At 46.3% G+C, this 576,716-nt stretch overlaps 1 protein-coding gene across 1 annotated transcript; it reads right to left on the reverse strand.

Annotated features, from left to right (window-relative positions):
• Positions 1-202: 202 nt before the first annotated feature.
• On the reverse strand, positions 203-256,279 carry UMOD (uromodulin). The gene is made up of 18 exons (XM_085629081.1): positions 256,162-256,279; positions 255,714-255,835; positions 228,483-228,533; positions 182,898-183,053; positions 181,414-181,652; positions 181,197-181,319; positions 151,460-151,640; positions 135,998-136,135; positions 135,888-135,902; positions 106,590-107,387; positions 106,401-106,505; positions 97,755-97,963; positions 71,004-71,161; positions 65,453-65,698; positions 48,449-48,611; positions 48,271-48,355; positions 19,887-19,913; positions 203-5,179 (listed from the first exon to the last, which is right to left on the reverse strand). The coding sequence occupies exons 2-18, from the start codon at positions 255,814-255,816 to the stop codon at positions 5,112-5,114; spliced, it is 2,865 nt and encodes a 954-aa protein (XP_085485207.1). The 5' UTR covers positions 255,817-255,835; positions 256,162-256,279; the 3' UTR covers positions 203-5,111.
• Between the last annotated feature and the right edge of the window lie 320,437 nt (positions 256,280-576,716).

A 576,716-nucleotide genomic window follows, 5' to 3' on the forward strand; every position in this document is an offset into this window, starting at 1 on the left:
CGATGACTCTCAGTCTATAATCGCTGAAGCAAAGTTATCTGTCTGAAAATGCTTTATTCCAATTTGTACACTCCATCTGCACAATGTTCAAAATCTTAGAACAAACAATTAACAACAAAGCCCCTTTAACCTTTCACCTACTTAAGTACTGTGAAAGATTACTTCTGTTTAAAGATAATAAGCAAGAAATCAAGATATCAAATTATATGAAATGTTGTTTATTGTTTAAAAAGAATAACTAGAAATGCAATGCATTATTGCAATACATGTTTTTCGAACGCCATAATAAGTCAAGCTGATTCGACTGGATACGACTCCATGCTGTAACTTCAATGGATGATCCAGTCCACCAGGCTAGCAGCTACTATTCGTGGCCACCTAAACATGAAAAGCAATTTTGACACATTGTACATTGATGTCATACATGTATATACCCATGAAAAGCACTTCCACAGCCCAGCATTTTGCAAAATGAAACATTGCTGAGAAGTATATTTTTTTAATTGTTTTTATTTGCCAATATAGATTGAGTCACGTCATTAAAGTACTATTTTCTATCCACAGAGTATGGGCACAAACCACCAGCTCCCTTAAGAAGTGAGACCTCATGGCACACCATCTGTTCCTAGTACCAAGAGAGAAAAGAGACTTGGGGCTAACCTTGTAAAAGCAGTGCCATAAAGAAAACAATCAACCAACACTGGCATTTAGTGTCGGATGAGTTGGGTAATATCCCACCGCCTCTACACGCCTTTAGAAAGGGCAAGAACGTTAGGGACCATGTTGTCAAATCATTACTCCCGATACAACGTCCACACGGCCAAACCACACTATGGGGTATTCCACCAATCACAGGGCACCGAAAATGTGGCCTCTGTAAAGCCTGTGCCATGACTGTGGACATCACTGAATTTTCACACAACGGTCAAAACTATACACTACAGGAGCATAGTAACTGCAACACCAGTGGGGTTATTTATGCTATCATTTGCCCTTGTGGCTTTATGTATATAGGACAGACCAGCCAGAAAGTCAAATGTCGAATCCTCCAACACTGTAGCCGTATACGCTGCATGGTACAAGGTGCACCACTAGTAGAACACTTCAAGAGGTTCGAACACACACCAGAAAGTCTCAAATGGTGGGTCATTGAAAAAGTGAAACCCAATCCAAGAGGAGGTGACTTTGCTAACATTCTTAGCAAAAGGGAATGTAGATGGATACATTCTCTTAATACGATCGCACATGGCCTTAACGAATTTGAGGAGATAGGGAGACAGGTCTCAATATTGGGTATTGCATAGAAACCTTCCCCTACTCTGCTGTACTATATGTGCCCAATTTGGCCTTTTCATTTCATCTCGTGTAAACACACTGTACACTACATCCTTACTTTGTATCCACCTATAACGTGACTCAATGGACCCCAGTATGAATATATCCTTGAAGTTGACAGGGACATCCATTTGGGTGGGAGCCTCTATCCATGCACAACGTGATTAATTTTTAATGTTTTTTGAATTAAACTGCATATACTGTTTATTCATCTCCTTTAATTAAATCTCGGATGAATAAGTTTTTTGTAAGTAATACAGTTATCATTATATGTTGGAGTTTCTATTAATGTGCAACGTGTTTTGAATCATGAATACATGGATGTACTGTTAATTCTCTGAATTATTAATTCAAACGTGGTTCTTACCATGCCTTGGCAAATTACTTTGTATCCACCTATAACGTGACTCAATGGACCCCAGTATGAATATATCCTTGAAGTTGACAGGGACATCCATTTGGGTGGGAGCCTCTATCCATGCACAACGTGATTAATTTTTAATGTTTTTTGAATTAAACTGCATATACTGTTTATTCATCTCCTTTAATTAAATCTCGGATGAATGAGTTTTTTGTAAGTAATACAGTTATCATTATATGTTGGAGTTTCTATTAATGTGCAACGTGTTTTGAATCATGAATACATGGATGTACTGTTAATTCTCTGAATTATTAATTCAAACGTGGTTCTTACCATGCCTTGGCAAATTCAACCAGGGACTCCCCCTCCTACACATCCAGCCTGACCGATCATACCCTATTCAATTAGGTAACCACCTCGCCAATTGTACCCTTCTTCACACTCCCGGTCGGGATAGTCTTTCATCCCTGTCCTTTCCGTACCGGCGGCGTCATCCCGGTGTGATTGACGTTGCGCACGGTTTATCCCTTGGAGTGGCGGCCGCTACCTCCCTTCGAGCCAACTCACTTTGGGAATTGCTCTCGGCCGGACCACAGGTAATGACACCTACTGGGAGCGCTCCTCTACCGCCTCCCCTTTTGAATTAATCTAATTTATTCACGTTTCGGCCTTAATTAATTCACGCTTCGACTCCTTTCAGATTGACTTGGCCTTGAATGCCCCGGACACGGTCCAAACCGAACAGGAGATTGGTTTCCCTTGTAACTACTACTAGGTAAATATTCACGCCAGTGGACAATAATTATTTGTCAATCCCACACTTATGAGAGGCCGGTTAACTAAGTGAATTATCGCCTTTAACCCTAGGCAACTTATTGACGCACATCATTGAGTGATTGCTGGGCCGACTAATCGACGGACCCTGACACACTAGGACCCTGGTCTAACTAACTTTGACGGGTAAGCCCTGCCCTGGGTTCCTGGTTTTAATTATTTTAATCCCCAATGCAGTACCTGACTTACCCCCCTCTTTTAATTCACTACTTAGATCCCTATAAGAGTTGGTTGCCCCTTTTCGTCCTGAGGAAGATCCGCACGGCCGAGGTTTAAATTACCCTCGCGGCCACAAGACGGATCGAAACGTCGACGCCCCTAGTACCTGGCCTGGACCACACATGCTGTTTCCTTGAAAAAACGTGCATCATAAGAAATTATATCTGTATGATATGAAATGTAAATTTGTATCCTGATTATACTTGTGGCCAGTCCCGAAGGAACGGTGAATCACAACCGTTTCCATTTCTGTTTAGAACATATCAACCTCTATCTCCTATGTCACTACTTTGAAGTCTTTTCACATCCCCTTTCCACTTGAGCACTTTTCTCCCCGCACGTTCCATCTGGAGCAACCTTCTACATTGAGTGCTTTATGATTGTACTACTTCGATTTATGAAAACGTTCACATTAGTATTGTATACCATTGGCATGAAGAATTAAATGCATGGTTGAGCAAAACATTGGGTACTGCATTTTTACTGTTCATAAATATTATTGTATTCATTGCTTTGAGCGGGTGCGGCTGCACGTGATCAACGCTCATGACTGATTGGTAATTCTATGAAATACAAGGAGTATTGACTGATCCTTTTCTAAAGTAGGTCTAGGACCATTGTTTTTTGTATTATATTATACCCAGGTCCAGTACCATATTAGGGTAACCCCATTTTGATAATGGCCCCCTTAAGAAGTGAGACCTCATGGCACACCATCTGTTCCTAGTACCAAGAGAGAAAAGAGACTTGGGGCTAACCTTGTATCAAGCGAGGTAGTGGCTTCACAGAAGATGCCACCTTGCATCATTTCAAGTTTTAACAGGTGCAGGAACACATCCAGTAAAACCAAATATTTTTATTTCGACATTTTCCTTTGCTAAAGTGGGTGTAAAATGTGCACAAAAAAAGGATCTGGAATCAGGAAATAGAATGTGGAAATAGACTTAGTAAACCAATGTACCACATGTTATTCCCCTTCCTGGGCCCAAATGCTCACCAAGGCCCAGTAACTGGGATGGAAGTATAAGCCGAAATCAATACCGCATGTCCAGTATTACCACCTCCAGTTAACAGCCATGTCATTATCAGGATCCTTTTATTATATAGCCTTCATCAAGCAACATTTAAAACATCTGAAAGCCAGGTAGAAATTTGGGGTAGGGTATAAACGTGGTTCTTATTGGTGCTTATTCTGGTCTAAATTTAAGAATTAACCTGAAGCATTGATTTCATGGTCCAATTATTTGTGGTTGAGATAAAATATTAGAAATGTAGGAGCTTAAAGAAATACACAGTCAATATACCAAGTAACTCAACAAAACATTTTTTAAAGGATTCAAGAGATGTTAAGCCAGTGCATGCTTTATAAAAAAAAATTGTGAATAACTGATATAGTGTGCATTTTCAATCCATACTAATATAAACCTGTTTAAGTATATAAAATATAGTTGTGTATTTGAACCATATGTTTATGATGAATCATATGAGTATGCATTCATTTGCAGGGAGGGGAGTTCTTTATCATTTAGGGCTGTTTTCCCCAAACTATATGTCAGCTGTTGGTGGGTCGTGAAAGTCCAAGCAATAAATAAAGAGAACTTTAAATTCTGTTTTTATCCTGTCACATTTGCTACACATCAAAGACAAAGGTCAAATGTAAGACTATGTCTTTTGACAAATTGCAGCTTATTTAAACATGGGGATTGGTGTTTACGAAGTCCTCTCACTTTGCAGTCATAGAAAGAAAAGTAAAGTGAATTATGTGACAATCTTGCAGCAGCATAGAATGTGTAAAAGGAAAGGCTGTAAGATGTAATTTTTTGTAAAACACATGGAATTGTAAATACCTATAAATGAACTGTATACATTTACCAGTTAGGAAATGAAGCACATTTTTGCAATCCTGAAGTGTGATGGAAACAAATATTTTAATAGGATCAGAACAAATCATGACAGTTTACTTAGTGAGCACAAATGATAAATATGCGCTGAAACCTGATTTCCACACTTTATTGTGTAAAATACAGTTTTACCAGTAAAACTGTATGTCTGTGCAAATTTAGTGCCCATTTCAATGGAAAATGTGCTGTTGATAATTCATAGTTCGCTGCTTGGGTTAACTCATGTCCATTGAAGCTCTGTGAGTTGCAAAATTTGACTGCTCTAAAATGTGGGCATGGTTCAAAAAAGTTTGTGAAGCACTGATCTAGAGAATAATATTGATGAAGGTGATCATGGGTTAATTAGATGATCCTTAAAGAAATGTCATAATGTTATCTAATTTGCACACAAAAAATCATTGTCATACAGGGTGGAAAATAAACGTTTTAGAATCCAGGTTTCTTCGATAAACCCTTGCACGTTACAAAAGTGTTTGAAGTCCCATCATCACCACTGCAAATAACAACAATGTCCAGCGAGCACTCATCCCTAAGAAAGAAAAGACAGTTAAATATAGGAAATTGTCCCCAAATAGTAACATTTGCATATTGTACTAAACAATCAATATATGGATGACGCTCTTTTACTTTTACAGAACACACAGATTTTGCTCCCGATAAATCTAATTAATATTAGTTATTAATTTTCTCCATCATAGTATTTATTTAATAATACCAAATAAGAAAACTTCTCTATGAAGTACTTTGCGCTGTATTGGCATTGAGATTTCCACCATTCAGTAATATCAACTTTGAATTAAAGATCTCAGCAATATTTGGGTAAAAAAGTCCCTTTAAAGCTGAAAATCAATACAAACATAATTGTTCCTAAACTCATGAAGCTCCTATCCTGTGGATAACATGGTGGTAAAAAGGGCACGAAATAAATGATGATTGTACATCATTCTTCTCAATTCTACTTACCTATCTACCAAACCCCTTGTGTAACAAACCTTGAGAAAATCACATTTGAACTCATTTATTAGATTGTGATGATAAAATATAAACAGAGGTAACTTGGAAATGGCCCATTTTGCTGGGTTTCCCCAAACCTTTTGCCTTCCTCCTCCTCTTTTTCTGACCCTGTTTTTGTTGGTTTTAGGACTCTGTGCACATTTTCACTGCTAACCAGTGCTAAAGTCCTTGCGCTTTCTACTTAAAATGGGGTAACATTGGCTTATCCACAGTTGACATATTTAGCTTACTTATAAGTCCCAAGTAAAGTTCACTTTCTGTGTCCAAGGCCTGTAAATTAAATGCTACTAGTGAGACTGCAGCACTGATTGTGCCACCACTTTAGTAGCCCTTCAAACATGTCTTAGGCCTGCCACTGCAGAGCCTGTGTGCAGTTTTAAACTGCCATTTTGATCCGGCAAGTTAACCTACTTGCCAGGTCCAAAACTTCCTTTTTATTACATATAGGTCACCGCTAAGGTAGGCCCTGGACAACCCATGGGGAGGGTGCCATGTATTTAAAAATTAAGGCATGTCCTTTTAAGTTTTACAAGTACTGGTAGTGAAATACTGTTAAATTTGTTTTTACTACTGCAAGGCCTATCTACCTCATAGGATAGCAATGGGACTAATTTATGCCATTTTATATGTGTAGTTTTCAATTGGGAAAGGATACGAAAACAAAAATTAGTGTCTCTGGACTAACAATATGAATAAACAACTTATGGTGAGGTTTGTTTTTAAATCGCCATTCTGAAAATGTCACTTTTAGAAAGTTGGTATTTTCTTACTTAAACCATTTGGTGCCTTCTTGCTGTCTCTGGAATACACGTCTGAAGTGGGTGACAGCTGGCTTCCGGCATTTCGTCTGGACAGCCACACACAAATGAAGAGTAGGTATGACTGAGCAGCCATCTGCATGTTGATAGCTCATTCTGAAGCAGGATGAGAGGGAGGAGCTGACACTCTTTACCTGAAAGGCCTAGGTCCTGTCCCCACACAAAGGGTTGCACCCCCTCCTGTAGTGAGTCTGGGGCCAGCAAAGGAAAGGCAGGGTATTGTGCACTTCAAAGCATCCTTTTGAAGTCTCCCTACTTCAAAGACGAGACTAAATATAAGTACTGGACCTTTGATACTTGAACTCAGAACACTGCTGGAACTGAAGACATACTGCCAGGAAGAAGGACTGCTGTGCTGTAGGAGGGACTGCCACTTTGCTGAACTGCTTTGCTGTGTTGGCTTGCTGTCTGCTGCTCCTTGCCTGGGAGTGAGAAGGACTGGACCTGCTCTCTACATCCTTGAATATAAATTACCCCAAGGGCTTGTTGGCTTGCCTCCTGTTGCTGAAGTCTCATGGATATCAAAGAATGTGCTTTTATCTTTAACTCAGCACCTGGACTTTACTTGCTATAAGTCCTGCTCTGCCAAGTGGTGCCAATCGAGCCAGGGCCCTTGGAAGTGAGTTTAAAGTGCTGCATCTGCCAGGAACCTGCACATCGATGCCGCTGCTGGACTGGGACCGGCGTATTGCACTCAGAAAAGCTTCATTACCTCTGAAATCACTGCACCGGAACAAACGCATCGCTGCCACTATGTGGAGAAGATTGAGATATCACCCTCCAGTATGGATTAACCTGATGCCCCGCATTCGTAACCGCCACACTCCGAATTCAACGCTTCATCCACAGAACTGAAGAATCGCCACTTCTGCATTCTGTGCTACAACATGGATTAAGGTACTTTCCTGTCCTAGAGAATCTATGAGGCAGAAGAACCCCTATATCATAAAGGGTGCAAAAGAGCCACATCATGGAGAAATGATAAAAATCTATAGGCAGAGTCGCTAAGAGTCTGGCAAAGCTGACCACCCAAGATGACATCTGTTGAAAGGTACTGATAACAATAGAGTAAAAAACTATGTTGAATCCCTTAATATCATGTACGAAAATTAAATAGACTAAAAGACTTAGAAAAAAGCTAAAAAGGAATTTGTTTGATGGAAAATGTTTGTTACATGCAGAGGGACCAGATGCACCCCTCTCAGTAAAGCCCACACTAGGATGCTGAGCAGGATCTCTGAAATAAGGAGTACAGAGATGTTTGTGTCTGGTACTTTAGCAACTATAAATGTTGAGCAAGTTATGCTTAGAACAGATTCCAATATGGCCAAATCTATTAACTCATAACCAAATGATCTGGTCAGCTGGGCCCCTGTGCTGTGTACATGTTTTCATAAGAAGGGTAAAGATCACACATAGACCAATACGCCAGATGTATTTACATATTTGTATAGCACAAACCTAGCTCTGGAACGCTGTACACTTGTACATTGCTTGGGGTTGGAAGGGGGTTGGTAGATGATCTACAAGATTCTGTACATCAAGTAGGATTATACAAATACATATTTCATTTTTAGGTACAAGGACACTAAGTGGCTTCCCCATAATCTCATTAAGGTAAGCCAAGCACTGAGGACAGGATTTGAACCTGGGTTCCCAGCTTCCAAAGGCTTCAGCTCTTGCCACTAAACCACATCTCCACACTGATATCCTTTCTGGCATTAGTGGAAAGAACTTCCCCTCTCAAAACCACAAACTCACAACCACCATTGATGATTTGCCTCTAAATATGGTCACTTAAATGCCAGAGATTCAAATTATTGATTTCTCTGAGCAAAAACATGTATCAGAAGTACCTGGCAACAAGAGAGCTGTTCACAAGGCAAAAGATGAAGGCTATATGGATAAGAAACTTTCTTTAATATTCAGGGTCTCTTTAATAGAGACTCATGAGAGAGACAGAAAGCAAATTGCACTACACCTGCAGGAGGTTTCCATTAAAAGATGACAGTTTGAGGTAGGGAGAAAAGATGAATGTCGCTATATTTCAGGAAGGGGCACATAAAAATGAGGTTTGCCCCTACTATCATGAACTAATTGTGGTCAGCACTATGCTGTGTCAAAAGATTTTGTGGTCTTTTCTCTGTAAATGATTTTAATACACAAGTCAAATAAAACTAAACAAGTTAAAAGATAGTAAGCAATGGTTCTGTGTTTCGACCCCTCCAGATGTTACCCTGGCAAACCACTTCACCTTTTTGCAGAGGAAGTGTATCCCTCGGAAAATGAAGGCTGAAAAAGGAAAAGGGTCTGAGATTACACCAAATTTGGACAAAACCTCCATTCTCAACATTAATTTCAAAAAGGTTTTTAAATCAGTTATAATCAGTAATTACTCTCCTGATTTTGCATCAGAGTCTGGTTTAGAAAGTAACTTTACGTTACTGACCACTGATGACAGTGCAATTCTCCTTGGAGAGGTAATAAGCAAGGCTTCTGTTGGGGCTGTTTTTCCACTTTTAAGTGTTTAGTGTATTAGAAATCGAGCTTACTTTAACATAAGCCAATGTCATGCTTCCTTCCATCTTGAAATGGCGTCTGAATATACCACATGATTATTATCGTTGTTGAATTATTTGCTGTAATAAAGAATTGTGAGTTTTGAATTGAAAGACTGAGGCTTTTCCAGTCACACATAACGCAATGTACCTAATCAAGGGCAACTGGGCTGTCACAGGCAGCATTACATACTATGCATCAACTCATGCTACCTGAATAGACTCTAAAAACATCTGAATCTAATGTAATAGTATTATGAGAGGATCTTTAAATGTATTCTGCAGTAAAATGCTTCTTCTTGGTCGTTCCCTACTGGTGCATATCCTGCGAATAAAGTACATGTGTAGTGAATTATGAAGTCCTATGAAGAGGCCTATAATTGGACCTGCTTTTTCACTGTTTTATGGCTTACCCATTCCCACTTTTAGAAAGCAAATCTGTGCTGTATTGTCCGCTGAACTTTATTGGGTTCTGTGTACTTATGATTTATATGTCATTATGCTAACCAATTGATGCTACAACTTCTGTACTTTTGCTCTTATATTCTTTAAGTAAACTTTTAAACCTCAACCCACTTCTGTCATTCTTATTGAGTATTTCACAGATTTATTTCAATGTGCTAGACTTAATAAAGTAGAGGCGGCCCAGTCGGAGAGCACAAAAGTCCGTACAGGGACTGCACCGCTCCCAGACCATGTAGTTGGCATACATTGGGTATGCAAATGAGAGACGGATTTGCAAACCAACACTATCAGCATGCTACATTTCGCGGATACAATCTGAGTTTAATAGTAGGAACTTTCTGCATCAAATACTCACTGCTGTGCAAAAATCTAATTCTAAGCAAGAAGCAATCATGAAGGAGATCATGAAGATCACAGGGTAACTGAATCAAATAGACAAAAACTAGAAAAGTTTGCTAAAAAAAAAACAGGAATATAGAGTAAAAGAGTGACACCTTGAAATATACCTGCACGGTGAGAAAACAGAAATTCAACACTGCCTCAGAGAAAGAATCAGGATTTGCATGTTGCACAAGGAGATTGACCATAAGATTTGTAGGGATACCAGAAAGGCTCAGTGAATGAGACATGCAAAAACAACAGTTGATGGACAGAATGCAGAACAATGTCAACATTCCCCCCAGTACAGTTTCAGTGAATGAGACACCTGTGAAAGCCTTCCTTAAGACGTTGCTCATAAATGTGATTTCAACCGACTCTCCTGATGCTGCAAGGGACCTACGCATAGCCAAGGCCCATCAAGTTCCCTTTCAGAAACCTAAAGCTGGCGCTTTCCTTTTACTATAATAACATAGCTCACTGACTACCATATCAAGGAGCAAATACAGGCTTCAGCCAGAGCCTTTAGATCCAGGCACCCAAAGGATCATCTTTTTGTATCTTTTTAGATTTAGCTTGAGAGACAGCTCAAAGGGGAAAAGCCCTGATCATGTTAATACCAAACTTGAAAATGGTGGTTACCAATCCAAACTTAGAGCTCTACGGAAAGGAGAATTTGACATATTTGATGAAGTTCCTAAAGTGTAGAATTTCTAGAACAGAAAAACAAACAGGATCCAAATAACAAAGTTTTATATACCACATGGGTACCTCTATATATTTTTTATTTTCAGGAGATGTGTCTGAAGGACCGTTCTTTTTCTTTACAATTGAGTTTAATTAAAGGTGCAGGGTACTCATAGGATGTTTCCAAGAGTTCAATATATTATAAATTATAACGTTCTTATATTAATGCATTTCAGAGTAGCTTAGACTCAATTACATGCCAAATGTACTTTTGAATATGTAAATGGCAATAATTTTCTTCTCAAAGTGTTTTGCAAGTTGCTTCACTTTCTCGAAGCTTCATTAATTCATCCTCTTCTATTCCGTGATAAAATCTAGATATAGACCCTAGATTTATCCAGTTATCAGATATTAACTGTATAATGATCCTTGATAAGGTCAGACTTCAATATTCAATATATTGTGTCTGGTCAAAATCCTGAAATCATGTGTGAAATTACAGGCAAAGTCATAAGCAGGGCGAGTAAGTACCTGTTTGGGGATGCACCGGGATTAGCACATACCTGATCCAGGAGAGGGTGGGCGGATGCACTCCACTAGATCTGCGGCCCTGGCATTATGCGTGGTGATATCGTGCTTCAAAGACTAGCTGGTTGTACAAGAGGGCTCTGTCACTCCCTTTCCTGATCATGTCATGAGGCTAGAATGTATATGCTGTGCACAGAAACTCAGCCCATGGTTATATATTACGATGCTCACTGATTGATTATGATGTAATGTGTGCTTTTACCTGCAAACTTAATAAACAGATTTATAAATAAAAAATAAGCAGGGCGAGTAAGCATGAATGAGCTGAGGAATTAACATTCAGGAAAACAAACAGGTCACAAAAAGGTCAACCTCCTCCTTTGTGCTTTCTAATTCAGGTTAATTATACAGTATAAGATCGAAGGCTTCAGGATGCATGGTAGTGACCCAGATTGGCTTGCAGTTATATGGGGCCTTGTTTCAATGAAGAACTATGGATGATGTATAAGCTCTTAAAAATTACATGTTTATCAAGGGGGAGGTAATGTGGCTGTTTCACAACCGGAGCACAGGGGTTTTGCTGGACAAGATCAGAATATTCCGTGCAATCAGATTTGTAGAAAATGTTATTTTGGTAGCAAAACCTTAGGCTGGCCAAGGAAAATGCACTGCAATAGCCCTGTATTGCAAGAACACTACCCTTGTTACCCTAGTTCTCTCTTTGGCTACCGTAAGAGTGTAGCCCACACATTTCTATGTAGCATGCTTCATTATTAAGTCCTCCCAGTGTACGTTTTTAAGGTACTGGGTGAGCTCAACCCCTCTTGTGCAGAGAGCACTTGTTGTTACCTGCAGATCCAGTCAAGGGGACCAGAAAAGGCAAATAAAAAATGCCTAAGTTTGCTCATTTTGGAAATCTTAACTTTAATATACTCTTGTCTCCAATATAAACAGGGACGAGGTGTATAAGGAGCGCTTAATGCTTTCCCGACCCCAGATCAACATGTTTCAGCTGGTTATGTAGTAGCCAATAAGGTCATCCAGGTTTCATTAGCAATAATTAATGGTATATACTGCATAGATTTGTGTCGCTCAAGACACATTCCATGCACTCACTTATACTGCATAATAATGCTGCAACCCTTGTTACAACTAACCCTGGGCGTAGTTCGCGAAGTAGCACTACGTGAAGCTACGCAAAGTGCACTTCGCACTACGCCAGCTATGCGTAGCACTTCGCGAACTGCGTAGTACCCTGTTCGCACTGTGCAAGATGCCGTTTTCAATGATTGCACAGTGCGGACAAGCATCCGACACTGTGCAATCATTGAAAACGGCATCTTGCACAGTGCGAGCTGTATTTTTCTGCCGCTCAAGTAGATTTTTACTCGAGCGGCAGCTTTCTCAACGCAGACTGGTAGTTTCTCATCGCGAGCGGTCGCGAGCATACGCGACCAATCGCAATGAGAAACCTGACCTCCTCGCGTTGAGAATCTCGCCAAGATGTTTATTTTCCAGGCTCGCGGCCGCCAACTTGAAGTTGAGGACCGCGAGCAAGCAAAAAATGACCGCTGCACTACGCAACGCTACGCTAAGCATGTTTGCACTGTGCTACGTGCAATTCGCGTAGTGCGAAGTAGCGCAAACTTCGCAAACTATGCGAGCGTAGCATAGTGCTTTGCCCAGGCTTAGTTACAACCCATCTATTTTAGGGCTTGCGGTTTTCTTCAGGTATTATTAGAGTGACCCTCATGGCCTTTTTAATTTAGAAATATGTGAGTGACAGTCTGCTAAAAAATAGGAATCCTGCCTTCCAGAAAGCGAGGCATTTTTGCATGTAGGTTAGATCTCTTTTGCCATTGAAGTGACCCGTTGGGGGAATCAAAGTAACTCCTCTTTCCCTTCCCTCTCTGCCCCTGTTGAGTTGTTTATACCAATAAGACTGGACTAATTACTTCAAATAGAAGAAGCAAGTGGAAGTGACTCTAATTGTAGTGAGATTTAAAAGAGAGTGAATTATCTGCACTAACCCACCAGATCCTTTGCCTCCATAGCTTGGATGGGTGATGCTACAAGTTCACAAAACTACCAGTCCTTAGTCAAGATATCAGAACATCCCCCTAAAATAAAGATTTCTGTTTAAACCAAGTTAGGCTTTATTGCATTATTGCTTCCGAGCCTCTGCATATTGAGTTCTTTTGCATCTTCCAAGTGAAATGCCAGCTTTGTGTTGTCAGCATAGGTCATAATGTTTAATCCAATTGGCCTAATTTTCTGAGCCGGAATATCAACATATATATGAAGTAGGGTGGGGCTTAGAGATGATCCCTGAGGCATATCCTGTTTCAATGACTTAAAGAGTAAATGGAAAGAGTGTCGACTGCTTGGCTTTTGCCATTGCGGTATCTAGATGAAAGCATTGCTCCGATAACTGCCTCATTGAGCCACAGAAGCAAGATGTCAAGAAACATTGCATCAAAGGTGGCAGAGAGGTCTAATAAAATCAGGGACACTCTGCTGCCATTACACAATCGAAGTTTCAGCAGCGTGTAATGATATGAATCCTCACTGAGCAGGATTGATACATTCGGACACAATCCCATTTAGGTGTTTTTCAAGAATTGTAATAGGAAGAAGGAGTAGTGAGACAGGGCGATAATTCCTCGAAACCTAAGGGTTTACAGATGTTTTTAATAAAGCAGAGATGACTGCTTGCTTCAAAGCCCTTAGCCACTGGTGCTACCTTGTATAGAGGGCTAGAAATTGAGGCAAACCTAGCTGGGGAAATATGTAAAACTTGCACAGAACACTTTTCCATTTGCGAACCAGATTTACTCAAAGTGAGGCATACTAAAGCTTGATCCTGGGGTCAGAAAATCAAATTTCAGTAAATACACATCTCTGAGGCTCCTTGAGGAAGAAACACCATCGTTATCAAAATCTGGATTGGGAGAACATTGATTAGGAGGACAGTTTAGAGTAAAGGTTTAACAGGGAGAAGAAACTTTGCTAACACAAAATCAGCTATGCAATCGCACTGCTCTTGTTACGCTGGATGAGGTATCGTTTTGCAGGTAGGACTGATCAGTGACATAGGAATTCTGAACAGTTGTTACGATGAATATGATGTATTGGTGATTTTAATTCCATAGTAATCTACTTTTCCTTTAGATTAGGAATCATGCAGTGTCAGAGGGCATCAAAGTAGTCTGTTTCCAATTTGGCTGCATAGGCTTTGCACCAGGTGGTGCTCTAGATTTTTTTTTACATGTGCAGATGGTGTTTTTTCCCCCACGAAGTGAACTGTTCAGAGTTGTGGTATCCAGTTTATTTACAAATCATGGTGTGACTATGGGGAATTAATATCAATGTCTTCATAAAAAAAAGGGAGGCGGTGGAGTCAGAGTCTGGTATAGCCTTCCAGAAGCAATCTTCCTCCAGACTTGTCCCTTGCTAGAATTGATGAATGTGGCCTTCCAGGACAGTACACCAATATTTTGAAATCTCTGAATATGTGGAAGATTGCTACCCCAAAAAGTTAGATGAAAGTAATTTTAGGAATTCTAAACTGAACTCCATGCTGGTCCCGTGGTCAAAACAGTAAAATTCCTTACTAAATAATTTAAGATTAGAGAATCAGTTTGAAACCCAATATCTCTGCCCACCGAACAGACTCGCAGCTGGGATATTGAGAAATATTTTTTAAAACTTAGCGCAAACCCTCCTCCTCTTGTGTGAGCTAATTCAGATGGCTAATTTGAGAACCATGTGAAACTAGAGCTGATGAATCAGTAGATGAAGTGTGAAGCCAGGTTTCCAAGATTGAGAATATCTATGTTGTGATTACGAAGAAGGTAATGAATCATTGTCCTGCATTTAGGTAAAAAATGTTATCTGAGCACGGAAATCTGCACAACTATCCCCTCTCTGGAAGCAAAAGGTGTGGACAAAGGCTTGCATATCTCTCTGGCAGAGGTAGTATTCAGATTTAGCAATCTCACAATGGCAGGATTATAATCCATCAGCTCCATCAGTGCATATAATCTACATGGTAGTTTATCCTTAAAACGAGCGGCATGATTTTCGCTGGGCATTGGTCAGGAGTGAATCACTGCAGATGAGTTTGCCACTGGCATGCCCACTGCACTTAATATAAAATGTGATGCTGTTGAACAATAAAATGAAGGAAAGATGAACAGCATCATAGAATAGTGTAGCTTCAGCAGAGCTATTAGGCTCCTCAGTTTTAACAACACCTTATCTGATATTTTACCCTAGTGGTTAAAGATATAGGGCCCGATTCACAGAACTAATTTAAGACAAAATCCTAAACTTACTACCATTTTCGTATTCACAGAAGGCACTTACTCATTTTGGTATTCACAGAAGACACTTACTCACTTCGGTATTCACAGAAGTTAGGAGTCCTAACTTTAGGACTCCTAAATGCCTTCTGTGAATACCGAAAGTCGTAAAGTTAGGATTTTTCTCAGTTTAGGAGTCCTAAAGTTAGGACTCCTAACTTTCCTACTACTAACCTGAGAAAAATCCTAATTTTAAGACTTTCGGTATTCAGAGAAGGAATTTAGGAGTCCTAAAGTTAGGACTCCTAACTTTACTACTACTAAATTGAGAAAAATCCTAATTTTAAGACTTTCGGTATTCACAGAAGGCATTTAGGAGTCCTAAAGTTAGGAGTCCTAACTATACTACTACTAAACTGAGAAACATCCTAATTTTAAGGCTTTCGGTATTCACAGAAGGCATTTAGGAGTTCTAAAGTTAGGAGTCCTAACTTTACTACTACTAAATTGAGAAAAATCCTAATTTTAAGACTTTCGGTATTCACAGAAGGCATTTAGAAGTCCTAAAGTTAGGAGTCCTAACTGTACTACTACTAAACTGAGAAAAATCCTAATTTTAAGACTTTCGGTATTCACAGAAGGCATTTAGGAGTCCTAAAGTTAGGACTCCTAACTTCTGTGAATACCGAAATGAGTAAGTGCCTTCTGTGAATACCAAAATGAGTAAGTGCCTTCTGTGAATACCAAAATGGTAGTAAGTTTAGCATTTTGTCTTAAGTTAGTTCTGTAAATCGGGCCCATATTGTATATATTTATTTTAGGCACCAAAGTTCCACTGTTAAGCAGAAAAACAAAAATTATTTATTTTTTAAGATGTTAAACCATAAAATACGGGTTGCCCTTTGTTGTTATCCTAATGTACAGTTGAAAGTAAATATAGGCTTTGGAGCAGACGAACCATGGGCAGATAGCCGGCTCCTGATTATTACAAGATAGATGTAAGAAAAGAAAATATTGAGTTGCTGATGTTATTTATGTGTAGAATTGTTGAATCATTTCCCTGTTTTCTTCCTTTCATTAAATCAAGGTAGCACCAATGGTGATTCCTCTGAACTGTTTTTATATTTTAAGGTATGATGAATAAGTGTGCTTGAGAGCTATCATGTTTCTAACACATAAGGAGGAGAATTAATGTGATCTGTATAATTGCTAAAGCAGAATCTCACTTTTATTTTCATTAGGCTTTTCTGAACTTTTTTAAGACAAATGGTTAAAACACCAGCAGAAGCAAGGGAAGCAGCCTTCAGACAGATAGTTGTGTGTCATCAGCACAAGAAAAAGCTTTGCAAAGAAAATATCAGAAAACTGGTGCTAATGTTGAAAAGCATTGGGAACAGCGAGAAGTCTTGGAGAACTCTGCATGAAATGGGTAGGGTGAGGAACACAATGTGGACATGACAACAGGCTGCATATCCTTGGTGAAGATTGAGACAAACCAACGTGAACCTGATACCACTCTTCCCATGGCACTCTAAAAGTATGTCATGGTCGACCATATCAAAGGGTGACAAGATGTCCAATAACACAAGCACAATGGAGTTATCTTGGTCACAAATTGTCCTCAATCAAGAGTAGTTTCAGTGCTCTGGTCAGGGTGGCAATCAGGTTGCCAGATATGCAAAAGATTGTGAGATTCTGCTTGGTTGGAAAGTTACATAGTTACCACATGTTTTGCGAACTTTCCTAAGTCCAGCAGTAAAGTAATAGGTCTGTAGTACTCTGATTTAAAACAGTCAAGATTATTTGTTTTTATAAAAGGAGTCAAAATTCCAGTTTTGCATTCATTGGGGTTCAAGTCTGAGGAGAGAGAACGATTTGCAGGGACCAATGGTCAAGAAAATCGAGTGGAAAATAGTAGCGAGCATAAATTATCAGGTGATCCTGATTTAACCAATTTGCCATGAGGAGATCTTGTTTAGCTATTTGGAAGTGAAACTAGTACTGGAGTAAGAAGATCATGAGCCTGGGTAATAACCCCAGTGTCAGGAGACTCACATTGCAAGTTCTTGATATTAGAGTAAATAAACGGTAGTTCTCCAGACAAAAAGAAAGGAAGCTTGTCACAAAGCTTTTTAGATGGTTGTAAGATTAGGATGGAGGAGGCAGGCCTTCAAAAAGTATTTAAGGTGTAAACAATTGCTTCAGTTGGATGTCAGCGTTTAGGATATATTTTCGAGGAATTCCAATTGATACTCAAGTTGTTGTCAAGTTATTGAAAAACTGTATGATTTCATTAAGAATATGCACTAATACATTTTATTCAACTAGCGTAGCTGCTTGCTCTGAAAGAACAGCCTTTTCCTTAGTGTGTAACAATATACCACAATCTAGAATATTTTGGAATGTATTAGGGTATAATGTTTGCTTTGGGTCTTTTGCATCTCCTTGCCAGTGCCTGCCTTTTAATTTTTATTTTGAATGGAGAACCCTCTTGAAAACCCACAGATGGCCATCACTAAACCCTGTCTTCCCTCATTTTTTCATAAGATGAGGGATACCTCAGAACACCCTTGTCTCAATTTTAACCTATGTAAACTCTCTCTCCTGTTTCTCTCATTGCCACAGCCCATCGCCTGTCACCTCCCTTTTCACTTAAGACCTATTTGTACATTTGTGTTCTGTGCTCACTGTCTCTTGTACTTTACCAAATCTGGCAATGAATAGGAACATATTAAATACCAATCATGCGAAGTTCATCAATATGTCCTTTAATAATGGCAAATGAACCAAATGGCTACTTGTCTACAGAGTGAGAGCGAGGGCATGTTATTGCTTTGCAAAGTACCTAAAGGTGTACATCCGGAATATCAAGTATGGAATTCCTTAATATTGTAGCAAAAATATCAACAGGTAAGAATAGATAGATTTTCTAAACCTAACCCCACATATATATATACCATGACAATATATGTCTTCAGGGTATGTAGATGTTCAGTAAAGAATAGTAAATCTATACTTCCCTACATGCACTTTCCATATTTTGGCTATGAAATTAAGGCATCACAATATTGCCTGCTTATTACTCCAGGCTACAAGCCCACCTTAATATTCACAATGCGACCATTAAATGTTCACATGGCATGCAAAATTGAGTGGGGCTTGTCCACCATTAACCATTCTAAAGGGGCAATGGCAATGTGAAGCTCAATGTGAAACCTATTCTTATTTCATTTTATTTTATAACAATTTTGCAAAACCTTTTTATTGAACTTGTTAAAAAATTATGACTATACAAACAAAGGAGATAAACAGATTAAATCGCACATTTGACCAAATTCTGCATATCAGCAATTTACAAATCATAAAATCATAAGTGAAAGAAAGAGTGAAATACTTGGGGAAGAAATTGTTGTTATGCATAATTGCCTCCTGTGCTAATGACAGGGTCCTGTAGTATCAGAAAGAACAAAAACTTGTTCTCAAGTGTTTTAGTATTCTGCAAAGTAAAGGAGAAGGCAAAAATAATATTGCATTGTCAAAAGGGAAAGAGGCAACAAGTGCTTCAGCTTTGTGGTGGAGGTAGTGCCAAGGTCATTGCCCTGTGAAGTTTCATGGTGAGTTGAAAGTACCATGCATTGTTTGAATAACTGTGTAAAATGCAAGTTTATGAAGATTTTTTTATACTTCACTTCTTGGTGAACTTTCCAAAGTTTGCAAAGCTACAACAAATGCTGTGAGAAAACGTCCACTGAACATCGGGTGGCAGGAGGAAAAACATTTCTCACGAAAACAAAAATTTGGGTATTAAACTTCTTCTGCTAGTGGAGTTGGGAAACTCAACAAACTGTAATCTGAACGAAGTTTGACATTCTGTCCATCTCCAATTACTGGTAGATATCAGTGAAGAGAAGCACAGTCAAAAGTAGGTCAGTGGGATGGACAAGGGCTGGGGTTGATTGGAGAACTTCTAATTTTTTTTTTTTTTTCAGAGTTAAATGGCACGAATTCAGCCATTAGAGCGCTTTGTAAGAGCACCAGATCACATTACAAATTTTTTGGGCAGTTGGAGACTAAGTGATTTTTCCAGAACCACAGGATGTTGAACAACGTGCCAAGATATTAACCAGGTCCTGCAGTTCCAAGGTCGGTACCTCTGGCCATTACACCACATCTCCTCCCCAGGGAAGTAGGGTCTGGCTTCACCTACTTACTCTAGATTCTCCCAAGTTTTCTTAATTCCTCCAGTGTCCGCAATACTTCATTATGTTTTGGTCACGTCAGCATTGCGTTAGCTTTTCATATGTGATTCTTTTTAAGAATGATATGTTTTACTTTTTAAGTTTCAATCATTCATCCTCAAAATGGGGTTGAAGAGTAACAGATACAAAATAGTGTTGCCAAACTGCATCTCAAACTGACACTCCCACACCATGACTAACGCATGTTCTTTATTAAAAGAGAAATAAAACTTCTCAAGAACTTACCTTCACTGCTGCTAGTGGGCGTTCCAACTACAATAGCATAAAAATATATTGTTTTAGATCAAATTATTCTAAACATCATACTTTACATTAGATCATACATGCAGTAAATACTTTCTTAAACCGTGGACCAACCAGATTTTGCTCCAATCCGTATTCCATGAAGAATTTTAGACTGGAGCAATATGCGGAAATTAATTGTAAACACACTGCCTAAAACCACGACACATATTTTGTATATTAATCATTTTACCAAGAGCAGTAAATCCTGATCCAATAATAAATCTTCTTTAAATGAAGCAAACATTTTATACACCAAATGTTCTGCATTTCTGTTAAAAAAAACACTGTTCGAAATGGTTTTGCCTGAAACTCATGTTTCACATTTTAAAAGTAATATGTTTGCGGTCGAAATTCTTGGATGCTGCAGACATCGAATTCTATCCAGAGTTAATCTTTGTGAATTGGACCAAAGAAGATTAAACCCGCCACCTCAAATTGATAGTTTTGGCAATGTTATTATCTTTGTCTAATAAGTGAAATATGAATACAGAATGATCATCATTTTCTTAGGATGATAAATTAACATTTTCATTTCTTCTGACAACTGCCTTAACTATGAACAGTCATGAGATTTCCTGATTACCAAGTAATCCTCTCCACTTCTTAGCCTTTACAGGATGTTGACATCTTTTTAGGTTGATTATCAAGAAAAGTGACACATTCTTATTCGATACTCTTTTATCCATCACTTAACATTCACTAAATAGATATTTACTAGAAAGAAAAAGTTGCATATTGCATTGTTATTTCAGTTTGATTTTTTCTGTTTTTAACAGTTCTAAAACGTTTTCAAGATTAATATGTCCTAAAGAAAGTGGGGTAGATCTGTGATCCCACCAAAATGACGCATCAACACTTTTTATTTTTAAAGTATATAAATGTAATTGTGTATTTTATTACATTTTATGTGTGTACAAATGTTATATCTTGCAAATGAACAGATTAGTTAGTTTTGATAAAGTATTAATAAAATCAATTTGTAAAAAGGAAACCTTTAATATACAGTCAAGTAAAATTGAAGATACAAATGTAATATTTAAATTTATGTGTAGTATACAGCATATCTATATTTCTTTCAGTGAGGCATAATAGATTATTGAATACAATACCTTTTTATATATACAGTTATGTGCACAGAGTGGATCTTGAATTAGTTACTTTGTTTGTAAACCCTGTCCCATGCATCAGCAAGGGGTTACTCACTTTTATAGCAGGGGTTACTTGCTTTTATAGCACATGACAATGAAGAGAATGTCACTTTGAAAGGCTGCAGGGGGACAGAGATTTCCCAAGTACTTCTACTGACTGCAATTTGTGCTCTGACATCAAACTGATACATGTGTCTCTTCTACCCAAATATTTGGTGACATTATTCATGATGAATATTGGCAGTGATGTGATGATAATTTTGTGTTTCTATGAGTGTTCACTCCTTTTCTCTTTCATCAAAGCACCACATGGTTACAAGGTCTCATTTCAATTTAATCTAAAAGCTCCTACATTAAACTGCCGTGCGACTGCATGTACCCACAGTTGTTTTAATAGTCAACAAGTAGTAAACGATAAACAGGATTTGGTTTTGCATGACTTTAGGAAAATCTTGCAGCAATAACTGAATTGCACAAAAACTACTGACAGGTTCTGCTTCTGGTCTTGTTGGTAGGACGTAAGACACCCCTCAACCAAGCTGTACTCATAATCCATGCCATGTTAACCGACAAGCTATTCTGAGATCAATTAACTCCACAAAACTACTTCACAGAGCCACATTTTGGTCATTGGAGAAAAGTGATTGAATTGAAGGGCGACCTGAAAAGGATTTAAGCCTTTCATAGTCAGTTGAATAAATAGTTTTTTTGTAAACTTTCTTGAAGGAATAAAAAGAAACCCGCTCTCTTCTACAGGCAAGGTGGTAATGCTATTTTAGCTTTGATACATATGTGAGGGGTGCACAAAATATCAGGTTTTCGCTCCTGAAAATGTCATTTAGCCCCCTTTAAAGCTTTGTAAATTGGGGGGCGTGGTGGAGAGGCAATGAAGTGAGATGCTCTTCTCTTGCTCTCAGTCCTCCCGGGACCCATCAACCACCTTCCTATTGCCAAGGGGCACCTGTAATTGCTCCTGGTGTCACCCTGCACCCAGTAGCAGAAATTGACACCTGCTGCAGCCTGAGCCATGGTGACCAGTGCTGCCGGAGCCCCAGGGATGACGCGCAGCGGCTGCCATTGTGTCTCAGGAGGCCGTCGCACCACTGCTGCACTACACCACAGAGAAAAGCCTATAGCGCCACATGTGGTGCATGGATACCTGAGCTGTTCCCCGGGGCCCTCAGCCTCAGTGATTGGGTGGGGCGGCCACTGCTGCCACTGCAACTTCCCAGAAGCAGTCCGACGTTGGAGGAGCCGGTGAGCCTGCAACACCACTGTACATCCCAGGGCTGCATCCCAGCTCCCCCGAGCACTGGCCATTGTAGCGGGGGGAAACTGCAAACTTCAAGTGACCCACTGGAGCTACCGTGCTGCCATTACTTTGGGGTCAGACTGAACGGGGGCCCCAGGAGAGTTTGCCCCTATCGACACAACCGGGATCAGAGGAGACAGCCCAGGACTGCACTGACGCAGAGGCCTGACCAGCGGCCCAGCTAAGTGGCATCAGCACCTTGGCTGTGAAAATGCAGCTCACCTTGCCACCCTCTGGAGTGGAGCTGCACGAATGTATAGCCAGTAAGCGTAGGACAGTTTCTTTGACAGGCATTGGCCTTAGTCCAGAAAATAGGGCAGGCCAGCCAAACAAGGGACTTTCCTACATAACAGTGACATACGGTGGGGGTACTGACAGGGGGGGGGCTCTGATACTGAGCCCCAAATCGCTATGGCACAGGGAGTACAAACAAGCGCAAAACAAGAGCCCAGAAGCTATAGTAGAGGGCTTCTGGTGGCGAGACCCAGAGGCAGATTATTGGGACCTGCACAGTGGAATGTCGTGAAACGCTGAGAGCAGTGGGCACACCCTCAATCGTGGACTCGGTCTATGGTGCCTACAGAGACAGGTCAGCAAAGCTAGAGCTGGAGTGCTGAGACAAGCGGGCGCTCCCCACTAGATGCACCGTGTGGAGAGAGCAAGTAGATGAGATCTCCACCAGAAGAGATCTTTGGAAACAAATCCCAATTGCTGGCAGGCCCCTTCACTGGCTGCCCCTGGGCCCCAAGCGAATGAAGCGCAACAGGCCTGTGGGCTCCTCTGGGGCTAATTGCGCTATCCCTCCCTCAAAACAACCAGAAGCTGGTGGTAGCCAGTGGTAGCATCCAAGGGAATGCACCACCCACATGCACCTGAACCCCTGAGCTGAACGCCAGAGACAGGGGTATTCCCACTGACTAGCTTACTGAAGGAGGCCCCCAACACCCTGTGCGGATGGAGACAATGTGGGGTGGGACCAGTGTTGGGGGTTTGTTAGAGGAGTGCCCCATGTGGCTGTCCCCCATTGGCAGGGACCTGCACATCGGGAGCTGCACCAGGAGATGGCACTCCTCGGTGGACTTGGTGGCTTTACCCCTTGCTATGCCACACTCTAAAGCAGCTAAAGATAATCCAGTGATGTCTCTCTGGCACAGGACCCCACAGCCAGAAGCGGCAACTCACCCCCCAACTCAATCAATCAATCAGTGACACTTATAAAGCGCGCTACATACCCATAGGGTCTCAAGGCGCTGGGGGGGGGGGGGGGTGCCGCTACTGCTCGAACAGCCAGGTCTTCAGCTTCTTCCTGAAGGAGAGGTGGTCTTGGGTCAGGCGCAGGTCGGACGGGAGGCAGTTCCAGGTCTTGGCGGCCAGGTAGGAGAAGGACCTTCCTCCTGTAGTCGCTCTTCGGATGCGGGGGACGGCGGCGAGGGCGTGGTTGGCTGATCGGAGGTGGCGTTTGGGAGCGTAGAAGTTGACTCGGCTGTTGAGGTAGCTCGGGCCTTGGTCGTGTAGGGCTTTGTGTGCGTGGGTGAGGAGGCGGAAGGTGATTCTCTTGTTGATGGGGAGCCAGTGAAGGTCTCTCAGATGTCCGGAGATGTGGCTGGATCGTGGGATGTCGAGGAGGAGTCTGGCTGAGGCGTTTTGGATCCGCTGGAGTCTCTTCTGGAGCTTGGCGGTGGTCCCGGCGTAGAGGGCGTTGCCGTAGTCCAGTCGGCTGGTGACGAGGGCCTGGGTGACGGTCTTCCTGGTCTCAGTGGGGATCCACCAGAAGATCTTCCGTAGCATGCGTAGGATGTTGAAGCACGCCGAGGAGACGCTGCTGACTTGCCTGGTCATGGAGAGGGAGGAGTCCAAGATGAAGCCCAGGTTTCGTGCATGGTCTGTCGGTTTGGGTGCGGTGCCCAGGGCGGGAGGCCACCAGGAGTCGTCCCATGCGGAGGGAGAGGAGCCCAGGATGAGGACCTCCGTCTTGTCCGAGTTCAGTTTCAGGCGGCTGGTCGTCATCCACTCGGCTACCTCTTTCATCCCTTCGTGTAGGTTGGCTCTGGCGGCGGCGGGGTTGTTGGTCAGGGAGAGGATCAGCTGGGTGTCGTCGGCGTAGGAGATGATGCTGAGGTGGTGTTTGCGTACGATGGCCGCGAGGGGGCTCATGTAGACGTTGAAGAGGGTGGGGCTCAGGGATGATCCTTGGGGGACGCCGCAGATGACTTCGGAGGCCTCTGACTTGTACGGTGGTAGGCGGACTCGCTGTGTTCTTCCGTCGAGGAAGGAGATGATCCACTCCAGCGCCTTGTCCTGGATTCCGATGTTGCTGAGGCGCCGTACCAGGGTGCGGTGGCAGACCGTGTCGAATGCCGCGGAGAGGTCTAGGAGGATGAGGGCCGCTGTTTCTCCATTGTCCATCAGGGCTCGGATGTCATCGGTGGCGGCGATGAGGGCGGTCTCGGTGCTGTGTTTGGCTCGGAAGCCGGACTGTGAGGGGTCGAGGGATCCGTTCGTCTCGAGGAAGGCGGCCATCTGCTTGTTGACGGTCTTCTCGATGACTTTGGCTGGAAACGGGAGAAGCGAGATGGGGCGGTAATTCTTGAGGTCGGTGGGGTCCGCTGTTGGTTTCTTGAGTAGAGCGCTGAGTTCGGCGTGTTTCCAGCTCTCGGGGAAGATGGCGGTGTCGAAGGAAGTGTTGATGATGTCTCGCAGGTGGGGTGCGATGACAGCGTCGGCCTTGTTGAAGATGTGGTGAGGGCAGGGGTCGGTTGGTGATCCGGAGTGGATTGAGTTCATCGTGCGGATGGTGTCTTCGGGGGTGATCGGGGTCCAGGCGTGGAGGGTGGTGGTGGGGGGGGGTGGCTGGTCGGTCGTGGTGTGCGTTGGCTGGTTGTTGAAGCTGCTGTGTATGTCTGTGATCTTGTTGTGGAAGTAGGAGGCGAGGGAGTTGCAGAGGTCTTGCGATGGGGTGATGTCGTTGTTTCCTGCGTTGGGGTTGGAAAGCTCTTTCACGATGTTGAAGAGTTCCTTGCTGTTGTGTGCGTTGTTGTCCAACCGGTCCTTGAATGCTGTTCTCTTGGCGGCGCGGATCAGCTGGTGGTGTTTCCGGGTGGCAAGTTTGTAGGAGGTCCTGTTGTCCGGTGTCGGATTCCTTTTCCAGACTTTCTCGAGGGCTCGGCAGTTCTTCTTGGAGCTCTTGAGTTCGTCGGTGAACCATGGGGCCTTCTTGCTGCCGGGTCTGCTAGGCGGGGTCCTCAGCGGGGCGAGTTCGTCCGCGCAGTTGCTGATCCACTTCGTGATGTTATCGGCGGCCTGGCTGGGGTTCGCTGAGCTGGCCGGAGGGTGTTGGCTCAGGGAGGTGGCGAGCTGGTCTGCTGTGATCTTGTTCCAGCTTCTGCGGGCGGTGTGTTGCTGGTGTTGGTGGGTCGTCGTTCTCTTGAAGGTGAAGTGGACGCAGCTGTGGTCCGTCCATTGAAGCTCTGTGGCGTGGCTGAAGTCGATGTCTGTGCTGGATGAGAAGACGGCGTCGAGTGTGTGTCCGGCGAGGTGGGTGGGGGTGGACACCAGTTGCTTGAGTCCCAGGTTGGCGAGGTTGTCGAGCAGGGTGCTGGTGTTGTGGTCGTTGTTGTTCTCCAGATGGAAGTTGAGGTCTCCGAGGAGGATGTAGTCAGCGGAGGGGAGGGCATGCGGGCTGACGAAGTCGGCGATGTCCTCGCTGAATTGCGTGCGTGGTCCAGGGGGTCGGTAGATCAGGGTGCCTCTGAGGGTGGTGTTCGGGTTGGTGTGGATCTGGAAATGCAGGTGTTCGGCGCTGGTCAGGGTGTTGTCGGTGCTGGTCGTGACACGGATGGTGTTCCTGTGGATGATGGCGATGCCTCCTCCCATCTGGTTGGCGTTTCGGTCCCTCCGGACGATCTTGTAGCCCTCTGGGATAGCGATGGCGATGTCGGGAGCTGAAGAGGCGTTCATCCAGGTCTCCGTGAGGAAGGCAACGTCAGGGGCTGTGGTGTCTAGAAGGTTCCAGAGTTCGATGGCGTGTCTGTGGACGGAGCGGGTGTTGAGCAGGATGCACTTGAGGTGGGTGCTGCTGGTGTTCGACTTGGCGGGTGCTGGTGCGGGGCTGGTCCGGATGCAGGTGAATTTGCAGGCGTGGCAGCTGAAAGGTCCGTGGGTATGTCTTGGAGTGGCTTGATGGCATTCCGGTAGTCGGCCGGTGTTGAGAGCGAAGAGGGTGGCGGCGGAGTACGTCTGGCGGGTCGGTCGGGGTCTTCGGGGGCCAGGGGTCCTGGCGCTGGTCGCGATCCGGTCGCGGACGGGCGCAGACGGGCTTACCTTTGGCGCGCCTTCGGCGCACAATCGGCGCGCCCGCTGCGCGTGACCGCTGCGCGTTCGCACGGTCGCCATTTAAAGGCGAAGTGCGCGGGTGGGCGGAGCAGCTGGGAGGCGGGAGCGGGGAGGGAACAGAAGAGAAAAGGGGCGGGGCTGATGGCGGTGGCGGGAAGCGGGAGCGGGGAGGGAGAGCGGAGGGCGGCGAGGTAGGCGGGCACACAGGAAGGAGACAGGCACAAATGAAAAAACACGAAGAAAACGGGGCACTGGGTACAGGCAACAATGCAGGTCAAAACAGAGGCAAAACAGTAGACAAACGCTCTTACGGCAACCAAAAAAACAAGCACAAATTTCCGACAGAAATCGGCAAAACCAAGGGGAGCGCTCAAGGCGGCAGCGAGGCCGGCGCTGGGGCAGAGGCAGGCACAGGGGCACACGCAGCAGCTGGTGGCCGTGCGGCGCGGGGGTGTCCCACAAGTGGGTCACACTCACCTGCGTCGCACGGTCGCCGTTTAAAGGCCAAGTGCGCGGGTGGGCGGAGCAGCTGGGAGGCGGGAGCGGGGAGGGAACAGAAGAGAAAAGGGGCGGGGCTGATGGCGGTGGCGGGAAGCGGGAGCGGGGAGGGAGAGCGGAGGGCGGCGAGGTAGGCGGGCACACAGGAAGGAGACAGGCACAAATGAAAAAACACGAAGAAAACGGGGCACTGGGTACAGGCAACAATGCAGGTCAAAAACAGAGGCAAAACAGTAGACAAACGCTCTTACGGCAACCAAAAAAACAAGCACAAATTTCCGACAGAAATCGGCAAAACCAAGGGGAGCGCTCAAGGCGGCAGCGAGGCCGGCGCTGGGGCAGAGGCAGGCACAGGGGCACACGCAGCAGCTGGTGGCCGTGCGGCGCGGGGGTGTCCCACAAGTGGGTCACACTCACCTGCGTCGCACGGTCGCCATTTAAAGGCCAAGTGCGCGGGTGGGCGGAGCAGCTGGGAGGCGGGAGCGGGGAGGGAACAGAAGAGAAAAGGGGCGGGGCTGATGGCGGTGGCGGGAAGCGGGAGCGGGGAGGGAGAGCGGAGGGCGGCGAGGTAGGCGGGCACACAGGAAGGAGACAGGCACAAATGAAAAAACACGAAGAAAACGGGGCACTGGGTACAGGCAACAATGCAGGTCAAAAACAGAGGCAAAACAGTAGACAAACGCTCTTACGGCAACCAAAAAAACAAGCACAAATTTCCGACAGAAATCGGCAAAACCAAGGGGAGCGCTCAAGGCGGCAGCGAGGCCGGCGCTGGGGCAGAGGCAGGCACAGGGGCACACGCAGCAGCTGGTGGCCGTGCGGCGCGGGGGTGTCCCACAAGTGGGTCACACTCACCTGCGTCGCACGGTCGCCATTTAAAGGCCAAGTGCGCGGGTGGGCGGAGCAGCTGGGAGGCGGGAGCGGGGAGGGAACAGAAGAGAAAAGGGGCGGGGCTGATGGCGGTGGCGGGAAGCGGGAGCGGGGAGGGAGAGCGGAGGGCAACTCAGTCATGCACAGCGGTGGGGGGTGAATCCTCGGCACCTATCACCCAAGGGTATATGGACCACTTTTTATAAGAGATATGAAAGCAGGATAACTTAGAAAATAGGAGCCGCTGCAACAACATCTATATACGAGGGGTGCCACCAGGCGCAGAAGGCACGGTCATCATGACCTTTACAGCAGAGCTTCTACTGGCGGTCTGAGGTGACGAGGACGCATCCCCACCTGCCCTGGATCGGGCCCACCGAGTTGCCACGAGGGCAGATCAAGCAGACTGCTGTCCAGACATCTTAACCAGAGTGCACTTTTTCACGGAAAAAGAAGCAATTATGCAAGCAGCTAGGGGCAGGGAAGAGCTTAAATTTCAAGGCCACATGATCCGACTCTGCCAGGATCTTTCCCCTGTCACCCTCTGAAAACGTCGCAACTTCAAAGCTATCACTGACAAGCTGCGTGACCAAGGTATCCACTATCAGTGGGGCCACCCTTTTGCACTTCTGTTCCAATGGGAGGGCAGGCGTTGCACACTACAGTCGCTGGCAGAAGCTAAAGCATTACTGGGGTTACTGGACGATCCTCTGACAAGGGATGAACCACCCCACCTTGGCTCCTCAGGGCGTGATCTTAAACCTAAATGGGCTATGGTCCCCCAGCATCAATCAAACAGACCACGCAGAACATCTTCCCAAGACTCAAAGAAAGACGTCATTAACCATCTATGCACCCTCAGCAGGGAAGCCTCCCCTGATCACTCGACTGCTGGCCCTGTCTGACTGCGCGGTGACCTAAGGTGGATACGATTGCAATGCACAGAATGTACTACCATGTGCCCCTCTACTTGAACTATCACTGAAGAAGATGCGCCTCAGGGGGAACGGGGGACCTTGGCGCTCCAGTTCCGCTGTCCCTACTGCGTTGCTGATGGCCACCCCCAACCGACTTTCTCTTCCAGAGGGTGACTCCTCCAGTGGGATTGGAGTGCCTTGGTGCCAATCTCCACATACAGAAGAAGTCCTAGTTGGACCCTCATGGTCCCCTGCTGTTACTTGTTGTATTTTGATGTATTTTGCTTTTTCTTGCAGGTCGCACACTAAGGGCCCGATTCCGATCTCGTTCGAAAAGCCTACAGACCGACTCGGTTCTGGAATGCTTTCTGTACGACTAAAATCGGGGGAGTAAAACCAAACCATTACGATGCATCTGTATGCATCCGTATCTGATTCGGTTGGACTCCCATTGGATTCAATGGGAGCCTGTGTTCCAAACGAGAACACAAGCTAACCAATGTAAAAAGGGGTGGCTGGGGAAATCCTTGCACCCTGTGACGGGCACCCCATGGTGCCTGCCACACAATGCATGGTTGGGAAGAGGGGACCCATGGGTACCCTCACTGGCACGATCTGGAGGGCCCCGGGTGAAGGGGGGCCTGCTATGGGCCCCCAAGGACCAATTCCGGCTGCGCTTTTGTTCCAGGCAGACTGAATTAGAAAGGCTGTCCGAATCGGTCATCGTACTCACTCACTCGGAAACTGAATCCATAGAGCTGTATGAATCGGCTCCGGAAAGGCTCGTCCTCTCCGAATGCCTTCTGTAACAAATTTGGTTAGCCCGGACGGTTTCCAGGCATTGTACTTGGTCATCCGGAACTGGGAACGAGTTGGTCAGAAACAAGGGTTCCGGATCGTTTTCAGCAAAGTCGAATCTGATTCGGAGCCCTTCCGACCGAGATCAGAATCGACACCTAAGTAACATAAGGCAAAGGCGAGGCAATACTTAGTGCTATAAGTGGTTAGGGAGAGATGAAGCTGGAAATGGCGGATAATTAAGCTGGGCAAATGTGCAAGGTTTAGCAACGACAGGGGGTGTAGGAAGCTGGGATGCCCTTTACCACCCTGGCCAACACATGTACCCCGTCCCACTGTCAGCCCATCCCCAAAAAAGACACCGCACTCGCTGACCACCCACTTACCATGGGTGATCTCAAGTCGCTCTCCCTAAATGTGCGGGGCCTAAACTCCCCGAACAAGTAGAAACAAATTTGGTGTTTTGTGTTACAACATGACCCAGATGTTCTAATGTTTCAAGAGGCCCATCTGGTAAAGGCCGACCTACACCGCATAACACACCCGAAGTATCCTAAGAGACACTGGGCATACACAACTTCTAAAACACTGGGAGTGGGCATCCTCTGCAAAGCTAGCTTTTATACCTCTGTAGTCAAAGAGACCCTGGATAGGTAGGGTCGTTACCTGTTCCTTCAACTATTCTGGGGGCAACGAAAACTGACACTGCTTAAGCTATACGCCCAAAGACTTCCCAAGACACATATATTAGACACATCCTGCTGGAGCAACTAGATGGGGTGGAAGACGATATTATAATCTGTAGGGACTTTAACTTGGTTTGGGACCCATCCCTAGATAGAAGTAGTGCAACATTCCAGAATACAGGGGCTATGCCTGCAAACCTAAAGCAGGAGATTGAGGACTGTGGGCTGATCGATGCATGATGTTTTAAACATCTTGGCATGAGGGACTGCTTACTCGCAAGTGTACCCTTCATACTCTCTCATAGAATATGCCTTTGTCATCCCCTCGGTCCCATGCTGCAATCACAGAGCGAAACTCTGAGACATCTCTATCTCTGACCACGCCCACCTAGCAATCACCTGGGATACTGGTCTGTCCCGCCCTGAGCACACCACGCGCTGGCACTTACCCTCACACCTTCTGTGCGTTCCAGTGACATAGAAAAGATACGCAAAGTAATCACTGACTATTTTTGCCTCAATGCACTACCTGAGTTTTCCCTGCATACACTTTGGTACGGGTTTAAAGCTACCATTAGGGGCACAATAATGGCAATCGCTATAGCACGTGGACAGGTGGCAAAACTGGTGGAATCTAAACTCACAGCTGAGATCTAGCAGCTGGAGCAGCTGGATAAGGCGGTCCCCACACGAAGGACCAAAAGGCAATTGGCCTTCCTATGTGGTCAGTTGCAAGGGCAAAGCAGAGTGTACCCTTCTGTCCCTACATCAGAGATACTATGAGGGTGGCGACAAAGTAGGCAAGCTCCTGGCCCACGAGCTGCGGCACCTGCGCGCTAGGTCACACATTGCTAAAATACAAATGGGGAGCACAGGATGGGCAATTGCATAGAAAGACAAACTAGAGGCTTTCCGAAACTGCTATGAGCAACTGTACTCTCATGAAGACCCTTCCCCCACAAGGCTTCACTCATTCCTCTCTGAATGTGACTTGGAGCCCTTACCTCCACACCATTCTGCCCTCCTAGGCAACCCCATCAAGGCTCAAGAACTGCGCGATGCCATTTGAGACCTCCCATTAAGCAAAGCTTCTGGACCAGATGGGCTTCAGGTACTATTTAACTACCTATTTCTTCCCCAGCTGCAAGACCACCTCCTAAGCCTGTTCAATTCCTTCTCAAAAGATACTGGTCTTACCCCCACAATGGCAATGGTGGCAATCTGTCTTATACATAAAGTGGGGAAGACCCGGCACAATGCTCCTCGTACCGCGCAATAGCCCTACTCAATACGGATGGCAAGCTCTTTACTAAAATACTAGCTACCCGCCTCGACCCGTATCTCCCTGGCCTCATTAATCCCGGCCAGGTGGGTTTTATTCGCCAACAACAAGGGGCTGATAACGTTCTGCATATAGCCCATTTAGTAGAAAAAACATGCCGACTCGATGCGGAGAAGGCATTTGACAGGGTAGACTGGACATATCTCCAAGCGGTATTACACAAAACAGGCCTTGGGCGGGCCTTCATCTCCAAAGTCATGACGTCATACATAGCGTCGATCACCTACAATCGAGTGAGCAGGAGGACCACGAGTCTGATTTCCCTGCACTGAGGCACGTGACAGGGATGCACACTCTGACCCTTACTCTTTGCGCTAGCAGTAGAACCCTTTGCTATTCACGTATGGCACTCGGGTTGGAGATTAAAGGTATACCCTTTTGTGGCCAAGTTCATACGATTAACCTCAAAATATTTACAAAAGAGGTCTGAGATATAATACAGCACTTATCCTTGTCTCAAGAACATTATCAATTCTATGGTGCGAAGATCAAGGAAACAAGACCCCTTTGCTTCCTAAACAAGTGAAAGAAACTTCCACTATGAACAATTACATAAAGAATTTGATCCGCACTCAATATAAAGAACAAGTCCATCCAATTATTGTATTTTGTATATTCCTTTATTCTTGTATCCTTTGAGTTCTAATTCCTCTCTTCCTAGTAGCCAACGCGTTTCGTCCTATTTAAGGACTTCTTCAGGGCTCATCTGTTGTCTTTCATGTTGTTTTTTGATCTCTTCTTGCTCTCATCCCCTCTCCCTTGTGTTATTCTATGGCCATTTGCTGGTGCCATACGATGATAGAGGGACGGTCTGCTGGCGATTGATTTTACGATTATTGAGTCAACTATAACCTGAAGTTATCGAGGGATTGTTTTTATATGCAATACAGACCCCTATCTGAATTTACATGGCTATGGAATTCAGAATGACAATAAAGAAAGAATAACACAAGGTAGAGGGGATGAGAGCAAGAAGAGATCAAAAAACAACATGAAAACTAAAACTGCTTTTGAGAACATACAAAGACCACTACTATGGAAGTCTTTACAGTGGAGGGAGGTTCCACATGGGTTATTGAAATGAATTATTCAATGACATGCTAACAGCGTTGCAAAAATGGCCTATATGGTGAGAGACAGTCGTATCTGTTGGTCACAACAATATTTGTTCTCCATATTACCAGTGTTATAACATACAAGGAGAATCAATGATGCTCCTACACTTGTCAGGTCAAAAATGAATTTAGATCTATATATTATTTGACAGGTAACATCTTAAAATCCACGTTTATGATGCACAATCAGCATGCATCATTTTAAAACAAATTATAACTGTAGTTTCAGCTGGTACTGTCTTCAGAGGGCAGGCCTTAGAATTTTGCACCCCAACTTCTCAGCATGGCAACGTCTTGCTTTCTGAGGTTTGAAGCAGCAGATCTGAGAGACTCTGCCCCTCTCAGATACTTATTCTAAGTTCTCTGGGTCAAGCAGGAGGTCTCTGCTGACCAATGGGAGCAGGGCAACTCCCCAAGAATAGGACCACATCCTGTAGAGTGTGTCATTATTTTGTCCCAGAGTGCACCAAATCCTCCAAATTCATAATGGCTTATTTTTCAGCAGGGAGGTAAGAGCTGGCTAAACCCACCCCTAGGATGGATACCTTTACATAGACTCTCCCCCTTGCATCTCTGCATTCCTTCCACAAGCCTAGCTCTGGCTGAGATGAAAAGTTTAGAGTTGTAAATGACACTGACTTCTTCTCTACTCTTTGAAGACCATGGTTTACGACTCCTCCCCCGGCCCTGGCATTCCTGTAGAACAGCTCACTGCCCTCCCAGAAGAGCTGGTTAACCCCAGGGGCTCTTCATCACCTCTTTAAAGCAGCCTGGCTAATCCACTTAACCCTGACCCCCCACCCACCCCCCACCCCTGGGACACCTAGGAGGACCCTGGGGGTTCCTAATATGCCAAAACATTGTAGGTTATCCATTTTGAGTGCCCCAAACACCAACATAGAGTTTGGGCACAATTTATTTTTTAAAAGCAGTCCTGCCACCCAGGGCTACTTTTAAACTGACCTCAGGCTTCAGCAGTGCACACATGCAAGTGCAGAAAAAGCTGCTGGCCTCTAAACTGCCATGCCCTATTGTTGGCTAGGGACTTCTAGGTAGTTTTAATCCCCCTGCCCTAATATTTAATTGGGTCTGATAGGGTAGGTCATGCCAACCACAGGGGTACCCCAACCCTTAGTGTACCCTAGTGTATTTAGGTGTTTTCACTGTATTCTAAATGTGTCTCTTTCAGCATAGCACTGGCCCTGGGCCTGGTTAGGCAGAGTCCAGGGTCAGTCATAGTCAGTTACCACCAATACCATTCAGCAAAAAATTGAGTGGTGCCCAGGGCACAGGATGACTTTGCAACATAGCCCCTCCCAAACGAAAGTTGATGGGTTACTAACCTACACCCTGGTAGTCCTCATCAGCTAAGAGGAAAAACCTGGATAGTCCATCTGCATTTGCATGATCTGTGGTCTACTGTGAAGTCCATTCCCTGTAGGGAAACGGACCACCTTAACAGCTTGGGATTCTCCCCTCTCATCAGCATGAGCCATCTGAGAGACCTGTGGTCAGTTTGAACACGAAAGTGAGTCCCAAACAAATATGGTCTCAACTTTTTCAGGGACCGGACAAGAGCAAAAGCCTCTGTCTTAATGGAACTCCACCTCTGTTCTTTGGGAAGAAGCCTCCTGCTAATAAAGGCAACTGGCTGATCAAGGCCCTCCTCATTTAGCTGTGACTACACTGCCCCAATCCCTTGCTCTGAAGCATCTGTCTGAACCACAAATTCCTTTGTGTAGTCAGGGGCCAGCAACACTGGGGTTGAACACATAGCAGCTTTCATAGTGTCAAAAGCCTTCTGACACTCCGGGGTCCAATCCACCTTCTTGGGCCTCTTTTTAGAAGTGAGTTGAGTTAGGGGCCCCACAATGGTCCCATAATGTTGAACAAACCCTCTTTAGTACCCTGTCAATCCAAGGAATGCCCTGACCTGAGTCTGGTTAACAGGAGCTGTTCAATCCAAAATAGTTTTGATTTTAGCTTGGAAAGGCTGTACATGACCCCCACCTACCAGGTGGCCCAGGTACATCACAAACTCTGCCCTATTTGGCACTTGCTTGCCTTAATAGTCAGGCCTGCCTGCTGCATGGCCTGAGCACTTCCCTTAGGTGGCTTAAGTGATCCCCCCAGGTAGAACTGTATACAGCTATATCATCCAGGTAAGCTGCACTGAACTGTTCCAACCCAGACACGACCTGGTTCACCAACCTTTGGAAGGTGGCAGGTGCATTTTTTAAACCAAAGGGCATTACCATGAACTGATAATGTCCCTCTGGTGTGGAGAATGCTGACATCTCCTTTGCTCCATCAGTACTTATCAGCCCCTAACCTGTCAATGAGCTCATCAGCTCTAGGTATAGGGTGAGCGTCAGTCTTTGTGACTGCATTCAATCCTCTGTAGTCCACACAGAACCATAACTCCGTGGGTCCCCCTGAGGATTAGGTTTGGGTACCAGCACCACTGGACTGGCCCATGGACTCTAAGACGGTTCAATTACCCCCAATTCTAGCATCTTAGCAACCTCAGCTTTAATGCTGGCTCTAACATGGTCAGACAACCTTTACAGTTTATTTTTGACAGGTAGGCTGTCACCAGTGTCAATGTGGTGCACACACCACTCAGTGATGCCTGGGGTCAAAGAGAACAGGCCAGCAAACTGCTCCAGCACTTGCTTACAGTCTCTGTGCTACTGGTCTGTCAACTTGCGAGAGAGCACAACTCCCTCCACTTACCCATTTTGCACATTAGTGGAGAGGAGTTCGGGCACAGGCTCAGTTTCCTTCTCCACACCCTCATCAGCGACCAGTGACATGGTCATGTCTGCCCTGTCATGGTAGGGTTTCAATCTATTAATCTATTCACATGCAGGACCCTATGAGGGTTCCTGGGGGTGCCAAGGTCAACCAAATAGGTGACCTCACCCTTCTTTTCTAAGATTGGATAGGGCCCACTCCACATGTCATGGAGGGCCCTGAGAGCCACAGGCTCCAACACCCACACCTATTGTCCTGGAGTATACTCAGGCATAGTAGCCTTCTGGTCATACCAGTGCTTCATGAGCTCCTGGCTGGCCTCCAGGTTTCCTGTTTGCCTTGTACATGTACTCTGCCAGTCTAGATCTCAGGCCTAGCACATAGTCAAGCACATTGTCCTTTGCTTCTTTAAGACTCAGAGTATTCTTTAAAGACTCTCTCAGCAGGCTCAATGGCCTTCTCACAGGGTGTCCAAACAACAACTCAAAGGGACTGAAACCAACCCCTTTCTGTGGCACCACCCTGTAGGCAAACAATAAGCATGGAAGGAGAACATCCCATCTCCTCCTGAGTTTCTCTGACAACCCATTTATTTGTTGAATCTCTCAACAAGACCATTTGCTTGTGGGTGATAGGGGGTGGTGAACTTGTAGTTGACACCGCACTCATCCCACATAGCAGTCAGATAGCTGGACAGGATGTTAATGCCCCTATCTGATACCACCTCTTTTGGAAAACTGACTCTGGGGAACATACCAAGCAGTGCTCTAGCCACTGCTTAAGCATCAATGGTTCTAAGAGGGATTGCTTCAGGGTACTTAGAGGCATGGTCCACTACCACTAAGATATACCTATTCCCCGATGCAGTAGGTGGGTCCAAGGGACCAACAATGTCCATCCACATCCTTTCAAAAGGAACCCCAACAACTGGCAATGGTATTAGGGGAGCCTTGGTCTTGCCCCCTGCCTTGCCACTGGCCTGACAGGTGACACAGGAGCTGCAAAACCCCTTTACCTTTTCAGACATATGGGGCCAGTAGAAATGGTTCACCAACCGGTTCCATGTCTTTGTCTGTCCCAAATGTCCTGCCAAGAGGATATCATGACCCAAAGTCAGGATGAACTCTCTGTACTTCTGGGGCACCACCAACCTCCTGGTGGCCCCCTCCTTGAGGTTTCTGGCCTCAGTATAAAGCAGTCCATCTTCCCAGTAGAGTTTGTGAAACGCACTGTCAACCCCCTCCTCTTGCTTAGAAGCAATCCGCCTCAAGCTCTCAAGGGTGGGACAGTCACGCTGTCCCTTACTGAACTCCTCTCTGGAGGGTCCACCTGCTCCTGTCAGCTCTGCCAAATCCGACAGCTCTGGCAGGGATGGAGTCCCTCCCTCAGAGGCCAGATCCTCCATGTTAGGGTTAGATTCTTCCTGCACTTCTGGAGTTCCCTGGGCTGGCTCAGCAGGCCTAGTGCCCTTGTCCTTGGATGCTTGGCCCTTTGTTCCAGGGTCCAAGTGTCCAGCCCCACCCTTCTGACTAGTCTGTAACCTAGTCACAGCACATACCCACTCAGGGAACTCCAATATTTTCATATGGAGTCCTCTTTCCACCTCTGACCACACAGAGGCTTCAAGATCATTGCCTTAATAAACAATGGACTGGGAGCACCTTAAAACACAGCTACCTTCATAGGGCCTGTCACACCTCCCCATTCCAAATCCACCACAGCCATAGGATGGAGTTTGGTAGTGCTGTCTGCATAAGTCACCTGCTGAAACTCACCAGATAGCAACCTTTCTGGAGGCACCAGCTCATCCAGGGCCATAGGTACACTAGCTCCAGTGCCTCGTATAGCCTTAACCTCAGTCCTATTCACTTTATGCCTCTGTCCATGTTTGGATGTAAGGCAGCAAGGGTTGCAATATTCAATCCACCAAGGGACACTAAGGTTGCTTCAACCACCTGACTACCCCTCACCAGGGCACCACTTTCCACCCCTACACTGACACTGGCAATCCCTAGGGATGGCCCCATAGGGGGAAACGTCTTGGCGCAGACAGCATCTCCCTGTGTGTGACCTGGCTGGTTACAGTCAAAGCACTTACCCACTTTTGAGGGATCACAGAACCTACCATTCTTTCCCTGATTCCACCTCCCTTTGAATTTGGGTGGGCTTGGGCCCCCCTCCTTGTGCAGGTTTTTGTGAGTCTTTGGAGGACTCCTTCTGGCTTTGACCTTCCTTCCTTTGGGCTTTGCCTTGGAGAGGGACCTGTCACCTTTTCTTCTGGTCACTCCCCTGGTGCTGAATGAAAACCTGGGTTCTCACCCACTCATCAGCTGCTTCCCCCAGCTCTCCGGGGTCTGTCAGCTTAGAGTCCACTAGATACTGGCATAACTTCTCTTCTGCACAAAGAGTCAAAATATGTTCTTTCAAAAGTAAATTATACAATCCCTCATGTGTCAACTTTGTTACCAACAATCCATCCTTCCAGTGCCTTCACTGAAATGTCCACAAAGTCTACCCAAAACTTGGAACTCAATTTCTGGGTGCCTCTAAACTTCACCCTGTACTGCTCTGGAGTCAGACCAAATCTCTTGACTAAGCATGCCTTCATCTGCTGGTATGATTCTGCATCTTCTCCCTTCAGGGTCAGGAGCCTCTCCCTCCCAGCTACTGGAATCAACTCCCACAGGAGTGCACCCCAATACCTAGAGTGGACCCTACTCATTCTAAGGGCCCTCTCAAAAACTGCAAGCCACCTATCAATGTCATCCCCCTCTGTGTACTTGGGCACTGTACACTTGGGAAGTTTAGGATCAAATGCACCACCCCAGGACATTTCACAATCTTCATCCTTTTCACTGCCACCATTTCTTTTGAATGCCTCCTCCCTCTCCCATCTCTTCTTAGCCAAATCCAATGTTTTCTTCTCCAAGGCAATCAAAGCTAATTGAGCCTCAAACTGTCTCTCTGCAAGGGGCCGTGGTGGATCCTGAGTAAGGGACCCTACCCCACTCCCCCATCTGGAATCATAGGGCTAACATTAGAGATAATGAAACAGGCACCATCCTTACCCTCCTCTTGGGGAAGGTTGGGGGGAACACCCTTTATCCCCCATTGAATCTCCTCAGCTACACTGGCCCAGGCCTGTAGGGACTTAAGCAACCCTGCCTTTCTAATCTTGTTGGAAGCAGGCAGCCCCCTAAGCATACACTGTACCCTAAGATCAGCCATCTTGAACTGGGACAGTTTAGCCAGGTCCAGCTCCATGGTTCCCTAGTTTTGGGTCACAACAACTAGGCACAACAGACTTAAAACAATTTGGAAAAACAATGGATTAAAAACAGTTTAGTCCAAATTCCAAAAATCAAACTCAAAAGTTTTGTTCTAAGGTAATTTAGAGTATTGTTATAATCTTAATTCACTTTACTGAAAGGTGTACTTTTAAACACAGTCCTCATCCGCACCACTGAGCATCAGATGTTGAAAGGTGGATTACTGGTAGGGGCCAATGTAGGTCTGCGACTGGCAATAAGGCCACTAACACAATATAGGGCTCAGAATAGGTTTTAGAAAATTATTCCTATGCTCAACTCTTGGTAACGTGGCTGCAAGCAGACAGGCTTAACTTCAAAGACAGGTATGTAAAGCATTTAAAAACACCAATTCAGTAAATAATTAAGACACAACACATAAGAAAAATCCAACACCAATTTATAAAAATAGGAAATATTTGTATCTTTAAAATGACATCAAAACAACAAAGATCCAATGTAGAAAACCAAAGGTATGAATTTTTAAAGTTTTATCACTTTATAGCACATAGAAACTTATAGCACCATAATGGGACATCTGGTCGCGATAGACCGGCTCAAAGTCAAAGTTTTAGGCCGACCGCGATGGAGCCCTGAGCAGCTTCCACTCGCGTTAAGTCCCAGCCACAGTTTTTACCTTCGGACTTAGAAACTTTTCTGGAGCTTTTTCTCGTGGGGTCCCTCGATGCTCTTCGCCAGGCAGGACTCGGTGAGGGTTCGCCAGCCTCTGATTTCTTCCACTCCCGGTCAAACTCTGGAAGTTGGACCTACGGAGCTTTTAGCTGGACAAACCTGGGAAGCCTGGCCGGCTCACGGTTGAAGGCACGCGGCTTGGCTGGCCAGGTTGAGTCGGGCCCCCTATATGGAGCTTTTTACCAAAGTTGCTCTAAAGTTCTCCAAACTCCTGGAACTTCTTCCTGAAGTTCCCCATGGGGTCCCAAAGTGTCTCAAAGTCCCTCCAAGGGTCTGGAAGCTCCAAGATGGTCCTTGAAAGTTGAGGACTTCAGTTCCCACAATCCACTTGGACAAAACCCTTACAAATCCACTGGTGGCTCTTCCAGTTGAGGATCCTTGGTGGTGATGTTCCAGGTGAGCTCTGTTAACCTGTAGCTTGCAGGGAGTCCACTATTGAGTTATTTTACAGCAAGGTAATCCACAGGGCTGTAGTTTCAGCTGGTGCAGTATTCAGAGGGCAGGCCTTAAAGTTTTGCACCCCAACTTCTCAGCATGGCAAGTTGGCAACGTCTTGCTTTCTGAAGTTTTAAGCAGCAGGTCTGAGAGACTCTGCCCCTCTTAGATTCTTATTCCAAGTTCTCTGGGTCAAGCAAGAGGTCACTGCCGACCAATGAGAGCAGGGCAACTCCCCAAGAATATGACCACATCCTGTAGAGTGTGGCATTATTTTGTCCCAGAGTGCACGAAATCCTCCAAATTCATAATGGCTTATTTTCCAGCAGGGAGGTAAGAGCTGGCTAAACACACCCCTAGGATGGCTACTTTTACATAGACTCTCCCTCTTGCATCTGTGCATTCCTTCCATAAGCCTAGCTCTGGTTGAGATGAAAAGTTTAGAGTTGTAAATTACACTTACTTATCTCCTCTTTGAAGACCATGGTTTGCGACTCCTCCCCGGCCCATGCATTCCGGTGGAACAGCACACTGCCCTCCCAGAAGAGCTGGTTAACCCCAAGAGCTCTTTATCACCTCTTCAAAGCAGCCTGGCTAATCCACTTAACTCTGACCAATCAGGACAGACCACTGGAAGGCTGAATATGTACTTACAAACAAGAAAGTCTTATAACTTCTTGTATGTACACTTTAGGAGAAATTCAACAATATCATATTCTTGAGTTTATTAATACCATTCTGGGAAGTCTTTGAATGGTACTTTTAGCCTTCACCTATCAAGAGTAATTAGTTAATAACTTCCTGCCATGTTAACCTATGTGGCAGGGGATTTGCAATGGGAAAAATGGCTTGGTACATTTTTCCAGCACCAGGACTTACAAAAAACATATTTTATAAGTACTTCGCTTATATCTACAGGACCCCCACCCTATGGGACAACTAGGGGAGACTTTAGGAGTTCTGAATCTATAGAAATATTGCACATCCTCCCTCCACAGTGCTCTTAGCATCAAATTCGAATTTGGACAGCACTTTATCACAATGTGGGGACTGAAATGTGAAATGTCACTTACCCAGGGCATATAAAACTAATTTTATAAGGGTCTACCATATAAATACCTGACCCCCCCCCCCACCCCTGGGACTCCTAGGAGAGACCCTGTGAGCTCCTTCCTAATATGCCAAAACATTGTAGGTTATGCATTTTAAGTGCCCCAAACACCAAAGTCGAGTTTGAGCACAATTTATTTTTTAAAAGCAGTCCTGCCAACCAGGGCTACTTTTTTAAACAGAAATCAGGCTTCAGCAGTGCACACATGCAAGTGCAGAAAAAGCTGCTGGCCTCTAAACTGCCATGCCCTATCATGGGCTAGGGACTTCTAGGTAGTTTTAATCCCCCTGCCCTAATATTTAATAGGGTCTGATAGGGTAGGTCATGCCAACCACAGGGGTAACCCAACCCTTAGTGTACCCTTGTGTATATAGGTGTTTTCACTGTATTCTAAATGTGTCTCTTTCAGCATAGCACTGGCCCTGGTTAGGCAGAGTCCAGGGTCAGTCAGAGTCAGTTACCACCAGTACCATTTAGCAAAAGGTTGGGGGTGTCTAGGGCACAGGATGACTTTGCAACAAATCTCAAAAAGAAATATAATGTTGACATGACATATAGTGGCTATATCACATTTTGTAAAGAGCCTAATGAGTAAAGACGTATTCAGCGCCCACGCACAAGCAGCGGCTGTTTATGCATTAGAAATATAGGGGCACACTGATGTCTCAGTGCTGAAGGGGACTGAAAAAAAGTTGATATAAGATTTACTGTGATTTCCTTTTATCAGCCCTAGCATACCACTTTGGCTAGCACTGGTTCTAAGAAACATAGAAACAGTTGTTAAAGTGAGACCTCTTATCCTGCTTGTAAGACGGCGGTGTGTAGAGGAATTTAGACCATATCAGGGAGCCCAGTAAGATGTACTTAGAATGACTCAGTTCTGATTCATGTCTGGTCATCTCCAGACTTCATATATAGACATACAAGAACTCCAGCTGACCTTTGGGAACTGGGCAATCACCTACAGGCATTTCTGCTATGAAAAGTTGTTTTATATCACAATAAGAATTGTTATCCTTCCTCTGGCTACAATTATCTAGTCCTGGCCATTACCCAGGACCCATTTATGATCATAATAGGCCATTTAAGAAAGTTTAGTTTTTGTCCAGGCTATCCAGGCTCAAGAACAAGGTGGCTAATTCAAAACTTGAGAAATGTCAACATCACCAGATATCAGAACAAGATATGAATATGTAAGTAAGAAGCCTCAATATCAATGGTATTTGCAAATTTAAAGTACTGACTTTCTGCATAATTAATCTTAGGAAAACCTTTAACTTTTTCACCAGATGAATTACCAGAGAGTTACAATTTTAAACTTTTATTTGTTTTTAACTTTTCAAGCCGTCATGTTCATGGTGCGTATTTACTATCCATAAATGTGTGATTTAAGAAAGTTGTTTTAGTCATATAATTTATAATGCATGTGGCTGAACATATCAGAAAGATTATCTGTGGATATTGGAGAGTATCTTTCAAAGTTTACATTTTTATGGACGTTTTTATTGGAAATGAAGATTGGTTAGAGAATGTATCACAATTCACATTTTAATTATCTATGTGTTCTTGTGAGATGTTTTATCTTGATGGTCATATATTGCAATGTGTATTTTTTATACAGTTTTATGTATTTAAATATCCAAAGTAAATATATCTGTCTGACTGACTGTACGCCCTATCTACTGCTCTGGTTATGTTGAAACTGGGAAACAGAAAGGTATGAGCATATTCAACTATACACAGCTGAGTGAGGCAGGACTCTTTCAAGTGATTCGCTAAAATAGATGGGACTGACTAATTTATGATTTTGTACATAAAGCACAATGATTTATAAGCTATTGGTTTTAAAACTGCACACTAATTAAGCTTAGTTAGCAGCACTAGTGTGATAGGCTGAAACATGCAAGGCTGAGATGAATTTTGGCATAGCATTTTTAGCTCATTGTAGGTGAGGTTTGAGACAGATATTCAGATATGGCTATCTAGTTATAGCCTATCAATATGTGCAATGGGTGGGCTCACTTAGATAAGAGCAAGGAATCCCTAGAGCAAGAAAATGACCTATTTTGAGTGAACAGAGTCAAATATGCCCCCGGCTAGCCCAGGGAGTAAGAGGAATCAAAGGCCCACTGGCAGTGCCACAGACTTTCCCATCAAAAGGAAATCAATTGAAAACATGTTTAAGTGTCAAGGCAGGATCCACCTCAGACACTCATGTCAATCTATCCATCATCATCTGCATATCAAACCCCTGCTCGGTTTAGTCTATAAATCCAGCAAGGTCACTGAACAGGGTACAAAAGAACAATCCAACTGATGTCATAATTCATATGAGAGGGAAGTATCTTAAGATTCCACAGTCAGAAATAACCATCATCCCATAAAAATCAAGTAGCTAACACAGCAGTCCTGTTTCTATATGCTTAGAAACATCACATTGTAGGACCTTTACAGGCTATGGCATTTAATTTTTCATTTCTACAATCAAATATTAAACACTGCCACATGTGTACAATAAGGCTTCAAACCAAAAGGAAGTGGCGCATGAAGTAGAATAGAAAGCTTCCAGCATGGTGCAATCTGCCCAAAAACAACCACAAAGGGTTGATATACACATCTGTGGTCACTCTTACCTTAAAAGACCAGCAGCAAGGTGTTAATGATGAAGCATAACAGTCTGCTCTTAGCAACAGACCAAGATGAGAATCATAGTTGAAACACTCTGAGACATTTACCTCTCTGTTGGAGTGGGCCAAAAAGCGTTCAGCCTTTCATAATGCCCTTCCTTCTAGCAACTGGATGCAGAAAGGGGATATAAGGAATTACACCCTGGTACAATACCCTGAAAAGGAAGGAAACTTGCAGAGCAAATTACCTATCATAATACAAACCCTGAGGGGTTTAACAGATGCACCCAAAGAAAAGGAGGAAGGAATACCTCAAGATGGTAGGAGGGGGAGAAACAATTTAACCTGAATGGTGGAATGTACAGAAAGCAGGGTTTCCATATTGTGAAAAGAACTTTGGCTTACCTCTCCCCATCAGCTTTCCTTTCTCCTGATCTAGAAAATGCACATTCAGTAATACAAAACTGGAAGGAAGGGGAGAAAACATCAAGCACCACCCACAACATGAACTTTACTGCCACAAATACCAGAAAAGTAGACCAATGGGGGATCTTATTGCTAGTGAACAACTTTAAACCAAAAGGAAATCAGAACTTTAAAAATAGCACTACAACTCCCTCAGTACACACTGCTCAATACTTCTTCTACGAAGACCATCAAAAAGAGATAGCTATGTCGTGCTAGTCAGGTCTGCGGACAAGAAGGCAAAGTCAGCCGACAGTTATGTTCGCTCATTAGTGTGGTGAGAAGATGCATCAGAGATGTCTTGGCTGCCATGGAATGCATGAAGGTCAAGTTAAGCAGCTTATAATTACCACTGAACTGTACCTATAGCCAGCCAACAAGGAGGTGAGATGATGATATGGAAGAATAAGGAGTGGCAACATTTGGGAAAAAAGAGTGTTGAAGGGGCATTCGCGAAAGTTCTTACAGTAGTCATGTTTGTTGTTGACTAGACAGTTAATAAGCGATTTTTCATTTTGGAACCAGAGATGGACATATTTTGAAGCTCTTCATTATCTAGTATCAAGTAGTCAAGGCAAACGCAATGATAAAAAGACCTCTATCTTATTCTAAAGTTGAACTGGACATCGAGGCTCGTGGATGATGAGGGGATGAGACTATCAGAGGGAACCAAGAAGGGGTAAAGTGGATAGATAAGGTAAAGGATGCTGTGAAATGTATGTTTTCAGGAGTGGTGGAATGTATTGTAATGCAATAAAGAACTATCTAGTGATGAATGGCCAATAGGCAAGCTAAAATGTGGATTTTGGTGTTGGAAGATGAGCTTTGTGTATCACCTGCATAAAGATGATGCCAGAATCTAAAAGATGGAATGATTATTTTCATGAAGGTGGTGTTGATGTGCAATAGCTATGGCTCAGGATAGAGCCTTGAAGGAAGCACACTGGAATGCTTGTTGATGAGGAGTGAGAGGAGCAGAATGAGAATGGAAAAGAGTGGAATAAGCTATAGGTGTAGAAAACATTTATTGTTGTGTTTTTGCAGGCAGTAGTATTAGTAGTAGCAAACTAGTGTGGTCGATTATGGTAGAAGCTCCTGAAAGGTCAAGGAACACAAACGCTGAGGTGGTGTGCTTGTATCAGACAGAAGTGACAGCATTAGCTACATAAGTGAGTGCAATTTCAGTGAACTTCCAGACAAGAACTCCAGACTGGAGGAAGTTGGCTGGGGTGTTGGAGCAAGCATAGATCCATATGTACAAAATTTTAAGAAAAGGAAAAGTTGATAGTTAGAGGGAGAAGATGTATCAGCAAATATCTTTTGAGTAGAGGTATTGTCATTTTGTCCTGGAATCATTGCAGGTATTTATGAAAAGAGACAAAGTGGTTGAACTAACTATAGTCTCTAGGTGACCAAGCCAAAGGTTTGGTGATTCACATTTTATTTCCATAGGGGGGACTAGTTAGTCGAAGGAGACTATTTGGTACTATATAGGTCAACATGTTAAATGGATGCATGGGGGGGGGTCTTGACAGTTTAGTCCCTTCAGGTTATATGGATGTGGTTTGGAGGGGGGCTACATACTCAGGAACTATGAAGGTTGAGAGAATATAGATTGCATGAGGTCTCAAATGTACACTGCACCTTCATGATAAAATCAGACTACCAAGTGGAATCGCTGTAGTTGTGTACCTTCTGAAGGCATCATCCCATGCTCCACCAATAAATGTTTTGGTCAGGCGAGTAATGTAGGGAAAGAGAACAGTTGAAAACTTGAGCACAGCATTGGACAGTCTGGAATAGATTACAACTCTGTAGCAAATTCCAAGAAGGTGATCAAGCTGTAGAATCCAACTTGTGTGAGCCTCCTATTCTCATCAAAGATGTCTTGGGGAATGTATGTATTTATTTCACGTATATTGTCCACTCGTTTCTCACTATAATCAACCTTGTGACCGACTGCTGCGACAGGTGGCCATGTAAGGATTTTCCAGTGTAGCAACAGATGTTATTGGGCTTTAGGGGTACCAGATATCTGAGCTGCCCCCTAAGTGACGCAATACATAGATAAAAGGAGTAGAAGCAACCTTCTTGCACAGACGTTCCCGACATGATTGTAATACAGCAGTCAGAAGAGCCAGCCATATTGATTTTTACAAGAGCTTTTAAAACCCAGGGATCCACAAACTCTACAACGGTATCAGCAACTTTCATGTATGTGTTCTTATATATATGTAGCCACTACTTACCTCAATGTTGGAGCAGTCAGAAATAATGGATGACATCTAGAATTATAGGGCCAAATGTACGAAATTCAGTTTTTGCATTTGCTAAATAGCAATTCTTAAGAAAACGCTATTTAGGAAATGCAAAATAGAATGTACAAAAATAGAGATTTCCTAATAGCGACTCCTACAGAGTAAAAATCTCTATTAGTAAATCGCTATTTAGGAAATGAAAAACCAAGGGTGCCTATGGGCCTAATGCCCCTCTTGATGCACCCCCCAAAAAAGTGGTGCACATGTAAAATGCACAAATATCCTAGGGGCAAGTGTGCGCTTTATGGCACTTTAAAAAAATGCATCTTGTGGTGCTATTTTATAATTGTTCATGGTTATCATCGACTTGAATTTGATTTTAAGAGCTTTTCCTAAATACCCACTTCGCATTTCAGAAATGCTTTGTATATGTGCCTAGGAAATCGCAAATAGGAAATCCCTATTTGCAATTTCCTATTTAGAGAATCGCAAAATGCGATTTCTACTGGGTAGAAATTGCTTTTTGCGATTCCCTATCTGCCCTTGTACATTAAGAAAGGCTGTTTTGCTTTTCTTAACGGGTCGAAATTGCAATTCGGCCCATTAAGAAATGCAAAAATTTTTGTACATATGGCCCATAATTACATTATTACAAAGTTTAAAAATAATGTATGACTACTGTACAAAATGTGTTCACTGTGATCTAGTTAGATATTGTTTTACCCAGTGCTTAATTTGTGCCGGTGTATGCTGATGGTGGGCACTGGAACGAATACTTTCATCCGACTTTGCTGCAGATCATGAGGGAGAAAGTCAAACAAACATTTTCAAAGCCAATAGGTCTGGCTTCTAAAAAGTCTGAGCAATTGGTTTTGCCAATGCTTTTTGCATGGGGATGGTCATGTGGAGGTGTAGCAGTTTACCTTCAAAGGTCCTTAAACATGCATAGGAGAGAGAGTACAGGAAAGCTGAGGTTAAACTGGTGACTGAGTATCAGGGAGCTGGGAAATGGAAATGAGTGACTAGCAGCACTTTGCAGCTGCCAGGCCCTCAAAATAAATTATAGAAAACGTTACACAAGGAGTGGATGGGGAGTAAAAAGAGAGCACACACAGACATGGTGGAGGAGGCAGAGGAAACACAAGTATTCCCATTGAGTGTTCAGTACAAAATAAAATAAAAAAACTCCCCTCACGTTTGTAGTGGAAGGATACAAAGCATCAGAAAACTGTGAGAAATACTCCTTGGCATGGAAAACACAACAATAGGGTGGAAAGCCATTGAATAAAAAGCAGACAACTGAGATAGATAACAGAGTCAAATCAAATGCCAACTAATCATGAACAATGGGTGACTTAAAGCCCAATCTAAGTATAGATTACTCATTGGAACCAAAGGTTTTGCCAACAAACAACTAAAGCTGTCTGTAGCCTAGTGCTAAAAACAGAGAATGAATGAGAAAGAAAAAGAGAAGAACACAGTGGCATGGGGATAGAAAAGGAGGGATCAGATTGAAACCAAAATGTGTGAAAAAGAGACAGAATTTATAGGAGTGGGGGTGGAACAAAAAGGTATGAGGCTGAAACAGGAATAGGTAGCCTTGGGATTTAGCAACTCCAGCATTAGACTCCTAAGAAAACCACAGTTTTTACCTGCACGTTGCATCATGGGCCCAAGCGTCAAATTGTAGCTTTGTTGGTCACCGTCATCACTTCTTGAGCGAACCCCAGAACAAGACTACACAAAACAAAAAAGAATGGATCAGTATCCAAATGCATTATCACCATTCTCTAGCAGGCTCTGGCTTAACATGGATATAACTTTACTTACAGGTGCACAAGGTGCTTTACTTGTATCACAGAGGCGTGTTTCGCAGTGCAGGTACACAAAATTGTAATCCCCCACAAACTTAAACATCTGGACTGAAAATCGACCTTGTATGGAACGGCCATTCTCTGGCACCGATATAGTTAGATCCTGCTTGTTGGGACAACTGTAAAAACAGTAGAAGAAAATTGTATCAGATGTGATAACAAATAAGCTAGAATTCAGAAGGACACAGAATCCAACCACCAAGTAAATTCCTACTGTGCCAACTCTTGACCGGCATGCAGCTTCAACGTGGGCTGACTCAAATGATTCTTAACAACACTTATATCTTTGACTCTTATGCTCTTTACAATTTTTATAGGAAACCTGTTTTTAAGGTCATATAGTATTATGCTACAGTTTGCAATCAAGTATGATGGAAAAGCTTAAGATGGAGTTACAAACTATTGTGGAACAAGGACATGCTATAGCTATTCTTATTGCCAGCTGCTAATCAAATTTTCAAGATCAAACCTCTACATGACCATGCCATCCCATGTGTTCTACATGTAACTCACTCTACGGTAGACTACCAAACACATCAGAAAACAAGACACCATGGGGCAGATGTATTAACACTTTGGTGCCGATTCCGATCCGGGTCGGAAAGCACTTCGACCGAGCCGGATCCAGAGTGTTTTCCGACCGAGCCGGAGTCCTGCAGTCCGACCGAGCGAGTACGATGCAGCCGTATGCTGCCGGACTCAGTTCGGTCGGACTCCCATAGAGGTCAATGGGAGCCGGTCGTACGACGCATACATGGGCTCCCATTGACTGAATGGGTACGTCTCGCACAATGGCGCCCCCTACAGTCGGTACGCGTCGGTGCCATCCGCACCGTACATGCCTGTGTTGGGGGGACCCTTGGGTCTCCCCCTGTGTCCGAGTCGTAGGGCTGCGGGTGACAGGGGGTCCGACGCAGACCCCCAAAGGCAACCACCCGGACGTTTTGTGAGCCGGACACTCCGGCTCGCACCGGCTGTCCGACGCATGCATCGTACTGGCTCGGTCGTAAATAGCATCCATTGCACGCCACGGTTAGCTTACGACCGAGTCGTACGGAGCGGTTCGGACCCGGAAACGACTCGGTCGGTGAATTTCACGTAGCTCGCATCGTACTTGTTCGCTCGTACAGCTGTACGAGTTGGGCGGAAAACACGCGTACGGCTCGCAGTTCTTCCTGCCGGATCGCGTTCGATGCCCTTCCGACCCGGATCGGAATCGGCCCCTTTGTGCCAGTGCAAACTCACAAAAGAGTGATGCACACTAGCACAGAGTGTTGGCAAAGTATTTATTTCCCTGCACAAAGCATTTTTGCCTTGGAAAGTAACCCTAAAATGATAGCAAATGGCTTTCTGAGCTACTTTGAGTTACTTTGTGCCATGGATGGTACATGGGTACTGCCACTCATGGCCTTTGGCCCAAAGGCCTATATCTACTAACAACGGTAGGATAACCTCTCTATAGTTCAAATGTGTGTGCATGATTCTAAGCAGCCTTAACGAGTGACAGATCTGGGGAACAGAGCAGCAGCGACATTTCTTAGTAGACATGGGGCTGAGCCGATTTCTCTTCCTATCACAAGGCAGTACAGCAACTTTGGTTGCTGCACTGCTTTGTGCTATAAATTATTAGATTTCCCCTGTCATATATTCCTTTCAAATGACTAAACAACACAACAGTACCAGAGATCATGATACCTAGCACAATACAAAAAATAAATATAAAACAGTAAATTATTTAAGATTCACAAATATGAAGAATCAAAACAAAAAATCCCAAAACAAAACAAATCCGCAGAGATCTGCAGATCTTGAAGAAAGTTTCCTCCTTTGGTTTGTTTAATCGATTTGCACTTAGGCCGTCTCTCAATGTATCACTGGCCACAACTTTACCCACAACATCTTCCCAACCTGAATCAACATCTCTTGATACTTTCGGATGGATCTCTTTCAAGCACAGTATTTCTGAATATTTTTCATTTCTCTTCTTGAACATATTTCCATATTCCGATTTTCCTCCATGACTTGTGAAAAACATGAAAACTACTATTAGGATGATATCCCCACCCCTTTGGGTACTTCCAAATCCTTCAAAATATCCAATCTTTCTACCTTGATAAGATTAAAAGGCACTGAATTGTTCTAACCAAATGGACAAACCACTTATCATACTGCTAGGCTTCTGAGTCACTTTCCTCTAATTCACTCTCTTGAAAGTCCTTTGCGCTGGCCCATGGACATGTATTCCTTTTTGAGGTTGAGCCTAGGCAGCGCGCATGCACTGTGTGGAAGACCTGTTATAGTCGATAAAGAACTTTGCTCCTGCTTGCTTCTTACCATTGGTTCACTGCAATGTCACTCTTGGTTGCAGCATCCTAAGTGGTTCACACAGCGATATGTCACTTCCGTTTTTGGCAGATGAGTACCGCCTAAATTCAGTTTCCTTCCCTTCAAATCTTTATCTGTTGTTTCAGAGAACAATTTTTTCTAATTTTTGCAGCATGGCATGAAAAGGTTTATCTTCAAAGATGGCAGCTGCGATTTTCTTTTGTTGTGCACGGCGCGGCTTGCCTTGAAAACAATCTTCAACTCACAGTACGGCACTCATGAAACGGGCGCCGTGCTTTATCTTTTACTTGCAGCTCATGGACACAGTGTGCTGCAGGCATTCCTGTATGTGCAGATTGGGAGGCTTAGAGCATGGCACCACTCGTCTTCAAACATACTTTAAGTGTGTGTGCTTTTCACATGCTCTTTTTTGGGCTTTCTGCCTTTGACTCTGCCCATGTGAACCCCATAGTTTAAAAGAGTACTGCATGGGGTTTAAAGGGATGCTTACTGCACATGCTGTGCCTTGAAGTTCTTCTCTGCGAGGGGCAGAGGGTCAGGCTTGGAATCAGTTTCATTCAAGTGGGTGGGGGTCACAGATGAGGGATCCTCTCTTATGTTTCCAGGCGCCTGATGTTAAATTCTGTGATGAAATGAACCCTTTTCTGGTTAGCCGGTAGCGACTTACCGAGCAAGTCATGTCCCTGGTGTGCGTCTGCCTGGCGTCGCTTGGGTCTGGTATAGGGGGGCTGTCGATGCCCCCCTCATCTTAGGTTAGGGTGCAGAACGGTTAAAGATTCCTAGCAGTTATAGAGCTTTAAGGTCGGCAGTGAGTGTCGGGTCTCAGCACGCATAAGGCAAATGCCTCCCAGTATCAGGCTCCTGTGCTTATAGTGCGGCCATAGAAGCAAGTGATGAGAGGCCTTCCAGGAGATATGTCGTTGTCAGAACACATGAGGCTGCCGGGCACCCCTTAGCTCCCTCTACAATCTTTGCCTGCACTTAAGACTTAGGCGGACAGTCCTGCACCCAGGTGAGTTAAATGGAGGCCCTTGATAATGGCTAGCTTGTGCCACTTGGGTGCATGAATTTGCTGTTATTTGGTTGTCTGGTGCTTAAAACAACCAACTGAAGCAGTTTCTCATATCCCACCCTTGATGTGAGAAGAAGCTGCACTAGGGCCATAGCTGCCGACTGCAAAACACGGGGAGCAGGGTTGAGTCTCTGCGTTGGCTTAGCATCCTGTGATTCTGGGCACCGCCGCTTAATCGCCCCTTGCCTGCAAATGAAGTGCTTTGTGTGTTGTAGTTATTGCTTATATAGGGCGCCCCGGCATTCTTGGGTTGAGTTTGCGCCATAAAAAAGACCAGATATATGCGCAATTGTCTGCACCGGCCGTTCACCCAGTTATTTTTATCATGCAGAGAAAACCGAGGTTAGTGGTGCTTTGCGTCAGCCGCTAGGCAAATCATTTTGCAGGTAGCTCTGGCAGCCAGCTTATTTATTTATTTATTTTATTTTGAAGGTTTTATATAGCGCGAACAAGACTCTTGCGAGTAACAGAGCACTTTACAAGTCATAAGAGGAAAACCAGAACTAAACATAACAAGATCTAAGTGAAAGAGTTATACAAATCTCAAAGTCGTAAAGATTAAGCTAACAGAAGGTCAACCAAGGAGCGTAAAAACAGCATACGAAAAACAAAATACAGTAAACAGTTATAGAGTTCACGTGAATTTAGCCATGAGGATCGCTTTCACTTCTTTTTTGAATGCGGCAGAGGAAGGGTTCATTCTTGTTTCACTGGGCAAGGCATTCCAGATCCTAGGAGCCATACCAGAAAAGGATCGGTTATAGGGTTTTTTTTGGGCAAATCGTTGTGGTTTCAGAAGAAGAGTCTTGGCACTCCTGGAGGCTCTGATGCCCGAAGAGAGCACCAGTTTCTGAGCTAGGTAGTGGGGGGCGTTGTGGTAGAGCGCCTTGTGTGTCATACAAGCATTTTCAAATGGATTCTGGCCTCAAACGGAAGCCAGTTGAGGGCTCTCAAGTCTGGGGAAATGTGTGAGTTTCTCTTTGAACCCGTGATGAGTCTCGCAGCTGAGTTGATCGTGGCTCTTAGCGGGGCTGTCGATGCCCTTGAGAGGCCGCATAGGGTTACCGCCCCATATTCCACGCGAGGGATTACTAGGGCTTGAACCGCTAGTTTGAAATCGTGGGAAGGCAGAAAGGGTTTCAGTTTTCGTAGAGTCTTCAGGTGGAAGTTAGCTCCTTTTGTGGAGACTCTGATATGTTTCTGCATCTTTAGGTTACTGTCAAGCGTAACCCCTAGCAATTTCGCTGAGTCCACGACAAGAGGTTGTCCATTAAGAGCTGTTAAGTGCTTCATTCAGTCCAGTATAATGGGAGTTTTGTTGGGAGGAGCGATTAAGAGGAATTCAGTTTTGAGGGAGTTTAGTTTCAGATGGTTTTCGGCCAGCCAAGTTTGGATTTTTTTGTAGCGTGGAGTTGAGCGATTTGATGTCATCAAGTGAGTGGATCTTGATGTAGATTTGGGTGTCGTCAGCGTACATGTGGATGTGAATTTTGGCGAGGCTGAGAAGATCGGTGAGTGGTTCCATAAAGAGGTTGAAAAGGGTGGGAGAGAGGGAGGAGCCTTGTGGAACTCCTAAAGTGACTGGCATGGGGTTGGACAGGGTTTGGTTGACCTTGAATCTTTGGGATCTATTTTGGAGGAAAGAAGTGAACCAGTTAAATACAGTTCCAGATATTCCCATTCTGTGTTTCAGGAGTTTGAGCAGGTTGCTGTGTTTGACAGTGTCAAAGGCTGAAGACAGGTCGAGTAGAATTAGTAGACAGGCTTCGTTTTGGTCTAGGATTTTTAGCGCGTCATCTAGTATATGTGTCATGACAGATTCAGTGCTATGATCTGCTCTGAAGCCTGATTGAAATTGGTTAAGTAGGTTGAATTGAACAATGTGACTGTTCAGCTGTGAGTTAACGCATTTTTCCAGGAGTTTGGCTAGCATTGGAATGTTAAAAATCGGGCGATAGTTATTTGGGTCCGAGGGGTCAGCTGTTGTTTCTTTAGGATAGGTGAGACCTGACCTGATTTCAGGCTGTCTGGGATGGATCCTTGAAGAAGGGACGTATTAATGATCTTGGTCCAGAGGGGTAGTACTAGAGGAATGAAGTCTTTTAGGTAATTAGCTGGGAGCGGGTCTATGAAATGATTGGAGGGTTGAGCGGTTAAAGTCTTTAATATGATATCTTCACTGTAGGTGTTGAAGTGGGACCAAGTTGCGTTGTTTTTTAGTTTAAATTTTGGGAGGTCATTATCTTGGGCATCAGCCAGCGGCAGTGATGGGTTCTTTTTCAAGTCTGAGATGGCTAGGAGGTCTTTGAGTAGATCTGATTTAATGGATTCCGTCTTAGAAGCGAAGAAGGAGGCAAATTCATCACAATTGGGAAGAGAAGGTGGGATAGCGTTAGGGAGACTAGGTAGGTTCTTGGTCTGAGCTTTGATAAGATCGAATAGCTTTTTGGGGTGGTTCTTGGCTAGGTCTTAGTTGAGACCTGAAGAAGACGGTTTTAGTTTTTCTGATCTTCCTAAAGTAAGCATTTCTGGAGATTCTGAGAAGCTTGAGGTGGTCAATTGAGGGGGCAGCTCTCCAGCCACGTTCCATTACTCTAAGAGAGCGTCTGTCTTCATTTAGTCTCCCATCATACCATGGTTTTGATTCTTTTGTAGAAGTTCTTTTCAGTTGAAGCGGGGCAATTTTGTCAAGTAGGTTGTTCATGGAGTGAAAGTAGTGAAAGTAGTGAAAGTAGTGACTGGTGAGCCCCTGTACATCAGCGAGGTCTTCGGGGGGACAAAGATGGTTTGAATTAGCTGATGCTATAAGGTCAGAGCCGATGTTTTTCAGGTTTCTCTTCCAGGTCTTAGTTCTCAGGGGTTGTGTTCGGAGTCGTTTAATCGTTTCCAAGACTTGGACTGTAATAACATGATGGTCAGACAAGTCGCAGGGGAGAATCGAGTCGAGCTGAGTGGCGTCAACTTTGGAGATTATTAGGTCGAGAGTTGCACCTTTGTCGTGTGTAGGGCTGTTACATATTTGGTTAAGATTAAGGTCAGCGAGGAAAACTTTGAGGCTGTTTACCCCTGGGTCGTTCTGGTCATCCCAGTGCAGATTGAAGTCCCCCAAGAAAATTTGCTTTTTTTGTTGGCTGTCATTTGACGCAAGAATGTCCATGAAGTGTTCTATGAATGTGAGGTTGTCTCCGGGAGGGTGGTAGAAAGTGTGTAGAGAGCATATTTGTTTGTTGTTGTTGGTGATGTTTAAGCATAGATATTCGCAAGAGGGTAAAGCGGGGGCATTGGAGTTGGATACTGTTAGGCTGATCTGGTGTATGCAGGCTATCCCACCGCCTGGCCTGTCCGTTCTGTCTAGTCTGGTGATGTCATAGTTAGGGGGTAGCAGGATGTCCATGATGGGGGAGATGTTTCCTTTAACCAGGTTTCCGTCAGGATCAGAATGTCTGGTTCTTTAGTAATAAGTAGGTCAGCTATATCAGCTGCATGTCTAGAAGCGGATCTGCAGTTCAGCAGGATACAGCTTAGACTCTGCTTGATGGATACTGTGGATGGTTCGGTTGTGAGGGGGATTCTAGAGAGGTTATTTTCAACAATACCTCTGGGGTTGTGTCTGGTGGGTCTGTATGTGTTGGTAGGGATAGATTGTATTCAGGAGTCTATATGTGCGAAAGCTGGAAGTCCAGCGCTATGTGGAGGGTAAGTTAGCTCATAAGAGCAAAGGAGGGCCTTTAATTCTAAATCAGATAAAGGGTTTAACAGCCTGATTGGGCGTGATATGTCATTCGGGTGCGGAACAGTGCTCCAACTTGGAGACCCCTACGCCTGGGAGCTTGCAAGACGATGATGGGTGCGGCTAAAGGTCTTGGGGAGTGTGGAAGAACTGAATTCCTGTGTATAGCGAGAGGGCCTGGATTGTTTTACAATAAGGTCGTGCAGTGTACGGATGTCCGAATTGATTTGTTGGAGGGCTGAAAATAACTTGTCAAGATTCAGGACAGGTGTAATAGTTTCCTTATTGGAAGGGTGGACCGTGGTGGTAGGCAGGGTAGTAGCCTCTTCAGTGTCCTTTGAGGGGGAGTCGAGGTTGGGGACAATGTATATAGCTCTATCTGAGTGGGTGTCAGTGGGGAGGGGGAGTGAAGAAGTCGGAAGAGGAGGGGAGTGAGAGACGGCTATGCCCGGATCAGTAGGGGTAAAGGTGGGGCTGACGTGCAAATGGAAGGTGCTGGGAGTAGAGGAGAGGGGGGAGGGTGGGAGAGGTAGAGCAAGGTGAGGGGTTTGAGAGATGGCAATGCCGGGATCTGTGAGGGTGTAGGTGGGGCTGACGGGCTGATGGAAGGTGTTGGGTGTGATGGTGAGGGGGGAGGTTGGGGGAGGTGTTGCAAGGTGAAGAGGGATAGTGAGAGGATTGGTAGAGATATGGTGTGAGGTGGTTAAAAGGTGGAGTGTGTTGATAGGTGGGGTGTTGTAGAGGTCTAGAGTTAAAGTAGGAACAGATGTAGGTGACACGGGGGAAAGACAGAAGGGGAGATGTCAGAGCAATATGTTGCCCTGAAGGGGAAGAGTGTAACAAGGTTGTGAGAGTTGCTGCCCAATAGGGGGAGAGAGAGACAATGTTGTGAGAAAGAGAAGTCAGACCAAGATTGCTGCTTTGTTAACTGACTGGTGTGGAGCTAGCAAGGAAGGCCTCTTTCTGTTTCACATTAAAGAATATCATGGGAGGAGTCCTTTTTCTTTGTTAACCTGTTGCTGCCATTTTGTGTTATCTGTAGCTTAAATCACAACGTAGAGGAAGGGCAGCAATGCATCTCTCTCTCTCCAAACAATGTGCGCAAACTCGCACTTCATCAGACTCGAATACGCACCAGCACACAAAGCTGTCGCAGAGATCAACACATATACCCAAACCCACACATACTCAGACTACACTGCTACTAGTCAGAAATAAAAAGATACAACAAATATCCTCAAAATGATACACACAAAACACACACTCAAAATACAGATGTGCACATACTGACACAAACAGTGAGTGTGCCTCTAGTTCGAAAAATCGAATGCCCTCAAAAGAAATATCTGTAAAATGCACTTCTTGGCGGCAAAGGCACATGTATGCTTTCAGCACCCGTTGCAACTTTTTTTTTCTTTTTGGTGTCTGCCTTTGACTCTGCCCGTGTGACACCCACAGTTTACAAGAGTAGTGCATAGGGTATTTACAACGCAATAGCTCCAACTCAAGCAAATGTGAGACCTATTGCATTTCCAATGCTTGTTTATCTTTGATGTTTATTCAAACTATGCCTAACCAGCTTCCACTGCTATGGCTCCTTCCTTTTCATTCTGCAACCACATATGTTACACCTCTGTTACCATTGGCCCCTCACTTAAGAATTCAAACAGGCTCCTTTAAGTCATCAAGTGTGGGGTAGTTCTGCATGAAATCATAGTGGTTTCCACTGAAACTCAGACAGCACATGCAGTGAGTTCCTTGACAAGTCAACTCGTGTTGGGCTTAGAAAATGGGTTCAGTATGTAACAATATCACCCTCACTCTGAATTCTACTCCTCTGCGTAAAATGGGTATCCCATCAGTTATGGATTAAACACTATTTTCTGACACCATCTCTCAAGGTGGCGACTTACCCATAAAAAAAAAAGTAATTCTATAAAAATGTATAGCCATAGATGTCATCAACCAAGCAACAAACCACACTTCTAGCCACATTTGGCCAAATGCTCCAATTCCAGTATTCACCCCTCCAAAAAGGATGACCTGGGAGACCAAGTTGATTGTGAGTAACAAGTGTACATGGATGGTTTTGAGAAAAGGCAATCGTGTTTCTAAAAATCGATGTTGTTCTCGCCAATGACAAGGGAGGATTTACTGCATCTGAAACTAGATTATGCAAAGCAGCATGAATTGTCAAAGCAAGTCAAGTATCACTTCCTACAAAATCTCTGAGGTGCATATTTTACATGCCCCTTGCACTGCCGGAGCATCACTTTTTGTGTTGCTCCGGTGGCGCAGATTAACAAAATCATATCTAAGAGGCCTTGCAAAGCCACTATGTGTGGTTTTAACTAGCCTCATAGATATGGAGTAAGGCTAGGCAGTGCAAATTTCTCTGTTGCCCTACTCTTCGTTCAGGAGGCGTACCATGGGCGTGGTGGTGGCTTTTCCCCACGCAACACCCATGGATTTTGACACTTCCTAAAATTTACAAGAGCATGTAAACCAGGGGAAGCACCAAAACCTTATTCCTCCTGAGGTGAGGCATAACAAGAAGAAATAACTTTCTTTCTCTTCTTTCTGCAGCACAGATAGAAAGAGGAAAACGCCTCTTAGAAATGTTTCTGTGGAGGAAGGTGCCCCTTCCTGCACAAAAACAATCCTGCTGACAACAAAGGCACCCGGTTGCCTGCATTGGCGATAGGCTGCCGAAATGGAGTCAGTGCCGAGGAGGGGGTAGGATAGGAATACACGTATTGCATAAATACAGTGCATCACAGCCTTCTTACTTTGGTGTAGGGAACTGCAGCAAGGTGCCTTTCTTCGCTGCCCTATGCTAAATCCTCATAAATGAGGGCCTGAGTGTTAGAGAAGGCAGGAATTTGGATACAAACTGTATATAGACTGCATGTAGACTTGAGGACAGTCATTGATTACTCTTGAGATGAGTAGAACTTTCCCGCCATGGACAAAGTTTTAAGTTTCATTGTTTAGACTACCTTTGATTTCCCTAGTCCTCGTTGCAGGCGCTAATTCATACTGGTTGCCGAGCCAGCTGTCTTCTGTGTTCTTGCAAACTAGAAGCTAATTTTTGGTTCCTGCTAACTGAGGAATAAAAGTTCACACACCTTCATCAAAAATCTTAGTCAGCATTCTGGGACGAGTTAAGGAAAACTTTGCGCCACATGCCCGGATAACCCAGCAGGTATCATTTTAGGTCTAAGACCACCAGGCCACAAATGAGTAGGAAGACACAGATTGTACTCAGCTTTCCAATGTTTGGGCCTGCAAAATGAATTCTTGATTTTAATTGGAAGAAGGAAGAGACTACCCCAATTACCCAATGGTACCACAGGCTGTGTTTATTGCTGGCCGTAGAATATTTGATGCATGCACTGGAAGAATCAGGAACTGACTTTGATGGCGAATGGAGACCAATGCTGGATGTATTGGGCAGTGGAATATCACTTACTTTGTGTCCACCACGATGGAGAGCTATCGGAATGTTTGGTCCTAATGTCTGAATGATGCATTTTTGGAAGGCGGGATGAGGGGATCATGTACTGTGAGATTATTATTATAGGTAAACCTACTTTGGCAGGTAGAGGGGCGATACTTACTTATAGTCTGTTATAGTCTGTTGTTTGTTGACCAATAAATAATGAAAACATCATGCATTTTTTTGTAGAAAACACTCATGGGCAGATTGCAACCTGTGCAGCTAAGCGCGGTGGAGCGGAGCGGGGAGGAAGTTGACAGACGACGGAATACGTTTTATTTATTTACTTAATTTGACCTATTCCGTCTTCTGTTGACTTCCCCCACCCACCCCGCCCCACCGCCTCAATACCCCAATGCCCCACCGCGCTTACCGCTGCCGACCGCTGCTGCTTGCAACACAGCACAGTATTTGTGTAATCTCTGTAGAGCTACAGAGTGTATGGATAATATGTGGATTTCCATCAACTGCAAAAATAACAAATGATGAACAGAATGCTGAACATTGTCAAACATTCACCCCCAGTACTTAGATCTGGGACTAAACCCATATTTTTTTTTTTTTGCTCAACACGTCATTCCAGTTTGAACCAGCCAGATGCAAATCAGTATTAAGCCTGCTCCCCATGGGAACAGTCCAACCCAAAATGTCAGGCCAGGTCTTCCCTGGACCGGAAAGAACCACACGAGGACATGTTGCAGAGTATCACCCCTCAGCAGCCAGGATATCTTGACTCCAGTGTCATGGTGAGCACAGGGCCCATGTCTGGGCCTACCCTTCTCACTTACGGTGAAAAATGCAAAAAAACAAATGATGGACAAAATGCTGAAAAATGTTAAACATTCACCCCCAGTACAGAGATCTAGCTCTAAATCCATCATTTTTTTGCCCACCACGCCATTCCAGTTTAGATCCAGCCTTATGCAAATCAGTCTTGACCCTGCCCATCATGGGAACATTCCAGCCTGAACTGCCAGGCCAGGTCCTCCCTGGACCAGTAACAAGCATCGTAGGACTGGTTTCGGGGTTTAGGATCAAGATTGATTTGCATATGGCCATGTCTGAAATGGGGTGGCATGGTGAGCAAAAAAACAATGGATTCAACCCAGATCTGTGACTGAGGGTGAATGTTTGATAATGTTCAGCATTCCGTCCATCATTATTTTGATTTGCTATAGTTGCCCTAAGTGGTAAGGGTAAGGGTATGCCCAGATGTACGTCCTGTACTCCCTTAGTCACTGGATACTGGAATCAAGCTAATCTGGTTGATGAGGGCTGATACCCCACACCAGACCCAGGATGCTTGTTTTCTGGTCCAGGGAGAACCTAGTCTGGCAGTTCCGACTGGACTGCTCCCAAGGGGAGGAGAGTCAAGACTGATTTTCATATGGTAGTGTCCAAACTGGGGTGGCATGGTAAGCAAAAAAACAATGGATTTTAACACAGATCTGTGACAGAGGATGAATGTTTGGCAACGTTCAGCATTATGTCCATCATCTTTTTGTTTAGCTATAGTTGTCCCAAGTGGGAAGGGTATGCTCAGACGTAGGTCCCGTGCTCACTTTGCACTAGTTTCAAGTTAGCTTGGCTGATGAGGGGTGATACCCAGAAACCAGTCCCTTGATGCTTGTTTTCCGGTCCGGGGAGGACCTGGCCTGGCAGTTCGGGCTGGACTGTTCCCATGGGGAGCAGGGTCAAGACTGATTTGCCCATGGCTGGGTCTAAACTGGGGTGGCATGGTTAGTGAAGCAAAAATTGATACATATCTGTGTCTAGGGGTGGGTTTTTGACAATGTTCAGCTTTCCGTCCACCATCTTTTTGTTTTGATTTATATCAACACCATACCCATGCAATACCAAGAACTTCATACGCTGATTTGAGACACAATGAACATGATAAATAGGGCTTTTATCTTTGGAAGCAGTACTGCTTGATCTAGCTTAAATGATGCTGAGTTGAAGGCTTTGGTCAAGTCTGACTAGACTGGTCCCACCTCAGTGTTTGCCTTTGAATGAACCATGCTGAGAAGGATGGCCACTTCCGCACAAGAAGTGGGGCATTTTTGTGTTGGAAGCATATTTTTCAGTGCATTTGAAATCATCAAAGAGGTGTCCGGCACTCGGTCTGAAGTGTTTTTTATTTCCTGATTCACTGGGAATGGGAAGTTAACAACAGTGAAAAGGCTCAGTGAGTTGTGATCCATGTTACAAGGATGGTGTAAGGTAGCTGGATGGAGAGGTCTCAAATAAGGATGAGGAATTTGTCATTTGTCTTTGATTTGCATGCGGTGCATCAAGGGAAAGAGAAGTAAATGACACACTTGAGTGCCCTGGATTATGTTTTTCAGAGAAGAATAAAAAGAAGTGATGGGGACTAGTGCACTGTTTTTACACAGAAGATAAGGCCCAGAGCAGTGATCATGCCAATACCTCAGCACTGAAGATTTGGGGAAGGCTTCTGGTACAGTGATGGAAGAGCTGTCAATGATAATGCAAGCAGTTTTTATGTATTCATATATTAAAAACAGTAGTCATATTGAGCATCGTGATGAGATCAAATCTGAAGAGCCAATAACATATGAGCGGACATACATTTCTGAGGGGGGATCTCAGGTTTATGGAAGGGCCAGATTTTAGGGTGGGTGATAGCAGATAGGGTGCAAATAGTGAACTGTCTTGGGTGGGGTCAGAAACCAGAGGTGATGGGATAGATTTGGACCAGGGAGTTATTTTGTTGTTCTTGTTCGTGAGTAAGAAATAAGCTATAGCAGGAGTTCAGTGGGATAGGAGTGATGCGGGGTAATGACTATGGATGTGTGCGTTGAGAGGTGTACTTTTTGAGTGGATTGAAGGGGCAATGGACAAACAGCATACATGGCACCTTTGGCGGAGACTTGGGCTGGAAGATGTTTGCTGCAAGGTAACGGCAGAACAGATTACACCAGGTACAAAAACAGATGTAGATAGTCTATTAACTGGTGAATTGTTCATAGACAATCTCAAAGCAACGTAGACCTGGCTCAACCTTGGCAGCAACATGCCCCTTGTCAAGATCTGGGATGTGGTCCTAGGTTTAGCTGAAAATGTTGCTAAACAGTGCCATAGCTGTCAATAGTATCATCCTTCAACACCATCTCCAGTCAATTCAACACATGGCCAAAGGCTCTCTAAAATAATTTCAATTCTTCCTCTCTGATTGCTTCCAAAAGGCCATCCTCAACAACCACAGAGTCACACCACATACCTCTCTTTAACATGTACCTGAAGCACCCTGTGGCCCTCCTAAAAACTCACAACTTGTACTTCTACACTGATGCCACTCAAATGTATTGATGTGCCACAGGAGACAAAAACAATTCAATAATGTGATGGAAGGCCTCAAAACAATAGATACCTGGAAGGAACAGAACAGTCTTGAATTCAATGGCTCCTAAGATTTACATAGTGGTAAAAAGATCACCCACCCCTTCAAACAAAATGACACAGTGCTCACCCAATCTCTTTTAGGGACAGTGTTAGGAGTAAAAGGAACTTAATGAGGAATAGGTCACACTTTCACACAGAAAAGCAAACTGTGTGACCCAGACCAATAATTAATGTGTACTCTCCTTCATCAACACCACTGCTGTACACACAACTTTGATATAATCATAACCCAAGGCTTATTAATAACATACTTTATTTGGGGTTTCTTACCGCATATGTGCCATTTCTTACCATTTAAATAACAGATGCTACTATTTCCCATTCATGGGACTCTATTTGCCGATCTTCTGGAAGATGGAAGGCTGAATTAGCCTTGCTGGGATTCAAACTCGCAACCTGCAGATCACTGCCTTGTTGCAGCAGAGAGCATTCCACTCATTGAGTGATCACTCTTGCGAATGAATACTGGGATCTTTATAAGAAAACTGATGAAGGTTGCTACTCATGATTTGGGCATTCATTAATTTACTATTATATCTGTGTTCTAACAATACTTATGTTTCCCATCAATTTATTCTTATCAACAAACTTTCATGATAGGTATTTCTAGAGTTCCACTCTAATATACTGTTATACTTGCATTTTTAAACAAGTATTATGTTATTTCCTGTGAGAGTCACATAAATATAGGACCAAAAGTGACCCTTTCTACAATTTTCATCATTTTACATAGAAAGTGCTTTGTTTTCGTCTTCCGGATCACTCATGTACATTGCGCCTTGTAGTCGATGATGTATATGTCTTCTGAAGCGCTAGAGTCCTCTATGCCAGTATGTTTTAGTATATTGTAGCTGGATGCCTTACTTATATTCTTGTTACTGCAACCTGTGAGTCCTAGTCAAGCCATAGCTCAAGACGCCTCCAAAACTCACTTTGTAAATATGGTGTCCAGCAGGGTGGTCCTTGCTGCGGCACACCATGCAATGTGCATCGAGGTATCCTGGTTTAAGAGCAGCACAATTGATTATGAGTTCCAATGGTGCCCACCATGGGCAGTGGCAGGTGCTGCTAGGTGTATCTGGACAGGTCTTGCACTGCAGGATCATGCCGTCCCTATATCAGCCTGCCTGCAGCCCCGGCATGGTATCGAGACATGCCTTTCTCTGTTTCATGGAGGTGGCATGCAGAGACAGGGAAAGAAACAGCCCACCGGGCAAGAACTATCATAAGTCAATGAAAGGAGGGTTTGGGGAGGCCAGGACAATGAGCCATCGAGGCGTGTCCCTTGTAGTCAATCACACATCACCAGACCTGGTCTGACAGATTTGCCTATGATCGGTCACATTCTACAATGGTTTAATTGGCAAAGAACATTGGAAGGAGATGCCTCCCAGAGGGATAGCCAGTGACTTGGATTAATTTAAGCATTCAATCCATCACTGGTCTTGTTTCATTAAGAGAGGCACTCATAAATTCACATCTTGATAACATCAATGCCCTATACATTCACCTAGTCTCCTACCAAACACAGATCACAAAACAAACAGAATTCAGACATTCTCCTCATTATTGGCCTGTAAACCACTAACCAGGGTCACTGGGTCCTTATAAACACCAGAATCATCTTCAAAACATTGTGCCTAAACTTCAAATTTCTATAAGGTTCAGCCCCTTTCTAACTTCAAAATAAAATTAAATGCAACAAACCAACTCGTCATGTAGACTCTGGCACAGCCAATCATCTAGGGTCCTTAAAACCTACTCTAAAAGCAGAGGTGTCAGACACTTTTAAGTTGCTAGCCCCACCACTGGCATGCCTCCTAGCCATTCATAGTGCCTATATTTCATTGCCTTCAGGTTTCAAGTAAAAACTCTGCAGTTCTGACCTATGCCTGCTTGTACAACAAAACCTAACACCAGATAACAGTGTGATCAAGTCTTACCAGGGCAGCATAGAAAATCCAGCGGAACAGCAAGCAATTTTATTCAACCCACATAGGGTCCTCATTTAACTGTCTAAAAGCCATTGAGCTATGCACTTAGAGCTAAAGAAAAGAAATAAAGATAAACACAGAAAGCATGGCAAATCTGTTCAGCCTGAAAGTGTCTAGAGCTGATCCATTTTCAGGTTTTCTGCTATGAAAGTCTTCATGCTCATTCAATCAGCAGGCCTCAGAGTTTTATGTAGGAATCTGGAGCCAGTAGCAGGAGTGATTGTTAAATTGTTGGAGGTTAACCCAAGAAGACTGCGTTGGCAACTAGGAGTATGGGAACAATTCCACATAGCCAAACATCCATTGATTTTGTGATTGTGGCGCCACCACCACCACACCTTTTTAGCAGTACAGTTCTTAAGATGGAAGGAGAGATACTGGATCTGAAGGTGAAACCATGTACTTGTGATTGCACATACTTTGGAGCAGAGTCAGTGACCAGTTCACTGCACATGATGTTCCAACCCGTATCATCTCTAATGATTATCACTTCGGAGAAGGCAGAGTACTGCTGATTGCCATTGCTCAACTAATGGTGGCAGCTTGGAGGACTGCAGGGGTATGAGATGGCCATGAGTAATAGTCGTCTATAGGATTCACATGGAAGAAGCTTTAATGTTACCAACATAACAAGCATGCAAACGATAATCATTGACCCATCACAATTTCAAAGAGCTTAGAGAATCGACCGCCCTTCTTGATGCAATAGCCCATCAATTTTCCCAAGGTACCAAACTATGCACTGGCAGAACTTGCAATTGGATTGATAAAGAAATATCAGCTGATGGACAAAAGAGCCACTGAAACTAAAAAGGATGGGAGGGAGGGATGGCTGGTGGAAGGAAGGAAGAAAGGAGAGAAGAGAGGAAGGAAGAGAAGGAAGGCTGGCTTACCTGTCTTTAATAATATAATATTTGATGGGATCTGAAGCATTGCTTGAGGGAGTTGCATAACAGTTCCTCATCACCAAGTTGAATTGAGATGGGTCTCCCCCGTCGAGCATCACTCCAACATACAAGTAGTCCTTTGTTGACAGAGAAACCTCTGAAGCATCATATGGTAAAACATAACTTGGGTCTCTGTAGATCGCCATTAATAACTTAAATTCCCCTGTGCCTCCAAAGCTGATACTCAGAGAACTATACAAGGATTAAACAATTACATTTATATTAGAAGGACATTATGTCATGTAAGTACTTTTTTCATGCCAAAACGTAACACACAAATCTTCGAAATACCAAAAATGTATCAAAGACTTTGAAATCCCAATCTTTGCTTAAAAATAAATAGCGATCAGCCGCGTTTTTTGCAATTAGCCGCGTTAATTTGCATATCATACTATTATACTACCACTGTATGTTTGTTTTCACGTTGAAAATGTAAGTCATTGGGATTTGTGTAATTTTATTTTTACAGAGCGATGTTGCCTGTAAAATACGAAAAATATATGCAAATGTTTTGGAGCAGCTTAATTTTGGCTCCACCCTAATACTTTATACGTTTTGCATAGTTACATAGTAGGCAGCAAGCACTCTGTATACTCAGTGTGGTTTAACGTTACTAAAATGAAGAATGGATTTTCAAATGTTTTACTGAAACGATCAATGACAGATAAATAAATGTATGCAATGCATGTATACTTATGTTTAGACCTTTATAAAACTGTAGTTTGCCCTTATACTCACATGTAAGCGTTAAGATGAAATAATGTATTAATATTCTGTATGTGTCTACGTATGCAAATATATACTGACACTGCTACAGTTGCAATGTAACCAGAAAGTGCACGCATCATCGAATTTCAGTTGCACCATTAACTGCATTAGTAAGTGTGATCAGATGCCTTAAGCTTTGAAATCACAGGCCCTGATTCTCAAAGGTAAACAGAGAGAAATGTCCAACTTCACCACTTTCGGTATTCTCAAAGGGCTGTTACGAGTAGTAAAGTTAGACCTTTGTCTCAGTTTAACTTAAGTTTTGGTCTTAAGTTTAACTGAAGCCAGACTTTTGGTCCCAATTAAACTTAAGAGAAGTTAAACTTAGAGGAGAGGAGTAGGCCTAACAGCCTAACGGCTAGGGGGGTGGACCTTGAACCTGGGGAACTGGGTTCAAGTCTCAGCAATGATGCTGAACATCCTGTGATTCTGGGCGAATAACTTAATCTCCCCGAGCCTAACAAAAATGAATGTGTCGTCATGTAATGCAACTGGTGCTATGTAAAGCGCTCTGATACCCGATTCGGGTCAAGTTTCACTATATAAAACTCTTAAAATAACAAAAACGAGACAAAGGTCTCACTTTACAACTCGTTAATGCCCTTTTTGAATACCGAAAGTCGTATGTTTTTCATCAACAATGCACACTTCCAAATGTTGGAAAATGATATGCAAATACGTATCTCTGTCTCATCTGAGTTTGGGTGTACCAGGTATAGATAGATGAATTGTGTGGAATCGTCTTGGCCACAAAGAATGAAACTGCAGAAATAAGTAGAAAAGCGGCGGAATCCTTTCCTGTGTGACAGATAGCAACCCAAGCATATCAACCATAGCAAACCAAGAAATATCTGCTGTGGTCTGTTTTAGGTCTCCTCTGTGGCACACTATTCCGTCCCTGATTGGCAAGTCAAGAGACCAATCTGAATAGGGGGCCCCTACATGTTTGCACTGAAATGTCAAAAGGCTCACAACTTTTTTTAGCCTTGTTAAGTAGAGATTAGATTTTAGCAGGAGAATCATTAGCTGCTGCCCTCTCCTCTATACGTTTTGCTTCAAATTCTGGATAAAGTTTTTTTTTTTACAGAGTTTTATATAGCGCAAACTTGACCCGGTTTCAGGTATCAGAGCGCTTTACATAGCACCAGTTGCGTTACATGAGGACACATTCATTTTTATTAGGCACAGGGAGATTAAGTGATTTGTCCCGAATCACAGGATGTTCAGCGTCATTGCCAAGACTCAAACCCGGTTCGCCAGATTCGTGGTCGACCACCCTAGCCATTAGGCCAACTCCTCTCCCCGATTTAGCTGTGGAACAAGGAAAGGGGGAAGGTAAAGCACTTGCGAGGAAGGGCAAAGCCTTCCTCATCTAGCCTTCAGGAGTCAAAGGCTTTCCAAAAGTGCCACCGCTGCTGTGAGAAAGGTGAAGGGCAACACAATAAACCATTGTGAGCTTGAGTATCAGTTCACACAGCAATAAATGGCCAACAAGGAGATCTGGTGCAAGGGCAGATTCGGAATCATGATCTCATTGGCGGGATCTCGCCCCTGGGTACAGCATCGATAAAGATTCTGTTGCTCTCACGAGGAATATAATGTGGGAACATTTCTTCGTGCAAGTTTCGGTAGATTTCCAATCCATTGTAAAAAGATATGAGGATCATGTCCTTAGTATTAGAAAGGAAATACTTAGGACATGGTGCTAGTGTCTTCAGAAGTAGAGGGGCTAGCGACCACGCTCAGCAAAATAAAAGAAGGCATTTAAACATGTTTTGATAAACAGTGGCTGAAAATATAAAATAAATCAGTTGGTGATTTGTGCATTTACCATATATACCTACCACTCGCAATTATTAGATATTTGTTTTTTTTTCCTAAGGAAACAAATTGCTTGACAGCATCATTATATATTGCAAAAGTGTGGCCTGATAGATAATGACTTAGGTGGTAATTACGATGGCGGGCGGACTCGAGTGCTTAGAGGTGCCTGGGACCGCCCGCCTGTAACGCCTGTGGCGGAAGTGTGGCAGGCGGTCTTCGTGACAGCCGCCGTCGCAAAGCGATTCTCCTCGCCATCATAATGTGGTGGGGGGAAAATTGCTGTCCGATGGCGGAGGGCCTGCCACCAGCTGGCGGTGGCGGGCCTTCCGCCATTGTAATGACCCCCTTAATTATTAGCAAGATACTTTATAGAAAACTGAATAACAACACGAGAACCAGAAATAAGGGGAACTAGACAAACTAATTGATATGAAATGCCAAATGCATCAGAACTTGGTCTTAAATTTGGGTCAGACTGTGTTTTTTTAGCTTATTGCCTTACACTAAGGAGACATTCTCAGTGCTGGTGGTGCTTACGTGTTGAAGTTCAAGTGAGAAATGTTACAATGTACACTGAACCGAAAATGTTGAAGCCTGTAGTCCTGGATTATAATTCTTTCTTCAGGACATTACTGTGTATTGTTTTATTCCGGGGAAATCGTGTAATCCCACTGTGTTTAAACATTGCAAATATGTGTGATGCAGTGGTAAACTTGTGAAACAAATTGTGTAATTCTAAATGTCTAAGAACCCATGGGGTAGGAGTGGGCTTTCTTGTTTTCAGTTTCTATTTGTTGCAAAAGCTGGTGAATATTTTTTATAAAATGTAAAAATCTGTGTTTAGCAGCATTTATTCTTTTGTGCTCTGTACATAATCATGGACATGGCGTTTTTCCAGTGCATGTAAAGAAATTAGGTTTAATGTCCTTCCTTCTCTCATTTATTTCTCCTGTCAATTATTCCTACATTCTTCATTAGCAACTTGGGCTGGCTTGCGTTACTCTAAGGTGGCTCTGGGCAGGGTCGGCTGTAGCGCTGGTGGCGCCTGGTGCGACAAACCTTTTTGGTGCCCCCACACCCCATGACCGCCTGCTCAGATTCTCTCGCTACCAGCAGGCAAAAGTGCCCCTCATCTCTCCAGTCATAAGTTATTGATAAAAACAGCGCCTCCCACTCCCCCCCAGGTCAGCGTCCCTTCCACAGGTCAGCACCCAGTGCGGCTGCACCTGTTGCTCTGCCTTAAAGCCAGCCCTGGCTCTGCGTGGCATAGTTAACCATACTTCAAGAGTTACGTTGCTCCTTGCGTCACCATGCATGACGCAGAGGAGACGCATAGGAAACGCACGCACTAGATAAATCTGGCCCCCAGTGTTTAAATAATTAAATGCACATTTTGGGGCATATCAACAACAACCGGCGATAATTTTCGCTAAGCGCACTAAGCGCTAGGATAATTATTGCAGGCTAGCATGGATTTTTATCGCTGAGATAGCGTGCTAATAGCAACGCTTATCTCAAAAGCGATAAAAATCCTAGCGCTAACTGCCTAACGTGAGATTATCGCTGGAAACCCAGCGATAATCTCACGAAATGAGGCGTTAGCTTGTTGATAGGGCCTCACAAACTTAGCCATGATATCCACCCTCCATAGGATATCATGGCTAAGTCAGTCCTGAACCAGGCGTAAGGAAAGTAGTGATAACAGGGGTTATCGCTACTTTTCTTGCCGCTATGCTTCATAGCGTGGGGCTTGATGATAGGAGAAATGTTGCTTAGCGACATTTCTCCTGTCATGTTAGGTCAGGAACGCCCACTTTGCATGGATGCAAAGCTGGGCGTTAAGATTTAGTGCGCTAAAGCAAGGTTTCACGCGTTAGCGTGACCTCGCTAATTAGGCGATAAAATTATCGCCGCTTTTTGGCAGAAAACGGCCGCAAAAGCGGCGATAATTTTCTAGCGCCTCGTTGCTGATGTGCCCCGTAGTTCGGCTGAATTGGTGCTCACGCTGTAATCAGCCGCGGCCGCTGCAGGTAAGAGCGGTGGGCCGGCTGAGGGGGATTTCGAGAGACGACCGCAAGGGAACATTAAATAAATAAATAATTTTCCCTCATGGTCGCCTCTCGAAATCCCCCCCCCCCCCCCCCCCCAGCCAGCCCCTCTGCCTTACCGCTCTTACCTGCCGCAGCCGCGGCTGGCTGTAGTGTTTAAATATGTCTTTTGGTATGATATTTTAGTAATCTTTGATGCATAAAACACTAAATGAAATATATTTTAAAAAAATCTATACACTAAAATTGGCCTCCATTTCTGCAGTGATTAAAGGCCAGATCATGACTGTCCCACATTTTCCAGGCTCAAATTGTGCGCCTGCCAGTTTGTGGCAGCATCGGGATCACAAATTAGCTCTGCGTCATTTGCCTGCATAATGTGGGACTAGAGGATGGCGAGCAAATAATGCATCTTATTCCTCATTCCTGCACGCGCAACAGCACGCTCGTGCTAGAAGCACCCTTGATTAGCGTCAGGTTTCTGCTTCCCCAATTCATAAGTGCAAACCACCTGATTTTTGTGTACAGCTAATAATTCGATTTTACACAGAAACTGGAATTTGCGGCCTAAAATTGTTCAGTTCTTAAAAGAGAATTTGATCGCGTTAAATTCTGCAAATTCTATGAGGCATATTTACACAATTTTTTAACCTGTAACCTAAGTCGTGACATAAATATGTGACAGAGCTCATTTCTGTGAGGGCAAATTTTTCTGTGTGAGCTTTTAGCTATAGAAGGAACGCTTAAATCAGTTTTTAATCCCTTGTTTTCATCAAAATAACTATCCAGTATTCCAGTCGCGATTGGCCTTAGGACGTTATCACAGGTTTGGAGAGTATTTAGGAATGACCACTTACCTTGACATGGGCTTCAGTGCTGTTTGAAGACTGAGCTTCATATCGAGCGGATAGGTGCAGGAGTAACTTATGTTGAGTTCCCTGTCTCTTGTTATTATCTGATCCGATCTCATCGCCAAAAATATCATGTTCGTGTAGGTGGCGTGGGTTTCGTTTGTCTGTGGATAAAGAGAATATTGGAAGTTTAATCATCCAAAATGCACTCCCCAAATCCCCATAACTCTAAAAAGACCCGGGCATAGCTATCAATGGTGCAGCTTGAGCAGTGGCACTGGGGCCCAGAGGTGTCCACTTGTGTTCTGCACTGAATTAAGTTTATTTAATAAGCTCCGTGCCCACTCTCTCTATTGATTCGTCAATGTGGTGGGAGCAGGGCTGGCCATTAACATATGCAAACTGGGCCCACGCCCAGGGCGCCGCCCTCCAGAGGGGCACTAAATCTCCCTTCAGCAGTATTCTAACTAGGTAGGTCCAAAGAAAAGTGTGTTTAAAAAATAAAAAAATGAATTCAACGCTAATGCAATTCCGCCACGCTCTTAAGCCAAACGCCCTTGACGTCAGTAATCTCTAAACATGGCTGTTCCCGGTAGGAATAAAGCAAGATCTATCCCCATGCCCTATGCGTTCACGTCATAGTGGGCCCAGCATGCACCTGTGCCCAGTGGACATTAAACATGGAGCAGCGTTTACACACATGTCCTGTGCTCTGTATTCCTCCATGGGGTATGCATCGGCCACTAGACATAGCAAATGGACCCAGTATTACTAAAAATGTTTCTTAGGCATATAAAAATTGTCAGGATCTAAAATAGCAGATCTTCAAAACGGCCCACTCCCCCATGCACCATCGTTGACCACCAGTGCTTCTTCAAGGCCCTCCCTTGCCCAGAATCCTGAAAGTGGACCTGTTTGAAAGCTGCATATTTCAACTGGAGTCTCTTTGCTAATATTGTGGGGGAGCTGGTAACTGCATCTGCAATAGATCAAGTGCACACTCAGTGAGGAACGTGTTTCAGTGTCAGGGTAATCATGGGGTGCTGCAGGAAAGGGGAGTGTGGAGTGCTCCTTAGAAATAAGGCATTGCACTGTGGGGCGGTAGCTTACTTGGGTGGAGGGCTCTGCCATCCCAATTTTCCTGCTCTATGTACTACCCTGCCAAGTGCCACGCATCTTGGGTTAGTCTAATACATAAAATCCTTTCTTCCTCCGCCACTAGCAAATGACAGGCCAAGGTCTTTCGATTACACCAGTGATAAATCAGACGGATTCTCTGTCCCACTGGAGAGCACTGTTTCCCCGGAAACTGGGCTAGTGACCCTCCCTTTGCTTGCAATAAAGTAATTTGTTATTTATTGCACCCACGTGTGCTGTGCAGCCTCCTTGTTTCCTATTCCCAGCAGTGGCCCTGATACCCCTGAAGCAAGAAAGCCCTGTGGAGAGCAAGAAGCTTTAATTCAGCAGTTACGCTCTTGAAAGCAAATCCATACAAAATGACAATGTTGTCACCAAAGAAAAAGCATGGTAGCTGGATGAAATTGTCCTAGCGTCTGCTTCAAAAAATATGTTTTTTAAGCAGACGCTAGGACGATTTTCATGCTTTCAAGAGCGTAACTGCTGAAATAAAGATCCTTAAAAGAATAAATACCTTGAACTAAATTTAGAGCCTTGAAGAAGTCCCTATGGGGACGAAACGCGTCGGCTAATGGTTTATGAATTTTGAATTTTATCAACGTAATGTATTTCGTCTTTCCCAATAAAAAATAAAGTTCATAAGAAAAAAGAATACGACTTGGAAATTTCTTCAGGACATCGCCATTAATCTGTGCTGAACTGATTTTGAATGGACTAATAATTCTGTGTGTGCGGAATCCATAACTTCTGTCAATTTAGTTTTGGGTTTCCCAAGTAGGGAGTGGAGAGGGGGGCACTCCTAAGTTTTCCTGCACCAAGCATAACTTTCCTGCCCTTTTTGACAGGTGCGGTTTCTCTGCCTTTGCCTCAGCCCTCTTTCTGTTTTCTTTATAAGGAGATTAAGGTGCACATGCATCAAAATAGGCAATTGCGATCCTTTAATTGCGATTTTTAAAGAATCGAAATTAAAGAATTGCAATTGTCTATGCATGTAGGAATCGCAACATTTTTTGCGATTCCTAAACATTCCTTAATTGCGACTCACAAATTGCGACTTAAGGAATTGCTACCCATTCATTCCTGTGGGCATAGAGGTCCATAAGAATCAATGAAAATTTCATGCGCAATTTGCGAGTACCAAATAGGTACTCGCAAATTGCGCATGCAATTTCAAGGGTGCATGGGTGCCAAATGGACACCCTGTTGCACCCCTGAAATTGCCATGTGACCACATGTTTCACACACACATGCCCCAAGCTCATGTGTGTGTGTAACATGTAACTTTGAAAAATGCACTTTAGCGCATTTTTCAAAGTTTTCGCAAATTACCGTCCAGTTTTATTTGACGGCAATTTGTGACCCCTAATAGCGAAATCGCTATTTCAACTTGCAACATGCAAATCACAATTTGCGATTCCTTAAATGCAATCACAATTTACGTAATTGCACATTTCGCGGTTACTTAATTTGTGATATTTGCATTTGGGATGATGCATCCCAAATGCAAAAATACTTGTCGCAAAGGGGCAGATTCTGCGAATCTGCCCCTTTGCGACCAGTTTTTGCCTTGATTCATCTGGTGATTTGCCCAGAATCACTCGATGTTGAGCTGGCACCACAACTCAAACGTACTTCCCCAGTTCCAACATCAGCAGCTCTGAGACCATAATGCTATATGCTTTGTTTTTTTTCCTCTGGGAAAGGTGACCTCACAGCGAGGCCTATGCAACCACTCCCCCACCACTCCACTAAGGCCTAAAAGACGCTGGGATGAGGTGACAACACCTGGCCCTAACAAGACCACTTCTCTTTCTAACCCCCTCCCCATTCCATTATACCCTTAGAGTATGACCTGGCAGTAGGTTGGGGTCAAGAAAAACACACAGCTCATGCTGCTAACTAAAGGGAGGCTTAGGTGACAATGCCCCCCGTGAGGCCCCTGAATACTCCCGCCCTCCCCATACCCACCATGGCCTGAAAGTGATGGATGGCCCAGTGGGAGAATGACACTGCTTCTGGGCCGGGCTTGACCCACAAGCGAAGTGGCGGAGATAAGAATGCCCTAAGGGCCAGAATAACACCTGGCCCCAGCCTCAGTTTGACAGCAAGGCATGTGAATGCCCATGCTACTGGCAACACTTTACAGTAGTCTGGCAGGGACCGGGGAACAGTGGCGGCTTATAGAGAATGGGGGTGACGAGGCAGGAGGGGGGACGATAGGAGGGGGTGGTTGAAAATATTTTTTTAAAGAGCAACTTACCTTTTCCGCCAGCCGCATTTCTTCCTGCTTCTCTGAACTTCCAGACACAAGTCTGGAAGAAGCTGCAGGAAGCACCCGGGCCCACAGGCCACCCTGGGACAATCACATTGCTGCAATGCAGTGTTGTGATTGGTCTGGGCACTATGGATTGGCGCTCAGATCGGGACAGGGAGCCTGTGCATATTCCCTAACAGGCTGTCCTTTACAGCTTGGTGGGGAATATGCAAAGTGCGCATGACTGCTTGGCCGGCCAAGTATTCATGGCACTTAGTGTGCCGAGTCCTCTCCTACACACTGAGCCAATATCCCTGCCTTGCCCTAACCCAGCCTCGCAGCAACCAAAAATATTGGTTCAGTTATTAGCATTTTATTTTCCCTGTTTGACTACTCTAAGAGCAGTGGGGCAATGCTCCTCCGCCTTATCAGAGGAGCTGCCACTGCCAGGTTAGACCATACGTTTCTGTAGGCCCCGTTTACGGAGGCATTAGAAAATCAGCCGACAGATTACCCTGAGGCACTAGCCCATCGCCCAACTGCCCGCCTTCCAAATCCGACCATGATACTAGCTTTTTTGCAGCAGGTCCGGGAGGCATGGGTATCAGTCCGTGGCGTGGCTGCATGCCAATTATTAATGCCTCCACACACCACCCTTAGCCAAGTCGTCATAGGGAGGGGTCAGTATGTATCAGGGTCACGGGCCCCACCCCACACAACGAAGAGTTGGGAAAGGGTGGGCTTACCTTACCACCCCAGCCTCCACAAGACCTCGTAGCCACTCCAGAACCAGGGACTTTCCGAAGCCCTCCTACCAGCTACCGTCAGCCACCACTGCCGGGTAAATCACAACATTTTCCTGTTATGCCTCTGATGAGGGCAATAATCGTAATTTGGAAAACATCCCTGCAGTTCACTATTCGATCTATATTGACATGATTCGAACATTTTGGCACAGACAGTGCTATTGAATGGCCACTAAAACCTGGTTGTTGGATACATTTGCGCTTCCACAACTGTGCCTACCTATAGGCAAGTTAAAATGGGTGCGGCCTATTCTATTGGCACAGGGTGTTCGGGTAAACATACTTTTAATCCTATTTTCTATGGTGCCTCAATGTGTTCCTGCGTTAAAACCTGCTTGCTCCCCAACGCATGTTATTTGAGCGCTCGCCGCTAACCCGAGAAGCACATTCCTTTGCCTTGCTCCTACACCCCAGGAGGGGTCAGAGGGGAACCTGCGGTTTACACAGATCCAGGTCTAGTTGCCGAAGGGGTGGGGGGCTGCAGTGCATTCAGATGCTCAGATTGTAACTTTATTGCATGGGACACAGTTTACACAGGGTCCAAGTTATTTTACGGCTGGGGAGGGGGCGGGTGTGCGAGTGCCAGTGACAGCAATCATATTTGTTTGAAATTGAGAAGGGGGGTCTAGTCACATTTGAGTTATTCCCAGGAAAAGGGGTGAGGGAGATGGCAGTTTGACTGCATCTTCATTCGACATGGAATGTAGACGTTGGTTGGTTTTTACGCGTTTTTAGTTTTCTTACTAGAAAGGATGGCTACATTTTACACCCGTTTTTATTTACAGCCCTTGCTGGGGATAGGTTTGCCTTTTACTGGCCAGTAGGTTCTTGCCATATCTGTGTATTTTGATCACTCAAGCACAACAAAAGAGCACATGGGGTTGGGGATGAAACTAGCTAGATGTAGAGGGCCACACGGCCTCTACGCGCAGTAACGTGAGCACGCACCCCTCGTGACCGGGCTCGGTCTGAGGGTATATAATAAACGGGCCAAGGTCGCACGTGACCTTACGGCCGGAGCATAGCTAAGAGTGGTCGCATACATTATTGCCCGGTCCCCAGTGTTACGCCGCATGCCCCGTCCCAGCACCTTTACACTGGCGACGAGGGTGCTTTGCGAACCCCGCTGCAGTGCCCCAACCCAACTGCCGGCGCTGTGAGGAAGGCGCGAGCACCCGCTCCACGCGGTGCGCATCGAGGAGCGTGGGCGATCCCGATCTGCGGAGGAGCTGTCCAGTCGATCCCTGTGGTGCGGCGTGACTCCGGTGAAAGTACGCGCGGAAGGAAGGAGCTGCGATATTCCCTGTCGGCGGCAACGTCCAGCGGTGAGGCAGCGCGCACGCGCAGTGCTGAGCGGCACCGGCCCAGCGCGTATCTGCGCGTAGGCCTCAACGCGGTGTCGGCTCCCTCGGACGGTGCCTGCACGATCACAGTGCCGCCTCTAGCGCTACTGCCGGTGCCTCCTATGAGGAGTCCTGTGGAGGCTGAGGACTGTAGGGGCTGAACTGTTCCCCAGGAGGGACTGTGGGGTCATTCCCTTCGCTGCAGGGGTGCCTCTTTCCCCACCAGTGGGTGTAACCTGCACTAGGCCCCGGCTGGAACAAAACAATGAAGGGGAGAAGAAGGAACAAACTGTTGTCAACAGGGGTGCAGTCCCAGCAATAAAGGGGGGCATAGCAGAGGGGCATATCAACCCCCTCAGACCAGGTCCGCAAGAAGAAGATTACCTGGCAAGGGTGCGAGGGTCAGCTCCTGCACATACCATAACGAGGTTCTCTGCACGCCACGTCCTGCTGGGCCTTACCTCACGTCGTCAGGTGTTGCCGGTCAGCGGTGCGTAGCGCGACAACATGGCGGATGACCCGGCAGCCCCGGCCCCACTCGCTCACTCACATGCCTCTGTGACGTCCCTACCGACCTTCAGCCAGTTGGCTGATCCTGCCACTGCGGTGCCTCGGTGGAAGCGATGGGTGGGCCGCCTCAACCATTATTTCACGGGGACGCGAGAGCACGATGGCAAGGTGAAGAGATCCCTCCTCATGCATTTTGGAGGCGATGAGCTCTACGAGCTATTCGAGTCGCTACCGAACACCGGACAGGAGGACGACTACGACGCCGCGATTGCAGCATTGAATAAGTACTTTGATCCCCAAATGAATCCAGATTATGAATGATTCAAGCTGCGACAGGCTCGTCAAGGGGAGACGGAGACCATGGACATGTACAACGCGAGGATCAGGAAGCTGGCGGCCACCTGCACAGGCATAGACCACAACAATGAGATCAGGGCACAGTTAATCGCAGGGTGCAAGGCAGTGTCCGTGCAGCACGCTGTACTGGGACAGCCAGGCATCTCCCTGGATGAGATTCTGATCCTAGCCCGCTCGCACGAGCTCTCGGACAAACGTGCGGAGGAAATGGAGACGGTGAGGCTGCGGAATGAGTCAGGGGCGGTGGCACCCAAACCAGTGCCGATCAAGGAAGAGGTAGTAGAGGTCGTCCAGAGATGCCCGGAGGTGCAGTACGACGGGGTACATGACCAAGGCCCAACAGTAGGTGCGGATACTGCGGTTTTGACCACGGGGACCAGGAGAGGTGTCCCGCGACAGGGCAGGCATGTGCGAAGTGCGGGAAGGCCAACCACTATGCCAGCGTACATCGGGGGCGAGGAGGTAGAGCACGTGGCGGTGCTCCCAGAGGACGCCCAGGAAGCCTGAAGCACCTCACGCTAGAGGACAGGGAGTCTGGAGTATCGTCAGACGCGGCTTCGGATGCGGCTTACTACGAAGACGATGATGACACGTTTGTCATCTCGTTCACAGGAAGTGCAGGCAAGAAGAGACGTCCACCGCCCATGTGCCAAATCCAGGTCAACGGATCGCCCATACAAGCCCTGATAGACATGGGAGTGTCTGTGAATCTCATGGACTCTCACCAGTTCGACCGGCTACAACCCAAGCCAAGGCTCATCCCGACCAGGACCAGGATCTTCGGGGGCACGGAGGCACTCCCTCTGCGGGTAATGATCGAAGTAGAAGTGTCCAGTGACTCCCACACACTGACTGCAACATTCCATGTCACGGAGGGTGGAACAGGCACGCTCATAGGATGCCATACGGCCGAAGACCTCGAACTGGTGTTCTTCGCAAGACAGGTGCACGACATCCACGCGGAGAACATTATGAAAGATTTCCCCCAACTCTTCACGGGGCTAGGCAAACTAAAGAACCTCCAGGTTAAGTTACATATAGATAGGAGTGTCCAACTAAGAGCACTCTGGCACCGAAGGATACCACTGCACATCCGCCCGCTGGTGGAGAAAGAACTGCAAGCACTGGAGGACTTGGGAGTCATAGAAAAGGTATCGGGCCCACGCCATGGGTGTCACCCCTGGTGGTGGCGCACAAACCCAAACAACCAGGCGCCATTCACCTGTGTGTGGACATGCGACTCCCTAACCAAGCCATCAGAAGGGAGCGGCACGTGACCCCGACGATGGATGACATCGTCGTGGACTTAAACGGAGCCCAGTGGTTTTTCAAACTGGACCTCAACTCAGGATACCGCCAACTAGAGTTAGCCCCGGAGAGCAGGTACATCACCACCTTCTCAACACAGGTGGGGTTGAGGAGGTACACCCGGCTCAGCTTTGGGGTGTCGTCGGCGGCAGAGGTTTTCCAAAACGTGGTCCAGTAAACCCTGTCTGGACTCGTTGGAGTGATCAATCTGAGCGACGACATTCTCATATACTCCAAAAGCCTGGAAGAGCATCACGCCAGACTACGGGCGACGCTGCAGCGGTTGGTGGACTGCGGCCTCACGCTACATCAGAAGAAGTGTGCGTTTTATCAAAACTCGATCGACTTCTTCGGGTACGTGTTCTCCAGGGATGGGCTCAGGGTGGACCCTCGAAACGCGGCGGCCATCCGGAATGCTCCAGTGCCGCAGAATCCCACTGCGGTTAGAAGTTTTCTTGGCATGGCGACGTACTGTGGCCGTTTTCTGCCGAATCTTGCCACGCTGTCAGAGCCCTTTCGACAGTTAACGAAGACCGGGACGCCATGGGCATGGACATCATGGGAGGAAGCTGTGTTCCAAGAGGTTAAGAAGGCGCTGTTGGACCAAACAACGATGGCGTATTTCCACCCGGGGCGAAGCACAGATTTGGTGGTGGACGCCAGCCCGGTGGGACTCGGCGCGGTACTGCTGCAGGAAGCAAGGCCAGGAGTCTACGCGCCAGTAGCATATGCCAGTTGGGCGTTATCACCAACGGAAATGCGATACACGCAGATTGAGCGCGAGGCCCTGGCTATCTGCTGGGCCTGCCAGCACTTTCACCTATACCTGTTTGGCCACCCATTCAAAGTCGTAACGGACCACAAGCCTCTGTTGCCGCTATTCAGAGGATCTAATAAGCTGGCACCACCAAGGATCGAACGGTGGGCGGTACAGTTGCAAGCGTACTCGTTCCAACTGATCTTTCGCCCAGGGGCCAACAACCCGGCGGACTTCCTATCAAGGCACCCACCACAAGGGGAATGTGCAAACCCCTTCCGAAGACAGCATACGAACGGAGGCGTTTGTGCAAATGATGGAGGAGGATGCTTGCCTGTTGGCAAACACCAAAGCGGAGATATGTGAAGCCACGGAGCGAGACGCCATGCTTCAGCGAGTCAAAGAAACTCTCGCCACAGGTCGCTGGCACAGGTTCCTGGACGGAGTAGCAGGCCTGATTGAAGAGGAGCAGAATGCGAGAAAGCAGCCATTGGAAAGTTCGGCACGAACTTAGCACGGGGGAGTCAGGCCTAGTGCTTAGGGGCCAGAACATCGTAGTCCCACAGGGCCTCCAGAGGCGTCTGGTGGCCATAGCACATCAGAGTCACCAGGGAGCTGGGAAGACGAAGGCGAGGCTCAGGTCCAAAGTATGGTTCCCGGGCATGGACCGGCTAGTCGAAGAGAGGTGCGGACCTGCCACTCGTGTGCAATAACCGGGGCGGACCCCGTTCCCTCACCGATAATTACGGAAGAGCCCTGCAACACGCCCTGGACTAAGGTGAGTATCGACTTCGGCAGCTTCCCGGACGGACGACACACGATGGTCATCATGGACTCGTGCACCAGGTTCCCTGTGATCGAATTGGTGTCATCCACGGCGTTCACGCAGGTACAACCAGCCCTTGAAAAAGTATTTGCAACTTTTGGTCTACCGGAGGAGATAAAGTCGGACAACGGCCCGCCCTTCCAAGGGCAGGAATTTCAGTACTTCCTACAGCGGAGAGGGGTCAGACACCAAAGAATCACACCCCAGTGGCCTCAGGCCAACGGAGAGGTAGAGCGATTTATGAGGACCCTCAACAGGGCAATGCGCATAGGGGTGGACCAACACCAAGACCCTGAAACCTGCCTCCATCAATTCCTGTTTGCATACAGACAAACGCCACACGCAACGACCGGGTGTGCCCCGGCTACACTCCTTCTGAAGTGCCATCCACGGGACCTCATTCCCGAGGCGACTGACTGGGCGCCGCTGGACCTAGACCCAATACGGGCCCAGCGAAGGCGCCAGCAAACCAACGACAAGGCCACCCTACGCCGAGGGGCCAGGGTCCCAAACATCCAGGTGCGGTCGAGAGTGATCCTGAAGGACAGACACCCCGGCTGGAAGTTCCGCACACCCTATGAGCCGGAAGGATGGGTCGTCACCCAGGTGAACGGGACAATGATCACCGCACAGAGGGGGTGACACACAGTCGTGAGGAACGTGTCGTGGTTCAGGGTGATACCAAGCAACCCGCCGAGGGAGCCAAGCGACCCGGAGGACGAGGAGGAAAATGAGGAACCTAATCTTCGGCACAGTCAGGAAGAGGGGATCACAGGCCCGGAGGCCCAGGCGGCGTCACAGCCAGGACGCGAGGACGACAATCCCAGGATCCCCAGCCATGGTGTGGCCGCGGAAGAGTCTGGCCCGGCCGGGCCTCACAACGGCGCCTCACCAGCTAGCCAGGAGCCACAGTCTCGAAGCCAAAGATACCAGCTAAGACCGAATCCGGCTCCCAGTCAAAAGCTGAAGGACTACGCCTGTCGAGTGGAAGGCAGTGTGGGGATGCCCACGAGGCATGGTCCGGAGGCGCCATGAGAACTTTGGACACTAGCGTTATCTTTACATGTATCTCTCTCTCTCTCTCTTTCTCGCTCTCTCTCTCCCTCTCTCTCTCTCTCTCTCTCTCTGAGTCTCTGTCTCAATTCTTCGCTGGTTGTTTGGCCAGCTAAAAGGTTTGGAGGGATGTAGAGGGCCACACGGCCTCTACGCGCAGTAACGTGAGCACGCACCCCTCGTAACTGGGCTTGGTCCGAGGGTATATAATAAACGGGCCAAGGTCGCACGTGACCTAACGGCCGGAGCATAGCTAAGAGTGGTCACATACATTATTGCCCGGTCCCCAGTGTTACGCCGCATGCCCCGTCCCAGCACCTTTACACTAGAGACCTAATATGGGCTCCAATCCAGATGCTACAATAGGTCGAAGCCCAAGGCCTGAGCCTGTCTTTTGTCCTTCCCATGTGTACTTACCTCATACTGCCCCCATTTCCTGTCCCCTCTTGATAGCGCTCAATTCGAGGTTTCTCTCCCTTGGCAAAGTCCCCTGAGATCTCTGCTCAAACCTGTGGTAATGAGTTTGCAGGTCTCATCGGTGCCTGCTTGCAGTGTGCAGCACACCCTCCGACATAACTAAACAAAGCGTTTTTTCCGTAACTGTTTATTACATCCTGAAAATGACTAGAAAGTCGCAGCTGAGTAAAACACAAATTCTTGTACGTAACTTGCCTTGAATCCCCTATAGAATTAAAAATAAACTCTGAGCTGAAATCGTTCTCTTCCCAGCACACCCACGCACCTCTCATTTAAACATCTGCATGTTTGTTTATTTAGTTTTCAAACTCAGTTGTTGGATATATGTTGAACTTGTGTTTTTATAGAGCGCTATCAAGATCCATCGTTGAGTGGCAGAGCTCTTGACACAGAAAATAGGTAGAAATAAGGCCTAGGTAAAGTAAGTAACAAATATAGGGGCATATTATCAAGCACTGCGTTAAAATTATCGCCGCAGAGAATTCCCATAGAAGCCCATGTTGACACCAGAACATGGGCTTCTATTGGAATTCTCTGCGGCATATGATCAAGCCCATTATCGCTGCTTTAGCGGCAGTTTTCTGCCGCTAAAGCGGCGATAATTTTAACGCCGTTTCTTGATAATATGCCCCATAGTGATGTATGATGTTACAACGCAAACTATTACAACGCATACCTCTACAACGCGGTTTTTACAATGCAACTTTCATTACAGTGCATGCCATTACACCACAAGCCTGTACCGGTGAACAACCATTACAACGCAACTTTTACAACGCACTGCCATTACAACGAAACTGTTACAACGCAAATGCTGTGACAACGCATTCCATTACAACGCAAGTCTTTACATCGACTTGCACTAGATGGCGTGCTAACATTAAAAATAGTGTAGTTTACTATCCAAACACCTTCCCTACTGCAACGTGGACTGGAGTTAGAATAGTAAATTACCCTTTTTTAATGTTAGCACGCCATCTACTGCAAGTCGATGTAAAGACTTGCGTTGTAAAGACTTGCGTTGTCACAGCATTTGCGTTGTAAAAAATTTGTTGTAACAGCATGCGTTGTAAAAGCATGCGTTGTAACATCATACATCCGCCTCTACCACGCATGTTCTATTACAACGATAATTACTATTCTAACATCACCGGGTGCTTACCTCAGGGAAGGTGCTGGTCAGTGAGGGATATGCGTTGTAATGAAATGCGTTGTAATGGCATGCACTGTAATGGAACTTGTGTTGTATTGACCACATTGTAAAGGCATTGCGTTGTAATGCTTGCGTTGTAATGGATGTTTCCCCAAATATAGTAATCAGAAGACTGGAAGATACTGTAGGGTTCGTATTTCTCAAATTATGAAGACTGACTGTGACAACGACGAGGACAAAGAGTAGTTCATCGATAAGGACTGGGATTCTTGGAGTTTATCTTTCTGTGGTCTATAATATGGTTATTATGCTTTTACTGCTTTTGATATGGCTTGTTCTCTTATTGTACGTATTATATCTGTAGCGTTTAGGCTTAAGGCGCATACAGTGCTCTTACCATCCCTCATAGTGGCCCTTCATTCTCACACTCTAAAAAATGTATCTTGGAGCTTCAGTTATTACTATGTACAATGGATGGACATACTATGATTCAAGACTTACGAATGATGAAAGGATAAGTCATCCCTACAGATATCTGGATTTGGGGCCTTCTGTTTGCAGTTAGATCTGTGAAGTTCAGTCAAAAGGCTATCTTAAAATGCTGGACTTTTTGCGCATTTGTTCTGTTTTTTAAGCACAAAAGGAACAGGGGGCACTAGCTCCTTACGTTAAGCAACTGTTACAGAGAGACTTTTGTACAGTGCATATCCTCAACCAGTCAATCACACCGGATTTGTATATCACTGCTAATCACCAGTGAGGGTATCCAGGCACTGAGGATCCTGCTCCGGAAACTCAGTTAAACAGCCAATTCTTGAGTCCTTCCCTGAATTCCAGCAGAGGGGGAGAGGTCCGTAGGTGAAGAGAGAGATTGTTCCAGGATCTGGCCGCCAGGTAGGAGAAGGAATGACCTCCGCTGAAGCTTTGGCGTATCCGAGTTTGGAGGGGTTATAGAGAGGTGGGGCACAGGTGTCTGTTGGGCTGGTGGAAGTTCAGACGTTGGTTGATGTATGCTGGTCCTTGGTTGTGCAGGGCCTTGTACGTGTGGATCCGCATCTTGAAATGACTTCTCTTCTGAATGGGAAGCCAGTGGAGTTTTCTGAGGTGGGTGGTTATGTAGGCTCATTTTGGGAGGTCGAGGATAAGTCTGGCTGTGGAATTCTGTATGATCTGTAGTCTCTTCAAGAGGTGTGAAGTGATTCCTGTGTAGAGTTTGTTGCCATAGTCCAGCCTAATAGTGATAAGAGCTTTTGTGATGGTTTGTCTGGTGTTGACCGGGAGACATTTGAAAATCTTGTAGAGCATGCAAAGGGTGAGGAAGCAGGCAGAGGAGACAGTGTTGATATGTTTTTTCATTGTGAGCTTGCTGTCCATGATGATGCCACGATTGTGGGCATGGTCTGTGGGAATGGGAGATGGTCCTCGTTCAGAGAGCCACCTGGAGTCGTACCATGCGGAAGTGCTGTTCCTGAAGAGTAGCTCAGTTTTGTCAGTGCTGAGTTTCAGGCAGCTGTCTTTCATCAAGTTGGAGATGCTCGTCCTGCACCTGTGGAAGTTATCCCTCATAGTGGTGGGCTCTTTGATAGTGAGATTGTGATTGGCACAGAATCCATACTAGGAGATGCCCAGGAGTTTGCTGTTTTCCAAGTGTTGCGTGAGATGGTGGTTGATGGCTTTTTCAAGGACTTAGCGGGAAAGAGCAGCAGAGAGTTGGGCCGGATATCCTTGAGTTTGCTGGGGTCAGCGGACGGTTTCTTGAGAAAAGGTTTGACTGAGCGTGTTTCCATTCATCAAGGACAATTCATTTATTTATATATGCAATTTATACAGTGCACAAATACCCTGGGGTGTCTCGACGCTGTGGAATGAAAGGAGAGCAGTTGAGATGGGTGACTACTGGTTGAAGAGCCAGGTTTTTACTAGCTTCCTAAAAGTCAGGAGGGTGGGACTGGTTTTAATGAAAAGGGGGAGGGTATTCCATAGCCTAGCTGTGGCAACTGTGAATCGTCTATCTCCCCAAGATGTTTTCTTTGTGCGAGGAATGGTAAAAAGGTGAGCTGAGGAGGATCGCAAGGGTCTGTTGGGGGTGTATGGGCAGAGTACTTTTTTTAGGAACTCAGGTCCAGAGTTGTTAATCGCTTTATATGAGATGCAAAGTGCTTTAAATTTGGTTCGACTTCTGATCGGCAGCCAGTGGAGTTGACGTATGACTGGAGAGATCGATTTGAACTTGGGAGTGCCGGACAGAACTCTGGCAGCTGAATTCTGAACTAGTTGCAATTTGTTCAAGACTTTCTCCTGGGCATTTAGGAGGAGTCCGTTGCAGTAGTCAACTTTCGACATAATATCCATGAAAATGGATGTGTGGAGAATGGTGGTGAGTTTGGTGCTGATCGATTTGTTTCCCAAGTTGAAAATGTCCTGGAGACAGGGGTCCATAGGTGCTCCTGAGTGGACGGAGTTCATGATGGCCGTTGTGTTTTGAGTGGTGAGCTGATCCCAGGTGGTTAGCAAATGGTCGGGGATTGCATCTGTAGGATGTCGGTGGCAGTGGGGGTGGGTTGGGGGCTCAAAGTTTTTGTAGATGTCAGTGATCTTGTTGCTGAAGAAGTCCGTAGGGTGTCAGAGAGTTCCTGGGAGGGGGAGATGATGTTTTTGGAGGCTGAGGGCCCTGAGTGCCCTGATGATGTTGTATTGCTCTTTGCTGCTGTTGGAGCTGGCCTCCATGTGGGTGACAAGTGTGTACAGTTTAGTCGATACACATCAGGAGTCGATGGTATTGGTTGAGCGAACTTTTGTAGGAGGCACAGTCAGCATTGTCCTTGGTGGTGTGCCATCTTCTTTCAAGTTGCTTGCAGTTGCGTTTTGTATCTCTTAGTTCCGTGGGGTGCCAGCTGGACTGTTTGGAGGGTCTCCTAGGTTTTATGGGATTGATGGGAGCGACTCTGTTGGAGCATTCACTGATCCAGGTAGAGAAGTTTTTGACAGCCTGTTCTAGGTTGGTAGAGGTGTTCAGCTAGGAGGAGTTGAGTGCATTGGCCCATTGACTCTCTCAACCTGTGCTGCAGCTTCCGGAAGGGATGCTGGGGGGTCTTTTAGTGGTGTTGGGGGGGGCCAGTGATGGTGAAGTAGACAATGGCTGTTCATGTAAGTTCAGTGATGTAACTGTACTTGGTTCTGTCGCTGGCCATGTTGGGGTCAAGTGTGTGTCCTGCGATGTGCATGGAATTAGTGACTAGTTGGGTGAGGCCAAGGGAGATCATGCTTTCAAGGAGGTTGGTGGTGTTGCACGGGTCATCAAGGGGGAAGTTGAGGTCTCCAAGAAAGATGTAGTGCTTGGAGTCAATGGCGAGTGGGGCGATGAATTCAGGAATAGGGTCACAGAAGCTGGGGTCTGTAGAAAAGGGTGCCATTGATGGTGGTTCTTCCATCACTGTGAAGTTGAAAGTTGAGATGTTCCTTGATCGGGGTGGTGTCGTGTGCAGGTGCAATGTTTGGTTTCCTTGTGGATGATTGCGATTCCACCTCCATGTTTTTTTATGCGGTCTCTGTGTGTTATCTTGTAGCTGTTGGGTGTTGCTGAGGCAATGTCGAGCGTAGACGAGGGTTGAGTCAGGTCTCGGAGAGGAAGATGGTGTTGGGGGTGAGGAAGGTGATGGAGTCCCAGATTTCAGTGGCATGTTTAAAGAGAGACCAAGAATTGAGCAGAAAGCAGTGGAGATGTTCTGGGGTGAATGTGGTAGGGTTGGCAGGAGTTGCTGTACGAGAGGGTGCTCCGGTGTTGCAGGTGAAATGGCAGTGCCGGCAGGCAAACGGTCCTACCACGGATCATGGCGAGGTGCAGCAGCAGATGTTGTTGCAGGTTCCAAAGTCCAGGGCTTGGAGTTCAGTGGCAGTGTAGCAATGGGAGGCGGGAGACTTAAGGTTCCTGGCACTGGGCAAGGTCCAGGAGCGGACAGGCGCAGATGGACTTGCCTTTGGCGCACTGGCAGTGCGGCTCCTCTGCGCCCTCAATTAAGTAGGTCCTGGCCAGTGGGTGGGGCTTAACTTGGTGCAGGAAGCACGGGAAAAAACAGCAGGAAGAGCAAGCAGCGAAGGGGAGCGGTGCGAGAAAATAATCAAGCTAGTGCATACAAAGAAAAACAAAAGCAGGTTTATTTACAGAGATACAATGAATGAGCAGTACAGTCTAGCAAAGAATAAACAAGTTACGTTTACAGCAGAAAACCCTGTTACAGTGAAAAGCGGTTGGACAAAGTTCAGTTACAGCAGATACACTGTTGCAGTGAAGAAAAGTGGCTAAACAAGTGAAGTAGTAACAGATACAATGCTGGAAACGAGGCACTCAGCAGCAAGGGAGAGCTGGCACTGGGACCTGCTCCCAGACTGAACTCACATATTTGAATGAGATTTCATATGTGATCATGAAAAAAACGAGGATCGGTAATTACGCATTTTGATCACGCATAATTCAGGATTTATCCAAGGTTTTCTGGTTTCACAATGTGCAAAACAGTCACTAGAGGGGTTTCTTTTTCTCTCATTTTACATCAAATGCTAATGCTCTTTCTTTAACTTTTGGCACTTGAAGTTCGAGAGTAGGTAGCAAGTGGAATCCTCATGAAGAGAGTCAAGACGAGAAAAGGACATGTAGAGACAAAAAAACGGCATGAGACAGAATGTGTAAAATATAGGGAGAGGCAGACAATGTTGGAGTAAGGCAAGGGAAAATAGGAACATGGCGTGGGAATACAAACATGATTTACATTTACATTTTAATTTTGCAATGACCACGCTTCCTATGAGATCATCAATCTAAATGGCATGAAGATCTTTTAAATTTGACCAACTAGATGCTCTGCAGAGACAGCCATGTGTGCAAGTAAGGTAAATAAAACCCTTACTTGACGCACTGTGGAATTTGCACACTACAGTAACATGTTGAACATACATAATGCAGTAAAATATGGGGTAGTTTTTCATGCCTTTAAATATTTCAAGACTACATATTCACATTTGCTTCATGAACCGTGCTTTATCACTATATTCTTTATTAAGAAGTGCCTTAAAATGCATCAATTTCCACTCCTTTTTTTAAACTTTTCTCGGGGGAGAACACAGCCTGAGCCATCGTATTGTCAGTCAGGCTTGCTTGCTGCACTCACTCGCTCACTACGTAAACCTCAGCCTACTGTTTACACCTCACCACTCTGAAATGTCACCAGCTACCACTGTTGCACGGTTTTTGTATGCAAATCACGATCCACTGCAACACTTGTTTACTAGGCCTGGGCAATGAACCCCGCTCCGCTGCCTTTCCTCCTCCACGTAGTCAGCTACAAAACTGCACCCACAAATGCTGTGTTAAAGCAACTTTACATGCTAAAAAGCATATAACCAATTCACAAAAGTGAACTTTGAAAATTTAAAATATTAGGCTATGAGAGAGGTGATGAAATTGGGGTCCCCCCTAACCTAGGGGGAGGACCAAGCAGATGCCTTGAACACAAAGAGCATATCATGCTGAACGATTCACTGGTGGTCCCAACCTCTTAGGACCACCCCAAACACAGTTATGGGCAAAAACTACAATCCCAACCAAAGGCCCTGCAAAGCATTATGGGACGAGATTAGCAGTGGGCAGTGGGATTGTATTTTTGCCCATAACTGTGCTTGGGGTGGTCCTAAGAGGATGGGACCACCACCGAATCGTTTAGCAAGATGTACTCTTTGTTTTGAAGGCATCTGCTTGGTTCTCCCCCTAGGTTAGGGAGGATCCCAAAATCATCACCTCTCTCACTGCTTGCTAAATTTTCATTTTCACTCTTGTGAAATGACTATATGCATTTAAGCATGTAAAGACAGAGATGCTTGTTATTTTACCAAAAGTATATGAGGTTTCTGTTTTTTAACCATTCTGATTTGTTTATTTGCATTCAAATAATTCCATGATCCACAATTGCATAGCCATTTGTGGCTTGGGCCCCAGCAGCATTCCTCCTGGCCTTTCCAGTGCCCCATTACCACCAGGGCTGAAATGGCCACATATGACAATGGGAAAATCCTTGGGGACTGGGGTTCAGTATCTGCAAAGTTTCACTACACTCAGTAGCCTCCAGTCAGACCTTGTGGGTTGCAGCAGGGCTGCGTGTCTGCATATGGCAGCTGTGGCGGTTCATATACTATGGACCCTAATACTTATTTTGGGTGGTGGCTGTGGATGAAGCCCACTGGCACTCTTTTTCAAAGACCTGCACTTCTTTTTCATCATCTGACTTTGATCCAGAGCAACAAAAGGAATAAAATGAATAAAACACAAGTAGGAAAGAAGGGGGAAGAGAAAAAGCTGTGTCAAAAGGAGAAAGCAAGAATTTACAGGAGTGAGATAAAAGGGAAGGGAGTGTCTGGTGGTGGATTAAAGAGGCATGAGGTGGATTTAAGTCTTCGGATCCTTGGTATTTGTAATGCTGATATGCAATTGCACTGGCTTCTCAGCAAAACATTGGTCCCCAGCACTTATTCAGTTACAAATGAAACAGTGATGGGCCATGCACAACCAGGAATGCAGCGGTGCAGTATGAGACAGTGTTTAGCGCCACAAACTTGCCAAATCTACCAATAGCGAAATGAACATATGAGTGTGTCCCCTGTTAGGTATGAAGGTTATGTTTACACATGTGCACACAGGCCTAGCACCTCATGCTTTAAGGATGACTTATTGTCTTAATGTTAAATGAAGGTGCTTCCATGTCACAGAGACACTGATTCCAGTCACGGACTCATATATATGAAATCACGTCATTCTAGTGCTATGGGGCCATATGTACGATCATTCCAAAGTGCGACTCACCATTTGCGCTCATTGCGAGTCGCAATTTGGAATGTACAACAGTGTCAGAGACACTGATTGCGATCCCCAATGGGGTTGCAAAATGCGAGGCTCATGGATATTAACGAGCCACTCGCAATTGCGACCCCATTGGGAATGGCTGGCCCTCCCAGGGATGGTGGCCTGCTGGGCTCAGCAGACCTCCATGTCTGGGACTTCTTGTCAATAAAGCAGTTGTTTTTTTAAACGCAGCCCGTTTTCCTTAAAGGAAAATAGGATGCATTTAAAAATAAAATATGAAATGTTTTCGTTTAATTTTTTAAGGGCAGGTAGTGGTCCCTGGGACCATGCCTGCCCCTAAAAAATATTTTTAGAGCCACTCAGAGGGGAAGGGGTCTCTTGGGGACCTCTTCCCATTTACGACTCCATAACCACCCTCTTGAAGTGGGCGATAAATTGCGAGTGTTTTGTAGTTTTGATCTTGTTTTATTTATGAAACCTGGTGTGAAGTCTTTTTGTGGTGTTTTCACTGTGTTATTGGTTTGAGTATTGCGCAAATACTTTACACATTGCATCTTAAGTTAAGCCTGCCCTGCTCTGTGCCATGCTACCAGGAGGTGTGTTGTTACTTACCCTGACTAGGATTGTGGTCCTTACTTGGACAGGGTGCATACATCTGCCAACTAAAGACCCAAGTTCTAACAATAGTGCAGAAGGCTAATATTCCTGCTGCAAAGCACATGTACCATGCAGGTCACAGAAATGTATTTTACTTAGTTAGCTCAGTGAGTTACTGCTTTTGTCGCAGAGATACTTTTGTTAATTATTGTTCTTAAGTTACAATCCTTCTAGCAAATACAGTGAGCTATGAACTGGCGTCAAAGCGATGCATGTAAACTAGAAGGCTTAGTTTTACAACCATACCATGTACCATTTACTATACATTGATTACACACTTAATTTGAACACTTGTATGTGTCATTGTCTCTGTATAATGTGTGTGTGATGTAAAGTGCTCTGACATCCTACATTGATATGACTCGTTTTTTAAAAGAAATTAAATGCATGTGAGAGGGAATATGGATGGATGAGGCACACCCTTGGAGGGTGTCAGTTCGATAATCTGGAGAGAACGAGGACATTGGGGGGTGCCAAGTAAGATTGTCGCACCCGGCGATACTGGTGCTAAAGCCAGACCTGATCAGGAATGCTGGCATTTATGAAGCTGGAGAGTCACAAATCGCAATCCTTGCTACCCTATGGCTTTCAAAAGGATTGCCATCAGCATGACATCCTCATTAATTATTTAAGGAACAGAGCAAAATGATGGTTAAGCTTCCACAATTGTAAGGAGACAATGAGGACAATGAGGTCCCCAGGACCAAAAACTTGGGGAGTGCAGAGTGTCCTAGTAGCATTTCCATACTCCTCGAAGGGTACAATAACTTGTGGGTGCAGCTCAGCAAGGTCAGAGCTAAAGGTAAAGAGAGGTGAAGGCAGAAGGAAGATGTAAGAAGATGGGAATGTCACCAGGTCACACATTTGCCCATGGGTCTGAGTTAATTCTTTAAAATCAAATTACTAATCTGCAGGCACAGCTATAAGATTTCCAAGGGTCATGAATGTGCACTTTTATAGGGGTTTCCAGAAATCTTTTAAAAAGCCCTTGCTTATAAAGACTTCCTTGCATCTACATAAAAGGGGCTAAGTTGACTTAGACCACATTGATTTGCATTTGCCCATTTAGTTATATTATGTACATTTGTATTTGATCACCTTGGTTTGTCACATCAGGAAAAACTAGCTCTTCCAACCCTCTCTTTAACCTTTAAGCATGAACAGGCAACCAGAGCCCTGGTTCTGCACAGTGCAATTTTAAAAACATGGCAGAGAGCTGGATGGTGCATACAACTTGTGCAGGAAGGAACAGAGGCATTTAACACATTTTGTCATTTGTAGTTTTGATAGTAAAGTACCCAGGATGCAGGCACTGCTCATGACAGTAGCCACAGGGTGCATAAGGACCAGTTGAACTGGTGTCTGAAGAATGTTTGGGGCTGGATGACAGGCTTTGAAGGGCAGCTGATTGACTCAAAAGGTGGGCTCCGAGCTCCATATGAGCGCCTTTGAGAGTGTTACAAGAGTCTTTTGAGTGCCTTCTGGTGGTAGAGCATACTGGGGTTCTATAGGCACTGGCTAAAGAAGTGTCTCAGCTACCTTGGACTGACTGAAGACAGGTTTGGGATCTTTCGGGGGATTGCTGGAGGTATCTGCGAGTATGGCATGCCAATGGTCTCTGGGGGCCAATTGGAAGCATTGAGGGGGCTAGCTGAAATTAGCGTTAGTAGAGAGCTTAGGGCCACCAAGCATTAGAGGACACACTTGGAGGGATATTTGTAGATAATGAAGGTCATCTGGGGTTCCCTGAACCTCTTTCAAGACAAACTTATGGCGTCTATGGTGTAGCAGCATCTCCTGAAGGCTAGCTAAGGTTTAATAACAGCCAGTGGGATGTGCCTGAAGGGAGCTTCGGTTTGCTGATAGTAAGCAAGGAGTATCTGAAGGACAACTCTGCTCAGGGTTTATGGAACATTCTAACAGTGGTTGAGAGTCTGTTTTAGGTACCTACAGGCCAACCGAGTATCACTAAGGATGTCAATAATGTCTGGTGTGAGGCTTTGTGTATGGAGAAGGCACCATGCAATGGTGTCCTGATTACGAACTAGTGACCAGATTAGCGAAACATACACAAGAGGTCAACAAACGAAAAATTCGCAAATTCCGCAGGGATACCATTGACTAAAAATTGGGGGAAGTCTATACGTGGGCAGACATATATGCCAAACGCAGGCAAACAAACCATACACCCAGAACACCGATACCTCTTCATCGGACAGTGATAGCACAAGTCTTCCAAAAAACGCAGAGACACCCTCCACATCGACAACTGGAACCACAGTGGCACCTTTTTTAGAATTAAGCCGCCCAGATCGGGACGACCCAGGAGGGGTAAACGAAAAAGACGAAGAACGTCCACAAACTCGTACGGTAACATCGAAGAAGGACAAGGGCAAGAAGGATCCACAGACAACCTAGTCATCAACATCTCTGACTATCATTTTAGTGAGATCGAACTAAAGTCATTACAAAAGGGAACTTCATTTGTGCCGACCACCAACACCAACAGTTTAGAATTAAACATCAGTTTTTTTAAGCTGATGAGAAAGCTCAGACTACGTAATTTCTTTGAGAACATTATAATTGAACCCACCGACAAACCAGAACACTTATTGAAAGGCTTAAAAGTGAAAAGCACATATATGGCCCCGCTGAGCCACAAGAGCGTGGACATTTTTGAGCTACTGGTCAAACAGGACATATCCAAACTAAATTTTCAAAAAGCACCCAAACACAAAAATCTTACGACCAAAGAATGGATATATTGAAATCCATGGCACAAAGGACCAAGACGATTTGCCAAAAAGCCGATAAAGGGGGAGCCCTAGTCATCATGAATACAAGTTTTTACAATAAACAGGTGGAAACTCACTTACAGCACACTGAGACCTATATGAAACTTGATTCGAATCCTACGGAACAATTTAAGGAAGTTCTTAAAAACATCGTGAACAAAGCCTACAGCGAAGGTACAATCAACGAAAAGGTCCCAAAATATCTCATACAAACAAACTCCAGGAGTCCGACCCTATACATGGTGCCTAAAATACACAGGCACCCAACTAAACCACCCTGCAGGCCAACCGTATCAACTCGAGGAAGTCTACATGAACCGGTGGGTAAATTCCTGGACCGGCACTTACAATCAAGTGTTACATCAATGAGGACCTTCATAAAAGACACCACAGACCTTTTGGAGAAGTTACATCAAGTTCTAAGCATAGACAATGAAGATATACTTCTATGTACTATAGACGTTAAATCTCTACATACGTCCATTCCACACCAACTTGGTATAGAGGCGGTGGAACACGCATTATTACATACAGAATATGAAGAGCGGTTGAAAGTATTTTTAATGGAACTTTTAGAGTTCACATTGTTTCATAGCTGCTTCAAATGGCAGGATTCTTGGTACCAACAAAAGAGCGGCACTTCTATGGGCAATTGTGTTGTGCCTTCGTATGCAAACATCTTTATGAACCGCTTTGAAGAAGACAACATTTTGGCTGAGCCCACATGGAAAACACATCTAGTATTGTTTCTAAGGTTTATTGATGATATATTCATACTATGGAAAGGTGCAAAAACCACATTGCAAGAACAAATCAATAGGCTCAACAGGGTTGATCAAAGAATCCAATTCACGTATGAGATACAACAACACACTATTACATTCTTGGATGTGAAAATCACTAAAACTCCTACTGTATTTGATACTGATTTACACAGAAAGGACACTGATAGAAATAACGTTCCCCTCTTCGGAAGCTTTCATCCTCAGCCCCTCAAACAACATCTTCCGTACTCACAACTGTTAAGAGTAAAGAGGATAGTAACTAACCCAGCGAGAGTAGAGGAACAAATCAACAACATGTTACTCAGATTTAAGGCACGTGGATATCCTGACCATTGTACTAATTGAAGCCAAAAACCGAAGTTCAAAAAACAGAGAAGAACCACTCGCACCCCGTCAGGAACAAACCAAAAAACACATTACAGTGGTTTCAAAATACTCCACGATGAGCGCTGCATACAAAAAAATTATTCAAAAACATTGGTCAATCTTGAGACTCGAACAAGATTTCAACCATATCTTTGATGAAGTACCCATTTTTGCGTACAGGAGGAGTAACAACGTGGGAGAAATAATAAAAAGCACTAATTATTCCCCAACGCAAACAACTTTTAAAGCCAATACTCCGTGTTGGGACTGTAACAACTGCAACAATCTGATTAGCGGATTATATATCACCCACCCAATGAAAGGTCATAAAATCAAACTAAGGGTGAATGGCACATGTGATACATCAAACGTGATATATATGTTAAAATGCCCGTGTCTTGGAAGTTATAGAAAAACAAGAAGGAAGAGATAACCACAACTTTTTGTTGCAGCGTGAAAACCGTTGGATTAGTCATTTGAATTCTTTGAAACCTTACGGTATGAACCTTACAGAATTTCAATGTTATTTATAAGCCTGAAACTTTAGTGTGTAGTTTGTACCTTTTGACTTTTCATGAGTGATGTCACACACAGCCAATTCATGGTTTATACCAAAAAACTCCTCTATTAAGTTTCACCGTCATTGTTTTCACTATCACGCTTAGCACTGTACACCAAGGGATCCTCAACTTGCTTTACATGATGGCGCATGTTATCATTGTTTTATATGATATGATTTATTATAAATATCGTGACACTAGTATAACATGAAAACATACTAGTTGACATTAGTATTTACCAGCATCCATTTGAATGCAAAATTGCTACATATCAATCGTTTGTTATTTCACTTCTACTTATTCAAATTCTAACTGTAGTGATACATCCTATAAAACCGTAATTCACCGCACCTTGTTTATAAATTGCAGTCCGCTTTCTATGCGTATTTTTATCGCAAGCCGAGTTAAATTGCACATCTAGGTCATAGGCACGCACTAACCAACTTCCCCGCGAGGAACGGCGTCTGAACTAACTCGTTTGAACTATCACATCGGTAAGAGAAATGCACGGTACCCCAAATGGGCGCTAGCGTATTAGAGTAGGAGCATAATGTAGAATCACGTTTAGTAATTGTCACCGAACACCAGCGCCTATTAAACAACAGCACGGGAGCATGTCACTCTTTATTAGACACGTACAAAACGCGCTTAGGAGGTATGAAGAACGTAGTTAACCTTGCTGCATAAAACTTCACAATAACATCGGTACGCGTTGCACCATAACATTGGGCACGATCATTAATGCTGACATTTTCCAGTTTTCTAATGCAATCTCTTCGCGCACCTTCCTATACATGGTCATTAATGCTGGTATTTCACTATTTCACAATTCTACAACGCAATAAACTTGTGCACCCTTGATGCATGGTAATGATCATTATTTACAATAGTCACATTTGTACACCCCGGGAGCACTCATAACTATTAGGCATTCTTCCAGTATGACATAGATTTAAAGTTGACCACATTTATTCACACACCATCCCCAGATGAAGGCTCATGGCCGAAATGCATTGGGTTTGAAATATGAATGACATAAAGCTGGATTCTACGAAACAAGTTTTCCAGAAACAATGCATTCTGGAACCTGAAGTTTGTTAACAATACTGTGATGGTACAACAATATTAAACAGCATCAATATCGATGGATTACATTTGATTTATTGAACTTAATATAAACTACTGAATCCTTTGGTAAGGATTACCCCTGTGCCCATGGATTTGGGGGTGAAACCATAGATTTAATAAAAATGTCACTCAGCGCAACACAGCAAGACAATTTGCTGCACTGTGTGAAAGGGAGAGGGCAGGAAAGTCCCATATCTATCAATATATGGTGTATTCCTGTCCTCTGCCTACGCTGGCTCACAGTCTGCAGCCCAGTGCCAACAAAGGTACCCTTGCACCATGGAGCAATGGTAGCTGTGTTAAAGGCAGCATTGTTTTTCCACAGGGAGGGACACTTTCCTGCACAAATACAATCTTTAGAGGCACTTTCCTGTTTGTATGTGTTGTTCAGAATGCAGCCCACCTAGAAAGAGGAAACAACAAGGAGAAATAACGATATTTCTGCTCTTTGTGCGCCTTGTGGGAAGGAGTACAACTCTGATACATTCCCAGATTTCCCAATGTTGGTAAATCTGAGAATGCTTCAGAATACATGGGTGAATGTGTGGGAAAACCCACGCTCCACCAATGTAATGCCCCTACCAAGCAGAGTAACTCAAGGCAGTGACTTGCGCTACCTAGCGTTACTCCAGCTTTACCAAGCCACACAGGCTCACACAAGATGGCCTTGCATGGCTTGGTAAATCTCATTCAAGGTTTTGCGCTACCATGTGTCCCCTTGCGTGGCGCAAGCTTGATGCAAAACCTTAACCAATCTGGGCCTGAATTTCCCAGCAGTCCCTGAACCCTCACATTCTTTTTTCACGCTGGGTATCTTGAAATATTGGGTATAACTTTCTTTGTTTTCACAGCATCCTTTCTATGCAATTGTTAATACCACTGCAGCAAGGAACTTGCTTTGTGGACTTTGAATTTACTTTTGCAAAGTACAGTTGCTTCATTTGTAATTGTTGGAGGACATTTAGCAAAAAAGAGAAGAGTACTGAAAGTCGAGCCATGTTATGAAAGTGAACTGGAACTGTTTTTTTGACACAGTATTTTTGGCCCTGAGAATTGTTTCTACTCCACCAAAGGAGCATTCCAAGTTCATAGTTAAAGGTTCAAGAAATACTTCTTTTTGCATAGTTGTGGCATTTCAGTTATTTATTGTATTAGTAGGGAGAAATGTTCATGAACATAAATATATATATATGATGGTGAACTCTTGTATATTTCAGTTTCAGGTGTCGCATCTGTGTACAAAGAGTTGGTTATGCACAGATACTGCTAAGGTAGATCGTTTCAGTGTTACAGTTAGATTCAGGACTGGCTCTTATTCCCTTGTAGATACCATTTTTACCCTGCAGATATCAGTGCCCAGAAGAAGTGATGAGTCAGAGAGGTGGTGTTCAGTGTCTCTCTTTTCTGTCATATCCCATTCCCTTTTCCACGTTTCTAAAGCAAGTCATCATATTCTTGTCCTGTGTAGTCATTTGTGGAGGCAGTGAGGGACAGGGGTGTGCATAGCTCCCTTTGGATCCAGTGTAAACATAGAGTCCATTCTGCCAGAATTCAAAAGACATTCTAACTACATGTGCAACTTCAAGCAGCAATGTTATTAACAGTGCATAAGGTAAGCATTGCTTTCATACTTACAAATAGCTGTGTTCCACATTGGCCAGCTCTTGTGGGGTGCATAAAGGTAACCATGTTTGTGACATTTCTGTCCAGAGAGCCAACACACCTGCTGTCTTTTATACGAATATTGGATGTATTGAAACCCATGTTTTCCAGCTGGCAGGACTGAAACGAAGCTCCAAATTCATTCCTGCTGCACTTTAATTGAGGCTTCAAATTTGCAGCATCTTCAAGGAAAAAAAGAAAAACAGTTTGAGAATAATTTTCATACTTGGCACACAATTTTGATGTCAATACAACTTTGCAGCAACATTAAATCACCTGGCCTGGGAGTAATTCTAATTCCGCCATTGTTATCAGAGTGATTGTGGTCATTCTGTGTTACTCTTTGACTGGGAATTACCAATAATTGTGTGATTATTCCTGCTTGTGTTATTAGGAGTAATTTGGGGGGAAATTGGCATAGAAACAACAAATTTAGTGAGTGCCTGCTGTTCCTGTGGTTTTGCATTCAGCATTATTTTTTGAGCGCCAAATGCATCCTCGCATCCATGTTGAATGCAAGGGTGCATTTTGCACTAAGAAACTAGTGCTAAATACTGGGGGTAAGATGGGAGAAATCACACCCAAGAGCAAATTTAGTGAATGTGAGCAGCCCCTCACTCTTCTATTCATGTTCTGTTGCAATTAGTGCATTTAGTACTATGTTTGGACACAAGGGGGCATTTTTGATCCACGAAAATAGCACTAACAGCATAATTATGCTTCTTGCTTCTTGCACAATCACGTATAATCTTAAATATTTCCGCGTGATTAACCTACACAGAATTACGCATGTTATACCCACCCCTAGAAATTACTTTGACAGGAGAAACCATCTCCACCAACCTGGGTCCTAGAACGACAATCAAGACTTTTGGGGCCTGTTTATCAATGAGTGAAATTGTGTCAGATTCAAGGAAACAACTGGCAAAATGACAAAATGTTTTTGTTTATGTCAATTGAGCTTAGATCCTAAATTCCCATGGTGTATGAAAGGTGTTTTCAAAGATATCACTTTGTAAAAATAAGGCCCAGAATTAGGGTTGAAACAATGCAGCATCAAATGCATGAAATTCCACACATCACCAGAGTCCTCGTTTAAAGGACCGGTGTAAAGTTTTGGGTACTACCACAAATTGATAATTGGATTCCTGAAGTAGGTAGATATGACATTACTGCAAATTTACCTGTAAATGTGCAATAACATTTCAGAATCACAGGGTGCAGATTTACTAACATTTCATGTAACTAAGCACAGAAAGGCAACTTGTTGCATTGTGTGGAAGTGAGACATCAGAAATGCACCATGTTAGAAATGGGATTCCAGGTTGGCTGAGGTTCGCAGTAAGGCCAGGCAGGAGCCATCACTCTAATCAGGGTAAGCTAGATGCACACTAAAAGATAACCTGTGCTTACCCTCTGGTAGCTTGGCACAAAGCAGTCAGGCTTATCTAAAGAGACACTGTATAAACTATTTGTGCAACATACACACCCACAGTAACACAATGAATACACCACAGAAAGACTCCATACAGGTTCAGAAAAACAGATTATTATATTCTGAACAAAACAAGAGCAAACGACAAATGTCCAATGTGTAGAAGTTGAGATATTGAATTTTAAATGAATAAATGTGGTAAAGTGCTTAGAAACAAGTAGTGCTAAAAAGGTTACTTTACATCGCACTGGACCGGGGCAAAGTCAAAATTCGAGCCGACCGCAATGGAGCACCAACTGGCTACAGGAACCACACAGGCCCCGGTGAACAAAGTATCTTTCCAGGTCGCAAACAGCCATATGAGTTGATCTTCTTTACGCAGTGATGTTAATGTGTCAGTTAGGAAGACGGGTGCTGGAGTCGAGAGGTGTTGAGCAATGCACCAGATTCTGCAACGCAGTCAAGGGGATGCGTCAATCTCACCAAGCGGCAGCAATTATCTGTGTGATGCGTTTATCTCTGGAGGCAAAGCGCTGGTTCGGATGCGATACACCGATTTCACCCCTGTAACCAGGTTGATGCACCTATCTGCTACATGCAGACAGGAGATGCGTTGAAATCCATGTTACAAGTATCTGGACCACTTCCAGTGAGCCAGGTACTGGAGCAGGGGTAGAGACTTTGATATCCCTGAGTCTCAAGGAACAGGAAGCAAGCGAACAAGCCCTTGGAGATCACTTGGAGTGAAGGCAGAATCGAGCTCTCCTTCTGCAGAGTCAGAGAGCAGTGGGCAGCAGGGCAAAAACAGAAAAGCACGCCTTCCAGATCAGCAGTCCATTTGAGTCTTTTAAGCAGCACAGCAGTTCTTCTGGCAGGGCTTCAGTTACAAGTCCAGTAGTGTCTGATTTTTAGGGTCAGAGATCCAGTACTTATACCCAAAAGTGCCTTTGATTTGGGGGGGAAGGGGGGGGGACTTGAAAGCAGTTCTCTGAAGTGCACAAGTCTCCCGTTCAACCCAGTCTTGTCTACCAGGCTATCTGGGGGGAGTAATCAGTCCTTTTTGTGGGGACAAGACACTGCCCATTCAAGTGAAGTGTTAGCCCCTCCCTTCCTGCCCAGGCAAGGCCATCCATATGCAGATGTATGTAGATTTCTTACTCAGACACACCTATCCTTCCTGTGTTGTGGCTGTCTAGAGGTAATGCACAGAGAAGAGCTGTCACCCACCCCAGACGTGTGTTGGAGATAGACTGTTAGGCACACAGAACAGTAAGTGCAAAGAAATGTCCACTTTCTAAAAGTGGCATTTCTAAAACAGTAATGTTATATCCAACTTCACTAGGAGGATTTATCACTACTATTTCAAACATATGAAACACGACAAAGCTATTCGTCTCTGCCCAGGAGTTAACGTGTCTTAAAGCATTCCCAATGCTAGCCCATGAGAGAAGTAGGCCTCACAGTACTGAAATAACGAAATAGGCTGTTTGTCACTACCAGGACATGCAAAACATAAAGATACTTTTCGATACAGTCGTTCCGGTGACAATGCTCAGCCCCAAGTGTGATGCGCCAATTCTGTTCCTGCAACAGTAGCAATGCGTCAGTTCTACTCATCACGACAGTTGCATTGTTTCTACTTGAGCAAGCACCTGGATTCACTTCCAATGACTCAGACACAGGAGTAGGATAGACTTTAATATCCCTGAGTCTTTGAGAACAGGAGGCTTGTACAGCAAGCCCTTGGAAAAACTCTGGGACAGTCAGAGGGAGCAGGCAGGAAGTAGGGAACACAGCAAGGAAGCAGTCTTCCAGAGCAGCAGTACAGCAAACAGCAATCTTTAGCACAGCAATCCTTCTTCTTGTCAAAGTGGTTTCAAGTCTAGAATTATACTGAGTTGGTAGGGTCAGCAGTCCAGTACATATACCCAGTTGTGCCTTTGAAGTGGGGGTGACTTCAAAGAAGGGTCTTTGAAGTACAAACAGGCCCTTTCATCCTGCCTGACTCAAGACTTGCTACAGGGGGTATGCAACCCTTTCTGTGTGTTCAGAGCACGGCCTATTCAGGTGTAAGTGTGAGGCTATGCTCAGCTTCTACCTCCCACCCAGGAAAATGCATTAAGTCACACTCAGCCTTCCTTTGCGTTGGACTGTCTAGAAGGAACACAAAAAGTGAACTGTCACCCAGCCCAGTCAGTGATCAGAGACAGGAAGCAGACATTGAATGGCTAATAGCAGGAAAATGTACATCTTTCTAAAAGTAGCATTCTCAAAATAGGTACTACAAATCCATGTTTACCATTAAAGAGGATTTGTCATTACCATGCTAGAGGTACTAAACATGACAACTCAACCTTCTCTCAATTAGAAATGTCAGCATATTAAATGTAATAAGGATTTCCCAGTGTTAACCTATGAGAGGGGTAGGCGGCTGAGTAGTGAAATACAAGTGTGGGAGTTTTTCACTACCAGGAAATGTAAAACTTTAAAGTAAATGTCCTGCCTTTTAGTTACATAGCACCCTGCCTTATGGGATACCTAGGGCCTACCTAAGCGGTGACTTATATGTAATGAAAGAGGAGTTTAAAGCTTTGAAAGGACTTTTAAATGCCAAGTCAAAGTGGCAGTGTAAACTGCACACTGGACTCTGCAGTACCAGCCCTGAGATATGTTAATGAGTGGCTCAAGCAGTGCTGCAGGCCAACTAGCAGAATGTAATTACATGCCCTGCCCACATGTAGTGCAGTGTACTAGGGACTTATAAGTAAATTAAATATGCCAGTTGGGTATGAACCAATGGTACCATGTTTAGAGGAGACAGCACATGCACTTTAGCACTGGTTAGCAGTGGTTAAGTACTCAGAGTCCTAAAGCCAACAAAAATAAGGTCCGAAAAAGGGGAGGAGGAAAGCAGAAATATGGGTGACCCTTCAGAGAGGGCAATTTTCTCTCCAAAAACTCAAGGCTGCTTACTAAAGGTAGTATCTACTACGTAGAATCTTTCCCCTTTTGAAAACTTTTCTGCAGAGCCAAAAAGTTGTGTGGAGGATAATCAACTGTCACTCGCATACAGAGTTATTCACGAATGCAAACATTAATAACGTGTTCAATATCTCTACACAGCTATGGTGCATTAGGAGCACTCTCCTGTTTTGTAAATACTTACACCAATTAGCTACACCCAAGCTATACAAAATTACATCCCCCATCCCAACCACACACCCAAGATAGACCTCTGGCTGAAGCATTTAACGACCTTTGACTGATCTCCTGTCAGGAAATTCATGGTTGCCACAACAATGAATCAGAGTTCATGAAATACGTTGAAAAAAGCAAGAGTCATTGTTAGACCTTGTTTGGTTAATTTCTGGTATGATCTAGAGTAGGCAAATTGAACATTACAAGATGGCCGCTGCATTAGTCGCTGTTATCCTCACACTTTGAAAACACCTGTACAGTCTATTGGTTAAGGGAAGTGCGCGCGGTCTCTGCTGCACACTTCAACTGAAGTTTGTTTTGAGTTTGCACGCTTCTGCCGTTTCTCCTCAGTTAATGTTGAGAAGGAGAGAACGGGTTTCATAGGTGAAATTCGGAGTTTGGGAATACGAAGATTCCCGCTTTCAGAAAGAACTTGGTGAAGATGTTGCGGGAGAGTTAGTCTCCCCTTTGGTTCCAGTGAGGTATTATCTCCTCAGAAATTCGTCAGAAGTTCCAGAGTTCTCAAGACCAGCAGAGAGAAATTCCGAGTATTAACTTGGCGTCATTCTAAATCGTCAAGTATCCTGAATTCAGCACTATCGCCCTCAGAGTCAGACTTACCAGTAAGAGAGCGTTACTTCACGTTCTGCAATGCTTCAACAAGGAGTGAACGGAGCGTTTGAACAGCTATCAGCAGCTCCTCTTTCAAGTAAGACTCACCCAAGAAAATAGCGCTTTTAAATAAAATACCTAATGCTAGTTAGCAGAAAGTTTCCTACCTGGCGCTAAGGTAGTTCTGCTGTTCCCTCTCTTGTGCTTTACCTTTCCTTTCCTCCCTCTTTTCCCTCCCTGGTACCTTTTTGTGCGCAATAGAACAGAGGATTGTAAGTACTGGCAAAAGACTAGAGTTTACCAAGAAGACACGACAACCAATCTGAAGATCCATATCGAAGTGTTAAATCTATCATTTATGCAATTTGAGATAGAAGGTATATTTAGAAATAGACTTTACCATAATTGACAAGAATGTTTTAAAGAACTCAACTCATGTAAACTTCTCTTGGTTATAGGAATTCTCCTCTATCACAGATTGAACATCATCACACCAGCAACACAGTAAATATAGAAGAGAGGCTTATACTCCTGCTACAGCTGGTAGGGAGATAGTTAATCTAAGAACCAATAGAGTGTTATGTGACTAGGTAGCAGATTGTTGTATTTATGTTCTCTTCCCCTCTGTGTATTAGGCACCCACTTGGCAGTCAGGAACATCTACATAGAAGATTCCTGGGAGCAGCACGAGGGTGGTAGCCGAACAAGGAGTATTCTTCTCTGTCCCATTCCCCTTTTCCCCCCTATTGGTGACGTTGCGCTGTGAGTAGCGCGGCGGCACCGGTGGGCGGGCATAGGGATCAGCATCCGTTCTGCTTCTGCAAAGACCACTGGGACCTTGACATCTCCCCACATCATTGACTCCGCTAAATCCTTGGGAATCACCTTAGACAAAACTTTAATATGCAGGTGCATATCAGTAATGCTACCAAAGGAGCTAATCATCATTTGAGTATACTAAGGAACTTAAACCCTTCCTCCCACAGGCCGATTTAAAAATGGCAGTACAAGCGCTAGTGTTGCCAAGATTGGACTACGGAAGCACCACTCTATGCGGACTTCCCAAATAAAAGTCAGCCAGGCTCGTCTCTGGAACAAAAAGAAATAACCACATTTCACCGACCTTAAAAGAACTAAATTGTCTACCATATGAGGCAAGAATACAACTAAAGATCGCCTGCATGACCCATAAAACCCTTCATCTGAAAACCCCCATTTACTTAGCACTAACCCTAGTGCCATTTGGAGGTTGCAGACACTCGCAAAGCGTAAGCTCACTACTACTGAAATCACAATCTTTCCACAAAAAGAGAACATGCTGCAGAGACTTCTCTTGTATTGCACCGAAGTTTTGGAACTCCTTACCTCCAGATGAATGCAGAATCCCTTCCTCCTTCTCTTTCAAAAAAGAAGTGAAAATGCTTCTAATGAACACATTCACTTCCTAAAACGTTAAATCATACGTCACTGTTAGCAACTTATGTTATCTTATCTACCACTGTCTACCTCTTTCTGTATTGAATGTTGATTACTGAATGTATGTATATCACCCCTCAACCATCTAATGTGTCTGAACGTTGTAATGTAAAGCACTCTGATACCCTCTGGGGTCATGTTTGTGCCATATAAAACCTTATAAATAAATACATAGAACATATGGTAATTACTTGCCACTATGTAAACTGCAAAAAAACTAGCACACGCATTGGATGATGTCTTGAGTGATGTCATCAATGATGTGATGACTGAAGTCATAATTATGTCATAGTACATGTTATGAGTGATGTCATATGTGAGGTAATTAGCAGTACATGGCTGGGGAGCAAGTTCTAGTTAGCGCTGCTAACTACAACTGGTGAATGTATGTGTTTTATTTAGTTCAAAACGCTAACAATGTCACTGAGAAATTCACCTGACTATAACATCACTTTAACCTTTAGGTTTTTCAGTGTGTATTTTGCTTAGTTTGTGCATGAACGTTTCAGGGTGATCTGTCAAGTAGGGGCCAAAAAACAAAGGGGGGTCTGAAAGCATAAAATCCCCATGTATTGTCCACAGACTTTTTAAAAAGCTTTACCACAAAAACGAGTGAATGGAATTACACCAAATTTGGCAGGAAGCCAGATCTTGGTCCAAAAATTGTGTTTTTTGTGATTTGCGGTAAATCCATTCAATAGTTTTTGGGAATCTAAGGTGCAAATATATTCGTCTATCTGGACGGTTGAGGGACTCTTGCAAGAGTCCCTCAAACCCAATTGAAAAAAGTAGAGAGTTCTGATTGGCCCAGGGAGGTTTTTACCCACACGGCCAATTCGCTGCCCTGGGAGACATAACAAGCTCCTGCGTAAGCGTGTATTCTGATTGGCTGCCAGCAACATAAGAAAAAATGTTGCAAGCAGCCATTACAGGAATTGGAAACTTAGTCCACTGTCCTGTGGTTTATTCTTTTTTTTAATATAAGGTGGCTCTGTAAGGATACCCTTTTCCCCTAGGCCATGTGGGGTGGTCCCAGAGAGACTCCACTGGGACCAAACTATTTTTGTTCTTTAAAGTCTTGTGATCCCCTGGGAGTCCCAGGGGATTGCATTTCTTTAAAAAAATATGCCCATCAGCGTTTTCTAGTCATATCTATTTGGGGAAGGGGTGTGGTCCCGCTCCTGAACCTGAAGCCCCATTTCCTGTAGCCAAACACATTGTTTTTTTTTTTGCATATTTATATAGCGCGAACTCGACCCGAAGGTATTGGAGCGCTTTACATGAGCACCGTATTTACATTACACATTCAGGCATGGGGAGATTAAGTGATTTGCCCAGAATCACAGGATGTGGACGCGACCTCGAGGCTCGAACTCTGGCTTCCAGCACCAAAGTCGGCAGTTTAGGCCCCCCTCCTGAGGTGACGGACCCCATCCCCAGGTGCAATCACTTAGCTCTAGAGGAGGGGGGCATGTGCCCCCCCAGAACAAATGTGTCCCAGGAACTCTATCACTAAGAGCCAAACACTTTATTATAGGGGAGGGGGCCTCTCAGTGATGTCATCTGATATGTCATCAGTGATGTCATAAATGATGTCATAGAACATGTCATGAGTGTTGTAATACGTGAGGTGATAAATAGTGCATGGAGGGGCCACAAGTTATGGTTAGCTCTGCTAAATACACCCGCTGAATTTCTGTGCTTTTGGAGTTCAAAACATTACACTGGCACTGAAATTTTATGTAAAATCACTTCAACATTTAGTTTGTTCATTGAATATATATATATATATATATATATATATATATATATATATATATATATATATACTTTTTTTCTTTATTCCATGCAATTTGAAACTTGTTGCGTCTATATAAACTTTTTAGTAATTTACATACCCGCGATTGACCCGTTTTTTTTGCAATAGCATCCCCGCACACCATTCACTTCTTTACATTCCTCTTCAGCTGTGCAGGAGCAGGGATTATCCACATAGGTAGGATCTGAGTGAGTGTATAAAAAGGTGATTATCATGATGCCATCTGTTGTAATTAAATAATGTTTTAAGATAATTCTGTTATACATACCTGTGCAATAAGTCAAATAGCAGACTGGAGTTCCAGTTATGTTATAGACGTAGTACCCACCGGGACACATCTTTATCTGCACAAATGTTGACCAAAGGCAGCAACTGTCGCCCCAGTTGGCACAAGCAGTACGGTTGACTATTCTGTCTGTGGTTGTTGGGTGGGATCCATTGATCCACATGGGGGCATGCGTATTGCATCGCAGTTGTGGTACACACACTTCTGACATACGTGTACCGCCGCTGCCAATGAAGCGATACCACCCATTTTTCATATTGTCACAATTGAGAGGAAGTGATCCAGAAGTATACAAGGTACTTCTCCAGGGTTCATTGAGAACAGTATGATTCGTGCAAGGGTCGACACAAGAATAGGACCCGTGGCCTCTAACACAGTCTTTTCCAATACCGCAAGAATTTGTATTGCATTCATTTGGTTCACAAGCATAGCCATCTCCATAGTAGCCAGGAGGACATGTACAAGCATAAGACCCAGGGTAATTAGTACACATTGCTACTGCATGACATCTATTTAAACTAGGTATCGAACACTCATTGATGTCCACACAGGCATTTCTGGCATCTAATGCGTATCCATAGTAACAGCTGCATGTGAAGGAGCCGAATGTGTTGATGCAGATGGCATTTGTACAGTTGTTCGACCAGGAGTTCAAACACTCGTCAATATCTGAACACTTGAAGCCATCGCCAATGAAGCCATCTTTGCAGGAACATTCTGGAACACCGAAGTATACTTCACAAGTTGCATTGCTGTGGCAATCTGAGCAGCGTGCTGGAGCTGGGAAAACACAAACATTGTCCAGTGAGCAGCTCAAGTATGTAAATCACATAATCAAAGTACCCTGTATGTAAATTGTTGTTCGAGCCATCACACTTATAGCACCCAATATATTACATGAAAGCAATATGGTTTATAGTCATAAAGAATCAAAATTAAAAATTCTGATTTTTTTTAAAGAGTTTTATATAGCGCGAACTTGACCCAAAGATATCAGAGCGCTTTACACGAGCACCAGTTTCGTTACAGATGGACACATTCATTTTTGTTAGGCAGGGGGAGGTAAAGTGATCTGCCCACAATCACAGGATGTTGAGCGTTGTTGCCAAGACTCGAACCCGGTTCCACAGCTCTAGCCGCCAGGCTACATCCTCTCCCTGGATCTTCAGACAAGACTACTAATTATGTGCTTACTGGGGTGTGGCCACAATATAACACATCATATCACAACAGAAAACTATTACACCTACTAAATTGACCTAACAACTACATTGCGGAATTAGTATAGGTGAGTATATTTGGGGGTAAGGATGACAAGCATTGGCATAACCAATAGGTCTCGCCTTTGGGACCTTATAAGAGTTTAGCCATGCAATAGTTGATGTTGTTGCACCAAGGATATTGTGCTGCATAACTAAATACTTATAAGGTCCCAAAAGCGAGACCTATTGGCTATGCCAATGCTTGTTTAATATGGGGTGAGTGCAGGTGGTGAGTAAACTTCAGGAAGGTATAGTATCCACCAGAAACAACATTAGACATTAATTAACTTTGCTTCTGATCGATGCATCTTCCCACAGATTCTTATGAACGATAATGTAATACGATCCTGGCAAACTTTCGTTAATGCAAGCCTGAGCAGTGAGACAATTTGCAAAGGTATGCAAATATTTCCAAAGTGGCTGAACAGCTCAGTCACTGAGACATTACTAGTAAGAGCAGCAGACACTGCCATAGATCTCTTACAGTGGACACAAATTTCAGCCGGAAGAACAGATCTTTGTGTAACAGTAACCTAACACAATACTGTGTTAATCAGCCTTCTTGGCTCCAGCAAGGCCTACCATGAGGGGATCTGCTCTCTTGCCTTTTACAGGTGCTGTAGTATGGCACCACATGCCTGGTTCCAGCCTATGTAGTATCTCCTTCTTGGTGGGATGAGGAGCAAGAAAAAAAATGCAAAATAACTTGGCCTATGAGGAAGACAGACAAAACCTTTGGACAGATTGAAGGATGAGCTCAAAGAACAATTTGGCACACTAGAACAAACTTGAAATGTGGTTAGTTTGAAAGTCCCTGAAGCTTGCCAAGTCTATAGGCCAATGTTTTCTCTACTGCTAAGAAACTTTGATGTCAGTAACAGTACAGGATAACTGTAAAGACACTTTGAAAGGTGAAGCCATGACTAAGGGGTAACAAGAAATTCAAATCCCGCCGTGGAACAATAAACTGTCAGACAACTGGTGTTGAGAAGCTTTGTCACCCCTATATCGAAGAACCCGCAGAATCAGTGGCATAACAGATTAATCTATCAAGACATGGGTACAGTGTTCACTGTGCCATAGAATCCAAGTTGCATTCCTCTGATGAGGCCCAAATAGGCCAAAACTAATCTGAGAATGCATGTATTCCCGTTCAAAGGGAGCGAGGCATGGCAGTTCAGGCTTGGCTTTTCTTACTGAAGCAGGACCATTGCTGATTTGCATAAGTCTGGCTCTGGTCTTAGGAGGCATGGCGAGAAAAATAAATAAAAAATGAAACCAAGTCAGGGGTTCAGCCCGGATTTTAGCCCAGCGCAATTTCCATTGGAGGGGGAAAAAGTCAATTAGTGGGAATAATTAAGGGCAGACCCTGCAGCTCGTCAATTCTAAAGGCATCCAAAGAGATGGAGTTATGGGTTGTTTCATAACCGCATTGGACACTTCCTATTCTGGGCTGTGGCAAACAGATACCCAAGTGGGCATCCCACTCCTGAGAATATTACAACCCTGTCCCTTTGGGTAGGCCTGCCCTCTCTGGGTCCTTGAGCTAGAGGCAACATGGTTCAAATGACCTCACATTTAGGCAGCCCAGAAGATGGGCTGCCACTGGGAAGATGCCCATTTTAGGAGCACAGTGCCACAAGCAAAGGGCTCTCAATACTGGGTCAGAACCCGACACCATGCCTATTGATATTGTGCAGAATTAGTGTGTTGTCTTGTAGTATATGGAAGGCCATCAGCACCATCTGAACTGCTCCAAATACAACATGTTTATATGAAGTCACTGTTTCAGCACCAAAGGCCCTGGGCAGTCATATGGCCTTGAGGGGTGTATGTGTGTGAGAGAGAGCACTGTGTTATACAAATGCTCAGAGTAGAAAGACAGCCGGCAGTAAACACAGTATAGGTAGCGGAAGGAACAACCAGGAACACCCTCTGAGCGTACCTACATGGCAGGTAAAGACTGAGAAAGGGGCTTTAGCAACAGAATAGCAAAGGAGTGAAAGGAATGTAAACTTCACACTGAGACTAAAGGCAATATGAGAGCAACAGGGCATAGACGGGCAATGAGCCATACCTTGTTGGATGCTGGAGGTGTAGGACTGCAGTAATGAATTGATAAGCCCAAGAAACAGATTGCAGGGTGGCAGCAGGGAGAAATTCAATAAACACCAATGCATGATTAAGCAGGAGGGGCTAGGATACAGAAGGAATCTGTTAGTGGGAGGTGCTGGTCATCAAACAGACCAATGAGGAATAAGGGATTAGTAGCCGCAGATAACCAGGACAAGGAAAGTACCAAAAAGAACAAGCATTGGCCGCGCAGGAAAACGAAAGTGATCGCGATCGCACGAAAAACATAAAAGCAGGGGTGCGCGCGCACGCCGGCAAACACGCGAGTGGTGCGCGCGCAGCACCACCAAAAGTGAAAGCAATCACGCTTCAGATGGCGCCTCGGGCGCTGAAAGCTGGAAGCTGTGCACGTTCACGCTCGCGTGAACGCAAGCTTTAGGCCAGCAAAAGCCGGTGGGTAGCACTTCGAAAACCCGTATACTAAATGTCTCGGCTGAGACAGCACATGTGCTGGCTCAGGCGAGACCTAAAAAAGGGCGACAAAAGTTTAGGACTTACAGCTTAGCTACTGATGGCAAGGCCATGAAACATAGTACACACACCTGAGAATTACTCACCTACAGACAAAGACAGGACTACTGTTTGGTTATGAAGTGGTCTTAGCTTATTTTAATTATATAAACATAAGTCTAAGTGATAGGACACCGCTGGCAAATGTATCTTGACCACTATAATACAGGTCCATAAAAAGGGCGTCATGTATAAAACGTGATATACTTCACTGCCATAACTTCTTTGAAAATCAATGACGAATGATAGACGTCATAAACAGCGTGATTAGTTCTTTACGCTGTGGCATATAAATGAATTTAAACACCTAATAACAAGAAAAATGACCTATTATCAAGTCCAAACACAACCCTCCCAGCAAATGAAGACACAGTGTTGGGCGCTTGTGAGAAAGTGCCATCTTTCTTGCATGGTATGCCCCCACTTTTTGCTAAATTGCTGTATGTACTTTGACTGAGTGTACCCTGGACTCCTGCCAATCAGGTGCCCAGGGCCTATGTTCCTTCCTTAAAACACACAAACTCCAAATTGGCAAACCCTGGCCACATGTCAGCCCCTAGTAAATGGTACCCTAGGTACCCAGGGCCTTGTGACCAGGGAAGGCCCCTAAGGGCTGCAGCACTCCTTGTGCCACCCTTAGGGGCCCTGTACCCTTACACACACACACTGCCTTTGCAGGCTGAGTGTCTGGGTGCAGGACAAAATGAAGAGTCGACATGGCACACATCTCTGTGTGCCATGCCCAACACCCACACTGCCAAGGCATATGTCAGTCACCCCTCTGGCTGGGTGCCTTATGCCCATGGTGTGGGCACAGGGGCAGGAGCCCTGTGCCCCTACAGTACCCAGGTCCATTCCCGGGCACTGTAAGTGCAGTGCTGCCATTTAAGAGTACATGGTGCTGAGAGCTCGTCAAACACGAGCTCCACAGCACCATAATGGCAACACTAAAGACTGGGAAGTTTGGTATCAAACTTCTCAGCACATTAAACCCACACTGATGCCAGTGTGAGATTTAATGTACCAAGCACCCCAGAGGGCATCTTAGAGATGCCCCCTTACAACTAACCTACAATCCACATCTGCTCTGAGGCTGCCCAGGCTGCCACACAGCAGACACGTTGCTGGACCCCTGGGTGGGAGAGCCCCTGCTCTCCCGGGCCTGCAACAATGCACATCCTGGGTGAGGTGATAAATCTCCTCCCCCAGGATGAGCAAAGGGAAGCTTCAAAGGCATGCCGCCTCTTGGAGTTTCCCCAGGCCACTGCAACCCCCCACTCTGGCGGGAAGCTTGGCCGGAAACCCCATACAAGGACAGGGGATGTGCCAGCCTGCCCACCCCACCCCTCAGGTGGGGGAGGCGAGGTGAAGCACATCTCCGGACTCTCGCCATCTTGAAGATGGGGGGCCCTACCCTATCAGGATTAGGCTACTGCCCCCCTCCCACAGGAGAGAGGCAGGATAGGAGGTGTACCCACCCCAGGACAAGGACCCATTGGTCCCTGGCCTTCACCTACCTGTAACGCCCCTAAATCTAGTATTTAGGGGCACCCTGAACCTTCCTTCCCCAGATTCCAGATAGACAACTACAAGAAGAGCAAGAAGAACAAGGACCTGCCCTGCAGCTGCTAAAAAGAGAAGGAGACACCAACTGCTTTGGCCCCAGCCCTACCGGCCTGTCGACTCTCGAACCTGCACCAGTGCGGCATCTCTCGTGGCCAGCAACCTCACCAACCCCGGAGGACCTGGCTACCTTTTGGCTCTAAGCCCCTGGGTCTCCCATGAGTAGAGGCTCTACTCAAGAAACCTATTTTTAACCCCTGGCAGCAGCCCGGAACCGCGGACCCAACACACTCTGCACCAGCCAAGCCTGGCCAGTGCCGGAGTGGACAAAGACCCTGAGGACGACCCCACGGCGACTGTGACCCCGAGTCCGGCACCCAAGGACCCCCCTCGACATTCCGGAAGAAGCCTGCAGCCTCAGAACCAAGTGCCACCCCAGCCGCGATCGACAAGAGGGTAAGATTTCCGACATCAAAAGGCACCCCTGCACCCGGCGCCCTACGGCCCCCTGTGCCCAATCCCGGGGTACCCACCTAACCTACAACTACCCAACTTACCTCTCGAAGTGTTGGTGGCACCTGGAACATCCTCGTCCCCGAGCCTGCAGCCTTTTTCCAAACCGGAAGATTCCCATTGATTTCCATTGAGCGCCCGACGGCTCAAAAGCACCCTGCACCCAGCCGCCCGAGTGGCCCTGGCAGTGCACTCTCTACACTAACTTACTTCCCCACTTGCCCTGAGTAAGTGACCAGGAGCCCAGCTCCCACAGCCGCGTGGCTTGCCAGACAGCAGCCACCAACCAAGGCCCCCCTATCCCTCATAGGATAACATTGGGCCTAACTCTCTCTGCACCCGGCCGTCCTGAAACCGCTGAGGGTGAACCAACTGTACCTACCTGACACTGGGGGACCCCTGAGTCTATGCCCGGAATTTCAACTCTGCCAGTCGAGTACTTACCCTTAAACCGCTAACTTCATTTTCCTCATAGGGTAACATTGACTGGCTTTTTCTTCAAAAATCTTCTAAGTGTGAACTTTTCAAAACTGCAAAAATTCACCAAAAATCAGCCAAGTGACAAAAACGAATTTACTCACCTGCTCCTAGGTGAGCTCCCAGTGCTGGATCTTGGTGCCCAGCCCTGACTCTGAAAAGTGTCCACAACTATACTTACCTCTAACTCATTTTTCTCCCATAGGAAACCATTGTCTGCTTTTCTGTGAAATTTCTTCTAAGTGTCTATTTTTGCAAATTTGAAATATTCTTGTAAAATCGTACCATTTCTGCAAACGAAATTACTTACCTGTTTTTGATAAGGATCCCAGTCCTGGGTCTAGGTACCCAGTCCTGGATTACTAAAGTAACGATAAAGTACTCTACCTGCAATTTGAATTTCTTGCCATAGAGATCCATTGAATGTTTTCTTTGAAATATTTTCTAAGTGCTAACTTTTGAAATAGCTAAATATTATTTAAAAATCAGTACAGTTATTAAGTCGTCTTTCATCACTTGATTCTGAATACTGACCCAAGGCTGGATCTAGGAGCCAGACCTGGAATTCCAAAAGTAATCTGAAAAGTAATTTATTACAAATAACCTGAATTTATCATTGAGCTCAATGCATTATGTTTAGGAAATAGGATTGTTTATTGCAACCAACTGTGACTGTTTATATAAATTTATTGCTTAAGGCAAAAGTGTTTATATTCAACCTCTCATTCTGAGAAAGTATATTTTTATCCCCTTTGTGGTTCTAAAAATAAAACAAGCATATATTTTATATATATAAACCATTGGCCTAGAGTTCAGTTATTGAGTGTGTGAAACCATTTGCTGACTGAGTGTGTACAATAAATGCTTTACACTGTCCTCTGGTACTGCCTTACTGCTCGACCAAGCTACCACTTTTGAGAGTAAGGTCATACCTAACTTTGACCTCTATCAGCCTCTGGGGGACTGTGGACTCTGTACACCCTGTACCTATTAGGGAGCAGTATATACAGAGGAAAGTACCAAAAAGAACAAGCATTGGCCGCGCAGGAAAACGAAAGTGATCGCGATCGCACGAAAAACATAAAAGCAGGGGTGCGCGCGCACGCCGGCAAACACGCGAGTGGTGCGCGCGCAGCACCACCAAAAGTGAAAGCAATCACGCTTCAGATGGCGCCTCGGGCGCTGAAAGCTGGAAGCTGTGCACGTTCACGCTCGCGTGAACGCAAGCTTTAGGCCAGCAAAAGCCGGTGGGTAGCACTTCGAAAACCCGTATACTAAATGTCTCGGCTGAGACAGCACATGTGCTGGCTCAGGCGAGACCTAAAAAAGGGCGACAAAAGTTTAGGACTTACAGCTTAGCTACTGATGGCAAGGCCATGAAACATAGTACACACACCTGAGAATTACTCACCTACAGACAAAGACAGGACTACTGTTTGGTTATGAAGTGGTCTTAGCTTATTTTAATTATATAAACATAAGTCTAAGTGATAGGACACCGCTGGCAAATGTATCTTGACCACTATAATATGGGTCCATAAAAAGGGCGTCATGTATAAAACGTGATATACTTCTCTGCCATAACTTCTTTGAAAATCAATGACGAATGATAGACGTCATAAACAGCGTGATTAGTTCTTTACGCTGTGGCATATAAATGAATTTAAACACCTAATAACAAGAAAAATGACCTATTATCAAGTCCAAACACAACCCTCCCAGCAAATGAAGACACAGTGTTGGGCGCTTCCCTGGATTGAATTAGAAAGCATAGCCCCCCAGCAGGCAACCTTTCTCTGCAAGCCAGCCCCAAGCTCATATTACAGCCCATTAGAAACAGTTTTAAAATGAAGGGAGGCGTCTTAAATCTGTTCATTATCTATGATTTTCAGTCTTTCCTGAAACACGGTACCAAGAAACCTTCTTTAGGATGAAAACCTCTTCTCCAACAAAGACAGCATATCTATTGCATGTTATACTGAGGTAAGTTAGTGAAATCAAGGGTACCCTGAAAAGTCACAAGGCTTTAATTAATGGAAATCCTCATTCAATACATGTATTTTCAAAATTTCTTTAGCATGTTTGCTGAAAGACAGACTGGATGATGTGGCATAATGACCACTCTACATCTTAGTATTCGTGAAAGATCTTGGTTTGCATCATGATTTGTATGCAACTACATACTGGTTTCAAATGCCTAGCAGGTTTAGTGTCATAGTGTACTTCAGGAAGTGACATTCCTTTACAATATGGCCGCTCATGTTCATTGGCATCTGAATTCTAAAGTCATATGTATGATGTAAGTCTTCTTCTTCAAAAAACGTTTGACCTGCGTTTGCCTATTTTCAATGTAGGAAAAGGATTCAGCAAATTGTTAATTGCCAAAGCGCAAAGAAAGCGCAAGCTTCAGGGTTCATTTACTAAATGGTATGTAATAGTGTTACCTGGATTTGCAATTGAAATCTATTTTGTATCATCATATTGTAACTTTTATTTAACTAAACATTTGTGCATATTTAGAGTCATTTAAATTAAACTTCCTAAGAATTAAACATAAAGTTTTTTTCTCAACATATGTTAATTTGATATTGTATTTAAGTTAAAGAATTTTATTTAGTGCATTGGGCAGTTGCCATTCTTACAATACAAATATAATCAATATGAAAGGAGAATTATTAATAATTAATGCAAGAAAATGTCAAGTCAGTTTAAAAGTGTTTTAGTGTAGGACTCATTTTTAAAGGGAGAGGAAGGGAAATATTGTAAAGAGAATACCAAAGAAAAAGTGACTAAAAACGTAGGGTCTAATTACGATGTTGGTCAGTAAGCCTCTGACCGCTCGTTGGAGGCTTACTGACCGACATGGTAGGTTTATATTCAGACCACCGAATTAAAAAATCTGTGGATGGAGTGTAAACCGGCCAGTCAATCCGACTCAGTTCCATTGGTCAAAGAGGCCTAATAATTCCCTGAGGCCAGCGTTTTCGCTGTCGGGGTTATGATGTTGGTTCCGACAAGCTTTCCATGTCGGCCTTTCCGACATGGAAAGGCTATCCGAAAGGGACTTTGGGGTCCTCTAGCAACAACCCCTTTTCTCCATGGCCTACGGTTGTGGTCTTGGGTGGGACCTATGGTACGGTTTCCGCCCACCGCACAACCTCCCATTGAAAAATTGATGTTTCAGACCGCAACATGTGCAGTCACATCCCAATATGGAGGTTGGAACCGCTGATCTGAGGTCAGTCAGTTCCCAATCCGCAACGGTGTAGGTCAGAGGCAACTTCAACCGACACTGCAATTAGGCCCATAGTAACTTAAGGATACACACATTCTATGCAATAAATATTGTGATACAAAATATCGGCAAAAAATATTGAGAACAAAAATTATTTAAACAAAAGAACCTTTTAAAATAAAATTACAAAAATATGTTACTAATTTTAAACAGATTCACACAAAAATTGGGAGAAGGTCAATGCGCTACTCTCACTACAGTCTAGGCAACAGTGAAGAACCTTTCAAATTTACTATTTGCACTCCCACCAGAGCAACAGTAGGAAAAGTGACTTTTAAGGAGGAACATTTATTATTTCTAGACTGGCTTAAGCAACAGTAGAGAAAGTGTTAGACTTTGGAGGGATTAAATTACTATCACTACTCCAACCTGATCAACAGTCGGGAAAGTGTTGTACTTTGGTGCGGCGGATTTACTATTCCCAATTCAACTTAAGAAACAGTAGACACAGTGGTGTAGCAAGGGTGGGACGGTTGCCCCGGGCGGCATGACTTTTGGGGGTGGCTGGGACCCCCCCCCGCACTTACCTGTAGCCCTGTGGCGGTAGCAGGGCGGCAGACGCAGGGACCGTCGCCACCTCCACCCCCTCTCACCTGCAGCTGTCACGGGGAGGCAAACATGCTGCAAAAGGTCTAGCTATGCCACTGAGTAGACAACATTATGGACTTTGGAGGGGTCAGTTTTACTATTCCCACTCCGTTATAATCAATAGTAAGAAACATGTTGAACATTGGAGGGGTCTGTTTTACTATTTTTACTCCATCATGAGCACCATTAGGGAATGTGTTGAACATTTGACGGGACACATCTATTATTCTCACTCCAACCTGAGCAACAGTCAGGAAAGTGTTTTACAATGGAAGGGCCATATTTACTATTGCCACTCCAGTGTAACCAACAGTAGGGACTCTGGAGGGGCTAGGTTTACTATTCATAATCCAGCGTGAGCAGACATAGGGAATGGATTCACACTCTTGAATTAATTAAAACACTAAATATACATAAAATAAATAAACAAATAATTATTGCAACAAATAAAGATGTCATTTATATAAATAACTAAAAGCTAAAATGACTAAATTAACATCTAAAATTATAAAAAGTATTCAAACATTCAACAAATTCAAAACATAAAAAAATTGATTTTAAAAATGTACTACCATTACCAAAATAATCGCAAAAGACAAATAAAAATAAAGCTAGAAAACTAATAACAGTACACATTATCTAAAAAGTATTAACACTGTAAACATGTATTACAGAAAAAACCTAAAACATGATAAAACAATTAAGTACATTTAGAGAATCAATTATCCAATTTATTAAAGAAATTAAAATTGATCAAGTAAGGAAACTATTTATAAACAATTAAAAAATAAATATTAAAAAACATTGGGGGGCGCTAGAGGGCGCACGGCAAGATGGCTGCGCCGTAGTGCTGCTCCGCCGGCTGAATTGCCAATCCACCCATTAACCTGCTCTTTTGGTGACATCCGATACCTGAAATCAGAGGAAATCACGGCTGGACTGCAGCGGATGGCGCTGAGGCGGTCAATTTACAGGAAGCTGACCGGATTGCTGCTCCCTTCTATCCGTTGCACTTGCGGCCCTGTGAGCAACATGGCGGCCCTGTGAGACAGCAGAGGCCTTTGCTGGAGTGACACGGCTACCTGGGGGACAACAAGCGCGCAGATCTGAGCTGCCAGTGCCCACATGAATTTTATGCCCTGATCGCCGATCCCGGTGCCCGCTGGTGCCTGTGTTGAATCGAATGGCGGCGAACCGGGTTGGGAAGCGACTCTCCAGTGCACTGTGTGCCCCTTCCTCTCCTGACAGATGCTGTGTGGTGGCCGCGGAGCCCCATAGGACACTTGCATGCTGCTGGAGGTGAGGCGGGTTGGCCTGAGTGAGCGGGAGGATCCTGCTGATACGCTGACGCTGCTACATGAGGCATGAGGTTCATGGCCCCCTGTGCACGGAGGGCCCAGGCTAGGAGTGCCCGTGTGCGTGACCTGCTCCTGGTGCCTCTGCGGGCGTGGCGCTGTGGCCGAGCCCGCCTTCAGGCACTGCGCTCTATGGCTGATTGGGCCGTGCTTACGAATTTACCGGATGGTGGAGGACATGATATTATAGACTGGACCCAGTCCTCGCTATGTGCCCGCAGCGTGACTTTAGTGCCTGAGTGTCCCCGCTGCCTATTGAAAAGTGCATAAATAAAGGCGTACACCTCGTAGCGCTGCATGCTTTGCTCTAACTCTCGTGCTTTGAATTTGTTGACAATTCGCAGAGGTGACGCTGTGTACTTTGCACTGGTGTGGGTTACGCCCTTCCCCCCTGCTGGGCATTTGAGTTGTGATTAGGAAGGACAGTTTTTCCAATCCTTGTGAGTACCTCGTTCAGGGGGGCAGGCTGACGCTCCTTGTTGGACAACGTAATCGCCGCTAGCAGGTAGGGAGCCCAACGAGGTGGAAGGCTATTTACTCAATATTACGCACAAGGCTGCTGAGCATAGCTGTGGTGCATAGGGAGGCAGACATGGGCAAAACAGACTGAAATCAAACACGCCTCACCTTTGAGCTGCGAAAACCCAGTAAATCACAGCAGATGGCTACCTTGGACTCCGAGCTGGATGCTCTTTCAGAGAACCCATCATCACTCGAGGCAACGCTCCTTTCCATGCAGAGCAGTCTGCAGTCCATAGATGGCAAAATTGATGCTCTCAATCTCAGGATGGATCACATGTCCCCAAAACTAGATAAACATGCCGCCAGGCTAGGAGAGGCTATAAAACGCATCTTGAATACAGAAGACAGCCTACAACACATGGTTTCCAAGACCCTTGACATGGAGAAGGTGCTCGCTGTCATTCAGGCTAAAAACGAGGACCTGGAGGCCAGGTCTCCATGAAAAAACCTACGGATTACTGGCCTGCTGAAATCGACTAATACTGGGAGAGGTCATGCTCCGGGAAATCTTTGGAGAGGAGCAGCTATCTCAGATGCTGATCGTTGAAAGAGCTCATCGTTCCCTGACGGCTCGTCCCCCTCCAGGTGCCCCGCCAAGACCGATATTGTCCGCCTGCTGAAGTACGGGGACTGTGACTCAGCACTGCGTATGTCCCGGGAGAAGGGTACCATAAAAGATCAGGGCAATAACTTGGCTTTCTACCCAGACTTCACTGCTGTGGTCCAGGTGGCGAGAAGGGAATATCAGCCTGTGAAGAAACTGCTGATGGCGGAAAATGTTCTGTATGACATGTTGTACCCGGCCTAGCTGGGCATTGGAGCTGAGGGCAATGAAAAGGTTTTCACCAATCCCAAGCTAGCTCTGGAGTATGCAAAAACCATCAAACGAAATGGGCAAGCTGCCTCTGGTGCACCGGATGAAGGGGACTGATTGCAGCTGGATCTTGTGCATTGATACGTCTGTTAGGTCCTATAGTATAACGGAGTGGGGTTGTTAGCCTCATGAAACCTGTATATTCCCACAGGTGTGTGGGAGGGTTGCCTGCTCAACGATTTGTCTTGCTGCCCCCCCCGGTCCGACTGTTCACCAACTGTGTTGTGAGTATTGTAAAATATCATTGCCAAAACGAATATGCAATTGTATTCTCCTCTGTTTAGAAATTTAAGTAGATGAGAGAGATTCCTCTAGGCTGTTCGGCTGGCTCCCTTTTCACCTGGGAGGTTGAATGTGCTCTGGTGTTCTCCCATGGGTATACCCCGCATTTAACTGTGACTGTGACTATGAGTGCTAAAGTGGGTGGGGGGAGGGATTGGGAGGCTGGGCATTGTGGGATTGTTTTATGTGGTTGTCTGGAATTCATGGACGCCATTGCTGTTTTTCATTTTGCCCTCTCTCATAAATGCAATGAGTATATCATTAGATAGCTTACATGACAGTGCTGGATAAGGAACCGATCTCGTGCATGACATGGAATGTCCGCGGCCTGAACTCCCCTAAACACTTCCGAAAAGTACTGGATAGGCATAGTGTTAAGGTTACTCTCCTCCAGGAGACGCATCTGACGAGGCAGACTGAGACCAGGGTTGGCTTGCATTGGGCTGGGTATCGCACTGCGTCATCAGGCTCACTTTACACATCCCGGTGTGCGTCCCTCGTCATTTCACATGGCGGTTGAGATCAGAAGCACTGCTTGATCCGCTGTACACCACTACGATCAGAGATGCCACAGTCCAATACTTCGACTTAAATAAGGGGTCTGTGAGTAGTGCCGCTATTCTCTGGGAGGCTTTTAAGGCTACTAACAGGTGGATATGCATTAGTACAACGGCAGGTATACTTAAAGATATCCGAGGTCAACTCACTGGAGTGGAGAAAGCGCTGACGCAGCTTGAGCGTGATTATGAGGTCCTCCCATGCACGCACACATTGTCTCAAATCATAGGCCTAATTTAAGAATACTACGAGCTGGCAGCGGGGGAGATGCACTATCTCTCTGAGAGACATGTGGCCGAAGCGTATGGCGAGGGAGGCAGACCAGGGCATAACCTAGCCTCTAAGATTAAATATAGAACTGAACATCATGTCATAACAAAAATTACAGATGACACAGGGAATGACCACTACTCTCTGCAGGCAATAGTTGTGCAGTTTCATAGCTGTTACGCTGAGTCGTATACCTCAAAAGGGGAATTAGCTGACTATCTGGTAGACATCGCTTGTGCTTGGCTATCTACTGGGCAACAGGAGTAGAGAGGCTGCTGACATCCGTAAGGCAATTAGTTTGTTGCCAAACAAAAAGGCACCGGGACCGGACAGCCTTTCGTCCGAATGTTACAAGGAGTTTGCAGATGAGCTGATATCGCACATACTAGACATGTATGAAGAGGCCTATGAGTCAGGTAGACTACCGCCAACGATTAGAGAAGCCCTGATAATCACACTTTAAAAAAAAGACAAGGCACCTTCCCTTTGTGAGTCGTACCACCCCTTGTCACTTATTAATACAGATGCGAAAATTCTGGCAAAAATTTTGGCCATAGACTTCAACCTTTAATGCCAATGCTGGTCTTGCCAGACCAATCTGGATTTATTCCAGACAGGTCCACATCACACAACTTGCGCACGATTTTTGCAATGTTTCATCTATTCGACCCTGATCTCCAGGCTGCTGCAGTTATGCTGGATGCCGCAAAAGCATTCAACTCTATTGAATGGAGCTACTTGTTTCAAATACTGTAGCGCATGGGGTTCCCTGACTTTTATAGAAGATGGGTGCGGTTGTTATATACTGATCCATCAGCACGTGTTCAGGTAGATGGACTCACATCTGGTCCAATTTGGACCGGAAGGGGGACCAGGCAGGGGTGTCCTCTCTCGCCACTTCTCTTTTTCCTAAAGTTGGAGCTGCGGGCTAGCCTTTTCAGGCAGCGCCACAGAGAGGCCGCCCTGCGCTTCGCACATCGTCCGGTAGGCATTTCGCTTTATGCCGATTACATGGTGCGTTTTGTCAGGGAACCGCAGAGATACTTAACACCAATCGTACGTGAGTACATTAGATTTGGGCGTTTCTCGGGATCAGCATTAACTGGAATAAATCATTGGTGGTGCCTCTAACAGTGAACACTGTTCTCATGCTCTGGAGTTTCCTCTTGTGTGGTCGACTGACCCTGTTAAATACATAGGTGTATGGGTTCACCGTAATCCGGAAACAGTTGTCAGGGAAAATTGCGGTACTGCATGCACCATGCTGGAACAACAGGTTGCAAGATGGACAGGGATGCCGCTACCACTAGCTGATCGCATAGCTCTCATTAAGATGATCGCTCTGCCTCAATTTTTGTACCTGTTTTGCAATATACCAAAAAAACTGACCCAGCAATTCTTTAAAACTGTATGCTTGTTGTTAGTGAAGTTGGTATGGGGAGAAAACAACCCTGTGAGTGCTGGGACACACTTACCCTTGATTATAATAGAGGTGGCTTTAGTGTACCGGATTTGCATTTGTACTATCTCTGTGTGCAGGTGCAATATGCATATTACTGGTACAGCCATCATGAATACATCCCTCATGTGGCTGATGAGGACAGTGATGCATACCCGATTCCATTAAAATATATATTGACGCACTCCCACAGAGGTACCCCCAAAAAGGAAATAAATACAATAGATACCACAATTGCAGCCTGGCAGTCTATAGGTCAACTGGCTGCTAAGCTTCCACTATATGCCCCTTCGCTTCCACTGACACACCATGCGGCGTTGTCGGTCACGCATGAGGTGGGTGCTATGCACACACTGAGATTAGCAAGTTTGGACAAAATGAAGGCCCCATACCCAAATGTAAGTTTTCTCATGGCAGAGGAGCTGCAATATGTACACAACAAGTCACCGCTATTCCTGTTTATATTTCACAGGCTTAAATTGGCGATGCAGGCACATTATCACACCTTTCCTGATGAGCCACCGGTATTGCTACCTTTACAGATGCTCTTGGTTAGTCCTACATGACACAAATTGATTACAAAGCTATATAGCGTGGCAAGGGACGAGAGGGTTGCTGTTGAGGATAGGAGCCTTGCTCGTTCGAATACTAGACTTCATTCTCAGCTCACACAGAAGGAATGGGACTACTGCTGTCAACTCACTAGTGCATTCACTTCGAATGGCAATTTGCGCATCATTCACTTCAAATATCTTCACCAAGTATACCATACACCACTTAGATTGCACAGATATGGCCTTCGGGATAGTAATGCATGCGAAAGATGTGGGGCTCAGGAAGCAGGTTTCTGGCACCTGGCCTGGGAAAAAAATTAAATAGGGTTTTTAAAGCGCGTGTATGCTGAGGCGTCTTAGCGCGAGAGCTGACAAATCCTAAAACAGGGGGACAACAGGAGATTAGGAGTTGGGTGCAAACAACCAAGTTTTGAGCAACTTTCTGAATATTTGTCGGTTGTTTGGCATCTTAGGTTCAAAGGCAGAGTGTTCCAAAGTTTAGGGGCCAGGTAGACGAAACTTCTACCACCCCACTTTACGGTCTTCACTGGGGATGACCAACAATGAGTCAGTCGATGATCTGAGACAGCGTTGAGGAACATGCAGTCTAATTCAATTGTTGAAATATACCGGTCCAGTCGCATGGAGGGTCTTATGGACGATACACATGGGCTTGAATTGTACCCTTGCCTGGACGGGCAGCCAGTGCAATTCTCGGATCACTTTGGACACTGAGCTAAATTTGGGTAGTTAAAGTAGCGATAATGCTGATGCAGTTTGTGATTGAAGTTTGCGTAAAGTAACTTTATTTGCACCTAAGTAAAGGGCATTGCAGTAGTATCCTGGATAATACTAGGGTCACGATCACTGTTTTCCTCAAATCCATCGGGATAAATGCAAAAAAATTCTTATAATCTTCAGGTTGTGATAACAAGATGATGTAATGCAATTGACCTGATTTGACAAGGATGGCTGATCATCAAGAAGGATGCCTAGACTTTTTACCTTCTTTACAGGGGATGGGCAGGATCCTGCCCCTTCCGGCCACCACACTATACTCCAGAGGTCTGTGTTCTTACCTAAGAGTAGTACCTCTGTTTTATCGGTGTTAAATTTTAAGCAGTTATAACGCATCCAACCTATTATATGAGCCATACAGTTGTTGAATCTTTTTGCAACGTCACCAGGGTTTGAAAGAGACACCACTATTTGTGTCATCAGCATAACAAATAGCAGTGAAACCGTGGGAGCGGATGAATTTTGCAAGAGGGACCACTTAGGCATTGAACAAGGTTGGTGACAGTGAAGATCCTTGGGGCACTCCACATGGCAGGGCATATGGATGTGATTTGTGGCCACCAATTGTGACTGTTTGTTCTCTGTTTGTTAGGAATGATTCAAGTATCTTAGAGGCTACACCAGTGATCCCCATTTCGACTAAGCGCCGAATGAGAACATGATGGTTTACCATGTTGAATGCCACTGAGAGGTCTAACAAAATAAGAATTGCCTTTCCTCCTCCATCTAACTGGCAGCGGATCTCTTCGATGGCTACAATATGAGTGCTGACTCTGGTCCATTTTATCGTTTGCTTCCAGGAAATCTTGCAGTTCTTCATTTAGCGCTTTTACAAGAATTTTGGAGGGAAATGGCAGGCAGGAAATTGGCAGATAATTCTTGATCTCAGTGGGGTCTAGAGAAGGTTTTTTTAAGATGGGATGTACTAAGGATTTTTTCCAAATATTTGGGAAAGATCCAGCGTTTAGTATGTTGTTTAAGAGAGGTGCTAAGTGGCATGCTATGGTGTTAGGTGCTAAGTGGAGGACCGTAGCCGGACAGAGGTCCAGTGGGCAGACTGATTTGGTAGTCATGATAAGTTTCTCCACTCGCTCGTGCTTTAGGCGGCTGAAACAGCTAAGCTGACCCTGCTCAGTCTCTTCCCTATTTTCTAGAACATCTGTTACGTCTAGACAATCTGCGAATCGATGGCTGGAGAATTCGTCAAAGACACTTTTTACTTTGCGGAAGAAGAAATCAGCAAATTTATTACAGAAATCAGTGTTGGGCGTATACTGTTTACACTCGTCTACTTTAGATAGAGTTGTGATTGTTTTGAACAGTTCTCTGGCAGAGTTCTTTGCGGAGTTAATTTTCTCTGTATAAAAGCATGATTTTGCTGTAATAACAGCTTTTTTGTAGTTTTCAATAGCTTTCCTGTAATAGTCTTTTTTTCTCTAGCGAGTAATCATTTCTCCAGATTCGTTCTTCGGCCCTACACTTTCTTTTTAATACTTTCAATTCCGACGTATACCACAGTGCAGATGGTTTCTCTCTAAGGTTGCATTTCTGTTTTTCTGGCATACGTTTGTTAACCTCTGACTCGATTCAGCTTTCAAAGTTGCGAGCTGCAGAATTCGGGTTAGTACTTAGGTCAGGTGTGGTTAGAGATAGAGCCTGGTCTAGCTCTAGATTGGTTAACTTATGCCAAGTTCGACTTGTAACTGTGTTGTTATTACGTATTTTAGAAACCTCTCCTGGGATAGTCAACTCAAAAATATAGCACTGTGGTCTGTCCAGGCCATAAACATAGCTTTGTGAAAGGAGATCAATGCATGATTAGTAAAGACACCATCAAGGGTATGGTTCCCAATCTGTGTTGGTTCGGTGACAATTTGGTGTAAATCAAAGCTCTTTAAACAGTCAATTAGGTTAATCGTGTCTCTACATACCAAAGATTCCAAATGGAAGTTAAAATCTCCTACTAATGTGAAGTTTGAACCGCTTGCCACTGAAGATATCCTGGGCATGCAAGATGAGGATACTAGATGGAGCATCCCCTCACTTTCTCTTAACCCCGTAAAAAGATGGTCCCCGGCTGTAATTCAAATGAATGCCCTAGTATTAGAATTTGGCTTAAGAGCTACCAATGGGCGCACACCCTCGGATCTAGTGGGCGCTAATACCTTTAATAGGGTTGGCAGCCAAAGCAGAATCGATTACATCTTGATCGATAGGAAAGGATGGAAATTTGTTGTTGATATGATCATAATACCATCAATCAACAGCGACCACAACCCTCTGTCCCTCAGCTTGCGGGAGATTTGGCATAGACAGGACACAACCTCTCATTCAGGATTGCAAATGATGTCCAAGATACTTCACCCCTCTAATTGCGGCAGATTCCTTAAATGGTCTAAAATTGTCCTCTGTGACACAAAACTTGCCACGTTGGAGACTATCCTTGTTGACAATACCTCTAGGCTTTCTTTAGTCCCTAAGGACAATTCCAGCCACACCGAAGTCTATGAGGAAACTATGAACGCAATTGGCACTTTATTCCTTGACCTTAGGAAAAAACCCAACCCCAGAGCCAAGTCGGAAAATGAGTGGTTTAACCAAGACTGCAGACTTAAGAAAAACAGCTTAATCTCTGCAATTAAATCCAACAACCCCGGTGAGGTTAGGCAAGCGAGGCTGCTTTATAGGCAAGCACTCGCTTCCGCTAAAAAAGACTGGGATGAGCAGCGCTGGGTTTCACTAAAATCAGCGAGCCAAGCAAAAAATGGCGAGCTATTTTGGTCTATCCTGAGAAGATCTGCTAACCATGCCCAGGCCCAAATCCCTAACCACATCATGGATAGGGATTGGTTTAATCACTTTAGGAACCTGTATGCGGGGGCGGACGTTGCGGATGATCCCCCCACCTGCCTAAGGTCCACAGCTGAACCTCCTGAGCCTACCCCATTCCCAAGGATTGAGGAGAAAGAGGTCCAAAATGCCATTGGCAGGATTGTATCCGCTAAGGCTCCAGGACCAGATGGCATTCCTGGAGACCTTTTCAAAGCCAACACCGAGGGTTGGGCCTCGTTTTTTACAATTTTTATTAACAGCTTATTGAATGGATCACCGGTGCCAGAGTCCTGGAAAGGTGCAGAAGTAATCCCCATCTTTAAGAAGGGCTCCAGGGGTGACCCGGCGAATTACCGCCCAATCAGCCTTATTGACTCTGGCCAGAAATTGGTCGGTAGGGTCCTCCTGGAGAGGATACATTCATGGGTGGATGAAAAAGGGATCTTAACAAAGTTCCAGGCAGGCTTTAGGGCCTGCACTAGCACTATTGATCAAGCATTTAGACTAATGCTTCTTCACTGGAAGACGGTAACCATCGGTAAGGGCGCTTTATACCTTGCGTTCATTGACCTCAAGACCGCCTTTGATCTGGTCCCTCGCGATCGCCTGTGGTTGATTCTGGAGGAGCTGGGTATCGCCTCTTACATTTTGAAACTTCTTATTCGAATGCACGAAGAGAACTTCGCTTGTATTCGATGGGGAGCCCAGGGTCAGAAAACTAATAAAATACCAGTCAATAGAGGGGTTCGCCAAGGATGCGTCTTGGCGCCAACACTTTTCACATTGTTTGTGAATGGTGTGGTTTCCTTTCTGCTCGAAGTTGACGCGGATGTCCCCGCTTTGGCGGCTGACAAAGTCCCCGCCCTTCTTTTTGCGGACGACACGCTTTTAATTTCAAAAACGCCGTCAGGACTACAGAAGCTTTTACAGCGCTTCTCTTCGTTCTGCGAGCGGAGAGGTCTTGTCATCAACACCACCAAAACCAAACTCCTCTATTTCAATCCCTCCAGATCCTCCAGCTCCACTCTGACCCTAGATGGGAAACCATTGGAGCGTGTCAGGGAGTTTGATTACTTGGGAATCAGAATCTCTGACAGGCTCAAATGGCAGCCCCACATAGATAAAATGGCACTTAATCATAAACGGGTAATTGGAGCTCTGGGGAAGGAATTCCGTGCCTCTATCACCAAACCCATTGCTCCTGTATTAAACATCTATGCCGCAAAGGCGGTGGGCAGCGCTCTTTATGGCGCGGAATTATGGGGCTTCAGCTGTGTAGACTCTCTTGTGACCAATGAAAACAAGTTCTTTAGAGAACTTGTAACTCTCCCTAGGGGTACCCCAACCAAACTACTCTTGAGCGACTTTGGTAGGCGCTCAATCAGAGATTTAGCCATCCTTCGCCCTTTGTTATACTGGGCGCGGTTGTGGCGCACCCCTGAGCTTTCAAATTATGCAGACGGGCTCAGGGAGGTTATGAATATGCAAGGAGCACATAAAATCGAGTGGCTCACAAATATTAAGAAACTTTTGGCTGCAAGCGGCCTTACCTCTGACCGGCCCCTGGGGGCGCCAATATCAAAGGAGGAAGCCAAACGAGCTTATTGGGCTTGGGTGGATGCTTCGGAACTAAGGGATCCTAACATTGGAAGGCTGACAGAGGCTTTTTACCACCATAAACTCACTCCTCTTTTTGAATCTTATCTTGATTTTATCACCAAGCCTAAGGATAGATCTGTTTTTATCCAGTTTAGATTCGGGACACTCCCATTACGTGATCGTACTAGCAGGTGGAAATCCCCCCACAAGACCCTTCCTGATTGCCCCTTCTGTACTGGCACTATTGAAAATACCTCCCATTTTTTTTTCGCCTGCCCAGCGTATTTATTACCTAGAATGAAATGGCTTAGGCCTGTTTGTTTATCACTAGGAACAAGGGTTCACACTGAAGCCATGAGAATCCTTAAGACCTCTACCAACACTACTATAGTTTGTGGGGTGGCCAAATTTCTAGGTTGGGCATGGCTACTGAGACAGAGATTTATTAATTCCAGCTAACCTTTTTATCCTTTTTAACTTTCAAAGCTGCAAAATTTAATAAGTTCTTAGATATTTATTGTATAGTATCCAACTGGATTTTCTTACGACATGCTTTTAAAATGAATTTGTAAATGTTTGTATGTACTTTGTGCTTTTATGACATCACATGTCGAAATAAAGCTTTATTGTTGTTGTTGTTGAATTCCCTACAGGAATCCATAAGACTCTGAATGGAAGATACAAAACTGTTCCTAGCACCAGGTGGCCGATAAACTAGGATTCCATTGAACTCTGTTTTATTATTTATTTTAAAGGAAAACATGATGGCTTCCTCCTCCAATTAGGGGATGCCTGTCAAAGATGCCTTGATCTTGTTACGGTGGGCAATAGCGACTACCCCTCCCCGTTGCTCTTTTCTGTCTATTCGGAAGAGCTCATAACCTTCAGGGATTGCCACCTTAAGGTCTGGATCAGAGAGGCTGTTTGTCCAGGTCTCTGTTTTCAAAGAGTATGTCAGGATTATGCTGCTCTAAAAAGTCTGCTAGTTCGTACTTATGTTTGGACAACGACCTGATGTTTTATAATACACATGTAAAAGTAGAGCCTTGTTGTTCATGAATGGGAGTAGGAGAATTAATATTGACCCTTTGTTATGTTCATATCGTCACTGCTACAAGTTACAAAACTGCAGGTGGGACGGGACCAAACAGAGGTACACCTAGAGACATTCATTCTGCATACATTTGGTTTGTTTACTGCAAGTTCCTATGTCCAGTAGAGCATCCCTTGAGTATGATCCGTTAAAATTTGGGGCAGGGGTTCTGGCGCATGGTGCATTCCGGCCACGGACAGGCGGAGACGGGCTTGCCTTTGGCGAACCTTCGGCACGCCTGCGGCTCGCCCGCTGCGCGATCGCGTCATCGCACTTGTTTTATGCATCTGGGCAGCAACAACTAGTCTGCCAACAAAGATGGCGGCCACACTCTAACTTGTGGGGACAGTCCATCGTGCAGATGCTATGTGTGGACTGTTGCAGTCAGTGAGCTAAGCAGTCACAGGTAGGCGCATTCAATTTCAACCACAGTTTTCCAATTCAATTAAAACAACAGTTAAAAAATGTTCAGTGCAAGCAAATTCGAACAGCGATGTGTGAGATTATTTTAAAAACTTAACGTTTCCCCGAAGAACCATAACCCGGCTCCAGTCTAGGAAAGGTCAGCGCTGTGTCCGAGTTCTGAGCGTAGGTGGTACACCGACTTCATGTTATGACTACTGTAACTTTACAATGTAACCCACAGGTTTGCCTATTGTGTTTTACACCACATCTGAATGGTGCAGTTGGTAAATTTGTCAGAATTGCACTGCTACTGACAAAATGGAGGGTGGCAATGAAATGGGAAAGTACGGCGGGTCCACTGCCAGAACACTGGATAGAAGACTTGGTGTACTGCAGCGAAAACCTCCAACTTTACGCAGAGGAGTTGCCGGCCCCTTCGCGACCCAAGGACATTTGGGAACCGCTAATGCACTATCTGCGGACAAGAGATCAATCAACACCAACAGATAGCGAAGATGGATAACACCTTACATGTATATTTATTAATCTGGCAAATGTAACAGACAGTATGATTGTATCCGAGGGCAAATGGGCAATAGGAATGGCTAGCCACATGCTGTTTGTTTTTCACTGTTCTTACTATGTATGCAAGTTTGTCTTTGTATACAGACTGAGAAACCAATAAAAAAATATATTAAAAAACACCCCACCCTATTCCCTTACAAACCCACCAACCTGCTAATAAAAAAGTAACTACAAGCAAAATAACATAAAAACTCTTTAAATATATTTCCAAAACAAAAAACAGGTTGTTTGAAAGTTCCCCTTTTGGTGTGACTAATGCTGCTGTTCATTTATTACTCTGTGCACTGGTAAACTTCTAATCAGGGACCAGTGCATGTGCTCTAACCCCTAAACTGTGGTCAAATTGCCTAACTACTATTTGGCATATATAACTTTCCCTTTAAGGCCGTAGTGTATATTGGGCAGTAATACACCCATGGCATGGAAATTTAAATGGCACCTATGGACTGCAGGACTTATTGTTCCATACACTAGTGAGACAGGGACAACATTTGTTCAAGCCTACTAGAGTAGCCTGACTGTTGCAGTTTGACTACTCAAAATAACCCCTTTTGACAGGCACAAACCACCCTTTTAAATATTAAAAAGTTACTCGTATGCAGGCCTAGAGGCCACAAGGGAGGGTGCATGGTATTTTAAAGTGGGATATGTAGAAATGTATTGTTACCATGTACCTACAGTGACAAGGCCCCCAAAGCAATTTTCACTGTTGAAGGCTCTTGCTGGCCTAAAAACAAAACTAGAGTGCAGATTAAAATATTAATTCTGCTATCTCAGGTTATGTACCAGCTAGAAAAATAGCTCAAACTCTGTTTTTAAAATATATTAAAGCCCAATTTAACGAATGGAGATGTTTGTATTTGAATTAAATATTTAGGAAACTTAGCTTTTAGAAAGTCACGTTTTCACTGCCTGTAGGTTCTGGGAGCTAATTCACGCCAGTTCTCCAGAGGCTGGCTAGCCACTTTTTTTACCTTAATGAGGTATGAAAACTATTCCGAAAGGAAAAGTAGCTTTTAGAAAGTTACCTTTATCCTGCCTGAAGCTCCTGGAGACCAATTTACATTAACTCCTTAGCAGCTGGCCAGCCAGTTATTGATGTTTTTGAGGTATGAAAACTGCTGCCCAAGTGCAAACAATTGCCTGGGTGTGGAAAGGTATTTTTTCCCCTTGAAGGAAGACTAGTCAGAGTGTACCCAGAAAGCTCTTTAACTTTTTGAGGGGCTTGTTCGTTCACAAGAAAATGTAAGGTGATACCTGGAGAAGGCAATCATTTGATCCACTAGCCAGACTGGCACCAATCCCAGTTGAAAGGGAGATACTCCCAGATCCTATTTTGAGTGATCACAAAGGACGAGGCTGCCTAATTTTCCTGGCAACACTTCTGGGTGGGCACGCAGGCTTTGCACAAAGGTGGAAGGGTTTCTCCAACTTTAATTTTATGAGTAAGGAACACTGTCATTGTTTGCAGTCAGACAAACAGGAAGTGTTGCAAAAGAGTGTAGGCTTGACCCAAGGAACCTTTATCCTATTCATTAGGAAGAGGTCACCACCATCCACTAGCTGGTGTCACTCATAAATGCGACACTCCAAGCACACTCCAAATAACACTCTCTTGACCTGTGGAAGAATAGAAGGACTGCACCTGGTGTTTGAGATCTGTCAGGTATTCTAAAGGGCTGGGCCTGTTGCCATAGGCATCCTTTGAGTCGAAGGGACCTACTGCGTGGCTATAGTCAGACAACAAGCTGAAAAAGGCATTTTCACCAAAGTTCCCAGCTGAACAGTAGCAACTGAGTTTCAACCATGCTGGTGGCCTCTGCTGGAATGAGTCTTCACCCCCAAGTGCTATTCCTGAAGTCCTGAGATCCTTGGCTGTAGCTATCTGAAATCTCCTAACACCCCTTAAAAGATGGAACTTTGATAAAAGGTTTGGACTTCCAGACATCCAAACAAGAGATTCTAATCACCAAGCCAATCCATCCAAGGCTTGACTTCAATGGGCTAAAAAAAGGTTTCACCAGCTTGGAGCTTCTTTGCAGCAGCAAATTCATTTAAGCAGGCCCTCAGTGAGTAGGTATCTGGCCTCCAGTAACTCATCATCAGTTGCAGTCTGAAACCTTGCCCTGCTGAAAGATGCTGAGCCCTGAAAAAGAAACTAAGTGCCAAACAGAAATAATGTCCAGGAGAAGGCACTTTTCCTGCAAAAACCAAAGACTTCAGCCAGACCTCATCCAACAGCTATCCAACTTAGCAAGGACTTCCTTTGATATAACCTACAACCTTATCATCGCTGGAGGATTTGGCCTAATTTCATGATTCGGTATTTACCGAATCGGTAAAATTACCGAATCGGTAATATTACCGATTCGGTAAATACCGAATCATGAAATGAGATGTAGGGGGAGTGTGTGGTGGGTGTGGGGATTCGTTATTTACCACCAACTAAAGGTTGGTGGTAAATGACGAATAGGTGAAAAAAGCATTTTTGTGCACGTTTAAGTGTGCAATGTGGCAGACATACATGCCCTTAGGGCATGTATGTGCGCCACATGTGCACACATGGCCGAATCAGGGGTGCAACAGGGTGTCAATGTGACACCCTGCCACCCTTGCATGTGCTCCCCCATTACCGAATCGGTATTTACCGATTCGGTAATGAGGCATACCTTCCCATCAATGGGAAGGTATGCCTCATTACCGAATCGGTAAATACCGATTCGGTAATTACCGAATTTTTTTGAATCGGTAATATTTACCGACTCATTACCTACATTGCATTTACCACTTCATAAATACCGAATCGGTATGATTCGGTATTTATGAAGTGGTAAATGCCAGCCCACCTACATAAGGCCCAAAGTCCCAAGGTAAAATCTCTACCTGGATGAGTCTGTTTGGTATATCCGACCCACGCTTCATTACGGTCAGCCTGAAATCTACGGTGAGTCCCAGGATACCGTGACAATAGACTATCATTTGTGGCTTGTGCTTTTTGGTGCTATTTTACTTTAAATGTTCCAAAATTCATAACTCTGGTTCCATTAATTAGAGTTTTGTGTTTGGTGTAATCCTGTTTGTTTAATTTCACTCTAGTTTTCTACATTGCAGTGGGCTTTTTATTGTGTTATGATTTGGATTTGTTAACTGTGTTGGTTCTTCTAAATGCTTTACACATTATCTTTAGGTTAAGTCTGTCTGCTTTGTGGCATAACTACCAGGGACTAAGCTCTGGTTTAAATTACTGAAACCTTTGATTGGACCTAACAAGTTAGTCATTTTATTACTTATGATGGAGTACCATTCACCTCAATAAATTATTCACATTAGACATATGTGGCATTAAAATAAGAACTTGAAACACAGAACTTGATAAAACACAATAAAATAATTAAATATCAATATTACAAACAACTATATTTAAAAATGTACATTAGAAAATATTCTTACCTTTAATATTCCTCCCAAGATATTCTTGATTTCAGAATATTTTTGGCAATATATTTTTGTCAATCGATATATATCATGATGAAACACTACTCTTTAAACTACTAATTCTTAGTAAAAATCTGTACATCATAAGGGGAAAGAGTGACATGGAAAGTCTCTGAATGAGTGGGTCATTCTCAACATTTGAAAATTGCGAATATTCAATTTGTCAGGGATGTATTACTTTGTTGTGCAATGAAAAGGCAAAACCAACAGGGTGAGTTCTGGTACTTTTATCCCTTTTTTAAACCTTAAAGCGGCAGACATCCTGCTTTAGGCCTCAGGCCTAGGATTGATGGCCCTGTTGAGTGGGCAGAGGAAACAGAGCTGTAGCTATTGTTGGTGCTGATGGTGCAGTGGCACTATGGCCCAGTGATCTGAGGGACCAACTAAACCCCAAGTACAGCTATGTTACTATGCTTTCCTCCATGCATTATGGTCCAGTGCACTCTTGCTGTGCTAGTATTGCTTTGGGCCTCAGAGCAATGACCCTTGGGAGGGGGAAACTGAAGCAGAGGAGACACCTTATCTTGGACCTTGAGAGATAGGGGGTAGCGGCTGAAGCAAGACGAGGACCCCTTTTTTTTAACAAAGGGCAGACACGACCCACTTCGCAAGGCAGGACCTATCATTAGTGCAGCAGGTACAGTGGCACTGGGGCTCAGGCAGGGGTGGGGTCCACTGCATCACCGTTATGACTGTGTTACTTTACAAATGGGGGCTCAATTTATATGCTACTATTATGGCTGTGGATACCCTTGCTATACATAAGGGGCAACACCTGGGACTTAATTATTTTTCTGAAAGTGACAAAGAGACAGTTTCTATATTGGAGTGATGCTCAGGCATGGTTCGGGTAACGGTAAAAGAGGTGCGGGAGACAGCCTTCTACTCAGAGCAGCTGCTATCATTAATTTCCAGGTGCAATTTCATTGGGACCCAGGAGTGTCAGGGGTTCACCACCCCGGTCATGAGGAGCAGTGTTTTAGTCAGTTTCTTTTATAAGTCTCATATTTATTATAAATGACTGACTCCATCCACGTCTACATTTAAAGTACATCCCATATAATGACCCACCTTCTGGCCATCTCTTTGACTGTATACATGGATCTGCTCCTTTTCTATTTCTCCTGGGTCCCATTACTTTGAGGTCCTAGGGGTCAGGACCATCCTGGCTCTGCAACGGAATGCAACCCTGCTGTTCTCCTCTCTGCCGCCCCATCAACTCATCTGAAAAGATGTCTGCATGTAAACAGTGGCTGGATTGGGAGGGATCTATGGGGACCCCCATGCTTCTTTAATTTTTCAATAACTGTTATCATACTTTTTGTTAAAAGACAATCGTACCAAGACGTTTAATGCAGACCTTGAGATGTTTCTGACTGAAAATTAAGAAAGTGTTGTGTCTCCTGTGCTGTGTCGCAGAGAAAGGGAGAGGGAGCTATGAAAACTGGTCATCTCACCAGTGTGCCTGCTACCTGAAAAAAATGTAAATATGTGTAATTGCTTAATCAGCAAATGCAAAGGCTGCTTGGAAGCCTTACATACTTTAATTGAACAAGTCACTGGACGCTTCAAGGTGACAAAGATATATTCATTTTGAGGGGTAATGTAAAGGGTGGTCAGCTGAGTTCTGCACTGCATTGGTTTAATTTATACTTTGAAAAATGTTTGCACTAGGTACAGTCTGATTGCATACTGCTAAAATATATACATTGAAAGCATTTATTTTACTGTAAACATTAAGGGGCATATTTATGAGCCTCTTGCTGTGCCATAGCGTCTCTTTGTGTGATGCTCAGATAGCGCAAATCACAAAATCATATCTATGAGGTCACGCAAAGCCACTTTAGCTGGCTTTGAATGGCCTCATATATATGGATTAAGGCAAGGCAGAGCAAAATGCTGCGTTGCCTTACTCTACAACACACATAGAAAGAGGAAAAAGTCGCCCAGAATAGTTTTTGTGCAGGAAGGTGCCACTTCCTGCACAGAAACAATCCTGCTGACAGCACAGGCACCCTTGCTATGCTGAAACGTGTTAAACCAAAGAACAGGCCAGAAAATGTACTGCTATTACACACCTGAAATTGGTTTCCTGAAATAGACTGAATAAGTCTAGGAGACATCATAGAGACACATAAAGATCTGCACATTGTTGTTGCTACCAACTCTCAGCATAGTTACCACCAAGGAGTATGTCATCTGGATGCCCTTCGACCAGTATCTAATAAATTCCTTCTTTACACAAAAAGTACACTTACTTGATATGTTTGTAGCTGTAAAACAATGAGAGAAAATTGAAATTAGAAAACCATTCCTAGTAGAAAGAGGCTGGTTTGACAAGTTGTCTGTTGGCTTGATCATGGTGTACCTGTGAACCCTTCAACTCGAATGCTATGAGCACTTGCAGCACTGATGTTCATCGACCAGATGCCAACTTGAGGGTTCTTCACTTGATACATTGATCCCCAACTTTCTGAGATGATTCTGGTTGGCTCCACTTCTCGAGCTAGATACATGAATAAAAACATTTGGTAAGAATTAGCTTTGAAACTGCTATGTGAATAAATTACCAGAACATTTTGAACTGGAGGTACAGAGCCTTCCTTGGAACTCGATTGCCAAGAAGATTTCCTTAAAGCCACTGTGAAAGAATACAAATGCGGCATCATTTGGAGTGAAATTAAAAGCCATGTTTTGATGAATCCAACAAGTTTAAATTAGTTTGACAGTGGTTGGACAAGACTGTATGAAAGAATGGTAATGTGCATGCATTTCGGGAAACTGAGTTCATTATTAATTAAAATCTCATGGATGGTATGGTCATCAGTGAGTAACTCTGGAGCAACTATAAACCTAGGGTTCGCTGTGGGAAGTGCCTGGTACTGATGGGTTGTGTTTTTATAGAGTTTCCAACCCAAGGGTGAAAATATACTGCATCCCTCTGAAAACTTTGCCATTTCACAGTCTAATTGTGACTAATAAAAGCTTGTAGAGAAAATACACATTTTCAGAAAGATGAGGATATTTAGAAGTTTGTAGCCCAGATTCAAAGTTACAATGATAGAGTTCGGTGTAGACTGAGACAACCATCTGCGTGAGCGTACTTCGACTACTCCAGGCTGTAGATGTAATAAAATCTAGCATTTAATGGCGTGAATGGATCAAGGTACTGAAGACATTCCTCGTTTGACCATCCCTGATTTTGCCCACAGGAATCCCTTGATGTACTGATTTCAATCTGTCTGTTGCTCTAAAGAAATTGATCTTTGCCAAGGGACAGATGCATGGACAACATAATCTGGTTCTTACCTTGCATTGGACTACAGTTCCAAAAGATATAATGACCAGTACCCTACGGTACTAGAAGGGTAACATCCTTCATAGACATCGTGGCAGAAAAAGAATTTCCCCTATAATAAAGGCAATAAGCACTTAGGGGCTAATTACGATTTGGTGGGTTTGACACCGACGTGCCATCAGTGTCAGACCCACCGACATCTGTACCTGCAGTCCGCCTGCCGCATTATGATGCAGCAGGCGAAGGCATCGGGCAGAGGGTCTGTCCCCTGTGCTACCAATTGGCTCAATGAGCCCGCTGATGTGTCGGAAAGATACCATAATCCCCTAATGATGGCGGCTCCTCCGTCGGGATTATTATGTCTTTTTCCTATGGCGTTTCTATGTCCCCCCCTAAACATCCCTGCACCGTGTGGCAGGCAGCATTAGGTACCTGTCACACGGCAGCTTGTGTTGCGGTCCTTTTCCGGCTGCCGCACAAGCTGCCATATTGAAATGGATTTTTCCGACCGCCCTATGGGTGGTCGCATCCAAATTGTGAGGTCGGAACTGCCGACCTATGGTCAGCGGTTCCAGACTGATACAATGTCGGGTGGATGCAAGTCTGCCCGACATCGTAATCATCCCCAAGTCCACAAGTCCAAAACTTGATGGAAAGAATAGAACATGAAGAAAGCAGAGAACCTACTCTCAGTGGTAATAACAGTGGAAATAGAGTTACTTTCAAGATACTCTGCATAACGCTAGATAATACAGAACTCATGGCACAAATTACCTGAACATGCTAATTCAACACTAACACCCAACACTACACTTGAATGCCAGATAGCAGTATCACCCCAGGTCCATTCAACAAAAAGCATTTTGATGGGAAAATACTGGCAGCTCAAGGGCCTGCAGCTTGAAGGCATTGAAATTGGTTGTAAGGTAATAGCACATTTACTACCAGTCAGAGGAGAACTAAACATTAATCTAGTCTGTCTGTTTTTTCATATCAAAATTCAACCTCAATGCTTGCCTTTCAGAAAGGACTCAAAATGTCTATATTACCAGGAAAGTGGAATTCATTTGTGCTCGCTTTACAGACTACCTACAGGCACTGCTGGAAAGTGAGCCTCAAATCAAATACCCCTGACCTTATGCTGTGGCACCAACAGTGTCTAGGTGAATTCTACTCCCTATCTCCTCCATCTGTGAGCAACAGGCAGATTCTGAACCAATCCCATGCCTGAACTCTCATCCTTACCTCTTCCTCCCATGGAAACTGTGTGGAGTTTGGAGTTAGATAGCAGTCATTCAAGATAATAATAACAATAAAAATAATAATCCACATTTGTAAAGCGCGAACAATCGCCCGTAAGGGTCTCTAGGCGCTGGGGGCCATCAGGAAGATTAAGCAAGCTATTGCCCAGAGTCACATGGTGCTGGGCTAATCTGCCGCCGGCGATCGAACCGTGATCCCCAGATTCCGGCGTCAGTCGCCCTGGCCGCGACGCCACACCTGAGCTGCCCATTAAAATAATGTGCTTTTGTTCATAAAAATTTGCCATCCTAGTATTAAATTTCTCGATTAGTCACCTTCTTCTCAGTCTTCGTGGTGGTACCCAGTTTCTGATCCTTAGGTAGGGTGCATATTCTGTTCTCCATATTTGGTATCAGTTACCAAAGAATGATGAATACCACTTCAGCAAACATGTAGAAAACCATTCCTTTATTTGACTGATTGTAGTGACAATTCAGTGGCTGAGCAAAAGAAATGGGTTACTTAGATTGGAGTTATTTAGCCTTGAATCGCTATTTTCCTATTTTTCTTTATGCGTAGGGTGGTCTGATAATGCTAGTGTATCAAATGGGTTGAGCTTGCCTTTGTGCATTTTGTATGATTTTCATGAACTAAATTGTCTCAAGATGCTGCTTGCTGGATTGTGGGTGTGCTAAGGGAATAAAGCACATGGCTGATTGCTCTCAAGTGTTTGCTTTGTGTACACCAGTAAGCAGGTTCGTCCCACAAAGCCGTCTCTAATAGTCAAAATGTTAACTGCAATATCTTTAACCATATGTATCTAAGAACATTTAATATCCTTCCAGATATCATTGAATTGTTCCTATTTTATAAAATATTGGACATTCTCAATTGATTCTTATTTCTTTAGCTGTCTTGCCAGTCTATGGTGATCCAGAACATTAATACACTGAGGAGCCTGATGTAAAAAGATTATTTATAAGAAGTTGTAAATTGCATCAAATAAAATGGTTATAGCAGAAGTAGGTGGAATTTTCAGACCTGACTGCTACAGAATGTTTTGCTATTTTGTGAACAAACTTATGTATTAATAGGTCGATTTTCAAAAGACAAATTCATAGCAGGTCACAATTCAATCTGTCTTATTCATAGGCATGAGGTAAGGGGAGTCACAGGCATGGTGGCCTGCCAGGGTAAGTAGATCACCATGTCTGTGATTGCTGTAAAATAAAGCAGTCTTTTTTTTTTACTTTAAGTGCAGCCGGATTTATCAAAAAAAGGAAAATGGGATGCATTTAAAAAAGAAATGTAAAAATGTACAAACCTTTTCTTAGGAATGGGCAGTGGCCACAGGACCAGTGCCTGCTTCTAAAAATGATTTTGTCAACATTCACAAAGGGGAAGGTGGCTATTGAGGACCCCTTCCAGTTTGGAAATGGTTACCAACAATTTGCATTTGGTCATAAAATGTTAATGTTTTGAGTCCAGATTGTGTATTTTATCTGGAATCCAAATTGTGATTCACTAATGTGTTACCGAATCACTCTTTGGGTTTTGTACATTTAAAAATGCCATGTTGCAGTTGCAAAGGTTCAAATTTGACCTTTGTGGCTGTGAAATTGCTTTGTACATCCAGGCCCATAATCTTAATAATACTACACACTGAAAGGCTTTGGAACAGCATCCTAAATAGAGTGAACTTTTGGAGTGTCATTCACACTTTAGTTCAGCCCTCTGGACAGCATTCATAGAGGGAGAAACTGAGTGAGCCCCCTTCAGTGTCCCTGGCTGATAGGCTATGTCAGTCATAATTTGCATCAGCCCATTAGACTGCTAATCACTGTTTGTCTTCTGAGACAGTGTGAAGGATGGTATCTACTGCCACATTCAAAAGGAAAAACCATTGCCATACCCTCCTTCACCCTCTAAATCACTGTTTCACTCCGGATCACAGCGATACCAGCTCCTCCATTGTGCTCACAACTCTTCCTCTGATGCTTGCTAGGCACTCATTTGTGCCTAGCAACTACCTGACAGTTCCTCTACTGTGCTTGTTGACCCCCTCATTTGGTGTAGAGCATTCCAAGATTCTGCTATTCCCCACTCTCCTTATCAACTCTGGCTCATAGTAGTCTCTGTGTCTGTTCTGCTTCTTCCCCCATGTAACTCCACTAACACTTTTGCCAGGCCGCTCATAATTTTGAGATCTTCACAAGGTAGTACCTCACCACCACCTTCACCATTATTACCACCACCACGACTACCCTACCACCACTGACACCCGACCATTACAATCACTGACACTACTACCATTATCATAGCGCTTACCTCTGCTACCACCATTATCACAACTGATACCACTGTTACCACCACAATACATTAACATCATTACCCCATCAACACTATCATTGCCCCCATTACTACCACCATTAGCATTAAACTCACTAGTACCACTATTACCACTGCTACTGCCAAACATTGTTGCCACCGTTTCCTTTAGAATCATCATTACAGTTGTAGATTGTCACTTGTGTTTGCCCCCATTTACAGCCACGTATGATCCTGGCATTATAGGCCATCCTTCCCCTTCCATTCCTTAGTCAGGGCATTACCACCCTGGATGTTATCTGAGATGGTGTGGGAGGCCATGGTGCTCAGTATTGCTGTTGTCACGTGTGCTGCCTCATCACCAGCACAGCCAATCCTGTCTCCATAAGGGCATCCAAAAAGCTGTGACAGTATGCCGTAATTGAGTGGCAAGCTACAGCAGGTTTCATGCATCCAAGGCACGTTTCAAGGATCCCGGGATTCAAGGATCTACTGCAAGATCCAAAGATCCCACACCCAAAGCATGGCCAGGTGCTTGACCTTTTTCCCTGGTGATGGAGAGGAAGCCTCTGCTTGGGTTCTGCTCTTGACCAGTATTCCTCTGCTTGACTTGTACTCTTCACATATATTCCAGCTGATACAATTTTCCTCAAATCAGAATCTGATTTCATCTTCTAAGAAGCTTTCTGCTTGTGACACATCATGGAATTCCTTCTGCAATGTCACTTCACAGGATTGTCTGAACACTTCAACCTCTTCCAGCATTGTCTTTAGAGACCTCAGGTTAGTGATTTGCTCAGTAGAGTTCAATTTATTTGTTTGGATCAAGAAACTGCCTTTGATTTGTGATCTGCCACTTGCAACTATATACTGAAACTCAGGGGCTGATTTAAATGTTGGCAGAAAGGGTACTGCATCACCACTGCTTACGACCTGAAGGTCCATCCACCTCATTTAGAGTAGGGTGGACCTTCAGTGTGTAAACAGCAGAGACTATCTCCACGGCCTACACACATCTCCGATGACCTAACTTAGTAAGGGTTGTCAGAGGTTAACCATGTGTCCACAACCCTCTTTGTTGTGGGCAGACACAGGGCCAGTTTTCACTGCCCATCACTGCCATGATAAGTTACCCCATACCATGGAAGATTGCTCCCATAGGAGGGGCCATTGTTTTTTTTTTTTTTTAAATCCCGTTTGGGGGAAAAAGTTAAAAGTTTAACGTATGGCTCTGTCATGCTGACAGACCATCCATTAAACTTACAATGTATTTGCAGACACCTCTGTGTCGGTGGTTTCTGGAAATGCTAAAGGTATCTGCAAGGGCAGCAAACATCTCTAAATCAAGCTGGCATAGTACCCTCACCTTGCCAACATTTTAATCATCCTCCCTGTCTTGCCTTCTGAATTGTGCTGCAAAAACTGTCTCTTGTCCTTCACTGAGTTTTTAAAATCTTGAGTGAACCTTTGCTTCTGTTTGATTCCTCAAGTTGTGAAGAGTTATCACCTTTGTTTAGGACTTCCAAACAGGACTAGTCTCAATACGATTACCATGGCTCTGTCAATATACTGGTACTGTGCTACAGATGCCCCTTTGAGCAAAGGATTTTGGGTGTTTTTTTCAGTTTCTGTAAAATGATGCCATTCATGTGAAATCCATGTGAAAGGAAAACTGCGTATAACTGAAACTGAAATATGAGCTGGAAGAACAGTAGTCTTGTATTCTACTTAATATATAAAAGCTGCCACATTTGGAGAGGCTGCAGTGCACCTAAGAGAGCGGCAATTTCATCTGCTGAGTTGTATGACGACAGAACAACATCTGATGTGTGCCTTAGCTCATATTCCTATCCTCATCCTGCCCTGACCACCATCAGTATAGAGCAAAATCTTGGAACCATTTTCCACTACTGACTGAGAAGGAGACTGATGGGTTCCAAGTTATTTCTGCAGCATTATTTGGATCTGCAGATTAATGGTAACTTGAGTCTGACAATTAATATCTCCAACAACATTGCCACTAAGATTACCACTACTATTACCATCACCATTTCTACCATTACCACCAATAGTATTACCCTTACCACCACCATTACTATTGCCTCTATTACTAACATTACTGCCACCATCACCAAAACCAAGATTTCCACTATTATTACCACCACCATTACCATCCCTATCACCTTTGCCACTGCCACCTTTACCATCATTATCACAAACAGATTTGTCACCACATTACCTACTATTAGACATCCTTGACAGTGCTACATTTGTATACTTCCGAACCCTCATCATGTCAGTACAGCCTCACCCTCAAGACTCAAACCCACAGTAAATAACTTACTCCCTTGTTCTCTTATGTAAGTCAAGAGATGTAAGTGGTTTCTGGTAAACAACCAACTCGGTCACAACCATATCTAATCCGACTTTGAGTCTGCCAGTGAGCATCTTGCTGAAGAGTAGGTCAATCATTTTAATAAAATATATGGCCCTCCGGATGACAATAATTTAAATCCTGAGGGCCAGATATATTTAAAAAACACTTTGCGATTCTCAAATAGCGATTTTTACTATTTGGTAACCGAAAAATGCTATGTATGCAGGAATCCCCAAAGATTTGGGGACTTCTTAGTATTACCTAATAGCGATTTAGTAAATAGCTAATCGCTATTAAGTAATATTACTCCATTTGTTCCTATGGCCCAAAAGGCCCATAAGGTAAATGGTTTTGCATTAGCTAATTTGCGATTACCTAATTGGTATTCGCAAATTAGCTAAGGCAAAGCCAAGGGTGCCCGGGAGCCTATGGCCCTCAAAAGCATCCTAAAAAAAGAAAGTGTGCACATGTAAAGCACACACATGCCCTAGGGGCATGTGTGCACTACATGGAACTTTGAAAAATGCTGCTTTGAGCATTTTTCAAAGTTTGTATATGGTTACCATCAGCTTGAAGTTGATTGCAATCAGCGTTTCATAAATGCAGTTTGCAATTAGGAAAGGCTTCTTACATGTGCATTATGTATTCTCAAATTGTGATTCCCTATTTGCGTTCGCAAATTTGGTAGCCGGAATTTTTTTGATTACCTAAATTACGAATACAAAGCCTTTCATACATAAGGAAAGGCAATTTTGCATTCGCAAACAGACAAATTTTCCAATTCACACCGATTGCGAATTCAAAATAGTTTCACACATCTGGCCCTGAGTCTTTTACCCCTGTCTTCCCTCTTTCAATTGAATTTATGCTCACTGAAGTCACATCTGCTATTATGATAGGCCCTTGTAACAAAGTTTTGGGCCCCAAAGGGATTCCCATGGACCTATATAAAGGGGAGGCTGAGTTGTGGGCACTCCTTCTTACCAACATAATTAATTCAGTCCGTAAAGTGGGGTTGCCCACATCCTGGCGATCCACCACAATAGTTCCTATTTTTAAAAAGTGTAATTGGGATGATCCTCGGTATTACCACCCAATTTCCTTGTTGGATTCAACTTTTAAAGTCCCAGGGTGTATTGTCTTGGACAGGATTATGGCTTGGCCTGCGTAATCCATCATTTTAACAGAGGCCAGTATGCGTCCTGGAAAGGCACTGGCACATTGGAACAATGTTTAAATTTACACCTAGTAATCAGTAAATATGCCTATGTGAAATCTAGCCCTATACATGGACCTGGTATATACGTTTGACAGCATAAACAGACCCAGATTGTGTTTTATTTAATTGAGTAAGGGACTGGATAAGGATTTGGTGATCTTCCTTATAGGGTCACACACAGACATATCAGCCTCTGTGAGGTTTGGTTCAACAAGAGTGTGTCTTAGCCCCCATACTGTTCCTTTTACATATAATTGATCTGTATTCCTGGCTTAATGAGAGGGGGACAGACATGCCCATGGTTGAGAACACACTTTTACCTGCACTCCTTTATGCTGACAATGCAGTACTAATTGCAAGAGCTCCCAGTGGCCTAAAATGCTGGCTTTTGTATATTTTATGGACAGGTTCAATCTTGATACTAATTTAAGTAAAGCTTTTTTTATGATCTGAGGTTGTAAACAAAATAGCACTTTTCCATCAAGAGGCATCACTTAGCAATGTTTCCCGCAGTCGTTGATTTTTTCCTTAACCTGGCAACTGATATGGGAGTAAACCGATTACAACCTTTACGGAAATTCTAACCATAAATGTCTCCATCTTATATGTTTTAGCTCCAATATTCTGGGGATATAGGGATGTTAGTAGCCGCCAGGTAAAAGAAAATCATTTATTTTAGCGTCTGCTTGGGCTAACCCCTAGGACTTCTAAGTTTGTGATCCACAAGGAGCTAGGAGCAGGTTATGTAGAGAATCCGTGCAAGCTATCACCACTTTTACTGTGGTGTTACTTATGTACTACCCAGTATGTATCATTAAATACGGATACTATTCAGAACTGCTGGTCCTGTGGGCATGGATTAAAGATCCATTACATTAAGTCTGGTGTTAAATCCTTGGAAAGGGGTGTGTATTTAAGTAAGTCTATAAATTCTGAGCTTGGATAAACTGTAGGTAAACAGAATGTCATTGATAACAAGAGGAGAGCAAGGTCCATGTTGTAGGTCCAAAAAGGGAAATAGAGAAAATGTGTGATTATGTCAACTTCCAGAATGGAACCAAACCTAACCCATCAGAGTTTTCTATTTTAACCAGGCTTAGAGCTGGTTCCATATGTTGGCATTTAAGTTTTCCTCGGGACCAATTTGATTCAGGCATATCAACTTTATGGCCATTGGATGAATCATCACAGTAATTTCTGTTGCATTTTATGGTTGTTTTGCTGTGTAACCTCTATGATGGGCATAGGCATGTTTTGGGTAAACTAATTTTGAAGGATACGGGCATTAGAAGGAGAAACCAGTCCTAATTTTTTCTTCAAACACCCTCATTCCCTATTGTATGTAGCATGGTGTCTTCCTTTCTAAAAGCAGATATTCGTTTCCAGAAGCCATTAATGTTTTTCATTTGCATCCTTTGTATTTTGAATATTTTTAAATGGAATCTTTTAAATGTCTTATATGACTCCCTATGGGGAGCTTGTTAAAACTCTTCCCTGCAATCTCTTGCCCGATGTCTGGGGGCCGCCTTCGCCAGTAATCACAGGAGCGGAAGAGAGAAATCGGACTCCACTTCCCTCACCCCCCGCGGCGCGCAGGCCGCCGACGCAAGTTTCCTGCGCCAGGAGGCGCATAAAGGGATTCCCGGGCTCCCGCGGCGTGGGAGCTCATTAAAACTCTTACCTGCAATCTCTTGCCCGTTGTCTGGGGGCCGCCTTTGCCAGTAATCACAGGAGCGGAGTGATCGGACTCCACATCTCTGCACCCCCGCGGCGCACACGCCGCCGACGCAAGTTTCCAGCGCCAGGAGGCGCATAAAGGTATTCCCGGGCTCCCGCGGCGCGGGACGCGCTCGGGCGTGCCCGGGTAAAGCCCGGGCCAAGTGCGGGCCCGTCTGCCCGTCACTGTCAGGAAGAGGCAGGGCAGGGCCACCCCCCTTTTCACCTATTATTAAGGTCCTCTATACAGGTACTGTTGTCCCTTTTTCTATGTGGTATTATTTGGCCGGTAGTTAAGGTGACGTTTTGACACCTGTATATCCCCAATGTTCTTTTCCTTGATGGACAAGGCGTGATTATTCCGTTACCCACTAAACCTATCCTTGCAAGATTGTTTGGACTAGAGACTCTGTCCCTTGTACCTGGATATTGCACTGCACTTTGCACTTTAGCGCCGTTTATTGATTAACCATTTTCATTGTTGCTGCTAATTTGCACCTTGCACTTTGTGAGGAGTATAACTAAGGCCCTGAGGAGCCTTGTTTTTGTCACTTTAGCAATCTGTGCTCTAACTTTGAACTGTATTTTGCACATCATATTTTGCACATCGTACCTTGTATTTTGTATTTTGTATATTGCACCTAGTAATCAGGCCAATATTATCAAATATTGCATTTTTTGGGGTCTGGTGTATCTCTCATAGTGTGCCCCAAGGCTGATAATAATGAGTAAGCAGAAAACAAACTCAGGGAAAAGTGTGGTTGGCACACTAGATGCCTTCATCTTGAGGGCTGAATCTGCCCTCATTCATGAAATTCAAATGACAGAACGAAGGTTATCCCTCGATCCGCACTCCCCCATAGGTAGACTTTCCCTAACCCCTGCATTTTCTGACTCTTTGCCGGCACTAAACTAGGATGCCTCTTCAGCTAGGCTGAGCCATTGCCCCCATCCGCACCCTCAGCCATAATGTTAAACCCCGGTTCTTGCTCTTCTCAGGAGCATGAACCTACTCCTATGAAAATTAAGGAAACTACTAGAGGGCAGAAGGCTGGGGAATGTACCCCCTCTGCCTATTGGGGTAAACTACGTGCAGCTGAGAAACAAATTAAATCACTGGTTTACCCACAATACCACCATGGGCCACTGTGTACCCAAAAATATCCTTATGGCACGTAGGGTTAGTTGGATAGGGACCTCACGTAAATTGGACCCTGGAGATTGCGTTATCGTAAACGATGACAACCCCTTTACTGCTGGGCGCATTTTATCCAGGGACATTAGCCTCACTCCGCTTACCAGATCTGTTATCAAGGCTTTACCCTTGGGTTATTTTTACAAGTCTGCCCTCCACAGGGAAATGTCACATAATGGCCATAGGGTACGTCAACGAGGAGGTTGGTTAAATAACCCAGCTCCCAGGCAACAGCCTTTCGCCCTAGCCCATTTAGCTCCCGTCTCAGATGGGCAGTTATGTAGTACCCACACATTGGTGACAGATAACAGATTTGCAGATTTGGAGAACTGCAATTGACTTAGGGGCCCTGTTTCTCCCGGATCATTACCAGTTACACCTCTTCAGGCTCTAGGGGCAGTAGCCACGAGCCATACAGCTGTGAGGCCTAATAAGTTTTTATCTTGGAACATTGCTGGGCTGGCTAACAAGTTTCCAGATCCTCGTGGGTATGTTACGTGAAGCAATACACCATAATCAGTCTCCAAGAAACGTGGTTGGTGGACTGTGACTTTTTGTTGGTAGGCTACAAGGCATTCTTTGTCCCAGCCACTCCATCGGCAAGTGGTAGACCTAGGGGGTCTAGTTACTTATATTTCGATGGCCGTTGACTGTAAGTTGCAGGTGACCCCATCCACATACTTGGAAATCCTGGCATTGTCAGCAAGTAGGGGGGACACTAGATGGGGAATCTTTAACTTTTATAACTCGGCGGTTCGCCCGCATGAGGCGTGTAATATCACTAATCTGGGTGCATTGATAAAACAAACCATGGGTCCTATATTTTGTAACCTTTTGATTTCTGGTGATTTTAATATACACCCTTGCGGTAACCCCTCATTATCTTGCATCTCGGAGTTGGGCTGTCCTCGCATGAGGGGCTTTCATTTTGAACATCATCCTCAAAGGGAACTGTTGAACAATATGTTAAATCAACTAGATCTAGTGGTCACGATGTCCTTAACTGACCCTCATACCAAGTTCCCTGTACCAACGTTTAAAGGAACTGGAAGAGGATCATTCATTGACTTTATTTTAATTTCTTTGTCGCTACAATCCCTCTTCAATGGTTTTAACATTGTAGATAGTGAATTCAGTGACCATAACCCTTTATCAGTCTATATGTCGGGCCCACTATTGACAAAAACTAGGGAGGTTTCAAATAGGGGTACCCTAAAACCAACTGATGGAAAGCGTAGATTAAAAAGATTAAAATGGCCCCAGGTGTCTCCTGTTTTTTAATAAGGTGAAAACATCCTGTGCCCAGGAACTGAAATTATGTACATCTGAGAGGTCCACTCCCAATGAGATCCTAGGCGCCTACGAGGCAATAGCGCAAACAGTGGGGGAATTGTTAAGTGCTCCGGCTAGGGGCACTGTGTCACATGGCCCCAGATGGTTTGACGCCCACTGCTCCAAATCAGCTAAACGGTTGAGGGAAGCTCTGGCAGCAAGACCGAGAATCCAATCTGAGGTCTGTGGCTGCCGTAGGGAATATAAGTTAGCCCTGGCCAAACGTAAGGGTGCTCTGCAGGAAGATGCCTGGAAGGAGTTGATTGACTCTAGCACTCTGAGGAACAGTGCCAGGTTTTGGAGTGTTGTGAACGGACCCCTGTTTGATAAGGAAGGAGGGGCGGGCCTTGTGGCTCATATCACAGAGGAGGAGTGGGTATGCCACTTTAAAACTATGTTTGAATGCCCGCTTGAGCCTACTTGCAGAGAACCCCAGAATAGGAAGGATGCTGTGATAAGTTTTGACAGGAGTGAGATCCTGGAAGCGATTCAAGGGCTAACCATAAATAAAGCCCCAGGCCCAGACGGGATCCCCCCGGGTTTATTCAAATCGGAGCCCTTGTTCTGGGCTCCGATTCTTGAGTCCCTATTTAATGCCGCGGCTAAGGATGGGTGTCCTCAGTCTTGGGCTTCTTCAACCACAGTCCCAGTTTTTAAAAAGGGCAATAGAAACAGTACTCACTGTTACAGACCAATCTTGCTTATTGATTCAGTGGTCAAAGTGGTGGGTCGTGTCCTTTTACAGAGACTAACAAGCTGGGCGGATGAGAACAATATAATGTCGGACGTCCAGTATGGCTTCTGACCGGGGCGCTCCACTGTTGCTCAGTGTCTTAATCTATTTATGATACTGAATAAATACACTGTAGCACATTCTGGAACCATCCACCTTGCCTTCATGGACTTGTCATCTGCTTTTGACTGTGTAAACAGGGCTAAGCTATGGCAGTCCATGAGGGCAATGGGGGTGGAAAACAGCATTGTCAACTTTCTTGAGGACCTGCATTCATCGACCATAGCTAACGTCAGGTACTCTCAAGATCTGCAGGTAACAAGGGACTTCGAGATTAAGAAGGGAGTCCGACAGGGTTGCATTCTGGCACCTTTTTTATTTAATTTTTATACTAACGAATTAGAAAATGTGTGGAGGGCAACTGGAGCTGATTTCCCCTATGTAGGATGGCGGGGTGTCCCCGTCTTGCTTTACGCGGATGACGCCGTCCTATTATCCAGAACTGAACTGGGTCTACAAGCTCTCCTGGCTGCGTTCTCGGGTTTTGTCTATTAATAACTCAAAGTCCTATGTCATGAAAGTGGGGAAGCACATGAAGAGGAGCTTCCAGTTCAGAACTGGTAACAATAAGATTCCCCGTACAAATGTTTTTTCTTACTTAGGGGTCTTATTTGATGATCAACTTAAATGGGACCCATTAATTCAGAAAAAAAGGGGATCTGGTTCGGGCCAATGCAGCAATTTTTAATTTTGCCTCAAAAGTGGGGAAGAAACCGACTGGAGCTATGTTGCAAGTGTATCAAGCAAAAAGTCTAGCCATAGCATCCTATGGCAGTGAGATTTGGGGATACACTGCAACAGAACCCCTCCAGGTAGTGGAAAATGGGTTTCTAAAAAGATTATTATGTGTCCCCCGAGGAACCTCGAATATGGCGGTACATGAGGAACTGGGTGTCCCCTACCTAAGCGATACTCTTGCCTTGCGTCCTCTGATTTTCTGGCTAAAGTGTTGGTTAAATGAAGACCTAATCCTCACTCACTCGATCTTAAAAGAATGCCTGTCCCTAGATAATATGGCTCGTATTCCCTGGCTTAACTATATTAAAAGAGTGTTCGAATGGATTGGGCAGGGCATCTTATTTCTTAAAAACCAGATGTTATCGTAAGAAAGGATGTGGAATTAACTAAGTCTGCCTTTCTGAGCCGAAGGCATGCAGATCGGGATACAATAGAGGTTCAGAAACCGAGTGTCCGATCATACCTACCGCTTAAATCGACACCATTGTCAGAACCATATCTTATGGGGTCCTTGACGACACATGAAAAATTTCTTTTAAACAGGTTTCGGATGAACCTTTTCCACCTCCTGTTAGCAAGACCTAAGGGGGCTTCCAGAGGTCAAGTGCTAGCGTCCTGTGGATGCGACGGCAAGTCTCCTCAGGATTTGCTGCACTTTATGTTTTTTTGTAACTTGTATGAAGTCCCCAGGAGGCATTTTTTAGTTCCTATTTTAAAGAAATTAAATTTTAACAAAGTCAGACCAGCTCTTATGTACCTCCAATAGTTGAAGGATGATTGTATCATTTTTATAGCAGGGTTTTTAAAAGTATCTTTGAAATCTAGGCACTTTATGGACATGTAGAGTCTACTCTTTTAGACATGTTTTTAGATTATGTACAGTGAGGTAACGGAGTTTGTTTTTTAAATAATGTTAATATTTTGTTGTCTCTATGTATTGTACTTGTATAACTTTTATGGTTTTTCAAACAAAAACCGAATAAAGTTTATTGACTGACTGATTCTATGGATGACATCAACAGTAGAAGGAAGCCAAAAATCTGCTTCAGTGGAACAAACACAAGGATGTGGAGGAAAGCCTCTGAACCATTGATAAGGAGCAGCCGCAAGGTCCTCTTAAAGTTTATATTGAATACAATAAATCTATTTGAAAAAAAAGACAGCTAAAGATGTTTGTAGGCGAAAACTAAAAAATACATCTGATGTACTGAAAAGTCAATAAGTGATGCCAAATGTAAATATGTGTATTACAAGAATGTATATTTGTTTAGCTAGTAATAAGGCATTGCTCTAAAAATGTGTATCTCACGAGTCATATCCATTCGAAACCCTCAATGGTGATCACTGCATTTAATGTCGACCACCACCATTTTCTGTCTACGTACTGCCATTGTACTGTGTAAAAGCATATTTGATTGTCGCTGATAAGTACATACATTTATTAAGTAATCTACAAAAATAAACCAGTTCAACCATTCTGTCATTGCACCCCATTTCAACACATATTAGATGCAGTGATTTGTGCTCTTGCAAGTAACACATGATATATTGTGTTTATATTTGTGATACTCATTCAGAACTGAATTACTTACCATTTGGCCCTGTAAGTCTTAAAGTTGTATTCAAACCATCTGTAGTCAGGATCAGTGCGGGGTATAGTTGTGACACTTGAAATGTTTTGGTGTAACTGCCATTGGTGTTATAATCTCCAGAGAACAGAGGCGTTGAACTGTTAACGGGCCTCGAAAGTGTGAGGTCTAAGTAAAAAAATACCTGAAACAAAAAGATTTGGATCCTGAAATTAATGTAAATGAACAAATGTAAGATTTGTTATCCCAAATCCTGGCATACAAATGCTACACAAAATAATAAAAGCAGTTGTGTGCAACATTGTGGACCAAATGTAGTACCCTTTCAAGCACTGCAGCGAAGGAAGGCAACTTGCTGTGCTGTGTTGCAGAAAAGGGAGAGAGCAGATATGTGCCATATCTACTAAACTATCGTGCACGTCCGCTCAATCCTTGCACTGGTGCACTTAAGAAGCCTAGCACCAACACAGGCATCCTTGACCCATGGTTCAAGGGTGTCTGGGTATTTGCAGGATTATTTGTGTCCAGGAGGGGTTTCCTTCCTACACAAAAAACTTTCTATGTGTGCTGCAGAATACCGCACACACAGAAAGAGGAAAAAACAAGGAGCAATTAAGATATTTCTTATCCTTACATCTCTCTCAGGTATTTGCACCATTTTAGGGCAAACCTTGACTTTCTGCCTTTAGTAAATCTGGGTTTACACAACAATACATGGGTGGATGCATGGGAACAGCGGTTGTCCACCCATGGAATGCCTACACAATTTAGTGTGACACATTGCACAAAGCACTGCATTGCCTTTGTTTTTTCACAAAGCCACACAAGGCAACGTGTGGCTTTGTAAATCTTGACTAGCATTGTGTGTCATGGCTGTGCCAAAAACGAGCACAAACATGATGCAAAATGTTAGCATGTCTAGGCTTGAGTTTCTTCAGATTCCTTTGAATCTTTTCTAACAACATCCTGATTCACATCTGAGGTTGAATTTACATAATATTTCTAACTTCTCAGAAGTGACTGGATGGGTGCAAAAGGTATTGGGTCAAAAGATCTAATGCAAAAATTTCAAGAGGTATCTCAAGCAAAGATTTCAAAAGGTATTTCAAGCAAAGATTTCAAGCGATATTAAAAGAGAATCAAAAATATAGAGCACCAAAACAAATAGTAAATGAAGTGCAGCAAAATAAAGACTTTATTGATATTTTCAATACTTTTTTACCATTAAATCGTTTAATATACGTTTGAAACCGAATTAAAGAAAGCATTCTTTTAACTCCCCAAAAAATTAAAGAAGTAGAAAAGCTAATAAAAGGAGGAAACAGATGGCAGCACAGTTCAGAAGAAGGGTTACGTTAAACTTGGAAAGAGGGGAGAAACAGATTTGGGCATTAACAGGGAACACCCCGTGTAATGGTAAGTTCAGTCAGTGAAACATACAGGACCACGTTAACAAAGGTATTTTTGGCCATAAAACTAGACATAAGCCCAAAAATGCCTTTATTTATGTCCACCATTCAAAAATGCCTGTTTATCATAAATGGTTTTATTACTGTGTAATTCTATGCCACGTGTGCATAGAATCACATAGTATTAATCTGCTGGCATGGGTTGAGGAGTAGTCAGAAGAAGGTGTGGTTAGCTTTTTAACTTTACAACCGCAAACTTGTACATTTACAGTCATTCTCAAACTCCAATCCAACTGTTTCCCACCCTGGAAATGGTTGAATATTTATTTCTACCAATATAGTCTTATAAAGCGCACTCAACCTGGGGGTGTCAGTGAGCTGAACAAGAAACATAATGAAGTAAATATGCACAATCCCAAAAAACGCAGTAGAACATAAAATGGCCAAACTGGAAATACGAAACATGATGCAAGATCAACTTAAAACACAGGGTTGAAAGGGAAGGCAAAGGCTAAAAAATGGTTGACACTGTAGTGTGTGAGGCAAGAGGTTAAATAGCACTAGAGAGGAGAAGCCAGATAAAAACAAGAGGCAGTAAGTTTACTATAGCTAACTAGGCATAGTAGCAAGAATAAGAGAGAGATACAAAAGAAGATTTATGAAAAGGTGAAAAAGAGGGGAGAAATGAGTTAGAGAGGGGAGAGAAGGAGGAAAATTGTGGGAATAGGAACCATTAGTTGAGGGAAAGAAAGAAAAAATGACAATTGTCCAGATCATAAGTAGTTATTCAAACAGTTTTAGTTCAGATGAAAGTCAAATTAGAGGGTTTCAATATTTTTCCGACAATAAGAAGGGATACAGGAAGCCTGATGTTTAAGAGCAAGTTCCATATCGAGTTAGCGCTCCAAAGAAAAATTATTGATGCTCTTTTTGTGTGGAAATATTTGAATGCAAGCATGAGGCACTGCGGGAATCTCAAGTATTTGTGCTGCTGGCTTTTTTATAGAGGAGATGAAATAATACAACTTCTTGAGATGTAAACATTTACATGATCTACATGATTTAGTGTCCAGGATCATGTAAACTAAAAAAGGAGATGTCCCACTTTCTATGCAAAGTCCAGTTAAAACTGCTCTTTGCAGAATTAGATCTGATAGATGGATAGATATTACGGATTTGAAATAAAAATCTGTTTTTTGTCCTCCCACAACATCTATGGGACCAAAAAAATAACTATCCTTGAAAATATGGTCCTCAAACAGATAGTTGGCCTGAATACCAATAGACTGTATTTCAACAATAAATTCCAGAAAAATGAATTTGTAGCTCTTCACCACCTACCAACAAATGAGTCCATAGTGATCAAACAGGCAGAAAAAGGAGGGGGAATTCTCATAGTTCATAGTGAGGCTTATGATCAAGATTTACTTCCCCAACTAAATAATTAAGAACACAATCAGGGAATTCCATCTGACCATACAAGAAAGCTATCTCATAAAATTTGAGATAACCACAAGGGTGATGGGAGAAGGATAGATATGTCCTAAAGAATTTGAATGCCTTAATAAAATGATCCCTGGATACCCACAATGTACATCCCTACAATGTACATCCTTTACGAAAGTCCAGAGGAACCCTGAGAAACCACCTGGAAAGTCAATTATCTCAGCATGTGGCGCTCTGTTGGAGCCTGTAGCTTATTATGTGGCTTTTTTTCTAAAACTATTCGTACATTTGACTACTGCTTATGTCAGAGATTCTATGGATTTTATCAATAAAATGGAAAGAAGGAGTTATGAACATGAAACAGACATTCTAGTGACCTCGGACATAGAAGCTTTACACACAAATATCCCCCAGGATGAAGTAATTGCATTCATCAAAGCAGTTTTTTACTCAAGGACACTTCACTATAAAGTTCCAACGGTATTCATTGTTCACCCTTCATCTCTCTGCCTCAAGAACGATTTCTGTATTTTTGGCAACAAGCCTTTTTTTAGAGATATGGACTTGCGATGGCCTTCAGCTTCGCCCACGGGGCAGCCAACTTCTTCCTGTCCTGTTTCGAGAATATATGGATGTATGCAGAAAAGAATAAACCCTTCAATGTGAAGATTAAGACAATCAGGATATAGACAATTTCTTCATCCTGTGGGCTGATACTGAGGAACAACTTCAAATATTCTTTCAATGGTTGAATCAATGTACCATTGAAGAAATTGCACTTTTAAGGAGGATTATTTTGAGAATGTGAACATACTCTGCATAAAGCTAACCAAGAGAGGTTACCCAACAAAATTAGTCAAATGTACCATGAAAAGAGAGTATGACAGACATTATTAGAGCCAAAAGCAGGGCACAATAATAGCCCATTGACACATGTTCTAAAATATAATCCCAAAGCAAAAAGAAACAAACAGATTATTAAGAAACACTGCAAAATTCTTTCAAACTTCGAGTTGCCCAAGCCTCTATTTTATTTTAAATTAGGAAAATGTAGTGAAAGCTGATAGACTACACCAGAAAATAAACATCTCCAAATGCCTGAAATGTCTGGTATGTAAATTCACAAATGACAAAAACATTTTCACCTAAATGTATTTTGATCACTCAAACAGAACTTTCTTACTGCAACAAATGTGGTCAAAAGTCCTTGTGAGAAGGTATACATAGGCTACACCACACAGCCAGTAGAGTCCTGGATATTACAACATAGGTCAAGAATCAAATGCTGAACTCCAAGGACTCCATTAGTTTAACATTTGCAAGAGATGAATCACTCAGAAAATGATCTTGTTTGGTCAGTACTATATGTTGTACAAAAAGATAGGAGAGGGGTTTTGTATCTTCCAAATTAAAAACCAAAAAGCAAGAATGATCGAAAAAATTCATACCTTGAATATAGGTCTTAATGGTTTTGATGAAATGTGGTCTTTGATCTGTTAAAACAGGCATGCTCCCTGCATAATCAGTGAAATATCATGAATCGGTTTGCCTTCACTGTATACACGGAGGGTTTTTGTATTCAATGTTGGTCATCATTGTTTCAGGTTCCTACACAGAATTTTTAGTAATGGATTTTCAAATATGTTCAGTCTTGTAGACAATTATATGAGTTCCCTCACTATAGAGTATCATTTTTAAAATTGTTGTATATACAACATGCACCATGGGGGTTATATCTGTGTACCTTATAGATTCAATTTGCAGCTATCAATGGAGAATGTTGTCTTCTTCCAAAAACAGTTTCTTAGAAAAAGAGGTTTAGCTCCTTGGAGACCGAAAACCTGCTGTAAATGCAGGTAAGGTGAACAATGATAAAACCATGAAAATGTCTTGTGCAATTGTAAAACGTTTTAGATATAGCTTGATAAGCTAAGAACAAAGAAGGAAGTATACATTTTATGATGGCCGTCAGTAGCACACACCCATTCATTTGTCCACGCACTTCTCTGCCTACCTAGCGAGGATGCTTATCTTTCCAGTTCGGTGTGTCTCGCTTGGAAAGTAATGCCAACAACATTCAGGAGGGCTAGGAGGAGCCCCTGCTCCTAAGTTTTTCAAAGGGCCCCATACGTGGATAAGACACTTGACACTGGTCGTAAGTAATCCTTTAAGACGTCTTGTGTTGCTTGTACAAGATGCGTCTTATGTGTTCAGGGAGGAGTTTAATCTTTTGCATGCCATGTATTTGTGCCTTGCAGGATTTAGCATTCAGGGACCGGTGTACACATTGATGATTCCTGTTTACGCCTTGACAATCCCAGCATTCTAGAAATATCTGTTGGGTGACCAGTTAGATGTGAAATCACTTGCAGCTTTGGTACACATACATGATGGACTGCATTTCGAATATATACTTCATTGGTTAAAAGGAGTGATTTGGGGGCACAACCGTAGATGCATGTCACACACAGACTAGGCTTAACTACAACCACTAATTGTGATTTTACGGATATAGTCTGCATAGAATAAGCCACTGAAAGAGACTAAACCCCCACACTCAATGTATTGATTAGACTTATTATCGGTTATGATGTTAGATACACAGTTATTATGAGGCACCATGTATAAGAAAGGACTCAGTATATTTTCCCTTCACTATGGTTAGTCTCAGTTTGTGCACTTTATGAAGCTTTAAAAGTGACTTCAGATATTACTTGTGATACTGATTTTGTTTGCACAGACAACTCTCTTCTGTTTCCTTGGTCCTAAGGAGGCCACAAATGACCTGGGCCGAAACGCTTCAATTTTATTTATAAGGAGGAGCCTATTAATCAAAAATGTAATTTGAACAGACTGTGAACAAGGCGCAAAAAACATTTGAGAGATTGTTCTTTACAAGATTGCCTTGCTCACTAATCGACTACCTCCCAGTGGTTTGGATTTTGAAATAACAAATGTATTATCATAGAACTTAAACTAAGAGACAAGAAAATCACAGTGTTGTTTCTCTGTAATAATTGTTATGTAAAGTGCATGTCTAACTTTATGTGTATGTAAGTGTATTTATATGCATCAAGAAGTGGAAATCAAAAAGCTATTGGAGTAGAAAGTGAAGATGCAATTTTCAAATAATAATTCCGGAATGCACTTTGATTTAATATAATACACAAGCATTGCTTGAATCTTCGATCGTGACGGTGGTCGAAGCGCCATCATTGATTTCTAGTGAATTAGACATGATCCAATAGAAAAGTGTAAATATATTGGGGCATTATTTTCTCACTTTTGTACCCATTTATGGCCATTGCATACTTGGTGGTGCTCAATTTACTGCAGCAAAGTGCTGGAGTAACTCCCCTTCCGGGTTAGAAAGGTAACACATTAGCTCTGTACTTGGGGGAGGTGTAGGGTGTGAGTTTCTCCATTAGAAGGATTTTTTCTCTCTGGATTAAAAAAGAAAAGAAAAGAATGTGCATTTGCACAGCAGGATTCAATTCTCTAGTGCTTAATTATCACTATGTGCAATTATCCCTTAGGAGAAATGGGAGTCCATGGGAAATGTCACATAACATTCCCAAGAGTCCACATGGAACTCTGCACCTGGTGCATCTTTCCTGTTCCTGTTGTCACTTCCAAATAAAAGAACAGTAGAGTAAAATAAATATTCATATGTATAATGGAAAAAAGCTTTTGCTGGGCACATGAAGAAGCATAGTGATATGAAACTGCACTGAGAAGAGCAAAAAATAAGAAATAATTGGAGGATTTAAGCAAAGGATGCTTATTTAAAAAAACGTTTTCTCAGAAATAGAAGTTTGTGACAGGATGTTATATTAAGGTAACTCAAAGCAGTATTTACAGATGGTGTAAAAAATTTTACGTAGATGATTGTGATGGTGAGGAAAATCTGTGTGGGTTAATCAAAACACATTACAGTTTAAATTGTTCACAAAAGACATTCACTATTCAGCTGAATACAATATTTAATAGCTACTTGAGGATTCTCTTTAGCAGAGGTTTGTGATCCCCCCGTTGCAGTGTGACGTAGAGATGCTTACCATACAGCAAAACAGATTCCTTCATTACCGCCAGGTCCCTTATCTCCTCGTCCCATTCATTTACATATTGGAGATGACCATCTCCATGACAGAAAAAAAGACAGAAGAATGCTGGTACACTAACCCCGCCCCTCCCACTGGGAGTATATATATCATCCTAACCCAGCATTCACCGTGTTCTTTTGTTCTGTCTTCTGACAGAAATGGATGTGAAGTTTGCTCTTACCTGCTGTTAGCTTCTGGGATGTCTCGTCGGGCTGCTGGGCTGTCCTCTACATCCCTGAAGTATTCTTTGCTGTCTCGTCGAGCTGCTGGGCTTCTCAACGTCCTGTTCTGCAGTCTCCTGGCCTGCCGGGCTTGTCGGGAGCCGCATTGTTGGGCGGCCGGTCCTTTGTGGCTGGGGTGCTGCTCATCCCGGGCTTTTCTGGGTTGAAGGCCACGTCTTCCTGTGGCTGGGCCGGTCCTGGAGACTCGCTGATGATGCTGTTTGCGACACCGCGGGCGTTCTTGGTGAGGCCCCTGGTGTTCCTGGATGCCGGTTGTAGCTGTAAGGTTCGGTTTTCCTCCATGGACGCTGCATGGAAGCCTGGGGGTGCCGTTGCTCCTGGTTTTGCCTCTGTTGACTCGGCTCTCATTGTTGGATGGCGTCTGGGCTGGTGGTTGGGGGTCAGTCTTTGTGTATTGGAGTTTGTCTGTCCCCGTGGTAAGTAGCGCATAACGGTTTATTTTTCCTATGCTGTGTCTGGTGGCAGTTTACCGCTAGCTCCTGGTAGCTACTTGTGTTTGTCTGCTTGCCTACGGCGGCCCACAGGGAGCCTGGGTCATATTCCCATATGGTCTTTCATTTCTCCCTCAGAGTCTGGTGGCGTGGTGGACTAATGCTTCCGCAGCATGGGCCTGTGTTTGGCCTCACGGTCGGGAGTTCGACTCCTGGTGGGTCCTCTCTGCCTTTCATCCTTCTGAGTTTGGTCTGATGAGTAACTCTGAGATGGATAAAGGTAGTACATTTGTTATTCAGTGCCAGGATACCTTTGGGTGACCTTGCGCTTTGCTGCTACATATGTTATACACGTGGGAGTCTCTGTGTGTGCCATTCGCCGTTGTGCTTGGATTCGTGGCCATGTCTTGCCTGATGTTTTTTTCTAGGTTGCAGGGGTTCTTCTACTTTTGGTGTCCTTCTCTTCCTACCTTGTGGAGTCACTGTGGCCTGGTGGTTGTGGTCATATAATCTTTTCCGTTGGTCTGTGTTTCACTCTCTTGTGTTTCACTGTCTGTGTTGGCTGTCTGCAGGGGGTTGGGTTGTGAATTCAGATTGCACCGTTTCCCCTCGTGCCAACTGCTGCTGTCCTGTATATTTCTATGTGTATGTGCCCATCTGTGCTGCTTGTTGTCTGCTGTTGCACTTTGAATGGTCTTGGTGCTGGGGCGGCTGTTGTTCGCGCCTCAGGGTCGCTGCCGGTTCCTAGGCTTCTGGTGTTCCCTGGGTTGCGTGTTTTCTGCTCTGGTACCCTGCTGTGCGTTTCTTCTGCCTTTGTCCCCTTTGCTTCTGCGTCTCTTTGTGACAAGGTGTCATGCGTTGGAGTCTGTCCTGGTCTTCGGGTGACACTGCCCTGTTGTTTTGGTGCTGGTTTGTTGCCTGCTGGCGGTCCCTGTCAGGGTGTTCCGCTGGGCGTGCCTTGGCTTGGCCGGTCTGGTCCTTGGGGTTCCTGGCTGTTCCTTCTTTGCCTCCCTGTTCCTGCGATGTGCTGTTGTCTTGTACTTCGCTCGGGCCCTGACGCCTGGTCCTGTGCGGTTTCACTCCGCGGCTTCTGTAGCTGCGTGCTTCCCCTGCTGCACCCTGTGTGTACTCCTGGTTTGGGTCCTGTACAGCCTGGGGAGGCTGGGTTTGGCCTAGTGTTGGTTCTGGCTTAGAGTGGCGTGGGTGGCTTGTCCTCTGCCATTGCGCTGCTTTGGTGGGCTTCTTGGCTTCGGTGGGTCATGCTCGCGCCCTTCGCCTCTGGTCTGGCTTTTCCTGGCTCCTGATTCTGTCAGTGGTGCTGCTCGTCTGTGGCTGCTCCTGCTGCGGCTCCCTGTCTGCTGGATACTCTGTCTGTTGCCTGTGTCCTCCTGTTTTACGGCTGGTTCTGGTGTTCGGCCCCTGCTCCCTTCCGGTCGCATTCCCGCTCTGTGCACTTCCTGCGGTGGTTGTGTCTTTGGGGCTGGGTGGGCCATGCTTGGTGCCTGCCTCGTTTCCCGGGTGCTGTTGGCCTCGGCTGTGCTTCCGCTGGCCTGCAGTGTTCATCTCCAGCTTGATTCTCCGGGGGGGGGGGGGCGTGTTCTTCTTCCTGCCTGGTCCTGTTTCTTTTAGCCAGAGTTGGGCCACGTTTTATTTTTCCCCGTGGTCGTGTTGTTCCAGGGACCATTTTCCGGTTGCTCCTGGTCTGCGGGCTTGCGGCTGCCTCTGCTTGGTCTCCGGCTGTGCCTCCTTGTGGTCTCCGGTAGCCTTTGGCCTTTCCTCCGTGTTGGCACTTGGGTGCCTGGTTGCATCCTGGTGGCATATCCTCCTGGATGTGCTGGTGCTGTCTGCTCGGGGTTGCCCGGTTGCTCGCTTGCACTGGTCCCTCTACGGTCGGGTTCTGGTTCTTGCATGTGTGGTGTGTTCCTGCCGTTGTGGACTCTTGGCTCCAGCTCAGCCTGTTTTGGTCTGTCTCCCACTTCTGTCTTCCCTGCTTGCCTGCTGCCTCTGGTAGTGTCGGTCAGGAGGCGTGCCTGGCTGCTGGTCCCCTGGTCCTCTGGGGGTCTGCAGCTTGTTTTGAGGAGGTCTGGTGGCTTGTTGCCTTGCTTCCTTGCCTGCGCCTTCTCTCCTCTGTTCTCGGTGGTTCGGCTGGGGTGGTCCTGGTTCATGCCTGATTGTGGTGTCCGCCCGGGTGTTGTGGGTGCTGGGGGCTTCCTTTGGGTAGCTGTCCTTTCCGGCTTCGCCTGTAGTGCTATCCCCGGGGCTTATTGTTCTCTGCCTTCTGGTTTTGTCCTTGTGGCTGCTCGTGGTTCTACCCTTTTGTGGACTCTTTGGGTCTCTTTTCCCATGTGGGATGCTGGGGCCTGGTGTCGTCCATGTTCTCGGCCCTTGCTGTTCCGGGTCTTTGTGCTGTTGCCTTGTTGGTTGTGGCCGTGCACGTTCCGCTGTTTTCTGTGCAGGGGCTCTCTGCGCCCTTCCGGCCTTTGCTTGCCTGTGCTCTGTTGGGGTCCTCCCCTCTTTGGCCTTCCACGTGTGTTTTGGGCCTTCGGGTCCTTCTGGTCGGGCTGTTTGCTTGGATTCGGCTCTGGGTTAACGGCTGCTTGTATTTTGTTGCGTTTTCTGCCATGGGGATTTCTCTCCTGCTTCTGCCTTCCCCTGCTGAGTGCTGGGCCTTGGGGTTTGGTTTGCCTGTTCTTCTTCTGCCCTGGCTTCTGTTGCCTCTGTGGCCGGACTGGTTTTGGGAGTCCTTCCCCTCGGGGTTGGTGTTTCCCGGCTGTGGTGTTTGGGCCTGTCCGATTCCTTCCGGGCCCCTGGGGGCTCCGGTTGTTGGGCTCAGGTCTTTGCTGGCCTTTGTGTTGTTGGTCCTGCCTTCTGCCTGGTCTGTTTGGGTTCCTCTCTGCCTGGCTTGTTCTTTCGGTGGTCTTTGGTTGGGTTTGTCCGCTGCTGCTGCAGTTGGCTCCCTTGTGGTTCCCTTGATCTGGTCATGGGTTCTCTGGATCGTTTGGTGGGCTACCTGTTCAGTTTGGGGCCTGTTGCGCCTCTTCTCGGGTGGTTGGTGTGTGCTTCTCCGGGCTGTGGCTTCCTGCTCCTGTCTCCCCGGGTTTGCTGTTGGGGTTTTCTGCTGGGGCTGTGTTCTTTGGGTCATGCGCACCCTCCTGTTCCCCTTTCTTCTTTCTTTTCCGGGTACCTTGGCTTTCCATCTTGGCGTGTCCCTGGGCTCTCTCACCTTCCGGGCTGTGTGCTGGTCGGCTGTCGTGGCTGGTGCTGGTCTCTTTTTTACCTGGGGCCTGGTGCTCTTCTGTGGGATTCCGGGGGCTGTTGTCCTCTGGGCTCTCTGGTGCCGGGTTGTGCTGGTTGCCTCCAGGGGGAGGGGTTGCTTGGGCCTGGCCGTTTGCTTCCCTCCTCTTCTGGTTTGGTCCTGCCCTTGGTGGGCTTCTTGGCCTTTTTTTGCCCTCTGCGCGCCCTTGGTCTTCTTTTGCCGGGGCTTCATTTTCTCGGGCCCCCTGTGGCCTTTTCTTGGGGTTCCCTTTCGATGCCTGTTTTCGGCTGGCGTGGGTTGTCTGTGCTTTGGTCTGGTTCCTGTTGCCCGGTTTTGGCTTGATGGCCCGTTGACTCTTTGGTCTTCTTTGGGTGGCCTCCTTGCTGTTTTTGTTCTTGGCTGCCTCGGTAGGTTGTGGTGTCCGTTCTCTCCACTTGCCTTGTTTGCTGTGGGGTGTTCCTGCTGTGGGCTGGTTTGGCCTCTGTGGTTATCAGCCTCCTCGTCTGGCTGGTCTCCCGTTGTTTTGTTGGGTGGCTGCCTTGGTGCGGTTTCCTGGGTTGGCTTCTGTTTTTTTGGGAAGGCCGGCTTTTCTCCTTTGGTATTCTCCAATATGTAAATGAATGGGACGAGGACATAAGGGACCTGGGGGTAATGCTCTATTACTTACGGTAATCTTCATTACTCCGGGTCCCATTGTCCTCGTCCCATTCATACGCCCGCCCTCCCTCCCGGATGGCCGGCCTTCCTGTCGGGGGCTTGGTGGTTCAGGGTGAATGCTGGGTTAGGACGAAATATATACTCCCAGTGGGAGGGACGGGTTGGTGTACCAGCATTCTTCTGTCTTTTTTTCTGTCATGGAGATGGTCATTTCCAACATGTAAATGAATGGGACGAGGACAACGGGACCCAGATTGATTAAGATTACCGGTAAGTAATAGAGCATTAACACATTAACAAATAAGAGAGGTTGGTTTGAGTGTGGTTTGTCCCAATGTTAAAGATGTATGTCATCAGAAATATAGAAAGAGATTATTTGTTCATGTAATAGGTCGCTGAGTATTTCAACATCAAGTTTGAAAAGACGAGGCCCAATTGACTACAGTAGGTGCTGAGGGAGTTTCCAATTTTGACCATTGTGTTCAAGATATTATTTGGGTCACTTTAGGACACTGCCGTCATAGACCATCCCGACTTTTAGCATGTGCACAAAGATGTTGAGATGCACAGTGTTAAAAGCTCACAAAAGGCTCCATAACATGAGTGGCCAGGAATCTCTATTATTGGAGATCTATAATATAACACTAACAAACCAAAGAATGGTAGATTATCTCCTATAGCCAGGTCTGATGCCTGATTGGAAGTCATCCAATAGTATGTGAATAGTAATGCAGCTATTTAATGGGTCATTCTCACACCCATCTAATATTTTTTATTTAAAAATGGATATCTATGAATATTTGATTAAGTCATGCATGGAGGGTGTGGTATAAAAGAATGTATAATCTGGAGCCAGTGAGCTATAGGGACATCTCAAAGTTCTTTTACCAATTTAGGCAGAACAGGATCAGAGGAGAATTGTGAAGCTTTGGATTCTTTAATTTCGTTCCTAATGTCTTTTTGAATGATTGTTAGCAAGCACTCTTGAAGACTGATAGGTGTTACTTTCAGTGATCTTTAGACTTTGCCTTTGAAACAGCTTGCAACAGGATTACATTTAGAGTAACGAAGCAGGTTGTTTTTCAGTTATGGAGAAATTATCATTTATAATATTAAAAAGCTCCTTTATGTGACTTTTGGCTTATGATATTTGGATTTCAGTGTGCAGATTTGACCTTTTAGAAACTCTTTTTGTCCCTATTTATTTCATTTCAGGGTTTAATCAGGTTATACGAGCTAGGACATTTCCTCCATCTGAATTCTGCAGGTCTAAATATTTTGTGTCTGATTACATTAATTTTGGAGGCAGTGTGCTGATTTTTTTGGACCAGACGTGCAAGATTGACAAGGATGGGGTAAATGTAATTATCATAATTCTCAACAAACATTATTGGATTGTAGTGCCCTGATGAATGTATTTTGATATAAGAGGTGAAGAAGGCCAGAAACTGGCATTTAAGTTTCTGTGTTCTCTTAATGATATTTCATATTTATTCAGTTGGATCTTAGCTGTTAATCAAAAAATATTTGTGGTGGTGATAAGCCCAGTTATAAGGTATAGGATCAGGTGAGTGAAATAATTCTTTCTTAGCAATATTAAGGCCCAGAATTAATCATTCTTGTGAATAGATATAGTGCAGTGTTGAGACAGATGAGTTTCAGAGACAAAAATTTCAAGGGAGGAAATTATATGGTTCTCTTTATCCCAGTGAAGGTAGATATATGCGACGAATATATTTCTCTGAGGCAAGTTTGTTATTTTTCAACATCAACATCTCATCCAAAAATGTGTTGGTATTCCCAGGAGGGTGACATTGTATGTTGATCTTAACTGGTCTTGCATTTTGGGAAAGCAACGCCAACAGAAAAGACTTCAAAGGCGTTCATCATATTTAACAATCTTACACCGCAAATAGTTTGTAAGTTTAAGGGCTACCCCTCCTCTTCTTTTCTGCTCTGGTCTGAATTTTTATCCGTTATAAGACAAACAGGTGGTTCTATGTCTCTTCTTTCTACCTTTCTTTTATACAAGTTGTTTCAGTCCTTGCTTTTGCAGCTATCAGATTTTCCCATTGTCAGGATTTTTAATTATTCTAAATGTACATACAATTCTTCGTCGATGTTAATCCCAAGCGGGGTCTTTGTTCTTAATCGAATAATATATCTTGACTCCATCTGACGAAGTTTCCGAATTCTGTCTCCACCTCGCTCGTTATTCAATATTGTGTGGATGCCAAAGAAACTCATTGATTTCCAATCACCGTTTTGGCATGCTATCATGTGTTTAGCCGTGGCATATGTTGTGACTTTATTCTTTACCGCTCTTACATGTTCAAGTATCCTCTTTTTCAACATTCAGATTGTACTTTCGACATGTTGCATGCCACATTTACACTTGATGACGTATATAACAAATTTGGTGGTGCAATTGATTTTTTGATTGATCTCTATTGTTTTTCCCTCAAAGTCTTGTACATTTTTCCGATTCTCTCGAATTTTGCACGCTTTGCAAGTATTGCATTTAACAAAGCGTTTTTGCTGTTCTTGGAGCCAATTTGTTGCAATCTCTTCCTGGAAGTGGCTCTTTACAACCAAATCTTTTATTGATTTTTCTCTCCTGTATATTACTAATGGTCTTGATCCTAAAAGCGAACCAATATCTGGGTCATTTGCAATTAGATGCCAGTATTTTTTAAGCTTATTGATGATAATCCCATTCTCTTTGCTATATGTGATGATACATATAGGTGCTTCTTGTTCTTTCAAACTTCCTGCTTGTTTTTCTTTTTTCGTAACCAAGGTTTCAGTTTGTGATTTCTTTCAAATTTTGTGTCTACCTCTCCTCAGTGTTGTTTCTTTGTAGCCCCTAGATCTCAATCTTATTGTTGTTTCCACAATATTCTCTTCCACATTATTTTCTTTGGTGTCCACATCATTTTCTAAGGTGTCCCTTTCTGCACCAAAACAATCCTGCCTGCAATGCCCGCACCCTTGCACCATAGTCCAAGGTACCTGTGTTGGGCTAGGCAGCAGTGGCGTAACAAAACTTGAGGGGGCCCGCTGCAAAGTTCTCAGAGGGGTGCTCTACATGCTCTGAACCCAGTCAGGAGCTTTAAGGTCAGGGACCGCACAGCCCATGCACTGTGCTGGAAGTGGCTCCTTGGAGCTCGGGGGCCCTCCACACCATGGGTGCTGAGGGGGCTATTGTTACACCACTGGCTAAACACCCAGGATTAAAGTGGTTTGTGGGATAGGTGATAGTGTGACCATGTATTACAAGGAATAAAGTACCCGCTGCTGTAGATGATAAAGATATTGTAAGTCACCTTCGGCCTTTTCTGCTATATGGTCATAGAACTCCTCCATGAGTTGCAATATACTTATAATGTAAGGCAGGGGCTACTTTATCCTATAAAGTACCTCCACCAGTTTAACTATTGCTTAATGTATGCCGCTCTGAGGAAATATGAATTTTATGATCAAATATGTCCCCTATCTTAGACCCCAACGGCTCCATGTACATGCTACAAGTACATGTATGTTCCCTCCAGTTCCAGCTATGAAGACGCAAATACATGTGCGTCCAACGTTAACATGTCCTCTTTCATATCTGCCATGAATGGGCCGGATATTCCATTCCTAAGTATGATTGGCCACCGACTTTATATGGCACACTTTTCACGTTTTACAGTTCAGGCGAGTAGGCCCTGAATGCTGCCATCGAGCTTTTTCTTGCTTCTGCCTCTGAATGCTCCAGCCTGGACCTGCATCTGTATCCATGAACTTTGTCTTACTCCCTGCGCGGCTAACGGTGCCTGACGCGGCCTGTTGCCTGCCAAAAACTGTATTCAGCCTTCAAGTTATCTGCTCCGTTCCTCAAGAAATGCATTCCTGTCTAAATAGCTTAGGTAAACATCCCTCTAGCTGCAGACCAAAGGGCCCGGCCTTACTGTCTCCGTGCAAGTAATTCATGACTCTCGTTACCATGGTAGGCCCATGCCCCCCTCGCATCTCATGTAGACACTTAGACGCTTGTACACGCACTAACAGTCAGTATAGAATAGGATTTGTCCCCGAAGTCCTTTCCTTCTAGATAATATAGTTCCTTAAAACACAAGATATTAGATATGATTTAGGACTAGGTTGTCCTGACACCCCAGACTTCTGTCTCCACATGTAGGGCTAAATGTCAAGTTCCCTTCACCCTCTAGTTACACGTCAATCACACGTCATGCGGCTGCGCGCGCATCTCTGCCATGTATTTTCTGCTGACTTTGCAGGATTCTCTTATGGATCCACCCATTTGTGTCACCATCATAATGACGTTTCTAGTATACGCCTATTATTACGCCTATTTTCATTACGTATGTGTATTCTTATCTGTATTATCAGCTGTTACGCCTCCTGCATCTGTCTTAACGTAATGCTTTTCATATATATATCATTACTTGACAATAATCTATTGCTGATCCCTTCCTGAACCTTCGTGGTGACGGAACTAGATTGCCTGGTTCGAACCATCATTCCTTTGTAAGGAATAAATACCCTATTATACCCTCGAATACCACGGATTCTGCCTCTTATTTTTACTGAGTTATTCATATTGTATTTTACCGCATAAAAATAGTACAGGTAATTTAAATATTTACCACATAATTGGCGCCCGAATAGGGACACTTTCTCATCTCACGCGCCGGAGGTGCGTTGCAGGCCCGGTCTCCTGCCACAGCTGGACGGACAAAAACGCGTACCCGCAGGATTTCCTGTATCTCCCTCCGGCCAAGCGGGGGTGACTGAGGCTGCGATCAACACCCAGACGAGGCGGTGAGAAGTGCGAAGTATCCCGACCAGAGCCTAGCTGAGAGAGCAAGATCCGAGGTATACAGAGGCCCACCAGGTTCCGAAGTTCCGAGTCGAGTCGAGTCCAGTCCGGTCCAGTTCAGTTCAGTTCCGAGGCCTTCCGTTCCGTGCTACCCGGTGAGTACCGTTGCTGGGGAGGCATTTAGACGTGCACATTAATTTGTGCCGGTCATGACGGGTTTGGGTACACAGACCTGGTCTGCACTGTTTTAGCAGTGTATCTGTACTGTTTAGCAGTACATACAGTATATTTAGTATTATGCAGTTAACTAGTTTTATTCTAATTATTATTGTTCATTCTAAAATGTTTTGATATGTTTTAAATGTCGTGGTATGAGTGATTGTCCGATTTTCATTGTTGTGTTTAGTGTAATTATTGTGTTCAAGAACCGAGTAAGAATTAAGTAACAAAGTTCAAGATGCCGTTATTTTCAAAATTAAGACAGATAAAAACTAGGAAAGGGATACTCGAGGAAGCTGTTCCTATCCCACCTAGGGACACTCCAGGGTACTTTATGTACCATAAACATGGCCTAGATGCCGTATTATATCTTGATCTATGGGTGGACTACACCAAGGATTTAGCAGAGAGTCAGAGATGGCCCGCTGCCGGAACATGGGATGCAGATTGCATCATGAGAATAGAAGAAGTATTATGGAAAAAGAAAGCCAGACAGTCACAGAAAGATGCCATTGAACTATGGCGTAAAGAATCACATAGGCGCACAGAGAAAGCGCTCAGAAAGGAAGAGAAAGGTAGGGAAGATTCAGAAAAAGCCCGAGAAAACATATTAATTGACGAAGGTACCCGAGTAAAATCAGAACAAGTAGACAGACAACGAAACACTCTTATGAATGGTATGTATCCTCTTCTGGCCGAGGGTTTGCCTAAAGCCACTAAGGAGGTACAAAAAGATCTGCCACCTCCGTTACTCCCGATTAAAGTACATCCCAAGACCGCAAAAGATATTTTCCTCTCTTCCTATTTAGACGATGTAGCTCCCGAATATGTTAATGTTCCCCCACACACACCACCTGTCGATGGTGCTCAACCCCAAGATCATCCGCCCTCAACTCCGCAACAACAAACTCCTCCTCACATTCCAACAGTTTCATCTGTTTCTACCACTCTTCCTACATCTACCGTCTCTACCTTACATTCAACGAATCCTTTCGCGCCAAGCACCTCAGAAGGTGCAACAGGAGGTGCGACAGCGATTTTTTCCACGCCACCGCAAGGAAATAAATTGTCCTTTAGAGATTTAGCATATCAACATACACCTCAAACAGTAAGATCCGGTATGTTTAAGGAACATCTTGTGGATTGTAGATATGATCCAGTGCCCGGTAAAAATGACAGAATGTTGCTGTCATCACTACGTATACGACGAGCGTCCACATATTTAATGACACTACCAGGAATGGTTGCTCATCTGGACAATATATATCACTTTGTCCAATCAGGGCAAGGCCCTGAAAGTATTGACAAAGCCATGGAATACCAGAAAGTAGATATACAGAAACTGCTGTTAAGTTTCCTCATAAACTGCTTGATCAGAAACAGAGATAGGCCTGAGGTAGATCAGGATGAAATGCAAGTGCTTACCAGATGGGGTCAGAATATATCAGAAGGGAAACATGATAAACAGAAGTGTATAGTAGCTATGTGCAGAAAGATTAGAAAAGAAATAGAACGAATACATGAAAACAGATTAGAGGCAGACAAAACTGAATCAGAGGGAGAGGAGGAGGAAGAATCAGAAATGCCCACGGGACAATTAGAAACGATAGCTTATGTAGGTAGGGGAAGATCTTGTAACAATACCAGACACTTCAATGATCCAATGCGTCCGATACGTCCAGAATGTAGCAGACATTTTCAAGCCCCTATGTTAAATGCAAGGTCCCCTGAACACCTATTCCAGGCTGCTGATAAATTACTCCGAGACCGAAGGGGGTATCATATGCTCGATTCTATGGATGAACAAGAATTAGCCAGGTCAGCCGTACAATGGGCTGACAGTTCTGAAAAATATAGTGATGATGCGCTAGCACACACGTTTCTGAATCTTACCCCAGACGAACAGCGTTTAGCTGGTATATACATGATACAACACCTCCTTATATTGTATAGAAGCCAACACTCCGATCCTGGTCCCCTACCTGATATACTGATAGAATTACTCACGAATAAATGGAGAGGTTCAGGTACTGATTTAATTAAAGAAATTCTAGAATATCGACATCAGTACATTGTCTTCGTATGCCCAGAACATGTTTCAGTTCCCACCGTGGAAAGAAAAACGTATCACATAGATAGACAGAACCCCTTACGCGAAGTACACCCAGTCAGAAATGATGACAATACCTTTAGACGCGTGTTTGTGTACACGCCCATAACCAAAATAGAACTATTGGAAATGAAAAAATTAGTGCCCTGCCATGACAAAGATCCAGCAGGTTTCCACCGTGAACTAAAGGACATGTTACTCATGGGTGATTACACCTATCCTGACATTATGAAAATATTGAAAGTATTATTGCCTACCGGTATTTATGAGAAACTCAAGGAAAAAGAATGGGAGGTGGGAGACCAAAAGATTGATTGGACCGCATTAGAAAATGAAGAAAATAACCGAACTGCAGGCGTAGGGCTTGGGGACAAAACAAAAGCATTGCCAGGTCTATTGGTACAAGTATTGCCACGTTTATTAACTACGAAAAAGGAAGATTGGGGAGCAATCTCAGCCTGTAAACAGAAACCCGAGGAAGACACCAGTGATTTTTATTCCCGATTTGAAAAATGTTTTGGTATTAATAGCGGCCTGAAAGCAAATAGTGAGTCATATCCACACCTTTTTGTAACAAAACTAGTCGAGAATTCACTGCCGCAGGTTAAAAACAGAGTATTGAAAGTTGAGAGCACTTGGCAAGCTAACACTCCTTCACAAATGTTGCAAATGTTACAGTATCACCAGAATAGAATTAGAGAAGAACAAGAACACGAAACAAGACGTATGAAAGACACGAAAATGAAAATGCTTGTCGCTCAGTCAGTTCCAGCTGACGGTCATAAAAAGGGTACGGCCAGTAATTCAGCGGTTCCCGTTAAAGGGACATGCAACTATTGTAAACAGCCAGGTCATTATATAAACGATTGTGCAGTTCTAAAACATAATATCTCCACGGGTAAAACTAAGGAGAGACCACGTCCGCCTAGACAGGATCAGATCCAACAACAAGTACCTCAGAATATACAGCCTATGCAAGCTGCACAACAGACCGTACCACAACAACAACAACAGCCACAGCCTATTGCTGCAACACAGAACACGACACAGCAGATGTACCAGTATGCACAAAATGACTATCCAGAGTATCAGCGCTACACATGAAATAGCCTAGAGAGGGAAGTTGGCTTACCCCTTATTGAGGTCCCTGTAGATCAAGAGGGTCCTTATGTACAGAGTCAAGTATTAGGGAAAGACAGAAAGTTTCTACTCGATACAGGGGCAAGCAGAACAACTATAAGTCATGATGAAGTTCCAGGGGCACCCCTCTCAGGCTCACACAATATTTCCCTTGGTTTTTCAGGAAAGCCCACTATTAACGAAGTATCGCAACCACTTGCATTTAAAGTCGGTCCATTGACACGGACTACAGATCTATTGCTTACGAAATCATGCCCCGAAAACTTGTTAGGTATTAAAACATTGAAAGCTCTAGGAGCTATAATATGCTGTTCTCCGGACGGAGTACGACTATTTTTGCGTGACTTTAAAGGACACTACGTGTCTAGAGACATGGATCACCGGTTACAGAATTTACCTGCACATTAATGGGCGCAAGGCCCCACTGATGTAGGTTGTATGCACATTACACCATATCGAGTCACACTCAAAACAGGAGTGGTACTACCACGAATGCGACAATACAAGTTACCGCCAGATGCTGTAGTGGCTTTACTGCAAATCATTGACGAGCTCATTGCACAAGGAGTGGTTGTAGAAACCGACTCCAATGTATGTAATTCTCCGGTTATTCCGATTCTTAAACGTACTGATCCAAAAGCACCCCCAGTATATCGATTAGTCATTGATCTGCGAGAATTAAACAAATGCATTGTACCGCAATACCCCGTGGTCCCAGATATCTCTTCATTACTGACAGCTATTGATTCAGAAGCAACGTTCTTTACTGTAATTGACCTCAAGAACGCCTTCTTCAGCGTCCCAATCGATCCGGAAAGCCAATATTTGTTCGGATTCAGTTTAAATGGACGAAGTTTTAAATTCGCACGCGCACCTCAAGGATTTACAGAAAGTCCTAGCATCTACAGCCAAGCACTGAAAAAACAACTCGACAGTATCCACATGCCTGCTAACACTGCACTGCTTCAGTATGTCGATGATCTGCTGATCATCGCCCGAAGCGAACGCGAATGTGAAAAAGCATCACTGACGGTTTTACATTTCTTAGCCGACAAGGGGCACAAGGTGTCCCCTTCAAAGCTGCAATTTTGTGCCCAGCAAGTTGTGTACCTAGGGCACTTGCTGTCCAAATGGGGGAGACAGCTCACACCTGATCGTATCCAGTTAATTGTAAACATGCCACCACCCAAGACACAAAAGGAGGTACGGGCCTTCATAGGCCTCACTTCGTACTGCAGGCAGTGGATCCCCCAATATGCATTTTTAGCTAAACCACTCATTCAGTTGACAACACAGGAGGCAGCGACATCGACTGTCCTCCCTTGGACTCCAGAACATACACAAGCTTTTGAAGACTTAAAGAAAGCTTTATGCCAAGCACCGGTTTTAGCGACACCATGTTACAGTAAGCCTTTTACACTCTTTGTTACAGAACGTGAAGGTACTGCTTTGTCAGTACTCACTCAGGAACAAGTAGGATCACACAAGCCATGTGCTTACTTTTCTAGCACATTAGATCCCGTAGCTCAGGCTCTTCCTGCGTGTCTGAAATCAGTTGCAGCAACAGCTCTAGCGATTAGAAAAAGTGATTCCATAGTATTAGGACATCAATTGACAGTACAGGTACCACACGCAGTAGAGGTTCTCTTGAACCGGACACAGACACAACACTTGACTATAGCACGACTGACTGGTTACGAATTGACATTGTTTCAGCCACACATAGAAATCAGACGTTGTAGTACATTAAATCCTGCCACACTTTTGCCATTAAGTGGAACAGACCCACTGACACATGATTGTATTGAAGTCATTACTATTACGACGAAACCTAGACAAGATTTGACAGATGTCCCATTACCAGATCCAGACCTGACACTTTATGTAGATGGTTCATGTATGAGAACAAGTACAGGAAAGTTAGTGGCCGCCTATGCAGTCACGACAGACACCGAAGTCATTGAAACAAATCGTATCGACACATTATCAGCTCAAGCAGCAGAGCTTATCGCTCTGACACAAGCCTGTATTCAAGCCAAAAATAAGAAAGTCAACATATACACAGATTCACGTTATGCATTCGGAGTCGTCCATGACTTCGGCGTGCTTTGGCGAGAGAGAGGTTATTTAACTTCTCACGGTGCCCACATCCAGCACGGTCCCCTTATTCAAGTTCTGTTAGATGCAATACATCTGCCTACTGCAATATCGATTATGAAATGCAAGGCCCATACGAAAGTAACTGACATTATTTCTCAGGGTAACGACCTAGCTGACAGAACAGCTAAACAGACTGCTCAGAATCAGACTCATACAACTGACACGACAAAGACAATAGTTCCGACGCCGACACACTGCATGACAGTTAAGGATCCCGCCCTTGATGTAATTGACATACAGACACATGCTACACCAGAGGAAATAAAGAAATGGGCTGAACTAGGAGGGATCCAGACAGATCAGGGATGGGTGACGAAGGGAAAATCTATATGGTTTCTCCCCGACTCAATGGTTCAAGTTATCAGTAACACAATACATAGTCCAGCACATCTAGGAGAAAAAGCCATGTTAGACAGTATTCAACACATTTGGTTCAACAAACACTTACGAGCTGCAGCCAAACAGAAAGTCCGAACCTGTATGATTTGTTGTCAGTTCAACCCAGGTAAAGGCGTACCTGTAGAGCAGGGTGGATTTCAACCTCCCGATCACCCTTTTGAAGTCCTCCAGATGGATTATATCCAGATGGAACGATGTCGAGGATTCAAATATGTCCTCGTAGTTGTATGCGCTCTTTCCCGTTGGACAGAGGCGTATCCCGTCTCAGATTACACTGCCCCGACTACTGCCAAACAATTAGTTCGTGAATTCTTCCCACGGTATGGTTTGCCCCGTATCGTGTACTCAGATAATGGCCAGCCGTTCTCATCCGAGTTAATGAAGCACATTTCACTCTTGTTAGGCTATCAATGGAAATTCCACTGTGTCCGACATCCCGAGGCAGCAGGTCTCGTGGAACGTCATAATCAGACCCTGAAAATACGGCTTGCAAAAATCTGTAGAGAGAAAGGTGTCGACTGGATAGTAGCCTTACCGGTTGCACTATTTTACATGAGAATGGTAGCACATTCTCGCACAGGGCTATCCCCGTACGAGGTGGTCTTCGGTAGGCCACCAAATATGTGGGGGACGCCTATACCTCGTAAAATAACTGATGTTGATTGTAATATGCTGACAGATTATCTGGCTTCCTTGATGTCTGCACTACAATCTTGTCGTTCACAGGTAGCTGCAGCTTTTCCCGATAACACTGAGGTGAAGCCTCATGAAGTGGTTCCTGGAGACCTAGTGCTTGTAAGAAATTTCGACAGGAGGAGTCCGTTGGAGCCTCGCTGGCAACAACCGAAACTCGTTTTACTGACCACGAGGACAGCCGTGAAGATTGAGGGTCGCAAAGGGTGGTTGCACTCGAGCCATATCAAGAAATTTCATGGACTACCATCGGATTTAAATGTCCAGCCCTGCATTCCCTCACCGACTGACTCAAAACTTCCCTTGGTTGAAAAGACAGAAAAAGAGAACTATAAACTGAAACTAAGGTCTAGCAAGTCAGACAATTCGATTGTTTAAGTCCTCTCCAAGGTGAATCGGTTGAATTTGTCTCTGACATGTATTCTCTAGACCGAAATAGAGAGAAAAATAGACAGAAACAGCTCAAGAAACATGCGTACTGTAAATCACTTCGTAGTCACTGTATAGTGACATTATTAATTATGTTTTTTCTAAATCTTATTATTATTACTGCAAGTATACTGTTACACATGTATTATCCTATTTTCAAGCGTGCTTACAATGTTACAGCCGAACATTCTTTTAGTGAACTACCTCCACATGAGTTGTCCTATAGATTTGCGCTGCGCAACAACACATTCATTAGTATGTTACACCATTCCCACCAGACCAGCAATGCTACAAATTGTTGGATATTTGGCCGACTCCCTCCCTATCAGAAGTACAAAGGAGTTCTGCCTCTCTTTCCATATCCGTTCACACACAATGGTTCCTGTGGAGCATGGTTTAGTTTGATTAACTCTTTAGATACAAACACTGTAGTTTACCAGAGCAACTGGGTATGGGGAAACCTGAACTTAGTTTTGCTTAAAGCCTGTTATCCTAACAAGGAGGGACTTCCCAAAAGAACAGGAACTGACCTAGAAAATGAAGTATATGGATTAGGTAATTTTACACTTAACCTCATGATTCTAAATGTTGAATCTGAAGCTACACTAGTCTTGCCTGCTATATCCGTATTACCAGTCAAAGGTGAATTCTGTGTAAGAAAGAATGGTTCAGTACACCTGGGTCATAGTAAATGTACTACTGTGATCGAATTCAGTGATAAAGGCAAGTCTACATTTAGAGCTTCCCGTCATTCCTACTTCATCTGTGGTCACACCGCATATATACGCCTACCCCTAGATTGGGATGGTACCTGTTACATTGCATTCCTTCTGCCACCTGTTTTCCTAGCCCCTCCTGATTATCATAGAAATACCAATCTAGTACACCATAGACCCCAAAGAGATATCCCGATTGTTGACTACACCGAAACAGCATGGGAACAATATACAGACTTCAATAAAGGTCTCTTTCCTTACATAGGTGTTGTCTCAAATAGTAAACTGATACGCAGATTAACTAGAACCCTTGAAGCAGTAGTGAATGAAACTACCTCTGCCCTAGGCAACTTAACAGAGGAGCAGTCTGCGATGCGGATTGTTGTTCTTCAAAATCGTCTTGTCCTTGACGTCATCCTAGCAGATAGGGGCGGAGCTTGTAGGGTCATCGGATCAAGTTGCTGTGTTTTCATCCCAGAAAACGCGCCATCCGTATATAAAGCCATAACTCGTCTTCACAAGATTGCAAACCAGATACATCAGAATGCAGGCACCTGGACATGGTCCGGTTGGTTCTGGAGCGTGTTGTCAGCCTGGGGATGGAAAGTCCTATCCTTCCTAGGTATTGGCCTTCTCATAGTATTCAGTTGCTGCCTATGTCTACAATGTGGACCAGTGATTTGTGGCCTGTGTGCCACATCGTGTATTTCACGTTCAAGTTTTCATTCAAGATCCCGGAAGAAGAAAGAAGAACAAATGATGTTACATGAACAGATTGATGGATTCCTGAAGATCGATATTTCATGAGGGTCCGTAGGGGACAAGGAGGGAATGAGGAAATATGAATTTTATGATCAAATATGTCCCCTATCTTAGACCCCAACGGCTCCATGTACATGCTACAAGTACATGTATGTTCCCTCCAGTTCCAGCTATGAAGACGCAAATACATGTGCGTCCAACGTTAACATGTCCTCTTTCATATCTGCCATGAATGGGCCGGATATTCCATTCCTAAGTATGATTGGCCACCGACTTTATATGGCACACTTTTCACGTTTTACAGTTCAGGCGAGTAGGCCCTGAATGCTGCCATCGAGCTTTTTCTTGCTTCTGCCTCTGAATGCTCCAGCCTGGACCTGCATCTGTATCCATGAACTTTGTCTTACTCCCTGCGCGGCTAACGGTGCCTGACGCGGCCTGTTGCCTGCCAAAAACTGTATTCAGCCTTCAAGTTATCTGCTCCGTTCCTCAAGAAATGCATTCCTGTCTAAATAGCTTAGGTAAACATCCCTCTAGCTGCAGACCAAAGGGCCCGGCCTTACTGTCTCCGTGCAAGTAATTCATGACTCTCGTTACCATGGTAGGCCCATGCCCCCCTCGCATCTCATGTAGACACTTAGACGCTTGTACACGCACTAACAGTCAGTATAGAATAGGATTTGTCCCCGAAGACCTTTCCTTCTAGATAATATAGTTCCTTAAAACACAAGATATTAGATATGATTTAGGACTAGGTTGTCCTGACACCCCAGACTTCTGTCTCCACATGTAGGGCTAAATGTCAAGTTCCCTTCACCCTCTAGTTACACGTCATGCGGCTGCGCGCGCATCTCTGCCATGTATTTTCTGCTGACTTTGCAGGATTCTCTTATGGATCCACCCATTTGTGTCACCATCATAATGACGTTTCTAGTATACGCCTATTATTACGCCTATTTTCATTACGTATGTGTATTCTTATCTGTATTATCAGCTGTTACGCCTCCTGCATCTGTCTTAACGTAATGCTTTTCATATATATATCATTACTTGTCAATAATCTATTGCTGATCCCTTCCTGAACCTTCGTGGTGACGGAACTAGATTGCCTGGTTCGAACCATCATTCCTTTGTAAGGAATAAATACCCTATTATACCCTCGAATACCACGGATTCTGCCTCTTATTTTTACTGAGTTATTCATATTGTATTTTACCGCATAAAAATAGTACAGGTAATTTAAATATTTACCACAGCTCTACAATTCGCTTCCAAGGACACTACAGATAGTTCCACTAATGATATTCTAGACAAGGTATACAATAAAAAACTCATAGAGGAAATAGTGCAGATGTCTGTGATAGTCCACACAGGCATTGGTAATTGCTGATTTGAGTAATACATTTAAAATACTTGAATTACCTTTTCAATTTACCCACATGGTTTGAAATATATCACGTCCCCACACAACCAGTGCTTAATTTGAGCATGTGGTTTCCTGTGCGGTGCACTTAGTTGGTTTCTGGTGCTCGACACCGGCGCTTAATTGTCAATACAACACTTAGGACAGTCTGCCACAAGGTGGCATTGCTCATCACATTGAGAGACGAGCAGAGCAACGGTTGTTTATTAATACAACACTAATTAAAAATTACAAGTACCTGCCTCCACAGTCTTTCCTTTAGCTTTGGGGACCTCGAATAATCTGAACTGTAGCACTTGCTGGAGAGAGATGGCTAGTAGTTGTTTTGGCTGCGATGACAGGAGCGATGAGTGGTGCAAGGTGCAGATGCCTCCTGGCCAGAGCCCTGGCACTTATTATTTTATAAATAAAGCACTGCACAAAACACCTCCTCTTGGTGTATTAACTATTTAACTATTTATAAAAATGCTATCCCTGTCCCCTTACAGCAGACCTTTAACAAAACAAGATCCCAGTGCAAGGCACAACTGTGCTTGTCATTAAGAAAAAAGGCTGGTGTTGTAGGAGAGCCTTTTGGGGAGGGGGTCCACTTCCTTAGCGCTCACCTACCACAATCACTCATATGCAATCACCCATTCACATATTTCACCACTCATTCAATATTCTAGCTATATTTTGTCCCTCCATTGCCCCTCAGCAGAGTCCTGGTTATATTTCTGAAGTTGCACACATTCTCTTCCTAGGATTGCCATCTAACTGGTTTTATAAGGGCATACGCTGTATTTAGAGTCCTGGCCGGTACAACAAATAGAAAAATCAGATTGGTATTTTTTCCCCTTATTAGTTCATACTTTAAACAGCTAATGTTAAATGATAGATGAATGAATGATAGAAAGCCCATATTAAAGAAGGATGATTTCTTATAAAGTTCTATTTCAGCACCATTTTGGGGGCTTTGCAGAGTGTTAAATTGTGATCAGATGGCTATATCTGTCTGTTGGAATTAAAGGCAGCAACCTTACCTCTGCCCCAATAATTTCTGTGCAGCCTCTTCCCCTCTCAGACAAGCAGTGCTCTATGGAAGATGTTTCCTGTGAGGGGCAGTGGGGGGGTATCTGCTCTTGTACGGGGCATGGCAGGTTCAGAGTGAAAGAGAAACAAAAGTTATTTTGTTTCTCTTCTCTTCTGAGTCAGCCTGTGTCAGTTCAGAGCAGCTCAAAGCTGGCTGCAAACTGCATCTGCTTTGCAAGAGACACGCACCCTGGACCAACACGCTGAGGGGGTCCACCCTTCATATATAGAAGAGCGGGGACCCGCTTCACTATGGGGACTGCGTGGATGTCCGTTACGCCACTGCGAGGCAGCCAAAAATGCACAAGGAGAGAGCACAAATGCGCCATATCTTGATAAATATGAAGCATTCCTGCCCTCTCCTTTTCACGCAGCACAGCAAGGTGTCTGCTGTATTGCGATGCCGGAAAAAATTATAAACATGGCCCTTACTTTATACCAGATCCTGCTCTGTGGCAGCCAATTTTGTGGCATTATCAATTAGCGGCTGTTGTGCAAAAATTGGCGATTTTAAGAATGTGAGTGAAAATTTGAGTTGAAGAACGAAATTCATACATCATTTTAAGCTGATATTTTTAGGTTATATTGGTGAACCAAAATGAGATTGTAGGTTGATATTAAGAAGCGCATAGTGCTTTCAAGAGCATTTTACATATTTGATAGAGTACTTTCTGCAAATGTTTCCTGTTTTTATTTTATAGCCAATTCGTGATGGGTTTGGTAGCACTGGATGGACTGTGAAGCCATAACACGTCATGTGGTGTTCACTTGTAAGCCTTACAAGGTTTCCAAGCATATGAAGCTACATCTAGGCATAAGCAGTCATACTTGGGCATATGCCATCTGACCTTTTAAGGTGGTGCATGTGCTTTAGAAAAGAAAGGGCATGGGAAGCTGAAATTCTTAATTGGATTTCTTTACTACTGCATGTGAAGGCGTTGCCCCATGGGGTGTGAGGCTCAACTCATGACCTTTCATGGTTTAATGGGTACGCTGGTTGTGATGCACACAGATAAACAAATTTGACCCGTTCATGTAAATGTATTCAAACTCAGCGTGCAGTGCTGAAGCAGGCCCTGCCCAAGCCCGTGAATTAACAAAAGTTCAAAACAATAACCAATGCTTTATGATGCACCATTGGATCACAAATCATTGCTAAAATGTGTGTACACGAGAGCCTTAGGGCACCGCTGTGCGTGCTGTATCTAGGACACTGTGGTGATCTAGTTTTCTCTCAAGACATTTCATTGTTTAACCATCTCATAGTATAAAACAAACTGGTTTTAAGTTGGCAGTAACTGAACTTCGATATTTCAGTTCCTTTTATTAATTTTCACTTATCATTTTTTCAAACACCAACTTTGTCACTTCCTGTGATGTCATCAGAGACAAAGGTCTCTTAACAACAAGAACCATGATTTAGTATTGGGAAGGGGCGTGTTTATGGCACGCCTACCAAATACCGAATCGCACCGGTATGTATGAATGTTTTGTGAACGTGAAGCCGGTCACAAAACATTCACATTTTACCACCAACTTCAAGTTGGTGATAACCCATTCTCAAATGGGAAGGGGTTCCCAGGAGACCTCTTCCTTTTTGGGAATGGTGGCGATTTTTTTTTTCGAGAGCAGGACCACTGTGTGCTCCTAAAAAATTCAAAGAAAACTTTGCATTTTTCTCTTTTAAAAATAAATCATGGACATGGTGGTCTGCTGACCCCAGCAGGCCACCATCCCTGTTATTATAGCATTCCTAGGGAGTTGCAAATTGCGACCTACCTCATTAATATTCTTAAGGTCGTCGATTTGCGACTCCCTAGAAATCGCTAAATGAAACTCTTTGAGTGTCATACATTAGGAATAGTGATTGCCTAATTGTGATTCGCAGGAAATCGTAATTTGGTAATCGCTATTCCTAATGTTTATATATGTCACCCCAAATCTTGTATCATTGGTACCCAAGGCCAACTGATGTCACGTGTTGTGATGACATTGTGGAAGAGCCTAAAGAGCATGTAATAACACTTCTGCCACCCCTGGAATTTCATGATTCAATATCCACGGATGAATCTTTTATGTTAGAAGACATCCATTCAGACAGTTTTATAGGAAGACAAATGATCAGAATACAATATTCAAATTTAGACTTTTTAGCTAATATTTTCTTCTCCCTTTCATGTTGTTCAGATGTATTGCATAGATACCTGAGTCTCTTACCTCTGTATTAAAATCATTAAACATTGAGAACATACCTTTCCCAAGTCTGCAAGGGTCACTTGAAAAACGTGGCCAAAACTTCTTGATGAAATGTTTCTGTATATCAGGAACTGGGGATCATTCAGCCCTGCGCAAAGACCTGTGATCAAAAAGGAGACCTAGACCCAGAGGATAACAGAAGCAAATCATTGAGTTGATATTGTTAGGTTGAATTCAGAAATGCTGTAATATTTATATTGAAATCACCCATACCTGGCTTTTTTTAGAATTTATCAAAGAGTATATGTCATTTAATAATACAGAGTCACTGTAGTCCTTCGCAGAAGCATCTGTCAGAACCAGGATGAATGAAGAGGGGGGTGAAGTCTCTAGTGCTAGCTTTAATCCACTCAATGCTAGTTCTGGACAATCACCTCCCCCGTTGGCTGTCAGGTTTTTGAAAAACAAGGAAAACTGTGTCTTTGAATCAGTGGCATAACTAGGCCCGACCCCTACGAGACAAAAAATATGAATCATGAAGTTGTCCATATCCTGGCTGTCAAGCACAGATGTAGAAAAGATAGAATAATGTTAGATTTTCTACATAATCACTGACTACTTAAACAATTTCCATTTAGATACATTTTGTGAAAATTTATCTGAAGTTATTATCTCAAAACATGAAATGGGTGTGGTGTCCATGGGCGTACATTGAACACAATAGATCAACATAATAAGGTTTTCGATTAGTGGGCTTGTAGAACCTTTCAAACAAGGGTTGTCCAAAACATGCCCAAGCGGGCCAATCGATGCCAAATTTTCAGGATATCTACCTAAGATGTATTACCATAGATTGAAACTCAGTACGACTCATTGTCTTAATCAGTAAATTATTGAAGACGTGATTGCATATTCACATGCAAGATTTTGTTTCAGATGACATATTTAGAGTATTATTTTTCAGTCTTATGAGGTATAAAATGTTAATTTTTCACTGTGATTTAGTACACTCTGGGGCATATTTACAAGGGGATATCGCCACCAGAACATCACGTTTAGGGGCGTTCTGGTGGGGATCTTCCCTTCTCCTTATTTACAAAACGGCGTGGCTTAAAGCCGCCTCATAAATAAGGCCCCTTTTCATGCTTCACTTAGCGTGAAAGGGGTGTACAATGGGTGCTGCAGCGGGCATTCCACCGCAACACCCATTGCTTTTTGACGCTGCCCCATATTTACATGGCTGGGGCAGCGCCAAAAACTAAGACCAGGATATTCCTGGTCTTAGACTGACGATACGAGGAGAAATTATTAATTTCGCCTCGTATTGTCCTTTTTCTATGTGTGCTGCTTCTGCAGCACACATAGAAACAGCAAATAGCCTGTAAAGATGTTTTATGTGCAGGAAGGTGCCCCTTCATGCACATAAAAAATCGCCCCTGCAGCGCAGGCTGCCTTGCAACTTGGAACAATGTTACTTGCGCTGGCACTAGGCAGCTTTTTTAAGCTCCAGCGAGGGGAAACGTAGGGGTTCACCGTATTGTTGTAAATATGGGACATTCTTGCATTTAAAAAATGCCGGAGCACAGCTCCATCAATTTTGGCATAACACCGCACTCTGACATTTTATTGTAAATATCCCCCTATATTTCTTACAACTATCCATATGTATGACATCTGCACACTATTCTCCTGATTACTGTGGAAACTTGTATTATTCTTGTGAAAAATCCCATTGATCAGCAATGAAGGGTAAATACCTGGGTCGTTGAATTCCACCATGGTGTACCTTCTTACACCGCAGGGAAATCGTGCTAGAACTCGGTCTAGCAGCCAATCATTTGCTAATTTGAGTTGCTGGAGGTCGTCAGCCATGGAGCCTGTTGTATCAACCAAGTATGTCAGAGAGGACGCCTCTGTGGAGTGAAACAAAACCTGTTTAAAACCATAGTTACCTTTCAGGGAAAACTGTTCTTATTCCTCTTTTGTTTAAAAAAAACATAGCTCATCCTTTTCATTTTTGTAAATTTTTTATCACACAGAGGTGTTGCATTTATAGGCTGCCATGTTTTTGCATGTTGCATTTCACAACTATGGCAAATGTTATTGAATGCATATGGAGGGTAGAAAATATGGCCTTTTCTGGGTAGCAGCAGTATTTTCTTTCCTGAACATATTAAGCAAATAGATTGTCTTGATACGGGGTAGGGGCAAGGCAACCCTCTGTGAGAGATCATGGTCATCGGCATAAGTGAATTCCACATTTAAGGGCAAAATCTCAAAAACCTCTTTGTAAGTGTGACTTACTGATGCAAAAAGTAGCAGAACTAACATCAATGTGGTTCGCAAATATCCATAAATATCTCGAACATGCATGCAGTGTTGTGATGTCTGAAGTTGTGATGTCTATAATGAGCTAGAAACTGCATTAACTGAACTTAGAGGAGCACAATCTCAACTTCACTGCGATGGGCATGTTAGAGGCAGGCAAAGTTGTTAGTATGTCTCAAGGCAGTAAAACCAATTGATATTGTATGACCGATGCTGTGAGGTAGTGGAGCAACATGCATTGTGCAGCCTAGTCTTTCAGAATGTGCACCACTTATGTACTGACAGCACACAAGTTGTATATGCTGTCTGGGCACAACAAAGTCCAAGTGTTTTGGTGGCAGGAGAGTGGTGTAGCAACCTGTCACTATCCCAAGGGAGCAATTGGTGTTCATATTCCCATGTTCTATGGAACGCTAACAGGTCTGCTTGCACTTCATGTTGTCAGGGACATGCAGACACCCAGTCAGTGCATAAGGATAGAGTACCGCTTTTCTACAGAAGCTACGACAGTCACATGATTCAGCCTTCACAGGTAGTATCTGCCATGGAATTGACGCACTTATCATGCCCCTAACTCCCTGTAGACTAACGGCAATAAGTGACGGAGTAGCACCAATCCAGGATTGGACAGACTTAGTCCTCACACTGGCACTATTCCTTTCATCACAGCAAAAGACATCCCACTCAAAGTGCTGTGGAGAAGGACGCAACAAAGTGTGTGTCATGCCCCAAGCTAAGCACAGCTCCAGCCTGTAGCAGCTATGCCTGATCGGGTCAAGTTGACTCATTGGCTTCTACAAGAGCCAAGTCAGTGCCTGTGATGGAGCGCAAAAGTTAAATAACGATTACCTCTATCAACTCTCACCATTAAAAGTGATTCATGAGAATTAATCCTTAATGAAGACATGTAAAATGGTTGAGATAAAAACATGAGATTTCATACTGAATCGCAAAAGCATGCAGAAGTGTTTGAAAACATGGAAATGGGAAAATGTAAACACAGAGAGAAACAGATATTATTTCCCTATGCATGTAATTATGTGGTTTGAGAAACTAAATTTATTTAAGAAAGAAAAAGTGATGACAATAACTTTTAAAACATGTCAAAATGAAACAATGTCTACATAATAAAGCACCTGAAATTATTAAAATGCTTAATTTAACAATGACTGATAGTATGGAAACTTCCAGCTTATTCTAGTATTGTGTGATAAAAACGTGTACTTTAGAATGGAATGTAAATATTTTGGTTTGAAAATGATAAACATGCAAAAGATTTTTTAAGTAATGCCTAATATTGACATGTAACCTTTAAAAGAAGAATATAGATTGAATTATTTAAGAAAACTTGAAATGCAATTATTAATATGTGATTTATAATAATCATAACGTGGCAATGATTCAGCGAATTTCATGTAGGCCTCAGACGCTTCTTTCCTTGCTCAAAAGGCAGAATCTAGCTGAAGTAGTAATTTTCAAACGGTGTAAAACGTTTTTATGAAGTTTCTTTCCTGTGCTCTAGGACAATGGATTTACTTTTGATTCAGCAACACTTTTGACAGAAATGTATCGATAAAATTACAAACGCCGAGAGAGAGTGTCTGGGAACGGACAGGCTGTGAGCAAGGTGAAGTTTCTTAGTTCTGAGAAAAGGATGGAAATAATAATATAAATGAATTTGCAAAAGGATTACTTAATGCTCCTGGGTTCTTCAGTGAGGTATTGATCACACCATAAGCAGCCCACTGTGGAAAACCAATGGAAACCATGAGATATGATGGAGAGGATACATTGTGGGCGTAAACCATGACATTTTAGAAGTATAATTCCATTGTGGAGGAGGAGTCGGGCTGGATGTCATTTTTGATTTCCGTGCCTGGCATGCTGTCAGACTGAACTTTGATTTCTCTCTAATGCTAAACCATTTGACTGACTCGAACCTGCACTTTGCTGGCTGGCTAAGTGAGCAGGAAACAACCGTTTGGCTTAAGAGTTAACTGATCCCTTTCTGTGGCATGCTGTGCTTCAGTTCTGCATACTTTGTTTGTATAATCTAAATGCTGAAAACTCGATTCTTCCATGTTTTCTCTCCCATCCTTTTTCTAGGCAACTAGCAAATGTTTTCTCTTACTGAATCTGTATGACATTGTGTGACAACATTTAATAATTGATTGTTCTTAAATCCGATTAAGAAATGCGTTGACATGTCTGATCATTCAAATTGAGGCATTAGATAAATGATTTTCATGAGCAAACTTGATCATATTTTAGTCATTCTTGGAGTAAACTGTTTTTGTCTTAAGGCTTTGTAGAAATTAGTGTCAACTATGAAATGGTGATAAAAGTGGTATGAATTTGGCATTTCTTTTATTCCAGGTCCTCATAAGAATTGCTTAAAGTTCTCTAAGTATCCAAGTCCCTGTTAGCTCACAAAAAGATCCATTGGAGGACCAATGCCTGTTGACTAGAAAGGTATGCTTCTTTTAAGAATATGTTAGTTATGTAATGGGCCCAGTGGTAATATTGAAGGCTGAAGTGAGATTACATTTTTTGCCCAGATTTCCGCTGCATCACCTGCATCAGCATCAACTGTGCAAGGTTGAACATATAGGTAACGAACTCAATGCTACCTCAAACGTCCCTCCCCCTTCTCCTGTGACCCATCCCACCTCTCGTCCCCTTCAAGCAACACCCAAAAACAAGGTTCACTGGTCCAACTTCGAACTTTATGGTGACCATTCCATCTCGATAATTCTATCCTCCTTAAAACCAAACACCCACTTCAATGACCCTCTCCCCGCCAACTGCTTGGCAGTGATCTCCCCACTCATCGTTCCCATCTGGACTACAATTATCAACAATTCCCTTCTTCAAGGGTCCATACCTGACTCCCTGAAAACCGGGCAAGTCATCCCCATCCTAACAAAACCACTCTGAATCCGGAAATTCCAGACAGCTTCAGACCAATTTCGAATATTCCTCTTCTTGTGAAACTGCTGGATAAATGTGTGCAGCTGCAACTAAGCCAACACATTGCTAATTTCAATTTACTGGATGATTTCCAATCTGGGTTCAGGCCTGGGCATAGCACTGAAACTACTATTCTTTACATCGTAGACGATGCTCTCCTAGCCCTTGACCAAGGCAAAACCTGTCTCTTGATCCTTCTGGATCTCTCCTCGGCATTCGACACAGTCAACCACGAGAAACTGCTTGAACACCTCGAATACAGGATGGGTCTAGGAGGCACCGTCATCAAATGTTTTTTTCCTCCAGAACCGCACCCAGAGATTCTTAGTCAACAACAACCTATCTGCTCCTTCCTCGATCTCATCGGTGTCCCTCAAGGCTCTACTCTGTCCCCCACCCTCTTCAATCTCTACCTTGAACCATTAGCTGAAATTCTTCACACGGCCAACATCCCCTTCCACATGTACGCCGATGAGACTCAGATATACATCAAAATCTCTTCTCTTGAGGAGATTACCTATCTGAATGATGCCCTGAAACTGATTGTTCAATGGCTCGCCAACAACCAGCTCAAACTGAATGCCCAATCCTTCTCATCTCCCCCCCAAAAAAATCCAATGACATCCTGGTATGGATTCATTCAATCACAGCACTCAACTGCACACCGACCATAGTGGATTCTGCCAAATCTCTTGGGATAACCTTGGACAGCAACCTGAATATGCGTGAACACATCAACTCGGTGGCCAAAATTGCCAGGTTCCATTTGTGCAACTTGAGAAAAGTAAAACCCATCCTTGAAACTGCTGACATAAAATCCGCAGTTCAGGCGTTAGTCATCTCCAGAATTGAATACGGCTGCTCTACCCTATCTGGCCTACCAAAGACCTCAACGGCCCCTCTAAAAGTTTGCCTCAACGCAGCAGCCAGACTCTTACCTGGTTCAAAAGAATATGACCACATTTCACCACATCTGAAGGCCTTGAACTGGCTTGCTCTTGAAGGCAGAATTCAGCTCAAGCTGGCCTGTATCACTCACAAAGCCTTGTACACGAACTCCCCGGCATATCTCGCCCAGAAAATTGTGATATTTGGGCGATCCAGAAACTCCTGGTCCGCAAGAGACCGTGTGCTCCAACCACCACGCTACCACAATAAAAAAACAATAAAACAATAAAAGAACGAGCGTTCTCTGGGGCTGAACCAAGAATCTGGAACTTGCTACCTACCTCCATCAGAAGAATACCTTCTCTGTCGCTCTTCAAACAGGAAGCAAAAACCTTCCTAATGAGCAAATTCATCCAATAACTCTCCTTTGCGTATGCCGCCTTTTTCTTGGCTTTGTTTCTGTGCATAATCTCCCGTATTGCTTGTCCCTCTCCGTGCAACAATTCTCACTCCTCCTAATGTTCTGCCGGTTCTCTTTGCCCTTTAATATCATTTGTATACATTTGCTGGTTTCCTCTTTTTATCAATGACATGTCGCTCGCTGATTTTGGTACTGTAATGTTTATTGTACATAACTCTGGCTTTGTCCTACTGTAGTCAATTCCCTAACCCCCTTCCTTGTTTTTTGCCTTTGCTTTTCCTGTAAGTAACGTGTTTATCCCTGTAAAGCGGTCTGATACCCTAACGGGTCATGTTTGCGCTAAATAAAACCTCAAATAAATAAATAAAATAGTGTAAAAGATGCAGCACTATGGCAAACATGTTAAAGTCAGGAAAACACTATAAAACCAATGATATCTGCCTGACTTTATATGACCACTACTGTTAGCATGTGCTATTATCCTTCCATGCATAGTCTGGTCTATGTGAATGTGTGCTGTTTGTCTAGCAGCCCCACAAATGTTATAAAAGGAGCCATGCAAAACAAAGTCCACATGTATTCACAGAGATAGCCCAAGGGAAGAAACAATACCCTACCCCCTCCAGGCATGAGACATTTTTGGGTCGGGTTAGAAATAATGTGGTCAGACACAGTGCAGAAGCCAAGGTGGTGTGAGAGCATGGAGCACTCCTGTGCTAAAGAATCCACCTTGGTTGCGTGAGTTGCCTTACCTGTCAATGTCAGTGGCTGCTATGGCAACGCGCGGCTTCCCTACAACCAGGGAAGAAGCTGGAAGAGCCCCAATTAAGCACTGGGTACTCAATGTGCAGTATCAATGGCAGCAAAGTCTACATTAACAGTTATGTAAATTAGGAGCTTCAAATACAGGTGGCAAGCACGGGTTAGCCACATTATCTGCAAACAGACATGCATTCAAGAACAGTGCATATCCACACAGTGCATACTTTCACACCAGTACTTGCACACATATGCACAAAGCTGCATGTCAACAGATGCCATTTCTTAAGAAACTCACTTTAGTATCATGACAGCCCTTAATGGGGAAGGAGATGACTCCATGCCAGGGGACATAATATTTTCAGGCCTGCGCTTTCTATTCACATTACATTCATTAGTAATGTTGTTGAGGTCTCAGCCTGCAAGGTTAATGTAAAGCGGATGAAGACATCCACCAACTATTCACTCACTAATGTATCCATCCCTTCAACCACATGCTCAGGTATTTAGCCATTCATCCATCCATGCATGAACTCAGTAACTCTCTCATTCATTCATGTACTTACTCCTCCATCCAACCAATGACTCATTCTCACATTCACATTGTCATCCATTCACACAACCACGAATACAAACATCAATGAAGGGGCAGAGAACTATTACAAAGTGCTCATTAACTCAAATAGATTACAGCGTATTCTCATGAAGCAAAACATGTGTACCCCTAGCTCTGAAAACATTCATCCTTTAATTGCAAAATTCAGAGAACAATCTGCTGAGATATTCTGGTAATGCTCTGACAATTAGCCACGGCTAAACTGCTGTACTGAAGATTAAACTACCCAAGCACCCAACCTTCCGATGAAAGGATGTGGGCGCTGGAAGAAGAAAGTCACACCATAATAACTGAGAGGTTAGAAAGTAATAACCATAACCTGTGTATGGGCAACTAAAATAAAGCACTGGAAATAAATTTGATTCAAGTGATCGAAGCTTGCAAATTGAAACTGTACAACACTCAAAAAAAGTACTTTTTACGGAACAATCTAAGCAAAATCAAATACATCCAAATACAGTGCACAACTGAATAAGCAAGCAAGAAAGAGACGGAAGCACAGTCTCGGAGGCAATATTTACCACGAAATTTAAATAAGCCAGCTAATAAAACACTATACAAAATAATATGTAACGCTCCTTCCAAAATCTAGTACTTTATTAATATTCGATTCTCTCCATTATCAAGAAAATGGATATGGAATGTAATCGATAGAGTTAGATGGAAGCTTCTTATCTCAAGGATAGCTGTAGGTGGTTTTGCATTAGTTGTCCATTAATAGGCTTTTTTTATTTCAAATTACAAATACTATTAATTCTGCACTTTAACATTTCGAAATCTTAAAAACAGCATTACAATAAAAATGTTGCACACTTTAAGTCTATCCTTGCTATTAAAACTTAGAACAAAGTCAGCTAAAGCAAGTAACCATTGATTTAAATTGAGCTGGTTTTTCTTTTTATCAGTGTCCACGTGGAGGTTACCTCAAATTTACCTACATTTAGGTACGGATTCTGATCTTGTTAGGAAAGCCCTCCAAACGACTCGGTTCCCGAGAGCTTTCCGAACAAATCGTGCCTGTGTACCAAATGCGTTTATAGCCTCCCGGTAAACGACCAAAATATAGAATTCACAATATAGACAGGACAGAATATCGAATTACCAAAATATAGATAGGACAGAATATCGAATTTGGGGTATGAAATATCGATTTCCATAATATCGAATTTAAAATATAGATTTCCATAATATTGAAAAAATGTTAGTGTTATGTATGGTAGTATATGTGTTAAAATTATGTATTATTTTTGTAATGTATGTTTCATTTTTTTAAAGTAATGAATGTTATGTAATTTAATTTTTGAGTAATTTAATTCCATAGCGGGTTGTGAGTTTATAGGGGAATAGGGTGGGAAGTAATTTAATTATAGTAAATTAAATATTAATTGTTATTTATATGTATTGATAATTCATTGATTGATAATTAATTATTAATTGGTAATTAATGTTTATTAATTGGTAATTAATTTCTATTAATTGGTAATTAATTGTTATTAATTGATTAATTGATAATTATGTTAATTGTATTTTTTATTATTAGGAGCGGGTTGTGGGTTTATAGGGGAATTGGGTGGGAAGTAATTTAATTGTAATAAAGTAAATATTAATTTGTATTTATATGTATTGATCATTAATTGATAATCAATTATTAATTGGTAATTAATTTTTATTAATTGGTAATTATTTTTTTTCAATGGTAATTAATTGGTAATTATGTTTAATTAATTTTTTATTGGTATTGATAATTAATGTAATCTTATTTTAATATTAAATCATTACTTTCCCTACTGTTGCACTCTCAGGAGTGGGAATAGTAATTTTTACCCTCCCGCTATCCAACGCTTTCCCTACTGTTGCACTCTCTGGAGTGGGAATAGTAATTTTTACCCTCCCGCTATCCAACGCTTTCCCTACTGTTGCACTCACTGGAGTGGGAATAGTAATTTTTACCCTCCCGCTATCCAACGCTTTCCCTACTGTTGCACTCTTTGGAGTGGGGATAGTAATTTTTACCCCTACGCTATCCAACGTTTTCCCTACTGTTGCTCTCACTGGAGTGGGAATAGTAATTTTTACGTTCTCACTATCCAACAAAATCTATTTTTTTTAGTATGTTGTATTTAATTGTTTTTAATATTTAATTACTTTTATATTATTTTTAATACATTTAAAAAATTGGATATTTTGGTTAACTATATTTTAACATTCTATATTTTGGAATCGATATTTTAGTACTTTCCTGTTTGTAGATAGGGATTCTATATTCTGTACTTCGGTATTTTGGAGTCGATATTTTGGACATTCTATATTATGTCCCTTCGATACTTAGTCACTGAATCTAGGCTCCCATCGCAAAAAGGGGTGGGTGGGAAAAGCGTGCACCCTGTGGCCGTCACCACATGGTGCCCGCCACACTGTGCATGCATAGAAAGGGGGAACCCATGGGTACCCCCCTGCGACTGATTCAGAGGGCCTCGGGTGACGGGGGCCTCCTACGGCCCCCCATAGTCCGATTCCCACAGCCGTTTTGGCTCATTAAAACCAAGTGGGTACAGCTGTCAGAATCGTGCATAGTACTCGTTCGTTCGGAAAGCCTGGCCCATTGAGCTGAATGAATTGGCTCTGAATGAGACGGATTGACTGATTTGGGTTCGGAACCGATTCGGTCGGCACGGATCGCATCGTACTTGGTCATTCGGAACGGGGGACGATTTGGTTGGAAACATACGCTCCGAATCAGATTTGCTTCTTCTGAATCCTGTTTGGAGCCCATCCGAACGACATTGGAATCGACCCCATAGGGTCTCCAGAAAGAACCACAGACAGGTTTTTTAGCTGTCACTCACTTCTGCTGCGTTTCAACAGGTTTAACCCTGTATTCACAGTGCTTGACTTTCTCTTGATAATCGCCCTTTTTGCTATGGGTTTTTAAAACATGTCTCATAGGATCTACTGCAATTCCTGGTTGGCCTCATCTTAGGACCCCTATCTTCCTTCCTGAGTGATGTTCCCAGCCTCCTTTGTTCTGTTGTCTCTTCTGATCCATGCCTCTTGCTCCGGCCTATTTGTAGTCCAGTTAAACTTCCTCACCACCTTTTCAGGCGATGTAATGGGATCAATCGCTTTTCCCCTCTGGGGCTGTAGGACTAGTTAATTCAAAGGATGATCAACAGTTTAAGCCCCTGGGGTGTCTCCTTCTTCAAAGCTTTGCAGACTAAATTTCTGCATTCACTCCTGGCGCAGGTGTAAGTGTGAGCAGTAATACTGTTTTCTGACCGTAGAGCTGCTGTCTTCAACGTTTATATGCCGAGCCCCATCCCAGTGTAAAAAATGGTGCCGGTTCCCCAAGTAGCCCAACCAGCTAAAGCGTGCACATTGAACACTGTCAGCATAAGGTGCATGCATGTGACCTACTTGTCAAAAGTTTGAATCCTTGCAATACAAAATCAAACTTAACGTCTTAAAATATTAATTCAATGAACGCCATTGAGTCTGATATTAAAATTCTTAAATGTGCAAAAGAAATGTGTTTTGTCTGCTGTGAAAAGTGCCAAATTTAGTTTAGTTTACTTTCACACCATTGAATTTTTGTGAAAAGCAGGTACTTATCCGTGCCTCAGACAATTTGCAGAAATGATATAACTAAGGGTCATATGTACAAAAAATAGGAGTTACGATTTCCTACAGGTGACCAGATTTTGATAAGTGAAAACCAGGAAAGGCCAGACATAAAAGTAGGACTTAAGCCTGTAGCCTTACTTTTATGCTTGGCCTGTTCCGATTGTGCTTAGCCTTGTAAATGTTTACACACACACATATACACCCACACACAAAGATGGTAAATGTTCCTGTGTGTAAATATATATATATATATGCCGCACATTTACAAGCTACGTATACATAACATTAGCTACGCCACGGCCTCTACTCTGAGCCTCCCTTCCTTCGATCCCCACTCTGTCTCCTCATCTGACGCAGCATTCATGCAGCCTACCTCCTACGCTGTATGAAAGGAACAAACAATTCGCTGAACAAGAGCGTACCTTTTAATTCTTCTTTCAGGATGACTTGACCTTTCGCCCAAAAACGTTTCTCCCAAAGACCAGACATATGTTTAAAATTAAGGAAAGCGTTCGGACAGTCCTTTGAAAACCGGGTCTGTCCAGGGAAATATGGGGCGCCTGGTCACTCTTTCCGTGGAACCACTGCTTGCTCTTAAAAAATATTTGTTTCAACATTCATAAAGGGACAGGGGTCCCCTGGGGATTCCCCCTCAATTTCGAATGGTTACCACCTCCTTTGAGGTGTCGGTAAAAAATTAATGTTTTGCGACCGTAATTCGGTTGCAAAACATTCATATTTACTACTGCGATTCTGTATTTGGAAGATCCGCTCATAACACACTCCTTCCAAACACCAACTCACAAACACAAATTTGCTATTCTGTAACATGTTACCAAATCACAATTTGTTATCTGTACATGTGTAAAAGCATTTTTGGGTTGGAAAACGACCCATTTCTGGCTGTAATATATAGGTGCCAATTCCGATCCGGTAAAAAAATTCCCCGTCCGACTCGTATCCGGATTTTTTTCCGTCCGAATCGTCAAAGTAGCGTACAAACTGCCAAGTACGATTCGAACGGAAAAAAGTCCATACGAATCGCATTGGGAAGATTTCCCCACACGTCCTCGGGTCGGGAAAAGTCACCGACACGTCCCCGGGCGAGAAACCCACCGTGCGGAAAAATAAAGTCCGACTGCGCAAGTACGATCCCTCCCGTCCTCCCCATTTCACAACCGTACGCAAAAAACACCGTCCGAACCGAACTCCCATAGCAACCATGGAGACATGTGCCCGCATACGCGCCGAACACCCCACCACCCCCCGCCCGCGTATGGACGCCCCGAACCCCCACCCGTGTATGTACGCACCAAACACCCACCCGTGTATGTACGCCCCCGAACCCCCCCCAGCCGTGTATGTACGCACCGAACCACCAGCCGTGTATGTACGCCCCCGAACCCCCCCCAGCCGTGTATGTACGCACCGAACCACCAGCCGTGTATGTACGCACCTAACACCCACCCCAGCCGTGTATGTACGCACCGAACCACCAGCCGTGTATGTACGCACCAAACACCCACCCGTGTATGTACGCCCCCGAACCCCCCCCCAGCCGTGTATGTACGCACCGAACCACCAGCCGTGTATGTACGCCCCCGAACCCCCCCCAGCCGTGTATGTACGGACCGAACCACCAGCCGTGTATGTACGCACCAAACACCCACCCGTGTATGTACGCCCCCGAACCCCCCCCAGCCGTGTATGTACGCACCGAACCACCAGCCGTGTATGTACGCACCAAACACCCACCCGTGTATGTACGCCCCCGAACCCCCCCCCCAGCCGTGTATGTACGCACCGAACCACCAGCCGTGTATGTACGCCCCCGAACCCCCCCCCAGCCGTGTATGTACGCACCGAACCACCAGCCGTGTATGTACGCACCAAACCCCCACCCCAGCCGTGTATGTACGCACCGAACCACCAGCCGTGTATGTACGCACCAAACACCCACCCGTGTATGTACGCCCCCGAATCCCCCCCCCAGCCGTGTATGTACGCACCGAACCACCAGCCGTGTATGTACGCACCAAACACCCACCCGTGTATGTACGCCCCCGAACCCCCCCCAGCCGTGTATGTACGCACCGAACCACCAGCCGTGTATGTACGCCCCCGAACCCCCCCCCAGCCGTGTATGTACGCACCGAACCACCAGCCGTGTATGTACGCACCAAACCCCCACCCCAGCCGTGTATGTACGCACCGAACCACCAGCCGTGTATGTACGCACCAAACACCCACCCGTGTATGTACGCCCCCGAATCCCCCCCCCAGCCGTGTATGTACGCACCGAACCACCAGCCGTGTATGTACGCCCCCGAACCCCCCCCCAGCCGTGTATGTACGCACCGAACCACCAGCCGTGTATGTACGCACCAAACACCCACCCGTGTATGTACGCCCCCGAATCCCCCCCCCAGCCGTGTATGTACGCACCGAACCACCAGCCGTGTATGTACGCCCCCGAACCCCCCCCAGCCGTGTATGTACGGACCGAACCACCAGCCGTGTATGTACGCACCAAACACCCACCCGTGTATGTACGCCCCCGAACCCCCCCCAGCCGTGTATGTACGCACCGAACCACCAGCCGTGTATGTACGCACCAAACACCCACCCGTGTATGTACGCCCCCGAACCCCCCCCCAGCCGTGTATGTACGCACCGAACCACCAGCCGTGTATGTACGCCCCCGAACCCCCCCCCAGCCGTGTATGTACGCACCGAACCACCAGCCGTGTATGTACGCACCAAACCCCCACCCCAGCCGTGTATGTACGCACCGAACCACCAGCCGTGTATGTACGCACCAAACACCCACCCGTGTATGTACGCCCCCGAATCCCCCCCCCAGCCGTGTATGTACGCACCGAACCACCAGCCGTGTATGTACGCACCAAACACCCACCCGTGTATGTACGCCCCCGAACCCCCCCCAGCCGTGTATGTACGCACCGAACCACCAGCCGTGTATGTACGCCCCCGAACCCCCCCCCAGCCGTGTATGTACGCACCGAACCACCAGCCGTGTATGTACGCACCAAACCCCCACCCCAGCCGTGTATGTACGCACCGAACCACCAGCCGTGTATGTACGCACCAAACACCCACCCGTGTATGTACGCCCCCGAATCCCCCCCCCAGCCGTGTATGTACGCACCGAACCACCAGCCGTGTATGTACGCCCCCGAACCCCCCCCCAGCCGTGTATGTACGCACCGAACCACCAGCCGTGTATGTACGCACCAAACCCCCACCCCAGCCGTGTATGTACGCACCGAACCACCAGCCGTGTATGTACGCACCAAACACCCACCCGTGTATGTACGCCCCCGAATCCCCCCCCCAGCCGTGTATGTACGCACCGAACCACCAGCCGTGTATGTACGCACCAAACACCCACCCGTGTATGTACGCCCCCGAACCCCCCCCAGCCGTGTATGTACGCACCGAACCACCAGCCGTGTATGTACGCCCCCGAACCCCCCCCCAGCCGTGTATGTACGCACCGAACCACCAGCCGTGTATGTACGCACCAAACCCCCACCCCAGCCGTGTATGTACGCACCGAACCACCAGCCGTGTATGTACGCACCAAACACCCACCCGTGTATGTACGCCCCCGAATCCCCCCCCAGCCGTGTATGTACGCACCGAACCACCAGCCGTGTATGTACGCACCAAACACCCACCCGTGTATGTACGCCCCCGAACCCCCCCCCAGCCGTGTATGTACGCACCGAACCACCAGCCGTGTATGTACGCACCAAACCCCCACCCCAGCCGTGTATGTACGCACCGAACCACCAGCCGTGTATGTACGCACCAAACACCCACCCGTGTATGTACGCCCCCGAACCCCCCCCAGCCGTGTATGTACGCACCGAACCACCAGCCGTGTATGTACGCACCAAACCCCCACCCCAGCCGTGTATGTACGCACCGAACCACCAGCCGTGTATGTACGCACCAAACACCCACCCGTGTATGTACGCCCCCGAACCCCCCCCCAGCCGTGTATGTACGCACCGAACCACCAGCCGTGTATGTACGCACCAAACCCCCACCCCAGCCGTGTATGTACGCACCGAACCACCAGCCGTGTATGTACGCACCAAACCCCCACCCCAGCCGTGTATTTACGCACCTAACCACCACCCCACCAGGGAATGTACGGACCGCACCCCCACCAGTGCATGTACGGACCGTACTGACGCCAAAAAAACACGTACTGAACCCGGACAAACCATATTTACACAAGGAGAGTCAAGTAGAGTTTCCCCACACCACCAAACAGGCCCAACAACCCCACAAACATCACATACACTCACCTGCAACTGCCAAACTGCCAAACAGAGGCCCAAAACTCAATCACTCCTCATAACACACCCACACAAATTTCAAACACAGCCACACCCACAAATGGACCAATAAAAATGGACCACACACACAAACCATGAGCCTTTGCAACAGACCCACTGCTGCCAGAGCCCACAGACGACCCACACCACCATACTTGAACCTCACACTTGCATACCTTCACACAACCACCTACACAAACACCCCCTCATCACATTCACACACACACCTCCACTACCACACCCACACACCCACAGCCATCCACACCCACACCCCCACAACCACACCCCACGCCATGTCCACCACCAAGAATCCAAAGTTCACAAAGGAGGAGCTGGAGATCCTTGTCGACGAAATCCTCAGAGTCGAGCCACAGCTCTTTGGGACATTGGTCAGACAGACCAGCATATCCGAAAAAACCGCCATGTGGCAGAGGATCGTCGATTCTGTGAATGCTGTTGGGACAACCAGAAGGACCAGGCACGAGTGCCAATCCAGGTGGTACGATCTGCGGAGGACGGTCAAGAGGAAGATGACTGACAATCACAACCAGGGGAACATCACTGGAGGAGGGCCGCCCCCCAGACCGGTACTATACCATCCCTGGGAGGAGAAGGTGATGTCCACGCTGGCGGTGGAGGGACTACACGGACTGCCAGGACTCCCAGACCCTGGTGAGTACACAAACAACTCACCTCACATGGGGGGGATGCCATACACAATCAATCATGCATGCCACCCCCCCCAAGCCACCACCGGACACAACAACACTCCACAAACACACACATGCCACTGGCACCTCCATGCCCCATGCATCAATCAGGGCCATGCCAAGTCACAGGCCACACAAAACACCAACACAACACAGGATGTGGTCGATGCTGGGAGTGGGGGCAGCAAAACTAACATTGAGCAACTCACAAGCACACAACAATGCCCTCAGCCCATATGGCCCAGGGCACAGCCATACAAACTGTGTGTACCCACACAGTACTGTCTTGCCTGCAAATGATGGCTGCCATGCAGGATGCCATGGGTCTGAAGGCACAATTTGCACATAACAGCAGACAATGAAGATGCATCGCTCTGATAGAGTCTCAGCACACACCGCCACAGCAGCAGCCTACACTCAGACACACTGCCCAATGGGTGCCCGGAGAACAGGGACTAACTCACATGAACAAGCCAATGGCCATTCAAAGACCGGCTAACTGTGTGTGCCCAGGAAGCTGGCCTGAGGTGACAGAGAGTGACAAAGAGAGGGAGGGAGAGGGGGAATGAGAGGGAAGGAGACAGAGGGGGGACACAGGGAGACAGACAGAGGGAGGGAGTAGGGTGACAGAGGGAGACCGACAGAGGGAGGGAGGAGGGTGACAGAGGGAGGGAGGAAGGGAGACACAGGGAGACTAAATCACCCTTGGGTGGTGTGGCCATGTCCACTCGTCAGCCGGTGGACTGTGTGCATGCAGACCAGGTCTGGCAGTGCCTCAACCCCCCCTTCCGTAGATGAAGACCGGTCCATGTGTCAATCTGTGCACGAGTCCATCCGTGCTGCAGGCACAGACCTAACCACACACCCAGTATACCCACCCACCGTGTCGGTAAGAACCCTGTCACAAATGCTTCAGTCCCCTACCTGCAACATCAAATTGCCTTGCCAAAACACCATTTGGCCACGTACAGTGCAACACGTAAGGCGCCTCTGCATGGCTCGCTACGCCCGCACACCACACTGCTGACTGTGTACCCAAATAGATGCATCAACTAAGATTGTGTCTCACACATGCGTAAAGCCCTGACAGCTGTGGCCAAGGGACATAGCCATGCACAAGTGCACTGTGAGAGGAATGCAGGACAGATCCAACTACCCAGAGGAAGAGTGCCAAATCAGAAATGCATGCAACATGGATGCCACATGTGACACTGTTAACATTGTCTCTCTCACACACAGGTCAACGTCGACGAACACCCCCCAACACTGGGGGGGAAGTCACACAGGACCAGGCTCCGCGGGATGATGACCCCACCGCCAGCGATGACTCTCACCACTCCGTGGATGACCCAGACCAACCTGGCCCCTCTGGTGTCCAACCACCTGCAGCACCTGCGTCAGGTACAACTGTGCCAACCACCACCCCCATTCCTGCCACATCCCAGGAGACGTCCAGGAGCCCTGCCCGCACACGACCACCCAGCCAGTCTGCCCAGGAGGGACACGGTCCTCCGGGCACCCAGGAGGAGGCAGGCGGCAACGCAGATGCCATCCCTCAGGGGTCCCGGAGACCCGATGCACCCACAACGGCAGGCCAGGTGCACGTGGGCAGGGGTGGCGGGAGTGGAGGACGGCGGAGGCGCGAACCTGACCAGGCAGCTCAGGACCCGGTAGTGTCCCAGGTCAGCAACATCCTGGATACATACCGGCGTGACACCAGGGGCATGGACCAGATTGCGTCCACCCTCAATGACATCAAGGGGACCCTCCAGGAGATGAAGACCCTGCAGTCCCAGCAACATGCCTGTCAACTGCAACACCAAGGAAGGATGGAGGATAGACAGGCTGAGCTCGTGGCGGTGCAAACCCAAATGACCGGTGTACTCCGTCGGATTGCCGACAACATGGGCAACCCTCCCTGTGGCACCAGGCGAAGGCCATTACCAGACACAGGGAGGGATCAGGAGGAGGAGGATTCATCCGACGGAGCGTCACAGACATCGTCACGGACTGCTTCCGAGGGTCCCCGCAGGAAGGTGGGTCGTCCACGAAAAAGACTGTGAGAGTCAGCAGAACATCACCATCTCCCAGGTCACCTGGCCTGGCACCTGGCCCTCTGGCCCAATAGCAGCACATGACATTCTCTGCCACATGGACTTGCTGGTCACTGTCTGACCTATGTTGACGAAGACTGTGGCATGGACTCTGACATTTTGCTACGACAAGGATACCAACTCCCCCAGTGAACTCTGGATTCTACACTCCCGCTGTGCACCTCTTGTCATCCCCACAAACCCGTACCCCACCACAAATAAATGAATCACACTTACAAGATGATGCCGTGATTCTACATTATTACAATACATGTGTGTGTCGTACAGTCAAAGCATGCCTGATCTCAGAATTAACTCCAACCATCCAAACCGTGGGGTCGCAGTCTTGCCCAGGACACACATGGGTCCCAATGTCTCATCTGATACAGACATGGAGTACCAAACTCACCTGTGCTGGGCCCAACCAGCTGAGTGGTTCCCGCACAACTGTGGCAACAGACACATTCAGGGGAGCAACAGTCATGCGCAGAGGTCAGGGATCATGTGGAGTGACCTGGCTTGCCGCTCCCAGGTATGTCTAGACATGTGTCCCTACAATGTGCAGCATGCTTGCGTCAGGCGGATGTTGAGAATGGTGGCTAGGCCAAGGTTGGATGCATGGAGATGCCAGAATGCAGTTTAGGATCACTGTGCCACATGGTTGTGTTGGGGTTGTGGGCTGCATCATGAGTGTGGGCGTGGATCTAGAAGGTCATCCTGCAGCTGGCTGTGAAACATTCCCCCCATCCCGTTAGGACGTTGATGTGGCCTGGTTGCCCGACGCAGTAGCAGAGCTGTGCAGATGCACTCCGGATATGGACAAGTACCATGGGAGTCGTGAGGCACATGTCCGTAGACTGCAGGGTAGGATTCTACACAGATGTTGTAGTTTCCCTGGGGGATGGTCTCTCTTGCCTTGAGGTGGATGGAACTGTGCATCTTGTGCATAATACAGTTCCCACTCCCTGACAAACCCCTAGCATCTTGTCACTCTACACATAGACACATATGCACCACCTATGAAAACTATGCCAGACCTGCGGCACGCACAGTGGCAACAGGGCACCATTGACAGGGAAGAGGCACCTTGGAGACAGAGGGACAAATTTATTAGTCATGTGTGTTGGAATGACAATGATACTCTGTCAACACATACACAGGTCATGTGGATGTACATGTGGGAGCAACACTGGCACCCCCCATTGCAACACAGATGCTGGCATCCCATTGACCTGGCACACAAGTGACGGATAACAGCTAAACACCCCCTGCTGCCACGGAGAGGCCGCTATACACCATTGAGGCCCTGATGGGGCAATCACACACCATGTCAACCCGGTGCAACCTGTATGTTTCCGAGGCCAGTGTTACACACAATGATGGCCTCATCACAATCCCCAATCCCCTGCCACATGACAGTCACCAAGTCTGAGCATGGCTCCAGGTGAAGCCTGCCCCATGTCATGTTCCCCATGTAGGATCACCATGTATGCAAATGGAACACACATGAACCGGAGAAGTGCACACAGACTACAAACAATTCACACACCCAAAACGACGTGAGGCATCCCTTACCCTGAGGAGATTTCAACACTTGCCCGTGCATGTGACGCTGAATCAGCACATGTCGCTGTGTTCATGAGGAGTAGCAGGAGCACAACAATGCCACCAGCAGACAGCATGCACATGGACCTGTGGAAGAGAGACACACAAGGATTCAGCACAAAGGAGCACATCCGCAAGCATGTACTTAACACGTATCATGTTGTTAACATGACAGGTGACAATGATGACCCTCAGACAACATCCTTCCATTGCGCCATCACTTGAGTGACACTTCAATACACACCACTGACTCACTTGGCAGACATGCAGATGGACACACACATTGCAACACATGCCACACACGGCCCAATGCGTGCACACTCAGACACTGGAACTCACCACTAAGCAAAGAAGTTGCGTATGAGCCGACTCCGCATGTCCTCCACAGCCTCCTCCTCCTCCACATCACTTGCCCCGTCACCAAGCCCTTCATCCTCCACGGGTGGATGGTCCTGGTCATCTTGATCCAGTATGAGTGGAACAGCTTCCTCCACTGCCATGTTGTGCAGCATGCAGCAGACGATGATGATCTTGCACACCTTCACCGGGGCATATGGGAGTGCTCCGCCGGTCTTGTGGAGGCACCGGAATCGGCTCTTCAGAAGTCCAAACGTCCTCTCAATGACTCTCCTGGTCCGCCCATGTGCGTTGTTGTAGAGGTGCTCGGCAGCCGTGCTGGGGTTGCGGACAGGCGTCATCAGCCATGGCATGTTGGGATAGCCAGCGTCCCCTACAAGGAAACATCATGGACAGAAGTGTGTCAGCACAGGCAGTGAGATTGGAAGATGACGCCAAACACTGAACTGCCAGAGTCTACCCACCAACAATACATGCTCGCTCGTTCCGCAGCTGCAGCATCATTTCTGGCACCCTGCTACGCCTCATGATGAAGGCATCGTGTGCTGATCCTGGAAAGCGAACACAGACATGTGAAATCACCATGTTGGACAGACACACCACAAGGGCATTAATGGAGTGATAATGTTTGCGATTCCTATACACCACCTCCTGTGCCTGTGGTGGTACCAACGCAACATGTGTCCCATCTATGGACCCAATGACATGGGGCATCCCTCCCAGGGCATAGAACTCACGCTTGACATCTGTCAACTGCTCACGATTTGGGAATTTAATGTACTCATCCAGGTGAACCAACATGGCCTCTAAGAAATCATGCAGAACACGGCTGAACATCGTCTGGGACATGCCCCCGACATCAGCAATGGTATGTTGGAACGTACCCGTGGCAAGGAAATGTAGGGCTGCCATCACCTTCAACTTGGGTGTCAGTGCACTTGGATACCTGTGGCGCGGGAGGAGTTGTGCTTCCAGCCGGCCAGTCAACTCATCAATCAACCGTTGGCTGAATCTGTAGCGGCGTATACAGTCCCGTTCATGCAGGGCAGCAATGTCTGGCATACGTCGAGGGAGAGGCGGAGCCCTGCAGTGAAATGGAAGGAACACCTAAGAGTGAGCACTGTACAACAACATCGTCAATGCACTGAGCACATGTTACACAGCCAATACACATATGCCACGTTGTGAGTCAGGTCTGTGCCACAGTTCCTGGACACGAACGCCAGTCAGGTTACACTCCTACCAAGGGACAGCCACTAACGGAGGGGGGCAAGATCACGATGACATGGCATGAGACTAGCTGTGGGCCAGTGTAAGTGAACATGCACACGCATCACAGGATTCACAGACATCCACACATGTGCAGAAGTAGTATGCGTATGGTACAGACAGGTAGTTGGATGCGATATGCACTGGTCACATGTCATAGGAATAGGACAGGCCACACACATTGCCTTTGAGGAGTACATGTCGAGACAGAACATACATAGGGAGCATGTGGATATGTACTTGTGTTGATACTCCGTGTAGTTGGATACATACACACCTCATGGCAAATCACATATGTGGGCTGGTGTGCGGAACAGTGTGCCATGCCCATCGACACACAGACACATGTTGGCAGCAGCAACTGCTGACACATTGAATCACACACCTACAGCAAAATCATGGAAAGACATGCCACACACATGACATGGTTGCAGCATGCAACGCAGCCATACACGTGTCATATGTAATATTCCGTGTACCTGGCATCAGGGGACAGGTGCGGGTGTCCGTGACTGGGACATGCAAGTGACTCATGGCTCCACTAGTGTGTACGACATGCACACATGTCAAAGGAGTGCAGGGGATGTGTGGTACAATGCGCACCATCACACACGACATGTGTACACAGCTCATCGTACATGTGCTTTGCCCACACCTCAGGGGTAAAGTGCCACATCACATCCTGACACACCTGTGTCACACACAGGTGGTATTGCACAGACAATGCATTGGTGTCCACCCTTGGCAATACCTGTCCGCTCCATTCCTGTCTGTGTGCCGCCTGTCACCACTGACAGTTGTAATACGCACCGTACATACGCTCGGAGCGCGTGTATAGGGTCCCTGGGCCAATATTGCCGCTGGCGTATGCGTACGCCACAGTAGTACGGACTGTACACGCGCTTGTACGGTCCGGATCACAATATGGGCGCTGGCGTATGCGTACGCCACAGTAGTACGGACTGTACACGCGCTTGTACGGTCCGGATCACAATATGGGCGCTGGCGTATGCGTACGCCACAGTAGTACGGACTGTACACGCGCTTGTACGGTCCGGATCACAATATGGGCGCTGGCGTATGCGTACGCCACAGTAGTACGGACTGTACACGCGCTTGTACGGTCCGTACTACTGTGGCGTACGCATACGCCAGCGCCCATATTGTGATCCGGACCGTACAAGCGCATGTACGGTCGGTATCACTGCTTGTGGGGTGCCCTAGGGCGTGGAACGCACCGTACCTGTGTGTAAATGTATGAAAACACATAGGGGACACATGAGGGACAAGTATAAGGGCCTAAATGCCTGATGGTTGCCATGGAGACTGAGTTAAATTTTTGATTTTGAGCACCAGGTGCACAGCAGAAGTCAGTTTGAAAGAATCTACATTGTTGCAATGTGGATGTTGACTTGACATCATTATCAAAACTGAAACCATGCAAAGCCACACACTGGGGTAGGTTTGAAGGGATTGGATGAAACGTAGGATGCTAATGTGACTGACCAATCAATCTGTACTCCTATACATGAACAGGCCAGCCAGGCATATATAAGGCAGCCAGGTCCCATGAGAGAGCACTTGCCTGCACATCCATTCATCCATTACCACTGCTGCTGATAGTGATTCCTCTGGCACCATGTCCAGGACTGTGGAGAGGTCACAGCCATTCACCCAGGAGGAGAACCTTGCCCTGATAGATGTGATCCTCCCACAGTTCCAGAGCCTGTATGGTCGACCAGGGGTTCAGGTGAGTGCAGACTCCACTAGCTTAGACTGTGCCCCTTTTGTGTGACAGTGACTTCTGGCATTGTGTCCATGTGTGACAGACATGCACTGTTGTTTGGAGTGGGTCCCAGGGTGTGGAAGGCCTCATGTCACCCATGCAGAGCATGCTGTGTTTCCTGTGTGCACTCCTCACTTGCATAGTGCCTACTGTGACAATGAATGCAAGGTGCATGCCACATTCTGCCTGCATACTCCTCCTGGGGATGTTGTTTCCACAGTCCTGATGTGATCCTGTGTTCCCCCCAGTGTGACAGGTGTCAGTACCCATGGATGTGTGTTTGTTCAGTGTACCTGTGCTGTGAGTGTCCAAAGGCCGTGTTCGTCCCCTGCACATTGGTGTGTGTGTTAGTCCCCTGTCATGTGGGTGAGTGCATATGGGGAGTGTTGCACACAAGCAGCATGAGGGATGGATATGGCCTGGCCATCGGATGTGAGCAGGGAGCAGTGCTGTGTGCATGCCGTGCTGAGCCAGCCCCACACCTGTGACACCCCCGTCTACTGGCACATGGGCAGAGTGAGGTGTGTACCCGCAGTTGGCAATGCCATGTGATTGTCCTGTACCTGTGTGTGTCTGTGTACTCTGCTGAGGTAGCATCAGTGTGCTGGGGCAGGTGACTGCTGTGAGGTGCTGTACATAATCCTGGTGTAGCCTGTGAGGCACAGTGTGATCCCTGGTCAGTGAGTGTGTGGTACCCCTCATGCCACCCGTGTGCTTCCACTGGCACGTAGTGCATTTGGCCTTCCACAGTGGATAATGTCCCTATGACAAAGGTGCAATTAGTTGCATGCATACCATGGCCTGTTCATAATGAGGATTGTTCTATATGTGTGTCTCTGTGTCTTTGCTCATGTGGATTAATGTATTCTCTCTTTTGCATCCTCACAGGTAGGCGCCATTGCCAAGGGGGAGATCTGGAGGGAAGCCGTCAGTGCCGTGAGGGGTACAGAGGGTCGGAGGCGGAGCCTGTCTCAGGTGAGGAAACGCTGGCAGGACATCCGGTGCTGGACGAGGAGGATTGCACGGCTCCTGCTGGGGGACTCACCTGAGAGCCGTAAGAACCGTGGCCGCCGTCGTCTGACCCACATCCAGAAGCGTGTGCTGGCGGTGGTCTTCCCCGATATGGACAGGCGCCTACAGGAGAGGCAGCAGCAGGAAGGGGGTAGGTACATGTGTGTCAGTTGTGTGTCCCCAGCCAATGTAAGTGTGCAGTTGCATGGATACACTGCCAGGGTTTGATTGTGCAGTGCGTCAACTTCTCCACAAAGTAGCACAGTGCTGTTCTCACTCCCTCCCTTCCCCTCCTTGCAATGTGTTCCCTGGTCTGTCGCCACTCTTGCACAAGGTTATTTATGCAGGCAGTTCATGCAGGTGCCCTATGCTATCAGCATCATGTGTGGGGGTGATGTGCCACAGGTATGGGGACCTTGCGTGTGCCATGGCCAATTTCAGTCATTGTGGTGTCCATGTCACTTGGCACTGATTGTGAATCACGACATAGGGGTGTGTCTCCAAAATGTACAGCCTTCCAGCATGCATGTCCAATTGTGTGCCCTCTGACATGATGTGCCTGAGTGGGAGGCCTGCTAAGTGCAGGGACGGTTGCTTAATTTGCAGTCATGTCCATCCTGGACCATGGAGGAGTGTGGGCACTACTGTGCCCTGGGGCACCTCTTCCTAGGTATCATGTGCGTCATCCAACAATATGGCCATTCACTGTGTCTTTGCCATGGGTTGCGTAGGGTGGCATTGTACCCTGGGCTCAACTGTTAGGACCTACAGGTTGCTACATGTGTCCACTGTACAGGGGGACCCATTTTGCTTGTGCATACTCACAGTGGGCATTACCTGTGTGTGTTGTTGAGACAATCTGATGATGTTTGCCTGTCAATGATGTGTGGACATGGCCACCAGGGGCTGTGTGTTTACAGTCATGAATTAGTGGAGGCCATGTGTTTCCATCCCAGAGTAAGAGGTGTACATACTTTCTCCGTCTCAATGAGATTGTCTCAGGTGTGGGTGGTTTGTGCGTACAAGGCCTACATGTCAGAAGCTTCATCCTCCTTGCTGGGTTTAGCCTGTGTGTGATGTTTGACTGGACATACGCTCAAGGTGCAGTGACCCTGTCATGTGTGGCCTGGTTTCATGTATTGCCTTTGCAGCATGCGGCAAGAGTAAATGGATATGATTCATGCTCATCCCTTTTTGACGACGCAGTGTGGTGCAGGTGCTGTGCACATTTGTCCCCAGAGGCTGACTCCTCTCTAAAATTTCAGGTGCAGTGATTTGCTGTTGTGTCATGATCTCCATTGTGTCTCAGTGGCATGGTGGGTAGAAAAACTGTGTGTTCCATGGCCTACATGTGTACATTGTTTTGTAGGTGTTACTCCTGTTGCTTTTCAGGCTATGCAATGTGACCTATGTATATTTGACTCATGTGACATATGTGTACAGGTGTCTGATTTTCTCCTGTCTCTTCACCTTGCCCACAGCATCGCCGGGGGACACGGAAGGAGACACTAGCACGGACCGGGAGGAGAGATTGAGCACCAGTACCAGCAGTGCTGTCCTGTCTGGCACATGGAGTGGCACGGAGGCCGAAGGGAGTGAGGCGGAGGACCTGTTGACTGCCAACACAGACTATGACGCAGACGGGTCCGAGGCTGAGCTCCCAGAGGTGGCGGAGTCTGCCCCCCCAGCTGATGGCAGCCCTCCACATCCCCCCGCCACCTCAGGTTCCATCACCGGCCTCCCACATGCTCGTGGCCCTTCCCTCCGTGCTCGGTCCCCACATGTCTCCTTCCTGCCAGGCACCGCACCCCCTGCCCCTGTCACCACTGCTGCGGTGAGTGCGGAGTCTGTGGACATCCTGAGGCAGTTGCAGGTTGGTCAGACTGCGATGCTAAATGTCCTCCATGCCCACACCCAGGTGCTGACCCAGATGGAGGCATACATGGAGGGCATGTCGGCTGCGCAGTCTGACCAACGGCAGTTGCTGAGGTCCATAGACTCCACACTGACTGCAGCACTGGATCTCCTGCAGCGCTGCGTAACACCCCCTACCCCTGCCCCATCCCCAATTCCCACTCCCGTGCCTGTCCCACGCACATCCAGACGTCAGCGTGCACGCACCCCACCAGACACAGGCACCACACCACCAGGGAAGTCGAAGCGCACACCTCCTGTCACGCACACACAGGGTGAGGAAGGCACACCCACTGGGTCGGGGGGGAAACGTAGAACACGCAGCCACAGTGGGAGTCCGCATTCCACACAACCCACTCCCTCCAAATCCACTCCCCTTAGCTCTCCTGGCCAACAGTCAGTGACAGCATCATCCACTGCGAGTGTGCCCCCCAGCCCCAGGATGACACCACCCCGCAAGCGGTGGAGGCGGGACCCGGCCAGGGGAGTTGAGTCCCCCACCCTGTCCACACCCTCCCCCAGTGGCGCTGCGACCCATCCCTTTGCCCCCCCCCCCTCCTTGGGGCCTGTGGTTGGATTGGGTACGGGGGAGTCGCTGGGGGAACTTGCCGACGTGTGCAGCGCCATTCTGTCCTCCACCTTTGGCGCTGGCACCCCCCCTGTGGCAGATTCATCCCTCCCTGCACCCACAACACCTACCCTTTCCCCTCCTGTCCCTGCGGTGCCTGTTTCCACCCTCCCCCCTGATGCCCCCTCTTCTGTGGATGAAATGGACTTGTGAACTGTGCAGCCAAGCTAGGGGACACACGTCCCGATGTGTACCCCCCCCCCGGACATTGCTGCTGGGCTGGCCCATGGCCCTTGTACATAGTGGACATTTTCTCTGATATATTTTCCTGCTGAATAAAGCCTTTTCTTTTTGTTTTGCACACTGATGCTTTCCTGGACTTGCTGTTGGTGCTGGTGCTCCCTGCGTTGGGGTGGTGATAATGTGTTAGGGGTCTGTGAAATGTTGGAGTGTGCTGCTCATGGGGTGTACCCTGCCATCTGCGTGCCATCACAAAGGTCTCTGCAAATGGTATTTGGTCATGTTTGCTCTCACTGTATGGTGACATTGTCCCAAGGTGTGTTCCGTCCTCTGTGGCCCAGCCCATTTTTCCTGCAGGGTGTCTCCCAAATGCTGTGCTGTGCTGTGTCTACATTTCCTGGATGTGTGAGGGTTGCCTTTCAATATAGCCATGCTGGCTCAGCGATGTCTCCGCCTGCATCTGGGGTATCACCCTTGTAGGTCACTGAACTTGTTGATGGGGTATATTGTCCGATGTCTGGGCACTGCTGGGAGTGATAGGTACACACCCCTCCTGTGTCTGGGCACTGCTGGGAGTGATAGGCACACACCCCTCCTGTGTCTGGGCACTGCTGGGAGGACCCTGCACCCACCCCTCCTGTGTCTGGGCACTGCTGGGGGTGTTTTGCACACCCCATTCTTATAGCAGGTTCGGTGCGTACATGCACGGCTGGGGTGGGGGTTTGGTGCGTACATACACGGCTGGTGTGGTGGTTTGGTGCGTACATACACGGGTGGTGGTTTGGTGCGTACATACACGGCTGGGGTGGGGGTTCGGTCCGTACATACACGGGTGGGGGTTCGGGGCGTACATACTCTGCTGGTGTGGTGGTTTGGTGCGTACATACACGGGTGGGCGTTTGGTGCGTACATACACGGGTGGTGGTTCGGTGCGTACATACACGGCTGGGGTGGGTGTTAGGTGCGTACATACACGGGTGGGGGTTCGGGGCGTACATACACGGCTGGGGTGGGGGTTTGGTGCGTACATACACGGGTGGGCGTTTGGTGCGTACATACACGGGTGGTGGTTTGGTGCGTACATACACGGCTGGGGTGGTGGTTTGGTGCGTACATACACGGGTGGTGGTTTGGTGCGTACATACACGGCTGGGGTGGGGGTTCGGTCCGTACATACACGGGTGGGGGTTCGGGGCGTACATACTCTGCTGGTGTGGTGGTTTGGTGCGTACATACACGGGTGGGCGTTTGGTGCGTACATACACGGGTGGTGGTTCGGTGCGTACATACACGGCTGGGGTGGGTGTTAGGTGCGTACATACACGGGTGGGGGTTCGGGGCGTACATACACGGCTGGGGTGGGTGTTAGGTGCGTACATACACGGGTGGGGGTTCGGGGCGTACATACACGGCTGGGGGGGGTTCGGGGGCGTACATACACGGGTGGTGGTTCGGTGCGTACATACACGGCTGGGGTGGGTGTTAGGTGCGTACATACACGGGTGGGGGTTTGGTGCGTACATACACGGCTGGGGGGGGTTCGGGGGCGTACATACACGGGTGGTGGTTCGGTGCGTACATACACGGGTGGTGGTTCGGTGCGTACATACACGGCTGGGGTGGGGGTTTGGTGCGTACATACACGGGTGGGCGTTTGGTGCGTACATACACGGGTGGTGGTTTGGTGCGTACATACACGGCTGGGGTGGTGGTTTGGTGCGTACATACACGGGTGGTGGTTCGGTGCGTACATACACGGCTGGGGGGGGGTTTGGTGCGTACATACACGGGTGGTGGTTTGGTGCGTACATACACGGCTGGGGTGGTGGTTTGGTGCGTACATACACGGGTGGTGGTTCGGTGCGTACATACACGGCTGGGGGGGGGTTCGGTGCGTACATACACGGGTGGTGGTTCGGTGCGTACATACACGGCTGGGGTGGGGGTTTGGTGCGTACATACACGGCTGGTGTGGTGGTTTGGTGCGTACATACACGGGTGGTGGTTTGGTGCGTACATACACGGCTGGGGTGGGGGTTCGGTCCGTACATACACGGGTGGGGGTTCGGGGCGTACATACTCTGCTGGGGTGGGGGTTTGGTGCGTACATACACGGGTGGGCGTTTGGTGCGTACATACACGGGTGGTGGTTTGGTGCGTACATACACGGCTGGGGTGGTGGTTTGGTGCGTACATACACGGGTGGTGGTTCGGTGCGTACATACACGGCTGGGGGGGGGTTTGGTGCGTACATACACGGGTGGTGGTTTGGTGCGTACATACACGGCTGGGGTGGTGGTTTGGTGCGTACATACACGGGTGGTGGTTCGGTGCGTACATACACGGCTGGGGGGGGGTTCGGTGCGTACATACACGGGTGGTGGTTCGGTGCGTACATACACGGCTGGGGTGGGGGTTTGGTGCGTACATACACGGCTGGTGTGGTGGTTTGGTGCGTACATACACGGGTGGTGGTTTGGTGCGTACATACACGGCTGGGGTGGGGGTTCGGTCCGTACATACACGGGTGGGGGTTCGGGGCGTACATACTCTGCTGGTGTGGTGGTTTGGTGCGTACATACACGGGTGGGCGTTTGGTGCGTACATACACGGGTGGTGGTTCGGTGCGTACATACACGGCTGGGGTGGGTGTTAGGTGCGTACATACACGGGTGGGGGTTCGGGGCGTACATACACGGCTGGGGGGGGTTCGGGGGCGTACATACACGGGTGGTGGTTCGGTGCGTACATACACGGCTGGGGTGGGTGTTAGGTGCGTACATACACGGGTGGGGGTTTGGTGCGTACATACACGGCTGGGGGGGGTTCGGGGGCGTACATACACGGGTGGTGGTTCGGTGCGTACATACACGGGTGGTGGTTCGGTGCGTACATACACGGCTGGGGTGGGGGTTTGGTGCGTACATACACGGGTGGGCGTTTGGTGCGTACATACACGGGTGGTGGTTTGGTGCGTACATACACGGCTGGGGTGGTGGTTTGGTGCGTACATACACGGGTGGTGGTTTGGTGCGTACATACACGGCTGGGGTGGGGGTTCGGTCCGTACATACACGGGTGGGGGTTCGGGGCGTACATACTCTGCTGGTGTGGTGGTTTGGTGCGTACATACACGGGTGGGCGTTTGGTGCGTACATACACGGGTGGTGGTTCGGTGCGTACATACACGGCTGGGGTGGGTGTTAGGTGCGTACATACACGGGTGGGGGTTCGGGGCGTACATACACGGCTGGGGTGGGGGTTTGGTGCGTACATACACGGGTGGGCGTTTGGTGCGTACATACACGGGTGGTGGTTTGGTGCGTACATACACGGCTGGGGTGGTGGTTTGGTGCGTACATACACGGGTGGTGGTTTGGTGCGTACATACACGGCTGGGGTGGGGGTTCGGTCCGTACATACACGGGTGGGGGTTCGGGGCGTACATACTCTGCTGGTGTGGTGGTTTGGTGCGTACATACACGGGTGGGCGTTTGGTGCGTACATACACGGGTGGTGGTTCGGTGCGTACATACACGGCTGGGGTGGGTGTTAGGTGCGTACATACACGGGTGGGGGTTCGGGGCGTACATACACGGCTGGGGGGGGTTCGGGGGCGTACATACACGGGTGGTGGTTCGGTGCGTACATACACGGCTGGGGTGGGTGTTAGGTGCGTACATACACGGGTGGGGGTTTGGTGCGTACATACACGGCTGGGGGGGGTTCGGGGGCGTACATACACGGGTGGTGGTTCGGTGCGTACATACACGGGTGGTGGTTCGGTGCGTACATACACGGCTGGGGTGGGGGTTTGGTGCGTACATACACGGGTGGGCGTTTGGTGCGTACATACACGGGTGGTGGTTTGGTGCGTACATACACGGCTGGGGTGGGTGTTAGGTGCGTACATACACGGGTGGGGGTTTGGTGCGTACATACACGGCTGGGGGGGGTTCGGGGGCGTACATACACGGGTGGTGGTTCGGTGCGTACATACACGGGTGGTGGTTCGGTGCGTACATACACGGCTGGGGTGGGGGTTTGGTGCGTACATACACGGCTGGTGGTTCGGTGCGTACATACACGGCTGGGGGGGGGTTCGGGGGCGTACATACACGGGTGGGCGTTTGGTGCGTACATACACGGGTGGTGGTTCGGTGCGTACATACACGGCTGGGGTGGGTGTTAGGTGCGTACATACACGGGTGGGGGTTTGGTGCGTACATACACGGCTGGGGGGGGGTTCGGGGGCGTACATACACGGCTGGTGGTTCGGTGCGTACATACACGGCTGGGGGGGGTTAGGGGGCGTACATACACGGGTGGTGGTTCGGTGCGTACATACACGGCTGGGGTGGGGGTTCGGGGCGTACATGCACGGGTGGCGCTTGGGTGCGTACATACACGGGTGGGGGTTCGGGGCGTACATACCAGGGTGGGGTGGGGGTTCGGGGCGTACATACACGGGTGGCGCTTGGGTGCGTACATACACGGGTGGCGGTTCGGGGCGTACATACACGGGTGGGGGTTCGGGGCGTACATACACGAGTGGGGGTTCGGGGCGTACATGCACGGGTGGGGGTACGGGCCGTACTTCCACGGGTGGGGGTACGGTCCGTACATACCCCTGCCCACGCTCTGCGTGCCTGGGTACGGGCCGTACCCATGCCTTTGGTGTGTGGGTACGGTGCGTCCCACCATTGTTGCGGGCCGTGGGGTCCGCACCGTACACAGGCCTTGGGGGCGTGGCTACGGGTCGTACCACGCGTACCCCTACATGACCCCAGCAATGCTGGTACGAGCTGTACCAAGGCCTTTCTGACGTGGGTACGGGCCGTACCGCTATTGTTGGAGTGACGTAGGGGGACGCGTGGTACGTTCCGTACCCACGCTCTTGCGGCCTGGGTAGGGTACGTACCGGTTCGCGTGACCATCCACTTCCGTTGTGGCGGACGCTTGCGTTGCTGGCCTTGCCCCCACCCCCTGGAAGTGACCAGGCCCTGATGGTCAGGTATGTCCAGGCCATGTGTGATTTGGTACCATGTGTTGGTGTTGTGTGTCCTGCCCCTGCCCCCCCCTTTGCCCCTGGTTGTTGTGCTGACCTTCTGCGGCGTCTGCGTCGGTTCCTGTACGCCAGGTGGACTGCTAGGAGGGCAGGGATGGCACGTAGGTTCGGGTCCATGTCTGTTCGTCGCGTCCAGCTGCTCCTTGCGTGTGTCGTCCTGATTTCCCGGCAGTTTTTGGCAGCCGGTAAATATTTTCCGTGCGGGATGACGTCGGTTCGAATCGTACTTCCTGGTTCGTGAAACGTAGGCTGGATGCGTACCGACGTCACGTCGGCTCCTTTCAGGATCGGAATTGTGTTTAGTTTCTGTTCGGTCGGTGTTTTGTTCGAATCGTACGGAAATGGTGTTTCCGTATGATTCGTACTTGCATTTTCGGATGGATTTCGCACCGGGTACGAGTCGGACGGAGAAAAGGCTCCGTCCGACGGTTCGTACCCGGTTTTTACCGGATCGGAATTGGCACCATAGTTGGACATAAAGCCTTGATTTCTTTCCTTGTTCTGCAATATCACACTCACACATATGTTCATATTTATTCGCCAACCTGTGAAGTAACAGAGCCTTTGTTTCTATGGGGAGCTGCTAAATCCGTCCTCAATGTGTGTCCAGGCGGCTCCATCTGGCTTTCTCCTCGTAAACAATTTACAAAAGTGAGGATAGAAACTTCTCTTCTCCTTTTCACTACTTAAGGCTCCGCTGAACAGTCTCTTTTATGCAGTAAATCTTGGCACCCTGTTCCCTCCCGAAGTGGCACCAAGTCCCCCAGGGAGGGCACACCCCAATGTTTGAAGCTGTGCCATATGGACCTCTATCCATAGATGGGTTTTCACTGGTTTCCATCTCTTTTTTTTTCTTTTCTTTAAGAAACGTGCTCTTGGTAAATTAATCTCCTGAGCTTTGACAAATTTTGATTTAATTCAATGCAACCTTAATCTGAGCATATCTTTTGCCCTACGGAACCATTTATATCAGTGTTGTCTTACCTTATTCACATCTAAGGATGACAAATTTGAAAAAGATGTATCTATACATCAAAAGCAAAAACCGATGGGTAACGTGTTCAGACCCAGAATGAAAACAAAAAAGCTGAAAATGTAAATGACCAGGATAACACGCATGCAGGCACACCTAGGCAACATATTCACGCATATAAATTCAACATGCATGCAGACATAAAAAGCATACAGACACACATAGGCAATATAATCACACATTCACATACAGTCCACTTGTTGCAGATAACTAGCGTAAACAGAAAACACCATATGAATGTGTAAGTAGACACACAAACGAAGATGCACCCATAGGCAACACATACACAAAATTCATAGCAAGTCATGACTTCAAGCACCTGTCCATGGGCACATATGCACATACATAGCACACATATAGTAATGAGCAGTAACTCCCACTGAATGCTAGGCATTGACTTGTTTCACAGCACATGAATAACTGCCTCCTTTTGATGGTGTTAATCATTGTTCATTGCTGGCACTGCATCTATGGATCAGAAGGGAATATTGCATGATACATTTGAGGGGCAGTAACAGAGGTCAACACTTGTCAGGCTGGAGGGGACAAAGCAATCAGGGCCCATTCAACACATCTCACCCACCACAAGCAGACATACATGACAACATACATGCAAAGAAATGACTGCTCACATTAATGGCCACGTAGACCCTTGGTGTGAGCTATGGACTGAACAAGAAGTTGCTTGTTTTGGCATTGAATAATGATTGTATGTACTTGGGGGGTAGCTGTTCGTTAGGTTGGGTCATGCACAACTGCGGCGTCTCCTCAAAAGATCTCCGCCAAAGAGCCCTCTCGCGGGGCCTGTGAGGGACTGCAGCGCCACCCCCACGAGGAGCAACGCCCGATGATGAAGCATGACACTTGCAAGGGTGTATGAGGGCACTATATTCTAAAGGAGCAATTCCCCTTACACTCACGCTGACCCAACCTCACGACAATCTTTCACACCAACAGTTGGTCTCTTTTTGAGTTCTGAGGAACAGCTACCCCCCAAATACATACACTTTATCTTGTGGGAGCACGGGTACCGGACCTCCCTCTTTTCTAACTCCGCTCCCAGTCCCCAATTCTCTTTGTGTTACGATTGAATAATGATTAACATCAAAAAGGGGAATCAATCACCAAGAGGGAAATCAATGACCCAGCACAGACCCATGAATTAAATGAAGCACGCACACCAGACACACAGGCTGATGTGTGGTCCAGGTGGTTCACTCCTGCAATGTCAGGATTTGCACTTGATAGCAGAAAGTTAAATATCGTGGCTCAGTCTTGATTCCCAGAATCTGGTTCCTTAGCTGTTTATGGGGGCATTTTGTCTTAGTACCGTCTCTTCCTCTCTATAAGCGAATGATCAAAAAGTGTAAAAGTCCATAATGGCAGTGGAACAACCTGTACGAAATGGGGATATTAAACTATGGGAGAAAGAGGCCACAGTCTTGATGTGGAACAATATGTACGAAACGGGGGTATTAAGCAGTGGGAGAAAGAGGTCTCAGTCTTGATGTGGAATAATCTGTACAAAAAGGGGATATTAAGCTGTGGGCGAAAGAGGTCTCAGTCTTGATGTGGAATAATCTGAACGAAACAGGGATATTAAACTGTGGGAGAAAGAGGTCTCAGTCCTGATATGGAATAATCTGTACAGAACAGGGATATTAAGCTGTGGGCGAAAGAGGTCTCAGTGTTGATGTGGAATAATCTGTGTGAAACAGTGATATTAAACTATGGGAGAAAGAGGGCACAGTCTTGATGTGGAAAAATCTGTACGAAACGGGGGTATTAAGCTGTGGGAGAAAGAGGTCTCAGTCTTGATGTGGAATAATCTGTACGAAACAGGGATATTAAGCTGTGGGAGAGAGAGGCCTCAGTCCTGATATGGAATAATCTGTACGAAACGGGGATATTAAGCTGTGGGCGAAAGAGGTCTCAGTGTTGATATGGAATAATTTGTATGAAACTGTGATATTAAACTATGGGAGAAAGAGGCCACAGTCTTGATGTGGAACAATCTGTACGAAACGGGGGTATTAAGCTGTGGGAGAAAGAGGTCTCAGTCTTGATGTGGAATAATCTGTACGAAACGGGGATATTAAACTGTGGGAGAAAGAGGTCTCAGTCCTGATACAGAATAATCTGCACGAAACGGGGATATTAAATTGTGGGCGAAAGAGGTCTCAGTGTTGTTGTGGAATAATCTGTAAGAAACTGGGATATTAAACTATGGGAGAAAGAGGCCACAGTCTTGATGTGGAACAATCTGTACGAAACGAGGATATTAAGCTGTGGAAGAAAGAGGTCTCAGTCTTGATGTGGAACAATCTGCACGAAATGGGGATATTAGGCTGTCGGAGAAAGAGGTCTCAGTCTTGATGTGGAATAATCTATACAAAATGGGGATATTAAGCTGTGGGTGAAAGAGGTCTCAGTCTTGATGTGGAATAATCTGTACGAAACTGGGATATTAAACTATGGGAGAAAGAGGCCACAGTCTTGATATGGAACAATCTGTACGAAACGGGGATATTAAGCTGTGGGAGAAAGAGGTCTTAGTCTTGATGTGGAACAATCTGCTCAAAACGGGGATATTAAGCTGTGGGAGAAAGAGGTCTCAGTCTTGATGTGGAATAATCTGTACGAAACGGGGATATGAAGCTATGTGAGAAAGAGGCCACAGTCTTGATGTGGAACAATCTGTAAGAAATGGGGATATTAAGCTGTGGGAGAAAGAGGTCTCAGTCTTGATGTGGAATATTCTGTACGAAACGGGATATTAAGCAGTGGGAGAAAGAGGTCTCATTCTTGATGTGGAATAATCTGTACGAAATGGGGATATTAAGCTGTGGGAGAAAGAGGCCACAGTCTTGATGTGGAACAATCTATATGAAACAGGGATATTAAGCTATGTGAGAAAGAGGCCACAGTCTTGATGTGGAACAATCTGTAAGAAACATGGATATTAAGCGATGGGAGAAAGAGGTCTCAGTCTTGATGACGAACAATCTATACGAAACGGAGATATTAATGTACGGGAGAAAGAGGTCACAGTCTTGATGTGGCACAATCTGTAAGAAACGGGGACATTAAGCTATGGGAGAAATAGGTCACAGTTCAGTCTTGATGTGGAACAAATTGTACGAAACTGGGATATTACACTGTGGGAGAAAGAGGTCACAGTATTAATGTGGAACAATCTGTATGAAACAAGGATATTAAGCTATGTGAGAAAGAGGCCACAGTCTTGATGTGGAACAATCTGTAAGAAACATGGATATTAAGCGATGGGAGAAAGAGGTCTCAGTCTTGCTGACGAACAATCTGTACGAAACGGAGATATTAATGTACGGGAGAAAGAGGTCACAGTCTTGATGTGGCACAATCTGTATGAAACGGGGATATTACGCTATGGGAGAAATAGGTCACAGTTCAGTATTGATGTGGAACAATTTGGATAAAACTGGGATATTACACTGTTGGAGAAAGAGGTCGCAGTCTTAATGTGGAACAATCTGTACAAAACAGGGATATTACGCTATGGGAGAAACAGGTCACAATCTTGATGAGGAACAATCTGTATGAAACTGGGATCTTAAGCAATGGGAGAGAGAGGTCACAGTCGATGTGGCACAAACTGTAACTAAACATGGATATTGAGCTATGGGAGAAAGACGCCACAATCTTGACATGAGTTGTGAAAAGCTCCGACAAGTCCCATACAATCTGGATTCTTTTGGTAAACTGATTTCTTTTTTTAGTTTTAAAGTTTATTTTAAAATAAGGTAAGGACAATACATAGAGAAACAAACATGGTTTACAAGATAATAGTATACATAACAATACTAAATTAAATGTAAATACAAGTAAATCATATGCAATACTGATAACACCATAGAGAAATATATGTTGAAATCTGAGGAAAGTAAACTGTTTCTGCTAAACATACCTAGCACAAGCTTGATGATCTGGTTCAAGCAGCATAAAGGAAATAGAAAATCCAAACCAAGTAAGTCAAAGAAGCGCGTTTAACATACAAAACGCCACAAGAATTAATGAAATGTTGTGATAGAATTTGACGTTTTTACATAAATGAATTAGACTGCTTTGTGTTGTAAAGTCCAGTGTTTGGAGACAATAATAAACATAGCAATGTACTGATTTGGCTCCTCAAAAGCTGAGAGTAGGGTGCAGCAGGGCATTAATTTCTGTCACTGAAACAAAGCAATGTCCCCAAGGAATGCCCTGAAGAAATAAATTGTTGTTTAGAAATTTAGATATATATGTCCAATAAAAACAGGTTCTTACTTCAAGAGAGAAGCTCTAGCATGCAAGCAGGCTCCTTTGGGCTAGGGCCACCTTTTTTATTTGAGCCTGAGGGTCAGCAAGAGACCTTAACTCCTACCCTTCTGAGAAGCGATTGTGAGATTGAGGATAAAGCTGTAGCACTTTCTCCACAGTCCTACACCAAGTAAGTGGGAAACCCTCCAACAAGCAGGCCGTCTTCTCATTTCTGATTGGCTTTCTGTCCTCAGAGTGCTTTGCAGCAGTTTTTAAATGACAAACTCAGCTCAAATCAGTGGCACCCCCAAATTGAATGCTGAAATTCCACTTGAATCCTCACTCAAGTTTTAATATAGCGTGACCCAATTCTTATTTTATAAACTTCATTTTATTGTGATCTAATGTACATATAATACAGCATCAAAATCAAATAAACGTATGCATTTTATGTTTGATATTGACTGCATTAAAGTGCCAATGAGTTACTTAACATAGTGAAAATTCATTCACAAAGAGGTGAGAAAGTTTTAAAAAACCCTATGTCCTTCCAAATGTCTTCACTCCCCCTCTTGCCTTAGGTGTTTGCCTCATTGACCAGCCTCCGCCTATCCTACAAAATAGGTGGCTCCTTTCGTTTCCAGGATCAACCTATCAAGTCCTTCATGATGGCAACCAGGGGCGGCTCCTCGGCTAAGGCGGAGGAGCATCGCTCCACTGCCTTGAAGCAGTAAAAGAAAGGAAAAAATTAAATGAGAATAACGTAATGTTATTATCATTTTATTTTGTTCTCCTGCTGTGGCAGCTCTGCGTGAGGTGGCGGGGCTGCAAAGGAGGAGTGGTAGAACCCTCCTAAGTGCGCAATAGCGGTTTGGCCAGCCATCACGGGCCACCCAAAACAGTCATGCGCACTTTCCCTGTTCTCCATGCAAGCTGTAGGACATACCCATGCCCCCTATCCCTGGCTGAGTGCTGAATCGCAGCGCTCAGACCAAGCACAATGCTGCATGGCAGCGTTGTGATTGGTGTGGGGAGCCTGGCTGTGCTTCCTGTTCTTGGAGTCCGATGCAGGAGAGCAGGAGCAGAGACGCGGGACCTGGCGGCAAGATAAGTGTTTATTTTTACTTTTATTTTTTACATTGCGAACCATCGTGACCCCCCGCTCACCTGTGCCCCCCGCACTCTCCTCACCACCCTCAAGCTGTGCCGGCCGCCACTGATAACAACAGCAAACAATACCATAGGATTTAAATTTGAGCCATAAATAGTTGCACCTAATTTCATAATACATCCTGTGAGCGAATTAATAAGGATCACATGTACAAAGTTAATCGTTTGCGATTACCAAATAGCCAATTTTAGTGATTCCTTATTTGATAATCGCAAACACCAATGTACAAATGTGTCTTTGACACATTCCCAGTGGGTCGCAAATAGACCTACCTCTTTGGTTTGCGACACATTGGGAATTGCTAAAATCACAGCGATGGTGGGCTGCTGTGGTCAGCATACTGCCATGTCTATGATTGCTTTTAAATAAAGCAATCTTTTATTTTAAATGCAGTCTGTTTCCCTTAAAGGAAAGTGGGATGAGTTTAAAAAAAAGAAAAGTTTAGACCACTGCATGCTCATAAAAAATGTTTTTACAAACATTCACAAAAGGGAAGGGGCCCTTGGGGACCCCTTCCCATTTGGGAATCGGTTGTCACCTACTTAAAGTAGGTGGTAAAATGATTTGTGACCGCATTTTGGTCACAAAATATTCACACATACCACTGCGATTTGGTATTAGGAAGGGCCACCCTAAACACTCCCCTTCCTAATACCAAATCGCAAAGCCAATTTACTGAATCGGTAATAGGGCTTTGTACATGTGAAAAATCCTTTTTGCATTCACAACAAACTAATTCTGTACACGTGACCCTAAGTGTTGAAATATATTCTCCCAATACTTTTGCAGTTCAGTGGAAAGATCCTGAGTCAAATCCTAGGCAGATGTTTTTCTTAATGTCAGAGAGAGAAAGTTCTCCTGAAATTGTCCAAGAAACTGAGAGACTGGAAGAAGCATAAGTGGGCTTGAAACTAGCAATCTCATTGGTCTGAGGTCCCGCAGTAGATGTCATAAACAGCCTTTGGCTGGACACCAGACATAAAAGTGACATATGGATTGACACCGAGTTGGAAAAAAAGCCAGAAAAAAGACTGATATGGGAGGCTCAGCTGATGAATGATAGAGAAAGAGGCTTTTGCTTGATTATTTACGTTAAAGACTCTCAGGAAAGTATTTGGGAGAAAAGGAAATCTAGAAAAGTAAACAATTATAGACAATTAAAAGAAAGAATATGGACACTCATAAAGCAATATGCTAATTGAGTAATTGGCAGTAATTTGTGCTAAAGACCTATTATGGTAAAGTTTTGCTCGGCAGGGGAAAAACACCCTGCCTAAATTATAAGGGTAGCTAATTACAAAACAGATTTATTTATTAATATGAAAGGGTGACATAAAAATGTATTTCTCTTTGGAAGTCGGGCAGACCTAGGCTTCAGAGACACAAGAACGCAAACAAACAGAAGCTCTGGGGGCAGGGGACAGGGGGCAGAGGGGGTGTGGTAGACTGACAAGTGAGAAGAGGAGTGAGTGGCCAAGGAAATCAATGGAGTGCTTCAGTTACTGAATTATTACTGACAAAAAGACCTTACCGCAGAGGTCTTCAAACTTTTGTAGGTTGAGCCCCCCCAGCTCAATTTTTTCAGATGCTGGGCCCCCCACCACCTGACAGAAATTTCTGGAATCTAGTACACTACATAATCGACCGCCACACGCATATCCCTGGCCTTATCCAGCAAATAATGTTCAACACAATAAGAGTGTTTGGTAAAGTGCAGGTTTGTGAGTGGGTGTGGTGAAATGACAGAGGCTTATTACAGAGCTCAAACACCATTTTTCAAGATAAAATGTGCACAAATTGTTTTTACTAGGATGCTTTCTTTTACATATGAGGTAGATTGCTAATAACACCACCAACATAAATGTGACGGGTGTGCCTGTTTTTCGCCACTGAGACAGTCAATCTGTGGATGGATTTTTGCTACTGCCATCCTCAGGTTGTGCTCCACACCCAGTCTTGAACGGTACTTACAGGCACATGCATCATCATAGGGTTTTGCGATTCCTTAACAGCGATTGTTAAGGAATCGCAATTAAGGAATAGCAAAACCCTATGCATGTAGGAATCGGTAAAGAAATAGCGATTCCCACAAATTCCTTAATTGCGACTAGCAAATTGCGAGTCGCAATTAAGGAATGTCTTCCCATTCATTCTTATGGGCCTCCGGGCCCATAGGAATGAATTGGAGATTGCGGGAGCAATTTGCGAGTACCAGTAGGTACTCGCAAATTGCTCCCGCAATTTCGATGGTGCAAGGGTGTCAAAATGACCCCCTATTGCACCCATGTATGTTCACTCTGCACAAATGTTGCATACACACATGCTCTAAGGGCATGTGTGTGGGCAACATGAAACATAGAAAAATGCAAATAAGTGCATTTTTCTAAGTTATCGCAAATTACCATGAGGTCCAGCCTCATGGTAATTTGCTCACGCTAATAGCGAAAGCGCTATTTTTTAAACTGTAATGCATTGCATTTAAGGAATCTCAATTAGGGATTCCTTAAATGCAATCGCTATTTAAGGAATCGCTATTTTGAGATTCCTTAAATAGCGATTTATGCATTTGGGATGATGCATCCCAAATGCAAAAATACCGGTCGCAAAGGGGCAGGTTCTGAGAATCTGCCCCTTTGCGACCGGTTTTGTGCTTGATGCATGTGCCTGTTAGTCTTTAATACCGCAAGTGCTGAGAACCCAATCTCACATAAATAGGACGAGCTGAAAGGCAAGAGAGTTTTGATAGTTTCTCTCAAAGCTGAATATTCTGCAGAGATTTTCAGCCAAAACAGGGACTGTAAGAGAGACAGTGTTGTCAGATTTTTCAAGCACTCCCTAGCTCAGAGCTGGTACACGAGAAACAAATCTTCTCTAGAAATCATTAACAAACGTTTTATACAGCATTATAATGGGATAATTGTCCACCAACCTGTTATGGACCCGAAGACAAAGTTGAAAGTCCACAGAGAGGGCGTTGAACGAACACCTAATTGAGATTTCCTTAGTGGTGTGGGGGTTAAGGACACGTCGGGCTTATGTTTAAAAAAAAATAGAACTAATAATAAATGAATTATGTCTATTTTACTTCAGAACAATGTTGTCTGACAGACTTTGTGGTGGCAGGGACGTGTTAAGAATTTTGGGGGCCCCTGTTCAGTACAGCTTCAAGTTTAAATGATTTACTTTCAGCTCTGCCATACCCTCTTTAGCCAGACTACTAACGGTGCACAGGCACTATGGTCGAAATTCTAAAAGCGTTTACATCTAATATTCAGAGATAGTGATGTGGTTTCACTGTTGTAAGAAAGCAGCAGCCCACTAATTTTACAGCGAAAAATATCTGTGATATCCTCCAATTTCTCATATGTGAGGACCCGCTTGGATCTAACATAAACTTTTATGGTTGTTGCATGAAACAAACATATTTCTCTGCAAATAGTAATAGACTCCTTACATCAATCACATTAAAAAGAAATGAAACAAAACGGTATTTACAAGAATCTGTTTAGGAATTATTCCAGGCCATCAGGGCAAAAACAGAGCTTTCTCTATCAAGGGGCCCCCTGAAAGGCTGGATTGCAGTGCATGTAAATGAGTCCTTTTGTAATTTAGGATGAAAACCTTGATGGGGCATGACATGCCCATACTCGTGTACAAGGGCGCAACTAGACCTGAACTTCGGGTGCGGGCTAACACTCCCAGACAAGGCTGGCCCTAGCACTTGTTGCACACAGTGCACCTGTCGTTTTTTGGCGCCCCCTCCCACATTTCCTCCTTCTCCATGAATTTCCTCACTACTACGCACCAACTATCCACCTCAGCTCTCTATAGCACCTTTCTGGCAAACATTTAATTTTGTTATAGCGCTACTCATTGTTTACTCACACTCAGTTCAGTGATCTGCAAGGTACACGTTCTTTGTAGCAGGCACATTAAACCTCTGCACTGTGTGGGTGGCAGGAGTGCTCATATGAGTGCACGGTGAGCAGTGTGAGGGTAGGGTAAGAGGAGTGACTGCAGGGTGAGTGAGATGACCATATGAATTTGGGTGCGGATGTAAGTGCAGAGTGGGACAAATTAATGTATGGTTAGTGGTGGGCTTATTTGAGTGAGACTGTTTTGCTGCCACTCTACCGTCCCATCTCTACAGGCAGGTCCAACGTGGGGCGCCTCCCAGTGTAGAAGGCTCATGAAGATGCTAGGCCTGATCCACACCTGTTTCTGTACTTTAAATTTATTTTGAAGCGTGGACTTTGAGCTTATGAAAAAAACACCCACTTCCCACCTTCCTTTGTGACAGCCCTGCTATGTATGTTTCTTGCTCGGGCAGAAATGGAGGGTCTGGATTTGAGCTGTGAAGATAGCTCAGTAAGGTTAGTGCTGACCCATAGACTAGCACGTCATAGTCTTGAATCCGACAGAGCAAACTCAAGCTTTAACCCTTCTGTGGTTGATAAAAGGAGTACCATCGAGCTGCCTAAGAACACCAACTATTTAAGCATAAAAAATCTATGCAGTTTATTATTCACTATATAAATATTTATTATTGTTTGTATTTCTATTAGTGAAAGGGGTTGGGCTAACTGAAAGCTGCTTCTAGAACTGTAAGCTGTTGGAATGCAGCAGAACTCTAGGAAGGAAATAATTTACTCCCACACTGCTCCAGCACATACCTGTTCTCATCTGACGACTGATTTTGAGGTTTGCCGGCTGTTGTTAAAGATCTATTTGATCCTGCCTTTAAACCTGCACTGCTAGATGTTATCACCTGTGCTGGGTTTATTTCTTGATGGAATTCCGACCTCAGAGCACTAAAAATATAATTGAAAAATAAAGGTGGCTAAAAATATTTTCTTATTTCCGCCACTGTCCTGGGGCCTTAAGAGAATTTTAAAAGCAAAGGTAGCTTGGAGTTCAGGGAACAGGCTTCCCATGACGAATGCTGAGAAGGTTCTACCTGGGTGGTCAGGAGAGTTATGCCGAGGTGCAGTACACACCTTCATCGCTGAATGGCTTGAGTATTGTGTCGTGGGAAGCCTGTCTTCCAAATGTGACCCATTTGTAGGTTTGATACACAATACTGGTCCATTTACAGCACCGATTATGAGATCTGCCTCAGGATCTTTTCCACCATTGGATGGAAGCACTTTGTTAGTATCAGATGATACTGGTGCACGATGTTATCAAAGCTGTGCCTTCCCCTGTGTTTTCAAGGGGGGCGACATAAGGTCTAGTTTTCGACCTTGAGACCTGGCTTTTAATCCTAGCCCTGGCATTTGACCAAAAGTCATGCGATTCTGGACAAAACAATTGATATCCCTGTGTCTCAAATTCATGCATAAGCACATTGTGATTTATATGTGTAATCAAAAAGCCCAGCAGACAGTGTGGGGTGAGATAGAGTTTAAATCTAATTTTTCATTCCTCACCCACCCTTTCTCCCCCTGCCCTCCTCATCACATCCTGGTTTCTGTAATCTGATCTCAACCAGACTCCAAACCATCATTTTATATGTACATGGCCTTAAGTTTGCCATGCATCTGCTACAATAAAAATGTTACCTGTAAAGGATCCCTGTGCTCCTGAAAGCTAGGTCTGCATTGTATCACAATATGTCAGTTAATTTAAATGAGATGGGTATCTGTTGAGCATGGTAAATCCCTTCCTGTAGAATTGGATTGCTTACATTTTTAGTAGTTTTACAGAACCAGCGGCTTCAAGGGTGAAAATATAACACATGCTTTCTCCTTGTGGACTGGCTAGATTTATGAGATTGTTACTGGCATGCACTTCCTAAGCTTCGGAGAAAGTGGTAGCTTACTATAACGACACTGGGAATATACTGCCTGCCACCTATATGTATTAATAGCTCGCCTTTGGGAGCAGGAGATTGCCAAATCTATAGTGCAGTGTTCCACAGTTGGAGTAGAAGTGTAAGATGGGAAATAAACTTTGTCTCCTTTCTGGGAAGAGCTACCCCTCCCAGGAGGGGGTTAATTCATAGAGCTGAAGTGCTTCAGCTGCAGTGGGAGGCAGGAAGTCTCCTCTGCTTAAACTGAAAGCAAACAAACAGACTATCATTTCAGCTACAGTGGGAGGCAAGGGGTCTCCTCTGCTATGATATGGAATGGGAAGGAACAGGACAGTCTGTTTGTTTGCTTTCGTTTTAGCAGAGGAGACTTCCTGCCTCTCACTGCAGCTCAAGCATTTCAGCTCCATGAATTAACCCACTCCAGAGACGGTTAACATAACAAAAGCATGGGCAGGTCGTGCACCATCGATTTTCCCCTCCCTCCCCCCTCCAACCATACCGGAGTTCTCCAAGAAGACTTGCAACAACGCAGGGAACAAAGGTAAGATTAGAGTGGAGTGCGCGCCCCCCCTTGGATGGTGTTGCACCCCCCGCACCCCACAGATTGAAGAACTCTGCCTTACCATATAAGAAATCCTAGGGTAAAATTTGATGCATTTCCCTAAAATTCCAGGTATATGATTTACTTAGATCTCTCTCGCTCTCTATACTACAATTTCATCCACATCCAGCTGAAACTTGCCTTTAGTGGATCAGAATGAAATCCCACCACTTCTGGACACCTCTTCTCCCACCGCTTAGAGTCAAGAACTCACCTGAGTCTGCAAATCCCTTTCCCCTCAAAGGGGACAAGAGTCATATGTCCTATTGACAGGCAGATGGGGACTGACTGGGGTCGAGCAGACAGACAAATCATTGTGTCATAGTCATTTTAAGCTGGCCCCATTGCTCCAAGGATGAGGAAATAGAAAGGCTGTCCCTTTTATCTGGGCCTCAGAGGGCTGTGCTAGAGGGAAATATTTACGTCATCTGTTCACACTGACTAAAACCTTTACGCAGGTAATCTGACAACTTAATGAAAGTCATTTCATTTATTTATGCACGTGCTTCAAAAATGGAGCCCGTGGCTACTTCTTGACAAAGGAAAAACAGGTTTTAGGCAAAGGCCTCATTTTAAAGTACAATGCGCTGCATACACAAGCACATACCAGAGTGCCAACGCCCATGTAAACGTTTTGGTTGGAAGTAAAAATACCTTACTTTTATGATTTAAGAACGAAGCAGCTGTGCATAACTGTTCAATGGACCGGAAAAGGCAGATTGTAGATGGTGATAAAGCTGACACTCATTACAAAGTTGCTCGGTCTTTCTAAACACACGCCTGGCCTGTGAAGCAAGCTTGGCTCTTTTAAGCTCAGGCTGCAGTTACGCCCCAGATGGAAGTGGGGTAACTCCTGCAGGTTTCTATCTAGACCGTTTAGAAGCCCGAGCCATCTGTGCGCACGTCACAGATAATCTACCAAATATGCCAATTTAATTTCAAAATTGTTTTCCTTTTTAGGGATGTGGCGATTGTTTAGAACTGACCACATTTCAAAACACCAGAGACAGTAGCCAAGAAAAAAACATAAGAATTCAGGGAACACAGTAAACAAGGGATTCCCTGCACCATCCACTCAAAGGTAGGTGCTTGTATGTTTTATGCTGGTGAAGCTTGTTTAAAGTTGCTGTTGGGGCGCAGCTGTGACTAGTCAAAGCTGTTAAATGCCTCTATTACACAGTCAACCATCCAAACAATTTGACAGTTACTGGTCAACGGTAACCGAGGCTGGTGCGTAACTCGGACCACTCAGCCCCTGGGGCGCAGGAGGGACCCTAACTCTTCAAGGTGGGCCCCAACCCAGGGAACTCTCAGGCCCCCCCATCACGTTCTGCGGGGGGCAGGGGGAGCATAATCAACTTGCGTTACACCACTGGACAGAGGTTGACTTCAAATTGTGCTACACTGCTGTAGGCGGAGGAAGTAGCTGCAATGATGCATGCATGTGGGAGGTATTATTTCAAACGCCTCTTGGATTTCGTCCATACATCATACAAAGATGTGGACTGACTACAAAATGCCCGGTCCGAGGCTAGTAGTCACTTGGACTTAAATCGACTCTCTTGCACTTTAGATCATCTAAAGAAATGTATGTCAGCCAAGCTTTAAATACCACAGTGCTGTCACTAAAAGGGTAATTAAATAAACATTTCGTTGTGCTAATGTGGCCAAATGTGAGTGAAACCGATGGGTGTGGGTAGTTTTAACAGATGAAATCAATCAAATAAAACACTTAACATGACAACAGGAGTCTGTTGTCTACAACACTAATGCATATCGTAGTTGCTCAGTTGCACCTAGCCTCCATGTTTACAAAATTCGATTATTGATTATAAAATAATCACCCATCTTACCTGTATGTGACGCACAGGCGCCTAGGCTGCCATTTGCCCTCAAAGTAGAATCTGCAAAAATAAACCCAAATAGATGCTTTTAGTAATTTTTACATGTTGTGTGGTTGCCCCCAGAGCATTTTCCTTCATAATAATATATGGAAACAAAACTGCAGAATGAATATGAACAACACTTTTTGGAGAACGTAATGCACTTTTATCAGAAGCCTACAGGAAACTTTTTCTTACAGTATAGTATGGACACAAAAATATAACAACAAAGGAGTGGATGCTGCATTTAATTCACAGATAAAAAAGGTGCTGAAACAAGAACCGCCCCCCTCGTTGTCGGACACAGTAGTTTGATAGTTTGAACGTATCAGTGGAAGAAGGAACTGTACCTTATTGTAGCACCATGGGGCAGCATTGCTGCCTAGTCAGGGTATCATCAGCGGTCCGTGCAGGTAAAAGCGGTGGGACGGTGGGGCCGGGTGGGTGGGGGATTTCGACACATGACGAGGGAAATGTAATTAGTTATTTAATTTTCTCTCATGGTCGTTTGTCGAATCCCCCCTTCAACCCGGACCCACCGCTCTTACCTGCACGGACCGCTCCTGTTGTGTCCCAATGTGCTGGGCAATTTTCCTACCATTCGGGTTTGGTGGGTACTCCCACAATAGTAAGCATCTTCGGAGCATACAGGACCTTGTCACTATTCGGGTTGTGGTGCTATATCTCAGCAGTGAGCTTTGAGCCTGGCGAGAGTCTGACTAAGCCTGGGCAAACTCACACAGAAGTGACCCACAAGGTTTCTACAGACGTAACAGAGAAAATGCAGGTGACCAATTAACACTGACCCGTCAACTGTCCCTACACTGATGCTGAAGTGGTGACATTGAGATTGTATTTGTACTTGAGTTGTACAAGCTTGGGAGCCTGATGCTTGATCATAATTCCAGCCTCTGACCCATGTGAAGCAATAGTTAAAAAGGAAGAGCCAAATGTTTGATTTAAACTTGGGTGGCAATGTAAATCCACTGATTTCTGAAGAAAATGTGAAAACCAGAGGAGAATGCCCAAGTACCGCTTCCTTCACTTCTGAATTTAGCACCTCCTCCAGAAACTGCTGATGAGTTGTATGTTGATGCCCTGGGTGTTGATGCACTGGGTGTTGATGAGTTGGGTGTTGATGCATTGAGTTTTGATGTGTTGGGTGTTGATGCATTGGGTGTTGATGCGTTCGATGTTGATGCGCTGCGTGTGGATGCGTTGGGTGTTGATGCATTGGATGTTGATGTGTTGGGTGTTGCTGCATTGGGTAATGATGCATTGGATGTTGATGCGCTGGGTGTGGATGTGTTGGGTGTTGATGCATTGGATGTTGATGTGTTGGGTGTTGATGCGCTGGGTGTTGATACGGTGGGTTTTATCGAATGCAGCCTCTGAACCAGAATTTGAACTATCATGAGCTCTAATATCCAGTACAGACTAATCCAGAAATAATAAGCATATAAATGGTCCAGGAAATATAAAAATAACTAATTGAATTCAATACCAAGTACCCCTGAGGGTCTGTCATATGTATGACAGCTAGTCGGCATCTATCAACTATCAATACATTAATACAGGTAGTAACAAACAATAATGATTCAGCATGAGGGAATCAACAGAGAACAGACAAAGACACAGGCAGAAAGATCAAACATCCTTGTTCTTCCTGTTTGCTTGTTGTATGAAGGAGTCTTTTTATTTAGTGTTCCAAAACGAGGTAGACTATGTAGAAAGTCCAGACTATCTTCATTGGCTTACAGGGCTGAAATTATTATTCCCAAATGCTCTCTTTTGTGATGGTGTAAGCGAGCAGTTAAGCCTTATCAGATGGTAGCGATGAGCATTTGTTGAACACACAGAGTCAATAAAAGGATGCAGAGGGGGACTTAGGGACAAGTCCAGGAGCTCCCAATGAGGGGCACAGTTCGTGAGGGTTCTTGGAGCAGGGCGCACAGTCCATGTTGGAGGACCCGGGCCAGGGAGCTCGGGTCTAGAGGGTTTCTGTCGACTGGGCCTCTGCGACAAAGGCACTCACAGTTTTTGATGAGACTTGAAGAGGGGGAAAAACAGGACAGTTGGGCCACTATTGGTGCTGGCCTCTGTGATGCTGATGTCCCTCATCAGGTGTGCGGTCTTTGAAGTGATAGAGTCCAGATTGGACTTCAAACGAACTTTGGTTGCTGCAAGGGGTCCGGTACCATAGGCATTGGTGCAGAGTGGCTACTGGGGGTCCTGGCATCTCCGCACTTGATGGGGAGATAGATATGACCTCTGGGAGGATGGTGACCTCCTCCTGTGTGGCTGCTGCATTGTTGGACCCGGTGGTTAGCAGTTCAGTGAACTAGACATTGGGATTGGTCCCTGCAGATTGCAGGGAGGTGGCTCCTGCACTTCAAGGGAGATTCTGGCTGGTTGCCAAAGTGCTAACAGCCCTCTGACACTTTTGGAGGATGCACAGCTGCAGGAGAGTTGGGTTGTCGCAATTGTCAGGACAGAAGCAGGTAGGCAGGGGTTGTCGCCAAAGTCCACCGGTAGTCGACAGTTCTCGCTTCTTCGGCTTTATACTTATTCTTCTTTAGTCAGGCGAATCTGCATTCCTGGTGTCAGGGGGCTACTAGGGAACTTAATTTAGGTGTTAAGGGAAGCGAAAGTTAGTAGTAAATCGGCTACTTGGCCTTGGTCCTGTGGGGAGTGGGCATAACCCTGTCTCAGAGTTCCTAATTATACCAAAATCAAAGTGGTGGAACCCTTCTTTTACAGAGCACATCAGACAGTCCACCTTAGGGGTGTGACTAGCTTGGTGGTGCAACACTCCTACTTGCATATCAAATTTCCCACCTAGCCTGGTGCCAGAGGGGCCTCAGAGCAGGGGGTGGCATCTCTCAGGTCTGCGAGAAACCAGGGTCACAAATCAAAGGTGGCAGAGGTTTTGAAGTCTTTGGCCTTGGCATGCAGATTCCCTAGGCATCCTGCTGGAGAAGGTGTAAAGACTTCCTGCCAGAGCAGGCATTGTTTCTGACCTCTGAGAACGCAGGCTCTCACCACCAGGGGGTCTTGTCTGTGATGACAGGCTTGATGATACCAGTCAGCCAGCATACTAAGAGGCTAGTAGTGTTTCAGGTGGCACTTCTGGTTGCATATCTTAATAAACCCACTACTGGCATCAGTATGGATTTATTAAGACAAGGCTGATGTGGTGAGGTTAGGCTCCCTCTCATAGCGCTTAGAGACCTGTCGGTGATTATGCACTCTAGAAGTCCCAGTTAACATTAACATTAACATTAACAAGGTGTTTGATACCAAACACCATAGGTTTCAGTGAAGCCATCAAGTAGATAAGGTACTCGTAATTACCAGTGCACAGTACATATACTTAAGAAGACTTCCCTGCTCACTTGTGCTATTAAGTAATCGAACTAGACATCACAGAGGCATAGCTGCCCATACAGAAATGCCCTCACCTGTAATATAATGCACCCTGCCTTGGGGCTATAACTCCTGCTGTAGGGGTGATTTACACTTGTATTTCATCTAGGAGAGCGAGTTAAGTTTTGTACAAACAGTATTGCTAGAGGGCAAAGTTTGTTAGGCCCTTACCTGCAGAACTCCAAAGCGTGGCTTGAGCTTGTCTGTCTCCTAGGAGATGCTGAATTGAGGAGCAGCTTCCAGCCCCCCTGGGCAGTAACCTAAGCCTGCAGATTAGCTCCCTAGCTACTCAGCAACCCTGAGCCCTCCTCAAAATACCTGCCCAGGCCCCTTACGGTTTGTTGGTTGAACCCCAAAACATTCACCTCCATTTTGTGAGCTGCAGTTTCCCTGTGCCCAAGATTGCAGTGAACCAAGGACCAGGAGGTGGTAAGAAGGCCGACTTGTGCTGTCTCTTTGCTGAAATTTAAAAAGTAATTTTCCGCTACCCATGATTGCATAATTTTCACCTGTTTGGCTTGTAGTTTTTACAGTTTCAAAATTGAAGTTTTTTACCTGCCTTTGTTAACATCATTTTCCATCTGTTTTGTTTAGAAATTTGAGGTTTTTACTTGCCCATGACTGTTTCATTTTACCTGTTGAATTGTGCGCTTTTCAGTCCAAAATCTGTTGTTTTCACATTGCCTGTGACTACCTGATATTCCCTCCTAATTTCTCCCTTGCTCTGTGCTCAGACCTCTGTGTTGAGCATTCCACCCCAGCTCTCCTTTTGCGTTACCAAGTGAGTGAACCCAGATTACCCGGCCTTCACCTCTTATCAACAGAGATATTACACAGCAGAGACTGAACAGAGGGTGCTCTGAGACAGCAGCAAATGCTGTTAGCTGTTTAAGCTGTTGTTTTGTAGGGATTGTACACTTGTTTTTTTAGCTAGGAGAGTGAGTAAAGTTTTGTACAAACAGTATTGTTAGAGAGTAAAGTTTGTTAGGCCCTTATCTCACAACTTCCCTTCTCCATGTCTACTGAACAGCAAGGTTACACTACAAAAACAACACAGCACACTAACTCACTCTCAACCAGTCTCCACCACATACACATGCAGACCCATCAAAATGCCTTCTTAGCCTGCTGAATGAGGAACACGGGACAGAACACATATATGATTGGTATCATTATACAGCAAATAGCAACACTAAGAAACCACCTGCTGCAAGCCCACAAAAGACTGCTCACTCTTCTACAAAACAAAATCACACTATTACCAAAGTACAATGCTTGATCATGCTCTACAAACAAATATCACTTCTACGGCCTTCTCACTGACACAAAACCTGGCATACTTTTCATAAATGAATCATGGTTGGGAGATGATATGGCTCCAGTCCTGCATGAAGACAATCCTCTGGGCTATCAAAAAATCACCCAAAATCGTATAGGCATAAAAGGAGGTCGATTAGCTCTTGTGTTCAGACACACATTACATATCACTAAAGCTGACGACTTCTCCATAAAAGATTGTCAGACCCTTTACACAATATGCAATTCTACACTGTCTTTTTCCTGTAACTTCCTGCTCCTTGACAGACCTCCACCTAGAAATGCAACATTCCCAGGCACACTTCTAGACACGGTTTCAAACCTGATAACACTACACTACAACCTATGCATTCTGGGTGAGCTCACTATATGGTTTGACTAAGCCAATATGCCCCATACGAAAACAATCATCGCTGGCCTAGATGCACTAAACCTGCATCAGATCATCCACAAACCCACACACATTGCTGGACACATCCTAGATGTCATTTCTGCAAATACAGAACTAGTTACCTTACAAACAATAATTCCTGTCACATGGTCAGACCTCCATTTGCTTCACAACATAAAACAACACTAAGCGACACACCTAAAACCACCTTATGTGCATCCACCTATCGACCATGGAACAAACTCAATTTAGAACAGTTAGAAACACAACTAACATCCAGTACAGAGCTAGACACAATAAATTCTGTTGAAAATCTATACGAGTGGCTACAGAAAACTTTTAATATCCTGATACCACTAAAAACCATACAACAGAACAAAGGAAAACAATCACCTTGGAGAAATACAGAAATAAAATAGATAAAAAAGCAAATTAGAAAGCTGCAATATGCCTGCCTCGATACAAACACCAATCAAGACAAACTTTCCCTACAAATAATTAACAGATTATACAAGTCAGCAATCAAAAAAGCTAGTCAAAGATACTATTCAGACAGAATTCAAAATGCTAAATGTGCAAATAAAGAATTCTAAAAAAATTCTCAATGAATTTCAGAAACCAAATTGCCCAGAAGGAGCTCATCCTATTGCTCAAGATCCCACAGGCAAACTGGCAAATCATTACACAGCCAAAGCAGACACATTGGACTCATATTTAAAATAAATACAAAGCACCCGCGCTGACCCTTTTCCAAACCAACAATCCAAGAATACTCTAACACAGCCTCTTAGTTCCTTCCAACACGTTTCATATCATGAATTTATGGACTTGGTGAAAGCAAGCAGGCCTGCCAGCAGCCCTTCTGACCCGTGTCCACCGCAAACCTTCAAGACAATTCTTCTTACAACATCTGCTGCCACTTCCCTAAGAAAATCCATCAACAATTCCTTAACTACCGGAATATTTCCAGAAGAACTCGAAAAGTCCTACATATGCTCTTCACTGAAGAAAACAAATTTGGGCACTCTGAACCCTGACTACTACAGACCAATTACAAATGGACCTTTCCTGGGCAAACTGATAGAAAGAGCAGCATTTGCCCAGTTGTCACAATTCATTGAAGATAATGCCATACTTCCAGGCTTCCACACTGGATTCTGACCAGGAAGAGGCACAGAATCTGCCCTCCTTGCCATCTGGGATGACCTGAAGAACTTTGTTGACCGCAGTGGGGTTGCTGCGCAACTTCTCTTGGACCTTGCGGCTACCTTTGACATGGTTGAAGACAATCTAATACAAAGACTCTAAGAAGCCTGCATTGAGGGGACTGCTCTAGACTGAATCCCATCCTACCTTCGCAACAGAACTAGTGTCATTCATACCCCTCCTTTCGGATGTATGACGTTACAACGCACACTTTTACAACGCATGCACTTACAACGCATTTTTTACAACGCATAATCCATTACAACGCATGACACTACAACGCATGACACTACAACGCATTTTTAAAAACTACCTTTACAACGCATTTCCATTACAACGCATACTACCTTTACAACGCATACCATTACAACGCATAATATTAAATTGCATTTAACCCCTTGCATGCCCGCCCCTTTCCCCGCCCAGTGCCGCGCCTTGCATTAGCGGGCGGAGTTCATGACGAGCTGGACTCGTCATGGGCACAGCGCCACCGCAGCCCATGACGAGTCCAGCTCGTCATGGGCACTGAAGGGGTTAAGGTAAGTATTAGATAGTATAGGGGTAAAAGTTACTTTTCTAACTCCAGGGGGTGCAACAGTAGGGTAAGTGTTGGATAGTATAGGGGTAAAAATTACTATTCTAACTCCAGGGGGTGCAACAGTAGGGTAAGTGTTGGATAGTATAGGGGTAAAAATTACTATTCTAACTCCAGGGGGTGCAACAGGGGGGTAAGTGTTGGATAGTATAGGGGTAAAAATTACTATTCTAACTCCAGGGGGTGCATCAGTAGGGTAAGTGTTGGATAGTATAGGGGTAAAAATTACTATTCTAACTCCAGGGGGTGCAACAGTAGGGTAGGTGTTGGATAGTATAGGGGTAAAAATTACTATTCTAACTCCAGGGGGTGCAACAGTAGGGTAAGTGTTGGATAGTATAGGGGTAAAAATTACTATTCTAACTCCAGGGGGTGCAACAGTAGGGTAAGTGTTGGATAGAATAGGGGTAAAAATTACTATTCTAACTCCAGGGGGTGCAACAGTAGGGTAAGTGTTGGATAGTATAGGGGTAAAAATTACTATTCTAACTCCAGGGGGTGCAACAGTAGGGTAAGTGTTGGATAGTATAGGGGTAAAAATTACTATTCTAACTCCAGGGGGTGCAACAGTAGGGTAAGTGTTGGATAGTGTAGTGTAATATTATGCGTTGTAATGGTATGCGTTGTAATGGTACTATGCGTTGTAATGGAATGCGTTGTAAAGGTAGTTTTTAAAAATGCGTTGTAGTGTCATGCGTTGTAATGTCATGCGTTGTAATGGATTATGCGTTGTAAAAAATGCGTTGTAAAGGTAGTGCGTTGTAAAAGTTGCGTTGTAAAGGTTGTTCCCCCCTCCTTTCTCGTCCAAACCATACTTCACAAAAGCAGGGGTCCCTCAAGCCTCTATCATCTCGCCCATGTTTTTCAAAATCTTCATGAAGTCATTTCAGGCACTGATCAATGAATTTCACCTCAAGTGCTACAACTATGCAGACAAGCAAATACTCCTTCAACTGGAATGTCCCAAAGACATTGGAAACTCAGCAGTTTTCAGTTGTCTCAGAGCTGTCGATCAATGGATGACGTGGCGCCATCTCAAATTGAATGCTTCCAAAACAGAAATAATCATGTGTGATTATTGGAAACATTATGACCCGCTCACCGCATGGCCTGATGATCTGGGAACCCCACCTAAAGTATCGAAGGAAGTAAGAAACTTCGGAATAACCATGGACTCCAAGCTATCAATGAATTCCCAAATTACCATACTAGCAAGATCAAGCTTTTTAACTATAAAACCTCTACGATAAATCTTCCCCCATTTGGGATTTACACACAAGGTCCAGGCTATCATCTCCCTTGTTCTGTCTAAACTCGATTATGCCAATAGCCTATACCACGAATCACCGTCTACGACCGTGAAAAGAATACAATGGATTCAGAACTCGGCTGCCAGACTACTTTTACAAATAAAACCACAAGACCACATCTCCCCTGCCTTGAAAGCCCTGCATTGGTCTCCAGTTGCCCGAGGATCCACGTTCAAGCTACGTTGTATCACCCACAAAGCAATCCATGCAACGGACCAATCAACCCTATCAGAAATAAAATCACCAAACACATTCAACAAAGGAACCTCCCCTCTAGACGGGCACTCGCCTCAAAATCCCAAAGTACAAAATAAAAAACATGGGTGGCACATCTTTCTCTCTTCAAGCAGCCAAACTATGGAACTCTTTACCCCCCAACATAAGATCCATGGATAACCACCTTATCTTCAGAAAACTACTCAAGGACTGTCTCTCCCCCACATAACCACCATACGCAAACACAAATATACAGCATACTTCTCTGTATATAAGAATTTATGTGTACTATAGATATGTACCTATATATGTGTATTGCATTGTATGAACGTGTAGAATAATTATGTTTTAAAACAATATAGATATGTGTTAGTTCTGCTTAACAAATGTACATATTACATATAGTTACATTATTCTATGGTTTTAACATGTATATAAGTGACTGCATAAATAAGTAAATCTTTTATCATAACTGCTTACTTACAACTGCTTCACTATTAATTTACACAAAATAAATAAATAAATATAATTTTAAGTACAACAACACCTGAAAGCCGAATGTTTATTTAATGCATCTGTAATCTACATACACTGCCCTCCTTTATGCATCTATAAACCTTCCATGTATTTATGGATATATACATATTTACTACTTTTCTTCTAATTCAGCATATCCAATGCACTACCCATAATTCTCACCCTATACCGCTCTCAATATATCCTCTACCTCAATTCTCTGACTCATCTCAAACCTCTTTCTACAAATCTTTCAAGTGCACCACCCTATTTCTCACCCTATACCTCTATCAATATATCCTCTACCTCCACTCTCTCATTCATCCCAAACCCCATTCTACTACTATGATCCCCCAAATACCCTTTGTAGAAACTTCCCTACTCTATCCCTCCTTGCATAATCTCATATCTCTTTTACCATTCCGATCCTCCAAACCAAGCCTTTCTAAACTCTTCCCTCTGACTCTTCCCCCTCCACCTCCCTTTTACTTATCCCAAGCCTCCTCTTACTGCTATGATCTCCAAAACATTCCTCCACTATCCTTTTCAATCCAAATAACAGACTAACATGTCCATCACTCAAATTAATTGAATATTTCACTATACTAATTCACCACTGATCCTTTATGGGTTCCGGAATAGCGTGCTACTCGTCGAAAAAGCACTTCAACACGTCATCAAGGTAGCAAGCGCTATATAAATGCAAACAGTTTTCCCTCTTTTATCCCTCCACTATTTTTCTCAATTCAAATAACTGAATAACATATCCACCACTAAAATTACTTTCATATTTCACTATAGTAATTCACCAATAATCCTTTATGAGTTCCGGAGTAGCATGCTGCTCACAGAAACAGCACTTCAACATCCCATTAGGGGTAGCAAGCGCTATATAAATGCAACCCTTTTCCCTCTTCTATCCCTCCACTATCCTTCTCAGTCCAAATAACTGACTAATAGTTCCACCACTCAAATTATTTTTGTTTTTCACGATACTAATTCACCAGTAATCCTTTATGGTTCCGGAGTAGCGTGCTAATTGCCGAAAAAGCACTTTGACACTTTGTCAGGGGTAGCAAGCGCCATATAAATGCAATTACAAAACAATACAATATATTGCCTGTAGTGTCTTTGGACATGGCACATAGTGGATGTGCCATGTTGTGTTTCTACATTTGTTTGCACCATTTCGCGCAGTCTGCAATAGTAGTCTGCATGAGTTTGGTGGTATGTCCCTTAGAGTGGCACAATATATGCTGCAGCCCTTAGGGATCCTCTTTAGTACCCATGCCCTAGGTACCAGGGGCACCATTTACTAAGGGGTTACAGAGGGGCAAAAGGGCTTGTCAATTGGGAAACAATTGAACAGTTACCTTGTTTTAGGGAAAGAGCACCAGCACTGGAAACCTGGTTAGCAGAATCCCAGTGCACTTCTGTCAAAATTGCATCAAATACCAGACAAAAAGTGGGGGTGACCATATCAGAAAGGGGCACTGCCCTATACACCCCCCAAACAAAAGAGTGAGACTAACCTTTCCCAAGAGAGTCTTCAGACCAACACCGACGACACCCTCAGCACCGCCGAACACCTGCACTTGCAGATCCACACCGATCCCAACACCACCCTAAGAGGAACACTCGTCTACAGACCCCCGGACCCCGACCACAGTTCAGCGACTCCATCGCCGACTTCGTCAGTACACACGCCCTCGCCTCCACAGATTACATCCTTCTCGGGGACCTGAACTTCCACCTCGAGAACAACAACGACCGCAACTCTACCACCCTGATTGACAACTTCGCCAACCTCGGACTCCGACAACTCATCACAACACCCACCCACTCTGCCGGCCACACGCTTGACCCCATCTTCTCCGCAAGCTCCCACGTCTCCTTCAACCACACCACCGAACTCCACTGGACCGACCATCGCTGCATCCACTTCACCTTCCGGAAACCCACCACGCACCACCCCACCCAACAGATCCCCCGCCACTGCTGGAACAAAGTCACCGAGGACCAGCTTACCACCACCCTCGCCCTGAGCCCACCCGCCGACCCCACCGACCCCGACACCGCCGCCCGCAACCTCAGACAATTGATCGACGACTGCACCAACACCCTCGCCCCGATCAAGAAACTCTCCAGCAGACACACCAGCAAGAAAGCCAGCTGGGTTACTGAACACCTCCAGGCCTCCAAGCAAAACTGCCGAAAGCTAGAGAAGAAATGGCACTGTGAACAGACACCGGACAGCTACGCAGCCCACAAGAACGCCACCCGCAGACACCATCACCTCATCAGCTCCGCCAAAAGGACCTCCTTCAAAGACCACCTAGACAACAACGCACACAACAGCAAAGAGTTCTTCAACATTGTGAAGGAACTCTCCAACCCCAGCTCTAACACCAACGACATCCCACCTTCGCAAGACCTGTGCGACTCCCTTGCCACCTTCTTCCATCGCAAGATCGCAGACATCCACTACAGCTTCAATGTCACGACCACCCCGACAACAACTGAGACCACCGTTCCCACGGCCACCATCCGCACCAACCCCCTACTCTCCTGGGCCAACATAAACGACGACGACACCATCAAAATCATGAACACCATCCACTCTGGATCTCCGTCAGACCCAAGCCCACACCACATCTTCAACAAATCTAGCACCACCATCGCACCCTATCTCCAGAAAACCATCAGCATCTCCTTTGAGACAGCCACCTTCCCGGAGAGGTAGAAGCACGCCGAGATCAACGCCTTACTCAAAAAACCCGAGGTTGACCCCAAGGACCTCAAGAACTTCCAGCCCATCTCACTGCTCCCGTTCCCGGCGAAGATCATCGAGAAGACCGTCAACAGACAACTGACCCACTACCTCGAGGAGAACAGCATCCTGGACCCGTCCCAGTCCGGGTTCCGCAGCAACCACAGCACCGAAACTGCCCTCATCGCAGCCACCAATGACATCAGGGCCCTGCTGGACAACGGAGAAACCGCGGCCCTCATCCTCCTGGACCTGTCAGCCGCCTTCGACACTGTCTGCCACCGCACCCTAGGCACATGCCTCCACGACGCTGGGATCCAAGACAAGGCTCTGGACTGGACCACCTCCTTCCTCTCCAGCAGAACCCAGAGCGTCCGCCTCCCCCCTTTCCGCTCCGAAGCCACCAAGATCCTCTGCAGCGTACCCACGGGCTCATCCCTCAGCCCAACATTGTTCAACATCAACATGGCACCGCTCGCCCACGTCGCACGACTGCACGACCTCAACATCATCTCCTATGCCGACGACACCCAGCTGATCCTCTCCCTCACCAAAGACCCCCTCACCACCAAAACCAACCTTCACAACGGAATGAAAGCTGTCACCGATTGGATGAAGATCAGCAGACTGAAGCTAAGCTTGGACAAGACGGAAGTCCTCATCCTTGGCTCCATCCCCTCAGGTTGGGACGACTCCTGGTGGCCGACCGCACTGGGAACAGCTCCAACACCCACCGACCACGCCCACAACCTAGGGGTCATCCTCGACTCTACTCTCTCCATGACAAAGCAGATCAACGCCGTCTCGTCCTCCTGCTTCAACACCCTCCGCATGCTCCGCAAGATCTACCGGTTGATCCCCACAGAAACAAGAAGAACGGTCACCCAGGCCCTCGTCAGCAGCAGGTTGGACTAAGGAAACGCCCTCTACTCAGGAGCCTCGGCCAAACTCCTGAAACAACTGCAACACATTCAAAATGCCTCCGCACACCTGATCCTCGACATCCCTCACCACAGCCACATCACTCCCCACCTGAGAGACCTGCACTGGCTCCCCTTCAACAAGAGGATCACCTTCAAGCTCCTCACCCACGCACACAAGACACTCCACAACACCAGACCAGCATACATCAACAGACGACTCAGCTTCTACTCCCCCAACAGCCAGCTCTGCTCCACTGACCTCGCCCTCGCCTCAGTCCCCCGTATCCGAAGAGCGACCTCCGGTGGCAGATCGTTCTCTCACCTCGCCGCCAAAACCTGGAACACCCTCCCCACCCTCCTACGGCAAACCCAGGACCTGCTAACCTTCAGAAGACTCCTCAAGACCTAGCTATTTGAGCAGTAGCAGCACCCCCCCCCCCCTCTCCAGCGCCTTGAGACGCTCACGGGTTAGTAGGGCGCTTTACAAATGTTCTGATTGATTAATTGATTCATCATCTAAGTGAAAAATCAAGAAAGGCCATCTGCATTCACATTATCAGTCCCAGATCTGTGTTCCACTGTAAAGTTCATTCCCTCTGGGGTGATGGACCCCCTCAACAGTTTGAGGTTTTCACTTTTCATTTGCATCAGCCATCTGAGAGACCCGTGGTCATTTTGTACAAGGAAGGGAGTACCAAACAGGTATGGTCTCAGCTTCTTCAGGGACCAAACCAGAGCAAAGGCTTCCCTATCAATATCACTTCAAAGCTGTTCTCTAGGGAACAACCTCCTGCTAATGAAAGCAACAGGCTGGTCATGGCCATCATTGTTGGTCTAGGAGAGGACCATTCCTATCCCATGGTCAATAGCATCAGTCTGCACTATGAACTGATTGGAATAATATGGAGCTTTTGGAATGGGTGCTGAGAATATTTCTTGCTTCAGAGTGTCAAAAGCCGTTCGATAGCTCACTGTCCAGTTTACTTTCTTTGGTTGTTTCCTGGAGGTCAGCTCTGTGAGGGGTGCCACAATGGTACCATACCCCTTCACAACCCTCCTGTAGTACCGAGCCATGCCAAGCAATACCTTGACTTGAGTTTGGGTTGTTGGAGAAACCAAGTCCACAATTTTTTGGATCTTGGGCTGTAGGAGTTGAAATTGGTCTCCACCTACAATGTGGCCCAAGTATACAACAGATCCCAGCCCTATCTGGCACTTGCTTGCCTTTATAGTGAGACGTGCACTCTGCAGAGCCTCAAGAACCTTGTCAAGGTGGATCAGGTGACCCTGCCTGATGGAGCTATAGACAGCAATAACAGCAAGATATAATACACTAAAAGACTCCAACCCAGCAAAGACTTTGTTCACCAACCTTTGGAAGGTAGTATGTGCATTCTTTAATCCAAATGGCATTACAGCAGACTGGTATTGTCCATCTGAGATCTAGAATACTAAATTCTCTTTTGCCCCTGGGGTCAGCCCAATCTGTCAGTACCCTCATGTCACAATGAAAGTACTGAGAAATGTGGCTTCCCCTAACATGTCAATTAATTCATCACCTCTTAGGATAGGGTGTGCATCTGTCTTGGTGACAGCATTGAGACCGCTATAGTCCACTGAAAACCTCAGCTCTGGTTTACCACCCTTGGAATGAGGCTTGGTAAGTAAGACCACTGGGCTAGTCCAGGGACTTTAAGGGGGTTCAATCACTCCTAAATCAAGCATCTTGCTGAATTCAGCTCTGATTCTTTCCTTAACTTGGTCAAACTGTATATTTTTTTCTGATAGGTGTGCTGTCTCTCGTGTCCGCATCATGGGGACACAAGGTTGTCTGGCCAGGGTTTAGGGAAAGGAGCCCAGCATACTGCCTCAGAACTTGTCTGCATTCAGCTTGATGTTGGACAGTGAGGGTGCCAGAGAAGACAACTCCTTCAACTGACCAATCTCTAGGACTGTGGGAGAGGAGGTCAGGGACAGGTTCACTCTCTTCTTCCTGGTCCTTATCAGTGACTATCAGCATGGCCGCATCAGCCCTGTCATAGAAAGACTTCAGGCAGTCTCTACGGATGATCCTGTGAGGGCTCCTGCAAGTGCCTAGGTCAACCAAGTAGGTGACATCACCTCGTCTCTCAAGGATAGGGTGGGAGCCACTCCATTTGTCCTGGAGAGCCCTAGGAGCCACAGGCTCCAACACCCTTACCTTCTGCCCTGGTTTGAACTCTACCAGTGCAGTCTTTTGGTCATACCAGAGCTTCTGGAGATCTTTGCTTGCCTCAAGGTTTTTGGATGTTTTACCCATGTGTTCAGCCATCCTTGAACATAGGCCAAGCACATAGTCCACAATATCTAGCTTGGGCTCTTTGAGAGATCTTTCCTTGCCTTCCTTCACTAGAAATGGTGGTCCCCACATAGGATGACCAAACCGAAGCTCAAAGGGACTATAGCCCACTCCTTTCCGTGGCACTTCCTTGCAGGTGAAAATCAAGCATGGCAAAAGGACAGCCCATATCCTTATGAGTTTTTCAGGCAGTCCCATGATCATACCTTTCATGGTCTTGTTGAATCTCTCAACTAGATAATGGGTTTGTGGGTGATATGGATGATAAACCTGTATGTCACCCCACACTCAGTCCACATGGCTTTCAGGTAGCTAGACATTGCACCACCTCCTTAGGAATGCCCTCTGTAGTAAAGTTACTAATGAGGGCCCTGGCAACTGCAAAAGCAGTGACCATCCTAAGTGGAATTCTTTCAGGATACCTGGTGGCATGATCCACTGCTTGCATGATCCTAAGCTATGGGCTAAGATTTTAACCTATGTTTTTAATGCAGCCTGCCTGTCTGGTTTTTCCCTGTCTTGGGCCAAGGCGGTTATTATACCGATCTTTAAGAAGGGAGCAAGGGACGATCCGGCTTGTTATAGGCCTATCTCGCTCCTTGACTCCGCAGCCAAAATTTTGGGGAAAGTTGTCCTGGCACGTCTAACAGAGTGGCTTGATCAAGCAAGTATTATTTCCGATCTCCAATATGGTTTTAGGCAGGGGAAAGGTATGCTGGACCAATGCCTTAATCTCCATTTGGTGATAGGGAAGTATACAGTCGTAAAGCGCGGGAACCTCCATCTGGCCTTTATGGATCTAACCTCGGCTTTTGACCTTGTTAACAGATCAAAACTCTGGGTGATCCTTCAAGATATAGGGCTTGATGCTGATTTGATTGCTTTTCTGGCAGCCATCCATGAAAATACAACAGCGGCTGTGCGCTTTAATGAAGAAGGTAGCCTGACTGATTCATGGGCAGTAAAAAGAGCGGTCCGGCAGGGGTGCATTCTGGTCCCCTTGCTGTTCACCCTCTATATTAATAAGTTAGGGGATTCGCTAATTTTCTGCTGTAAAGATATCCCCAGAGCAGGCACCAAAATGATTCCCGCATTTCTGTACGCTGACGATGCGGTGTTGGTGGCCAGGACTGCATGGGGGCTGCAAACGCTTTTAAATTGTTTTATACATTTTATGGAGTCATTGGACCTAATCATGAATCTTAAAAAGTCACATGCTATGTCCATAGGTTCAAAGAAGGCAACGAAGGTTAAATTCTATTGCAAGGGTCTAGAGTTAGTAAAAGTCCCCGCTTTTTTGCATATTTAGGGGTACTTTTTGACAACCAGCGCTCATGGTGCACGCAGCGTGCACACAAAAAGAATGTACTAGCTAGAGCATCAGGGGCTACTTTAGACTTTGCAAAAAGAATAGGATCTAAACCAATCCCCGCACTTTTGAAGATCTATAAGGCTAAGTGTCTCCCTATGGTGACTTATGGGAACGACATCTGGGGTTATACAGATATCAGAGAAATCCAGGGTGTTGAAAACATTTTTTCGCGTAGATTGCTCTTGGTCCCTGCTTCTACGCCAATTTTTAATATACATGAGGCATTAGGAGCAGGTTTTATTTCTGACCAGATTGCGGTTGCCCCGTTATTGCGTTGGCTGAGAATTTGGGCACAACCTATTCCAAATCTTAACCAATTGATCATCCAAGATTGTCTCACCCTAGAAAAGGGGTTAGACATTCCGTGGATTAGATATATTAAGGACCAGATGGAAATTCTTGGCTGCCCCGACTTATTTCTGAGTCCCACAGCATTGGGTAAATCAGCCATTAGAGACCTCAAGCAGCAGTTTCTAGATAGACGAAGAGTACTAAGGGAGGAGAATTAATTGAAAAAACCCATGGTGAGAAGATTTGTTATACTGAGCCTGGGTCGACAGATGCAACCATATTTATCTTATATAAACAAACCGTACCACCTTTTTGTTTTGACAAGATTTAGGCTGAATATGGTTCCCTGGCTCCTTGCTTTTCCTAAAGGGTATTTCAAAGAAGGAACATTAAAACCCTGTCCTTGTGATAACTTCTCGGACCAGAATACTCTTCACATAATATTCTTCTGCGCATATTACAATTCACTGCGCAGAAAATGTATTATTCCTTTGCTTAGAGGTTGTAACTTTGAACAAGTTAGGCTGGCGTTGGTATATTTACAAATGCTAGCATCACCCATGGTCTGTTTTGGGGTAGCAAGTTTCCTAACAGGTGCAATCAGGTGCAGGAATAGGTCACTTATGAACTCCCCTGTGGACACGGCTTTGAATAACGTTATTTAAAAACGTATTCTTATGTTTTTTACATGTAACGTTGGACAAGTCTAAGTTGGGCTAATTTTATCTTACTTATTTATCTTATTTATTTATCTACTCCCAGGCCTAATCATGTGTTAGTGGGATGTATTCCCATTCTTGTTGTCATTTTCTCTGTTATGGATCCTTGAGGTGTGTTCATTTTTTAATGAAGTGTCGCATTACTCGATGGAGTGTATTTTATCCTATTGTAGATAATGAATTTTGAGTGGAGCAGAACTCTACGAAGATTAATAATTGTCTCATGGTTTCTTTATTTTCTATGTCTGTTTACATTGTTACAAGACGGGGGACCTTAACTGATTTTACATCTGTGTATTTTATGATTGTAGATTTGATCTGTCCTGTTTTGGGGGAACAACCTTTACAACGCAACTTTTACAACGCACTGCCATTACAACGAAACTGTTACAACGCAAATGCATTGACAACGCATGCCATTACAACGCAAGTCTTTACATCGACTTGCACTAGATGGCGTGCTAACATTAAAAATAGTGTAGTTTACTATCCAAACACCTTCCCTACTGTTACGTGAACAGGAGTTAGAATAGTAAATTACACTTTTTTAATGTTAGCACGCCATCTAGTGCAAGTCGATGTAAAGACTTGCGTTGTAAAGACTTGCGTTGTCACTGCATTTGCGTTGTAAAAATTTTGTTGTAACAGCATGCGTTGTAAAAGCATGCGTTGTAACATCATACATCCCCTGTTTTGTTACTTGTACTTTGATGGCTATAATCAGCTGAATAAAGTTAAAATTTGACTGAATGACTGACACTACCACCAGTATAAATCTGTGTCCTGATGCTGTGGGAGGGTCAATGGGAACAACTATGTCAAACCCTAACCTTTCAAAGGGAACCACAACCACTGGATGTGGAATTAAGGGGGCCTTTGGGTGGTTACCTGTTTTGCAGGTAACACAGGAGTTATAAAACTGTTCCACATTCGGTGATATGTTTGGCCAGTAGAAGTGGGCAACTAGTCTACTCCGAGTCTTAGCCTGGCCAAGATGTCCAGCTGGTGTGATGTCATGGGCCAATGAGAGTAAGAACTCTCTGTATTGCTGAGGCACTACCAACCTCCTAGTGGCACCAGGTTTGGGATCTTTGGCCTCAGTGTACAGGAGCCCCTCCTCCTGACAGGTCTCCTGACAGGTCCTGTGAGAGCCACTGATATCTCCCTTTTCCTGTGGAGCAGCTTGCTGTCTCAGGCTCTCAAGAGTGGGATACGTTTTCTGCCCCTGGCACAGCTCTTACCTAAAGGGCACCCCTGGGCCCAGGAGTCCAGCTGTGTAAGGCCCAAGTTCCTGGGGCTCAGTTCCCTCTAGGGCTGACAGGTTTTCTCCCTGAGGATAGGTGGGCCTGAGCTTGTGGCTGCTCAGAAGTTGGTTTCCCAGCCTTCTTGCCTTTTCTCTTGGAGGATTGGACCATTATTCCAGGATTAAATACCTCTTTTTCACCATGGGCTTTACTCTGTGCTCTTGTTTTCATACAAACCCATTAAGGTATTCCCAGCATGGCTGCATGGGATCGTAGTTCTACCTTAGCCCATGGTGAGGTTTCCAGATTATTCCCTAGCAGACGTTCATCAGGAATTGCAGAGGACACGACCACCTTCTTTTGGCCAATAACCCCTCCCCACTCTAAGGACACCATAGCCATAGGATGAACCTTAGTATGGTTATCAGCATTGGTGACTGGATAAGTTTATATAGCCAAGTACTGTTCTGGGGATACCAGCTTTTCAGTCACCGTGGTGACACTTGCACCTGTATTCCTCAGTGCTTCTACTCTAACCCCATTGATATGTGGCTGTTTTCTGTATTTCTTCAGGTTACTGGGCCAGACAAGCATGACAGCTACATTCACCCTACCTTCTGAGATTATGGTAGCTTCAGGGTGGTTTGTTACTTGGTCAGAGTATACCAAGGATCCCATCTGGAGACTCCACCCCAGTGGTAACTGGGGGTGCAATAGTAGAAGCCTTTTTCGGACAGGGAAGTACCCCAGTTAGATGTCAATTGGGCTTACAATTGAAACATAAAGCCTTTTGGGAGCCCAGTTCTTACCTTGGAATGTGAAGTGTCTCTGGGCTCAGCCTCCTAAAATGGTTTTTCGGGGGCTTTAGAAGGCTCTTTAACTTTTTCTTTAGACTATCCCGCATCTTGGGGTGACTAGTAACTCATTTATTTTGGTCACCCCCACCAGGAGACTTTCTGAGCACCCTACTCTTGGCCCAATGTTCAGTCTTCATCCCCAACTCCTGGGTAGAAACCAAGCCTAGGTTGACCAAGTATGGATGCATTTTTTCAGAAGTACAGTTACTTACCAGATTCTCTTTCATAACTAAATCATAAAGCCCATCATAGTCTTGCACCTTACTTCCTTTTAACCAAGCACCTAGTATTTTTTGACTGAAGAGCCCCTAAAATCAACCCAGGACTGACTTGAGGATTTATGAGTCTCCCTGAACGTAATCCCTTACTCCTCAGTGGTGAGTCCAAAACTCTCAATCAGGGTATCCTTTATGAGGTCATATGACTCAGCATTTTCCTCATTAAGAGGTATTAGTCTATCCCTGCACTTGCCTGAGAAAATCTAAGAGAGTAGAGAGCCTCTATACTTTTGGTCGAGCTTCCTCGTTTTACAAGCTCTCTCAAAGGATGTAAACTATTTTATGATACCATCACCCTCAACATATTTTGATGACAATCCCTTTGGGGATTTTGCGATCACATGTTTCTTCCCTATCTCTATTTACCTTTTTGCTGCCACCATTCATTGGTGCTAGACCCATTTCAGCCCTTTCTTTCTCTATGGCCAGGAGTTTGGCCACCAGGGCTACTCTTTTGGCTAGTCTCACCAGCTCCTGGTCTGGATGCTCTAGTCTTTCTTGGGGCCAGGACTGGCCTGGCCTACCTCCAAGTACTGTATTAGTCAAGAGATTTCTACTGGTTTCCTCCTCCTCTGGGGTATTGGAAGGGGAATCATTACCATGAGTCCTGTTAGCAGTCTCCTCTTCACTGACATGGTGATCATCAATGATTGCATTATCTTCTTCTTTTCCCTTGGCTCTATCAAACTCAGCAAGCAAGTCCTAGAGTGGTGCTTTGGTTGATCTAGGCCCAGTTGCAATTTTGCAAGCCTTGTAGAAGTCCTTTAGCTGCTTCAAACTCAGGGCCTCATTACGATGTTGGTCGGAAAGGCTCCAAACGGCATTCGGTTTGTCCGAATCCATGTCGCAGACCATTATTCCGACCGACTCAGAAACACAGGCTCCCAATGAAGTCAATAGGAGTCCAACCGAACAGTGTTTGGAACCTTCGTAATCGATCTGTCGGAGCAGGCATTGCTTCTGACCTCTTAGAATGCGGGCTCTCACCAGCAGGGGGTCAGAAACCTGTCAGTGGTGGCAGGCTGAATGATACTTGTGAGCCAGCATACTAAGAGGTTGGTAGATTTTCAGGGGGCACCCTGGGTGCACATCTTAACAAACTCACTATTGGCATCAGTATGGATTAATTAAGACAAGGTGTTTGATACCAAACACCATAGGTTTCAGCAAAGCCATCATGTAGCTGGGGAACTCGTAATGACCCGTGCCCAGTACATATACTGAAGATTGCTTCCCCACTCACTTGCACTATATAGTAATTGAACTAGACAGCACGGGGGCATATCTGCTCATGTAGATATGTCCTCACATTTAATATAATGCACGCTGTCTTAGGGTTACGAACCCTGCTGTAGAGATGTCTTACATATATTGAGTGCAGTGTCTGTGGGCAAAGCACACATGGGTGAGCCATGCCATGTTTTCACGTTTGTTTGCACCATTTCACGCAGCCAGCAATGGCAGTCTGCATGTGTTTGGTGGTGGGTCCCTCAGGGTGGCATAATACATGCTTAGGGGCCCTCTTTTGCACCCATACCTTAGGAACCAGGGGCACCATTTACTAGTTACTTACAGAGAGGCTAAAGGTCTTGCCAACTGGGTACAAACTTGACAGTTACCTTGTTTCTATGGAAAGAGCACAGGCACTGGGGACCTGGTTAGCAGAAACCATGTGGACTTCAGTCAAAATTGCATCAAATACCAGGCAAAAAGTGGGGATGACCATGTTAAAAAGGGGCACTTTCTTACACTTGTGAATGAGGCCTTTTCTCTGATTCTTCAGCTCTGTTAATAATGGTGCTATCTGAATTACTAGTAAGTGTGTTTTCAGATATACGCCTTGGGAGAATTTTTTTGTTTTTTAGAGGTTGCAAATATCCACAGATTTTGAACCTGTAAAGAACGAGCTAGAGTTCCAAATCCTGCTCACATTTGTGGTGTAGTTTAGGATGACCTAAGGGGGAGTGCAGAACCTTACAGAGCATTGCAGGATTTTCTTTTCTAAATGCTTTGTCAGAGGGGACAAATTTTAAAAGGACAGTGTACTGTTTCACCTGTAGTCCAGATATACCATAGAGCCTATAATGATAGTCCCACTACAAGCATGATAATAAGCTGTGAACTGCCTAAGCCTCTGGATTCTAATACCTACTGTTATTCATATAGTGGAGCTTGACTTAGGCATAGGTCTGTCTCTCGAGTCTATGAAGCAGGAATATAGTTATATCTTCAAACTTATTATGACACCGCTAGTGAGACTCGCTCTATAGGAATATCTAGCCAAATGCAAGCACAGAAAATACAAATCTAAACATATGAGGACTTTCTGGACGCCTTTTGGAAGTAAGCAAGAGCAAGTGTCTCCAGAGTATATTGCGCAGAAAGTATCAGCACTATAAAATACCTTTTAACACTGTATTACACCTGACACTTAACAACTTCCAAATTTACCACCCACTGCTGCTTGAGATCGATCCACAGTCTTGGCGTTGCATATTTGAGCACCCATTGTTTAAAGTTTTACCAGATGGGAGATAGCCACCCATGATAACGACAAAACCACACTCATCAATAGATGATGAAATTGAGGGCAGAATATCCAAAATAAAGTATTAACAGGTAAGTCTAGGTTTTCTTTACCCACCTCCACATATATGTAACTATGCGGTACATATATTTTCAAGCTATGTAGACGTGGAGTTAGGAATAGTAAATATATACTTTTCTGTATGCACTTCACTTTTGATATTTTTTCCCTCAATATTCTGTCCTCGATATTCTTGTACCACAATATTGTTGTCAGTGGTACAACTTATTGCTGAATGAATATCTTGTTGCCTTTTACCTCGTTACACTTCTTTGCTGCCTGTCTGCAAAGTGTGTGCTATACAAATACTACAAATATACATACATGTGCTCTTTTGCTCCTTTCCATTTTACCGTCTCTCAGTGGTGCTTTAACCTCTTCAGCGCTGCGCGGATTCCCGCGCAGTGCTGAAAGATCTGAGCGCGGGCGGGGCCATGACGGAACGGTTCCGTCATAAGCACAGCCCAACCGGCGTGCATGACGGAACCGTTCCGTCATCGGCATCGAAGAGGTTAAGGCACAAAGACTCAATGATTGCAGTATTACGGCATTCGCAAGCTATGAACATTAAGGGGCAGATTTGCTCAAATCTCACGCAGCGCAGCAAGCAAAAAAGCTGTGCTGCGTTGCACAAGAAGAAGAGAGCAGGAGAGCTCCATATTTACAGAAATATGTCAGTCTCTCCTCCCCTCTCTCTAGCACCATCACTGAAATTAGCTGCTTTGCACCACGCACACATCTTTGCCCCATAGTGCAAAGGTGTCTGCGTGAGTCGAGCATAGGGTTTATACTGGAAAGATGGCCTTCCAGTACAAAAAACTATGCTCAGACCAACTTTAAACGTTTTCCAACTTTGTGAGTGTGCTGTACAATGCAGCAAACATACACAGTTGTAAAAGGAAGGAGAACTGAAAGCATTTCTCCTTCATAGCACCTCTTTGAAATGGGCAGTATTTTCTCATGCTAAACCCTGTCTTCTTTTTTAAGTAAATATGGTTTAGCGTCAGAAACCTTAGGTGGTTGCATGGCAATGCCTATGCGAAACCCAGGGTACACCCCCTTGGCCCTAAGTAATGCAAAGCAGTGCAGTGCGCTGCATTGCGCTCCTCTTGAGTGTTTTCCAGCACTAAGCAAGTTTAGCGCTGGAAAGCAAATGAGTAAAAAAAGATTTTGCATTGTTTTGCGTCATTTTTTTTTACACAAACACCGATTTAAATCTAAGTAAATAAACTCCTGAGTTAAGTTGCTCTGAGAAAGCACTGATGTATGGAAGAATTAATGGAGTAAAATAGCTATTTTGTACCATGTTACATATTGTAGTGTCGTCCTGAAAGAACACAAAAAAGCAATATTCGTTGTTAGTCTCGGCTGGTAAAATACAAACTCTACATTTTAGTGTAGCAAAAAGCAAGTACTGGAGCAAAAAGCCCTCTTACAATGTGTAATAGAATGCTAACTAGAATAACCTGGCACCTCCCGCCATTTTATATAATCCCAACCCATATGTTTTACGTCAACTGTAAATAGTCTGGGTCAGATTTACAAGGAACTGACGCATCTGCATAGATGTGTCAGTTTCCTTGCGCCAGAGTCAAATGATCTTGCGCCACCATGGATGCGCTGTATTTACAATACAGTGCTCCATGACACAAGGATTAACGCATCTGTTGGCCCAAAAGTGATCCATTGCTGGAGTTGTGTCGCAAGCACGATGGAACTCCAGCAATGTATTTTGAGGCCTATACTTACTGTACTGCGTCACTCCTTATGCCTGCTTCAAGCAGGCGTAAGGTTTTGACCCAGTGGCGCCGTGAAATCTTGTAGATTTCACTGCATCATTTTTATGAGGCCTTCCTGTAATCCACATTTGTAAAGCGCGAACAATCACCCGTAAGGGTCTCTAGGCGCTGGGGGCCGTCGGGAAGATTAAGCATGCTATTGCCCAGAGTCACATGGTGCTGGGCTAATCTGCCGCCAGCGCCGGGGATTGAACCGTGATCCCCAGATTCTGGCGTCAGTCACCCTGGCCGCGGCGCCACACCTCTTCCTCTCGTGGGAACACCCACCCTCCATACATTAAACCTGGCGCAGGTATAATGTGATGCAGGGCTTTACAACGTGACGCATCTCCGTAGATGCGTCACGTTGTAAATAGGCCGCATTGTTTGCGATGCCGTTGCGTCAAATAAAGTGACGCAATGGTGCGGCAAGAAGGCGCAAAGGCTTGTAAATCTGCCCCTGAGTACTTTGAAAGTTTCTGTATGAGTTCACTGCCAACTATGTGGAACAATGAATTACACAGAAACCGGGAAAAGTTGGAGAGTAAATTTCAAAAACCGCTTCCCCATAGGTCACACATTCCAGGTAAAACTAGTAATAGAAAGTATTTGGAAACTTTCGGTATGCACAAAGGAAAGCCAAAGTGCATTCAACGTGACTGTTATCTATATGCGCATAATATATGAAATGTATAAACTCAAAATACCTGCCCCATTTTGGTTCAAGCTTCAGTAGTATACTAACGTGATACAGGGCCAGCTTTAGCGCTGGTGGCGCCCTGTGCGACAATGTCTGTTGGCGCCCCCCCCAATGACCACCTCTGCCATGGATTCCCTCACCACCGCCCTTTTACAGTGCCCCTCAAGTCTCCAGAACCACTCTCTCTCGGATTAATTTAGTTTTATAGCACCACTCATACAAGTGTAAGGCGTCAGACCACTTTACAACACACACACATTGCACAGAGACAATCATAGGTGTGTAAATCAGTGTATAGGAAATGTTACATCAGACAGGACTACAAGGTGTAGTATAGGAGTGACATGTCATCGATACTGGTAGGCAATAAAGTTTAAGAGTCCTTATTCTGGAAAAGCACAAATTCAGAATTTAAAATGTAACACCATTGTTAGGGGTTTTCTTTAATAACAAGAATTGTTTTCCACCCAAATGAACCCTTTTGGCAACATTGAGGTAATGAAAGACTGGGCAAAAAAACGTATAGCTCAAACACATACCTTGCAGTTTACACACAGGTCTTTGAGGACAGTAAATAGCTCAATGTTCTATATTACGATTTTGACTTACTTAAGACAAGTAACAAAAGGAGCTCTCTTACAGAAGCAGTAACCCACTGACCTATTTACATTACATGCACTTTGTTACCCGCATGGTACGAGTGCTTAGCAGCAGGCATTTTAACCCTCTGCTCTATCTTTGGATGAGTCAAAACTTCCACAAGACCAACCTCCGGTCTCTTTCCAGGAAGACGAGAAATCACAGGAGTTATCTAGACGTTTTAATTGATGCCTACAAAAATTGCTGGAGGCCAGGAACGCACCAGCAGGTTGGTGCTTTTAAAATGATAATATTACTTGTGAAAATGACGCCCCCACCCCAAGCCAGCGCCCGGTGCGGTGGCACCGCTCGCACCGCACTAGAGTATGTAATAAGAGATTAGGTGAAAAGATTACTAAATGAGACAGAATAGATGAGGTACAGACAGGGTTTTAAGTGGGCCGGGTCCTACCCGTGCCGAGCACCGGCAGCTCTAAAAAGCAGGTGCTGAGACGGGTCTCTATCGGACTCTCCATTTTTGCCCTCAGGTAGAAAAAAAATCTTAACTCTTCAGCAGTACCACCCTTCACTGTCTTTGTTGTAACTTCAAAGAGACTCATTATAGTTCTTTCACAGTCTCGTCTTTTCAGACCTGAAGCATGTGCGATATTATATACAACGAAGCCATCGTTGTTGCTTATTTCTATCATGCAACCAACAACCATTGGCAAAGCCAATAGTCCTGGCTTGCTGTAGGTGTAATGTCACTTGTTATATTATATATCTGGATGCAATAACATAAGCAGCAAATTAGCAGTGAGGCAGCACACTATGCTAAGCACACATTTTTAGCTAACCTGTTTTAAGCCTACTTACATCGCCACTCCCCTTCGAGAGCCCCCCGAGTTTTTTCAGCCCACTTAAAGCCCTAGGTAAAACAATGTTGATATACGTGCAATTCCCAACTCTCTGCAAGGGTGAAGTATGCATAGGGTCTTTTGTATAACTCTAGGGTTCTAGGCTTCGTAGCATGGTATAATTTACTAAATTACCAATTAAAGATTGTCTTGCAGTTATACTGGTAAACCATGTCATGTGTGTATTATGCATGAGTCGCACTTAGATTTACATACACTTGCAGAACATCGTAATTTATTCATACGCCTACAGGTATCGTATGCTGTACTTATGATTTTCGACCTGAGTTTTCTGTAAGAGCCCAGAGTGGCTGATTCTCCAACATGTGCATTTGGAAAGTAGGTTCCATCCTGTGTTTATGCGCGAGGCCCAGCCCAGGAGTCACTGTGCGCTGTCTCTCCTTAATGAACAATCAGTTTCCTATACCTGGGTTTTAGATTACTAAGGTATGTGGCCTTGGGGTAGACCCTCCCTAAATAAGGTCAGCTTCCTAGAAGGAAATAGAACACCTCTTATAAAAAAAATTAGCCGCAACCTATATCAATCCGTAAGGGGCTGAAAGTTGTTTTAAAAAGGAGAAATTTCAGGCTTTTAAAAATATCAATATGCATGTGAATTAAAACTCTGCTGCAGAAAACGCTCAATGGAAAATCGCTGGATGCATTGAATGTATAGATTAGGTGTGTGGATGAATGGGGGCACATTAAATGGATGGATATAAAGTAACATACATAAATGCACATGTTAATAAGTACTATATCTCTGTCTTAAAGGTTACTCAAACATACATACCAGTTGAGAACTTTAGACAGAAACATTTTTCTTGAACATAGTACATAGTTTTTAAAAATAATTTCATGATGCACTTACCTGGTGCTCTACTTGTTAATATTAGCTGGCACTCGATAAAATTCAGGCAGAGTAGAAAAGTAAAAATGCAGAGCATTGTCAGCGAACCTTGTCCCACAGCCATTGGAAGATTTCTTGACGCCCTGGATGGAAAAGTATATATTAACACTTTAAAAACTTTATTTCCTAATAAATTCCTCCCTTGCTTTACAAAAACAAACATGCTGCCAGTAGATCTAAGGAAAACCTTAGAAGAAGATATGGTTGAGTCAGAAACAATAAAACTCCTCCTAAATCTCAAATTTTTTTCTCCCTGGACAAAACTACCCGCATAAAATCCATGTTGAGCTTTCTTTGCCATCGTGATAAAATAATTAATAATTGTGGAAAAATATCTTTTGGCAGAGTTCTCATGGTATGATAACCACTACATAGGTAAACAACTGAAAGAAAGCGAACCTGCACCTACCTTGAAATGGGATAACAGCCGCTCCATTCACTCGCATTTCTTCACTTATAAAGGCTTGCAAGGAGGAACAAGGTTCGTGGGTGTTTTCCCAGCTTCTCCTCTCATAATTACAGGAATGGTCTGTGAGCAACAAAAAAGGATTCACGTCACGTGACGCTGCTGAATTGTGTGAAAGGTTTGCCTTAAACTGCTGGGTTCATTCCTGGCACTTTGCATGTTGATCAGCCAGTCAGGTACATAAAGCAAGAGGGGTAAGTATGTCGTGCACCTGCACTATGCATTTAGCAGATTACAGCTGTGTGGTAATCAGAGATTAATAAGAAGCGATGAGAAACTGTATCTCCAGATGAGGGACAACAGTTATAGAGTAATGGTATCACCTTTTATTTAAAAAGTGCACATTTTTCAGGTCTGTGGTTTGCCCTGTAACACATAGGAAGTAGGGGTGTGGGGGTTGCTGTAGAACCCCCTAAAATAACCATGCTAGAGCCAGAATGTGGATGAGCAACAAAAACGCCTTTAAATCGTGTTTTTATTTTTCTATATTGGACTTTGCTTTCAAATGAAAAGGTCAAATATGAGGGTACATCTTGTGGCAAAGTGCTGCTTATTCTTTTAACATGGGTATTGAGTTTCTTTCTATGACTGCAAAGTTAGAGGATTTTATAAAGTGAACTATCTGACAATCTTGCTGGGTACAGTGAGTGTGAAATTAAAAGCTACAGAATGTCATTTTTTTTCTAACACACAATAAAATGTAAATACCGGAAAATGAACTGTACAAATATTTCAAAATATATCAGCAGTGAAGTGCGATGTAAACAAAGGTTTTAATAGGATCAAAACAACCAAAGTCATATTACTTGGTGATGTGCCATTGATAAATATTTGTTGAAACCAGATTTCCACACATTATCATTTGTTTGCTATATAGTTTTACTATTGGCATGTCAGTGTAACTTTAGTAGTCATTTCAATGGAAAAGTTATGTATGTAAATTACAGTGTGCTCCCACACCATGCTTTAGTAATATATTTGTGACAGTGTGCTCTAAACTTCACCAACAACAACATACCCATGCCCATACCATTCTGCAGCCAAACAAACGTGGCTCATTTGCTATACCTGTTCTTTGTGCAACGCTTAGATTTTTCACAATCCTATGACTTAGGTGATGTAACATTGATGGCAGCACCCCAACTCTGAAATCTGTTCCAGCACCATTGCTGTAATTAAGAAATGTAAAGCATGACCTATATTTTTGAACAATTAAACCTGCGCATGCTATTCACACATTTTTGTTTTTTGTGAAATGGAGTTCGGTTTTCCACTTATGTGAAAATAAGCAGACCACATTCAATGAAGCCACCTTCTCCATCCCCGGAACCAGGTTATTAAAGGATCTGGAAGGTAATATTACATATTGTGGTTCATGATTGGAGCTTTCGGACAGAACATGGTCCTAGTATTCTGCAGATGAGTGTGCCAAACAATCAGGAGAGGTTTTGGTTACAAAAGAACAATTCAACTTCTAATTGATTTCCTATCAATCCTGGATTCACATTCAGGGCAATCCATGGAAATAATTGATTGATCTAACAATGAAAAGCCAATCTGCAAAGGACATTTCCAAATCTGCCTGAAACCATTTCTTCTGAGCATATGAATATGCCACAGTAATAAATTAGGTATTTATACGTTTCAAACAAATTGCCAATGTGGATAAGAGAATTATTTCTAATGCAAAAAAGATCAAATGTAATCAAATTCTTGCAAGGTATTCATGAACTCATTGGCTCTTGATATGATTGGCCTTGAAGGATCGCCATTATTTTCCCACCCCAGAAATTATTGTTAACATGCACTCAGGGCCTGTAAATTGAATGCTCCTAGTGGGTAGAACCATCCATTGTGCCACCCACTAAAATTGCCTTTCAAAACATGTCTCAGGCCTGTCACTGCAGCCTATAATGCAGTTTTAAATTGCCTAAACTTCCTTTTTAATATGTATAAGTCACCCCTTAGGTAAGCCCCAGCCACTCATAGGGCATGGTATTTAAAAAGTAGGACATGCGGGTTTAAGTTTTATATGTCATAGCAGTGAAAAACTCCAAAGTCGTTTTTCACTGCTGGAAGGCTATCTATACCCATAGGGTAACACTGGGTTGCCTTATTACACTTAATAAATGACAGCGTCAGTATGGGGGTAAATAGAGACATTCCGTTTGCACTCAAATTAATTATAATTTAAAATCATCTGTAATGGTAAAGTTGGATTTTAAGATACAATTTTGAAATTGCCATTTTTGGAAAGGTATTCAATAAAAAAAGAGGGGGTAACGCAGGGGCCAGAGTAGAACAATGATTAATAACACAAATGGTCCTTATGCAGAAAAAGTACCCCTTGACATCCATGACAATAGTCTCTAAGGAACCCTTCTTGCAAGTGTTGCAGTGTAAAAGCTGATTATTCTTTACAAAACATAAAAAAACTATTTTCACAGTAAAACTCTAATATGCACTTTGCAGATGTTTAGAAAAACAACACTGAAACTGAGAAAAGTTTAAGTACCAGCACTGTAAAAGTGTGCTTGGTAATGTACAAATAGCAGGATTAACAAAATAATGAATTTAACATGCTTATTGGCTGATTACTATATTATTTTAACAAAGTCACTGTGAAAAATGTATGATTAATCTCAGCATCTCTTTTGCCTTCATTGTAGTGCACCATAACAAAAAGAAAAGTGGTGAAAAAGATTTATGCAACATGGACTATGACTGAAACTTTCAGTATAAATACTTGGCATTAATAGGGTCTTATATTTCTTAAAATGATTTTATTTTGATGATTTTTAGGAATAATTTGCATATAGGTACTTTTAAAATTTTGGCAATGTTACAAATATTTCCATATATATATATCTGATTGATTTCATTATGCTTGAACTTAATTATGAATTAAATTTATTAAAAAAGAAATGCTAACTTTAAAATGCATTGAATTACCTTTTTTCCTTAGGCTGCATAATGTCAAAGCCTGGACTTTTGTTACATTTCCTTAAATGTTGCTTTATCTGTTCTGTTTATGCAATGTTCTTTAATCAATCATACACTTTTTCCAGTATTTCCTTGTGTGACAATTGGTGGAAACTTGACCTCTCAACATAACTCATGAAAAGCAACAAAGTAAATAAGCTCTTTATCAGCTAACCTGTGAGGACGGAATGGACAGTCGTTTCACATGAGCAACGTGGGAAAATATGTTAGAGTATCAATCTTGTACCTGGTGAACAGAAGAATGGTCACATGATGTTCAGACCATCGTATGGTGACAACCAATGTCATAAATGGATGATTTGGAGTATAAAAAGTGACTTTCCAAGGCGGGGCTGGCTTCTTCTTACAAGATTGATTGGAAACCTTCTCGATTGCCCGCCTGCAGGACTATCTTTGCATATCCCTTGCCTTTTTCCCTATGCTGATGAACTTGCCTGCTAGACGATTTGGAGCTGTCTGTTGAGAGACCAGACTTTAACTTTCTTGATTATCGCTCCATTACCCTTGCCCATACCCATGGACTTTTCCTTGGTGGACTCTAACTTGATCCCTTTGCCCATGCTAAGAGAATTGTTTTGATCCATCCTCCTGCCTTTGTAGGTGGAAGGAAATCCTAACCTGAACATCCTTTTTATGGAGTGTTTTATTTCAAAATAGTTTTACTTTGACTAAATATGTGGTTTCATCCTACAAGCTGTAAGACTCATGACAGAACTGATTAAAATGTTACTTATATGCATTCATTTTGAATCTTTAATACAATAACCAAATTATCTAATTCTGTCTGAGTCTTTTATTGTGTCTTAATGTTCTTTCTGCAAAAACTGCCCTTACGGAATATTGAGCTCTAATGCATGATAGGGACAGTCATAGATTTTTTTCAGAACATCAGGTTCTTTTGCTCTTGTTCTGTGTTGCCACAGCAGAGCTTCTGGTATGTATAATTCTTTTTAGATTGAACTTCTTTAATAGGTTGGGTCTTCCAATTGCAATATTCTTTTTCGATTGCATGGTTCTGAGAGTAGTGTACTTGCACCTGATCTCTAACTTGTGAGTTGGCTACCAATTATTGGTCCTCATTGGGTAGCCAACAGTTCAACACCCTGATTTCTCCCCCTTCACTATGATGAAAAAAGGTCCATCTGAGGAACAATGCCTCTTTGGAAGAAGTATAGAATCTGAGTGAAGTAACTAAGAGTTTAACAACCGTATGGGCCCAGTAACTGAAAAACAAAGAGAGCTTTCACTGCAACAAAACTTGGTAGCAGAGTAATGGTTTTGTCTAGTAGCGTGAAGAATTCAGGGTACCCAAAACAGATTTCTCCTGTCCAATCAAAAAGCCTAACATCACATGGTTGGGCAGAAGGATTGATCGAGTATTGATGAAATGTTGTCTCGAGTCCAATGACATGTAGCGGCAAAGGAGTGTGAGAATTAACAGGAATGCATGTTGCAATTGCTTTGGCTTAGATTGTGGTGTTTTAAAATAGCTGTGTGAGGTTATGCAAAGTTGAAAAAGTTTTGCGCCATATTACTTAATGCAAAGAAGTTGAAGTTGTTATCGGGTCCGTTTGTGGTCTAAGATCTCAAGATATACACCTACATGGTGATCTCAGTGTAGAAGACAATGAGTGATTTGTCTGCTGTGTTGTGGTGTTTATTACAAAAATGGGGTAACCCAATGGTGATCAAGGACCTGGGTAGATTATGATACAAAAAACAGTGGTCCTAGACCTTCATTTATAAATCAACCAATGATTATATGAGCTAATGGCTCATATGACTTAATACATTATTTACAACATAAGAGTGCAACAGACCATAATCTGGGTCACCATACATTTTATTTTCAAGTTAAATGGTGAAAACCAGACAATATTATATGCGTTTATCGATTTATAAGAAATGGGGTTGCTCCAGAGGGAAAGTGCATAGAAATAAAGGTGCTCAAGTGTGAAGTGGTAGGGTTCATATATGTAGGGCAGACCATCCAGAAAGTTAAATGCCGCATCCTACAACATTGCAGTCGCATACGTTGCAAGGTGCAAGGTGCACCCTTAGTGGAACACTTCACCGCGTTTGAACACGTAGCTGAAAGTCATAGATGGTGGGTCATTGAGAAAGTCAAACCTAACCCAAGAGGGGGTGACTTCACCAATATACTTAACAAACGAGAGTGTAAATGGATACACTCTTTGGATACGGTAGCGCAGGGCCTTAATGAATTTGAGGAAATCAGTAGGCAAGTAGCTGTACTTAGTAATGGATGAAGTATGCCTTTTTTCAGTGAGTTAGTGATCTCATAGACTCTCTGTTTAGCACACTAGGGACCTAGTGTACTACATACTCTAGCAAGTATATGCTGTTCATGTTTTTTCAATGTAATTTTACATCGTTCTCCGTGTTCTGTCTGCCACATGTATTAGGCTCTTGGCATGTAATCTGTCATATACATAACCATTGTAACTAGCAATTTTACCTATGTATACATTAATACCACACTGTACTATTGACTCATGTTTTCCTAATCACGTTTTTAAACTGTGTTAATGTGTGACCTCTATTGTGTCTATTTGAAATGCACATCCATTGTTGGAGTGCCATAAGTACTGTCCTTTGGCATACATATATCCTTTAACAATCATTGCTTCCCCTCAATCTGTTGTATACAACTTTGGAATGCTTTCTATTTCTAAGTGTTACAACAAACAAATGATGGACGGAATGCTGACAATGCAGACATTCTCCCCCAGTCAAGAGATCTGGGTTAAATCCATCGTTCTTTTGCCCACTACGCCACCCCAGTTCAGACATGGCCATATGCAAATCAGTCTTGACCCTGTGCCTTATGGGAACAGTCCAGCCCGAACTGCCAAGCCATGTCTTCCCTGGACCGGAATCAAGCATCCTAGGACCGGTTTCTGGCTATCAGCCGTCATCAGCCAGGATAGCTTGACTCCAGTGGCGTAGTGAGCACGGGTCCCACGTCTGGGAATACCCATCCCACTTAGGGCGAAAAGCGTTACAACAAACAAATGATGGACGGAATGCTGACAATGCAGACATTCTCCCCCAGTCAAGAGATCTGGGTTAAATCCATCGTTCTTTTGCCCACTACGCCACCCCAGTTCAGACATGGCCATATGCAAATCAGTCTTGACCCTGTGCCTCATGGGAACAGTCCAGCCCGAACTACCAAGCCATGTCTTCCCTGGACCGGAATCAAGCATCCTAGGACCGGTTTCTGGCTATCAGCCGTCATCAGCCAGGATAGCTTGACTCCAGTGGCGTAGTGAGCACGGGTCCCACGTCTGGGAATACCCATCCCACTTAGGGCGAAAAGCGTTACAACAAACAAATGATGGACGGAATGCTGACAATGCAGACATTCTCCCCCAGTCAAGAGATCTGGGTTAAATCCATCGTTCTTTTGCCCACTACGCCACCCCAGTTCAGACATGGCCATATGCAAATCAGTCTTGACCCTGTGCCTCATGGGAACAGTCCAGCCCGAACTGCCAAGCCATGTCTTCCCTGGACCGGAATCAAGCATCCTAGGACCGGTTTCTGGCTATCAGCCGTCATCAGCCAGGATAGCTTGACTCCAGTGGCGTAGTGAGCACGGGTCCCACGTCTGGGAATACCCATCCCACTTAGGGCAAAAAGCGTTACAACAAACACATGATGGACGGAATGCTGACAATGCAGACATTCTCCCCCAGTCAAGAGATCTGGGTTAAATCCATCGTTCTTTTGCCCACTACGCCACCCCAGTTCAGACATGGCCATATGCAAATCAGTCTTGACCCTGTGCCTCATGGGAACAGTCCAGCCCGAACTGCCAAGCCATGTCTTCCCTGGACCGGAATCAAGCATCCTAGGACCGGTTTCTGGCTATCAGCCGTCATCAGCCAGGATAGCTTGACTCCAGTGGCGTAGTGAGCACGGGTCCCACGTCTGGGAATACCCATCCCACTTAGGGCAAAAAGCGTTACAACAAACAAATGATGGACGGAATGCTGACAATGCAGACATTCTCCCCCAGTCAAGAGATCTGGGTTAAATCCATCGTTCTTTTGCCCACTACGCCACCCCAGTTCAGACATGGCCATATGCAAATCAGTCTTGACCCTGTGCCTCATGGGAACAGTCCAGCCCGAACTGCCAAGCCATGTCTTCCCTGGACCGGAATCAAGCATCCTAGGACCGGTTTCTGGCTATCAGCCGTCATCAGCCAGGATAGCTTGACTCCAGTGGCGTAGTGAGCACGGGTCCCACGTCTGGGAATACCCATCCCACTTAGGGCGAAAAGCGTTACAACAAACAAATGATGGACGGAATGCTGACAATGCAGACATTCTCCCCCAGTCAAGAGATCTGGGTTAAATCCATCGTTCTTTTGCCCACTACGCCACCCCAGTTCAGACATGGCCATATGCAAATCAGTCTTGACCCTGTGCCTCATGGGAACAGTCCAGCCCGAACTGCCAAGCCATGTCTTCCCTGGACCGGAATCAAGCATCCTAGGAACGGTTTCTGGCTATCAGCCGTCATCAGCCAGGATAGCTTGACTCCAGTGGCGTAGTGAGCACGGGTCCCACGTCTGGGAATACCCATCCCACTTAGGGCGAAAAGCGTTACAACAAACAAATGATGGACGGAATGCTGACAATGCAGACATTCTCCCCCAGTCAAGAGATCTGGGTTAAATCCATCGTTCTTTTGCCCACTACGCCACCCCAGTTCAGACATGGCCATATGCAAATCAGTCTTGACCCTGTGCCTCATGGGAACAGTCCAGCCCGAACTGCCAAGCCATGTCTTCCCTGGACCGGAATCAAGCATCCTAGGACCGGTTTCTGGCTATCAGCCGTCATCAGCCAGGATAGCTTGACTCCAGTGGCGTAGTGAGCACGGGTCCCACGTCTGGGAATACCCATCCCACTTAGGGCAAAAAGCGTTACAACAAACAAATGATGGACGGAATGCTGACAATGCAGACATTCTCCCCCAGTCAAGAGATCTGGGTTAAATCCATCGTTCTTTTGCCCACTACGCCACCCCAGTTCAGACATGGCCATATGCAAATCAGTCTTGACCCTGTGCCTCATGGGAACAGTCCAGCCCGAACTGCCAAGCCATGTCTTCCCTGGACCGGAATCAAGCATCCTAGGACCGGTTTCTGGCTATCAGCCGTCATCAGCCAGGATAGCTTGACTCCAGTGGCGTAGTGAGCACGGGTCCCACGTCTGGGAATACCCATCCCACTTAGGGCAAAAAGCGTTACAACAAACAAATGATGGACGGAATGCTGACAATGCAGACATTCTCCCCCAGTCAAGAGATCTGGGTTAAATCCATCGTTCTTTTGCCCACTACGCCACCCCAGTTCAGACATGGCCATATGCAAATCAGTCTTGACCCTGTGCCTCATGGGAACAGTCCAGCCCGAACTGCCAAGCCATGTCTTCCCTGGACCGGAATCAAGCATCCTAGGACCGGTTTCTGGCTATCAGCCGTCATCAGCCAGGATAGCTTGACTCCAGTGGCGTAGTGAGCACGGGTCCCACGTCTGGGAATACCCATCCCACTTAGGGCGAAAAGCGTTACAACAAACAAATGATGGACGGAATGCTGACAATGCAGACATTCTCCCCCAGTCAAGAGATCTGGGTTAAATCCATCGTTCTTTTGCCCACTACGCCACCCCAGTTCAGACATGGCCATATGCAAATCAGTCTTGACCCTGTGCCTCATGGGAACAGTCCAGCCCGAACTGCCAAGCCATGTCTTCCCTGGACCGGAATCAAGCATCCTAGGAACGGTTTCTGGCTATCAGCCGTCATCAGCCAGGATAGCTTGACTCCAGTGGCGTAGTGAGCACGGGTCCCACGTCTGGGAATACCCATCCCACTTAGGGCGAAAAGCGTTACAACAAACAAATGATGGACGGAATGCTGACAATGCAGACATTCTCCCCCAGTCAAGAGATCTGGGTTAAATCCATCGTTCTTTTGCCCACTACGCCACCCCAGTTCAGACATGGCCATATGCAAATCAGTCTTGACCCTGTGCCTCATGGGAACAGTCCAGCCCGAACTGCCAAGCCATGTCTTCCCTGGACCGGAATCAAGCATCCTAGGACCGGTTTCTGGCTATCAGCCGTCATCAGCCAGGATAGCTTGACTCCAGTGGCGAAGTGAGCACGGGTCCCACGTCTGGGAATACCCATCCCACTTAGGGCGAAAAGCGTTACAACAAACAAATGATGGACGGAAAGCTGACAATGCAGACATTCTCCCCCAGTCAAGAGATCTGGGTTAAATCCATCGTTCTTTTGCCCACTACGCCACCCCAATTCAGACATGGCCATATGCAAATCAGTCTTGACCCTGTGCCTCATGGAAACAGTCCAGCCCGAACTGCCAAGCCATGTCTTCCCTGGACCGGAATCAAGCATCCTAGGACCGGTTTCTGGCTATCAGCCGTCATCAGCCAGGATAGCTTGACTCCAGTGGCGTAGTGAGCACGGGTCCCACGTCTGGGAATACCCATCCCACTTAGGGCGAAAAGCGTTACAACAAACAAATGATGGACGGAATGCTGACAATGCAGACATTCTCCCCCAGTCAAGAGATCTGGGTTAAATCCATCGTTCTTTTGCCCACTACGCCACCCCAGTTCAGACATGGCCATATGCAAATCAGTCTTGACCCTGTGCCTCATGGGAACAGCCCAGCCCGAACTGCCAAGCCATGTCTTCCCTGGACCGGAATCAAGCATCCTAGGACCGGTTTCTGGCTATCAGCCGTCATCAGCCAGGATAGCTTGACTCCAGTGGCGTAGTGAGCACGGGTCCCACGTCTGGGAATACCCATCCCACTTAGGGCGAAAAGCGTTACAACAAACAAATGATGGACGGAATGCTGACAATGCAGACATTCTCCCCCAGTCAAGAGATCTGGGTTAAATCCATCGTTCTTTTGCCCACTACGCCACCCCAGTTCAGACATGGCCATATGCAAATCAGTCTTGACCCTGTGCCTCATGGGAACAGTCCAGCCCGAGTTCTTTTTCTAAGTGTCACGCACTACGGGCCCGATTCACTGAACTAACTTAAGACAAAATCCTAAACTTACTACCATTTTGGTATTCAGAGAAGTCACTTACTCATTTTGGTATTCACAGAAGGCACTTACTCATTTCGGTATTCACAGAAGTTAGAAGTACTAACTTTAAGACTCCTAAATGCCTTCTGTGAATACCGAAAGTCTTAAAATTGGGACTGTTCTCAGTTTAGTAGTAGTAAAGTTAGGACTCCTAACTTTAGGACTCCTAAATGCCTTCTGTGAATACCAAAAGTCTTAAAATTAGGATTTTTCTCAGTTTATGAGTAGTAAAGTTAGGACTCCTAACTTTAGGACTCCTAAACTGAGAAAAATCCTAATTTTGAGACTTTCGGTATTCACAGAAGTCATTTAGGAGTCCTATCTTTAGGACTCCTAACTTCTGTGAATACTGAAATGAGTAAGTGCCTTCTGTGAATACCAAAATGAGTAAGTGCTTTCTGTGAATATCAAAATGGTAGTAAGTTTAGGATTTTGTCTTAAGTTAGTTCTGTGAATCGGGCCCATACTCTTTTATCATCATTGTGCCTCTACTATCGGTTGCGAACAATATTGAAATTCCTTTACCTTTAACACTGTCAAACACTGAAACCCACCGATACCGGGAGAGTCTTTTCTCCCTGGTATTTGACGTGCACCGGCCGCGCCAGCCTGACGTTGACGCGGTACCTGGTTTAGTACGTCCACGCGCCGACCGCTTTCCCAGTATGCAGTCATACACGGCGGTAGACGGACGCGGATGAAGCGCGCTTCACAGGTGATCTTTACCCTTGGACAATATCGATGTAATGATAGACTTTAAGCGCCTTCTATCCCCTTTATTTACAATTCGATTTTGATTTTTTCAGTTCTAATTGGATTCTCCATGTATGCGGACCCAATTAACATTAATGGAGTACACTGACTCATAGACTGACTGAATTATTGGATACAGATTCAATCTCCAGCTTTAAGGTAAAGGTGGTTTTGATATGTATGAACATTACCAGCCTGATACCAAGCATCGGCAGGTTCACTGACTCCTACCATACTTATACCTCCTTTAGTCTTCAAGATTACTGCTTTTCAAGCACATCCACCAGCAATATTGGCCGCATTAACCATATGAATTACGGACTTTTGCCCCCTACTACTGACCAGTAGACCACATTTAACGGTGGGTGAACTATCCATATTTTTTGCTATGCTACCAGTTTTTAACCTCGAGTGCAACGACCTTACCTCTGGTTTCTCACTCTTTAGGTATGTGACTAGGCCCCATACCTTCCCTTTTTGGTTGCTCCACCCTGTCCTGATGAAGATCCGCAAGGCTGAAGATCTAATTGCCCTCATGGCCATAAGACGGGTCGAAACGTCGACGCCCATTTAACCAAGCCTGGGTCTTGAATCTTACCCCCCACGTACCATCTTAGAATAAAAATCTATGTGAATTGAAATTGCAATATATTTGTGACTGTTTTGTGGCCAGGCTTCCTAAGGACGGCGATTTACAACCAGTCCTGTGTGTTTTTTGACATACTAAACTCTTCTATGCCATCCTTTTGAATACCCTCTTCCTTACCACTTCACACTTGAGCACCTTTATTTCTATGCACGTTCCCTCTGGAGCAACCCCTTTTCTTATAAATCGATAAACGCATATAATATTGTCTGGTTTTCACCATTTGACTTGAAAATAAAATGTATGGTGACCCTGATTATGGTCTGTTGCACTCTTATGTTGTAAATAATGTATTAAGTCATATGAGCCATTAGCTCATATAATCATTGGTTGATTTATAAATGAAGGTCTAGGACCACTGTTTTTTGTGTTGTGGTGTTTGTCGTGAGATGTCATTGACAGCATCTTATTGATAAGGACTTTCTTTTGTGCATTAGTGGTAAGCGGTTGGTATAGTTGATCTCAGGTGCACAGGGAATAACTGTACCAATTGGAGTGAGACTCCACTGGTCGAAGTCTCATTTGAAGACAATAATAAAGATTGATATAGAAATAACCTTATTTCGTATAACCTTTTGAATGAGAGATATCTTTTTCGTTTAGTGGAGCAGACAGATTCAATCACTTGCATATTGTATTGTGTATTTGCATAGAAAACGCGCCGAAGAAAATTGTAAAGGAGGGTGAGCTGCTGCAAGGAGCGAGATTGACCCCGCAGTGTGTCATGTTGTGGTTGGTCGGTTGGTGTAAAGCTGCACTGAGATTGGTTCACTACGTCATAAAAGGTTGCACTGTTATTGGTTGTGATTGCTGAACTAGAGAATTGTGGGAGAATTTCATTTCCTGGTTTTGCGGAAAACATTTGTGAAATACGAAATTAAATCAAAATTATATTTTTCAAAGCTTTACGTACATTCATACTAAGAGATGTGACCATACCTATTAGAGTAGGAGAAAATGTACTGCCTGAGGCTTCGCCAGAATACACCGTATTGTAGGATTAAGGATTACATCCATGTATTAGGCTTGAACACTGACACAAGATTGCAGAGAAAGTCGAGGTACTACAGTTTCATGGTTATGGGACATTTAATCTGAGAATCATTGAGAATTTGAGGAGGAAATTATACAAAATGCGACTGTCAAGACTTACTTGGACAGATTGCTCAGGAGCAGAAAGATGCTTGTTCCCAATTACCTTCCAAGAATGCAACCATTCAGTGATTAACTTGAGCTAGTTGAGTTCCTGGGGGGGGGAGAGGATGGGCAGATAAGAAGAGACAGCCAAATAGTTGTGGTTCTACTCAGATAGGTAGCTTCTATTCTTTATCACTGGTTTTCTGTGTGCAGCCTTCAGCGTGATTCCACTCGGAGGTAACTAGCGGCAGACTCAGAGTGAGGACACTAATCAAGAGTCGGCCCTTTCAGGCAGGATTTTTACAAGAGTCGTAACTGGGTTACTAGTAAGAAACCGAAGAAACTAAACAACGACAGACGCCACTACCTTAACTGACTAGCGCATCGGAAAGGCTGCTACCTGAGGGATTTCTTCAGGTGAAGTGCCCGTTTGTTTGTTAACACGTGCCTAATATTCCATCACAGATACTGGAAAAACTAGACCGCTTCAGGAGGAGCTGAGTTGGCAGACATCTTGAGTGTCCAGTGCTGCCAACTCAGACTCCTATTATTTCTTCCGGTACCCTGTTTCCATTGCCCTTTTGCTTTGCTTCCAGAAATACTGGCTATGGTTGTGGGAATCCTCCGGAGGGTCCTGACAGCGACAGTCACCTAGACTTGCTCAATTTGAGGCATTAAATTCTTGGGAACACATAGCTCATCAAAAAGAGTAAGTCAAAAATCAGGGAAGGTATACGATACCCAAAGAGCGGTATGCAGAAGCTAGATGGTATGCACAACAGAAAGTATGAAGAGCAGATGTTTTTCAAGGGACAAAAATGTATACTTTGATTGCAGTTGAAGTAGACATTAGGGGAAAATGAAAAGGGAAGGGAAACATATTGAGACATGTTGGACCTGGCCCTTTTGGCCGGATGGTCCCTAAGTTTTTCGCCTTCCACCTGTACTTTTTCTGACCTGTTGTTGGCTATTCTATGACTCTGGGCACTTTACCACTGCTGTTCAGTGCTAAAGTGCACATGCTCTCCCTATGTAAAATGTATATGTTGGTTGGATTCCATGATTGGCTTATTTGGTTTACTGTCAGACCCCAGTAAAGTGCACCAGGAGTGCCCAGGGCTTGTAAATACAAATGCTGCTGGTGGGCTTGCAGCACTGGTTGTGCCACCCACAGAAGCGGCCTAGTAAAATGTGTCTAAGGTCTGCCATTGCAGAACCTGCGTGCAGTCTGGTACTGTCGTGCTGACTGGGCAAGTGCACCCACTTCCCAGTCCCTAAACCTTCCCTTAACTTCATATTAGTCACCCCTATGGTAAGCCTAAGGGCCGGGTGCATTGTAAGCATAAGGTAGGACAAGCCCTGATGTGTGTGGCAGGTCCTAATAGTGAATTACAGCCATTTTCGTTTTTCACTATTGTAAGGCTACCTGTTCTCCATAGGCCAGAATGGGCTGTTAGAATTGTTACATCCTATGATCCTAACAGACCCAGGGAACATGGTAGACAATCGAGTATAGTATGCCTGAACTCAGAATAATAAAATACAGTAAAGTTTATTTTAATATTCTGTGTTTGCAAATACCACTTTTAGAAAGTTGGTATTTGCTTTCCTAACCATTTCAGCCCGCCTCTGCTATGATGTGTATCTGCCTGTCTGGTGTGTGAGTGACAGGGCTGGGGAAACCCAGAGGGGCAGGGCTAGGTAGCCTGGTGGTGAATAGAGAGATTGACATCCAGATGGGTGGGAGGAGTGCACCTGGACTCTGAATAGGGCTGTGCTCTGCCACCACAATGCTGGCTCCACCTCCTGTGGAGCGGCTGATGTCTCTGCCCTGAACCCTGAATAGAAAGGCAGAGTCATGTCAACAAAGTGCTCAAGAACTGGTTTGAAACTGGGCAAAGGCCCCTCTATCCCATAGGAACAAAAGAATTAGGGATATAAGTATTGGGACCCTGCTCCCAAGAAATTAGATCCTGCTTGACAAGAAGAACCTCTGCCTGAGGAGAAGGAACTGGGAAAGCTGTAAGGAGGAGTGCTGTCCCTGACCTGGGGGATTGACCTGCAGTGGTTGCCTTACTACTGGAAGGAGAGGAGAAAGACTACAAAGACTTTATTTCAACTTGTGCTTAAAAGATCTCCAAGGGCCTGTGCTGAGCTTGCCCCCTGAACGAAGTCCCAGGACCAGTGGACTTCACCCCCGAGCTCCCCAAAGTTCTTTGGAAGTGCCTGCTGCTGTTGTTGGGCCTTCTGAGGGACTGCGTGTCGCAAGGAGCTGGAAGCGCGACTCAAGAAGGAGAAGCGTGCCACCGTCAGAGCTGTTGTTGTCGCATCTCGCAAAGGGTGTCGCTGCTGCAGCATCGCTTTGAGCGGAAGCGTCTCGCATCATTCCGGAAGTGTCTCGCAACGCCGAAGAAGCATGTCGCCATCGCAGCCATCGTAGCTGCCGCATTGCACCGCATCAAGAGAAGAGTCTCGCATCGAGGAAGAAGCGTGTCGCCATCACAGCCATCGTAGTTGTCGCATTGCACCGCATCAAGAAAAGCGCCTCGCATCCACGGAGAAGCGTGCCGCCGTCGGAGCTGCTGTTGTTGCATTGCGTAAAGGGGTGACGCCGCTGCAGTATCGCATCGAGCGAAAGCGTCTCGCAAACGTCGGAGAAGAGTGCCGCTGCCAAGGCCGCTGTCATCGCATCGTGTAAAGGGGTGACGCCGCTGCAGCTGACGCATCGAGACGAGTCTTCTCGCAACATCGGAGAAGCGTAACGCATCTGGAAGATCTTCACGTCTTTATTTCTTTGCACCAAAAACTTCATCGCATCAGCATCGTTGCAACACTTTCGTTGCCCTGCATGTCGCATCTAAGGTACATTGACTTAAAGTGTCGCATTTAAGAACTTAAGAGAACTAAGCAAACTTCTACCATCTAAGTAACAGTATTGTGTATTTTTGTCGTTTAATGGTCTTGTGGTAACTCTATATAAAGAATCCTTATTTTTAATATAAAAACCTGTGTGGTGTCCATCTGTAGTGTTGTCACTTGGTTACTGTATGTGTTCACAAATACTTAACCTATAACGCTCTGAGATAAGCCTTGTCTGCTCGTGCCAAGCTACCTAGAGGGTGAGCAGGGGTTATTTTAGGAGTGTAACCCCTTAACCTGACTAGAGGAAAGGTTCCCTGCTTGTCACAAGTACCTACCTGTGCCAACCAGAGAACCCGGATTCTAACAAGACAGAAAAGAGTGATGCTGAAACAGAAGGAGAAAGTAGTGACATAGATGATGATCTTTTGAATCACTTGGTAATGAATCGTCCACCACCATAAAATGAATCTCAAAGTGAGAGTTTGACAAATGGAAATACAGCTGAGATTCCAAATGCCCCTGTAATTCCTGAAATGCCAAAAGAGACTACAGCAGTTTCTTCTGTAAGAGGGGGAACAGAAATATAAGCTCAATGGAACCAATTTGATTTGAATGCTCCGGATGCTTTAACCATTCCTGTTACTATTGGTCCTGTTGTACTTCTTTATACATTTGGGTCACAGGTAAATACTGCTCATACTTTGACTATACCTGCTGGAGTAAATACTGCACATAGTAATCCACTAGAGTTGAAAACAAGACCATTGCTTCAGACGCCTTTGGTTCCAACTCAAATTGATACTACAGGTACTAAGAGTACAAACTCCATTTTAAATCAGACACAATTTGATCCTAGAAGCAGAATGGTTCAGAGGTTACCAGCTTTGTATGTCCCCAGAACAGGTGATTCTCCTGAAATAAGTTACAGTGATTCTGAAATGAATGTGCCAATGGGAATTTCAGTTCCTGGTACATCTGCATTAAATATGCAACCTGTGACAAGTGGAAATTTGAGTAATGGAGATTTTCATTCAAATACTTCAAGAGAACAATCTGGATTTACCCCACAAGAATTGAATGGTTGACTCAGAGGGATTAGTATCCTGATTAAAAATTAAAGACCTGAAACTGTTCCTGTCCAGAGAAAGGAAGAACATTAGATGTGGCCAAGCTAAAGGCAGAGTTAGAGAAAATTATTTGGCAACTCAAAATCCATCTCGATTAGATACCTACCAGGAGGAGGAACTATTGTTTTTCTATAAAGACATTACCCGACAAGCTGAACAGGCACACGAGAAGCTGATTGAATTGGCTCAGAAATATGAAATTGATGTTCGGAGATCAAAGATTTGACTTTAGCGACAGAGATTTGGCTAATTTGAGGCCAGCTGGAATGAAATTACAGATTAAGGAACTAACAACAATGATAAAGATATTTAGCTAGAGAGAGAAATGGGAAGGTAGATGGTTGAAAAAGAAGGAAAAACAGAGAGTTAGGATGCAGACACTTCCAGTTGTCATTGATGGAGGAGATGGAGGAATACAGCTGCTTCCTATAAGGGAAGTACCCGGTGGAGGGCACGTGCCTTGGACTAGGGCTGATATTTTGTCATTCACAAATGAACTCCCAAAATTGAGAGATAATTCAGTGGAATGGGACAGACAGATTGAAACGTGTGTGAGAAATTCAAAAGCTCTGTGAATAGATATGAATACCCTGTTTGACATTGTGGTTTCTTGAGACTTGCCTTCGGAGTGTAACATTTCTGTAGATTGGCCTGAAACAGAAGAAGAGAGGGACCCTAGAACAGGTGCCCCATCTCCAGTGGTATTGAAGAAATACCAGCAAGTGATTACTTTCCTGAAAACCAGGGGGCATATTCACAAGGAGCTTGTGCCGCCACTGCGTCATTTGTTTATAATGACACAGCGGTGCAGTCATTGCTCCATATTTACAATGTGACACGTCTAGGCTTGTCAGAATTGGCTGCGTCACTTTAGTTTTAATATATGCAAGGTAGGAGTTCCGACCTAAAATCCACAGTAAAACTGATGCAGTGGTATCTATGACTTGTTCCCAAAGTCACGCATCTTTGGGAGGTGGATTGCTGGGTTTGAGATGTGTCAAAATTCCTGTGCCTCCAAAACCCAGGTGTAGGAATGACGCATTGGCTGCTTCAGAGGAATTTGACCAGCTGAAGTGACCTGAAACAGTGCAATCTACAATCAAACCACATCCTCTCAACAGGTAAGTGCACACATAAGGTAAGTAACATAGTAAACCTTTGGGGTGTTAGTCCGCTTTCTATGGCAGCAACCCATTCCGCCTGACCATGTCTCATTTCTGATTCTACCTCTCTCAAAAATCCCAGTAAGGAGAGAGGGGAATGAGAGCAGTGGGTCAGAGAAGGCACTGAGGTGAGTCAAGGAGGAGACTTCGGTGGGTCATCATCGACGTTGTCCCTCTTCTCATGATATAACCCCCCAGTATTTTCCCGATCGGAGAAAGGGGAAGGGAGACAGGCAATTGGCCACAGTTTCAAAGCATCCCCATCTATGACGAACCTCAGATTGAAAAGGCTGTATGGCCAGGAACCACCTGAGGATTCGGGGATTATTACCTTTATTTTGACTCATCCAAGTAAGAGGAGCATGATCGGTGTATAAAATGAAGGGTTTCCCTGCCAGATAATAGCGTAGCCTGTCAATGGCCCACCTGACAGTGAGGCACTTCTTCTCAATTACAGGATAATTAAGTTCTCTAGGGAACAGCTTATGGCTAATGAAAAGGACAGGGAGTTCCAATCCTACGTTGTTACACAGAGACAGGATGACCCCTATACATGAATTTGAGTCGTCTGTCTGAAGAATAAAGTCTTTCTCAAAGTTTGGAGATTGTAACACAGGATTTGTGGTAATGGTGAGTTTCAAATTGTTGAAAGCTTCAAGCACTTTGTTGGACAGTTCTAGGAAAGCTGGACTAGGAGAGTTCTTTTTCAACAGATCAGTCAAGGGGCTGGCGGTATCTGCAAAATGCAGGAAGAATCTTTGGTAATACCCTAAAAGACCTAGGAAGGCCCTAACCTCCCTTTTGTTTTTTGGAAAGGTTGTGGATGTGATGGCTTTAACCATTGCTGTCTGGGGTTCAATTACACCATTTGCTAAGATGTATCCTAGGTATTTAACTTTGGTATGCCCAACTCTGGACTTTTTTTCATTGATATGTAATATGACGGTTCTGAATGCCTCTGAGATAGCTTGTATGTTGTTAAGGTGTTCATCCCAGTGCTTACTAAAGACAACAATGTTGTCTAGATAAGCTGAAGAATAGTATGTAGCAAAGAAGGAGTATGCAGTCCCTGTAGGGTGGGGAAAAAAGAGAAGGAGGCTAAGTTGGTCGACATCCTCACTCAGTAGTGGAGTGTGGGTGTCTTCCAATTTGGGAAGTGGGGCCATCACACACCCATTTGGGTGTCATGCTTTATCATAGGGCTTGCTCCTTGTCAGGCCAGCACTGCAATGCCTGACGGGCACCCTATGAGGGGCTCATTGTTGGAGATCTTTTTCCCAAGCTGTATAGGTGAGGTGCGTGTGAGGGGCCTAGTGGTGTAGATTTGAGGTGATGTGAGGAGAAATAAAATGAGGCGAGGTGGTGCTCCAAAATGAATTTTAATCTGAAATCCCACTCATGTCAATTAAAACCGGAATAGGGATACCGCCGATTATAATGGTTGGAGGTGTATATGTGTGTAGTCATGGTCAACATGTCTCTTTCACTATGTGTGTAAATCACTCTGCAATTCTTCAGGACCTATCTTGATGCACTATCTACACGGGTGGTGGGTATGGAAAATGAACCAATCACTCTGATTACCTTTCAATGAGGTACCTTAATAATACAAATCATGGGACCAACCTAATGAGATTCAAAACAGAGAGAGAAAAACAACGGTGCATGACTATGGTATGCATATACAGTAATAATGCCTCCAGAATTAAATTAAAAACATGCCACAAACACATCCACAAGTGGTTAGTGCAACTCAAGAGGTACATGGCCAGATAAACATAATAAGCAGACTTGTGGCACACGTGACATATACAAAACATACTGGTGTCATTGGTGATAACCAACCACCGTAGGAAATAGAGCAATGGAACTCACCCAATGCGGGTTCAAGTCATGCCTCATCAATAGTTAGGCAAAGCAACGATTGTTACAAAAGTTAACGTCATGCTGGTTTTGAGGAGAGAAAGGGGGAAGATAAAAACACGATAGGTATAAGCAAAGATGGAAGGCTGCCCAAAGATGAGCATCCTGTCAAAGTGGCATAGGTCTCTGGTGTCAAAGGTGGGGGTGGAGAACTTACTTACAGTTTTCCTGGAAAACAGGTGCTGGGAACCTACCCCTCGTTCTGCCTCGTTGGGAGGAAGCGAGGTGTGTGAAGCCAGTGGGTTTAAGTAGCAGGGAAACGACCCGGAAGTGAAAGGTTGAGGGACATGCAGCAGCCATCTTTGAAGGGGTTGAAGCTACAAGCTCCCGGTTAAAACATTGTCGGCCATCTTAGAACGTGGAATGCATGTGGCATCCACAGGTCGATAAATATACGGCGGCCATCTTTGAAGGGGGTAGAAGGTTAAAGCTATTGATTAAAGCTATGGCTGCCATCTTATAACCTGGAATGTGCATAGCATCCAGAAGGTGGGTACTGTATTGGATGGGTCACTCGTGCGCGTGTATGCGCTAAAGTGTGCCCACCCTTCTGCGACATCTTGAGGCCAACGCCATTGGCAATGTAAAAAGGGGTGAAGGAAGTACCCAATTGACCGACATTATCAGTCTTCTGGCCGAAGTCAGACAATCATAGTGGGACACACAGGTCACGCAGTGGAGTGATTTCAAGTGGGTGAAGTCTCGGCATTGGAATGTAAACACTGACACCCCTACATGTGATTAATCCTGATGGGATGTCATGATAGTTATCACACGTAAGAGGTGAAAGAGGGAGTCCACATGGCCATGGTGACAGGTACTATAGGAAGCCAGGCTTGGTTATTGTGACAAAGTAGATCATGTTCAAGGGATACTAAGTCCCTGTGTGATTTCAGACGGCTGTCATTCAAAGTCATAGATCCCATCCTTTTGTCATACGTGAGGGTGGATGAAAGCACGTCTGATCTGGTGCCTTGTTCTCAGTAATGGTAAGAGTTTGCATTGATCTGAGACCCCTCATCAGACTAACCTCCCCCACTGTGACACCCAAGGCCCTTGCTGCAGATTGCTGCTCCTTTAGAAGTGGAGCTGCTATATTTGTTCCCCCGCAAAATGGATCCAAATAACGAGCAGGGTTTCCTGTTCCCTTGCGAAGTTAATCAAAATATTAGAGTCAAGCAAGGTGATAAATATGTGCTTACAGCGGACATTTCTCTGATGTATAATAATAAAACTAGCTGTGTCTTCATACACCTAAGTTAACACTGATGCCAAAAACATAGATTGACTTTCAAACAATGAATATTAAAAACGTTAAGGGAATGCATTTCAGTGATTTAGTTCCTTGTTCCTCTCTTATTTCACATGCTTTACTTAGTCTTGCATTCCCCAAGAGTTGGCTACTTTATAATTTTGTTGTTGATCTCAATCAATCAAACACACTTTATTCGATAATATCACATGATTATCATAATAGCAGAATACAAAAATTCATAAAAAGATCATAGCGTACATGGTAACAATCATAGATGGAAGGAAATGGATTCAATGAATAGCTTCATAATTTACATTAAAATTAATTTCCTACATTTAAAATCATTCTTTAAAAACGCTAAAACAGATATAATGGTAAATTCATCTTCCAATAATTGTAGGACTAAGAAAACCGGACGACATTGCCTTAATCCATTTTTCTTCAAAAGAGGCAAAATCCAGTTCTTTCTTACCCGCAAATAAATAATGCGTGGATGGTCGACTGGTTCAATAAACCATCACACGGGCATTTGCACAGATCCCTGGACCAATCATTCTGTTCTGGAAATGAGATTGATCTATGTATTGTTCCCAGACGGAAACGTGTTAATCGAAAGCTACTATGATCTCCTATGGGCATCCCTAGATAAGGTTGGATTTTAAAAGTTGTTAAGATGGAGTAATGGGCATGAACTGTGGGCTTTTTTAATTCTTCCCCTCTTCCAAGGTGTTCCATAAACGCCAAGCAATTATTTTTAAAATCCTTCCTTGATATGGAGCCTATTGTAGTCAGATCGGCGAAATACTCGGGATGACCTATATTAAGCATCAACTTTCTGATATATTCTAGCCATTTTATTTTCTTAACCTCCTCTAAATTAAGGCAATCCGTTAGAATTTGTCTATTTAAAATTGTCTGGTCTGTGGTCCAGATCCTAAACCACAACAATGCTGGTTGGATTTTTATAATATCCGAGAGATGGTAAATGCCTAATTCAGTGTGACAAATGAAAGAGGAGGTACTGGCTGGTAGGGTCAATAAGTATCTCAGGAACCTATTCTCTATAGTCTGCATAGCTGACACATCCTCGTGGCCCCATATGCCTGCGCCGTAAATAGCAACTGCAACACATTTGGCTTTATATATTTGTAATAATTCTATTGGGGCCCTGTTGACGATCTTCCTGCTAAAATTTATTAAGGCGGCTACAGCTTTATGAAATAATAGCTTCCTCGACTTAACCACCCGAGACCACATCCCCCTTCTGTCAAATAGAATACCAAGATGTGAAAATGTGTCTGCACTTTTAATTTCATTAGAATTTAAAACAAAAGACCAGGTTTTACTACTACCGGTCCCGCACTTCATAACATAGGTCTCTGGGATGTTGACACTCCGGCCTAGATTGTACTCAGCAAAGCAGGCGATGACTCTCTGTAAGGCTGTTGGGGTGCGGGCCATTAGGACTGCATCGTTTGCATATATAAGAGCAGGGATTGGACGGTTACCTATGAGGGGTAAATCCTGACACTCATCCGCTATCACCCTTCCCAAATCAACCTTGCCGCACTCCTCGTTTAACGTCAAAATGTTTAGTGCATTTACCATTTTCCCCAAACCTAACCGTTGTGTTAGCCCCTTGATACAGCTGAGCTATAAAAAGGATTATAGGTGGGTCCACTCCCAGAGTTTTCTTGAATTTTCCAAAGCTTTTCATGGATCCCTCAGTCAAATGCCGCGGAATTGTTGTTGATCTGTATTTGTTTCTGTCATACTTTGAGGCTTGAGTCATGCCATGTGTTTATGAGTGGCTTTGATTGAACGTGCAGGCGCTAAGGCTGAAGCTAAACAAAGTTCCTGCCTGTAGGTTGGCCTCTCTGCAGAGCACACAGAATGTTTATGTATTCCATTTGATACTGAAATTCTGTGGATATGTGTGAGAAGTGGGTGCATAGATGTCAAAATATTTGCAAGGCAAGAGTAAGAGAAATTAAAGTGCTTTAATCTGTGGGAGTGCAGAGCATGTTTGAGGGCGGTGAAGTAATAGAGATGCGAGAAAGTGCATTCGGGGAAGAGTGAAAAGAGGATCCTGAAGATGAAAGAGAGTTGGTTGAAGATGTGCAGATGGATTAGATGTGCAGAGAAAAAGGACATATATATCTAACATAAAGCACACATAACTGAAGGCCAAACGTCCTTCCATTGGCCTCAATGCTATTTAATTCACAGACTCACAGTTTCAGAACTGAAACATTTCCAATGTTGATTATTTATAACAAATCATTGTTTTTACTCATTTATCTTAAACAGCTAACACCCATTGTCAAAGTCAATCATAATGACAGGCTTTAGGTGTATGTCAGTTGTTGTGTCATTTATCTGTATACAATTACATCTTAGGGCCCTATTCAGATCTCGCTAGGGAAGCACCCCATAAGACTCGGATCCAGAGGGCTTTCCTAGCGAATCGCGATGTGCTAGTCTGACAAAAATGAGTATGATGTGGCCGTATTATGACGGACTCCTACACCTCAACATTTCGAAATCTTAAAAATAACATTACAATAAAAATGTTGCACACTTTAAGTCTGTCTTTGCTGTCCTTGTTATAAAATTTAGAACAGAGTCAGGTACAGCAAGTGACCATCTATTTAAATTGAGCTGGTCTTTCTTTTTTCATCAGTGTCCACGTGGAGGTTACCTCAAATTTACCTACATTTAGGGGCTGATTCATATCTTGTTAGGAAAGCCTACCAAACGATTCGGTTCTAGAGAGTTTTCTGATCAAATCGTGCTCCGTGTGTCCAAACAACCCATTTCGATGTGTTCGTATAGTGACGGACTCGGTTCGGCCGGACTCCGGTTTTGTATACCGACGCGTACACATGCCCCCATAGCAAAAATGGGGTGGGTGGGGAAAAGTGTACACCCTGTGCCGGGCACCCCATGTTACCCGCCCAACTGTGCATTTTTGGATCGGGGGAACCCATGCGCACCCCCCTGCGACAGATTCGGAGGGCTCCAGGTGAAGGGGGGCCCCCCGAAGTTCGATTCTGACAACTGCTTTGTCTCACTGAGACTGAGTCGATATGGCTGTCCAAATCTTGCATCGCACTCGCTCGTTTGGAAGCCGGGTCCGTTGCGTGGCACAATTAGTCTCCAGACGAGTCAGACAGACCGATTCGGGTTCAGAAACGATTCGGTTGGCACAGACGAGATCTTCGCATTGTACTTGGTCATTTGGAATGGGGGACGATTCGGACGGAAACAGTGGCTTTGGATCGGATTTGGTAGTTCCGGATCTCGCCAGGAGACCTTCCGACCGAGATTGGAATCGTGCCCTTAGAGAGAAACCAAAATACCAGTCAGGTGGCACACTATGGGAACCTTCTAGAGAGAGCCCACTTTTTTAAATCCCACTAAAAGACTTGTCTGCACATATCTCTATATGGCTGGTTGCAGCCAGTAGCTGTGGGTGCTTCTTGAAGTCTGGTTAGAGCATATTTTTCCAAAGATATTGCTGCATGCAGTGCAAGACACTGGGCAAGCATACATTTTATAGGGCTAAAGTTGTCATTCTGTACAATTTACACATTACAGTGACTGTTGAAAATTTTAATGTAGGAAGATATGGAACAGTTTATAATGTGTTTCACATCTCAACTATATACGTTCGCACTGCTTTATAGGCCTTGCTTTATCGCTACATTCATTTGCTTTAAAATGCACCATTTGCCAATCTTTTTTTCATTTCCTTCTCAGAAGAGGGACTCCCCCTGGAACCCTGGAACCCAGGTTTGTCCATTGAACTTGTTTACATCGCTCTCTATATATATAAGTTAAACCCAACGTTTATGCCTCACCACTTTCAAATGTTACCAGCGGCCACTGGGTCAAAGTCTGTGCTTCCATCAGGTTTAGGGACAGGAACAATCGGGGAAGACCAGTTACTTTGTGACAGGACTATAACACCCATGTGAAGCATTTGTATTACTTCTTGCTGTATGGCAGCATGAATTCTATTGGGTTTTCGTTGAACAATTACCCACTTTTTGGTGGGTATCGCATGCTCTACCAAAGAGTTTACGGCAGGTAGATTAGAAAAAGATCTTGGGAAAAGGTTGCAGCCTTTGTACGAGATCCTTTTTTGTTTGGTCAAAAGAGCCTCACTGATGGATAATTGCTCTATAGTAGATGAGACAGGGGACGTAGTTTGCACGTTTTTAGGAGGCGACCCCAGCCATTTCTTTAACATATTTATGTGATATATCTGCTTCTTACCCCGAGGCAGTTGTAGTTTAAAGGTCACTTTACCAATTTTCTCTTTTATGCAGTATGGTTCTTGTTACTCAGAGTTGAGTTTTTCTATGGATGTCGGAAGAAGAACTAACACCCAATCCCGATCTCATAAGACCTCCATTACTTTCCTTTGTCATAGACTTGTTTTTGTCTGTTCTGACTTTTTTCTGACTTAGTATGAGCTAACTCACATAATTTCCCTATATGGGCTTTTAACTGGTTGCTACATTCGAATAGACTCAAAGCCCCTTCCTTTTGGGCTGTTTCTCACTCCTCTTTAGTTATCTCAAAAAGGGTACGGGGCTTACTGTCACTGTCTCAACAACAGACATACAATTGATGGACGGAATGCAGAACAAATCAAAACATTCACCCCCAGTCAAGAGATCTGGGTTAAATCCATCATTCTTTTGCTCACCATGCCACCCCAGTGTAGACCCGGCCATATGCAAATCAGTCTTGACCCTGTGCCTCAGGAGAACAGTCCAGCTCAAACTCCCAAGCCAGGTCCTCCCTGGACTGGAAAGAAGCATCCTATGACCAGTTTCGGAGTTTCACCCCTCATCAGCCAGGATAGCTTGAATCCAGTCGCACAGTGAGCCCGGGACCCACGTCTGGGCATACCCAGCGCACTTAGTGTGAGAAAGCAAAAGACACACAATTGATGGATGGAATGCAGAACATATCAAAACATTCACCCCAAGTCAAGAGACTTGGGTTAAATCCATCATTCTTTTGCTCACCTTGCCACCCTAGTTTATACCTGGCGATATGCAAATCATTCTTTACCCTGTGCCTCATGGTAACAGTCCAGCCCCAACTGCCAAGCCAGGTCCTCCCTGGACCGGAAATAAGCATCCTAGGACCGGTTGCGGGATTTCACCCCTCATTAGCCAGGAGAGCTTGAATCCAGTGGCACAGTGAGCCCCGGGACCCACGTCTGGGCATACCCAGCGCACTTAGGGCAAGAAAGCAAAAGACACACAATTGATGGATGGAATGCAGAACAAATCAAAACATTCACCCCCAGTCAAGAGATCTGGGTTAAATCCATCATTCTTTTGCTCACCATGCCAACCCAGTTTAGACCTGGCCATATGCAAATTAGTCTTGACCCTGTGGCTCATGGGTACAGTCCAGTCCAAACTGCCAAGCCAGGTCCTCCCTGGACCGTAAACAAGCAGTCTAGGACCGGTTTTGGGGTTTCACCCCTCATCATTCAGCATAGCTTTAATCCAGTGGTACAGTGAGCCTGGAACCCACGTCTTGGCATATACGGGGCAATTAGTGTGAGAAAGCCAAATACACACAATTGATGGACGGAATGCAGAACACATCAAAACATGCACCCCCATTCAAGAGATCTGGGTTAAATCCATCATTCTTTTGCTCACCATGCCACCCCAGTCTAGACCCGGCCATATGCAAATCAGTCTTGACCCTGTGGCTCATGGGTACAGTCCAGTCCAAACTGCCAAGCCAGGTCCTCCCTGGACCGTAAACAAGCAGTCTAGGACCGGTTTTGGGGTTTCACTCCTCATCATTCAGCATAGCTTTAATCCAGTGGTACAGTGAGCCTGGAACCCACGTCTTGGCATATACGGGGCAATTAGTGTGAGAAAGCAAAAGACACACAATTGATGGACGGAATGCAGAACAAATCAAAACTTTCACCCCCAGTCAAGAGATCTGGGTTAAATCCATCATTCTTTTGCTCACCATGCCACCCTAGTTTAGACCTGGCCATATGCAAATCAGTCTTTACCCTGTACCTCATGGAACAGTCCAGCCCGAACTGCCAAGAGAGCTTGAATCCAGTGGCACAGTGAGCCCCGGGACCCACGTCTGGGCATACCCAGCGCACTTAGGTCAAGAAAGCAAAAGACACACAATTGATGGATGGAATGCATAACAAATCAAAACATTCACCCCCAGTCAAGAGATCTGGGTTAAATCCATCATTCTTTTGCTCACCATGCCAACCCAGTTTAGACCTGGCCATATGCAAATTAGTCTTGACCCTGTGGCTCATGGGTACAGTCCAGTCAAAACTGCCAAGCCAGGTCCTCCCTGGACCGTAAACAAGCAGTCTAGGACCGGTTTTGGGGTTTCACTCCTCATCATTCAGCATAGCTTTAATCCAGCGGTACAGTGAGCCTGGAACCCACGTCTTGGCATATACGGGGGAATTAGTGTGAGAAAGCAAAAGACACACAATTGATGGACGGAATGCAGAACAAATCAAAACTTTCACTCCCAGTCAAGAGATCTGGGTTAAATCCATCATTCTTTTGCTCACCATGCCACCCTAGTTTAGACCTGGCCATATGCAAATCAGTCTTTACCCTGTACCTCATGGAACAGTCCAGCCCGAACTGCCAAGCCAGGTTCTCCCTGGACCAGAAACAAGCATCCTAGGACCGGTTTCGGGTTTCACCCTTCATCATACCCTGACATACCCTGAAACCCGTCCCAGGATGCTTGTTTCCGGTCCAGGGCGGACCTGGCTTGGCAGTTCGGTATGGACTGTTCCGAAGAAGCACAGGGTCAAGACTGATTTGCATATGGCTGGGTCCATACTGGGGTGGGGTAGTGGGCAAAAGAACAATAGATTTAACCCAGATCTTTTGGCTGGGGGTGAATGTCTGAATGATTCAGCATTCCGTCCATCATTTGTTGCAGTTACACTTTTTGCTGTAAGTGGGATGAGTATGCCCAGACGTGGATCCTTTGCTCACTGTGCCACTGGATTCAAGCTAGCCTGCCTGATGAGGGGTGATATACCCTGAAACCGGTCCCAGGATTCTTGTTTCCGGTTCCGGGAGGACTTGGCTTGGCAGTTCGGTCTGGACTGTTCCCATGAGGCACAGGGTCAAGACTGATTTGCATATGGCTGGGTCCTAACTGGGGTGGCGTAGTGGGCAAAAGAACAATGGATGTATATCAGATCTTTTCCCTGGGAGAGAATGTCTGAATCATTCAGCATTCCGTCCATCATTTGTTGCAGTCACACTTTTCGCTATAAGTGGGATGGGTATGCCCAGACATGGGTCCCTTGCTCACTGTGCCACTGGATTTAAGCTATCCTGGCAGATGTAGGGTGACATACCCTGAAACCGGTCCGAGGATGCTTGTTTACGGTCCAGGGAGAACCTGGCTTGAAAGTTTGGTCTGGACTGTTCCCATGAGGCACAGGGTCAAGACTGATTTGCAGATGGCTGGGTCCATACTGGGTTGGGGTAGTGCACAAAAGAACAATGGATTTAACCCAGATCTTTTGACTGGGGGAGAAAGTCTGAATCATCCAGCATTCCGACCTTCATGTGTTGCAGTTACACTTTTCGCCTTAAGTGGGATGGGTATGCCCAGATGTGGGTCCATTGCTCACTGTGCCACTGGATTCAAGTTAGTCTGGCTGATGAAGGGTGACATACCCTGAAACCGGTCCCAGGGTGCTTGTTTCCGGTCCAGGGAGGACCTGGCATGGCAGTTCGGTCTGGACTGTTCCCATGAGGCACAGGGTCAAGACTGATTTGCATATGGCTGGGTCCGAACTGGGGTGGCGCAGTGGGCAAAAGAACGATAGATTTAACCAAGATCTTTTGACTGGGCGAGAAAGTCTGAATCATCCAGCATTCCGTACATCATTTGTTGCATTTACACTTTTCGCCCTAAGTGGGATGGGTATGCCCCGACGTGGGTCCCTTGCTCACAGTGCCACTAGATTCAAGCTAACCTGGCTGATAAAGGGTGACATACCCTGAAACCGGTCCCAGGATACTTGATTTTGGTCCAGGAAGGATCTGGCTTGGCAGTTTGGTCTGGACTGTTCCCATGAGGCACAGGGTCAAGACTGATTTGCATATGGCTGGGTCCAAACTGGGGTGGCGTAGTGGGCAAAAGAACAATGGATTTAACCCAGATCTTTTGACTGGGGGAGAAAGTCTGAATCATTCAGCATTCCGACCTTCATGTGTTGCAGTTACACTTTTCGCCTTAAGTGGGATGGGTATGCCCAGATGTGGGTCCATTGCTCACTGTGCCACTGGATTCAAGTTAGTCTGGCTGATGAAGGGTGACATACCCTGAAACCGGTCCCCGGGTGCTTGTTTCCGGTCCAGGGAGGACCTGGCATGGCAGTTCGGTCTGGACTGTTCCCATGAGGCACAGGGTCAAGACTGATTTGCATATGGCTGGGTCCAAACTGGGGTGGCGCAGTGGGCAAAAGAACGATAGATTTAACCAAGATCTTTTGACTGGGCGAGAAAGTCTGAATCATCCAGCATTCCGTACATCATTTATTGCATTTACACTTTTCGCCCTAAGTGGGATGGGTATGCCCCGACGTGGGTCCCTTGCTCACAGTGCCACTAGATTCAAGCTAACCTGGCTGATAAAGGGTGACATACCCTGAAACCGGTCCCAGGATCCTTGATTTTGGTCCAGGAAGGATCTGGCTTGGCAGTTTGGTCTGGACTGTTCCCATGAGGCACAGGGTCAAGACTGATTTGCATATGGCTGGGTCCAAACTGGGGTGGCGTAGTGGGCAAAAGAACAATAGATTTAATCCAGATCTTTTGACTGGGAGAAAATTTCTGAATCATTCAGCATTCCGTCCATCATTTGTTGCATTTACACTTTTCGCCCTAAGTGGGATGGGTATGCCCAGACGTGGGTCCCTAGCTCACAGTGCCACTAGATTCAAGCTAACCTGGCTGATAAAGGGTGACATACCCTGAAACCGGTCCCAGGATGCTTGATTTTGGTCCAGGAAGGACCTGACTTGGCAGTTTGGTCTGGACTGTTCCCATGAGGCACAGGGTCAAAACTGATTTGCATATGGCTGGGTCCAAACTGGGGTGGCGTAGTGGGCAAAAGAACAATAGATTTAATCCAAATCTTTTGACTGGGAGAGAATTTCTGAATCATTCAGCATTCCGTCCATCATTTGTTGCATTTACACTTTTCGCCCTAAGTGGGATGGGTATGCCCAGACGTGGGTCCCTAGCTCACAGTGCCACTGGATTCAAGCTAACCTGGCTGATAAAGGGTGACATACCCTGAAACCGGTCCCAGGATGCTTGATTTTGGTCCAGGAAGGACCTGACTTGGCAGTTTGGTCTGGACTGTTCCCATGAGGCACAGGGTCAAAACTGATTTGCATATGGCTGGGTCCAAACTGGGGTGGCGTAGTGGGCAAAAGAACAATAGATTTAATCCAGATCTTTTGACTGAGGGAGAATGTCTGAATCATTCAGCATTCCGTCCATCATTAGTTGCAGTTACACTTTTCGCCCTAAGTGGGATGGGTATGCCCAGACGTGGGTCCCTTGCTCACAGTGCCACTGGATTCAAGCTAACCTGGCTGATAAAGGGTGACATACCCTGAAACCGGTCCCAGGATACTTGATTTTGGTCCAGGAAGGACCTGGCTTGGCAGTTTGGTCTGGACTGTTCCCATGAGGCACAGGATCAAGACTGATTTGCATATGGCTGGGTCCAAATTGGGGTGGCGCAGTGGGCAAAAGAACAATGAATTTAATCCAGATATTTTGATTGGGGGAGAATGTCTGAATCATTCAGCATTCCGTCCATCATTTGTTGCAGTCACACTTTTCGCTATAAGTTGGATGGGTATGCCCAGACGTGGGTCCTTTGCTCACTGTGCCACTGGATTCAAGCTAGCCTGACTGATGAAGGGTGAAATACCCTGAAACCGGTCCCAGGATTCTTGTTTCCGGTCCCAGGAGGACTTGGCTTGGCAGTTTTGTCCGGACTGTTCCCATGAGGCACAGGATCAAGACTGATTTGCATATGGCTTGGTCCAAACTGGGGTCACGTAGTGGGCAAAAGAACAGTGGATTTAACCCAGATCTTTTGACTGGGGGAGAATGTCTGAATCATTCAGCATGCCGTCCATCATTTGTTGCAGTTACACTTTTTGACCTAAGTGGGATGGGTATACCCAGACATGGGTCCCTTGCTCACTGTGCCTCTGGATTTAAGCTAGCCTGGCTGATAAAGGGTGACATACCCTGAAACCGGTCCCAGGATCCTTGATTTTGGTCCAGGAAGGATCTGGCTTGGCAGTTTGGTCTGGACTGATCCCATGAGGCACAGGGTCAAGACTGATTTGCATATGGCTGGGTCCAAACTGGGGTGGCGTAGTGGGCAAAAGAACAATGGATTTAACCCAGATCTTTTGACTGGGGGAGAAAGTCTGAATCATCCAGCATTCCGACCTTCATGTGTTGCAGTTACACTTTTCGCCTTAAGTGGGATGGGTATGCCCAGATGTGGGTCCATTGCTCACTGTGCCACTGGATTCAAGTTAGTCTGGCTGATGAAGGGTGACATACCCTGAAACCGGTCCCAGGGTGCTTGTTTCCGGTCCAGGGAGGACCTGGCATGGCAGTTCGGTCTGGACTGTTCCCATGAGGCACAGGGTCAAGACTGATTTGCATATGGCTGGGTCCAAACTGGGGTGGCGCAGTGGGCAAAAGAACGATAGATTTAACCAAGATCTTTTGACTGGGCGAGAAAGTCTGAATCATCCAGCATTCCGTACATCATTTGTTGCATTTACACTTTTCGCCCTAAGTGGGATGGGTATGCCCCGACGTGGGTCCCTTGCTCACAGTGCCACTAGATTCAAGCTAACCTGGCTGATAAAGGGTGACATACCCTGAAACCGGTCCCAGGATACTTGATTTTGGTCCAGGAAGGATCTGGCTTGGCAGTTTGGTCTGGACTGTTCCCATGAGGCACAGGGTCAAGACTGATTTGCATATGGCTGGGTCCAAACTGGGGTGGCGTAGTGGGCAAAAGAACAATAGATTTAATCCAGATCTTTTGACTGGGAGAAAATTTCTGAATCATTCAGCATTCCGTCCATCATTTGTTGCATTTACACTTTTCGCCCTAAGTGGGATGGGTATGCCCAGACGTGGGTCCCTAGCTCACAGTGCCACTGGATTCAAGCTAACCTGGCTGATAAAGGGTGACATACCCTGAAACCGGTCCCAGGATGCTTGATTTTGGTCCAGGAAGGACCTGACTTGGCAGTTTGGTCTGGACTGTTCCCATGAGGCACAGGGTCAAAACTGATTTGCATATGGCTGGGTCCAAACTGGGGTGGCGTAGTGGGCAAAAGAACAATAGATTTAATCCAGATCTTTTGACTGGGGGAGAATTTCTGAATCATTCAGCATTCCGTCCATCATTTGTTGCATTTACACTTTTCGCCCTAAGTTGGATGGGTATGCCCAGACGTGAGTCCCTAGCTCACAGTGCCACTGGATTCAAGCTAACCTGGCTGATAAAGGGTGACATACCCTGAAACCGGTCCCAGGATGCTTGATTTTGGTCCAGGAAGGACCTGACTTGGCAGTTTGGTCTGGACTGTTCCCATGAGGCACAGGGTCAAAACTGATTTGCATATGGCAGGGTCCAAACTGCGGTGGCGTAGTGGGCAAAAGAACAATAGATTTAATCCAGATCTTTTGACTGAGGGAGAATGTCTGAATCATTCAGCATTCCGTCCATCATTTGTTGCAGTTATACTTTTCGCCCTAAGTGGGATGGGTATGCCCAGACATGGGTCCCTTGCTCACAGTGCCACTGGATTCAAGCTAACCTGGCTGATAAAGGGTGACATACCCTGAAACCGGTCCCAGGATCCTTGATTTTGGTCCAGGAAGGATCTGGCTTGGCAGTTTGGTCTGGACTGTTCCCATGAGGCACAGGGTCAAGACTGATTTGCATATGGCTGGGTCCAAACTGGGGTGGCATAGTGGGCAAAAGAACGATAGATTTAACCCAGATCTTTTGACTGGGAGAGAATTTCTGAATCATTCAGCATTCCGCCCATCATTTGTTGCATTTACACTTTTCGCCCTAAGTGGGATGGGTATGCCCAGACGTGGGTCCCTTGCTCACAGTGCCACTGGATTCAAGCTAACCTGGCTGATAAAGGGTGACATACCCTGAAACCGGTCCCAGGATACTTGATTTTGGTCCAGGAAGGACCTGGCTTGGCAGTTTGGTCTGGACTGTTCCCATGAGGCACAGGATCAAGACTGATTTGCATATGGCTGGGTCCAAATTGGGGTGGCGCAGTGGGCAAAAGAACAATGAATTTAATCCAGATATTTTGATTGGGGGAGAATGTCTGAATCATTCAGCATTCCGTCCATCATTTGTTGCAGTCACACTTTTCGCTATAAGTTGGATGGGTATGCCCAGACGTGGGTCCTTTGCTCACTGTGCCACTGGATTCAAGCTAGCCTGACTGATGAAGGGTGACATACCCTGAAACCGGTCCCAGGATTCTTGTTTCCGGTCCTGGGAGGACTTGGCTTGGCAGTTTTGTCTGGACTGTTTCCATGGGGCACAGGGTCAAGATTGATTTGCATATGGCTTGGTCCAAACTGGGGTGGCGTAGTGGGCAAAAGAACAGTGGATTTAACCCAGATCTTTTGACTGGGAGAGAATGTCTTAATCATTCAGCATTCCGTCCATCATTTGTTGCAGTTACACTTTTCGCTATAAGTTGGATGGGTATGCCCAGACGTGGGTCCTTTGCTCACTGTGCCACTGGATTCAAGCTAGCCTGACTGATGAAGGGTGACATACCCTGAAACCGGTCCCAGGATTCTTGTTTCCGGTCCTGGGAGGACTTGGCTTGGCAGTTTTGTCTGGACTGTTTCCATGGGGCACAGGGTCAAGATTGATTTGCATATGGCTTGGTCCAAACTGGGGTGGCGTAGTGGGCAAAAGAACAGTGGATTTAACCCAGATCTTTTGACTGGGAGAGAATGTCTTAATCATTCAGCATTCCGTCCATCATTTGTTGCAGTTACACTTTTTGACCTAAGTGGGATGGGTATACCCAGACATGGGTTGCTTGCTCACTGTGCCACTGGATTTAAGCTAGCCTGGCTGATGAAGGGTGACATACCCAGAAACTGGTCTGAGGATGCTTGTTTCCGGTCCAGGGAGAACCTGGCTTGAAAGTCCGGTCTGGACTGTTCCCATGAGGCACAGGGTCAAGACTGATTTGCATACGGCTGGGTCCAAACTGGGGTGGCGTAGTGGGCAAAAGAACAATGGATTTAACCCAGATCTTTTGACTGGGGAGAATGTCTGAATCATTCAGCATTCCGTCCTTCATTTGTTGCAGTTACACTTTTCGCCCTAAGTGGGATGGGTATGCCCAGACGTGGGTCCCTTGCTCACAGTGCCACTAGATTCAAGCTAACCTGGCTGATAAAGGGTGACATACCCTGACACCGGTCCCAGGGTGCTTGTTTCCGGTCCAGGGAGGACCTGGCATAGCCATTCGGTCTGGACTGTTCCGATGAGGCACAGGGTCAAGACTGATTTCCATATGGCTGGGTCCAAACTGGGGTGGCGTAGTGGGCAAAAGAACAATAGATTTAACCCAGATCTTTTGACTGGGCGAGAATGTCTGAATCATTCAGCATTCCGTCCATCATTTGTTGCTGTTACACTTTTCGCCCTAAGTGGGATGGGTATGCCCAGACGTGGGTCCCTTGCTCACAGTGCCACTAGATTCAAGCTAACCTGGCAGATAAAGGGTGACATACCCTGAAACCGGTCCCAGGATCCTTGATTTTGGTCCAGGAAGGATCTGGCTTGGCAGTTTGGTCTGGACTGTTCCCATGAGGCACAGGGTCAAGACTGATTTGCATATGGCTGGGTCCAAACTGGGGTGGCGTAGTGGGCAAAAGAACAATGGATTTAACCCAGATCTTTTGACTGGGAGAGAATGTCTTAATCATTCAGCATTCCGTCCATCATTTGTTGCAGTTACACTTTTTGACCTAAGTGGGATGGGTATACCCAGACATGGGTTGCTTGCTCACTGTGCCACTGGATTTAAGCTAGCCTGGCTGATGAAGGGTGACATACCCTGAAACTGGTCTGAGGATGCTTGTTTCCGGTCCAGGGAGAACCTGGCTTGACAGTCCGGTCTGGACTGTTCCCATGAGGCACAGGGTCAAGACTGATTTGCATACGGCTGGGTCCAAACTGGGGTGGCGTAGTGGGCAAAAGAACAATGGATTTAACCCAGATCTTTTGACTGGGGAGAATGTCTGAATCATTCAGCATTCCGTCCTTCATTTGTTGCAGTTACACTTTTCGCCCTAAGTGGGATGGGTATGCCCAGACGTGGGTCCCTTGCTCACAGTGCCACTAGATTCAAGCTAACCTGGCTGATAAAGGGTGACATACCCTGACACCGGTCCCAGGATCCTTGATTTTGGTCCAGGAAGGATCTGGCTTGGCAGTTTGGTCTGGACTGTTCCCATGAGGCACAGGGTCAAGACTGATTTGCATATGGCTGGGTCCAAACTGGGGTGGCGTAGTGGGCAAAAGAACAATAGATTTAACCCAGATCTTTTGACTGGGAGAGAATGTCTGAATCATTCAGCATTCCGTCCATCATTTGTTGCTGTTACACTTTTCGCCCTAAGTGGGATGGTATGCCCAGACGTGGGTCCCTTGCTCACAGTGCCACTGGATTCAAGCTAACCTGGCTGATAAAGGGTGACATACCCTGAAACCGGTCCCAGGATCCTTGATTTTGGTCCAGGAAGGATCTGGCTTGGCAGTTTGGTCTGGACTGTTCCCATGAGGCACAGGGTCAAGACTGATTTGCATATGGCTGGGTCCAAACTGGGGTGGCGTAGTGGGCAAAAGAACAATAGATTTAACCCAGATCTTTTGACTGGGAGAGAATTTCTGAATCATTCAGCATTCCATCCATCATTTGTTGCATTTACACTTTTCGCCCTAAGTGGGATGGGTATGCCCAGACGTGGGTCCCTTGCTCACAGTGCCACTGGATTCAAGCTAACCTGGCTGATAAAGGGTGACATACCCTGAAACCGGTCCCAGGATGCTTGATTTTGGTCCAGGAAGGACCTGACTTGGCAGTTTGGTCTGGACTGTTCCCATGAGGCACAGGGTCAAGACTGATTTGCATATGGCTGGGTCCAAACTGGGGTGGCGTAGTGGGCAAAAGAACAATAGATTTAACCCAGATCTTTTGACTGGGGGAGAATGTCTGAATCATTCAGCATTCCGTCCATCATTTGTTGCATTTACACTTTTTGCCCTAAGTGGGATGGGTATGCCCAGATGTGGGTCCCTTGCTCACAGTGCCACTGGATTCAAGCTTACCTGGCTGATAAAGGGTGACATACCCTGAGACCAGTCCCAGGATGCTTGATTTTGGTCCAGGAAGAACCTGACTTGGCAGTTTGGTCTGGACTGTTCCCATGAGGCACAGGGTCAAGACTGATTTGCATATGGCTGGGTCCAAATTGGGGAGGCGCAGTGGGCAAAAGAACAATGGATTTAACCCAGATATTTTGATTGGGGGAGAATGTCAGAATCGTTCAGCATTCCGTCCGTTATTTATTGCATTTACACTGTCTCAACAACAGCACAACCCTGAATTTAACATTGACTATATTCCCATTCTTACCCCAACCTCTAATCACATTTATTCTCTGTATTGAAATGCTGTGTGTTCTATTTATCCGATTGATAAGGTAGCAGCCATTGGCCCTTTCAAAAATAGACACTTAACAGTCAGAAATAACTAATGAGCAGCAGAATCTGCCAGAAGGCTTCAACCTCCTTTTAAGCCTGCAGGTGCAACTGTTAAATAATCAAAACAAATTACTTTTGCTGGTACAGATGCGGCTGTAAGTTCCTGCCAATTAGCTTCAATCAGCAGAACATTTCCTGAGACTATGTTGAGGATTCCATAACCCGGACAGGTGCCTTCCTGCCAATTAGCCTCAATCACGGAAATTAGCCTGGAGCAGAGTTAAACATTCCATGACCCCGGCAGATGTCTTCCTGACAATTAAAATCCTGTGACTAAGCTTCTAGCAACTTCCCGTATTTTTCCCCCTTCACTGCTGTATAGGTGAACGCCAATTAATTTAATCTCCTCTGACAGGGCTCTGTCAAACCCCAGCCATTTTCTGGCCACCCCTCAAATGTCTGTACTATAAATAGTAAAAACAACGTGGACTGACCCAATAGGGGATCCAAATGCAAGGATGACACAAAAAAAGGTTTTTTAGAAGAACCCTCACCCACCAACCTAGTTGGTGGCATGCTTCATCATCGGGTACCCAGCTGGGCTGCCGATGCAACCCAGCTGTGCTGCGATACCTGAGTTACAGCGGAGCTAGTTTTGGTTTTTTGAGTTAGAAGAGGGTGCTTGAAGTGTGGTTTAAAAGTACCTCTAGGATACTCAATAACTACCTTTATTCTCGAGGTTCTATTGAAAGGTTAAAAACAGAGCGGGGATATTGTGACGATATAGTTGGTCTTCATTATCCCCCTTAAATGGTCGACATGTTTCAGCCTCGACAGAGGTGCTGAGGTTCTCTTCAGGACCAAAGCAAGTGAATTGTGGATATATTTTAGCACACGCACTGAGGTGTACTGTGGTGCAGTGATGTTACCTTTCTTACGGTTCCCACCACGTTGTTGTTTACTGATTGAATCCATGGAGAAGGACGTTCCTTCTGTTTTTCCTCGCTCTCTCTTTTGTTCTTGCACTATAAATAGGCCAGCTGTCCCCATGGATTTTAATATTGCCTAAAGAAATCTTCTCCTTACAACACTTAGTTGTAGACCAATTACAACGTTTTTAATGTCCGCTTGGACTTTAGTAAGATTTCAACCTCCAGTTAAGAGAGTTTAGAAGACTCTTTCATCGGAAGTAAAGTACCCGGTAGATGCTTGTTTAAGATACGTCACAACACATGGGCTACATAGACCAAGGGGGGATAAAAGACCTAACGATTGTGCGCTCACCTATTCCCTTGTGCCTTACAGGTACTCCTTAACCGGTGCACCATAAGATTTGAGATGGGCCACAGACGAGAACCACAGCTTCTATTTTTAACAGCCCCAACTCCCTTTTTCTGAGGGTCCTGTGATTGAAACAGTGTTATATCCTGACCTTAGGCACGGGCCCCTTGGAGGAATCCAGGGATTCAGCGTCACCCCATCTAAACCATCTGGGATTCAAGTGAGTGACTTATTACATTTACAGCCATATAATAATTCAAATGGAGAATAGCCTAGGTTGCTTTGAACTTGATCCCATAATACGGAAGGGCACCGGTCTCAGTTCTTTCCTTTCTTTTGTTAAGATCTTCTTAAAAAACAATTTAAAGGATCCATTGTAGTGTTCCATCAGTCTGTTTGTCTGGGGATGATAGACAGAGGTTTTTATCTGGTGGGTGTTAAGTTGGTTACAAACTTGGTGCATATGTTTCGATACAAAAGGTATCTCTTTAGGAAATCCCACACATGAAAAGACTTTTATTAGATGTGCTATCGTAGTCATATTGGGACTTCTTATGGTAGGCCCTCTGGATAGGGTGTAGCATAATCCACAATAACTAAGATATATTGGTGGCCATTTGAGGACTTAGGCAGGAGTCCGATAAGGTACATCCCAGTTCTCTCAAATTGGGTTCCTATAATAGGGAGAGGTTGTAAGGGGACCAGTTTGAGGTCGATATGGGTTGATCTTCTGGCAGATTTTTCAGTTTCAGCAATAGTTTTTTTATTTGTGACAGGATACAAGGCCAATACAAATACTGTAATAATTATTTTACTGTTGTTTCTGCTCCTGAGTGTCCGGCCAAAAAATGAGCGTGGGCATAGAACATTATTTGATCCCTAAAAGATCAAGGAACCAATAACTGTAGTGTCCCGTCTTTATCCCATACTCGGTATAACAGACCCTTGCATATCTGGAAATAGGGATAAGACTGGGTAGAAGGGAAATCACTTTGTTTGACTTGTTGGCAAGTATTTTGTAACTTAGCATCATTTATCTGGGTGGCACGAAAATTGAGAACAAGGACCCATGGTTCATGAGACATTAGATTATCTTGAGTGGGAACAGAAGGGTTTCGGGCCTGGACCTCTTGAGGGAATTGAGATGTTTGCCTTACTTTTTGAAGGAGTAAGTTTAACAAAGTTGGGTTATCAGGGCCTATTATAACGTCTTCTGGTAGGTTCCTAAGAACTCCTACATCCACCTCTATAAACAACCCCTCCGTAGTGACAAGTGCTAAATGGGCAACAGGGTATACTTTCACATTGCCATGTACACAGTGGATACCTAAACATTTCCCTGGTATAATTTGAGAGGGCTGAATAAGGTCTCCCTACACGACCGACTGCCTACAACCAGAGTCTAACAAGGCAGTACCCCCCATTTTTGATTGATTTGACACCTACATAAAAGCAGGGCCCCAGTTCCTGGGTGAGCTAAATGGAGCTCGGAACACAGTTGACCTCCATGGGTACTTCGGTGCCATAATATGTTTTTTAAAATGTGTGACGTGTCCCCACTCCCCACACTCAAAACATTGAGGGCCAGTTGGGGTTGGAGCCTCACCCTTGCCGGGGCGGGCCCTTGGGTGCTCAGAAACATCATGGTAACACCTCTTCTATAGGTGTATGGGTTGGTATCTACCAGCCATTGGCTTGAATACTTTCTCTGATGCACCTTGATATACGTGTGGTTGAACCCTAGTATAAGTGGTTGACATTTCAACTGTGAGTTCAGTGGTGAAAACAGCATGTTAACAGAGCCATCTTTGGGTCTGTAAAGGAAGAGCTTCCACATACTGTTTTAAACATATTTTGTCCATGATCTCCTCTTGGGTGGCTTCCTGGGGTCGTAACCATTTTTCAGCTGTGCTTCTTATTTTGAAGTACAGAGTCTTTGTGGTGTCACCTGGTAGTCCCCTCACTTTGCGAAATTATACTCGATAAGCCTCCTTATAGAGGCCTAACCTATCAAGTAATATTTTTTTTATTTCTTCATAGGGTGTATCCCCTCTGGGATTATTAACTTAATGAGCTGCCTGTGCTTGTCCGGTCAAGAGAGGTGCCAGGTAAAATGGCCATTTCTCCAAAGGCCGCCGCTTGCTCGAGCGGCCCTCTTAAAATTCAAGAGAAATAAGTCAAAGTCCTCCTGTGGGAGAAGTTTCTGTAAAGAAATGGAAGAGCCAAAAGGGGTGTCAGCTCTGCTAAAAACTTGAGTAATTGATTCATGTGTGCTGTCCTCCGCTAGTTAAGTGATCTGTTCTGCTTGTCGTTGCATGGCATTCTGAAATACTTCATGGTCTGCTTTGGTTGAGGAAACATGTTGTTCCATTGCCCATTCTAGGTTTCTTTGCCCTTGGTCCAGTTGCTGAATCAATGTGTCTATTTTGTATCAATCGACTGGGCATTCTCCACCACTTGTCATGTGACAAATGATCAACACTGTTTTAAAGGCTATACTTGAAGGGTTTTTATTCACAAAATATGGTATGACTGTAAGGAGGAATAGGGTAAACACAGATCTAGAGATTCTGAAAAACTGTCTTCTTTTTGCTTCTTCTCCTAAGATATTTCCCGGTTATCAGGACCGCCAGTTCCCTAGAAGAGAAGAGACAAATGTAAGTGTTGTATTCTTGGTGGGAACTAATCTTATGTAACCTTAGTTACCGAGGGCAGGAGAAGGTTTGTAAGGGGAAGTAGAAGGAAGGAACTTCACCAGATAGGTTTAACTTCACCTCTACTGTGCTTGATAAGAGGGTTAATGTCACATTCACAAGCTAAGTCTAGAAGTGGTTTATCAAAATGAAAATTAGTCTCCTACTCAGAGCGAAAGAGACTAAAGAATTATGCCACCAGCAAAAAGAAAACAAAAATAAGATTCTCAGGTGAACTTAAAAAGTGGCCTTTTTTGAGTCAGGTCCTGACCTCCCACTCCCAACTTCCCAAATCCAAAAACGCTCTGAAAGCCGTTCACGGACATGTGTAAGCCACGCTCCTCCTGGAACGTGGCTAGACAGTGTGTCTGTCTGGCGGCCCTCTGGGTGTGGTGCACGCTGTTCCCACTTCTAGTTGTCGTCTTTGGGTGGAGACCACTTGGGGTGTCTTTGTTCCTCCTTCAACTACGGGATCCTACAAGTCTTTTGTTCCCCCCAGAAACCTCTCACTGGTGTCCGCCGTGATTGTGAGGCTCCACCCCTTCTTCAACCTTACAGGGTGTTAGTCCGCTTTCGATGGCAGGAACGCCTTCCAGCTGACCTTGTCTCATTTCCGGTCTTGCCTATCTTGAAAATCCCTGTGAGGAGAGAGCGGAATGAGAGCGGCGGAGTGGATAAGGCACTGAGGTGAGCCAAGGGGGAGAGGTCCGTAAGTTGTCCTTGACGGTGTCCCTCATCTCATGACAGCATCACAACAGTATTTGATTCAGGCAGACATTTTCAATCAAGACCTGTCAGCCTGATAGTGCCTGAGCGGGGAGGAGGACTGCGTACTTGGTGCAGCCTATCATCATAGTTCTTAAGCTCTCTTTATCACCTCAGTTCAGACCCAACCATATGCAAATCAGTCCTGGTTTGGGAGTTCGGGCTCAACTGTTCCCATGTGGAACAAGGTCAAGACTGATTTGCACATTGCTGAGTCTGAACTGGGGTGGCAAAGTGAGCTAAAGAACAATGATGTATTCAACCCAGATCTAATAGTGACTGTGGGTGAGTGTCTGAAAAGTTACAGAGCTCCGTCTATCATCTTCTTGTGTTTCCTTTGTTCATCCTAAGTTGACAGGGTATGCCCAGATGTGGGTCCCTTGTTCACTTTGCCACTGGATTCAAGCTAACCAGGCTGATGAGGGGTGTTACCCTGAAACTGGTCTCAGGATGCTTGTTTCTGGTCCAGGGAAGACCAGGCTTGGCAGTTTGGGCTGGACTGTTCCCATGAGGAACAGGGTCAATACTGATTTGCATATGGCTGGGTCTGAACTGGGGTGGTGAAGTGAGCTAAAGAATGATGATGGATTCAACCCAGATCTAATAGTGAATGGGGCTGAGTGTCTAAAAAGTTTCAGCACTCCCTCCATCATCTCCTAATGTTTGGTTGGTTCTGCATCTCACAGACTCTCCAACAGGTTGGAGAGGCTGCCCTTGCCACTCAACAGGAGTAGTGCACTGAAATAAGCCCTGGTGACTGAGTAATGGTGAAGAAGCATGTTCGGAAGTTGTGCTTGGAACCCTGTTGGAGAGGGCCCTACCTGGTGATCCTGGTAACCAACACTGTTGTGAAGTTCAGAGGTCTTCCAAATCGGGGACATTCTGCACATACTCGCAAGAGTCCCATACCCCTTGATGATACAACAGCACTCGTTCGCAATGTGCTGGTAGTTACAGTGAAACAGAGGGAGCAGGTTAGTCAAACTGTCGGGCGCCAGCAAGCAGCTGGAGCAGCACTTGATTGGCCTGAGGGGGGTCAGGGAGAGTAAACTATGGTCAGTGCCTAAGGGTCCCAGCCAGTTGAGTTGACTACCTAAGTTACAGATCCTAACGAAAGGCTTAGTGCAGCAAGAAAATGAGTTGTACCTGGAGATAGTTGGCCCAGAAGAGGTGAAATACTGAGACATTGCCTAACTCAGGAATGCGTCCGAGTACCACAACCATTTCTGAAATTTCTGAGCAATCAGATCAGAGTAACAGCTATGATGAGCAAACAGCTGTAAGGAGATCAAAAAGAGCGAGAGTATCCAGCTAAAAGTACTCATCTCCTGAATAAACTTATCCAGCAGCAAATGAATGAGAACTTTGCCAAACTGCTCAGACCACTTGCTGCAATTCTTTTTTTTTTTGTAGTTAAACAATCTGAAATGGGAGAGGCCATAAAGCCGAACACTGAAATCTCTCTTAGATGCAAACATGTATATGCGGCAATCTTTTCTGTTATTGCCTTGTTATAAGTTGCCTTGCTTATTATTCTAAACTTGCCACTTAATGTACCGGTAGGAGATCCTAAGCTTTCAACTTCTTTTAAAATTCCCAGAACTAACAGCACTGATTCTAATGCTTTGAATGACAACACTTTACATCTTGATTTTCCAAAAACTGTCCATTCTCTAAATGTCTACACTAGTTTATTAAATGAGTACATTGACATAATGGATGCTGAGTGCTTCGTATGTTTGCAATTATCTGCATCAGTTGTTGAAGATGTTACATATCATAGTCTTCCGTGAACATATGGAATTTCTTAAAGTAAATTGACTAGTTTGTTTTATGGTACTTTTTAACTTGCAGTATTACTATTCAAATTAGGATCTGATTTTTTCGGAACTTCCTGTACTAAAAAACGTAAATCCACATACTGAAGCTTCACTAGCTGAGACTTTGGGGTATCTATTTAGACCAATTCAATCTTTGGACATGGCTTAGCATGAAATAACCTAAAAAGTAAACTAGGGAGAACTGAAATAAATCAGTGATTTAGTAGAAGTAGACGATGTCATATGACAGTTAAAACTACTACACCTCCTAAACTAACTCTTTGGAATTTTCCGGAAGTGGAACATAACATAGTAGAAGGAACAGCTACATTAGCTTGAGACTGGCAGCATAAAGGAAAACTTTGTTTATATAGAAAAAGATCAAATATTAACACAACATTTGTAGGTTATAGTGAATGTGAACATACATTTGATGTTTCTGAGAACTGAGGAAGATATTTAGTAGGAGTCAATCCTATCTTTCCTGGAGTGTATTATATTTGTGGAAAGGATACTTTTTTTTAAATAAACTACAGAAAGAATGGTTCTAAGATGTGAATTGTTTTTCCAAACTGTTATCATGTGAATTAAAAGAGAACAGGAGAATGAAGAGAGGTGCGAGTGCAAGTAAAATAGCTGATGATATTTTTGGAGCTTTAATACCTTCTGTAGGAGAAGCATTAAACTCACATAAAATTAGAAAACTTTCTACTATAATTGATAAATTTCCCACCAGTACAGCTGGATGATTTTCTGTTGTAGATATTGAAATGATTTCATTAAGGTCGGTGGTGATACAAAATCCACTTGCCCTTGACATCCTTCTCGCAAAGGCAGGTAGAGTCTGTGGGTTGTTAATGGTCCAACAATTCTGTACCTACATACCTGATAAGAGTAGAGATTTAGAGAGCTATATTAAAAATATTGCTGACTTAAACAAGGACTTGAAAAGGTTCAAATCAAATGGTGCTTGGGAAATGATAGGAAAGGGATTATCCACTGGTTGAGTAATTTAAGTAATGGACTAGTGATTTCTATTTTGAGACCATTAGTAGTGATCTCTTTGGGCATAATGCTGATGATATTATCTATGAAATTCTGTAGGTATAAAAATAATATACAGTGAGTGAAAAAAGCAGATCTGAACTTGAACTAAAAGACAAACTGTCACGGCTTCCACCTGGCAAGGGTGAAAGATGGAACTCCTCAGGTTCTGAACGATGCTCAAATGGGTCGACCTCTCGATAGCCCAATTCAGATATGTGAAGCAGAATATTAGGGTGATCAAGCAGGGGAAGGGATAAGAAGGGAACAGCTGGGAAGAGGAGAAACCTTAAAGAAGAGAGAGAGAAAGGATTAAACACATGGAAAAAACTACTCTCTGTAATTCTCGCTAAAAAGGGGAACCCCACATACCTCAGCCAAGATTACAGTGTTCTCTCACTTCTTTCACACCACAATGCAAGTGCCCCAATACTACGTACTCTATCCATGAAACCAGAAAACAAGAAGAGTCATTAGTCACCACACAAATACTACCATAAACCATTTAAGCGTTTGAATCATACTTGGTTTCATACATACCCCTCAAACAATAATCAAAGGAATCAAAAATGGTCTGCAGAATCCTTCTTCAAACAAAAAATGAGTAATCAAAACAAATGTGCATATAGATGAGAAGGGGCAGCAAGGTTGTGATCCGAGTCTTGAACACAACCACTCCACAGTTACTTCTAGCCCCGAAGAAATAAAAGAACATCCAAAGTCAATGTGTTCAAGTAGCAAGGAAACGTAAGTGGTAAAGAAAAATGTCTCTAAATCGTAGTATTGCGCATAGCTTCCTTTTGCCCAAACTCAATCCATGCAACACTGTTCTTTGCCTCCTGAACACTGGACTCGACCAAAAGGCAACTCGGATGCAGTTACTTCACCACATTCGCAAGTCACCTCAGCCAGAGACTTAGCATAAAGACGGCTGCCTTCTCATGCCGCCGCCGCTAAGAACAACGAGCTCACCTCCCTAAGTCCCTGAAGCTCAGACACTCTCCTCACCTCCTCCGAACTCGGATAGGCAGGTGCGGACAAGAAAGGAACGGAATCAGCTTCTCCAGCCCTCCGCAACCTGTCAACAAAACAATAGACATCCACGAGTAGAGGCTAGAACCAAAGTCTTTCGTGGAAACAAAGTATCTCTTCAAAATTGTGCACGTTGACCGATGTTCCTCGTCCTTATTTATTGGTCTTGGATTTGTCTCCTTTAAACTACAAAAAACACCCATTGCCTCATGGGAGATGTAGTTTTCCATGTCAATGTCTGAAACTGCCTGATTCGTGCATGATCGTATTTCACTATTGAATGGTCCCACTCACTTACTTCAGACGCCATGCGCCAGAGTCCTGCTACAAACAATGCAAATACTCTGATGAAGGGAAAATTCTAGAAGGCTGAAGACAACAAAACAGTAATTTGTGATGATCTAATCTGGATAACTGATGGCTTGATTTGTCATCAGATGGGTGCTTGTTACAGCATAAAAGCTGATTATTCTTTACACAACATAAAAACTTATTTTGGCAATAAAATTCTAATGTACCATTTGAACATGTTTAGAAAGACAACACTGAATCTGAGAAAGGTTGAAGTGCCAGCACCGTAAAAGTGTCCTTGGATAAGTAGAAATAGCTGGATTAACAAAATAATAAATTCAACAAGTTTATTAATTGATTATTATATTATTTCAATAAATTTGTTATGAAAAATTAATGATGAAACTTAGCATCTCTATTGCCTTCATTGTAATCCACCATAAGAAAATGAAAAGAGGTGCAAAGGATTTGCAATGTGGTATATGACTGAAGCTTTCAGCATAAGTATTAGGCATTACTAGGGTTTTATATTTATTTAAAATGATTTTATTTTGATGAATTTTAGCAATAGTATGCACATAGGTACTTTTTAAAATTTTGGTAGTAGACCAAAATTAGAGTTGAACGTTTTTGTATGATAATCACTGACAATGTTGCAAATATGCTTGAACTTAATTTGAATTTATTTTACTAAAAAAGAAATACTAACTTTAAAATACATTGAATTATCTTATTTCTGAAGGCGGTATTATTTTATGGTGTAATGGACTTTTGTTACGTTTCCTCAAATGTTGCTCAAATGTTTCTTTATCAGTTCTGTTCTGTTCTGTGTCTGCAACATTCTTAAGTAAATAAGACACGTTTTCCAATATTTCCTTGGGTGTGAATTGGTAGGAATGTGACCTCTTGACTTAATTCATGAAGAGCAACAAATTAAATACACTTTTGTCAACTAACCCTTGAAAACATATGGTGCAACCGTTGGCATAAATGGATGATTTGTAGTATAAAAATGACTTTCCAAGACAGAGGCTGGCTTCTTCTTAGCAGTTTGATTGAAATCCTTCTCGATTGCCTGCCAAACTATCTTTACATGCCCCTTGAACTTGTCCCTATTCTGACGAACTTGCCTGCCAGTCAATTTGGAGCTGTATGGGGAGAGACCAGACTTGACCATTCCTGATTATTCCTCCGTTCCTTTTACCCATGTACTTTTCCTTCATGGACTTTAACTTGATGCCTTTGTCCATACTAAGAGAACTCATTTCATTTAAACCATCGTTCTGAAAGGACATCCTAACCTGAACATCCTCTTCATGGATCCTTTTATTTTGAAATAGATTTACTTTGCTGTAATACACATGACTGAACTGCTTTAAATGGTACTTATATGCATTGATTTTGAATCCTAAATACAATAACCAAATTATCTAAATTTTTCTGAGTCTTTTATTGTGTCTTAATGTTCTTTCTTCAGAAGCTGTGCTTACAAGATATTGATTCCTAATGCATGATACGGAGAGAGTCATATCTTATTTTCAGAACATCAGTTTCTTTTGCTCTTGTTCCATGTAGCCACAGCAGAGCTTCTGGTATGTATACGTCTTGTTAGACTGAACTTCTTTAGAAGGATGGGTCTTCCAATTGAAATACTCTATGGGGCAGATTTACAAGGATTGGCGCATCCCTGTATATTAGCAGGGATTCGCCAGTAAAGATGCGACATGCAGGAATACCCTTGCGCCACCACGGATGCGTTGCATTTCTAATGCGAGGCACCGCGGCGCAAGGATAGTCAGATGCGTGTCGCATCTTCTGGGGTAAGGGCAGCTCATTGCTGGAGTCGTGACGCAAGCGCGATGCAACTCCAGCAATGCTCAGGGGCGCCCTATACCTAAAATGCTGCGTCACACCTTACGCCTGCTTGAAGCAGGCGTAAGGTTTTGATGCATCATGGACATAAAAGTGACTCAGTGAAATCTTGTAGATTTTATTGCGTCACTTTTACAGGACTTCCTTGCGATGGAACGCCCACCCTTCATACATTATACCTGACGCAGGTATAATGTAGCGAAGGGCTTTAAAACGTGATGCAACTCACTAGATGCGTCACGTTGTAAATCTGTTGCATAGTTGCGCATGGTTTAGGACACTGCTGCATCACAGAAGTGACACAGCGGTGTCGCAGATGAGGAAATAAAAAATTATGAGACCTATGTGTCCCCTATGTGCCCCCCAACGCTTTATGTACACATGCATGTATCCCATGCATTTCCCCTCCATGGCCTGTCTATCATGATGCTTATGCTATAACGTGGCCTGCCATCATCCAGTCTCCCATGAGAGAAACGACAAATCTGCATTGAGGCCTACACGTTTTGCATCATGTTTTCCTGCACTTGTGTCATTTTCATGAAAGCCCATTTTTGTGGCTCAGCCAGAGCCGAAAAGAGGTTTCAGGCCTCAGACTCTCTGAGAGCTGCAGCTGCGTCTCCTTGGCCTCGCACACTTGGGCCTCAGCCAAAGGGGCCCAGTCCGGGGTGCCGAGACAGTATTGAGCACAGTTATCTGCTTACTCCTACTGAACCACATTCCTGCCTGGAGAAGGAGGAATAAACACCACCCGTCTGCAAAGGAGAGAGCCTAGCCTTTCTGTCTCTTTTTGTGTGATTGCAAAGCTCACGTCAGTGAAAAGCCCATAGCCCCCATGTAAGGCCTACGCAGTGAATGAAGAAATAGATGCCACATCGGCTCTTGGTGATGGGCAACCTATGTCACAGATCAGTCCCTGCTCCGGACTTTAGATATCAGTTAATACAAGATGTACTGGTCGTCCTGACACTGAAGGCCTCTCTTCCAGACTCCCCGACTGCACAAGCAGCCTTCCCCCAGTTACACGTCAATTACATGTCATACTCGAGTTGAGCACAAGTAAGGCAAAGTTCCAGCAAAGTTCCAGCTGATCACGCAACCCCCTCCAGGTATCCACCCACCTATGACACTCACCTATGACTCATCAAGTGGACGCCCACATGGACGCCCACCTTCACGCCTACTTACACGCCCACATGCTCTTATCTCATTCTCTCTTGCTCTGCCTGAAGCACTCCTGCTTACGTATAATATTGAATGTATATATACTGTACTCTGTGAATAAAGTTTGAGAATATTTTGAGAATATTTCAGGAGAATATTCGGAGCAGAAGACCCATCCTGATCCCTTGTGGTGATGGAACTATTCTCCCTATAACTCGAGTTATTGGAATAAAAGCCCTTTTGAACCTGATACCACAGACTCAGCCTCTTGCTTTATGCATGATCATATTGATACATATAGAAATTCTGAGTGCGTAATACTTTATTTACGACACAGAGATGACTCAAGGGGCTTGTAAATCTGCCCCTCTATCTATAGCATGGTTCTGAGAGTAGTGTACTTGAACCTGATCTCTAAATTGCGAGTTGGCTACCAACTTTTAGCCCTCATTGGGTGGCCAACAGTTTGACACTCTGATTCCTCACCCCTCACTACGACGAAGATAGGTTCATCTGAGGACCAATGCCTTTGTGGGTGAAGTATAGAATCTGAGTGAAATGACTGAGAGAATACCAACTGTATGGGCCCAGTAACAAACAAACAAAAAGAGCTTCTACTGCAACACAAGTAAGGTTTCTTTATGCATTTTAAGTATTTATTTTTATTTCAGATAACTTATTGTTTCAAAAATAAAGACAACATTTTGTGTATATCAAATATCAGGCTACGGTGCTCCTATTTGGTGATTGGACAGTAAAAAGTGATAGAGTGAATAAATAGTGTGCTGGTGCTATATACAATGTTATAAACATGTCACTGACAGGGATAGTGTAATTTCATGTACGATAAATGTATTACGAGTTAAAAACAGTCCAAATTTGAAAATTGTCAATGTATCGACCCGATATGCCAAATGACTCATAAAAGGGTCATCATCAGGACAGACGATTGAAGGAGACACCTAAAGAGAAGACAGAATCATGTGTAAGTATCCTTGATGCTACATTTCAAGAAAGGTGTATTATGAAATACAAGGCTTTTTTTTACATACCAGAGGAATTGTGACACTAGTCCTACAATCCTGGAGAGTATCTAACTTGATGGGTACCTCATCCAGCTTGTTCTAAAAGATGGCAAGCTGTAGTGAGAGAAAGTGTGTTGTTATGATCTTTTGCAGTGTCACTGAATAGTGGAAAGGCAGAAAAACTATTCTGAACCTCACTTACCAAAAGGGTAAGGGTTGGTAGTGAGTTGAGTTCACAACGCGCTGAACTATTGATGTATCGCCTGTAATAAAGAAAAAGAAAAAATAAGAGAACAAAACAAGCATGAATAACCCTTAGGAGGGATATTGCAAACTCCTAGAAAGGTCAACATTGTGGGAGAAAGGCAACGTTCAGACCGCTCAAAAAAATTAAAGATACCTACAGGGGATGTGAAGTGCTCATCTTATGCATCAAATCGTACAGGTATACTCATGTGGTTTTTCATAATACACCTTTCTTGAAACGCAACATCAATGATACTTACAAATGATTCTTTCTTCTCTTTAGGTGGCCCCTTCATTTTTCTGTCCTGATAATGACCTTTTTCTGATTTATTTGGCATAGCAGGTCAAAACGTCAACAGTTTTCAAATGTGGACTGTTTTTAATTTGATAGTGGATCGCGTAATAATATGACTGTTGCAAATAACATCACATCATCTGTGTCAGTCACATGTGTATAATATTGTATATAGCACCAGTGCACTATTTATTTACGATATCAATTTTCACTGCTTCATCACCAAATAAGAGCATGTTAGCCTGGTATTTGATATCACCAAAATGTTGTCTTTATTTTTTGAAACAATAATTTATTTGAAATTAAAATAAATATGTTAAATGCATTAATAAAACTTTCTTGAAAGAAGGGTTTGTTAAGAGACTGCTGCTGTAGAATTTAAGGGCGACACTTCCCCCATAAGCACCATTTGTGTTATTAATCACTTTTAGAAAGTTGGCATTTTCTGCCCAAGAAAACTGTGACTATTTGCCAGTATCCTGGGTCACATGGCTGTGAATGGTTTTCCTGTTCTGTGCTGTGTATTGCTTCCGTACATGGAGACAAAAAGGACCTAGGTGTGAGGGGAGTGGGTCTTCTGGCAGGATGGCTGAGGAAGAGCAGTGCCCTGTCATGATTACACTTCAAAAGTCCTTGCCTGCAGCACACACTGAGGGACATGACACCATGGCTGCCTTTGCTTTTGTCTTCCCTAGTTAGTGCAGAGTCATGACCAGGGCAAGGAAAAGAACTGACTAAACCAGTTTGGGGGGTTGGTCAGGGAATTACCCCACACAAAGGCTGGCACCTGGGATAAATGTGGCACTTTCAGATAATAATTTTGAAGGACTGCCCAAATGCCTGAAGAAGGAGGATTGGACCTGCATACCTTGAACCCAGGCTCTCCAGAGTAACTCCAAGAGTAAGTTTACTGCCCTCTTGTTTGAGCTACAGGTACACAAGAAGCTTCCAGAGGCATCACTTGCAACTGCCCAGCACAATAGCAGCAATTGGGCTTGCCTGGAACCTGATGCTGGCCTGTGCTGGAGAGAGTCCTGATTCCAAAGTGGTGCCCCCCCCCCCCAAGTCCTGGACCCTTGGCTGGCATCAGTGGGTACTCCTACTACCTAACCCTAAAAGCTGGTACTTTTAAACTTTTCTACAAGTTTTGCCTTGAGAACTGGCATGGGAATGAGGCCTGCCTACAATCTGATCTGGTAAGGGTGCATTGCTATTGGAAATGACTGTGCTGCATCTCCAACTACGTTCTTCTAAACAGCAGCAAATCCTGTTCAGCTGGTCCTTCCAACAGTGGCATCCAGCCTCGTTGAGCCTTCTTTGGGTGGTCTTCAGTCTTGTTCCAGTGTGTCAGTCCAAGATCTAGAAAAACTTCCAAGTCCGAAAGGTAGAAATCTTCACAGGATTAAACATCGAGCAACCGCTTCGATGAGAAATCATGATTTATACAGCTTAACGTTTTGCCTGCCTTCTTCAACAGCATTACTGACACTTCAACCAGTGGCTCCCCGTCATCAGCAAACCCATTTTTGGATACAGCTCCACTAAAATGTTACCTTCTCTGAATTTCTTGTAAGTCCGAAGATAACTCTTAGATCTGGACCAACCTGGTCCTTGTATTTGGCCCACACTCCACCGTAGTGAGCCTTAACATTGGATTTTGTTCCAGTCAAGTGTGTGCAGATAACTGTGATTGGCACTTTATGCTTTATGGTGCTATTTTGAACCTCAAACTTTATCAAATTCATATGTTTGGCTCTTCTGATTGGATTTTTGTTGTTTTGGGTGCCATATTGTTTATTAAAATATACTCTATTTCTCCTAATTGGTTTGAGATTTTCACTTTATTCCTGTTAGGGTGCAGCCTAAATACATTACACAAGCCTGACTGCTTTATGCCAGGCTACCAGAGAGTTAAGAACAGAATTATTTAAAATCTTTTTGTTGTTCACCCTGACCAGAATGTGTTTATTATTTGAGTGGGGCTTCACTTCCTCAAATAATAGTACAATTTCTTACACCATTTGTTTAATGAGCAAGTAAATTATAGGAATTGCAGATTATTGGGGAAATAACGTTCAATAAGTAAATATTCTGCCCTGATTCCTGCATGTGCTCCCCAGTGTTTTATACAAAGATGTTGGGTCCTTCCACCAGATGAAATCTCCATTTGAAACACCACAATTTATAATTATTTTGGGCCCGGTAAAACGTCTGTTACCGGTCGCATCGGAAATAACGGGCTACTTGTTAGGAGGACCTTTATTAGACTGAGGGCCTGATTAACAAAAGTGATTTGGAGTTATACTCACATATCCAAATGTCTTGTTTTTCAAGTGTGACTTTACATTGTTTGTTCTTAATGGGATTACTCAGGTGTAATATGACACCAGTTTGGTGTTATTTTACATGTGAGAACATCTGCTCACTGCAAAAACAAAAGGTGTTTGAGGCTGCATGCCTTGGAAAGTTATTAAATAACCACAAACCTGAAAAAAAATGTGTGATTGTTTTAAATAGAGACCCACATCTCAGCCACTATGTTGGCAACCATTGCCTTTTCACATTTTTCTATCCTTTTCCTTTTTTATGCCTATACCCATCTAATTTCTCCTTCTAATTTCCTTTTGCTGTTTCTCTTCATCTTTTCATTACTACTTATTATAACTTGCCCCTCCCTTTTAGTCTTCACCTTCCCTTTCTCTTTATCTTGTGCTTTTCCTCTTAGTTTTCTTTGCATGTAATTTTCCCTTACCCTTTTTTTTAAAAAAGAATTCTTGGCTTTTTTTCTATGTATCAACTAAGCAAGTTATTTAGCACAATGTTCTGCTGCATTCTCTTATTATAATCGAAAACAACGTTATCTTGTGTGCTTGAAATGCATCATAAGTTGCATCAAATTCGGAAACCCATGCTTATATATTGAGCTACGTTTTGTTGGATTTTTAGATAATAAACCAATTTAACCATTAAACATTTAACTCCAGTGGATGGTAGGGCTACACCCAAAAAATATTCAATGTATTACTTACATTCATTATCATTTCTATGGGGCCGTGTGCTGTGGAGTGAATGCATTGAAAAGCCTGGACCGACAAGATTACACGCGTACTGCTGCCTCCAGACAGGGGAAATGGCAGGCCATATTGTGATGCACATGTGAGCACTTCAGGGGGGAATGGGCCTGTCCAAGCAGGGCTTAGCTGATACTGGACCCAAAACGTAGAAGTGGTCATTTTGAAATTGATGTCTCTGTTCTTCAGTTCCCTAAAGCCTAAGGGTCTGCGCTGCTGTGTTTACCTGCTCCTTAATGGATTATATTAACTCTTATCATCTTTGAGAAAATTCTCTCTTGACACTGCGGGCGTATGTACAAGCCCCTATCGCCACCACAACGTCACTTTTGCCGATGTTGTGGTGGCGATAGGGGCTTTGCCTTATGTACAAGGCAGCGTTAAGCCACTTAACGTGGCTTAACGCTGCCTTGTAGATAAAGCCCCTTTCACGCAATGGTTAGCGTGAAAGGTTTGGGCAGTGGGCGTTCCACCGCAACACCCATTAATTTTGTCACTGCCCCCTATGTACAAGGGTGGCATACATAGAAGGCAGCACCAAAATTAAGACCAGGTAAATCCAGTTGGCGAAATTAAGGGAAATTGATTATTTATCCTCATTTTTGCTTTCTCCATGTGTGCTGCCTTGTGCAGCATACATGGAAAAAGCAAAATTCCATGGTTTGTTTATGTACAGGAAGGTGTCCCTTCCTGTACATAAACAAACCTTTTAAAAAACTGCCATTTTGTCACTTTCATGTGTGCTGCATGAAGCAGCACTCATGAAAGTGACAGAATGGAATTTTAGGATTTTTTATGTGCAGGAAGGGACACCTTCCTGCACATAAACAATCCTCCCCTGCCCTGCATGCATTGGCGCTAAGTTGCTAAACATAGTGCCATCACTGGGGGGAAAAGCAAGGCTGCACCACATTCTTGTAAATCTGGTGCAGCCTTGCGTTTCATAAGCGGTGGAGTGTGGCGTTAAGCCAAGGAGGCTAACGCTGCGCTCTGCCACTTCCTTGTACATATACCCCTGCGTTTGCAGTTTTCTGACCTGAGTGTCTTTCCATCCAGGTCCGCCCAGTAGAACGCCCTTTTTTTCCACTGACTATCACAGGCCCCAGACACCGAAATCCACTTTGGTGCTATGCATCTTTTAGCCAATAGTAGTGCGTGATCCAAAATTTTGTTCCCAACTTTTTTCTTCCAGGGTCTTGAGTATAACCTCTGATGGCAGCTGCTGAGGTTTAGTAATTCTGTTTGCCTTGTGGCCCATTAAATTGTTACAACCACTCGCTCCCAGTATCTGCTACTAACGGGTACCCCCATATCATGTGAAAGAAGTCCATGTTCTCAGTATTGCACCTCCTGCAATTAAACCCTACGTTTGCCTTGTAGTTGTCAGGTACACTCTATAAAGATAGTAACATTGTTGCAACTTGAACCTTGCTTTCTTGCTTTGCAAGACTCCTGCTGGACATATTCCACCACCACCACTACCCCCGTTCCTTATCTGTCTGTTACTAACCCAGGAACTGTCCCTATTTTTTCTTTGTGTTAATTTAACATGGATGTCTGCGTGTCAGTGCTCTATATATTTGTGTGATAACCTTCCTTCCATTACCATGTTTGTATATTAGTTGTAATTGACTGCTGCTGGCAGATTCTTGCACTGCAACATCCTCACATCTATCAGTCAAGATTCCCACTAGGTTTCCATTATGAAATAAGCATTGACAAGGCCAATATGTCTCGCTTATGTGAGATCTACTGGTTTTGGTGAAGTGGATTAGAGTGGCATGGCATGGAGTGGCATTTTGTTGAGTGGCATTGTGTGGCATAAATTGGAGTGGCATTGGATGGCACGGAGTGACATTGTGTGGCATGGGGTGGAATGGCATTGTATGGCATGGATTGGTATTGAGTGGAATAGAGTGTGGGTTGAGTGGAGAGGAATTGTGAAGCATGGATTAGAGTGGCAATGTGTTGTATTGGAGTAAAGTGATATTATGTGGCATGAAGTGGCATTGAGTGGAGTGGAGTGGCATTGTGTGGAGTGGAGTGTAATTGTGTGGCATTGTGGTGGAGTGGTGTTCAATTGTGTGCCCTTCTGCAGCGTGTAGTGTAATTATGTGGCATTCTGTGGCATGGAGTGGAATCAGGTGGCCTGGAGTGAAATTGTGTGGCATTGTGTAGTGTGCAGTGCAATGGAGTGGAAATGTGTGCATTGCGTGGTATGGAGTGGAAGTGTGTCGCACAGTGTAGAATGGAGTAGAATTGTGTGGCATCGAGTGAAACTGTGCGGCATGGAGTGGAGTTGAATTGTGTGGCCTGGAGTGGAAATCTGTAGCACTGTGTGGAGATAGGTGGAGTGAAATTATGTGGCATAGAGTGTGGAGTGGAACTCTGTGCCATCGTGTAGAGTGGATTGGAATTTGTGGCATTGTGTAGAGAGGGGTATAATTGTGTGGAATGGAGTGGAATTATGTGGAGTGGAGTAGGGTGGAGCAGCATTGCATGGAGTGGATTGAAATTGTATGGCATTATGAGTAGTTGAATGGAGCCGAATTTCGTAGCATTATATGACTTGGAGTGGATTTGTGTGGAATTGTGTCGTATGGAGTGGAGTGTAATTATGTGTCATTGTTTTGCGTGGAGTGGAATCATGTGGGTTGGTGTGGAGTGGAGAGGAATTGTGTGACATTGTGTGGGGTGAAGGTGAATTGTGTGTGTGGAGTGGAATTGTGTGGCATTGAGTGGAGTGAAGTGGGCGTGGAGTGCAATTGTTTGGCACTGTGTGACATGGAGTGCAGTGCAATGGAGTTGAAATGTGTGCATTGAGTGGTATGGAATGGAACTATGTGGCACAGTGTAGAATGGAGTGGCCTTGAGTGGGATTGTTCGGCGTGGAGTGGAGTGGAGTGGAATTGTGCAGCGTGGAGTGGAGTTAAATTGTGTGGCCTGGAGTGGAGTGGAGTGGAGTGGAGTGGAGTGGAATTATGTGGCATAGAGTAGAGTGGAACTTTGTGCCATTGTGTAGAGTGGATTGGAATTTGTGGCATTGTGTTGAGAGGAGTGTAACTGTGTGGAATGGAGTAGAATTATGTGGGGTGGAGTAGATTTGAGCAGCATTGCGTGGAGTGGAGTGAAATTGTATGACATTGTGAGTAGCTGAATGGAGCTGAATTTCGAAGCATTGTATGACTTGGAGTGGAATTGTGTGTATTTGTGTGGCATGGAGTGGAGTGTAATTATGTGTCATGGAGTGGATTCATTTGACTTTGTGTGGAGCAGAGTGGAATTGTGTGACATTGTGTGGGGTGGAGGTGAATTGTGTGTGTGAAGTGGAACTGTGTGGTATTGAGTGGAGTGTAGTGGGCGTGGAGCGCAATTGTTTGGCACTGTGTGACATGGAGAGGAATTATGTGAAGTGGAGTGGAAGGTATGGCATTGTGTGGAGTGGAATTGTGTGGTATTATGTGGAGTAGAGTGGAATTGTCTGTTATGGAATGTATCGGAGTGTATTAAGTTGAGTGGCATTGTGTGGAGTGGAGGGAAATTGTATCTCATTGTGTGAAATGGAATTGAATTGTGTGGCATAAGAGAAAATGATGCCACACTGCTGGGCTCACATACCCAAGCATATTCCAACACAAGCATATATCACTTTCCAAGCTCCTATTGATAAAGGTGGCTTGGCAGATGTGCATCAGAACCCTACAAGTCTATCTCCAGTACCTGCAGCTGGAGTTCAGATAAGCAGCAGCTCCAAACCGGTCCAGTCACCTCCATCGTCCTATGTACCAGGCTATGCTCTTAGGAGAGAGTGATGTTGTGGCATATGGTGTTCTCCTAAAATATATGAACCAAATACACAGAGTTCCTTGCTAGCGTAGCAAAGGAGCCACAAAACAGTATGATAAACAAAGTACAAGAATAAGTGCATTTGACTGAGTGAAGGTGTGTAGTGCAAACAAGGTCCTGGTAGTGCTGAATGTTTGCAGATGGTGAGCAGATGGTGAGCATACACACATATTTTTGTAGCCTGTCACTTTTGCATCATCACACTATGACCTATAGCAAGCAAGAGAGGGTGAGAGGCGGAAAAGGGAGAAGAAAGAGAAAATTAGTGAAGCAGTGACAAAAGAAAGAAGAAGGGGTGATGGTCGTGGAAGATGGAATCAACACCTTGCAGCAGCCCTGTTGTATGGCAACCCCTGCATTGCACACAGCCAGCAAGAGCTACAGGAAAACCTTCTGGACCCAGCATCACTCCTTTATTTATACCCAAAATGGAGAATGAGTGGGGCAAGATGGATGTGGGGCTACGGCCAGAGCTTCCGACTTCAGAACTGGGGAATTAAGTTTGAGTTTCTGCATCCGCTCAACATCGTGTGATTCCTGGCAAATCACTTAGGGCCATATGTAGGTAGCCTAACATTTACCACTTCATAAATACCGAATTTTACCGATTCGGTATTTATGAAGTGGTAAATGATATGTAGGTAATTGGTCGGTAAATATTACCGATTCGGAATAATTCGGTAATTACCGAATCGGTATTTACCGATTCGGTAATGAGGCATACCTTCCCATTGATGGGAAGGTATGCCTCATTACCGAATCGGTAAATACCGATTCGGTAATGGGGGGAACACATGCAAGGGTGGCAGGGTGTCACATTGACACCCTGTTGCACCCCTGAAACGGCCATGTGTGCACATGTGGCACACATACATGCCCGAAGGGCATGTATGTCTGCCACATTGCACACTTGTAGGCGCTATGAAATGCATTTCACCATCCATACTTTATTTACCACCAACTATTAGTTGGTGGTAAATACCGACTCCAAACATCACCCACACACTCCCCCTACATCTCATTTCTGTATTCGGAATTTACCGAATCGGTAAAATTACCGAATCGGTAATTTTACCGATTTGGTAAATTCCGAATACAGAAATTGTCCCCCTACATACCAAAAGCCAAAATACCGGTCGGTAACGGTATAATTACCGAAAATCGGCCGTTACCGACCGGTATTTGGCTTCCTACATGAGGCCCTTAATATCTCTCCAGTGTCTGAACACTGAACGTGATCTTTGTAATGTAACTGGTGCCCATGTAAAGCACTCCCTTACTTTGGAGTCGGGTCGAGTTCGTGCAATAATAAAAATGCAAAGTAAAAAAAGCAATGGTACCTCAATCACAGCACAAGCTATGGATGGACACGAATTAAAATTAATCAATCTGCAGGAGCAGCCCTCCCATTAGGGCGGATGGGCATCGCGCCGCTGCTGCCAGTGCAGCGAAAGTGAAAAACAAAACGGTAATAAAATGAATTACCGTTTTATATTTCACTGCTCCCACCCCAAGCAGTGTTTATAGGGCGGGGCATTGCTGGTGACTGGCAGCAGGGGAGTGGTGCTCAATCCAGTTTATACTGTGCATGTCACTTGGGCCGGCTGTCTTGCGATGGCCAGCCTGACATGCGCAGTGTAAACCTCTCCACACAGCTTTCTAAGACAGATGGGTGGAGAGAAGGCACAGGCCTCCTCTGCCTGCTGGAGCATCGAGGCAGCCCACTCCAGCCAACCCTGGGGCTGCTCTCATGCTGCTCATCTGCAGCATGAGAGCAGCGTCGGGATTTGTAGAAGGGGGTTGCCTGAGGCTCCACGAGGTACAGTCTTATCTTTTTGGCCCCCACTGGGTTTGCCTCTCAGTCCCCTCAGTGCCAATCCAATGTTGAGAGTCACTGCCTGTCGCTGTCAATCTGCGGTTGGTCTGTGTACCAAAGACAGAAAAGGAACTGATGCAGGACACGCTCTGGCCTATTAGGTGTCAGCAAGCCATTTATTGCAAACAATATCTCTACCTGTGGACAGTATATGTGCTGACGGCAGTGAGACCTAAATCTGACCTGACTGTATACACTACAGTTCCATCAGTGCAGCAAAGGGCTGAAACCTGCCATTGGCATATAGGTTGCCAACCATGCAGACTCTGGAATACTCCCAATTTGACACACAGACCTCATGTAAGATTGTTAAACTTTTTTTCAAGAACGATATACATAACCAGCGGGGCCTGACTTGACCCTCGCTAATGGCTGTCTTGATCGGGGCGGCCCCAGATTCTCACCACTGGTCTAATGGTCACATGCAGTCACCTTGTTTGTTCCTTTTGAATGTGATGTGTCTGAGTCTCATGCCCCTAAATAGGGTGACCAACTGACATGGGTGCAAATTCAGGACAGTGAGTGTAAAAATTCAGGACAAGGGGTCAAAATTCAGGACAAAAATTCAGGACAGGAGGTCAAAATTCAGGACAAAAGGTACGTTTTATAGACACATCAGAGAAGGTTGCGCAATAGTATATAAGTAAGTAAATAGACAACTACTAAAGTACAGGTGAAAATAAGTTTACATTAGGTTGAGACAATTGTGCACTTTATGGTTTGTCAGTGTGCGCGCAGCTTTAAGCAAATGTGCAGGTCTTTTTGTGGTAACAAAACCGCCCCCACCCCACCCCACATTTCCAGCTCCCAGAGAAAACGCCTGATGCCCGGTCCGGCCAATCCAGCTTTGATACCACCCTCCAATGGCGCCCCTCATCTTCACATAGACCCTCTCTCGTGTGTATTTAATTTCTTCTATAGTGCTACTCATCCCAAGTCTGTGGGGCAGAGTGTTGGAGTGCGTTGCAACACACACATATTATACAGAGACAATCACTCATATAAATGTTAAAGTCAATGTATAGGAAATGTTGCTTAAGATAATGGGGCTTACAATGTGTAATCATACTTTCATCCATCATTCAGTCTTTCACCATTCATTCTGTCCTTCCATCTGTGTGCCCATCCATGTCCATATTCAACCATTTACAAACCTATCCATCCATCCATCATTTCACTGAACCATCCCTCCAACCACCCTTTTACTCATCCATCCATTATCCATCCATCCAACCTTTCACCCTATCCATCCGTACACTCATCCATCCACTCTTCCACCCATCCATCCATTCACTCATCCATCCAGCCATTTACCTATCCAGCCATCCTTTCACTTACTCATTCATCCATCCAGTCACTCATCTTTCCACCCATCCCCCTTTCACTTTCAATTCCCCTTTCACTTAGCCATCCATCCTTCCATCCACCCACCCACCCATCTACTCATCCACTCATGAATCCATCCATTGAACCTATCATTCATTCATCCTTTCACTCATCCATTCATACTTTCTCTCATCCATCCACCCTTTCACTCCTTCACTCATCTATCCATCCTTTTGTCCATCTACCCACCCTTTCACTCACTCATCCAGCCTTACACCCACCCTTTCACTCATCCGTCCATCCATTCACCCTTTCACTTATCAATTCAGCAATCCACCCTTTCACTTATCAATTCATCAATCCATCCATCATTTCACTCATCCATCTACTCATTCTCTTGCCCGTCATCCACCCTTTCACTCATCCATCAATCCATCATTTCACTCATCTATCCAGCCATCCATCCACCCATCCCTTACTTACTCACTCACCTTTTCACATTAATTATGAGACCCATCAAAAACTCCACCCTCGCTGTAGTTCCTAAAGCAAGGGGTGGGGTGGGGCAGGGTTCACTATGCCCCTGCACTTAGGCAATCTGAAAAAGTGGAAGGCATGAGTCATGCATGATGCACAGTGCCTGGACATGGGGCGACTGTGACATAGTGTTGTTTCCAGAGCTTTAAGTGGGATGTAAAAACTAGGGGGGTCTCTCCAAAAGCGGCCTTAATGTAATAAAATGCGTGGCTTAAAACACATAAGCTAAAAATCTGTGCTTAATATAATGTGCCGCCCGACTGGTATTTTTGTTGCTTGTGTCATTACATCCAGATATATAATACAACAAGTAACGTTACACTTGGAACAAGTAACGTTACAACTACAACAAGCCAGAACTATTGGCTTTGTCAATGGTTGTTGCATAAAATAAAAAAGCAGCAACCATGGCTGCTATACTATAACTATAATCCTTTCCTTTGAGCTTCTTTCACCGCCTTCCTTTGGTTAACTGGATTCTCACCTAGCAGCAGCATGGGCGTTTTTGCACTTCCATGAGACAGAATGCCCTGCCTTGTAGCAAGGCTGGAGGAGGCCACCGCATGCTGTGCCAGCCCAGACTGACCCATTGTCATTCTGTATGTGGCAATCAGCCCCACACAGAATGACAATGGGCAGGGTGGGGCTGCTCTTGCACTCTGAGGAGTGGGAGGCGGCCCCATCAGGGAGCTGGGGCCTCTTGCAGGGGAACAGATCAGTTCTCTGTAATGCCTAAAATTACGGACAAAAGGCGTCCGTAAAAAGGATCCTCACGGACAACGGACGTGAGGTCCAATTTACGGACTGTCCGTGAAATTTACGGACGGTTGGTCACTCTACCCCTAAATTCTTCTGAAGCAGAAGCCGATTACTGGACTCAGAGGCAACAGGGGTAATATTTTTTACTTCCTCCCCGTTCCAGTGTTGAACAGGGTTGTCCCAGGTGCTCACCCCACCCTCTTCCCGGGCCTCTGGCTCAGTTGCACTCAACTTACTTCTCCAAGTCAAATCCTCACTTTTTGGGGGAATGGGCAGCTGGACGAGCCTCCCATGTAGCTATCTTTCAGAACTAGGCAGCTGTACACATCCAGGTCTCACCTGCACTACACAGCCACTGTCTTTCAGGTCCATTACGTTCCTCTGCTCATGCGGGTATCGACTCATTGTTGACCCCACCCATAGCTCCCTCCTTCTGTGACAGTGCCAGTAGAACTTACCAGTCAGCAAAGTCGCAGATCCTCAGGAATTTCAGCGTGCAGCAGATCAGCTCCACACAGCCCACGGTCTACAGTCTCCAAGCATCTGGAATCCGGGTGCTCACCATTCCACACTCACCACCAGGTTCCTTCTTCTCCCCTCCAGAAAGGAACTGGACCCAGTACCTGGGAAGATGACTCTTGGGGAGCCCTAATGAGCACAAAAATCTACAGAACTGGGAGCGTGATGTCCCCCAACGGTTGAAGTCACATAAATCATGCCACAATAGGGGGCAGGGATGCAACCCCTATAAATAGTACACTATTTTTAATTTTTTATTAATCACTTCTGTTGCATGCGGAGTGTATATATATGTGCCCTCTGGTGGAAAGGAAATAATGGCATACCATCAGCAACAAACAAGCATCTCTAGCACAGCATGAATTATCACTCTAATATCAATTTAAAACAGGGAATGTAAGCTTTTTTGCTCATAAAATGCCAGTGCACAGCCTCTAGATTAAAAAAATCCTCAATGTAATTTTTAATACTTGATGTGCTCCTGGGGTATCGCTCGCCGACCATGAGCGTAATGAAACAGTAAATGAATAGTTCAAGCCTGAAAACCAGGTTGAATCCCCCTGGGCACAATCGTTCACCCTATCAAAGGAGGGTGTAAATGATTTAATGTGGTTTAGTAATCACCAAGCGTAGTCAAAGTTTGCAATCAAAAAGTTCTGTTTGATGGACTTCATTTCAATCCATGATAATTCAACAGTGATAATTATCGTCCATTTATCACTTCAAATATAATCCTTTGTCACTACAAATATCTTCCATGATTGTGCCCAGGGGGATTCAACCTGGTTTTCAGGTTGAACTATTCATTAGCTTTTTTGCCCAAACATCAACTTTACATTTTCTTGAAATAAGCTCATGCTGACATTAAGTACCAGCCAGTCTTATTTACTAAATAAGCTAATTTTCAACAAACACACATATTCTGTGACAAATACCATAAATGTGCCCTCAAAGCGTGTGTTTCGCTACTGTAACTTTACTACACAGAACAACTTGTTCTTTTCCAGAAAATTGAATTTCTTTTATTGCGAAGATCCACCTTTCTAGTTTCAGTAGGCCAACTAATTTCCCTAAAACTTTAGCATGTTATTTTCTGAAAATACACAATACAATTTATCCCTCAAATTGCCAGATTTTTGTTTTCGGAAATTACAATCCTTTTATCTTTAAATATAGTTTTGTGATTTTTCATGAAAAGTCTCATTTAGTTCTCAAGTGTTAACTTTACATCATTATCAAGCACTCCAAGTGCTATTGGCGACCATGGATAGATACTTTGGCATCTTCACATGTCCAGCCTACCAAGCTCAGGTTCAGTATAATATGCGCGTGCCTCCCCACCATATATCAGGGGTATCCACTGCCAAGGCCTTTGTTTGCTACCACTAGTGTGGCACAGGTCCCAAATTCAATTCGGGGACACGACGACATAGGGCCTGATCTATACACCAAGGAGAAGGTTGGGTTCCTCAGGTGTCATGTGCAAAAATATGTGTATTAATGTTTAGGAGTCCCAAAAAAAGGAAAGTACAGACAAATTCTCGTCATCTGTTCTAGCATCCTTTCTACCTAGTCGGCAGCCTTCTCTCTCTGTCAGGACATATTACTAGCCATTTTACTATTCTTTATGGTCTACCTAACTGTACTTTAATGCACGTTTTTGCTCCCTTCAGTCCCTTCTTACTCTGCTCATCTTTGCAAGGCTTTCTTCACAGGACTAGGATTTTGCCTGCAAAAAGGCAATCATGTCATTCTTCAGTTATACATCAATACCTCACATCTCTATCAATAAAGTACAGTATATACTTGTATCTTTGTATTACTTTTTAGTTGTCTCATGAAGCATCTCTTTGATCATTAACTTTGAAATAATCAAATATGTGGACCATTTCGCTGAGTTAGGTGAGAGGTCTTGTAGCCTGGTACCCAAATACTTCAGGATACTGTTCAAATTGTCCTAAAGAGGAAAGTAACCAGGTGTCAAACTATGCTCAAAACATATCCGGAAGTAATCCTTGCAGATATGGGTTATCAAATAAGACCACTATTATTCAGGAAGTCACATTCATTCTTTATCAATTTCGTTGGAAATGTATTTACCAAACTCTTCTGTATACGGTTAAACAAATATAATAATATTATGAGGTAGGAGCAGTCCTGAAATGTACGTGGACATTAATATGAAACAATCCGTTAATTGTTTTGCACGAAAAGTAAAGTAAAATGATAGACCGACCCAGGGTCAATGCATTTTCATATAACTCCTTCTATTCAATGTTCAACTAATTTTATTCATGTAGGGACACAAATATAAGTCCGTGCTGACAATGTAGTGCGCAGTGACTTGTAAATTGTTCCATATCCACAGTGCAATTGATCAAAGTGCAGGGAGAGAGATTATTGAAAAATGCAGGGTTCTCTCTCTGCGTCTTTTCTTGGACAATATGTCTCAAATATCGACCTTACCCCTCTACACAGAGGGCCTTATTTTTGAGGCCTTGCAACAGTTTTGCGCTTCCGTTGCGTCACTTTTTGTGATGCATCAGCGGCGTAAAACATGCCTCCTGTTGCGCCCTATTTACAAAGTGACGCATCTAAGCAGATGCGTCATTGTAAACCCCTGCGCTACATTATACCTACGTCAGGTATAATGTATGCAGGGTGGGCGTTGCCACGTAAGTAAGTCTCGTAAAAGTGACGCAGTGAAATCTATGAGATTTCACTGTGCCACTTCTAGGGTGCAAATGCGTCAATATCTTATGCCTGCCTCACAGCAGGCGTTAGACTGATGCAGGCTCTTTCACATGGGGCTTGCCCCATGTGAAAGGACACATTGCTGGAGTTGCGTCACTTTTGTGACACACTCCAGAAATGTGTCACTTTTGCGCCTGCAGATACATAAGAAATACTGACGTATCTGTAACTCCTTGCGACATGATGCATCATAGAGTAAATATGACGCATCCATCATGTTGCAAGGAGGGCGCACTGAGAAGTGACGCAGCGCTGCGTTCACGCAGCAATGCGTCACTTCTCCTAAATGAGGCCCGAATATTTAAAGAAACGGATGTAAACAGGAATTTTAACATGTATTTACTTCTGCACGCATTTTAATGGTACAATGTATTTTGTTTATTAGAACATTGTTTTAGTTTTAAATAACTAAACAATAAAAAACATTTTTTTAATCAAATATGCATTTCCTCAAGTCATGTCGACCTTTCGACTATGCTAAAACAACAGTCCAAGGGCCTCATCAGGACAACAAAAAACATCCATCAGTCAGTAACAGCTGCTAAAAGTCACTTGTGGAACCCCAGTCCAAGAATAAAGACTAAGGTCCTTTTTAGGTCTCGCCTACGCAGTGCGCAGGCGTTGCTTAGGAGGACCTTTAGCCGTCATGCAGCTCTTTTTTCGAAGCACATACTCGTGCTTGTGGCAGCATACAGCTTTTGGGAGTGCGCAGCAGCGCGCCACAAGCACATGCCTTGAAAAAGAGCACACTGTGCGCATGCGCATACATGCGCACAGTGTGCACCACTCCCGGGCTTTTTGAGAGTTGGGTGTACCGGATACTCCATCACAAACGTAGCAGATCATAGCCTACTTGTAATATGTGGATGGATATATGTCACGTTTTGACAACGTTTCCCATCCTCTAAATAAGATCCTTAGTGTCCAATCCAAAGAAAAAGGAAAGTGCTTTTTCTTTTTTAAATAAAGATAAGTTCTTACTGGGAAGAGAAGTAATAAAGCGCTGCTGTTATAAGTATCACTCAAATGGCTTCAATGTGAAAATCACACATGAAGGATGAGTCATCATGATGAAGGAAACACATCCTAAATCAAAAAAGGAACAGAAGGGAGCAGGAAACTGTTCCTGTCCCTAGGAGCGTCATAAGTCACAAAAATCTGTGTCAGTCTATCATTTTACTTTACTTGTCATATATGACAAATAACTGATGGCATCAGGTTATTATCGCCCTGAATTTCATGGATGCTCCTACCAAGTGGCATTATAATGAACATACAAAACGTTGGACTAAATAAAACATAGGGAATTATTTTTCTTCTTCTCTCTCTATCACCCCAGCACCCATGATGGGTTCTTGAAAACGTTGAGACTCTAGCTGAATGTTGCAAGCTTTCACGCATATTTCTTCGGATAGCTGCATAATGTTTATAATGGATGAAAAATTACAATTGTCTTAACGCAATATAATACATCGATATTTTGCACTGTATTTACAAAATACTCATAATATTATCTGCATGTTCTGATCCCTTTGCCCCATTTTGATACACAAGAACAAACTGTAAATGCTCTGCATTCCATTACAAATAGTGTTATTTGAGGGTAAAAGCAATCCACTCAGTTAGTCAGGGGCCTTGCATCACAAGGCTTGCTTAGAGTTCTGTAGGGGGGAGAAAAACAATATGTAATTAATGTATAATATATGAATAAAAGGCAAGAATAATAAATGATTAAACACTGTAAGCATAAAAATAAGTAAAGCTAAAATATCATGGTAGAAATATGAGTACAAATATTTTATAATCACTCAAGAAAAAGAGAGGCAAAGAGTGAAATTAAGGTGGTTTCCGAACATCATCTGATACAGTAACAACTTTAACAATGGAAGAGGCAGATAAGGATAAATACACAGTTAATGGAAGCCATAAGATATCTCTTTTAATTGCTAGAGAAATAGGGGAAACATAATTAGTGTCCAGTCTATGATGAAAACACACAGCATTCCACCAGGACCTAAAAGTAACTTTATCTGTTTTTTTCCAATTAGAGGCTATTAAATGAAAGGTAACAGCTAACAATAGGTCTAACAATTTAAAAATCAATGTTGACTGAGACCATTGGGGCGACAGAGTACCTAGGAATATGTTTATTAGAGAAAAGGGGACTTTAACATTGAAAATGTTCCTAATTTCTGACCATACCAATAGCCAAAATTGGTGGAATGGGGGGCACTCTGATGGAGCAAGGTTTCGTAATAGAAGAGACTTGCTCTGATGCAATCCTCTCAAATAACGGGTAACACTATAATCAACCTGTTTTGTGAATATTAATATTGCATTAAACGCGATATACAGTATCCAGGGGAAGCTTTCCTATGTGTATTTATTAACAAGTAACCCGAGTGTCTTAATATGGCCACCAAAAACGCTGGAACTTCATTGCGCATGCGTCTACTGCATCTACGTAGTATGACGTATTCTGTCGCTTGGTGGGAAAACTTTGCAGCTGCGCAATAGCTTTAAATATGGCCACTTGAAACTCACACATTAACGCATATGCTTCTGCTTGAACTAAAACTGGTAAGTTCTACTAAACACTAATGCAGAAGATTTAAATAAATGAATGGGGATAGAGTAGAGATAAGTGGTATACAGTGAAATCAATTATTGTCACATTCTAACGTGTCTTTTCTGACTTTATTATTAGTTCTCGTTTGGGCCTCGGAGGGTGACTTAAAACCCATACCCATTTGATGTTCACGCAGGCGCACAAGAACCCGCTGAAAACCCTGTGACAGCACGACTTGAGACACAGCCAAGGCCACATTGGCCGAAGACGCCTGGGAATATAAACCCCTGAACCAGACGAAAGCAACAATTTTGAATAAAATATGTAAACTCAAATTGATCATAATGAGAAATGCGGGTGGGAATAAAGCTATGGGAGAGTAAATTAAGGGGCGGAAACATAGAACAATGGTCCACAGTAAAATTATTACCTTTAATATGGTGTGATTAACTCACCTCTTTGCCCTGACCAATCAGAATAAGGGAAAACACAGAAATTGCAATATTGGGGGGAGGTACATGGTTATAGAATAGTATAATTGAGGTAAGTTAGCTAGAGACTTTGTCAGACTTGTCAGATCCGCCATTCCGACTCGTCACCGACCCAACATCCATGCTGCTATTCTGTCTGAGACGCTGTCTCAGACCCTGCTGCTGCCAGAAACTCTGCTCGAGAAATTGATATACAGATCGCTAATCTGATCATCTAGAAGGGAATTTCAGAAGAGGGACACCCGAGCAGAGTAGTATCAGAGAGGGGTACGACGCTGGCATTGCACATAGTAGAGGTCACCTTCGCAGACCCGAATCTGTCCAAATCCTCTGTCTGAATCCTGTTCTGGCAGATTCTATCTGGCTTATCTTCAAAGAGTTGGGTTCATCTATCACTTCAGGTAAATATAAATCTGAGAAGACTGTCCTTGTACCCGCTCTCTCTCTTTTTTTCCTTTTTCAGGTATCGTCTTCATTGATCAATTATTTTGACTATGTTTTGTTTGACTTAACTTTGCCTCTGGAAATAATGTGTTTAAGCTGTGATTGATTTTGACTCACAAAATTATTAATTTAGATAAAGGTTTTCCAAACTTTCTGAGGTTGTGGTTATTTCTAGTATAAGATAAATGTAATTTTCTACCTTAAACTATCTCAGTAACCTGATTCATCGAGAAATAAACCATTAAGGAGATAAAATTGGTAGGACTTGGTAAAGGTGAAATTAAAATTGCAGGTAAAACTCAAAAATTGATATCAGCGGGGTCTGCTAGCTCATTTGTGTGAATGGTTTGGGCCCAGGTGAGTAATTAGGTATGTGTGTATATAACCCGAGCTGGTGACCCATGCTCTATCAACTCAAATAACATGTGTTTTAAATCAGCAGTAGTACAAGGACAAGACCAACAAGCAGAGGACATATCCGATGAGAAAGATGCTAGGGTCACTGGAGAGAATAACACCCTTTTATAAACAAAATAAAGGGTTTGTGAGGTGTTACCAGCTCGTCAGGTTTTATGAAGCCTATACCACAACTTCTCCCAAGTACTAGTTGGCCAACATTGCAGTAAGTCTTTTTGCCAAGCCAATTCAGTCTTTGATTTGAGTCTATCCGGGGGTCATTGTAAGGATTTGTGTTTAGTAGATGCAGAGGGGGAAGTATCTAATATTGGGGAAAGGTTTATGCAATTTGCAGGGAGGTTGGTAGTATTTGGTAATGTAAGAAGATATTGATTGAGGGTGGGACATAGAAAATCATATTGTGATCTAAAGGAAGCTGGTAAAGATGATTTTGTTTGGAGATCTGTTAACGAAAGGGGTTGATCGTCAAGTAGAAGTTGAGAGATTCAACGCAGGCACTTAGATCGCCAATTTTTCCAGTATAAAGAACGGTTTTAAATTCATAATGATTTATTATGCCAAATGGATTGTTTCTGATAAGACTTAGTTGAGGGATACAATGTCGGTAAGAGAGGAACTAAGGGGCCTTTTACGATGCCGCCATCGTAGCGGGATCGGACCGCCCACCTGTAATGCGGCCACCCCGCACCCCTAATTACAAGGTGACCGTCACCGTGCGGTCACATCCAGCAATTTAACATTGCGGCGGGTGCTGCTGGCTGCAGCACCCACCGCAATGTTAAATGGCCATGTTGTGCATTTCCCTGCACAGCATGGCAGGCACCGCGCAGTACCTGCCACCTTGTGCATGGAAATGTTGGGCTGGGACCATGGGTACCCCCCCAGTGCACAACTGGCTCCCTCACCACAGAGGGGGCCATAAACAGGCCCCCCAAAGCCAGCCTCCGCCACCCTTTCCATGGCGGTTCTGCCACCATGAAAAGGCTGGCTGATGCCAGCAATGTGATTGGGCAGGCAGTGCCGGCTGGGCACCACCACCGTATCCCCGGTCAGAACTGCTCCACCAGGCAATCGCAACGATTGCCTGTGTCGGAAGCGTGGCAGGCGCTCTTTGCGCCTGCCACGCTTGCGGAACGATTTCCCCCACCATCCTAATGTGGCGGAGGAAATGGGAGCCAGATGGCGGAGGGATGTCCCGCTCTTACCCAGCTGTGGCGGTCCCTCCACCATCGTAATGAGCCCTTAAGAGTTTACAGGAGTGAGAAATTACAGGGAAACGTAAAAATGAAATATTAGAAGTAAAAGCGTGGATTTCCTGACAATCGAAGGAGGTAACAAAAAATTTCTCAACTTTTATACACAATGGAGAAATACGAGAAGCTCCCAAGAGAGCCAATGGGCAGCTTGTTTTAGGGAAAAAGCGGAGTGAACAGTTTTAAAATCGGGAAACCTAAAACCTCCAATAGATTTATCTTTTTTTAAAGAAGGCAAATCTCTACTAGGGGGTTTTCCTTTCCAAAGAAATTTTGTTAAGAGAGAATCTATTTTCTTAAAATAATACCCAGGAATGTGAAGCGGAATCATGGAGATAATACATAATATCAGAGGAGTAAGCATAATTTTAATCGAGTCCATTCGGCCCCACCAAGAGAGAAAAAGAGGGGGCCAACGCGTAATGGTATCATTCAATGTTTTAGTAACGTGGTTGAAATTTACCTTTAACATTTCAGGAATTGTCAGAGCAAACCACAAGTCCAAATATTTTATTGTAGAGGGGTGCCATGAGAAAACATTGTGGGCAAAAATATGTTTTTGACATAAAACATTTAAAGGCAAAACTTCACATTTATCAATATCCGGAAAGCTGAGAAAATGTGGTTACTTGTTGAAGAAAAAGGCGGAGAGACGTTGCAGGATTACAACAATATAAGAAATTCTCATCTGCGTAGACTGACATTTTAACCTCATGAGGACCATATTGGAAACCTGAAATAAGAGTATCTTGCCTAATTTTAGTTAAAAAGGGTTCCGGCTCTATGAAGAATTATGTCGTATCCCTCTAAGCAATGGAAAATAATCGGAGATTTAACCATAAATGAAGATTGAGGCTTTGGGACCTGAATATAATAGAGAAATTAAAGCAATCAACTTAAATGGAAATCCAGCCCATTTTAATGCGTGGAACATAAAATCCAAACCAATCCTATCAAAAGCTCTTTCTGCATCCGAAGCAATAGCAGCAATAGGGTAATTTAAAGATGAGGCCTTGCTGAGGATGTTGACAAAGACTCTAAAATTGTCAGGGCTAATTTTCCCTTAACAAAGCCAGACTGTTCACGGCCTATCAGACCAGGTAGAACGGGGTTGATGCGTAGTGCCGAAATCTTAGCAAAAATCTTATACTCAGTGTTGACTAAGGAGATGATATCATAGTTCTTGCAGTGAGTGGTTTTTACCATCTTTTGTGATTAAGCAAATCAAGGCTATCAAGACACTGCCAGGTACCTTTATCAGAAAAAGATTTAAATAACAGTAAAAGATTGGGTAAAAGGAGTTTTGCAAAGTGATCATAAAATTCAGTGGTGAAGCCATCAGGCCCGGAAGCCATTCCTCTTCTTAACACCAAAATTGATTTCTGCTAAGGAAATATCAATTCCCAAGGAATCAAAGTCAAAGTGATGGGTGGGAGGGTAAGCAATGGACTGGAAATAAGTAGAAAGATCAGACTTTTCTGGTTGTTCTTCAGGAGAGTAGAGATTTTTATAAAAGGAAACAAATTAATTTAAGATAGTCATTATCCTTAAAAAGAAGAGTTCTCGTGGGACTTTGTGAAGAGTCTACTCTAGTTCTGTCTTTTTCTTACTTTCAAATAATTAGCTAGCAATTTCCCCATTTTATTTTGACCCCATAATAGCAAGTACTACTTTTCAATAAAAAAGAGGAGACAGCGGGCGCAGATAATCTATTAAAAGTAAATTTAGCGTCAATAAGATTTTTCAAGGAAGACTCGTCAGTGGATTGATAGTATGTGTATTCTAACTAGGGTGGGCGGCAAATTCCGTTCCGCTCGCGGAACTTGCGAAATGTTTGCATTTTCGCAGTCCACGCGGAACGCGAAAATTTAGAAACTTCCGCGATCCGCAGAGGAACAGGCGTGAGGGCAGTAGAAAGTACTCCAGTTGAGTAGGGGTATTGCACAAAACGGTGGCATCTTCCTGGATAAATATGCAGGGCAGGATTCATTCTGGCACGGTGCTCCTGTCACAAAAATTAAACCTCAACAGGAAGCACTTACAGACATAAATAAAGCAGGTGCCCGAGTTGAAGCTCAAATTCAGTAAAGTATTAATCAGCCCCAAAAAATAGTGAACACGGTCGAGGCTGGGCAGGTGTGCCGCCGAAAATTAGCTGTAATCCTTGATGGAGGCCTTTGCATCCATGAGTTTCTCGAGCACAATCCCCGTGTAGTACCTGTGACCAGGAGGCTGCCTTCCCCTCATCTGCTGATCTGATCGCTCGTGCTGGCGAAGAAGACAGTGTCACCTTCAGCTGCTTATTTGGCAATGGGAGGGTAATTGCCCACATAATGGTGGGCACAAGCCGCGGCACTTCTGTTCACACTTCTGTTCACGACAGAGATGGACTGCGAGCTCTACCAGCCTGCCCAGGTATTTTAAATAATATATCGATGGGGTCACTTCTCTCGCAAGCACATGGCGCCATTCTGTTACATGTATCGCTGCCAAAGATCACTTTCTCCATGTAGATAAATATAATCTCTCATACCTCCCTTCCTGCTGGGATTGGGGATTTATGACGATTTATGATGACGTGGAACACACATCTTTTCACACCATAGAGGGTTTGGCACCATTTTCATACCACAGGCGGGCACGCGGGTCTCTTTTCCTGTGATGAAAGTCACCTGCATCTGTTTTTGTGCCATAAATGGGCATGCACATCCCTTTTCCTGTGGTTATGGCCACCTGCATCAGTTTTCATGCCAAACCTGGACACATATATCACTTTTCCTGTGACTGAGGGGCGGCTACATCTGTTTTCATGCCAAATGTGGGTACACACATCCGGTGCTTAAAATGGAAACATAGAAGTGCTGGCATTCATTATACATAGTATCTGTTTTCCTTCGAGAAGTGCCGGTACTACGTACATTATTCATTTAATATAGGACACATGCATGTCATTTCCTTTCATTAAAGGGCACGCATCTCTCCTCACGCTAAAGGAGCACATACATTACGTCTTTCCATAGGAAGATACTCGCATCCTTTCTTTTGGTTTGGTTCACTTAACCATGCTCTTTTAACGTGATTGGCCACAAGCAGATGACGTGATATGAACATGGAGCCTCCCTCCTACGCATAACCACCGTTGCATACCATCCATGAGCAGTCACCGCTCTTCTCCTGTGTGATATGAACATGCAGCATCCCTTCTGAGAGGCCTTCTAACACATGCACGCACGGCCCTCCTGGTGCAGGAGGGCACGCAGATAATGATATGATACAGACGTGGCTCATGCCAAGAGGCATGTGAACTCGCAAAGAAGCCCCCCCCCCCCGAAATCTCCGCGAGCACGCGAAATTCCACCTTTTTCCCAGAGATTTTTTGCCATTTCGTGGAATTTTGCGAAAGGCAACTTCACAAATTCCGCCCACCCTTAATTCTAACTGTTATCGAGTAATTGAGTAGACTGGGCCTCTAAGGGTTTTTTATTTTGTGATACGAAATTATAAAGCCCCTGGTGGCTGCTTTAAAGGAATCCCAAACCATTACGAAAGGGGATCCTGGGGTTGTACTGATAGCAAAATATTCCGAGGCAAAGATGCTGAATTTTTGACTGAATTTAAGGTCTAAGAGTAGTGGATTATTAAAGCACCATCTACCTGAACAAGGGCACAAAGGGATATGGTCTATATAAACATATACTGGGGCATGGTCTGAGATAAAAAATAAATATCCAATTTTTGAATGCATAGCATGCTGAGCCAAAGATTTGCTTCGGAAAAGATAATCTCTACGGGTTTGTGAGTGGTGTGGAGCTGAATAGAAACTATATACTCGAAGGTCTGGATGGCGTAGTCGCCATATATCAACTAAAGACTTATGTCTTATTGTGGAAGTAAATTGTGAGCGCGTTTTAGAGGAGACAAATTTCTAATATGGGTCATGAATTTGGTTACAATCTCCACCAAATATAATGTAGTCATCATATAAAAGAAGTTTGTCAGAAATCTTTTTCCAGAAAACCCTATCATCAGAAGTCGGACCATATACATTAAAAATAACTATAGGTATCTTATCTTTTTTTTTTTTAATTAAATTTATTTTTCATTAATAATAAACACAATACAGAGAATAACACCAAACTGTGAATGGGTTTTGGGGTGACAAGGTTGATTTTAGGGTTCAGGGTGGGTGTGGGTTTAGGGGTGCCAAGGGTAATTTTAGGGTTCAGTATGGGATGGGGTTTGGCGAGCCAAGGGTAATTTTAGAGTTCAGAGTGGGCATGGGCTTTGGCGAGCCAAGGGTAGTTCTAGGGTTCAGAGTGAGTATGGGTTTTGGGTTGCTAAGGGTAATTTTAGTTTCAGGGCGGGTATGTGTTTTGGGGTGCTAAGGGTCATTTTAGGGTTGAACCTGGGTATGGGTTTTGGGGTGCCAAGGGTAATTTTGGGGTTCAGGGTGGGAGTGGGTTTTGGGATGCCAAGAGTAATTTAGGGTTCAGGGTGGGTGTCAAGGTTATTTTTGGGGAATGGGGGATATGGGTTTTGGGGTGCCACAGGTAATATTAAGTATTGGTTTTGGAGTGCAAAGGGTAATTTTAGGGTTCAGGGTGGTTATGGGTTTTTGGGTGCCAATGGTAATTTTAGGGTTTAGGGTGGTTATGGGTTTTTGGGTGCCAAGGGTCATTTTAGGATACATTGGAGGTATGGGATGCCAAGGTTTTTTGGGGGGTTATGAGGGTATGGGTTTTGGGGTGACAAGGGTAATTCTAGGGTTCAGAGTGGGTATGGGTTTTGGGGTGCTAAGGGTAATTATAGGGTTCAGGGTAGGTATGGGTTTTGGGGTGCAAAGGGTCATTTTAGGGTTGAGACTGTATGGATTTGGGGGTCCCAAGGGTAATTTTGGGGTTCAGGGTGGGTGTGGGTTTTGGGGTGCCAAGGGTAATTCTAAGGGTTCAGGGTGGCTATGGGTTTTGGCGTGCCAAGGAAAATTTTGGGGTTCAGGCTGGGTGTGGGTTTTGGGGTGCCAAGGGTAATTCTAGGGTTAAGGGTGGGTATGGGTTTTAGGGTGCCAAAGGAAATTTTGGGGTTCAGGGTGGGTGTGGGTTTTGGGGTGCCAATGGTGATTCTAGGGTTCAGGGTAGGTATGGGTTTTCAGGTGCCTAGGGTAATTTTAGGGTTCAGGATGGGTATGGGTTTTGTGGTGCCAAGGATAATGTAAGGTTTCAGGGTGGGTGTGGGTTTTGTGGTGCCAAAGGTGATTTTATGGCTCAGCGTGGGTATGGGTTTTGTCGTGCCAATGGTCATTTTAGGGTTCAGGGTGGGTATGCATTTTGGGCTGGCAAGGTTAATTTGAGGGTTCAGGGTGGGTATGGGTTTTGGAATGCTAGGGGGCATTTTAGGGATGAGCTTGGGTATAGGTTTTAGGGTGCCAAGGGTAATTTTGGGGTTAAGGATGCGTATGGGTTTTGGGGTGCCAAGGCTAATTTTGGGGTTCAGGGTGGAAGTGGGTTTTGGGGTGACAAGGGTAACCTTAGGGTCCAGGGTGGGTATGGATTTTGGGCTGCAAAGGTTAATTTTAGGGTTCAGGGTGGGTGTGGGTTTTGGGGTGCCAAGGGTAATTCTAAGGGTTCAGGGTGGCTATGGGTTTTGGCGTGCCAAGGAAAATTTTGGGGTTCAGGCTGGGTGTGGGTTTTGGGGTGCCAAGGGTAATTCTAGGGTTAAGGGTGGGTATGGGTTTTAGGGTGCCAAAGGAAATTTTGGGGTTCAGGGTGGGTGTGGGTTTTGGGGTGCCAATGGTGATTCTAGGGTTCAGGGTAGGTATGGGTTTTCAGGTGCCTAGGGTAATTTTAGGGTTCAGGATGGGTATGGGTTTTGTGGTGCCAAGGATAATGTAAGGTTTCAGGGTGGGTGTGGGTTTTGTGGTGCCAAAGGTGATTTTATGGCTCAGCGTGGGTATGGGTTTTGTCGTGCCAATGGTCATTTTAGGGTTCAGGGTGGGTATGCATTTTGGGCTGGCAAGGTTAATTTGAGGGTTCAGGGTGGGTATGGGTTTTGGAATGCTAGGGGGCATTTTAGGGATGAGCTTGGGTATAGGTTTTAGGGTGCCAAGGGTAATTTTGGGGTTAAGGATGCGTATGGGTTTTGGGGTGCCAAGGCTAATTTTGGGGTTCAGGGTGGAAGTGGGTTTTGGGGTGACAAGGGTAACCTTAGGGTCCAGGGTGGGTATGGATTTTGGGCTGCAAAGGTTAATTTTAGGGTTCAGTGTGGGTATGGGTTTTGGGGTGCTAAGGATCATTTTAGGGTTTGAGCCTGGGTATCGGTTTTGGGGTGGCAAGGGTAATTTTGGTGTTTAGGGTGGGTATGGGTTTTGGGGTGCCAAAGGTAATTTTAGGGCTCACAGTGGTATGGGTTTTGGGGTGTCAATGGTAATTTTAGGGCTCAGGGTGGGAATGGGTTTTGGGGTGCCAAGGGTAAATTTAGGGTTCAGGATGGGTATGGGTTTTGGGGTGCCAATGATAATTTAAGGGTTCAGGGTGGGTGTGGGTTTTGGGATGCCAAAGGTAATTTTAGGGCTCACAGTGGGTATGGGTTTTGGGGTGCCAATGGTAATTTTAGGGTTCAGGGTGGGTATGGGTTTTGGGGTGCCAAAGGTAATTTTGGAGTTTAGGGTGGTAGTAGTTTTTGGGGTGCCAAGGGTAATTTTGTGGTTCAGGGTGGGTATGGGTTTTGGGGTGCCAAGGGTAATTTTGGGGTAAAGGGTGGGTGTGGGTTTTGGGTGGCCAAGGGTAACCTTAGGGTTCAGGGTGGGTATGGGTTTTAGGGTGTCAACGGTAATTTTAGGTCTCAGGGTGGATATCAGTTTTGGGGTACCTAGGGTAATTTTAGGGTTCAGGGTGGGTGTAGGTTTTGGGGTGTCGAGGATAATTTAAGGGCTCAGGGTGGGTGTGGGTTTTGGGGTTGCCAAGCGTAATTTTAGGGCTCAGGGTAGGTATGGGTTTTGGGGTGCCAAGGGTAATTTTACGGTTCAGTATGGGATGGGTTTTGGCTAGCCAAGGGTAATTTAAGAGTTCTGGGTGGGCATGGATTTTGTGCTGCAAAGGTTAATTTTTTTTTTTTTTTTGAAACCGTTTATTACAAGACTCAAAAATATACAAATATGGGCCTACAACCTTCCGGCCGGCCGCTAGCAATGAAAGGAGCATACGATATACATTTATATAACACATGGTGCTGCGGCAGAGCATGCATAGGAGTTAACATCGTTGCAAGCCACACCATCCCGACCCCACTATACGGTTCCATTTTAAACTTAAAGAACAACAAGTACAAACAAACCCACAAGGCAATCCTCAATCGGAAATAGCAACACGTGCTCCCCTAAAGGGGAAGTCCTGGCCATCCATAGAAGTCTCAAGAGGGGAGAGAGATCAGAACTAGGGCTGGGTGAACCCAATGCCCAGGTGCCGGGGGACTAAGTTGGCTAAGGGGACGGGGCCGGCGACGGATCAGGCAATAACGGCGGAGCACAGATTCCCCCGCGGTAGGCGTTCCAGGGGCCCCACACTTTCACCCATGTCCCAGGCTTACCTCTCGCCACATACACCACCTTTTCCCGAAACATGCACCAATCCATATGTTCCTTCCAGGCTGAGACAGTCGGGGGCCTCCGGGATCCCCACAATTGGGCAATATCACGCTTGGCAACCATATACCCCAGAGTCACCCACCACGTCTGCGGCACCGAATAGTCGGTAGGCTCCCACACATTCAACAGGCACCTCCTCGCTTCGGGCAACAGCGCCACATGCGTAACCACTCGCAGCACCTCATGCACACCACGCCAGAACCCCTCCACCTCCGGGCACTCCCACAGGATATGCAGAAAAGTCCCCAACGCACCACACCCACGCTTACACAAACCGTCCTCAGCATAGCCCATACGCAGGAGCTTTGGCCCCGTCATGTAGACCCTGTGGAGTATCTTGAGCTGGACGAAACGAAGGCGAGCCGGTATGGCCACCTCTTTCGGGGAGGCCACCGCGGAGGTCCAGTCCTCGTCGTCCAGCTCCAGCCCGTCGGCTACCCAAGCCCCACGAAGGGCAGTCAACAAGTCTGAGCGGTCGTTGATCAGTTTTTTGTAGATCAGTGAGATCGTGCTGTCCGGGATGTGTCCATCCAGCACTCTATCCTCCAGGGGGGAACACTCCGGGATGGAGGCAACGTCCGGAAAGACGGAGCCCAGCGCATGACGGACCTGCAAATACCGAAAGTACTCGCTGCCCTGCAACTGAAATTCCGTCTGCAGCATCTCGAACGTTTTAAATCCTCCCCTCGTCCAGAGATCCCCCACTTTGCTAATGCCTATTATGTCCCACTTCTCAAAGCCCTTCGAGGTCCACAAGGAGCCCAACCGCTCAGACGCGTATAGTGGTGACGCCCGGGTCAAACGGTCCTTCCACCCCATAGCTGCATTGGCCGCATGCCACACTCGCACCATGACACGCGTGGGGCCCGTTAGGCGAGCGTCGGGCGCGCTAGAATAGAGCGCTCGATTATGGTCACCACCTGGAAGGAGCATCCTATCCATTTCAAATGCCGGGTTTAAGGCGGGCCCATATAGGCCCTGATTAATCGCAGCTAGCTGGGAGGCCCAATAGTACCGTTTGATATCCGGAAGGGCAATCCCCCCGTCATACCATGGGAGCGTCAGCTTCGCCAGGGCAATACGTGGCCTCCCGTCCCAGAACAGGCGGCGCTGCAAACTCTCCACTTCGCGGAAGTAGCGCGCTGGGACGAGGTCCATAGTGTTCTGCAACGCGTACAGGAAACGCGGCAGCGACATCATTTTAAACAATGCCACCCGGCCGAGCGGCGAGAGCGGCAAACACCGCCAGCGCGTGACATCCTCTTTCAGACGCTGGAGGGGGGGAAGCAAGTTCCGATCATACCGAGCCTCCGGGTCCAGAGTAATGAAGACACCCAGGTACCTAAATCCCTGCGGGGCGACCTGGATCGGACAGCCCCGCGGGAGGATAGGAGCCTCCCCGGAGAGAACATACACACACGATTTAGCCCAGTTGATGACAAGACCGGAGTTACGACCGAATGAATGCAAAACATCAACCAGTACTATGAGTGATTTACGTGGGGAAGCTAGGTACAAAAGGATGTCATCAGCGTATAGGGATACGCGGTCCTCATACTCGGGGGTCCAGCGGAGACCACGGATGGAAGGCTCCCACCGCAGCCACTCCGCCAGGGGCTCCAAGGCAAGTGCAAAGAGGAGCGGCGATAAGGGGCAGCCCTGCCGCGTGCCCCGGCCCAGCTCGAACGGAGCCGATACTCTTCCGTTCACCACCACCTGCGCCAATGGGCCCGAATACAGCAATTTGACCCAACTGATGAATCCTGGGCCAAATCCAAACTTCGCAAGCATCGCCCAGATGTATGGCCACTCAAGCGTGTCAAACGCCATGGTGGCGTCTAAGGACGCCAAAATGGCCGGCTCCCGTATAAACGGGACACGTGCGAGCACACCGTGCAAGCGCCACAGATTAAGGGCTGTGTTGCGATGAGGAATAAAGCCGGACTGGTCCTGATGAACCAAATCGCCCACCACGCCGACCAGCCGATTGGCCAGTACCTTGGCGAGAATCTTGGGCTCCGCATTCAGTAGTGAAATGGGCCGATAGGATGTAACCCGGTCCCGAGGTCTCCCCTCCTTGTGGATGACCACGATTGTAGCCAGACGCTGGTCCAGCGGGAGGGAGCCCACCGAGTGTGCCGCCAGGAACATAGCCCGGAGGTGGGGTGCCAGCGTATCCGGTCGCAACTTGTACAACTCGATAGGGAGACCATTCAGACCCATGGCCTTGCCGGAAGCGACCGAGCGTATGGCGAGGGCGATTTCGTCGGAGGTGGGAGCAGCGTCCAGCAACACCCTGTCATCCCCGGAAAGGGACGGCAGCGCGATATCCCTGAGCAGGGCACGGGAATCCTCTTCCGAGCAGGGAGACACCGGGGAATACACCCCACGGAAATAATCCGCGAAACAGGAGATGATTTCTTCTGGCTCAGTTACACACACACCATCCGTTTTCTCAATCAGCGGGACCACACGATTCGCTCTCTCTTTTTTGTCCAACCACGCTATCAGTTTACCAGCCTTATCACCCACATCATACAGTCGCCCCTGTTGCTCTCTACTGAGGCCCCTGGCCGCCTCCGTGACGAGGGCCCTATAGGCCGCTTGCTTGAGTTGGAGGACATGTAATGCGGCATCCGTCACCCCACCTTCTAAATTACCCTCCAACTCGGCTATTTCAGCCTCCATCCGGGTCACCTCCTCCCGCTCGCGCCTCCGGGCGTGGGAAATAAGGGATAGGGCTTCCCCTCGGAGTACTGCCTTGAAGGCCTCCCACAGTGGTACAGCCGAAGGCACGGACCCCACATTCTCATCAAAATATCGCTGAAGGGATTTAATCAATTCAGCGCGAATGGTGGGGTCGCGCAGGTACCAAGGATTGATTGGGACAACCCTACCCTCACCCCTCGGAAAGACATCAAAGTGCAGTAGGAGCGGGGAGTGGTCCGAAATACCCCGTGGCAAATGGCGCACCTCTCCCACCCTCCCAACATAGGCCGCTGGGACAAGGACATAGTCTAGTCGTGAGAGACTACCATGGGCTCCTGAGTGGAAAGTGTACTGCAGCTGCGTAGGGTGTTTTAAACGCCAGCAGTCCACTAACCCAAATGTATCCAAGAGGCCGGGTAGCCACGCCTGTGCCCGGGGGAGGTCCCTAGGGGGGTGAAGATCCACAGTCCCAGATACCACCGCATTGAAATCCCCCCCCACAACTAAAAGCCCCCCCGGAAGGCCAAGGAGAAGGCGCCCCAGGTCTGCAAAGGTGGTCGACTGCAGCCCCGGTGGGATGTATACTGACACAAAGACAACCACTTTGCCCTCCAGTCTTCCCACCAAGACCGTGTAACGTCCCCTGTCATCGTGGAGCACCTCATCAATCTCCAACGGGAGCGAGTTCCTCACCATGATGCCCACACCCCTTGAGCCAGACGTGAAGCCCGAGTGAGCCACTAGGCGATAGCCACGCCGATTCATGGCGCAGAAGGAGTTGCCAATGAGGTGTGTCTCCTGCAGAAAGACTACATCGGGCGAGATTCGCTTCAAAAACTGCAGGACCACACCTCGTTTGATCCTGTCCCCCAGTCCATTCACATTCCACGACAACAAAGTTAATTCCCTACCCCCCATCATACACAGAAGCCATCATTCGTCCCCCGGAGAGCACCTTAGAACTAACACAAAAGTACGTTTGCCTTGTGATAAAAACGAACAACACCCCATCCCTACCCACCCACCCCAACAGAACTCCCCCCTCCCTGCACCCCTGCATGAGCCCGAACAGCCCCCCCAACGTGCAGTGTGCCTGTCGCCCCATATATAGTTAAACTAACTAGACCCCCTAGAGGAGGAGGGAGAACCCCCAACAAACCCAACACAACCTCCATAGGAGGGGAACTTACAAAGACTGACGCAGAATCGAAAGTGGCATCATTTTCGTCCAGAGTGAGGCCCAATGTTAAACCCTCAGTCCTGATCCAGCGTGCCGTCTCCCCCCGCCGCCCCCCCCCGCCCCCCCGATCACGATCCCCGGACAGAGTATCCAGCCAGTCCCCGGCCGCTTCGGGACGATCAAAGAAGTGCGTGCGACCTTCCACCTCCACTCGCAGCTTGGCTGGGAAGAGCATGGCGTATTTGAGGTTTAGGTCCCGAAGACGGCGTTTGACGCCTAGGAAGCTCAGTCTCTGCTTCTGGACCGCTGGGGTGAAATCAGGGTAAAAATTTACCTCCATATTGTCAAACTTGACCGGTCCATGCAGTCTGGAGGTTTGCAGGATAGCGTCTCTGTCCCGAAAATTGAAAATCCGGGCAATGAGAGGTCTCGGAGGGGCTCCGACCTTCGGCCTTCCCCCGGGAACCCTGTGGGCCCTCTCCACAGCGAAGAATTTACTCAGACCCCGTGGCTGGAGATGGGTAGCAATCAGGTCCTCCACAAAGAGATCCGCCGCCGCCTCCTCGCGTCCCTCAGGCACCCCGATAATGCGGATGTTGTTCCTCCGTGCCCGACTCTCAGAGTCCTCCAAGCGTCGATCCATAAGCGCACTCGCCTGACTAAGCCGGCGCACCTCTGTTTGTAAGGCCGCCACATCTGTCGTTAGGCCCGATGCGGTGTGGGCCAAAGAATCTACTCGGTCGTTGGTTTTGGAAAGATCGGCCCTCACCAGGCCAACATCCACGAGTCGATCTTCTGCGCCAGTGTATCAAACCGCTGGCCCACCGAGGCCTTCATCTCGGCAATGGCGCCCATGATATCTCGCAGAGTCAGATCTGCGGGCAGGTCTGGGGCATCAGGAGGGCTCTCAGGGGACTTGCGCGGTCCATCGGGAGATCCCTTCTGGAGGGTATAGCGGTCCATACTATTAGCCTGATGGACGGCGCCACGCCGGGTCGATTTGGTCTTTGCCCGGTCTCCATCTTGTTTCGTGGCCATGGCCTCCAATCTCCCAGTCGCACCAGCCACGTCGTGTAGGGCAGGAAAGCAGGGCCACGAGCTCCGGGGGGGGCCACCTCAGAGCAGCGGGGTGGATCACAGCCTGCAGGCAGGCAGGGCCTCCCAGCAAGGCCACACCAACACCAAGGGCTCCGCAACCCAACCTCGCAGAGACGGCAAGGGGGTGCGAAAGCGAAAGCGAAAGTGCGGGGCACGCGAGTCGCCAGGCCCTGCCCGCCGCTGTTGTTCACTTTGTCACTGGATCACCCCACAGCGCAAATCCGGGGTCCGGCGAGGGGAAGGCCGCAAACCTCAATCGGTGCTTACTCCGGTGTCCGAGGTCCGATTCGGAAGCGGGAAACGGGTGCCACCTCAGCTCAGGTTCACCAACATAGTCCCCTCATCCAGGGAAGGATAATTTCAGGATAATCGTAGGAGGTTGCGGAGGTCCTCGGGAGCCTCGCACCTACGCGGCCATCTTGGTTGCGCGCTAGGCTCCTCCTCCTATCTTATCTTTAAGTAACTTAACGAGAACCCATCGACCTTCAATGTCAGATTCTTGAGGAACAAATAATACATGCAATTTTTTATGGCATGAAATCAGAACTCCATCCTTCTTACCTAAAGCAACCTAAAGCAGGAGAATTAAACACATTGCCTACTCAACATCTCTTCAACTTGAAAGCTTCAGGTTCGGAAATATGCGATTCCTGAAGTATTGCAATATCAGTTTTTAATTTAGCTAGATAGGATAACACCCATTGCCTTTTAATAGGGTTACCTAGCCTTTTAAAATTCTATGCAATAACCTGGAATGTAATGTAAAAATAAGAACATGAATAATCAATAAGCTTACAATATTGAAAATGAAGTAAGAATAAAACAGAAATGAGTAAAAAGAGTGAAAAAGAGTGAAAGCAATACGGCGTTTGTGTATAAAGAAGAAGCATGGAAGAAGGAGTGATAAAGCAGAAAATAGGAAGGAGAAAATAGTAGAAAGGAACAGTAGAGGAAGACACCAGGAAAGAGGAGATAAAACAGGGAACAAAAACACAGTACAAGTCATACAAATGACGACTGAGGAACATACCGACAAAGCACAAAGACAGAACGGGAGATGGCGACACCAGAAGACGGCAACAACAGCACCCGAACTCTACCAGACAGCAAGGCAACTTTGGAAGGGTAAGAATTAACACATATAGGAGACCAAATGAAGGACGCGAAGCGCAAAAAATACACCTGTTTAAGGAAGAAAAGGGACAATGTGAATAAAATACTGTCATACAAGAGGGAAAAGAGACAAAAGACTAGTGCATAAACATCATACAAAATCAAAATAAAAGTGAAACAATATTCATAGGATTACACGGATAAGGAAACAGCCCTGTAAGAGATAACAAAATAACATTCAGGTAGACTTTGAGGTGTCCATGACATCTGCTGCATGATACTGAAGAAATTCCTGTAATGCAGCTGGATCCTCAAAAGTGGTAGTCTTATCCTTGTAGGTAGCCTTGAAGAGACATGGATTAGTCCACATCTGGCATTTATAGATCTTAGCTGCGGACATAGATCAATGACTTTTTCCGACGGTCCGCAGTGACTTTGGCCACATCCTGAGAAAAATATAGTTGATGGCCCTCCCAATGAATTTGTTTTTTCGACTTGACAACTGACAAGACTTGAAGGAGGTCGGTATGTTGCAGTAAGAACATGATGACTCCACGTGGTTTTGCTAAGACCTTGGGACCAAGTCTATGAGCCTTTTGGATGTTAAGTGAAGTAGAAGCAGACATATCCGGAAGCTTGGGCAAAAAAGTCTGAAAAGAAACAATTGGATTGGAACCTTCCATATTTTCAGGACAACCATAAATGCGAGGGTTGTTCCTGAGATTGCGATTTTCCAAATCTTCAGTGTATTTTTTACGGAGAGATATTTCTGATTCTGGAAAAGAGATACGTCAGCAAGTAGATGGTAGAGCTTCCATTTTTTGTTCCACAACTAGTACCCGTGATTCCAGTGAAGTCCATTTGTCGTCCAAATGTTGCAGAGTCTTATTAGTTTCCTCCATGAAAGGTTTCAAGGCACGAATTTCCGCAAGAATTACATCCATGGATGCTGAGGTAGAGTGCACAGGAGATGGAGGTTTTTTTTTGGATGCTTGGTGTATACTACAGATAACTTGTTTGAAAGCTGCGCTTTTGGAATGGCGCCTGTTGTGGGGTCAGGGTTATGAAAAGGATTGTCCTATGTATCGTTGTCTGTAGAAACTGAGTCAGAGTACGCAGTATGTTTGGTGGAAGCTGAAAGTTTAAGGTTTCTTCATCTCCTCACATAAAAGAAAAGAAGGTATTGTAAAGCACTGTGTAAGATACAAGAGTGAGGTAAAACCTCTGAAAAATGTAAAATAAGGTTAGTTACAAAGTGAGGGGAGGAAGACCACCACTCCAGAAGGGTAGAGTACACAGGAATATATCAGAACACCACAGGGTCAAATTCTTTATCCTGTATTATTAATGTAAATAACTATAAAATGAAGATTATCGATTATTATTAATTAGCCATCACATATTGAAGAGACGTATCCACAAAAAATGAATCACCAGGAGTGAAAGGGATTCCAGTCAATATAAAAGTCATATTCTCCTTGTAAATAACATGCCAACAGCATAGAAAATAGAGAAAAAACAAGAGCACTGTGTAGAGGTAAAAAAATAATCCATAGGGATGTTTAAGAAAGCAGGGGCTCAGTACTGTGAGGAACGACTGTTTCATTGGAAGAAGGGACGCGCACACCTTCCAAAATGGCGGGCGCGACCTCTCTGTGTGGAAAAATCCCTCAGGCCATTATGCCCCTAAAATCTCTGCAAAATTGCTTCGGAATGGTTCCAGCGACTCACCATTATCAGAGGGAGAGACACAGTGAATCTCGTACCTCGGCGAGAGCTGGAACAGTCTCAATCTGCAATGAGGATTCCCCGGTCCGACAGAGCTTTGGGGAGTCACGCCATCTGATATTGTCATCGAAACCATGCCCTGCGACCTTGAGTTTTTGACCTGTCTAATAGATACTGGCCTACTGACAAGATTACAGCCATTTGTGTTGTTGGGACAGAAAATCCCCTCCATGGCTCTGGTGAACTTTACTGTCCAGAAGGTTGTACCTGTAAAGTATCCAAGATTCTGACATTTTCACCAAGTGAGAAAACAAGCTCATTTACTGAGGGGTCTTGCTGTAAAATGTACCAATACCCAAGAGCACTCAAAGCATGCTCTTCTTCAAGAGAATGGTTGCCCTTTCTGCCATGCTCCATTAGACTGGCATCAGCAGCATGATATCTGGAGAAGGGACAAGACTTTTTCTCTGTCACCATCAGGGTGACATACCTGCTGCCACTTTCGATTCTGCGTCAGTCTTTGTAAGTTCCCCTCCTATGGAGGTTGTGTTGGGTTTGTTGGGGGTTCTCCCTCCTCCTCTAGGGGGTCTAGTTTTGTAAAAGGTTCTGTCAGTCTCACTTAACTGGCAAACTTTACTTCCATGCGTATGGGTCAAATATGGAAAGTGTGTGTACATGTTTGAGCATATCAGGTTTGAGTGTGAGCTGTTTATGTGCTTTTGGTATTGTGAATGGCAGAATTCCTTGTGGGCTCAGTGTCTGTGGGAAGAACCTAATTTGGTAGAGTGCTTTGTGTGTGTCTAATGACCTCCACTAGAGTGCCCTGTTGATGAGCCTGTCAGGTCCCTCTCTTTTATAAAGTGCAGTAGTGCCTCCAGATGTTGACCTCAGCTCTAATCCCTCTTCCTGCCTGATCTGCATTTCTGTGAAATGTGGCCTGATGTCTGGGATCCATAAACACATCACCTGAGGCGACTGGAACCAGCCATGGAGAAGCTCCTTCTGCCCATGGCCTTGGCATAAGTGGATCATGCAGAGCCTCTGTCATTTCTGATCGAAGGAGTCCCTGAGCATTTGAATATTTCAGGAGAGGTGAATGACCAGCTATCTCCAAATCACAGCCCATCTTGACTAGTGAGATGTTCCAGAATATCTCCACTTTTGAAGGCTGAGTTGCATGCTAATGTAAGAAAGAGATCTCTTTTTGTCCCTGACTCACTCTGTGCATCAAGGAAACCTTTCTAAGATCTCCACCCATTTTTGCCTCATAGAGGCTTGTGGATTAACTGAGCTCCAGCCTCTGGCCAGGGGATTCAAAGAGGCAGGTGAGTGAGGTTGCCTTAATTGCATGGGGAGTTTAGTAAAGTGGCACCAGAACCATCTGTTGACCCTTTTTTATAGCATCTGAGCTTGTGGACTCTCATAGATTATCCCAAGCACCAGGTATTGAGCACTGGACCACCATCACCCATAGAGTGACTGTTAAAGTTTGTGAAGCTTGCGTGGGTTCTTCGCATCTTTGGGTGGTCTGTGGGCATTGCTTGGGTCTGAGAAGCGATTTAGTAGGTGCACCAAAACTTATTGATTGCAGTGAGAAAAACAAAATTCAGTGCTGTGCAAACAGAGAAACACAATTTAGCCTTTGAAAACATATCCTTTATGAGACTTTAAAAACAGCTACTGTTATCCATTGGGACGTGGTTGATTCTTACTCTGATACCTGTGCTCACGAGGATGCTGGTGAACTTGTCACCATTGTATTAAATAGGAAATGATCTTTGAGCCTTGGTTCCAAGCTGGCACAATTGTCAGTTGGTCACATCCCTTCAGAACAGACTAATATTAGTGATGGCCTCCTGCTTTAACATGTAAGTGCTCTAATAGCATTTGGAGTCCAATTTATGGTTAGGAAAGAGCTAAAGAGTTCATGCTTGCTCTGCTAATACTCATCCTGTTATCATATTGGTGATTTGTATATTAAACCACATTCCTTTTGCAAATTAGAGTTCTAACAAAAGTGGTATCATCACCATTATCTTTCTTTCGCCAACTTGCCATAAAAGCACAAATATAAATACATATTATGCGATAAACCATCTAAATGCAAAGGATCAATTAAAACATGTGCTGGTTAAAAAAGGAAGAGATCGCCCTTATAGCAGCAACATTTGTAAAGTGCATTCATAATCAATAATAAGAACCCAGTCACTTGTGTTTTAATATAAAGACACAATTTACCAATAATTCATATAAAATTAGAGGGACAGGATGACCAACACCCCATTCAGGAAATTAAGTTGCTTTGCCGAATCCGCCATGTATTTAATAGAAAACGGGAGACAGCAGAAACAAAGGGTTGAGATGTGTCAGATCTTAACATCCTGAGCGCAGTCTTATGGTCCCTAATCTCCAAATTGCGGAAAAATCCACTTCCTCCTGGATGCATGGTATGTAGGGCAAAATATAAGAATATGCTCAGTAGATTCTAATGCCTCAAGGCAAAAGGGGCGAACAAATCTGGCACTGTACCGGGTTGCTACCATTTCACCATAACTGTACAAAATGGAAGGGTCCCAATTCAAAACTTCATAAAAAGTGTTTTCGTCAATGGCGGTACAATCTCATCCATGTAGCCTTCCAATGAAAAAAAATCTTTGAACTCCATGAAGGCTGTGGTGAGAGAGCCCACCCTCCCATTACCACAGATCCCTTCATCCATATATCACGGGAAACAGTCGGAAGACTGCAGTCTAAACTACGAGTGTACCTTAACCACGCGTATGCCTTAACCACGCATGTGTGTGGTTAAGGCATATGTGCTGTCTATCTGCAGAACGGATGGACGGAACCAGGGAGAAGTGAGGTAAGTGGGGCTGGGTCGGGGTACTTTTGTGGGCTGGGGGTGGGTTGGGGTTGTTTTGTGGCCTAGGGGTGGTTCAGGAATGTTTTTTGGGCTGGAGTGGGTTGGGGTTGTTTTGTGGGCTGGGGTGGGTTGGGTTGTTTTGTGCGCTGGGGTGAGGCGGGAATGTCTTGTGAGCGGGGGTGGTTTGGGGTTGTTTTGTGGGTTGTGGGTGGGTTAGGGTACTTTTGTGGGCTGGTGGGGTCTGGGTGGTTTTTTGTTGGCTGGTCGGTGGATCGGGATGTTTTATGTGCTGAGGGTGCATCGGGAATCTTTTGTAGACTGTGGGCTGCATTGGCCTGAAGCATGGAGAGATCCACTGTGAGTAACTGGGGCTGAGGGGTGGGATAGACTGAAGCAGGGAAAAGTGAGGTAAGTGGGGCTGGGTTGGGGTACTTTTGTGGGCTGGTGGTAGGTTGGGTTGTTTTGTAGGCTGGGGGTGAGTTGGGGGTAGTTTTGTGGGCTGGGGGTCGAGGTAGTTTTCTGGGTTGGGGGTGAGTCAGGAGTAGTTTTGTGGGCTGGGGTTGGGTCTGGGGTAGTTTTCTGGACTGGAGGTGGGTTGGGGTAGTTTACTGGGCTGGGGGGTTAGGGGCTAGTCTTCATGGTGAGGGGAATGGAGGGAGTGTTCAGGCCTGGGGGAGTTTTGAGGCTAGTTTTCAGGACTGGGGGTCAAGCTAGTTTTCATGCTGCGGGTTCAGGGGTAGTTTTTTAGGGCTGGGGGAGTGTTGTGTAGTTTTTTAAATTAGGGGTTAGGGTATTAGGCATCAGGGCAGGAGGAGGGGAATGGGTAGTTGGGGTTGGGAGGGGGTAGGGGTATTTGCACCTCAGGGAGGGAGGAAGTGTGTAGCTTAGGGCAATGGAGAGGGGGGTGGCGACCTTAGCCACGCATGCCCCTTTACCACTAATATTCGTGGTAAAGGCATGCGTGGTAAAGGAATGCGTGGGTAAGACGCTGTCATTATTCAGACCGTGTTGTTTAGGCAGGTGGGGTTGGGGAAATTGTGGTTGCATCATACAACCCTATATCGCCAATATATCGCCTTGAGTGTGGATTTGGAAAGCCTACAAGTGTTCTATGGGACAGACCATAAATTCTCACATCCAATTTCAGTGAGACAATGTTTAATAAACTGAAACCATGGGATCCTTGCATCACCAGGTAAATTTAGAATTTCTTCTAGACTGATCTGATATGACAACAATTTGGGGGATTTTCATATCTGCCTCCAATACAACAAGGGTCTAAGGCAAACTTTATAAACTTGGGATCAATGGCCCATCTCAAGCTACAGCTGGGCAAGCAGGGTGCTAACTGGGAGATTAATTAGAGAGTGAAGAAAGCTGTTCTCCACTAGTTCCAGATCACCAACCTTTAAGCGACCCCAGAATTCCCCCAGTATAATGATGCTCCAAGGGCTTACAAGTCATACATTTGCAGCGCTGAGGAAATAGGGCAAAGTGGAGAGCCTCGTAAGGCCCTCACTATAACCCCTGTGTAGTGATTCGGCTTTAACATACACTTTTTCATATCTGCGGCATCCAGCCACATTGTTCTGTGAGCTTTAACCTCAGGTATTCAAATGTGTGGACTCTCGCCAAGGAAACACCATCTAACACAGGATAGGAACGTGCTGACGGGCAAGGATTAAAAACCATATACTTGGTTTTGGAAAGGTTAATTTCCAGGCCTCTCTGCTTACAGAAAACACTAAACCAATTTAATAGGTTTTAGATACCTATAGGAACTTTAGAAACCAACAGGTTGTCATTAGCAAACAGGAGCGCCAGACCCTTCCTGTTAGCCAGGCTTGGGGTGTTGTGATTACATAACTCTAGCTGGGCCACCAAGTCATTAATATGTAATGAAATCAGCATTGGGGCAAGGACATATGTGCCTGACACCATGTGTGACCGGAATGGGTGAAGGTAATTCCCCAAGGTTTTTTTTTTCACAATGAGCAACTGTTCTAGAAAAAGTAGAAGATAATAATCATCCGTTATGGTGGAGTAATCTTCCAAAACCCAACTGTGAGATGGAATATCAAAGATATTGAAGTAAAAGCCTCACTCACATAATAGTGACATGCTTCATCATAGGCGATTACTCCACACCCAGAGAAGATGGTACTCTCCGGGCGGACTCAACCACAGATATAATGGGAGTTCTTAGATAAGTGGGTACTGGTTAAGCAGGGAACCAGATTCTAATTAAAAATACCTACGAGTATACCCTTGATAGGTCCTTTATTCTTGGGTACTCTTGGTATCATTAAAAACTTTGTTATGGGGTTGTTTTGGATCAAATTTGATTCAAATGTACCCTCAATTTTCTGCCAACATGTTTCGGCCCTATAACTAGCCCAATCGGGTCTGGGGGCCTTCGTCAGGGCGATGAATATATATATAAGGGGGCCACACCTGACCGGCACATAAGTATTTAAATGGAGCCTACTAATAACATCAATAAGGTACTCGGGAACTCTCAGTCATGAAACTCCACAGGGCCTTTCTAGGCACAAGATCAAAGGCAGATTGGAGGTCCCCAAAAACCACATAAAGACGACCTCCCCCAGAAGTGCTGTCCTTATTTAGAGATGTTATCATGTTTTCCTTTGTTCTGAGCATCTAACCCTCATCACCTCCTTGAGTGGGCCTAGGAGCACCTTGCCTCTTTACTATGTTCATAAAATGCTAAGGAGGGGAACATGGTAAATCATTTTGGGATCAATTATCAAGGACACCAGGAGTAAACAACTCAAAAGATCACAATTGCAGCCTAGTAATCCTTTATTTCACTGGGACAATAGGATCCAGGACACACATGACCACACAGAATTTCCCTCACAACTGTGAGCCTGGCCTAACTGCATGTCAAAGCCCCAGAATGATACTGAATCCCAATGTGTATGGGCCTTATCTGTTGTGTGTCAAGTAAGGAGTTGAGGAGAAGATTCTCTCTTCACAGTTCAAAATGAAAGTCAGGCATCTTAGAAAGCTATACTGACTATGACAACCTGGCTGCAAGACATTTTCTTATAAGGAGATGTGTAAGTACATGCTTAAACTGAATTTCAAGTAAGATGACAATGATGGTTGCTAAATTATATAATTTTGATACTTGTGAGAAATAGAAGAATCTGGAAAATTGTGTGTCTCAGCCAGATTAAATGACTTTTGAGGTATGCACCCTTGTAAGTCAAGGACTTCACAGCTCATTACTCCATTAAGTATCCCAATTGTCAGTCCTGACCTTTAAAGGAGAAACTACAAAGTATGTGACAGATGAGTGTAAAGCTTCCCTAGACTGATTGTCTGTTAGGGCTTACTGACAGGCAACATGGCAGTTTCCACATCGGAAGTGGTAGGTATGTGAGCAAGATCCAAGGATGCTGCTAATGAAAAGTTACAGTAGGTTAGGATGGTGCCACTGGCACCCCTGACTGCTTTAAAACTGCCTTCAAATGAGTGTATGTATATGAGACACAGTGTTATTGTGATGCTTCACTCAAGATGGTGACGTTAAACCTCCTAGGCACAAAGGGCATAGAATGTGACACACACATGCAGGCTTTAAGAAATTGGTGTATTAGTTATGGGGGGAAGAATCAGCCCCTCTGAGAGGTGCTTTAGTGGCAGTCAGTGCACAACAAAATACATCATTAAATACTGTCAAGCACAGCAATGTGAGGTATTTTTGCATGCAAGCTATACTGTATGTATACTGAAGAACTGTTTGAAATCTAATGAGGATGGTCAAATTGTAATCCTTCCATGTTCGATAAAATGAGCACTAATGGCAGGCGTGATACACAATCTACATTCAAGACGGTGACATGAATCCATTTTATTTCTCTGTGCCATGTAAACAGTAATATTATAATAATTTGCCGGTCGGCCTTTTCCTTAAAGTATATTTCACTCCCTTCACTGCCTTGAAGACTTCTCTTATCTGCACAAGACCCTCTAAAATTATGTGCTGCCTCATACTATGTAGGAAAGCTGAGAATGTTCATGCAACTGTAGTTATCTTCTTGAGCTAAATCAAGGGCAACATCATGTATTTTTACTGTAGTCAAAACCTCCACACCCAGAATCACACCATCGCACATAGGAAAGCAAAGTACTGTCAAAATAGTTTTGCAGGTGGCGGTGGTATTTATTCTGTCATGCAGTTAATTGAATTTTGTGCAGCTCCCTGTGCATTGACATAGACCTCTTTGTACGCCGCCAGGAGGGTGTGTGTTTTTCTAGACATGGATGGGTGCATTAAACATTACATAAATATTCAACAAAGGAAAGAAAAACACTTCTGGAGTACCATAGCAATTTTACAGTCCTTTACTTCTACAGATTTAGAGGGCTCTAACAGCATTACCTTCTCGACAGCCCTCCCCGTCACAGTCCAAACCACATGAGCATAGCTCCTCCCACCAGAACTTCCAAGCAAAACCCTAAGCCCATCCCTTCCCTCCAGGTCACTCCCACATTCTGTGGCATATAACCCATGACCCACCCTATCCACATCCTGTTGTTTTTTTCTGCTAGATACGTTTCCGGGCATGACTCTTCGTGGGGGGGCCCATCAGTAAGTGTGCGGCGGTCTTCATTGAGCGGCCGTTATTTTTCCCTGCATGCCTGCCTGGGTGCATTTATAAGTCCCTGCTATAGCGGGACTAAGGGCCCGATTCACAGAACAAACTTAAGACAAAATCCTAAACTTAGTACCATTTTGGTATTCACAGAATGCACTTACTACTTCTGGTATTCACAGAATTAACTTACTACTTTTGCGATTCACAGAATAAACTTACTACTTTTGGTATTCACAGAATGGATTTACGACTACTAACTTTACGTCCGCACTCGGGCCGGAAATTCCGTCCCGGAGGCGGAGCTCCGGCCCGGAGGCGGAGCTTCCGGTCCGGAGGCGGAGCTTCCGGCCCAGAGGTGGAGATTTTGGCCATGGCTAAATCTCCGCCACTGGCCAGAATCCCCACCTCCGGCCCGGAAGCTCCGCCTCCGGCCCGAAATTTCCGGCCCGAGTGCGGACGTAAAGTTAGTAGTCGTAAATCCATTCTGTGAATACCAAAAGTAGTAAGTGCCTTCTGTGAATACCAAAAGTAGTAAGTGCATTCTGTGAATACCAAAAGTAGTAAGTTTAGGATTTTGTCTTAAGTTAATTCTGTGAATCGGGCCCTAGGGTTTTAGGGGCCGGGCTACCTGCTTTGGGGTAGTGGCAGCCCAGCTGGAGCTTCCCCTCTTCCGGGTACGTTCCCTGCTCTAGCGGGAACACCTGGGGAGGGAGGGAAGGTGTGTGGGTGGGGCTATGCCTTAATCGGCGCACCGAGGGCGTAGCGGTAGGGCTTCTCCTCGGAGGTCTTCTACCTGGGGGGGCTTGGTTCATGTTTCCGAGTCTGAGTTGCCCCGCTGTTGGATGCGGTGTCTCCCGCCTCGTGGGACCCACGGGGCCACTAGGGTGATTTTTTTGGGCAGCCAGGGGCTGTTCCCCAGTTCTGGCCTCTGTTATTGGTTCACTGAGAGCTGTGTGCGGGGACCGGGTGGGCCCTCTTGTTGGCAGCTGGTTTGCCCTCTCTGTGGCGTAGCTGCCTGTTTGAAGGGGCCGCGGGGGTTTCCGATTTTCCCTGCTGCGTATGTCCTATGGACTAGCGATAGCGATCTCTGCCTCTATATCCATGGAGTGCTGGGTTCAACTCCTGGTGTTTCGGTCTGTCCTGAGTATGCATTTGGTGTGTGTGTTGGGATGGTGGACGTTGCTTGGTAGCTGTACCTGGAGTGTTCTCTGTTCCTGTTGAAGGAGGCTTCTGGGGCGCGGTCAGAGTTTTCATTACAGCTGGAGCCTGCTTCGGTCATTAGTTTTAAGGGTTGGCTGCAATGTCTCTGAGTGATCAGTTTTGGAGCCAGCGTGCGGTCCTGTTGGGGGATTGGCTATGGGTCATGGTGTTTTCACTGATTGGCCCTTAAGCGGTTGGTTGATTGGTCGGTGTATTTATAGGAGGTTGGTTACTCTGCTTTCCTGATTCCATCATGTAGGGTAGAGGTTCAGATGTGGGTGAACTCAGATGTGAGGAGGAGATAGTGGTTGCTGGGCCTTCCGCTGCTCCTCCCCTGGCTGAGGTGCAGAAGATGACTGAGGCCACAGTGGTTGCGGCTTTTTTGGCTCGTGATCCCAAGGGGCCTAAGAGGCAGAACTTGGATGCCTCGGCTGAGGTCGATCTGGACGTGGAGTCGGATGAAGAGGTGAAGGGTCGCTTTGTCCAGGGGGCGGACCTTCGCAGTGTTCTGCAACACGTTTGGGACAATTTGGGGTTCCCTAGTCCCTTGGAAGGTGGGGAGTTGGAAGACTTTTTTGTCAATTACCAGAAAAAAGAGCCTGAATGCCTTCCTATTCATAAATCTGTGAGGAATGTGCTGGAAGTAGAGTGGGGATGATGTTGACAGACATTCCTTTCCCCGGTTTCTCACTAAGAGGTATCCTTTACAGGGGTTCGCTGAGAAATTTCCGTCTGTCATGAAGGTGGATTCCCTGCTGGCTGGTATGGCATCTCAGAGCCTGGTGGTGTCCGAGGATGCGGTTTCCTCTGATCCTGGGGACAAGTGGGTGGAAGGGGCTATAAAGCGATCCTTTGCTGTCTCTAATCTTGCAGTTTGGTCTGCGGCTTACACTAGCTACCTGGTTCAGCCGCTTCTGAAGGACTGCCAGGTATTTCTGAGCAGCTCTTGCAGTATGAGGATCCCTCAGAATCTTTGTCCATTTTGGAGCAACAGTTGCACTTCCTGGCGGATTTGTCCTTCGATTCCCTTAGTGCAGTGGCTGCTGCTGCTGGGACATCAGTGGCTGTTCGGACACAGTTGTGGCTTAAGCCTTGGAAGGCGGAGGCTGCTCAGACGGCTGCTGTGATGAAGCTTTCCTTCACGGGCTCTAAACTGTTTGGGGAGCCATTGGAGGCATTAATTAAGAAGACGGCGCAGGACAAAAACTTGTTGGCTCCAGTCCACTCCTCGCAGAGAGGGAAGTTTGCAGGTTATAAGCGAGCGTTTGGGCAGGCGTTTCAATCCAAAATGGCTGCCCAGCCCTTTCGTGGTCAGGGACGTGGCCGGGGTGTTCCTTCCTTTCACAAATCTCCGGGTCAACAGGGTGCCCTCCAAGTCATGAATATGCGAGGAGTTTGTTGGTGGCACCGGTTGGGGGTCACCTCATGTCTTTTTTCCTGTTTGGGAGGAGTTCATTCGGGATCAGTGGGTCCTGCAGGTTATCCGGCTGGGCTACAGGATCGAGTTTGGTGTTCCTCCAGTGGATTTGGTCAGAGCTACCCCTGTTCTGATATTTCGGGTCAAGTGTCGGGCTCTGTTGGACGGCGTTCAAGACTTGCTTTCCAAAGGGGCTGTGATGAGGGTGCCTGTGAATCAGCAGGGTCGGGGGGTATACTCGATCCAGTTTCTGATCCATAAGCCAAATGGGGACTACCATCTTGTCCTGGATCTGAAGGCTGTAAACTTGGGTATCCCTCATCAGTACTTCAAACTGGTGTCTTTGCAGTGAATTCTTCCCGTCCTGACGGTGGGGGTTTTCCTGGCTTCTCTAGATCTCCGGGACGTCTACTTTCATGTGCCAGTGCATGCGGCTTCACAGAGGTTCCTGCGTTTCTGTGTGGGAGTGGATCATTACCAGTTCAAGGTATTGCTGTTTGGACTTTCCGATTCTCCTAGGGTATTTACTAAAGTGTTGGTGCCCTTGGTGGGATTGTTGCATGCTCAGGGGATCCAGGCATTCCCTTACTTGCACAATTGGTTGATTTCTTCCTCTTCTTTCCTTCAGGCTCAGGCCCATACCCAGGAGGTTTGCAGGCTCCTTCAACAGTCCGGTGGATTCTGAACTTGGAGAAATCCCATCTTTGCCCCACTAAGGAACTGCTGTTCATTGGGGGGATTTTCAACACCAATTTGGGGAAGGTCTTCCTGTTGGATCCCCTCAGACTGACTGATGCTCGAACTAAGGAGGGTGTTGGAGGCTCAGTCAACCATGGCTCGCCAGCGGTTGCATGTTCAAGGGCTGATGCCTGCTACTCGGATGATTGTTCCTTGGGCCCGTTTGCACTTGTACCCTCTGGTGAATCATGTTCTGGGGTATTGGGATCCGGCATCTCTGGATTATGAGCTGTTAATTCCGGGGGGTATGGCCATAGCCCAGGAGTTGTCCTGGTGGCTGGCGGATCAGAACCTCTTGCAGGGCTCGCCCTTTGTGTCCCAGGTGACTTTGGTCCTGACGACCGATGCCAGTGAACTAGGTTGGGGGGTGGTGTTGGCTCAGGAGTCGGTGCAGGGGCTTTGGTCTGTGCTGGAGGCAGGAATGTCTTCGAATTGGAGGGAGCTGAAGGCTGTTCAATTGGCCTTGGCTCATTTTCTGCCTTTGGTCCTCCAGAGGGATGTGATGGTGCAGTCAGACTACTCGGTGGTGGTGTGTTATGTCAATCGCCAGGGGAGTGCGAGGGTGGCTTCCCTCAACTTGTTGGCTCAGCAGATCTGCCAGTGGGCGGAGTCGAACTTGTTGTCTCTGAGGGCTTTACATCTACCGGTGGTTTCGTACTCGGAGGCGGATCGCCTGAGCAGGGTGTTTCCCTCCCTGTCCGACATGTGCCTGATGCAGGAGGTGTTTGGTTGCCTGGTGGCCGGCTTCTGGGTCCCGGTGGTGGACCTGTTTGCAGCTCCTGGGAACGCCTTGAGGGAGAGGTTTTGTTCTCTGGTTCGGACAAACGCGGTTTGAAGAGTGTGTTGCAGGGATTCTGCTTATGCGCAGAACTATGCGCAGGAACCCAGGCCCTCAGTGAATTGTGGTGTACCAAAAACTCACCTCAGAACCCAGAACCCCTTATCCGGCCAGCATCTGTGTCCCATTCGTTATCCGAGTATTATCTCGGCGGTCCCAATGTATAGACAACCGAGAACAAGCGACTTACTGTATATCTCAGGAATGGTGGGGATTAGAAATACCTGTTCGTAATTATTCTCATGTCAGTCCACAACAGAATAAACAGAGACACTGTAAAAGTTTAAAGAGTTTATTTTATAAACCTCGTGTCCTAAGATGTAGCAGTTTGGCTAACATTAGCAGACAAACGATTAAAATCAAAACCATCAGCATAGTTACAATACCATAGAAAATTAAAGGAGTGATCATACTAAAATGACAGTGGATCTAAGCCACCTTCCTTTCGCTAGTAAACTAATAGTATTATTACTAGACTAGTAGAAGGTCTCTAGGCTTGAATGGGGAACCCCATACCGTAAAGATCAGCTCAGGGTGATCACATCACAGGAACAGCTAGGCTCTGCTCCTGGGAAAGCTCTTCTTCTGAATGTGATGAAAACATGTAACACTGCAATATTAAAAGCACCCGACTTTCAGGCATTTGCAGCTGCGTGCGTGTTATGGCTAAACTAGTGGGCCGATCAACCTGAACTCAACAACATGCACCGTCTAGCGACTCAGACTGTTTCTTTACACCGTGTGCAGACCAAGGTCGCTGCTCACTGTTTGGGATGTTAACAACAGACAGTTCTCATGTGAAACAAAGTCGAGTAAGCATTTTTCAATTTAATAACATGTGACTACAGTGTCGTGTGCAAAAGCAGCAAAAGCGGCAAGATGGCTTTCTAACATCTAACGCAGTTGTGCTACCTTAGCATTGTACATATGTAGATAACGATCTTCACTACAGGTGGATGCCCTGTCCTTCCTGTGGGAGGGGGGCCTGATGTATGCTTTTGCTCCGATTGCTCTAATTCCGCCGGTCCTGCTGAAAGTCAAACTGGGTCGGGCCTCGGTGGTTCTGGTGGCTACAGATTGGTCCAAGAGGCCTTGGTTCCCTCTGTTGTTGAGGTTGGCGGTGGGGCCTTGCTGGAGGTTGCCAGTGGTCCCTTGTCCCCTGCCGTTTACCCCTCTGTCTCGGTGGTGTCTGGTCCGCCTGCGACTGGTGGGTTGGCTGTTGAGAGGCTGAACTTCGTGGCTTTAAGTTGTTGTCCTTCTGTGGCTGAATTTATTCAGTGGTCTAGGCGCCCTTCAACTCTCAATTCCTATGCAAGGCATTGGGTGTCATTTCTGGATTGGTGTAGGGCTCGGGGTTGATATGCGTTGGAGGTGGATCTGGTGCGTATCTTGGATTTTTTGAAGGTTCGACTTAGGTCTGGCTGTTTGCTCCCTAAGGAAGAGAAGTGTGGCTCAATGATTAGAGCGGCAGACCCTGATGCTGAGGTCTAGCCCAGGACCAGGGTTCAATTCCCCGCCTCGGCGGGTCTTGGGCTCAAAAATTCCACGGACCTGATAATTCTCGCCTCGGTGCCTATTCCAATCATGGAGTCCCACTCTGCAACTCTGGGCAATAGCTTGCTTAATCTCCACAACGGCCCCCACAACGCTAAGGATGCCTGGCCTCCACCTTGGGGGTGCCCAGGAGTGGACGCCTCACAGGGAAAGCCAGGATGGGTTCCACAGCGGTATTCGTACAAGCGCCTTGAGACCCTTGTGGGTGAGTAGTGTGCTATACAAGTATCAAAATTTACATTTACATTTACATTTAAGGGCTCAGTGGGCGACTATACGGGCCTTTAGGGGTTCGAACTGTGAGCCGATGGTCCCCTTGGTGTCCCGGTTGTTGAGGAGTTGTTTCCCCCAGAAACCTGTCAATAAGTCCTTTGCTCCTAGTTGGGATATTCCTTTGATTTTGAGGGCCTTGCAGAGGGCTCCTTTTGAACCTCTGCATTAGGTGTCTTTGGGGTTTTTGACGATCAAGGTACTTTTCCTTGTCGCTATTACCTCGGCTCAGAGGATTGGTAAGTTGGGCTCCTTGCTTTGTTCTCTGCCATTTTTGCATTTTTTTTCCTGATCGGGTTGTTCTGCCGCCTGATCCTTCCTTTGTTCCCAAGTTCCTTTCCTCGTTTCACTGCTAGGACGATCTGGTTTTACCTGTTTTCTGTCCGGATCCTCTTTCAGAGGTTGAGGTGCGGCTGCACTGTTTGGACATTCGGCGGGCTCTGGAGGTGTACTTGCTGCATACTAAACATTTTCGTAAGGTGGATTCCCTTATTGTGACCTTTGGGCTGGCTGGTTAAGGTCTGAAGCCTTCTGGGGCGACTCTCAGTCGATGGCTGCGGTGGGCTGTGGAGGCTGCATATGAGGCTTGTGGTGTGTTGGCACCTGGGTCGGTTCAGGGGAGGTCGACTCAGGGGGTGGCTGCTTCCTGGGCTTGTTTTCAATGGGCTTTCACTGCCGAGATCTGCATGGCTGCTACCTGGAGTTCTCCTCACACCTTTATGTGTCCCATTATCGTTTGGTGGTGGGTGGGACTGAGTCTGCTGGGTTTGGGTATGAGGTGTTGCGTTCTGCTCAGGTGGTGTGACTTTCTGCTTGTGCTAATAAAGTCTGTTTTTGCTACTGGGTAAAGTCGATTCTTGCTTTGGTATCTGCTCATGTGGTTTGGACTGTGACGGGGAGGGCTGACAAGGAGGTAATGTCCGGTTACTTACCGGTAATATTCATTACTCCGGTTCCCATCCCTCCCTCCCTGTTAGGCTTCTTGTGCTTGGTGGTACAGGATGTGAATAGGGGGGTCATGGGTTATATGCCACAGGATGTGGGAGTGGCCTGGAGTGAAGGGATGGGCTTAGAGTTTTGCTTAGATGTTCTGGTGGGAGGAGCTATGCTCATATGGTTTGAACTGTGACGGGGAGGGCTACGACCCAGAGTAATGAATATTACTGGTAAGTAACCGGACATTAGTGAGTCCTGTTGATTGTCATGCGCGTGTGTGGCAGCTCATAAAGACATCATCTCCTTCAAGAGGTGCTCTTAAGAAGAGATAAGCTGGCACCTAGTAAATCTGATCTTTTTTTCTATGAGGTGGAGTGGATGATTTTGCACAGATAGCAACTTCTGTTCTGTGTCATGTCCACTTGTTGAGATCCAATCCCAAGATGTTTTTAATGAAGGGCTAAGCCGCCATTTTCAGAATTATGTGACACCTGCACGTGGGTGCAGAGTTTCGCTCATGATGTAACGTTCAGTGTGAGGAGTAGGTGGGGAGAGTTTGGTCGTCCCGCTGAACTGCATTGATGACACACCAGCATAAGCTCATAATTCCTGTGCCTGAGAGACCTCCCCTCTGCTCCCCTTAGTCCACTCTTTGAATAATGTCATGACTAGATACTCTTCGAAAAAAATAATTGTAAATATACATGTATATTCTGAAGTTCAGTGTACAATGTCACTATACTCCTTCAGCTGTTTCCACTCTGGTAATCCTACCCCACCTGCTCGCAGAACTCCATGGAATTTCTAGAGTTTTTCAGTAGCTCTGTGGAATTCCACAAAGTGAAGCTCCACGAGCTCCGCTCAGGCCTAAATTATCACAATCCTTGTCAGGGTGAATCACAAAAGTCAATAAATAACCTCCATTAGACACCTCTGTGTTGCTGCCACCATCTCTACTGGACTCTAAAACCTGTCTTGCCTTCAAGTCCAGCTTTTTCTGACTCACTGCATGAGCTAACATTTTCCTCTCCTCCAGTGCCAGTCTTTTTTCCTCCAAGGATCTGGCTATGACTGCCTCAGCCTTATTTTCCTCCACAACCATCTTTTTATCCTCCAGTCCAAGGAAAGTTAGTTTCAACTTTAGGGCCCTCTTAGCTTTCTTGTCCTCCAACTCTGAGGGGGTTAGGCTGGTGGAGAATGCACAGCTCCCAGCCTAGGAAAATGCAGGTGACCTCAACCATGTTCACACCTCTTCCGTCTCATCTGTCTTTGAAGCCATGGCTAAGTAATTCTCCTCTTCTTCCTCCACCTCATTCCCATTCTCATCAGTATCATCCTCTTTATCTTTTATGGTTGATTGAAGCAGGTGGGCCTCCACCCAGGCCCTTAGGACTATTTCATAGTCCAACTTTGTGGATCCCTTCCTCAAGGTCAGCCCCCTCTCTTTATGTTTCTCCCTAAGCTCCACTATGGTGAAGGCCTCAATGCTGCTGAGCTCTACCTCCGTCTTTGCATAATATCACAAGTGCAAAAATATGAGAGGATTGGAATGTAAGGAAAAATCTAAAACAATTACCAGTTAAAAACAACGGAGAATGTACAAATCAAAAAACTGTTTTGATGTCAGATTATGCAAAGGGGTTTTTGATTTTACATAAATGACTGAGAGGAACTGCACAATCACAAGCACTAAAGCCCACCGCTGAACACCAGGGTGTTTTTGTTACTATGTGAAATGTTTTCTACTTTCTCAAGCTTCACCAAGAAAAGGGGCTGGAACATGTGACCTGGGAGGCGCAAGGAGAATGCCTGAGGAATCCTATGCCTTGGAATGCTTGCAGGAGCCAGGCCAGCTCTGGTGAGTTTCCTTGGCAAGAGGGTGTTTTCTCGAAACTTCTTGTGCATTGAGAACATTATAAAAACTTGGGTTTCTTGGCTCTTAGATGAGATCTCTCCTGAGAGGTGGACGTATCTGCTCAGTGCTGCATTTCCCAGCTTGAGAAGTCTCTTTACCCTACGACTGTTATCTGGGACCCCCAGTCTTGGGAGGGCCAGGATGAAGATATTGCAGTCAGTGCGGTATTTCCTCTGATCATTGGTATTGATTTATATGTGTTTTTGGTCTGTGTGCACAATCATTTATTATTTGCATGTGTTTCACTATTATTATCTGTTTGTGTTTTATTATCTTGCATGTCACTTGTGAATGTTCTATTATTATTATCTGCTTAGGTTTTGCTCCCTTGCATTTCACTTGTGAATGTTTCATTAGTATCTGTGTTTTACCATAGTTATCTGTTTGTGTTTTATCCAGGGCATTTGATTATTTTGTGAGTGTTTCATTAAGGCTTGCCTGCACACACACACACACACAGACACACAGACACACACACACACACATATATATATATATATATATGTATATATATATATATATATATATATATATATATATATTCACTGAAAAAACCATGGGTTTCACACACGTTATAGTTAGGAATTAGCATTTAAAAAACCATACAAATTACTGTATAGGACTGTTGGTAAATGAGTAGATGTGTATGTGGTTCTTAGAATTACAGAAGAGTTTGTTGAAACTAGTATTGGAATTTCCATTAATTTTTTATTTTTTAGTCTCTATTTTTTAATGTGTGTATCAAAGGTTATATTAGGGTAAGAGGAGGTCTGCCACTTTTTCACAAGGATGATGCCATCAGTGATGTCATCAGTGATGTCATTTGAGATGTCATCAGTGATGTCATGAGTGATGTCAGTGACCATGTCATGAGTGATGTTATATGTGACGTCATCAGCAGTGGATTGCGGGCGCGCGAGTTATAGTTAGCTGAACTAACTATAACGGGGGAATTTCAATGGTTTTTTACGAGTGAAATGTCCACCTAACTATAACGTCTGTGAAACCTATGGTTTTTTCACTGAATTTGCAAGGTTTTTAAATGCTAATTCCTAACTATAACGTGTGTGAAACCCATGGTTTTTTCAGTGAATTTGTATGGTTTTTTAAATGCTAATTCCTAACTATAACGTGTGTGAAACCCATGGTTTTTTCAGTGAATTTGTATGGTTTTTTAAATGCTAATTCTTATATTTAACGTGTTTTTTTTTTTTTTGCAAGGTTTTTTACATCTTTTTATTTTTACTTTATATTCTCTTTAAACACTATGGTAAAATTTTAAAAATTCTGCAATATATATATTTTTCACCTTTTTTTTTTTAACCAAACAAGTAAGATATATTAGTATAACATAGTGATTCTTTTTTTCCAATTTTTTTTTTTTCCCGTGTGCGTACGGTAAGCTTCCCGTAAGCGCACGTTTTGCTTTATGTACGTAATATTTCTACGCTTTTTGCGTATGGTTACGCAATTTACGTAGACGTGCGTACTGCGTACGCGGCGCTTAAGCGCGTACGTTACGCGGAAGTGTTGGGGCGTGCCGGTTATGCGCTTGCGCGCGTGCGCGTGTCTTTTATACGCGCATGCGTACTTTTACCGTAAGCGCCGCGTAAGCGCTCCTTAAGCGTAACGTAAGCGTAACAGACGCGCACGGTGGGTCATGTGATCAAGAAACAACACTTTTGATTGGTTTAAACTACTTTCAGTTCTAGAACTCTCCTACACCACACCCATTCCCCTCATTTCTGCTTGTGATCCCTTAGGAGAAGGAGCTGAGTTGTCTTTGGGATACGATGGCAGACCAGCACTCCTCTTCTGAGAGTGAGGCTAGCAGCACCACCATCAGGCAGAGAAGGAGGAAACAAAAGAGCTCTTTTATATGGGAGTATTTTACGTTTCCAGAGGGCAAGAAAAAGGTAAATGCTCCTTTAGTGACTTGCAAGCTTTGCCAGCGTGTACTTTCTAGAGGTAATCCTAACAAGAAGTATTCCTTCGGGAATCACACTATGTTAAGACACCTTGAGGATGTACACCCTAGGACACATGCTCGACATACTGGAGCAAACCCTTCAGTAAGTCGACCGAGCACATCCACAGCAGCTCAGCCAAGTCCATCTTCGGCAGCTCAGCTGAGCCCTTCATCTGTGGGGGGAGAATCACCTTTTTCTGGTCCTCTGGAAACTAACCATCGATTTGCGAGGGTTACAATGCGGTGCTCAAATTGTCATGGTCTAATTGTTCGTGGGGAGACCAGTGTTCCCCTAATTAACAACAGAATAGACCAGCACATTTGTCCTACCAGCTAATACTCCCATTCTTTCTTTCCTCTGTCCCTGTATGAACACAACGGCTCTTTTAAGAGCCAACCTTACCTTTCAACTTTTTAGATTTTTTTTTTAAAAACTTTTTTTTTTTTTACCGTACGCGTACGGTAGGCGTATTTTTTTTTTTTTTTTTAAAACACTAAAAAACAATTACCACATTACAAAGTCCTTGAGGGATTAATAACGAAAAAGTGAAAATCTGATTGAGGAGAAGTGGAAAAAAAGGACCATAAAATTTCTGACTTACCTGACCCACCCAAAAAATTAATTATCAATTTAAATTTAATTTAAATTGCTAGAAAAAATGGTTTTATTTTTCGAAAATTTTCTTTCTCAATCTGGAAAAAAAAGAAAAAAGTATTAATATTTAATAAAACATTTTATAATACAGTACACGTATTTACATATTTTCCAAAAACAATTTTTTGCCATTTTTTGCTGTTTTCAGAATATATTGCATTTCACTATTAATCGTGAAAGCAATTGCATTCATCACTTAACAGCGGGCAAAAAAAAAATAACAATCTCAAAGATTGTTTTAAAAAAGCCCAGAATCTCTTCTCACTTAAACATAACATTATAGAAATGCAAAATATTCAAAAAAAATTTCATCTAATAACAATAACTATTTCTAAAAAATACCGTCTGACAATTTTGTTACAGAAGCATAATCACAAAAATAATATATCCCAAATAACTCCACAAAACATCTGGTTACCTTTCCTTTAGGCCAAATGGTAATTTTTACATTCTTTTTTGATTAAATTTCCAATGGTAATCCAATAAAATTCCAAAATTTGATTTGTACAGATGTTACCAATTCTCTCTAAAATTTTGGTTTCCGAAAGATTAATTAGGAATTAAATTAGTCCACAATACAATTGGTTACCTTTCCTTTAGGCCAAATGGTAATTTTAAAAATCTTTTTATTAGAAAATTCCAATGGTAATCCAATAAAATGGTAAAATTGATTTGTACAGATGTTGCCAATTCTCTCTAAAATTTAGGTTTCAGGAAGATTAGATAGGAATTTGCTAAATCAAAAGGCAAACGTTGCTTAAAAACCAATTGACAATCATTACACATTGTCCAGACTTTTTTACATTTTAGATAAACTGTGTAATGACCAGAAGTTACAGTAGGTCCATCATGGAAAATTTAGATTTTTCACAGCCTGGTGGGCAGAAAATCTGGATTTTATTAAAGACACGGAGGCCAGGATTATGCAAATCTCCTTTATTGCGCAGCTCACAGCAGCAACAATGAAGAGATCTAGAACTTCGTAAAACATTCCATCATAGTATAAAGTCCATGTGCACGCAGTCATCTCCCTTCTTTGTGCAGCGAACAAGATAACTTCAAAAATATTCTTCTCAAACAACATTTTTCTAATAAGATTCTTTCAAATAACTTCCTTAGAGAAGACATCAGATCTCCGAAATCAATTAATCTGAAAGAAAATAACAGAGTCATATTACAAGGGAGGGTTTAAATGTGGAGGGATAATCCTGGCCTCCGTGTCTTTAATAAAATCCAGATTTTCTGCCCACCAGGCTGTGAAAAATCTAAATTTTATGGCATGACACGGAGGCCAACATTATGCAAGTTCAAAGTGTATTTAACACATTATCAATAGCATTTGTTACAGGTTTAAAATAACAACTTTTAAAAATCCGTTCATTTGACCAGTCTGCGGCCCTAAGGATATCTTGAAGGCCGCCACCCAAAACAAAAGCTTTTGAAGCTGAAGCACCTCTAAGAGAATGAGCACCAAAAACAGAAATATCAATCCCTGCTTCCTTCATAACATCCTTAACCCATCTAGCCAAGGTGGGGGAAGAAACCGCTCTATGAGGAGGTCTATGAGAAATTAATAATTGGTCAACAGAATTTCTTATTCCTAAAGTTCTCTTTTCGTATTCTAACAAACACTTGACAACACATAAGCTTTCATTCTCAGGAAAAAAGGGATAGAAGACCGAACTTGACATAGTTTTAGTTCTTTTCTTAAGGAAGAAACAAACTTCCTCAGGTTGAAAAGCCCTACTAGAGATGTCTAAGGCTTTGACGTCCGATGTTCTTCTGAAGGAAACAAGACATAATAAAACAGTGAGTTTATAGGAGAGTCTCTTTAGAGAGAGGGAAGAATTCTCACCCCAATTTACGACTAATCTGAGAACGTCCCTAACGTCCCATAAAGCAGAATACTTGGGTATGGGTGGATTTATGACACGCATACTGCGTATGATTTTTTTGGTTAATAGGTTCTGACCTACCGAGATACCATCTACTAGACAATGCCCTGCTGCAATTGCTGATCTATAGACGTTAACGGTACGATAAGCTAGACCTGAAGCGAAAATTTCAGATAAGAAATTAATAACTTGAATTAGATCGACTGAAATGGGATCGTAATTCCGTCGAACGCACCAACAAACCCATTTACGCCAAGCCAGTCTATAAGCTTTCCTTGTCCCAGGTGCCCAAGACTCTGATATGAGTCTGAAAGCGTTCTCCGAAATTCCTGGGAGGCGCCATTGTCTCCTGAAATCCTCCAAGCCATCAAAGACAGGAGGCCTTGAATCACAAGGGGGTGGCGTTCTCCGCGAGGACCTGAGATTATCGTCTCGAACGTAGGGATGAGAATTGGAAAGTCTATGGACATTTCCATTAGAATTGGGAACCAAGCTTGGGACCTCCAAAGTGGGGTTACTACTACCACTGGATCCTTGTTTCTCCGGACTTGAATGAGAAAGCGAGGGAGCATGGCAAAAGGAGGGAAAGCATAAGGGTTCAGACCAAGCCAGTTCTGAAAGAAGGCATCTACCGCCAACGCCTGAGGGTCCGGTCTCCAACTGAAGAAACTCGGTAGTTGAGTGTTGAGTCTGTCTGCAAACAGATCTATTCCAAAGGGACCCCATAAAGCTTGAATGGACAGGAAAACATGTCTGTTCAGTTTCCAATTGCTGGAATCTTTGAAATTCCTGGAAAACCAGTCTGCGACCCCATTGTTCAGGCCTGGAATGTGTTCTGCAACCACTGAGATACCTTTGTTGAGGCAATAGGCCCAAAAATTCTTGGCCAGGTCCGAAAGACCTTTGGAGTGAGGTCCCCCCATTTTGTTCACGTATCTCACGGCAGAGACATTGTCCATGCGAAGCATGACTGAACACTTCATCATGTCTTTCGTGAAGCTCCGGATTGCAAAGGATCCTGCCAGTAGTTCTAGGCAGTTGATATGAAGCTGTTTCTCTAGAGGAGACCAAAGGCCCCCTGTTGACGAGTTGCTGCATGTGGCACCCCAACCTAGAAGGCTCGCATCGGAATCTATTATCAAGTCCGGTTCCTCCCCAAAGATGGCTCTGCCATTCCACGCTTCTGCATTCCTCAACCACCAAAGTATCTCTTTCCTGGAGTCTGGGTCCAGGTACACGATCTGAGAGTAAGAAGGATTCCTTCTCAGGGCTTTTGCTTTGAGTCTCTGAAGTGCCCGGTAATATAATGGGCCTGGATATATGGCTTGGATAGTCGAGGAGAGGAGGCCTAGTATTCTGGCTAAGGATTTTAAGGGAAAGGATTGAATCCTTAGAATTTTCCTTAACTCTTTCCTGAGTTTTCTTAGTTTTTCCCCGGGGAGTTTTAACTCTGCCTGAACTGTATCTACTGTAAAACCAAGGAACTGAGTGACTTGGGTTGGAGTTGTTGAGGATTTCTGTGTGTTTATCACGAACCCCAAGTGTTCTAAAAGATTTATCGTCAGAATTGTATGTTGAGAGGCAACTTCTTTGGACTGAGCCATTAATAAAATGTCGTCCAGATATAGAATTAGTCTTATTCCTTGATTCCTTAGCCAAGCCGCTACTGGGCGGAGTATCTTGGTAAAGCACCAAGGGGCTGATGATAGACCGAAGGGAAGGCTTGAAAACTGCCATAGCTTCCCTTCCCATAGGAATTGAAGGAATTTTTGGTGTGCGGGCCAAATGGGAATGGTGAGGTAAGCGTCCTTTAGGTCTAGACGAGTGAGCCAATCTCCCTTCCTTAGGATGTCCCTGAGGAGGTATATCCCCTCCATTTTGAAGTGGCGATAGACCACCCATTGATTTAGTTCTTTTAGATTTATTACAGGTCTCATTTTCTTGTCTTTCTTTTCTACTAGGAAGACATTGCTGATGAAGCCAATCTCTTTCCCTTCTCGTATTGCCCCTTTTGTAAAAAGGTCTTTCACCTCTTGAGAGACTAGAGCAGAGTCCTTCTTTGAAAAAAGAATTTCCCTGGGGAATCTTTTCTGAATGGGTGAGTCTATGAATTCTATTTTGTAGCCCTTGACAGTATCCAATACCCAAGGGTCTTGAGTCACCATATTCCAGTTCCCATAAAATAGGGCTAGTCTCCCTCCCACCTTTATAGGGGTATCTAAATGGTCTTTGGTTAGGCTTACCTGCTGTGAAACCTCTTTGTCTTCTTTCACCCCTGAAGCCTCTTGAGCGGAACCTCTGTCTCTGTGGGTAGAATTGGGACTGAGTCGCGAAGCCGGAATGGGGAAATCTTCCTCCCCGTCCCATGAAGGATCTTGAAGAAAAGTTTCCTCGGCCGGGGAATCGACCCCGCATTCTCCCGGCCCTGTTAAAAACTCTACTATTAAAGACTTTTTTGATGTCCTTCTGGGACTTTTGGATGGAGTTAAATACTCCTACGTATTTGGCCATTTCTTTTATAAATTCTTCCCCAAAGAGAAGCCCTTGGGAGGACGCTCCTCCTTCTTTATTAGCAAGCTCAACGAGTTTTGGGTCAATCTTAAGGAGTACACTCTTACGTCTCTCATTAGAGATTGCAGTGTTAGCATTGCCTAACAGGCAGATTGCCCTTTGTGCCCATTGGCGCAGTTCTTTAGGGTCTATGGGATTGTTATTAACATAGGCTGATTCGGCCAACTCGAATATCTTGGTCAGGGGACCGGTGATGTCTAAAAGTCTATCCTGGCAAGATCTAAGTCCCTTGTCAAGACCTTTCCTGGGGTCTCTTCCTGTTTTGGCAATGAAAGCCACCACCTTGGTGTCAAGGTCAGGGGTCATAGCTACCTTGTCGGGGAGGGAGGGCCGAGGGCATTCAGATCTAAGACGAGATCTTACCTCTTTAGGGATCTCCTTACGGAGCCAAAAGGAGAGATATTCCCCTATGTGTTGTGAGGGGACCCATTCGGGGGAGAGGGGGTGCTTAATAAGAAGAGGGTCAAACATGCACTCCCCAAAGGGGTCGAGGATTCCCATAGAAGACCCTGAGGCCTTAGATGCCTCACCTTGTGAATTCACAATCTCGCCTTCCTCCTCAGAGTCAAAGTCTGAGGAGTAGGAAAGGTCAATCTCATCCACCTCTTCGTCACTATCAATGAGGATGGGGTACTTAGGGCCTTTATTCTGCCCGTCAGATGTGCCCAAGGCACTGTCATTATCACCGCCAGTGCGTGAAGTCTGAATATTTAAGCATCTTGCTTTTTTGTTACCCTTAAGAGGGATGTCGGTGGATGTCCTTTTCCTTTGTGACGACATATTAGTTAAGTTCTCAATTTTTTTGTTAATGGTGTCGTCCAGTGACCCCATAACCTTGTCAAGGGCCTTGTTAATTAGTCCCTCTATCTTCTCCTCCATTGAGCTTGTTGAGGGATCCGACGACATGGTAGTGAGCACAGGTCTAAAAGTGAGTGAAGCCAGTTAACTGTGAAGTCGGTTTGGTGAGAGACCTTGCTTTGCCAAATGTAGACATTAAATGGATTGGTCAGAGAGGGTTAAAGTGGCACCAATTGATGCCATTGGTGAAATCCTTCATGCAAATCCAACACCCTGACCTCATAATAGTGCACTGTGGTGGCAATGACCTAGGCACTTTGACTGGGGTAGGTCTGGAAATGCTTATGAAGGAGACCTTTGCACAACTGTTTTCACTTTTCCCTAAAACTGCCTTTGCGTATTCTAACATATGCCAAAGGCAAAAATGGAACTGGTCCAATCAATTTTGTCCACAGATTGACAAAGCAAGAAAGCACGTCAACAAATCTGTTTCTGCTTTCCTCCGAGACTATGGTATGGGTTCCATTTACCACAACAACTTGCGTTACAACATGCAAGACATTTATAGAGGAGATGGTGTACACTTCACTGATGAAGGGAACAGAGTCTTCCTCTTGAACCTTAGACTCTGCATCGGTACTTACTTGTAGGTACCACTAAAAAATCACTTCATAAACACAACGGCTCTTTTTAGAGCCCCTTAATATCTAAACACTTAAATCTGAATTTAATTTCTTTTTTTCTTTTTTTTTTCTGCCGTACGCGTACGGTAAGCTTACCGTACGCGCACACGGCGATTTTTTTTTAAAATTAATAAATGTATTTTTCGTACTTTTGTGTCCTTCTTTGACCCCCTTTCAAATGTTAGGGGGTCTGTAACTCTCTTCCTTGCCCCCTTTTCATGTTATCTCCCTTTTTTTTTCTGTGTGAAACACACGAAATGGCGGCCGACACTTCCTGATTTCGTCCGATTCGAATGTTTACAGTCATGTGACAACCAATCAGATTTGAGCTCGCGCACGGCACCGTACGTGTACGGTAAGCTTACCGTAAGCGCACGGAGCGCGCTTACAGATATATATATTGATTTAAATGCTATTTTCTCAAGAACTACTGAACAGATTTACACCAGACCTACAAAAGGCAAATCCTTGACCTACGGACTACCTCTCTGCCAAATTACAAGTAATTCTGTTCAGCCGTTCGGGCTGTAGCTTGGACTAAAGGTCCTATGGAAAAATGCATGGGGAAAACGCGTTTTGGGACCTCCCTTTTTTCTCGGCCCCCGCTTGAAGAATCACCCCAAAACTTTCAGGGTAGGAGCGGAGCGGAGCGCCCCATTAGTTTTGAAAATTTCGCGAGGATTCGTCAACCGGCGCCAAAGTTATTCAAAATAGAATTTTGAGATTTCCTATGGAAACACGGTCCTAACTATAACTACCTACTGGCGACCGCCAGTAGGTAATATATATAGATTGATAGATAGATAGATAGATAGATAGATAGATAGATAGATAGATAGATAGATAGATAGATAGATAGATAGATAGATAGATAGATAGATAGATAGATAGATAGATAGATAGATAGATAGATCTATATACATATATATATATAAATATATTACCTACTGGCAGTCGCCAGTAGGTTGTTATAGTTAGGACCTATTATTCATAGGAAATCCGCAACATTCTATTTAGAATAACTTTGGTGCCGGTTGACGAATGTTCACGAAATTTTCGAAACTGGTGGGGCGTTCCAGTCCGAAAAAAGGGGGTCCCAAAACGTGTTTTCCCCATGCAATTTTCCATAGGGACCTTTAATCGCAGCTACAGCCCGAACTGCTGAACGGAATTACACCAAATTTGGCAGAATGGTAGACCTTGGTTCAGAGTCGTGCCTTTTGGTTAAATGGTGTAAATCCTTTCAGTAGTTCCTGAGAAAATCAAAATTGAAGTCACATATATATCTATGGCCGGGGTGGATCCGCGCACCCTAACAAAAATCGGCAAGATTCGCGCACCCAGCGCGAATTTTGGCCGAAATGTTTTAAAAAACGAAGCACGGGCTCCCGGCTTAATTGGTAATTGGCCCCCGGGGGGGCCAAGTCACGGGGGCATGATCAAAAAAAGTGTGGTGGGGCCCAATCCACCCCGCAGCACTGGGGACTGCCACCCCCCGGGCCTTATAAATGTAATGATGGGGGGCCTCAAAGGCCCCCCCGCAGCCCGGGGGACCGCCACCCCTGGTGCCTCATTTTTTTTAAAAACATACCCTGTGTGGGGGGGGCTCAAGCCCCTCCACACGCCCCGGGGACCACCACCTCCCCGGGGCTCTAAATATTTAATTTGGGGGGTCCGTGACAGACCCCCCAGCCCCGGGGACCACCACCCCCGGGGCTTTGTAGATGGTGGGAGGGGGGCTGCGTGGCCCCCCTCCTGGAGCCTTGTGATGGCCCTGGGCACCCCCCCCGCCCCCCTCCCCCTCCCCAAAATATAATTTTTAAAAAAAGGCCAGCCCCGTGGGATGGGGGACACTTGGCCCACTTCCCGAATTTTCCATTTAAAAAAATTAATTAGGGGGCAGGCCCTGGGGGATGGGGTCCCCGGGGCAAAGAAAGACATCGTGCCGAAGGCCACGCCCCCTTCTTGCAGCATTCTGCAAATGCGTCCCCTGGTGCGTTTGCAGATGGGGAACAAATTCCCTTAGAATACTGGGGGTCTCTGGGGGCAAACTAGCCCATCAGGAGCCTCCAGTATGCGCCAGGGTGATGCGTTGCAGAGAGGTGTTCTGAGGCCATGACCCTTTTTACACCTCTCTGCAACACAGCTCTGTGGCCCTTAATAGAGGTAGCTGGTGGGGTAGTTGCATCCCAGGGACCCTCAATATTCAAGGGGAGTTTATCCCCCAACTTAAAACGTGCCATGGGGCGCGTCTGCACAGTGGTGAAGGGAGGGGGCGGGCCTGAGGTGACATGTGTGCAAACACGCCCTTAGAAATTCACTGAAAAAAACATAGGTTTCAGGGCTGTTATAGTTAGCTGGATATTTCACTTGTACAAAACCATTGAAATTCCTCCATTATAGTTAGTTCTGCTAACTATAACATGCGCGCCCGCAATCCACTGCTGATAATGTCACATATTACATCATTAATGACATGGTCAGTGACATCACTGATGACATCACTGATGACATCTCAAATGACATCACTGACGACATCACTGATGACATCATCCACGTGACAATCAGATACACCTCCTCATACAGTAGTATAACCTTTCATCACTCACTGTAAAATACAGAGAATCATATTTGAATCCATTGACACACCAATACAAGTTTCTAAAAACCCACTCAGTGATTCCTAGAACTACACACACATCTAATCACTTACCTATAGATTCACTCATACATGTTGTCAATGATCAATAGAACAAATCAAATATACTTATTCACCTATATCGACATTACACACCAGCACACATCCTATTCACTTATGCAGCCATCCTACTCACTTATGCAAACAATGGATCATACTTACATTTACTCAGCTACACACTTATACAAACACCACTTAATTTATTTATATGGATAGTAACTCATACTTAGTGTGTTATAAAATCACTATAACAAGTATAGTTATCCATACAGTCACTCTTACAATCACTGAGTCTTAAACAGTCAATCACACTGCTACTAAATCCTCAATCCAGATATTTATATTTATATATCCACTCATTCTTCAATGCAGATTGCTATATATATAATACATATTTAAATAACGAACCAAACCACATTCACTGGATGGTGTCATCAGTGATGTCATCAGTAATGTCATTTGAGATGTCATCAGTGATGTCACTGACCATGTCATTAATGATGTAATATGTGACATCATCAGCAGTGGATTGCGGGCGCGTGAGTTATAGTTAGCAGAACTAACTATAACAGAGGAATTTCAATGGTTTTGTACGAGTAAAATGTCCAGCTAACTATAATAGCCCTGAAACCTATGGTTTTTTCAGTGAATATATAAATATATATTAATATATTTACATTTGCATGTTGTTTTACCTGAATCATGACATCTGGGAAAGCCTTTCTGTCCGAGAGTGTTGCACTAATAAAACACCATGCTTTATTTTGAAAACTGTCTTTTGATGTACCTATCAATTCAGGCCCACTCCGGAAATACTGTCACCGGGATAGTATGTTACCGCCCACCTGGTTTAGCCTTCAGCAACAACAAGCGCTCTTGGTCACCCTGACTAATATCGCACTCTCCCATCACAAACTGATCATAATTTTTGTGGATTTTAACCTCTGGCGCAATGGCGCTCTCGACTCTGGTCTCCGTAACTTACTTCATTCTTGCGAAAACTTCGGCCTCTCCCAGTTGGTCACTGGAGCAACCCATAAAGGCGGTCACCTCTTAGATCTATTGTTCGCAGGTCCCCAGTTAGTAGTGATGGGGGAAACCCTACCTATGGATTGGACAGACCATTCACTTATCAAATTTTTTGTACACTTGAACGATGGCCATCACAAGGCTCCTGGGTTGACCAGTAAAATTAACAGCAGAGACTGGAAAGCTCTTACTCATCTGCACTCCATAGGGGATGTGTTCCAGTTGGAGCAACTCTTTGATGAGGAAAAACAGATAGTTGAAAACTACTCCTCACTTTGCACAGGTATCACAGCTATCCTCGACGTTCTTGCCCCTCTAAAAACTCGCAGTTGTAAGGGCAATGACTCTGCTCCTTGGTTCAACGATACCTTAAAAGATCTGAAGCAATGTTGCAAACAAGCCGAGAGAAGGTGGAGACGTGACTATTCAGAAACCCTTAAGGAGCTGTGGAAAAATAAAGTTTGTGAATATAAGAACCTGATTAAAAAAATCAGAAGCAGATTACTACTTCTCCATGATCTGTAACTCCACCAACAGCTCCAGAAACATTTTTAATATACTGAATAGCGTCACCAACCCGGAATGCGCCAAAAACTCCATCATTCCATCTCAGTGAACTCTGCGAGAACCTTGCTGTTTTCTTCAAGGAAAAAATGGATCTCATCATTAGGGATCTGGAAGTCTCGCCAGACTCTATCCCTCCCCCCGACCTGAGACTGGGATCCTCAGTGGACCAACTTGCAGGGCCAACCTTGGCTTCGAATGATCTTTTACTCGAGTTTCCACCTCTTACGTACGAAGCATTCGGTAAACTAGCCAGAGAGATTTCCTCGGGGTCTCCCTTAGACCCTGTTCCACATAAAATATGGAAGGAATTTGAGAAGGAACTTTTTCCATCCCTCCATCTTATCTGCAATCAATCTCTTGCGACTGGGACTGTTCCAGCTCAATGGAAGCGGGCGCTAGTTTCTCCTTTGCTAAAAAAGCCCTCTCTCGACCCGGACTGTTCAAATAACTATCGTCCCATCTCCCTGTTACCATTCCCAGCCAAGATTGTCGAAAGATGGGTTAGCAACACCCTCGCCAACCATCTGGAACGTCATCAACTATTAGATGTTGATCAATTCGGTTTCCGGCCCGCCCACGGAACCGAGACCGCCCTAATCACCGCTATGGACGAGCTTCAAAGGCGTGCAGACAGAAGGCAGGCAACGTTTTTGATCCTGCTTGACATGTCTGCCGCCTTTGACACTGTAAACCATAAGATTTTGCTGAAGCGGTTGCTTGAGGTGGGAGTAAGAGGGTCGGCAGTGCAGTGGTTCCACTCATTTCTGCAGGATAGGCAGCAGGCGGTGTCCATCCCTCCTTTTCAGTCAGCTTTTACTTTGATTTCACATGGGGTCCCCCAGGGCTCAGCAATTAGCCCAATCCTTTTTAACCTTTACCTCAGACCTTTGATTACGCTAATTAAAAGCTTTAATATTAAAATTGTCAACTACGCCGACGACACGCAAATGATCCTCTCCCTGGAGGGAGAGGATTCTACTTCGGTTGAGGTCTTTCACAACTGCTTGCGTGACACCTCTCGTTGGCTTAAGGACAACTCCCTTCAGTTCAACGCAGGGAAAACAGAGGTGCTCTTTAGCGCTGGAACTAAGATTCCCGGGCCTTTCCCTGATAATTTCTGGCCCCCTGAAATTGGGACTACAGTACGGCCGGTGGAATCAGTCCGTAACCTAGGGGTCTTGCTGGACCATAGGCTCAGTTTGGAGACGCATATCCATAAGATTACTGCTTGCTGTTTTGCCATCCCCCATTCCCTAAGGAAGGTCCTTCCTCTCCTTCCCCCACATGCTCGCGTCCAAGTGGTAAGATGTACCATCCTCAGCAGATTGGACTATTGCAATGCCCTTCTGCTGGGATCCCCTGGATTCTTGCTGGACAGGCTCCAAAGGGTTCAATCAGCAGCTTCTAAGCTGGCCTTGGGGCTTCCTAGAAGAGCACACGGGTCATCCTCTCTGAGCAAACTCCACTGGTTGCCGGTGAGGCAGAGAGTACAATTCAAAGCCCTTTGTATAGCATTTAGGGCGCTCCATGGAATTGGCCCTGCCTCCCTACAATCGAAATTTGCTTGGTACACTCCAGCCAGGCAGCTTCGCTCCTCTGAGGCCAAGCTGGCAGTTGTTCCCAGATTCAAGAGAGTCAGATCCGGAGGCAGATCCTTTGAGGTAACAGCTGCCAAGCTCTGGAATACGCTCCCAGCTGATATTAGGCACTTCTCTGAACTTCTCCCATTCAGGAGAAGGATCAAAACCTGGTTATTCCCCAAAACAACTGTCTGATAACTCCCGCTTCTGTGTTTCACTTTCACGCCTCTCTCTGATCCAGTCAGCGCCAGGATGCCTGCAATGGTGATAGTGCGCTTAACAAATGCCTAAATAAATAAATAATAAATAAATATTATATATTAGTGTGGAGCCCCATTTCCAGGTGTTTTCTCTTGTTTATGAGTGCCTATGCTTGGGATTGCTGAATTTAATTTATTTGGGAGTGTAAAGCAAGACACCCTCTCACTGGGTTTAGAATCAAGCTGACTAGAGGGCCAAATGAAGGGTACAGGCCTGGCGTTAGGTTCACATGTGTGTAACAGGATAGGCCTACTTGAAGTGTAACTAGGCTTAAGCACAGCCACAGGCTATCCTGCCAGGGGAAGGCCATCACCACACCTGCCCAAGCCCTTTGTCCTATGTCTGGGAGCAATCTGCATCTCATCACAGGGGAGCCAACAGCAGTCAGATGACAGTTAAATACTAGCAGAAAGGCCTCCAGAGATTTAGGCAGGGAAAGGTAACTTTCCTAAAAGTACCCCTTCCAACATATTTAATCAAAATTCACTATTAAATTGGATTTTGAATAACTACTGACATGAATCATTGAATTATATTTTTAGCCGCTTCCAAACTGAAACTATGATTATAGGGTGTTATAATGTAATTCAGTGTTTCCTATGGGGCATCTAACCATGCCATAGTGAAAACGGAATTAGAACTGAATCATGATAATACTGACCTTACCCTTTTAAATTTTCTGAATCCTCAAACATCTAGCTAGTATAGAACCATACCTTCATCAAATACCATAGCACCTGTTTTTCTGATGATTTCAGGCCGCCAGTTTTGACTTCAGTTTGCCACTGAATACACCTTGAATGCGTCAAGGAGGCGTTCCATTGGTTTTGCAGTGGGTGTTCCAAACACAACACCCATGGATTTTGACGCAACCCTAGATTTTCAAAATCACGTAAACCTGGGGTAGTACCAAAATCTTACAGCTCCACAGAGCAGGCATATCGATGACAAATGTTTTTAATTCTCCTTGTTTTTTCCTCTTTCCAAGTGTGCAGCATTCTGCAGCACCGATTGAACAAGGAAAACGCCTCTCAGGATTGCTTTTGTGCAGGAAGGTGCTCCTTCATGCACAAAAACAATCCTGCCAACAACGCAGGCACCCTTGCACCATGGTACAAGGGTGCCTGCATTGGCGCTAGGCACCAAATTGTGCGCTGGCTGAAAGCAGCAAAAGGACTTGCAGCACCGCCCCACGCCATTTTTTTGTAAATAAGGCCCCCAGTCTTTTTGTGCCCTCCATGTATGGCAAAGCCTTTCATGCACCTGTTTCCAGAATATAATCACCCTACCACACAGCCTGTAAATACACTGTTTGCCATTTTGTAAAGAACTGACATAATGACTCATAAGGTAACACTTTGCATAGCTGAGGGGGTGTTGTGGGACTCTCCGGCCTTTCTAGCACCTTGGCGCACTGGCAGTTTGGGCACTTTGCAAGTTTTGCATTAAAATAAATTATTTTACATATAATCTATGAATGAAATTGGGTATTAGTTTGAGGGGTGTAAAAACCCTTCTCAAGCAATGACCACAATCATTCTCAGGGTGAACAACAAAAGTCATTCAATTAACCTGTGCATAACCCTCGGGTAGCTTGGCACACAAGCAGTAAGGCTTAACTCAGAGCCACTGTATTTATGCAAAACACAAACAGTATTACTGTGAAATTGCAACACAAGAAAAATTCCCCACCAATTAAGAAAAATAAAATGTTATAAATCAAAGAAGACCAAAACAACAAAAATCCAGTCAGCAGAACCGGAGATATGCAATTTTAAAGGTTTAAGTAAAAATAATGCCAAGAAGCAAAAATGTCTAACAGTGGGCATCTGGTTGCGCTAGACCAGGGCAAAGTCACAAGTTTAGGCAGACCTCAATGGCGTGCAAGCCAGATACACAGACCAGGTTAGTTCCAATGAAATCATTACCATCTCAAAGCCCGGTGCTTCTGAATTTCACAGGAGGAGTTCATCTGTTGCCAGCCAAGAGTCCAGGACCTGGGGAGGCACCTCTGGGGACCTGGAACCCACTCCAGCAGAAGCCAACAGGACTCAAGCAGGTCCAGTTGCAGCAGGTCAGCTGGGCAGTTGCAGTGAGGCTTCTGGAGCTTATCGTGTCCCTGTAACTCAGAACAGGAGATCAGCCAACTGACCTTTAGAGTCACTTATGTTTGCCTTGGATGTAAAAAGCCAGTCCAAGCTTCCTTTCAGAGAGCAGGGCAGGCCTCAAGCAGAAGGGCAGTCTTCTGAAGAACAAGTCAGGCCTCAAGGAACAGGGCATCTTCTGGGGTACAAGGCAGACCATATCCTCTAAAGTCCACTGGTCCAGGCGTGTACTGAACATCGGGTCTGAGAGTCCTATTTTTATACATGGTGCCAGCCTTGAAGTTGATATTATTTCTGGAGTTTTCCGTCCGTAGATGGTTCTGGAATTCCCCTCCTCCCTACCCAGGCTTCAAAGTGTTTGCAGTGGCAAAAGGTTAGTGTGAAGTTCTTTGTGTTGTGAGGCAACTCCTTTGAAATGTAGGTGGGACACCTAAGAGTACTGCTCCTCCCAGCCTGGCTACCTGTTCCTAATCAAAAGTTAGCACTTATTAAATGTAATAAGGTAACCCAATGTTATCCTATGGGTTGAAAAACGAATTAACTTGAAAGTACATGTAAAACGTTCTCAATACAATGCACCCTGCCCTATGGGCTGTTTAGGGTTTACTTCAGGGGTGGCATATGTAAAAGAAAAAGGAGGTATAGTTCTGGGAAAGGGGTTATTTTGCCAGATTAAATTGGTAGTTTAAACCTGCACACAGGTTATAATGACAGGACTGAGACATGTTTTAAAGGGCTACTTAAGTGGGTGGTACAATAAGTGCTGCAGGCCCGCTAGTAGCATTTAACTTACAGGCCCTGGGTACATGTAGCACCTCTTTAATAGGAACTTACAAGTAAATTAGGTGTGGGACAATTGTACCATGTTTGAAGGAGTGAGCACAAGCACTTTAGCACTGGTTAGCGGGAGTATAGTGCAAAAAGTCGTAAAGCCAACAAAAACGAATTTTAGCAAAAACAAGAGGGAGTAGGCAAAAGGTCTGGGCGAGGACCACACTAAGGCTGGCAGGTCTAACAATCTATATTTCGCTTTTATACAGAGTGTAGTGGAATTCAATGTGGAATAGAGAACTGTGCAATATTTGAAAACAAACACTGCATCATTTAATATAGATGAACTTCACAAATAGTGATGCATTGATCTGGGTCAATTATTTGTATCCCTCAGTACCCACCTCAAATACATTATTCTTTGTTAAACTGTGATTGCATGTGTTTGAATGGAAATATTAACTCCTCTTTAGTATTGTTATTAATGGCTGTGTTTACTGTGCAGTTGGCAGAGGTACAGAAAGCCCAATCACTACAATGTTCAACTGCTTTTGAATACACTTCATTTATCTCAATAATGTTGATTGCCTTTTGCTCTAAATTCTCTTGGAGGTTTTTGCTTTTGTTTATGCCGCTGTTCTTCTTGGTTCAGTGCTGATATCTTTGCAGAATAAACTGATGGAAAATTACTGAAAGTAAATTAGCAACTGACCTGTTTGCTTCTGTGCAGTCAGCCCCTCTGTTTCTACAAATGAATTAAAATTTTAACAGTAACAGCAACACTCAGAACAACAATATATACATCGTTTATAAATCAGTAATAAAAGCAGCTATGTATATACTCTCGCTGCTTCAATATTAGATGTTAATACTAAACTTTTTAATAGCACTCATTTCACCAACTTTGGAAGGATAAAAGGCTGAGTTGGCCATGCATGAATTTGCTCTCTGAAATACTATCTTATTCCATAATTTTCTTACATGTGATCAAACTATGGGCCTGAATTAGGGTGTGGCAGGAAAAGGACATTTGCCAACAGTTAATGTTCTTTGTTACACTGGGGGGAAAGTACAACACAGATCCACATTTACTAAATACCACCTGCTGCGGCCCTTCCCTTGCACTGTTGCACAAGCAGGTTGCTGAGCATGTGCTACTTACCTTTGCCATTTGCACCATCATGGAAAGGTGTGTGTAATATCTAGTGCATGTTTTGTACCTGAAGTATACCCTTCCAGTGCAAGATCTTACACCTGGACAATTTTTAAAATATTTAGCTCATTGGTTGTGTGCTGTGCAGTGCAGGACACATGCAATGGGTGAACTGTTTGGAAAATAAATTGTAGTTCTCCAACTTTGTGCCGGCCCTAAAGAGTCATTTTGTTTTAATCAAAAGCCCAGTCTCACAATTTTAGTAGATAAGGTTTTACGTCAAAAGCTTGTGGGCATATTTACAAACCCCTATCGCCACAGGAACGTCACTTTTTATGATGTTCCTGTGGCGATAAACCCTTTGCCTCATTTACAAGTCGCCGTTAAGAAACTTTACGTAGCTTTACGCTGCCTTGTAAATAAGGCCCCCTTTCACACTGCACTTAGCGTGCAAGTGGCATGCAACAGGTGTTGCGGTGGGCGTTCCGCTGCAACACCCATTGATTTTGTTGCTGCCCACTATTTACAAGGGTGGCGTAAATAGGAGGCAGCGACACAATTAAGACCAGGGAAAACCTGGTCTTAACATGGTAAAACAAGGAGAAACGTTAAATTTCTCCTCGTTTTTGATGTATCTATGTGTGCTGCATTGTGCAGCACACATAGAAGGAAGGTGTCCTTTCCTGCACATACACAATCATTTAAAAAATAACGATTAGACAGCGATCCCCTAGAGCGTTCTACCGCCCAAGACTCTGACCAGCTCAAGGCCTCACAGGCAATCACTGACATAGACTTTCACATTATCAATGGGCCTAGAGGGCATACCGGAGTAGTGGGGAGGCCTCCTTCTATTGGTTTGACTGAGGGAGCAGCAGGGCGGTGAATGCAGTGCAACCCTTCAAGAATAGATCCGGAGGTGATTTGATGCAGCCACACGGAGGAGGTATGAGGTCCGGTGGCTCTTGGGGCTTTGGGCCCATCTATACCTGGGGCCTTTGCAGAGTATCACCACGCAGGAGGGAGGGCCACGGTCTTTTCGGGCATCAGGACTTGGCAGTCCTGAATTCCAACCACCTAATCCAGGTGCGAGAGACTACCTTCCTATGCCGACCAAAAAACAAACTCGGGGCAACAGGGTGTCCACCTACTTCACCTCCGCCTCCACTACAGGCTCAAATCAAGGCATCAGAGAAAAGGCCGGAATGGCGCTGTCTAGGGAGAACCTGCTTGCCTCTCTACGAGCATTCAAACAAGAATTACGGGATGAACTCAAGGCGGACATGGTCCAATCCCTGGACACGCTGAAGGCAGATCTCGTGGCAGGCTCACCTCACTTCAGCAGGATATCGACTCGGTGGGCATGAGGGTGATGGACATGGAAGCTAAAACCGCAGACCTCGACCGACGAATGGAACAGTTTTCAGCGATGGAGAGGCAACTTCAGACTCAGCTCACAGCAACACAACTTAAACAGGAGGACTTGGAGAACCGCTCCCGGCGGGACAACATAAGAATACGCAACCTGGAGGAAGGGGCAGAGGGCCCGGATCTTGAGGCCTTTATCACAGGTCAGTTCTCGGAGCTACTGGGAGTGGCACCTTTCAAGGTGAAGCTGGAGAAAGTCCACAGAATAGGACGGCCTCTGCAGGGCGAGAAACGTCAACCACGGGATATCCTAGACAAACTCCATTCTTTCAAAACCAAAGAAGCTATACTCCAGGCCACCAAAAAGGTAGACGGGGTGAAGTTCCAGGGATTCCCATGTGAGTTGTTCCAAGACATCGCCCCGGCGACCCTGGCTCGACGCCAGCAATTTAGACTGGTCACTGATAAACTGAGGCAAGACACTGTCCGATACAGATGGACCTACCCCTTTGGACTCAGCTTTGAATACAAAAACAAGCCCCATCATATCACTGAGGTCCCAGAGTCAAGCCTAATCCTGGGAATCCCATTGCCGGCAACTGACCCTGGGGTGGGCACCGCTACGCTTCAGGGCAAAGAAACGTCAGGAGAGGGTGCGACAAACTACTGGCGCCACTGCCGGCTCCCCAGAACAAAGAAGACACATGAACAGCCATAAAAACAAACTGACGGACTTTACAGACTAACAAGTGTTTCATCCTACTGACTCTCACAGTCGGAGCTGTAATAGACAGAGGACATGGAGACACATCAACACTAGGTTGCAGACAAGCAAGTTCTAAGATTTCTGGTGCTTTCTCCCCAATTCCGTATCGGAACCAGACACCTTAGATGGCGGCACCCTTCACCCCATTCTCCTGAATACGCCCCGAAAACTCGGACGTCATAGCAGGGTCAATGGAGAATGGTGTTGGTCTGTACATCTAGCAGCATTGTAGAACTTTTGACAGCAGACTATGGTCCTAATCGCTCCACAGTGGCTGATCGACATCACGAAGGAACATTGGACTTGGGACGTACAGTCCCAAAGTTAACATGGTTCAAATGTGTTGGTTTTTCCTCTTTGTTGTTTTCTTTTTTCCTTTCGACTCGGGGTGATGGGGATGACATGGTAGGCTCTGAGAGGTGGGACGACTGTAAGAAACTGGCTCTATATATACTGCACCAAAGTGAGGTTCAGTGTGTATAGAGTCCAAGGGTCTCCAGAGGTAGGCAGAGGTTAAAGTTAGATAGAACCTTACTCTCCAAAGTGGTAGATGGTCGAGCAGTAAGGCAGTATCAGAGGACAGTGTTAAGCATTTGATGTACACACTCAGTCAGCAAATGAATTCACACACTCAGGGACTGAACTCTAGGCCAATTGTTTTTGTATAAAAAATATACTGTTATTTTATTAGAACCAAGCAAGCCTGATACAGGTAAGCATTCAATTCTTTTCAGCAATAAGTTACTTGTTGTCAACAGTTTTAAAAAGTAATGAAGATTGTACTTGATTTGATTTACAGGGGATGCAGTAGGTTGCAATACTTAGTAAATGCAGTACATTGAAATGTAAGGCTTTTTAAAGTAAATGCATGCAAAATTACGTTTGTGTTACTTTTGTAATCGAGTGCTGGAGTCCTAGATTCAGCACTGGGACATCTACTCAAAACAGGTAAGTAATTACGTTTTTGTAGTTTGTATGATTTTCAAAGAATATTCTTGTTTTTCAAAAGTTGACAGAAACTTTTTCACAAAAAACCACCAGTGTTATCCTAAGGAAGGAAATTCAATTCACAGGTAAGGTACTTCTAAGTTACTTTTCTTACTCAGTGCTGGACACCTAGGTTCAGCACTGGGACCTTTCCTGCAAACAGTTGAGAAAATTTGGTTAGGTTATTTGTGCGATTTTTAAAGAATATTCTTAGGGGCAGATTTATGAGCCCCTTGCGCCACTTTTGCGTCACTTTTAACATGGGAAAAGTGACGCAAAAGTGGCGCAAGGGGCTCATAAATCTGCCCCTTAGTTTTTAAAAGTCGACAGAAACTTTTTGGGAGAAAAAATGTCAATGTTATCCTATGAGGAAAATCAGGTTATCGGTTTCGAAGTAAGTATTCGGTCTTTGGAGTTAGGGTTCTGGGGCAAGACTCAAGGGTCCCCAGGGTCAGTGATGCACTGTTATTGCACCCCCATTGGCACTAGGGCGGCCGGGTGCAGAGTGTTGAGGCCCAATGTTATCCTAAGGAGGATTGGGGGCTCTGGTTGGTGGCTGCTGGCAAGCAGGCCACGGGGTTGTGGGAGCCAAGCTCCTAGAATTTAGGTCAGGGCAAATGAGTAACCAGCGGCACTGGGGTGGCTGGGTTCAGAGCGCTGTTTTGGCGGGTGCCCTGTTGTTTTCAATGGGGATTTTCGGTTTTGGTTTTCAGCGGCAGGCTCGGTCCAGGAAGACTTCCGGGAGGAACCAACAGCTGGGCAGGTAATTTGGAGGGCCCGGGGACGTAGGTGCACTTCGGGTTCTTTTCTCCAGGGCGCAGGGCGCTGGATGCAGGGGTGTCTTTTGAGGTCGGATTTCACCTTACCGAGCCACTCTCGATTGGGGGGGGGTCTCTGTGCAGTGTCTGCAGGTGACGTCGGGGAGTCCTGGAGGGGTCAACCCATGGTGGACTTCGACTCTGGAGCGCTGGGGGACCTTGCTGGGACCGGTGGGCCACTCGAACTCAGGCCGTAGGCGACGGGTGCAGTGGTAGTTCCAGGCTCGGGTTTCTTTGTCCTCAGCAGACTCAGAGTCTGTTTTCGGAGTTTCTTGTGAACAGGGCTGCTGTTCACAGGAGATCCAGTCTTTGTTGAAGGCAGTCAGTTCTCTCAGGGGCTCTGGAGGTCGCTAGCTGCAGGTCAAGATGATTTTTGGTGCAGGATCTCTGGAAACTGCAGACGGGCCGGTAGGGCTGGGGCCAAGTCAGTTGTTCTCTGCAGTCTCCTCTGCTGGGTGTCTTCTTTCATCCTTTTTCTTCTTAGGTTGCGGGAATCTCCTTTCTTGGTTCAGGGTTGCCCCCTAAATACTGAATATAGGGGGCATTTTAGGGTCTTGAGGTCAGTAGTCAATGGGCTACTGACCTTAGGGTGACTACACCCTTGGTGTGCTCACCCCACGTGGGTGAGTGAGTACAATCCCTAGTCCTGATTGGGGAGTGCCTGCCATCTGCAAAGATGGCGAGCACTGGAGAGTGGGCTTCACCTCGCCTCCCCCTCCTGAGGGGTGGAGTTGGCAGAGGTGGGCACACCTCCTGGGCTGGCTAGTTTTTCCCTCCTGTCTTCCCGCCGAAAGGGAGGGGAGACAGGAAGGGGGCCTGCTCCTGCTAGCAGGAGAGGCTGGGGGTCGCATTACAAAGGCTGCCAGGCCTTTGAAGCTCCCCTGCCACACCACAGATGGCTCTTCCTGGCCTGGGGGAGGTGTGAACACCTCCGCCCAGGAAAGGCTTTGTTTGTGGACTCAGGGAGCATAGGCTCCCACCCTGGGGTCCAGAAACATGTCTCGTGGTGGCAGGCTGGTCTACCAGTCAGGGAACCCATCAGATGCTGGTCGTTTTTTCAGGGGGCATCTCTGAGATGCCCTCTGTGTGCATTTTTCATTAAATCCCACACTGGCATCAGTGTGGGTTTAACGGACTGAGAAGTTTGATACCAAACTTCTCAGTTTTCAGTGTAGCCATTATGGTGCTGTGGAGTTCGTAATGACAAGCTCCCAGCACCATATACTCTTAATGGCAGCACTGCACTTACAATGCCTAAAAATTGGTTTAGACACTGTAGGGGTGCAGGGCTCATGCACCTGTACCCTCACCGCTGGCATAGGGCACCCAGCTAGAGGGGTGATTGATCTATGCCAGGGCAGTGGGTTGTAGGCATGGCACACAGGGATGTGTGCCATGTCGACTCTACTTTGTTCTGCACCAAAACATGCAGCCTGCAAAGGCAGTATGTGTGTAAAGAGTTCTTCCCTGGTCACAGTGCCCTGGGTACCTATTGTACCATTTACCAGGGGCTGACCTGTGGCCAGAGATGCCAACTGGGTTCGTTTTGGGGAGAGAACACAGGCCCTGGGAACCTGATTGGCAGGGACCCAGGGCACACCAAAAAAAAGTGCACCAGTAGTCTGGCAAAAAGTGGGGCAAGTTACTGCAACAGAAACCCACTTTCCTACAGCGACCTCAAGAGAAACATGGCTCGACGATCCGCAGGGAGGGGAGGTGGGGGAAGTTGGGAGAGGGAGGCTGGGGGGAGAGAGACCGGGTAAGATTTGACAATGAGAGGCTCATTCAGCCGCCACATTGTCCTGGAATGTGCGAGGTATGAATGCATCCTCTAAGCGTCATAAGATCTGGAAATACCTCCCGGATCAACACTACGATGTGGTGGCTCTCCAAGAGACCCACTTCCAACGATCAGAAGATCATAGCTTGAAACATAAGGCTTACCCACTGGTATACAAATCCTCCTCCACCACAAAACATAACAGTGTGGCTCTCCTCTTTCACTCAAGTTCCAGCCGGAGAACTATAAAACTGGCAGGGAGGGACGAGTTCTAATGGTGAAGGGGCGCCTGCGGGGGAGGATATATACCATAGCATCTATATACGCACCCAACACTAATCATACGCGGATCCTTCAATCCATGCTATCTTTGTTGAAGGGGTTTGCTGAGGGAGATAATATACTCATGGGGGACTTTAACCTCACTTGGCACTCAGGGTCGGACAGCTCAAATTCACACAAATCGCATACGGGGAGCTTCCCAAAAACTCCGAAGCAAGCGATTAATGAATTGGTCCTCAGGGATGCATCGAGGGAAGCGCACCCAGACGATACGGATTATACGTTTTTCTCCCATGTTCATCGCAGCTACTCGAGGCTCGACTATATCTTTCTCAGCCAAAACCTGAATAGCCAAGTTTGAGAAGCCAGTATCCACTCTATTATTATCTTGGATCACGCCCCGCTCGCAGTATCCCTAGAATGGTCGGGCCTCGCACCCAAATATAAGAAATGGTATTTTCCTAACGTACTCATCCGCGATAAAACATCGCTGGATTCGCTATGATCTTCCATTAAGGAATTATTCCAACTGAATGACCCCCAGGATACATCCCAGGCAAACAATTGGGACGCGTTCATGGCCGTGGTTCGGGCCAGTGTCTGTCCCTCATGTCTGCTCTTAACAAAGAGAGGGCGACCAGAAGATTAATTCTAGATGGGGAGTTGAAAACTGCAGAACGTGAGCACAAGGCCAACCCCACAATCGCACTCCAGAGAAAGGCCACAGCCCTGAGAGGGAAGCTAAGGGCAATATATTCAAACAGAGCGGAAATGACCTTACTTTGGCTCCAATAGACATCTTATGCCCAGGGTAACAAAGTAGGGGCGCACCTGGTGCAACAATTGCAAGTGAAAAGGGAAAGGGAGCACATTGCAAGCATACAAGTTACCATGGGTACCCAGACTGGGGAGGACGCCGGGAAGGTGCGCGCCTTTAGAGATTATTATAATACATTATACACACCTGACCAACCCAACTCCCACGCACAAGCAAATTACTTAGCCACAGTGACACTCCCTCAGGTTATGCCCTCTCAAAACGAACAACTAGGTGGGCCCTTATCGGAGGAGGTGGTCCAGGCGGCCCTCAAGACTCTTAAACTGCATAAGGCCCCGGGAGCAGATGGTCTGACTGCGCAATTTTACAAAATCTTCAGCACGGAACTCGTGCCCCAACTAACCAAATTTTTTATCACATTACGTCCTCGTCACAGGTGACACGCACCATGAGCGAAGCATTAATCACCGTGATCCCAAGGCCGGGAAAGATCCCCAGCTTTGTGGCTCCTACTGCCCCATAGCGCTTCTCAGTCTGGACGCCAAATTGTATTCCAAAATACTGGCCTCTCGCCTAGATAATTTGGTGCCATTTCTCATTCACCCGGACCAATCAAGTTTTATTAGGGGCAGACAAACACACAATAATGTTCGCAGGGTAATCTACTTAATTGATAAAACTTCCAAAAAACAGATCCCCGCAGTGCTCATGGGCCCGGAAGCCGAAAAGGCGTTTGACCGGGTGGACTGGTCCTTTCTCTTTCAAGTCCTCCGCCGGTTCGGATTCTGCGACGCCTTTTATCAATATGATTTGTGCTAATTTCACAGCCCCGTGTGCTAGAGTCCAGGTAAATGGGGTAGCATCAGACCGTTTCTTTCTGGGGAGGGGAACGAGACAGGGCTGCCCCCTGTCCCCGTTACTCTTTGCGCTAAGCATCGAACCCTTAGCTGCAACAATTAGAGAAGCACCGGAGATTAAAGGGTTACCCTTCGGTCCCGACGATCATAAGATAACTCTATTAGCCGATGACGTCTTGTTGACACTGTCGTACCCCCTGCGATCTCTGACCTCCCTACAAGGAGAGTTGACCCGATTTGAGCAGGTTGCAGGTCTCAAAATTAATCTCCCTAAGTCTTTTATACTTAATCTAAAAATGCCAGAGACTGAAATGAGCACACTGATGGCATCTACGCCTTTCCAATGGGCCAAGAAGGAATTGACTTATCTAGGGATTAAACTGACCCCTATAATTTCAGATCTGTTTACTGATAATTATCCCCCGCTACTTAACCTACTACAAGCTGACCTTAAGTGCTGGTCGCCCCTCTATCTGTCTTGGCTCGGAAGCATTCATGCCATAAAGATGGTGATCCTGCCAACATTTTCACACATATTCCACAGTCTCCCCATCAGCCTGGAGAAACAATTTGTACATAGAGCGCATTTAGTGTGGCAAAATAAGAGGCAGAGACTGCCATTTCATCTCCTACGAAAACCCACAGATGAAGGGGGGCTGGCGATGCCGGACCTGACACTCTATTATATAGGGGCACAACTCTGTGTCATAGTCAAATAGTCCCAACATGCGTCGGACAAACACTGGTTACACATGGACCGGGCGATAGCGGGTCAGGTGTTCTGGGATCTACTCTGGATGCCGAAAACAGACCGCCCAGCAAATGCAAATATTAGCACCCCTACCAAAACGACCCTTCAAATCTGGGACGACATATTGCGTCAGACAGACTGAACAACGTTTCCATCCCCATTCACGCCTATACACTACAACCCAGCGTTCCCCCCGCACTACAACCTGGCCCTTTTGACGCTTGGCGGGAGGGTGGTTGCCTCACTCTTACACATCTATTCCTTAACCGAGATGTCCTCACATTTGAAAATTGTCAGCGAGTATTTAATTTGCCCAAGTCCGAATACTTCCATTATCTCCAACTACGCCACTGGGCCTTGCAACCCGAGATCAGGGAAGGGGCAATGAGGGAACCCACACCATTAGAACGTTACCTAACGGGGGCGGGCACTATTCCTACTTCCTATACACTATTACTACACTCTCTACCATCCCCCCGTCCTCACTACATTGACTTTTGGGAATGTACACTTGGGCAGGACATCACGGACATGCAGTGGAAAGCTCTATGGAGAGACATACGGCGTCACAACCACTCACTGGCGCAGTGGGAGGCCCACTACAAGGTACTCTTCAACTGGTACCTATACCCCACTACACTAAAGAAGATATTCCCCAACACAACATATTTATGCTGGAGAGGTTGCGGCCTCCTCTGCGATTTTCATCACATCTGGTGAGACTGCCCAGCCATTCGTCCTTTCTCGAATGAAATTCTCGCTCATATTAAAGACACTAGGGTATCCCATCCCGGATTCCCCTGAATTCACGCTTTTGGGTTCCGAGACCCAAGTCTAAAATATCAGACCCCGTCGGATCAAGCCATCATGTGGCTTTGTCTGGGTGCGGCCAAAACAGCTGTGGCCGCAGACTGGAACCAAAAGGCCGTTCCGGCCATGACGCTATGGCAGGCACGCTTATGGAGGGCACTAACCATGGAACGTATGAGTGATATTTATAGAGATGCCTTTAAAATGTTCAAATATGCTTGGGGACCCTTAGTTAACTTCCTGTCTGTGGGAATTCCGTTGACTACCTGCTCCCCGAGGGTTAGAGCATTACACCTATTCCAATTCTAAATGTCATACCGTCTCACACCAGAGCACATCACAGACTTAGCTCCGCATTACCTAGTCACCCAGGGTCACGTAAATACTGGGTCGGACGCACCCAGCTTGTTGGTCTTTTTTCTTTTTTCCTTCTTGCTGTTATGTATTGTTATCTTAAGAAGAAGCTGATGAATGTAACACAGTGGTAATCTGTAACTCACTTTCTGAGGCAGTATGACTCGTAGCAAACGCAATACTCTGTTCAAGTAATTAGCTCTATGAAAGCTGTATACAGGGGGAACTATTGTAGACATTACCATATGCTATGATACATGTTGTGTAAACTCAATCAAAACAAGTTTGAGAAAAAAAAATGATGATTAGCAACTTCTGTGTGTGCTGCACGATGCAGTGGTGCAGATTGGGGTGTACAAATTCTCCCTACTTCTACGGATAGAGTAAATTCACAGATACACGTACATACACTCATCATACGCTTGGGCCCATTTTACTAACATACACTCAGATTACTCCATTAGCACTGAACCTGTGGAAAGAAACCTTCTAAACACCCTGCATCTACACTATGGTCGATAAGACCTAATTGACACTGTCTCGAGTCATGATTTAACCAATAATAATCAACAATAATCAAAATAGAGTACTCAATAATTGACAAGAAATAATAACCAACACTATATTTTAAAATTATGATCCTTTATCTAAATTAGTTCAAATGGAAATCAATTCAAAGCAAAATCATTATTCTCATACTTACCTATTCTAGCTAAATGTCAGAATGGGTCATCAGGACAGGTCTCTCAGTAGAAGTCTCCCGAGTCGCCGTCCTCACAGCATAGATCCTCACCAACGCAGGTTTGGGAAGAAGTGGCAAAGTGGCAAAAACCCTCTCTAGGCTAACAATATTTATAATGTGTTTAACAATAGAAGGCAACATAAAATGTTTTCGATATCCGCTGAACCGCTGAGCAAAGCGAGCAGGAAAGGATGTAGCATCGCTACATTTGGAAAATCTCCGCTCAGGAAAAATCACAAAAATAAAAAGACGGAAGTATAAACTCAAATTTGCAAAAGTATCTTTTAAAATGTTCTTCCTCAATATCTCAGCAAAGTCACCGCAGACTGGACAATGTTCATTGTATTTTATCCTTGTCCAAGGGCAGCTGGCAATTCTCCCAGAACTGCTGTCCTCACGGAAGATTTTCTACCAGGCGAAGACTGTGGTCAGATGACTCTCGACCATGTTCAGCAAGGCCTTCTCATCACAAAATTCACTCGAATACAGGCTTTAAACGGTAGCCATTTTCCCACCAGGCCAAAATGTACCATCTTAATTAAAAGAGACAAAACAACGTTACCACAGCATAGTGATTAAACAGTGTCAACCCCACTAATACCCTTATGTGTATGTAATTATCTAGCCTTTGCAACACAAGAAAAACATTAGTACATAACATTTATAAAGCGTTTTTCGTGCTTTAAATAAACAGCACTCAGCAACATTTATTAATAAAACATGCACATTTATTAAATAGCAACGCAAAAGCATCCCCACGTATAATTTTCTCCTGTTAGTTTATATTGATTAGTCAGAACATTCACACAAAACAAATAATTAATAGTTAAAAATTAATATTTTATTAATCGACAAATAGACAAACCAGAGCTTTAAAAACCCAATAGATTTTCAACAGAAAACTCTGCTCCAGCAATCCCCCCTTTGGTGATATTATCACCAAATAAACACCCAAAAAAAAAAAATTAGTAAAATTTTAATCCCAATTTTTAAGAGAAACTGGAAATGTCTTTTTCTTATACACAACACTAGACACCAGACTCCCTTTCATCATCCCTCTTTGTCTCCAAATAAACACTCTCCCTCAATTCTTCTAATTCTATTTCTTGTGGATCTCTTTTTCTTTTATTTCTCCTTTCAATATTTCTTTTAATCAATTTATTTTTCCCTCCCCTGTTTTTACAACACAAACACACTAATCTTAGTATCAATAAAGCAATAATTATACAAGTCAAAGGAAACAATATCTTACCTATAATATTACTACCTATTTTTGCAATAAAATTCTTAACAGCAACTACTTTATTAGCTATTTTAGTCCAGATACTCTCAGCTTTCAGTGGTACTAATTCTTCATGCAAATCAGTAATATTTTTGATATAGACCTTCAGGTCTTTGCTTTCGTCTGGAATGTAAGTGCAACAATGTTGAACTTTCAATATTCCACAGACCCCACCCTCCTTAGCCAATAAAATATCAAGGGCAAGTCGATTTTGCATAGACATGGCACGTACGGCAATCAATTCCGTATTCACCAAAACAAACCCTCCAGCAGTATTTGTCGATAAGCGATCCACCACTGTTGATAGTTTCCGAATTTTATATGCATTCAAAGAAATTCCCACTGCTGGAATTAAAGCTCCAAAAATGTCACCCACTATTTCAGACCAAGTTTCTCTCTTAAAACGTGTTAGTAAATTAATATGTTCTACATCTTCTATTCTATCTATATGAAAAATCTTTGGAAAAACCAGGCCCACATAACACGTGCCATACCAATGGTCAAGCAACTTGTAATAAGCCTTGTTCCCACAAACATAATACACTCCTGGAAAAATTGGATCCTCTCCTCCTCTAAAACCCCATCCTGTTGCAATGAAGTATGTATCATGACACTCACTAGTCCCAACAAAGTATGTATCATATTGGGATTTCTTTCTTGTAATGCACAGCTTACCCTTCTGTGGTGCCTCTAAAGCTAAAGTTGGACTAGCTCCATTTCTCAATTCTTTTCCCATCTCAATGTCCCAAATTGTCTCACTCATTTTGTATTTCCCTGCCTTTTCATGCATGCTCAATCTCCTTTCCTCCACCATGTTTAGGAAAGCTTTCTCCTCTTCTTTCAAACTGCAAGTTAAATTATTCTTAAAAATGTAATCTAATGTTAATTCTTCTTTCTCAATAAAAATCTCACCAAAAATGTTAGCTTCTTTAGCTGGATTCAGCTTCTCATTCATAGGCAATTGCCCAAAAATACTATCTTTGTTAGACATCTTATAATCTATTTTCCCTAGCAAATAAAAAACACTACTCAACACACTACAAGAAATTCCATACGTAGCTGGTAAATGGTGATAAGTAACACCCTCTGAAACGGATGCAGGTAATTGCATACAAACATAGCAATCCCTCACTTCCATTGTCTTCACATATTCATACAACAATTTTGAAAAAACATTACTAGAAAAATCATTAATTGACCTATCTTTATGCATGTAAGTATTACTAATTCTAGTTGGAACTACTTTTTGTGAACTTTTCTCTACATTAGTCTCATTCTCAGTATGTATTTCAAATGTACCTATTGAAATTCTAAATGTAACTAATAAAGCTAAAACACCCCATAATAGCATTAATAATGCAGTACAGCAACAGCACATTCTACACCATCTTTTCAAGAAGGCACATCTACTTTGATTATTCCCTATGTTAGCCATTTTACTACTTTGACCTTGTCTTTTGACTTAGCCTCTACTACTCCACTACTGTATTACTCTTTATTTCTGGATTACTTCAAACAGCTGGATTTCAGACTTTCTCCTTTTCACTTTTCTCCAAGTGATTTCTTCAGTTCACTCAATTTGGATATTCATCACTTTTCACTCCTTCTTCTTCAGCAACATCAAATTATATCAGATCATCAACAACATCCTGTGCATCTGACTCTTCTCCAATGTCAGTCAGGATAACTTTTAAGATTCCAACAGATTTGTCCTTTTCCTCAACCACTTTTCTCAAGATCCCCTCCGGATTGTCTCGATTCACTGTTTCTTCTTCTTCTCCTCCTTCAGACAGTGCCACATAAGACCATTCCGGTGATCTGTACTTTTGGTTAGGTTTTCTAATTCTCTTTATCTCCTCAGGTTGTCTTGACTCCTTTTGCTCCTTCCTTTTTACTTCGTTTTGACTCGACACTTCATTCACTTGTTCAGCTTTCGATGTATTTGCTCTTATCAGTCTGTATCTCAGCCTCTTTACTCTGTTGTTAGGCCAAAAATCTCCTCTTACAACCTTTTTCGGTCTTGTTTCTGTATTATTTCTCTCTCCAATCCAAGTTCTTTTTCTCAGAACTCGACCTTCTGATTTTTCATTCTCACTTTCATCCGATTCTGTTTCAAATGCCTCTTCTTCTTCAGCAGTTTTCTTTCGCTCCACAGTCTTTTTCACCACTGTTTGAGACTTCCCTACTTCTTTCCCTCCTCGAGTCTCCGACACGCAATCTTCTTGCTGTCTACTTGTCCCTTCACCTAGCTTATCAGGAATGTTCCCTACACCTCCTCGGGGGTCTTCCGCAATCTGTCCCTCTCTATCTTCTTCTAACCCTACTTCTTCAGGTATAATCTCAAGTGGTTCTTCAATCTCCTCCTCTTCTGATTCAGGAGTAATTTCTGTGGAACTGCTCTTTTCTTTTCTTTTTCCTCCACTGCTTTTTGGAACTTCAGGCTCTCTTACAGAATCTGATCTCCCTTCTGAGACTCTCAATGGTTCTCTTGAAGTCTTTTCTGCTTCTTTTCCTGAACTTTGATTTTTTCTCACTGGTTCTGGGTCTTCATCATCACTGGAATCTGATTCTTCAAAATACTCCTTACCAGTCCCATCCTTTGGGTTTGGAACTCTCAGAGTATGACTTGCATGTACCCAGTTTTTCACACCAGCACACTTCACTGCAGTTGTCGTAGTCAAAATAACTTGTCTTGGTCTTCCCCACCTTGGAACCAAGCAATTTCTTCTTCTGTGTACTTTAATCCTCACCCAGTCTCCTGGACTCAGATCATGAGCTTGCTTCTTCTCAAGTGTGGTAGCTTCTTCTCCAATCTGGTGAAACACAGAATGAACTGCGTCAGCCAGGCTTTTACAGTAATCCAAAATCATGTCATCAGTTATTGTCATCAACTTATTGACAGGCACATATGCATGTCGCATTGCGCGTCCCATCAGGATTTCATGCGGACTCAAACCAGTAGTTCTATCTGGAGTAGACCTAATAGTCATTAGCACTAGAGGCAAGACATCAGGCCATTTCATTCCAGTGGCTAAACACATCTTACCAATCCTGTTCTTTATTGTGCCATTAATCTGCTCAACCACACCAGAAGCCTCTGGCCTGTATGCACAATGTAGCTTTTGCTGTATGCCCAATGCTTCACAAATCAAACTCATGAGCTCATTATAGAAGTGCCCACCTCTATCAGACTCAATCGTTACTGGAAACCCGTACCTAGGAATCAACTCTCTTAACAGTAACTTTGCCACTGTTATTCCATCATTTCTCCTAGTCGGATAGGCCTCCACCCATCTTGAGAACAAACAGACTACCACTAGAACATACCTCAGTCTGTTCACTTGGGGCATTTCAATGAAATCTACCTGCATTCTCGTGAAAGGACCACCTTCTCTACCTATTGTTCCCAGACTCACCACTGTCTTTTTCCCAGTGTTAAATTGCTGGCAAATGAAACACTTTTGACAGATGCTTTCTGCAATTGTCCTGAACTTTGCATTGTACCAAGTCTGTTTAAAAGACCTGATCATCGCATCCCTTCCCAAATGTCCCTGGCCATGATACATCCTTGCCATTGCCGACAGCATGGAATTTGGCATGACTGGTCTGCCATCTCTATAGACCCAAACATGGTCTGTTTCTCTTGGGGCACAACCTGCCTTGATCCAGTCTTTCTTTTCTTCCTTTCCTGCCTCATCCTGCAACTGTTTCACTTCATCCCACGTTTCTAGGACATTAGTAAACATCACAGAACAAAAAGACATTTCACCTTCTCGTTCCCTATTAATCGAGTGATTGTTCTTAGCACAATATTGTGCAATGTCGTTAGCAAATCTATTGCCAACAGTCACAAAATCATCTCCTTGTCCATGAGCAGCACATTTCACCACTGCTAATTCTTTAGGCAGCTGTATCGCCTCAAGCAATTTCCCAATCACTTCAGCATTCTTTATTGGAGTCCCACTCGACGTCAAGAAACCTCTCTGTAGCCAAAGTTGGCCAAAATCATGCACAACTCCAAATCCATACTGACTATCAGTCATCACAGTTACTCTCAGATCTTTCCCAATTTCACAAGCTTTCGTCAATGCCACCAATTCAGCAACTTGTGCGGATTTCACTCCTTTCAATGGTGATGCTTCCATCACTTCTGAAACTTTGCACACTGCATATGCTGCACTCAGCACACCCTCATCATTCCTCAGGCATGATCCATCTACAAACAGCACATGATCACTCTCAAGTAAGGGAAGATCCCTTATGTCTGGTCTCGGTTTTGTACAGTACTCCAGCACATCCAAACAATTGTGATCGTCTTCTGTCTTCACACCCACATTTTCAATATCCGGCAACAATGTCGCTGGATTCACATTCACACATCTCTCCAGAGTCACATTTGATGCTCCCAGAATGACTTTCTCATATTTAGTCAGCCGACTATGTGACATGTACTGAGTTCTGCTTCTTGTCAAAAGAATTGCCACATTATGAGGTACGAATACCCTTACAGGATATCCCATTATAATTCCCTCACTCTGTTCCAGACTTCTGCATGTTGCAGCCACAGATTTCAGACAACCTGGTAAACCCACAGCTACAGGGTCAAGTGTCGATGAGAAGTACGCAATAGGCCTTCTCAGTAATCCATGTTTCTGAATTAACACTGAAAGTGCACATCCATTTCTCTCACTGCAGTACAATTCAAACTCTTTCTCATAGTCTGGCATACCCAAAGCAGGGGCTTCACACATTCTGCTCTCCAGCTCCTCAAATGCTGCCATTTGTTCTCCATCTAATTCCAATGGATCTGTCATCTCACTTTTTGTCAGCTTAATCAGTGGCTTTGCTATCAGGGAGAAATTAATTATCCACTCACGACAATAACCCACCATTCCCAAGAACATTCTCACTTCTCTCTGGGTCTTTGGGGCTTTCATTTCTCTGATAATTCTAATCCTGTCATCAGTCACTTTTCTCAGACCTTTTTCAATATTGTGTCCAAGATAATGCACCTCTTTCTTGCAAAATTGCAATTTAGCTGGAGATACCTTTAACCCTCCATCTGCCAGATGATTCAGTAAAGCTATGGTATCCACTTCACAAGCTTCACGTGTCTTTGATGCCACTAGTAGGTCATCAATATATTGTACTAGCACTGAGTTTTCAGGCATGATCAAACTCTCCAATGACTTTTTCAATAACTGATTGAATATCGAAGGACTCTCTGTATACCCCTGTGGGATACGACACCATGCTAAAATACGCTGGCCAAATCTAAATGCAAAAATCGGCTGGCTGTCATGATGCAATGGAATTGAAAAGAAAGCATGACACAAATCAATCACTGTGTACCACTCAGCATCATGTGGAATCTGATACAAAATCACTGACGGATTTGGCACAATAGGACAACATGCCACCACAATTTGATTAACTTTTCTCAAATCCTGTACAATCCTGAACTTCCCATTAGGTTTCTTTAGCCCCATTATCGGTGAGTTACACGGGCTACTCAATAGTTCTCTCAAAACTCCTTGCTGAATCATTTTCTCAATTATAGGAGTTATTCCCTCAATTATTTCTGGTGTCATTTTGTACTGAGGAATGTTAGGATAAGTAATTCCCTCTTTCACTGCAATTTTCACAGGATCTACATTATTAATCAATCCCACATCTTCTCCAGTAAAATCCCAAACTGTCCTTTTCACTGTATCTCTCAACTCTTGAGGCAAATCCTCCGGATCAAACACAGCATATGCACCAATTAACTCACTCTCTCTATTTTCTAGAGTCATTCGGTACAAAACATCCTCATCTGGTGTTTCAAAAGCTATTCCATCCGGTGTACAAAAAATTGTACAATTCATCTTACAAAGTAGATCCCTACCTAACAGGTTCACTGGACTAGTGTCACAGACAATAAATCTGTGCATGTCTGAAAATTTCCCTATTTGTACTCTTACTGGTTCAGTAAGACGTGTCTTGATTTGTGTATTGGCTACACCAACTACTTGGATTGCTTCATCCGAGAGAGGAAGATTTCTAATATCTGTTGACCTGACAGTTGATCTTGTTGCACCTGTGTCTACTAAAAAAGTAACACCTTCTTCATTTATTTTTCCATCCACAAATGGTCCTGCCTGATCTATTTCTAGAGTTGCACCAAGTATGCACTCTTCCTCCTCTCTTCGGCACCGTCAATAATCACCTTCAGACTCACTCCCTCCATTCTTTAACAAGTACTGTTGTACCTGGTTAGAACGCCTTGGTTTGTTTACCTGCTCATCATTGTAGAATCCCGAATCCGGATTATACTTTTGTGACCCTCTATTCTGCGGCAAGGGCGGTTTTGGCTCTTGACTCTGCTGTTTCACAACAGAAGATTGTTGCTGCTGTCGATTATTCCCTTCGTTCTGCACCTGTTGATTTAAGTTTTTATTCTCATTATTCGCTAATGGTGGATTGGTACATTCAGATCTCCAATGTCCCAGTTGGCCACAGTTGTGACACGGGAACTTTTTTTTGGCTTCCTCAAGATTCCCCTTTCCTTTCCCTGCATATCTAGGTCTATTCCCTGGATTATTTCCTGCATTATTCGCCTGTTCCACTAATTGTGCTTCCTGTCTTTCCGCAACTTTCACTTGTGCCCACATTGCTTTCTCTTTCAGCTTTCTCTGTTTTGCTTCAATTTCATCACTGAAGTATTTTGCATGTCTCAGAATCTCATCTATTTTTTTACTCTGCCAATCCACAGTATGCTCACGAATTCTTTCACTAATCTCAGGTCTCAGGCCATATACAAATCTGTATACAAAGTGACTCAAATCCTTGTCACCCAGGTGTTCATCCCCACTGAATTGTTTAAAAGCCAGTATCAGCCTCTCATAAAAAGCATGAACCGATTCTTTTGCTTCCTGATGTGTTCGATCTATTTTAACCCAGTCTGTCTCTTTTGGAGGTACTTTATTTTTCAGGTATACGATCACCTGCTCATACTTTCTCATTACTTCTGGATCTGGTACTCCTGTTCTCTGATCTCTTGGATATTCCTCAGTAGGCCAACTTACAACTATTTTACACTCAGCCCACAAGTCTGCTGGAACAATTATATCAAACAGACTATTCAGGTCAATCCACAGCACTTTTGACAATTTCACAAATCTGTCTACCTGCCTATACCACTCGACGGGCTTTTCTCTCATTCGAGGGAAATCATTCGTAAATGATAAAATATCCTGTCTGGTCCATGGAACATGTACATATCCTCCTCCAGGTATTTCTCTCATAGGATAAGCAACAGTGGATGCTTTCTCTTTTTCTCTCACAGGAAATGCTGAATAAGTCCTATCCCCTGATTCTTCTCTCTTCTTGTACCACCTATCCGTCCACTTCTCAACATCACCCCATTTTCGCAATAAAGCGATCATCTCTTTAATCTGTCCTGTTCTACCAGCACCATTCAGATTTTCAATATCTTTATCCGTGAAATCCATCCTGTAAGACTTCTGCAAAGCTTTCACTTTATCAATATCAACTCCTTGCTCATTCGCTATTGCTCTTAACCTGTCATGTGTATTTTTAGTTCTCCAGGTGATGTTTTTACACATAAATAACAATTCACCATCATGATGATTTTTTAGAATTTCTGTAGGAACTGTCCCTGCAACAAGCTCTTCTAAATCTACACGCAACCTAGCCACATCAATTGCCTGTGAATCTTTATCCCTCTTTTGAAGAACTTTCATCCATTCATTCAAATCTTCAGCTGTTATTTCAGTAGATTTTCTCACTGGAACCACTTTCTTCTGCGGTTCTAAAATCGGCATCCCTGAACAACTAGCTTCACCAGCATTCAATCCTGAATTAGACTGTATCTCTAATCCTTCACTACATGTCTCATGTCTGGATTTTTCTGTCCTTTTTCCTGAATCTCCTGAAGGACCAGCCAAACTTGTCAATCTATTCCCAACATATGGAATCACCAAACCATTCTCACCTGTCCTCTGCTTATCAAAAACAGGCATAACCGGACCTATGGTTACGGGCACCGTAACAGCGTCTAGATTCTTTGTCAGCTCCTTAATTTTTTCAGTCAACTCCGATGTAGTTCTGGCTAATTCTCTCGTATTTTCGCCACTACTTCTATTCTCTCTTTCCCTGAAAGGATTACCACTTCTTAACTCAGGTGTCACATTTTCTGTCTCAATGATACGCAATGTATCTCTTATCGGAGAAACAATTGGTGTGCTCTCTTCTGGTTCTGGTCTATATGGAGGTGGTCTTTTGTAAATCATGTCATTCAAGACTTCATCCTCATACTCATTAACTCCATATCTTCTCACTTCTGCCTCAGGAACCCTTTCTGTACCCTTCTCTTCAACTGTTCTCATAGGGTATAATCCCTCTGACATACTAGCATCTCGCCATCTCGTCATTCGATCATGATGAGTTTCACGACCATGTCTCCTCCCAAACATATACCTGTAGTTTCCCCCAGACCTCTGCTTCTCTCGCTCATGTACTTCCTCTTCCCATTCCACTAAAGCCTCAAACTGTGTCGGCCTTGGTCTTGGGTCAAGACATAACATCTTTTCCCGCAAATTAAATGAACCATGTTCTGGAAATGCTAGAACACCATCTTCCTTTGTATACCTAACCCAATTCTCCAACCATATACAGGTATGATACCCATATCTCGCAGCCATGAAGGATGCAGGCGTTTTCGATGGAGGTAACAATTCACCCTCTCTCGTTTTAACATCTTTATCCTTGTCGAACCAATTTTTAATCTTTCTGAACAAAGATTTTTTCTTTTTCTCTTCTTGGTAATACATTTTAGCTTTTACCAAACTTTTCTAATCCTTTCCGTAATACAACTTAATAGTACGATGTTTTATCCAATAACAGCGCGACTCACACTAACGCACCAATCCTGGAGCGTCTACGTTACTAGAGTACAGAGTGACTCTTTCCAATCCTTGCGCGGCTCACACCAACGCACCAATCTCAGCGCGAGCACTGTTCTGATCTAATATCCAATCAGAGCGCGGTCTGTTTGACGTCAGCAGTCGCTGCAGTCTCTTGCTCCTGTCTCCTGTCAGTCGTCTACCCCTCCTTTACAAAACTTCTCAGTAGACTTCATGTCAGATTCTACAAAATCTATTAGTTACAACATATAAACATTTCCATTGTCTGCTTCGCTAACCAAAGAATAGTAAAGAAAATCTATTTCACAAGAATCCCGTTGACACAGTAACATGCATTCATTAACTGTTTCCTCTAGGACTGCTCCAAAGAGTATTACAATTAACTAAATATATGAGCATTCACGCACATTCATACAAGAAAATGTAGTACATACACACAGAATCCTGCTTTTCCCGAGAACAGCGAACAATCTGCCCCACTACAGAATTATAACATACGTTAACCAAGCAGTGTTTACCTCTGCCCAGTCCTTCAAACAAGCTCAGAGAATACCTATTACTCCTCCCGCAATAAGCTTTAACGGTGAACCTTACGGATCCCTGGGACTTAAGACCAGAGTTTCACAAATAACCTTCGCTACCATACACACTCCTTTTATACCAGAAATATTTCTAATAGTAACACACAACGATGTCACTAATTCCGAACACAGACAATGTACCGCGCAACTTCGATTGTCACACGTTTTCTTTTCCTGCATACATACAGGACCAACAATCCCGTCTTTCCCGAGAGCAGCATATACTTCCCTCTGCCCTACTACGGAACTGCTACCAGCTCCCAAATTCCAGAAGCACTACATAAAACTCAACATGACGACTTCAACATATAGTATTAGTACATATACCAACAGCAATCAATAATCAATAAATCAAAAGCCAATGTACAAGCAATCTAATCAGATCAAGACAATCATCAATAACCATCCTCTGCTACCAGGAAATTGGTGCAGATTGGGGTGTACAAATTCTCCCTACTTCCACGGATAGAGTAAATTCACAGATACACGCACATACACTCATCATACGCTTGGGCCCATTTTACTAACATACACTCAGATTACTCCATTAGCACTGAACCTGTGGAAAGAAACCTTCTAAACACCCTACATCTACACTATGGTCGATAAGACCTAATTGACACTGTCTCGAGTCATGATTTAACCAATAATAATCAACAATAATCAAAATAGAGTACTCAATAATTGACAAGAAATAATAACCAACACTATATTTTAAAATTATGATTCTTTATTTAAATTAGTTCAAATGGAAATCAATTCAAAGCAAAATCATTATTCTCATAATTACCTATTCTAGCTAAATGTCAGAATGGGTCATCAGGACAGGTCTCTCAGTAGAAGTCTCCCGAGTCGCCGTCCTCACAGCATAGATCCTCACCAACGCAGGTTTGGGAAGAAGTGGCAAAGTGGCAAAAACCCTCTCTAGGCTAACAATATTTATAATGTGTTTAACAATAGAAGGCAACATAAAATGTTTTCGATATCCGCTGAACCGCTGAGCAAAGCGAGCAGGAAAGGATGTAGCATCGCTACATTTGGAAAATCTCCGCTCAGGAAAAATCACAAAAATAAAAAGACGAAAGTATAAACTCAAATTTGCAAAAGTATCTTTTAAAATGTTCTTCCACAATATCTCAGCAAAGTCACCGCAGACTGGACAATGTTCATTGTATTTTATCCTTGTCCAAGGGCAGCTGGCAATTCTCCCAGAACTGCTGTCCTCACGGAAGATTTTCTACCAGGCGAAGACTGTGGTCAGATGACTCTCGACCATGTTCAGCAAGGCCTTCTCATCACAAAATTCACTCGAATACAGGCTTTAAACGGTAGCCATTTTCCCACCTGGCCAAAATGTACCATCTTAATTAAAAGAGACAAAACAACGTTACCACAGCATAGTGATTAAACAGTGTCAACCCCACTAATATACCCTTATGTGTATGTAATTATCTAGCCTTTGCAACACAAGAAAAACATTAGTACATAACATTTAAAAAGCGTTTTTCGTGCTTTAAATAAACAGCACTCAGCAACATTTATTAATAAAACATGCACATTTATTAAATAGCAACGCAAAAGCATCCCCACGTATAATTTTCTCCTGTTAGTTTATATTGATTAGTCAGAACATTCACACAAAACAAATAATTAATAGTTAAAAATTAATATTTTATTAATCGACAAATAGACAAACCAGAGCTTTAAAAACCCAATAGATTTTCAACAGAAAACTCTGCTCCAGCAGCAGCACACATATGGCACATCCCTGCGTTTTCAGAATGGCGGAGCGTGGCGTTATCAATGTTTGCTTAATGCTATGCTTCGCCCTTTGCCTTGTAAATTTGCCCCTTGGCTTAAAAATCCAAGAGTCACCCATGAAAACCCCCAGTGATGCAATGTAACAGAAAGTGCTTTTTTCTAAGAAACAGCACATTTCCTGAGCATTGAAAGTAAACACTTTCAAGACTTTGCACCACTGTGCTTGACTTTGCACCACTGTGCTTGACTTTGCGTAACTTTGCATCTGCGCAAAAACGTAATAAATCTACACACTAGTGTCCTAGACAACATTCTTATTCTCACACGATACCATTAAACAACAGTCGGTGGTCTGCATGATGGGGAAAAATTGTTTTTAGACAAAATGGGAACGTTTTATAAATTTAACACAGTGCTTATAGCACGCACTAACACGTGAATGTGCCTCATTTTAGTCCTGCAGTATTTTCCCAACCTGTACGTTTCCTGGATTCATTCTGGTGCTGCACATCTAGCCCAAGTATATGATGCATTCGGATCAATCTTTGCTAGCAGTTTCGGGGTTACATAGATTCTATGTAGATATTTAAAATGTAATAATGTATGTCGATGATTGTTCGAGATGTATCGTGTTTGTGCACAACAGTGTGTCATCAGTTATTGGCATGTCTAAGTCCCGTTCCCAGGCTGCTCGTGCTTTGATCCCAGCTACAGGGCGAAGAGATAGTGATAAGTGAAATAAGCGTGAAACTAAGTGTGTACTGTCCGGCGAGGTTATTACGAGTGAAAGAGGGGGAAAGTCTTCTGGTTCCGCTAATGCGTCTGGTATAGCCTCGATTAGGGATCCACAAACCCTGTGAAGAACGAACCTGTCCATGTATGTGATGTCCCCATGAGTAGTGAGTTCTGATATTGTACATCGACTTGAATCTTTAAACAGATCTTCTGGAGTCCATGTAAGGGCTTCAGTGGTGGGGGGGAGCCACGGGTTATCTGCTAACGGTATATGTGCTGAGTATAACGACTCCTTCTGCAAGTACCGTCATAATTTGGTCCATGCCCAGCACGCCGTGGGTAGTGTTTGGATCTCAACGGGGCTGTGTGGCAAGCCCTGTGGCAATACAACGGAGAGCGAGTCAGGGTATATTTGAGAGCGTTCAGGCTTAAGATATTGTATTCGGCATCTGGATGATACCAGTAATATGTAAAGTGGATTTGGTCAATTCGGTTATACAAATAAAAATCAGGGGCTCTGAATCCGCCACATTCGTAAGGCATAGTCAGGGTGTCACAGCTTGTACAAGGCTGTTTACCTGCCCAGACTAGATCGCAGTGTGTCAATAAAAATTGTGGTTAAAGAGATCTGGATGTTAAAGAAGAGGTATAAAAATGTGGGAGGACCACCCTTTTTAATATAGCAATTCTTCCGGCTATGGAAAGAGGAAGTTTAATTCATTTTTCAACCTGCGATGCAAGATGATCTACTGCAGGACCGTAATTTAGCCGAATTACCTCAGGGGCGCTACAATGTAAGTAAATGCCAAGATATTTGGGGGGATCTGTACACCATTTCAGGAGGAACTCAAAGTCTTCTTGGGTAGTTGCCAGGGTCAATGGGAAAATTTCCTATTTAGTCCAATTTATTACTAATCCCGAGTACACCCCAAATCGAACCACTTCTCTAAGAAGAGGGGACAGGTTCTCTGCTGGTTTTTGTACAAATAGCATAACATCGTCGGCATAAAACGAAGCAGCAAGAGGGCCTGCATGGAACTGTAAACAGCGATGGAGATGTCTTTCCTGAATGTGGCGCGCAGGAGATCCATAGCCACAATAATTAACATGGCATCAGTGTCAGTGTCAAGGTGTGTAATGAAAGCAGATTGATATTGGAGTCTAAGGAGGCGGGCGAGTGTCCTGCCGGGCCTTTTGCCCTCCCTGTACGTCCAGGCCATTGCATACTTGCCGAGATATTTGACTTCATGGGTAGCAGATTCAGTGAATTCGGCCAGTAGTGCTGCGCGATCGCACAGGGATTCTGGTGATGAGGTAGTCTGTGCGGTAACGTCCATGTCTTTTAGTTTATGCTATATTTGTTCCAGGTCCCTCCGTATAGATCGAAGCATGCCGACATGCTTCGAGATGCAGACCCCAAGGATGTATGCCTTAAAGGCGTCCCAAAATACCAGCTGTGAAGATACCGTCCCTTCATTTAACAAGAAATATTCTCTGATGACTTTGCCCACATCGCTATGCAATACCGAGTCGAGTAAAGCCAATGCGCGGAACGTCCATAGAGGTTGTTGTGTTGGAATCATAGGGAAATCCACCAAAATCAAGATGGCGGAATGGTCAGACAGCATGCGGGCAGATAATCAACCATCTGTACCTCCAAAAGTAGTTGTGGTGTAAGGTACCAGTGATCTATCCGGGACCATGAGCCGTGGGAGGCAGAATAAAATGAGTAGTTGCGGGCCCCTGGGTGTTTCCTGCACCAAGGGTCTGCAAGTAAAGCGGAGTGCAGCAAGTTGGTAAGTCCCTCTGTAGCATGAGGTTTTGTGATGCGTCCCGGGCCAGTGGTGTCAGTTGTGGGGTCTAGCGTGAGGTTAAAGTCGCCACCCATAAGTAAATTGTTAGCCCCAAGGTGGTCAATATGTGCAGTAATTTTAGGGAAAAAATCTGAGGTATCAACATTTGGAGCGTATACATTGACAAGTAGAATTGACTCTCCCCTCAGCAATCCAAGCACAATGATATATCTGCCCTCACTGTCTGCTACGATCTCTGAGCTCTGAAAAGGAAGGGAACGATGAACCAGTATGCACCCCCACGTAAGTATGAACTATAGCTGGAAAAAAAACTGTGATTCCCCATGATGACGCAAAACCATGTGATGGGAGCGGTGCGTAATGCAAAAGGAACTATTGATGGACGGAATGCAGAACAAATCAAAACATTCACCCCCAGTCAAGAGATCTGGGTTAAATCCATTATTATTTTGCTCACCATGCCACCCCAGTTTAGACCTGGCCATATGCAAATCAGTCTTGACCCTTTGCCTCATGGGAACAGTCCAGCCCACACTGCCAAGCCAGGTCCTCCCTGGACCGGAAGCAAGCATCCTAAGACCGGTTTCGGGGTTTCACCCCTCTTCAGCCAGGATAGCTTGATTCCAGTGGCATGGAGAGCACGGGACTCACGTCTGAGCATACCCGTCCCACTCGGAGTGACAAATGCAAAAGGAACTATTGATGGACGGAATGCAGAACAAATCAAAACATTCACCCCCAGTCAAGAGATCTGGGTTAAATCCATCATTATATTGCTCACCATGCCACCCCAGTTTACACCTGGCCATATGCAAATCAGTCTTGACCCTGTGCCTCATGGGAACAGTCCAGCCCAAACTGCCAAGCCAGGTCCTCCCTGGACCGGAAACAAGCATCCTAGGACCGGTTTCGGAGTTTCGCCCCTCTTCAGCCAGGTTAGTTTGATTCCAGTGGCATGGAGAGCACGGGACTCACGTCTGAGCATACCCGTCCCACTCGGGGTGACAAATGCAAAAGGAACTATTGATGGACGAAATGCAGTACAAATCAAAACATTCACCCCCAGTCAAGAGATCTGGGTTAAATCCATCATTATTTTGCTCACCATGCCGCCCCAGTTTACACCTGGCCATATGCAAATCAGTCTTGACCCTGTGCCTCATGGGAACAGACCAGCCCAAACTGCCAAGCCAGGTCCTCCCTGGACTGGAAACAACCATCCTAGGACTGGTTTCGGGGTTTCACCCCTCTTCAGCCAGGATAGCTTGATTCCAGTGGCATGGAGAGCACGGGACTCACGTCTGAGCATGGGAGCCTCATGGGAACAGTACAGCCCGAACTGCCAAGCCAGGTCCTCCCTGGACCGGAAAAAAGCATCCTAGGACCGGTTTCGGGGTTTGACCCCTCTTCAGCCAGGATGGCTTGATTCCAGTGGCATGGAGAGCACGGCATACCCATCCCACTCGGGGTGACAAATGCAAAAGGAACTATTGATGGACAGAATGCAGAACAAATCAAAACATTCACCCCCAGTCAAGAGATCTGGGTTATATCCATCATTATTTTGCTCACCATGCCACCCCAGTTTAAACCTGGCCATATGCAAATCAGTCTTGACCCTGTGCCTCATGGGAACAGTCCAGCCCGAACTGCCAAGCCAGGTCCTCCCTGGACCGGAAACAAGCATCCTAGGACCGGTTTCGGGGTTTCACCCCTCTTCAGCCAGGATAGCTTGATTCCAGTGGCATGGAGAGCACGGGACTCACGTCTGAGCATACCCGTCCCACTGGGGGTGACAAATGCAAAAGTAACTATAGATGGACGGAATGCACAATAAATCAAAACATTCGCCCCCAGTCAAGAGAGCTGGGTTAAATCCATCATTATTTTGCTCACCATGCCACCCCAGTTTAGACCTGGCCATATGCAAATCAGTCTTGACCCTGTGTCTCATGGGAACAGTCCAGCCCGAACTGCCAAGCCAGGTCATCCCTGGACCGGAAACAAGCATCCTAGGACCGGTTTCGGGGCTTCACCCTTCTTCAGCCAGGATAGCTTGATTCTAGTGGCATGGAGAGCACAGGACTCACGTCTGAGCATACCCGTACCGCTCGGGGTGACAAATGTAAAAGGAACTATTGATGGACGGAATGCAGAACAAATCAAAACATTCACCCCCAGTCAAGAGATCTGGGTTAAATCCATCATTATTTTGCTCACCATGCCACCCCAGTTTAGACCTGGCCATATGCAAATCAGTCTTGACCCTGTGCCTCATGGAACAGTCCAGCCTGAACTGCCTAGCCAGGTCCTCCCTGGACCAGAAACAAGCATCCTAGGACCAGTTTCAGGATTTCACCCCTTTTCAGCCAGGATAGCTTGATTCCAGTGGCATGGAGAGCACGGGACTCACGTCTGAGCATACCCGTCCCACTCGGGGTGACAAATACAAAAGGAACTATTGATGGACGGAATGCAGAACAAATCAAAACATTCACCCCCAGTCAAGAGATCTGGGTTAAATCCATCATTATTTTGCTCACCATGCCACCCCAGTTTAGACCTGGCCATATGCAAATCAGTCTTGACCCTGTGTCTCATGGGAACAGTCCAGCCCGAACTGCCAAGCCAGGTCATCCCTGGACCGGAAACAAGCATCCTAGGACCGGTTTCGGGGCTTCACCCCTCTTCAGCCAGGATAGCTTGATTCTAGTGGCATGGAGAGCACAGGACTCACGTCTGAGCATACCCGTACCGCTCGGGGTGACAAATGTAAAAGGAACTATTGATGGACGGAATGCAGAACAAATCAAAACATTCACCCCCAGTCAAGAGATCTGGGTTAAATCCATCATTATTTTGCTCACCATGCCACCCCAGTTTAGACCTGGCCATATGCAAATCAGTCTTGACCCTGTGCCTCATGGAACAGTCCAGCCTGAACTGCCTAGCCAGGTCCTCCCTGGACCAGAAACAAGCATCCTAGGACCGGTTTCAGGATTTCACCCCTTTTCAGCCAGGATAGCTTGATTCCAGTGGCATGGAGAGCACGGGACTCACGTCTGAGCATACCCGTCCCACTCGGGGTGACAAATACAAAAGGAACTATTGATGGACGGAATGCAGAAAAAATCAAAACATTCACCCCCAGTCAAGAGATCTGGGTTAAATCCATCATTATTTTGCTCACCGTGCCACCCCAGTTTAGACCTGGTCATATGCAAATCAGTCTTGACCCTGTGCCTCATGGGAACAGTCCACCCCGAACTGCCAAGCCAGGTCCTCCCTGGACTGGAAACAAGCATCCTAGGACCGGTTTCGGGGTTTCACCCCTCTTCAGCCAGGATAGCTTGATTCCAGTGGCATGGAGAGCACGGGACTCACGTCTGAGCATACCCGTCCCACTCGGTGCGTAAAGTGTCTCCTGAAGGAAGGCGACCTGGGTAGAGTGTCTGGCCAAATATGCCAGGACCTGGCGGCTTTTTTTAGGGCTGGATAATCCTCTCACATTCCAGGACAGGCAGTTAAGACACAAACAATGACGTTGCTTGTCTTTGGGAGTCATCTAACCACTGTTGGACAGATTACTGCAGATCGTAGATATATAAAAGTTGCACCCTGTGTTTTATGAATAGATATTGCTCCATACCAACTAGAACCAAAACAATAATCAACATACCAAAAGTCCCAAGCGAGGTACAACATGGCCTATATGATATTCCCTTTCTGGAAGGAGCGTTTAATGTCCATGTATTTTCGGGGTGCTTCTTGTACCATTGGCATAAAGTACAGAAAAATGGAAATGTTTGATCCTTGGTAGCTATGCGAGCTACGCTCCCTGGACATATGAAGCGCCTCATCCCGGTCATGATAATTAAGAATTTTGGTAATAATGAACCTCGGGCTGCACCCGGCACCGAATCAGGCCCCAAGGACTGGTGCGTACGCTCCACCGCAAACGTGGCTGAAACGGCCTCTCTCCCAAATATCTCCACGAGGACGGACTCGACAAATTTGGCCATGGGGCCGTTGGTTGTGGTGTCAGCTATTCCGGCAATACGGAGGTTATTCTTTCACAAGCACGCTTCTATATCTTCCGCCTTCACAGCGAGCTGTTTAAGTAGGCCGTCTGTCCTCTCCGGCCTTCTCTGAACCTTGGGTTGAGCGTCCTCAAGATCAGAGATTCGCTGTTCTGTATTGTCAATGCGGGTGTCCTGCATCTCCAGTCGGTCATGGATGTCGTCTAGCTGAGTGGTAAGTGTGTCCAGGCGGGCGTCAATGGATTTGAATCAGGCCCGCAGTTCGTCCATTATGGTGGCAGTGCCCTCCAGCTGCTGTGGCTCTGGTTTTGCGGGGTGCTCAGTGTCTTCCCGTTGATGGGTCTCCCAGCCTCGAAACTGAGTTGGCCCTGTTTGGGGTCACTTCAACCCATTTTTGTGCTGCAGAGGTAAGTAACGTGACCTTACAAGTGGAATATATTTTGAATCAGCTGTCTGATACGTTGAATCAATGCGTAATAGGCGCACCAGTCATTGCTCCACTATTACCCAAGTCACAGCAAGCACATGGTAAGTGGTTTATGCAGGGATGGGTATACTGAGTTCAGATGCTATTGGCGAGTCCCGTGCATGGGGAATTATCGAGTAGTGGGGGTCTCTGCTGTTTATGCTGAGACATAGGATAAAGTTGTTGACAACATGTGTGCAATTTTATTTCCCATTTCGAGCGTAGTTCAGGAAAGTCAGCGAAGTGGGACCCAGGACTCTGCAACACTTTTATAGCAGCCGCTGTACAGAGAAAAAAGAAAGAAATTGCCTGGAGAGAGGGGCTTACTAGGCCGCATGGCCTCTCCTACCTTCGGTCATGTTGAATAGTGGTGGGCTCCTTTCGGCACCGGGATCTGGACCTCAAGGGCATGTCAGGATCTCTAGCTACGCGGGGCAGAGCTGCTGGTATTCTGAGGCTTCAGGGTTGGCTCTGGGTTGCTGCTACTCTCGCTCTCACCAGATGCCGCCCTCAGAGCACAATTAGCTACTGCTACAGCTTAGTGGGTGTCGTTAGGGACCGATCTCAGTCCAATCCCTTGCCGGGGGTTCCACACCCACTCTCAGCGGACCGAAAATCAGGTTACCGGCATGTGGGCTCAGGAAGATGGGGAAAGACAGGCGACGGCTCCGGGGCTGCGAAGTCAAGCGGCCATGATGGTCGCCGGCTGGGCCACGCCCCCATGTTTTTCAGTTCTGAGGGCAACAGGATTTACAAGAGACCTACATTAAGAAGAGGTATTGGAAAAGGACTGAGGGAGCAGAAAGGGAGAAAAGACTACATATGGGCTGTTGAAACTTTTTCAGAGATACCAAAGTTGAAAGTCATATTTGCAATATGTGGATGTCGTTGATTTCCTGGATACCTCTTTTGGAAGTCTTTTTTGTTTTTTTCTGGATTTAAAAACCTAAACTACTGTTCACATTAACTGCTCTCATGTTGCCTCTGCTGATCTTGGGCATCTGCTTGAGCCTTATACCTCTTAGGTTTCTGGTGCTTGTTAGACTGTTTTGGCAGTTGTACTTTGGCAGTCACGGCAGGCATGGCTCGTGGGTGGCGGGGTGGGTGGCACGTGGGGGAGGCGGGGATTGGAATAAAAAACTTACCTCGAAGCCGGGTCCTGCGTCTTTTCTGCCCCTGCCCTCCTGCACTCATGCCTCCGACAGGAACAGGAAGCAGGCAGCCCTGCTCACTCACCTAAACCATTCACAATGCTGCGTTGTGATTATTCTGAGATCTGTGACACGGTGCTCAGCGAGGTGCTGGAGTGGTGGGCATGTTCTCCATGCAGGCGGTAATGCAGCATCCATGGCGAACAAGGAAGTGCACATGACTATTTTGGGTGGCCCAAGAGGGCTGACCAAACAGTCATTGCGCACATTAGGAGTGGGCAAACTACTCTTCCCCTTCTCCAAGGGAAGAGTAGCCCTGCCCACCCGCCCGCTGCAAAGCAGCAGGACACAAAACATAAAATGGCAATAACTCTAAGGGACTGATTATGATGGCGGACGGACTTCAGTCCATCCACCATCGTATCGGTAATTGAGACCGCCTGACATGCTGTCGGCAGTCCCATAGTAGGTATTACAATGCGACTGCCACCACGGCGGTCGCTATGCCTATATTTTACATTGCGGGGGGTGCTGCTGGCTGCAGCACCCACCGCAATGTAAAAACGGGACATGTTACATATCCCTGCACTATGTGGCCGGCACCTTGTGGTGCCTGCCACATGGTACAGGGATATGTAGGGGGCACTGTGCCCCCCAACACCCACAACCAGGGGCAAGGGGTGGCCCCTACGGGCCCCCAATGTCCCTCTCTGCCACCCGTTTCCTGTTGGTAACCCACCATGAAACGGCTGGTGGAAAGGGTCATCGTGATCCCTACGGCGGTGCCTGGTAAGCACCGCCTGTATTGTACTACGAGCCCCTCTGCCACACTGGCAGGCTCAAGGAGCCTGCTTCTCTTGTTGCATGGGATCTCATAAATACAGAGGCCCATATTTATCAATATTTGATGCAGTGCAACGTGACAAGACAACTTGCTATATCAAATGGAGAGAGCAGGAATGTGCTATATTTACTAACATATGGCGGAATCCTGTTCTCTATCTGCATTGGTGCACTCTGTGCTGCTTAGAGCCAATACAGGCAACCTTGCACCATAGTGCGCGGGTACCTGCATTGCAGGCATGGTCGTTATTGTGCAGGAAAAGACTATCTTCATGCACAAAAACAATCCTTACAGGCGTTTTCCTCTTTCTAAGTGTGCTGCAGAATGCAGCTCCCTTAAAAAGAGGGAACAATTAGGAGAAATAAAGATATTTCTCCTTGTTGCGCTTCTATCTGGAAGGAGTACATTTTTGAGGCATTACCAGGTTTATTTATCTTGGTTAATCTGAGAATATACCAAAATGAATGGGTGGATGAGTGGGAGCACACACTCTCCACCCATGTAGCACCACTGCCTTGCGTTATTCCAGATTTGCCAAGCCACACAGGCCGTGCAGATGTTCTCTATCTGCGTTGGTGCACTCTGTGCTGCTTAGAGCCAATACAGGCAACCTTGCACCATAGTGCGAGGGTACCTGCGTTGCAGGCATGGTCGTTATTGTGCAGGAAAAAAACATCTTCTTGTACAAAAACAATCCTTACAGGCGTTTTCCTCTTTCTAAGTGTGCTGCGGAATGCAGCTCACTTAAAAAGAGGGAACAATTAGGAGAAATAAAGCTATTTCTCCTTGTTGCGCTTCTATCTGGAAGGAGTACATTTTTGAGGCATTACCAGGTTTATTTGTGTTGGTTAATCTGAGAATATACCAAAATTAATGGGTGGATGAGTGGAAACACCCACTCTCCACCCGTGTAGCTCACTGCCTTGCGTTATTCCAGATTTACCAAGCCACACAGGCCGTGCAAGGTGGCTTTGTATGGCTCGGTAAATCTGATTTAAGGATTGCGCTGCCCTCTCATCATCTTACGTGATGAGGCCATAAAAAGAACACATTCATTCAAGAAAATACATTTTTGGGTCTAAAAAATACACACAGTCCTTTAGCTGTTTATGGGACTGAACATGACTACTTTGTGTGTGGATATCCTCCTTGTGAATGAGTAGAATCCTGTCTCTCAAAGCAAAGTTAGCCAATAGCTGATGTGGGCTGACCCTCTGTCCCATGCTGTATGCTGAAGCAGGGGGAAGAAAAATTAGGATTATTCAGCAACAGATCAATGAATAAAAAAGGGTGGCTGAAAGCCTCTCTACTTAAGCATATTATAGCTATCATTTTAGTAAAATTACATCTCTTAGCTTACCGCAAATCTAAAAGGTTTTAGGAACTTGTATTTTCTTCTCTTGTGAAGCCTTTCGTGTCTCTTTTCCTAATATAATTCTCTCCAGTTACCTTTATGAGCTCAAGTGAGTAGAAAGAGATGTATGTCTGTTCTAATAATAGTAGGACCTAGGACTTACACATAAGTCCAATAAATGACAGCCCCAGAGTGATTCATCAGATAACAACACCAGAATGAAATTAGGCATAGGTTTGTGCCTACCGATTGCAGCTAAAATCCTTGTGAGGGCAATTAATCAGGAGTTGACATCCTACCTAGTCAGCAACAACCTGCTGGATTGCAGTCAGTATGGCTTCCGGTCAGGGCATTCGACCGAGACGGCGTTAGTTATGGCAACGGAGCAGATTCGGAGACAGGTGGATGGGGAGGGGGGAAGAGTGATCCTCATCCTCCTTGACCTATCAGCAGCATTCGACACCGTGAATCACACGGTGTTGGTGCGAAGGCTGAAGGCGGTGGGGATTGGGGAGGCGGCTCTGTCCCTCCTCTCCTCTTTCCTAGAAGATAGGGAGCAAACTCTACACTGGGAAAGTCTACAGTCTGAAGCCTTCCATCTGCCATGCGGAGTCCCACAGGGCTCGGCACTGTCACCGACGCTCTATAATATCTATGTGACCCCTCTCGCCAGTCTCATTAGAAAGCATGGGTTCTCGTTCATGTCGTATGCCGACGATACCCAAATCATCATCTCGGTATCAAAATAGTCAGAGCAGGTAGCCGCTAGATTCCATGCGTGTCTGAGTCACATCATTAGCTGGATGAGTAATAACTACCTCAAGATCAACACGGATAAGACAGAGGTCATGGAGTTTGGTGGCGGTCCGTCCCTGTGGGATCACACATGGTGACCGGTAGAGGCGGGTATGTGCCCAACACCATCCATGAAAGTTAAGAACCTGGGGATCATCTTCGATGATCAACTGGGGTTTTCTGCTCAGATCAACCATGTAACCTCCACTTGCTTCTATATTCTGAATCTATTGCGGAAGGTGTTACCTTTTATCTCTCAGTAGCTACGAAAAACTGTGGTGGTGGCCTTAGTCCTATCCCGATTAGATTATTGCAATGCTCTTTTCGTGGGCAGTGACAAGCCACAGAAGACCAAACTGAAGTCCATACAAAATGCGACCGCACGAATACGCCTGAATATTCCAAAAGGTCACCCCACTTCTGCGGGTATTAAATCGTTACATTGGCTTCCAATACAGCAACACATGGAATTTAAGGTCTTATGCCTCATGCATAAGACTTTATATGGTGGAGGGGAAACCGATCTGCAGAGAATCTTTCAGTGGTATATTCCAGCAGAAGATCGGCTAATTTCGGCCTCATTTGTACCACTAAAGTTCGCAGAGCTATATGGGGTAGGGGAAAGCTTGTCAATTTGTGCAGCTAGGTTGTGGAACCAATTGCCCATGACACTCAGACTTCAACCAAGCATGACAGTTTTTAGGAAGCAAATAAAAACATGGCTATTTCCGGGGTCCTAACTGTTCCGTTTTTAATACACTTAAATCTCTTCTCTCAATTTAGCGCCAAGACGCCTCAGCATTCGAGCGCTCTATAAACTGCAATCCTATCCTATTGTGGATAACCAAACGTTTTGGGTGCAACAAAAAGACCAAAGATCACATCCCTTTTGCTTGTCAATTGCAAAAGTAGTTTTAGGCCCTGATTATGAGATAGACTCTGAGAAATTGGGTTGTAGGTTGAGGGGGGTGTAAGCCCTACTCAAGCAGCAGCCACAATCCTTGTCAGGGTGAACCACAAAGAGTCACTACATTAACCGGTGCTTAACCCTCTGGCAGCTTGGCACCAAGGCAGTCACACCATGACCCTCTAATGTGCCATCTCATGCTGAAAATGAAACCAAAAACAAACAAAATATGCATGTGGAAAGAGATAATGCACAAAATCAATTCTGAATCAAAATATCCAAATGATGTTGACAACATTAAAAGCAAGTTACATATCTTGTAATTCATTTTGTGTACTTAAATAAGTTGGCAAGCACAAGCACCAAAGCATGGCAACTAGTGGTAGTTCTCCACCGCAGCTCTACCTCAATCTGTGAGTAGAAAAGATTATGACCATTCTCAACATGTCTGCAGTTGAAGACATGAAATTAGGTCTCTAGGTCAGAGGAATCCAATGTAAGAGACATGAAAGTTGTAATGTAAATCCATGTGGTTCTTAAAAATTGGCTTTGCTTAAGAATCATCATGATTGTGAAGAATGGCTGATGTCATTTACTACACATATTGATATTGATCCATGTGTGTGATGTCATAAGGGGCTAACAACTCTCTAATGGTACTGCTGACATGTGTTTAAATTGAACTACAACAATCATAATGCATTGTAATCCTGAAGATGAAGGATTAATTAGTCTTCCCAGTAGCTTAAGGTTTATGTGTCACTACAGTCTGGCTAACATTGCTTCTTGTCAGGATCATGACATGGTTTCATCCAGAGCACCAAAAACAGCAGTTCAGTATGCACAGATCCATATCACACAGCATTTGCACAAAAATACTGTTTCATTTTACGGTTTAAGCACACTTGTCCCTGTCTATGTGATGCCTCCAGGTGTACATGAGTGCAGGAAATTGGCCCCTAGGATGTCAGGAAGTTCTGCTGTAGCATTCAAGGGAACTGTATGTGCTGCTCACTCATTCTCTGCAAAGCATCCATCACTTAGCATAGTATTTTGCTAAAGGTTGACTGAAAAAACGCTACACACCAATTCTACTGTCCGCTATGTGGTGACTGTTGCAAAGAATTCTAGCGCTGCTAACATTTTCAGGAAGGTGGGATCACAGTGGATCCCTAGGTGGGTATCTTAAGTGATAACAATATGTTTTGAATGGTGCTCTTATCAAGCCTGGGTTTCCTCTGTATTTCATGTTTATGGGCTGTCTGTAAATCCTGGCTCTTACCCTGTGATGCTGCACCTTTAGAGGTCATTGCCTGATGGCCTGGTTTCCATCCTCATGCTGCATGGTTTGTTTTAACAGAACTTGGATCTGGCATTCCATGATATAGTGACCTAGCAGTGCTGCAGCCATGATGGTGTACTGCAGAATGGCAGTGTGAGCTGGTGTAATCAATCTTTCAGAGTTTGACCTGTCCATGATTGTTTAAGCAGGTCTGACCTGTGTGCAGAACTGTGTGAAATATTATTTTTTCAGCTCAAACAGTGCATGCACAGTGTATATTTGACTTTTTTTGCATGATTGTGTTGGTCATAGTTTTTTATTGCTTTATACATTTTCTTTCACTCCTCACACATTCAGGAATGTGTACCTCCTGCTTTTGACTGAAGGTATTTTTAATGACCTCTCATACATATAATTGGGTGCTATTTAAAACATGAGTTATTTTTTCACATGTGGTAAATATCCCATGTGTTAAATAGCGCAAGTGGACTACAGACATGCAGTATTTAGCACATGTGCTAAATGGCACATGCATGTTTTCACTTTAGATCAGGTGATTTGTTAAAGTAATGCCCTATTTACCATAGCATGTGGTAATTACCACTGTGCCTAACTCATAACCAGGCCCATAATCATTGTTATTCACGGAACCCCATTAAATGGGTATTTACCCTATGTGCACGTTTGGTGGTTTTTACCATCAAACGTGTCGATCCACAGTTTGTCAAACTCCCCAGCAAATGATTATTGCACCACAGTGCCACAATGGAGTAACCCATAACATCAAAATGTTTCATAAAATATCCTCTTGTTGTTACTTGCAATGCAATGGCAATTTACAGTTTACAATAGAGGGGTCTAATAGCGTAATGGATTTACAATAACCTTTGCTCCTATACAGGATGTTTTCCTGACTAGCCTGTGAGTTCAGTAACCAATATGAGCTAGTTGCTTCTGGGGTATTTTTCAATGTATTATTTATTTATTTGTTTGTTTAGGATTCTATTGATATTTCGCCCTGGGAAGGCGTAATTTTTTGGCACATTTGCAGGTTTACCAGTACTAGTAAACCTGGGCATGCATCACAAACCATGGAAGTTGTGTGGGAACGCCCAGAAATGCCCATGGAACGCCTTCCAAGAGCAGAATAACATAATGCAGCGTTTTGCACTGCGTTGCGTTACTCCAGATTTATGAACCCAATCAGGGCCACGCAAAGGGGTATTGTGTGGCTTCATAAATCGCACTTAAAGTTTGTGTTGCACATGTACTACCTTGTGTGGTGCAAATGCAATGCCTTCCTGAAAGGTTGTGGTTTGGTTCATCCTAGAGAATTTGTTTTCAGTGATTTCAAAAGTGTAGTGGGTAGATTTATGAGTATCTCATGCAATGCAGGGCAGCAAGTCACCTTGCTGCACTGCACTGTGTGACAGGGAAAGGGCAGGAATGCGCCTTATTTAAGTCAATTCTAAGCTGGCTCTGGTGGCTCAGTGGACTAATGCATCCACTGCAGGGGTGTAAATTCAACCTCATGGTCACAGGTTCAAATCCTGGTGGGTCCACTCAGCCTTTTGTCCATCTGAGGTTGATAAGAAGAGTACCATTGAGTTGGGTAACAATAAACATCTGTTCTTCAGCACCAGTATACCCTGTTAGAGGTGAACGTGCACTTTACAAATACACATGTTATGTTACGACACATTCCTGACTTTTCCTCTGCACTGGCAACCTTTTGTCAGCCTAGCGCCAACGCAGGCACCCTTGCACTATGGTGCAAGGGTGCCTGTGTTGAATGCAAGATTGTTTTTGTTCCGGAAGGGACAAAAACAATCCTGAGAGGCATATTCTTCTTTCTATGTGTGTTGGAGAATTCAGCACACATAGAAAGAAGAAGTAACAAGAAGAAATAAAGATATTCTCCTCGTTACGCCACCCCTGGGAAGGCATATCTTTTTTGGTGCATTCCCAGGTTTGCTAATTCCTTTAAATCTGGGAATACATCAACACCCATGCAATACCCATGGCACACACCTTCCCAGGGCAGATTAATACAACACATCGATTTCGCTGTGTTGCTTTACTCAAGATTTATGGAGCCGCAAGTGACCTTCCGTGGCTTCATAAATCTCACGTAAGGTTTATATCGCACATGTACCACGTTGCGTGGTGCAAACCGGGTCATTAATATGCCCCACGGCCCCTGGACTACCAGGTATCAGCCTCCATTTTTATTCTGTCAGAAGGCGTATTGAGTGGCAAGGTTTGCCTTTAATATTTTGTTGGTTCCTGTTAGGCTTATAGTGGCTTGGTAATCTCTGCAGGTACTCAGACCTTTAAACTTTATTCCTGCATCTTTTGGGAGACGGTGAGGTGCCTTAAGCAGGTCTTATGAAGCTGAATTGTCGCAGGTACAGGCAAAACAATGCTTCTAATTCTCAAGTCTTCGACGCCTGTCAGTTGGATTCAGTGAGAGCCTGATGTAAACAATGGTACAGCAATATAAGAGGGCACCATAATGGATTTGATCAGCTTCACTCGCTGAGCAGTATTGAAGAGTGGAAACATTCTCCTGAGGAAGGAGTTGAATATGGCATAGGAAACTTCATCTTCCATAAAGATGCATGATCCATGAAGGTAGAGATAGTGGCCTTATTTGCCTACCGTTACTGGGTGAACGCGTATCGTATTGCTATATTCACTATGAGCCCTTTAGCCATGTCAAGAGATTTGTACTCAAACTAAATAGCTGCTATTTTTTTAAATGTTATTATTGTGTTCCTTTATGTTACATTAAGTTACTGTACATTATGTCCTTATGATATGTTATGTTATTACTGCACAAACGCTGGCAGCCAGGGAACCAAAGGCTGCACCGCCCAGAGTAATCACTGTATCAATACAACCACGTTGCCTACCTCTAACAGCCAGCTCCTCATTGACCATACATTGAAGATTTTTAACTCTAAAAAAGAGAGGCAATAAACAGACATGTATATAGACAGTCAATTTAAGATACAAATTTTAGGTCATTATCACATGTGCAACTTTTCTTTATTCAGGTTCTTCATTCACATAACAAAGAGCAGCCAACGCATTTGGCTGTAACAAAGTCTTCATCAGGGCCGTATTATCCATCCACTGGTTTCTTCCAAAATTCTTAAGGCGCACAAAAAGGGAGATAGAACCAAGGCATAAGAACGCAGTTCCTTGTGGACAATTATCAGTGAACTTTGTTAGTATGCTCCTCCTTCGTACCTTAAAGCCATGAAGTCAAAAGGGCTTTGGGGGGACGACCGACCACCGGGAGGTTTGCCCCCCTGGAGATTTTTGGGCCATGGTGCAGCGCAGAGCCCAATTGGGCTCGTTGGGCTACACATTGGGCGGGTTGGGTTAAAACCGGCCGTCTGGGCAGCTGGGTGGGTGTAAAGTTTTTCTTGCAGAGCATTTTTCTTGGTTTCCTGTGTAGAAAATGTGTGCGGTGGTTCTCCCTTTCGTGTGGGGCATTATATTACTGAGCGGGATGGCAGAGGACCCAAGAGTGCTGGAGGCCATGCGGCTACTCACGGAGGCAGGCCGCATGGACCTTGTGCGTACAGACACTGCAGTGCGGCCACCGCGGCAGGCGTCTGAGGGGGTTGCCATGGCAGTGCTGGCGTCCTCGCCGCCGCGGACCCGAAAAAGGGGCCAGAAGAACCTGGTGAGTGCAGGTGGCAGTGCCCAAAGTGCGGCCCCATGCGGGAAAAAGCAGGGGAAGGGGGGGCGGGGCTCTACCAGGCGTTCCCCCCTCAAATTCAAGGTGGGGGCGGGTGGGGCTGTTTTACCGGCTGGGCAGGCTGTGGAGGCTGCGGGATTGAAGGCGAGCAGGGGAGGAAGCGAAGGAGGCTCCTGGGCCAGGCCCTGAGATGGTGAAGCACGAGGATGGTTCTGGGGAGGGGGAGCAAGGGGGTGTGGGGAAGGGTGGGACACGACCGGGAGGGGGGAGGGGCCAGACATGGTCCACATGGCGGTAGGTGGGAGGGGGGGAGGGGTCAGGCCCTTCATGGGAATGTACAGCCAGAGAGGGGAGTGAGGGAGGGGTCCAAGTGGGCAAGGGCTGCCACCAGGGGGGCCCAGAACATCATGAGGGAGTGGGCGGGGGGACAACAGGCAGGCAAGGGCAGCCTTTGGGAGGTGGGGGGGCCAAGTGGGGGTGGATGCCATCATTGGATTTGGGAGGGTGGCTAGATAGGGCCCCAGCGGGGCTTAGGCACAGCTGGTCTGAGGAAGGGGGCTGGGCTAGAGACAGGATCCCAGCAGTGCTGGGGAGGCTTAGGTGTGAGGAATAGGAGGCCTCCAGCCCCAGAGGGTGGGGGAGGGGTGGGCCATGCAGGGGACAGGCTGGCAGACATCTTGGAGTGGAGCGACGTGGAGGAGCAGAGGCGGTGGGCTCTGGGGGGGAAGGGCGCTGGGACCCGGATGCATTATACACGGGCCGGAAGGAGCGCCAGGGGGGATACCCGGCACGGCAGGGGGACATTCGTCGGGCAGGGGCAGGAAGAGGGGGTGGGGTGGAGCAGGTGGAGGGAGCAGGGGGTACGGAGGTGGAGGGGTGGGAGGGGGAGGTTACTGGTGGTGGTGTGCAGGTTTGTCAGGTGCAGGTGAGGGCATTAACCCCGGCATGTCGGACCTTACTTTTCCTTTGCAGGGGCACCAGGCCAGGTCCTCGGGTGAGTCGCATGTGGCTCCACGGCACCGAGATGATGGGTGGGCATTGTCCCGAGCGGGCAGGCAGACTACGGTGTGGGACTTGCAGGAGACTGTGAGTTGGAGGATGGAGGCACGGGAAGCGGTACCCAAACCCCGGTGGATCGATGCGGCCTCAAGGGCGGTGGAACATGGCGCCGGGCAGATTCATGCGCATAAGGGAAAAAGATTGAAGTCAGGCCACTGGGGTTCAGGCGGGGGCCTGGACGCGTTGATACGCAGAGGAAGGGAAGCGGCCCAGTCAAGCACGCGGGAGACAGGGTTTGGGGAACAGTTGCAACTGGACTATGATGAGGATAGCGTTGAGGAGGGGGAACTCCTGGAGGATGAGGCGGAGCAGGTGGGGTTCGAATAATGCTGTGGCTAGTTTTTTGCAGATGGAATTGGAAGACCGGCGTGCCGGGACTCACGGCGTGATGCCACCTCCTACACAACTGGTTAGGCGGCGGTATCCGGTGAGGACGCAGACCTTGACGCCAGGTAAGGATGTGGAAGAGGTAGACAGGGAAGCACAAAACAGGGACAGTATCACGGGGGACGGTTGCCCGAGGGGGGGAGATGGAGAGGTGCGCTTGTGCAAGGGGCGGTACGTCAGGGATGCAAGGTTTGGTCCGGAGGCAATCAGGGAACCTGGGGTCGAGAAGAAGACGAAGGCGACCGACAGTGGACAGGAGGGCGACCAGGCAGACAGGTCCGAAAAGGCCACAGATTCAGAGCACAAGGGGGACCAAGGGGCACAGGCAGACGGGACAAAGGAGAGCCACAAGATCAAGCTTAAGCGCCTCCCATACATGGGAGTGACCAAGCCGCTGGGCGCGCACCTGATGTTTTAGAAAAGATATGGAAAGAGGAATATGTGGATATGTTGAAGCTGCTACATAGAGAGCTGAGGGCCAAGGAAGGGTCAAAGGAAGAAGAGCAAGAACTGGCCAAGAGGCCCCGGGTGCCTATAACAATTGAAAACTGGTCGGCGGCTTTTTTGATATACACCAGTGTCTACTGCGAGAAGTACCCGGAGATATCTGTGACCCTGTTCAAATACATGGACGTGATCAGACGGGCAGAATTGACATACGGGGGATACTCTTTGTCGCATTATGATAAAGAGTTCAGGACTAGACTTGCTTGGGACACGGAGGCTAAGTGGGAGGAGATAGATACCGACCTATATCAACAGACAATGGGGGCTGTGAAGTTTGGCAAAACGACTTATACGGCCACCGGACTCCTTCTGGTCTATCGCCCCTTTCAGAGCTGCCACACTCGGCAGCAAAGAGCGCAGGAAATGTCCAAGGGGCATGTTGGGATGCCAGGGAATATTGCAAGTTTAGGGAACGAATGCTCGAAGAGCTCAGGCAAGCACCCATTGGTGCAATGCCATGGGTCGGGCTTCACCAGACAGGGACATCAGTTCATCCAAGAGCTTCACCTGAACACCGGGAATAGGGGTGGCAGAGGAGCGAAGGGAATATGGGCAAAGGCTCATACACCCATTAGGCAGGCTTGCTTAGAGCAATTTTTGGCGGCCTGCCCCCTCACGGAGGACGCAGAGTTGTTGAGAGTGGGTTTCAGGAAGGGTTTTTGAATTGGCTACGAGAGCCCTCGAACCGCCAGGTGGGCCAAGAATTTGAAATCAGCTAAAACACACAGAGGGGTGGTGTGGGACAAACTGTTCAAAGAAGTAGCCGCAGGGCGCATGGAGGGACCATTTTCAGTTCCCCCATCCCAGATTTGATCATTTCACCCATAGGGATCGTCTTTAAAAAAGAGCCAGGGCAATTCCAGCTGATACAACACCTCTTCTGGCCGGAGGGTTTGTCAGTAAACAACTTCATAGCGGACGACTTGACACCAGTGTCGTATTCATCGGTGGACGTAGCAAGGGAGTTAGTGGCGACAGTCGGGAAAGGAGCCTTGATGGCGAAATGTGAAGTCGACTTTCCGCTTAATGCCTATACATTATTTCTGCATGGGGGCAACCACTGAGGGCAGGGCTCGGGGAGGGACAGGATCATGAGATTGGGGGGGTGGAAGTCGGATTGCTTTAAAAGATACATTCAGTTACAGCAGTTGGGGGGGAAGCGTGATTTGTTCCAGCTCTTTGTTTCTCACATATGTGTCTTTGCAGGTGCAGTGGCTGGGCCGGCGTCCGCTGAGATATCCATTTGGATTGTTGGCCATGCCTTCGTGAAGTGGGCCAAGCGTCACAAGCTGGATAAAGGGAAGGGTTTGAGTCTTGGTCTTGACACAGAGTTGTTTAAGTATTCTTGTATGGGAAAGGGGGCATGAGATAGCATGAGTTGTTTCCGTTGTTAAATAAAACGTTGCTCAAAGGTATGTATAGAAGTAATTAATTCTTTTTTTTTTAAAGTAAAATAAATTGAAATATACATTCTTTTCTATGGGAGAGTGATGCTGTGAGAGTTGTTGGCCATGTGTGGCATACAGGGAACCGCCTCAAATTACTACGCTCCTTCCTGACAGGCAGGACCCAAAGAATCAGACTGTCACCCTTCCTCTCCGAACCCACAGAGATCAACTGTGGAGTACCTCAAGGATCGCCACTCAGCCCAACGCTCTTCAACATTTACATGGCCTCCCTGGCCACCATCGTCAGACAGAATGGACTCAACATAGTCTTCTACGCCGACGACACCCAGCTCATCCTCTCCCTCACCAAAGATCCCGTCACCACCAGACTCAGCTTCCAGGAAGGAATGAAGGAATGAAGGACGTCGCATCCTGGTTGAGCAGCAGATGCTTGAAGCTCAACTCAGAGAAGACAGAAGTCCTCGTCCTCAGACCCTCTCCCACTACCTGGGACAACACCAGGTGGCCAACCACCATCAGAAACCCTACCACCCCCACAGACCACGCCCAGAACCTTGGCATCGTACTTGACTCCTCCCTCTCCATGACCCAACAGGTCAACGTCGTCGCCTCCACTTGCTTTAACACCCTCCGCATTCTTTGCAAGGCCTTGAAATGGATCTCCCCAAATCAAGAAAGACCGTCACCCGCACACTCATAACCAGCCTACTGGACTATGGAAATGCCCTCTACACCAGAATCAACAAGTCTTTGCTCCGCAAATTCCAAACCATACAGAACACCACAGCCAGACTCATCCTTGTCATCCCTCGACAAGAACTCATCAGCCAACACCTGCGAGACCTCCACTGGCTCCCCGCTGAAAAGAGAGTAACCTGCAAGATACTCACTCACGCCCACAAATGCCTCCAAAACACCAGACCCCAAAACCTCAACAAGAAAATCACCATCTACGTAGCCAAGAGAAACCTCCGATCCGCAGACCTCACCGAAATCCCACGCATCCGCAGAACCAGAACTGGCGGAAGAGCCTTCTCTTACATCGCAGCCAAGACCTGGAACGAGCTCCAGATCAACATCAGATGCGTCCCCTCTCTAAACATCTTCAGGAAGACCCTCAAGACCTGGCTCCTCAACTGAACAGGGCTGCTGACCCCTCCCCCCAGTGCCTTGAGACCCTCATGAGTGAGTAGCACACTTTACAATTACTTGATTGATTGATTGATTGATTGATTGATTGATTGATTGATTGATTGATTGATTGATTGATTGATTGATTGATTGATTGATTGATTGATTTGACTTAACCTAGGTCTGAACCATTTTTTATCCTTTTGGCTGTAACTATAGAAGTGTAGTTTATGATTAGAAATGGACTTAGTCTCTCCCATGGGTTCATGTACTTTCCCAAACTCTTTGCTAGAACTCCCTAACCTCCCCCATCAAGTAGTAAGTATTCTCTATTTTCCAGCCCCTCCTCCGTCCATCCAACATTTGCTTCCAAAACGTAAGTGTACATGTGAGGCGATAGCCCCAGGAAAGGCAGAGTTTTCCACACATGAAGAATAGGAAAGGTGGAGGCGTAGATCTCTGCATGAAGTGTTGTGAATCGTTACAACAAACAAATGATGGACGGAATGCTGACAATGCAGACATTCTCCCCCAGTCAAGAGATCTGGGTTAAATCCATCGTTCTTTTGCCCACTACGCCACCCCAGGCCATGTCTAAACTGGGGTGGTGTAGTGGGCAAAAGAACGATGGATTTAACCCAGATCTCTTGACTGGGGGAGAATGTCTGCATTGTCAGCATTCCGTCCATCATTTGTTTGTTGTAACGCTTTTCGCCCTAAGTGGGATGGGTATTCCCAGACGTGGGACCCGTGCTCACTACGCCACTGGAGTCAAGCTATCCTGGCTGATGACGGCTGATAGCCAGAAACCGGTCCTAGGATGCTTGATTCCGGTCCAGGGAAGACATGGCTTGGCAGTTCGGGCTGGACTGTTCCCATGAGGCACAGGGTCAAGACTGATTTGCATATGGCCATGTCTAAACTGGGGTGGTGTAGTGGGCAAAAGAACGATGGATTTAACCCAGATCTCTTGACTGGGGGAGAATGTCTGCATTGTCAGCATTCCGTCCATCATTTGTTTGTTGTAACGCTTTTCGCCCTAAGTGGGATGGTTATTCCCAGACGTGGGACCCGTGCTCACTACGCCACTGGAGTCAAGCTATCCTGGCTGATGACGGCTGATAGCCAGAAACCGGTCCTAGGATGCTTGATTCCGGTCCAGGGAAGACATGGCTTGGCAGTTCGGGCTGGACTGTTCCCATGAGGCACAGGGTCAAGACTGATTTGCATATGGCCATGTCTAAACTGGGGTGGTGTAGTGGGCAAAAGAACGATGGATTTAACCCAGATCTCTTGACTGGGGGAGAATGTCTGCATTGTCAGCATTCCGTCCATCATTTGTTTGTTGTAACGCTTTTCGCCCTAAGTGGGATGGGTATTCCCAGACGTGGGACCCGTGCTCACTACGCCACTGGAGTCAAGCTATCCTGGCTGATGACGGCTGATAGCCAGAAACCGGTCCTAGGATGCTTGATTCCGGTCCAGGGAAGACATGGCTTGGCAGTTCGGGCTGGACTGTTCCCATGAGGCACAGGGTCAAGACTGATTTGCATATGGCCATGTCTAAACTGGGGTGGTGTAGTGGGCAAAAGAACGATGGATTTAACCCAGATCTCTTGACTGGGGGAGAATGTCTGCATTGTCAGCATTCCGTCCATCATTTGTTTGTTGTAACGCTTTTCGCCCTAAGTGGGATGGGTATTCCCAGACTTGGGACCCGTGCTCACTACGCCACTGGAGTCAAGCTATCCTGGCTGATGACGGCTGATAGCCAGAAACCGGTCCTAGGATGCTTGATTCCGGTCCAGGGAAGACATGGCTTGGCAGTTCGGGCTGGACTGTTCCCATGAGGCACAGGGTCAAGACTGATTTGCATATGGCCATGTCTAAACTGGGGTGGTGTAGTGGGCAAAAGAACGATGGATTTAACCCAGATCTCTTGACTGGGGGAGAATGTCTGCATTGTCAGCATTCCGTCCATCATTTGTTTGTTGAAGTGTTGTGAATGGCAGTTTGTAGTGCATGAATTTACTATTGTAGTACTACTAGGCACACTACAAACTGCAGTTTGTGAATAGGGTCCTGTTAGAAATCGGGTTTCTGGTTGGCAGAGGGGTGCACCCTGTCCATGCAAGGCTTAACTTAAGAAGCAATGTGTAAAGGATTTGTGCAACACTTCAAACAGTGACAATCACACAAAAAGATACCGCAGGTTAGACAAATAGAGCTTAATTTAATGAGCAAAACAAGCCCAAATGACAAAAATCCAATAAGTAGAACCAGAGTTATGCATTTTGTTTGTTTTTCAATTCTTTTTGTTGAATTCAGGGCATAGTTTTACAATCTAAAAAAAACACTTACTCCTCTTAGTTGGTACAGATTCCATTGCCATTTTGCACACCATCATTACATATAATACAGGATGGATCTCATCTATTAACCCACAAATTCTGTTTTGTCCCCTCACCCCCTTCAGTCCAAAATCTCTTCAGTCGGCAGCCTGGGTGGATTACAGATATAGCCCTTGTATTGGTTCCATGCTCCCCATATTTTTCCCCATTTTAGGGGACATCCTCGGTTGACATATGCCGCTTTTTCTGCAACCATGGCTCCATCCATGTCTCTGCACCATTCAATGAGCGTTGGTGAGTATCCGGAGTCCCACAATCTAGCTATATTACGCTTGGTGAACATCATCCCCAGAGTTGCCCAGTCCTGTGCTGGATGGGTAAGATCATTGGGTTCCCATATGTTTCGTAAGCATCTTTTGGGTTCTGGCACCACTGATACTTCCTCTGCTTGCGATATAGTTCTCATCACTGCTACCCAGTATGGTACAATCTTTGGACATTGCCATATAGTGTGGTAAAATGTACCCTTCTCCCCACACTTCCGCAGACAGAACAGAGGTGAAGCTTTCCCTATTTTGTGTAAGGTTAATCGAGTGTAATACATGCGATGCAGTATCTTGAGTTGTACTAGCCTTAATCTTGAGGGTAAAGTGCCATCTGCCAATCTATCTCGTCGAGATCCCCCAGGTTCGAGGACCATTTTTCCCTCAGTGCTTGCGTTGGGTCAGGTAAGTTATTAACTAGCTTACAGTAAGTGAGGGAGGTGGCCTTTTTGTGCATATAATCAGCCAGTAACCTATCCTCTAGTAGAGATGCCTATTGCGTCCCATCTATGGAATCCCTTACTATTTCAGAGTCGTCCAAGCCGTTGTGTGTCCCAGAGTGGAGTGAGTTGTGTGATAACCCTTTGCCATCGCAGTTTTTATGTGCCGAGTACCACATGGTAACTGTATGGGCTGTTGGCCCAATTAGTGGGGTAGACGGTTTTTATTATATAGTGCCGCCATAACGCCTTCTTCTCCCAGCCCATATCTGTCCGCTCGAAATACAGGGTCTGTTTGTGGGGCGTGTATCCATTGATTGATTATTTTTAACTGTGCTGCCCAGTAGTACAATTATGTTTGGGAGAGCTATGCCTCCATCATACCAGCCTCTAACCAATTTATCCATTGCAATACACACTGGCTTGTTTCCCCATAGTAAACTGGAGACCTCTGCCGCTATTGCTTTAAAATAGCTAGGTGGTACTGGAAATGGGGTGTTTTCTAAGGCATACAAAAACCGTGGGAGTGCCATCATTTTGAAAAGTGCTGCTTTTCCAAGCAGTGTCAATGGTAAAGTGTGCCAATGCGCCGTATCTCGTTTTAGGCGTTCCAGGGGTGGTGTAAGATTTTTTTTTTATGAATTCGTCTGGTCTAGGTGTCACATAAATACCCAAATATTTAAAGCTTTCCACTGTGATCTGTAGATTTCAATCTTTAGGGAGTTGCGGTGGTGGGCCGTAAAGTATAAATAGGACCGATTTGGACCAATTAATGGTGTAGCCTGACACCCGACCATAAAGGTCACAGATATTTAGAAGCACCATAATGGAACGCCTGGGTGATGCCATGTATAGTAATACATCATCCGCATACAAGGAGATGCAGTCCTCCCAGCCTGCCGCCCACTTGAGCCCTCGGATGGTCGGTTCCCATCTAATCCACGCCGCCAGCGGCTCCAACACAAGAGCAAACAGTAATGGGGATAGGGGACATCCCTGGCGAGTTCCGCGCCTCAGTGGGAAGTCCTCCGATATGTGACCATTTGCTGTAACATGCGCCAAAGGTTTTGAGTATAGCAGGTGTATCCACGCACAGAATTTAGGGCCGAAGCCTAAATGTTTAAGGACCGCAAAGAGGAAGGGCCACTCCACCAAATCAAACACCATGCGGGCGTCTAAAGAGAGAATAGCAGCTGGCTCTTGGATGTACGGTATACGGGCCATCACTCCATGCAGGCGCCTCAGGTTAAGAGCCGTGTTTCTACCAGGCATAAATCCCGACTGATCCGGGTGTATTAGAGCCGTAAGGTGCGGGGCTAATCTTGTCGCAAGAAGTTTAGTGAGGATTTTAGCTTCAGCGTTAATTAATGATATTGGGCGATATGAGGTGCGTTCCTCAGGAGGCTTTCCCGGTTTGGGAATCGTTACTATGGTGGCCGTTCGTTGGTCCCGTGGGAGTCCTCCCTCTTTCAGACATTCGAGATACATATTTAGTAGGTGAGGAGAAACTATGCCAGCTACCTTTTTATAAAGGTCTATGGGTATGCTGTTAGGCCCCACCGCTTTCCCTGATTGTAGAGACCCGATTGCTAATTGCAATTCTTCCATCGTGAGGTTAGCTTCAAGCGTGAGGGTAGCCTCCGGCATTAATTTGGTCATTTTAATATCTTTAATAAAGGCCTGTGCCTCCTCAACCGTTGTGGTTGAGGATGACGCATAAACGTGTTTGAAATACTCTGCTAGGCTATTTCCTATTTCCTGTGGGTCAGATACTAGCACTCCATCTTGTATGTTTATCTGCGCTATCCATCTCTTTGCCCGCTCTTTTTTGTCGAGCCAGGCCAGAAGTTTACCCGCCTTATCTCCAATTTCATATATCTTATGTTGTGCACCCTGCAACCTGGACTTAGTCCTCTCTTTTTAATATTCTCTGTATTCTTTGTGCTTAATACGCAGGGATTGGGACGATTCCAACGTTGGGTTTTGTGCATGTTGGTCTTCAGCATTATGTAGTTCTGATTCAATGGCTTTTAACTGTTGTTGCTTTTTGTGTTTATGACCAGCAATAGATGCAATGGCTTGGCCACGAACAACAGTTTTATAGGCCTCCCAGAGAGTGATTGAGGAAGGAACCGATGCCATATTTTCTTGGAAATAGTGTTGTGTTGCAGTGGTGATGTCTTTGAGGATTTTGGGATTATGTAAATAGCCAGGGTATATGGGGTAAATGCGTCACCGAACCCTCTGTTGGTGCGTGTATGTTAGTACTACCGGGGAGTGGTCTGATATTCCCCTGGGCCGGATCTCAATGTCCACTATATTCTGCAAGCTATCCGCTGACGTTAAAAAAATAATCTATCCTTGAGAGGCTATTATGCACTACCAATTGATAAGTGAACTGTCGTGTCATGGGGTGACGGCATCTCCAGGTGTCTGTGAGACCAAGTGCTTCTAGGAAACCCTCTATATGGGAGATTCCAGTAGCCTGAGGGTTAGGGGGATATCTATCCAAGGACCCTTTAACAGTAGCATTAAAGTCCCTCCCAATTATCATTTCCCCCTCTGGAAGGGCGAGCAGAAATTCACTGAACGCTGGGAGGGCCACTGCATGGAGTGCAGGAGGGATATATACTGAGACCACATCGGAAGGCCTCCCCTCCCATTGATATGTAATAGCAGCGAAGCAGCCCTGGTCATCTGTCCATGTTTGGTTAATAATCGGAGGAAATTGCTTTTGTACTAAAATACCCACTCCTCGGAGTGTACAATCATTTTAAACCCCCACCGGTCCGGCGCTCTACAGGTTAATCCCATCAAGTGTGTTTCCTGTAATAGGGCCACCGCTGGTGCACAGCGTTTCACATACTGTAAAACTAGACCTCTCTTAATCTTATCCCCTAGCCCACGGACATTCCATGTAACCAGCGACAGAGGAGCAACTGGAGACACGGGGGGCGTTGGTGACTCAGCTTTTTGTTGATCCTGTATTATCATGTCTGTCATAATTAATGCATGCAATCATGGAATCATATCGTAAGTATTTCCGGTGACCAATACATGCAAACCAGTTTTTAGCCAATACCCTTAGAAAAGTGATAACTAATAACTCATAATACTTCAATAACAATCCCTTCCCCCCTCCCTCCTCCCTGCCTCCCTGCTTGACGGACTTATAACTACCCGCCACCCCAACAGTGCAGAGTGCTTAGTACCCTTCCCCGATACCATAACTTGGGGGTGAGAGCGACTGCCCGTTGTCCTTTGAAACCCCCCTTTCATCTTCATTAGTAGCGGCATCTTCTCCCTCTCTGGTAGATCGTGCATGTTAAGTGTCTGTAGGGTATGGATTCCCCTTAGTGGACTGTGATTGTCTCGTTATTCGCTCACTTAATCTCTTCTTCATAGCGTTGTTGGTTTGTTAGTAATGTTCTAGTTGTAGCCGGCCCAACCAGGAAGGCCTTAGGTTCTAGTAGTTCACCAGGACCAGGCCGTTGTCGTCTCAATGTCTCATCCCGTCTCCTGTTCTCAGTGATAGAAGCTGTATTCCGTTATAGCCGTCTACTCCGGTCCTTCTCTCGCTTCATTCTCACCACGTTGACCGTTGCCTCCTCCTGAGCGTTCCGATCGTGAGGCCCTGCGCCAACTCTCCAGCCATTCCTGTGCGTCCTCCGGAGACATAAAAAACCATGCTTTACCTTCGGCTTCCACCCTTAGTTTCACGGGGAACAGCATTGAGTACTTAATCTCACGATCGCAGAGTGTCTTTTTGACTTCAAGGAAGCCACGACGCTGCTTCGTGACTGCTGCAGTATAATCCCGGAAGATGGTAATGGTAGCGTTGTCAAGACGTAATGGAGGAGTAGTACGTGCGGCCTGTAGTATCACGTCTCTATCCCGGTAATTAAAAATATGAGCCAGAATAGGGCATGGAGGGGCCCCTGGTTTTGGTCTACCTCCTGGGACCCGATGTGCACTCTCAACAGAGAATTTGTTGGAGAGGCCCCTTGGTTGGAGATGATTTGTAATGAGATCTTCGATAAACAGGTCAAGGGCTGGACCACCTGTCCGTTCCGGTACACCTATAAGGCGGATGTTATTTCTTCTTGACTGCCCTACCTGGTCCTCCAGCTTAGCAGCTAGTAGCTTGTTATCCGCCGTGAGTTAATGTACTTGTTTCTTAAGTGTGACCATGTTGTTCGTTAGGGTTGTCGTCGTGACCTCCACCTCTGACACTCTGGCAGACATTTTGTTAAAGTCAGCTCGGATTAAGGATAGTTCCACTGAATGAGTCCCAATGCATGAGTCCAGGGACGTGTGCACTTTATTCAATGTGGTCATAATGTCTTGTAACGTTACTTCATGGGTTTCGGCGTTTTCTGAGCTTAACGCAGGTGCAGCAGCTTGGTCCGTGGTTCCCGACTGTGACTTTTTGTAGGCGTATTTTTCTAGCTTTGCCTGGCTCATCCCTTTCACATTCCTGCTGCTCATCTTGGCGGTGGGGGTGAATGCGCGTGGAGATCGGGGTCGGGGGTGGTAGTCACCATCGCGTGCCAGAGGGCTATCGCAACCCAAGCGGCCTGTTGGGTTTCGCACCCCCGTCCCCCCTGTGCTGCGCTGCTCTAATTACCCCAGGACTGGCACTGTCTGCTGGGACCCAATCCACGTACACACTCAAGGGTTGGCTTTTGCACTTTCACTCAGGACAGAATCGCCGTGTTCAGGGATTCTCTGCCTCCCTGGTAATATGGCGTAGTTTATCTCGCTTTGTTGCCCCCTACTGATGTGTGAGGGTTAATTAACCAGTCTGCAGGCGCACTTTCAGCTTACTATTTGGCTGTTATTTTGTCGATGTTTTGCAATGTGCACCTTAGTAGATGTGGGGGGGGGGGGTTGGGATTTCTACAACCGCACGTCCGTTTCAAAAAACCGCTTCACGAACTGGCGGGAGTCGCGTCGGGTCTATGAAGCATCAGGTACTCTTCCGCTGTTTTCATGCCGGTGCCCTGTAGGTAAATACGCTGCTGGAGGACGAGTGTTACACCGTCTCTACTCGGAGCTAATATGGAGCCTCTCTCTTCTGCCGCTGGCCTGCCTCACCTCGCGCCTCTGTCCGCCCGTCACATTGAGCCACCGCGGTCGGCTCCGCTCCTACTTTAGTCCCTGGCTCACCTCGCCGAGGTAGGCCCCGTTTCGTTGCTCCACTGCCCATGCCTCAGGGATCAGTCGATCAAAACCAGACCCAGACCATTGGGTACCCAGGGTCTTCCGATATCGCGGGTTGCAGTTTGGAGGTGTGAAAACCGCCGGATAAATGTGCAGTCTTGCAGGGAAGATTTCGTGGACCCCGGAGCCGCCCTAGGCTGCGGCCATGTTCTTCGGCTGCTAGCCACGCCCCCCTGGAGGAGTTATGCATTTTTAAAGAATATCTTGAATTATAGTGCTTAAAAGCATAAAGCACCAACAGGGGCTATCTGGTCACGCTAGACCGTGTCAGATCCAAACGTTCAGCCTGACCACGATGGAGTGGCGGTCGGATACAGGGACCACCCTTAGCCTGGTAAAACAGTACCATGGTTTGAGATTGCGTCAACGTTGAGGACGAGATGCGAGGAGCAAAGGAGGCGATGCATCGGCATCGATCCTGAGGATGTAGGTGATGTATTGGCTCCAAGACACAAATGTAGACGTTGCGCTGCGCAGTCAGTGATGCAATGTCCTTTATCCTCGCAGCAGCAGCTATATGCCGGTGTTGATGGAGATGCGCCGGTTCTGAGCAGCACAATGGCGTCAATATGTGGAGTTCTGCTGCAGCAGCACTTTATACCCACTGCCATGGGCCCAACACTGGATTGCCACCACTTGACAGGGCACTACTCACAGATGGCAGAGTCCAGGTGCTGTAATAGGTAAGCCCTTGGAGCCACTCTGGGATCAAGTGGTGCAGGTCAAGTCCTTCTCACCCAGGCATGAAGTGCAGCAGGCTGCAGGCAGGTCAGCACAGCAGAAAAACAGTCCTTGCTGAGCAGCAGTCCAGCAGAGAGGCAGTCCTTCACCTGCACAGCAGTCCTTCTTCCTGGCAGAGTATCCACAGGTACAGAAGTGTACTCAGTTGGTGGTGTCAGAGGTCCAGTACGTCTACCCATTTGTGCCTTTGAAGTGGGGGAGACTTTAAAGAGGGGCTTTGAAGTGCACATAGGATTTTGATTCCTGCCCTGGCTTCAAACTTACTTCAGGGATTAACCAGTCTTTTGTGTGGGGACAGGACACAGCCTATTCAAGTGTAAGTGTGACACTATGTCCAGCTCCTCCCTCTCATCCTGGCGAGGATGGCCCTTCAGGATGTGGAAGGTCAATCAGTCTCACCTAAGCTCCCTTTATGTGTGGCTGTCTAGGCGGAATGCACAAGGCCCGGCTGTCCCCCCACCCTAGATGTGTATTGGAGGCAGGCAGCAGGCACACAGGACTAAGGGCAGAAAAAATCCATCTTTCTAGAAGTGGAATTTTTTTAATTGTAATTATTAAATTCAACTTTGCCATTAAAGAGGATTTATCATTACAATTAGATAGGTACTAAACAGGATAGGTCAATCTCCTTCCAATGGGGAATTACACTTATTAGATGCAAGAAGGAATCTGAATGTTAACCTTTAGGAGGGGTAGGCATCACAGTAGTGAAAAACGACTTTGGGATTTTTACACAACCAGGTAATTGTCCTGCCTTTTGCTAACACAGCTCCCTGCCCTATGGGCTACCTAGGGCCTAATTTAGGGTGACTTACATGTAATAAATTGGAAGTTTAAGGCTTGGCAGGGGTTTTTAAATTTAACAACAAAAAGGCAGTGTAACCTTCACACACAGGTTCTGCAGTGGCAAGCCTGAGATATGTTTTAAGCTGCTAGCCTGGTGATTAGGGGTGATATCCCGAAACCAGTCCCAGGTTGCTTGTTGCTGGGCCATGGAGGACCTGGCTTGGCAGTTCAGGCTGGACTGTTCCCATGAGGGGCAGGGTCAAGATTTATTTGCATATGACTGAGTCCAAACTGGGGTGGCATGGTGAGCAAAGGAACGATGGATTAAACCCAGATCTCTTGAATGGGGTTGAATGTTTGATTTATTCAGCATTCCATCCATCATTTGTTTCCAAGGCACCTTTCTTAAAGTTGCATTTTAAAAACTGTAATGATAACTTCGACCTTGCCATTAAAGAGAATTTATCATTACAGTTCCATAGGTGCTAAACATGACAGGCCAATCTCTTTCAAATTGAGATTTACACTTATTAGATGTAAGAAGGAATCCCAATGTTAACCTATGGGAGGGGTGGGCCTCACAGTAGTGAAAAACGAATTTGGAATTTTAACACTACCAGGTATATGTCCTGCCATTTACTTACACAGGAACTATGCCCTATAGGCTACCTAGGTTCTAGCTTTGGGGTGACTTACATGCAATAAAAGGGGAGTTTACGGCCTGGCAAGGGGTTTTAGAAACTACGTTCACATGGCAGTGTAAACTATACACACAGGTTCTGCAGTGGCAGGCCTGAGATATGTGTTAAAGGGCTACTTAAGAGAGTGGCACAATCAGTGTTGCAGGTCCACTAGTGGGATTCAATTTACAGCCCCTGGGCACATGTAGTGCACTTTACTGGGGACTTATAAGTACATTAAATATGCCAATTGTGGATGGGTCAATCAAACCATGTTTAGGGGGAGAGTACATGCGCTATAGCACTGGTTTGCAGTGATAAAGTGCCCAGACTCCTAAAACCAACAAAAACGAGGTCAGAAAAAAGGGGAGAAGGAAGGCAAAAGGTTTGGGAGTGGCCCTGATAAAGGGCAATTTCCAGCATGTTGTATATCAGTAATAAATGCCTAAGTCACTGAGCCAGATTTTACTCAGGTTTCATCAGTTGCTATGTGGGAAGTCTGATAGGAACTGTGATGCAGCTCAATGCAGTTTCGGGCAACAAAAACTGAGCAAAGTCACCAGTGTGCAATGTATGATCTTCTGTTATAACAAGAAAATTGATTTCCGTTCTTCTAAAACAAAGCCCTATTTTGTTTATGAAAATTGAAAAAAAATGGCAACAGCTCCACAATGTTGCCATGACATGGCAGACCAAAGGTGCTCCCTCTGTGTTGTTTGAAGCACTTTAGGTGAATAATTCCTACTGAACCAGCAGGGATCTTTAAATATGGTCTGTGAATTAATGTAGGGCCTACGAAGGAGAGGCCAACCCTCCCAAGTAACTTTAAGGGCCACTCCCTGACCATCTAAATTAGGAGTATTATCTTTTCTCATATACTTTTTTCTTCATATTTTATCTACTCCATGATAGGCTTTGAATTGCCAGGAAGTGGGAATGGAGGGTAGGACATGAATTCTGTGACTGCATCTCTGTTGGTAACTAATACACCCACATCACTCTCGCACATAGCTTGACAAAAACGAAACCAAGAAACGAATAATGATTCAACAGCAGTTATTGGCTGTAAAAGTGGCTGCCCAACCATATGCTTTCTAATCCGTTTAAACCTCTGAAGATCCCTCATACGATGGACCCAGGGCCGACTCTAGGGCGATGACAGCGGGGCCACCTAACCGGGTGGTGACTTCAGGGGGCGCTGAGTTTGCAAGTTTATTTTGGTATTAAAAGCACCTGCTGATGCGTTCCTGGACTCCATCAATTTTTTTGCAACCATAAAAATGTCAACATAACTCCAGTGATTAATGTTCTTCCTAGAGTGAGATCAAGTTTTGTCTAGTGAACATTTTGACTCATCATAAGGTAGCGCAGTGGGTTAATATGCCTGCTGCAAAGAATGTGTACCATTGCAGATCACAAAGTGCATATAATGTAAATAGGTCAGTGGGTTACTGCTTCTGTAAGAGACCTCTATGTTCTAAAGAACTGCATGCAAACTGCAAGGTATAGATTAGAGCATAGATAAATGTTGCATAAAGGGTTAATTTGGGTAAAGGGTTAATTTGGGTAGAAATTGATTCTTATTATTAAAGAGAACACCCGACCATGGAGTTACATTTTAAATTCTGAGTTTGTGCTTCTCCACACCAAGCACTCTTAAACTATACAGCCTACCAGTATGGATGACATGCCACTCCGCCTTGTAGTCCTCTGGTTTATGTAACGTTTCCTATACACGGAATTATGCGCATGATTGACTGTCTCTGTGTAATGTGTGTGATGCAAAGTGCTCTGACACCCTACACAACTATGAGTTATGCTATATATAACTTATTAAATGCAGCTGAAAGAGACTGGTTATGGAGATTTGAGGGGCACTGTTAATAGGTGGTGTGAGGTTATCCACGGTGGAGTTGGTCTCCACTTCCACTTTGGATTGGGGGGCGCCAACAAACATTGTTGCACCGGGTGCCACCAGCACTAAAGCCGGACCTGGATGGACCCTTACCAGAGGCGCAGCTACAAACAATCAAAATTAGCAATTAGCAATAGCACTGTCTATTCTTTCATAACCTTGTGTGTCCTTGCAACCAGTTTTTGAGTTTCTGATTGAATCTGGTTCTACCAAAGGACTGAAAGATTTCTCCCCAGGTTGCAAAAACATTGTGACCTCTGAACTAACCATTCGGTAGGATGGGAGTTGTGTCTTTTTGGGATGGTACCAAAACATTGCAGACAGAATATCCTCTTTATAAATATCGTCTACAACTATATCGCCCCGTAGGAGTTAATGGGACATTTACACCCAATGGCATGATATTTTATTAGATGGTATTTAATAATGATATTTCTGTATATGATATTTTAACATACAATCAAATGTGTGGTGTTCACATGAGGCAAAAGCACACTTGATGTTGCATGCTGGTGCATCAACATGGTATGCAGATGCTAACTACCCCCATTAATAAATAGGGCAGAGCGTTGGGTATTTCCCTAACATCCTTCCCCAGTCAAGATGCCCTCTCAGTGAAAGAGAGGGGGAGGCAAGAGGGGTCATTCGTGATAGCTGTAATTGCAATAGTGAGCTGTGAAAATGGCGGCTCTCCTACAAGCAGGGGCATGGCTAAAACAATTCTAGAGAACATAGTAGGGTACAAGGGCTTTCAGCTGGGTATGATGAAGTGTCAGTCGGATTTCATCTGGGATTTTTACATGCCTACACACACACACAAACACACACACAGACTTTCTCCTGTCTTTGTTTTGAAGAACTTAAAACATGTTGATTCGTTTGAAAGATGTTGCGTTTTAAGGGCCCCTAACAATACGCCCTCCTCTCTTATACCACTTCCCCTGAAGTCCTCTCATGTGCGGCTTCTGCTGTAGTGTGCTTTGTTTAACAAGATACCCCAGCGTGCTAGTTCGAAAATCTTAAAGTCACCCCCCCCCCAATCTTATTGACCAAGCTACGACCCTGCCCACAAGTGCATGATTGACCAATTTTGTATATCACAAACATTATCTTTGCCGATTAGCTCATTTTCATTAATGAACTTCATCAATATTTATCAGAGAAATTATCATTGTATTTGAGAGGCAACCCTTTGTGCAAAAATGATGAAGGTATGAATAATCTAGCATCAACACGGATTGTTTCTAGATATGTCACACATGGACACCAACATACGTATGCCCAGTGCCTGTTGTCGTGCATTATATTAAACTTTTTTTCTAACTTTGCACGTTTTCGCTGGACAAAATAAAATCTTTACAAAAATTAAGAGGTTTGTAGGTCTCACTCGTGCATATTCTCTCACTCAAGATCCACGGATTCCCTCTCTCGGGTTTGCTATTATATTTGGCTAAAATCACAAGAATATCAGGTTTTGATTAAAAATAGCTCTTTCCTTTCACGAACATAACAAAGGAATGCGGATGGAGTGGCAGAAGAACAAGAGTTTAGGTGCAGCACTGCACGAAATTTACCATAGTTTGCTTTCCCATCGCCGTCAACAATGCCGGCCGGAAGAGAGCAGGGCGCACGTAATGCGTGGGAGCGCCCCGGCGTGTCACGTTACCTTTGCTGGTGCTATTGTTTGTTAAGTGTCCTGCCCCAATATAGATACTCCATGATTTCTCTTCCTTCAGCACGCCAACAGGCACACCGTTGTTTGTGAAAGAATTACACGTTCACCAGCTGCATACAAAGCACATTGCTTTACAATACAAAGCTCCCTTAGTCCTTTTGTTGTCATGCCAGGCGCTGCTTTTCTGTCATCTGTGTACCCGTATGTGGTGTAGGTGTTTTTATAGATTTAATATGAATGTACAAAGTTACATTGATCCCAGTTCCATAAGTCACTTTCCAAACTATAGTCCACTTTTTTCACGTTTAACTATGAGCTAATATGTCCTGGATGTGTGCAGAGGGAAGAAACTCCTTAAGAACACCCAATCAATGTATGTCATTTAGGGGTAACAGCTGCGACCCCTGGCTTGCCCCTTGCTACCCCTGGCACTACCTTAGCGACCCCTGGCCTCAGAGGTGGCGAAATCAGTGCCTGGCACACAGGAGCAGCTCACCCCAATGGCCATCGTTTGGAGCTCCATTTTCATGGTTTTCTGTCAAATTTGTATTACACAAATAGTGAATAATATTATTTATTTTTAGTGTAATAAAAAAAAAAGTATAATAAGCTGGAATATGACAGCTAAGGTAAGAAAAAAATGCTTTTATATGTATGTTGTATGCATGCTTGTAGGTGAGTGTGTTTATCTGAGAGTGTGTAAATGTGTGTGTATGTTTAAGCATGTTTGTGTGTGACTCAAAGTAAAGGTCAAATGGTGTGTGATGTCACTTCCGCTACCCATTATTAGAAACAACGGTCCCTATAATGGCCGATATTAGTCTATAACCACAAAACTGAAATCAGCGTTGGGTGTATTATTGTCCCAATGGACCTTATTACATTTATTTACTTATTTGGTAAACAAGAACGAACATACAATAAAGTGAGCAACAAGTGAGAGGGTTCTGGAAATCATGAGATTTCCTGACCTCAGGCATATAGTAGTAGGGTGACTTTTCAGTGCTAAAGATTACAATAGTCACAATAGAAAACACATCTTGTACTCCAGAGTAGTAAAAAATGTTCAAATCGGAGTTAAGATGTTGTTGTCGACGATGTTTCGATCCCCAACAGCAGTTATGGGATCATCATCAGGACTGGTCAATCTAGATGCCTGATAGGTAGCCTTAGTAAGCTAGAGGGTAAGGGTAAGGAGAAAGAGGCAAACGGGAGAAAGAGAGGATGGCAGGAAGAGATTGAGAGAGGTTAGGGAAGTTACGGGATATATAACAGTATTTTGAGATGAGTGTTAGTAGAGGAACAGGGCTATATGAAATGGACCAATACGCTCATGCAACCATGCCACTTCCAGAAGAAGTTAATCGAAAACTAATAGGTGTATTAAGTGGAGGGAGAGAGAGAACCTATATTCAGCACTCAGCACGTACGTGCAACCATATTACTTCATGTAAAGTCATGCCGATGAGGAGACGGCTAGTGTGTCATGCATTAGTTAAAAGTAGTGAAAATGGACATGGGATGGAGGAAACTTACTGTGGGTCTGAGTTGTAGACCGCCGTCGACGGATGAGTAATCAATCCTGGTCCCTTAAAATGAGTGGCGGTGCACACCACCTGCTAACACCGACACAAATTAAACAACATTTTTTATATCCATTCTCGTTCTCTAACTATTGCTCAATGTCCCAATTCCCTTTGTTCTCTAAATAGCAGAAGCCTTTTAACCATCCATCTCACTTTTCCCAATTTACCAATTTCTCTCCAGTAGTGCTTGCATTTTCATCACCCACATGTAGGGCCCTCCCCATATATACAGTTTATGGCCTAATTTAAAGTGACAAACGTCCCACCCTTAATGAGGACGGGTGATCAAAACTGTTTTTCTCTCATTGTGTCTGGACAAAAAAATTGTTAAACTGCACACCAACACAGAGGAAACTTTTCCTGTGCATCGCGACAACTTGCAATTTGTACATGCTTTGGGAGTTTGGTTTCTATAAACAAAAGATTTGTGAAGCGGTGGCAGAGAATCTCTAAATAGGGTGGATGTACCTCTGCCAGAGTGGACGTCTTGAGTTCTTCCCCCCTGATAGACCGTCAGGCCGGCCGCAGGGGTCTAAATTACTCCTTAAAAAGCTTCTGCCTGTTAAAATCTGTGCTCATCCATCTTAACTCTCCTCGACCTAGAGGAGGTCCTATACATTCCTTGGTCATCTACACCCAGCTTCCTACTAACCCAATCTACTTCCCACTCTTACACCTGTTCACTTCTTCATCGAAAAGCCTTGATGTTGTATACCACCCCTCTATGTAACTGGAATCATTAGTTGTCACTACAGACACTGTAGAGTGGTATATGATAAAACATATATAAAACTTCCCCATATATACCTTTCCACAAAGCTGAGACATTAATCATTTCTCTAGTACTTGGAAAATCATTTGGTGAAATAGTTTACAATTGGATTTTCATCAGTACTCCTTTTATAGGTGGAGTCCAATACACTTCACCCCCAGAAAATGATGCAATCTTCAAGGCACACTTTTGCCTAATTCCGTCACCACGAGACTGGCTAGCTTTCTGCAGGCCTTTTGCAAGTTATTGACTCTAATATTAAAACCTATCTATGATATATCCCCAAACTACCTCTCTGAAACTGTTAGCCTCTATCATGCACCTGTGACCTAAGATTTACTTACCACAACCTATTGGGATTGTACGACATTGGCTTGTTGGTTGACTGGGGTGTGAGCCCTGGTAAAGCAACAACCACAATCCTTGCCAGGGTGAGGAAGACGCCAACCTAAAGTGTCCTGTGCTCAACCCTCTGGTAGCATGACACAGAGCAGTCAGGCTTAACTTAGAGGCAAGGTGTAAAGTATTTGTACAACACTTCAAACAATAATAAAGTGAAAAACACTACACAAAAAGGATCCCACACTGTGTTAGAAAAATAGAACTTCTAGTAATAAATAAAACAAGACCAAAACAACAAAGGCCAATCAGTAAATCCGGAGATATGCAATTTTTTTTTAAGAACAAATGTTATTAATAATTTTTTCCCAAACATTAAATCCAAAAAGCCATATCATATATATATAAAGTTACATACAGTATTGGCATATATGAGCAATGTTGTGCCACTGAAATAAAACAGAAAGAAAGAGAAGAAGAGAAAAAGGAAGACAATGAATACATAAAACAAAATGGCTGCAAAGAAGGGAGTAGGAGTATCGTCCATTTGAGATGTCCAGGACTCTGCCCACTATTCAGAAAGTACCATCCCATCGTTAGTTTGGTGACAATGTATTTAGAACCAGTTTAGTGGTGGGGCAGAACCTCTATATCTAATGGTGTAGGCTGTGGTTGTTGTTTCAAGAGAATTCATCTGTAATCTGCCAAGCGTTAGCCATATGCGTGTGTGTTTTTGTGGGCAGCCTCGAGCTTTGAAGACTGGCTCTTCCAACCCCATGGAGAAATCAAATCCACGTTTCCACACCCCCAAAAGTGGTGGCGATGGTGCCTCCCAGGAACGGACTATGTCACGTTTAGCCACGGTCAAACCTAGGAACAAAAGGTGTAGCTTATATCTGTTACCTCCAACAACTTCTGTGATGTGCAGTAGCGCTAACTGCGGTGTGCTTGGTATGCCCCATCCAAGCACTTCAGCCAGACATCGATGCACATCCCTCCAGAATCTATCAAACCCCGGGCACGTCCACACTGTTTGTATAAAGGGGGCCACTTCGGCGCCGCAGCGGAGACACACTGGGGAGACAATAAGTCCAGCCTTGTGAAGTCTCAAGCAAGTGAAATATGTTCTGTGTAGCTATTTCAACTGAATTTACCATGGTCGTGAGGAGAGAGCAGCCCCTCGAGTGGACTCTAGCACCTCTCTCCAGTCATCATTGTCGAGAGGGCCTAGGTCTGTTTGCCAAGGTTTCCTGAGGGGATCCAGTGTTGATGTGCTGTGGGTGATTAATGTTTGATATATTTTAGATACTTTGTGATTGACTAAGTCTCCCATAAAAGGCTTCCCTTCTAGTGGGCTACATTCGGGAAGAGAGGTAAGATCCCTGAGATATGGAGCAATTGCATGATGGAACTGCAAATATTTATAAAATTGGGTGCGTGGCATGGCGTATTCAGCCTGAAGGTCTGGGAAAGACTTAAGGGAGAGACCTTGGTGAACGTCTGCTAGTGTGGAGATACCAATTCAGTCCCAACCTCATTACCCCTGCAGTTGTTGCAACTGAGGAAGAAGACAATTACACCATAATAGGGCTTCACCTGCAAGACGATTCAGCCAACCGATACGGCGAAGAGTTTGACGTCATAATGCCAGTACCACTTTGGTGGCCGGGGGAAGTGTAGAGCAGCTGGTACGACCATACAAGAATTTATACAATGATGGGTCACCCAGCAACCACCGTTCCAGCGCATAGGCCGGTTCATCTCTGGGGCTGTGCCACCAGTCATTAAGAATCTGTAAACGAGAAGCAGCACAGTATGACTGAACATCGGCGGCATCGATGCTCCCACAGTACGTAGAGAGGAAAATATGCGGAGCGCCATTCTGATTGCTCCTCCTCCCCATGGGAAGCCATTAAGCATCGTGTTAAGTTGTCTGAGCCATGTCTGTGGGATAGGATATGGGTGGTTGTGTAGTTGATATAAAAGCAGAGAAAGGGATATCATATTAAAAATTGCCGAGCGGCCATACAAGGATAAGAGCAACCCCTCCCATGACTTTAGCTCCACCTTGACCTTAGCGAGGATTGTGTCGACGTTGCATGCCCTGGATAACACCTGATTGTCGGTTATGAAACCCCCCCAGGTATTTCAGACCCTTTCGAGTCTGAGAAAGGTCCGAGGCCCATGTGTAATCAGCCGGGGATCTGCGCAAGGGCCAAAGTGTGGACTTATTAATATTCATAAATAGCCCTGATGTCTCGCCAAAAATGTTTATAATTTGAAGAATACAAAGGCCTGATCTCCGGGGGTTGGTCAGGAAGAAGAGAACGTCATCCGTGTATAATGCGATGCTATCGGAGACCTAGGTAGACCATTCAAAGTCCGTAATCTGTGCATCTATGCGTATCCATGCTGCCAGTGGCTCAATGGCCAGAGCAAACAATAAAGGAGAGGGTGGGCACACCTGTCTGGTACCTCGACTTATTGGGAATGGGGAGGATACTCTTGACACACCCACATAGCTGAGTATAAAACGAGCCCCTTCCCTGACCACAATTCTTTGCAATACTCCAGAAGTGAAGGGCCAAACACCACAGCTGAAAGGAGAGGCAAATCAACACACAATCACACCACACACCACACACATCACCACCTCCACTTTCACACCTGCACCTCTAACCCCTTTGCACATCACACACCATGACACCACAGAAAGTGTCCGAATTCACAGAGAGTGAGTTGACAGTCATGGTAGATGAGATAATCAGAGTAGAACCACAAGTGTTTGGTAACCTGGTCCAACAGACACCATTAGCCACCAGAAATCAAATGTGGGTAAGGATAGTTAACAAGGTCAATGCAGTAGGGACCACCCCGCACAACAGGAAATCATGAAGCAGTGGCATGACCTGAAGAGTGTTGTCAAAAAGAACAGGAACTAGAACCATGAGCTGGCTCAGAGGACTGTCGGTGGCCCTCCCATTGCACCCAAAACATTCACTGCATGGGAGAAGGTGCTTGCCATACTGCATCAGAGAGTCTCACAGGAATAGCCGGGGGAGTGCAGGCTGGTAAGTAACAACAAATGTATACCATTGCACTGCTATGTACTGTCCAACACAACTACAAGGCTACATCTACGAGGCCCAAGTACATTCATATGCACCACAATATCCAACACATGTCCCACAGATGTAACATTCACTCCATCTGAATCACCCCAAAGGTAGCCAACATTTACAGGGTTGAATGTGTCCAGGCAACCAGCACTACAACTCCCACCAGGCCCCCCGTCTCACCCCAGAGCAGGATGTAGCACTCCTCCCCACCCAGGAGCATGTGTCAGCCATTGTATTGTTCCCACTCACTTAACAGATAGGTAGCCATTTGCCCTGGGAGGGCTGTGTGGGGGTGGGAGACCTGTACAACAAGTCCCACCATGCACTCTGTTCCACCCCTGAGCAGGATGTAGCACTCCCCCCACCCAGAAGCATGTGTCAGCCATTGTATCACTACAAACAAACTAACAGGTAGGTAGCCATCTCCCCAGGGAGGACTGTTTGGAGGTGGGAGGCCTTCAACACAACTCCCACCATACCCCCTGTCCCACCCCTGAGCAGGATGGAGCACTCCCCCCTGAAGCATGTGGCAGCCATTGTATCACTACAAACAAACTAACAGCTATGTAGCCATCTTCACACGGAGGGGTGTTTGGGGTGGGAGGCCTGCACAACAACTCACACCAGGCCACCCTGTCCCACACCTGAGCAGGATGTAGCACCCCCCCCGAAGCATCTAGCAGCCATTGTATGCTTCACCCTCACCTAACAGGTAGGTAGCCATTTTCCAAGGTTGTTCTGTTTGTGGGTGTGAGGCCTGAACTACTACTCCCACCATGTCCCCTTGTCCCCCAGCCCATCAATATGGAGCACTCCCTACCACACAGATGCATGTGTCAGCCATTGCATTGTACACTTCAAACTAGCAGATAGGCAGCAATCTTCCCAGGGAGGGCTGTTTGGGGGTGGGAGGCCTGCACCACAACTCCCACCATGCCCCCTGTCCCACCCCTGAGCAGGATGGAGCACTCCCCCCCGAAGCATGTGGCAGCCATTGTATCACTACAAACAAACAGTTAGGTAGCCATCTTCCCAGGGAGGGCTGTTTGGGGGTGGGAGGCCTCCACCACAACTCCCACCAGCCATCTTGTCCCACACCTGAGCAGGATGTAGCACCCCACCACACCCAGAAGCATGTGGCAGCCATTGTATCACACAAACAAACTAACAGTTAGGTAGCCATCTTCCCAGGGAGGGCTGTTTGGGGGTGGGAGGCCTGCACCACAACTTCCACCAGGCACCCTATCCCACACCTGAGCAGGATGTAGCACCCCACCACACCCAGAAGCATGTGGCAGCCATTGTATCACTACAAAGCTTAGAGGCTTAGTTGCTGCTTCGCTCCGCGCTGGTCAGGCGTTTTGCTCATTTGCACATTGTGTTTGAATTTGCCCTCATACTTGCACCTTAAAATTTTAAACGGTTTGAACCTACATGATCCTCCCAATATTTTTTAATCTGTTCTTTTAACTGTTTGAGCCTACTGGGTTACTCATTTCCTGGTCCTTCGTGGTGCCGCCGAGAGCCGCCATTTTGGTTCAGGGGCGCTCTAGCTCTTGGGCACACAGGACTATTTGGATGCGTGCCGGACGGACGCGCATCGCTTAGAGGCTTAGTTGCTGCTTCGCTCCGCGCTGGTCAGGCGTTTTGCTCATTTGCACATTGTGTTTGAATTTGTCCTCATACTTGCACCTTAAAATTTTAAACGATTTGAACCTACATGATCCTCCCAATATTTTTTAATCTGTTCTTTTAACTGTTTGAGCCTACTGGGTTACTCATTTCCTGGTCCTTCGTGGTGCCGCCGAGAGCTGCCATTTTGGTTCAGGGGCGCTCTAGCTCTTGGGCACACGGGACTATTTGGATGCGCGCCGGACGGACGCGCATCGCTTAGAGGCTTAGTTGCTGCTTCGCTCCGCGCTGGTCAGGCGTTTTGCTCATTTGCACATTGTGTTTGAATTTGCCCTCATACTTGCACCTTAAAATTTTAAACGATTTGAACCTACATGATCCTCCCAATATTTTTTAATCTGTTCTTTTAACTGTTTGAGCCTACTGGGTTACTCATTTCCTGGTCCTTCGTGGTGCCGCCGAGAGCCGCCATTTTGGTTCAGGGGCGCTCTAGCTCTCAGGCACACGGGATTAGCCAAAGGCGCGCCCAAGGCAAGCCCATCTGCGCCCGTCCGCGTCCCAAGAGCGGCCAGCGCCAGCCACGCTGTTCGTGGCCCTTGGCCTTTGGCGGCCCCGCTGGTATATAGCCGTTATGATTTATTGGTACTTAGACCCAGCATGTGTACTGCTAACTCTAGTTGGGATGTGGGTTGCATTAGTTCGTTATTGTGTACTAAGTGTCAATTTCATTTGAGTCCTTCCCTGAGAGGTTTGAACTCTCGCTTCGGAGGCGCGATGAGATATAAACCCCGCCCAATTATCAGAGCTGGGCTGATAAACAGTCGGTCGTTGGTGAAACACTACCTGGATATTTTTTATCTTATCCTGGACCAACCTCTCGACCTTCTGGTTATCACTGAGACCTGGATGAATGATTCTTCCAACCCTATCGTTCAGATGGCGATTCCGACGGGTTATAAGATTTCCCGGGCTGACCGCCTTTGTGGCAGGGGGGGTGGTGTGGCCATTGTTTACAGAGATGTTTGGGAGGTGACATAGGGCAACATTATTGCACTGGGTCAGGGCGAACTCCTTGACTTCACCATTGCTTTTTCGGCCCACTCTACGCTAGGTGGGACCTTAGTTTATAGGTCGCCTGGCTATGCTGGACCTTTCTTAAGCAGTCTTGGGGAGATGCTTGTTCCCCGTGCGTTGCGTTTCTCGCAATATCTTTTTCTAGGCGATCTTAATATTCACCTAGACCAATGGGATCTGGGCATTACTCTAGCCTTTTTAGATGCTGTGGTTCTGGCCCAGCTTACCCAATGGGTTAGTCTTCCTACCCACTGTGGCGGACATATCCTGGACCCTATTTGCTCCAATTTCCCTATTTCCATTGAAGACCCTCTCCCAGTCTCCTGGTCGGATCATTTCCTTTCCTGTTTTACATGGTCTGTGAGTGATGGGGTTGTTGACCAACAGGTCAATCCCTGTCCTCCGACAGCTAAAATTGACCCGGCAGCTTTTAGGGTCTTGTTAGACAACTCCAGGGTTACCCTCCCGACTGATTTGAAAGGGGCTTTAGCTTGTTTCTTGGGTTGGATTGGGCGAGCAGTTGATAGTCTTTCTGCCCCTTCTTGTCGCCATAGGGATTCCCCCTCGAAACCTTGGTTTTCTGCTGATTTGAAGATGCTCAAACAGCACTGCAAAAAGCTCGAACGTTGCTGGCGTACCGACTTTTGTCCAGCGGCCAAGAAGGCACTGAGAGATGCCCAGAAGGTCTACTACCTGGCCATTCGTAAGGCTAAAAGTCTTTATTACACCGATCGGATTGAGTCTGCTAGCAATAACTCCAAAGAAATCTTCTCGATCGTCCAGAGTTTTATGGCTCCTGAAGGCATGGCCACTAAACTCCCAGTATCAGCGGCTTGGTGCGAAAAGCTATCTGACTTCTTTGTAGCTAAGATTCGGACCATTCAGGCGACGTTTGCCTGTCAAAGTCTGGCTCCGGCTGTGGGTCCCACTCCTGTTGTTTTGTTTTCAGCCTTTGCCTCTGTCGATCTCTCTGAGTCCATTAAATTATTGCAATCTATAAAGTCTGGGTCTCCTTCAGATCCGTGCCCGGCTCGGCTTCTGACCTCGATTGCCGAGTCAGTTAATTTTGAGGTTAATACACTCATTAACTTGTCCCTCATGGAGGCTGTTGTCCCATGGGAGTGGAAACAAGCAAAAATCATCCCGCTGCTAAAAAAGCCAGCCCTCGACACCGGGAATCCAGCTAATTATCGCCCTATTTCTTTACTCCCTTGTCTGGCGAAAATTTGTGAAAAGGTTGAGGAAATATGAATTTTGTGATCAGTTATGTCCCCTATCGTAGACCCCAACGGCTCCATGTGCATGCTACAAGTACATGTATGTTCCCTCCAGTTCCAGCTCTGAAGACGCAAATACATGTGCGTCCACCGTCAACATGTCCTCTTTCAGATCCACCATGAATGGGTCAGATATTCCATTCCTAAGTATGAAAGGCCACCGACTTTATGTGGTTCACTTTCCACATTTTACAGATTCAGGCGAGTAGGCCCTGAATTCTGTCACCAAGCCTTATCCTGCCTTCTGCCTCTGAAAGCTCCAGTCCGAGCCTGCATCTGTATCCATGAACTTTGTCCTACTCCCTGCGCGGCTAACGGTGCCTGATCCAGCCTGTTGCCTGCCAAAAACTGTATTTCACCTTCAAGATTATCTGTTTCGCTCCTCATCCGATGCATTCCTGTCTAGCAGTTTAGGTAAACATTCCTCCAGCTACCGTGCAAGGGGCCAGGCCTCACTGTCCTCGTGCAAGTAATTCATAGCCTCCGTTACCATGGAAGATTCCTGCCCCCTCGCATCTCACGTAGACACTTAGACGCCCGTACACGCACTAACAGTCAGTATAGAATAGATTCCGTCCGAAGAGACCTTTCCTTTTGGATAATACAGTTCTTTAAACATAGGATACTAGATATGATTTGGGATTAGGTTGACATGACCCTCAGACTTCTGTCTCCACATGTAGAGCTAAATGTCAAGTCCCCTTCACCCTCTAGTTGCACGTCAATCACACGTCATGCGGCTGCGCACGCATCTCTGCCAAATATTTCTGCTGACATTGCAGGATTCTCTTATGGATCCACCCATTTGTGACATCATGTTTAATGACGTATTTTAGTTACACCCATGTTTATGCCTTTTTTGGTTATGTATGCATATTTTATCTCTCTTATCAGCTCTTACGCCTCCTGCATCTGTTACACTATAATGTAATTCTTATAAAAGTGATTACCTGTCAATAATGTATGCCCTTCCTTCCTGAACTTTCGTGGTGATGGAATAGAAGCCTGTAATTCGAATTACATTCCTTTGTATAGGAATAAAGCCTTTTTAAACCTCTAATACCACGGATTCTGCCTCTTATATTTACTGAGTTATTCTTCCTAGACTTTACCGCATAAAAATAGTACCGGTAATGAAATATTTACCACATAAATTGGCGCCCGAACAGGGACACTTTCTCATCTCACGCGCCGGAGGTGCGTTGCAGGCCCGGTCTCCTGCCACAGCTGAACGGACAAAAACGCGTACCTGCAGGATTTCCTGTATCTCCCTCCGGCCAAGCGGGGGTGACTGAGGCTGCGATCAACACCCAGACGAGGCGGTGAGAAGTGCGAAGTATCCCGACCAGAGCCTAGCTGAGAGAGCAAGATCCGAGGTATACAGAGGCCCACCAGGTTCCGAAGTTCCGAGTCCAGTCAAGTCGAGTCCAGTCCGGTCCAGTTTCAGTTCCGTTCCGAGGCCTTCCGTTCCGAGCTACCCGGTGAGTACCATTACCGGGGAGGCATTTAACGTGCACATAGTCTGTGCCGGTCAAGACGGGTTTGGGTACACAAATCCGGTCTGCACTGTTTCAGCAGTGTATCTGTACTGTTTAGCAGTATATATAGTATGTCTTGCATATAAATAAGTATTACCTAGTGTCAGTATTATGTCAGTAACTAGTTTTCTATTAGTTATCATTGTTCGTTAAAAACTGTTAAATGTTAAAGGTTTTAATACGTTCTATACATTGTGGTGTGAATGACTGTTCATTATTGTGTTTATTGTATTAAGTGTGTTCTAATAAAAAGATCTAAAAATGCCGCTCTTTTCGAAACTAAGACAGATCAAAACCAGAAAAGGGGTACTCGAAGAAGCTGTTCCCATTCCACCTAGGGACACTCCAGGATACTTTATGTATCATAAGCATGGCCTAGACGCCGTATTATTTCTTGATTTATGGGTGGACTACACCAAAGAATTACCAGAAAGTCAGAGATGGCCCGCAGCGGGGACCTGGGATGCAGATTGCATCATGAGAGTAGAAGAAGAATTATGGAAAAAGAAAGCCAGACAGTCACAGAAAGATGCCATTGAATTATGGCGTAAAGAATCATATAGACGTACAGAAAAAGCGCTCAGACAGGAAGAAAAAGGTAGAGAAAATTCAAATAAAACCCGAGAAAATCTATTACTTGAGGAAGGTACCCGAGTAAACTCAGAACAAATAGATAGACAAAGAAACACTCTTATGAATGGTATGTATCCTCTTCTGGCCGAAGGGTTACCTAAAGCTATCCCGGAAATACCAAAAGACTTAACTCCTCCATTACTCCCGATAAAAGCACATCCCAAAACACATCCCAAAACAGCAAAGGACGTTTTCCTTTCCTCCTATTTAGATGACGTAGCTCCCGAGTATGCTAATGCTATGCCACCCACACCGCTTGCCGATGGTGTTCAACACCAAGAGCATCCGTCTGTATCCCCGCAACTACAAACTCCTACACAAGTTCCCACAGGTCCGTCCGTTTCTACAGTCTTTCCCACATCCACAATCTCTATCCTATGTCCAACGAATCCTTTCGTGCCTAGCGCCTCAGATGGTGCTACAGGAGGTACAACAGACATATTTGCTACCCCGCCGAGAAATAAACAGACCCTTAGAGATTTAGCACTCCAACGTACACCCCAATTAGCGACATCCGACATGTTTAAAGAACAACTTGTGGATTGTAGATACGATCCAGTGCCAGGTAGACAGGACAAATTGCTCATATCATCACTACGTATACGACGAGCTACATTATATTTAATGACGATACCAGGAATGGTTGAACACCTAGACAATATATATCGCTTTGTTCAAACAGGGCGAGGTTCAGAAAGTATTAACGAAGCTATGGAATACCAGAAAGTGGATGTACAAAGACAACTACTAAGTTTTTTCATAAATTGTGTAACTAGGAATCAAGACAGGCCCGGGGCAGATCATGATACCATGCAAAAACTTGTCAAATGGGGTCAGAACATATCAGAAGAGAAACATGATAGACAGGCGTGTATAATCGCCATGTGTCGAAAGATCCGCAAAGAAGTAGAACGAATACATAAAGAAAGATGAGAAACAGACAGAGTAGAATCAGAAGAAGAGGAGGAGCAAGATTCAGAACAAGTGGAGACGATAGCTTACGTAGGTAGAGGAAGACCCCATAATAATACTAGAGGCTTTAATGATCAGATACGTCCAATACGTCCAGAATATAATAGGCATTTTCCAAATCCTATGTTAAATACAAAATCCCCTGAACACCTATTCCAAGCCGTTGATAAATTACTCCGAGATCGAAGGGGGTACCATATGCTCGATTCCATGGACGAACAAGAATTAGCTAGGTCAGCAGTACAATGGGCTGACAGTCCCAGCGACTACAATGATGATGTACTTGCACACACGTTTCTGAATCTTGACCCATACGAACAGCGTTTAGCTAGTATATACATGATTCAACACCTCCTTCTATTATATAAAAGCCAACACTCCGATCCAGGACCCTTACCTGACATATTGACAGAACTACTCACGAATATATGGAGAGGTTCAGGTACTGATTTGATTAAAGAGATTCTAGAATTCCGAAACCAATATTTAACTTTCGTATGCCCAGAACACGTTCCAGTTCCCATCATAGGAAGAAAAATGTATCACATAGATAGACAGAACCCGTTACGCGAAGTACACCCAATCAGAGGTGACGGTAATAACTTTACACGCGTGTTTGTGTACACGCCTATAACTAAACTAGAATTATTAGAAATGAAGAAAGTAGTACCCAGCCATGACAAGGATCCAGCAGGTTTCCACCGTGAAATAAAGGACATGTTACTCATGGGAGAGTATACCTACCCCGACATTATGAAAATATTAAAAATCCTATTACCAGCTGGCGTTTATGAGAAACTTAAAGAAAAGGAATGGGAGGTGGGAGACCAAAAGATAGATTGGACAGCATTAGAAAACGAAGAAAGGGCCCGAGCTGCAGGAGCAGGACTTGGGGAAAAGACTACAGCACTAGCAGGACTACTAGTGCAGGTACTGCCACGTTTATTAACTACGAAAAAGGAAGACTGGGGTGCAATCTCAGCCTGTAAACAAAAACCAGATGAAGACACTAGTGATTTCTATTCCCGATTTGAAAAATGTTTTGGTATAAATAGTGGCATAAAAGCCAGTAGTGAGTCATATCCACATCTGTTTGTGACAAAATTAGTTGAAAATTCCCTGCTGCAAGTCAAGAATAGAGTATTGAAATTCGAAAGTACCTGGCAAGGTAATACCCCATCACAGATGTTACAGATGTTACAATATCACCACAATAGAATTAAAGAAGAACAAGAACACGAACAAAGACGTATGAAAGATACAAAAATGAAAATGCTTGTTGCTCAGTCAGTCCCAGTTAATGGTCATCAAAAGGGTGATTCCGCAGGTCCTACAAAAGGGACATGCAACTATTGTAAACAACCAGGTCATTATATACACGATTGTCCAGTCCTGAAACATAATATTGCTACAGGTAGAACCCAGGAGAGACCACGTCCACCTAGACAGGATCAGAATCAACAATCAATCCCTCAGCATGCACAACCTAGGTTAGCTCCGCAACAACTAGCTCCGCAACAAGGAGCTCCACAACAGACCGTAGCACCACCACAAGCGCAGCCTATTGCTGCAACACAAGCAACCACACAACAAATGTATCAGTATGCACAAGCAGATTATCACGATTATCAGCGATACACATGAAATAGCCTAGAGAGGGAAGTTGGCTTACCCCTTATTGAGGTTCCTGTAGACCAAGAGGGACCTTATGTACATAGTGAACTATTAGGGGAAGACAGAAAGTTCTTAATTGATACAGGGGCAAGCAGAACAACTATAAGACGCAGTGAAGTTCCAGGGGCACCACTCTCAGGCTTACAGAATATTTCCCTTGGATTCTCAGGAAAACCTATAATAAACGACGTAACACAACCTCTTCCATTTACGATTGGTCCATTGACACGTACTACAGATTTATTGCTTACCAAATCCTGTCCAGAAAACTTGTTAGGTATAAAAACATTGAAAGCTCTGGGAGCTATAATATGTTGTTCTCCGGAAGGAGTACGACTATTTCTACGTGACTTCAAAGGTCACTACGTGTCCAGAGACATAGATCACCGACTGCAGAATTTACCTACACATTTATGGGCACAAGGCCCCACTGATGTTGGTTGCATGAATATTACACCATATCGTGTCACATTAAAAACAGGAGTAATACTACCACGAATACGACAATACAAATTACCACCCGATGCTGTTGTGGCTTTGCTGCAAATCATTGACGAGCTCATTACACAAGGAGTGGTTGTCGAAACAGACTCCAATGTGTGTAATTCCCCGATAATTCCGATTCTTAAAAGAACGGATCCAAAAGCACCACCAGTATATCGATTAGTTATTGACCTGCGCGAATTAAATAAATGTATTGTACCACAATACCCTGTGGTCCCAGATATCTCGTCATTACTAACAGCTATTGATTCAGAAGCAACGTTCTTCACTGTAATTGATCTCAAGAATGCTTTCTTTAGCGTCCCAATAGATCCGGAAAGTCAATATCTGTTCGGATTCAGTTTAAATGGACGAAGTTTTAAATTCACACGCGCACCTCAAGGATTTACAGAAAGCCCTAGCATCTATAGCCAAGCACTGAAACGAGAACTTGACAGTATCCACATGCCAGTTAACACTGCCTTGCTTCAATATGTCGATGATCTGCTGATCACCGCCCGAAGCGAACCTGAATGTGAAACAGCGTCACTGACGGTTTTACAATTTCTGGCCGACAAGGGGCACAAGGTGTCCCCTTCTAAGCTGCAATTCTGTGTCCAGCGAGTTGTTTACCTTGGGCACTCGCTGTCCAAGGAGGGAAGGCAGCTTACACCTGACCGTATCCAGTTAATCGCTAACATGCCACCACCCAAGACACAAAAAGAGGTACGGGCTTTTATAGGCCTCACTTCATACTGTAGGCAGTGGATCCCTCAATATGCATTTCTAGCAAAACCACTCATCCAGTTGACAACACAGGAGGCAGCCACATCGACTGTCCTCCCTTGGTTTCCAGAACATACACACGCCTTTGAAAGTTTAAAGAAAGCTTTATGCCAAGCACCTGTTTTAGCAACACCATGTTACAGTAAGCCTTTTACACTCTTTGTTACAGAACGCGAAGGTACTGCCTTGTCAGTACTCACTCAGGAACAAGCAGGATCACACAAACCATGTGCTTATTTCTCTAGTACATTAGATCCAGTAGCTCAGGCTCTTCCTGCGTGCCTGAAATCAGTGGCAGCAACAGCTTTAGCTATCAGACAAAGCGATGCCATAGTGTTAGGACATCAATTGACAGTACAAGTACCACACGCAGTAGAGGTTCTCTTGAACCGCACACAAACACAACACTTGACTATAGCGAGACTCACTGGTTACGAACTGACATTATTTCAGCCACACATAGAAATCAGACGTTGTAATACATTAAACCCTGCCACACTGTTACCAGTGGGCGGAACAGATCCATTGGCACATGATTGTGTCGAAGTCATTACTATCACGACGAAACCCAGACAAGACTTGACAGATATCCCTTTGTCAGATCCAGACTTGACATTGTATGTAGATGGGTCATGTATGAGAACAAGTACAGGAGAGTTAGTGGCCGCTTACGCAGTCACAACAGACACTGAAGTCATTGAAACAAACTGTATTAACATTTTGTCAGCTCAAGCAGCAGAGCTCATCGCTCTGACACAAGCCTGTATTCAAGCCAAGAATAAGAAAGTCAACATATACACAGATTCACGTTATGCATTCGGAGTCGTCCATGACTTCGGCGTACTATGGCGAGAGAGAGGTTATTTAACTTCTCACGGTGCCCACATCCAACACGGACCCCTCATTCAAGCCCTATTAGACGCGATTCATCTACCTACTGCAATATCGATTATGAAGTGCAAAGCCCACACAAAAGTTACCGATATCATTTCTCAAGGTAATGACCTAGCTGATAGAACAGCTAAACAGACTGCTCAGAATCAGACTCACACAACTGACATGACAAAGACAATAGTTCCGACACCAACACATTGCATGACAGTTAAGGATCCCGCCCTTGATGTAATTGACATACAGACACATGCTACACCAGAAGAAATAAAGAAATGGACTGAATTAGGAGGGATCCAAACGGATCAAGGATGGATGACGAAGAAAAAATCTATATGGTTTCTTCCCGACTCCATGGTTCAAGTCATCATTAATACAATACATAGTCCAGCGCACCTAGGAGAGAAAGCTATGATAGACAGCATTCAACACATTTGGTTCAACAAACACTTGCGAGCAGCAGCTAAACAAAAAGTTCGTACCTGTATGATATGTTGTCAGTTTAATCCAGGTAAAAGTATCCCCGTAGAGCAGGGTGGATTTCAACCTCCCGATCATGCTTTTGAAGTCCTCTAGATGGATTATATCCAGATGGAACGATGTCGAGGATTCAAATATGTTCTCGTAGTTGTCTGTGCTCTTTCCCGTTGGACAGAAGCCTACCCGGTTTCAGATTACACCGCACCGACTACTGCCAAACAGTTAGTTCGAGAATTTTTCCCACGGTACGGTTTACCACGTGTTGTCTACTCAGATAACGGCCAGCCGTTCTCATCCAAACTAATGAAACACGTTTCCCTTTTGTTAGGCTACCAATGGAAATTCCACTGTGTCCGACATCCCGAGGCAGCAGGTCTCGTGGAACGTCATAATCAAACTCTGAAAATTAGATTGTCCAAAATATGTAGAGAAAAAGGTGTCGATTGGATAGTAGCCTTACCAGTTGCGCTCTTTTACATGAGAATGGTAGCACATTCTCGAACAGGGCTATCCCCGTATGAGGTGATCTTCGGTAGACCACCAAATATGTGGGGGACGCCTATACCTCGCAAAATAACTGATGTTGACTGTAATATGCTGACAGATTACCTGGCTTCCTTGATGTCTGCACTACAATCTTGTCGTTCACAGGTAACCGCAGCTTTTCCCGATAAAACTGAGGGGAAGCCCCATGACGTGGTTCCTGGTGACCTGGTTTTGGTCAGGAATTTCGACCGGAAGACCCAACTGGAGCCTAGGTGGAAGTCGCCTAAGTTGGTTCTACTCACTACAAGGACAGCCGTGAAGATTGAGGGTCGCAAAGGGTGGTTGCACTCGAGTCATATCAAGAAATTTTATGGACTACCATCCAGTGTGAATACTCAACCTAGTATTCCCTCACAGACAGACTCAAAGCTCCCCTTGGTTGAGAAGTTAAAACCAGAACTTTATAAACTAAAATTGAGGTCTAGCAAGTCAGACAATTTGATTGTTTAAGTCCTCTCCAAGGTGAATCGGTTGAATTTGTCTCTGACATGTATCCTCTAGACCGGAATAGAGAAAGAAATCAGCAGACGCAGCTTAAAAAACATGCGTATTGTAAATCACTTCGTAGTCACTGCACAGTAACCCTATTAATTTTGTTTTTTCTAAGTCTTCTGATCATCGTTTTCAGCATACTATTGCATATGTATTACCCTATTCTTAAGCGTGCTTACAATGTAACTACAGAACATTCTTTTAGCGAATTACCTCCGCATGAGTTGTCCTATAGATTTGCGCTGCGCAACAACACATTCATTAGTATGTTACATCATTCTCATCAGACCAGCAATGCTACCAATTGTTGGATATGTGGCCGACTCCCTCCCTATCAAAACTATAAGGGAGTTTTGCCCCTCTTTCCATATCCGTTCACACACAATGGCTCCTGTGGAGCATGGTTTAGTTTGATTAATTCCTTAGATTCAAATTCCGCAGTTTATCAAGACAACTGGGTATGGGGAAACCTGAACCTAGTTCTGCTTAAAGTCTGCTACCCTAACAAGGAGGGACTTCCCAAAAGAACAGGAACTGATCTAGAAAATGAAGTATATGGATTAGGTAATTTTACACTTAACCTCATGATCCTGAACGTTGAATCCGAAGCTACACCAATCTTGCCCGCCATGTCAGTATTCCCAGTAAAAGGGGAATTATGTATACAAAAGAATGGTTCCATACACATGGGCCATAGTAAATGCATCACTGTAATAAAATTCAGTGATCAAGGCAAGTCTACATTTAGAGCTTCCCATCATTCCTATTTCATATGTGGTCAGACCGCATATATATGTCTACCTTTAGATTGGGATGGTACCTGTTACATAGCATTCCTTCTGCCACCTGTTTTCCTAGCTCCTCCTGATTATCACAGAAATACCCATTTAGTACACAATAGACAACAGAGAGATCTCCCAATTGTCGATTACACTGAAACAGCATGGGAAAAATACACAGATTTCAATAAAGGGTTCTTTCCCTATATAGGTACAGTCACTAATAGTAAGCTGATACGTAGATTAACCAGAACCCTTGAAGCAGTAGTGAACGAGACTATTTCCGCCTTAGGCAATTTAACAGAAGAGCAGTCTGCTATGCGGATTGTTGTGCTTCAAAATCGTCTTGTCCTTGACATCATCCTGGCCGATAGGGGCGGAGCTTGTAGGGTCATCGGATCAAGTTGCTGCATTTTCATACCAGAAAATTCGCCGTCAGTATATAAAGCCATAACCCGCCTTCATAAGATTATAAGCCAGATACACCAGAGTCCAGGCACCTGGACTTGGTCCGGTTGGTTCTGGGGCGTGTTGTCAGCCTGGGGATGGAGAATCCTATCCTTCCTAGGTATTGGCTTTCTCATACTATTCAGTTGCTGCTTATGTCTACAATGTGGGCCAGCGATTTGTGGTCTGTGTGCCACATCGTGTATCCCACCTCCAAGTTTTCATTCAAAATCCCGGAAGAAGAAAGAAGAACAAATGATGCTATATGAACAGATCGATGGATTGATGAAGATCGATATCTCCTGAGGGTCCGTAGGGGACAAGGAGGGAATGAGGAAATATGAATTTTGTGATCAGTTATGTCCCCTATCGTAGACCCCAACGGCTCCATGTGCATGCTACAAGTACATGTATGTTCCCTCCAGTTCCAGCTCTGAAGACGCAAATACATGTGCGTCCACCGTCAACATGTCCTCTTTCAGATCCACCATGAATGGGTCAGATATTCCATTCCTAAGTATGAAAGGCCACCGACTTTATGTGGTTCACTTTCCACATTTTACAGATTCAGGCGAGTAGGCCCTGAATTCTGTCACCAAGCCTTATCCTGCCTTCTGCCTCTGAAAGCTCCAGTCCGAGCCTGCATCTGTATCCATGAACTTTGTCCTACTCCCTGCGCGGCTAACGGTGCCTGATCCAGCCTGTTGCCTGCCAAAAACTGTATTTCACCTTCAAGATTATCTGTTTCGCTCCTCATCCGATGCATTCCTGTCTAGCAGTTTAGGTAAACATTCCTCCAGCTACCGTGCAAGGGGCCAGGCCTCACTGTCCTCGTGCAAGTAATTCATAGCCTCCGTTACCATGGAAGATTCCTGCCCCCTCGCATCTCACGTAGACACTTAGACGCCCGTACACGCACTAACAGTCAGTATAGAATAGATTCCGTCCGAAGAGACCTTTCCTTTTGGATAATACAGTTCTTTAAACATAGGATACTAGATATGATTTGGGATTAGGTTGACATGACCCTCAGACTTCTGTCTCCACATGTAGAGCTAAATGTCAAGTCCCCTTCACCCTCTAGTTGCACGTCAATCACACGTCATGCGGCTGCGCACGCATCTCTGCCAAATATTTCTGCTGACATTGCAGGATTCTCTTATGGATCCACCCATTTGTGACATCATGTTTAATGACGTATTTTAGTTACACCCATGTTTACGCCTTTTTTGGTTACGTATGCATATTTTATCTCTCTTATCAGCTGTTACGCCTCCTGCATCTGTTACACTATAATGTAATTCTTGTAAAAGTGATTACCTGTCAATAATGTATGCCCTTCCTTCCTGAACTTTCGTGGTGATGGAATAGAAGCCTGTAATTCGAATTACATTCCTTTGTATAGGAATAAAGCCTTTTTAAACCTCTAATACCACGGATTCTGCCTCTTATATTTACTGAGTTATTCTTCCTAGACTTTACCGCATAAAAATAGTACCGGTAATGAAATATTTACCACAAGGTAGTTAACAAACAGCTTACCGTTTTTGTTGAGAACTCTAGGCTACTCCATCCAGCACAATCAGGATTTAGAGCCACCTACAGTATAGAGTCTGCCTTAGTTGAAGTTTCAGAAGCCATTCGTGAGTGTTTGGACTCGGGAGGGAGTTCAGCCCTTATATTGTTAGATCTGTCTGCTGCATTCGACACTGTTCCTCATGCTCTGTTGCTGGCGCGACTAGGTGATATCGGTATCACGGGTCAAGCCTGGCAGTGGCTGGAATCTTTTCTCACACGGCAGTCACAACAGGTTTGGCTCCCGCCTTTCTTGTCTCCTTCTCAGCCTGTTACCACGGGAGTTCCTCAGTGGTCCTCGTTGAGCCCCCTGCTTTTCAATATATATGTTACTCCTTTGGTTCAATTGGCAGTGGCATGTGGTGCCAAGGCCGTTGCATATGCCGACGATACGCAGCTCCTGTTTACTTGGGGCAAATCAGAATTTTCCACCTCCAGAGTGCAGGAGTGTTTGACAGCCGTTTTTCAATGGCTGTCAGCTAGTCAATTGAAATGTAACGAGGATAAGACGGAAATCCTCCTCTATGGTAAATTTCCTCCTCAGTTCAGGGATTCTCTCTGGCCCTCTGCTTATCCCCCACCCTCTTGTACGGGTCTTCCAGTTAAAAACTTGGGGGTTTGGTTTGACGAACAGTTGTTTTTTTCGACCCAGATGTAAAAACTTACAGGGTGCTGCTTTGGTATACTAAGGTCTCTCAGGAAGTTCTTACCATTGTTACCGAGACCAGCTAAGGAAAGAGTGGTCCGGGCTCTGATCCTCTCTCGCCTCGACTATGCCAATGGATTATATATTGGTCTTCCTGATTATTTGCTCAAAAACTTGCAGGTGGTTCAGAACGCGGCAGCCCGGCTGGTGTTGAACATTCCTATCAGAAATTGTATATCACATTTTCTGCGCATGCTGCATTGGCTCCCAGTCAGCAAACGTGTCGAATTCAAGGCGCTGGTTCTTGTGCATCGCGCTTTATATGATGGAGGTCCTCTCTATCTTAGAAGGCGTTTTTCTTTTTACCTGCCTACCATGCCTCTGAGATCGTCGTCTCAGCTTCTTGCGTCTATCCCATGCGTACATCTTCAGCGTATGGGGGGTAGATCTCTTGCCTTTAGGGCAGCTACTTTGTGGAATGCGCTGCCTTTTTCCATGCGTGCTATTCAAGATTCGAATCTTTTCAAGAAGCAGCTCAAAACTCTCTTGTTTTAACTCCCTTTCCGCTCTGCTGACCTCTAAGTTCACGCCGGGACACTCCTTGGAGTAGCTGTGCGCGCTATAAAATACAATAACATAACAAACAAACTAACAGGTAGGTAGCCATCTTTCCAGGGAAGTCTGTTTGGGGGTGGGAGGCCTGCACAACAACTCACACCAGGCCACCCTGTCCCACACCTGAGCAGGATGTAGCACTCCCCCTGAAGCAAGTGGCTGCCATTGTATGCTTCACCCTCACCTAACAGATAGGTAGCCATTTTCCAAGTTTGTTCTGCTTGTGGGTGTGAGGCCTGCACTTACACTCCCACCACGCCCCCTAGTTCCCCAGCTCATCAAGATGGAGCACTCCCTCCCACACAGATGCATGTGTCAGCCATTGCATTGTACACTTCAAACTAACAGGTAGGTAACCATCTTATGCTCTCTTGTCCCACCCCTGAGCAGGATGGAGCTCTCCACCACACACACAGAGAGATGTGTCACAAATTCCTCCCAAATGTGAAACTATAACAGGTAAGTAGACAGTACATGCACCCAGCCATTCCTCTCAAAAAGCATGGGGCCATATGACAACACCAGCCCTCTCATCCCACAAAAATACACAAAGATCCTATTGCCACTTACAGTGTGCAGACAGCTAGGCAAATGTAACTGTTACAGTAACCAAAGTGTGACTCACCAATTCACATGTTGAAGTCTGTGCACTATGATGCACAGCAGTGAATGCCATGTGTAAGTGCCATGGGGCCAGAGCATCAAGGACCATATGAAAACAAAGCAAGCATGGTCTTTAGTACAAATTGAGATTTGCACATGACATGACAAAGGTATGCATGAGATAACAATGGCTAGTTCATGCTCAGATGTAACGTCGCCAGGCAGAGTAATCAACAAAGATGCCTCACATGAAATCGTTGTGGCACTAGTCGTTAGATGACAACATGTCCCTGTAATCGCAAAATCTGCACGTGGCGCATGGTAGGTATTGACATATCACACCATGGACAAGTAATGCATGTACCGCCACATCATGTCAGGATGCACAGTAGTGTGCAGACAAACAATGCGACAACTAGTAAACTGTCTGGTGTATAACCTGTGAATAAGATACATCTAACACCAAGCTTGAGGGGTGCACTTCAATGACCATTTCCCCTCTGTCCCACACTTGACCAAGAAATGACTGCAGAGGACAACAACAGCAACCTGCAGAGCTAGTCTCCCCCCTGGAACATGGACTCTCGGATGTTGACTCCCGGGATTCTGAGGACGCAGGGCTCGAAGCCGGCCCATCTGGTGTGCCAGGGCGCAACTGGTCCCAGGACCCCATTGTCCCCCCACAACATCTGCAGCAACACAAACTTCTCTGCAGACCCCTCCTGTAATGGCCTGTGCGTCCTCCACCACCACCACCACTGCTGCCTGCAACACTCTCCCTGCCCCAGAGGATGACCACCCCACACCACCAACTGAGGAGGGCAGGGAGAGGATGTGGGTGCCTACAGTGGTGAGGCAACAGGTCTGTGGTAGCAGGGCAGGTGGGAGGGCAAGGTTCAGTCAAAGACATCTGGACACTGGGACCGAAGCCCTGCACAACATCAACAGAGTCCTTGGGGCCTATGAACAGGCCCAGGGACGAAGGGGCCGGGCTGAGGAAGATTCATGCGAGCTCCTCCTGCTGATGAGGTCCATGGACACCCGCATGGGCCAAATTGTGGACTCTTGGGCCAGCTAGTGGCAGTACTGAGGGACAGGCCTGCACCACAACCCACACCTCCACCTCCCTCTGGTGAGCCGCAGGATGATAGTTTACCATCTTCCTCTGCAGACACCGAGAGGGGTGAGTCCTCAGACCCCACTGGCCCTGCAGCAGGGCCCCCCGCAAAATGACCAAGGGGCCATCCTAAGAAATCCCTGGGAGAATCCCTTGGCAAAGCACCTTCCAAATGCCGGTCACGGAGCCAGCCATGATGGCAACACTCTTCAATACTGCATTGACTTTTTGGACTGTCCTTACCCACACTGCCTTGTGAATGGCATCTGTCTGTTTGACTGGGTCACTACATGAATGTGGTGACTACTCGATTGTCTCATGTACCATAACTGACAACTCAATGCTTCACTAATCACCTTATTGTAAATATTCACCCCCTCACATGTCCCCATTGCAAATAAACACTCCTTACACACACATTGTTGTGTCTGCTCTGTGCTTATTCCAGGAAGTGCAGTCTTCACCATGATTACAATGTACCTGGAGTATGGAATGTATGTAGGCAAGGAGAGGCTGTAGGGACCTAGGAAAACAAAACAGAACAATATTCACTAGTCAGGTGTTGGCGTCACAGCCATCACACAACACTTGTCATCAAGATACTACAATCTGCACACATTACAATGAGCAACAGTGCCAACATAATCATCCTGTAGCTGTGACAAGCAACCCTGTCCCAGAAACATTGGCCAGTACAAACAACAGTGATCCTCAAATAGTTGGGGTAATGATTAGATAAATATAGTTCTGAATCGATACTATATTCTGGAAGTCCAGCCGGACAACCGATTTAATTATTCCAATTTTAAATTTTCATACATATAACAAAATACACGTGGGACACAGTCCTGTGTCCAAATAGAACAATGACATTAACAAAACAAACAAGGCATTTCAGGCAAGACAGAATTTGAAGCTTTTTAGATTATCCAGTGTTATAAGCTTTTTTCAAAACAGCTAATGCACTTTTTCAACACAATGGAATAACGTGCATGCTATTTTAGAGGGGGTCGACGACGTTTCGATCCTTTTAGAGGAGTACCAGGATCATCATCAGGACTTTGATGTGTACATGCCTGATTGTGAACGAAATTGCCTGCGGGGAAACAAAAAAGGGGGTAGATGTAGAAAAGGAAAATAAAGGAAAAATAAAGAAATTTCAGGCGGTCCGCTCGTGGTATGTTGAACATGGTGAATACGCACAAGGGATGCAAGTGTGGTTCCAGGAGTGCATGCGGATGTGTAGGCATGCGTAGGATACAGGAGTCAATATCAGACACGAATAAGCCGTTTATGTGGTAAGTGAACGGCTGGCCTATCGAGGGGGTAAAAGGACTAATAAGAAGAAGTCAAAGCGGAAAGGAACCGCTTGATGTGAGAACATGCGTCAGAAGTGCATGCGAATGAATAGACAGGCATAGGGTAAAATAATGATTATACCCGCTTATTAACGGGCGCGAGTGAGCTATATGTGGTGATAGCTCGGAAGGATAGCCGGTAGTGGTGGTACAATGACTAATAAGAAGTGAGAGCGGAAAAGGGAACATGCATCTAAAGTAACCGTAGGCTGGACGGACGCGAAGTGCGTGATGAAGAACTCATGCGACTAAGCTGGGTGGGGGGCAGGAGTTTACAGTGGAGGAGAAATGACCGTAGGTGGCGGTGGTGCTATGCGGCAACCAGGTGGAAGGATGGAACGTTAAGGAAGTAGATCTCACCTGTACTCGTAATAGAGCAAAAGCCGTTCAGTGACGGGGGCAACTGTGGTGAAAGCTCATAGGTGTGAGCTGGAGGGCAATGGCGCGGTCAGGCCGGAGCCACGGGAACCAATATTCACCGGTTTGGGACAGACAGGATTGCTAAAAACGGAGAATCGGTGAATATTGGTTCCCGTGGCTCCGGCCTGACCGCGCCATTGCCCTCCAGCTCACACCTATGAGCTTTCACCGCAGTTGCCCCCGTCACTGAACGGCTTTTGCTCTATTACGAGTACAGGTGAGATCTACTTCCTTAACGTTCCATCCTTCCACCTGGTTGCCGCATAGCACCACCGCCACCTACGGTAATTTCTCCTCCACTGTAAACTCCTGCCCCCCCACCCAGCTCAGTCGCATGAGTTCTTCATCACGCACTTCGCGTCCGTCCAGCCTACGGTTACTTTAGACGCATGTTCCCTTTTCCGCTCTCACTTCTTATTAGCCATTGTACCACCACTACTGGCTATCCTTCCGAGCTATCACCACATATAGCTCACTCGCGCCCGTTACTGAGCGGGTATAATCATTATTTTACCCTATGCATGTCTATTCATTCGCATGCACTTCTGACGCATGTTCTCACATCAAGCGGTTCCTTTCCGCTTTGACTTCTTCTTATTATTCCTTTTACCCCCTCGTTAGGCCATCCGTTCACTTACCACATAAACGGCTTATTCGCGTCTGATATTGACTCCTGTATCCTACGCATGCCTACACATCCGCATGCACTCCTGGAACCACACTTGCATCCCTTGTGCGTATTCACCATGTTCAACATACCACGAGCGGACCGCCTGAAATTTCTTTATTTTTCCTTTATTTTCCTTTACTACATCCACCCCCTTTTTTGTTTCCCCGCAGGCAATTTCGTTCACAATCAGGCATGTACACATCAAAGTCCTGATGATGATCCTGGTACTCCTCTAAAAGGATCGAAACGTCGTCGACCCCCTCTAAAATAGCATGCACGTTATTCCATTGTGTTGAAAAAGTGCACTAGCTGTTTTGAAAAAAGCTTATAACACTGGATAATCTAAAAAGCTTCAAATTCTGTCTTGCCTGAAATGCCTTGTTTGTTTTGTGAATGTCATTGTTCTATTTGGACACAGGACTGTGTCCCACGTGTATTTTGTTATATGTATGAAAATTTAAAATTGGAATAATTAAATCGGTTGTCCGGCTGGACTTCCAGAATATAGTATCGATTCAGAACTATATTTATCTAATCACTACCCCAACTATTTGAGGATCACTGTTGTTTGTACTGAACGATTACCCAAGGTCCTCAACTACCTTTTGGGTTCCCTTGTTTCTGATAAATATAACCAGAAACATTGGCAGCCACCATTGAGTCAACAAACGGCTGCAGTCATGAAGATAACATACACCTTGCCAACAACAGGGACCTCAGCAGACAATGGGTCCCTTGCACATTGTCACTCACCTTCAAGTGAAGTAGCGGTTGATGAGCTGTTGACGCAGTTCGATACCTTCTTCCTCTCCCCTATCCTCGTCACTGGACATGGGTTGGTTTGCAGGCGGGGGCCTTGCTGCTCATCAGCATCCAGGAGCAGGGGGATCTCCTTGCGCAAGGCCAGGTTGTGGAGAATGCAGCATGCAACTACAACCTGACACACCTTTTTGGGTGAGTATCTCAGGGCACCTCTGGTCTTGTACAGGCAGTGAAAGTGAGACTTGAGGAGCCCAAAAGTATGCTCCACCACACGACGGGTCCTCCCATGGGCATCATTATAGCGGATTTCAGCCGGGGTCCTGGGATTCCGCAGTGGGCTCAGCAACCAAGGACGGTTGGGATATGCAGAGTCACCTAGGTGCGAGATACACAGGCCTACTTTGTAACACAACAGTGGCAGAGGACAGCATGTAACACACACAGCATGCTAATTGACTCTGCATACTCACCCACAATCCATGCACGCTCAGGAAACAGATTAGCCATCAGCTGTGGTACAATGCTGTTACGCATGATGTATGAGTCATGGGCCAAGCCTGGAAATTTGGCACACGTGTGAGATGATCATATCCGCCTGGCACACCACTTGCACATTTATGGAGTGGAAATGTTTCCGATTCCTGTAGATGTGCTCAAGTGCATGTGGTGGAACCAGCCCAACATGTGTGCAATCAATGGCACTAACAACATGGGGGATGTGCCCAAGGGCATAAAAATCACCCTTAACACTCACCAATTCATACCTCCTGGGGAAATGGATATATCTGTCCTTGTAGATCATCATAGCGGACAGGACATCCCGTAGCACCATGCTGAACATAGGTTGCGACATCCCACCTGCGCTGGACACCGTGTGCTGGAATGATCCAATAGCAAAAAAATGCAGGGCCGCCATCACCTTAGACATTGGGGTGAAAGCAGTGGATATGTTCTGCGAGGCTGCAGGTGGGGCTCCAACATAGCACATAGATCTTGTAGGGTGTCTCTATCCAGACGGAATTTCCGTATGACCTCCTCATCCTCCATGTCTGCCAGCACTGTGAAGGGACGATGCACATTTGGTCTCCTCCTAGGTGAGATGAAAGGGGACACGTCAATGCAATACACCATGAAATGTGAACAACATCTTACGTTTTGCCTCACACAACGCCAACAATGACTGTCATCACAGTTGAGCTTACAGCACACCTGACATGTAGGGACACCTTCAGCTACACTACTTGTACACTTGTCCACTTTTCACACAGCAAGTACCTCCCAAACAATATCTGACTATGAGAATGCCCAAAGGGATATGGCCACATCTTGCATGAGCAGCCCTGAAAGTATTTCATACAGCATATGTGTGAAACTGCAACACTACTGTCTCATACCTAGCTGCAGTACCTGCCACACCTTCAGGCTTAAGTCAAACAGGGCACACATAAACAACACAATCAGCACAGTGTGCGAAAACAACAAGTGTGAGCATGAGCCTAGAAAAGTAGACAGTCAAATCAGCACAGTGTTCAGTAAGACATTCATCACTGTGAGTTGCTCAGCCATTTCACCCATTGACATGTGTACCCATTGGAGGGTCCATCACAACACTGTTCTGAGGGCATTCCCAGCAATATCACAAGTGACATGTGAGGGAGTATATGCCAATGTTCAAAATCATAAACACAAACATGGTATGTGTAGTCAGCAGTGGGGTGAATGTAACATTAGCATTGTGTGCACAATCATGTGCCATTAATCATGTGGCCACTGGGCACTGTTGAGAACTGCCCATTGGCCATTCACACAGCATGATGTGTCCATAGGTGCTGTCAAAGTGCTTCGCCACCCAAATCACGGTCATTCATATTAATGCATGGCACACACATCGTGGTAGCTACCACCTGGCCCCTGCGGTGTGTCACTGCCAATGCCCAAAACATAATTGCGGTAGTGATATGAGTATTGCCAAATGGCGGTTGGCATGCTCCGCCACCCAAATCACGGTCAGTCCAAGCAATGTATGGCACACATATCGCAGTAGCTACCGTCTGGCCCCTGCGGTGTGTCACCGCCCATGCCCAAAACAGAATTGAGGTAGTGATAGTGATATGAGTATTGTCAAATGGCGGTTGGCATGCTCCACCACTAAAATCACGGTCAGTCTAAGCAATGTTTGGCACACAAATCGCGGTAGCTACCGCCTGGCCCCCGAGGTGTGTCACCGCCAATGCCCAAAACACAATTGCAGTAGTGATAGTGATATGAGTATTGCCAAATGGCGGTTGGCATGCTCCGTCACCCAAATCATGGTCAGTCTAAGCAATGTATGGCACACATATCGTGGTAGCTACCGCCTGGCCCCTGCGGTTTGTCACCGCCAATGCCCAAAACACAATTGCGGTAGTGATAGGCATATACACATGGTCAAATGGCGGTTGGCATGCTCTGCCACCCAAATCACAGTCATTCATAGCAATGTATGGCACAAATATCGCGGTAGCGACCTCCTGGCCCCTGCGGTGTGTCACCCCCATGGCCCATGCCCTCACAGCCAATGGGAACCACAATCGCTGTAGATTAATGTAAGTTTGAAAATCGCGGTAGGCGTGCTCCTCCATAAACTGGCCGATCATTGGATGCAATTGAAAGATGCATGACCGTGGTAGTGACCGCCTGGCCCCTGTGGTGTGTCACCGCCATGGCCCATGCCCTCACAGCCAATGGGAACCGCAATCGCGGTAGACTAATGCAATTTTGAAAATCGCGGTAGCCGGTCATTGAATGCATTTGAAAAAGGCTGACCTGGAACACCAATTGCAGCAGCTAAACTAACCCGGGGGGCTATATATGTGTGGGAGAGAGCCTCACATTTCCATAGCTCACTGAGCCTGATGCCTGCCCCCCCTCACCACCAACTGCTGCTGCTGCTGTCTCCAGGGCCTGCTGCCTGCCACCCCTTACCACCAACTGCTGCTGTCTCCAGGGCCTGCTGCCTGCCACCCCTCACCACCAACTGCTGCTGCTGCTGTCTCCAGGGCCTGCTGCCTGCCACCCCTCAATACCAACTGCTGCTGCTGTTGTCTCCAGGGCCTGCTGCCTGCCACCCCTCACCACCATCCGCTGCTGCTGTCTCCAGGGCCTGCTGCCTGCCACCCCTCAGCACCAACTTCTGCTGCTGCTGTCTCCAGAGCCTGCTGCCTGCCACCCCTCAACACCAACTGCTGCTGCTCCTGTCTTCTGAACACAGTGATGGGGAGGACTGAAAAGATCTGGGCCAGTCCCTTCACCACGGAGGAGCTGGAGATCCTGGTGGACGAGGTGCTCACACAGTATGCGAGGCTATATGGTGCTCCAAATGTCATGGTAAGTCTTTCAGAGTGGGAGTGAGAGTGCAGGGGGACACACATGAAGTTGATCTGCTGCAGTATGTGCCTGAGAGTGTGGGGTTGTGTCATGCACTGCCTATCATGCTGTCCCCAGGGGAAAGGGGTGTGTAGCCTATTTCACATGTTTCCCTGCCTGCACATCAAGATTGGAGGGGCAGGTATAGTTTTGTCAGCCATACAGTGATGAAGAAAGTTGGTTATGCAGGAGTCGGGACAGAAATTGCTTATGTGAATGGATGTGTGGGTCACTGATGTTCTTCACAGGCTCATCTGTGTTCTTACCAAGGGTTTACATCCAGAGAGTAATGATGGAAGTGTGTCAGCCTCAAAATTCACTTCATGTATAGTTCAGCACTATGCTCAGGACTTAAATGCCAGAGGGTGACACTCTTGGTGGGAATTCACCGAGAACACAGCAGATTGTTGTACTATTCTTTCAGAGCCCCTTCCATTTTCACCAGCTTGTGTACTTACTCGCATGTGTAGGCACTGTTTATGCTCTCAATTTGTCCCTTCATGTGAAATTTCAGATGCCCCACGTTGGACCACAATGTGAGCCCACCTGGCCTGCACAGTCACTGCCCAATCTGACAAGGACACATCACTGGATGTACAGAGTGAAACATATGGTTTGTCTGCTAGTATATCCATCAATGAGACATCTCAGACCTGTAGATTGCACACAACAGGCCTTGTGTGAAGGGTGTGAGATCATGTCCCTAAATGTGACCCCCATGACACATTGAGACATTCACAGGGCAAGGACATTGGGGCTGCGCTGTGCTGGACACAGTGAGTCTGCCCCAAAACATAATTAACAATGTGATGTATGTCTTGCCCACCCACAAACTGGATATAAGTTGTGGGCACCCTACACATAGCTTTCTGTGCTGGCATCCTGCATGTGTATGAAATGGGCAGATACTGGGTCCACACTCATACCTGCATGCATTTTCGTCTGATCCTCCCATGCAAATGCACTATGTGATATGCTGTATTGTCTCTGCTAGACATATCTGTGAAGCAGTGTGCATGCTCCTGTACCAAGAGATAGTGGTACATAACCCAGTGTCACTGAAGTTTCCTCCTCTTGTCTCCCATGCCTGCAGCTCAAAGTCCACCAGCGTAAGGCCGTGTGGAGAGCTATTGCACGCAAGGTGCGGGTTCTGGGTGTCTCCAACAGATGGCATGCACACTGTCACAAGAGGTGGGATGACATCTGCCGGCTGAGTAAAAACGTGGCAGCGATGACGCTGGGGCTGATCCCTCGGACCAGCAGGATGGCACGCAGGAGCATGACACCACTTAGCTGTGACACAGCCTGAGCTGCATGCACATTTGAAGGACCACCAGCAGAAAGCTGGGGGTGAGTATTCTGTGAAGGGTGACTTTGGGTGGCTGCATGTGTTACAAGCCTGGGCCAGTGCTGGGCTCTGTGATGTTCCTAGTGTGGTGCAATGGCTTGTAAGTGGCCTCTGTGTTGGGTGCAGCTGTCATGCATTTTCCCTACCTGTACTTTCTCATGTCATTGGAGTAATGCCCCTTGACATTGCATTCTGAGTTGTGGCCTTCTGCCATCATCTGCATTGGTGTGCATCATCTGAGTGTGAGTGTTACTGCACAGGGTGGTTTGCGACATGGGGATATCATCATCTTGTTTTGTGCTTTGCTTGCATATGATGGTTGTGTTATTGCCACCGAACTGACCCTACATCTCTTTTTATTGCAGCATCTACCGTGGCTACAGAAGGGCAGGGGACTGACACCAGTGGTGATGTATCATGCACTTCTGCTACACATGAGCACAGTGACACTGATGTAACCAGTGCCTCAGAGGGGGACAGGAGTCTTCTTGACGAATCATAGCCAGAGACACCAACCTCTACGTCATCTGATGACAGCAGTGACGCATCTATGTTGGCGGACACAGGGAGCGGGAACTCTGCATCCTCTTCCACCACACAGCGTCCAGTGCCCACCCTCCCAACTACTTCCACTAGTGGTGCCCGTGTTCGCACCAGTAAGAAGGGAACAGTATCTTTCACCTCAGGCACTGCTGCCCCTGCCCCTGTCTCCCCTGCTGCCATTAGTGTTGAGGCTGTGGACGTTTTGCGCCAGCTGTGTGTGGGACAGACAACTCTCATCAATGCCTTCCAAGACCACGACAACAAATTTGCACAGGTAGTTACTTTCATGGAGGGCATGCACTCAGATGTGGCTGGGCTACACCGGACTGTCCAGTCTTTGTCCTCCACAGTGACGGCAGCCATTCAGCTGGCACAGTCTCAGAGTCCAGGTCCAGTCCCATTGGCCACACCCATGCCAGTGGCTACACCTGATGATGGTGACCACACACCACAGATCTTAGGCTCATGATACAACACACACAGCACCCAACAGCAGCAGCCCAAGCGGGGTAGAGCGCAGACACCATCCCCACAAAAAACTAAAGCCACCCCAGAGCACAAAGGCAAAAGGCCTTCAGACAACACTCAGGGGCATAATGCCAAGAAGCAGGCCCCAGACTCACATGCCTCAGAGGCATCCCCAGCCAAAGACTCTCCTGTCCCCAAAGCGTCTCGCAAAGAAAGCAGTCAGTTCCCGTTGCTGCTGTGAAGCTGGTGTCAGCTAAGGGTCCACAGAAAAAAGGCCGCTAAGGCTAATTCACCCACAACCTCAACTCCCATCCAGAGCCCTGTGAAGCTATGTGTGCTCATTTTGTGCTTGGACTCAGTTTTGTTGCTATGAGTGTGGTGTAGGTGTGGTGTGAGGGTTGCCCTGGCCCTGTGCTTCTGTGCTGTGTGTTCCTCTGCAGCCCCACCTGCTGAGGATGTCTCCTTAGTTGTTTGGTGTGTGGTGCAGGGTGTGGGTTCACCTGGGTGGTTATTGTAAATGGGGGAGCACAAGAGAGGCACATGGCATGTCCCTTCATGTGTGTGGAGGGCCTAATGTGTGGAGGCTAGAGGTGTGGCCCTATGATCTTTGTGCACTGCCCATGCCTGGCCCTGCCTTCTGCATTGTGTGCATGTTTTTCCGCGTCTTTACCGCTGCCGTGACGTGACTGGACATTGCATCAATATCGCGGTTAGTGGGTGACCTGGATGCGGAGAGGTGATTTTGTGACAGGAAAGACATGTGTGGGTACACTTGTGGATGTGTTCCTGTCCCCACCAGGGTGTCAGGTGTGGACAGGAACCGTATAAAAGCCCTGGAGATGTGTGTTGTGGTTGTGTGCGGAGTTGTGTGTTTGCGTACCTGCGGCGTCATCCGCGACGGTCCATAACTTGCTGGTAGTGTATCAGTTACAGCACCGGGAAGACGTGTAGAGCTGGATCCATTGTGGTCGGGAACGGGTGGAAGGGACCGGGAATCTGGTTTCGCGCTCCGCTGTCGTGCATCCGCCGTCTCTGGTTGGGCGGTTGCTCCGCTGCGGTGCGACTGGCTGTTTGGGGCTTCCTGATTTGTACAGCGGACGGGATGTCATTCCACATGGCGGTGAGTCTCCATTGGCTCCCACCGCCGCGGTGGCGGGCACACTTTGATGGCGGTTCACGTCGCACCGCGGTAGACGGGAATTGGGCTATGTTTGGCCATACTAATATGGCGGGCATGAGGACCGCCACCACCAGTAACGCGGTGGTGCCTCCGCCCGCCATCATAATGGGCCCCACAGAGGTGACTTATATATATATATATATATATTAAAAAGGAAGGTTTGAGCCTCGCAAAATTTGTATTTTGCTAGGTCGAAATGGCAGTTTCAAACTGAATGTACACAAACTGCCATGGCAGACCTGAGATGTGTTTAAAGTGCTACTTAAGTAGGTGGCACAATCAGTGCTGCAGGCCCACTAGTAGCATTTATTTTACAGGCCCTGGGCACAGGTAGGGCCACTTTACTAGGGACTTACAAGTACATAAAATATGCCAATAGGATGTAAGTCAATTCAACATGTTTTAAGGAGAGGGCACAAGCACGTTAGCACTGGTTAGCAGTGGTCAAGTGTGCTGAGTCCTAAAGCCAGCAAGAACGAAGTCAGCAAAAGCAGGAGGTCTGAAGGCAAAATCTTAGGGGAAAACCATGCCAAGGAGGCCAGGTCTAACCGGAATCATCCAAACTACAGTGTGCCACCTCAATCCTCTATTCCTTGCTTACAAATTTAAAAAGAGATAGAACTCACTACCACTTGTCCTTAATGCTAGTCCCTCTCTCCAGGCATTTACAATAGGTGTAAAGAATCACCTCATTCTACAAGAAAATGCCAAATACTTGGAATCAAACAAGCAGGAGCAAAAACGAAATAACTTGCACCTCACTCTCATGCATCACCTTTAAACTGCATAAATAGTTTTAACGCAAGAAAAGATTGGGCTATTGCGCAGGTGTAGGACTTAATTTTTGACCTGCTCCCCCCACATTTTCCTACCTGTTTATGCTATCCTTTAGTGCACTCTGCAATTCGTAAACAGTGATTTTGTGCCTGCAATTCCTCCAAAACAAGTGCTTTACTTTGGATTTACCTTACTGGCTTATTTAACTTTCCTATAAGGCAGGTAGATGGCACAATAATACACCAATAACATGGATTTTAGATGGCATATGAAAGCTGCAGTGTATTTTAACACTACTCAAATATGCAACACAAATATATGGCTGCCCGGACCACCATTGTACTGTGGCTAGCTACAGTTTAAAAGCACTATAGTGACACATGGAGAGGAGAAGTGTTGTTGCCATGTAGAAAAACCTATTCTTATATATATAAATAAGTCACCCGCAAAGTGTGCCTTGAAGGCCCACAAGGCTGAATGCTTAATATGCAAATCCTGGCATACTACCTAATAGCAATACTGTGCCTTCCCAGTAAATATCTATTCAAAATCACTTTTCACTGTATGTGATAGGCTAGGGTTTCTATGAACAGGAATAGGTGTTTCTAAAATCTTTATTGTCAGACTTCGCCTAGGAAAATATTAGAAGAATTAATCACAATTATTTTATACTTGGGAGCCAATTTAGAGTTGGACACCAACTTTAAAAATCACCACTAGGGTTGATCTCTGTGCCTTTAGAGGACCCACTGTCAATGAGATTCTTCCAAAGGCAGAACAAGTTTGGTGGATAACTGCTGTCTGTTAGATGACTGTTCACCAAACCTTTTAGTTTTTCAGAAGTACATTCCCTCCCAAAGTGGGAGTTTGGTTCTGAAGAAAAACTAACAACCCCCATGCCTTTGGAGTTTTCTTCCAGTGTGTTAGGGTGATCATTATTTTAAAAGGTATCAGATTTCTGCTCTAAATAGGGCGGGTGATTTCAACTCTTTACTCCAATGGCCCCTGCTCTATCGGGCCATTAGAGTACATTTTTCGATGGCGGAACAAGAGGGGGTATCGCTGCCATAAATCTGATGGTTTGCCAGACTCACAAGAGAGTGGGTGGACGGAGGGTTTGGCAGACAGAGTCCTGTGTGGGACAGAGCATCTATCAACCAAACTCTCAATCAGGCCCTGAGTTTCAGTAAAATCTAATTTAATGGTGAAAGTATATGTTTGACAGCTTTAGTGGAAAGGTAACGATTTAAAGAGTATTTTTTGCTGCCTGGTCCAAAAGGGGTTTAACCCAGTTTGTCACAGCCTTACTGAGGAGTTCCATTACACATTTCTAGCTAAGAGGCAATGACCATGCTCCCAGGGGGATCACTGATACAACATCGACTCCTGTATTATCGAACTACAAAATTTTGAGTCACTAATATCGTATACAAAAATATCGGCACCCAATACACAAAACTAAAATAACACAACTATCAATAAAAAAATATCGTTAAAAATATTTCGATGACAAAAATATCGACAACCAAAAAAAGAACACAAAAATATCAATAAAATTAAAATAGCATATATCACAACACAAACATCGATAAAATACATATAAACTATACCAAAAAATAACATTTAAACATAAAAATAAACTATTTTCAATAATATAATCACATAACATATCAAACATTAAAAACAAACACTAAAAAAATTACACAATTAATAAATCTAAATCACAAACAAATACACTAAAAAATCAAAAATAAATAAATAAACACTACAACATAAAAAAATAAACAAACATATATATATTACATATATAAAAATATATAACATTTATTTACACATACATTTTAATTATACTACTTGACAAAATAAAAACAAACATTAAGGGGCCGATTCCGATTCCAGCCGCAAAACGAACCGACCGACACGGATCTGGACCGAACACCGACCGACACGGACCAGCGCCGTACGACCTGTGCAGTACGATGCAACGCATGTGAATTACAACCGACACGTACGGAATGCAAGCCGTACGACCGAGCCGTAGGGAAAATAGTGATCCGGCCAGAAAACCGACGAGAATATCACCAACTGACACGAACCCAGACTGAAGCCGACTGACCCGTACCCGCGTTGTACGATTTGCGCAGTACGATGCAATGCGTGCAAAACCAGACCGACTCGCACGGAGAACAAGCCGCACGACCGACACGCACAGACAACCCGGTACACAAGCAATAGAGACCGCCGAGAACGACGCGTACCAAACACAGAAGACAGGCAGCGTGAACGAGGCGGAGAAGTCCGCACGAGACAACAGCAGCATCCGTTTCCGTCACTTGAACGTCTCCTTCATGCCTACAAAACACAAAGGAAAAAAGACAAAAAAAGGACCAAATAAGCAATGACAAAGCCAAACAATACCAACAAAAATACATGGGACAAAGACACATCCACCACTCCAACTATATAAAGGACTACAATCACTACCATCATCCCTTGCAAACATGAGACACAGCCAGCAGCAAACACCAGTACACAGCAACCACACACTCACAACTCACAACTCACCCATCACACAACTCACACACCATCAGCACCTCATACAAAAGCACACACACATACACCCAGCAAAACCAACACCAACCCACCATCACTTGCACCCTCACACACACATCCCTCACCACCACCACCCATCACCATGCCTCCAAAGAAGAATCCAAAGTTCACAGATAGTGAGTTAGAAGTGCTGGTAGACGAGATCATCAGAGTAGAGCCACATTTGTTTGGTACATTGGTCCAAAGGACCCCATCTCACAGAAAACCAAGATGTGGGTGAGGATTGTGGACAAGGTGAACGCCCAAGCACCAGCAAGGCGCACAAAGAACGACATCCAGAACAGGTGGTATGACGTGCACAGGAGGGTCAAGAAACTCATCGAAAAAGTTCACGCCCTGAGTCAGTGCACCGGCGGTGGCCCTCCTGCCAACCAGTCTACTTCAGGACCTGGGAGGAGAAGGTGAGGGACATCCTACCACCAGAGAGCGTCCATGGCCTAACAGACATCCCAGAGCCTGGTGAGTACACAAACAAAATACCCAAGATTGTGTGGCAAGGGGACAGTGAAACCATGCACCGCAAGCAAAGCTACACTAACTAATAGATAATCAGCCCAAGATGCGTATGCCAGTCACACAAACACACTACCTGCCATCTCATAGTGACTGGGAACTGTATCATGACATGCACCAACCTACAAACAAATAGAGCAAGCCAGTGGTACTAAGCCAAATACACCCTGCCAGACAGTTTGACACCACAAACACACCACCTCACAGTGCAGCTGACTGTCAGGAAGGAATAGTGGGGATGCAGGTGAAGTGAGTGTAGCCAAAAGCATGATGGGGCCTGTAGTCACAGATAATGCTCCCCCTCCTGATTGGCCCATCAAGACCTCTCAGAAACATGCCCACATCACAGGGAGTGGAAAATGACTGACAAGATGGCTGACACTGGCTTCTGCTGTGGGGAGCACAAGGCCCTGCTAGGGCTTGTGTGAAAATCAGAAGCAGGACACCACTGACTGACATCCTGAAAGACAACTTGCACGCCCTACAATGGAAGCACGTTTCATGGTGGGATGTCTGGCCGGGTGGGAAGGAGGACTGACAGCTCTGACCATACTTATCAGCATGGGGAGACACCCCCCCTCAACACAAACTCCACACAACTCACCGGGTACAATGCATTGACACACACCTCATTGAAATATCAGCAAAAGATACCCCGTACTGGGTGCTGCTGTGTGAAGCCCAGGGGCTCACTTGGGACTTGTAGCCAAACAAACACCAGGATTTCACAGTCAGCCATCTTGCCATTGCTGTCACACCCCCTCACAGGGAAGCAGAGTCAAGAGGGAGGAAGTATGGGCATGCTGGGAAGGGGGGTGCAGCCAAAAGTATGATGGGACTCGCAGTCACATACAACCTACACCCACCCACATGGCCCAGAAAGATCAAACTGAACCATACTCGCCTCACAGGGAGTGGGAAGGGACTGACAAAATGTCTGACACTGGGCTCTGTTGTGGGGAGCACAAGGCCATGCTGGGAAATGGCCAACAACAATATCAAACTCTGTCCGTGACAAGCTGGGGAAAAGCAGTGTACAGGCAGGCATCTGTTTGAAAAGTAGAAAATGTCATGTTTGTGAACCAACGATGCATGTAGAAACATAAATCACATTGTGTGTCTCTTCCAAACACGGGTGGTGCTGGGCACCCAGCACCAAATGATGAGGATACCCAGTCCCAGACTCTGGTAGACACTGAGCTCTCTGGTCTGACTCTCTCACTGTCCTCTTCGAATGACGACGACCAACCTGGCCCCTCCGGTGTGAGCCATCATGCAGCACCAGCAGCATCAACAGCTGCCCCCCCTGTACCCATGCCTCCAGCGACACCGACAGGGCACCCCCGCCAACACGGACAGACCAAGGACAATCAACGCCCACAGCACAGCGACACGGGACCCCCCGAAAGCTACAGCCAACACCACCAGCAACACCACCCAAGGGGTCCCAGTTTCACCTGTGCGTGCTGCCGCTGGTCCTGCCCGTGTGGAGAGGGGTGCTGGGAGGGGTGGGAGGCACAGGGCGCGCCTTGCAGAGGGGTCTGGACTGCATGATGACCCCCACCTGGCACGCATCTTAGATGCGTACCAGGATAGCACCGGATGATTTGGCCAGGTAGTGGGGATCCTTAAGGACATGTAACACGAGCAGGTAGCCCACCATGCCCGCATGGAGGCCAAGTGGGATGACATAACTGCGGTGCATCGGGACATACTACAATGTCTCCGCCAGATCAACACCAACCTGTCCACACCCCCCTGTGTGCCCACAACATCTGTCGCAACACCATCTGCCAGCGCCACAGGGAGAGAGGAGGACTCTGGCGGAGAGTCCCCTGCACAGCAGAGGCCTGCACATGAGGTTCCCCCCCTCCGGAAGAAGAGGGGCCGGCCGAAGAAGGACATGTGAGAGGCAGATGTCCCAGCACATCCCCCAGGGCCTCTAAACCTATTCTGGACAATGTTCTTCTGTGCGCAACCCGTTCACCTTGTCCAATCGCACACAACTCGCCCACATGACATGGAGGGTTCATGTTGGGCCAATGTATCAGATGACTGTGGACTTTACTCTGGACATTTCATCTACCAGCACTTCCAACTCCAATGTGAACTTTGGATTCCCAAACCACTGTACAGCACTCACCATCCTGTGCACTTCCCTCACACATGTTTGTAAATAAACTCACCAGTACACCATACTTGCCTCTGTTGTGATTCCAACTTGTCATCTTCAGGGAGATGTCGATCTGCTACACAACACAGTGCATGACAGATACTGCAACAATGTGACCAACGTAAGGTGAGTCATGGGGATGTGACACTTGTGAGGGAGACACACCACTATGGCAACACAAAACATACTCACCATGGCCATGTTACTCATCCCACACAATGATGTTGACCTGAAACACATTGGCATGCACAGACACAACACCAAGCCCAGTCAGTGGTAACAAGTCCACAGGTGAGGTAAGCAGATGTCACTCAGATGTGGGAAGACAGACAACGCACATAACAAAGCATAGCACAGGTTCATTACACATCAGCAACACGTTTATTCCACACTAGTTGCACGGTAATTATACGTAACAGTGGACAAACGCTCCCAATGTGTTGGAGAATGGAAGTCCAGGGTTGTGTGGTACATCAGTTGATGGGAATTGTCAACTTTTACACTGATGTTGGCTTCTGGGTGTTGGGGGTCAGTGTTGACCACACACCAGGCAAGGTACCCTGGGAAGGACAGACAAGATACAGTCAAAAGCACAGAAGAACAGGAGAGAAATGCAATACGCATGCACAAAACATGTTGCAAGACACCTACACAAACACTAGTTAGCAGTACTACCCTATTGTGGAGTGAACACCACCTGAACACGCATCCAGTCTAGTGGCACACAGACACACTCAGCAACAGAGCTGGCACAACACATTCCAGGCTACCTCCATACATTCACATAACAACCCTGGAAACTCACATTCAGGTGAAGAAGTTGTTGATGAGCTGGGAGCGGACGTCACCTCCACAGATGCCGGACGTTGGCCGTCGTCATCGTCATCCTGGATGAGAGGCACCTCCTTCCGCACCACCATGTTGTGTAGCATGCAGCAGACAAGGATTATTTTGCACACCTTTGCAGGCTCATATGGGAGGGCCCCTCCGGTCTTGTCCATGCAGCGAAAGCGGCTTTTCAGGAGGCCGAATGTCCGCTCAATCACGCTCCTGCTCCGACCATGTGCCTCATTGTAGCGCAGCTCGGCTGGTGTCACAGGGTTACTGAGGGGTGTCAGCAACCATGGCATGTTGGGGTATCCGGAGTCACCTACACACACAAAAATGAACAAGTAGCTGAGTTTTGTCGGAGTGCGGAATACAAGATTGACAAACACACACAATGAGAAACAGTCAGTACACACCGAAAAGCCAGGCATGCTGAGCTGGCATCTGTGACATCAGCGTTGCAATGCGACTACTCCTCATAATGTAGGCATCGTGCGCAGAACCAGGGAACCGTGCACACACATGTGTGATTGACATGTCAGCAAGACAGACCACCAGAGCATTGATCGAATGGCAGTGCTTCCTGTTCCGGTATGCCTGCTCATGTGCCTATGGTGGTATCAGGGCAACATGTGTCCCATCAATAGATCCAATGACGTTCGGCATCCTCCCCAGTGTATAAAAGGCATCCTTTATTTCAGGGAGTTCAGCTGGGCTCTGGAACTTGATATACAGGTCGAGGAATTGCAACCTCCCCTCCAAGACATCGCGTAGCACCCGACTAAACATCGTTTGCGACATCCCACCAGCAGTAGCCACAGTGTACTGGAAGGTACCAGTAGCAAAGAAGTGCAGGGCTGCCATCACCTTCACCTCTGGGGTCAGTGCTGTAGGGTATGTCCGGCCAGGTAGCAGATGTGGCGCCAACTGCTCCGCCAACTCCGCAATCAGTGGCCTGGTGAAGCGGTACCGTCTGATGCAGTCGCGTTCCTGCATGGTTGCAAGGTCTGGGAACGGACGATGGACAGCTGGTGCCCTGCAGTACAAAGATGCACAAAGGAAGATTGTCAGTACATCCACCCATGTGGCCATGACCACGATCACTATCACATGCTACTTCATGACATTACACAATGTACTGAGGTGTGTGCTGTTGGTCATGGACACATATGTCAACTACAAGACCACCACCTCACATCTCAATTCCACATGTCCACATGAGTCTCATGTGGTGCAATGGTCAATCATCTGGCTGTGTCACCCAACCTATGTGCTGCTGCAACGTTCCAAAAACACACCACAGTGAAAATTGAGGCCTCATGTCTCCCAGGCATCACAGATCTTTGCCATGCAGAAACCCAGGCTCCCTGTATTGCCACATCAACACAGCAATGGACATGGCGTAGCACGTACACACCACAAGGCAAGCGTCACCCATTGGGAACATTTGATCAGACACATCTGAGACACAACATGCACACAGACTGTGGGTGCACATCAGTATTGTGGCTACAGGTCTCATTGTGACGTACATGCCATCACCCCCAGGACTCAGGGTGTATGTGACCTGTCCTAAACATATCCAACCTGACACTGTGGCCGTGACTCATGCCCATTACTGTCCAATTGCACATCACAGTGGTAATGTGCACAACACACAAATGATTCTGCCCCCATGTACATGTGCACAGCCAGGGAGTGGCTGCACAAAGTGCCAGCCAAAAAAACAGATGTGGCCCCCCCAAACACCCAGGGAATGCAGCCTTACATGCCATGGGACACTGTGTGGCCAATGCTGTGGTGTGGTACGTGTGCACAGGTGTCCCTGGCCAGTATATGTGTGTTGCATCCTAATAATAGTCACACCAATGAGGTCCGACGCAGGTGACACTGCGTACGCATTGCACGGGTCATGTCCGAGCCGTGCGTACGCTTTGTCATTGAATGCAATGAGGTCCGACGCGGGTGACAATGCGTACGCATTGCACGGGTCATGTCCGAGCCGTGCGTACGCTTTGTCATTGAATGCAATGAGGTCCGACGCGGGTGACTATCATGCATACGTGTCGGACAAGTATGATCCGAGACAGGCGTATGCCTTGACCATTGAAACGTATGCAGACGGGTGCATGTGTATATTCAAAATACGCGTTGTACAGTCAGTTGAACGAGCCAGCCGCACCCATTGGCTCAGGACAGTCATGGTGACGGATGCGGATTCCAAACTTGTACGAGTTGTGTACTGGAAATTCAGTTGGATGCCTACAACAATGTTGCAATTTCAAGTGTTCCATGAAGGTGAAGATTTGAACGATGCGGAAGGCGTGTACGAGTTGTACTTTGAAATGGATTGGCCAGATTCATAGAATGCAACCGTGTTGGACCTATCACTTGGGACACATGGCACAGAGTCTGCCTCTGCAGCACAGATATAAGGCTGGCTGGCCCCCAGGGAGCACACTTGCCTGCACTACATGCTACTGGACCACATCCCTGCTACCACTGCTGCTGTCTCTGCATCCTCTGGCTCCTGCTATGGCACGTACTCTGGAGGGCCCCAGCCTTCACTGAGGCGGAGAACCAGGCCCTGCTGGACGGGCTCCTTCCAGAGTACAGAAATCTCTATGGGAAACCAGGGGAGCAGGTGAGTGTGCAGTTCACTGACTTCCTAATTATGCATGTTATCTGACTAGCAGTACTAGCAGTGTGTACACCAGTGGCAAGCATTCTCACTGACTACTTTCATCCCCCAAAATGTGTAGGTACATGTAATGAATAGTTTTCCTGCTGCTAAAGTGCATTATTGCAAGTTTAAACTATCCAGCCATTGTTAACATGTCAGACATGCAGGTGATTTTTCCTTCCCCATGGTTGCACTACCTGTGTAATTTATTTCCCTTTGTGAGGATGACATGTATATCCAAATGTGTGCTGCACAAATCTGGGGCATGTGTGTTAATGTACTTTTCACTTTGTCCTCCTCACAGGTTGATGTCCATCAGAAGCAGGAGATCTGGCTGACCCTTGCCGGGCTGTTCGTTTTGTGGGGGTCTACAAGCACCAGATCCGCAACTGCTAGAAGAGGTGGCAGGACCTTCGGGGCTGGACCTGGAGGATAGCTAGAGTCCAGCTGAAGCTGTCACCTCCACGCAGGAGGGGTGGGCACAGGACCCTGACTCTCCACATGCTCCGTATCCTGGCGGTGGTCTTCCCGGACCTGGATAGGCAGCTGAAGGCCAGACAGCAGCAGGAAGGGGGTGAGTCCATATCTGATCTGTGTACTATATCTGACATGCAAATAACAGTCTTTTGTCCTGGTCACACTTCCACATTATGTAGGTCTTGTAGTCCAAAACTCAGGTACCTCAATTGTGTGATGCACCCTCCTCATCTGTTCCACAGGTGTGGCCCCTCCAGTCTGTTGCTTGTGTCACTAGGGCACTGTGTCCCTGCAGTCAGCTATGCTTCAGGTACCGGTCAGCATCAGTTCCCGTGAATCTGTTGTGTGTTTTATGGGTGGGTCTACACAATGCCTGAGATCTGACATGTGATCTGTGTGTGCCCTTGAAATGTGTACCAATTGCTGGTCTGACTCACAACATGTGGCTGGGGTATTCCAAACAAACCCATGCAGCAGGGGACTCCAATTCTCGGTCCTCAGGAGTATGTATATCAAGTATGTCACACTTGCTTAGCCACCTGACTACTGTCCATGGCCAAACACTGTTTCACGTAGTCCTGGCCAGTCATGCCCCCTCAAGGGCATTTAGAAATACTCTGTAATCCCACTCCTGTGTATGAAATTGCAGGTTGTGCTTAGTGACATGTGCCCTCAGGTGTCTGCCTCTGTGTCATTAGGGTGTGACTTGTTGTTACGTACAACTGGGGTGTCCATGATTCAGAGGGTCAGCATGACATCTGCGATGTGACTGTGAGAGACAAGACCTGTGTGACATATAGGTGTGTGATCATCTGACAGCGCACAATGGTGTATGCAACTGTGTCCTTCATGCATATGGGTTACATGCATGGCAGACTGTGATGTGTTAATGTACAGGGATTTGTGTTTTCTGAGACTCATATGTATGATTTGCATGATGTGGGGTCTTCTGGGTCCTGGATATGTTGTTTGCATGGGATGGGCAAGTGCGCCGGTCATCTGCAGAGTTAGCTTTACCCCTGAGCTAGGATTGTGAGTCAGTGCATATTGTTGTTGTCTGGATGCCCTGCCCCTGTGACAGGAGACAGTGTTGACTGACTTCCAGGGCATCCCAGTACCATGGCATTTAACTTGCTATTAGTGAGCCTGCATTGTGTTCAAGTGTGCACCATGCACCCCATTGTGGCATTGCCCATCAGGATATGAGTACATCATAGTGTGTGTTGCTGGCATGCATCCCAAGCATGAGAAATGAGTCTCTGCCCATCCCTTCATCCGGACACCTGTACTGAGTCAGTAGCAAGAGATGTGCTGTGTGTATAGTGACATACTCCTACATGTTCACTTGCATGTACAACTAATGTGTGGGTGGTGCATGTTGGCACATTGGGGTGTTGGCATCCAACTTGCAACGGACATATGTGTGAAAGTCAAGGAGGGATATGTCTGCCATGGTTGATGTTGAGAATGACAATTGTCTTATCCTAAACAGTGTTGGCACTTTGAGCTGTGTTCAGCTGATGATGCCAGGGCTTGCCCTGTGATGTGACATACTCACTGTGGTGTGTGCAGTCGGTGCAGGTGACTGATGTTGTTCTCTTACTTCCTATTCCTATCCAGATACATCCACGGCCACAGGAGGGGACAGCTCCACGGACCAGGAGGAGCCACAGAGCCTTACAGGGACAGAAGGAGAGGAGTCGGGTGGACCCAGTGGCACGGAGGGCGAGTGGAGCCACACAGAGGACTTGTCAGCACCATCACCCCCAGCTGAGGGCCTCAGCAGCTCTGAGGATGACTCCCTTGTGGAGGCGGGTGTCAGCTGCCACCAAACCCCAGCTAGTGACGCTGTCCCCGCCCCCGCCACTGCCACCACCACCACCCCCCTCCCATCGGGTCCCATCCCAGAGGTCCCTGTGGGCTTCCGTGTTTGTGAGCATGTCTCCTTTGTGCCAGGCACCGCACCCCCAGCCCCTGTGTCCCCTGCTGCCCTGAGTGAGGAGTCTGTGGACTTACTTAGACAGATCCATGTAGGGCAGACGTCGATGCTGAAGGTCCTACATGCACACACAGGTCTGTTGACACAACTGTGTCATTCATTGAGGGCATTTCCTCGGGCATGTCTGCCCTACAGAGGACCAATCAGTCCGTGGCCTCCTCCCTGAAGGCAGCAGTGTCCCTCCTTCAACAGTCCCGCAACCCTCCTACCCCTGCACCACCCACGATTCCTAGCACCCTATCTGTCCCAAGCACAGAAACCCCCAAACCAAGGTCTAGACGTGCACACAAGCAAGCGCAGGGGACTGATTCCACACTCACAGGGGCTGGTTTGCAGACACACACACAGTCATCCACAACCACTCTGCAGTCCTCCGAGACCTCTCCCTCCCAGCCCCCTTCCCTTGCCTCACCTGGAACCCCATCCCCCAGAAGCTCTTCCTCTGTGACCTTGGCCTCTTCCCCACCGACCCTGCAGATCCTGATTACAAGGGGAAGAGGAAGTCCCCACACACAGAAGGGAGTGCCCCTCACACCCGGACACCCTCCCCCAGGCGCAGTCAGACAGAGACCCCCACCCGCAAGTCCCCCCCGGCACCAGAAGAGCAAGACCCCCCCACCACCACACAGCTCCAAGGCAAAGTCTCCGTCCTCCATCCCCCAGGCCACCACTCCAGAGGTCCCCTGCCACTCCCTGCTCCGGGTTCCCCCACCCACAGATACACCATACCCAAAATGCTAAGGCCATCCCTCCCTAGCACTTGCTCCTCCACACCTGGTCAGACAGTTAGTGCCACTGATGTGGGGACCGTTTCCCCCCCGTGCCCTGCCGACCTCACCTGTTCCCCATTCCGCTCCCAGGGATGTAGGCACTGCTGTGGAGTCCACGACCACCCCGTCTGACTTGGGCACTGCAGTGGTGAGCCAATCCACTCCATCTGACGTGCCCACTGGAGTTGTGCCGGCACCCCCACCATCTGACTTGTGCCCCACAGTTGTGACAGCACCCACCACTTCAGTCAGCTCCACTGCAGTTGCAAGTGTATCGCCTGCACCCCCCACCTCTTCACTGCCTCCTTCTGCTGCACCCTGATCCTGTCCCTGCGGTGCCTGGCCTGCCCCCATGTATGCCCCTCCGAGGGGATGACCCCGGTCTTTAGCAGTGCAGGCAAGCAAGGTGTGACAGTTGTCACTCTACTTCACTCCTTGGCATTTGGACATGGACTGGCCATTGGCCTTTTGTTTGCACAGACGTTTAACTTTTAAAATGCTGAATAAAGCTTTTTCCTTTCTCCCTGGGAACTAGATTTCGCTGTACATTATGTTGATGATGTTTAACATGCCCTTGCACCTGTGATGCTTTGTTTACAATGTTTAATTCTGATGTGTTGCTGTGAGGTACTCCCTGTGGTCCATGAGATATGTATCCTATTCTGGTGGGTATCCATGTCATCCTTTGCAGCTACCTGGGTGTGTCAGGATCAACTATTTGTGGACATCTCTCTGTGAGCATTTCATTTGCATGGTCACATCTGTGGTTTGCACCCCTGCCCATATGATGTGCTTCATATTTTCCAATTTGTCACTTCCACATACTTTGTGCTCATCAACACTGGACCAACAGGTGTGGGCATCATTGTAATAGGAGCAACTGGGTCCTCTGTGCAACTTGCTAGACATATGTTTTGGGTATGTGCAGATGACTATGGGGAGACTCATGTACCCAGGCTGTTGTGACCAGAGCCTTCATTGTGTGGTAACTGATGGCTGACTGACCAAGTGTTTTGCAGACATGAGTGGGACTTGCGGTGAATATGTTTGGCACAGCTGGGCTCCCACAGGAGTTGGGTCCCCTCAAGTAAGTGTGTTGGCCAGTGACATGGCCTGGGCCTATGGTGTGTGTTGTATGAGCATGTGTGTGTGTCCACATCCCTGTTCATACACAGACAGTGTTCCCTTGATATATTCCTGTTGTTGATGCTTGCTGAGTGGTACTGGTTACATCCCACTACTTTTCCAATGGGCTACCAGATGTGTTGGTGCATGACACACTACGTTAATTGGTGTATCATCATTGGGATTTGTCAGTTCTGAGGGGTGATGATGTTGTCAGACACAGATGGAACACAGTCAGTGTTCCTCAAGGCACCTGTTTATTTGCTAAATCATGTAGTTGTCCCTAGGTGGTAGTTTTCAGTGATTGAGACATTTGTATGTGTGTGTGACTGCTCCCACTTGTCGGGTTCATGGCTGCGATGCTGGCAGGTGTCAGCATGTGTGCCTTGTGGTTCTCCTTGGCATCTGCATTGTCCTGGGACTGTGGCAGGTATTCTGAAAGTTACGTGAGCTTTGAGGTCATGGCCATGTACCGCATACTGTGCAGTATGTCTGTCATTCCCCAGGGTTGTGAACTGTCCTTGTGTGATGTGTCTGTGCACCTTAGTTCCTCACAACATTCCTGTGTTTGTCATGGGTGCATGTTCAATGTCACCTGTCCATGTGAGCTTCACAGATACACATTGTTGCAGTTCAGGGTGTGTGGTGTTGAGGGTGGACTGATGTGAATATTTGCATGGGTGGTCCCCTAGCTCCCATTTTTCCATGGATGAGGGTCCATGCTGAGTAATTTGTGTTTGTGAATGTGTGATGTACGTTTGTGGCTCAGGACACATGTCTGAGTTTCCCAGTTTGTACGACATCTGCCTTTGTCATCACAGTGGAGGTGTCATGCATGCTTGTGTCACCCCAATGTCTGTTCCCTGGGGGTAGTGCTGTTGTGTGTCAGTCTCTTGCTGTGTTAGTTGGTGTTCATTCCAGCTTGTGTCATCTGTGTCTGTTGTGCTCCCTCTCATCTCCCAATGCCTGATTGCCCACTAAGGGTGTCCCAATGATGGTTTACTTTTGTATGGCACTGTGTCCACATCTGTGTCACTGTGGTTCAGCCCCCCTCATGTGTTGTGTAGTTGCCTGGGGATACTGTGACACACACACACACACATGCTGTGTCAGATGTGCAGTGTGAGTTTGCCTGTTTGTGTTTGTGCATCTGCACCAGTGCATTGGTATTGCTGTTGTGGGCCTTTGTCTGCATGCTGTTTCTGTGATTTTGCATGCTGTCCCTGTGAGTCATATCACATCATTGTGCACATTCATCCTGGTTGTTAGGTGCCATTGCTGGCATGGAATGTGAGTTTGGGATCTGACACCTACAGTCTACACATGTTGTTTTGATTGGTGTGTCTATTTTCGAGATGTGTGCATGCTTGGTAATGGTCACTTCTGCTGTTGTGTCATTGTACGCTGTCTGCATTGTCAGCCCCCATGTGTGGTGCTTGTCTGCACATGGCCGAGAGTGTGTTATGTTTTCACAGCACTGTTAGCCTCACCACATCTCTGTGTGTATGGGACACAAACACTAGTTTTCCCCAGAAGTGTTTGATGTGTTGGGAGCAGGGATCATACATGCTGTTTGTTATTTGCAGCTTTGACCATGATGACACTTACCTTTTGGTCACTGTGATGAGGGGGGGGTTTAGTCCCCATCACCACAATGTTCAACATCTGCTGCATTTTGGAAGCCCCCACTTAACTTCTGTTCTACACAGTGAGGGGGTGTTCTTTTTACATTGCCACAGTGCTATGGTGATGCTTGCCTTGTGTATGTCACACTCATGTGTTGGTCACACATGTGCTGTTACTTACATTGTATGCTCGTAGCCATAATCCCTGTTGTGGGCATTTGTCACAGACTACACACTGTTGACATGATGTTAGGGGGGATGTATTTTGCGGACATACCTGATGTTGGAGTATGCTGGATGTGTTGTGCATCACCCATCCTATGTGTGGGGGTGGCAGGGGTGATGGGGAACATCAGCCATATGGGTGGGGGTGGCAGGGGTGATGGGCAACATAATCCCTATGGGTGGGGGTGTCAGGAGTGATGGGCAACATCAGCCCTATGTGTGGGAGTGGCAGTAGTGATGGGCAACATAAGCCCTATGGGTGGGGGTGGCAGGGGTGATGGGCAACAGGTCCCCTGTGAGTGGGGGTGGCAGGGGTGATGGGCAACATCAGCCATATGGGTGGGGGTGGCAGGGGTGATGGGCAACATAGTCCCTATGGGTGGGGGTGTCAGGAGTAGTGGGCAACATCAGCCCTATGGGTGGGGGTGGCTGTAGTGATGGGCAACATAAGCCCCATGGCTGGGGGTGGCAGTAGTGATGGGCAACATAATCCCTATGGGTGTGGGTGGCAGGGGTGATGGGCAACATAGTCCCTATGGGTGGTGTGTCAGGAGTGATGGGCAACATCAGCCCTATGTGTAGAGGTGGCAGGGGTGATGGGCAACATCAGCCCTATGTGTGGGGGTGGCAGGGGTGATGGGCAACATTAGCCCTATGGGTGGGGGTGGCAGGAGTGATGGGCAACATCAGCCATATGGGTGGGGGTGGCAGGGGTGATGGGCAACATCAGCCCTATGGGTGTGGGTGGCAGTAGTGATGGGCAACATCAGCCCTATGGGTGGGGGTGGCTGTAGTGATGGGCAACATAATCCCTATGGGTGGGGGTGGCAGGGGTGATAGGCAACTGTTCCCCTGTGAGTGGGGGTGGCAGGGGTGATGAGCAACATCAGCCATATGGGTGGGAGTGGCAGGGGTGATGGGCAACATAGTCCCTATGGGTGGGGGTGTCAGGAGTGATGGGCAACATCAGCCCTATGGGTGGGGGTGGGGGTGGCTGTAGTGATGGGCAACATAAGCCCCATGGCTGGGGGTGGCAGTAGTGATGGGCAACATAAGCCCTATGGGTGTGGATGGCAGGGGTGATGGGCAACATAGTCCCTATGGGTGGGGTGTCAGGAGTGATGGGCAACATCAGCCCTATGTGTAGGGGTGACAGGGGTGATGGGCAACATCAGCCCTATGTGTGGGGGTGGCAGGGGTGATGGGCAACATCAGCCCTATGGGTGGGGGTGGCAGGGGTGATGGGCAACATAAGCCCCATGGCTGGGGGTGGCAGTAGTGATGGGCAACATAAGCCCTATGGGTGTGGGTGGCAGGGGTGATGGGCAACATAGTCCCTATGGGTGGGGGTGTCAGGAGTGATGGGCAACATCAGCCCTATGTGTGGGGGTGGCAGGGGTGATGGGCAACATCAGCCCTATGTGTGGGGGTGGCAGGGGTGATGGGCAACATCAGCCCTATGGGTGGGGGGGCAGGGGTAATGGGCAACATCAGCCATATGGGTGGGGGTGGCAGTAGTGATGGGCAACATCAGCCCTATGGGTGGGAGTGGCTGTAGCGATGGGCAACATAATCCCTATGGCTGGGGTGGCAGTAGTGATGGTCAACATAAGCTGTGTGGGTGGCAGGGGTGATGGCCAACATAGTCCCTATGGGTGGGGGTGTCAGGAGTGATGGGCAACATCAGCCCTATGTGTGGGGGTGGCAGGGGTGATGGGCAACATCAGCCCTATGTGTGGGGGTGGCAGGGGTGATGGGCAACATCAGCCCTATGGGTGGGGGTGGCAGGGGAGATGGGCAACATCAGCTCTATGGGTGGGGGTGGCAGGGGTGATTGGCAACATCAGCCCTATGGGTGTGGGTGGCAGTAGTGATGGGCAACATAAGTCCTATGGGTGGGGGTGGCAGGGGTGATGGGCAACAGGTCCCCTGTGAGTGGGGGTGGCAGGGGTAATGGCCAACATCAGCCATATGGGTGGGGATGGCAGGGGCGATGGGCAACATAAGCCCTATGGGTGTGGGTGGCAGGGGTGATGGGCAACATAGTCCCTATGGGTGGGGGTGTCAGGAGTGATGGGCAACATCAGCCCGATGTGTGGGGGTGGCAGGGGTGATGGACAACATCAGCCATATGGGTGGGGGTGGCAGGGGTGATGGGCATCATGAGCCCTATGGGTGGGGGTGTTAGTGGTGCTGGCCATGCAACCCCTATGGTGGGCTGTTGTTAGTGACCAGGATGTGGATCCCCTGTGTGTGTGTGCCATTTTGCGGGTACGTGTCATTTGATTATGTGGTAGGTGTCTGACTTACCGCCTGCGCCGTCGGTGTCAGTTCCTGAGCCGGTCATAGATGTAGAGTACTGGTATGACCTGCGCGATGGGATTCATGATGTGTTTGTCTCGTACACGCTGCTTGTTGCTCCGTCTCCTATCCACTGCAAGCTGCTCCGTCTCGTAGCCGTGGATTGAGTTGTGGCGCGAATCGTAGCTGATATGCTTGTTTTCCGGATGCTGTGACGTGCCGTACGTGACGACCCGTCCGGCGTGTAGGAAGTACGCATCGTACTTGTCATGCCAGAAACTGCTATGGATACTGCTTCCGGGTGACTCGGGTCATCGTTAGGAGTTACGGTTCGGACGGAGAATGGAGCTTGATTCACAGCCTACGTGTCGGTCATGTTTTTGGCAGTTATGCTCATCATACTTACTCTACAGGACGGACCGACTCTGGGTACGTGTCGGTCGCACGGTAAGGCTACGGACAGCTGTCCGACTGGCTATCGGAATCAGCCCCTAAATAAACATAATTAACATTAAGCAAATTAAATTAGAACTGCCAAAAAATTCAAACAAAATCCATCTCGACCAATAACTTTAAACTACACAAAGACAAACCAATAGAAAACTTTAACTAATTAAATGAACACTATAAAAGCAAGCAATTTATTAACACAAAATTTACCATGAAACGGACAAACACTCAATAAGCATGAAACTTTGCGAGACCATAAACAGTACAAAAAAGAATTACACAAACAACTAATCAGAAAAACTCTCATTAAAGGTAAGAACAAAACTTTTTAAATAAATAAATAAAATGAGCCTAAAAGAAAAAATGTGTAAAAAAATAATTAAAACTGTTATAGGTTTTCCTTTATATTTCACAGAATAAACTTCACTAAAACTCCACCTAGAAAATTCAAAACAACGATTTACTTCCAAAACAACTACAAAATCAACATTGACGAAAAATATAAAACAAAGTAAGTATATACCTTAACTAAAAAATAGAGTTAACTGATAAAAACTAAAAAATCTATTAAAAAAGAAAAACATAACTAACAAATACTTTTATTTTAATACCTTCTACAAACTTCAACAAAACAACTACATCAACAAAATAAACTTCATCAACTAAAAATAGTACGTTATTTTTACAACTAAATAAAAATAGAGACTAAGGGGACTATTACTATGACGGGCGGATCGCCACCGTCGGGCCGGCGGTGGCGATCTGCCCCCCAAATGTCCCTGGTTCTCCCCCCGCCATATTAGTATAGCGGGGGCAACGCGGCAGACAGAAAGACCGTCCACCACTTTTACGCCGGTCGAATTGTACACCGGGCGAAAAAGGGACACAATATGGTGGCGGTGTCTGCAAGACACCGCCATTCATATTATGATTCTTGCGTAAATTGACCTTTCCATGGTGGCGATACCGCCATGGAAAGGCACGCCGTCCTGAACATTGGGGGCCCATTGCCGGCCCCCAGGGTATTGGGGTGGTGCACGTGGGGGGTAACTATGGTACCCCCCTCATTGCAATGCACTACGTGGCAGGCACCATGTGGTGCCTGCCATGTAGTGCATGGCAATGCTGTGCACAATCCTTTTACATTGCGAGCTGGGCGGCAGCCAGCAGATCCACCCGCAATGTAAAAGGCCCAGGATGTGCCCGCCAGTGTGGTAGGCGCATTCTGATTTACATGGTGGGACCGCCGCAACATCGTCGGTCAGTCCTGTGCTCCGTTGCAGTGTCCGCCCACCATCGTAATAGGCCGCTATATGAACGAAATAAACAAACTAATTGTAACACTTCTAGAAAAATAACATTTTGCTTTTTAACCAACAGAAAAAAAAACAGTGAATAAACTATGAACATCAAAAAAATATCCAGCAAGAAAAGCAAAACAAGATATATGTAAGTATATTTTGAAATGTAGTAATTATAAAAACATGTTTATTCTTAAATACTTAATAATTACTAAGAACATCTATATAAATATATTCACAGATGTACAAAAAATGACAGAAGGAGCAAAGTTCATCACCTCACAAAAGGGAAAACTACTTTGGTGCTACAAGGGCTATACTTACAGGCAAATAGAAAATAACAGGAAATAAAACCCATTGGAAATGTAGTAAATACTACGCCTATTCTTGCTATGGGAGAGCAATAACAGTCGCAACAAATGGTAATAATGTCAGGGAACACAACCATCCCCTCAATGTCACTGAACTTGAGGTGAGAGATGCTTTAAAACCCATCAAAGAAGCAAGCACCAGCTTCTAACAAACCAGTACCCAAATATTAAAAAAAACTTCCTGAACATGTAACAGGACAATTACTATCCAACCACACTCTAAAACGCCTAATAGCCAGAACTAAAAGATCTACTGCTAAAACACCACCCACCCCCCAAACTTTTACAGAAATCGAAATTTTACAAGAATACACAGTCACACACAAAGATGAAATATTCATTCTTTATGACAATAACAGTCAGGAAAAAATAATTATCATCTTTGCTAGCAACACCAACATTCAAAAGTTAAAACAATGTTATGCATGGTACATTTAAAGTTTGGCCAAGCCTTTCTACCAACTCTATCCCATCCATGGCAAATGTGTAGAAACTAACATTCCCTTCATATACGCACTATTCCCCAACAAACAAAATAGTACCTACATAGAACTCCTTACAATAATAAAACAACAGACTGACAACTACCTCCCACAAAAAATAATAATTAATTTTGAACAAGCAATGATTCAGTCAATTTTAGAAATATATCCACACACTGCAATGCAAGGTTGCTATTATCACTTCAACTAAAGAATCTGGAGACATCTCCAAAAATCTACTGTAAGGGCCCAATTCCAAATCGGATGCGGAATTGCTAACACCGATCCGGAGCCCTTGTTCCCGACCGAATCGTTCCCTTTTCCGAATGACCAAGTACGATGCCTTGAAAGCCTTAGCGCTGGCAAAATCAGTTCCGGAAGGTGTTGGGAGAGATAGAGCCCTCCAGAACCAAATCGTACAGCTCTATGGAGTAGGTTTTCCAAGCGAGCAAGTACGATGAACGATTCAGACAGCCTTTATGATTCGGTTTGCCCGGATCGAAAAGGCTGCCGGAATCGGTCTTTGGGGGCCCATAGCAGGCCCCCCTTTAACCAGGGCCCTCTGAATCGTGCCCGTGGGGTACCCTTGGGTCTCCCCTTTCCAACCATGCACAGTGTGGCAGGCACCAAGGGGTGCCCTCCACAGGGTGCACGATTATCCCCAACCACCCCTTTTGTCAATGCAAGCCTGTATTCATGTTTGGTACATAGGCTCCCATTGAAGTCAATGGGAGTCCAACCGAATCGTATCCGTATGTACTCAAATGCATCGTACTTGTTTGGATGGACTCCCTTTACACGAGTCGTACGAAAAGCATTCCGGACACAATTCAGTCCCAATGCTTTCCGAACGAGATCGAAATCAGGCCCTATGTATAGATTATGCCACAAATAGCAACTTCGCTTACCAAATCAAAAAACGAATAGCCCTGGCCTATGTACCAACAACAGAAGTAGCTAAACACTATAATATACTTCTTGAAAGCCCTTCCTACCAAGCCAATGAAGTGAAAGTAACACCCTTCCTTGACTACTATGAAGACACCTGGGTAGGAAGACTACATAGGTCAGGGCACTGAAGGCAACCAAAGTTCCAAATCCCCTGGTGGAACGTCTATGATAGCACCCTAGCTCAAAAAGCTAAAACAAATAATGCAGTGGAACGATGGCATATTGCCTTCCAAGCCACAATAGGAAGAGGGCAATCAACTTTACACAAACTAATAGAAGCCATCAAAAAAAAATCAGAGCTATGAAGAACTAAGGCTAGAACAGTCCCACAATAGGTCCTACACTTAGTAAGCAAACAAAACAATGTACAAATACCTACAACACAAAACTCGACTTTTCCCAAACACCAAAGGACTAGAATACCTAGAGACAATAGCCAAATCTATATTTTAAACAAAAAACAAAAACAAATTTTTAAAAAAGACCCTTCCACACTAACATATATAAACCCACACACATTAATTTCAACATTAAATGCAACATAACAAAATTAAACATCACATAACTAACACTAGATAACGCTCTACTACTCTTCAAAACTGTCAAACACATCAAACACCAAACTACCTAAACAACACCAAACTGCACAAAAAAGAACATTTAACACCCTAACAAGTCTATCTACACTACTACTCCCCCCACCCTAAAACTGCCTTAAAAGTAAATTAAATCAAACATACTTTAACCGATAAAACACAGCTCCCAACCACGAGGTTCCATCTTCCGAAATGACCTAAAAACTAAACAGATAGACAGAAAAGTGAGGAAATGGGAAAAAAATGGCTGTGTAATAAAAATGAAAAGAAATACCAACTCCCCATAGACAAGAATGGAGAAATAATACAAAAATCCCAACATTTAAGATATATATTCTTATATTTTGAAAAAATATATATACAAATATAGACAACATGTATAAAAAATGTAGAATATATATTAAATATTATATTATCACAAAACATAAAATATAATATTCAATATATATTAAAATATATATTTCTTTGATGTACTCAACTTGAAAATATTAAATAACAAGAAGACTATTGTAAATGTACAAACAAGATAACAAGGTTTAATTACAGAAATATATGATAAAAAAAATAATTGTGAAACAAATTTGTAAATTGTTTAATATAATAAATATCATTTTTTTAAACAATGATATTTTATATATTAAATAATAAAAGTAAAATGTACAAACTATAACAATGTAAATACATATATAATTTTATGACAAAAATAAAATTATCTAAAATGTCTTAAAAAACTTGTAAAAACAAATGTACTAAAAAGTTTACTTTCCTTCAAAAAAATTATAAATAACAAAAATCAAAAAGTCTGTAATGAAAGAGCAGAAAATATACTTACTTTACTACCACATGATTATCCTTCATAAAAATGTACCATTTTTCAATACTGTTTAAAAAATATGTTTGTGAAAATAATTTGTAATTTTGCAAGTGTACATTAAAAATATATATTAAGTTTTTTATGCGTTATAATGTATTCTGAATAACTTCAAAATGTGTTAATCATGTTTATCAATATTTTCAAAAATTGTATAACAAAACCAAATAAAAACAATTTAATTGTGAACAACTAAAATAAAAACATGTTTGTGAATAAAAATGTTAACAATAAAAACTGACATACGTCTCATTTCTTATTTTAATTTACATATAAAGTCTAAGAAAGTACTGTATAATAAACCATAAAAAACACAATTCCTAACTCCAACACCAACTAAACTCAGGAAAAGTGCTGGATAATGAACCATAAAAATTTACTATTCCAACTCCAAAACCAACTAAACTCAGGGAAAGTGCTGGATAATAAGCCATAAAATAATTACTGTTCCTAACTCCAAAACCAACTAAACTCAGGGCAAGTGCTGAATAACTACTCTTAACTTCAGAAACAACTAAACACAGGGAAAGTGCTGGATAATAAACCATAAGAAAGTTACTATTGCAACTACAAACCAACTAAACTCAAAGAAAGTGCTGGATAATAAACTAAAACAAAATACTATTCAACTTCAAAAACAAATAAACTGAGGGAAAGTGTAAATAATGTAAAAACTTCAAACATATGAAAATGTAAAAATGTAAAATCTATGAAAAAAACATAAATTTATGAAAATAGACACTTTTATTTCAAACTACAAAAATGTAACACCAACCTTTCCAAATAATTGTTAAAAACATGTTTTTAAACAAACATTTATTTAATAAAAAACTACATACTATAAATTACAATATTTAAACATTTTCAACAATTGTCAATAAAATTTGGATTTTTCTCTTCTTACAAAATTAAAGAAATTTAAATTTTAAATTCTAAATTCCCCTTACTTTTTATTAAAAATTTAAGATTCTAAATTTTTCAAATAAAAAAAGACTATTACTAATACTTAAAACATTTGCAAAACAAAAATAATAAATATATGTACATAAAAATAAACATAATTTTACTAACATATATTTATTTAAATAATTTTTCAATTTACATTTATTTTTGGGGATAATTTTTATCTAATTTACATGAAAAGATTTGCACCTCAAAAAAACCTTCAAAATTAAAAAGATTAAATTTTTTATTAAATTAATTACAAAATGATTTGAAATCAACATTTTTAAATTATTCCCCACCCTTATCCCTATAAACCCAACAACCGGCTCCTAAAATTCTACATACATTTTTAAAAATAATTAATACTTTAACAAATATTTTTAAGTTACTCCCCACCCTTATCCCCTATAAACCTAAGATCTTGCTCCTAAAAATAAGTGAGAATACAATAAAAACAGACATTTTAAAATTAAAAAATACATTTAAACATATCAAATAACTACTACTAAAATATTTTAAAAGAATTTAAAGATTAAACAAAAACTAAAGAAATACAAATAGTCGATATTATTCACAACAATATTTTTGACATTGATATTTTCAAAATCAATATTTCTAAAATGCACAAAAATCTATATTTTAAACAAAGGAAAAACGTACCTCGATATTTTACACCGTTGATATTCTTGGTGCGATGTTCATGCAACTCAATATTTCTGCATCAATATACTGTATCCTCACCCTTCCAGGGACAGTAGGTTGGTCTATGGGCCCAGGAAGTCAAGGGTGTGGTCAACAACTGATCGCTTAACAGGGATTAGCCATGTCGGAGGGGGACAGGTACAGTTGTTAAAACAAAGGACACATTTCACACTACCTCTTTTGATTTTGAGATGCCAAATGGGGGTGGCAGGATCTGCTTCCCTTCAATCTAAGGGCCCTCTTAGACCTTCTTGGTCAAACCCAAGTATGTAGTGTCTTGTGTATTATTGAGCACAGGACCCTTATGTTCCCTAACGGACACCATAGTCTAGTGACGTAAGTGATTGGGTGTGGTTAATAAAATTCATGATGCAGTATGTTTTAGTTAGTGGTTACATTTGTCATGAACCTCTGGTCTAACAACATATACCACCTCTGGTCTAAGAACATAAGAACAGTTTTTCATCCATTGTACTCTGTGACTTTACAGTGAAGATATTTTACAATGAACCCTCATGCCATAATATATTGAGACTCTAAAATGCCATTGTCTGTTGTGCAACATAACTTATCCTTTCATTTGTTATGCCTCTGTAATGGATGTTTATTTACATTGTGCAAAGTATCTTTGTGCCTTTTTACTCTGTATTAAACCTGCCTTCGCTTTGGGTTTGCAGTTAGTTAAATCGCGGAAAACACACGCTCTTGTTTTGTACAACCGTGGCTTCCGTAACGGCAGTAGTGTCCTTAAAAGGAGCCACGCCCATCCGCTGCACGCAGAATATTCTGAGCCCCGATCTGAAGAGGTGCGTGGTTCCCGATCTCCTGAGTTTGCCTGAGTCTTGGCACAGGCGCGAGAAATCCAATTAGAATTGTTTGCAGATCTGAAGAACAGGTAAGACGATCTGCTTTTCTATTTTACTGTTGTTTATAGTACGCGCACAATGAAACACTCAGTCTCCCACACTTCGTACACTCTTCCGAGCCCACTGAGCCCAAGAATATCCAGAATCAGTTATGTTGTCAAAGGCGTAGACTTTTATTCATCAATCATATAAATCTACACAACTAGTACAGGGCAAACGAGTAAGCATTATTGAATATAAGCCAAATGGCGTCAGGCAACAGACTTTGCACCTTCATATGGCAAAGGGAGTAAATACATTAGGCATAACATTATCATTGTTTTCAGCTTAGGCATACACATGGCTATCAATTGTGTTGGCCGACTCGGCCGATCAATTCAGCTGCGCACCTTGTGCCAGCAGGCCCCAACGCACAACAGCAAACATTGCAATAGTTGAAATACAGGGCACCGCATAACGCGTCGGCCCACCGAGGTACCTGACCACAGGCATCCTCAAACTGGTCCACACCGTCCATATGTTGCGGGATAAAGCAGTAGAGACGGGACCACCGGCAGGTCAGTCCCATCCCTGTGCCTACCCTCGGCAGTAGAGTCCCGGACCACCAGCAGGTCAGTCCCCTCTCCGCCTATCCAATGTACAGTTCTATCATACCCCTTATTGGGCTCCAACCAGTCCTGAACCTCCAATGCTGCGCATGCCCCCTTTTTGTGTTAACTGTCAGTGCTGCGCCCCACGCCCAGTGCCTGCTGTGCTCCTCTGCCGGGCGGGAGGGTGGCTTTCGACGTTCTTGCGGCTTCCCCGGGGTCCCAGGAGACAAAGAGGAGGAGACCCCAGGGGCGCCGCCTTATATAACCGACAACCTTCGGTTTCGGTTTTCCTAACATGCCCCCCTACATCATCAGGGAGAAGGACCATCCCCACTGGCACCCCCACGGACGAGCTTCAGTTTCATGGCACGACTAAACGCGCCCCTCCTCTAAGTGAGGGGGGCGCCTGTCATAGTACGCGCACAATGAAACACTCAGGTGCCAATTCCGATCCGGTAAAAAAATTCCCCGTCCGACTCGTATCCGGATTTTTTTCCGTCCGAATCGTCAAAGTAGCGTACAAACTGCCAAGTACGATTCGAACGGAAAAAAGTCCATACGAATCGCATTGGGAAGATTTCCCCACACGTCCTCGGGTCGGGAAAAGTCACCGACACGTCCCCGGTCGAAAAACCCACCGTGCGGAAAAATAAAGTCCGACAGCGCAAGTACGATCCCTCCCGTCCTCCCCATTTCACAACCGTACGCAAAAAACACCGTCTGAACCGAACTCCCATAGCAACCATGGAGACATGTGCCCGCATACGCGCCGAACACCCCACCACCCCCCCGCCCGCGTATGTACGCCCCGAACCCCCACCCGTGTATGTACGCACCAAACCCCCACCCGTGTATGTACGCACCGAACCCCCACCCCAGCAGTGTATGTACGCCCCGAACCCCCACCCGTGTATGTACGCACCGAACCCCCCCCCAGCCGTGTATGTACGCACCGAACCCCCACCCCAGCAGTGTATGTACGCCCCGAACCCCCACCCGTGTATGTACGCACCGAACCCCCACTCGTGTATGAACGGACCGAACCCCCACCCGTGTATGTACGCACCGAACCCCCACCCGTGTATGAACGGACCGAACCCCCCCCAGCCGTGTATGTACGCACCAAACCCCCCCCCAGCCGTGTATGTACGCACCGAACCCCCACCCCAGCAGTGTATGTACGCACCGAATCCCCACCCCAGCAGTGCGTGTACGCCCCGAACCCCCACCCGTGTATGTACACACCAAACCCCCACCCCAGCACTGTATGTACGCACCAAACCACCACCCGTGTATGTACGCACCGAACCCAACCCCAGCAGTGTATGTACGCACCGAACACCCCCCCCAGCCGTGTATGTACGCACCAAACCCCCACCCGTGTATGTATGCCCCGAACCCCCACCCGTGTATGTATGCACCGAACACCCCCCCCCAGCCGTGTATGTACGCACCAAACCACCACCCGTGTATGTACGCACCGAACCCCCACCCCAGCAGTGTATGTACGCCCCGAACCCCCACCCGTGTATGTACGCACCGAACCCCCACCCCAGCAGTGTATGTACGCCCCGAACCCCCACCCGTGTATGTACGCCCCGAACCCCCACCCGTGTATGTACGCCCCGAACCCCCACCCGTGTATGTACGCACCGAACCCCCACCCGTGTATGAACGGACCGAACCCCCACCCGTGTATGTACGCACCGAACCCCCACCCGTGTATGAACGGACCGAACCCCCCCAGCCGTGTATGTACGCACCGAACCCCCCCAGCCGTGTATGTACGCACCGAACCCCCACCCCAGCAGTGTATGTACGCACCGAACACCCCCCCCAGCCGTGTATGTACGCACCAAACCACCACCCGTGTCTGTACGGCCGTACCCACACCCCACCAGGGAATGTACGGACCGTACCCCCACCAGTGCATGTACGGACCGTACTGACGCCAAAAACACACGTACTGAACCAGGACAAACCATATTTACACAAGGAGAGTCAATTAGAGTTTCCCCACACCACCAAACATGCCCAACAACCCCACAAACATCACATACACTGACCTGCAACTGCCAAACTGCCAAACAGAGGCCCAAAACTCAATCACTCCTCATAACACACCCACACAAATTTCAAACACAGCCACACCCACAAATGGACCAATAAAAATGGACCACACACACAAACCATGAGCCTTTGCAACAGACCCACTGCTGCCAGAGCCCACAGACGACCCACACCACCATACTTGAACCTCACACTTGCATACCTTCACACAACCACCTACACAAACACCCCCTCATCACATTCACACACACACCTCCACTACCACACCCACACACCCACAACCATCCACACCCACACCCCCACAACCATCCACACCCACACCCCACGCCATGTCCACCACCAAGAATCCAAAGTTCACAAAGGAGGAGCTGGAGATCCTTGTCGACGAAATCCTCAGAGTCGAGCCACAGCTCTTTGGGACATTGGTCAGACAGACCAGCATATCCGAAAAAACGGCCATGTGGCAGAGGATTGTCGATTCTGTGAATGCTGTTGGGACCACCAGAAGGACCAGGCATGAGTGCCAATCCAGGTGGTACGATCTGCGGAGGACGGTCAAGAGGAAGATGACTGACAATCACAACCAGCGGAACATCACTGGAGGAGGGCCGCCCCCCAGACCGGTACAATACCATCCCTGGGAGGAGAAGGTGATGTCCACGCTGGCGGTGGAGGGACTACACGGACTGCCAGGACTCCCAGACCCTGGTGAGTACACAAACAACTCACCTCACATGGGGGGGATGCCATACACAATCAATCATGCATGCCACCCCCCCCAAGCCACCACCGGACACAACAACACTCCACAAACACACACATGCCACTAGCGCCTCCATGCCCCATGCATCAATCAGGGCCATGCCAAGTCACAGGCCACACAAAACACCAACACAACACAGGATGTGGTCGATGCTGGGAGTGGGGGCATCAAAACTAACATTGAGCAACTCACAAGCACACAACAATGCCCTCAGCCCATATGGCCCAGGGCACAGCCATACAAACTGTGTGTACCCACACAGTACTGTCTTGCCTGCAAATGGTGGCTGCCATGCAGGATGACATGGGTCTGAAGGCACAATTTGCACATAACAGCAGACAATGAAGATGCATCGCTCTGATAGAGTCTCAGCACACACCGCCACAGCAGCAGCCTACACTCAGACACACTGCCCAATGGGTGCCCGGAGAACAGGAACTAACTCACATGAACAAGCAAATGGCCATTCAAAGACCGGCTAACTGTGTGTGCCCAGGAAGCTGGCCTGAGGTGACAGAGGGTGACAAATAGAGGGAGGGAGAGGGGGAATGAGAGGGAAGGAGACAGAGGGGGACACAGGGAGACAGACAGAGGGAGGGAGTAGGGTGACAGAGGGAGACCGACAGAGGGAGGAGGGTGACAGAGGGAGGGAGGAAGGGAGACACAGGGAGACTAAATCACCCTTGGGTGGTGTGGCCATGTCCACTCGTCAGCCGGTGGACTGTGTGCATGCAGACAAGGTCTGGCAGTGCCTCAAACCCCCCCTACCGTAGATGAAGACCGGTCCATGTGTCAATCTGTGCACGAGTCCATCCGTGCTGCAGGCACAGACCTAACCACACACCCAGTATACCCACCCACTGTGTCGGTAAGAACCCTGTCACAAATGCTTCAGTCACCTACCTGCAACATCAAATTGCCTTGGCAAAACACCATTTGGCCACGTACAGTGCAACACGTAAGGCGCCTCTGCATGGCTCGCTATGCCCGCACACCACACTGCTGACTGTGTACCCAAATAGATGCATCAACTAAGATTGTGTCACACATGCGTAAAGCCCTGACAGCTGTGGCCAAGGGACATACCCATGCACAAGTGCACTGTGAGAGGAATGCAAGACAGATCCAACTACCCAGAGGAAGAGTGCCAAATCAGAAATGCATGAAACATGGATGCCACATGTAACACTGTTAACATTGTCTCTCTCACACACAGGTCAACGTCGACGAACACCCCCCAACACTGGGGGGGAAGTCTCACAGGACCAGGCTCCGCGGGATGAGGACCCCACCGCCAGCGATGACTCTCACCACTCCGTGGATGACCCAGACCAACCTGGCCCCTCTGGTGTCCAACCACCTGCAGCACCTGCGTCAGGTACAACTGTGCCAACCACCACCCCCATTCCTGCCACATCCCAGGAGACGTCCAGGAGCCCTGCCCGCACACGACCACCCAGCCAGTCTGCCCAGGAGGGACACGGTCCTCCGGGCACCCAGGAGGAGGCAGGCGGCAACGCAGATGCCATCCCTCAGGGGTCCCGGAGACCCGATGCGCCCACAACGGCAGGCCAGGTGCACGTGGGCAGGGGTGGCGGGAGTGGAGGACGGTGGAGGCGCGAACCTGACCAGGCAGCTCAGGACCCGGTAGTGTCCCAGGTCAGCAACATCCTGGATACATACCGGCGTGACACCAGGGGCATGGACCAGATTGCGTCCACCCTCAATGACATCAAGGGGACCCTCCAGGAGATGAAGACCCTGCAGGCCCAGCAACATGCCTGTCAACTGCAACACCAAGGAAGGATGGAGGATAGACAGGCTGAGCTCGTGGCGGTGCAAACCCAAATGACCGGTGTACTCCGTCGGATTGCCGAGAACATGGGCAACCCTCCCTGTGGCACCAGGCGAAGGCCATTACCAGACACAGGGAGGGATCAGGAGGAGGAGGATTCATCCGACGGAGCGTCACAGACATCGTCACGGCCTGCTTCCGAGGGTCCCCGCAGGAAGGTGGGTCGTCCACGAAAAAGACTGTGAGAGTCAGCAGAACATCACCATCTCCCAGGTCACCTGGCCTGGCACCTGGCCCTCTGGCCCAATAGCAGCACATGACATTCTCTGCCACATGGACTTGCTGGTCACTGTCTGACCTATGTTGACGAAGACTGTGGCATGGACTCTGACATTTTGCTACGGCAAGGATACCAACTCCCCCAGTGAACTTTGGATTCTACACTCCCGCTGTGCACCTCTTGTCATCCCCACAAACCCGTACCCCACCACAAATAAATTAATCACACTTACAAGATGATGCCGTGATTCTGCATTATTACAATACATGTGTGTGTCGTAAAGTCAAAGCATGCCTGATCTCAGAATTAACTCCAACCATCCAAACCATGGGGTCGCAGTCTTGCCCAGGACACACATGGGTCCCAATGTATCATCTGATACAGACATGGAGTACCATACTCACCTGTGCTGGGCCCAACCAGCTGAGTGGTTCCCGCACAACTGTGGCTACAGACACATTCAGGGGAGCAACAGTCATGCGCAGAGGTCAGGGATCATGTGGAGTGACCTGGCTTGCCGCTCCCAGGTATGTCTAGACATGTGTCCCTACCATGTCCTGCATGCTTGCGTCAGGCGGATGTTGAGAATGGTGGCTAGGCCAAGGTTGGATGCATGGAGATGCCAGAATGCAGTTTTGGATCACAGTGCCACATGGTTGTGTTGGGGTTGTGGGCTGCATCATGAGTGTGGGCGTGGATCGAGAAGGTCATCCTGCAGCTGGCTGTGAATCATTCCCCCCATCCCGTTTGGACGTTGATGTGGCCTGGTTGCCCGATGCAGTAGCAGAGCTGTGCAGATGCACTCCGGATATGGACAAGTATCATGGGAGTCGTAAGGCACATGTCCGTAGACTGCAGGGTAGGATTCGACACGGATGTTGTAGTTGCCCTGGGGGATGGTCTCTCTTGCCTTGAGGTGGATGGAACTGTGCATCTTGTGCATAATACAGTTGCCACTCCCTGACAAACCGCTAGCATCTTGTCACTCTACACATAGACACATATGCACCACCTCTGAAAACTATGCCAGACATGCCGCACGCACAGTGGCAACAGGCCACCATTGACAGGGAAGAGGCACCTTGGAGACAGAGGGACAAATTTATTAGTCATGTGTGTTGGAATGACAATGATACTCTGTCAACACATACACAGGTCATGTGGATGAACATGTGGGAGCAACACTGGCACCCCCCATTGCAACACAGATGCTGGTATTCCATTGAACTGGCACACAAGTGACGGATAACAGCTAAACACCCCCTGCTGCCACGGAGAGGCTGCTATACACCATTGAGGCCCTGATGGGGCAATCACACACCATGTCAACCCGGTGCAACCTGTATGTTTCCGAGGTCAGTGTTACACACATTGATGGCCTCATCACAATCCCCAATCCCCTGACACATGACAGTCACCAAGTCTGACCATGGCTCCAGGTGAAGCCTGCCCCATGTCATGTTCCCCATGTAGGATCCACATGTATGCAAATTGACCACACATGAACCGGAGAAGTGCACACAGACTACAAACAATTCACACACCCAAAACGCCGTGAGGCATCCCTTACCCTAAGGAGATTTCCAAACTTGCCCGTGCATGTGACGCAGAATCAGCACATGTTGCTGTGTTCATGAGGAGTAGCAGGAGCACAACAATGCCACCAGCAGACAGCATGCCCATGGACCTGTGGAAGAGAGACACACAAGGAGTCAGCCCAAAGGAGCACATCCGCAAGCATGTACTCAACACGTATCATGTTGTCAACATGACAGGTGACAATGATGACCCTCGGACAACATCCTTCCATTGCGCCATCACTCGAGTGACACTTCAATACACACCACTGACTCACTTGGCAGACATGCAGATGGACACACACATTGCAACACATGCCACACACGGCCCAATGCGTGCACACTCAGACACTGGAACTCACCACTAAGCAAAGAAGTTGCGTATGAGCCGACTCCGCATGTCCTCCACAGCCTCCTCCTCCTCCACATCACTTGCCCCGTCACCAAGGCCTTCATCCTCCACGGGTGGATGGTCCTGGTCATCTTGATCCAGTATGAGTGGAACAGCTTCCTCCACTGCCATGTTGTGCAGCATGCAGCAGACGATGATGATCTTGCACACCTTCACCGGGGCATATGGGAGTGCTCCGCCGGTCTTGTGGAGGCACCGGAATCGGCTCTTCAGAAGTCCAAACGTCCTCTCAATGACTCTCCTGGTCCGCCCATGGGCGTTGTTGTAGCGGTGCTCGGCAGCCGTGCTGGGGTTGCGGACAGGCGTCATCAGCCATGGCATGTTGGGATAGCCAGCGTCCCCTACAAGGAAACATCATGGACAGAAGTGTGTCAGCACAGGCAGTGAGATTGGAAGATGACGCCAAACACTGAACTGCCAGAGTCTACCCACCAACAATACATGCTCGCTCGTTCCGCAGCTGCAGCATCATTTCAGGCAGCCTGCTACGCCTCATGATGAAGGCATCGTGTGCTGATCCTGGAAAGCGAACACAGACATGTGAAATCACCATGTTGGACAGACACACCACAAGGGCATTAATGGAGTGATAATGTTTGCGATTCCTATACACCACCTCCTGTGCCTGTGGTGGTACCAACGCAACATGTGTCCCATCTATGGACCCAATGACATGGGGCATCCCTCCCAGGGCATAGAACTCACGCTTGACATCTGTCAACTGCTCACGAATTGGGAATTTAATGTACTCATCCAGGTGAACCAACATGGCCTCTAAGAAATCATGCAGAACACGGCTGAACATCGTCTGGGACATGCCCCCGACATCAGCAATGGTATGTTGGAACGTACCCGTGGCAAGGAAATGTAGGGCTGCCATCACCTTCAACTTGGGTGTCAGTGCACTGGGATACCTGTGGCGCGGGAGGAGTTGTGCTTCCAGCCGGCCAGTCAACTCATCAATCAACCGTTGGCTGAATCTGTAGCGGCGTATACAGTCCCGTTCATGCAGGGCAGCCATGTCTGGCATACGTCGAGGGAGAGGCGGAGCCCTGCAGTGAAATGGAAGGAACACCGAAGAGTGAGCACTGTACAACGACATTGTCAATGCACTGAGCACATGTTACACAGCCAATACACATATGCCACATTCTGAGTCAGGTCTGTGCCACATTTCCTGGACACGTACGGCAGTCAGGTGACACTCCTACCAAGGGACAGCCACTAACGGAGTGGGGCAAGCTCACGATGACATGGCATGAGACTAGCTGTGGGCCAGTGTAAGTGAACATGCACACGCATCACAGGATTCACAGACATCCACACATGTGCAGAAGTAGTATGCGTATGGTACAGACAGGTTGGTGGATGCGATATGCACTGGTCACATGTCATAGGAATAGGACAGGCCACACACATTGCCTTGGAGGAGTACATGTCGAGACAGAACATACATAGAGAGCATGTGGATATGTACTTGTGTTGATACTCCGTGTAGTTGCATACATACACACCTCATGGCAAATCACAGATGTGGGCTGGTGTGCGGAACAGTGTGCCATGGCCATCTACACACAGACACATGTTGGCAGCAGCAACTGCTGATGCATTGGACCACACACCTACAGCAAAATCATGGAAACACATGCCACACACATGACATGGTTGCAGCGTGCAACGCAGCCATACACATGTCATGTGTAATATTCCGTGAACCTGGCATCAGGGGACAGGTGCGGGTGTCCGTGACTGGGACATGCAAGTGACTCATGGCTCCACTAGTGTGTACGACATGCACACATGTCAAAGGAGTGCAGGGGATGTGTGGTACAATGCGCACCATCACACACGACATGTGTACACAGCTCATCGTACATGTGCTTTGCCCACACCTCAGGGGTAAAGTGCCACATCACATCCTGACACACCTGTGTCACACACATGTGGTATTGCACAGACAATGCATTGGTGTCCACCCTTGGCAAAATCTGACCGCTCCATTCCTGTCTGTGTGCCGCCTGTCACCACTGACAGGTGTGAAACGCACCGTACATACGCTCTGAGTGCGTGTATAGGGTCCCTGGGCCAATATGGCCGCTGGCGTATGCGTACGCCACAGTAGTACGGACTGTACACGCGCTTGTACGGTCCGGATCACAATATGGACGCTGGCGTATGCGTACGCCACAGTAGTACGGACTGTACACGCGCTTGTACGGTCCGGATCACAATATGGGCGCTGGCGTATGCGTACGCCACAGTAGTACGGACTGTACACGCGCTTGTACGATCCGGATCACAATATGGGCGCTGGCGTATGCGTACGCCACAGTAGTACGGACCGTACAAGCGCTTGTACAGTCCGTACTACTGTGGCATACGCATACGCCAGCGCCCATATTGTGGTCCGGACCGTACAAGCGCGTGTACAGTCCGTACTGCTGTGGCGTACGCATACGCCAGCGCCCATATTGTGATCCGGACCGTACAAGCGCGTGTACAGTCCGTACTACTGTGGCGTACGCATACGCCAGCGCCCACATTGTGGTCCGGACCGTACAAGCGCGTGTACGGTCCGTATCACTGCTTGTGGGGTGCCCTAGGGCGTGGAACGCACCGTACCTGTGTGTATATGTATGAAAACACATAGGGGACACATGAGGGACAAGTCTAAGGGCCTAAATGCATGATGGTTGCCATGGAGACTGAGTTAGATTTTTGAATTTGAGCACCAGGTGCCCAGCAGAAGTCAGTTTGAAAGAATCTACATTGTTGCAATGTGGATGTTGACTTGACATCATCATCAAAACTGAAACCATGCAAAGCCACACACTGGGGTAGGTTTGAAGGGATTGGATGAAACGTAGGATGCAAATGTGACTGACCAATCAATCTGTACTCCTATACATGAACAGGCCAGCCAGGCATATATAAGGCAGCCAGGTCCCATGAGAGAGCACTTGCCTGCACATCCATTCATCCATGACCACTGCTGCTGATAGTGATTCCTCTGGCACCATGTCCAGGACTGTGGAGAGGTCACAGCCATTCACCCAGGAGGAGAACCTTGCCCTGATAGATGTGATCCTCCCACAGTTCCAGAGCCTGTATGGTCGACCAGGGGTTCAGGTGAGTGCAGACTCCACTAGCTTAGACTGTGCCCCTTTTGTGTGCCAGTGACTTCTGGCATTGTGTCCATGTGTGACAGACATGCACTGTTGTTTGGAGTGGGTCCCAGGGTGTGGAAGGCCTCATGTCACCCATGCAGAGCATGCTGTGTTTCCTGTGTGCACTCCTCACTTGCATAGTGCCTACTGTGACAATGAATGCAAGGTGCATGCCACATTCTGCCTGCATACTCCTCCTGGGGATGTTGTTTCCACAGTCCTGATGTGATCCTGTGTTCCCCCCAGTGTGACAGGTGTCAGTACCCATGGATGTGTGTTTGTTCAGTGTACCTGTGCTGTGAGTGTCCAAAGGCCGTGTTCGTCCCCTGCACATTGGTGTGTGTGTAAGTCCCCTGTCATGTGGGTGAGTGCATATGGGGAGTGTTGCACACAAGCAGCATGAGGGATGGATATAGCCTGGCCATCCGATGTGAGCAGGGAGCAGTGCTGTGTGCATGCCGTGCTGAGCCAGCCCCACACCTGTGACACCCCCGTCTACTCGCACATGGGCAGAGTGAGGTGTGTACCCGCAGTTGGCAATGCCATGTGATTGTCCTGTACCTGTGTGTGTCTGTGTACTCTGCTGAGGTAGCATCAGTGTGCTGGGGCAGGTGACTGCTGTGAGGTGCTGTACATAATCCTGGTGTAGCCTGTGAGGCACAGTGTGATCCCTGGTCAGTGAGTGTGTGGTACCCCTCATGCCACCCGTGTACTTTCAATGGCACGTAGTGCATTTGGCCTTCCACAGTGGATAATGTCCCTATGACAAAGGTGCAATTAGTTGCATGCATACCATGGCCTGTTCATAAAGAGGATTGTTCTATATGTGTGTCTCTGTGTCTTTGCCCATGTGGATTAATGTATTCTCACTTTTGCATCCTCACAGGTAGGCGCCATTGCCAAGGGGGAGATCTGGAGGGAAGCCGTCAGTGCCGTGAGGGGTACAGAGGGTCGGAGGCGGAGCCTGTCTCAGGTGAGGAAACGCTGGCAGGACATCCGGTGCTGGACGAGGAGGATTGCACGGGTCCTGCTGGGGGACTCACCTGTGAGCCGTAAGAACCGTGGGCGCCGTCGTCTGACCCACATCCAGAAGCGTGTGCTGGCGGTGGTCTTCCCCGATATGGACAGGCGCCTACAGGAGAAGCAGCAGCAGGAAGGGGGTAGGTACATGTGTGTCAGTTGTGTGTCCCCAGCCAATGTAAGTGTGCAGTTGCATGGATACACTGCCAGGGTTTGATTGTGCAGTGCGTCAACTTCTCCACAAAGTAGCACAGTGCTGTTCTCACTCCCTCCCTTCCCCTCCTTGCCATGTGTTCCCTGGTCTGTCTGTAGCCACTCTTGCACAAGGTTATTTAGGCAGGCAGTTCATGCAGGTGCCCAATGCTAGCAGCATCATGTGTGGGGGTGATGTGCCACAGGTATGGGGACCTTGCGTGTGCCCTGGCCAATTTCAGTCATTGTGGTGTCCATGTCACTTGGCACTGATTGTGAATCACGACATAGGGGTGTGTCTCCAAAATGTACAGCCTTCCAGCATGCATGTCCAATTGTGTGCCCTCTGACATGATGTGCCTGAGTGGGAGGCCTGCTAAGTGCAGGGACGGTTGCTTAATTTGCAGTCATGTCCATCCTGGACCATGGATGAGTGTGGGCACTACTGTGCCCTGGGGCACCTCTTCCTAGGTATCATGTGCGTCATCCAACAATATGGCCATTCACTGTGTCTTCGCCATGGGTTGGGTAGGGTGGCATTGTACCCTGGGCTCAACTGTTAGGACCTACAGGTTGCTACATGTGTCCACTGTACAGGGGGACCCATTTTGCTTGTGCATACTCACAGTGGGCATTACCTGTGTGTGTTGTTGAGACAATCTGATGATGTTTGCCTGTCAATGATGTGTGGACATGCGCACCAGGGGCTGTGTGTGGACAGTCATGAATTAGTGGAGGCCATGTGTTTTCATCCCAGAGTAAGAGGTGTACATACTTTCTCCGTCTCAATGAGATTGTCTCAGGTGTGGGTGGTTTGTGCGTACAAGGCCTACATGTCAGAAGCATCATCCTCCTTGCTGGGTTTAGCCTGTGTGTGATGTTTGACTGGACATACCCTCAAGGTGCAGTGACCCAGTCATGTTTGGCCTGGTTTCATGTATTGCCTTTGCAGCATGTGGCAAGAGTAAATGGATATGATTCATGCTCATCCCTTTTTGACGACGCAGTGTGGTGCAGGTGATGTGCACATTTGTCCCCAGAGGCTGGCTCCTCTGTAAAATTTTAGGTGCAGTGATTTGCTGTTGTGTCATGCTCTCCATTGTGTCTCAGTGGCATGGTGGGTCGACAAACTGTGTGTTCCATGGCCTACATGTGTACATTGTTTTGTAGGTGTTACTCCTGTTGCTTTTCAGGCTATGCAATGTGACCTATGTATATTTGACTCATGTGACATATGTGTACAGGTGTCTGATTATCTCCTGTCTCTTCACCTTGCCCACAGCATCGCCGGGGGACACGGAAGGAGACACTAGCACGGACCGGGAGGAGGGATTGAGCACCAGTGCCAGCAGTGCTGTCCTGTCTGGCACATGGAGTGGCACGGAGGCCGAAGGGAGTGAGGCAGAGGACCTGTCGACTGCCAACACAGACTATGACGCAGACGGGTCCGAGGCTGAGCTCCAAGAGGTGGCGGAGTCTGCCCCCCCAGCTGATGGCAGCCCTCCACATCCCCCCGCCACCTCAGTTTCCATCACCGGCCTCCCACCTGCTCGTGGCCCTTCCCTCCGTGCTCGGTCCCCACATGTCTCCTTCCTGCCAGGCACCGCACCCCCTGCCCCTGTCACCACTGCTGCGGTGAGTGCGGAGTCTGTGGACATCCTGAGGCAGTTGCAGGTTGGTCAGACTGCGATGCTAAATGTCCTCCATGCCCACACCCAGGTGCTGACCCAGATGGAGGCATACATGGAGGGCATGTCGGCTGCGCAGTCTGACCAACGGCAGTTGCTGAGGTCCATAGACTCCACACTGACTGCAGCACTGGATCTCCTGCAGCACTGCCTACCCCCCCCTACCCCTGCACCATCCACAATTCCCACTCCCGTGCCTGTCCCACGCACATCCAGACGTCAGCGTGCACGCACCCCAACAGACACAGGCACCACACCACCAGGGAAGTCGAAGCGCACACCTCCTGTCACGCACACACAGGGTGAGGAAGGCACACCCACTGGGTCGGGGGGGAAACGTAGAACACGCAGCCACAGTGGGAGTCCGCAGTCCACACAACCCACTCCCTCCAAATCCACTCCCCTTAGCTCTCCTGGCCAACAGTCGGTGACAGCATCATCCACTGCAAGTGTGCCCCCCAGCCCCAGGATGACACCACCCCGCAAGCGGTGGAGGCGGGACCCGGCCAGGGGAGTTGAGTCCCCCACCCTGTCCACACCCTCCCCCAGTGGCGCTGCGACCCATCCCTCTGCCCCCCCCCTCCTTGGGGCCTGTGGTTCGATTGGGTGCGGGGGAGTCGCTGGGGGAACTTGCCGACGTGTGCAGCGCCATTCTGTCCTCCACCTTTGGCGCTGGCACCCCCCCTGTGGCAGAATCATCCCTCCGTGCACCCACAACACCTACCCTTCACCCTCCTGTCCCTGCGGTGCCTGTTTCCACCCTCCCCCCTGATGCCCCCTCTTCTGTGGATGAAATGGACTTGTGAACTGTGCAGGCAAGCTAGAGGACACACGTCCCGATGTGTACCCCCCCCCGGACTTTGCTGCTGGCCTGGCCCATGGCCCTTGTACATAGTGGACATTTTCTCAGAGATATTTTCCTGCTGAATAAAGCATTTTCTTTTGGTTTTGCACACTGATGCTTTCCTGGACTTGCTGTTGGTGCTGGTGCTCCCTGAGTTGGGGTGGTGATAATGTGTTAGGGGTCTGTGAAATGTTGGAGTGTGCTGCTCATGGGGTGTACCCTGCCATCTGCGTGCCATCACAAAGGTCTCTGCCAATGGTATTTGGTCATGTTTGCTCTCACTGTATGGTGACATTGTCCCAAGGTGTGTTCCATCCTCTGTGGAGCAGGCCATTTTCCCTGCAGGGTGTCTCCCAAATGCTGTGCTGTGCTGTGTCTACATTTCCTGGATGTGTGAGGGTTGCCTTTCAATATAGCCATGCTGGCTCAGCGATGGCTCCGCCTGCATCTGGGGTATCACCCTTGTTGGTCACTGAACTTGTTGATGGGGTATATTGTCCTATGTCTGGGCACTGCTGGGAGGACTCTGCACCCACCCCTCCTGTGTCTGGGCACTGCTGGGAGGACTCTGCACACACCCCTCCTGCGTCTGGCCACTGCTGGGAGGACTCTACACACACCCCTCCTGTCTCTGGGCACTGCTGGGAGGACTCTGCACACACCCCTCCTGCGTCTGGCCACTGCTGGGAGGACTCTACACACACCCCTCCTGTCTCTGGGCACTGCTGGGAGGACTCTGCACCCACCCCTCCTATGTCTGGGCACTGCTGGGGGTGTTTGGCACACACCATTCTTATTGCAGGTTCGGTGCGTACATACACGGGTGGGGGTTCGGTGCGTACATACACGGGTGGTGGTTCGGTGCGTACATACACGGGTGGGGGTTCGGGGCGTACATACACTGCTGGGGTGGGGGTTCGGTGCGTACATACACGGGTGGGGGTTCGGGCGTACATACACTGCTGGGGTGGGGGTTCGGGGCGTACATACACGGGTGGGGGTTCGGGGCGTACATACACTGCTGGGGTGGGGGTTCGGGCGTACATACACGGGTGGGGGTTCAGGGCGTACATACACTGCTGGGGTGGGGGTTCGGGGCGTACATACACGGGTGGGGGTTCGGGGCGTACATACACGGGTGGGGGTTCGGGGCGTACATACACTGCTGGGGTGGGGGTTCGGTGCGTACATACACGGGTGGGGGTTCGGGGCGTACATACACTGCTGGGGTGGGGGTTCGGTGCGTACATACACGGGTGGGGGTTCGGTGCGTACATACACGGGTGGTGGTTCGGTGCGTACATACACGGGTGGGGGTTCGGGGCGTACATACACTGCTGGGGTGGGGGTTCGGTGCGTACATACACGGGTGGGGGTTCGGGGCGTACATACACTGCTGGGGTGGGGGTTCGGGGCGTACATACACGGGTGGTGGTTCGGTGCGTACATACACGGGTGGGGGTTCGGGGCGTACATACACTGCTGGGGTGGGGGTTCGGTGCGTACATACACGGGTGGGGGTTTGGTGCGTACATACACGGGTGGTGGTTCGGTGCGTACATACACGGGTGGGGGTTCGGGGCGTACATACACTGCTGGGGTGGGGGTTCGGTGCATACATACACGGGTGGGGGTTCGGGGCGTACATACACTGCTGGGGTGGGGGTTCGGGGCGTACATACACGGGTGGTGGTTCGGTGCGTACATACACGGGTGGGGGTTCGGGGCGTACATACACTGCTGGGGTGGGGGTTCGGGGCGTACATACACGGGTGGGTGTTCGGTGCGTACATACACGGGTGGTGGTTCGGTGCGTACATACACGGGTGGGGGTTCGGGGCGTACATACACTGCTGGGGTGGGGGTTCGGGGCGTACATACACGGGTGGGGGTTCGGTGCGTACATACACGGGTGGGGGTACGGGCCGTACTTCCACGGGTGGGGGTACGGTCCGTACATACCCCTACCCACGCTCTGCGTGCCTGGGTACGGGCCGTACCCATGCCTTTGGTGGGTGGGTACGGTGCGTCCCCCCATTGTTGCGGTGCCGTGGGGTCCGCACCGTACACAGGCCTTGGGGGCGTGGCTACGGGTCGTACCACGCGTACCCCTACATGACCCCAGCAATGCTGGTACGAGCCGTACCAAGGCCTTTCTGACGTGGGTACGGGCCGTACCGCCATTGTTGGAGTGACGTAGGGGGACGCGTGGTACGTTCCGTACCCGCGCTCTTGCGGCCTGGGTAGGGTACGTACCGGTTCGCGTGACCATCCACTTCCGTTGTGGCGGACGCTTGCGTTGCTGGCCTCGCCCCCACCCCCTGGAAGTGACCAGGCCCTGATGGTCAGGTATGTCCAGGCCATGTGTGATTTGGTACCATGTGTTGGTGTTGTGTGTCCTGCCCCTGCCCCCCCCCTTTGCCCCTGGTTGTTGTGCTGACCTTCTGCGGCGTCTGCGTCGGTTCCTGTACGCCAGGTGGACTGCTAGGAGGGCAGGGATGGCACGTAGGTTCGGGTCCATGTCTGTTCGTCGCGTCCAGCTGCTCCTTGCGTGTGTCGTCCTGATTTCCCGGCAGTTTTTGGCAGCCGGTAAATATTTTCCGTGCGGGATGACGTCGGTTCGATTCGTACTTCCTGGTTCGTGAAACGTAGGCTGGATGCGTACCGACGTCAGGTCGGTGCCTTTCAGGATCGGAATTGTGTTTAGTTTCTGTTCGGTCGGTGTTTTGTTCGATTCGTACGGAAATGGTGTTTCCGTGCGAATCGTACTTGCATTTTCGGATGGATTTGGCACCGGGTACGAGTCGGACGGAGATAGGGCTCCGTCCGACGGTTCGTACCCGGTTTTTACCGGATCGGAATTGGCACCTCAGTCTCCCACACTTCGCACACTCTTCCAGGCCCACTGAGCCCAAGAATATCCAGAATCAGTTATGTTGTCAAAGGCGTAGACTTTTATTCATCAATCATATAAATCTACACAACTAGTACGGGGCAAACGAGTAAGCATTATTGAATATAAGCCAAATGGCATCAGGCAACAGACTTTGCACCTTCATATGGCAAAGGGAGTAAATACATTAGGCATAACATTATCATTGTTTTCAGCTTAGGCATACACATGGCTATCAATTGTGTTGACCGACTCGGCCGATCAATTCAGCTGCGCACCTTGTGCCAGCAGGCCCCAACGCACAACAGCAAACATTGCAATAGTTGAAATACAGGGCACCGCATAACGCGTCGGCCCACCGAGGTACCTGACCACAGGCATCCTCAAACTGGTCCACACCGTCCATATGTTGCGGGATAAGGCAGTAGAGGCGGGACCACCGGCAGGTCAGTCCCATCCCTGTGCCTACCCTCTGCAGTAGAGTCCCGGACCACCAGCAGGTCAGTCCCCTCTCCGCCTATCCAATGTACAGTTCTATCATACCCCTTATTGGGCTCCAACCAGTCCTGAACCTCCAATGCTGCGCATGCCCCCTTTTTGTGTTAACTGTCAGTGCTGCGCCACAGGGTGAGAAGGTGCCTGGCGCGCTCGCCCTCCCCCTTCCGACGTGCGCTGACTGTACTCAGAAATAGCCCCCAGTACCGTATGGATAAATATCGCCATTCCCTTGGCGGACAGATGCACCCCGTCCTTGTGGAACAACTCTCTCATTCCGGGATGCAGCAATCGATGCCTAATAGTGCCCATGGAGGACTTTGCGAAAAGACTAGCTATGGAATGATTCAGCTTCTTCACCGAATCATTCATTGCTCTTACAGAACCCCCCCGCCCCAGGTAGCTCGCGGAATCACTTCAGACCACAATATTGTTGCCCTCGGTATGCATTGACGAAACTTAGCCATGACTGAAAACAAAGCCTCACGCACACCGCGCCTACCTACAGATGCCATATCATTTCCACCGGCGTGGATGACTATTATGTCAGGTCAGGGAATCACACCAGATTTTAACGCCTGTTCAAAATGACAAAACATATCGTGCAATTCCAGATCCCCCACCCCCAACCAATGGTGCGTAAACCCCGCAGCTTTTTGTGATTCCTCCAGACTGGACCCGCGGAATTGCTGCTCCGCTCTGCGGATCATGGAATGCCCACACCAACATGCGTGCCCCGGGCTACTGGCCCCAACTGCAAGAAAGAGAGAATTGCTGTTACCCACCAGATCTTGTGCCCGCGGGCGTCCTCTTCCAACTACACGAGATCCGGCCTCACATACCGCTGAAAACATGCAGAATGCCATTGTTGGAAAACCACTCCCACACTAGAAAGGGTGGTGGTGGTCTCCCGGACACACAGTGGTAGCTTGGCTCGAGTGGTCAGGAATCAGGCTCCGTGCTAAGCATACAACATACCCAAACAATAACCATGCGTGCATCCGTTCCAAAAACGACTCTACACCGTAAAAATTATGAAAATATTCTTCTTTATCTTTTTCTCTCAGTTGCTGATTGGAAAAATAAATAGGTCAATCACAATATACAAATTTTAAATAGTGCAGGTCAAATAAATATTGTCTGAAGATTCAATAAATAGGGATGATCATAAATACAAGGGACATAAATATAAGTGCAGGTAATACAGGCAATTAAATATTCTGAGGCAATAAATACTGAACCAATAAATATTGTACACCAACAAGTCCTGTAGACCAATAAATATAGTGAAGCAATAAATAGGTAAAAACTCAATAAATACAGTGCCCCCAATAAATAATTAAAAGTATACAGCAACACTCATGTAATCAGATCACTTTTCAATTCTTAAGGGCTGATTTGGCCCAGGCACAGCTTGTAGGGTTGTGGAAGGCTTGAGGGGTTCTACTCCCTGGCTGGGACAAGGCTGAGGCCTAAACTGAGGTAGATCAAGGGGGGAATACCAGTGCCCTGGCTTTCTCTCTCCACACAACCTCTCTAGGTTAGTCCCAATTCACCCCTGGCACAGTCAGGTTGGTTCCAGCACCTCCCTAGCCCCTTAGAGCAGTCTCTCAGGTCTCCACAGGGCCTTAGGCGCCCTCTACTCCACTTACTGCCCTTTTTCTGATGTTCCGACGCCGCTGGAGTCGTGTCGACGCCGTGAGGCGGTTCCGGTTCGGTCTCGGCGGCCTCAGCACAATGTCAGTTCTTGACGACGCCGGCAGGCGGTTCCGGTCCGATGTCGGCGGCCTCGGTTCGATCTCTACCTCCGATTCGACGGCGTCGGGCAGTCTCTACTCGATGTCGACCTCGGGCGGCTCCGGTCCGATGGCGCTCTCGGCTTCGATGACGTCGGCCGGCCTGGCCTCGATGTCGACTTCCGGCGACTCCGGGGTGCGATCCTCACCCCCGACCTCCGGTGCTCCTCCTCTCGGTTCCGGGCGACTCCGGAGTGCGATCCTCACTCCCGACCTCCGGTACACTTCACCTCGGTCTCCGACGACTCCGGAGGGCGGACTTCACTCCTCCGATGACGCCGCTCACTCGACCTCGGTTAACTTCCTCCTCGACCTCTGGTATTCCTCACGACCTCCGTCGGCGCCCTCTCACGACCTCAGGCGGCTCCGGGTACGACGTCTGCTTCTTCAGTCAGCGCCGCTTCTCCACCTCGGGCTCCAGGTCTTAGGCTACTCGACGCCGGACTCCAGGGAAACCAGTTTCCAGGTCAGGATCTTGCTGCTTTCTGCTTCTAAGGCCTGTTCCTGCTGTCCAGGTCCTTAGGATGAGTTTTTCTGGCTTCTTCCCACACAGGGCTACAGGCTGGGATCCATCAGTAGGGACAAGTATCAAGGGTGGGTTTATGGACCCCACTCCAGGCACAAGTTTCCACCCCTGCTGCTTCACTCCTTCCTCCTTCACTGTTGTGCTGCTCTCTCTTCACCAGTCAGGTGCCAACTGCCAGCTCCAACTGCCAACTCTCTGTCTTAGCTTCCCAACATTCTAAACCGCCTCCAACTGTCACAGGGTTCTGGAATGTTCTGGAAGGTGCTGGTAGGTTCCAGTGGATGCTGGTGATGTCACAGGTGGCCACCATTTTGTGCTTCAGGCCCTCAGACAGAAGTTTCAGGGGTAGGTAAGATGGCTCCCTGAATCTGCAGCAACACGAAAAAGTCTGGTGGTTCCCAAAAAGGAAAAATTCAAACAGGGTTTGAGGCAAAAGTGGGACAAAATAAATAATGATGAGGAGGGACCACCCAAAGGGCTGACAGGTCTAACACGCGTCCCCCCCAGCTGAAAGTGGGGAGAGCTACCCAACCCCTTGGGAGTTCTCATCACTAAGGCGGAAATACCTTGAGAGACCGTCTGCATTGGCGTGGTCCACTCCAGGCCGATGTTCCACCTGAAAGTCCATTCCCTGTAGGGCAATAGACCACCTCAACAACTTGGGATTCTCCCCCTTCATTTGCATCAGCCAACGAAGGGGTCTGTGGTCGGTCTGAACCAGGAAGTGCGAGCCAAACAGGTATGGCCGCAACTTCTTCAGAGCCCATACCACTGCCAAGGCTTCACGCTCTATTGCACTCCACTTCTGCTCCCTGGGAAGTAGTCTCCGGGATAGGAAGACCACGGGTTGATCCAGACCCTCTTCGTTGAGTTGCGATAACACTGCCCCAATGCCATGTTCTGATGCATCTGTCTGGACAATGAACTCCTTGGAAAAGTCTGGGGCCCTTAAGACCGGGGCCTCGCACATGGCTTTCTTCAATCTCACAAAGGCCTGCTGACAGGCCTCCGTCCAGACTACCCGTCGAGGTTGTTTCTTGGACGTGAGCTCCGTGAGGGGGGCTACGATGGTACCGTACCCCTTCACGAAGCGGCGGTAATATCCCGTGAGGCCCAAAAATGCTCGGACCTCAGTCTGTGTCTTGGGGGGTTCCCAGGCCATGATGGCCTCGATCTTCGCCTGGAGGGGTTGCACCGCTCCCCTACCCACCAAGTGTCCAAGGTACACTACCGACCCCTGCCCGATATGGCACTTGCTGGCCTTGATCGTCAATCCAGCTTGTCTCAGGGCCTGGAGAACAGCTTGCAGGTGGCGCAAGTGATCCTCCCAGCTGCTACTGAAGACAGCTATGTCATCCAGATAAGCAGCAGAGAAACTCTCCATTCCGGTGAGGATCTGGTTTACCAGGCGCTGAAACGTGGCAGGTGCGTTCTTGAGCCCAAAGGGCATCACACAGAACTGGTAGTGGCCATTGGGCGTGGAGAAGGCTGACCTTTCCCTTGCTCCATCAGTCAAAGAGATCTGCCAGTACCCTGAAGTAAGGTCAAAGGTACTTAGATATTGGGCAGCTCCCAGCCGGTCAATCAATTCATCCGCCCTAGGGATCGGATGAGCATCAGTTTTGGTCACTGAATTCAGTCCCCGGTAGTCCACACAGAACCTCAGTTCTGGTTGGGCACCCGGTGGTGCAGCTTTTGGTACTAACACCACCGGACTGGACCAGGGGCTGCTAGAAGGTTCGATCACTCCTAGCTCCAGCATCTTAGTGACTTCACTATGAATGCTGGCCTTCACCTTGTCTGACATCCGGTAGATCTTGGACTTCACAGGTGGGCTGTCTCCTGTGTCCACGTCATGGACGCACAGGTGAGTCCTACCCGGGACAAGGGAGAACAACGAGGAGTACTGCCCCAGGACCTGGCGACAGTCCTCCTGCTGTTCAGGAGTTAGAGATGGGGAGAGAATCACTCCCTCCACCGACCCATCCTTCTCTTGAGACGCAAACAAATCGGGGAGAGGCTCGCTTTCCACGTCCTCTCCTCCGTCAGTCACCATCATCAAGATGACTTCGGGCCTCTCGTGGTGGGGTTTGAGGCGGTTGGCATGCAGCACCCGCAGGGGCTGACGAGGGGTCTTCAGGTCCACCAGGTAGGTAGCCTTACCCTTCTTCTCCAACACCTCAAAGGGTCCTGACCAGCGATCCTGGAGGGCACTAAGCTCTCCCGGTTCGATCACCCACACCTTCTGGCCAGGCTCCAACTCCACCGGGTGAGCATTGTGGTCATACCACGCCTTCATCACTGCTTGGCTGGCTTCCAAGTTGTCAGAAGCTTGCTTCCACAACTTAGCCATTTGGCTCCGGAAGGCCAGCATGTAGCTCACCACATCCTGGGGAAGCTTTCTGGGAGTTCTTTCCCATCCGTCTCTCACCAGGTTGAGAGGTCCACGTACAGGGTGCCCATACAGAAGCTCGAAGGGGCTGAAGCCCACTCCCTTCTGTGGCACTTCCCTGTAGGAAAAAAGTAAGCAGGGTAGGAGGACGTCCCATTTCCTCCGCAGGCTTTCAGGCAGACTTCTGATCATGCCCTTCAAGGTTTTATTAAACCTCTCCACCAGACCATTTGTCTGGGGGTGGTAAGGAGTGGTGAACCGGTATGTCACTCCACACTCCTTCCACATGGCCCGCATGTACGCTGACATGAAGTTGGTCCCCCTGTCGGACACAACTTCCTTGGGAAAACCCACTCGGGTAAAGATTCCCATCAGGGCCCTAGCCACAACAGGTGCTGTTATGGTCCTCAGAGGTATTGCCTCTGGGTACCGTGTGGCATGATCCACCAGAACCAGGATAAACCTGTGACCAGCTGTAGTCGGCGGATCTAATGGACCCACAATGTCGATGCCCACCCTTTCAAAGGGGGTGCTAACGACAGGAAGTGGTTCCAGGGGAGCTTTCAGCTTCACCCCTGTTTTCCCACTGGCTTGGCAAGACACACATGTCCGGCAGTAGGTATCGGACGACACTTTCATCTGAGGCCAATAAAAGTGTGGGACAAGACGGGCGAAGGTCTTGTCTTGCCCCAGGTGTCCTGCCAATGGTATCTCGTGAGCCAACTCCAGAAGGAAGGCTCGATAACGTTGAGGGACTACCAAGGCTCGTGACGATCCGTGTAGGGGTGCCTTGGGTTCACTGTAGAGGAGGCCATCCTCCCAGTAAACACTGTAGTTCCCTTCAACGTTCCCTGCTGCCTGGGCTTCGGCCTGTCGCCTCAGCCCCTCAAGGGTAGGGCACTCCCTCTGGCCCTGGCAGAATTCCTCCCTGGACGGGCCTCCCTCCACGTGCCACTCGGCCGGGATGGGTAGGTCCTCCAGGTTGGTAACGTCCCCCACCGCAGACTCCTGGTCCACCACCTCCGGTGGCCTATCCGTCCTACGGGGTGGAGACGCCGAGGCAGGCTCCTCCTGTCCTCGGTTCTTCCCTTGACTGGCAGCTGGCTGGGCCTTTGTTCCAGGCTCCAGCCGACATGAACTCCCTCTTCGGGTAGTCGTGGACCTTGTGCTAACACAGGCCCAGTCAGGTGTACCCAGCATCTCGGTGTGAGTCCGGTATTCCACCTCCTTCCAAGCGTTGTGCTCCATGTCATTCCCCAGCAGACAATCGACTGGCACGGCAGGGCTTACGGCAACTCGAAGTGAACCTGCAACCCCCCCCCATTCAAAGGGAACCTCGGCCACGGGATAGTGACCTGTTCTGCCGTCAGCCATCGCGGCTGGGTGGAGTACATCGGGAATTACCTGCTCTGGAGACACCAGTTGACTACGCACCATAGTCATACTGGCTCCTGTGTCTCTCAGAGCCTCCCCTCTTTGGCCGTTGATGGTGACCCACTGCCCATACTTTGCGGTATTTGCGGGCACCTGGATCTTAGGAACCATCTCCCGTTCTCCCAGGGACACTAAAGTGACACCCGCCCACTCCCTTCCCTTAGTTAAGGGCATCTCCTCCCCGAGCACTGCACTAGCTACTCCAGGGGTCTTTCCTCCAGTGGGAGGGGGTGGTCGTTTCTGGCACTTCGGATCTCCTTTATAGTGTCCAACGCCACCGCACTCGTAGCAATGGACAACCCTTGGCTGCTGACTCTGGCCAGGATTAGGGTTTCTGGGTGGGTTAGCCTTAGAGGTGAATCCTGTTCCCTTCCCTTGGAAGTTATTTTGGGGGCCTTTGGAGAACTCCTTTTTCTTTTCCCCTCCCTCTTTCTTCTGGGGGGCGCCCTGTCCGGCCTTTTGAGTATCCCCTCCAGTCCCCCTTGTGGACACCCGGGTACTAGCCCAAATGTCCGCCTCCTCAGCAAGCTTCCGGGGACTGGTCAGCTTGCTATCCACCAGGTGTTGCCGCAGTTCAGGGAAACATTTCTCGAGCAGGTGTTCCTTCAGTACTAGGTCAAACAACTCCTCGTAGTTCCTCACTTCACTGCCCTGAATCCAACCTTCCATTGCCTTCTTTGCATAGTCCAGGAAGTCCACCCAATTCTGCGTGCCCAGTTTGTGACTACCCCTGAACTTCTGTCTGTACTTTTCAGGTGTTAGTCCAAACTTTCTGATGAGCGCCAGTTTCATGGCGGGGTAGTGGGTCTGCTCATCCTCCTCGAGGGCCAATAAAGCATCCCTACCAGCTGGAGGCATGTACTTGTACAATCCCCCTCCCCAGTACTTCTCTGGAACCCCATGGGCCCTCAACGAGACCTCATAGGCCGCTAGCCACTTGGCGATGTCGTCGCCCACTCCATAGCTAGCTACTATGTCCTTTGGCAGGTATGGTTTAGATTCCCTGGTGATCTCTTGGGTCTGGCTGCCACCATTAGGAACAGGTTGTGCCCCGATTCTCAAGATCTGAAGATCTATTTCTTTCAGTCGCAATTCATGGGCCATCCTCTGCTCCTCCTTCTCCTTTTCCAGCCTTGCTAAGTCCCATGTAAGCTGTCTTTTCTCCCTCCGGTCTGTTAGCTCCACTTCAGACAAGCCACCGCTAGAGGCACTGCTGCCCTTCCTAGAAATGGTTCTGGGCCCTGCTGACAGGTTCCCCACCTCAGGTTGGTACATCTCAGCCCCCTCGGGGTCAGGCTCTCCATCCCTGTCTTCCTCCTCAGCCTTGCTTTCCCTGCGTGCCTCCCCCCAAGCCCTTAAGCTGGTTTGGAGTGCACCCTTCTTTGCTCCTGGGGGACAGTACACCCCCTCCCGCTGGCAAAACTCCCTGAGTTGGGCCACAGTGTACGTTTCTAGATTTTCTAGTACAAACTCCATCTTGCCCACTCAGGTTAGAGGACAGGTTTTGTGCAGTAACAATGCAGGGGGGTACCTTTAATAATACCTCCTCCCACCACCAGAGTAAATTTGGAAAAAACAAAAACCCACAATTAGGAAGGCCGCTCTTGAGAAAACTCCCGGTGTAGGCCTATGGACTACCCACAGTTATTGTTGAGTATGCGTAGGCACAGCTCTATCCCACCACTGAACACCAATTTATGTTGGAAAACCACTCCCACACTAGAAAGGGTGGTGGTGGTCTCCCGGACACACAGTGGTAGCTTGGCTCGAGTGGTCAGGAATCAGGCTCCGTGCTAAGCATACAACATACCCAAACAATAACCATGCGTGCATCCGTTCCAAAAACGACTCTACACCGTAAAAATTATGAAAATATTCTTCTTTATCTTTTTCTCTCAGTTGCTGATTGGAAAAATAAATAGGTCAATCACAATATACAAATTTTAAATAGTGCAGGTCAAATAAATATTGTCTGAAGATTCAATAAATAGGGATGATCATAAATACAAGGGACATAAATATAAGTGCAGGTAATACAGGCAATTAAATATTCTGAGGCAATAAATACTGAACCAATAAATATTGTACACCAACAAGTCCTGTAGACCAATAAATATAGTGAAGCAATAAATAGGTAAAAACTCAATAAATACAGTGCCCCCAATAAATAATTAAAAGTATACAGCAACACTCATGTAATCAGATCACTTTTCAATTCTTAAGGGCTGATTTGGCCCAGGCACAGCTTGTAGGGTTGTGGAAGGCTTGAGGGGTTCTACTCCCTGGCTGGGACAAGGCTGAGGCCTAAACTGAGGTAGATCAAGGGGGGAATACCAGTGCCCTGGCTTTCTCTCTCCACACAACCTCTCTAGGTTAGTCCCAATTCACCCCTGGCACAGTCAGGTTGGTTCCAGCACCTCCCTAGCCCCTTAGAGCAGTCTCTCAGGTCTCCACAGGGCCTTAGGCGCCCTCTACTCCACTTACTGCCCTTTTTCTGATGTTCCGACGCCGCTGGAGTCGTGTCGACGCCGTGAGGCGGTTCCGGTTCGGTCTCGGCGGCCTCGGCACAATGTCAGTTCTTGACGACGCCGGCAGGCGGTTCCGGTCCGATGTCGGCGGCCTCGGTTCGATCTCTACCTCCGATTCGACGGCGTCGGGCAGTCTCTACTCGATGTCGACCTCGGGCGGCTCCGGTCCGATGGCGCTCTCGGCTTCGATGACGTCGGCCGGCCTGGCCTCGATGTCGACTTCCGGCGACTCCGGGGTGCGATCCTCACCCCCGACCTCCGGTGCTCCTCCTCTCGGTTCCGGGCGACTCCGGAGTGCGATCCTCACTCCCGACCTCCGGTACACTTCACCTCGGTCTCCGACGACTCCGGAGGGCGGACTTCACTCCTCCGATGACGCCGCTCACTCGACCTCGGTTAACTTCCTCCTCGACCTCTGGTATTCCTCACGACCTCCGTCGGCGCCCTCTCACGACCTCAGGCGGCTCCGGGTACGACGTCTGCTTCTTCAGTCAGCGCCGCTTCTCCACCTCGGGCTCCAGGTCTTAGGCTACTCGACGCCGGACTCCAGGGAAACCAGTTTCCAGGTCAGGATCTTGCTGCTTTCTGCTTCTAAGGCCTGTTCCTGCTGTCCAGGTCCTTAGGATGAGTTTTTCTGGCTTCTTCCCACACAGGGCTACAGGCTGGGATCCATCAGTAGGGACAAGTATCAAGGGTGGGTTTATGGACCCCACTCCAGGCACAAGTTTCCACCCCTGCTGCTTCACTCCTTCCTCCTTCACTGTTGTGCTGCTCTCTCTTCACCAGTCAGGTGCCAACTGCCAGCTCCAACTGCCAACTCTCTGTCTTAGCTTCCCAACATTCTAAACCGCCTCCAACTGTCACAGGGTTCTGGAATGTTCTGGAAGGTGCTGGTAGGTTCCAGTGGATGCTGGTGATGTCACAGGTGGCCACCATTTTGTGCTTCAGGCCCTCAGACAGAAGTTTCAGGGGTAGGTAAGATGGCTCCCTGAATCTGCAGCAACACGAAAAAGTCTGGTGGTTCCCAAAAAGGAAAAATTCAAACAGGGTTTGAGGCAAAAGTGGGACAAAATAAATAATGATGAGGAGGGACCACCCAAAGGGCTGACAGGTCTAACAGCCATCGACCCACCCTTTTAATTGCTTCCGATGGTAGGCCCAGTGCTGCTGCTGTGGTGGCCGCCCCTATCCGAAAGGAATGGGATGAAAAATGGGAGGCATCCTCCCCCAGGCAGGCTAACGCTCGCCGACACACCTTAGAAAATTGATATTGCGTCATAGGTGTCCCATCCTGATGTACCAGGAACCTGACTGAGGCCACTATCGGGCGCCCCTTCAAATAGTCCTGTGCCAGTGCCACCGGGCATACCGCTGTATCGTGCGCTGCCAGCAGCTTTACCCAAATGCCCTTCCCTAACTGATCTGTTTTAGACCTACGAATCCTGATATAAAGAGCCCTTGCTTCAAGAAGGACATCCGTCACACTCAGCCCCCCTTCGACCATTGCTGACTGTGGTACTAACTCAGAAATACGAAAAGCCCCGAAGAAAGCCAGCGCGTAGGCGATTCTGAATAACTTGGCCTCATACTCCGACCGACACACCTGGTGTAAAACCCCTAAAAGTCTTCCCAGCCTCTACTGTCTGGTGTACCCGGTGCCATACGCTCCCAACCCCTGATGGCCTTCCTCACCCTAAAGTCTTTGGTGGGATCCCTAACTCCCCGCAGCCCGGCAAAGAAAGCAATGGCAGACAATTGCCGGCGCACTAATGACAATGACCTCCCCCCTTCCTTCTGCTGCACCAGAAAAGCCAGCACCCCCTCAGGAGAGAATCGGTTTACATCCTCGTCTAAATTGAATGAAGCAGTGTGCACCCCCCAAGCTTTTTCGTACATACGTTTAGTCTTGGGTGCCAGTGATGCTGCAATTAGGTCTGTTGCAATGGGGCACCAAGCCTCCACAACTCCTCCGGGAACTCTGCCATCGCTTCGTCCGCCTGCGGCCAGCGTGCCCTGAACTCTGCCAACTTAGATCGAGACAAAGCATCAGCCACTGCGTTATCCACTCCTGGTACACGTTTGGCAGAAAAGTGCAAGTTATGCAATAGACATAAGTGGATGAGATACTTTAGTAAACGCAGCACCCAAGGACATTTGGCGCTTTGATTATTTATGGCCAACACTACAGACATGCTGTCTGACCAAAATATAATTCTAGAGTTAGCAATTGACGCCCCCCATATGTGCAGGGCAACAATAATGGGGAATAATTCTAAAAAGGTCACGTTGCGTGTGAGCCCAGACGCAACCCAGTCCCCAGGCCATTGTCGCATGCACCATCTGGAGCCCAACACTGCCCCAAAACCAACGCCACCTGCCGCATCTGTGTAAAGTGCTATCTCCTTGCTGCTCTGGGAAGATCGCTGCCATAACAGAGTTCCATTGAAATTTGCCAAAAGGCCTGCCATGTTCTCAAGTCCCCTCTGACCTCCGCCGACAATTTGGTATGGTGGTGTTTTGCCCGCAGGCCTGACATCGCTCGCACTATGTTTTAGCAAAAACTCTCCCCATCGGAATTATCCTCAACGCAAAATTAAGCTGTCCCACCAAAACTTGCAGTTGATGAAGTGTAACTTTCTTGGCTGATAAGCATGCAGTTATAGCATCCCTGAATGCCCGCACCTTCGCCTGCGGCAGCCTGCACTGCCCGGCCATGGTATCTATCTCAATCCCAAGGAAGCATAGCCGGGTGGCGTGGCCCTCGGTCTTATCCTCCGCTAAGGGGACCCCCAATGCCTCGGCCAACTGTTGGAAACCTTGCAGGGCCCTCCCGCACTTCTGGTCCCCAGGGGGACCCATGAACAAAAAATCATCGAGGTAATGCACCACATCCTCCGATGACACCAGGTCCCTCACAGCCCACTCCAAGAATCTGCTGAACGTCTCAAATACCGAGCAGGCTATGGAGCATCCCATGGGCATGCATAGATCCACAAAGTATTGTCGCTCGAACGTGAAACCGAGCAAATGAGTGTCATCAGGGTGAACAGGCAGATGGCGGAAGGCTGACTGTATGTCAGACTTCGCCATCAAGGCCCCTTTGCCTAATCTCTGTAGTTTGGCCACAGCGGCATCAAAGGTAGTGTACCGGACTGCGCAAAGAACGGGATCCAACCCATCATTGACAGACATGCTAGCGGGATAAGAAAGGTTGTGAATCAATCGGAACTTGCCTGGGTCTTTCTTAGGCACCACACCCAGTGGTGAACATACCAACGACGCGCAGGGTGGGGAACCAAAGGGACCCCAAACCCTCCCGGCATGCACTTCCTTCATAATTTTTTCTCAAACCCACCCCTGGTGTTGCCGAACCGACAACTGGTTTCTTGGTGGGACTGATGTTGGAGGGGTGCGGAAGCCATCCCTGAAACCATAGTACAACAAATGAGCCTTGCGGCTGTTCGCATAACGGCTGAGGAGATGTGCGAGAACATGTAGGCGGATTGGGGTGGGGAGCTTCACCCCATCAATTGGGCGGCAATCGACTTTTGGGGGTTGCTTGTTCCCCGCGCTTGCCAAGCTTTTTGAAACATTTGAACTCCGGGTGTCCTTGGGCTCCGCACAAGGCGCAAATGTGCTTAAACCTACATGCTGCCCCCTCGCTACACTCTTTCCTGTTGTAGTGCCAGCAGGCCAGTTTTTTGTCCCCCAAGTTTTTTTCGACTCGAAAGGACTGAACCGCCCTCCCTGGCGTCTGTGACATCTGGAACTCTGCGTGCCAGAGGTTAATCTCCCTCTGGTCCCAAGCTATCTCCGGCCTAACCGCCTTCATCTGCCAAAACTTAGTGTCATACTGCATCCAGGCTGAACCTGTAAACTCGGAGGCGGCCCCATGTATGAGCGACATGTACCCGAATAATTGTGGGGCCAATGAAGGAGTTTTCTCTGTCAGAATGGCCGCGTAAATGGCAAACCCCGTCACCCAGTTTCGCAGGGACCACTCTACCCATACCGCCCTTGGTTTTGAATCGGCTAACTTGCCTGATCTTGGCCTACTTGGGACCACCCCCGCATTGATCAAATCGAATACATTCACAAACTCGCCTTTGTGGATTTTTTCCCGGATCTCACCTGGGACATGCCATGAAATTGCTGAAGAAGGGGCCAATACTAGGGACGATGAACCAAATATCAAAGGGGACACCATGGGGGGCGATTGAACTATACCCAACCCCGCCGTTGGGAGCGTGGAGGGGGGCTGCGCCATGCTTGCGGCCCCCGATACGGGTATCCCCTTGGGCTGTGCCCACACCTGCGCTGCTACTGTCCCGAGAGCTCCCGGGAGTGGTACCTGCCCCGGGGGACTTGCCCCTGCTGCCCCTCCCGGCGCTACTGGCACCTGGGACTCCCCTTGTCCTCCCGAGTATGTGCCTGGCAACTGAGGGGGTGGCACCAGCGCCCCGCCGGCTATCACCGGAGGCTGAAGAACGGGGCTCCCAGACCCGTGTACTACCACTGGCGCCCTGCCTACCTGCGACAACGCTGTCGCTGCCGCTGTGGTTGAAACTGCCGAAACACTGTGCCCCCCAGCACCCACATTCATGTTCATTGCCAGCCCCTGCACTGCCTGGTCCACTCTGGGAGTGGCCGTGCTTTGGGGAATTGACTCACCCCCAGCGGCTGTTGCTGCAGGCTGCGGGCCGGTGTCGACCTGTCGCCCCTCTCTATAACGAGCCGGGACCTTCCTCTGCTGTTTCGGTAACTCTTCCGGTGCCCGAACGTCCGGATCACCTGCTAGCTTCTGCAACGCCGCCTCCATGCCATGCCGCTTCGCTGCTTTCCAAAGTTCACTCAGGGCCTGGAAGTCCTCCTGTGATGCGGGTTTTCCGGCCTGCGCGCGAGCGCGCTTCGGCGCCATGCTTGGACCTACTAATAAGAGAGAAAGCAACATATCATACATCAAAGTACAACACATGCCCCCAACCGCATCCTGCGTGCTACTACCCATCAATAAATACATGTGCTTAACTCATTTGCTAATTAATTATTTATTATCACACTTTTAGCTCCTCCTTCATTCCTTTGCTCGGTATTTATTCAGTTAATTGACACACCCCGATCGGCGCCACCTGCGCCTCACTAACGGTCCAATTATAACCCAGCATTGATCATCAATCTCTTTTTTTTTTTTTTATTATTATTATTTATTTATTTGTACACCCCGAGCGGCACCACCTGCACTTAAATAATGGCCCAGTTAAAACCCAGCATTGATCAACCTCTTTTTTATATTTTTTTATATAGGGCATTGACACCCTTCAGGCAGGCCACTAGAGCCAAATGTCACAGAACGAAATTCACCAAGGTAAGCCAGTAGCTGTAGGAAGGGGTGAACACACAACAAAGCCTCATTAACGAGTACATGGCCTTTTAAAGACCTGTGAAGCACTCGGGTGCGGCTGCGATTAGACAGACGCGAGTGGCCTCGCCGGCCTGACACACATGACGGGTGGGGGCGGGGACTGAAGCTCGGTGAGGTCAACGGGTGTTGTGCGTCTGGCTGCGCTGCCTATCAGCAGCGCGAATTCGACCGGAAGATATGGGAGTGCTTCACATGCGCTCCCTATGCACGCCATCGGGGCTGAAGCTCCGTGAGGACAACGGGTGTTGTGCGCCTCGCTGCGCTGCATATCAGCAGCGCGAATTCGCCCAAGGATATGTGAGTGCTTCCCATGTGCAACATCATTCCGGCACTTCCGCAACGCTAAGGCACGGTAATGCACTAGCTAGCTACCGAAGCCCCGCCCCCTGGGCAAATGCCGCCATTGGGCGCCGCCGGTCATACCATCGTACCCGATGACCGCCGGGACCCCGATCCTGGAACTTGCCACCCGAACTGACCGTAGCAACGGCCCCAGCACCAAAAAGCCCAAGACCTGCCCCCGACAGCTGTTACGCGACGCGGACGCTGAGAGTGCGCCCGCGCCCACCCACCGCCTGCGATACCCAGCTTTGTATCCGGTGACGTACACCCCCCCTTAATTATCTATTCTTACTTCTTTACATTTTATTTTAAAACAACGTGAGGGTTTAACCCCGTACACATAATATTAAAGCTCGCCGCGGCGAGCTAACCGCTCCTGAAAGCTACGCCAGGCCTCCCTAGACCCACCGTGCCACACGCCTCACTGCTTTCGACGTTCTTGCGGCTTCCCCGGGGTCCCAGGAGACAAAGAAGAGGAGACCCCAGGGGCGCCGCCTTATATATCCGACAACCTTCGGTTTCGGTTTTCCTAACATGCCCCCCTACGTCATCAGGGAGAAGGACCATCCCCACTGGCACCCCCAAGGACGGGCTTTGGTTTCATTACAACAAACAATTGATGGACGGAATGCTGACAATGCAGACATTCTCCCCCAGTCAAGAGATCTGGGTTAAATCCATTGTTCTTTTGCCCACTACACCACCCCAGTTTAGACATGGCCATATGCAAATCAGTCTTGACCCTGTGCCTCATGGGAACAGTCCAGCCCGAACTGCCAAGCCATGTCTTCCCTGGACCGGAATCAAGCATCCTAGGACCGGTTTCTAGCTATCAGCCGTCATCAGCCAGGATAGCTTGACTCCAGTGGCGTAGTGAGCACGGGTCCCCCGGACCCTCTCTGCTCCTCGGAATCTATCCTGAGAATATCCTGACGTGGCTTATGGAATCTGGGAGATAAAGACCAGCTGAGCATATATCTCTTTTCGAAACTCAAATCGGACCTGGGAATCCTGAGTTGTCGCCGTCGGAACTTTTGGGACCCACCCGACGGAGGTGACCGGGGTGAAGGTGACCCGAGGGGCCGGGCTGCAATTGAACAACAGCGGCTTCAGCGCGGTGCCAGTTGCCGATCCACCACTTTCGGTTTCGGTTTTGCACTTCAGGAGACCGGCAGGGGGGTGCGCTCGGGGTGGCGAGGTGCTTCCTGGGCCTCTGAATGAGGTTTTCTTTCACCTGCTACTAGAGTGCCTATCGCCTCGGACCCCCTCTACCGACATTTTGTGGTCTTCTTGCTGGTGCCCTTACACCTCTTGATTGGGTGTCCCCTTGAGTGACCGTGTTCACATGGGGGGCAAAGGGGGTCCTGGGGGCCGCAAGACCAAGGCTTCCCTCCGCGGGGGAGCAGTCCAGAGCAATAACATGGACCGATACACCCAGGGCAGGGGGCCCTCTGGCGCTGCTGGCCCCCCCTCGGATACTGCGGAGGGAGGCGCGACCGTCTCTACGGAACTATCCCTGCAGGACATTATGGGCGCCATTGAGGGCATTAGGGAAACCATCGCGACGCAATATGAGGCCCTGGCCCGTAAGATTGACACTGTCGCGATTGATGTCACCCTGATCCGGGCCGACCTCTCCAAAACTAACGAGAGGGTCCAGGCTCTCGACACACGGACCTCCACCCTCGGTGCGGAGGTGTCGGATCTGCGGGCCGCGCTTGGAGACATCAGGGTGGTCAACGATCATATGGCCCGGCGGCTTGAGGACTTCGAGGGACGGGCCCGACGCAACAACATCCGCGTCATAGGTGTACCGGAGTCCTCTGACGGCCGCCCGGTTGACCTCGTGGTCGAGGAACTTATCCTGAAACAGTTGTCCCCGGCTGGCCTAAGTAAGTTCTTTGCCGTGGAGCGGGCCCATCGAGTTCCGGGCGGTCGGCCACGGCCGGGGGCCCCCCCGAGGCCTATCGTGGCCAAACTGTTCTACTACAGGGACCGCGACGCTATTCTGCAGGCCTCACGGACCCACGGCCCGGTTCGTCATGAGAACTCGACCATCAATTTTTATCCGGACTTCACGCAACTGGTCCAGAAACAACGGATGGGATTCCAAGGGGTGAAGCGTCGTCTCCGCGAGCTGGGCCTAAAGTATTCGATGCTCTACCCTGCAAAACTCCGAGTGGAGCATGGGGATCGGACAGCCTTTTTTGACTCTCCCGTGGCTGCAAGTGACTGGCTGGACTCTCTGCCGGACGGAGGTGGCCGTCCCGGACCCTCTGCGGGCACCGCGGGTGACGGGTCCCCTTTAGAATGACTTTTGGTCCTTGATTTTGCCGTTTTGCACTGTACAGTCGGGTCTTATTTCACTTGCATATTGTGTTTAACCAGGACCAGTGAGGGGGGCGGGCGGGGACGGGTCCCTTACCTCCTCTGGGGTCTTTTCGTAGAATGGGGTTAGAGGGGCGACAGGCACACTGCAAGTTGGGGGGGTTTTTTGGCCCGCAGGGGTGCAGGGTGGGGGGAGTTGGTCCTGGGGTGGGGTTGGGGGGGAGGTGGGGTTGTTTTGCTGTGTGTTTTTTGTTTACAGGGCGAGGTACTGATTTTTGTCCACATTTGGGAACTGTGCTGCAGGCTGGGGGACCCTTGATCTATTGGGGGGGATGGGGGGGGACGGGTTGAGGCTTATGACATGGAACGTCAATGGGTTGGGGGACCGTATCAAGCGGGGTGTAGTACTGCAATATTTGCGTCGTTTGACTCCTGATGTGGTGTTTCTCCAGGAGACGCATCTGGTTGGTAATGTTTGTCATGCAATGAACAGGGGGGGATACCGCCTCGTGGCCCATTCTGGCTTCACAACTGGTTCCAGGGGGGTGGGCATTCTCCTGCGAACCTCACTTCCGGTGGAGATCACTAAGATAGTCTCGGATGACAGAGGGCGCTATGTGTGCTTGATTGGGAGGTGGGAGGGGCAGCCCCTTGCCCTGGTTTCAGTTTACGTCCCCCCGGGCCTCCAGAACTCCACCTTCACTGACTTGGGTCGAATGCTGCTTGACCTTCCGGACAGCCTCCTGCTCATGGGCGGGGACTTTAATTCTGTGGTTTCGGGTGAACTGGATCGTCACCCACCAAGGACCCTCCCCGCTGCCCAGGCATGGCTGGGTGGGATGCTGGATACCTTCGGCCTGGTGGATAGTTGGAGATTAATGCATCCGACCCAATGTCAATTCACCTTTCACTCGGGGGCGCATGGGAGTCTCTCTAGGTTAGACTACTTCCTTATGCCCGCGGCGCAGACTGGTCGGATTCGTGAGGTCAGGCACCTGGCGCGGGGTATCTCCGACCATTCTCCGCTGTGGCTTCTTTTCGACACCGGGCCGCGGTCTGCAGGGCGGATCGCTCCCATTAACCCATGGTACCTGCGAGACCCTACGACTCGTGACAGCCTGGTCAAGGCTATGGACCAATACTTCCTGGATAACGAGGGGTCGGTGTCGTCTGCAATGTCCCTGTGGGAAGCCTTTAAAACCGTGATCCGCGGACACGCCCTTTCCCAGATAGTGGTGGCTAAGAGGGTCAAGAGTGAGGCAGTGGTGAGGCTGGAGACTGACATAGTGGGGCTGGAGTCGGCCTTGGAGGCGAATGTCACTCCGGACGGGCTCCATGCCCTCAGCCTGAAACAGTTTGAGTATAGGTCCCTGGTCACTGACGCGGCCAAAACTATGTATAGGGAGCAGCAGGGTCGACTGTACGATGCCGGGGACAAGGCGGGAAAGTTGATCGCGTGGCTGGACAGGAAGGAGAGAGTGAATCGTGTGGTCCCGGAGTTGCGTGCTGCGGATGGTGTGTGTGTGACGGAGCCTGACGAGATTGTGGAATGTTTTGCCGACCACCTCCGGGCTGTGTACTCCCCAGTGACTGACAGGGATGAGGACGACTCTCGCCTTCTTTTGAGGGATATCGCCTTGCCCGGCCTGTCCGTTGAAGACCGTGAGCGGCTGGACGCCCCCTTGTCGGCGGATGAAATAGAGACCGCGATCCGCTCCCTTCGCTCGGGCAAGGCTATGGGTCCCAACGGTCTGCCCATTGAGCTATATAAATTGCGCCCTGATAAGCTTGCTCCCTTCCTCAGTCGCATGTTCCGTGAGTCTCTGGCGGCGGGTTCCCTCCCGGCCGACCAGCGTTTGGCCACGATAGTCGTTATCCCCAAGGAGGACAAGCCGCGAGACCGCTGTACTTCTTACCGGCCTATTTCACTGCTAAATGCGGAGCCTAAGGTCCTGGCGAAAGTCCTTGCCAATCGTCTGTTGAGCGTCGTGTGCGATCTTATTCATCCGGACCAATGCGGATTCATCCCGCATCGTAACACCGCTCTTAACTTGCGGCGTCTTCACGGCGCCCTTGCCAGGGCGGAGCTCCTCTCCGAACCGGCCGTGCTGGTTTCTTTGGATGCCACGATGGCTTTTGACACCATCGAGTGGCCATTCCTCTGGGCTGTCTTGGCTAAGTTTGGCTTTGGGGAAGGATTTATTGGCTGGGTGAAGCTTCTTTACACGGGACCCATGGCTCAGGTGGTGGTGAATGGGCGGGTCTCTCGGCCCTTTGCCCTCGGCAGGGGCACGAGGCAGGGATGCCCTTTGTCCCCTTTGCTCTTTGCTCTCGCCCTGGAGCCACTCGCGGCTTGGCTCCGCTGGGAGCCCTCGCTTAGGGGGATCCGGTGGGCCCCGGGCTTTGAGGATCGGGTTTCGCTGTATGCGGACGATATTCTCCTATATCTCACCTCACCGCGGCAGTCGCTCAACGTCCTCTTTGACGTTTTGACTTCCTTTGGGAATAATTCGGGCCTCACGATCAATTGGTCTAAATCCTGCGTCTATCCGATCTCCGGTGGTCCTCCTCTCCTGCCGCCTCGGCTTCCGATCCAGGTATCTCTGAGCGGCTTTAAGTACCTGGGGATATACGTTTCGCTGGACCCGGTGGCTCGCTATGAGCAGAATCTCCTGCGTCCGCTTCGGCGATTGCGAGAGGACACGGCCCGGTGGTGCAGGCTGCCCCTGTCCCCGCTGGGTCGGGCCGCGCTGTTCAAAATGATGTCCCTTCCCAGGTTCCTCTATGCACTCCAGAATTCCTTCGACGTCATCCCAGTGGCCTACTTTCGGGAGGTGGAGAGCCTGCAGAGGAGATTGGTGTGGGACGGGCGGGCGCGTATTGCTCTTGCTAAGCTTACTCTCCCCTGGTACGACGGGGGCATCGCGCTTCCCGACATTCGCAGGTATTATTGGGCCGCGCAGCTTTCGGCCATCAACCATGCCACGTATGCGCCTGGCCTGAATCCGGCGTATGAGATGGACAAGTTCCTGCTTCCCGGCGGGGACTATAACAGGGCGCTTTACTCCCGCTCGGCTGGCCGGACCCTTACGGGTCCTACTAAGATTGCGGTGCGGACCTGGAGGGCTGCCACTGCGGCCACGGGCTGGAGTGAGCGACTGACATGTGCTACTCCTTTGTTTGCCTCCGATCGCCTGGGGAGCCTCTGGACTACGAAGGGGTTTGACCAGTGGGATACGATTGGTATCAGCAAAGTGGGAGACCTGTGGTATAAGGGCGCGGTTAAGACTTTCGCGGCTCTTCAGGCCGAATATGAGCTTACGGACAGGGAGTTCTTCCGCTATGCCCAAGTTCGACACGCCCTGCTTTCAGTCTTTGGAGAGGGGACCAAGATCCCGGTTTCTTCGCCCCTCGAGGACCGCATACTTGACGGACATGTCCCTGACAGTACTATTTCTTTAATTTATAAGAAACTGATTAATCATCGGGCTGACCTCTTGGTGCGCCTTCGGGAGGCTTGGACGGGGGATGGGGTGGAATTGGACGACGAGGACTGGCAGTCTGCACTGTCGTCCCCCAAGGAGGTCGCCATTCCGGCCCGTCTCCGGTTGGTACAGCTTAAGATTCTTCACCGGGTGTATGTGACGGGTCCTCGCTTAGTCTCGATGGGATATTCCGATGATGGGCTCTGTAAGCGGGGTTGTGGGCTCAGCGCCACCTTTCTCCATATCCTGTGGGAGTGCCGCGAGGTGGCGGACTACTGGCGCCGGGTACATACGGTTATGGGACAGGTCACTGGGGTTGTGCTGCTGCCGGAGGTGCGTCGCTGTGTCCTGAATGTGTGGGAGCCCAATGATTATAGCGCAGCTCAGACTCGGTGGGCGGCCCTGGGGAACATGATTGCCAAGAGAGATATAGCGCAGCTTTGGGGTGCCCAGCGGCCGCCCACCGTGTCAGTATGGAAGGAGAATATGGACTGGTGTATGTTCAGGGAGAAGACTGTGTATGTTGCCCGTGGTAAGCCGGGGGCATGGGGCAGAATCTGGGGGCAATGGAATGCATATCGCGGGGGTATCTGTACGCCCCCCCTGGTGGACACCGATATCGCCATGTCCCCCTGACCCTTGACGGTTCCGGGCACCTTTTGGAATGACTACATATGGACGTTCGTTTCCCTTGCCCCCCCCCCCCCGTCCCCAGCCTCCCGGTACTCCTTCCTTTCGCGTGCTGCTTAATGGTCTGAACTGGAGTTCCCCGGAGGAAGCCTGACCTGCACTGTTTGTCTTTATGCCTCGCCTTTTGTTTTTCTTTTAGTTTTTTGTGTTTGTTGGACTTAAGTCTCCTGTTCCTTTAGAACTATCCGGAGTCACTACGGGGCCGAGCCCCGGGAACCGACTGCAGCTTTGATAAATGTATATTTTATTCTGTACTTAGCGGCCGGCCCTGGTGGTTGTAGGCCCGTGCTTGTAATCGAATTATTGTTCAATAAAAACTTTTAAAAAAAAAAAAAAAAAAAAAGAGATCTGGGTTAAATCCATCGTTCTTTTGCCCACTACACCACCCCAGTTTAGACATGGCCATATGCAAATCAGTCTTGACCCTGTGCCTCATGGGAACAGTCCAGCCCGAACTGCCAAGCCATGTCTTCCCTGGACCGGAATCAAGCATCCTAGGACCGGTTTCTGGCTATCAGCCGTCATCAGCCAGGATAGCTTGACTCCAGTGGCGTAGTGAGCACGGGTCCCACGTCTGGGGATACCCATCCCACTTAGGGCAAAAAGCGTTACAACAAACAATTGATGGACGGAATGCTGACAATGCAGACATTCTCCCCCAGTCAAGAGATCTGGGTTAAATCCATCGTTCTTTTGCCCACTACACCACCCCAGTTTAGACATGGCCATATGCAAATCAGTCTTGACCCTGTGCCTCATGGGAACAGTCCAGCCCGAACTGCCAAGCCATGTCTTCCCTGGACCGGAATCAAGCATCCTAGGACCGGTTTCTGGCTATCAGCCGTCATCAGCCAGGATAGCTTGACTCCAGTGGCGTAGTGAGCACGGGTCCCACGTCTGGGAATACCCATCCCACTTAGGGCGAAAAGCGTTACAACAAACAATTGACGGACGGAATGCTGACAATGCAGACATTCTCCCCCAGTCAAGAGATCTGGGTTAAATCCATCGTTCTTTTGCCCACTACACCACCTCAGTTTAGACATGGCCATATGCAAATCAGTCTTGACCCTGTGCCTCATGGGAACAGTCCAGCCCAAACTGCCAAGCCATGTCTTCCCTGGACCGGAATCAAGCATCCGAGGACCGGATTCTGGCTATCAGCCGTCATCAGCCAGGATAGCTTGACTCCAGTGGCGTAGTGAGCACGGGTCCCACGTCTGGGAATACCCATCCCACTTAGGGCGAAAAGCGTTACAACAAACAATTGATGGAGGGAATGCTGACAATGCAGACATTCACCCCCAATCAAGAGATCTGGGTTAAATCCATCGTTCTTTTGCCCACTACACCACTCCAGTTTAGACATGGCCATATGCAAATCAGTCTTGACCCTGTGCCTCATGGGAACAGTCCAGCCCGAACTGCCAAGCCATGTCTTCCCTGGACCGGAATCAAGCATCCTAGGACCGGTGTCTGGCTATCAGCCGTCATCAGCCAGGATAGCTTGACTCCAGTGGCGTAGTGAGCACGGGTCCCACGTCTGGGAATACCCAAACCACGTACACCCCCCTTAATTATCTATTCTTACTTCTTTACATTTTATTTTAAAACAATGTGAGGGTTTAACCCCGTACACATAATATTAAAGCTCGCCGCGGCGAGCTAACCGCTCCTGAAAGCTACGCCAGGCCTCCCTAGACCCACCGTGCCACACGCCTCGCTGCTTTCGACGTTCTTGCAGCTTCCCCGGGGTCCCAGGAGACAAAGAGGAGGAGACCCCAGGGGCGCCGCCTTATATAATCGACAACCTTCGGTTTCGGTTTTCCTAACATGCCCCCCTACATCATCAGGGAGAAGGACCATCCCCACTGGCACCCCCACGGACGGGCTTCGGTTTCATGGCACGACTAAACGCGCCCCTCCTCTAAGTGAGGGGGGCGCCTGTCATTCTCGTTATGTGAGCAGCGCTCGCTCGTATGGTAAAGCACGCTCTCTTTCCCAACGGCAATCTACCTGAAACTGAAACTTGACTGTTCACGGACGTCTTCGAGGATTTATATTGTTTGCCTATACGTACACTTATTGAAAGTATTTCTTTAGACAAAAAGCATTGTTCCCTAAAGGTAACTACTGCAGAAAGACTGAATTGGCACAGACTATGATTTATGGTGCAATAAGACACTTGTGAAATAATTTCATGCCAACTAATGAAAGGAAAGGCACTTGTGAGTTGTTCTCATGCCATTTAATGAAAGTCAAAACACTTGCGAGCTATTTTCAAGAAAGCAAAGACATGTGTGTGATATTTTCCTGCCTTTGAACTAAAAGCTTGAAGAGGAACAGAGATATTGTAATTACTTCAAGTTCTTTTTCAAGTGCCAGTGAACATTAGCAACTGCAGTAAAAAGGAATAATTTCAGTTCACATAATCAGCTATCAAGATAATAAGACAACAAGTGTTCTTTCCACAGGTAATCCATAGAGTCATATTTAATTATATGAATATTGCGTATATTGTTCCCAGTTGCTAAGAAGAGAGAATTATTACTCAACGTATTTGTGGTGTTATTACAGATCTCCCTCCCCACAGTACCCTCCCTAATTCCCTTCCCCTCTTCTGGCCATCCTGAACCTCTGTTAACACAAAATCAGAGTCGCGGCTGCCAGAAGGTGGGCCACTTGAGGGAACTGCTCCCGAGGAACTTTGGGACTTCTGACAACACTCTAGAGAATAAAGATGTGTAATACTGAGCTCCATGTGAGGCATGATTCATTTACATGATACCCAGCTGGGGAGGACGCTACAACTAGCGATGAGTTAGGAGATATGTAAACCCCGCAACCCAAAGTGTCAAAGTGCTCTCCCAGAGAGTTTACTGAGGTCCAGCAAACTGCTTGTGTTTGCCACTTGCACCTCAGTCGAAGTGAAGAATCAACGGTTGATATATGCAGAGTCAAAGCGCAACTCCAGCCAGTATAAGACCTTTGAAGACTGTAAATGTCCCAAGGAAGGTTTCATTTATCGTCGGTCAGAAAATTGCTACTATGACCAAGATAAGTGCAACGCCATAACTCAACACAGACCCATCATTCATCCAATACGATAACGCTAAATTCAGTGACAATAAGGTACAGAAAGCGTAACAAATGGCGACAGCAAAGTGCCACATAATGCTGAGATCAGAAGTCAATAAAGGCAAAGAAGCACTAAAAGGCAGAGATCAATCAGGTGTTGGAAAACATAGTCTTATATACATAAAATACAACTTCACTCACCGGAACCGGAGTAAAAGACAGTCATCCGATCTTAGCTGCGGGTGCAGAGGCCCAAGTGAATGCACTGGGGTTTTCCTTACGGAGCTGTCGGTACCTGAAAAAGTGCCCTACTGTAGCTCCTAACATACAAATCCAAAGATCTTCAAAGATTGAAAGCTCCGACAGCTGAGAAGAAAGAGGGCATGTTATCAACATCTGAGGGGCAAAACCCAAGGCCAGCATGTAACAAGGCATTAGAGATGGTATGAATAAGATAGGTCCTAAAGGACAGCAAATAGTATTGGAGAGAACTCTATTCTCCCCGTCAGTATGTCCCACATTGGGTAATACAGCTGCGGCCTTCCAAAAAACACTGGAAGTTTTCAATGTTGCCAAAAAGAAGGATGTTGGACAGGCCACACGAAGGGCTGGCTCCCTCCCCGCATGACAGGGCCCCAGCCCAGGCCCACCAGGCGTGACCCACGAGAATCACCCGCACCCCGTCTCCCGACGGAATTCCTGCCCTCGGACCTCCATGTATCACGGACCCAAGCCACCACCGGCTCCCCCGGCCGGGTCAAGCCGCCATCTTGGGCCCTGCGCCACGAGGCCGCGTGGCCTCCATCCGACCCTAACCCTGGGCCTGGCCGGCCCCGACATCCCGGCACCACCATCCACCCAGGAGGTGAGCGGACCACTTGGCAGGTCAATGGGAGAACGAAGCGCCAAGGACTCTCCCCCGCCAGGTGCCGATCGCCTCCAGCTCCCCCAGGCGCTGGCTCCACCCCCTGCTGGGTGTCTGGACACCTTCATCCCGGACCCTCCGACCTCCAAGTGCGAGGGTCCGGACATCAAAGGGCGCCTGCCCTATAACTGGGGCAGCTCCGGAGCAGGGGGGCAGTTGTATCCTGGAGTCGAGAGACACCGAGAGAACTCAGCCTTGACGGACTACTGGCGCTGCCGTAGCCCTACCTTGCGAACTATCGTCCTGCCTGCTGGCGCTGCCGCGGCCTTCTGCAACATCCATCCTCGTCGGGACCTGCTGGCGCTGCCGCGGACCGTTGTAACGACCACCTTCACCGGGACCTGCTGGCGCTGCCGCGGACCGTACCTCGACCATCTTCACCGGGACCTGCTGGCGCTGCCGCGGACCGTGTATCGACCATCTCCACCGGGACCTGCTGGCGCTGCCGCGGCCCGTACCAGCTAAACCACCAAGCTCGAGGATTGTGAGCTAACCACCATATCATCCGAACTACCAGACTGGTAAACAGACTGTCCCGCTACCCCTTTTTTCCTATCTTGAGAGACTTAATCGAGGGGACCCCTGAGTCCAGACCTCCTTGTACCATTTCATCGTACCTTAAGAAGTGCATATAAAGAACGCTAAATCTTATCCTTGTGTGGTATCTGTCTGTGGGGGGGAAGTTATTTGTCTGTACGATCGCTGGAGACGGCTCTCCCCGGAGACCTCTCCCCTTGTCCTCGGCCGACCCTCCCGGTCCGTCTAACATTGGTGGCCAGCGGCGCGATCCGAATCAACGCGTAATCGTACAGAGAGTAGCTCACCCCACGACAAAACCACGATGTCAGCCAAAGATAGCGGTTCCACTGAAAAGTTCCAAATGGATAAGTTGGAAGAATATAGCCACCGCGAACTTAAACAATTCTGCATGGAACTAGGCATTGCTACCACCGGCCTGAGTACCAAAGATGATTTGAAGCACGCCCTTGAGTCGTGGACAGAAACTGGGATCGCCGGACCCTCCGACCAAAACAGTGTCGCACCAGAGGGGAACGCCACGGCTCCCGAGGAGCGGGGAACGGGCCTCTCGCAGGAGGAGATCCAGGAAAGAGAAAGAACCAGACTACACGAATTGGAAATGGCACGACTCAAGATGGACGGTGAACTCAAGTTAGCCGAGCAGAAAATAAATCTAGAGCATCTGCGGCTCCGAGAAGAGCGAGAAGAAAAGCAAAGACAGAGAGAGCTTGAGGAAAAAAGAATAACACTCGAACACGAGCGCAAACTGGCGGAAATAGAACTTCGGAAACAGAATAAAGAACCGGGGATGCCTGAGCGACCGCACACCCCGGGGGCAACCGAGAAAAAAGTCCACATCCCCAAGGATGTTGTCCGAGAGTATGTTCGAGAAGACGACATACAACAGTGGTTCAAAGCCTACGAGATCGCCATGACCTCCCACCGGATCGACCGGAGTGATTGGGGAGCCGGACTATGGGGGAGGTTCGTCAACGAAGGCCGCGATGCCCTGCTGCAGCTCCCAGATCACCAAATGTCGTCCTACGACCACATGAAGGCTGCCCTCCTCACCCGCTACGGCCTCACACCTGAGATGTACCGCCAGAGGTTCAGAGATTGCACCCGGATCCCGGGTACAACTTGGGTGGAGTACGTCAACTATTTCAGCCGAGCCTTCGAGGGTTGGATCAAGGGGAGCCAGGTAACAACCTACGAACAACTCTTTAACCTTATGGTATGGGAACACCTGTCGAACAACTGTTTCGTCGAGCTCAGGCAGCACCTCCTCGACAGTAAACTGACTGACCCCCGGCAGCTCGCCGCTGAGGCTGATCGATGGGAAAGCACCCGAGTGGGCCGGAGAGGACCACACGAGCAAAACCGAAGCAACCAAGGCCAGCACCGTCCCCGGGGAGGAGGAGGAGGCCAGGGGCGAGGGAGAGACAGCCCCCCGGCCACAACCGTGACCAGCACCCCGCCCCCGACCGGCCGGGGCAACCCCCCGATGCGTCCTGGGTTCCGAGCCAACGTCACGTGCCACCGATGCCAGCGAGTCGGCCACTACGCCAATGACCCGAGCTGCCCGCAGAACCAAACACCAAGGCCCCGCCAGGTAGCTGCCGCCGCCCTGGGGGAAGAACGACTATCAGAGGAACAGGACGAGTATGAGCCGGCCCAGCAAGAGTGGGAACCGGCCGCCATGGTTCTAGCGTGTCTAGGGGGAAAAGACATGGTCCCGCGGGCTCCCCTACCCGCCAACACCAGGAAATACGGTCAGTGGGTGACCATTAATGGGCAGCGGGCCGAGGCCTTACGTGACACAGGCGCCAGTGTGACGGCCGTCCGCTGTCACCTGGTGAAACCCGAGCAGATCCTGCCGAACATTCTCTGCCCCGTCCGCTCAGCCGACAACTCCGAAAGTCTGTGTCAAATGGCCTGCGTCCCCTTCGAATGGGGAGGGGTCTCCGGCCTGTTGAAGGTGACGGTCCGGGATGATGCCCCCGTGGACTGCCTCCTGGGGAATGACCTTGAGAGTTCCCCGTGGGCCACCGTCGAGAGAAGAGAGCACCTGGGGATGCTGGGCCTCCCGGACTGGGCCTGCGTAACCACCCGGTCCATGGCCGCCCGTGCCGTCCCCCGATCCGAAGAACCGGAATGGCCAGCACCTCCGCCCCCGGTCGCCCCAGTAGAAGACAACGACGAGGCCAACCCCCCGGAACCAACGATCGAAGGGGACACGCAACCCCAGGACTTACCCGGCCTGGCTCAATGGCGTCAAGAAGGGGGGCCCACCCAGGAACAGTTCCGCCAGGAGCAAAAGACCTGCCCCTCCCTCGAGGGACTCCGCCAACAAGCCAGCGCCCAGAGCGCAGGGGACTCCACCGGAACTCACTGGGTCTACTGGGATAACGACCTGCTATACAGCGAACAAAGAATCGCGGAGCTAGGGGCCGGTCGAGTACTAGTGGTACCTCTCCGCTTCAGAGACTTTCTGCTCAACCTGGCCCACGATGTACCCCTGGCTGGACACCTGGGCCAGGACAAAACTTACAGTCGCCTAGTAACCCACTTTTTCTGGCCGAAGATGAGGAACGACGTCCTGAACCACTGCCGGTCCTGCCCCACGTGCCAAGCCAGCGGGAAGAGTGGCCGTAAGCTGAAAGCCCCTCTACAACCCTTCCCAGTGGTCACTACCCCGTTCGAGAGGGTAGGGATAGACATTGTGGGGCCCCTGGACCCCCGCACGGCGCAAGGACACAGGTTCATCCTAGTACTGGTGGACCACGCCACCCGCTACCCCGAGGCGGTGCCCCTACGAACTGTGACCGCTCCGGTGGTTGGCCGGGCCCTAATGGGGATCTCCCGGGTGGGCTTCCCCCGAGAAGTCGTCAGCGACCGAGGGACGAACTTCATCTCCAAATACATGAAGTCCCTCTGGCAACAGTGCGGGGTCACCTACAGATTCACGACCCCCTATCACCCCCAAGGGAATGGACTAGTGGAGCGATTCAACCGCACTCTCAAGGGGATGATTGGGGGATTGGAAGAGCCCCTCCGTCGCCAGTGGGATGTACTACTCCCGTGCCTCCTCTTCGCCTACCGGGAAGTTCCCCAGAAATCCCTCGGTTTTAGCCCTTTCGAACTCCTGTACGGGCACCCTGTGTGAGGGCCCCTCAGCCTAGTCAAAGAAGGTTGGGAGATGGCCCCCCTAAAGACCCCTCCAGACGTCTTCAAGTACCTCCTGGCCCTACGCAACCAGACTCGGCGCTTCAGGGAGATGGCCAAGGCGAACCTCGAGGCCAGCCAGGAAGACATGAAGAGGTGGTATGATCACAATGCCTCCTCCGTCGAGTTCGAACCTGGTCAACAAGTGTGGGTGATGTCCCCCACCGAACCATGTGCCTTGCAAGATAAGTGGACGGGGCCCTTCAAAGTGGTCGAGCGCAAAAGCCCCGTCACTTACCTCATCGACATGGGGACCCCCCGGGACCCCCTTCGGGTCCTCCACACCAACAGACTCAAACCACACTTTGTGCGCTCAGAACTTAGCCTCCTGATGGCTACGGACAGTGGGGCAGAGGAAGACTCCGAACCCCTCCCGGATCTACTGAAGGCCCAGGAGAACGACGGTTCCGTGGACGGGGTCCGGCTCTCCGATGCCCTCACCCCAGAGCAACGCCAGGGCTGCCGGGACCTCCTGCTGTGGTTCGCTACACTGTTCTCCCTCACCCCCGGGGTCACCCCTTGGTGCTTGCACGACGTGGACACCGGGGACAGTCCCCCTATCCGACACCGGGCCTATCGCGTACCAGATCGGGTACGGGCTTGCATACAAGAAGAAGTAGCCAGAATGCTCACGATCGGGGTCATCGAGCCCTCGGACAGTCCCTGGGCCAGCCCGGTTGTATTGGTACCCAAAGCCGCTGCCCCCGGCACCACACCTGAACTGAGATTCTGCGTCGACTACCGGGGCTTGAACGCTGTCACCCGGACCGACGCTCATCCTATCCCCCGGGCGGACGAACTGATCGACCGGCTGGGGGCCGCCCGCTACCTCAGTATCTTCGACCTAACAGCGGGCTACTGGCAGATCGGCCTCACACCCCGGGCTCAGGAACGATCTGCCTTCTCTACCCCCGATGGCCACTACCACTTCAAGGTCATGCCCTTCGGCATGAAGAACGCCCCCGCCACGTTTCAACGTCTTGTGAACCAGGTCTTGGTGGGGCTCGAAGAGTTCAGCGCGGCCTACCTGGACGATATCGCTGTATACAGCCGCCACTGGTCCGACCACCTCCTCCACCTCCAAGAGGTCCTACAGGCCCTCAAGCGGGCCGGCCTCACGATTAAGGCCGGCAAATGCCAAATTGGTCAAGGGTCCGTGACCTACCTTGGGCACCAGGTGGGAAGCGGGCTGGTGGCCCCGCTGCAACTTAAAATTGCTGCCATCCAGTCCTGGCAGCCCCCCGTCACCCAGACCGAGGTCCGAGCCTTCTTGGAGCTCACCGGCTACTACCGGCGGTTCGTGAGGGACTACGGCAGCATTGTGGGGCCCCTCACGGGTCTCACGTCCAAAAACCAACCGAAGCGGATTAACTGGACCCCCGATTGTCAAGCGGCCTTCGAAAAACTGAAGGCCGCCCTGTGCACCGCCCCTGTACTCCAGGCCCCCGATTACAGTCGGGAATTCGTGGTACAGACAGACGCCTCCGACCACGGCATCGGGGCGGTTCTTTCCCAAGTGAACCCCGAAGGTCATGACCAGCCGGTGGCCTTCATCAGCCGACGTCTCCTGGCCCGAGAACAGCGCTGGAGCACAATCGAGAGGGAGGCCTTCGCAGTGGTGTGGGCCCTCAAAAAGCTCCGGCCCTATCTCTTCGGTACCCACTTCCGGGTACAAACCGACCATCGACCCCTGCAGTGGCTGATGCAGATGCGGGGGGAGAACCCAAAACTATTGCGCTGGTCCATCTCCCTGCAGGGAATGGACTTCACTGTGGAGCACCGACCGGGCCAAGACCACGCCAACGCGGATGGCCTGTCACGCTTTTTCCGCCTCGACGAGGAGAGTCCCCAAGGAGATGGGTGACTCTCCCCGCCTTCAGCTGGGGGGGACGCATGTTGGACAGGCCACACGAAGGGCTGGCTCCCTCCCCGCATGACAGGGCCCCAGCCCAGGCCCACCAGGCGTGACCCACGAGAATCACCCGCACCCCGTCTCCCGACGGAATTCCTGCCCTCGGACCTCCATGTATCACGGACCCAAGCCACCACCGGCTCCCCCGGCCGGGTCAAGCCCCCATCTTGGGCCCTGCGCCACGAGGCCACGTGGCCTCCATCCGACCCTAACCCTGGGCCTGGCCGGCCCCGACATCCCGGCACCACCATCCACCCAGGAGGTGAGCGGACCACTTGGCAGGTCAATGGGAGAACGAAGCGCCAAGGACTCTCCCCCGCCAGGTGCCGATCGCCTCCAGCTCCCCCAGGCGCTGGCTCCACCCCCTGCTGGGTGTCTGGACACCTTCATCCCGGACCCTCCGACCTCCAAGTGCGAGGGTCCGGACATCAAAGGGCGCCTGCCCTATAACTGGGGCAGCTCCGGAGCAGGGGGGCAGTTGTATCCTGGAGTCGAGAGACACCGAGAGAACTCAGCCTTGACGGACTACTGGCGCTGCCGTAGCCCTACCTTGCGAACTATCGTCCTGCCTGCTGGCGCTGCCGCGGCCTTCTGCAACATCCATCCTCGTCGGGACCTGCTGGCGCTGCCGCGGACCGTTGTAACGACCACCTTCACCGGGACCTGCTGGCGCTGCCGCGGACCGTACCTCGACCATCTTCACCGGGACCTGCTGGCGCTGCCGCGGACCGTGTATCGACCATCTCCACCGGGACCTGCTGGCGCTGCCGCGGCCCGTACCAGCTAAACCACCAAGCTCGAGGATTGTGAGCTAACCACCATATCATCCGAACTACCAGACTGGTAAACAGACTGTCCCGCTACCCCTTTTTTCCTATCTTGAGAGACTTAATCGAGGGGACCCCTGAGTCCAGACCTCCTTGTACCATTTCATCGTACCTTAAGAAGTGCATATAAAGAACGCTAAATCTTATCCTTGTGTGGTATCTGTCTGTGGGGGGGAAGTTATTTGTCTGTACGATCGCTGGAGACGGCTCTCCCCGGAGACCTCTCCCCTTGTCCTCGGCCGACCCTCCCGGTCCGTCTAACAAAGGATATTGGTGGAAAATGGACTGTCTGGATTGAAGCTTTCAATAACTTCATTGATGCAGTGGAAGAAGCAGATGACAAAAAGATCATCAAATATCTCAAAAACTTAGCAGGTGGTGGAGTGAAAGAAGTGATAAAGGAAATGCCCAGAGTTGAAGAAACCCTTACCATCGAATTAAAGAAATACTGAACAACAAATTCAATCTGATGCAGAAGGTTGACTATGAAAGGTACTTCTTCAATCAATACAGACAAAGAGATGATGAACCAATGGATGAATTTGTTGAAAGACTTACAATGTTCATCAACACCGTAAGTTCAACTAATTCAATGACGAAGAAGCCATTCGTCTTAGAGTCATAGATGGTTGCCTGTCCAGTTCCTTCAGATGCTGAATGCTGAGAGAAATGCGCAGACTGCGGGTGCACTCAGGGTGACCAGAGCTGAAAAACGTGCTGACAAACAAGCTGCTGACATGGAGGCTGGAGGAGCCCAGAGTGAATCAGCGTGGAGAATGAAAAGCCAGAAAAAACATAATGTAGAAAGCAGCAAAGTGATGTCTCTGAGGAAGAAGAAGCTATGTTTTCGATTTGTGTTTTCCTTTCCACATAAAGGTAAATGTGCCTCCATTGTGCAGATATGTAAAGGATACAGCACAGAGAACCATTTTGTAACAGTTTGCAAAGCTAGAGAAAAAATGAGTGTGTCACGTCGTGAAGATAAAACGGCTGCCAGAAAGTTCCAGAAGCATTTGAGTCATGCCCACCGAACTAAAAGGCAACATCGGTTGAGGCAAGTGGAAACTGAAAGAGGCTGATTGTCATCTAATTCCTCATCAAAAGGTTCTTCAACATCACTGTGAAGAAGATGGTTATGCGATGTCGATGCTGACCAATGAAAGATGTGTGCATATAGGTCTGATTTCATACAAGAAAGTATAAATGTCAGAAATGAATTGACGAGTGAAATCATGACATTCATTTGGATATTGTCCAAAAATAAAATTGAAGATTGATGGCCTCTGCCAAATACTGAGCCACTGCCAAATAGTTTTTTTATAGAGATTTATATAGCACAGACTAGACTCGAGACATCGGGTATCAGAGTGCTTTACCTGAGCACCAGTTTCATTACAGATGGACACATTCAGTTTTTTGTCAGGCACGGGGAGATTAAGCGATTCGCCCAGAACCACAGGGTGTCGAGCATCATTGCTAAGACTTCAGCCCAGTTCCCCAGCTTCAAGGTCGACTGCTCTCGCCGTAAGACTACATTTTCTTCCCAAATAGTGAGCCGCTGCCAAAATGTGAGCCGCTGCCAAATAGTGAGCCGAGGGCAAAATAGTGAGCCACTGCCAAATAGTGAGCTGCCAAACAGAGAGCTGCCAAATAGTGAGCCATCAAATAGTGATCCTCTGCCAAATAGTGAGCCTCTGCCAAATAGTGAGCCAATGCCAAATAGTGAGCCTCTCCCAAATAGACATCTGTCAATTACTGATCCGATGCCAAATAGAAAGCCGCTGCCAAGAAATAAGCTATCAAATAGTGAGTCCCTGCCAAATAGTGTGCCTCTGCCAAATGGTGAGGTGCTGCCAAATAGTCGATGGCCAAAACGTAAGCTAATGCCAAATAGTGAGCTGCTGCTAAATAGTGAGCTGCTGCCAAATAGTGAGCTACTGCCAAATAGTGTGCCGTCGCCAAGTAGTGAGCCCCTGTCAAATTGTGAGCCACCAAATAGTGAACCGCTAAATAGTGAGCCACTGTCAAATAATGAGCCCCCACCAACAATGAGCCACCAAAAAGTGAAACATCAAATAGTGAGCCTCTGTCAAACAGTTAGCCTCTGCCAAATAGTGAGCCACCAAATAGTGAGCCGCTACTACATACTGAGCTGCTGCCAAATAATGAGCCCCTGAGAAATAGAGAGCTAGCACCAAATACTGAGCTGCCAAATAGTGAGTCATCAAATAGTGAGCCTCTGCCAAATAGTTAGCCTCTGCCAAAAAGTGAGCCGCTGCCAAATAGTGAGCCTTTGCCACATACTGAGCTGCTGCCAAATAGTGAGTGGTCGCAAAATGCTGAGCTACTGCCAAATAGTGAGACACTGTCAAATAGTGATCCTTCATCAAATACTGAGCCACTGCCAAATAGTGGGCTGCTGCCACATCCTGAGTTGTTGCCAAATAGTGAGCAGTCTCAAAATGCTGAGCCACTGCCAAATAGTGAGTTGCTGCCAAATAGTGAGCCCCTGTCAAATAGTGACTCACCAAATAGTGAGCTGCCTTTGCGAAATAGTGAGCCTCTGCCAAATAGTGAGCCTCTGCCAAATAGTGAGCCTCTGCCAAATAGTGAGCCTTTGCGAAATAGTGAGCCTCTGCCAAATAGTGAGCCTCTGCCAAATAGTGAGCCCCAGTCAAATAGTGATCCACCAAATAGTGAGAATCCACCATTGGGTAGATGAACGCACTTCTGGGTATAAGTGGTGTATAAATATAAAAAAAGTGGGTGGTGCAAATTGGTGAATCCTCCTGAGAATGAGTATAATTAGTACAGTCCAAAAGCGCTGTTCTCATGATGTGAGGGGTGTCTCCAACATGCACTCGAGAAGAAAAATAATTGAATTAGTCACTTCTTGGTAGATTGTTTTCAACAAACTTTATTGAGTTCATTAATAGTTCTTTGTTGTTTTCATTCGTTAATTTCACATAACCCCAATGCATTTCGGGCGGTTGCCCTTCATCAGGGGATAAATAGTGAGCCATCAAATAGTGAGCCTCTGCCAAATAGTTAGCCTCTGCCAAATAGTGAGTCGCTGCCAAATGGTGAGCCGTCGCCACATACTGAGCCACCGCCAAATAGTGAGCCGTTACCAAATACTGAGCTGTCATGTAGTTCCTATAAAACCTATATAGGATCTGCGCGTTCGGACAACATACACTCTAGGATTGGTGTTAGACTGATTATTTTACACCCCCACCGGGTATGTTGGCCTTCTGTATCAGCTAGCTCACAGTGCCACTAGAATCCCCTCTTACCAAGGAGAGAATAGTTCTTGGAAACCATCGAACATGACAACCCTGATCTCTCAGGACTGGAAACAGTGTACTACTTTTCGGTCAGTCACTCGTGCTCACTTAGAGGTCCATTAGGATGACGGGCGGAGAAGCACCCCGACCGCCATGGTAGCGGGAAAACCCTGCCCGCCAGGACCGCGGGAAAACCGCCAGTCCAATTATTATGCTCCGCAGTGGAAATCCGACCGCCGCGGTCGGATAGCGGTGGTTAACATTGTGGCGGGTGGTGCTACCATCAGCAGCACAGCGATGTCCAAACAAACATGTCCTGCATGTCCCTGCACTGTGTTGCAGGCACTACACAGTGCCTGCCACCTGGTACAGGGGCATGTAGGGGGTACCATGGGTACCCCCCCAGTGCACCCACACACCCCCCCAACACAATAGGGGTCCGCAATAGACCCCCGGAGACATTCTCCACATGCCTTTCCATGGCGGTTCCACCGCCGTGGAAAACTGGCTAACGCCGGCATCATAATCGTGCCGGCGGTGCTTGGCCCTGATCTGCCACAATTGTAGCGGTCCAGCTCCGCATGCCAGGCAAGCGGGCAGACTGCAACCGGCGGAAAAGTGGCGGGCGGGAAATCACACCGCTGCGGTCACGACTGCAATGCTAATCGGACCGGCGGTGTTCAGGGCTCCATCCTAATGGACCCCTTAGTCTCAGAGAGATACACTGACTAAACGGTCTGGAAGTATTTATTGAACAGTCGTTATTCTAGTGTAAAACAGATGAGCTTCAACAACCAATAGACAGTAACAGACATAAATGCTTAGAAGCACTATGAAAGTAAAGGGATGATAGAGTTCTACCATCTTGCAAGAATCATGAATACATATGAGTATATAAAATACATGATAATAATAGTGCGTAATAGTGCGTACTCCTACGATGCCTCCCTAACTAGGTGTACTAAGTGTACCTGGCATGTGTGTAGGTGTTAAACCCCAAATCCCTCTAGGATAAAGTCAACCCCATTACCTGAAGTGAGACTCTGTGGGACCCCATCTTGGTCTCAGGTTGGACACCCCGCAAGGGATGTTGGACCACTGCGAGTTGGAGTGTTTGCATGCAGAAACCTCAACATCTCTGGTCAGTGTGTCGGCTAGGAAATCCTGGTCTCCCCCTCCTGTCTTAGCAAGATGTGATGTATATATACCCATAGGTCTCCCCAGGGGTTCTACCTCGCTGTATTACTTTGTCGGACTTAGGATGACGTTGGTAATGAACTTTCTACATAGATATTATACAGGAGATGGTAGTCCTACTGTGCTTCCAAGAATCCTCGTGCATAATGTATGAGGCTTTTACCATGGAAAATCCAGCCTTCTGAATGCAGTGTCGTATCTAGGTAAAAGGTCAGTCCCTAAGAACCGTCTAAGAACCGTTATGTATGTAATGTAGGGAAGAATATAGGTGAAAGGTTATGATGTTACCTGAGCCTATATCAGGGTACCTATATGGAATATAACACCCACTTCTCATCCGACTGGACGGCATAATTCAAATTCTAAACGTACTACTAGGCTGACTAGGCACTAGTTCCCACAAAAACTATAAGAAAACAAATAGCGTACTAAAAATGTTTTAAAAATTTCAAAAAAAATGTTTTAAAAGGAAACTGTCACTCAAGCCATAGCTCTAATGTGTCCGTATGTATAGTTCGAATTACTACAAGCATTTGAAAGCCATGCATCTCCATAAAAAGTGTCAATTTGTTTTTGAGTTCCAAATTTAGTTTCTTTAAAAAGAGGCCGAATTTTTTCCAGCAAACAATGAGCCAATTGTTTATGTTCCCTGGCTGGTAGATGCAACATTACTGTTTCCTGCCTTCGCAGACGATGATCCCTGTAAAACCTTGCAGATTTCGTCAATTGAGCACAGATGGCCTGTACTGCCTGCAGCCGATGCTGGGGCAGCCTGTACGTCGTCCAAGGCCTGGGAGTCAGTGGAGGAGCCGGTATCCATTCCAACAGGAGCCGTGACTACCTGTGGAGGCTCTAGGAATGCCGCCATCAACATTGGAATACGCTGAGGACACTGCAGGACATGGGCCGTTATCGGGTCCAGTAGAGCATCAACGTCCGGTTGCGCACATGATGAGAGTGTCAGACAGAGATCCAACATGCATTCTTCTCTGCAAAACAGGCATCGGAGGACAGGTAAGATGCAGTCCATCCAGAATGGTCTAAATGACAAGAACCAAGATGCACTTAGTTCTCTCAGGCGAGGTGTGCCCAGATGTTGTACCATGCGATCACAGTATTTATGCTCCTGGAGTGCTTTCTCCATCTCCTTGGTGACTGGGACGTCCATTGCGTAGCAGATAAATGACAAACAGGATACCTGTGATTAAAAACAGGATTAGCAGAAGTCTTTTAAAAATGCTTCCGACTACGGTTTGTATAATGTTTGGTATAACTTTGAGAACCATCTGAAAGGTGCTTTACAATCCTGAACCTATGTTCTTAAATAGGTGTACGATGTCCGTCGTATCAGACATGTTAAAGATACAATTTACCATTTCTGCAAAATGGAATGGGCAGTTTGTACGTATGAGTGCCTGTATCTTGGCTGAGGACCATGCAATCTGGAGATCAAAAGTCTCTCAAACGGAGGATAAGGGCACGGTTTTCTGTAGAAGCATGGCTTTCATTCTACTCCAAGTATCAAACTGTATTAAAGAAACATTTAGTGTAGGCCATATTGGCGCCTCCCTGACTGTATGTGTTGGTGGAAACACTTCTTGCATACAGCAAGTAACCCTTGAGATCACAGTTACCAGATATGCGATGCCCGGAAGCATCCCACAACAACCTTGAACGTTCAGCATCAAGTAACACCCATTCGAAAGTAGCTTGAATACAGGAGTAATCAGAGCTGCCGGAACACCCCTCAAGTGACAGGACAAGTTTGCTCCTGAATTATATTCTGGCATATGAGGGATCCACTTAAAGCATTCTCACAGTTTGTACCGCGTAGAAACAGTCCTAGATCGCCACTCCTGCATCAAAATCTGTACGGTAATTCCCAAGATTCTTTGATGAATTCCCTACCCATTTCTTCATATCTGCCTGCCTGCTGTTGTTCTAGGCAATACTGAAATTGGAAAGTTGTAACCGGTAGAGTTATATGGAAATGGATTAACCATTCTGTGGACGGTGATTCTGCCACTGTAAAAGCTAATCTGTCCAGTTTTTCAATACGCAGCATTGTATATTTTGCACCCCTCTGTGCCATTTGTATCTGTTTTTCTGTTAGATTGTATGCAGAAAACAGAGACGTACTGTTGATAAAACGCCAAGACACATAGCCTGTTCGCAAAGACTGTAGGATCCAGCTTAATAACATAATAGAACGCAATTGTGATTGCCCGTGCTGTAGTATGGACAAATCCTGTTCTAGTACATCAATTGCAGAAGATACAATGTTGCCCAGTGAATATATCCTGGAAGTTAACGTAGGCATGCCAAAGTCAACGACTGTTAAGGCTTTCTCTAAGTTAATTCTTTCTATTTCTCGTAACCTCTCCGTAGCTTCAGTTGGAAGATTTTCCAGATTTCATTATAGGCAGCATATAAGAAAAGTTTTTGACGTGGCTTACTAGGACACAATAAAAAATCCCGTAGGTCCACATCCTCTGCAAGTAAGGATAAGTGTTGTTTCACCTGTGTAAGTGTTGAGGTTTTTAGCCAATCTAGCTATAACTTCCCAACACTGTAAGACGTCACTACCCCTGGATGTTCTCTCTGTAAATAGCATGGATCTGGCCTGTGTATACTAAACCCTTTGGCTGTACCTTTGAATCTTTCCTGACATCTATTAATGTCTGTGGGCCAAATCAACCATCCCTTCCAATTGGGGTCTGATCTATTGTATTGCATGATGTCCTCTAGCGTAATCCCTTCTCCTGATGTAAGGTTATCCTCGGTGTGTGATGGTGTTGGAATCAGAGTTGTGTGTTCAAATCCTTGTTCTTGGCTATTCCAAGACAGGTAGTTTGTTGTACAGTGTCATTCTCGCGAGAAATGTGCATGAGCGAGCGTCTGCGCATGCGCATTTGTGAGGAAGAAGTTGCCGCTGAAGGAGGAAGAGGGAGCCCCGGGACGCCGCACCTCAGGTAAGACATTTTCTTACTTTTAAATACTTTAAGTTATTTTAAAATGAGAGCGGGCGGAAGGCGGGTGGCGGGCAACTCTGCTCCGCCGTGGCGTGTGCGTAGCGCTGCCTGCTATAGCAAGAAGCAGGCAGCACTACGCACAGTCCGTGGGCGGAGCGGAGCACTATGCCCACCCTTAGCTGTAATGTTCACTGATGACAAGACTCTTTGTTCACGATGTGATGAAAGGTGAGGTTTCAGAATCAGATTTACTTTTGATGCTGCAATGCTTTGTCTAAGATAAGTTCCATTAAGAAAATGCTAAAAACAGTTACTAATCCTATCCAGAAAAGAAAGAAATGTTTCCCAGTAATTACCCATAGTTCTAGCCAAGGCGACACCAGGTATGTCTGTTTAAGAAAGATGAAAAAGTCTTTGATTTGCTGGTGATGCGTTTTTTGGGCTGGCATCATTTCAGGTTCACTTGGATCCAACGAAAAGGTATCAAAGTTGATGAAATAGCCAGATGCAGTTCTATCTATTTTTGGTAGTTCCACAGGTTTTGTTGAACTTATAGATGGCTCTTGTTGAGGCATGTTGATGTATACATCAGTGTTTGTTCGAATAGAAATTTATCTTTCATTTTGATTTTGAATTTGAGTTTGACTTCAGTTTCAAGAGGAACGAGTTCCATGGCATCAATGCATAGTCCAGCATTCCGTGCAGGAGACTCTTTGAACGTGATGAGTCTTTCTATTTGAACTTCCTGTATAGTATCAAGAGGAGGGCATCGACTACTCAGGAGTCCACGAGGCCTACTATTCAGTATCGGCCACATGATGAGACAAATCTTTTCTCCTTTTTTCCGGTAAGAGGTGGCAGAAGTACAGTTCTTGTTCCTTCAACTGCCAGGACAGGTACAGGCTTTATCTATGATGGCCCAAATTAATTTTGCCCGCCTTTTTTTCTCCGACCAGATTCCCAATTTTGGGATCCAGACAGGTCTTACTGTGACTGACTTGACTTCCCCAGTGGCGGTCCTCTTTACCTGGACATTGCTTTGTAGTGCCCTGGATTCATTCAGGTCCTGTAAAATAGCCAAACATTTATGGATGTCAAAAGGTTTTTCATCCGCCACTGTGCCTTCACAATGAAGATCAGGTACCCACATTCTCGTCCCAAAAAGGACCTCATAAGAAGTGACACTCCCTAGAGAACCTCTTGGCATGTTGTTTAATGCTCTTTGTACTCAAGATAAATGTTTGACCCAACTACCTCCCGAACCTAATACTCTAGCTGTTAAAGATTGCTTTAAGTCCCGTTTTTTCCTCTCCACATCCGAATTTGCCTCGGGATGGTACAGAGAGGAGTACCGCAATGCTACACCCAAACCTTCCATGGCTTTCATGTAAGCCCGAGAGCTAAACACGGACCCACGGTCAGAATGTAATGTGCAAATTGTGTATGTCCCTATACAGACTCGCAAATCTTTGATAACAGTTTGAGCGTCAGCCGAGTGCTGGGGCCACACCCATAGGAATCTCGAGCAGGAATCCACTGCAACCATGATATACCTGTAAGCCCTGTCTGTTTGTAAGGGGCAGCAGTGGTCTAAATAAACACACATGAGTGGTTTGTCTGATATTAATAGTAGTGTCTGCGCCGGACGTGTTATGGTGGAGCCTTTCATCTGCTGGCAGATGTCGCATTTCAAGACATAATCTTTAGTCTGCTTTGTTAATCCTGGCCACCAATGGCGTTGTTTCAACAAAGAAACAGTCGCCATAAACCCCACATGCGCGGAACCCAGACACTCGTGTGCAGCTAATATTAAGCCTAATCTGTGGTTCATATTTGGTATTACTCTATCTCCCACTCCTGGAATCTGAGCAAATGGAACGTTGTTTGCATCTAACTTGTAGGAGTACTTGAGTGGAATTTATTTCAGAAGTGCCTATTTATTGCATGTAGCAATAATTGCAACCTTAATCTCACCGTCTATTCTCGTTTTTGAACGAGTAATTGCAGCTACAGAAGCCATGCTTACAGCTCCCTTTGCGGCTTCATCAGCCAATGAATTCCCTTCAACGTGAACGCCATCACGTTGATGACTCAGGGGCATATACTCAAGTAATCTATCGGTGAGTTATCGGAACTTTAGCGCAGCCAAAGTCGCAAAAAAAATAAATCGCCCCTTTCACAAGCTGGTGCTAACTGCCAATATAACCAGTTTTCCAGCGATAGCATCCTCAAAAAACATCGCCGCGGATGACCCCGGCAACTTTCGCTAATGAGATGCAGAGTAGGCGTTCACGAGCAAAAAGCTGCAACAACACCACTCCGCAACATTCTCAACAACCAGCCAGATCGGAGATAAGATCCCAAAACAGGCGATAAGGCGTGTTAGCAGCAGGAAACTAACACCTGCTCTGACCTGGTGTAAAGTCGGACAACAACCGGCAGCAGCCAAGGGATCACAGCCCATAGCCAAACATGAAGAACAACAGATGCCCCTGAGCAACTGAACATGCAGTCCGGAGCCCCAATAGAGCAACAACACCTACCGCCATCACCCCAGGACCCCCCCACCCACCCCACCCTCCCTTTGGATAAAGAGAATGCACATCAACACCACAAAACCATGAACCAAACAAATCGCCTGAAGTAGTACAATCACAACACCTAATATACAGGTGCAGCCAGAAAAATGGAAATCATACATTCAAATCATATCATCCAAATAAAAACTTTATTACAGATTAAACAAAAAACAACAATCTTGAAGATGCACGGCGGGTCTTCTCTGGGCATTCTGTAAGTCACAGCCTGCAATACAGATAAGAAGGTGTGTCATGCGCCCATCAAAGTACAGAGAGAGAGAGCAAAAGGGAGAGAGAGAGAGGGGGAGAGAGAAAGAGAGGGAGGAAGAGGGAGAAAGAAAGAGAGGGAGAGAGAAAGAGAGGGAGAGAGAGAAAGATAGGGAGAGCGAAAGGGAGGGAGAGAGAAAGAGAGGGAGAAAGAGGGAGAGAGAAAGACGGGGAGAGAGAGAAAGAGAGGGAGAAAGAGAAACAGAGGGAGAAAGAGAAAGAGAAAGAGAGGGAGAGAGAAAGAGAGAAAGAGAGGGAGAGAGAAAGAGAGGGAGAGAGAGGGAGAGAGAAAGAGAGGGAGAGAGAGAAGAGAGTGAGAGAGAGAAAGAGAGGGATAGAGAAAGAGAGAGAGAGAGAGAAAGAGAGTGAGAGAGAGAGTGCCGACACTGCAGACATGAATGGCAGAGTCCATACAGTAGCACACCCCATCTGCGCTTGCCCGCCCCTGCACACACAGGCTGCTGCACCCCAGCCCCTCCCGCCTCCCAGCTGAGATTGTCCGCCCCTTGCGCAACCAGGCCTCCCTGCTCACCTTCTGCCACCGGCATGTCTCCAAGAGGGCCCACCACGTGCTGCTGGGAGCCCCAAGCACGGGCCCCATGAGCTTGGCACCCTCCACATCATGCAGCCCTGCACTGCAGGCCACCAGGTCTCACACTTGATTCTGGGTCTTGATTTCGCTATGGCAGAGAACATATCAGTGCACCTGGCCTCATCGGAAGCTGCATATCCGCTCAGCACTAGAGCTGCCACTAACTCTGTGATCTGCGAGGTGACGCCACGTGTCGGTAGGCCCGCACTGCCCGCTTGCTCAGGCCTACACTGCGGTCCAGCAGGGCTCACACTAATGCCACCATTCTGGACCGCCTGGACGGCGCATCATCGCAGGCTGCACACCCGCTCAGAACTTTAGGTGCCCCTACCTCAGTGTACCCAAAGACACCATCTCGTGGCGGTGTGCCTGTGCCTGCCACAGTGTATCCGGTGCCAAAGTCTGTGCACCGCAAGCCATGGACCCTTTATGATTGAGTCCCGTGGTGCGGATGCCATCATGTCACCCCCGGCACCGGGCAATGTTCTGTGCCTGGGCCCTAGGCCCTCAGGCAGAAAAGATACCCACACGGAAAACCCCAGTTACAGAGTGGAAATGGCATCCAGCACGAGCGCCAGGACCTTTTTATTGGCAGGGTCAAATGTCCTGTGACGCCAGTGCTGAATGGGTGTGGTGTGGGTGTGAACCAGCCGTGAGGGAGTGGCTGTGGCATGCTGACAACTAGACATGTGAGCAGCAGATCCCTACAGGGAAGACCTGGGACATGTAGCGTTGTTGTGTCCCCCTGTGAGGGTTAGCTGAGTGGGCTGGCCTGGCATATGCCAGTCCAGCGTAAGGGTGTGAACAATGACCCCGGGGCTCTGGGCGTGCTTATGTTCTGGACTGGACAAGGAAGTGACTAATGCGTGTGTCTCCGTTCTAGTGTCGGCGCCACCCGTAACGCAATCAGCAATGTGTCACCCTGTGACCCAAGTCCCACAACATGAGCAGCATGGACGTAAGGGGAAATCACTGACCCTACATTCATCCATACCTCCACACTTGCAAGATCATAGACATAACACATCGGTGTGATAATGAATGTTTAATGCACATTCAATGGAGTGTCGTACCTGAATCAGTACAGGGCCATGCAACCCCAATTTACATGGATAGCCTGTGGAGGGCCAGCGAGAGTCCTTCAGGGAAGGACAAGTACATCAGAAGAGGAGGAGTTCAGTCCGCAGTCTGATAGTTATGTCATTGGTGACCAAACAGAATATGGCAGTCCATGTCGAGGGCCAAGGTGAGTGTCGCAGAGTGCATCGGCGGACAGTGGAAGGTGATGATGCAGAGGGCAGAACCAAGCAGAAACAGGCCATATGGCGGAGATGAATGCTACCGCTTCCTTCTGACCACGAGGGCAGATTCATCCGCATCTTCGTCCTTTGCAGTTTCAGGTGCCTCACATATGGGTGGTGGAGTTCTGTCTCCAGCAATGTGTGGCAGTGACACCTCAGGGGCTGGAGGTGGAATGTGTGCCGCACTGTGTGGCACTGACACATCAGGGGCTGGAGATGTGGATGGAGTGGCAGCAGCAGCATGCATCGGCGCCAGGCCTTGTGGCAGCAATGCCATGAGGAGGGTCTTTCTTCAGGGCATTGAGGGACCCAGCTACCTCTCACTGGTGTGCAGCTGTGTCAGCCACTCTTTCCACCCGCATCCGCTCCCTGTCCTCCTTGAGCCTCCGCATGAGTCCCAACTCCCGGGCGAGCTCGCTGGTGCCACTCTGACTGGACAGTCATTCTTGTTTCTGAGTCTGGACTCTGGCAATGTCAGCCATGGTTCGTTGGAGGGCATGGAGTGGACTGTAAGTGTCCGTTAGGGACTGTGAGTGTGCCCTGATGAGACTTAGACACCCACATATGGCATCTAGTTTGGCTGCCATGTGGTCGAACCCCACCTACACCTGTTCAGCTAGCTTCTCCTGGCACCCCAACACACGGAGATGGAAGTCCATGTGTGTGTCGTGGGGGTCCTGGGAGGCAACTGTGGTGGTGGGTGCTGCCTGCTGTGTGTCCTGTGCAGGGGTGGGTTCTCCTCGTAGCAGCTGGGCAGCCCTGCTAGTGGAAGCGGGCTGCGGAGGCTGTCCACAAGCTGTGGGAGGGCATCGGAGTCGAAGGTGGGGTGGTCCTCTTCGTCATCAGAGCAGAGAGGTTGGGACTGCTCTGCAAAAGGTGTTGTTTCTCCCTCTGCAGTGTGAAGGGGAGATGCAGTTTACCATTGTGTTCACATGTATGTTGACGCATTGTACATGTTTACATTCAGACTGCATGACAGTGTACATTGTGACTGTTTGTGGGGAGTGGCCTATTTGATGCGGGACATTGGACATTTTGGCAACATCACGGATGTGTGTTTGTACTTGTACATTGTCGACTCACATTTCCCTGCGATGCCACATGTGGTTGGCCAGTTCCTGCCCACAAGCGGCACCAGTTGTGTCCTCTGTTCTGTTGTGGACATGTTGTGGATTGTGCCACATCGTTGTCAATGTTGATGTGCTCTGCATGTGATGTGTGTATGCCGCATTTTGGGGGAGTCACCCCTGCAGCTCTGATTTGGTTGCCCCTTATCCCTTACATGCAGTGTGCCTCTGACTTCTGTGCTTATACAGTGCTGAGATGTTGCATACTTGTGTGCATTGGTCTCTTGGTGGGAGTTGGGGGTCTGGGGCATGGTTTGTCCGCAGATGTGCTATGCTTACATGTGCATGTGTGCCATTGTGCCCATCTCCCCCGTCCCCCAGTCCCTGGTCATTACTCACCCTGTTGCTGTTGTGTCCGGTCATGTTGAGCAGTGTTCAGCCCCCAACTCCTGCCACCGTCTCCCCACTGATGATTGTGGACACCATTTACTCCTTCTCGTCCAGCTCCTCCTGTGGCGCTGGGCACCCACCTCCAGTCTGCATTGCTGCCTTCCGGTTGTTTGCGAGTTTCTGCTTGGTTTTGAGCTTGACATCATTCCAGTGCCACTTGACCTCTTCCATTGTCCTCTTCAGCACTCCGACTGCATTCACCTTGTCCACGATGGTCTGCCATATTCCATTTTTAGTTCCCACTGACACAGTGGAGGTGACGAACAATAGTTGATGGTGTTCTATCACCTCCGTTATCAGGATCCTGTTTTCCTGCAGACTGAACCTTTTCTTCCTACTCTTCTTGTCCTTACCCTTCCCTGACCCCGAGGTCCCAGGCTGGTCCTCCGGGGGTCTTGTGGGGTTCTGGTTGTCCTCTGCACTTGCTCCGGCTGACTCCATTGTGCGTCGCTGTTGTTTGACTTTTGTATGTGTTTTTTTCCAACTTTTGTAGTGCATTTTCCCTCATGTCGCGTGGGGATTGCAGACCTGTGGCTGATTTTCGCAAATTTTTGTATCACGATTTGCGTCATCGCCGCTTTTTTTGAGTTGGTGTTTCGCATTTTTGTGGCGTCGTGTTGGTTTTAACGCGTTCGTTTGATGCGTGGTGGTGGGTCTATCGCATGGTTCCGCCGTGTTGAGAATACAATGTTAACACAGTGTTATTTTCCCGCGATAGACTGCGATGTGAAGAGTTTCGGTAAGCTACTTTTGCGGTAGTTATCACACGTTCTTGAGAATATCCCCCTCAGTGTTTGTATCACATGAGCTCTTGGTAGTTCGGTTTTCACCTCCACTACCTGTTCCCATAGCGTTTTGTGCTTAATTGTGCCACTGTTTGCATCTTTTAACCCATTTTGTCCCCAGTGGTGTAAGTACTCATTGTACGACTGTACACAGTAAAACGAATCACACACAATTAGTGTGGGGAATTCTCAATCCGTATTTACCAGTGCCAGTAACAGAGCTTTTAATTCTGCCAGCTGCACGATGCAGTCTCCTAGAGACTGTGTTTTTGTACAACTTGGACGAAATTTTCCATTCTGCATACGACCTGTTATGATTGCACATGCGGCGCTGTATTGTTGTTTACTTCCAATGGCCGGCTGAGCAGAACTGCCAGTGTAAATTATGTATTCATACTGATCTAGAGGCATTATTTCATTCGGATAGGATATTCTTGTTCTTATTGCAAGAATGCTTGTGTTTTTAGACTTGGGTCGTACCTGTATTCTACGTCAGATGCAGTGAGAAAATTGGCCCATTCTATCCATCTTGGATGTAAGGCTTTAGCATTAGGGACGCTTGCCTTCGTCGTAGCCTCTAAGGCCGGTACTGGAGTCACGATAATTATTCGTTTCCCCAGCGCCAGTGCTCTTTCTCTCACTACAGCAGTCTGCACTGCTGTCAGAAATTTTTCTGTTGTTGCAAAGCGCATCTCAGCATTTGTGTACAAATTTGACTTGTATGCTATTGGTACTGTTTCGCCTTCATTTTATGTTCGGTAGGTGTACCTTGATTGACCCACAACTATGCGGATCACCAGGTTTTGGACATACATGTGTGTATTTAAATGTTTAGACGCTATCATGTCTGCTTGTAAGGACCGTAGGATATCTGTGTGTACCTGTGTCCATTGCCTAACTGAAAAATCGGGTCTTATTAGATTGTACAAAGGTTTAACTCTTTCTGCATAATCCAAAATATATGTTCTGCCAAAGTTCAGGAATCCCAGGATCGATTGAAAATTAAAAAATGATTTTGGAGGTTGGAGCAGCGCGCACTTTTCTAAAATGTTAGCTGCCAACCTTCCCCTTCACTTGAGAGCTCATATCCCAGAAATAGGACATTGAGGTGGACTATCTTTGATTTTTTTAGATTAAATTTGTAGCATTCAGAGGCAAATCCCAATATTTTTTATTTTTTTTGATAAGCAAATTTTTATTTCTTTATAGAAAGCAAAGTCAAGGATGACATACAACAATTCGTTGAACTTGGCATCAAGAAAACCAGTCAGAAAAGCATTGACAAGCCATTGCAAGACCCACCCCTCCACCCACGTCCCCCGCCCCCCGCACTCCCCACCCCTTAAAACAGACCCCCAAGCCATTTCCCCCATACTTTACAGAATTTTTTGGGGCAGCCCCGAGCAGCATACAAAGACCGCTCCTGAGCGGCACACCAGTCCACACCTCTTCTCCAGGTAGCACCCCTGGGCGGATCCGGCTGTTTCCACACAGCTTCCATATCCCTTGTGGCCACCATTAGGGCAGTGGTTAGAAAGTACTTGTCGTTACGGGACCCGTCTAGCCCATCCGTTATGCCCAGCAGAGCCATTCTAGGGTCATGGGGGACCTCCCATCCCAGGACCTCAGTTAACTCAGTTTCAATCGCGGCCCAATAGCTCTCCAAGTGGGAAAAATACCATACCATGTGGAAGAAGTCTGCCGGGTCTACCCCACAGCGAGCACATGAGGCGTCCAGGTGGAGGCCGGCACGATATAAGCGGTCCGGGGTCAGGTAAGCAGCGTGGAGGTAGTAAAGCTGGATGAGCCGCAGCCTAGCGGAAGTGGTAAGTGATCTGGGTGCCATAAGGGCGTCCCTCCAGTCAGCATCATCCAGGGGACCCACCCAGGTCTCCCATCGTTGTTTCAGACCGCTCCAATCCACCGGGGTATTGTTGATCAGAGATTTATAGATGCGGGATATGCCCCCCTTCCCCAGACACCCCAACATCACCTGAGCCTCAGGTGGGCTATGGGCTGGCAACCTGGAGTCCAGAGGGACATGGGCCTGGATCGCATGACGCAGCTGAAGGTACTTATAAAATTGCGAAGAGTGCAAAGAGAAGCGGGTCTGAAGCTCCTGGAAGGAACACATGTGGCTCCCTCGCCAGACATCCCCCAAGCTGGAGATCCCGAGTAGGTCCCACCGTCGAAATCCTTCAAGCCCCGCCACCTCCCGCAACCAAGTCCTCATCCGTTAGATAAATATCATCCACATAGGACAATGCATCTTCATCCAGATTTTGAAGTAATTCAGTTATTCCGGCCGAAAACAACCCCGGGCTGTTCTTATACCCCTGAGGGAGTCGACATTTTGTCGCTGTGAGCCTCAGCCAAATAGTTAGCCTCTGCCAAATATTGAGCCCCTGACAAATAGTGAGCCTCTGCCAAATAGTGAGCTTCCAAATAGTGAGCCACGGCCAAATAGTGAGCCACTGCCAAATAGTGAGCTTCTGCCAAATAGTGAGCCTCAGCCAAATAGTGAGCCTCAGCCAAATAGTTAGCCTCTGTCAAATATTGAGCCCCTGCCAAATAGTGAGCCTCTGACAAATAGTGAGCTTCCAAATAGTGAGCCACTGCCAAGTAGTGAGCCACTGCCAAATAGTGAGCTACTGCCAAATAGTGAGCCGCTGCCAAAATAGTGAGCTGCAAAATAGTGAGCCATCTGCCAAATAGTGAGCCTCTGCCAAATAGTGAACTGCTAAATAGTGATCCACTGCCAAATAGTGTGCCGCCACCAAATAGTTAGCTATTGCCAAATAGTGATCCCCTGCCAAATAGTGAGCCTCTGCTAAATAGTGAGATGCCAAATAGTGAGGCAATGCCAAATAGTGAGCCTCTGCTAAAGAGTGAGCTAGTGCCAAATAGTGATCTACTGCCAAATAGTGAGCTGCCAAATAGTGAGCCCCTGCCAAATAGTTAGCCTCTGCTAAAATAGTGAGCTACTGCCAAATAGTGAGCTGCCAAATAGTGAACCTCTGCCAAATAGTGATCTACTGCCAAATAGTGAGCCTCAGTATTGCTGCAAAATAGTGAGCCCCCTGCCAAATAGTGAGCCTCAGTATTGCTGCAAAATAGTGAGCCCCCTGCCAAATAGTGAGCCTCTGCCAAAAGAAAGAGCCTCTGCCAAATAGTGAGCTGCCACATAGTGAGCCTTCAGGCAAATAGTGAGCCCCTGCCAAATAGTGAGCCCAAGCAAATAGTGAGCTTCTGCCATATAGTGGGCTGCCAAATAGTGAGCCCCTGCCAAATAGTGAGCCAATGTCAAATAGGGAGCTACTGCCAAATAGTGAGCTGCCAAAATAGTGAGCCACAGCCAAATAGTGAGCCCTGCCAAATAGTGAGCTGCCAAATAATGAGCCCCTGCTAAATAGTTAGATAGTGCCAAATAGTGAGATACTGCCAAATAGTGAACTGCCACATAGTGAGCCTTCGGGCAAATAGTGAGCCCCTGCCAAATAGTGAGCCCAAGCAAATAGTGAGCTTCTGCCATATAGTGGGCTGCCAAATAGTGAGCCCCTGCCAAATAGTGAGCCAATGTCAAATAGGGAGCTACTGCCAAATAGTGAGCTCCTGCCAAATAGTGAGCTGTAAAATAGTGAGCCCCTGCCAAATAGTAATCCACTACCAAATAGTGTGCCACCACCAAAATAGTTAGCTACTGCCAAATAGTGAGCCCCTGCCAAATAGTGAGCTGCAAAATAGTGAGCCCCTGCCAAATAGTGAGCTACAAAATAGTGAGTCACTGCCAAATAGTGTGCCTCCACCAAAATAGATAGCTACTGTCAAATAGTGAGCCCTGACAAATAGTGAGCCTCTGCCAAATATTGAGCTGCCAAACTATTGAGCCTCTGCCAAATAGTGAGCCCTGCCAAATAGTGAGCTACCAAATGGTGAGCCTCTGTCAAATAGTGAGCTGACAAATAGTGAGCCTCTGCCAAATATTGATCTGCCAAAATAGTGAGCCACAGCCAAATAGTGAGCCCTGCCAAATAGTGAGCTGCCAAATAATGAGCCCCATCCAAATAGTAAGCCTCTGCTAAATAGTTAGATAGTGCCAAATAGTGAGATACTGCCAAATAGTGAACTGCCAAATAGTGAGCCCCTGCCAAATAGTGAGCCCTGCCAAATAGTGAGCCACTGCCAAATATTGAGCTGCCAAATAGTGAGCTTCCAAATAGTAACCCACTGCCAAATAGTGAACTCCTTCCCAATACTGAGCCCCTGCCAAACAGTGAGCTGCCAAATAGTGAGTCACTGCCAAATTGTGAGCTGCCAAATAGTGTGCCAATGCCAAATAGTGAGCTGCCAAATAGTGAGCCATTGCCCAATATTGAGCAAGGCCAAATAGTACTCCCTGCCAAATAGTCAGCTACTTCCCAATAGTGAGCCCCTGCCAAATAGGGAGCTGGCAAATAGTAAGCCACTGCCAAATAGTGATCCCCTGCCAAATAGTGAGCCTCTGCTAAATAGTGAGATGCCAAATAGTGAGGCAATGCCAAATAGTGAGCCTCTGCTAAAGAGTGAGCTAGTGCCAAATAGTGATCTACTGCCAAATAGTGAGCTGCCAAATAGTGAGCCCCTGCCAAATAGTTAGCCTCTGCTAAAATAGTGAGCTACTGCCAAATAGTGAGCTGCCAAATAGTGAACCTCTGCCAAATAGTGATCTACTGCCAAATAGTGAGCCTCAGTATTGCTGCAAAATAGTGAGCCCCCTGCCAAATAGTGAGCCTCAGTATTGCTGCAAAATAGTGAGCCCCCTGCCAAATAGTGAGCCTCTGCCAAAAGAAAGAGCCTCTGCCAAATAGTGAGCTGCCACATAGTGAGCCTTCAGGCAAATAGTGAGCCCCTGCCAAATAGTGAGCCCAAGCAAATAGTGAGCTTCTGCCATATAGTGGGCTGCCAAATAGTGAGCCCCTGCCAAATAGTGAGCCAATGTCAAATAGGGAGCTACTGCCAAATAGTGAGCTGCCAAAATAGTGAGCCACAGCCAAATAGTGAGCCCTGCCAAATAGTGAGCTGCCAAATAATGAGCCCCTGCTAAATAGTTAGATAGTGCCAAATAGTGAGATACTGCCAAATAGTGAACTGCCACATAGTGAGCCTTCGGGCAAATAGTGAGCCCCTGCCAAATAGTGAGCCCAAGCAAATAGTGAGCTTCTGCCATATAGTGGGCTGCCAAATAGTGAGCCCCTGCCAAATAGTGAGCCAATGTCAAATAGGGAGCTACTGCCAAATAGTGAGCTCCTGCCAAATAGTGAGCTGTAAAATAGTGAGCCCCTGCCAAATAGTAATCCACTACCAAATAGTGTGCCACCACCAAAATAGTTAGCTACTGCCAAATAGTGAGCCCCTGCCAAATAGTGAGCTGCAAAATAGTGAGCCCCTGCCAAATAGTGAGCTACAAAATAGTGAGTCACTGCCAAATAGTGTGCCTCCACCAAAATAGATAGCTACTGTCAAATAGTGAGCCCTGACAAATAGTGAGCCTCTGCCAAATATTGAGCTGCCAAACTATTGAGCCTCTGCCAAATAGTGAGCCCTGCCAAATAGTGAGCTACCAAATGGTGAGCCTCTGTCAAATAGTGAGCTGACAAATAGTGAGCCTCTGCCAAATATTGATCTGCCAAAATAGTGAGCCACAGCCAAATAGTGAGCCCTGCCAAATAGTGAGCTGCCAAATAATGAGCCCCATCCAAATAGTAAGCCTCTGCTAAATAGTTAGATAGTGCCAAATAGTGAGATACTGCCAAATAGTGAACTGCCAAATAGTGAGCCCCTGCCAAATAGTGAGCCCTGCCAAATAGTGAGCCACTGCCAAATATTGAGCTGCCAAATAGTGAGCTTCCAAATAGTAACCCACTGCCAAATAGTGAACTCCTTCCCAATACTGAGCCCCTGCCAAACAGTGAGCTGCCAAATAGTGAGTCACTGCCAAATTGTGAGCTGCCAAATAGTGTGCCAATGCCAAATAGTGAGCTGCCAAATAGTGAGCCATTGCCCAATATTGAGCAAGGCCAAATAGTACTCCCTGCCAAATAGTCAGCTACTTCCCAATAGTGAGCCCCTGCCAAATAGGGAGCTGGCAAATAGTAAGCCACTGCCAAATAGTGAGCTCCTTCCCAATAGTGAGCCTCTGCCAAATAGTGAGCTACTGCCAAATACTGAGCGACTGCCAAATTGTGAGCTGCCAAATAGTCAGCCACTGCCATATAGTGAGCTGCCAAATACTGAGCCACTGCCAATAAGTGAGCCAGCACCAAATTATGAGCCTCAGCCAAATAGTGAGCTACTGCCAAATAGTGAGCCACTCCCAAATATTGAGCTGCCAAAATAGTTAGCCCTTGCTAAATATTCAGCGTCTGACTAATAGTGAGCTGCCAAATAGTGAGCACCTGCCAAATAGTGAGCCACTGCCAAATAGTGAGACTCTTCTAAATAGTGAGCCACTGCCAAATAGTGAGGTGCCAAATAGTGAGCCACTGCCAAATAGTGTGCAGCAGCCAAATAGTTAGCTACTGCCAAATAGTGAACCCCTACCAAATAGTGAGCTGCAAAATAGTGAGCCTCTGCCAAAAAGTGTGCCCCTGCCAAATAGTGAGCCTCTGCTAAATAGTGGGCTATTGCCAATAATAGTTAGCCCCATCCAAATAGTGAGCCTCTGCTAAATAGTGAGCTAGTGCCAAATAGTGAGCTAGTGTCAAATACTTCGCTGCCAAATAGTGAGCCCCTGCCAAATAGTGAGCCCTGACAAATAGTGAGCCACTGCCAAATATTGAGCTGCCAAAGTAGTGAGACGCGGCCAAATAGTGAGCTGCCAAATAGTGTGCTACTGACCAATAGTGAGCCCCTGCCAAATAGGGAGCTCGCAAAAAGCAAGCCCCTGCCAAATAGTGAGCTACTGCCAAAAACTGAGCGACTGCCAAATTGTGAGCTGCCAAATAGTGAGCCACTGCCAATAAGTGAGCCACTGCCAAATTGTGAACCTCAGCCAAATAGTGAGCCTCTGCCAAATAGTTTGCCCCTGCCAAATAGTGAGCCTCTGCCAAATAGTGAGCCACTGCCAAATAGTGAGCTGCCAAAGTAGTGAGATGCGGCCAAATAGTGAGCTGCCAAATAGTGAGCCTCTGCCAACTAGTGAGCCCTGCCAAATAGTGAGCTGCCAAATAATGAGCCTCTGCCAAATATTGAGCTGCCAAATAATGTGCCACTGCCAAATAGTGAGCTATTGCCAAATAGTGAGCTATTGCCAAATAGTGAACTCCTTCCCAATACTAAGCCCCTGCCAAATAATGAGCTGCCAAATAGTGAGCCAGCACCAAATTGTGGGCCTCAGCCAAATAATGAGCTACTGCCAAATATTGAGCCACTGCCAAATAGTGAACCTCTACTAAATAGTGAGCTAATGCCTAATAGTGAGCCCCTGTCAAATAGTGAGCTCCTTCCCAATAGTGAGCCCCTGCCAAATAGTGAGCGACTGCCAAATACTGAGCCACTGCCAAATTGTGAGCTGCCATACAGTGAGTCACTGCCAAATAGTGAGCTACCAAATAGTGAGCCACTGCCAATAAGTGAGCCACTGCCAAATTGTGAACCTCAGCCAAATAGTGAGCCTCTGCCAAATAGTTTGCCCCTTCCAAATAGTGAGCCTCTGCTAAATAGTGAGCTATTGCCAAATAGTTAGCCCCATCCAAATAGTGAGCCTCTGCTAAATAGTGAGGTAGTGCCAAATAGTGAGCTGCTGCCAAATAGTGAGCTGCCAAATAGTCAGCCCCTGCCAAATAGTGAGCCCTGCCAAATAGTGAGCCACTGCTAAATATTGAGCTGCCAAAGTAGTGAGTCGGGGCCAAATAGTGAGCTGCAAAATAGTGAGTCACTGCCAAATAGTGAGCCCTGCCAAAAAGTGAGCTGCCAAAGAGTGAGCCTCTGCCAAATAGTGATCTGCCAAATAGTGATCTGCCAAATAGTGAGCCACTGCCAAATAATGAGCTGCCAAAGTAGTGAGATGCTGCCAAATAGTGAGCTGCCAAATAGTGAGCCTCTGCCAAATAGTGAACCCTGCCAAATACTGAGCTGCCAAATAGTGAGCCTCTGCCAAATAGTGTGTCCCTGCCAAATAGTTAGCCCCATCCAAATAGTGAACCTCTGCTAAATAGTGAGCTAGTGTCAAATAGTGAACTGCCAAATAGTGAGCCCCTGTCAAATAGTGAGCCACTGTCAAATAGTGAGCCACTGTCAAATATTGAGCTGCCAAAGTAGTGAGACGCGGTCAAATAGTGAGCTACCAAATAGTGAGTCTCTGCCAAATAGTGAGCCTCTGCCAAATAGTGAGCTGCCAAATAGTGAGCCTCTGCCAAATAGTGATCTGCCATATAGTGAGCCTGTGCCAAATATTGAATTGAACTGCCAAAAATGTGAGACACGGCCAAATTGTGAGCTGCCAAATAGTGAGCCTCTGCTAAATAGTGAGTCCTGCCAATTAGTGAGCCTCTGGCAAATAGTGAGCTGCCAAATAGTGAGCCTCTGCCAAATAGTGATCTGCCAAATAGTGAGCCTGTGCCAAATATTGAATTGAGCTGCCAAAGTAGTGAGACGTGGCCAAATAGTGAGCTGCCAAATAGTGCGCCTCTGCCAAATAGGGAGCCTCTGCCAAATAGTGAGCTGCCAAATAGTGAGCCACTACCAAATAGTGAGTCCTGCCAAATAGTGAGCCACTGCCAAATATTGAGCTGCCAAAGTAGTGATACGCGGCCAAATAGTGAGCTCCCAAATAGTGAGCCTCTGCCAAATAGTGAGCCCTGCCAAATAGTGAGCTACCACATAGTGATCCTCTGCCAAATAGTGATCTGCCTAATAGTGAGCCACTGCCAAATAGTGAGCTGCCAAAGTAGTGAGATGCTGCCAAATAGTGAGCTGCCAAATAGTGAGCCTCTGCCAAATAGTGAACCCTGCCAAATACTGAGCTGCCAAATAGTGAGCCTCTGCCAAATAGTGTGCCCCTGCCAAATAGTTAGCCCCATCCAAATAATGAACATCTGCTAAATAGTGAGCTAGTGTCAAATAGTGAACTGCCAAATAGTGAGCCCCTGTCAAATAGTGAGCCCTGCCAAATAGTGAGCCACTGTCAAATATTGAGCTGCCAAAGTAGTGAGACGCGGCCAAATAGTGAGCTACCAAATAGTGAGTCTCTGCCAAATAGTGAGCCTCTGCTAAATAGTGAACTGCCAAATAGTGAGCCTCTGCCAAATAGTGATCTGCCATATAGTGAGCCTGTGCCAAATATTGAATTGAACTGCCAAAAAAGTGAGACGCGGCCAAATTGTGAGCTGCCAAATAGTGAGCCTCTGACAAATAGTGAGCCCTGCCAAATAGTGAGCCTCTGCTAAATAGTGAGCTGCCAAATAGTGAGCCACTGCCAAATTGTGAGTCCTGCCAATTAGTGAGCCTCTGGCAAATAGTGAGCTGCCAAATAGTGAGCCTCTGCCAAATAGTGATCTGCCAAATAGTGAGCCTGTGCCAAATATTGAATTGAGCTGCCAAAGTAGTGAGACGTGGCCAAATAGTGAGCTGCCAAATAGTGCGCCTCTGCCAAATAGGGAGCCTCTGCCAAATAGTGAGCCTCTGCTAAATAGTGAGCTGCCAAATAGTGAGCCACTACCAAATAGTGAGTCCTGCCAAATAGTGAGCCACTGCCAAATATTGAGCTGCCAAAGTAGTGATACGCGGCCAAATAGTGAGCTGCCAAATAGTGAGCGTCTGCCAAATAGTGAGCCCTGCCAAATAGTGAGCTACCACATAGTGATCCTCTGCCAAATAGTGATCTGCCTAATAGTGAGCCTCTGCCAAATAGTGAGCTGCCAAATAGTGAGCCTCTGCCAAATAGTGATCTGCCATATAGTGAGCCTGTGCCAAATATTGAATTGAACTGCCAAAAAAGTGAGACGCGGCCAAATTGTGAGCTGCCAAATAGTGAGCCTCTGACAAATAGTGAGCCCTGCCAAATAGTGAGCCTCTGCTAAATAGTGAGCTGCCAAATAGTGAGCCACTGCCAAATTGTGAGTCCTGCCAATTAGTGAGCCTCTGGCAAATAGTGAGCTGCCAAATAGTGAGCCTCTGCCAAATAGTGATCTGCCAAATAGTGAGCCTGTGCCAAATATTGAATTGAGCTGCCAAAGTAGTGAGACGTGGCCAAATAGTGAGCTGCCAAATAGTGCGCCTCTGCCAAATAGGGAGCCTCTGCCAAATAGTGAGCCTCTGCTAAATAGTGAGCTGCCAAATAGTGAGCCACTACCAAATAGTGAGTCCTGCCAAATAGTGAGCCACTGCCAAATATTGAGCTGCCAAAGTAGTGATACCTGGCCAAATAGTGAGCTGCCAAATAGTGAGCCTCTGCCAAATAGTGAGCCCTGCCAAATAGTGAGCTACCACATAGTGATCCTCTGCCAAATAGTGATCTGCCTAATAGTGAGCCACTGCCAAATAGTGAGCTGCCAAAGTAGTGAGATGCGGCCAAATAGTGAGCTGCCAAATAGTGAGCCTCTGTCAACTAGTGAGCCCTGCCAAATAGTGAGCTGCCAAATAATGAGCCTCTGCCAAATATTGAGCTGCCAAATAGTGACAAAGAGTGAGCCACCGCCAAATAGTGAGCCTCATCCAAATAGTGAGCCTCTGCCAAATAGTGTGCCCCTGCCAAATAGTGCGCCTCTGCTAAATAGTGAGCTATTGCCAAATAGTTAGCCCCATCCAAATAGTGAACCTCTGCTAAATAGTGAGCTAGTGCGAAATAGTGAGCTGCTGCCAAATAGTGAGCTGCCAAATAGTGAGCCCCAGCCAAATAGTGAGCCCTGCCAAATAGTGAGTTACTGTCAAATATTGAGCTGCCAAAGTAGTGAGGCGCACCCAAATAGTGAGCTACCAAATAGTGAGTCTCTGCCAAATAGTGAGCCCTGCCAAATAGTGAGCCTCTGCCAAATAGTGATCTGCCAAATAGTGATCCTCTGCCAAATATTGAATTGAGCCTCTGCCAAATAGTGAGCCTCTGCTAAATAGTGAGCTGCCAAATAGGGAGCTACTGCCTAATAGTGAGTCCTGCCAAATAGTGAGCCACTGCCAAATATTGAGCTGCCAAAGTAGTGATACGCGGCCAAATAGTGAGCTGCCAAATAGTGAGCCTCTGCCAAATAGTGAGCCCGGCCAAATAGTGAGCTGCCAAATAGTGAGCCTCTGCCAAATATTGAGCTGCCAAATAGTGAGCCCCTGCCAAATAGTCAGCTTCCAAATAGTGAGCCACTACCAATGAGTGAGCCACCGCTAAATAGTGAGCCTCATCCAAATAGTGAGCTACTGCCAAATAGTGCGCCCCTGCCAAATAGTTAGCTGCCAAATAGTGTGCCACTGCCAAATAGTGAGCTATTGCCAAATAGTGAACTCCTTCCCAATACTAAGCCCCTGCCAAATATTGAGCGGCCAAAGTAGTGAGACGCGGCCAAATAGTGAGCTGCCAAATAGTGTGCTACTGCCCAATAGTGAGCCCCTGCCAAATAGGGAGCTGGAAAAAGCAAGCCCCTGCCAAATAGTGAGCTACTGCCAAAAACTGAGCGACTGCCAAATTGTGAGCTGCCAAATAGTGAGCCACTGCCAATAAGTGAGCCACTGCCAAATTGTGAACCTCAGCCAAATAGTGAGCCTCTGCCAAATAGTTTGCCCCTGCCAAATAGTGAGCCTCTGACAAATAGTGAGCCACTGCCAAATAGTGAGCTGCCAAAGTAGTGAGATGCGGCCAAATAGTGAGCTGCCAAATAGTGAGCCTCTGCCAACTAGTGAGCCCTGCCAAATAGTGAGCTGACAAATAATGAGCCTCTGCCAAATATTGAGCTGCCAAATAATGTGCCACTGCCAAATAGTGAGCTATTGCCAAATAGTGAACTCCTTCCCAATACTAAGCCCCTGCCAAATAATGAGCTGCCAAATAGTGAGCCAGCACCAAATTGTGGGCCTCATCCAAATAATGAGCTACTGCCAAATATTGTGCCACTGCCAAATAGTGAACCTCTACTAAATAGTGAGCTAATGCCTAATAGTGAGCCCCTGTCAAATAGTGAGCTCCTTCCCAATAGTGAGCCCCTGCCAAATAGTGAGCGACTACCAAATACTGAGCCACTGCCAAATTGTGAGCTCCCATACAGTGACTCACTGCCAAATAGTGAGCTACCAAATAGTAAGTCACTGCCAATAAGTGAGCCACTGCCAAATTGTGAACCTCAGCCAAATAGTGAGCATCTGCCAAATAGTTTGCCCCTGCCAAATAGTGAGCCTCTGCTAAATAGTGAGCTATTGCCAAATAGTTAGCCCCATCCAAATAGTGAACCTCTGCTAAATAGTGAGGTAGTGCCAAATAGTGAGCTGCTGCCAAATAGTGAGCTGCCAAATAGTGAGCCCCTGCCAAATAGTGAGCCCTGCCAAATAGTGAGCCCCTGCCAAATAGCGAGCCCTGCAAAATACTGAGCCACTGCCAAATATTGAGCTGCCAGAGTAGTGAGTCGCGGCCAAATTGTGAGCTGCCAAATAGTGAGTCTCTGCCAGATAGTGAGCCCTGCCAAATAGTGAGCTGCCAAATAGTGATCTGCCAAATAGTGATCTGCCAAATAGTGAGCCACTGCCAAATGATGAGCTGCCAAAGTAGTGAGATGCTGCCAAATAGTGAGCCTCTGCCAAATAGTGAGCCCTGCCAAATACTGAGCTGCCAAATAGTGAGCCCCTGCCAAATATTGAGCTGCCAAATAGTGAGCCCCTGCCAAATAGTCAGCTGCCAAATAGTGAGCCACTACCAATGGAGTGAGCCACTGCTAAATAGTGAGCCTCATCCAAATAGTGAGCCTCTGCCAAATAGTGTGCCCTTGCCAAATAGTGTGCCTCTGCTAAATATTGAGCTATTGCCAAATAGTTAGCCCCACCCAAATAGTGAGCCTCTGCTAAATAGTGAGGTAGTGCCAAATAGTGAGCTGCTGCCAAATAGTGAGCTCCCAAATAGTCAGCCCCTGCAAAATAGTGAGCCCTGCCAAATAGTGAGCCACTGCCAAATATTGAGCTGCCAAAGTAGTGAGTCGTGGCCAAATAGTGAGCTGCCAAATAGTGAGTCTCTGCCAAATAGTGAGCCCTGCCAAAAAGTGAGCTGCCAAAGAGTGAGCCTCTGCCAAATAGTGATCTGCCAAATAGTGATCTGCCAAATAGTGAGCCACTGCCAAATAATGAGCTGCCAAAGTAGTGAGATGCTGCCAAATAGCGAGCTGCCAAATAGTGAGCCTCTGCCAAATAGTGAGCCCTGCCAAATACTGAGCTGCCAAATAGTGAGCCTCTGCCAAATATTGAGCTGCCAAATAGTCAGCTGCCAAATAGTGAGCCACTACCAATGAGTGAGCCACTGCTAAATAGTGAGCCTCATCCAAATAGTGCGCCTCTGCTAAATAGTGAGCTATTGCCAAATAGGTAGCCCCATCCAAATAGTGAACCTCTGCTAAATAGTGAGCTAGTGCGAAATAGTGAGCTGCTGCCAAATAGTGAGCTGCCAAATAGTGAGCTCCTGCCAAATAGTGAACCCTGCCAAATAGTGAGCCACTGCCAAATATTGAGCTGCCAAAGTAGTGAGACGCGGCCAAATAGTGAGCTACCAAATAGTGAGTCGCTGCCAAATAGTGAGCCCTGCCAAATAGTTAGCTGCCAAATAGTGAGCCTCTGCCAAATAGTGATCTGCCAAATAGTGATCTGTCAAATAGTGAGCCACTGCCAAATAATGAGCTGCCAAAGTAGTGAGATGCTGCCAAATAGTGAGCTGCCAAATAGTAAGCCTCTGCCAAATAGTGAGCCCTGCCAAATACTGAGCTGCCAAATAGTGAGCCTCTGCCAAATAGTGAGCTGGCAAATAGTGAGCCTCTGCCAAATAGTGATCTGCCAAATAGTGAGCCTGTTCCAAATATTGAATTGAGCTGCCAAAGTAGTGAGACACGGCCAAATAGTGAGCCCTGCCAAATAATGAGCTGCCAAATAGTGTGCCTCTGCCAAATAGTGATCTGCCAAATAGTGAGCCTGTGCCAAATATTGAATTGAGCTGCCAAAGTAGTGAGACGCGGCCAAATAGTGAACTGCCAAATAGTGAGCCTCTGCCAAATAGTGAGCCCTGCCAAATAGTGACCCTCTGCTAAATAGTGAGCTATTGCCAAATAGTTAGCCCCATCTAAATAGTGAGCCTCTGCTAAATAGTGAGGTAGTGCCAAATAGTGAGCTGCAAAATAGTGAGCCACTGCCAACTAGTGAGCCTGGCCAAATAGTGAGCTGCCAAATAGTGAGCCTCTGCCAAATAGTGATCTGCCAAATAGTGAGCCACTGCCAAATAGTGTGCTGCCAAAGTAGTGAGATGCGGCCAAATAGTGAGCTGCCAAAATAGTGAGCCTCTGCCAAATAGTGAGCCCTGCCAAATAGTGAGCTGCCAAATAATGAGCCTCTGCCAAATATTGAGCTGCCAACTAGTGAGCCCCTGCCAAATAGTCAGCTGCCAAATAGTGAGCCACTACCAATGAGTGAGCCACCGCCAAATAGTGAGCCTCATCCAAATAATGTACCACTGCCAAATAGTGAGCTATTGCCAAATAGTGAACTCCTTCTCAATACTAAGGCCCTGCCAAATAATGAGCTGCCAAATAGTGAGCCACCGCCAAATTGTGGGCCTCAGCCAAATAATGAGCTACTGCCAAATATTGAGCCACTGCCAAATAGTGAACCTCTACTAAATAGTGAGCTAATGCCTAATAGTGAGCCCCTGTCAAATAGTGAGCCACTGTCAAATATTCAGGCCTCTGCCAAATAGTGAGCCTCTGCCAAATAGTGAGCTACCAAATAGTGAGCCACTGCCAAATAATGATCCGCCAAATAGTTAGCCTCTGCCAAATAGTGAGCCACTGCCAAATATTGAGTTACCAAATAGTGAGCCTCTGCCAAATAGTGAGTTGCGAAATCGTGAGTCATAGCCAAATAGTGAGCCTCAGCCAAAGCCAAATAGTGAGCCTCTGCCAAATAATGAGCCACTGCCAAATAGTTTGCCACAGCCAAATAGTTAGCTACTGCCAAATAGTTATCCCCTGCCAAATAGTGAGCTACAAAATAGTGAGCCCCTGCCAAATAGTGAGCCACTGCCAAATATTGAGCCACCACCAAACAGCAAGCTGCCAAATAGTGAGCACCTGCCAAATAGTGAGCCCCATCCAAATTGTGAGCTGCCAAATAGTGAGCCCCTGCCAACTAGTGAGCCCTGACAAATAGTGAGCCACTGCCAAATTTTGAGCTGCCAAAATAGTGAGCCTCTGCCAAATAGTGAGCCCTGCCAAATAGGGAGCTACCAAATAGTGAGCCTCTGTCAAATAGTGATCTACCAAATAGTGAGCCCCTGTCAAATAGTGAGCCACTGCCAAATAGTGAGCTGCCAAATAGTGTGCCTCTGCAAATAGTGAGCCACTGCCAAATATTAAGCTGCCAAAATAGTGAGCGAGAGCCAAATAGTGAGCCCTATTAAAGAGTGTGCTGCCAAAGAGCGAGCGTCTGCCAAATAGTGGCCTGCCAAATATTGAGCTGCCAAATAGTGAGCCACTGCCAATGAGTGAGCCACCGCCAAATAGTGGGCCTCAGCCAAATAGTGAGCTACTACCAAATAGTGCGCCCCTGCCAAATAGTTAGCTGCCAAATAGTTTGCCACTGCCAAATAGTGAGCTATTGCCAAATAGTCAGCCCCTGCCAAATAGTGAGCCCCTGCCAAATAGTGAGTCCTGCCAAATAGTGAGCCATTGCCAAATATTGAGCTGCCAAATAGTGAGTTGCCAAATAGTAAGCCACTGCCAAATAGTGAACTCCTTCCCAATACTGAGCCCCTGCCAAATAGTGAGCTGCCAAACAGTCAGCCACTGTCAAATTGTGAGCTGCCAAATAGTGAGCCACTGCCAAATGGTGAGCTGCCAATAGTGAGCTACTGCCCAATAGTGAGCAAGGCCAAATAGTGATCCCTGCCAAATAGTGAGCTACTGCCTAATAGTGAGCCCCTGCCAAATAGGGAGCTGCCAAATAGTAAGCCACTACCAAATAGTGAGCTCCTTCCCAATAGTGAGCCCCTGCCAAATACTGAGCTAATGCCAAATTCTGAGCCACTGCCAAATTGTGAGCTGCCAAACAGTGAGTCACTGCCAAATAGTGTGCTACCAAATAGTGAGCCACTGCCAATAAGAAAGCCACCGCCAAATTGTGAACCTCAGCCAAATAGTGAGCTACTGCCAAATAGTGGGCCGCTGCCAAGTAGTGAACCTCTACTAAATAGTGAGCTAATGCCTAATAGTGATCTCCTGTCAAATAGTGAGGCACTGCCAAATATTGAGCTGCCAAAATAGTGAGCGTCTGGCAAATAGTGAGCCCTGCCAAATAGTGAGCTACCAAATAGTGAGCCTCTGTCAAATAGTGATCTGCCAAATAGTGAGCCCCTGTCAAATAGTGAGCCACTGCCAAATAGTGAGCCCTGACAAATAGTGAGCCACTGCCAAATTTTGAGCTGCCAAAATAGTGAGCCTCTGCCAAATTGTGAGCCCTGCCAAATAGTGAGCTGCCAAATAGTGAGCCTCTGCCAAATAGTGAGCCGCTGCCAAATATTGAGCTGCCAAAATATTGAGCGACAGCCAAATATTGAGCCCTACTAAAGAGTGAGCTGCCAAAGAGTGAGCGTCTGGCAAATAGTGAGCTGCTAAATATTGAGCTGCCAAATAGTGAGTCCCTGCCAAATAGTCAGCTGCCAAATAGTGAGCCACTGCCAATGAGTGAGCCACTGCCAAATAGTGGGCCTCAGCCAAATAGTGAGCTACTACCAAATATTGCGCCCCTGCCAAATAGTTAGCTGCCAAATAGTTTGCCACTGCCAAATAGTGAGCTATTGCCACATAGTCATCCCCTGGCAAATAGTGAGCCACTGCCAAATAGGGAGCTGCCAAATAGTAAGCCACTGCCAAATAGTGAACTCCTTCCCAATACTGAGCCCCTGCCAAATAGTGAGCCACTACCGAATTGTGAGCTGCCAAATAGTGAGCCACTGCCAAATAGTGAGCTGCCAATAGTGAGCTACTGCCCAATAGTGAGCAAGGCCAAATAGTGATCCCTGCCAAATAGTGAGCCACTGCCTAATAGTGAGCCCCTGCCAAATAGGGAGCTGCCAAATAGTAAGCCACTGCCAAATAGTGAGCTCCTTCCCAATAGTGAGCCCCTGCCAAATAGTGAGCTACTGACAAATTCTGAGCCACTGCCAAATTGTGAGCTGCCAAACAGTGAGTCACTGCCAAATAGTGTGCTACCAAATAGTGAGCCACTGCCAATAAGAAAGCCACCGCCAAATTGTGAACCTCAGCCAAAT

This window comes from Triturus cristatus, chromosome 10 (genome assembly GCF_964204655.1).
Source record: "Triturus cristatus chromosome 10, aTriCri1.1, whole genome shotgun sequence".
In the NCBI taxonomy this organism is placed as follows: domain Eukaryota; kingdom Metazoa; phylum Chordata; class Amphibia; order Caudata; family Salamandridae; genus Triturus; species Triturus cristatus.

Excerpts from the sequence above, each read along its gene's own strand:
- UMOD (XM_085629081.1), bottom strand. The coding sequence starts at position 255,816 with ATGGCTGTGGGACAAGGTTCGCTGACAATGCTCTGCATTTTTACTTTT. Across the intron at positions 136,136-151,459 it reads AAGACTTACAGGGCCAAATG|CTCGAGAAGTGGAGCCAACC; the intron begins GTAAGTAATTCA and ends TCATGTATCTAG. Across the intron at positions 5,180-19,886 it reads GCCCACTAGCAGCAGTGAAG|GGATGAGTGCTCGCTGGACA; the intron begins GTAAGTTCTTGA and ends TTTCTTTCTTAG.